This window comes from Rhinolophus ferrumequinum, assembly GCF_004115265.2.
Source record: "Rhinolophus ferrumequinum isolate MPI-CBG mRhiFer1 chromosome 15 unlocalized genomic scaffold, mRhiFer1_v1.p scaffold_54_arrow_ctg1_1, whole genome shotgun sequence".
In the NCBI taxonomy this organism is placed as follows: domain Eukaryota; kingdom Metazoa; phylum Chordata; class Mammalia; order Chiroptera; family Rhinolophidae; genus Rhinolophus; species Rhinolophus ferrumequinum.
Genome location: NW_022680357.1, coordinates 9,624,126 through 10,177,045, shown reverse-complemented (window position 1 = coordinate 10,177,045; position 552,920 = coordinate 9,624,126). Strand labels below are relative to the sequence as shown.

Genomic DNA, 552,920 nt, shown 5'->3' with positions numbered 1-552,920 from the left:
AAAGATATGCAATATCCATTAATTATAAAGTATAACGACACGCTGAAAATACTATCTTTGAACCACCCACCATTCAACCAAATACTATCAGTAAGTCATATTATGTATGTTACCATACCGTACCCCGTTGGTCTTCCCCATTCGGAGGTAATCTGTTTTCTAAAATTTGAGTTTATACTTCTATTTGCTGTTTGTAAATTATAGTTTCATTATAAATGTCATACATAAACTACACACAGCTTAATTTTACTTGTTTTTTGAGAAAACTATAAAGGTTTCCAATGCTTGGTTTTTTCACTCATATTCACAAAATTCATCCATTTGTGTATAGCAATGCTGTGAATATTTTGTTTCAGGGTACATATCTGTAAGTATTTCTTTTTTAAATTTGTTGGGGGTAACATTGGTTAACAACACTATATAAATTTCAGGTGTACAACCTTATAATATCACATCTGTATAGTCTATTGTGTGCTCACCACCCAAACCCTAGTCTCCTTCCATCATCATGTATTTGACCCCCTTTACCCTCTATCCTCCCCCAACCCTCCTCCCCTCTGGTAACCACCATTCTGTTGTATCTATGAGTTTGTTGTTCATTTGTTGTTTTTTGTTTTATATCACACACGAGGAAAATTGTATGATTCTTGTCCTCTTCCGTCTGACTTATTTCACTTAGCATAATATTCTCAAGATCTATCCATTTGTTGCAAATGGCGGTATTTCATCGTTTTTATGGCTGAGTAATGTTCCATTGTTATACATACACTACATCTTCTTTATCTAATCATCTGTGGAAGGATACTTAGGTTGTTTCCATGTCTTGGCTATTGTGAAGAATGCTGCAATGAACATAGAGGTACATATATCTTTATGAAAAAGTGTTTTCAAAATTTTCAGGTAGATACCCAGAAGAGGGATTATGGAGTTATATGGTACCTCTATTGTTAGGTTTTGAGGAACTTCCAAACTCTTTTCCATAGTGGTTTGTACCAATATACATTCCTATCATCAGTGTGCAAGGGTTCCCTTTTCTACACATCCTCTCCAATGCTTGTTATTTTTTGTCTTATTGATGTTGCCCATTCTAACATTCATGAGGTGCTATCTCATTGTGGTTTTGACTTGCATTTCCCTTATAACTAACGATGTTGAGCATCTTTTCACGTATCTGTTAACTATCTGTATAACTTCTTTGGAAAAGTGTCTATTCAGAGCCTCTACCCATTTTTTAATCAGACTGTATTTTTGTTACTGAGTTGTATGAGTTCTTTATATATTTTGGATATTAGCTTCTTGTTAGAGGTATCCTTTACAAATATCTTCTCCCATTTGGTTGGTGGCCTTTTTTGTTTTGTTGGCTTCTTTTGCTGTGCAGAAGCTTTTGAGTTTGATATAGTCCCATTCATTCACTTTTCCTTTTCCTTCCCTTGCCTTTGGGGTCAAGCTCACAGAATCCCCTGTGAGACCAAAGTCCATAAGTTTAATGCATCTTTTCTTTTATGTATTTTATTTCAGGTTGTATATTCAAATCTTTAACCCATTTTGAGTTAATTTTTGTGCCTGATGTCAGACAGCAGTCAAGTTTTACTTTTTTGCATGTGGCTTTCCAGATTTCCTGCACCAATTTCCCTTTATTGAAGAGACTTTCCTTTCTCCATTGTATGTTTTTGGCTCCTTTGTCGAAAATTAGTTGCCCATATAAGTGTGGGTTTATTTCTGGGCTCTCAATTCTGTTCCATTGGTGTGTGTGTGTGTGTGTGTGTGTGTGTGTGTGTGTGTGTGTTTCCTGCCAATACAATACTATTTTGATTATTGTAACTTTGTAGCATAGTTTCAAGTCAAGGAGTTGTTATACTTCTGGCTTTGTTCTTTTATCTCAGGACTGATTTGGCTATTTGGGGTCTTTTGTCATGCCATGCAAATTTGAAGGGGTTTTTTTGTTCTGTGAAAAATTCCACTGGAATTTTGATGAGGACTGCATTAAATCTATATATTGTTTTAGGTAGTATGGCCATTTAATGATGTGAATTCTTCCAATCCATGACCACAAACTATCTTTCCATTTCTTCGTGTCTTCTTCAACTTCTTTCAATAATGTCTTATAGTTTTCAGTGTATAGGTCCCTTCACCTCCTTTATTAAATTTATTTCTAGGTATTTTATACTTTTTGTTGCAATTGTAAATGGGTTTTGTTCTTTTTCTGATATTTCATTGTTAGTACTAGGAACGGATTTTTCTATATTGATTTTGTATCTGCAACTGTGATGAATTTGTTTATTGTTTCTAATAGTCTTTGGTGGAGTCATTAGGGTTTCCTATAAATATAGAATCATGTCATCTGCAACTAGTGACAGTTTTGCTCCTTCATTTTCAATTTGGATGCCTTTTCTTTCTTTGTCTTGCCTGATTGCTCTGGCTAGGATGTCCAGTATTATGGTGAATAACAGTGGCGAGAGTGAGCATCCTTATCTATTTCCTAATTGTAAGCATTTTTTGCGTGTGTTTGTTGGGTGTATACAAACGTAAGGTATACAAGTGTTCAAATTTTCAGGATATCCAAATTATTTTCCAAAACAGTTTACCAATTATATCTCTAGCGGCAATGTATAAGAGTGACCACTATACACATCCTCTTGAACCCTTCAATCTACTTGGATATAGATGTGTATCTGTCATAATTTGCATTTCTCTAATTACTAGCATATTTTTCATATTTATTGGCTATACATGTTTCCTTGTCTGCAAAATTTCTGGTTATGTCTTGCTAATTTTTTCTATTGGGTTGTCTTTTCTCATTTATTTGGAGGGCTTATATGAATGATAATCCTTTGTCAATCCTTTGTTATATGAGGTACAGGTATCTTCTCTCATTTGGGGGCTTGACTTTGCTCCTCCTAATTTTAATATAGACAAGTTTATTCGTTGTTTTTTTTTCTTTTATGTTTTTTTGTTTGTTTTTGTTGTTTTTTTCCTTTCCTTTTCTTTTCTGTTTTTTCTTTTCTTAAACTCTCTTCTTTGAGAAATCCTTACTCCATGGTAGTGGGTAAAATAGTGAGGCCTACTGGTGGTAGAGAAACCTTCTTCTGGTCCAGGTTATCTGAGAGTATGGAGCTGTACCACAGCTGTGAAAGGATAAAAATATATAATAGGAATGCGGATCTCAGGGTGAATGTCTATAGGCTTACCATACAGATAGGGTAGGTTCAGTTCCAGACCACTGTAATAAAACAAGTATTGCAATAAAGCGAGTCATATATTTTGGTTTCCCAGTATATATAAAAATTATGCTTACACTATACAATAGTTTAAGTGTGCAATAGCATTATATCTAAAAAATGTACATACCTTAATTAACAAATACTTTGTTGCAAAAAAAAGCTTCATTTGAGCCTTCAGTGAGTCGTAATTTTTTTGCTGGTGGAGGATTTTGCCTCAATATTGATGGCTGCTAACTTATCAGGGTGGGGGTTGCTGAAGGGTGATTTGGTTGTGGCAATTTCTTAAAATAAAGACAAAATTAAAATTAAGTTTGCCATTATTGATTGACTCTTTCCCGAATAATTCTCTGTAGCATGTCAGGCTATTTGATAGCATTTTATCAACAGTAAAACTCCTTTCAAAATTGGAGTCAGTCCTCTGAAACTCTGCTGCTGCTGTATCAACTAAGTTTATGTACTCTTCTAAATCCTTTGTTGTCATTTCAACAATCTTCACAGCATATTCACCAGGAATAGATTCCATCTCAAGACTATGCTAATCCATAAGAAGCAATTCCTCATGCATTAAAGTTTTGTCATGAGATTGCAGTAATTCAGTCACATCTTCAGGCTCCACTTCTAATTCTAGTTCTCTTGCTATTCCTACCACATCTGCAGTTACGTCTTCAACTGAAGTCTTGAGCCCCTCAAAGTCATCCAGGAGGACTGGAATCAACTCTTCCAAACTCCTGCCAATGTTGATATTTTGACCTTTTCCCATGAATCATAAATGTTCTTAATGGCATCTTAAATGGTGAATCCTTTCCAGAATGTTTCCAATTAACTTTGCCCAGACCCATCAGGGGAATCATCATCTATGGCAGCTATAGCTTTATGAAGTGTATTTCTTAAATAATAGGAACTGAAAGTTGAAATTATTCCTTGATCCATGGCTAAAGACTGGATGTTATCTTAGCAGGCATGAAAACAACATTAATCTTGTTGTACATGTTCATCAGAGCGCTTGCGTGACCAAGTGCACTGTCAATGAGCAGGAATATTCTGAATCTTTTTTTTCCCCCCTAAGCAGTTCTCATCAGTGGGCTTAAAATATTCAGTAAACCATGTTGTAAACAGATATGCTGCTATCCAGGCTTTGCTGTTCCATTCATAGAGCACAGGCAAAATAGACTTAGCATAATTCTTAAGGGCCCCAGGATTTTCAAAATGGTAAATGAGCATTGGTTTCAACTTAAAGTTACCAGCTGCATTAGCTCCTAACAAGAGAGTAAGCCTGTCCTTTGGAGCTTTTAAGCCTTCAAACCAAGCACTGACTTCTCTCTAGCTGTGAAAAGTCCTAGATGGCATCTTCAAATATAAGGCTGTTTTGTCTACATTGAAAATCTTTTGTTTAATACAGTGACCTTCATTAATTATCTTAGATAGATCTTCTGGATAACTTGCTTCTTCATCTTGTATTTTTATGTTGTGGAGACGACCTCTTTCCTTAAGAAACTTTTCTTCTGCTGCCTCCTAATCTATCTCAGGCTTCAAAGAATTGAAGAGAGTTAGGGCCTTGCTGTGGATTACTCTTTGACTTAAGAGAATGTTGTAGTTGGTTTGATCTTCTATGCAGACCACAAAAACTTTCTCCATATCAGCAAGAAGGCTGTTCCACTTTATCATTCGTGTGTTCATTGGAGAAGCACTTTTAATTTCCTTCAAGAATTTTCCTTCTGCATTCACAACTAGGGTAACTGGCACAAGAGGCCTAGCTTTTAGCCTGTCTTGGCTTTTGATATGCCTTCTTCACTAAGCTTATGAATTTCTAGCTTTTGATTTAAAGTGAGAGTCATGTGACTCTTCCTTTCATTTGAACACTTCGAGGCCATTGTAGGGTTACTAACTGGCCTAATTTCAATATTGTTGTGCCTTGGGAAATAGTACCGAAGAGAGGGAGAGAAACAGGAGAACGGCTGGTCAGTGGAGCAATAAGAACACACAACATTTAGCAATTAACTTCTCCATCTTACGTCGGCATGGTTCGTGGTGCCTCCAAACAATTACAATAGCAAAATGAAAGCTCACAGATCACCATAAAAAAACATAATAATGAAAAAGTTTGAAATATTATGGGAATTACTAAAATGTGACACAGACAAAGTGAGCAAATGCTGTTGAAAAAAATGGCGTCAATAGAGTTGCATGAGGCAGACTTGCTCCAAATTTCAAGAAACACAATAAAGTGAAGCACAATAAAATGAGGTATATGCCTGTAATAGGAATGCTTGCTCAGAGTAAATTATTAAAGTTTATAAACATGAGATAATTGGTTATAACAGTGTGCAACTTGCTAGATGATAAAAGGGTGCTGAGGAGAGGTACTTCACCTGGAAAACCTTTGTATTCAAATATTTAGGGAAAACAAGTAAAACTGCAAGTAAAAGGCAGTTAAGTACTGGTAACTGTGTAAAAGGTGAAAGGACAGTTTATGTGCTGCAGTGGAACTGAGTGAAATTTAATTTAGTAATGGGAGGAAAAAAAACAACAACTTAGTCTAACTTGGGGATCCCTGGCATCACCAGAACTATTGACTCTCTTCAATCAGCTTGACTCCTTTGCTGTCAAATAAACCACATTTTACAGAAATCTTTTGAATCATGGTACAATCCTAGAGCACAAGGTTGGAAAAATAAGTCATCTACATTTTCTCAAGTTTTAAAGATTTGTCTTTTATAACTTAAGGCCTTAATCCATCTAGAGTTGATTATAGCATACAGTGAGAGGAAGGGATCTACTTTTATTTTTCCCCTTAGATGTATAATTAATTGATGGTATCCTGTTAGTATTAAATTTTAAAAACATAATCTAAAACTTTAAAAGTATAATCTAATCTGTTCCTTCCACCTAATTGATGATATAACTCCTACTGAATACACTGTTGTCTATCCCAGCAATGTTTTAGATGTCTCCTGTAAAACTTACTGAAAATAACCTAATGAATCTGTCTTTTAGTGGATTTTAATCCAATTACGTTTATTATAAATGGCAAATTAAAGCTTTAATTTACATTTGGGTTTATGTCTTCTGATTTGTACAACTTTGTTGCTGTTTTATTTTTTGTTATTTATGTTATCTCCATTATTACTTTAATATGACAATATTATTTTTCTTTAAGGTCTACACATGCTTTACAATTCCATGGATTCTAGTATACTTAAAAGATTTTCTAAAAGCATTCTTCAGCCAACATTTCATTAACCACTGAAGTCAAGAGTGGAACAATATTATTTGAGTATACCTTATTATTAATATTTTTTTAAGGAGGGCGCAGCTCACAGCAGCCCATGCCGGGATTGAACTGGCAACCTTGGTGTTATTAGCACCTCGCTCTAACCAAATGAGCTAACTGGCCACCCTGAGTATACCTTATTTTTTTTAAACTAACTTTTCCTTACTCTCATTGTTACCCCTTTTAGTGTCATTTTTCATTGAAGTTAGAATTTTACAACCTAGATTGTACCTTACTTTTACATTTCTCTCTCTCTCTCTCTCTCTCTCTCTCTCTCTCTCTCTCTCTCTCACACACACACACACACACACACACACTTTGCAGAATAACTTTGGATATTTACATTCTGCTATAAAGCCAAATTTGGCTATTATGAATAATGCTGCTATGAACATTCATGTACACATTTTTGAGCAGACATATGTTTCTATTTCTCTTGGGTATATGCCTAAGGATGGAATTGCTCAGTCATAAGGTTAATACTATATTTAACCTTTTGATGAACCATTGGTCTGTTTTCTAAAGGGTCTGGGCCAAGTTATATTCATACCAGGAGTGTCTAAGGGATCTAATTTTAACCTTTTCATCAACACTCATCATTTTTATTAAAGCCATCTTGGTGCCAATGTTGTGGTAGTTTATTGTCATTTTGATTTGCATTTCCCTGATGGCTAATGATGTTGAGCATCTTTACATGTGGTTATTGGCCACTTGTATATATTCTGTGGAGAAATGTCTATTCAAATCATTTGCCCACTTTAAAACTGGGTTATTTTCCTTTTTATAATTGACTTACAAGAGTTCTTTATATATTCTAGATTTAAGTCCTTTATCTGATATGATTTGCACACTTTAAATCACATTCTGTAGATGTGTATTCAATTCTTTGATGGTATACTTTGAAAAACTGACATGTTTAATTTTGATAAAGTCCAATTTATTATTCATTTGTTGCTTGTGCGTCTGGTATCATATCCAAGAAATCACTGCCTTTTCAAGGTCATTAAAATTTACCTGTTTAAAAATATTTATAGTTTTAACTCTGATTCATTTTGAATTAATTTTTGTATATAATGTGCCGTAGGAGATCCACATTTATTCTTTTGCATGTGGACATACAGTTGTTCCAGCATTATTTGAAAAGGCCATTCCTTCACCATTGAATTTTTTTGGAACTCTTGTCAAAAACCAATTGACTATAAATGTGAAGGTTTGTTTCTGGATTCTCAGTTTTATCCCACTGATATACAGGTCTGTCCTTATGCCAGTACCACACTCTTGATTACTGTAGCTTTCTGGTAAATTTTGAAACCAGGATGTGTGAGTCCTCTAGTTTTGTTCTTTTTGAAGACTGTTTTGGCTCTTCTGAGTTCACTGAATATCTTTATAAAATTTAGGATCAGATTAACAATTTCTGCAAAGAAGTCACCTGGGACGTTAAAAGGGATTGTGTTCAATCTATAGATCAATGTAGGGAGAGTTGCTACCTTAATTCGATCAAGTATTCTGATCCATGAACGTGTGGTATCTTTCCATTTATTCAGACCTTTAATTCCAATAATATTTTGTAGTTTTCAGAGTTTAAGTTTTGCACTTTTTGATGCTATTGTAAATGAAACTGTTTTTCTTCATTTCATTTTTGGATTGTTCATTACAACCCTAATATAGAATAGAATTCTGTATATTGATCTTGTATCCTGCAACACTGTTGACCTTGTTTTTATCTCTAAAAAGTTTTTTGTAGATTTCTTAGGATTTTCTACATATAAAAATCATGTCATCTGTCAATAGTCTTATTTCATCCTTTCCAATCTTGATGCCTTGTATTTCATATTCTTGCATAATTGTCCTGATTAGACCCTCCAATTCAATGTACAATTGATGTGGCAACAGTGGACCATCTTTGTCTTGTTCTTGATATAGGGGGAAAACCTTTAGTTTTTAACCATTATGTATGATGTTAGCTGTGACATTTTTACAGGTGCCTTTTATCAGCTTAAGGAATTTCCCAACCATACCTGCTTTGTTGAAATTTTTTTATCATAAATTTTTTTTAATCTTTTAATAGCTTCTGTCGCTTTGTTCTTGTTCTTCAAGATCATAGCTATGATGGAATGGGACATACCTGATGGCAATAACTATCATTGATTTTCCACCTTCTTAGTCCTTAATCACTTTTAATTTTGTTACCAGGCCAGTCACTCAATGTGGTCTCTTACTGGCAACACTATGAGTGGATTTTGTGTGCTTTTAGGGATGAACAAAACAACATGAGATTATATAGAGCACAAGAGAAATCATGCAGTCAAGAGACATAGTAAACACAAGATGTATGAGGCTGGTGCCAGTGTAATATGTCATACTATTTTATAGCAAACCTTTTTTTAAAAGTAGAAAAGATATACTCTAAAATAATGATTAAAATTATAGTATAGTAGATACATAAACCAGTACCATAACCCTTTATTAATTATCAAGTATTATGTACTGTACATAATTGTATTATACTTTTACACAAGTGGTAGCACAGGTTTGTTTACACCAGCATCACCACAAACACATACGGAATGTGTTGTGCTATGACGTTACAATGGCTACAATGTCACTGAGCGTTAGGCATATTTTAGCTCCATTATAATCTTATGGGACCACCATCATATTTGCAGTCCATCATTAACTGAAGTGTTGTTATAATCATCTAAATAGATATGAAAATGCATTTGATAAAATTAAAAACATTCATGATAAAATCTTAGCTAGGAATAGAAGAGTAATTCATTAATCCAATACAGAGTATCTACAAAAAAAGTATAGCGAAAGTCATATTTAGTGGTGAAACAGTGAAACTCCACACCCTATCCAAGATTGGTAGTGAGAGAAGGATTCCCACTAATAGCATACCTATTCATATAACACTAAAGGTTCTAACTAGTATGTTAAGACAAGAAAAATAAGGATTAGCAAGAAAAAATTATGGCATTATCTACATAGAAAGTAGAATCTATAACTTACTAGAATTAATAAGTGAATTTAATGAATTAGTTGAAGATATAATCAATAAAAAAGTACTGACTATATTTCTGTATAATAGGCAGAAAAATTAAATTTTAAAATGATGTCACTTGCAAAGCATTAAAAAAAACTAAAGCCTAGGGCAGTATAGCAATAGAGGAGCAAAATGAGATACATAAAACAAAAACTAAAATGACAGCCAAATTAAACAATATCAATACTAATGTCAAATGTGAATGGATTAAACAATCCAGTCAAATAGCAGAGATCGTCAGTCTGGAGGAAAAACAGCATCCAAATATATGTCGTCTACAGGAGACTCACATTAGATTGAAAGATACAAATTTGCCGAAAGTAAAAGGATAGAAAAAGATGTATCATGGAAATAGCAATCATAAGAAAGCTAGAGTGGCTATACTGATTTCAAACAAACTTTAAAACAAAAACCATTACTAGAGGTAAAGAGGGACATTTTATAATAAAAGGGTCAGTTCCTCAGGAAATGATAACAATTATAAATATATGCACTCCTAATAAAAGCACCAAAATATGTGAAGCAAATATTGACAAGAACTGAAGGGATAAATAGACATTTTACCAATAATAGTTGGAGATTCCAATACAGCTTCACTCATTTTCATAAGAGATAAAAAAAACTAGGCAGAAGATCAGTAAAAGACTTAAATAACACTATGAACCAACTAGACCTAAAAGACATTGTAGAATAAGGATATAAAGAAAAAATATTCTTGTACAGATGTACAATTCATTTGTGTTTTAAGCTAAGTTTTATTACAAGTCGAAAAGTTTGAAACATAAGTTTATAAAGTAAAAGTTATAGTAAGCTTAGATTAATGATTGAAAAAAATTTAAATAAATTCAGTGTAGCCTAAGTATACAGTGTTTATAAAGTCTACAGTGGTGCACAGTAATGTCCTAGCCCTCACATTCACTTACTATTCACTCACTGAATCATCCAGAACAACTTCCAGTCCTGCAAGATCCGTTCATGGTAAGTGCCTTATGTAGGTGTACCATTTTTTATCTCTCATACCGTATTTTTACTGTACCTTTTCTATGTTTAGATACACAAATACCATTGTGTTACAATTACTACAGTATTCTATGACATTAGAATGTACATGCTGTACAGGTTTGCAGCCTAGGAGCAGTAGGCTGTATTATATATCTTAGGTGTGGTTTGTGTAAGTGCACTTTTTAATGCTTGTACAATGACAAAATAATTGTGCTTTTCTCAGAAGGTATCCCATCGTTAAACAACTCATGACTGTAAACTCATTTTTTCAATGAATTTGTATCATATTGATTCTTTTAAAATATTAACTTATTGCTGGAATAAAACTCCCTTAGTCATGCTATGCCTTTCCCTGCCCACCACGTTCCTGGATTAAATTTGCTAACATTTTGTTTAGGATTTTTGTATCAATGATTTGAGAGAGAAGAGTTGATACATTTCCTTTATCAGGTTTTGTTATCAAGGTTATGCTGGCCTCATAAAACAAACTGGAAAGTCTTTTTCAGTTCTCTGAAGAGTTTGTGTTTGCAAATGGTATTACTTCTTCCTTAAATGTTAGAAATAATTCACCATAATGCCATCTGGGCTTGCAGTTAACTTAGTGATTAAGGTTTTCAATTATGATTGAATTTTAAAAAACAGATTCAGGACCCTTCATATTTTCTATGTTGTTTTCTATTAATTTTAGTTGTTTTTCCATTTCGACAGTTTCAGATTTTTCAACAGAAATTCAAATTTATAAAGTTCTTCATAATATTTGTAATATCTGAAAGACCTTTAGTGCTGTCTTTTTACTCTCGATATTAGTGATGAGTTTTTCTCTTTTTTCTTGATCATTCTCACTAGAAATTTACCCATTTAATCAATACTTTCAAAGCACTGACTTTTGGTTTTATTGACTTTCTATTGTATATAGTTTTCCATTTCATCATTTCCTGTTAGTATAATTCCATTTTCTTTGGGCTTCGTTGTTCTTGTTACAGCGTGAGATAACTCTGATGTTTAATTTTCAGTCCTTTTTCTAACTTTGTATTTTTTTTAACTTTGTATTTAAAGCTATAAATTTTCCTCCAAGTCCTGCTGTAGTTGAATCCCACAAATTTTGATAAACCCTATCATAAGTATCATTTGGTTCAAAATATTTTCTAATTTCCATTGTAATTTCTTCTATGATTTATGGATTACTTAGAAATGTATTAATATCCAGGCAATTGCAGATTTCCTGTATTTTTGTTGTTGAAAGCTTAATTCCACTGTAATCAGAGACTATTCATCCTCTGAATGATCTCAATCCTGTAATATTTGTTGAAGCTTGCTTCATGGTCAATTTTCCCCAAAACTTCATGTACTTGAACAGATCACGTATTTTAACATGGGAGTAGTGTATGTCAATGCCAACTAGTTCAAATTTCTTAGTTGTGCTGTTCACAATCTTCCAGCTATTAAACAGGAATGTTAAGAGTGGCCCACTATGATTGTAGATTTGTCTACGTCTTTTAATTCAATCAATGGGTATTTTTTTCCTTATACAGTTTGAAGCTGTAACATACTGATTGAGTTTATTTTCTCTATTCTGTGGTGAATTGCCTCATTATGAAATGTCTATCTCTGGTAATGCTTCTTACTAAGGCAGTATCTTAATACATTATAAATACTAAATAAAGGACAATCCTTGTTATATTTGGGGAAAAAAATCTATTGAGCCAAATCTTTTTTTACTGTTACTTTTCCTAAAACGTAAGAACATTAAAAAAAAAAATCAAAAACTTGAACCTAAGGTAGGCTATATAACTTGTTCAAGGAAACAGTTCAGAGCCAGTATTTGAACCCATGATCTTAAGACTCCAAGAAATCTCATATCACAAGTACAAATCAGGTAAGGTATTAAGAGACAGAGTTTACCTTGAGGGGTGTATAGTAGTCAACAAAGTGAAAAAAGTTGACCAATTAGTACCATCTGGCACAATTTCATAAGCATAATCTAATCCTTACTACTCTGAAGGTGGTCTACGGACCAGTAGCATCAGTATCTTCTAAGTGCTAGTAGACTACTGACTTTACTTTAAAAACTTCTGTCAACGTAATAGCATAAAATGAAGTATAAAATGCTCATTATGAAATAAAACAGTTGCTTGTCGGCACTCCATAATACCTAGTTGCAATCATTTTTAACTAATTAAAACTTTTTTAAATCTCAGTATTTTTAAAAAATAATGGTCACACTAGTATTTCTTGAGTTACAAATTTTAGCCATTATCTATCAAATTCCTATACTTAGTGATGAGGATTTAGCCCTTTTCTATACCCATACACCTTTCCATCACATTTGCAGTTAAATCAATACTTAAGTTGTTATACGCAAATATTCTCTATATAACCAGATTATCATGATTGCATTATCTTTCCTATATTTTGTTTTTCCTGAAGCTATCAAATTTATCTCCTAATTTCCTATAATCCTTGTCGTGCAGGCGACCCTGCTTGCTGTGCCATGTGTCATGTGGGGCGGCCTGCAGGGTCTCTGGTCCCACTCCCCACACAAGAATGCAGGACATGGTGAGGCCAAAAAGGAACACCCACGGAGCCATAAGTAGGGGAGTCATACCACTATACTCTCACTGGTGGCTGGGTTGGAGACACAGGAAACAGGAGCAACACAATTCTTAACCCTCACTGCGCCGCTTGCAGGCTCAGCCACCATCTTCTTGCTAGCTCCCCCATTTTTTTTTCTGCTAGCGTAACCACAGCAGTTATATTCGTGGCCAATGGCTCACTGGTTACAGCTAATGGCCAACTAGCCACAGCTGCTGGCCATTTGATCACAGTTGATGGCCATTTACTACCTGAGCCAGCACCTTACTATGTGAGGCCGAGAGCCTGGAAACTGCTTTTTGGGGCTCTGTCCCCACACTCCACCCCTACAGGGTCTCGCCTCACAATCTACGCGACAAGCGTTTTCCGCGAGGGGCCCTGTGCGAGGAGCCTGGAGGTGAATGCTATTTCCTGGACACAGCCAAGCTCTCTGGTCACAGCCAGGGTTTCTCAGGGCACCACCAGTACTTCTGGGCACAGCCAGACTTCCTGGACTTCTTAGGGTACCACTAGTCTCCCCGGGCACAGCCAGGGTTTCTCAGGGCACCACCAGTACTTCTGGGCACAGCCAGACTTCCTGGACTTCTTAGGGTACCACTAGTCTACTCGGGCACACAAGGGCCTCTCAGGGCACTGCCACTCTCTCTGGACACAGCCAGACTTCCTGGACACAGCCAGGGCTCTCAGGGCACTGCCACTCTCTCTGGGCACAGCCAGACTTCCTGGACTCAGCCAGGGCTCTCAGGGCACTGCCACTCTCTCTGGGCCTCTCAGGGTACCGTGCTGGAACAACAGCGGCTCACAGTCAAGGTGCTTACATATTCTCAATGGTGGCCAGTCAAGACACAAAAGCAAACATCCCCCAGTTCCACTACGTGGTGGTATGTTCCCAAACAGTCAAGCTGTCCATTAAATTAGGGATGGAAGGCAATTCCCCATAGTCCATAGTCATTCGCCAGGGCTGTCCTGGGGGTGAGGGATGACCTTGACCTCACCCTCAGCTCCCACGGAGGACTCAGCAAGCCATTCCTCCTGGGACTACAAGTCCTGCATCCAGGCTGCCTCAGCAAGCACTTCCCAGCCCACCGGGCTGCAAGGACCTTCGCTTTCTCCAGCCTCTGCTGGTTGGGGAACCGTCCACGTCTTCCCACCCCTCCACGGGGTCCAGCTCTCAGGCAGCTGCTCCTCCTGGTCCTCCTGCAACTGAGTGTTCATAGGCACAAACTGCTCCACCGTCCTTCGGAGAGCTTTGGCCGACACCGTACCCTGCTCGCTGCGCCATTTGTCGTGCAGGGGATCCTGCCGACTACGCCAAGTGTCGTGCGGGGTGTCAGGCGGGGTCTCCGGTCCCACTCCCCACACAAGAACGCAGGATATGGCTAGGCCAAAAAGGAACACCCACGGAGTCATAGGTAGGGGAGTCACACCACTATACTCTCACTGGCAGCTGGGTTGGAGACACAGGAACCAGGAGCAACACAATTCTCAACCCTCACTGCGCCGCTTGCAGGCTCAGCCACCATCTTCTTGCTAGCTCCCCCCTTTTTTTTTCTGCTAGCGTAACCACAGCAGTTATATTCGTGGCCAATGGCTCACTGGTTACAGCTGACGGCCAACTAGCCACAGCTGCTGGCCATTTGATCACAGTTGATGGCCATTTACTACCTGAGCCAGCACCTTACTATGTGAGGCCGAGAGCCTGGAAACTGCTTTTTGGGGCTCTGTCCCCACAATCCTTTACTTTTTTTTCAAATGCATCAGAACTACCATATATTAACATTTTCCCTTTTTCTCCACTTCTTCATGTTTAACGATCACCTCTTCAAGAAAGTCTTCCTCCAAGAGAACTATTTCCTTACCTAAATTTCCCATTATAAATATGTATTTTTAGTCATGAACTTTGAGGAGAGATGTCTCATTTATTTTTTATATCCTAAGCTAGATGCCTTTCATATAGAAGCTTTATTAAATGCTGCTTAAATGAATACTCAACATAAAAATGAACTTCTGGAAAGTGACACAGGTTCATTCTTTCCTTAATAAGGAGTACCAAAACAGGCCTCAGCAACTTTTGCCATAGCCATCCCATAAGCTATTTCGTATCAGCAGCACTATACACAGTAGAGCCTCAGAGGTATACTAATGGTACCACATTTAGTAGACACATACAGTGGCTGTATATAATTAATGATTAAATTTAGAAAGATTTGCATATAAACATTCCTTAATCCCTAGAACTTTAATCAGGAGTTCAAAAATTCAAATTGTATCTGATTATTTCCCCTACCCAAAGAATGGTGGTTATTTCTCCTAGATATTGCCTGACTACAATCTTTCTGCCCTTAGACTGGTAAAGCTGAAGAGGGATAAGTTACCTGAGTCTGCAGTAATGCATGTTAAAGGTATGGGTTGAGGTTTAATAAAGCCTCAGAGAACAGAGTAAGTATTTAAATGATGTAAGAATATGAGACAGAATAAGATAGAATATGGCTCTTTGCATTTTATATTTAATATAATCTCAACTTAATGAGAATACTCCTGTGCATTTAAAGTTACAAAGTTTATTTTTATTTTTAACAACTATCCAATATATTACTTAAAATATGGTTACATCAAATGAAATACATCTGTTCACACCCACTATAAGAGAACTACATGATATGCACAGGCAAAGATGCATAGTTTTGCCTGTTTTCATACCATAATTAAAGATATTAAGCAGCAAGGAAGTACAGTGGAATTGAAGGCTGAGGTGCAATACAAGGACCAATAAGATAAGCAGAGCTGAAATTCAAGATGTAGTTGGATACACCAGTTCTTACAAAATATAAAGCATTTCTAAAAAGACACTGTTAATGCATTTCTGTTGAGGCAGAAGTCAATCTTAAAATGTAGTCTGTACAAATCTGCAGAGAGGACTGAGAGTTAAGTAGATTAATTTGATTAGGAATAGACTCAACGTTTGTAAAAAGCGAACTGAAGGGTAAAGTTCGATGGCATACATCACAAAAGTTGAATTCAGTGTAATTAGTCCTTCATTCAGGTGCTTGATTTTTGCATTTTCAATAGCTTTCCTGTGATATTTTTATCTTGAATGTTCTTCCCCATTTGTTTTGTAAAGTTATGTCGAAGGTCATTTAGTGGCTACAAGTGAATATATGACAAAATCATAATGAAAAGAGTATTAAATCCCAATCTAGAAAAGTAGTCTGTTTAAGTAGATATTATGTAAGTCTTCAAATTAATTTTTCAGTACAATGATCTTTTTCTAGATCTTGGCCATGCATAAGTTTTCAGAGCGGTAAAAACTGGCTTGTCACAAAGCAAGCAACCTGTGCTGGCTTATGTTAGAAACTTCATCTTCAACATAGTAACATGGAAAGGATGAAAGTCAGTTTTCCAAGCATAGCAACGTTTTCGAGAGACAAAGCAAAAGAACTGCTTCCTCTGTACTGGACACATTCTTGAACTTGCCGAAACAGGAGAAAGTAGGTAGGATAAGGCGATACAAAGGACACGGTCTCTTTGATTTTTTTTCCTCCCTAATTTATAAAAATGCACTTCTATGTTCAAGAATCATCTCGGTTTGTACTCGATTTTCATTGTTACATTACAGCATCGCTAATACTGGGCAGCTCAACAGGTACACATTACAAGGTTGTGCTTCAGGTTCCTTCATTAAAAAAGACATTTTGGCATATTACTCAGAACTTTGTATTATCCCTGATATTCTAGTGCCTACTTCCTAACAGCATATACCAAGGAACGCCTCCCCGCCAACCTGGTGAAATCTAGCTAGCTAACTGTTCAGGCACCAGATTCTTCAGATAACTATGATTAAAACCACTCAAGGAAACCTGGCAACAGAATACAAGGGGCTGGGGACTACATTTCACCGTTAACGCGTAAAAATAGTCCGGGCGAGCCCAAAGGTTTACTTACTTGGCAAGTAGAAAAACCTGGGTAGGTGTCCCTCCGCGGCCCAGACTCCCACGCGGGACCGCTCCACGCGGAGCCGTACACCACTCCCACTTAACCCAGCGACCTGCTCGGTAAGCGGTGTAGACGCGTCCTTTCGCCCTTCGCGAGCGGCTTCCCGGCCAGCTCGGAGCCCCAGTGCCTCCGCGGACGACTTTCAGCCAGCCCTGCCGCAACCGCCCTCTGCTCCCGCAGCGCTCCGGGGCGTTCTCGGCCGGCCCTCGGAGAAGCGCGCGGCCCGCGCTCAACCGCCGAGCCGCTCAACCGCCGCACGCCCGGGGTTCGCGCCCGTCCCCAACGTACCTACAGCGGCGCCGCAGGGAACCGGCCTTTCCACTCTTCACAGCCGCCTCAGACAGCCGCCGCCGCGCACAATAACACTCCTGAGGGGGCTCGCTGAGGTAAGTCTCCCTGCGCCCACCCCCGTGGACTCCGGGCCAATGGCAGCGCGAACGTGCGGCAGCCCACCCAATCAGAGACGGTCGGGTGGAGTGGGCGGGAGGCGGCGAGCTGGAAGTTGGCTGAGGGGCACAGAGAGTTCGACTACCCCAGTGCTTTTTCCCGTCAGTTTTTTGGGCCTACTCTCGGGTCGCGCGACCGAGCGCCTGAGGGAGGCCTTGATGTTGAGGGACTCGTGCGAAGATTTGAAAAGTTTCCGAGAATCGTGATTAGTAAAATTTTATTTACAAAAAAATGGCGGCCCGCCAGCAAGTCACAATTTACCAATCCGAATTTTTAAAATATCGTGGATCTTGATTACGGAGTTTTTTTTTTTTTTTTGGTAACTCAAACTTGGTGACTCAGGCGAATGGTCCTGGCCTACTGGTGTTTTCTTGAGTTTGCTCAATTGTGCTAAGGCCCTGCCATCCTAGGCCTCATCAGATTTCATGAGACCAACCTGGCTGCCGGGTTATCCCAGTCTTGGGGATTTTCATGCGTTCTTAAATAGTAATTGAGTACCTCGCCATGGTACGTGCAGGACATATAGCCGTCAACTAGTTCGATAAAGCCCTCCTCATCACGGAGGGTAGAGCTGCCTGCCTTGTACTATAGACTACGAGAAAAATGAGAGAAGGCCAGACAATCTACAAATCTAGGTCATTAACCGAATAACATACTCTAACCCAGTGGGTTCCCAAAATATGGTCCAAGGGATCCCTGATGGTCTGTAAGCTCAATACTATTTTGATAATGGGAAGATATTGTTTGCCTTTTTCATTCTGTGGTCTCAGGAGTGTTCAGTGGAATTTTCCAGAAGGTTCGGGGAAATTGACATGGGCTATTGCAACAGATTGAACAGCAGAAACAGATATGAGAATCTAGCTGTCCTAACACTAAAGAAATTGGCAAAAATGTAAAAATACCAATCTTTGCACAGTTTTTTTGTTTCAGAAAATAAGTTTGAATATAATTGAAGGGTATATATAAGGTTGCTGAGAAAGAAATGGTGTGGGAGAGGAGTGAGAAGCTAACACAATTCTTGAACAACACGGTTTACTTGGATTTTTTTCACTTGACGGTTGTAATACATTTGACCCTTGTAGTTCAGTTGACCATTGTAGTTCAGTTGCTCCCTGTATTTCAGTTGATCCACGCAGTTCAAACCCCCATTGTTCAAGGATCAACTAAATTGGAGCCAGATATAGAATTTGGATTTGATTCAGTCAACAGTAAGTGGCTTTCAGAAATGTCATGTCTATTTAGGCTAGTAGGATAACTTGCGTGTTATTTTAATAGCAGTAATAATTGATATTTATAGGGCATTATGTTAACCAAGTTCATTGCATGCAGTATTTTCCATTTCTATAGTTGAATCTATATTCAGAGCCATGCTGGGTCATTTATTAGTCATGTGGTCTTGGACAAGTTAGGTCACCTATTAGAACCACAATGATCTTATCTTTAAAATGGGAATAATAATAACAACAATAAATCATTTATTAAGTTCTTAATTGTCTTAGGCACCGCACTAAGCACTTATCCATCTTATTTAAATTAATTCAGTAACACACTACATGAAGTATTATGAATTGTCTCAATTTGCTATTTGATTTATTTTTAAGAAATGGGATAACAGAGATACATCTCCTTATGGTAGACACTTGGTATATGGTAACTGTTATTAGTAAAATTGGTAAAGCTGAGTAACATGAATGATCTTGAGCAAATCTCTTAGCCTTTTGTTTTGCAATGTTGTTTTTGTTCGTTGTTTTCTTCCAATGAGGATTGTGGTAGGCAGAATTTTGACCCTCATGGTCTTTGTTCCCTGGTACTCCTCTCATGGTTATGTTGTATTAACGTAGCAAAAGGGACTTTGTATGTAATTAATGTAATTAAGGTTGCTAATTAGCTGACCTTAAGATAGAGAAATTAGCCTGGATATTCCAGGTGAGCCCAATGTAATTACATGAATCCCTAAAAGCAGAATAGCAAGTTAGAGAGATGCAACAGATAGGAAATTATAGAGATTTGAAGCATGAGGATTCAACCCATAGGTGCTAGCTTGAAGAAGAAAGTGCCCACATGAAAACCACACTAAAGAAATGAATTCTGCCCACAACCTGAGCAACCCTGAAAGCAGATTCTTCTCCAGAGCCCTGGTGGGCTGACACCTTGATCCCAGCTTTATGAAACCCTAAACAGAGTTCCCAGCTGAATCCAGTGGGCTTCTGATTTGTAGAACTGTGAGATAATAATAATGTAGAACTGTGGGCTTCTGATTTGTAGAACTGTGTTGTTCTCAGTCACTAAGTTTGTAGTAATTTATAACGGCAACAGTAGAAAACTAATACTATTAGTACTATATATATATTATATATATATAATATATATATAATACTATTATAGCATTCATTCTCATATCTTTCTTAGCTCTCCCTAAGGCAGGGTGGAATCCTGGGAACTACATTTCCCAGAGGTCCTTATGTTCTGGATTCATTTATATTTTGCCAAATGGGATGCACTTCCTGAGATTTGGAAAGTGGAAGAAAAACATAAATTATTGTTCTGTGTTTTTTGCTTGGGCTTTGGCTCTCTTCCCTTCTAGTCCCTGCCTCAGTGGAGTAAGGTAGCTGTGACAATCAACAGTGGTTTTCTGAACTTTTCTGGCCTCTGAATGGCGGTAGCAGCAGCAGCAACAGCAACTTCCCTATTCTCTGGAGCACTGAAGCAGTGGCACAAATGAAAACTAATGTAATAGTAGCTCATTGTTCAGACTGAGTCTGGGTTGTTCCAAGATTTGTGCCTGAGAAGCTGCAAGCCCAAAGAACATACCAGGTGGCTGAGTGCAAGACATAGGTTTATCGAGACTTACTGATGGGAGAGTCCCTGGTGGTGGCTGGCCGCACACAGGCAGAGAAGAAGCAAGGCTACACAGATACAGCAAACAAAGAACATTCCGTGAGAGAAACCATCTGGCAGACCCTGATGGCCTGCTCTCATGCACACAGCGTCCCCAAGAAACCAGGAGACTTTGACTGCCAGCCAGCTTACATAACAGGATGTCTGATAAGCAGCGTCTCAAGGAGCTGGGAGACCTTGACTGCCAGCCAGACTATATGACTGTAGGCCAGGTCTCTACATCTCACCCCCCCCACCCAATTCTTGCAAGCCAAAGATGTGCATTGTAACCAAACACTACAGCAACAATATAGGCAAAGGAATAATAGGAACAGGCCCAGGAAGAAAGCAACAATACCCTAAAATGTTAGATGTTAGGAGGGGACGAGAGAGGCTAACCAGAAAAGGGGTCATATGTTAACTTGTCTATTGCCTTAATATGTTGTTGCATTTGAGTCAAAGCATAACTTATGTTAGCACGTAGATAGCTCTCAGTTCTTGTCAGGGCACAGGTGCCACCTTGGGCCACGGTGAGGATATCTAAGGCCATCCTGTTCTGTGGTACTACCTTATGCAATTGGGTACTTTCTTTAACAGGGTTATACCTTGTTGTGCAGAGGTAAGGGCTCACGGAGTATTATTAGAGAGGACAGTGATTTGTTGCTCTAAGTCAGGGATGTCCAAACTTTTTTCAACGTTTCTTACCAAGGGCCATGTGCGGTAAAACACACAAACAGCCGGGCCACTCACTCGAGGTGAAGTACGTATTGCCTCACCTGGTTTATTTAAGTAAACTAAATATATTCTTGGAATTTGCTGTGGACCAGTTAACAATGGATTGTGGGCGCAGTTGGCCTGCGGGCCGCAGTTTGGACACCCCTGCTCTAAGTCAATAGATGCCGCCTGAGGAGAAAAGATGGCCAGAGGGTAAAACCACCATGCTGTGTGGCCTGCGTGGTATCTGGCATCCCATTCATCGCATCCCAATGCCTGGTGATATGGGAAGGGTCTTTCTGATAGTTGCTGGTAAGTAGGGCCTGCCCCAGGTACACCTACCGGTCCAATTGTATGGCAGATATGGCCATCCATGTGTGCCAGAGGTCCATAACCAACCCCAAGGGGAGACGTAGGCCCCAGTGTGCTTTGATGTATTCTGCCAACCCAACCGTTAGTAGTGATATTAGCGTCTGGTTGCAAAGGGGTGTTGGCGACCACCCCAGAACCTGGGAGAGGTCAGCATTATGTCTTTGTATGCATACAGATTCAGGGGCGGTGTATTTTATCTCTGCGGCACTCAGCCAGCCTAGTTGGTCATGGATGGCATAGCCCAGTACTGGCCATGTCTTAGTGACCTGCTCCCTAACGAGGCCGTAAATGTGGGAGTGGGTGATATTCTGGGAAACAAATGGATGACATTTTCCATAGGGATTTTGTCCTATGATACAATATTGTTATATAGTTGGCTGCCTAGTATCGGACAGCATCCCATTCAGCCCAATTCGCTGCTCGAAGGCGCCATGGCAGGCCTGAAGCTGATGACGGGCAGGTTTGAACAAACCCAGCAGTCCGTTTGATTGTAGATGTGCACCACTGCTTGCGTCCAATCCAGGAAAAGATTACCTGTTACTCGAATGATGAAAAGTTACGTGCTTTCTTGGGAGTAACGGCGGGAGCTCTTGCCCACCCAATAAGATACATGCAGTTTGATCAGTAGTAGGTAACATTCCTGGAGAGGGTTATCTGCCAGGCTTTGCATACCAAGTTCTGTCTCCCACAGAAGTGGGCTCCGGGATTTGGTCTACGGTCAGGACAAGCATAATAACCGTCCGTAGGGTCACGCATCGGGAGCCCTGTGTTTTCGTGGGCCTGGGCTTCTGAATAGTGACATGGGAAGGGGTTTTAAAGACAGAGGTTGGGGATATCACTAGTCCCTGTTCTACACCAATACCCCATGGGCTAAGATCTCCAACCACTGAGGCCTGATTTGCCAACACCATGGCCAAGACACTGTGGTGTCTCCATGGGGAGGTCTTGTGGCAGCAGCAAGAAGAGATTGTTTTTTTTGGGAGGGCGGGCCCGGTGGCTCAGGCGGTTGGAGCTCTGTGCTCCTAACTCCGAAGGCTGCCAGTTCGATTCCCACATGGGCCAGTGGGCTCTCAACCACAGGGTTGCCAGTTCGATTCCTCGCGTGCCGCAAGGGATGGTGGGCTCCACCCCCTGCAACTAAGATTGAACATGGCACCTTGAGCTGAGCTGCTGCTGAGCTCCCGGATGGCTCAGTTGGTTGGAGCGCGGGCTCTCAACCACAAGGTTGCTGGTTCGACTCCCGCAAGGGATGGTGGGCTACGCCCTCTGCAACTAGCAATGACAACTTGACCTGGAGCTGAGCTGCGCCCTCCACAACTAAGACTGAAAGGACAACAACTTGACTTGGAAAAAAAGTCCTGGAAGTACACACTGTTCCCCAATAAAGTCCTGTTCTCCTTTCCCAATAAAAATCTTAAAAGAAAAGAGGTTGTTTTTGGGCCTCCGTGGGGCATGAGGAGCCTGATAGGTCCCAGCTGTCAGAAAAGTGTATGTGCTGGGCCTTTCTCTTCGAGGGGAGTCATTGATGAACCTGAGGGCCCAGTGCAGCCTCTGGAGGGAGCCAGTCTCCATTTTCAATTGTTTCTTTAACAGGCCATTGAATCATCCCACTAGACCGACAGCAGTTTGATTGTAAGCTATGTGAGATGTCCATACCATGTCGTGTTGTTCAGCCCAGATCTGGGTGAGGACTCCAGAAAGGCATGTTCTATTGTCGCTGTTGATACGTGCTGGGAGCTCGTAAGCTGTGCTCAGGTGTTCAAGTCCCCTAACTGTGCTCCATTGTGTGGCCCGTTTACTTGGGAAGGCCTGCAGCGGTCAGTGGCTGAGTCCACACAAGTCAGGGCATATTTGCAGCCCTCTGAAAGGGGAAGTGGTCCTATACAATTGACCTGCCAGCGACGAATGGGTTCATGTTCTCTGCCAATGTGCCCTATGTATTGCCCAAGTTGCTTAGGGTGTTGTTGACTAAGCAACACATGGGACATTGTTGACAGACAGCTTTGAGGTCTTCTGCTGACACATGAAAGGTATGTTGTGTAGCTAGTTGAAGGCGAGTACGTTGTCCTTGGTGGCCCCTCATTATGTAGCCATTGCGCTATTTCTTCTTTTGGTGTTAGCTGGGCCCAGTGCAGGTGGGTGGGGCTGTCTGCCTCATGATTTCCAGGTGGGGTATTTAACCCTGCATGAGCTGGGACGTGGGACACTGTCACTATTTTCAGCTGTACCGCTGCCCATGTATCTTGCCGTAAGTTCTTGCCCTACGGTGGTCACTTTGCAACCATCCAGTCATTTGCAGCCCAGGTGGAGAGCCATAGAGTAGGGCCCTTGAAGACCGCCCAGCTGTTGGTACACAGAGTGACGTTGGTTGCTGCTAAGACAGTCACCATCCTTGCTGCCTATAGTTTCACACATTGGCTGCTTTGCCCTGTTCTAGTATCTCACCGTAAGACATCGATGAGGAACTGCACAGCAGCAGAAGTCCACAGGGACAGCTGCCCTACTGCAGAGCTGTCTATGTACCAGGCATCTAGTTGGATTGTTCCCCGTCCTTCCTTTACGGGGGATGGTTGTATGTCCATATCGGGCTGTCAGCAGAGAGGCCCGTAGTGATGTATGTCAGGGGTCCCAGGACAGCATGCATTTCCTCACCGAGAGGGCTGCTTGTAAATGTGCTCCGCTGTGGTAAATAAGCATGCCATTTAGAGTCAGTTTCTGTGTAATACCTGGGTGGATTGTCTGCAGAGTATCTTGAGTCCATCCAGTGATCGGGAGGGAAGTCCTTATGGCGACAGGAACCTTATGTGCTGGTGAGCGGCTCCCATGTTGAAGGACGAGGAGTACAGCATAGAGTTGTTTCTCGATGGGGCTGTACTGGTGTTTGGCTCCTTTCCACAAGTGCAACCAGAAGCCAAGAGCCACACGAAGTCTGTTTCGCCATCGCCACAAGCCTCAGCCAAAACCCTCCGTGACACTACACATCCAATTCACAGGGCACATCAGGTTGAACCATGCCCAACGCCTGCACCTACCTGTTAGCCCATGTTGCTGTGACGACTGCCTCAGTATGTTGGGTTTCCCAACCCCAAGGTACCCCCTTCTTAACCAGTCTATATAATGACCTAAGTAAGGATTTGGGCCAAGTGGGGTTTGAAGTCGCCAACATCCCAGGAAGCCCCCAAAAGACTATAAGTGGGGAACAGATGTGGCGAGGGGAGAAGCCTGTATTTTGTCAGTAACTGCTTCTGGCATGACTTTTGTCTTACATACCACCCAAGAATTTGACAGAGAACCCAGGCCTTTGCCCTTTGGTACAGTTCACCACCCATCCTCGTTGCTCCAGGTGGGGAATCAGCATTCCAGCTGCTTGTTCTAGATCTGAAAGAGACTCACAGGTTAACATTATGGCACCTGTGTACACTGAGGTGCACTGAGACAGGCCTTTGCATGAGGAAAAAGTTTTCCTCCCCTACTCTGCCTCAAAAATATTATTTTAAAAGTATTTAGCTAGAACAAACAAACAAACAAAAAAAACAAAGGTACTAATGTTGGTTATATAAAAGCTCAATTTAGTTTGAGTGATTCAGAGGCAAGTAACATATTAGAAAAAGAGAGGATAATTATTTCTGTTTTTTCAACTAAAAAATTCATTACCAAAACAAAAAGTTATTTGATGTTGTGTCCTTAGCAACCAAACTCTAAAAAGGTAATTGAAAAAGAATGGGAAACTACATATTCCTCTACATCATGAAAGCACCTTTATCCAAAAACTATTTTTGTACATTGTGAATTCATAATCTATTTCTTCTTTTGAAAACAAAAGAAATAATGCAATTTTAACTTTTCCTCACTGAAAAAGTCAAGAAACAATGAGCAATCTAATGGCAATGAATTCCTGTAGTGTTCAGTATATATTTTATTTCCAAAAGCTCTAGGTTTTTGGAGACATAGTTGATTCCAGGTCTGTGCAGGAAAGCCCCACTTAACCTGGAACATCTATATTCATGAGAAGGGGAACTAAATTTTACCTCTTACGTGGAAAAATATTATAGAATTTATGGGCATATTTTAATAAAACGACCACAAACCTATTGATTTTGATATACCCAATTATCTATATGCATCCTTATGAAACCTACACCATATAGAAGCATATTTTATACAGTAAAAGTTAAAATCTGCTCTTCACAACTAAACTTACCCACACCCTCACTCTAACCTTCCTAGCATGATTTTGCAGACTTTTTCTTATTTGCACACACACACAAAGATACATAAGCACATACTAATTTAGAGTTTTGATTATTACATAAATGGGCTCGGCCTATGATTCTATTTATCAATCAAAACCTAATATGTCTTGAAGTTCTTTTGATGTCCACATAGAGCTAGCTTATTCTTCTTAAAAAGTGCACTGTATTCCATTGTGTCACTGTACAGTAAGTTATTACTGGTCCACATGTCCAACTGGAGGATAGAGGATGTTGCCCCTTCCTTTTTACTTTCTTTCTTTCTTTTTTTTTTCTTCAAAGGAAGGTGCAGCTCACAGTGGCCCCATGCAGGGATTGAACTGGCAACCTTGGTGTTATTAGCACCACACCAGGCTCTAACCAATTGAGCTAACCAGCGACCCCCTCCCTTCCTTTTTTCTATTAGAAACATTGTGGCATTGTTTATCTTTTCAGTCTTGTCCTCCTAGTTCTATAAGTTAAAGACCTAGAAGTGAAAAAAAAAATGCTTTGTTAAATGGTAATTGTCTATTAAAATTTGACTTAAATTTAAAAAATAAAATAAATAAATAAAAAAAAAGACATACCAAAAAAAAAAAAATTTGACATAATTGCCAAACGGGGGATTCACAGGGATGTTGTTGCAGGAAGAAAGGACAGACTTTTATCAGTTAGGATGGCTCATGGGAAAGGGGAAGATATTTATTGAGAGAGAAATATAGGTGGGCTTTGGTGACATAAGGGAACGTGATAATTGAAAAGCGATCAGGAATTCTGTCTCCTGTCTATGCTTCTCTCTGGTCCATTTTTCTGTTTTCCTATCCATACAACAGGTAGATGACTGCTTCAAGGCTTCCATAACCCTGTTCAAAAGACTCACCTAGACTAACTGGAACTCCAGATTCCAAAACAAAGAGAGCCTCCTTGGCTCAGACAGAGTCTGGTGAGTGAAAGGTGGGGACGGTCTTGCAGTACAAACATGGCACCTCCCATTGCCAGGACAGTACCCTCAAATTACTTTTAAAATATCAGAGTTAAGGGTAAACTGTGTCCGAAGAAAGGACATTGTTGTAATTTGACGGGAAGAAGAAACATTGTGTTAATCAAATTTACTGCTCTGAAAACTAAGAAAGAGCCAGATTAAGTAGATTAAAAGAAATTTGTAGGACTTAAATTAGCGATTGCAAAATAGTGTTTCTCTAACCCTCCCTAGTGTAGTGACTACGATCTTGTGGATTCAGAGTAACTGGAACGTGGGATAGAAACGCAAGGTTACTTAGTGCTAACAACTTCAGCCGATCTGTTAACTTTGCTACAGCTAAAAAAGGAAAGCAAATGATACTGATTTCCAGCAGACAGAGTGGTAAGAAGTGCGACCTGCACCTATCCCCCCTTCCAACCCTCCACGTAAGCTAGAGGGTGAGCTGAGGTCTGGGATGGCTAAGGGGGAGCTACTGTAGTCTAAAAATATTTTTAAGTGGAAAAATTTAACAGTGTCCACCTCTATGGGATAAACTCTAACAGTTGCTCTCAAGCATTGGTCTGTGTGGTGGTGAGGGCAGCAGGACAAGAACGAGGGGGTTGTTTGCAGTATATCTGGTTCTATATTTCTAAGCTACTTGGGTGCAGGACTGTAGTTGTACCATATTGCTGTCTTAATGATAGAAATTGCACCATCATTTCTGAGAAAAGTAGAAGCACGAAGGGGTTCACCACACCACTGAACTTTAGGAAGTGGGTGCGAAGCTATCCAGTAGATACATGTGGCCTATAAACCCATTGGTTATTTCTCTGGGGGCTCACGACATGTCCAAGAGAGGACTCAACCTGGAGCAGCCGTGACTGAGTTCTTGTGTCCATGCAAGAAAGAGTTCAGGAGTGAGACAGATGCAGGAACGTGAAAGTGATTTATTAAAAAAGAAAGTACACACCTGAGAAGAAAGTGCAGGTGAACTCAGGAAACGAGTGGTGCCAAGGAAATCATAAATTGCACTGAGGAAGTCATGATTAGGGATTTTTATCCCTTCAGGGATAGGAATCGGTGACGTCCGATTGGCGTGATTTATTTGTCTCCTTCCAGAACCCACCATTTCCCGCTTTTTCTTCCTGATTTGGTTTCTCTGGAGCTGTCATGACGTCAGATGCATGATGAGACTCGTAACTGCAATGCAAATGAGATTACAATGACATTTATAATTACCTAAAGGTCAGGTCTCCTTCATAGAGATCAGCCTAGCTGGATGCGACTGCTTCTTGTTTGTCTCCAGCTGCAAATACCGGGTACAGTCACTTGTTCCTTATGTAACCAGTGAGGCACCTCGTGTTGTACCCTGCAGAGAATGGTCGATTTCCTAGGATATCTGTCCTGCCGTAGAGGTTTTGGGGTACAAGTTAGAAGCTTGTGTTCTTTTGTGGGTTTGTTTGTTTGCCTTTGGTTTAAAGTTAATTTATTCTACTTTACCTAGCAATGACCTCATGAAAAGATAGATGCTCAATATAGTTGATCATCAGGGAAATGCCACATAAAACCATGGTAAGATGCCATTATATACTCTCTAAAATAGCAAACATTAAAAAGACAATACCACATGTTGGTGAGGATGTGCAACAGCTGGAATCTTATACACTGCTGGTGGGAATGTAAAATAGTACAACCACTTTGCACAACAGCTTGACAGTATTTTATATTTATAAAATTAAACATATGTTCACGAGGTCAGACAATTATGTTCTGAACTCATCCTAGAAAAAGTGCTGCATACCTCATTGCTGAATATCACTACGGTCACCTTTGAAGTACTCCCCTTGGGAAACTGTACCGACCCCAGCACCTAGTCCACCATTCAAAGCAATGTTGGAACTCTTTTTCTGGAATGGCCCTCAGAGCTGTCATCATATTACCCTTCATTCCTGAATGTCATCAAAATGTCGTCCTTTCAACATTTCCTTTATCTTTGGGTAAAGAAAGAAGTCACTGGGGGCCAGAGCATGTGAGTAGGGAGGGTGTTCCAATATAGTTATTTGTTTACTGGCTAAAAGCTCCCTCACAGACAGTGCCGTGTGAGCTGGTACGTTGTTGTGATGCAAGAGCCATGAATTGTTGGCGAAAAGTTCAGGTCGTCTAACTTTTTCACGCAGCCTTTTCAGCCCTTCCAGATAGTAAACTTGGTTCACTGTCTGTCCAATTGGTACAAATTTGTAATGAATAATCCCGCTGATATGAGAAAGGTTAGCAACATCGTGGCAACGAGTTCGCGAGCTTAATGTCAGACCTCATATCATTACCGCTCAACAATTCCACTTCTAGATAGCTGGCCAAGGGGCCAAAAATAGCTTTGTGCCCACTTCCTAAAGTTTAGAGGTGTGGTGAACCCCTTCCTGATTCTACAATTCTTAGAAATGACTGTACAATTTCTATCATGAAGACAGCAATATGGTACAACTCTCATCCTGCACCCAAGTGTATCGATAATAATATCGATCGCTGTGCACAGACTGTCTTTAAATAAGCTCGATACGCTAGACACACCACCACAAGGCAAGCACTTAAGAGTAAAGGGTTTATTGCAAACCGAAAGTGACAGCAGAAAAAGAGAGGACGAGAGGACAGTGTACCGTACCACGAAGGCCCAGTCAATTAGTCGCAGAAGCCGCACCGGCCCTTCATCAGCACAGGCGAAATATCTTGCAGCAGCAGAGGTGGCCGGGGGGAACAACTGTGCCTGTCCCTGTTCTTCTGGGCTTTCAAGGACTTCACTAACAACAGTGACAAGGAGCCAATAAGCGTATGTGTCAGCATCACAAGGAACTGGTTCCGGATCTGGCGAGGAGCCGGGGCCGGTCCTTGGTGTGAGATTAGATGTGTTGGAGCTCGGCCCAGTTACCTAAGGCGAAGGCCAGGCTCCACATCCTGTTGTTTTCTTGGTACCCAAGCAAGTATCCACATCACTGTGAAAGTTTACATCCCCAAATGTCCCCAGGCAGACCTTCATATATTCTGTCCCTTACAATTCGGCCCTAGGGCTGTGTGGGGGCATATGCATAGGTCATATATATGTTTCGAAACATGAATGCAGTGTACACTTTTTGTATGCGATAAGACATCCAACAGTTATATATATACATGACAGTAAAATGCTCACAGTGATTAATAGGGGAGTGAATATTGCATTAAAATCCTTATGCGCGGTTGTGCTGTTGAATAGAAAATCATACCAATGATGATTGGAAGGAAAGTACAGCAATGCTTGGAACTGCCAAACTTTTGTGGTTAGTAGTAGCTGACAAATACATGGCTACATTTCTTCCTTAATTCAGAAGAGTGAGCTCTAATTAGTTTGTCTTAATCCTCACTTCCTTTTTTCCTAGCCAAAAACAAATAAACAAACAAACAACAAACAAGAAAACATAAAAACCCCAGCAACAACAATAATAAAAGCCTCAACAGAGCTCTTTAAAGAATCTTCTATAGGGCCCAACGGAACTCTTTTTCATAAAGATTTTTATTAAAAATATAATTAACATATGATATTACACTAGTTTCAGGGATACACCATAGCTATTCAACATTTCCATACTATGCTATCCCAATATTATTATTTTCCCTATGATGTGTATTACATCCCCATGACCTATTTGTTTTATACCTGGAAATTTGAACCTTTTATTTCCCCTTCACCTTTTCCCTACTTTTAAAATTTTTTAATTACAGTTGACATGCAATATTATATTAATTTCAGGTGTACAGCACAGTGGTTAGATATATAATTTAAGAAGTTATCCCCCTGAGTAGTCTAGTACCCACCTGGCACTACACATAGTTATTAATTCTGCCATTGACTGTGTTCCCTGTGCTTTACTTTACATACCCATGATTATTTTATAACTACCAATTTGTACTTCTTAATCTCTTCACCTTTTACACCCTGTCCCCAACCCCCTCCCATCTATCACCCCGACAAATCATAGTTATTACAATGTTATTGACTATATTTCTTATGCTATACCCTACATCCCCATAACTACTTTGTAGCAACCAATTTGTACTTTTTAATCCCTTCCTCTTTTTTCACCCATACCTCTAAACCCCCTCCTCGCTGGAAACCATCAAAATGTTTTCTGTATCTATGAGTTTGTTTCTGTTTTGTTTGTTTATTTCCTTAGATTCCACATATAAGTGAAATCACATTGCATCTGTCTTTCTCTGTCTGATATACTCCATTCAGTACAATATCCTCCAGGTCCGTCCATGCCACCGCAGGTGACAAGAACCCATTCCCTTCCATGGGTGAGCAATACTCCATTGTATATATGTATCTCCTCCTCTTTATCCATTTTTCCATCGATGGACACCCAGGCTGCCTCCATATCTTGGCCAATGTAAACAGTGCTGCAATGAACATACGGAGGCACATATCCCCTTGAAGGTAGCGTTTGAGGTTTCTTCAGATAAATACCCAGAAGTGGGATTACTGGGTCCTTCTTTGTCTCTTCGTTTAGCCTTTGTTTTAAAGTCTATTTTGTCTGGTATAAGTATTGCTACCCACCTTGTTTGTTGTTGTTTTCATTTCCATTTTCATGAAATATCTTTTTCCATCCCTTTATTTTCCTGACTTTCGATCCGAAGTGAGTCTTTTGTAGGCAGCATATATAAGCATTTTGTTTTCTTATCCATTTAGCCCTCTTATGTTTATTGAATGGAGCATTTAATCCATTTACATTGAAAGTAATTGTTGATAGATATGCAGGCTGTTGACATTTTATTCATAATTTTGAATTTTTAAAATTTTTTTTTCTGAAAGAAGTGCCTCTAACATTCCTTGTCATACTGGTTTGGTGGTGAGGAACTCCTTCAGCTTCTTCTTGTCTGGGAAGCTCTTTATCTGCCTTTTGATTTTAAATGATAGTCTTTCTGGGTAGAGTACCCTTGGCTATAGTTCTTTACTTTTCATCACATTGAATATTTTGTCCCTTCTGGCCTGCAAAGTTTCTGTCAAGAAATCAGCTGATAATCTTAAGGGAGGTCCCTTGTAAGTTACTAGTTGCCTTTCTCTTGCTACTTTTAGGATTCTCTCTTTGTCTTTAACCTTTGCCATTCTATTATAATGTGACTTGGTGTTGGCCTGTTTGTGTTCCTCCTGTCTGGGACTCTCTGTGCTTCCTGGACTTGTATGTCTACTTCCTTAGCCAAGTTAGGAAAATTTTCGTCATTATTTCTTCCAGTAGGTTCTCAATCCCTTGCTCTTTCTCTTCTTCTGTGATGTCATTGTTTCCCTGTGGTGTGAATGTCGGTATGCTTAATATTGTCTCAGAGGTCTCCATCCTCATTTTTTTGGAGTCTTTTTTCTTTTTGCTGTTCTGATTGGCTGTTTTCTGCTACCTTGCTTTCCAATTGCTGATGTGATTATCTACTTCATCTAGTCTGTGGGTGATGCCTTCTAGTGCATTCTTCACTTGAGTTATTGTATTCTTCACTTCTGACTGGTTCTTTTTCTGTGGTTTCTATATCCTTTTTTATGCTTTCTATCTCTTTGTTGAAGACCTCACTAAATTCCTTGAGCAGCTTTATAACCATTGTTTTGAACTCTGTATCTGGTAGGTTTCTTGCCTCCATTTTGTTTAGTTCTTTTTCTGGAGTTTTCTCCTGTTCTTTCATTTGGGACACATTTCTTAGTTTCCTCATTTTGGCTGCTTCTCTGTGTTTGTTTCTCTGTATTAGATCGATCTGCTATGTCTCATAGTCTTGGCGGTGGCCTTATGTAGTTGGTGTCCTGTGGGGCCCAGTGGCACAGTCTCTCTGGTCACCTGCTCCAGGTGTTCCGGAAGTGTCCCTTGTGTGTGTTGTCTCTGCCCTCCTGTTATAGTTGAGCATTGATTGCTATTGGCATAGTAGTGGGTGGGATTGACCCTAAGGCTGATTGGCTGTAGGATTTGGCCATGTTCACAGCTTATAGGCTGCTGTGCAGGAGGCTTACCCATCAGAGTGGGATTCACCCCAGTGGGCTCTAGTGCCCTTTGTATATGCCACTGTGGGGCTAATTGGGCGGTATTCTGCTGTAGTCTGAAGCCAACCTCCCAGTACGTTCGTTCTAGGGCCTCTTGGGAGGGACTCCAGTACAGGCACAGGTCACCCACTGCCTGTCACTGTCCAGGGACTACCTGGTAGGAGCTACAAAGTGATCCACTGTTGTTCACTGCCTGTGCTAAACCTGGAGGCTCACAGGAAAGGCTACACTGTAAACTGAGGTCATCTGCCACCAGTACCAGGCCTGGGGTAGCTCTACAAAAAGCCAGGATACCCCAAGGCCTACTACCACCTGCCAGCTCCCTGAAGGTTCAGCCACTGATAAAGCCTCATGCGATACACAAGTTGGGTGAGATAGGATTGTAGGGAATCCCTATAGTCAAAAAGTTGTGGTCACCAGGTTAATGTAGATTCTGGTTTGGTGCCAGTGCTGAGCCTGGAGCTACTCAGCAAAAGTCTCAGAGCACACTGAGGCCAGTTGCCACCTGCCTGGGGCCTGTGGATTAAGATAGTTTTCCAAGAAAGAGAGCAATGCAGGTCGTCGGGCTGGCTACTCTCCGAAAAAGTGCCTCAGGCACTGGGGGAGTTTGGTGGGGCTGGGTCCCAGCAGAGACAACAGAGTGGAGCAGCAGAGCTCCCCAGACCAATCAGATTCAGATTAGGTCATGTGGGCAAAGGGCTCAACTCAGGAAAGATGGCAGCCAGCAGCCTAGGAGGATGACCCCACACAGGGAAAATGGCAACTGTCCTCTAGTCCTCGCCCCACAGCCACACACCTCAGCTGCCCCCTGTATGACTCCAATGCCCCTCCCCCGAGTCACCATCCCTCTACCAGAGCCCAGGGTGAGTCCCTGCAAATGAGTGAGTCTCTATGTGGGCACTTTCACAGGATGTCTGGGTTTTCTGCAGCCTACTATCCCACCTGGATGCTTGGAATTCCCACTGTTTTTCACAGCCAGATGTTGTTGGTGCTTCTCTTCCTGACACCAGTAGTCTGGGCTGTGAATCTTGTGTGGGTCTGGGGTCCCTAACCCTTCTGGGGGGAACCTCCATGGCAGAGATATCCCTCCTGATTCTCAATCACCACACGGAGGTTTGGGGCCAGTTTGTTTCCTGTCTTCCACCTCTCCTACCAGTCTCAATGTGGCTTCTTCTTTGTATCATTGGTTATAAAACCTCTGTTCATCTAGACTTCAGATGGTTCTCCTGGTTGATTGTTCTATAATTTAGTTATGATTTAAATGTGTTCACGAAAGGAATCAGGCACAATGTTTATCTATTCTGCCATCTTGGATCTCCCAAGGGAACTTTTTGAGGCAATGAAAATATTCTGTATCTTGACTGTAGTGGTGACTACACGGGTGTGTACATTTGTCAAAGCCCATCAAACCGTACTTACAATAGGGGAGTTTTGTTGTATGCAAGTTATGCTTTATTAAAGTTGATTTTAGAAAGGAAATTATATACTTTAGGTAAATACAAAGGAAGGGGCACTTTGCACTGTTTCAAGAGTGCAGGAAACTTATTAGAAAGGATAGTGTTGGAGCTGTTACTAGAAAAATGAGTATGGTAGTTTCAAACAAGGTTTTGAAATTTTGTGACACTCCTCCCATCAAGATTGGTGACTGGTGACCTATCACTGCTGTCAACGAAGAAAACATCCAGCCTAAGAGAAAGCTTATAAGAGTTCATTTGAGCCAAACTGATGAAAATTGGCAGGAAGTAAAGTTTCAATGGATTGAGAAAATGCTCCGGAAAATGGCCGTTTTGCTACTTATTTTATACATTAGACTCAAAGGAGGAGGGTTACATGAAATCCATTGGTTGTAGATTAAGGAAGTGGGGGAAAGCAAAGTGGGGAAACCCCTGGGATTGGATAAAAAGCAAAATGGAGAGACACACAGTTCTTCTATATTGTTGGGTACAGGATAGTTAATAGCATTTTACAGCACACAGAGATGGTATTTGGGGAACAAGATAACAATGAAGGATTTTGTAGTTTCCTGCTCTGGTGTGGTGGGTTGTGCCCCCTGGGGGGTCCAGAAAAGGGATTAATCTGACATTCCAGGGGTATGTTATCTTAGATACAAAAAGATGACAGGCTCACTTAAGGTAAAGATTGACCTTTGTCAAGGAAGCCACAGGCCAAAGATGTGACTTTCCGCCATGGCCCACCTTAGTTAGGAATTTTTCTGTTCTCGCCATCCTATGTGGTTATTTTCAGTCTCCTGAGCTTGTCAGGTTTAACCTGTGGCCCCTTTTCCGTCCACACTACTTAATCACCAGAATGAGGTGATTTCTGGGCCCAGCTTTAGAAATGAGCAACTTCCACTTCCTGCCCCTCCGATACTCTCCCTTGGAACCCAGCCACCATGCTGTAAGGAAGCCTGTGCAGCCCGTGGAGAGGGCCAGGCAGAGAGGCTCCCGGGGAAAGGCAGTGAGGCCCCCCGCCCTCAGCTGCAGCTGAATGCCCAGCTGACGGTGAGTCTCAACTTGCCAGCCATGTCAGCGAGCCATCCTGGAAATGTGTTCTCCAGTGCCAGTTGACTCACCCCAGCTGATGCCTTGTGGAGCAGAGATACGTAATCCCTGCTGAATGCTGACCAAACAGCAAATGTGTGAGCTAAGTAAATGGTTGTTTAAACGTTAAGTTTTGGGGTGGTTTGTTGTGAAGCAATAATTGGGTCAGTTTAGCCAGACAAAAAGGGTGGAGACACGGCAGGTATTCCAGGCCAAAACCAATTCCAGTGTCTGCCACAGGTCGACACTCAAGTGTTCCAAATCCGTAAGTGGAAATCTACTCCAGAATTCAGAATTTTCTGTAGTGGCTGCTCGCTCGTGGGCCATGAAAGAATTCACGAGTCAGATAGAAATATAGAAGATTTATTAAAGTAAGAGGAGGTCGGCTGGGCCGAGTCGGCTGGAAACTACTGCTTCGGAGTCTTTGTTTGGTCTCGGAGTTTTGTATTTTCTAACCAGGATGTAAGTGGCTTTGGCCTGTAGTTGGGGGTAGGGGAAGGTGCAGTTAAGCTGGTTATCACAACCTTTGCATATGTTATGTAGATTTAAGTTGGAGCCAAGAATGGATCCCATACAGATGCAAAATCTCTCCTGAGTCACAGGTCTAGCTAGCAGTGGGCAGAAGTAAACAGAAACATTGAAACTGGTCTGCATAGTAAATGTATAGGAAGCAGAACCATTAAGAGGCAAAAAAAGAAAGCTTTCAAAAAGTCCCAAGCAAAATTACTGACCAATGTAAATTATACCAGAGATCCAAATCTCAAAATAGAAGATTTAGTGCCACCGTTACAATCCTGTCTCATCATTTTTGATTTTATAATAATATAGTACCTATACCATATTTTCATAACAGTCCCAGTGGGTAATGCAAAATATTAATTCCTCTGTAAGAAATATAGAAATATGCACACTAAATGCAACAAATTAATACATACCCACAAGTCTATGGATTTGCAGCAAAATAAACTTGCTGCAAAAGAAAAGTTTTAGTTGTTTAAACAATTTTAGATTTTGATTTTGAAATTGCTCTTAAGAGATGATGGATAGACCTGTAGTTTGGCCAGCCTAGAAGCGGGGAAGAAAAGGTGTGGGGAGAGAGAATGTAGGAAAGGTGAATGGGTAAAGAAGAGTCTTGGAACTTGATTTCCTGGGCTATGAGCCTGAAGTTTATCCCGTGGATATCAGGGAAGTAGGGAAGTGCCTGGTCAGGGGAATTAGATTGGCTTCAGTAAAGCATGGAGTGGACGGGCAGGCCCAAAACAGAAAAATGTTGAATGATGGAGGGGACCACGGTAATGGCGGCAGTGGTGACAGAGAGGAGAGAACTCGGCTTTCTATGTGGCAGGACACAGAGAAATGATATTTATCCTACACGTTGGGGTATTTGGAGAGGACACTACTCACAGATTGAGGCCACTGGCCCTGGGGGCATGTGCCCCTCATCTCTGCCAGCTGTCCCCTTGGTAACAGCCCACCCTAACCAGGTCCAGGGCACACCAGTCTTCTTTGGCCTGCTGGCTGGGAACCTCAGGATTTAAGAGCTATCCAGGAAGTAGAACATACCATGCTTGGCCATTATTTGATTTTCAGTGAGAGAGAAGGAAGAAGGCTAAATCAGGGGTGACACTCGAGTTTCTGTTTGGAGAATAGGGCGGATGGCGGTGTCACTCTTGCCAGGACTCATCAGGATGTTCTTGGCTACAGGGTCGCATCTCAGGTGAGAGTTTACTGAGCTTATCTTCTTTATCACGAAGGTGGTAATTGAAGCCTTGGAATTTGTGAAATTGGCCAGGAAGAATGTTTCCAAGAAGGGAAGGGACGGGAGGGGTGAGGAGGTGAAGAAAAGGAGAAGAGGCACCCTTAGTTCTTTTCATTTGTCGGAAGTCATCTGTACAAGCCCAGAAATCTTCATCAGACCTTACCTCCTCACAGACCTTCTCCATCCATTGATCAAGCTGCTGAGGTTTGCAAAGTTTAACTTTCAGATAAAGTTCATTATAAATAAATTAGAATTCTCCTACAATACCTGGCCTGCAGTGCTGGCAGGCAGGCTTTGGTGTAAGGGCAAAACCCACCTTTGAGGTGCAAAAGGCCCAGGAAACCAGAGGAATCTCCCCAACCTGTCAGACCACTTTTTTTTTTTAAGGTGCACAAGAAAAGGTCGGAGTCCCTTCTGGAGGGAGAAGTGGGGGGTGGGACGGGCTATTGGTGGAGGAGGGGGAGAAAGAAGGAAGTTTTATCTTTTAATTCTCTATACTTGCGCACTTTTTGAAAAACTTTACAGGAATATATTGGTGTATTACGTTTGTAAATGTATAAAAGTGTATACCATATAAAATAGATCCTGGCAACTTTTTATGATTTGCTGTACAATATGACTAATGACAGTTGCTGTGACAATAATTGTTGCTATACCATGTTTCCCCGAAAATAAGACCTAGCCGGACCATCAGCTCTAATGCGTCTTTTGGAGCAAAAATTAATATAAGACCTGGTATTATGTTATATTATGTTATGTTATATTATGTTATATCAGTCTTACATTAAAATAATTATTATTAATTTTTGCTCCAAAAGGCATTAGAGCTGAGGGTCCGGCTAGGTCTCATTTTCGGGGAAACACGGTATCTTGACTCCTGATGCACTGATGAAATGCACAGTCCTTCCTCAGTTTCCCTTTCAGTAAACTTTTCTACCTGTACAATTGCCTCAGGTGAATGTCTTGAGTAGAGGCTGGGAAACAAGGACAGGTGCCTGGGTGAGAGCAGCAGGAGAGGCAGCCGCAGGGTAAGGCGATCAAGCTTTCTTTTGGCACCTTGGCATGACAATTTTCAGCAGAAGGAGTTTTGAGAAAACAGCAGAGGCAGCAAGGTCACTTTGACCTACTTCCCCCGCCCGCTCTTCTCTGAAGCAGGCTGTAAACCTCTGGTGAGAGCTGCCTTCCCTATACCTGGAGGAAAGGAGTAGCCTTATCTCTGGAGACAAAGCGACTCTGGGAAGAATCCTAACAAACAGGCTTTGCTGTTTCCCGTTTACTACGGGAAATTTGTTCATACTATGAATTTTGTTCATACTTTGTGGTCACTTCCGTGTTATCTTCCATGCATGTAAATACTATTAATATCATGCTTACTTGATATTTAATGGTGTTCTCATATTGGTGTGTAAGGGTCTTTAGTTGACAGGATTATTTTATTTCCCCCCAAATTGATAGACAAACTCTAATTAAAAGCAAGACTGTCGGGAAAAGTCACACAATAAATATTCAATTTAAGTGAATCGAGCTTAGGAGAGTGGCAGAGTACCAGCAAGAATAGTGTAATTGTTGCCCATGATTTTGCCCCCTTTCCAGTCACTGACCTGTGCTCAGTCCAGTCTGAGCTTGAATGGGAGTGTAGGGGAGCAAAATTTGCCACCCTGAAATGTGTCTCTTTGGCTTGAGTGTTTTTAAGGAGCAGAAGACTCAGGAATTTTTCTTTTTACCTCCCCCTCAACCGCCTAAAGGGAATTTAGATAGAGGCCCTGTTTCAGAAAGTTATTATCAGATAACTACAGAGAATGTGGTCCATGTATGGTGGGCTGTGGGCGCCTAGGCAGGGCCAGGAGCTCAAAGTCCTTTGTGTCCGGTTGTCTCTACATGGCATGGCAAACATTTGCCCCTTCCATCTTCCTGTGAATTGCTTTCCTCCTGTTTGGAGTCCCAGAGCCCTACCCGCGTCTCCTTAGCTCAGGATGTTATATAAGCTTCAGTTACCTGGTTGTCCTTAGAGCCCTCATATTCTTGTTGAGCCTCCGTACATACGCAATTAATTTTTTTCCCCTTGTTAATGTGTTTTATGTTAGATTATCAGAGTAGCCAAAGAACCCAGATTATCAGAGCAAACAAAAACCTAGAAGGGTAGAAGTAAAATTCTTCCACCCCAACAGGAGACAGGAATCTGCTGTTCTTCTAGGTCTTGTTTCCAAAGTGGTGCTTATAACAGAAGGAGCATCTTGCTGCTCTGAATGTGACGAGCAGACGTTTGTGTTTGGGGTGCCTCTAAACACAAGCCAAGCACTTCGCCTGGTGTGCATGAAAGTACAGTCTAATCAAAAGTTGGAGAAAAGAGTTTCTGTGTTGATTGTTTTGAGAGGAGGTATGTCGGTCTCCAAGGTGGGACATCAGCATGTAACCAAATGTGGAGGGGGGGAGTTGGTCACCATCGCAGGGTCTGCTTCTAGCACTCCTGGCCCCTGGGCACATTTAGGGTGTTACCCTACCTACTGCCTGCCGGTGAAACCACCAAGAATAGTCCCAGGGCCTGGTGGGTCCTGTAGTACACCTGTCTCCTCTCCAAGCCATGCATACTTCTCAGTCTCAACTACAGATTCAATCAACTACACTCAAAGCTTATGCCCACCAGTAGAAAGACCTCTGACTATTCTGCCTGTCTAGACAAATAGCCATCTCCAGTCTGTCTTTAGAGAATGTAATCTTCACTCTGTGGCGGCCATTCCAAGTTGCCCGGGGCACTCTCCCAGGATTCACATCCATCTCTGGGCCTGGAAATGGTGGTTGTACATGGTACGTGATTCCACAGCTTCACATGGGGCTTCATTTCTGGGTCGGGAAATTAATGAACTGGTGAGTTCCATATGGGATTTTTCGTCCCGTTAGACCAGATAGCCAGTAAAGTGGCTCAAGCCTTAAGGTACAAGCAAACCAATCTGGATGTCTTGGTTGGAGTGCTCTTAGACAACAGAATTGTTTCTTCCCATCTGCCGGCTAGCCAAGGGGGGAATTGTACTCTGACTAAACTGTTGTGTTCAGCTCAACACTTGTGGCAAGGTAGAACAATCAGACTCCTATATATAGAAAGAGGTAGAGTGGCTGACTGAAGTGCCCTGATCAGCAGCCTGGAACCTCTTCTTTTGTCTGCTCTGGGATCCCTTGGTCCACGGTTTTGGGGAGGACATGGGGTGTTATTCATGACCTTCCTTTTCCGACTTGCTTTTCTAACCATCTTTCAGTGTCTCCTACAAAGCCAGAGACCAGCATCGCAATTCTTATGGGTTCACCAGGTCCAGGGACAAGTCTCCTAGTGGAGTAGGATGTGACACATAGAAGCTATCCTTGGAAATCAGGGGGTGGACTGAGAGGCAAGATTAGCTTGTCTGGTGATTGCTCCCATGTAAAATGGCCTCCTAGGGAGGAAGTTGGCTTCCTGTGGAAAGAGTCTGTTTGGGTTGTAGAAACTGGTTAAAGCTGAGAGTGAAAAGAATAAACATTGTGGTGGAACGCTGATGTAGTAGAACAAGGCTGACGCGGTATGTTGTAGCAAATGGCTCTATCCACAAGACTAGGACCACAGCCCAAGATGACATCAAGGGGAGGCTGGTAAGCCCGGAGGCTAGGGTTCACCTCCTGGACTGTTATCTGGCTCTGCTAAGTCTGTGTTCTGCCTCATGGCAATGGGCATTGGAGGAGAGAAGACACTGCTCTTCTCCATTATTTCCTCCAATAAGCACTGTTCCAGGCTTGGTGCATGTACTGTCAGCCACCCATCCCATTTGCTCAATCATGCCCATAAAATCATTTGTCACTTTCATCCTGCATTCCTGGCATTCCAGAACCAGCAAAGACCTATCTAACCTTTTTTATGAATGAAAAGTGGTCTGAGACGTTTCTTCCAAATAAATTCAGTAAAATAACAGTGAAAAGAGCATGTTCACGTGGCAGCAAAAAAAGATTTAATAGAGGAAAAGGGCACAGGGCCAGATGGGTCATTTGATGACTTAATAGAATAAAACAGACTTTTGTTTCATTACCCACATATTCTAGGAAGAAATGAGAGGCAATATTGGTAAATACAGGGACAGCATTTCTCCCTCATTTACATGTTACACGAGCAGAAGTACTTTTGGAAGAATAGTGATATATTTTTCAAGATTTAACAATCTAGTTTAATTTTCTTCTGTTTCCTTTCCCTCCTCCCCGATTCAATTGCTCTGTTTTTCCAAGGTTACAAGTATACCTTGTTAATCTGGTTAATTGCTGAACACAGATTTAAAAGAAACTGTTTCAGCCCATAGACCTCTGGATGCTGATAACCAGCTGCAACTCTCTTGCAATTTTCCACCAGATGACACATAAATTGTCCCTAAGACTGGGTTTAAGATAACATTATCTTGAAGCAAACTAGACCCCCAGAAGGAGGAGGAGTTGTTGTTTTTTTGGACATACAGCACCCAGGAATCACCTAACTCCCTCTTTCCTTTGTTCCTTCTTACGTACCTATAAAACCTGGCTATTCTTGGAAGGGGGAAAGTGTTCTTTGAGACAGGAGTCCGCCGCCTTCCTGGAATGCCAGCATTTTAAATAATCCTGCTTTTCTTTCCACCAACCCTTGTCTCCTGAGCATTAGCTCATGAGCATCAAGCAGCCCAACCTGAGTTCGATAACACTTTCACAAAGTTTTCCACCAACATTTCAATTTTTTTGTTCCAGTGTGTTTTAGAAGGCAAAGAGACAGTCTATAGAATTTCACAGTTAAAAGTTAAACCATTATATAATAAAATCTTTTTTTTTTAATGTATTGGGGTGACAATTGTTAGTAAAATTACATAGATTTCAGGTGTACAATTCTGTATTACATCATCTATAAATCCCATTGAGTGTTCACCACCCGGAGTCAGTTCTCCTGCCATCACCATATAATGAAATCTTATTGCTTGCTGCGTAGCACCCATTCCTTCCAATTGGTATCAGTCCACTGAATTTCATTGAACAAAATTAGCCAAACAATTTAGGTGGGACTGATCCCACCAACATATAGATTCAGAGGTGGTACCTGATCGGTTTACAATAATCTGCAAAAATAGTTTCATTCCCCAGGACTCGTGATTATCTTAAGAATGTATGTGCATGTGACCAAGTCTGGGCCCTTGAGAATCAATGAGATGCTAGCAAATTCTAGGAAAGAGGTTTCCTCACTTTTCCAAGGAAAATTCAGAGAAAGAATTTTTAATAGGGACAAAGTGTGTAGGTAGCCCTGGAGCTCCTGGCAGCCAGTTTTTGATTACCTAGGGAGGCAGAGGTAGGGAGGAAAAACTTCCTTCTATCCTTTGAGGATCTGTTGCTGAGCTTAAGAATTAAATTCAAATGAGACAGATTAACAGGAGAAAAGCATACAAATTTTAAGTCAGATTTTTATGTGTACATGGCAGTCTTCAAAAGGAAGATGAAGACCCAAAGAGGCCAGTAGGACTCAAAAGCTTACAAAGAACAAGAAATTGTGGGGGAATTTAACCAGAGATAAAGTGTTGAGGAAAAAACGGCGGAGACCGAGAAACTCAAGCAGCATGCAGACATCAGGGAGAACGCAGCTTTATTTCGCTGGCGGGCTCAGCGGGATCGTTCCCAGAAAGACTGAGCACTTACTGGGGTCGGGCGCTTTGTTTTATAGGGTTAGGCTTCCGGGTTTGGGAGAATTCGTGCCATTGCTATTGCAGCGCTAAGGGATTGGTTAAAGCTGGCCGGGGTGCCGGGGAGGTCCGTCCCTAACAGCTGTGATCACTCAAAAACTGTTCTGATGGGAAAGCCTCTAACAGCTGTGCTCCCAGGAAAACTGCTCTGATAAGATATTGGAGGCGGGAGGGGGACGGGAAAGCTCCTAAGGGCTGTGCTTGCAGGGAAAAACTGCTCCAACAAAAGGGACTTGGGCTAGGGGCAGTAAATTGTGGGACAGTGACTAGGAAATATATGGGTGGGTGAAACTAATGAAGATGAGGGTTATGTTAGGAGGTTGGTTTGGACAGATCCATTTCAATGTTGACTTCCAGTCTTTTGGTAATAAGAATGTTCTCTTCCGGGTGCAGAGAGGGCCCCTCTCTCGTGGAAAATTTTATGAGTTGTCTTTAGGTAGTAAAGGGAGGTCAGAGAGCCCTTCCTGCAGCTGCTGCTTCTTCAGTGCCTTCAGCCCAAGGTAATCAACATGCCAAATTGCATATTTTGGGATGGCATGTTCTGAACCCCTTTACAACGTTAATCTGAACCCAATTTTAGAGAAGGTGAAGAGTGTCTAAAAGAAATTGGGTCATAGGTGACATGGGTGAGCTACTATATCAGGTCTCAGCTGAAGTTTGCTCTACCGCTGGGCTTACTGATTTTGTGAGGCAATACATTCTCATTATTGTTTAGGACAGTGAATACGCATCTCCACTGCTTGCTATTCAGGATCCTAAGAGATATAACCATTACGTTTGATGTAATGGTAAGAAAACCACTAAAAATAGACCAAGGAAAAAGCCAGAAAGACAAGGAAATTATGACTCAAATATGGATGTGTGCTGTTGTATCTGTGTTTTATTAGAATAAAAAATGCTGCAAATAGAGTTGCTTGGTAGGGAAGATTTTATATATTATGTGTTCAACAGGCTTTAGTTTTCACAGTGGTGTATTTATCCGAGAAGCCAGGATGTGGAAAGTGGCTGAGGATGCAAAGAGGCATATGTGTTGACAAGATTAAAAATTGTCCAGAAACTGAGAAAAGGCCAAGTCACACTGTGTAGTTAAGTGGTAACAAACTTGAGCAATTTGTTGACTGGAGTGGAATTTGTTGTTTGATGTCTTTGTTAGTTGGTATATCTGATTAACAGCTCTGTCTGTGAAGTTTGAATTGATCCCAAACAGCTAATAAAAATCATGAATTTTATGGTCTGACAATCTTTAACCAGGTATTTCTTTCTGGAATCAAATCTTGCAATATAATCCCCCCACCCTATTTTTTTCTATTAAGACCGCCCTCTCTAAAAGTTAAAAGCTATTCTGTGTCAGCTACCTTTTGCTTTTTTTTAAATTGACATATAACATTATATTAGTTTCAGGTGTACATTCACTATACTAAGTCTTAACATTGGTCACCTTACATAGTTTCTTCTTGTGATGACTTTTTTAAGATCTACTCTTAGCAACTTTCTAATATGTGATACAGTATTATCAGCTATAGTCACTAATTGTAAGTTATATCCCCATGACTTATTTTATAACTGAGAGTTTGTACCTTTTGACCGACCCCTCCCCCACTTGTCCCATTCACCCCTCATCGCCTCAGCTCCCCCTACCTCTAGCAACCACTGATCTGTATCTATGAGCTTGGTTTTTTGTTTTGTTTTTGTTTTTGAGATTCTACGTATAAGTGAAATGATACTTTGTCTTCCTGTGTCTGACTTATTTCGCTTAGCGTAATGCCCTCGAGGTCTATCCATGTTGTTGCGAATGGTAGGATTTCATTCGTTTCAAGGCTGAATAATCCTTTTGCTTTTGCCGGTTCTTCTTGTTAACAAGTCCACTGTAATGTTGACACGTGATTTGTAGTAGTTTGTAAGAAAGGCTGCAACGGTTCCTCCCCTCCCTGCATGTATATATGCACGTTTGCCACAGGATACGCTTTGCATCTAAAGTTAGAGACTATTTCTCTTCCCCTAAATTTGATTGGCCTGTGACTTGCCTTGAACAATATAGAATAAGGTGGAAGGGATACAGGGCAACTTTCTTGCCCAGGCCTCAAAAGTTCTTAGCAGCTGCTGCCTCTGCTCTCTCGGAATGCTGGCCTGAGACCAGCATGTAAGGAATTAAGGGAGTCTTTGGAGCCTGTGATGGGAGGAGAGGCCGTGATGAGGAGGACAAACAAAGGTGCCTCGGCTAACAATAGCACCGATTGCCAGATATGTGAGTGAGGTCATCTTAGACCCTCCAGCTGAATGTAGCCACATGAGTAACCCCAGGTGAGAGCAGCCAAAAGAATTGCCCCACCATTTCACAGAACCATGAGAAATCATAAATCATTGCTATTTTAAGCCACTCAGTTTTGGGGTGGTTACTAGATATGATTAAAACCTGAAGAAATAAAACAGCCTGTTACTCAGTGTAATCTATTCTCTCAGCCCTTTAGGCTCCAAAGTTCCTAGTTGAGATGACAGGAAATGTGGCCACATCATGAGAAGGGTCATCAGTATAAATAAAACCAGGTTTTGAATTGCAGTTGTCTCCTCTTTTTCTCAGGGGATACATTGCAAGACCTCCAGTGGATGCGTAAAACTGCGGATAGTACCGAGCCCTACACACATGCCACATAGTCACGTGCCGCATGTGACGTTTTGGTGAACGATGGACCCCATACACGATGGTGGTCCCATAAAATTATAATGGAACTGAAAAGGCCCTATAGTCTAGTGGTGTCATAGTCTTCATAGTGGTCAGTGCAATGCATTACTCACGTGTTTGTGGTGATGGCTGGTGTAAAAAAGCGTGTACTGTCAGGCAGATAGACGTGTGGCACATGCAGTTATGTATAGTATATAATACTTGGTAAGGATAATACATGACTATGTTACTGGTTTATGTTTTTACTGTGCTATACTTTTTATCATTATTTTAGAGTGTACTCTCTACTCATAAAGCAATGTTTTCTGTAAAACAGTTTACCGTGTTACCCCGGCAGCGGCCTCATACAGCTTGTGTTTACCATGTTTCTTGATTGCATCGTTTTCTCTTGTGCTTGATTTAAGCTCGTGTTGTACAATAACATGCTGTACGACTTGTAACCGAGGAGCAGCAGTGAGCTGTACCACATACCCTCTGTGTGTCGTCCACTACACCATCTAGGATTGTGTACGTGCGCTCAAATGTTCACACAACGACGAAATCACCTAACGGTGCATTTCTCAGAATGTATCCTGGTCGCTAAGTAGCACATGACTGTACACACACACCTTTTTACTAATAGGAAGCACTTTACAGCTTCTCTTTGGCATACCCGAATCGCCATCATCACCACGTGTCAGTGTTGTTACTAAATAAAATAAGAGTCAATTGAACACAAGCACTGAGATACTGTGACAGTCGATCTGATAACTGAGATGCCTACGAAGTGACTGAAGGGCAGGAAGTCTGTACAGTGTAGAGATGTCGGACCAAGGGTGGGACGGAGTGGGATGGCATGAGATTTCATCCCGTTACTCAGAATGATGCACAATTTAAAACTCATGAAATGTTGATTTCTGGAATTTTCCATTTAACATTTTCAGATCATGGTTGACCGCAGGTAACTGAAACCATAAAAGCGAATAAAGGGGTATCTGCTGTACGTGTTGCTTCCTTGTGCAGAAAAGACTGGATGGATTTTCACCAAACGTGGAGGGTGTGTTTAAGATGGTCTGACTAGTGTAGGGGAAGAAAAATACCTTTACTCCTCTATCCAACTTAGAGTCTCTGGCTGGAGCCCCAGTAAATTAGACTGACAAAAGACAGGTTAACAAGAGCAAATCAAACATAAGTTTATTCACATGTGCATCGCACATCTACATGGAAGTACCCAGAAATGGGTAGCTTTAAGGGTGGTTAGAATTTGGGGTCTATATTCCTAAATTAGTAGGGAACGAGAAGGAGGAGAAAAGCAAATGACTTTTTGGAAAGATAAATGGGCCGTTAGGAGACTGGATGGGAGACAGGTTAGTCTTGTGACAATGTCTGTTTAGGTGTGGTGGCTACTTCTCATCTCAGGAGAATAGAGTGGCTGCTGGAGAGCAGACTTGGGACAATTGAGGGGTTTTTTTTGTTTGTTTTGTTTTTTGGTAAATAAGGGATTTCAGGAATGCAAATGCCATCAGCTGAAAATAATTCTTTTTTCTTTTTATTTTTTTTTATTGGGGAACAGTGTGTTTCTCCAGGGTCCATCAGTTCCAAGTCAAGTCGTTGTCCTTCAGTCTATTTGTGGAGGGCACAGCTCAGCTCCAAATCCAGTTGCTGTTTTCAATCTCAGTTGCAGGGGGCACAGCCCACCATCCCTTGCAGGAATTGAACCGGCAACCTCGTTGTTAAGAGCTCGCGCTGTAACCAACTGAGCCATCTGACCACCCCAATAATTTATTTTTAATTAAAAAATTAAATTAGTTTCAGGTGTACAAAGCCTGTAATTTAGACATTTCACCCCTTGCAAAGTGACAAACCCCCTCCCCCAATCTACTATCCCTCTGACATCGCATATAGTTGTTACAACTCCATTGACTCTGTTCTCTATGCTGTACTCCATATCCTGTGACTATATATATATTAAATTATAGTTGACTCTCAATATTGTTCAGCTTCAGCTCCAGGTGTACACTGCAGTGGTCAGGCATCTATACCGTCCATGCAGTGGTCTCCCTAATAAGACAAGTGCCCATCTGACACCCTACAAAATCTTTACAACATTGTTGATTATATTCCCCAAATTGTCTTTCATACCCCTGTGGCAATATTGTAGTTACCAATTGAAAATAATTTTTATGCCAAAGTGGCATATTTTGGGGTGGCCTATCCTGATCTCCTTCACTTGAAAAATATAGACTATGAGGAAAAAACAGAATTTCACTTTGGGAGGCCTTGGAGGTACCTCAAAGAGTTGGTTAGTAGTAATCCTTCAAATAGCCGAAATTGAGGTACAAGAAGAGGATCCTGTGATGGCTGGTTGGCAAAAAGTGGCCACATGTGCAACAGATTAACGCCCACCGACCATTCCCTCTGTAAAGCGCACTGCCAAAGCGCGGCATGCTGAGGCCATGGCTAGCAGGCCTGTACACCTCAGTGTTCTCATCTGTAAAAGGGAATACTGCTTTCTCATAGACTTGTCTTCAAAGTTTGACAGAGACTCTGTCTTGGATTGAACTTTAGTCAGTCTCCTGTGAACTCTCTTCCCAGCTACGCCATGACTCTGCATGTCTGTCTTTGCATCGGCCAGATTTTAGCAAGAATCCTGTCAAGTCAGTTTAGCTGGAATCTCCTACCCTCGATATCCAATTACCATTAGTATCTGACCAAACTGCCCCCTACTCCGCCCCTTAGCCTGCCTTTAGCGAGAACCCTGTTAGGTTGGTTTAGCCAGAATCCCCCTGACCCCTGATGTTTCCCCTTAGCCATTTTCCATGCACTGACCCCCACCCAGCTCCTGGGCTGTATATTCCCACTTACTTTTTCCTGTTATATTTGGAATTCAGTCTGGTTCTACACTGAGGTCTCTTTTCCCCTGCTGTAATAGTTCCTAAGTAAAATCTGTTTTTGCCACTTTACTGTCCAGCTCTAGGATTTCTTTGACGGGGCTAAATGGGTTATGGTATGAAAAGCACTTAGAATAGAGCCTGGCACACAGTAAGCCATGTATGTCTTAGCTTTATTATTAATTTTGAAGCCTTTTATATCAGTTTCCCAACTATGCGAGTGGAGACACAGCCCAGTTATCAAGGTCCAAGAAGCAGCTGCCGACAGGGCTTAGGGATCCCTGACCCCCCTCACATCTCCCCCCATACACCCCACTTCTTTAAGTTGCTCTTTCTGGGAACACGCAGACCCACCCCACCATCTCTTCCTCTTGCCCAAGGGATGGGGTCCTGTTTTCTTTCTCAGCCCAGGCTCTGAGTGTTTACTTATCTTGCTCTATAGTGATCTCTCTCTTAACCAAAGACACGTGGTATTTTTCAGCTCCTTATTTCTGTTTCAAGGGGTTTTATCTACCCCACTCAAGGCCAACCAGTTTTGTTATCCTCAGAGACATGCTTGTTATCTATTTGCCCCTTGCAGAGCAGCTGACCCCTAAATAGAATAAATTCTCATGCAGCTTTAAGGAAAGAGACTTGAGAGAAGTAGGGACTGAGAAGGTATAAACTTGGGGACCCCTCTTATTAAGTCTTTGAAGTCTGGGGTCAGAGGGAAAGCCAAGGACTTTATAGTAATTCTATATTCCTTTCTGAGTTTTCAGCTGACAGGGTCACAGATTTCTCTCGCCTCCCCAAATTGCCCCCCCCCCCCCGTTCCCCGCACCTGTTTCTGACTACAGGTTTAGTTGTACACAGAAAATCAGAATTGATAAAAACCTATAGTTATGACCATTGTCAATAACCAGTTCTGGAGAGTCTCTGTGGGAAGAGCCTCTAACCAGATGAAAAAACTTGCCTGCACGTAGGAATTCAATAGTGGTCATTTCAAAAGCAAAGTCTATAGAAAGATATTAAAATTGAAGAATGTACACCACCACCACCAACAACAAGTTTAAAGTGACTTTTTAATGGCAAAGGACAGAACCACAAGCCAGGCTGGTTTAAGTAATAAATTTGACTCACATAATTGAAAAACCTAGAGGAAACGTATTCAGGCACAATTGGATCTAGTTGCCCAAATGCTATGACCGTATAATCTTTCACTCTCCTTCTTCCATTTATTTTTTTGCTGGCTTGACCTTTAGCCTTCATTTTATTCAACAAATACCTGTTGGGTTTACATGTGGCAGGCACTGGGGAGATTCCAATGACTGAGACTAATGGGTCCTCATTCTCATGGGTGTCATGTTCTCTTAGGAAAGGACAATGAAGTAGTGAATGGCGAGATACATACTATACTTACAGCTCTGATGCAAACGAATGAGGAGCTGAGACTCGACAGGAGCAAGGGCTGGGGGAAGACATGACATCCAGAGTGTCAGGGAAGGCCCTCTGCAGAGGTGAGATTTTCTGACAGCTGATGGGGGAGGAGAAATCAGCCATGTAAGTTTCTGAGGGGAGAGCATTCCAAGTGGAAGGAATAGCTACGTAGGAGTAGACAGAACCTTCCAATGATGCGAAACTGGTTCGGGGGGGCTGCTACAAGGTAAAATGGACGGGAGAGCTAGGGGCCAGGTTATGGAGTTAGGCTAATCCAGGGAGACGGCATCGATGGGTTTTGTAAAAAGGGAGTGACCAACCTAGATAATGATTGCTCTTGTTGAAGGTGGTGCTTGTTGCTGCATGAAGAATGAAATGGAGCAGGGTGGGAATAGAAAACTTTCCTGATTACATTAGCAAAAGGATGGAAGGATTTCCACCCACCTTACGATGTTACAGCGTAGGCTGACCTCGCTGTCATGGAGCAGTTGTCCACTCTACACACGGAAGTGATCGTCATAGCAACAAAGAACACACAGTTTGTCATCTGACTCCTGTCAACAGACAACAAAAAGTGTGTCACATTACGCAATTTTCTGCTCACCGAGTGTGGCTTTCCATGTTTATTGACTTGGTACAATACAGCCATTTTTCAAAATGTCAGAGGCCATTATCTTAAACATTCAGGATCCTAGGAAAGCTACTTGTTCTGTGAGCAGTGCATGAAGTCTCTTTCTAATTATAGAATTCCTTGTCCCTTCTGAATTCCTTGTCCTTTCCTTTAAATAAAATGTCTAGCCATATGTTCAAATGAGTAGTATTCTAAGTTTTATATCTTGCCTCATTTTCTTGGGACTCTGTCAATGTCAGAGCTTTTTACAGTGTTACTGTAAAAATGTACTGAACCTTGGTTGAGAAAACTGGCTTTTCTGCAGATTTTTAAAAGAGGTTGTGTGGGAGTCTTTGACCTGCTTGCAAAAATAGTGAAATCAGGCCTTTCAACTAATTCCCTACCTAGAATTGAGCTAGCTTTTTCAGTATTTGTGTTGACTGTTTTGCTTGGATTTAAACCCATTTTTGTTCGCAGTTCAAAATCATCTCATGCTTTTAAGAAGCAAGGTCATAAATAATATTTCACCCAGCTGGAGACAGCAGGAGTTGGAGAGAAGTAGGGTCTAAATAAGACATACTGAATATATATGAGAACGGAAACTGACATAATTTCCTGTACATGAATTAAACCATCCTGGAGCCAGGAATACTTTTCCATGCTTATATTAAGTAATACAGAGATCGAGCATAAAACATTTAGCTGTTGATTCCAGGAAATACTTGCTCCTGGAAGATAAGATTGAACCAGCGAAAATAGGTTGATCATCAAGATTTGCTTCAAGACTTTTGAATCAGTGGGCCTACCTACCCAGAGCTATTAGGTCATAAACTATGTCCAATCCTAGATGGCTCCCTACCTTGCAAAACCGACATTAAAATTGTCAAACCAAGGCCCCAGAATCCTACAGATACTCTTTGGTAATGAAGAGGATCAGAATGTATCAGCCCAAAATAAACCACTTTACTGTAGGGATTATTTTGCACTGAAGTCAGTTAAGAATCAACAAATGCAGGAAGAGTTCTCTCTCCTCCCTTTACCTGACTTGAAATCAGGGCAAAAATTTCCCTTCGAGGAACATGACCTCCTCTCCCCCCAGTACTAGGGAGAGAAAAAGCGACTCTTATAATTATAGAGCAGGAGTCTACATCAAAGTGAATTTGCATAAACAGACCTACTAAAATAAATCTTTCTCCCATTAGCTCTCTCCAGATACGTCCTAGTCACCCTGCCACAATTCATTGTCCCTTCAAGCCCAAACACTCTTTCTGTTCTTAAAAGGGTATATAAGCCCCTGAGTCTGTTTCTTTGAATTTTCATCTTTTCTATAGACTCTCATACATGTAAATATTAATAAAAATTGTTACTTTTTTTTGTTAATCTATCTTTTGCTATAATAGTTTAATTCATAGACTCCCCAGAAAAAGAACAGAAGAGGGTAGAGGAAATAATTTTCCTTCCCAAGATTAATTTCCCCATTTTGAAATACTACCAAGACCCTGTCAAGGTAATTGTCAAGTTCTTCCTTACTGCAGTGAATCCAATAAACAGCTTTGCTTCATGAACAGGTTTTATTGGAGGTCCTTGGAGAATTGATAGCCAGCTTTTATATTGTGTGTTGTGTTGTGTGTGTGTGTGTGTGTGTGTGTGTGTGTGTTATAAATGCAATAAAACTGCCACCAAGATACAATGGTCCAAATGATATAATTGAATAAAATGTGGGGGTGCGTGATTATGAGGATAATGAATCTTTCTTTTGTACAATTGCTCTTCCCATCTCAGTCGTGATCCAATGGCTATACTTACAAATATGATCTAGCCTTCTAAGCATGCTCAAAGTTTATACTAAAAATGTGGTGAATTGGTTGCAAAAATAACCATAATTCTTTGTTGTTGTCTAAGAGCCACTTTACAGCGTAACTTAGCAGCTCCTGCCATCAAGAGATAGAGTCCGTTCCCCAGCCCTTTGACCTGGGCTGGCCTAATGATTTGTTTGGGCCAATGGAATGCAGCAAGATTCAGAGTGTGTCAATTTTGGACCTAAGGCTTAAGAGAGACTTTTAATTTTTGCTCTTTCTCTTGGAACCCTTACTCTCTCATCTGAATAAGCTTAAGTTAGCCTGCTGGAAAATGAGAGACTATATTGGGAAATGAGTGACGAGATTTCAGCCTATAGCCAGTCCACCTCCCATCATGTGAGAGCCTAACCTAGATCAGCAGAGCCACCAACCCAACTCGCACATAACACAGATGTATGTATGAGAACAGCTGCGATCAGCAGAACCACCCAACTGACCTATATAGACTCTAATTGCCTATTGTTTTAAATCGTTGGGTTTTTGGTGTGGTTTGTTATGCAGCAATAGCTGACTGATACATATAGTATGACAGACAGTATTTATTGCTTAAAAACATCTATTTCCCTTTCTCTTCCCCAGATATCAGAATGTAAGTTTTGTTCAGATTCCTTGACCTCAGAGAAGGTAGGCAGTGGCCAATCACAGTGTCCCACATTTCGGGTTACATCCCTGTGGTCACTATGATGAGTCAGAGATGAGCATGTGAATCAAGGATGTGTCTTAGTCCATTCAGGTTACTATAGCGGAATACCATCAACTGGATGGCTTAAAGGACATTTGTTCCTCACAGTTCTGGAGGCTGAGAAGTCTAAGGTCAAGGTGCTGACAGATCTCGTGTCTGATGAGGGCCTGATTCCAATCATTGTAGGCCCAGTGCTCACATGGCAGAAGAGAGAGGGGAGCTCTGGGGCCTCTTTATTTATTTATTTGTTTGTTTGTTTGTTTATTATTTTTTTATTAGTGTCAGGTGTACAAAACAATGTAATAGACATTTATCATTTATATCCCTCACAAAATGATAACCGCCCTCCCCCAATCTACTACCCCTCTGACATCACATACAGACGTTACATTTCCACTGTCTCTATTCTTAATGCTGTACTCCACTTCTTGTAAATATATATATATACACACACACGTATATATATACATATATATACACATATTTACATATGTGTATATATATGTATATGTGTATATATATATATATACACACATATATACATACGTGTGTATATGTGTGTATATATATGTATATGTATATAAAATTATAGTTGACATTCATTATTGTTCAGCTTGGGGCCTCTTTTATAAGGGCACTAATCCCATTCATGAGGGCCCCACTCTCATGACCCAAAGACCCCACCTCCAAATACCATCGCATTGGGGTTAGGATTTCACCATGAATTTTTTAGGGGACATAAACATTCAATCGATGACAGTATGTCGATCAAAATTCTTCCCTTTTATATATGGAGGAGAGAAATGAGAAAAATATAATATGACTGAGATGGGGGCTAAGTCGGATTGATCTGTCTTAAAAGCATGAAAGATGAATTTTACGTCTGAATATTTTGGGGAAAATTCATATCTCTGTAATAAATTTACCAGAACAGTGACTGTCACCTCCTTCCACGTACAAACTGCACAGCAAGTTAATAGTGAGCCTTTAGACTTCTGGGAAAAGAAATGCTGTATTACAAGCAAGATAATATATTTTCATTTTTATGGCTCCCACTGAAATTTTCTTTTTTGCATGGATAAGAACAGTGGAAGCAATGGGTGTTTATAATGGGTGGGAGAATCAGGTTAAATGAACTGATCTCCAAGGAGATTTAAAATGCTTTTGAAACCCTCTGTGATATAGACCACATGTTATGCATTTTCTTTGAATTCTATCATTCTGGATCCTGTTTGCCAACTTGTTATCTTGCATCCATATTTTAGGCTAAAGCTCCATCTTCTGGAGAAGAAATGACATATAACAACTGCTCTGCACATTGACTAATAGTCAAACTTGATTTGGAAATTCCTGAGATGTCTTTCTTAGCCATCTGAACGATTTCTCATTGGCAACTCATTTTTTTCCCCTTTGCAAAGAGCGTCATCTCAGTGGGGCAGTGAAGCTAGATGTAAGCTATGACCTCCCCTTTCTCAAAGAGAGATTCATAGCCTAGTTTCATCTTTATGTTTATGGTTTCTGCAACGGGAGACTGGAATAATTAACCCTTTCCTTGGCACGTTCTTCCTTTGATCCCTCATATCATTGAATAGGTACTAGGTATTAGTTTTTTACTCTTAAGAGAAATCAGTTTGTCTGCAGCTTTTGCTATATTTTATTCATGTGGTCTATTCTGAAGTTTCTTCTTGAATGCAACTATTTTAAGAAATATTGTACATTAATGTCATATTTTCAACAGGTTAAAAAGTGGTCAACTTTTTTGTTTTTTAACAAACTTAATATTTTAAGAATAGTTTTAGATTTAAAGAAAAATTGTGGCTATAGTACAGACAGTTCCCATACACCCTGCACTCTGTTTCCCGTTCTTGTCTTACATTAGTGTGGCACATTAATGAACCAGTATTGATCCATCATTGTTAATCAAAGTCCATACTTAATGCAGACATCCTTGGTTTTTACCCAATGTCCTTTTTCTGTTCCAGGATTCCATCCAGGACATCACTTTACATTTAGTTGTCACGTCTCAGTCTCCTCTTGGCTGTGACAGTATCTCAGACCTTTTTTTTTGATGACAGTTTTGAGAAGTACTGATCAGGTATTTTGTAGACTGTCTCTCTGTTGGGATTTGGCTCCTGTTTTTCACACGATTGGACCAGGGTTATGGGCTTGGGGGAGGGAGATCATAGAGCTAAAGTGACATTTTTATTACATCATGACTCGTGACTGTTGACGCTGACCTTGAGGTAGTGTTTGTCAGGTTTCTCACTTAAAGTTCCCCTTGTAACTTTAAAGTCACTGTAAAGTCTCTGTGACCTTGGGTCTCTGTTTTTGGGGAAGGAGAAGCAATCTGCTCTGAGCCTTGTCTGTTTTCACTGGGCGCTGCACTGCTAGGCTGCTGTTGGCCCCAGTGGAGAGAAGCAGTGAGAATGATGGGGTCCATTTGGTTCAATCTATTTTATGCAGCCATGGGGGAAAGGATGACCTGGAAGACATGAAAAAGGGAATCAGGAAGCCAGAATTGGCATCTGTCTCCAGGCTTGGAAATTCTTTTGTATCAATCACCAATATTCCTAAAGGTTCTTTGGGTGTCTTTGAGGAGGAAATGGAAAGGACACTCCAAAGTTGGGAAATCTGAGTTCTATCCTGAAGATTCAGGATGCCTTGGCCAAAACAGGAGTGTGGAAGAAAAACAGCAAAATGGAATTGATATTGTCAAAAGAACAGTCTAAAATAGAGCCGGGAGGCCTCCAGGAAAGTGAGCTATTACACTCACTCCATGTGAAACTGAACTTTTGAACTGAGCTAAATCACAATGGCTACATCCTAATAGTTCCTGGAACTGGCTCTGCATCACTGAACTCTCTATTAAAAAATAAATTTTTCACCTAGCAATAGACATAGTGATTAATCGTTGTGAATCCTGTTAAGGTCTGGAATCGTCCACCCCTCAGACAGACAGAGGACACACACGATAATGCAAGTCACACAGCGAGGTTTATTTCCAGCTAGCTGGGCTCCGAGTCTCTGCCTGACGCAGCAGGTTTTAACAAGGACCCCAAACACTTAAAGCCAAGGGTTTATATAGCATTTTCAAGGCACTCAGTAATTTTCCATAGCTTCAAGGAGTATAAAGTAAACTACAGGACTTACATAGCTTCAAGGAGTATAAGATAAACTACAGGACTTACATAGCTTCAAAGAGTATAAGATAAGCTACAGGACCTCTGGTCTCCGTGCTGCAACTGCCCACATCCTGGAATTTATAATTCGGTTGTGTTTCAAGCCAGGGGCTGTTAACCCTGACCTTAAGATAGCAGTTCTCATGCTAACGGTCTCTTACAATCCCTTTGGAAGCCTCCCTTTTTATGTCTTTATAAACTGTCCCTTTCTTTCCCCTCAGAACGTAGTTGGGGTTTCTACTCAAATTTGTGCCCCCAGAATTTCAATTCCTAAAAGACTCCCCAAATAAAGCTTTTCTTGGCTTTACAATTCTTGGTCAAAACTGATCGACAGCAGCCTTCTCTGGACAGGTGGAGAGGATACTGAAAAATATTCATTAAATCACCTACTAAATGACTTCACACAGCTCATGTCACTGAATGAACTAGGTAACTCTTTGAGGTAGACCTTATACTACCACTAATAAACCAACAACCGTAATGACAAGATTAATAAAACCAGCAGTTGTGTATCAACTCTTAACTGTGTGCCAAGCAGTGGGAATTCAAAGTGACTAGATCCATCCCTTGGGAATTTGAAATCTAGGTGGGAAGAGAAACAAATAGACAAGTTGTGGTATGATAAGAAATATATTTGGATTTTGTCACCTGTTGCTGACACAGCGCTCCTAAAAACGCTTAGAATTTCCTGAGTGATAGGAGTGTCATTTTTTAAATATTTAAAAAAAGTTTTTTCAATTATAGTTGACATACAATATTATATTAGTTTAAGCTGTACAACATAGTGATTAGAGATTTATGTAACTAACAAAGCGATCACTCCGATAAGTCTAGTACTCATCTGACACTATACATCGTTATTATAGTATTATTGACTATATTCCCTGTGCTGTACTTTACTTCTTTGTGACTGTTTTTATAATTGGCAATTTGTTCATCTTATTCCATCTCCTTTTTCACTCAGTTCACTCCTACCCCGCAACCACCCCTCCCATTTGGAACCATCAGTTTGTTTTCTGTATCTATGAGTTTGTTTTGTTCATTCATTTTGTTTTTTATATTCCTCATATAAGTGAAGTCATACGGCATTTGTCTTTGACTCATTTCACTTAGCGTAATCCCCTAGAGCAGGGGTGTCCGAACTTTTTTCAACGTTTTTCACCAAAGGCCATATGCGGTAAAATACACAAACAGCCGGGCCACTCGCTCGAGGTGAAGTACGTATTGCCTCACCTGGTTTATTTAAGTAAACTAAATATATTTTTGGAATTTGCTGCGGGCCAATTAAAAATGGATTGTGGGCCGCAGTTAGCCCGCGGGCCGTTTGGACACCCCTGCCGTAGAGGGTCTATCCATGTTGTCATAAACGGCAAGATTTCATTTCTTTTTTATGGTTGAGTGATATTCCATTGTATAATGTACCACCTCTTCTTTATCCATTTTCTATCGATGGACACTTAGGTTGCTTCCATATCTTGACTACTGTAAATAATGTTGTCAGAACATGGGGTGCATATGTCTTCTCTAATTAGTGTTTTGGATTTCTTCAAATAAATACCCAGAAGTGGAATTGCTGGGTCATATGGTAGTTCTATTTTTAATTTTTTTTGAGGAGTCTCCATACTGTTTGCCATAGTGGCCGCACCAATTTCCAATCTCACCAACAGTGCAGGGGGTTCCCTTTTCTCCACATCCTCACCAACACTTGTTATTTGTTGATTTATTGATGATAGCCATTCTGATAAGTGTGAGGTGATACCTCATTGTGGATTTAATTTTCATTTTCCTGAACTTGGGAGGGAAGGCAGAGCTAGAGATTGAGCTCTATAAAAACTCTTGAGCATCTTTTCATATGTGTGTTGGCCATCTGTATGTCGTCTTTGAGAAATGTCTGTTCAGGTCCTCTGCCCATCTTTTAATTGGATTGTTTGGTTTTTTCGTGATTTTTTTTTGGTATTAAGTTGTATGAGTTCCTTATATATTTTGGATATTAACTCCTTATTGGATGTATCATTGGCAAACATCTTCCATTTAGTGGATTATCTTTTCCTTTTGTTGATGGTTTCCTTTGCTGTGTAAAAACTCTTTAGTTCAATGTAGTCCCATTTGTTGATTTTTTCTTTTGTTTCCCTTGCCCAAAGAGACATATCAAAAAAAAAAAAAAAAGCTACTAACAGCAATGTCAAAGAGTATACTGCCTATGTTTACTTCTAGGAGTTTTGTGGTTTGGGGTCTTGCATTTAAGTCTTTAATCCATTTTGAGTTTATTCTGGTGTATGGTTTAAAAAAGTCATTCAGTTTCATTCTTTTGTGTCTGTCCATATTTCCCAACACTATTTATTAAAGAGACTGTCTTTACCTCATTGTATATTCTTGCCTCCTTTGCCATAGATTAAATGACCACATAGGCATGGATTTATTTCTGGGGTCTCTATTCTGTTCCATTGATCTATGTGTCTGTTGTTATGCCAGTACCATGCTGTTTTGATTACTATAGCCTAGTAGTACAGTTTGATATCAGGTAGCATGACACCTCCAACTTTGTTCTTCTTTCTCAAGATTGCTGTGACTACTTGGGGTCTTTGGTGGGTCCATATAAATTTTAGGATTATTTGTTCTAGTTCTGTGAAAAATGCCATTGGTATTTTGATAGGGATTGTATTGAATCTGTAGATTGCTTTGGGCAGTACGGATATTTTAATGTTGTTAATTCTTCCTACCCATAAGCATGGTATATCCTTCCATTTATTGTATCTTCTTCAATGTCTTATAGTTTTCCATGTACAGGTCTTTTATCTCCTTGCTTAAATTTATTCCTAGGCATTTTTTTGGATGCAGTTGTAAATGGGATTGTTTTCTTTTTATTTCTGTTTTTATTTTTTGTCAGCATCCAAAATCTTTTTACTAACAAGGCAGGACCTGGGATTAGTTTTTATAGCTGCGGCTGTCTCATTGGCTTCTGGTGCACTCTAACTTCTAGCCCTTGGATCACATGTAGGGTTTGGTGTGGCTGTGCAGGGTCAGGGGCCTTGCCGAAAAGAGCTCTTGGCCTTATGAGGACCAGAGAGCAGGACGATGCTACAGCCCTTGAGGAAATCCAGGGCCAGCTGGTTGAAGGTGAGAATCTTGTCCCTGGCCTTGAGGATGCCGCAGCTCACACGAAGTGCACACACCTTCAGTTTGAGGACCTCCTGTACGTGCACATCATCGGCTATAGTCTCTACAACTGCAGTGAATTTGCCCTCCCAGCCAGGAAGCTTCATCTTCCAGACCATCCGGGAAAGGGACAGAGACAACTAATCGATACGACTCATGAACAACCTTTGCAGCCCCACTTGATTGAATGGGGAGTTGGTGTGTCTGGCCTTAGTCGGTGCCCTGGCTCTTGGGCTCCTTGCGCTGAACCTTTTGGTCTTTGTTGTCGTGGATGTCGACGCCGATGGTGGTGCTTCCTGCTCCGTTATGTCGGGAAAGAGAGTGGTATTATTTTCTTAATTTCTCTGACAGTTCATTATTGGTGTTTAAAAGCGCAGCTGATTTCTGAATATTAATTTTGTGTCCTGCTTGAATTCTTGACTGAATTGACTGAATTCTTTGATCAGTTCTGATAGTTTTTTGGTGGAGTCTGTAGGGTTCTCCATATATAGTGTCGTGTCATCTGCATATAACAGTTTTACTTCTTCCTTTCTAATTTGGATGCCTTTTATTTCTTTTTCTTGTCTGATGGCTGTGGCTGGGACTTCCAGACAGGAGTTTCCTTTTGTGATTCATCACAAGCTTCTTACCATCACACCTGAGTTTAGAGGATATGGACTCTAGATAGCCTCAGGATAGGGCTGGTCCCCAGAAAGATCAAGTGATTAGAAGGTTGGAATTTCAGCCCCACCCACTAAACCTGGGAGGAAAGGCAGAGCTAGAGATTGAGCTCTATAAAAACTCTTGAACAGTGGAGTTCAGGAAGCTTCTGGGTTGGTGCACACATGGAGCTGCTGGGAGGGTGACATAGCCCCAGAGGGCTCGGAAGCTCCATGCACCCCTCTGCCATACCCATACCTTGCCCTAAGCATCTCTTCCGTGTGTCTGTTCCTGAGTTGTATCTTTTATGATAGACTGGTCAACATCAGCAAAGTGTTTTCCTGGGTTCTGTGAGCTATTCCAGTGTATTATTAAATCTGAGGATGGGGTTGTGGGAACGGATAGATACAGGTTAGTTAGAAGTACAGGTGGCCTAGGATTTGGGACTGGCACCTGAAATGGGGGCAGTTTTGTGGAATTGAGCCCTTTTAACTAGTTAATGTCAGGATGGAATTGAACTGTTGGACACCGGTGTGTGTCAGAGAGTTGGTTGGTGTCAGAAAGAAGATCATACAAGTGCGATGGGGAATAAAGTGTTGTAAGATGGAAAGTCCAGGAGGCCAGGGTGCTTAGAGGAGTTGAAATTTAAAGGGCAAGTAGTGAGTTACTAGTCGACTCAAGATTGTGGAGGAAGGCTGTTTCAGGGAAAGGAAGCAGTGTAGACAATCCCTGTGCACAACACTAATACTGGTAACAGTTTCAACATAACAACAGCAGCTCCATCTATCACTTACTATGTTCCAGGTAATGAAATTAATGAAATATTGGCATTATAGCATTTAGTCCCCAAAGGAACCCTATGAAGTTTGTAGTATTGGTTACCTGGGTTTTTCGGATGTGAAAGTTAAGTCTCAAAGAGGTTAAATGTATTAGATAGCAAGTACGTGGCACTACCATTATTTGAAACCATTATGGAAAGGATAGTAGCTTTGAGTCAGATAAACCTGGATTTATTTCCTAGTCCTTTAAGCCTCTTGGAAACATCTGAGCCTCAGTTCCCTGATTTATAAAATGGGGAAATAATAGTAAGTCATCTCCTGAAGTGAGGATTAAATAAGATAAAGCAATCTATATGGTGCCTGATAACAAAATCAATGCATGGCAGAGATAACATTAAAAAAATGATGATGTTGCTTGTATCAGTCAGCAATTGCTGAGTAACAAAAGCAACAACAGCATACAGCAGTAAGCATTTGTTTCTCAGGCATCTGTGGGTTTGGCTGGGGGTTGATGAACCTGGCTCATTGGCTCTGCTTCAGGCTGTGTCTGGTCTAGCTGGGTCTGGCTCCTTGCTGAGATTTGAGCTTAGGTCAGCTTCATGTGTGTTCATTCTGGGTCCCAGGCTGAAGCTGTCTATGAGAAGCCCTTTCAGGGGATAGCAGAACTGCAAGAGGTGAGCCTAAGTGTGTAAGTGCCTTTCAGACCTTTACTGATGTGTTTTTTTTTCAATATCACCAAGCAATTCTCCAGTTCTCAGTGGACACTGAGTGGATGCCCTACAGTTTAAATCAGTTCTGACACAATCTGTCTGGAGATAGCATCAGATTCCACATGTTAAGGGTTCAATGCAACAATCCTCCCCTCCACCCACCCACCCCATCGTAAGTCCAAGTTGTTACCTATGCTGACTGGCTCTTCTGACTGACCATCTGTAAATTGAAGTGAGGAATAGAGTGAAGAAATAAAATGGAGTCACAATGGCCAAATTGTTCAATTATTAACATCAAATAGGCTGAGGCATGAGGAAATGATTATTCTTATTTTAACTGACTCTAGAAACTTAAACTTTTGAACTTTTCAGTTGTGCACCAATGCCTGGATATACATTAACTCCATAGATAGCCATCTGAACAACTCAGGAAAGAATGTTCCATTATCCAGACCACTGGACCCCGGAAAGATTACCATCTTGGACTAATCCAGAGGCTAAGCATACAGAACTGATTCTTCTCAAGGATGTACTTTTTACTATAAAACTCTCAGACTTTTCTTTTTCCTTTGGAACACTCCAGGTATAGCCTAGTTGTGTTTATGGTTTACAAACCCTAAGACCCTTGAATAAATCTTTGTCATTTACGTCTAGCCAAAGCCTCCAGACTCTTGACCTTGTTCAACAGCAGGTTCCCACTGACCCCTCCTTGGATTTGATTAATTTGCCAGAGCAGCTCACAGAACTCAGGAAAATAATTTACTTCCTGTAGTACCGGGTTATTATAAAAGGACGTAATTCAGGGATAGAAGAGATGCATAGGGCAAGATATATGGGAAGGGAAGCAAAGCGAACATGCCCTCTTTGGGCGTGCTACATGCATGGGTTCACCAGTCTGGAAGCGCTGTGAACCCCATAGTTCAAGGCTTTTTATGGAGGCCTCCTTCCTTAGGCATGATTGATTAAGTCATTGGCCTTTGGTGATTGATTCACCCTCTAAGCCCTCTCCCTCCCAGACGTTGTGGGGTGGGGCTGAAAGTTCCAACCTTCTAATCCCTGGTTGATCCCCTATCAACCAGTCCCCACCATTAGGGGTTTTCCAAAAGTCAACTCTGATAAACTCAGTTGTGGTTGAAAGGGGCTTGTTATGAATAACAAAAGGCAGCTTTATCTCTTTTATCACTAAAGAAATGCCAAGGGTTTTTCGGAGCTATGTGCCAGAAATAAGGACAAAGACCAAAATATATATGCAGTATTTTTTACTATGTAAATCACAATTTCACACCTTTGTTTACATCCGTCATGTTGCTGACATCTCATTGTCCAAAGCAAGTCCTAAGGCCAAGTCCAACATCAGTGGGGCTGGAAAATAGACTCTAGCAGTGGACAAGGAGAGAATATTTTTGAACAATAATATAACAATAATTGATCACAAGGGTTCATAAACTGTAGTCCATGGGCCAAATCCAACATGCCACCTGTTTTTGTATGGCCTATGTACTAAGAAGGTTTTTACTTTTTTTTAAGGTTTGAAAAATAAAAAAAGAATAATGTGTTGTTTTTGTTTAAAGATTTTTATTGGGGAAGGGGAACAGGACTTTAAATAATGGTTTTTTTTTAAGAATAATGTTTTATAACGTGAAAATTATATATGACATTCAAGTTTCAGTGTCCATCAGTAACGTTTTAGAGGGACAGAGCCCTGATAATTTGTTGATATATTATCTATGGCAGATTTTGCATTACAGGAGCAAAGCTGAGTACTTGTGACAGATCATACTGCCTGCAAGCCTAAAATATTTACCATTCGGCCTTTTACAGAAAAATTTTCGTAACTCTTGATTGATCCCATTGTTGATGATGATGAAGTGACACACAAATATGAGATAAAAATTTTTCATAAAAAAATCAAATTTACCTGCATTCTCTCATTTTATTCTCATGTTAGCCTTTGGAGTCTGACTCCAATTTTTGATGTTTCCTGCCTTCTTTTGACGTCACTCTCCCTTTCCCCTTTGGCCTTACATCTGGATTGGCTGATGAGAAAGCCCACTTGTCCTTCCTCCTTTGGTGCTGGTGGGAAATTCAAACCTCACAAATCTCCAGTCAACATATAGGAACTTTTCTCCAGCCACGACGAAGGTCCCACCCCCTCCACTCTGCCTTCTTTCAGCCAGTCTGAACCTGCCTCTGCCTACCCTGCTCTTCCCAGGAATCCTTTGTGTGAGTAATAAGCTTACTCTCAAATTCTCTTGGTGTGTAGAATGTCAGCAGCTGAGATATCCTAGCTAACATAACTATTACTATCTCTAGAAGGTTTATTTTATTGGCTAGATTGGATAATCTAGGTACCTTCATACTTAACTCCTAAAACTGTATCATAGCCAAGGATAGAAGACAAAAATTAGATATAGAAGGGTTATTTTTTTTTTTGAAATAAATGTATCTATACATCCATTCATCCATCTGTCAAATATTTTTGAGCAGGTATTGTATAGAACGGCAGACTCTTATTCAATCTTCAGCTTTTAAAGTCCAATGATTCAGAGTTGATTCCTCAGACCCTGGGATGGTCTGCCACTCCTATGTAGTATGTGACCATGGAAACATCCCTTTACAGGAAAATCAAATGTCTGCATTATCTTCTGGGTTAGTCATGGTACTTTGGGATGAAAGAGACTAAGAAACAAACTAAGGATGGTCAGGGTAGAGCCGGCCTCAGGGACTAGAAAATGTTTTTACCCTCTGTCACAAACCAATTTGATGCAAAGGACATTTTGAGTACAAATGTTTGGATCAGAATATCAACATAGATGAATTATCAATGAGAAAGCATTATTTAAAGTGAATTCTATTAAGCAAATTTAATTCCATGGCCAATGATCTACATGGTTCAATTAAGCTATTCTAATTTTCCTTGAATCTTTTCATTTTTAATTTTGCTGAAATTAGTGGCATGGGAATCAATTGTTTTCCACTTAAATTTTACAACAAATTTTAATGATTTCTCCTATATTGCATATACTGATTGTAACTTACTATTGATTTCATTCTGACACAATTATTTTTGCCAAGTCCTATTTCCCTGGGATAAATTTAGCAAAGATACACATTTCGTGGAGAAAATTTCATTCTTCTGTCAATGTTTAACCAGAAATAAATTTGACCCTCTGTGATGTTTAGTTCTCAGTGTTATTTGCATTGATTATTACGGCTCTAATATTAATTATTAATTGAATAAAAGAATGATAGTTTGCATTTATTTCTTAGCCACTCCGTGAGGAAATTGTAAGCTATTTTATAAGGCAGAGAGATAAAGAGAGAGAAATGGAAGGAGATGGGGTCAGGAAGAAAAAATTGTCCTCTACCCTTCTAGTTTCTTTCAACAGGTCTAATAATTAAAGCGATATGAGACAGATTAACGAGAGAAAATAACCAAATTTAATTACACATGTATGTGTGGAAACCCAATATACGTAAGAGATTCCTAGATAGAAAGGTAAGATGAGGTATATGTGACATCCTAAGCTAAGGAAAGAGGGAAGGCACTTGAGTCTTCAGAGGGGAGGAGGGCAAATTGGAGGATGATAAGACCAGAGGTTCAGTAATTAGAAATTTGTCCCGCTCTATATATACATAGGTCATAAAAAGATATTTGTGGCATTAACTCTTATTATGGGCAAGGCCCCGATTTGAATTATTTAAGGGAGAGGTAAGTGTTTCTCTTGAGCCCACAGAGTTTCAGTTGCCTTCAGCTCAAAATAATCCACATGCCAAAGCACCACTTCTTGGGGAGGCCTGTCCTGAACCCCTTCGTGGGAAAGGAGTGCAGAAAGAAGGAAAGACACAGAGTGCAGAGGGAGATGGGGAGGGCAAGCAGCAGACTCCAGAACTCATAGTGTCTCTGATTTAAGGAGCCCTAGATCCATTTTCAAGACGTCTCAGGACCAAGTCGGCTTTGGTGGTTCTAATTCTCTTTAGAAGAGAATGAACAGAACTTTAGGCAGACAGATTTGGGCTCCAACCCTGGCTCTGATGGTTACTCCCTACTTTGTCCATGGCAACTCACGTAACCTATTTGAACCTCAGTTTTCTCATCTGTGAAATGGAGTTATTGAGAGTACCAATCTCATAGGATTGCTGTGGAGATTAAAAGAGAGACTCAACATGGAGCAATGAACCCAATATGGGCACATAGCAAAAGCTTGGCCAATGTTTAGCAGTAGAATAATCATAATGCATCATATGATATAATAATTTATTTCTGGTAAATAGACTCCTAAAATGATCTTCTGTCTTGAGAACTTGCGGAAACCCTACTTGTGGTTTTATTCTTGTGGCAAATCTGTATGACCAGTGGTGTGCTAATAAATGTTTAACAGCTTGCTCTCTATGGGAAATAAAGCCTTGATTTGTATCATTTGCTAATTTCTGTGGTGTAAGTATTTCACCACAGCCAATTTCAAGTTACCGATATCATGGACTGAGGAGTTGGGAAGAAATGGGCAGTTGCAACCCATTATTCAGGATTTCTGCCACATATTATTAAGTTGGTGCAAAAGTAATTGCTGTTTAAAAGGTTAATTGCAAAAACCACAGTTACTTTTGCACCAACCTAATAGATACAATACACATAAATAATCTCAAGAGCACAAATAATAATAAAATGTAGTGAAGTAACTAGAAACTGATAAAACTGATTACCTTTATATGTAAGTGTGATGTATGATTTTTATAATTTTATCATTTTTAGTAGTGACCGTGTTTAACAATCAGCTAGGGAAATTTCTGAAAATTTGACTGTCACCTCTTGTGAGCCAGTTGGAATCAGCTCCAGCACGTCATTGCTTATATGTCCCTCTGCCTCGTCTCCTGGCCAATACATCACCCAGTGCTGTTGATTTTATCTTCTAAATAGCTCCTTTTATCAATTCTCTTCTCTCCATTTCCATTGCCACGTTCTGACCCTGTCCTGCCTGGATTGCTGTAGACACCCTTCTAGCTTTTCATTTTGCACATGCACCTCTAAACCCCATCCATTCTTTCTTGGGACTCTAGAGATACCTTTTTTTTTTAATCTTTATTTTTCAGAGCAGGTTTAGGTTCACAGCAAAATTGAATGGAAGGTACAGATATTTCCTATATACTCCCTGCCCCCACAAATGCACAGCTTGCCCCGTTATCAGAGTGGCACATTTGTATAGTCAATGAACCCACGTTGGCATAATTAAACAAGGTCCACCGTGAACATTGGGGTTCACTCTTGGTGTTGTACATTCAATGGATTTGGACAAATGTAATGACATGTATGGTGTATCTACCATTATAGTATCATAATTCAGAAACTACAGAAGAATTTCACTGCCTTTCAGCCATGACTTTGGCACATGCCAGTTTGCATTTCCTAATCACCCTTCCTCCCTTTCTGCACCTGGCTAACTCCCATCCTTCTTAAGCATCATTCCTTCATGGAAGCCATCTCTGCTCTCTCTGGGTTAAAACCATCTATCTGAGACCCTTCCACTCCGTGCAGATGAAATGAAACATTTGTTTGTGTGTCTGATAAATGTCTCCCATTGTTGACAATAAATTTATTTATTTATTTAATAATTTTAAAATGTTCAATTCCAGTTGAAACATAATATTATATTATTTTCAGGTGTACAATATAATTATTGGACTTTCATATAAGTTATGAAGGGATCACCCTGATAAGTCTAGTGCCCACCTGACACCATACAAGTTATTACGATATTATTGACTATATTCCCTGTGCTGTACTTTACATCCCTGTGACTGTTTTTATAACTGGCAATTTGTATATCCCTGCCCCCTTTTCACCTAACCCCCCCAATTCCCCACCCATCTTGCAACCATCAAAATGTTTTCAGTATCTATGAGTCTGTTTCTGTTTTACTTGTTTATTTTTATGTATTTCTTTAGATTCCACCTGTGAATGAAATCATATATTTGTCTTTCTCTGTCTGACTTACTTCACTTGGCCTAATACCCTCTAGGTCCATCCATGTTGTCACAAATGGCAAAATTTCATTCTTTTTTTATGGCTGAGTAATATTCCAACAGTAAGTTATTTGAGGACAGGGATCAGGTTGATTTTTGCTCCAGCACCAAACACCGTGTCTTGCACGTAATACATACTCAATAAATATTTGTTGAGTGCATGAATGTTGGCCAAAGCTAATTAACTCTGAATCGTATAGATCTGGATTTCTTTTACATTATTCCAGATATCACTGTCCGAGGTCTGACAGTCCCCATTCCAGAACACCTCTGAATGTTCCTCTTTGGTTAAGATGCATCTTAACTCTTTATATTGGAGTTTATTCCTTTTGCTAACTTATGTTCTTTTACAAGGACTATTTGACTGAGATAAGAGACAAGAAATTAAGAAACTGGGGGAGTTGTTGTTTTTTTGTTTGTTTTTGTATTTGTATTTCTCCTAGATTGAATTTTCTAGAAACATGATGAATATTTATAACAGCATTAACCAGCTCTACCTTTCACCAAATGCCGGCTTTGAAGGCATCGCCTGGATCACGCTACCCTTCACTCATTCTTTCTGAGTCATTTGGCCAATAATTACCATCTAGGATTTTGAACAAGAAAGGAAAACTGTCATCTTTTTTTTTGATATAAAGCTCTCATTTGCCCAGTGTATTAAAAGAGACATTATCCAGAGTAGGAGGAGTCACTAGAGTTGTTAAACATTCCAAGGCATACTTTTTGCACTAGTTCCGTGGTGCTTTGGGGCAGACTTGAATCAAATTGGCAGAGGTCTGTAGGATATTAGTGTCGGTGGAAGATTTGATCCATTGTCTCCTTGAAGTGGGAGGAGAAGATACCATAATGCTGCCCAGCTGTCTGAATGAATCTCATGGTAACTTAAATGAGAAGGATTTAACAAGTCCCCTGTATAGAGGATGAAATTGAAGACCTTTGAGGGGCAATCCCTGAGTGTCTTTCCCACTGCTCGTAGGTGGTTGAGCTGAGACTACAATTTAGGACTCTTAGGTCTCAGTTCAGATTTAGGAAATCTGAGGGGCAGGGCTTCCCTTTCTTTGTCTGAAGGATCCAACTTTTAGATGCAACGTGGAAAATCCCATCTGTATCCAGACGGCACTAAGTATATGGGAGTGTGACAGTGTATTGAGGGACTGAAGAGTTCTTTATTCGGGTAGGTGGCGAAGACACTGGGCTTCCTCGCCTGAGCTGGCTGGAAGGTTACAGTAAAACTTCTCTTCCCTCCCCTGCTAGCTCAGAGGAAGGTGCCCAGAGAAAGGTGATGGGGACACAGGAGGATTCCTTAGAGTATTATCTTCTCAGAAGTTTACTTTTCAAAAGGGATGAATCCAGGACCTTTGAAAACCATTTCTGGGTTGTAAAACTGTCAAGAGGTTTACTTACCTCTAAGAGATTTATAGACATACCAAAAGGTTAGAGAAAGGTTTTGCAACTGCTAGGTTTCTCCTGGAAATGTTCTGGCAAGGGGAAGAGGAAAATGGCCTCTTCACATTTCAACAGCCTTGAATTACCAAATGTCTCCAAAACTTTTGGAGTGATTAGAACAGAATAAATAAAATTTATAGTTGTTTTATTTTTTTTTTTAGTCTATTTTTTTTAGACGAAAGTATCATCATAAAGGTAACAATTTCACTGTAAAGAAATTGCGGTAGTAAAGAAAATTATAAGGCAACTCAAAGTCACCCTTTGAGGTTCACCCTAAAAGGAGGAACTAAATTTGGGACTGCTTGGCAATTATGTAAATATCGTGTTATAATTAACAATAAACTCTTTTGTATTTTCCATCATCAAAGCCAGCTCAGTATAATTGAATCAAGTATATACCAAATGAAATACCATATCTAGACTAATTGCAAGAGAACCAAAGGAAACAATTGTAATTATCATCCACTTCACCAGCCTAACACTGTTATTTTCATAGCAAAATACCAGTGAGTGGAAGGTACGAGGAGGAAGATGTCACAAAATAAAGAGCAGTCTAAGAATTAGAGGTTACCCCTTCTCTGTTCCATTCCTCTTCTCAGAGATTCAGTCCCGCATTTCCCACCTACCCCCCCCCCACCACCACCACCAATTAACCATCACGCTTGCCTTAGTTTTTCCTATGTCTGATCCTCACACTGCTAGTACTGTTAAGGTCCGGAATTGTCCCCCTCAGACAGACAGAGAACCCGCACAATAATGGAAGTCACACAGCGAGGTTTATTTCCAGCCAGCTGGGGTCCCAGTCTCTGCCCGATGCAGCGGGTTTTAACAAGGACCCCAAACACTTAAAGCCAAGGGGTTATATGGCATTTTCAAGGCTTTCCATAGCTTCTGAGAGTACAAGATAAACTTACAGGACTTACATAGCTTCAAAGAGTATAAGATTTACTACAGGACAAGGAGACCAGGAATATAAGATAAGCTACAGAACTTCTAGTCTCCATGCTGCAACTGCCCACATCCTGGAATTTTATAATTATGTTGTTTCAGGCTAGGGGCTGTTAACCCTGACCTAAAGATAGCAGTTCTCATGCTAACAGTCTCTTACAGTACAATGACTGTTCCATCTGGCAAATCAGACTATTCGCATTTCTTGCTCCTCTGCTACTCAATTGTTCAATAAATATTTACTGAGCACCTATTATGTGCCAGCCACTAGTCTAGGAGCTGGGGATACAACCATGAACAAGACGGGCATGGCCCATCTTGACAGTGCTGTCCTCTTGACTTTCCTACTCCTTGCCCCCCTCTTCTTCCATCCTTACCCTCGTTTCATTACTTGGAGCCTCAAAACACCTTTTTGTGATTTATTTCATCTTTGTATTCCTGCGGCACAGCATGGTGGACCACATTTCGTACATTCTTTTGCAATGAATGAATGAATTCTCCTTTACTGAAATTGTTTAATCAGAGCCTGGATGCTAGAGCTGTTGCAGGGGAATTAAAAAAATGCTTGGAATCTTAACCATTTTTATCTATGTTGGGTTTTTTTTCCTGCTTATTAAGATATGAGTCAATACAATAATAAAATCATTGCTGAAATACGTAAAATAGGAAGTGAAACTCCTCCACATCTCTAACTTCTAGAAATAAATACAATTCACGATTTGATGTGTACTCCTCCAATTTGTTCTCTTTTTATGTAACTATATATATACACACACCTACATATGTATATTTATATCCTATATAATTAAAAAATGCAAATAGGATTATAGTAGTCAACGGAATCTTCAACTGCGTTTTCCTCCATTTGATAGTATATCTTGACTTGAATTTCCCCTAGATTCCTTTCCAACTTGGAATTGGATGCTTCTGAATCAAAGCCAGAAGCTCACTCATTTTTATTAGGTAGTTCTCATTATTATAAAGGAAATACATCTACATGGTAAGTATAGAAGGGAATAAAATGGAATATAAAACCTCCCTCCTTTTCACAGCCTGTTTCCACTCTCCAAAGTTAACCATTTTTAACAGGCTTCTGAGTTTCCTTTCAGAAATTTTCAGGGCAAGTAAATATATATATTTAAGTAGATAAATATATACCAAGTATCCCTGAAAATAAGACCTAGCCGAACCATCAGCTCTAATAAATCTTTTGGAGCAAAAATTAATATAAGACTTGGTCTTATATAATATAAGACCGGGTATAATATAATATAATACCAGGTCTTATATTTTTGCTCCAAAAGATGCATTAGAGCTGATAGTCGGGCTAGGTCTTATTTTCGGGGAAACACGATATGTACATACACATATATCCACAAAAGGAACTCACCTTTTTCACTTGTTACATCATTTAATGGAAAGAATTCCAAGTATTGAACAACTTTTTCTTGGTTAAATTTCTCTTACAGAAATCTCTGGCAAATCAGTACAATCACCAGTCTAGTCCGGTCTGGATATTGTAAAACACTACCTAGCTATGGCCCAAACTGCTTGTCATTCTCTAAAAGCCATTCTCCTCTTCTCTGTTGAGGAGTCTGCCAGTGTTTTGCTGGACAGGCTGCCTAGAATGAAAACTACGTTTCCCAGTGTCCTTTTGTGATGTGTCCATGTTACTACATTTTGTCCAACGGGCTATGAGCAGAAGAGCTTTGCACAGCTTCTAGGTTATGCCTGATAGAGTAAGGTGTGTCCCTTCCTTTGGTCATTCTCCCCTTTCTGCTGGTTGGCATGTGGAGCTTGAACCATTGGAACAAGGACAAAACCTTAGAGATGAAAACAATAAAATAAAAGGCTCCTGGGTTTGTGATAGCTTTGCTAAGCAGAACTAATATAGGGAAGGGGCATGAGGACCATTTTGACAAAAGAAGGAACTAGGAGGTTGGATTCCAAGCCGACTGTGTGCCACCAGACACAGAACTCAGGCAGCTGTTAATTGGTCACACAGAACAGACCATCCAAAACCTATTGAGCAAAGAGATCCCATTGTCGTGGCGATTCCCGTAATTAAACCTGTTACAAACCTGCCACGGGTTGTGCCTTAAAAAAGTTAAAGGTAAACCTGCCCCTATTCTTCTTGTACTTTGCAGAAGTTAAAAATAAACTTAGCATTGTTCTTCTTCCCTTCTTTTCCCCATACCAAGAAAATTTCCATGGAAACAAGAAACACATGTAAACCATACCCCATGAGTGGAGGGGTCTCTCTTCCACTGGCGATTAGAGACTGTGCCTCCATCTGTGAGGTGGCCTTTTTTTTTTTTTAAGCTTTTTTATCGGGGAAGGGAAACGGGACTTTATTGGGGAACAGTGTGTATTTCCAGGACTTTATTGGGGAACAGCATGGTTTTTCCCAGGACCCATCAGCTCCAAGTCAAATTGTTGTCCTTTCAATCCTAGTTATGGAGGGCGTAGCTCAGCTCCAAGTCCAGTCGCCGTTTTCAATCTTTAGTGGCGGGGGGGGGGGTGCAGCCCACCATCTCATGCGGGAATCGAACTGGCAACCTTGTTGAGAGCTCATGCTCTAACCCACTGAGCCATCCGGCCACGCTTCAGGAAGCTCAGCTGTAGCTTGTTGTCTTCAATCTAGTTGTGGAGGGCGCAGCTCACTGGCTCATGTGGGAATCGAACCAGCAACCCTGTTGCTCAGAGCTTGCGCTCTAACCAACTGAGCCATCAAGCTCTGGAGTGGCCTTTTCTTACTTACTCTCTGCTAAATCAACTTCCTTTCACTTTAAAGTCTGTATTGACTCACATTTGAATTCTTTCCTATGTGAAGCCAAGAACCTTCTTGGCCCAGAGCTTCAATCTCCACTCTGGGGGATTCACTCTGCAGGTATCGGAACCATCAAAACTGCCTGCATTTTTTGGGGGGGAAGAGAAATATACGTTCTTCTTTGCTCTTATAAGCCACTGTTATTTGGAGTTTTTTCTATACCAGGCGAGTGTCTGTCCTTACAATGAGCAGTATTGCAAGGTATTATTTCCCTGTGCTAAAGCTCATTTTCTGAATCAAAGGAAACACCAGGATTAAGTTCTGAATGTTTTACCATGATGGTTAAAATTATTCTGGGGAAATTAATTCTAAGGGGAAAAGGTGAACATCAATAAGGGGGAAATACAGACATGTAAACATTTTCTCCTCTAACTTCATCTTAGTTTCCTCTCCAGAAAAACAAGGGCAGGACCACAGGGGTCCTTTTGAACAGAAGACTATTTGCTTATGGTACATTTTCCAATTAGCCAGCAGCAGATTTTCTGCTCGTTTGCCTCTGAACATGATGACTTTCCTTAAAGGCATTTGACTTTCCAATAGTAACTGAGGTTAATAGAGAAAGGCAGTGAGAAGAAGACATTTTAAATAGAAGAGCGGCCGAAGCAGAAAGGGTAAAGATACCTGGTACAGAAACTTCCCTGTGTTCTGTCTGCGTTATGAGTCATGTCCTTGAAAGCTGGAAGGAAGCTAACGTTCCCGGGTCCTGATCGAGTGTCAGACTTGAGTGTGACCTGGTGACATCTTGGTCCTCACCTGACTTGGGAGTAGTAAGGCGAAGGGACCACAGGAAAGCCCCTGGGTAGGGATAGTGGGGGTTCCTTGAGGGGACCAAGAGCAGGGCCTCATTGTCATCGATAACAACAATAGGGAGGAGGTTGTTGACCTTAAACAAAAAGTCAGCCAGACATTTCTCCAGCAAAAATGGGTTTATTCGAGTACAACAAGGAATTGCAGTTGGGTACACGCAACCATGGCAAGCCACGTACAAGTCCCCTAAAATAAAGGGCAGGAAACTTTTATACGGAGGAAGAAGACATTGGGAGGGCTGTTCCAAAGAGTTCCCCCTGTTGTGCTTTGGAGTAGACATAGGCTGTGAGAGCTCCCCTTTCCGGCCACCCTACTTCGTTTCAGATGAGGTTTCTGTTTATTAATTTTTTACAAGGTCCAGACTTTCTGAGGATTTAGAACCGTCGAAAACTTGGATATAAGGCAAAAAGATGATTACAGCATGCTAGAACATTTTTTAAGAAGCCCACCTAAAGCTTATTTGACTCTCTAGGGGAGTGCAAGTCCATCTGCACAACTGATAAGGCCTCAGGCATCTTATAATTTTATAAATTAATATGGTGTGATGACATAGCCTTGTCATTATTTTGCTTCCCCCTTAAATGAGTTAAATAAGATTTGGACACATGCATGCGATCTAGTTGAATGAGAATTAAAACATTTTTTTTTAAAGATTTATGCTTTGATGGAGTGTAAGGTTTGGCCTCAGGCACCTGGTTTTGAGGACTAGATCTGACACTTACTTCAGCTCTGTGATCAGGAGCGTGTCATTTAACCACTCTCAGCCTCACTTGTCTCATTCATTAAAAAAGGGGATAAGAACAGAACCAATTTCAAAGCGTAACTGGGGTGACTGACCACATGAAGTTTCTCAGTGGCTCCAAGTACAGATTAGGGAAAGGCAGTTGTGTGTGCCAGGAGTTGTGGGAGACAATGAATGAGGCACACACAGCTCCCTACCCTCCCTGTTTTTTGAGGCTGCATCTACCTCTTCACGGTAACAGGAAGTCTTTCTTACAATGCCACTCAGTAGGAGAAAAGAAAGAGGCCCTTTTAGCATGAGAAAGCCGAGGTATTGTGAGGAGACCACTCCTGCCCTCCTGCAGGGTCTGTTTTGTAGATGGTTCCCCTTCCATCGGATACGAGGCCTCTTTTCTTCCTTCCAAACCTCTGGCCCCAGGGGTCCCACGTCCGCTCCACATCTATTCTAGGCAGCCAGATGCAAGGTAAGCACTGAAAAATGGCCTAAAGCAGAAAAGACCTGTCACAGGGGTTTGGAGGTCAAAGGAAAGACTCTGCCAGGTAGGTTGAGGGATGGCCTTCTTTGTGGGAACCCCAAGACAAGGAGGCCATCCCGGAGAATGAGTATCCTGGTCCAGATCTCCAAGTGAGTGAGTGAGAGGCAGGATTCAAACCCACTCGCTGAGAGAACTGAAAAATGCAGGAGTGGGACTCTAGTTACTTTTCTCTATTTGCAGAAAGTAGAGGGGAGAAAAAAAGATTTCCCTCTATCCTACTAGATTCTTCGCTGAGACACCCTGTAGTAAAAAGACGGATTAACAAGAGGAAACCAAATTTATTTTTGTAGTACATTAATATGGGAGCCCCACAAAACTCAAGAAGTGACCAAAGCAGGAAGCTTTTATATCTTTTAGACAAAGAGGAATTTGTGAAGAATTGACAAGACAAAGGGCTTTGGAGTAGGGTTAGTAAAATGGTGAGGAAGTAACGAGGTTGGTTTGTTTATACAGCCCTTTGGCCCTAAATTCTCTGTCTCTGGTGATAAGGATGCCTTCTGCATTCCTATACCAGGGAGGGCACCTTTCACCTGGGTGATTCGTCTTCTGCTTTCTGGGCATAGAGGAGAGCAGGAGTGTCCTTGGCTGTTTCCCAAGTACCTTTAATTCAAAATAATAGACCTAAGTGGCATATTTTGGGGTAACATACTCTAAGCCCCTACAAAAGCAACTGGATCCTCTAGAAAATAACTTTACATTCCTTGGATTTGAAAACATGATTATTTATTATTGTTGTTGTTAAAAGAAAATTTCGGATCTAGTTGACGTTTATTAGTGTTGACGTAAGACCCGTCCTAACCCGTAGAGAAGTTTAATGAGTTTGAGTCAAACTGATGACAACTGCCGGGAGGCAAAATCTCAATGGATTAAGAAAATTCTCCTGAGAATGGCAGTTTGCAGCTTATTTTATACAAAGGAGGAGCCGTAAGGAGGGTTACGTGAAATCCATTGGTGGTAGATTAAGGGGGTGGGAGAAAGCAAAGCGTGGGGAAATCTCAGGGATTGGATAAAAAGTGAAATGGAGAGATGGATACTTCTTGTACATTGGTGGGGACAGGATCGTTAACAATGAGCATGTTACAGCGCATAGAGATGGTATTCGGGGAACAAGACAACAATGAGGGGTTCTGTAGTCTGGAGCTGTGGTGTGGCGGGTTGTGCCCCGAGGGGGCCAGAAAAAGGGACTACTCTACTGACGTTCCAAGGGTATGTTATCTTAGATGCAAAAAGACAATAGACAGGCTCACTTAAAGTAAAGATACCTTTGTCAAGGAAGCTTCAGGCCTAGGATGTGACTACCGGCCATGACCAGCTTTTAGTTAGGAATTTTTATGTTCAGACCGTCCTATGTGGTTAATTTCCGTCCCTGAGTTTGTAGGGCCTGCCATGCAGGCCTCCCCTGAGCTTGTCAGGTTTAGTATATGGCCCCTCTTTCGTCCACTCTCGTGATTCATGAATCAGGAAACATCCATTCTAGAAAATAGAAAGGAGCTCTGAAGATCAGTACAAAGCAGCAGGGTTTTTCTTTTTTTTTCAGATTTCTTTTTATTGGGGAAAGGGAACAGCACTTTATTGGGGAACAGTGTGTATTTCCAGGGCTTTTTTCCAAGTCAAGTTGTTGTCCCTTCAGTCCTAGTTGTGGAGGGTGCCGTTCAGCTTCAAGTTGTTGTCCTTTCAGACTTAGTTGTGGAGGGCGCAGCTCAGCTCCCGGTCCAGCTGCCGTTTATAGTTGCAGGGGGCGCTGCCCACCATCCCTTGCGGGAGTCGAGGAATTGAACTGGCAACCCTGTGGTTGAGAGTCCACTGGCCCATGTGGGAATCGAACTGGCAGCCTTCGGAGTTAGGAGCACAGAGCTCTAATCGCCTGAGCCACCGGGCCGGCCCCAGCAGCAGGGTTTTATAGCCCAAGGTAAGCAGGAATAAGGAAGTTATAGAGGGGGCCAAAGTCACTTTTCTGAGTCCTCACAGCACGAAAGTAGAAGAGTTGGGATTTGAACCCATGCTGATTGCTTTGTTGACTATGGTGCAGCTGAAACTGGACGGCATCAGAATCTGCGGCTTGTGCTGCCTGCGCTGCTCTGCCAATAGACGGACACAGGAGATGGGCCATAGACTAAGCATCTATTATCAGAGCACCGGTGGTCTGAGAAGGCAGCGGGTTAACACCTCCAAAAGTTACCTTCACATTCTCAGACGGGCTGGGGGGATTTAAGGGAAAATCTGGGCGTTCCTCCAGAGGCTACGTGATGGTTCGGGGGATTGCAGGGAGCCTTCCCTCTGGAAACGTGGCTCTCCAGTGGTGTCAGCAACCCAGGAACAATGATGGGAGAAACCTGGAAAGAATGCTAGACCATAGAGATTCTGATCAGTAAGCATGAGGGTATTAATGATAAGTTTCAGAGTAATTTTCTAAAGCAGGGAACTGGGCGGGGACATTCCAAGCTCAGGCCGCAGAGGGATGGTCTATGAAGGTGAGGAAAGGTGAGGCAGGGGACACGGCGAGACCTCTATTATGGGGTCCCAACTGGGCCTGCTCAAAGTCATACAAATACCATGTGTCAATTCAGCTATATTCACTCAGGGGGCGAAAGGGAGGGAGAAAAGGAAGGAGAGACTTTAAAATCCATGTGGGGCGTTCCACCCGTGAGTCAGGAATCTGCGCCCTGGGTGAGTGTGCCGTGGGGAGATGTGAGCCCTGGTCCCCGGTGCACTCTCAGGCCTCACAAGCTCTCCTGGTGTGAACACATTGCTGGACATTAAGGGAGGATTGTTTGGGGTATCACCTGCCCCTACGTGCAGCTCCCCCTCGCCATCCAACGCCTCACCAAGGGAACCAGTGATGGTTTCTCCCTTTACTTAGTGGAGGTAAAGCTACACTGGCTGAGGTGGACCGAATTCGAGCTGATACAGGATAGAGGTCGCCAACTGGAGCCGTCGAGGGTAATTCTGTCTACATGTGATATTCTCCTTAAGTGCTGACTGTAAAACCTTGCCTCACGGGGCTCAGGCTGGTGTGGTGGTGGCAGGGAAGCCCCAAGTGAGTGAATATTCTGAGGTTTCCTGGAAGATACAGATTCTTGCCTGGGTGCTAGTGAGTCCTTGGAATAAGTGTTGGCTGGAGAAGCCACTGTGGGGCTGAGCAGAGCCCAAAAGGGTTGATGCATTGATTACCTGGGAGAGGAAATGATGGCGGTGGATCCTGTACAAGTTGTTGCCATTGATTTGTGGACATGCTTCCTGCTGTCGTGGCGTGGAATTAACCTCTAGTCATTCACAAACAGTGAAAGCATTCAGACTCTACAAAGGAAGTTTTTATTAAAGTTAGGGCAGAGGGAGAATGCCCATGGCAGTGTCCAAAGATGATGGCTCCCTTGGGTAGTAAGGAGAGAAACACCGGTGGGGGTAGGGTGAGGGTGGGGCTTGCTGGGGGACAGTCCAGCATCTGAGGGTGGACAGCTGCACTAGCTTCAGGTTAGCTTTTTCTTATACAGGAAAGGGGGAGTCGGCAGGTTTGGGGGCTGACATCCTTCCTGGGACCTGGTCTGTTTGAAGACGATGTTATCTCCGGACTTCACTCGGCCATGGAGTCCTGGGACTTGAATGCATCACCAGTAAAAACTGCAAGCAGTTGTAAATTGGATTCCAGTGTCCAGGCGCCTGAGGATTAAGAAATTGCTCTTTCCCAGATTAGGATGATGTTAACTAACGAGGTATGGGTGGCCTTGAGAAAGGGAACAGAGTTCTTCAGTTAATCAGCGAGGGAAGAAACAAGGAGAAAACATAAATATCAGGATGGATCTAACTGCAAACAAAATAAGTCTAATTACAGCTGGCTAGATCGCGAGCTATGCAGTGAGTTAAATGGCAAACTAGCTAAGTTTAACTGCCTTATTGATTCCCTGAATTTCACCCTTCCACCTGCCATCAATGATTTGTATTCAGGGCTCTCTCTGACGTGTAGTGTAGCATGTTGTAAAAGGCTGCAAGTAGGAAGTGGGAGGACCCGGGTTCTACTACTTGCTCTGTCACCAACTTGTTCTGTCATCTCAGCCTCTGTCTGTTTCAGGGCAGCAATTTCTTCATCTGTGAAGTGGAGCCGATATTTCTGGGAAAGAAAATGAATATTAGGGTAACAAACAATCATAACTGGTATTATTTAGTGATTGAGTGAAACTTTTGTTGTCATTAGTCTTATTCTTTCCCTTACTTAAGCATTTTTGTTTATGACCCATTGACTCAGCCCCATTTATTCAGTCAGTTGCTAGGCAACCACGCACCCCAGCTTCTCCGTCCCCTGTTCCAACCCTTATGCCCGGTTGCCACCCGGGTCTTTTCCTTGCTCCTGAGCCAAAAAAAAGCTATCCCTGGCTCCAAGGGTGGTAACCGTGTCCGTGGCTCTCTCAGAACCTAGACCTTCTAGGAGCCAGGGTCTACAGGAGATGGTGTAGACTATTGGACCATCACTGGGCTGGCCCAGGGCCCAACTGGAATGCAGCACAGCCTTTCTCTGGACCCGTCTTGCCTTTGCAAATGCCGTGCAGGAGAGAGTGTAGTGGGTGAAAAGCAAGTACAGGTATCGCTGGCTGTCTAACTTTAATTGGGGAAGGAGTGCTTGCATAGACAGGGATACCAGTAATTTGAAGTCAGACCAGCCAGGCCCTCCCACTGTAACTGCGTGACCTTGGACAATGTATTCACCGTATTTGAGCCTTGGTTTCTTCATGTATAAGATGGGGATAATATTTACCTGAAGGAGCTAATACAATGAGACAACGTACCTGAAAGGCGTGGGAAGTTTTCAGTAAATGTTAACTATGCGTATCTGGCTACAAACTCTCCAGTGTGCCTACACAGGGCCACCCTTGGAGGGCAGTTCAAACCGTGGGGAAGTATGAGCCACTGTTATTGGGAGACAGTTCTCCACGGGAACCTTGTTTACGCCTTATGAAGCAAGGCACTAACTGCCTTTTATTTCAAGGATGTTTGTGTAATGAAAAGCTGTGGGGACTGTGGGGGCAGAGCCAGGAGTGCAGTTTCCAGGCTCTCAGCCTCACGTGGAAAGGTGCTGGCTCAGGTAGTAAATGGCCATCAGCTGTGTTTAGTTTGCCGTCAGCTGTAACTAGTGAGCCATTGGCTACTAATAAAACTGCTGAGGCTACGCTAGCAGAAAATGGGGGCTAGCAAGGAGATGGTGGCTGAGCTAGCAAGCGCGGTTTGCAGAGAGGATTGCAGTTAGCACATGAGGTTGGTTGGTAGAGAAGCGGATGGCGGGTTGCGGATCGTGTGGCTTCTGCTTCCTGTGTCTCCAACCCAGTTGCCAGCAAGACTATAGTGGTATGACTCCCCTATCTGTGGCTCTGTGGGTGTTCCTTTTTGGCCTCACCATGTCCCCTTATGTGGGGAGCGGGACCAGACACCCCGCATGACACCTTGCATGACAGAGTCCCAGAGAGCAGTTTCCAGGCTCTCGGCCTCACGTGGAAAGGTGCTGGGTCAGGTAGTAGATGGCCATCAGCTGTGACTGTTTATCCATTAGCCACTGATATAACTGCCGTGGCTGAGCTAGCAAGCGCGGATTGCATTTAGCAAGGGTTTGGTTGGTCGGTAGAAAAGCGGACGGCAGGTTGCGGATCGTGTGGCTCCTACTTCCTGTGTCTCCAACCCAGCTGCCAGTGAGACTATAGTGGTATGATTCCCCTATCTGTGGCTCCGTGGGTGTTCATTTTTGGCCTCACCATATCCTGCATTCTTGTGCAGGGAGCTGGAGCTGAGACCATGCATGACAACAGCTTTAGAAGACAGAGATGGTTTCTCCCTTCAGGTCACGGGGGAGGCATGCTTACTGTCCAGTATAATGAAGACAGTGTCTCTCTTTGGAGCAAAGGGCTGGCATGCTTGCAGCCCATTATAAAAGATTCGGGTTCCCTAAGATCAGGGGTCCTCTCCTATATTGCAGCCCACTATGTGTGCAGTTGTTATTTGACCCTCTTCGTGTTGCCCTGTGGAAATTTGAGTTGGGGGAACCACCACCAAAAATGCTGATACTCTGGCTATTGCTGTGAGTAATAAACTGTCCTTTTGTTCTGACCCAAGGGTCTCATGTCTTTTACTAACATCCATAAAGCTGTGGGAGGCTAACCTCTTAGCATGCAAGAGGGCTAACATTTCTGACCCCTCATAGTCCTTGACACTGTCCTGACCTGTTGTGTCCACTGTCTTACTATAGAGGAGGAGGAGTGGCAGGAGCCGGAGGAGAGGCACATCTTCCTCTTCCCGGAATCTGGAGTCAGTGCCAGGGGCCTCCCTGAAAGTGCCTGCTTTCTGCTCCAAGGCCTGCAGTTCTATCTGCAGAGAAAGCATTTCTGGAACAATTAGTGAGGTGGAGAATGAGAGACAGTGTAGGACAAATATGTCAGGTTTTACCTTTTACACAGAACAATGTTTCCCAAACTCCAGCCATTTGAGTACCACCTTGATTTTTATTTCAGTCACATCTGTCTACAATCTTCATAATTGCTTTCCTAATGTTATTTTCAATTGACTTGCCCTTTTATTTACTTAGATAATTCTTTTAGCAAGAAACTTGATGCCCTGTTTCCCTGAAAATAAGACCTAGCCGGACAACCAGCTCTAATGCATCTTTTGGAGCACAATTAATATAAGACCCGGTATTATATTATATTATACTACATTATATTATATTATACCGGTCTTATAGTAAAATAAGACCAGGTGGTATATAAATTTTTGCTCCAAAAGACGCATTAGAGCTGATTGTCCACTAGGTCTTATTTTCGGGGAAACACCGTATCACTATGATAAATGGAAAATCCCTGATTGCTTCCTGTAATGAGGACAACTGTGCAAATAAACACAATGAATATAAAGATAGTGTTATCAAATAATAACCAGATGTAGTTGCCCCTGAAAATGTTGGTTCTGTTACAAAGGGATATTAGCCAAGATTAGTGAGAGTTTAAAGGTAGACTGTCACCAAACAGATTTTTTCCTTGAGGTAATGAGCAGTACTGGGAGATGAATGAAAAGGGAGGGCCTTCCTAATCTTATGATTCCAGGTTATCTGATCCCATGGGAACTTGTTACACCGACTAACTCATCCAAGTGCCAGCAGAGGTTTAGGTGCTGCACTGGCTGCGAGTAATGTCTACCCGGAAGGGCTTCCTGTGCCTTGGAGCATCTTCCTTGCTTCCCCATCAGTGGTTGCCTGGCCTCCAGCCTCTACCTTTTTTCTTCCAAACAGCTGGAGGGGGCTTTCCAAAACTCCAACTTTAATATCACTCACCTCTCGTAACTCCCTGTTTTCCTTAAGAAAATGTGCACGCTCTTTAACCAGCCGTCAGAATCATCCACAATCTGGGCTCATATCCATCTAACACTTGTCCTGTAGGCACACAGGACCACTTATGGTTCACTCACTCATCCAGCAGTTCAATGAATGCCAACTTGTGTGCTGTCCTAGACACTGGGGCCATGGCCACATTACGAGTTTATGGACTCCAGGCACTTTGGCTGTCAGGGGCCTCTTTCTCCATACAAAACATATAAAATCATATTTTACAGCAGGGTTGATATAAAAATGAACAAAACCCAAGCTGGAATAATTATTGTCATGTTTGTTTCTTCTGATTTAAAAATAAAGTTAAAACATGATGAAGTATCATGGGCCCTAAGTATTGTGCCCACTGTGCCTAATGGGGAATTCTGCCTTGATTGGAGCATGAAAAGTAAACACACACACACACCCCTTATATGCCTGAAACTGTCGTCCAGTTTTATGAGTGTTTCCTGCTTTTCACCTCTCTGAGCCTTTGCCCTGTTTACCTGTAACTCCCCTTCTTCCCTTACCTGCTTGGTTGACAGTACTCAAGCACGCCCTTTATAATGTGTGGGATTTGTTCTTGGATATAAGGGTGCTGCCAGTTGGATCAGCACAGGGTCCTTCTGGCCCGGGGAGGTGGTTTTTCACTGTAATTCACTAAATTTGATGAACACAATTAGAGGGGTTGCTGGCTGATGACTGTACCTTTTCAGCTTCCTTTGGGATTGTTCTAGAGAGCTACAGCCAGGCCCCAAGCACAACCCAACTCATCCATCCTTCACTCTTTAAGCCTTCAACACTGTACACTGTAAAGTAACATCCAGCGCCAGAGTCTGCCCTCCCTGTTTGTTTATCTCGTGTAAAACTCTAGGACTAATTGCTGGGAGTCAAAGCCTACTGCCCTGAACATAGAATGTCAATGACTGAAGGCGGGATGACAGCAGACTAAACAAAGCTAGCAGACTGGGGGTCCCTCAGGCTGATGGAGTGCCCTGTGGAGCAAGTGAGCTGGGGTGGGGCAGCACTTCGAGAGGCAGATCCACACCCCTGAAGCCTCAGGGCTCATACCAGCTTGTCCCATTGCATAGCAACTACTGTGAGCTAGTTGCTGTGCTAGGGTTAGAAATAATGTGCTGGGCCTACAGGAAGACTCTTCCAGTGGCTGTCACCCTCCTCTGGAGGGTAGGTGTCCAGGGAATGTTTTCACAGCATCATCTTAACACCATTCTGCTAAGCAACAGTCTGCTTACTTACCGGTTGCCTGAAGTTGTCTCCAAGTTCTTTGAGTCAAGAGAGCACTTGTGTACTCTCGTATCATAGCATCTTGTTTGGCACATGGTAGATGCTCAATAAGTCTAAATTAGATGTCTTAGTCTGTTTGGCCTGCTACAACAAAAATACCATAGACCGGCTGGCTTAACAAACATTTTCCTAAAGTCCTGGAGGCTGGGGAGTCCAAGATCAAGGTGCTGGCAGATTCGGTGTCTGGTGAGGACCCGCTTCCTGGTTCATGGTTTCTTCTTGCTATGTCCTCACATGGTGGAAAAAGGAAAGGGAGCATGAGCACTAAGTACACCACATTAGATGAGTACCTGAAATTCCACCATTATTAGCTCATTCCATTGGGTTATGTGTCGCATCCAAGAGCTGTGGGGTTCAAGAAGGGCGGCGCAGGGTTAAGAAAGACAGTAGCCAAGAGTAGATTGCAAGCGGGCCAATGGACTCAAGTCTCAAGGACTGAGCCCCGAATTGGGCCAGCGCAGGCTTTATTAGTTATCACACAAGGAAGTAAAACTTATTTTTTCCACGGTCTGTGAGTGCCGTGCCTGACTGCTGTTTTCCCCGAAAGCCCCCATTGTGCTCCAACACGTACTGTGGCTTCACACACACGCATGACCCCAGGGGATGGAGTCAGTGTCCTGAAATGATCTGATAAGGGAGAATGACCGGTACCATTCCATTGGGTCTCAGTGTTCCAAGACACACTTCCTTGTGATGTCATGGGATAGGCACCGGGGAACAGATGGTTTGGCAGCTGTAAGGCAACAGTTATGCATTGCAGTCTTTCAAGGTGCCTCTTAAAATATCAACTACCTTCGTGACAACAATGCATTCAGGTCCTGCGTCCTTAGTTATTTAATTTTGTGAATTTATTTAAAATAGGCGGTATAGTCCCATAGTTCATAGCTGTGAGTGGTAGATATCCCAGCATCCTGATCATACTGGATGCCTAAAAAAAGGAGTCTCGAAATAGAGAGGGATGGACCAGGAAGAGAGTGAGATGGGAAACAAAGGGGGCTGTCTTTATCATTCTGCTGTCCTGTGGTTTTCCTCCTACTCTGTGTCTATGTCATATTCTGTGGTTAATTAATAAAACAAAACAGAACACCTTACCGTCATACCAAAAATTGTTGGTATCACTACATGATTTGACATGTTGGAACACCTTTATGTTAGCCGTCTATATAGATTCCTATTTGCTGCCTACCGTGTTTCTCCGAAAATAAGACCTAGCCAGACAATCAGCTCTAATGAGTCTTTTGGAGCAATTAATATAAGACCGGGTCTTATTTTACTATTTTACACATTAGAGCCGATTGTCCAGCTAGGTCTTATTTTCGGGGAAACAGGGTATTTAGTGTAAAGATTCAAAATAAAATGGTTTAATGCAATGGCAATATGTTTTGTGTTAGTGAACGATTTTGAAATTGGGGATCCATGAATGGGCTTCTAAAAGTCAGTGAATCTACCAGAATTTATAGGCTGCATTGTGTTTATGAGTGGGTATGTGTGTGTACAATTACGTAATTTAATTTTTTTGAGAAGAGTGTTCGTTCAATTCTCCAAGTGGTCCCTAACCCCAAATTATGTTAAGTATTCCTCCCCACCCCCAGCACTAGACTGTAAAGTCTGTGAGGTCAGGAACAAGCCCATCTAGTTTCTTTCTCTATTCTGATCTCCTAACACAGTGCCCGACGCAGAATTCTGTGGCCGACCAGCAGCCACGAATCAACGAAGAACCTGAAAGAGGGAGTGGGAATTAAATAAAGACACTCACAATTAATTAAGATGCGATATCGGTCTCCAGTGATGCTGAAGCCCCGGCTTTATTCACCTTCACTACTTATATACCCTAAGAGTATGTGCACAACTACTAGTCAGCAAACAGTGGAATGCATTACATCATTGAACGTAAATTTTTAACTTTAACATAGACACTACAAATCACTAAAAGCTCCCCAAAGCAATTATCCCATAACATAGCCTATCAATTATCCTGATAGCCATCAGTGATCTGTTTCCGAGGCCATTCCCACCACATTCCTCAGCAACTTGTAAACATCCACCAGTCGCAGGCAAAGATAACAACTGAGCCAGTTTGCAAGGCTTCAGAATAACAGGAAATTATGGCTCCCCACAGAATTCATTAGTCACTCAACAAATACTTGTTGAATGAAGAAAAGATGAACCTTATTAACTACTTTGAGCTTTAGTTTCCGCCTCAGTAAAATTGAAGAGTTGGCTGAATTGTCTCTGAAGTGTCTTCCATTTCTGACCTGTAGTCCCAAAGAAGTGAAATGGTGTGCCCAAGAGAGCAAAAGCCAGGGCTCCAGCTCCTTGTCCAGGGCTCTGGTACCTGCAGTCCCTGGAACTCTTCCACTATGCCCAAAGGTTTCAATCTGTTGAAAGTGTGGTTTCTTTAAGAGTTATTGTCTGGTGTGACTGAGATGGGCCTACAGTTGGGTCCTTTGGAAAGGCAGATATAGGGTGACATGGCTGATAGACAGTTGATGTGTGGGTTTTCTGACCCCCTCCAAGGAAGTGGCATCCTAGTTTGGGGGGACTTGGCTGATTTTTTTACCCCCAACATTGTCCAATCACTCCTATTCCAGAAATGAGATGGCTTTGTTTTCCACTGATCACAGTGGCAAAGGTGACACTGACCCCAGAGCTGGTATGTGGGTGTGTGCTCTGTTGGTGTCCTTTAAAGTGGGTAAGGGAGAACCACTTGACATTATGGGTCAGAATTTTAATGGTGCGTACCTTTTCTTCGCTTTCAAAATTGTAGTTTCCAAAACAATTTCAATTTCCAAAGTTTTCTTTCACTTTCAAAATTTCATGCAATTTTCACTTTTGGGAAATTTCCTTAAGAAATTTGTGTTCGCATAAAGAGTTGACGTGTCAAATCAGACTCATGTGAATCATACATTTAATCTAACACTAAGCCTAACCAGTGATTAAAAGTTACAAGTAAGACGTAGGCACAAACGTTGCGTTCTTTTATGGAAGAGCCCAGATCTGTCAGCTGTCGCTTTCTAATTGTTCTGCGTTTGTTCTGGATTAATCAGTGAGACCGCAGTGATGGGTATGGATCATTGTCCTCAGAGGAAGCAATTTTGATTTTATGGTTTCCCAGTTTTATCGTCCATTAATTATATATAGACACAAATACCTGCCTGATTACTTCCTGTTCTCTAGCAGGTCGTTCCCCACAAATCCCAGGTTATCACAATAAACAATCTAGACAGGCTAGGTACATCCTGCTGGAAGCATTTTAGAGATAAGGTCTTCCCGGTCTCTTTCTGCTAGTAAATGCTTTTAGCCTATTTTCCAGGAAGTCGAGTGGAGGTCATTCATTTCCAGGTGACCCCTGGCTGGGATGGCGTGAGTCATGGAGTGTTGTAACTCCTTCCTTTGCAGAAATAATCTGAGAAAAGTAATATATAGGAGGGTGTTTATTACCATAGCTCTAAGATGATTGTTAAAATGTCAATCTTAAAATGTTAACAAGCATAATTCTCATACAAATGCATAGTAAACACGGGTGAGAATTTCATTTAACTTAAAGAGGGAAAGAGCAGGGTGAAAAAGATGGTCCAAGAAACTGGACAAGTCAGAAGTTTTGTTTGGGGCTCATGAAGTTTGTGGTGACTGACACATTGGAATGGAGAGGTCAAACAGGCAGTCGTGTGTACAAACCTCAAATTTAGAGATGAGAGATTAGAGACATACATTCATGAGTCAGCAGAATACCCTTTAGATGGTATTTAAAGTCCTGGAAATGAATTGAGATCAGCTAGGAAGTTGGTTAAATTAATTACGATATCATCTTTATGCATTGGAACATTGTGGGGCTCGGAAAAGGGGTTAAAGTGGCACTGAAAATAAGTTTATGGTTTATTGTGGAGTGAAAAAAGATGGCGTAGAGAACATGACGCATGATACAATTCTGTTTAACCACCAAAACCATTAGGTGTAAATAATGAAGGTGGGCAAGGCATTCGTTCACCCACCAGTTAGCAAAAATAGTCTGATATTTCTTTCACCATTGTCAGAGAATTAACAAAACCAACAGCAATACTTGTAATCTCTTGCATTCAACACGTGTTGAGATTTCTTTAGAAAACACTTGTGCGTATGTATTTCATGTAATTCTCAAAAATACCTTCTCAAGTGGAGGAGGGGTAATCTGATTTGCCCTCTGTTCACTCATTGCTGAGGGAGGAGCTCCCGCCCTAACTAGTACGAGATTGCCCGAACACACCACACAACACCCGACAGATGAGACAGACAGCAGTTTGTTAGTCGCATATACTCAGCCCAGCGGAGGAGGAGGACACCCCATATCCTGCAGGGCTACATGGGGGTTATACTCAGGAACAGAGTGAACAAGCTGCGGGAAAGGGGCAGGTTTCATAGTAACAGGATGGTAAAGTGATCCCTGGTTCCTGTGGGAGGACGTCATGAACTTGTTTGAAGACTTCTGTGGGCTGGCTGGGAAGTGAAACCTAGTAGGTTGAAGACGAGGTGGGGTGCAGCTGTTCCAGCTGACCGGAACTGGCCAGGTGGGGAACCATTCCCCTAGGTGGGGACATATTTGGCAAGAGCAGGGGAACTCACCGATAGGCCTTTCTGTAAAGAATATCCATTTTACAGATGAGAGAACTGAACGAGAACAAAGGCGCGTGCCCAACGTGACCCAGGGACAAACTGTGGTCTTTCGTTCAAGTCGTGTTATAAATTTTTATTATCAATATCTGCAAACATCCATGAAAGTAGAGAATAAGTAAAACCTCCTATAGTCATCATAGACCTGTGCTGTCCAGTATGGCACACACTAGCCACAGGTGGCTACCTAAGTGTAAATTAATTGAAATACAATGTAAAAAAACATAGTTTCTCAGTCTCATGAGCTACATTTCAGGTGCTCAGCAGCCATGTGTGGCTGGTGGCTTCTGTGTCACACAGCTTAGATACAAAATTTTCCATTGTTACAGAAAGTTCTATTGGCTAGTCCTGTCTTAGATTTCACAATGATTAATATTTTGCCCATTTTATTTCCCTTTATTTTATGCTATTGGATTTTCAAGCAACTTCCAGTCAATGTACTGTTTCACCCTTATCCAGTTGAATATTCATCTCTGTAGAATAAAGGACATTTTTTTAAATATTACTACAGAGATCACATTGAACAAAATCAATAATAATTCCTTAATCTCTTTAATACCTGGTCTGTAGTTCAGTTTTTGAATTGTCTTCATAATGCCTTTTTATAATGGGTTTTTGAATTGGGATCTGAATAAGATCCACACTTTTCATGTGGTGGTTACGCCTTTTGAATTTTAGAGAATCAAAAATTTCCCTTTTCCTTTTTCTTTTCTCTACCTTCCTTCCTTCCTTTCTTCTTTCCTTCCTTCCTTCCTTCTTTCCTTCCTTTCTTTCTCCCTCTCTCCCTCCCTCCCTCCTTTCCTTCCTTCCTTTCTTCATGCCATGAACTTGTGAAAGAGACCACTCCCAGAGTGTTTTAAATTTAAAAGCTTGTGTTTTCTTTACTGACACTCTCCTTGAAGTCTTCAAATCATGAAGGTCAGGCAGTGGGGCTCTGAGTTAGGTTTCGGAGAAGTAAGTGGAATCCCTCTGGGGTGGTGGAAAGGTGACAGGCTGTCCCATCCTTGGAAATAGTACATGTGTTAATCATAAATCAAAGGTTTGGCTCCTGAGGGTGAGGTGGGGGCAGGGAGAGAAGGACATTTACACGCTTAGCTATAGAATCCTTTGCAGCACGGGGCCAGCTGACTGGGCGGCTGTGGGGTGGGGAGGAACAAAACTGAGTTTCCTGAAAAGAGGGACTTCGTTCTCCAAGTTCTCCACTGTATCCTTTGCACCTTGAGGAACACCTGACCCATTGGGAGTGCTCAGTATTTGTTGGATGAATGAATGAATGGAGGAATGAATGAACCCCTCTGGCTCAGATGCTTCCTTTGCATGGGATGGAGGACCCCACGTCCCTGCAGTGTGTTTGAAGGATTCAGTGATTCAAGTGTGTTAGTTCCCTTGCCTTTTGAAAGTGAACTCTCTTTGACAGTAGTGATTTTACATTTTCTAGATTTTTTTCTGAGACTGTCTGGATCAGTGTACTGGGTCATTGCTCTAGTAAGTACAGTGGTGTCTACCAATTTCTGATTCAGGAGATAACAGTCATCTCTCTCAGCCTTAGGGAACAGTAATATTATAGTAGGGCTGTTGGGACCATATACTGAGATGTGCATAAGGCATCCAGTGTTTGGCACACAGTAGGCATTCAGTAAATATTTATGGTGTTAGGGTCTGGAATCGTCCACCCCTCAGACAGACAGAGGACACACATGATAATGCAAGTCACACAGCGAGGTTTATTTCCAGCTAGCTGGGGTCCGAGTCTCTGTCCGATGCAGCGGGTTTTTAACAAGGACCCCAAACACTTAAAGCCAAGGGTTTATATAGCATTTTCAAGGCTTTCCATAGCTTCAGAGAGTACAAGATAAACTACAGGACTTACATAGCTTCAAAGAGTATAAGATTAACTACAGGACAAGGAGTATAAGATAAGCTACAGGACTTCTAGTCTCCATGCTGCAACTGCCCACATCCTGGAATTTTATAATTATGTTGTTTCAGGCTGGGGCTGTTAACCCTGACCTTAAGATAGCAGTTCTCATGCTAATGGTCTCTTACAATGGCATGAATGGTTGATAGGCGGGCACGTAAACAAAGGCAAAATGCACCCAAATGAATGTTGGTTAATTTAGTTGACCTTTATCTGTGAAGCTACTGGCAAATTGTTCTTGTACTTGTTTGAAAACTCATTTTGCATAACTTTCTCTGTCCTACTCAATAGACACTGATAAGAACGGCACCTACACCTTTTTAGTTCTCTCAGTGATCTTGTAAATTAGGTCCTGCAGTTATTCCCCTTCTATAGTCCAGAAAAGTGAGGTTCAGGGAAATTATAACATCCCCAAAGTCATGCTGCCCCGTTGGGCCGCCATTCTCATTTAAATATCGCGCATAAACTGTTTCCTTGTCTTCAAATAACAACCATTCAGTCCCCTCCCTTCTTATCTATTCCTCCGCACCCCAAAGTGAATCTAAGTAATTGAGCAAAGGTATTAAGATTTGTTTCTAATCTATGTGAAGTATGTAAGTACAGGGTATATGGGAATTCAGTGTGATATTTTGCAATTTTTCTAAGGTTTTTAATTTTTTCAAGATAGTTTAAAAAAATACACAAAATAATCAAAAGCAGGGACTCAAACAGATATATATATTTTTTCTTTCTTTTTTTTTTTAAAAACACAATGAGATGTCACCTCACACCAGTTAGAATGGCTATCATCAATAAGACAAATTATAAATGTTGGAGAGGCTGTGGAGAAAAAGGAATCCGCATACACTGTTGGTGGGAATGCAGACTGGTGTAGCCGCTACACCAGTATGGAAGGCAGTATGGAGGTTCCTCAAAACATTACGAGTAGAATTACCATATGACCCAGCAATCCCTCTCCTGGGTATCTACCCAAAAAATCAAACATATTTCTATACCTGTGTTCATAGCAGCGTTATTCACAATCTCCAAACGATGGGAACAACCCAAATGTCCAATGATGGATGAATGGATAAACAAAATGTGGTCCATCCATACAGTGGAATATTATCCAGTCTTAGAAAGGAATGAAATTCTGACACATTTAACATGAGTGAACTCTGACAACATAATGCTAAATAAAATAAAGGAGACACAAGAGGACGAATATTGTATGATTCCACTTACATGAGGTAGTCAAATTCAAGACAGAAAGTAGGACAGTAATTGCCAGGGGCTGGAGAGGGGGAGATATTGTGATTTATTGTTTAGTGGGTGCAGAGTTTCAGGTTAGGATGATGAAAAGTTTTAGAGATGAATAGGGAAGATGGCTGCACTGCAGTGTGAATGTATTCAGTGCCACTGAACTATACACTAAAAGATGGTTAAAATGGTAAATTTTATGTATATTTTACCACAATTAACAAAAAAAGAAAACAACAGCAAAAACATTTGGCTTTAAAAGAACGAATTGATTCAACAAATATGTATTGAGTGTTAATGTGTGTCAGCACAATACTAGGCACTAGAGAGACGGTACGAGCAGGACAATTCCTTCTTCACAGAACTAGCCGTTTACGAGAGGAGGCAGATAATAAAGAGAAAGCCATGGATGTAAAAGTATCATGCAAAAGTCAGACCATTAACACAGAGCCTGTTTGTCACCTGCTGCTTTAGGTCTGAGTGGCAGTTCTGGCCGTTTCTCCCTTGATTATGTTACTTTCAGGATAACAAGGGATGTCTTCTTTGGTTTATTCTTCACAAATTCAGAAATGCAAAGTCAGGTCACGTGACTCCCTTGCTCAAAGCCTGTTGATGAGGTCTCATCACGATGGAAATAGAACCAAAGTGCTTTTCCTGGTCTGCCAGGCCCCGGGGATCTGCCCAGCCACAGCTCTGATCTCATTTTCTGTCACTTTCTCCTTCTCAGAGGGCTGTGGTCCAATGTCTCCTCCTCCAAGAAGGCTTCTGGGAATGAATGGTTACAGCTTGTCCGTCTCCACCCTCTTTCACCTGCGGAAGCCAGGGGAGAGAAGACCATTAAAGAAAGACGTGGTGAGTCAAATCTAGTCAACATGCTCATTGGTCTTCCTGATGGTATTCACCACAGAAAGATAAGGGTCCTTATCAGTCACAAAGGACCCTGCTTTCAGTGGCCCCTGCTCATGGTTTAATACTCCGCCGTCACCATCTTGAAATTCTGAATAATATTTGAACACAGAAAGGGCCCTCATTTTCGTTTTGCCCTGGGGCTGCATTATGTGGCCAGTTCTGGTCCTTATTCATGGTATGGTATGCTTTTAGCAGGCTATACCTGGTTGGTTGAGTTTGCTGATGATATGCTTGGAATGAATGGCTTTATGGGAAGTGTCAGTGTCGACCGTGTAATTAGAGTATAAAATGGAGATGATGTCTCACTGAAATAGTCCTGCCTGTGGCAGTGAGTGGCCATGTGTGTACATCTGGCCAGGATGTGTTTTAACGCACAAAGAAGTGCAAAGGGAGTTGCACAGGCCACTTTTGGTGAAGAGTTTGTTAAGGACTGAGTGTCCACGTACTGCCGAATCGTAGGCAGACGCCCTAAGCCCAGTGTGACTCTGTTTGGAGTAAGGAAGTCATTACAGTTACAAACAGGCACAAAGGAGAGGTTCCGTGAGCACACAGTGAGATAGTGGCTTCCTACAAGCCCAGAGAAGAGGCCTCAGCATGGAACCTACCTCGCCGGCACCTTGACCCTGGACTTTCCAGTTTCCAGAAGTGTGAGAAAGTCCGTTGAGTTTAAGCCACCCAGCCTGTGGTATTTTTGTCGTAGCACCCCCAGCTGATGAGATAACCTCTGAATCTTGTGGGACTGATTTGACAGTCCTATCCTGTGTAATCTCCCCTTCCCTTGATGACATTATCAAAACTAGCCCTTCTCTCCCCAGTCACTGTTCATCCCCCTATCCTGCTTTGTTTTCTTCAGTCCATTTATCACTCTCTGATATAGTAGATGCTGTGTTTATTTCCTCGGGCCGCCGTGGCAAACTACCACAAACTGGGTGGTTTAAACAACAGAAATGTATCCGTTCACAGGTCTGGAAGCCAGAAGTCCGAAATCAAGGTGTCAGCAAGGCCACTCTCCCTCTGGAATCTCTAGTGGAGGAGCCTCCTTGCCTCTTCCACCTCCTGGCAGTTGCCGGAAATCCTTGACAATCCTTGGCTTGTAGACGCATCGCTCCAGTCTCTGCCTCTGCCTTCCCACGGTCTGTGTCCAAGTCGCCATCTTCTTATCAGGACACCAGTCATTGAGTTAGGACCCAACTGAATCCAGCATGAGCCCATCTTAACTTGATTATATAGATAGAGCTCTTATTTCCAGATAAGGTTGCATTCTCAGGTACTGGGTGTTAGGACTATCTACCCGTTGCAGATGTTGGTTTAGTTTTTACCTTCCCTACTCCGCTCTAGGATATAAGCTTCCATGCAGACAGGCCTAGTCCTCTTCTCTCCCTGCTTCCAGCCCCAATGGCAAGAGCAGTGCTTGCTATACACATCAGTTGCTCAGCAACAGTTTGTTGAATTACTATATGACTTTAAAATTCTGATTCCGACATTCAGATGAAAGGTGTAGCATTGACATATCTCCAACCCCACTCTTACTCCCTCAGTTTGGGACGGGTGTCCTAGAAAACAGCAACGACCTTGTAAAAGCCTTGGAGGAAATGGTCCACCTAGGGAGTTTTGAAAATTTTCATCCAGAACAAGAAATAGCTTGTCGCAGCTGATGCATTATTATTAGTCTTTGAAGAGCAAGCAAGAGTCTCAGAGATTTTTGTGTTTGAATGTGACAAAATGTATTTGTACCAAAAAGAAATGAAACCCACACAGAGACTTGATGGCTCCACTTGATCTGCACTAATGTGGGAAAAATTCTTTAAAAATTGTTTTTACATGTCACATTCTGATTGACAGGAAGGATATCAGAAGTGTTACTAGTAATATAGTCTTTACAAGTGTTGGCCTCTGAGCCTCACCCAAGTCCGATGATCTAGTCTTCATCTTCCCCCATAAGACTCATGGCCTTACACCTCAGAATCGTTATTACCATCACTCTGCTGACCTACCGGTCTCATCAATAATCCTGATAGAGAATGTAGTCAATAATGTTGCAACAGCTATGTCTTGTGGGTACTAGACTAATCGGAGGGGGGCACTGCATAAGTTACATAAATATCTAACCATCATGCTGTACACCTGAAATTAATGTAAAATAATATTGAATGTCAACTGTAACTGAAACAAAAAAATAATTGAAAAAAATAATCCTGATATAGCTCAGAACAGAGAAATAGCTATTTAATTGGTTTCCAACTAACAGAACTTCAAGTTCAATTATATATGCTACATCTCCAGCTTCTGTGAGGACATTTGACCAAAAAAGCATTTTTTTCTGGGGCTCGTTGGGTGAATTTACCTTAAACTACGTAAGACAGCAGGACCTGGAGTTTTTGGAAACTGAGACCAGATTTAGGATCCCCACTGTGACCTTCACTAGCTGTTATGGCATTGGGCAAGCTACTCAGCCACTATGAACCTCAGTCTCTTCATCTGTAATGTAGGGACTAATATCTGCTTTTCAAATTAAGCTAGGGGTTGAGATACTACAGGTGAAGTTCTTAGTCCAGTGTTTACAAAGGGATCAGGTAATTTTTTTACAGGGCAGGGAGTGAGGCTGGGAATTTGGAATGTCTTTTGGAATTGATTCATTAAAATTATGCAAGTTGGGCTGCCATCCCAGACGATTTTGGTTTGTTTTAATCCTTTTTGGCAAATCCAAGGAGCATGAAAGAAGGCATGAAAGGTAGATTTGGTAACCACCTCTTATTGCTAACTGGTAACTGTTCTTGCCTCCCATGTCATTTAGAGCGTGAGGGGGTGGCAGTTAAGCACCGGAAGGAATCTTGGGCGTCGACGTGGACTCTTCCCGTACCTGTCATACTCCTATCAGATAATGAACTCCAGCATTAATGGTAGAAATGGATAACTGAAGTGCATGTTAAAACTTTTGTTAAAAATAAAAATAACATTGGCGATTACTGCAAATTACTCAGGCTGTGGAGCGGAGTGGAGTGTTCAATCTCGGTCCACATGCCCGCTCCGGCCCTTTCTGGCTGTGTCACGGGCCCAACTCCCTTTACCTCTCAGAGTGTAAGGGGCCGGCGAGTGAACTCAGAGTCTGGAGGCTTTGGCTAGAAACAAATGGCAGGATTTATTCATGGGTCTTCGAGTTTGCACACTGGAAATGTAGTTAGGAATAAACCCAGTAGTGGTCAAGGAACAAAGGAAAATCATTCGTTTTTATAGTGGAACTGAGAGAGAAAGGAGCCCTACATTCTTAGCGATTTGATTGGTCCATTAGGCTGAGTTAACTAATATCAGTAATTATGACGTTTCATTTCAGGTGGTTGTCAAGGGGGGCATTCGGCAGTCTGGTTATGTAGAGGTTTTCTTTGAGGAGGTCTTCCCTTTGGCTGGAATCTAGGCACCGACGCATACCATACTGATGAGAATCTGTGTAATGTCTAACACAGGACTGGAGAGTTATAGGAAAGTTTAAACATCAAAGATAAATTTATTGTTTTCCCTCAAGCTTCAGGGCTGGTTAATCATTTAGCGGTAAGGCTGGGAAGGGAACCATTATTTTCCCCTAACTTCACTCTTTCCTCAGGGCTCATCCGTAACATGGGAATGACATGAGGGCCCACTTCTTGGGCCTGCTGTGACGATTAGACAGGCCTGCCCGTGTGGACCGGCCGGAGCAGTATCTGCCCGACAGCGAGCACAGGGCAGATGCTAGCTCTCTCTCTTTCAACTAAGCCTCTCCCCTTCCCTGTGGCAAAGTCGTCTGTGCCTCTGGAGCTGTTACCGCTGTGGTTTATTTTGCTTTCTGGTCATCCAGATGGAAATTTCAGATGCAAACAAGGTGGGCATTAGCCTAAACATGTGCTTGGAAAATCAGAACCAGGAACTGGGTTGCGATAGGTGGTTGTCTTGACTTTGCTCTAAATGCCAGTAGACAGGGCTGCCATTGAACAGAACTCCAACTTGGGAAAGATTTAGTTCTTTGGGATGTAGGAGCTGTGGCCTCTGCAGGGACAGATGCGTCTTCGGATGTGAGGAGTGAGGTAGATATCCCCGGGGTGACGTTTCCATCATAACCACTGCACACAAGATGGCGCAGAGATTGCCACATTTCTTCGTTTTAAAAATGAAGTCCCTTTGTCAAGAGTCCCTAAGAGCGTGTTTTCTTTTTCTCTCCAGGCTCATTTTAGAGCTAAAATAAAATGTTTGCAATTAATTTTAAATGAAGATGAAGTCACTGTGAACCATAGAAGCCAGGAATGTGTACTGAGGCGTTCCTGCTTTTCAGTCAACCACTTTTGTGTTGCCATCCCAGGGAGGGGCTACGTTTTCCAAAGTATGTCTGGGGGGCTCTAGTCCTAGGGGATAGCCACGGCACAGTGGTCCAGAAAGTTTGAGAAACACTAGGTTAAACACAGCCAAACTGGCTTCTTTAATTAACAGGTTCATTCACGTAGATACTCATTTCACGTATTCATTTATCACTTGCTTATTGAGTGTCCATTTGGGTCAGCATTGTTTGAGGAGTGGGAATACCGTACCATATCATACTATATTGTACTACAGTGAGGCTGACTCGGTCACTGATGTCCTAGAGCCTCAAGTCTAGTAATGATGATTGCAGGACTTCTCAGAGCCTTTCTGGACTGAACGTGCCTAATGTGCTCCCAGAGGAATGGGATATCCTGTATTTTCTGCCCTGAAATACCTTTTGAGGAGAAATACCTTTTGATTTAGTATTCCTTGGAACACACCTTTAGGAAACTCTTGGGTTGGGAGGAGTTGTTGCCTCGTGGGCACCATACCCCTCTGTAAATCTTTGGGGTGCTCAGAGATGATGAGACAATGCCAGCAGCGGCAAGTCCCTTCTTAGGAAGCAGGCACCCCCCGTCTCATTCCAACCTACTGACCTTCCTTTGGCGAGTATGTGCAAGACCCTTCCCAGATGCCAGTGGGAGTGCTCCAGATGCGAGTAAGAAATAATAATAGAAACAACAGTCGCTGATGTTTGTTGAGCACTTAATGTTATGTCCAGTCTTCGGCTAAGTGCTTGTTTCCTTAAAATATAATGCCAGTGATAGCTGACACTCACTACGTGTGCATTTCACACGAATCGTTGTATTTAACTGTATTGACTCCATGAGGGTAATACTTTATTACCCCTACTCAATAGATGAAGGAACAGAGAGGTATAGTTGTCTGCTTAAGACACCCAGCTGGAAAGTGGCAGAGCCGAGACTGGGTAGAAGTGTACAGCCCATTACTTTAACCCAGGGGTTCTCAACCAGGGGTGATTTTGTCCCTAAGTTACGGTTGGCAAGATCTGGAGACAGTTTTCTTGTAACTAATTGTGGTGGGTAGCACCTGGTGGGTGGAGGCCAGGGACACTGCTAAACATCCTACATGTACAGGACGGCCTCCAGCGACAGAATTATCAGCTCAAAATGTCCTTAGTGCCAAGGATGAGAAACTCTGTTTGAGCCAACACATTATGCAGGTTTTAGTTCCACCCGAGTACCTCCCAAGTAAGCAGATGTGGCACGGGCACACTCTAATTTTAATCCAAGCCGAGAGACGTGCTACAGAAAGGGTGTAAATCGCCTTTATGGCCGTCGTTTGGGCCTTTTAATTTCTTTATAAACTATTTATTGCCGCAGCCACCTCACTGCTGACCCCACTTGGCTATTTCTCAGCCAAGGGAAGCTACTCCAGCCAGCCCCCACCCAACTGGTCTCTGGGGCCTCCTGATAACCTCAGGAGAAACTCCAGCCTCACAGAGAACCCGCAAAGTCCTTCCCGTCTGATCCTCTCGGCCCCAATTCCAACCTCAGCTGCCCCCCCTTCCCCCGGTGCCCCTCGCTTGCTCCTGACTCTATCACCACTTCCTGTTTGCGACCCTGTCCGTGCTGCAGGCTGGGGCCTCGGATGCAGGCTGCCCTATGTCTGGACCCAGGCCTCTTCTGCTTTGCAATCTCGACTCCTTAAGATGTTGCTCAAAGATCCTCTTCTCCTCGACGCCTTCCTGATTTTCCCAGGAAGAGTGAATTGCGGGGTCTTTTGTGTTTTCAGCTCCTTGGACGTAGCTCTGGGATTCATGGTTACGTTATAACTTATTGACTTATCTGTCTCCCTGTCCATCTGTCTGTCTGTCTGTCTGTCCCTTGACCTATGGCTTTTAAGCCTATCAAATGTCCTGGCGGGGTTGTTAAGAAAATAGAGCCTTCACCAATGCATTTCGACACAGTAGGTCTAGGAGGAGCTCAGGCATTTATTACATCCTTGGGGGTTCTGAAGTGCCCTAAAGGTTGAAAACCACTTCCGGTGTTTCCTGTCTGCCGTCACTCAGATTTTGGCTCAGGCGTCACCTCCTCGGGAGGTTGTCCCTGACCACCCCTCGCACCTGGCCAGTCTCTCCCATGTTACTCTGCTGCTTCTCCACAGGGCGCTCCCCGTCGTTTCACATGTTTCTTGTTTATTTGGACAATTGCTTGGGAAACAATATAGCATGGCGGTTAAGAGCCTAGGTTCTTTGGGGTGGCCGGTTAGCTCAGTTGCTGAGAGCGTGGCGCTCTTAACTAGGTTGCCGGTTTGATCCCCGCATGGGCCACTGTGAGCTGCACCTCCACAGCTAGATTGAAACAAGTCTTTGACTTGGAGCTGATGGGTCCTGGAAAAACCCACTTCAAAAAAAAAAAAAAAAGAGCCTAGGTTCTATGATCTGGGTTAGGTTCTTGGTCCACGTGGTACTTACTAGCTGAGGGATTTGATCAAGTTATTCTACTGTTCAAGTCTGTTTTCCTCATCCATAAAATGGGGATAATAACAATATGTAGAGCATAAAGTAGTTGTGAGGATTGAATCCGTAAGATGTGCGATGCGCTTAGAAGAGGGCTTGGAGGCTAATTAGCCCTCCGTACACATCAGGGATGATTATTTATTTATTGTCCGTTCTCCCACTAAAATGTAAGCCTCCCAAGGGCAGACGCTGGGACTGCTTTTGTCACTACTGTACTCTCAGCCCCTAGAACAATGCCTGGCATGCAGTTGGAACTCAGCCAATAGTTACTGGATGAATGGATGGAGGGATGGATATGGATGGATGGATATGGATGGATGGATGGATGGATGGATGGATGGATGGATATGGATGGATGGATGGATGGACTTCTGGTCTTGAGTAGGAGCCCCTTGAGGGCAGGGGACTGTGACTGATCCATCTCTTTATGCTGAGCACCTGGCATGGGACTGGCCCAAAGTAGGTACTCAGCAAATGTTTGTTGAATGAATGTGTGAATTCACGAGCAAGGATTGGGTAGAAGTACATTGGTGATTTGATGGAACACACAATAGCTGGGGATGAGCTGTAAAGAATTCTTGATAGACATATTTTTGAGAAAGCTCATGAAGAATCTGAAATTTGAGGGCATTCCAAGCAAAGGCCCAGCTTGAACAAAGGTTCGAAGGCATAGAAATGGGTATATTGTGAATAGGGAGTGGGCAGCCCAGTTGGCTGTGGCCAGAGTGCCGGGGAGCTGTCCAAGGGAGCACAGTGATTAAGTGCCCGACTCCCAGACAGGTCAGCCCTGGTTTTCAACCCCAGCTGGGTGGTTGAGTTGAAACTTGTCATATAGAGCGAGTCCCTGTTTCCTCACCTCTTAGGCTTGTCATGTGGATTAAATGCAGTATAGAAAATGTGCTTGTCACATTGTATTAATTTCCTCATCAAATATATATTGAGTACCTGTTATATGCCAGGCAGGTGCTGTCAGTGTTCCAGGGAGGCGTGCAGCCCCCACCTGGCACATGGTAGAGCTCACTGTGTTTTCTATTGTTACCGCTGTTACTCTCACCCGTGATAGTATTACAGTTACAGTTGGAAGAGGCGGTTTGAGGATTTATTACCGGGGACATTGCATGCCAGGCTAAACGGCGCGTTGGGATGTGGCTCTGTGGACTTCAGAGGATTTTTGTAAGAGGGAGGGTGGTGATGCGCGGTGAGTGCTGGGATATCAGTGTGGCAGGCTGGTGTAGGACGGATGCAGGAGAGCTGGAGACCAGATGTGTGGCATGTCTGTGAAGAGACTGTTGCGCCAACCTGGAGATGAGGAAATGTGGGCTTGAACCGGCCTGAAGGCTGTGTGTCTGGGGCCTGGGGGAGAGGACGATGTGGACATGTTGGCTTGGACAGGACTGGCTACAGGGAGAATAAGTGAGTCAGAAACGACACCTCATTTCCAGCCTTGGCGCTGGAAAACCAGTGCTGCTGCCAGAGTTAGAGAGCTCTGGGGAAGAGCTCCTCTCCCGAGGGTACGTGATGAATCAGTTGGGGGACCCACCGAGTTTGGGATCCTGGCAGGTCACCTAAGAGGAAGCACAGGGGACCAAGGGGAAGGTCAAGAGAGGAGACTGGAGAAGAATCCTCAGAAACACATTTATTGAGGGCCTAGGAGGTGCTGTTTTAGTAATTCAAGAAATAGGCATCTCGCGCCTCCTATACGCAAGCCCCATGCTAAGTGTCGGGTGTGCAGTGATGGACTCAACAGAGGTGATTCTCGCCCTTGTGGAACTTTCCCCTGTCGTAGAAGCAAAAGAGAAAAGTGTACCGAACATTTTATAGAAGGAATAATAAAGGTAAGTGCTCTGAAAGAATCCACAATAAAGAATAAGACCTAACTTGTCCTAAGGTGGGTTCCCCAGAGCAGAGTCTGAGATGGGGGTTCCTGTGTGATTCACTGAGGGGAGGCTCTCAGGAGAAAGGCAGTGAGGGGAGCCAGGGTGGGCCTGGAAGTTGCTGGGTGAAAATGTGGTTTCAGGAGAAGCCCAGCTTTGGTCTGTTCCCACTGGGGCTCTGGAGTGTGAGCTGTATCAGACACTGTACTGCCCAGGGCCAAAGGGCTGGGGCTCCCCGTCCCCCAGCAGGCAGGATGTGACTTCCCAGGAACTTCCAGAGGAGGCAGCTCCCTTCAGCTGAGGACAATCCTCTGGAGAAGCATGTGGGCCTGTGCCATGAACAGCCGGTTCCTGCAGCAGCTGGGAAACAGGGCCAGGGGCCTGGTGACAGGGATCTGGGTGGGACCCCAGCAGTCTGCCTCTCAGTGGTCAGACGGCATTTAAGCTGAGACGTGAAGGGCGTGGAGGGTCTGCTGAGAGTCTGGCTGGGGAGAAGGCAGGGCTCAGCATTCTGAGCAGAGGCAACAGCACGAGATCCTGATGGAGGAATGAACTTCCGTAGCTGGCACTTTCTGAAGCAAGGCAAGAGTGGCCCCATATGAGGTCAGAGGATCGCCAGGGTCCTCTAAGTCATAGTAAGGGGTCTGGATTTTATGCTTGGAGCGACGGGAAGCCTTTGGGTGGGTTTTAGTTAACAATTGGCAAGACCTAATCATTTATGTTTCAAGAACATCCTGGCTGCTGTGCAGAAAATGGTTTAGGGTGGGGGAACAATGGAAACCCACTGTACTAAACACTCCATAGGCATTCATGCAAATCCCACAATTGATCCCATTTTACGGAGGTGGTAATTGAGGCCCAGAGTGGGTAAGCAAGCTGCCCAAACACACACAGCTAGCAAGGTGGGGGAGTTGGGATTTGGTTCCAGGTGGTATTGATGCAAAGTCTCCTGCCATAGGGAGCAGACTGTCTCCTTAGGGTCTGCTTTGCTCTTCATCTTGTCCCAGCGACGTTCAGCTCAGGGTAGGAGCTCAGTAAATGTGTTGAGTGGAAGAGTGCAGGAGTGAGTGAACCTGAACAGGAAGAGAAGGACCCAGAGGAGCTGAGGGAGGAGGGAGTTAGAATAAGGTGGTGATGGTCATCAAAACTAAATGCTCCCAGGAGACACATGGGACCCCAGCAACGGTGCTGGGCTTGGTGAGTGAGAGTCATTATGACCCTGGCTCGAGAAGGCTTGCGTGGCATAGGGAGGAAGCCAGATTGCAGTGGATTAGGGAGTCAGGGGGTGGTGAGACTTGCTCTCCTGATTCAGCCACAGCAGCTGGGGCTCCCCACCCACAGGTGTGGGTTTGACATGCGGCAGGAACGCGTGCGCCCACACGTGCCACACACGTGCAGGTGGGCGGGGGAGATGGTGGGGGGAGGACAGGCGGTGCGGGCATTGGGAGTGCACAGCCTGGAATGGAGAACAGAGCGGTGTGGGCTACCTCGGGACCACGTGTGCCCACATCCACGCCAGCTTGGGTGGTGGGAGTGGAACTCTGTGTAAGGCGCTCGCTTGGGGTCTGGGATACTTCTCTTTGGAGACGGCGGTGAGAAAGGGAATGAAGGGAGAGAGAAAATGGTTAGCTGGGCAAGGGGGCGAGCCCCAAGGGCTTTCCCACAGGTGGTAGTAGAAGTAGTAATGTACAATAGCTAACGTTTATTGAGGGCCTACTGTGTGTCAAGCACTGTGTAAAATGTGCTTAATCTCAGCCTTAAGAGGAACATATTAAGAGTATTATCCTCACATTGTAGGTGGGGAAACTGAGGCCCCGGTTGAGTCACTTGACCACGTCAGTCCGTAGTAGCACTAAGTTAGAACTCGGGATTGGCAGGCTCCAAGCTCATGCCCGAGCCCCTAGCCTCTTTTCAGTACTGCTGCCTTCACCCAGACTTTCTTATTGAAGTGCAGACATCTTCCTGGGATTGGTGACATGTGGGATTTGCACTCAGGCAGACCTGGGTACCAGTCACTGCCTAGTGACTCTGAGTCCTTCTGATTCCACATAGCTCCATTTCCTCTTCTGCAAAGTGTGGATACAGAGAAACTTACTTTGGGAAGGCTGAAGTGAGAAGGAACTAGATAATGGCAGTTCATTCCTTCTTTCATTCATTCAACAACGGAGTTTATTGAGCAGCTGCTGTGTGCCAGGCGATATGCTAGTTGCTGGGAATACAGTCATGAACTAGACTACGTGTGAGCTAATGGAGCTTAAATCCAGTGGAGGGCGATGGATAATAAGTGAGTAAAGAAAGTAACTAGATAATTCTGAATCATAACAGCTATTAACAAAGAAACTAATGCAGGGTAATGAGAGAGAGAAAGCATCTTGGCTGGGGGCCATCGCGATCTGTGGAGCAAATGACAGTGGTTATATTGATGTACTGGCTTCTGCCCCAAACAGAGGGGCCCAGAAACCTCAGTCCAAAGACGTTGGACCCTGGGGAATCAGATCAGTGGTGTGCTTAGGTCTGGGGATTTGGGAAAAGACTACCTGCTCTTCCGTTAGTTATATTATCCTTAGCATGAAGAAACAGAGGCTCAGAGAGGTTGAGTAATCTGCCTGAAGTCACAGAGCTAATAAATGATGAGGCCAGGAATTGAATGGGGACAGTTGGATTCTGGAACCTGTAACCTTCACCAATAGGCTGCTAGAGAGAGCAGACCCCTCTGGTTCAAATGCAAACATCAACCCTGGGAAGAGTAATGCATGGAGCTATTCATGGCTATTGCATGAATTTCAGAGTAGGAGGGGCCCTTAGTGGCCATTCAGGGGTGTGGAACCTGGAGCTAGGAGAGGAGATGTCCCTTCTCAAGGTCATATAGCTAGGCAGCCAGGGAGCTGGGTTCGGAGCCTGAGGACAGATGTCTCTACAGGGTATGACACTGTCTGTCTCCTGCATTTCGGGTGGCACTTGTCAGCTGATCACCCTGGCTCTGTCAGCCACGCTGGCTGTACACAGCAGTGTCTTTATGGGCACGGACATTTTTCTGTCCTTTATTCAGGCAAAACTCATTCCGGAATTTGAGTAACTTTGCATCTGGGGACACGCTTCACGGAGCCCCCGGCAGTTGAGTTGGCTCTTGCTGGGTGACCATGACTCACTTTTATCGCTGCCCTGTAGCTTTCAAGCCTGTACCCGCTGCAGATAACCTTGCAGGAGGCTCCAGCTGCCCTGGAAGGTCGGCGCTCCCCGATGCTGTCCCTCGACCCCTCTGCTGCAAAGGTGGCCTCCAGCCTTCCCATCCCATGCCCCCCTCAACCTCCCTTCTGCTCACCTCTCCTCTGTTGTCTGCAGTCTGTCGTCCCCTTGCGGAAGGAAACTCTCCACCATTTGGGCCTGGGATGAGTAACTGGTACTTAGAAGGAAAATAGACGCCAAACCTATCCATACATTTATCTGAGTAACACAGTTTTTTCACACCCTGTTTTCCCGTGGCCCAGAGCCTTCCGACATGCTTTCTCAAGTCCCATTTTCCACACTCCTCCCTAGGTTGGAGTATGGCTGGGGACAGGGGAGACCCAAAGCCGGTCCCGTGGCTTTGAGGCACCAAAGGATGGAACCAATCAGACAGAAGCAAAGGTGACTCCCACAGATGGCAATGACATACCCAGATACTGGTAGGCAGCCTTGATTTCAGACACGTCAGGGCATCGGAATTTCTTGGGTTCTGGAACTGATGGTGCATTCAGCACTGATGGTCTCTTACTCATTCAACCACCAAGTAATGAGCACCCCCGCTTGTTGCTGGGGATGCTACAGTGAGCAGGCCACACAGGGTGCCAGCTGTCATGAAGTTCATGGTGTGGATTCTGTAGTCGGTCAGTGGGGGAGCTACTCCGTAAGTGGTAATATCAGTTGTTACTGATTACTACCCTCGTGACAAGGGCTATGCGAAGAGGGGGGGTAGAGAAAGAGGGGGACCTGACCCGATTTGCGGGGTCTTCGGGAAGTGTGTCTTCATCCCAAGTGTTCTAGGCAGCTCCCTGATCCTGTTCCCTCACACATGCCACACAAGCAGATGGAGATGAGCCCACAGAATGATGGCAGCTGTGGTGACGTAAGCAGTCAGCCCTGTTCCCCAGCAGGTCTCTTCTGTGGGTTAGCCTGTAAGCGAGCATGTTCGCCCCGTGTGAGGTCTTAGAACTTTCTTCAGGACGTGCTTGGTCCTCACAGTAAACGTGAGACAGTCTCTGTTCCAGGTGCAGCCTGAGCATACTGGAATGTCTCTCTTGCTCTCCCACCCAGCCACCCACCCACGCATTGGTCCACTTATTTTATCTTTCCGCCTCCCCACCTCCACCTACTTTTTAAACAATCAACCTGAGTGCTGGTAGAATATCGGCCAGGGTTATTCACACTTGGCATGCTGGCAGCTTGGGCCAGCTAATTCTTTCTCAGCCAGGGGCCGTCCTATGCACTGTGGGGTGAATTCTCCTGGCCTCCACCCACTAGATGCCAACGATGCCCCACCCCTCCCCGAGCTGTGAGAGCCAAAAAATGTTGCCACGTGTCCTCTGAGAGGAGTCAGTGCCTCAGGTTGAGAGCCCCTATTATAGGCCATTAAGTCCCCCCACTCCCAGCCCAGACCACTAGTCTCACACTTGACCTCCTTTCCCAGGGACGTGACCGGCATGGACCCAGCTGTCATTCCCTTAGCTGATCTCAAACGCTTCTTGTTCATACGAAGATCCTGACGTTCCACATGGGTGTCGTCTTCCACTGGGCTAGGGACAGAGCCGAGCCTGCTGTCGGGCTGAGCTGAGCCCCGGGTGGCCTTGACTCGTCTGCCCACACGGCCTCCTGTCCTGCGCCACGGTCCTGGGGATGTCGCTTGGGGTTTATGCACCTGTGAGACTTTCCCACCTACTGTTCTCCTCAGTCCCATGCCCCTCTCCCAACTTTCCGCCCTCTCCAGGAAGTTCGTCATTCACCCCTGCCACCTAAGGAGTGTTCTTCAGATTTCTCCAACTTTAAAGGGCGTTTATGTGACCACGTAGTGTTCTCAGTAGAAAATTAACTGTAGACTTACAGAGTCGTGGAGCTTCACGGGACTTAGGGAAGAACCCTGTATTTCATGTATGTGGGTGATATCTCTGCGTGGGGCCTCATCCAGCCCTGAGCTCGGTTCCTTCTGGGTCCTTTAGATAAAGTCCAGACTCCCTCCCCCGCCCCACCCGACCTCACTGCCTCTCTTTCAACACACAGTTATTTACTAAAACGATTTTCACCTGCCAGCCTCTGCGCTAAGTACAGCAGGTCCGTGAATAACACTGTATTGTTTCGTTCAAAGGTGTTTTGTTATAACGTTGATGAGATGCTGTATGGTAGGAACTTAGCTCCTGTTTATATCAATTGGCCTGTGGGAAAGTCAGTTTTGTTATTTCACTTAAAGTCACAGAACCCATTGATGACATTAAGTGAGAACGTACTGGAGTGGCATTCAGAGGTACCCTTACGTTCCTGAGGCTTACAGTCTATTGGATATCCACGTATCTCATTTTCTTTCTCCTACAATGCTCTATCTCCTGATGCACCGCCAAGTTAAGAATGGCCTTTAGGTGGTGAAAGAAAAAGAAGAAGTGAAGGAATAAAGAAAGGAAGATAGTCTATATTAAATGTACATCCTTGAGATGAGAAGTTTCAGAAGCATGAAAATAGGACAAAATTTGATTTTGGGGGGAGGGCTGAAAAAACTATGCCTGTAGCTGCAGAAAAGCAACAGATTTAGTAACACCGTCCCAAAGGTCCAGTAGATGGGGCCTTAGGAAAGTAGGTGTGTTAGTTTGCTAGGGCTGCCGTAACAAGGTATGACAAACTGGGTGGCTTGAAACAACAGAAATGTGTTGTCTCACGTGTGTTTCTGGAGGCTGGACGTCTGCGATGGAGGTGTTTGCAGGGCCACGCTCCCTCTGAAACCTGTAGGGGAATCCTCCCTGGACTCTCCCTCGCTTCTGGCGGCTGCTGGCAGTCTTTGGCAGCTGTCTAGCGCCAGCCTCTCCCTCTGTCATCACATGGCCTTTTCCCTGCTTCTGTGCTTCTGTCCAAATTTCCCTCTTGTAAGGACACCAGTCATACTGGATTAGGTCCCACTCTGCTCTAGTGAGACTTCCTATTAGCTAATTCCCTTTGCAATGACCCTGTTTCCAAATAAGGTCACATTCAGAGGTTCTGGGGGTCAGGACTTCACCATATCTTTTTGGGGGACACAATTCAATCTCCCCAACAGTCGCTCTCCATTGTACTCTTCTTATTCCTGCTTGTGATGGTCTCTCTCTGTCCTCTCACACTGTTCCTTTTCTTACCTCTCCCCTTGCAGAAAGGTATTCCAGTCCTGAAATATCTTTTTCTTTGCTATTTTGTGAAGTACAGCTTGCTCTTAAACTAAGAAGCCCATTGTACGCTTTTCCTAGGGCTGCTGTCACAAATTAGCCCAACCTTGGTGGCTTAAAACAACACAAATTTATCGCCTTCCAGTTCTGGGCGGTAGTCCAAAATGAATCTTTTGGGGTTAAAATCAAGGTGTCAGCGGGGCTGTGTTCTTCTGGAGGCTGCAGAGAAGCATTTCTCCTTGCTTGTCTTTCCAGCTTCTAGAGGCTGCCTCCGTTCCTTGGCTCATGGCCTCTTCCTGTTTTCATAGTGTATCACTCTGCCTTCTGCTTTCTTCCTCACATCTCCTTTTTCTAACCTTCTCACCTTCCTCTTGTAAGGACATCAGTTCTACCTGGATAATCCAGAATAATGTCCCCATCTCAGCTACATTTGCTACATCCATTTGCCATATAACGTAAGAGATGTACAGGTCCTGGGGATTAGGCTATGGTGTTCCCCTCTGTCTTTCCCCAGCACTTGACCTTCCAGAAACTATCAGGATGAACTCCTGCTCACCAAGGACACCTTCCTGGGCCAGCAGAAGGGTTGCCCCCATTTGAACCAGACCAGCTGTGCTGTTAGTACTCATGTAAATCTGTCTTCCCTGCTAGACTTTAAGCTCTGTGAGGGCAGGCTTGTCTCAAGCACCTAGTGCAGTGCCTGGCACATAGTAAACCCTTAACACATAGTCATCAAAATGAGACCCATGAGTTCTGAGTTCAGGTGACTGTGGGACCAAGAGTGAGTTTTATTCAACCTCTAGGAACTTCAGCTGCCTCATCCAGAAAAGTGGGTGGTAGAGATATGTTTTACCTTTATCACCGGGATTTCAGTTTTTTCTCTTTCTCCTGTCTGTCTGTGTATCTATCTATCTGTCTATCAATCATCTATCTATCTATTTTTCTATCTTGCTATCTGTTTTTTCTATCATCTGTCTGTCTGTCTATCATCTATCTATCTATCTATCTATCTATCTATCTATCTATCTATCTATATCTATCTATCTATCTATCAATCATTGAGTGGCACAGGTGAATGGATTGTTTGAGAGGCAGCTTCAGAAGGAAAGAGTTTAGAAGTCAGAGTAGCCTGGCTATGATCATGATTCTGGTATTTTATTCCGTGTGACCTTGGGAGAGTTACTTAACCTATAGGGGTCTCACTTTACTCATCTGTGAAAATGGGGGTGCTGCTAATACCAGCCGTTGATTGGAACTGCATAGGTAAGGCACACGACCAGGACAGAGTAACTGCTTTAAAAATGATAGCAATTTGCTATTATTAAAAACCTCCGACATGATAGAGTCCATTACAAATGCTTTTCCTTTTGCAGAGACCTGTTATTGGACAAAGCCACGTGGTTATCTTCCTAGTACCCCAAACTCCATTTCTCCCGGAGTTCCATATTCCTCAGCACTTGTCTGTTCCGGAAACTTGGCAGGTAGTCTGTGCAGTTATTTTCAGAGGAACGAGTGGGTGGGATCAGCAGCAGCCCCCCCGGAGTGTCTGTGCCGGGAGTATGCGTTTATGGCACATCTGCTTTGTGTACAACAGCCTTGCTCTCCCCCGGCAGCACCCCCACCTCAGAGGCAGAGCAAGCAGGGACCCAGGCTGCTTCCTGCACGCCCCTCCCCCGCCAGGGGGTGCTTGCTGACCAGCCACTGCATAGTCTTGGGGGAGGGAACCGGCAAGGTTGGCTTTGCTTCCAGGTGGCTGGATGCAGAGGAAGGGGGTCACCACTGGGGGGCCAGAGGCTTTGGAGGGGCTTGAGAGCAGAGTTCAGCAGGTTCTCTCCTAACCTACAGCCCAAGCTGAGATGATGATGAGAATTTAGCATCCATGCCCCCGGTTCAGCCCAGAATACCTGGGTGGGATCACTGGAATGCACCTTGCTGTCCTGCTAGGTGTCCAGAGGCTGCTGTGGGTCTAAGGGATGTCAAAGGCGGTGGGGAAGTATGTGCTCTTGCCGACGCTGCTGTGGCAGGAATGAGGACCGTGACCTTGGGGCAGGTATCTCTTCTGCCCTAGAGGATCAGCCGGGGATGGGTGGTCAGCAGGAGAGCCGCTGGTTCAGCAGAGACCTTGGGCGTCGGAGGGGTCTCTCTCAGCCCTGTGTCCAGGCCTCTCACCTGCATTTCCCGGGCATCAGTCCCAGCAAAACACTCTTGGTTCAGGCCCCTGGTACTGGATCTCCCCCCTCTGTCCTCTCTTTCCTGCCCTGCCCTCTGCACCCTCCACACCCCAGTCCTGCCAGCTTGTCTCTCACAGAAGCCATTATGGCCGTTCAGGACGCTCCTCTCTGACCATTCACTGCGGAGCCCACGTCCTAGGAGCCCAGAAAGTCCATTCCTCTTTCCTTAGGGCAGGGAGGGCTCAGTCTTCACAAAACACATGGTCTAAATTCTAATGACTGTTCTCCAGAGCTGAGTTTTCATAATTAAACAAATAAGCAAACAAACAGATTGAATCAATTACCTTAACTTGTATGGTAGTCTGTTTCTTCATTTTGCGGGAAAAGAAACCAAGGCTTGGGGAAATGACTTGCCCACGTTGGTGTGTGGTTACTAAACAGCCAAGTCAGGATTGGCAAGTTGGCAGTCTGATGCCAGAGCCCCTTGTTTAGAAGTATTTGGTTTCACCACAGAGCTTTCCTGCCTTCTTTGTGGCCTTGGGCAAATCAGCCTCCATTTGTCCTGCTCTTCCATGGAGATAACACCTGTCTTGCAGGGTGGAATAGTAGCAATAGTTGTAGTGATGATGATGATGGTGGTGAATGCTTACTTATTGCTCCGTATTTGCCTCCTTCTAAGCATCGTTCATGTGTTGACACAACAGTCCTCCGAATGGGTACACTGATCGGATTAAAGGTGATGTGTGTAAGGCAGTTACAACAGTGCCTGCTGCACAGTGAGCGATACATGGTGGGTCTTGTTTTTGTTGTTGTTATTAACAGAGACATGGAGTGAAGCTAACCTTGGGTCTGAGAAGCCTCGTGAAAGCACTGCCTTAATCAACCCCGGTGTCCATGATGTAGAAGCCGTTCTAGCCTGTTCTCTCCAGTTTGGCTGTTGCATTCTCTTGGTACCTTCCAAAAGATAGGCGTTCCCAGACAGTTAGCAGAGAGAAATTATTTTTCTCTTCGAAGAATTCCACTCTCGCCCTTGGCCACCATTTCCTTCCGTGTGTTGGGGAACAGAGCCTCGGAGGGCAGCGTGAATCTGGGGCAAGGACCCTGGTGCTCCTTCCTGGAGGAGCCAGGATGAACCAGCCCCCAGGACAGAGGAAGCTCTGGGGCCCACAGCCCCGAGCACGTGAGCAGCACGCCTCTTTCCCTCGGAGCTGCTGTGGCCTCCCGAAGCGCAGGCCCCCCCTTCTGCAGGGTGAAATCTGGCATTGGGGAGGCGCCATCCCACCGGTCGCTGAGTGCCAGCTGGTGCACTGGGACCAGCTACAAAACTGAGTGCTTGTTTCCTTAGGCTTGGGGGGAAGGGGATCGGGGCCTCCACGGCAATGGGAAGACTAATAGTGATGTTGACGAGGACACCGTACTGTTTCGTGATTGTCAGACTAACTGTCAGGCACTTGACATTCATTGTCAGATTTAACCCTAAAACCACCCTGAGAGGTGGACATCCTTCCCCCATTTTACAGATGGGAAAACAGAAGCGCAGATGGCTTAACAGATGGTGTGCCCAAGATCACGTGGCTGCCGAGTAGGCAAGCGAGGATTCCAACCCAGGCCTAACTCATGACAAACTGGGGTTCTCACTGTTAAACTACATACAGGGGGCACTGTCTCCCAAAATGTGGTAGCTCCTAAGAGCATGGGCTCACGTCAGGCCGCGTGGGTTTGAATCAGGTCTCCCCTACTTCCTGGCAGTTTGCATAACGGAGCCTCAATTTCCTCATTTGGCGAATGGGGGTAACGATGGCTAATAGCGCCTCATTCAGAAATCATCGTGCTGGATGTTGGATGGGACAACACAGTGCTCCGTGTCTTGGGACGTAACTGGGTTTCACAACCTTGACACCACTGACATTTGGGGCTGGATCATTCTTCATTGTGGCGGGCTATTCTGTGCACTGTAGGGTACAGAATAGCATCCTGGCCTCTACCCTAGATGCCAGTAGCACCCCCCAACACCAGTGGTGACAATGAAAACCGTCTCCAGACATTGACGAATGTGCTCAGGGTGCGGGGGGGTGGGGAGAAATTGCCCCCAGTTGGGAATCACCAACACGTAGTAAGTGCCCGATACATGATGGGCTTTTTATGATTATTATTGTTCTAACTGGAGCTTACACTGCCTCAAAGCTGGTCTGGCGAGGAAGTCCTGAACCATTTCCGCGGCCAGGAGGGCAGCCTCTTGAGGAAATTTGGAGTTGCCCCTGGCTGGGGCTGTCTGACGGGAAACCGTCCCAGACAAAGAGCTGTGCTTTCTCCTTGGCCGTAATAAGCAGGTTTTTCCTCCCAGTTCCTTTTGGGGGATTATTTAAAAGTGCCAGGGTCTCCTGTAGCACAGTAATAAATAACCCCTGGGACTGCCTTTAGTTTGGGTGTTCTATCATTTTACGAATTCAGGCAGCAATAACTGAGCACCCATTGTACGCCAGACTCTTGCAATATAAAGGGGAATAACTAACGCTTAGTAGGACCTTAAAGTGTGCCAGCAGTGTTCTAAGTTTCTTCCATGTGGCATCACAGTTCACCCTCACAGCACCCGCTTATCACCCCCGTTTTACAGATGAGGAAAGTGAGCCTCCTGTCTTTGATTGCACAGCCAGTGAAGTGGTGGACAGTGGTTTATACCCAGGTGGGTCTGGCTGTGGGGCCACTTCGATAATCTGAATTGGATGTGATGTCCTGTCCGGAGTGAGCTCCTGGAAGGGGAACCAGACAAAGGAGCCAAGGGGCAAGGAGAAAGGAAGCCCAGGATATTGGGGGCGACTGAGGGTGGAGAGAAGCATCTGAATCAGTGTGGTCAGGAAAAGCATCCCCCCAAAGGCAGGCTGAAACTCAGTCTTAAAGACCAGGTGATGCATGGGGCCAAGGCATTCTAGCTGCAGGGACAGAATGTCCCAAAGTCCTCATGTCTAGACACAACAATACAACACGTGTGGTGAACTACAAGTGTGCTGGAGCCAAGAGTGAGGCAAGGAGTGTTGGGGATGAGAACCGAGAGATGGTACCAACTCACTTGTGTGACCGAGGAACTGCATTTTCAATTAGATTTAATTTTAATTAATAAAACTCAAATTTCAATAGTGGCTACGGATTGAATCGCAAAGCCCTGGAGTCTTGCAGTGCCCAGCTTGTGTGGCCCTAAGTTGTGGCTTTGACATATGTTCTTGGGCAAACCAAGTGGAGAAACTAGAACATCAGAGAAAACTTTTATGCTTTAAAAAAAAATCTGGGATGAACTGGGTGGACAGAAACTGGTTCAAGTAAAAGGATAGCCGGTATATATTGGTTAAATGGAAAGAACAGAAAAAGCTAGTGCGTTTAGAAATGTTGACCAGAAAGCTTGGCACAGACGGAATTGTGCCAGGAGCCTTAGCGGGACTTATCTAGGTCACTGGATTAGGACCGCTGGGTCACACAGCTTCAGGAGGCGTCCTCCACGTCACAGTCTGTGTCGGAGGTACCATCTGAGGCAGCGCTGTCCACCAGCACTTTCTGCAGAGATGGAACTGTCCTATGTCTGCACTGTCCCTTATGGTAGCCACTGGCCATATGTGGCCTTGAGCCCTTGAAATGTGGCTTGTGTGACTGAGAAATTGCATTGTAAATTAGACTGAATTTTAATTAAAATTAAAATTTCAATAGTGGTTACCATTTGGACAGCACAGCCCTGGAGTCTTGCAGTGCCCAGCATGTGTGGCTGTAAGTTGTGGCTTTGACGTATATGTTCCTTGGGCAAACCACTTGCCTTTCAGAACACTGTTATTTTTCTTCGTGTCGTCAGGACTGCTGTCGTGAAACATGCAATGGAACACAGCAACTGGCGTCTCAAAGATAGTTAAATGGTTTGAATGATGTGAAAAAACAAAACAAAACACAAAACAGCCACCAAATGAAACAACAGACAAACTCAGATGAGCAGACATCAGACACTCCGTGTGCTTGATATCCACAGAACAAAAAGTATTGGCTAAGTGGCATTGCTGGGGGTGGGGGAGGTGCGGGAACCTGTCTCTAGCCACATAGGATGACCTGCTAAGTCATGGTGTCCAACTCATCCCACGTGCACGCATCTATCAAGTAGGGTGGTGACAATTTGTAAATGGAATTGATGGCCCCAAGTTTCACATTCTTTGACCTGTGCCTTTGTTCCTCCCACTTATGAGGCAGAATACCCCCTTGATTTTGGGTTTGGCCATATGATTCAATTTAGCCAATGGAATGACAACACGTGTGATGCCACCAAAGGCTTGCAAAGTGCCTACACGATGGGGCTTGCCATCTGCACCTCTCTCACCATCATGAGAAGACCTCACATGAGCTCTTGTCCACTGGTTCCAGAGAGAGGATGAGACACAGGTAGAACAGAGCCACTGCCGCTACTCCACCCCAGCTCAGCCCAGAGATCACGAGTGAGTTCAGACAGGATCAGCTAAACCCACGCGACTCACAGACACGTGAATTAAATGAATCCCTGCTGTCAGGTGTCACTAAGATTTTGTAGTTGTTCTGTGGCAAAGGTTAACTGATACATAGCTGTTAGTGATGTGGTTTGAAATGCCCTTATTTTCCCTGAGTATTTGAAATTCCAATATTTAGGGGCCTATGTTACCATCTTCTCCACCCTGGTTTCTCTTCATGCCATTTACAAGTTAAATTTTTTTTTGATTTTAGGAGCAATGCACACTCTTTTTCAGGAAGTGGTACGAGAAAGAAAGAAATTTTAATGCTTAAGTGTAGTATTAATCCCTAGAGATAACCACTGTTAACATTTTGCAGATACATACATCCTTGCAGATACATACAGAGATAGATAGATACATACCTGTACATGAACACCCCCCCGCCCCCAGACATGGGATCATATTATGTAGAGATCTGTGTTCTGCATTATTTTATTTAGTTCAACATTTATATATATCAGCAGTTCTCTACATCCTTAAATATTCTCTAGGAACCCGAATCTTAGCACCTGCATATTAATATTCTATAGTATGGCTGTATCATATTTTATTTAACCGTTCCTTACTTTGGGACATTTCAGTATTTTGTAATTTTTCATTATTACAAATGATGCTGCATCTTTGTACATAAATCTCAGTGTGCTTCTATGATTGTTCCCTTAAGGCTACTTTTCTAGAAGTGATATTCCCTGGTGAAAGGGTCTGAACAATTTTAATAAGGTATTGCCAAATTGTCCCCCTGAAAGGGCAATCGATAGCCCCACCCGCAGAGTAGATGGGTTGATATTTGTAATTTACAAGGACACGTGGGAAAATTTCAAAGCAGACAGACTGGGCTGGGAGCTCTTTGAGTTTGTGGCTAACACAGGACCAGCTTGGAATCAAGTGGCGTTCCATGAAACGTGACCTTGGGGCATCCCCATAGTCCTGGCCTGCACATCACCTCTAGCTGTGTGACTTCTGGCCGAGCGTGGGCAGTGCTGGTTCGGGAAGGTAGACACAGTCTGATGTTTTGAAGTGCAGGGGGTGTGCGCTGCAGGTGTCTTCTTCGCTGACAGCACGCGCCTCTGTTGAAATTCTCTGTCACCCTGGAGGGCAAACTTCCATCCATCCACTCCAGGGATCCCTCACTTTGTAATGCTGAGACTTTGCCAATCTACTTATTCTATAAAAGCCCAGATTTCCTCATCAGTAGGAGGAGGGAAAAACTGGGATTTGAACTGGCAAATCATTTAGCAAAAGGGCTTGACACTTAGAAGTTACTCTTCAAATATGAATTTTGTCATTTTGTTCCTAAAGAGGAACCAGGCCTACTGTAAGGTGGGAACTGGTTATAAATGTGCAGTCATTGACAAGCTGCTTCTTTGACTCCTGTAAATCCATCCCAGTGAAATGGCCACAGGATTGTGACAAAATGAAAAATAATGTGTAGGCACTTATTAATAGAGACACATACATCTCTAAAGGCTTGTCCTTTATTACAAGATAATATACTTTTGATTTATTACTTATTTTTTAGAGCTTAAAATTCTTCTTAAGTGAATTGTGGAATTTTGTTCTGGTCATGACCAAGTAAGTGCCAGTTGAACTGATTTCCCCACACATAGCAAATATACACTCTGAAAAAGAAACAAAAAACAAAAAACACCCATCTCCCTCCAGGGCAGATAGTGGTGGTTGAAACTCCAGTAAGAAACCTGCACTCTTTCTGCCTGAAGAGCCCGAGGACAAGAGTAATGGACAACTGTTCTCACAGGAAGGAGAGGCAGAGATGGGGGCCTCAATTCTGGCTGACTTGCCCAAATCTCTGGCTGACTTCTAAAGGATTCTTGCCTGGGGCAAACCCTAATTGGCCAGGTAAGGCTAAAGAGATGAACTGAGAATTAAGCTGCTGCCCACTTGGTAGAGTTTGCAGTTTGAGTCTCCTACAGTTAGTTGTCTCCTCAAACAAATTTAAAAATCAACACTATTTGGGGGAAATAGAACAGAATCCAGCGCCTTTACAACATAACACTCAAAATATCTAGGATACAATCCAAAATTACTTGAAATGCAAAGTAATAAGAACATGTGACCCATTCTCAAAAGAAAAGACAATCCATGGAGACTAAATCCAAGATGACCAGATGTTGGGATTACAGAGCAGGATTTTTAAAGTAGCTGTCGTATCTGTGATGTAAAGGAAAGTCTACTCATGATAAATGAACAGATAAGAAATCTCAGCCCAAACTAGAAATGATTAGAAAGAAACAAATGGAGATTCTAGATCTAAAACATGCAATGTCTGAAATAAGACATTCACAGAAGGGGTTAACAGCAGAATAAAGATGACAGAAGAAATAGTGAATTTGAAAATAGATCAATAGTATTTTAAAAATATTAATCGGTATACTGTTCCCCCATTTTCCTTTCTCATTTCATGACCCTTCCACCTCAATTGAAACACATAGCTGGGCTATTTCTAGGGTAGGGATAGCACAGTATAAAAAATATACGGGACTAGATATTCCCAAATGGTTAGAGTTTGAGAAGAGTGGAGCTTCTCCCTAGAGTGAGGGGAGTGGAGAAGAGAAGGGAGTTGAGGAGAAATAAAGGTGCATCTGGAGAAAGATCAATATAAAGGGAGCTATAGAAGGTCTTGCACTATCAATTAAGTGTCCTAATCCAGAAGTGACACATACCAGTCTGCTCACAAGTCCTTGTTTGGAACTAGTCACGTGGCCTCACTCAATCACAGAGGGCCCAAAGAGTGTTATTCCACCATGAACCTGGAAGCGGGAAAGCTGAAAGCATCTGGTGAAGCGTGCTGATGGTCAGCACAGTAGGACCCAAAGCTGCTCCCCTGGGATTCCTACAGATGCTCTCACAGGATCTCCCCGCCCCAGAACCTCCTCACCTTCAAGCGCTCCCCATCCAGTCCTCTCTCCACAACACAGACTGACCACTTTTCAGAAGGCCACTATACGGGAGAAAGTGAGATGATCCAAAATGACATAGGTTGTTGGTCTTGTTTGGATCTCTTGTAAGGTGAGCGTGTTGCCTGGTCTCGCAGGCCCAGACCCATGCTGACCTGCAAGTCTTTACAGTAGCCAGTTCACTCTTCCTCTGTCTTTTGCCTTCTTGGCACATGGGAAGTTTCTTTTGTTCAGCAGCCACAGAGATTCTTCCCTTATCTCAGGAGATCTTGGAAAGGCAAACCCACTCTTTCCTTCATCACTCCAAGATGCAAATGTAGACGATAATTGTAGGGACTGTCGAGTTGCAGGGAAAACAGGGGTGATGGAAAATTTCATCCAGGCCGCACATCTCTCTGCTTCTCTTACCCATCTCATGTCTTTTCTCCCGGTGCACAGTATTCTCTTGGCACACTAAACAATGTCTGGCTTCCCCAGTGTACTGTGGCTTATTAACTTTGCATAAGCTCTTAGCTCTCCTCTAGGAATGTCCTCCTCTGTCTTCCATGTGGGCTCCCACTGAAGTATTCACTAAGAAAGATTGTTCAAACACCTACTGTGTGCTGGGCAGCACCCTCAGTGCTGAGGATATAGCAGTGAAGAAAACATAGACTTCCAGGTAGAGAATTCCAGGAGAGTAAGTGCTGAGAATGACAGAGATAGGATGCTGAGAGAGAGAACAGTAGGGATGACCTAATTTGGATGGAAGTGGGTCAAGGAATGAATCCTTGGCTGAGCAAGAGGCATTGAAACAGAGACCGGGAGTGTGGGCAGAAATTAGCCAGCTGAAGAATGGAGAGGAGCTTCCCAGAGAGGGGGAACATCATCTGCGAGAGGCCTGAATCAGAAAGAGCTTTGTGCTTTTGAGGAACAACCAGAACATTCTGAACGAGGCAAAGGCCCATGTCAAGGCTCAGCTCAGACACCCTCTCTTCTGGGGAACCTTCTCTGACCCTCCGTGCAGAACTTGGTACATCTTTCCTTTATGTACTCTTATGTCAGCATCACTTCTTTATGCTATCCAAATGCCAGTCGGCGTTCCCCTGTTCCTCAGATGCTCATTTTGTCACTCAACAAGTGTTTATTGAGCATCTACTATCTGCCACACTAGTGTTAGTATTAGTGAATAAGATAAAGTCCCTGCCTTCACGGCGCTTATGTTTTGGGGCCAGAGAGATAATAAATAAGTGAACACATGAGCCAATCGTGCAAGTTCAGATGATGATTAGTGTTCTGAAGAAATTGATGTAGAATTACGTGGTATCGATGTGGGGAGGAGATGCTGACGTACATAGAATGGCGAGGGAAGACTTGAATGATGAGAGGCCCCAGCCCTGGGAAATTCTGGGAGATGAGAGAGTCGAGGCTGAGCAAAGAGCCAGTGCGAAGGTGCGGAGGTCCGGGGATGGTAGCAAGATGGGTGTGTTCAAAGGACAGAAAGAAGGACTTACAGGGTCTTGAAAGCCTGGATAAGAACTCTGGATTTTGTTCTAAATGCAGTGGGAAGCCATCGGAGAGGTGACATGATCTGGACTCGGGGGCTCGATAGCTTCTGCATTGTGAAAGCTCACGCTGGCTGCTGGCAGGGAATTGGCAGCGGGAGGGGGCAGACGTGGCAGCAGGAGACCCCTTAGAGGCTCCTGCAGCTTCCCTGGTGTGCACGGTGCAGCTGTCCAACTTGCCGCCAACGTCCCCGATCCCATGGCCTGAGATGGTCCAAAGCCCTACCCGTGTTTGCTCAAGGGCATGGTTCCTCACGGTCTCTTCCACCCCCAGCTCCGGTGCCTGCATGCTGGTTCGCTGACTTGTTGGAGAGGTGAGGTATCACGCCACATCACACTGCTCCTGGCCCCCCTTCAGCCCCTCCCCTGCCTGACATGCTCCTTCATTTTTCTGCTCTGGGCCACAAACTGCCTCCTTATGGTCTCACGCCGAGCAGTTTCATCCTCTTTTCTTGAAGTCTTGGCGTCGGCAGCACACATGCCTGTAGGAAATCAATTTTGTCTCCGGTGAATTTATTAAGACATCCTTCCAAACAAATATAGCACTTTCCCCAAAAGGAATCCTGGTGATTCAAGAGTTTTCCAGTTTGTGGCATGTCAACACCTCCCCAGTTAGCTGGAGAGCTCCTTGCGGGGAGGGGCTGTGTATGAATAATGCTTGTGTCCCACTAGGTCAAGTGATCCCAGAATCAGAACCTGGGATGAGGATTCACGTGCATGTGATTTCTTAGGAAAGTGCTTCCAGGAGAAACAGACAGCAAGGAAGTGGGAAAGCAGGACAAGGAACGGGACATAGTCAAACAAGGGTGAGATTTCAGACCAAGTTCTGCCTGATCCAGCGGGGAGCTCCGGAGGGTAGATGACGTTTTAGCATCTGTCCCACCTCGAGTCCAGGGGCAGCCAGGCTTGTCCACTCCTGCCCCTGTGAGTCATTGGGAATGGCAGTGTATAGGTACTTCTACAGCTCTGAGACATGACTGCTGGGCTTCCTGTAGCTCAAAGGCAGTTCTCTGGGGAAGGTAGCAGGAGTGAGCTGGGCACATAAAGCCGGGAGGTGGCACAGAGAACTGGTAAAAGGGGTGGGCAGAGCACTGGCGGTGTCCACTACACTATGTAGCTCCAGTTTCCAGAACGACTGATGCAAGATTAGGTGCTCAGTGGGGTTTGTGGAATGAGTAAGTGAATTACTGTCTAGGATTTCAGATAGACGTGGATCTCAGTGGGTGTGCAGTGACTAGAAAGGTAGAAAACTCTTAGGAAGAAGGCTCTTCTGAGTTTCAGGGGCGAGGTGTGGACAGGCAGGGCTTGGAATCCCAGTGACAACAGCAGGTGAGGTCTCAGATGCTGCCATGATGGTTCACCACGCCCTGTTCTCTGAGAATGTTCTAGTAGGCGTCATTGTTTGTGTGGTGTTTTTGACCTTTATGAGTTGCTTTTCCATTTTAATTTTTTCATCTGGCCCTTAAGACGTGCCCAGGAAAGAGATTATTCTGATTTCGGAGACAAGAAAACTGAGGCTCCGAGGAGTTGACTACGTTTCATATAGTGGAGGAACGACAGAGCTGGAACTTGAACTTGTTGTAAAGGTGGCTGACAATGATTATTAGATTCCTAAGGGTGCTTAAGATGATTTAGTTGATGAAGTCACTCTTTGCTTCTGAGTAGCATGGTGTAAGGCAGGGCTTACAACATGGTGGCCCACATGCTCATTCTCAGAGGTGTCCTGACTAGCACAAAACTGTAGTCTGAATATTTGTGGCTTCCCCCAACCTCTCTCCCTGCCCCCATTCATATGTTGAAATCCTAACCTCCGCAGGTGATGCTTTAGGAGGTGTGGACTTGGGGGCTTTGAGAGGCGTTGAAGTCATGCGGGTGGAGCCGTCATGAATGGGATTAGTGCCCTTATCAGAGATGCTCAGAGAGCTCCCTCATCCCTTTCACTATGTGAGCGCACCGTGAGAAGTCAGCCATCTGCACCCCGGAAGAGAGCCCTCACCAGAACCCCACCAGGCCAGCACCTTGTTCTTGGACTTCTAGTCTCCAGAACTGGGAGAAATGAATTTCTGTTGATTACAAGTTACCAGTGTCTGGACTTTTGTTGCAGCAGCCTGAGCAGACTAAGGCATATCATAGTCTTTTTTAACGTCATGGATCCATTGTTTTAACATTGAAAGACTTCACGTGAAAATCTAGATTTCTGGCTTTTCTTGAACACCAGAACATTGGTCTCACTTTCCCTCTTGGTTGGGATTATGGCAACTGTTTCCTATAGATGGCTCACCCCCTCTCCAGTTTTTAAATGCTCCCTACCACTCGCTATAGCTGCGCTGTCCTGTAAAATAGCCACTAGCCACATGTGGCCCTTCAGCATTTGACATGTGGCTAGTCCAAGTTGAAAGCCTGCTTGAAAATTTAAAGTTACAAGTGTGGCTCCCATTGGATTTGTGTTGGGCAGTGCTGACCTGTAGTCTCCACGTCTGACCAGTTTCTTGCATTTCTGCTGCCTGTCTGACTTTGTGGGCACATGAATTTGTAATACCCGCTGAATGAGAAGGAAGTATAACTTGGAGTGAGGGACCAGAGTTCAAGTCCTGGCTCTGACCCTTGCTCTGTGATCTTGGGAAAGTAACCTCCCTTCTCGGTGCTTGGTGTCCTCATTTCGTGATGAGGACTTTGGACTTCAGTTCCAACTTTCTGCAGCTGAAACTTCCTCTCCCACACACCTCTGAATTTACCCTTTTGTGGTGGGATGCTGCCTGCCAGCTTTGATCTGAGCTCTCCCTGCTGGCAGCCCCTCCTCTTGCCCTCATTCCCGCCCTCTGGCTGCTTCTATATCTTTGGGGAGCCCTGTCTCTATCAGGGGCCTCCCGCCTCACTCCACAGGGGTTGCATCCTGGATCATTCCACTTGGCTTGTTTACAAAATGAGGAGTTGACCATGTTTCTCTTTCTTTTTCGGTTAGAACCTACAATTGGCCCTCATTTAGTTCACATATATTAGCTGTTAGTCTGCTCACCTTCTACAATTATTTTCATGCACCCTTGGGCTCATAAACCATTGTTCCAAGTGGTGTGTTGCCTATTTTAAGAACGTAATTTGTTTGTAATGTGCACATCAGCTGCATGATTTGTTCCTTGCTTGTAATTAACTTTTAAGCTGATGCCATTCCCTAGCCAAAAATGAAACTCAAGGTAAAGTTGGTAAGATTAATCATTCTGGCTGTGTCCGACTCTGCCCACATCTTCTTCGGACTCAGCAAGTTTGGGGAAAATATTTTTCTCCTTCCACTTCCATCTGTTACCTTGCCGATCTTGGAACCAGTCCATCCATTAGTGTTGGAGTTAGAATCTGACACTGACCAGTTTCTGTACCAAGATAAGCAAACGTTTCCTCCAATTTGAACCCGTTTCTTCCTTCTGGAGAGGGTCCCTGGATGCATGGGCACTGATGAGTCATGAAGCAGTTGTATAATCCCTCCCAGCTTTCCTGACTGCTTTGCCCGTTTCCACGGTCTTTTGCACTGACATAAATCAGCACCGTCTTGGATTCATCATCTGCATTGGTGGGAGGAGTGGTTGGGTTGGACATCGCTAACTTGAGTAATCGTCCTGTTTAATGACACCCTATCTAAATTCCAGGCAACTTTTCCTCCATGGCTAAGCAGATGGAGAAGTCAGGTCGTACTAGATCAGTGCTTCTCAACCCTTATTGTGTGTGAGTCCCTGGGAGATCTCGCTAAACTACAGATTCTGAGTTAGTGGGTCTCGGATGGGCCCTGAGAATCTGCATTTTAATAAGTTCCCCAAAAGGCCAAGGCCAAGTATGGTCTAGGACGGTACTTGGAGAGGCGGGCACTAGACCGCACACTTCCTGAACACTGGAATTGTGTCAGTCTTGTTCTTCACTGGCACATGGAAGCTCTCAATTATTTGCAGACTGAACGAGTGAATGAATGAATGAATTACACTCAGGAATATAGATTACTCTCTATCAGAAAGATCTTATTGGAGTGAGATGATTTCCTTCTTATTTCCACAGTAGCCAAAAAGAAAAAAAATAAAAGAAAGTAATTTTATAGATTTCCCAATTTAGGAAGGGCTAAATGTCATACGCTGATGTAGCGCTTGCATATATATGGTATTTCTGTGTGTGCACACACATATGTTTGGCTTTTGGAAATGAATTTATAGTAGCAGAACTGCTCCTTGCCATGCGTCTCTTTCTAAGTATAGCCTGCCTGCCTTCATCCGAGAGGGCCTGTTTCCAGAGAACCCTGCAAACTGAGAAATCCTTGTTCCTGTTTTTAAAATTCTTCGCAGAGCTGCCTGGTTCTCCCTCTAAAGCACTGGCTTTTCCAACACCCTTCCAGGTCTCATGACATCAATGGAGGGGCTTCAGTTAAGGGCTGACTTTCTATAAGCCTTCTCCTGAACATCCTGAAACTTGTTATTTTTCAGCTACTATGGATGGATTGTTAATTTTTCATGAGGCCAAGATTGTGAATCTATTTATATGCATATAAGACAATTTTTTTGAAACTGGAAGTCAGGACATAGGCTCTGATGAGGGTGCTTATTTAAAGAGGCAGAGGGCAAGAATACTTTAAATGGGATGCATTTCCTACCATGTTTCCCCAAAAATAAGACCGGGTCTTAGACCGTATTTCCCCCCAAATAAGACTGAGTCTTATATTAATTTTTTCTCCAAAAGACGCATTAGGGCGTATTTTCAGGGCATGTCTTTTTCATGTACAACAATCTACATTTATTCAAATACAGTAACGTCATCTTCTTCTGGACCATCATCATAATGTACTGAATGCGTCCGTCTGGCTGACGATCTTAACTGGGGCTTATTTTCGGGGTAGATCTTATTTTTGTGGAGACACGGTAATACACCTGATTTTATGTTGGAATTTTGTGTTTGCTTTCTTCTGCAGGCCCTCTAAATTGTGTCAGCTTCAGGGCCGCCTGAACCTCTTCCTCCAGGATAGGCTGTGGGTTCTTCTGGATTTCCCACCAGGCTCCCGGACTGTTGTGGACCCCTGGGGTTTTCTGGTTTAATCCCCCACCCCCCCACCTCTGTGGGATGTGGGAGGAAGCCAAAAGGAGGATCAGAGTTGCTCAGAGGTTGTCATTTGCCCAAGGCCTTGTGGCTAAAAGGCAGTGGAGACGCTTGACGACTCAGGCAGTCTGACCTAGAGCCTGCAGTGTCACCTATTCTGCTCCACTGTCCTGCTTCTCAGACTTAACGTGCCAAGGATTCTTGTGGGGACCTTGTTAAAATGCAGAGTCTGATTCGATAGGTCAGGTGGAGGCTGGGAGTGTGTGGCGCTAAGGAGCTTTCAGACGGTGCTGATCCTGCTGTTCCGTGAGCCACACCGAGAGGCACTGATTTCAGCATGGCAGGGGCTCTGTCCCAGGAAGACAGCGGCCTGCACCTCGAGGTCACCTGGCAGCTTGTGTTCTTTAAAAGCAGCCCTGCCACCCTGGCCGCATGTAATTGGTTAATTTAATAAATGGTTTATTTAATAATAATTGGTTTGAGGTGCAGCAACCTGAGCATCAAGAGTTTAAAAGCTCCCTGGATGAATCTAGTGTGTAGCAGGGCTGAGAACTGCTGTTGAGCCTTTATGTTGAGACTTTATCAGTTCCCGCCCCCTCCCCTGTGAGCCCCCCCAACCAAGACCTCTGCTCACCTGCTGTCTTACAGAGCAGTGTAATCCCCTACCTCTGGGATAGGGGAGACCAGACAGGGGCAGACTTGGGGCCCCCTCCTCACACCCTGTCGTGCTCTGAGCTGGTTGGTTGGACTGGAGGTGCTCTGGGTACTGTGGCAGTGGGGAGCAGGCAGGGGTTAGACTGAATCGGCCATGTACACCACAAGGAGAGGAACAGAGGTCCCCCCGGGGGCCAGGAGAGACTTCCGAGCTGCTCTTTGCTGAAGTGCTCAGATGCTGAGCTGAAATTAACTTCCATATTGCTGAGGTGGCTCCCAGGATTCCCTTCCTGCCAGAAAGGCAGGCCGTTGGGGCCTTGGAATCCTGGGGCCTTGGAATCCTGGGGACGTTGATACCAGCAGAGCAGGATGTGTCAGCGAGCCCTGGAATACAGGCTGCCCTGGAGGTGGCTGTGGGGGGCACTTAGTGCCCCTCTGCCCCATCAGGGGGGCAGAGTGAAGGTCACGGAGTCCAGCTGTTTTCTCTTCTTTTTTTTAAAGATTTTATTGGGGAAGGGGAACAGGACTTTATTGGGGAACAGTGTGTACTTCCAGGACTTTTTTTTTTCCCAAGTCAAGTTGTTGTCCTTTCAGTCTTAGTTGTGGAGGGCGCAGCTCAGCTCCAGATCCAGTTGCTGTTGTTAGTTGCAGGGGGCACAGCCCACCATCCCTTGCTGGACTCGAGGAATTGAACCAACAACCTTGTGGTTGAGAGCCCACTGGCCCATGTGGGACTCAAACCGGCAGTCCTCAGAGTTAGGAGCACGGAGCTCCAACCACCTGAGCCACCGGGCCGGCCCTCCAGCTGTTTTCTTAATAACCGAGGACTTCAGGGCGTGGTGGAGACAGGAAATGAGTTTCCTGTTGCTGCTGTAACAAATGAACACAAACCGAGTGACTGACAAAAACCACAAACTTACCTTAAAGTTGTGGAGGTCAGAAGCAGGTTTCCCTTGGCTAAAATCCCGGTGTCCTTTTTGGAGGCTCCAGGGGGGAATCGTTTCCTTGTCAGCCTCGGCGGTTGCCTGCTTTCCTTGGCTCGTGGCCCGTGTCGTCTTTAAAGCCAGCGCCAGTGGCAATTCCCCATGGCCATGTAACAGCATATGCACGGGTTCTGGGGACTAGGATGCGACATCTTTGCAGCGGCCACGATTCTGCCTCACGGGGTTGAGGGTGAGTCTGAGTGTGGGCCCCCTATTTCTGATCCCTTACTTCAAACAGGCCAGTTCTAGTAAATATGTTTCCATGTAAAATTTCCACTGAAGAGAGTATTCCAAGGCCAACAAAGTTTTCCAAGCAGTGACCTCTTCCCTCACTGCTCCACATAGGCCCCTGGGCCAGCAGCATGAGTGTCCCGTGGCAGCTGGTGAGAAGTTCAGAGCCTCGGGCCCCACCCCGACCTGCCAAACCAGACTGTACATTAGCACAGCCCTCAGGTGATATGCACACACACGAAGCGTGAGAAGGCCTGCGCCCGGCACCTCAGCTGTGGCTGAGCCTTGAAACAACCTGGACTTTTAAAAACACTGATGCCTGGGTCCCACCTGATTCATTGACTTGGAGTGTGGCCTGGGCGTTGAGACTTTTCAAATCTCCCAGGTGATTTTTATGTGCACCAACGTCTGGGAATGGCTGGTCTAGTCTGGCCCCCTCCTTGTGCAGAGGTGGTCACTTCCTAGGGAGGGAAAGTGACTTGCCCAGGGTAATGCAGAGGGTCACTGGCTGTCCCGGGAGAGACTTGACGCTCTCGACTTTATAGATTGATGATTTCTGCCCCAAGAAAACAAAACCAGTGGCAACCTTATCAACGACAGTTTGTGTGGAGTGAAGGGAAGGAGGATGCGCCTTTTTTTTTTTTCCTGCCTTCTCCTTTCGGGTTTAAATTATTTTTAATGTCAACCATATTGTAGTTTTAATCTAAAAAAATAATTAAAAACTGGGTAAGAAACAAATAATAATGACAACTCAGGGCTTGGATAATGGTGACTTTTTTGGAAAACCCACCATGTACCAAGAACTTTGTACATGTTTTGCATTCAGTCCTCACTGTGTCTTGGCAAGATGGGAGATCATTGCCCCATTTTGCACACTTGGGGAGGACCTCCGGAGCTGTGTGGTGTAGGCACTGGGACCTAGGTGGCAGCTGACACCGTGGATGACCCACAGGTAGCTCCTGCCTGGCCCCTGTTACACGGCGGGAGGCAGGGTGTGCAGTCGCCTGCAGGGTCTTGTCCCAACTTCCTGTTTCTACCAACTCGCTCATCACGTGTTATGGGGGTCACTGCACTTTGGCTATGAGTGTAGAACCAGAACTAAGTCTGTGGGTGCCATGCCCATCTTTTTCCTCTGATCTGAGTGGAGGCATCAAGAAACCGCCTGCCTTTGTTCTTATCAACTGGAAACCTTAATTATTAGTAGTATTAATTTTTTGAAGTTCAAACCCAGTGTGTAATACCTGCTTTATTGGGTTAGTTGTAAGGATCAGAATAACGTTGATAAGAAATAGCTAACATTTACTGAGGTTTACTGCTTGCCAAGTTCTGTTGGTTACCTGCTTGAGCATATTTAAATCTCACAAACCCAGGAGGCAGCGCTATCATAGCCCCATTTTACAGATGAGAAAATCAAGGCTCCAGGATTAAATGGGCTGATGCTTGGAAATGGTCAAATCCGCAGCTACGGGCAACTTTGCAGTCACAGGTTTCCTTTCGTGTCGCCCTGCCCTGATAGCTGTCCTGTCAAATCCTGGAGCTTCCTCTGAGATCACTCTGCAAAGCCTCCTCAGTTTAGGGTCCTTACTTGGGGAGATGTCACCACCTTCTGCTTCGCCTCAGTTTCCCCTCTCCTAGGCTCTTTCTCTCCTGAGTTGCTGGGAGGATTCTGTAAATAGTTCCCTTGAGGTGCTGGAAGCACTGGGTGGAGAATACTCGGCATTTATAATTAGTCTTCATGGGGCACAGTTCTGCCTGTGGGGGAGGCAAACACCTGCAGAGGCAGAAAGTCAAAATGCGGGGCCCTGTGCGCTCTGGAGGGCTGGAATCTTGGTGCCACCCGAGCAAGGGAGAACCCATGGGGAGTGCATCCCCTCCGACAGACAAGAGCACAGTGGCAGAGCCCCCTGGTGTCGCCGCAGCCTCAGATAAGAGCAGTGGGGGCTGGTAGGGGGCTCCCTGTCTGTGAGACCTCCTGCAATTTAGTTCTCTCCTCTGAGCCTCAGTTTCCACATCTGTAAGATGGGCATAAGCACCTATTGGGAAGAATGAAAGATAATGTATATAAAGCTCCCAGCACTGGTGTATGGAGTAGGTGCTTAATGTGTGTAAGGTTCTCCTTGTTTCCTGTATGTGCACAGCTGGGCAGGTACCATGTAACTTGCATATCACATGGTCCTTTCCTGTTTAGACTTTCCGAGACTCCCCATTGGCAGAAGAGGTCTCCCATGCCTGCATCTTATCCCTGTGGTCCTCCGCTGAGCAGAGACTCACTCTTGCTCACAGCTGCCCACCTCAAGAGTGTGTCTGGTGTTTTGTGCTTTTTGCCCTGAGGCCCTTTTGGATGCTGCCAGAACCTGCCGAACCTGTGCAGACGTGCAGGGTGAAGAGCCCAGGGGTAACCATCCATCAGTGGGGAAAAGGATCTGGTGGATAGATGTGCCACCGCCACCTCCGCCCTCTTCTGCAGGAGGAAATTTCTGGGAGGTTCCCTGCTCATTTCTCGGAGGTCTGGCAGCACTGAGCCTCTGTTACCCCCGGTGGGCGTCTTGATGGTGAACATGGATATGCCCTTCCCTCCCAGATCTTTCCACACCCTCTCTTACCTTGTGAAATCACCTGCACCAAACCCATGTCTCAGGCTCTGCTCTTAGGGAACCAATTCATGACATCACAGCTGGAATGAGATCTAAACTCCTGGCTGTGGCTGCAGGACCTGGCATGATGCATTTTCATCATTCATTCCAACCTCATTTCCCACCACTCTTCCCCCACACCTGCTGTCTTCCAGCCACACTAGCATTGTCATCTTTTAGCTTACCTAGCAGTCCTTCCTCAGAGCCTTTGCATATGCTGTTCCACCTAACTGGAATGCCCTTCCCCTTGCTCTTCCTCTGTGTTTGTTCTACCATCCTTCAGGTCTCAGCTTAAACGTCAGTCCCTTAGACACTGTCACTCTCTCTTGGCCTCTGATCTCCTGCAGATTCCAAACTCCTTTATTCTCTGTCATGAAATTGTGTGTTTATTTGAATGTTTATTGGGTAATTATCTGTCTTCCCCACTAGACTGTAAATCCCATGTAAATAGGGATGACCTCTCCCTAGTCCTATGGACTCGATAGCGTGGCTCTTGACACGTGGGGCACAGTTAATATTTACTAAATGAGGGTGGAATTCAGGTTGGTCTGTTCCCCCTCCATCCCAAGCTTTCTCCATCTGCCAGGCTCTGGGATATTGCAGAGACCTTTAATGGGGGTGGTGAGACAGGATGCAGGAGTGAGGAGGCTGAAGAAGAAAGTCTCAATCCTGACCTCCGTCCTTGCCACTTTGCCAGGATCAGAGTATCTGTGATGACTGAAAGAGACATTCCAGTCTGGGCTCAGGTTCCAGGAGGACATATCCAACGGCTTCATCGTGACCGGGGATTTCTTGCACATTTGGTGCTGTTTCCATCTGGAGCATGGCTGGGCTGTGACTTCAGGGGCCCCCGCAAGGCTCGTTTTCACCGTTGGCCTCTGTAAATATAGGGCCAATGTGCAGCTGGTGCGTGTAATTCTGTGCGTGTCTCCAGAGACTCTGGAACCATGGAGCTGGACAAGAAGGGATGGGGTTTATTAATCAGTGATTTATAGTGTGTTGTCTGAAGTCCAGAACTGCCTGGAGGTGCCGTGTACCAACTTGCTACTCAGTTTATTGGAAAACATAGATGGATGGTCTGCACCTGGTCCCAGTTATGATGCCAAATTACTCAGCCTGGTTTTGGCTACGTGACCATAGGAAGGTAAAATGAACAAATGTCTCTCTGAACCTTACGGGCTGGCATCCCTGAGGCTGAGATCTCCCCCATGCCGCTAGATGGTTCGTGGTCTGGAGACCAAGCTAGTCCTGTGGGAGTGAGAAGGGCTCTTAGCAACTGCTCATGGCTGTTGTGGATCTTCCTGAGTTGCTCATTTCCTTCCTCTATTGTCTGCATCCTTTGCCTGAAACAAAGTCTTTCACAAACAAAATCTTTCACGGCTCTTTGGTGGAGTCTTACGAGTCCTCACAGTGATCTGGCCCAGCCTAATTACTGCAGCCTCTCTTGGATGCTGGGCTTTGGCTCCTGGCAGTTTCCTCTCTTGACGCTGAGGTCGTAGAATCCTGAGATGTCTCACCTGAGAGGGCCCTCAGGGCTCACAAGCTCTGGCACCTGTTTCTTATGAATGAGAAGATGGAGCCATGGAGACCCAACTTGCATCTTGCAGAGGAGAAAGTGGAGCTGAGAACTTAACCTGCATCTCACAAAGGAGAAAGGAGAGCCATGGGCCCAACCTACATCTCATGGAGGAGAACGTGGGGCTGTGAGACCCAACCTGCATCTCGTAGACGAGAAAGTGGAACCATGGACCCAAACTACATCTTACGGAGGAAAATGTGGGCTGTGGGAGAAGATAGATTCGTGGGGGCCCCACCTGCATCTCTTGGAGAAGATAGAGCCACGGGGACCCAACTTGTATCCCATGGAGGAGAACGTGGGGCTGTGCGGATCCAACATTTATCATGGAGAGGATGCAGCCGTGGACCCACCTGCATCTCACAGAGAAGGCGGGGCCGCTGGGGCCCAACCTGCAGCTCATGGAGGAGAAGACAGAGCAGCAGAGACCCAACCTGCACTTGTGAATGACCCATAATCACCAAGCAAGTTATACTCAGAGGAAATAAATCTTACCTGTGCTCCCATTATTCAGACAATGGCTAATATTTTAATACGTCACCTTCTCGTCTTTTCTCCCTCCACATACGTAAACATAAACGACATATGTTGAGTAAACCACCACTCTATATCGTACTCTTGACCTCAGTGTTATATTACGGGCATTAGTTGACGATCTTATAAAATACTCAATTTCTTCATTTATAAAATGGGGATAATAATGATGCTGGCAGTAATGCCAGTACTGTATGACGTGGTTATCGTGGCGTTCGGTGAGCTAATGCATGTACAGGCTTTTATCCCAGTATGTGGTATGTCCTGAGTGCTCAGCAAAATTATTATCTAATATTTTAAAATTACAAATGGCTGCAGAGTAGCTCGTTGAGTGAATATGTCATCATTCATGTAGTTGTTCCTTTACTGAACCTATAGGTAATAGTTAAGAATCAGGTAATCAAGTGAATTCTCAACTCTGTTTTATCTGTACAGATCCGTATGCCATTCTAAAAGGCAAAAGTTCAATGCAGAAGCCACTGGAGCCCATGTGTTTGTTGATAATGATAAAATAAGGGGTCCCCTGAGCCAGTAGACCCTCAGGTGACAAGGAATCTTGCCTCGGAGTGAGTGGGGAGTGAGGTCATTGTCACGCCACGAGTGGGACGGGGTGGGGTCAGCCACGCAGGTGCCGCACAGGAGACCAGGATCAATTAATTCTGCTTGGGGGGCAGGTCAGCGAGGGTTTCCCGGAACAGGTATAGAGGTGATGTCACCATAGGTTTATGTCCTGGCTCAAGTTCCTCTGGAAGCGAAGCCGGAGACAGGGATGTGCGTGCAGGTCTTTTATTTGGGAGGCGACCCCAGGAGGCAGAAGAGAAGGAACAGGGAGAGTATGTCATGGAAGGGAGGAGGCCAGTAAAAGGTATGTCATTGGGCTGTGAGTCACTGAGCCTCTGTGCCTCTGGGACCCCACGGAATTGTCCCTCCAGAACTCACGAGCCTGGGCACTGATCCATGATGGTTGATGGCAGCCCCAGGGCATAACTCCTCTGCCGTTCCAGGCTGCCCAGTGCATGGAAACCCAACTGAGTGAGCTTCCATAGTTCTGGAAAAGCCCTGAAATAGAAACATGGAGGGATGTGGAAGCCTGAGGAGGGATGGTGTCAGGTGCATAGGATGCAGACACACAGCTGTAACTGAAGCTGCTGTGTCGAGGGAGGCTAGAGTAGAGGCAGGATCTGCTTCAGTCACAGGGACAACACGTGCTGCGGTGCCTCTGTCCTGTGGCTGCACATCTTCCCCTGTAGTCAGGAAGTTTTCCCTTCTGTCTACCTGAATCTCTCTGCTGCATCTTCTGGTTTCCCTTCGTGCCATCCTAAAAGGAGACAGATGGAAAGGCTAGAAAAACTACACACTCTTGGCAGCCTGACCTGTCCGTGTTCATTTCGGGCTAGACCGATGCTCTCAGAGGACCCCTCTCTCCTTTCCTGATTCTCTTTCTCAATCCACTTACACGTGCAATGAGCACTGAATGTGACCAGATTACTTGTTTCATCAGGTGGCCCAGATGCTAATGACTCTGCTTTAATGATAGCTATAGCTTACATTGTTTGCTGTAAACCAGGCCCTCTGCTAGGTGCTTGCCTTGTCTCAATTCGGACAACTGCCCCCTGCTCTGTTCTGTTAATACCCATTGTACAGATGAGGAGATTGAGACTCAGAGGGGTCATACAAGCATGAGGTGGAATTGGGCTTCACGCTATAACCACGTCGCCTGCTCCCCTTTCTTCGAGCAGGTGTGCACTTGCCTCCTTATAACACGCTGTGTGTTCAGATGCTCAAGGGGGCACCTTGGAGTTTCACTAGATCTTCCTTGGGGGGCCCTTTGCTTACCTGCATGGTTTTGAGTAGGAAACAATGCTTAGCGCTTGGGAAAACAATCGAAGTAACAGTAATAGTCACTGTACATTGAGTAACATATGCCTGTTACTTCTGCACTTGTCCAAGCCCCATTGGACAGATGAGGAAACTGAGGCTCCGGGAAGTAGAGATTTACCCAAAGCCACACAGGTGGTAAGCATGGGAACTAGGCTTGGACTCAGCCTGTCTGATTGCAAAGCCCATTAGATTTCCCACTAGCATTTACAGGGTGGGTTCCCCCAGGTAGCCGTAAAGTCCAGAAACAAAGGTGAGAATGCATAGCTAATGACTTATTGATGTTCAAATACTTGCCCAAATACTCAATGGTACTGGACTTCCTGGCCTCTCAGTAGCTGCCCGATAGGGGGAAAGATTGAGAAGTGACTGATGTCCCAGGAAACTTGGACATGAGCACTGGGTGGTGAAAACGACGGTGGGCAGAGGGCGTCTGCACCAAAGTGCATCTGGATCCAAGCCGAGGGTGAGGTGGGATGGGTCACAGGCCGTGCAAACTTGTTTCCTTTTTGAGAAATGTGCCAGTCAGAGAACATGTGGCTCAGAGGACCTCTCCGGTGATCTAACTCCTCTGTCCCTTTCCTCCTGGGGCAGTGGAGGCCCAGGTAGAGGAAAGAACCACCTAGGACCCCACTACTTTTCAGGGGCACAGCAGGGCCACACCCACTGAATCCCTACTCTGTGCTGGGTATGCTCACCACTTCCTGGATCAGTTTTTAGGGTGCGAGGGGGATTTGTGGTGACCTGGGGCTCCTTCCCTCCATGGCTTCCACCCTGCACCCAAGCCTGCAGCCTACTCCCCGTTCCTCAGTCCTCCTGCTCTCTGACTAAGAGAACCCCTTTGGCCCTCCCTTCTGCCAGCCCCCCAGGCGGCCCCTCTCCTCGGGAGCCCCCAGGCGGGAGCGGTGGCTCCGGAGAAGCAGGGCTATGGGCGGGGTGACTGGGATAATTATAATCTTGGAAGGTTTGAATCTCAGGCAGCGAAGCAGGGAGGCAGTTCTTCCTGCCGGGTTTGGGAGCTGGGTCTGAGTCAGAAGCCATGTCCCACAGCCCAGCCTCTTAGAGAGGCCATTTCACTTTGCCTTTCCACCTCTGAGCCAGACCTTGTGCCAGTTCGTTCATTCACACGTCCATTCATTCCTGAAATGCTGGTTATGTAATTACCGCTGCATGCCACCCACTGTACGGAGCTTGGGGACACAGATTGGAAGTGGGGCAGGGCCACGTGGCGTGGCGGCCAGGAGTGCACCCTGTCACTCAGACTCCAGAGGTTGCGGGCTTGTCTTCACCGTTTACTAGCATTGCAACTTTTCATGCATTGTCTATACTCTCGGAGTCTTACTTTCCTCATCTGAGAAAGGGTTATTCTAGATATCTTCCTCGTAAGGATTAAAGGAGAGAATACATATAAACCACTAAGCACAGTGCTTGAAGCATGTTAAAAGCATACAGAATGTTAGTTGTTGCTGACATTATTTTTTAAAATTTGTATGAGAGGGTTGAATCACGCACAGCTCCTGCTCTGGAAAAACTCACTGTCTAGAGTAGAGATGGCAAAGAGGTTTTATCTCACATGTCGGCTCTGACTGGTTGATAGAAGGGCTTGGAGTGCTGTATTAAGAAAGATTGTGAAGATCAGGTCATACCCATCAGGAAAAAGAGCATGATAGATTAGCAATGTCTGCAATAGGTTTTAGACAAGGTGCCAGCTATCTCTGTTAACTGAGTTAGTCCTAGAGAGGAGAAGGGGAGGGAACAGCAGGGGTAGTAAGAAACAGAGGAGTAGATAGTCAGACCTTATCAGGCACTTAAAGCCAATGTTGGAGGGGTCAGGGCTGCCTGAGAGCTGGTCTGATGCCAGTATTTCTGAGCATCCACGAGACGTGGATTCTCCCTGGGGCAGTGTGCCAAGAACTTATTGTCAGAATGTACAGCTTTGAACCCTGGCTCTGGTTCTCACAGGCTGTGGGGCCTCGGGCAAGCCGCGGACCTATCCCAGGTCTCAGCTTCCCCATCTGGAAAATGGGGAGATTTTCCTTTCACCACTCCCTCTGGATTTTGGTGAGGATTAAATAAAATAACACATGCTAAGAATTTAGAGCAGTGCCTGACACATAGTAAACTCTAAAATCCTGGTGGTTAGCCATTAATATTTTGTCTGCCTTAAAGAAAGGGGGTGGGGAGGTGCTTTCTTTCCTTTGTAATCCATTATCAGTCAAATAGCTCTACTCTGTGTGAATGCTGGAAACAATGAAGGATTAGCGGCAACAATCAAATTGCTAAAAAATAGAGGATTAGTAGGAAAAGCTTAACACTTCAAAAAACTGGTGCATTGCTCAAATAGTGGTAGGTTGTACAACATCACACAAAATGCAATTCCATTATTTAGGAAGAAGTATTAATTCATAAATGACCAGAAAGAGATTTGAAAATCTGAACACTGTGGAGTTAACAGCGATCACCCCTGAGAAGATGGATTGTGGGTGTAACAGAATCCAACTAGTGCTAATTAAGCAGAAAAGGAGCTTGTTAAAAGTATGTTGGGGAGCCCCAGACCTCAGGGGGATGTCTCAGCTTTGAAGAGCGTGCCCTGAACTTGTCTGGTGGCTTGCCCTGAGCCCTGTTTAGACCAGGAACTCGACCCTGCAAACACCCGGATTCCTGAATGTAATTAGCTCTGTGCCTGAGGGAAGGGTAAGAATAATCTTTATGACCAAATGGTCAGAACTGTTTTTCCCCGAAAATAAGACCTAGCCGGACAATCTGTTCTAATGCATGTTTTGGAGCAAAAATTAATATAAGACCCAGTCTTATTTTACTATAAGAACAGATCTTATATAATATAATAATATATAATATAATATAATACAATACCCAGTCTTATATTAATTTTTGCTCCAAAAGACTCATTAGAGCTGGTTGTCCGACTAGGTCTTATTTTGGGGGAAACACAGTAGCCCAGAAGAATGTGCAATGAATTCTTTACCTTCAACTCGGAGTCTCATCTTCCAGCCCACGGAGTCCACAGGTGGGCGGTTCCTCAATCCAGTTCACTTGGCCCCTGCTCCCTGGTGGACAGGTGCTTGCGGTCCAGTTCCTGGGGCTTCCCAGATAGTCAGATCTCTTCATAGTGATTAGGGAGTCATGTCCCCCAACCCTCAGTCACCCCTTTGGGCCCTTTCTCTGTTCTCCGTGGTATAGGCTGTCAGTCTTTCAGGCCCAACCACCACCAAGACCATCATCAGACCCTTCCCTATCATGCGGCTCGTTTTAGTATGAAATGGCTCTGGGTGGAAGGATTTTGTGGGAGAGTGGTCCCATTAGGGGTCAGGGTGGATCTAGAAATCCTCAGGGATGTGGAGGCTTCAGAGATGAACTCATAGGATAGTTAGGATTTTCACAGGCAGGCGTTGTGTAGGGAAGATAGAGGGCAGTACAGGCCAGAAGACGGAAATGCGTGATTTGGGGAAAAGTGATTCTCTTGAAACCAATTCAGTTGACATCATCATTGGTCTTATTTTCTGCTCTCTCAATGCCCAAGCAAAGTGCCTGACTCTCAGTAGGTGTTTAATATTATGTGAAGCAATGAATGAATGAAGGGGAAGGAATCAATGAATACGCAGTCTGTGCAGGTGGGGGAGGGGCGATCTAAAGTGGGTGGTCAGTGTTTAGATTCCCTAGGTGGGTCACCGTTGACTTTGTTCAACAACATGGTTGTAATTCTCCCAGTTGAGCCAGAAGTGATACCAGCCTCTAGCAATGGGGAGACGGGAAGGAGAGACCTTTTTTTTGCCCACCAAGGTTGGGGCTCAAGTTTTCCAACCAACTAGTGCTGTCTCTCTAACACAGGGGTGTCCAAACTGCGGCTCGCGGGCCAACTGCGGCCCGCAATCCATTTTTAATTGGCCCGCAGCAAATTCCAAAAATATATTTACTTTACTTAAATAAACCAGGTGAGGCAATACGTACTTCACCTGGAGTGAGTGGTCCGGCTGTTTGTGTATTTTACTGCATAGGGCCCTTGGTAAAAAACGTTGGAAAAAGTTTGGACACCCCTTCTCTAACAGCTTCCGGAAGACCAGTTCTGATGCACAAACCCTTAGGCAGCTGCCTCTTGCCTCCCTCTCCAGGTTTTCCTTGCTCTCTTCTTCACTTTGAACCTTTCTGAGAAAGAGAAAAGCAGCCCCTGACGCTGGGAGCTGGCCCGGTGCTCACAGCCTGGCCTTGGTGTTTTCCTGTTGAGCAGAAACAATTTCACAGATCACCCGTATCTGACAAGGCCACGCTGACGCCAATGGGTGAAGACAAGCAAGACCTCTTTGCGATTATGTCTGAACACAGACAAAACAGGAGTGTTGTCCAAACCATAAAGGGGCCCAACCAGCCCCATCCTGCTAGTGAAGGCTGCGTCTTCATCCGTTACAGCTTTAGCTTTTCCTCCGTTCTAGGTAACTCTGTTGGGTCGAAGCAAGTCCCAGAGCCCAGTCCTTAGGAGAGGTGATTATTAGAGAACGGAACACCAGGAGATGGAGACCAGGGGGGACAGCTGAGAATTCTGCCTACAGTGGCAGGTCGGGGGTGGGCCTGTGATTCTTCGTTGTAATGAAGCCACACCTCCAGGCCCCTAGTGCTGCAGATGCAGCTGGAAGGTGAGGACCTATCCAGGAGACGATGTGTTGTGGTGGAAAGTATGTGTGTTCTGCCTGGGTCCAAATCTTCTCATATGGGACTTGGGGAAAGTTACTTAAACTTTTAAAGTTTCAGTATCTCCATTTAAAAATAGGAATGACCATAATAACAAGAATAACTATTTTGGGGGGCTGTTTTGAAGTTTAAATGAGGAAATTCGTAGCGACTACCTGGAGCAATGTGTACGTGTTAGGTATCATCCTGTTTTGTAATGCTTTCTCCCAGCTCATGTGGGAAGAAAGGTTTCGAGGACCCTTCCCATCCAGTCCTTTGTGACAAGATCTGGCATTCCTCTTTGGGACTGTCACAGCCCCTTTGCCCTCTATTGTCACAGACCTGACCGGTGTGTTATGTCTTCCCAGTTGGACTGAGAGCATTTTAAGGCAAAGTTCTATGTCAGTTACGATAGGACAGGTTTTGCTGCAGTAACAAGTGACCCCCAAAGCTCAGTGGCTTCATGGGTTGGCAGTAGCTCTGCTCCTGCCAGAGTCTGGGCTCTGCCACTTCCTGCTCCATGTCATCTTCACTCTGGGACCTGGCAGATGGATGAACTTCTGTGTGGAACATTGCCAGTCTCATGGCAGAGGGAAAAAAAGACTTAGTGAATAACATGTTGGCTGTTAAATCTGCTGGGAAGTGACACGTGTCAGTTCTATTTGCATATGGAGAGCCAAAACAAGTCACATGGCCATTACTAAGTTCGATAGGGTGGGCATATCAAAGTCTTTTTCTGGGAGGTAATCCAGAATCTTTGCAAATTGTGTTAAAATCTACCATGTAAATCTAGTAAAATTCATCTAATGGACAATAACAATATTAATATCAGCAAAGTACCAGGTGTGGTTCCAAGTTCTTTACCTAAATTAACCCATTTCACCCTCATAACAACCCTGTGAGGAAAGAACTATTATTATTCCCATTTTACAGATGGGGAAACTGAGGCACTGAGCAGTTAAAGTCTCATGCCCAAGGTTGCAGAGCTAGTTGGAACCTACAGGGTTGGGGAGGGGCAGTGTAGCTGTGATGGGAGCCGAGTGGAGGACTAGGAAGCGGGGGACAGAATTCCTGGGTCCAGCTGGGAACCCACAAGGCCAGTTTCCCTTCTGGCTGCTCCTCAGTGACCGCCTTTTGCACTGGGCTGCATGGGGTCCCTTCCCTCCCCGTAGATCACATTCAGCTCCCCAGCTGAAAATCCTGTGTTTAGGGCCTGCTGAACACCATAAAAATGTCAATTAAGTTGATTTAAAAATGCTCCCAGTCTCATTAATGGTAAACTGTTAGTGCTGGTGCAGGCAGGCAGGGCTAAGAATAAGTAATACGAATATTAAAAGGTTTCTGCTGTCGTTAATTATCAATAATAAATTATCCCCCACCCCCAGCCTCTCTCTGCTGCCAGGGATCCCTTCTTCCCTGGACAAGATGTCTGAGATTTGGCATACCATGTTTTCCCAAAAATAAGACCTAGCTGGACAATCAGCTCTAATGTGTCTTTTGGAGCAAAAATTAACATAAGACCTGGTCTTATTTTACTATAATATAAGACAGGGTATAATATAATACAATATAATATAATATAATATAATATAATATAATATAATATAATATAATACAATATAATATAATACTGGGTCTTGTATTAATTTTTGCTCCAAAAGACGCATTACAGCTGACTGTCCAGCTAGGTCTTATTTTTGGGGAAACGCAATATTCATTGTCTGTGGAGAAGGGAAGCAGGCATTGTAGACGCAGGCCCTAGGACTGGAGAGCTCTTACAACCTCTAGTTTGACGAATTTAAATTGTTAGAAGTCCTGCAGCAAGTAGTCCATACGCAGTGTGGCCACAACCCAGCTCAGCACCTGACCGGGGCAGGTGCCCTGTTTGGTGAATAAATGAATGAAATGAAAGGTGCAAGCTTACCTCTGTGCTTCTGAGTGTGAGTCTGGGCTCTGCCACTTCCTAGCTGTGTGACCCTGTCACTTATGCCTCCTAATGTCAGTTTCTTCTTCCATGAAATGGAATTGATAATAATGTAGCTATTTCACAGGTTGCAAAGATTAAAAGAGATGACGCATGTTTCCAGACACCTAGTAGTAAGTGCTCAGTTAATATAAACCATCATCACTGTCTTCACCATCATCATTTTAATGATAGTTACAACTTTGTGGTGGAGGAACTTAAAGGTTTTCTGGTTCATCTCCTCAAAGGAATATTCTGCAGTCATTAGAAATGATGTTTGCAAAAACATTTTAATAACAAGGAAAAAATGTCAATGATAAGTTAAAAAAAGCTGGCTGCAGAATTTCATGTGCTTTGTGATTGCAGTGATGTTAAAACAGACAAAAACAGAACAGAGATACATCAAACACTATTGGTGATTTTTTTTCCTAGTAGGTGGTGGAATTCTTTTCTTCAGTGTATTTTTCTCTAGCTTTTAATGTTTTACAATAAGCACGTTTTGTTTGTTATGAGAATTTCCCTACATACACAAAAATGTAGAGACTGGTATTATGACCACCCATAAATTCACTGTTTAGATTTAGTGATTGTTGACATTTTGCCATATTTGTGTCATCTTTTTTTTTTTTTTTTTGCCTTTTAGGTTAAATATTTTAAAGTTACTGACATCATGATATTTTATCCCTAAATATTTCAGTGTGTATCTCTAAAAAACAATAAGGATATTTTCCTACCTAATCACATCATGGTCACATCTGACAAAATTAGGGATAATTCCTTAATGTTATCTGCTACATAGTCACATAGTCCATATGTAAATTTCCCCAATTGTCCTTCGAAAAAAAAGTTTTTTTCCAACAGGATCCAATTAAAGACCATACCTTACATTTGGTTGTCATGTCGATCAACTTTCTTTCAATTGAGCACAAGATGGCCCTGCCCTTTCATTCGTCACATTGACTTGTTGAACAGACCACATCACTTATTTCATCGAGGATCCCAACTTCTGTACTTGCCATTTCTTTGTGGTTGCATCGCTTTTGTAATATGAAAACAAAGTGGTAAAAAATACCCCTCCCTGTAGTTATTAGCCACTCTCCTAACTGTGTAAGTAATAATACTAACTCCACTTTCCATGTGCCAGGGATGGTAACTAAGCACTTTTTTTTGGCACTATCTTATTTAATTCTCATCATAAACCCATGACACAAATACTTTTTTTTATCAACTCCATTCTATAAATAATGAAAATGAGGCACACAAGGAAAATATCTTGCCAAGGCTCGATTATCAGGCAGACCAGCTCTCGAGCCAGCAAGCTTAACCACCATGTGGGATCAAAAGAACTGCAAGAAATGCTGCAAACTAAGAAGGAAGGTCAGGAAACCAAGTCTGCCTCCCCTTGGGGATGCTAAATGACAACCGGAAGCAGATTTCCCATCACGCCCACAGAGAGGTCTGGAGGGAGGTCATGGACTGCCGTCTGCAATGATTAAATCTGTTCTGCCAGAGCTTGGAGCTGTTCTGGGTGTCTCCAGGGTTTCCTTCTGCTTTCTTTTCTTCCATTCTTAGCAGGTGGAGGGGCTCTAGGAGACTTGTGCTTTTCCTTCTCTGGGCTTGAGAGTTCCTGGGTCTTCTATTTATAGGCAAGGAGACATCAGACCCAGAAATCAACACTCAAGGGAACCTCCACAGCTGCCAGGGAAGGGGACACGTGGGATTCACCAACTATTCCATTCTTGGGTCTTCATTCATGAGCATTCTGGAAAGATTCGGCCAAGTGCACAATGCCTTTTGGGAGAAGGAGCCCTGGAAGAAGAGTTTAGGCACCTGATTCCTTAGCTGGATTTGCCTCTGCTGTGGACAGGTTGTGTGTCGTTGGCCATAGCACCCAGCTTCCGGGGGCCCAAGTGTCCTGTATTATATCAGACTTAAAGCTGTCAGTTCTATTTCCATGGTGAGGTGGTTGTAAGAGTTACATGAGGGTAAGAGTGGGAGCACTTAGAAAAGTGACAATGGAGACGTAAGAACTGCCCCACCCAGGGTGTGTAGCAGGAGGTGCACATTCAGATGTGCACACCAGTGACGGTGACGTAGATAGCAGGCGGTTCCCTGGAGAGCAGCCGTGTCCACCCCAGACCCCACCCCAGAGCCGTGGGGGATTGGTCAAGGTGTTGGCAGCTGACCCGGGCTGGGCCCATTACTGTGCTGGGATGTTTGCACTTGGGGAGGGAGGGTGGTCAGTTATTCTTTCCTGTGGGTTTAGGTCCAAACTGGAAAAAGGAGCATTGATATGAACGCTACCTGAATACAGAGGAAGGCTGTTTGGAGAGGTGAGCAAGTGAGAGGGGGAGAGACACGTGACACCCAGGGTCCAGCGGCTCTTGGGATCTGACTGCGTCCCTGAGGCTTTACTGCTCAACCCTCCTTTGGCTTCTCTGAGCCAAGCATGTCTTCCCTTTTTGGCTGAGGACACTCTCAATTGTCCAAGGAAGGAGAAAGCTGAGGTCACTTCCTGTCCCTCCCCCTCATTTAACAACGAGTCCAGCGTTGTCAGCCACCTTGCCTCGGGTATCTCAGCAAGTCAGCAGCAAAACCCACACAAGAACCCGGGCCTGCTGGCTTCCATCCCAGGGCCTCCTCTACCTCTCCAGTCTGCCTCTTTTCTACCTGGGCAGCATATGATAATGACACATGTTAAAAATAGTAACTCTTACTATTTACTGAGTATGTGCTAAGTTCCTGTGCTGGGTGATTCTCATGCATTACCTTAATAGTGACCCAATGAGGAAGCTATTATGTTTTTCATTTTGCGTAGTGAAACTCTGAAGTTCAGAAAGGTGAAGCAACTTGCCCAGAGACACACAGCTAGTAAGTCACAGAGCCAGTATTCAAATCGAAGCCCTTGTGTTTAATGCTGTCCCATTCTTGGCTTCCTCTTGAACTGAGAGTGGTGGTGGCCACACACATCTTGGGGCCAGTGCCTCGCTGTCTGTGTGGGAGCCTGAGCAGCCCCAGGAGCCCTGTCATTTCCTGAATCTTGTGGCTACTGGCATGGGAGTGTTGTTCTTGGACTTGTGTTATTTACCCACGCATTTGCAAGGCTGCTTCTTGCTTAGGTAACAAATACTTCTGCAAATATGGACGGAAACTTGGCTTTGCTTACCCAGAAGTGGGACGAGTTCCAGGCATTCCTGGGAAAGATGTTGGAGCAAACATATGTATGTGCAGAAGAGGCCCGGGATTTGCTCACCAACCCCTGGTAGAGAACGGGATGCTTCAAGTCTCCCTCTCAGATCTGCCCTGTCGTGGAGAGCGATGGTTCACTACGGCGCCTGCCAGGGCCACGGAGATGGCAAAGAGCAATCTCTCGTTAAAAATGCGGTGTGTCCGTTCTCTATTGCTGTGGAACACACCGCCCCACCTCTCAGTGGCTTCAAACAACAGAATTGAGTGTCCTGCTGAATCTGTAGCTAGGACAGGGTTCAGCAGCAATGGCTTGTCTCTGCTGCAGCAGCTCAGCCGTGGAAGAGGATGCCCTTTCGGGAGGACTCACGCACGTGGCTGGCAGGTCGTTGTGCTTGCTGGCGGGGTGTCCTGCCAGGGCTGTGGGCTGGGGGCTTTGGCTCCTCTCACTGGTAGGTCACCTCTGGATGCTCGGGCTTTCTCACAGCATGGTGGCCGGCTTCCAAGAGTGAATGTCCCAAGAGAACAAGGTGGAATTATGTGTTTTTTTTTTTGATCTAGCCTCAGAAGTCACTTACCAACACCTCTGCTGTGGTATATTGGTGAAGGAAGTAAAAAAGGCCCACCTAGTTTCAAGGGTTCATAAACTGAACCCCTTGATGGGGAAGTGACAATAGTGGTTGCCTCTGGGGAGGTGACTGGTGGCAGGGAAGAGAGGGAGGGGAGAAAGGGACCGTAGAGAGACAGGTGAGAGAAGGAGGATTACGTCTCACTCTAGAACTTGGTATGTTTTTGACACACACATATATTACCTTTTTTTGAATAAAGAATGAAAGGATGCAGTGGCAGGGAGCCTGTGTGTCTGTGTGTTCACAGTCTGGGGACAGGCGTGGGCAACACAGTTAAAGCAGTGGCTCCAACAGGAAGCACAGGAGAGGGAGCCTCCAAGGCCAACCAGGGCCTTGGGCTCCAGCATGCCCATGCCCTCGAGCTTCCCAGAGGTGCCCTCTGCCTGACTTGGTCCATCCCTTCAACTGGAAAGAGATCCAACTGTCTGCCAGGGGCCGAGGACCCCCTGGTGACAGCAGAAACACACTCATAGGCACAAATCACAAAAATCCTTTATCCTTCCACTAAGAGCAAAACAAAAGAAAACTCCAAACAGACAACAAGAAAAAATCCACCACCATAACAAAAAATTCAAACCCCACACACACCTCACTCAGCAAAGAAAGCTGTGAAGCGTAATAATACCTGCCATTTATTAAAGACCCAATGTGTGCCAGATGCTTTACCTAGCACAGAGACACCCAGACTTCCTGCCATCTCAGCCTTATTTATTCACTTTTTTTCAAAACCAAAAGGTAATATATGTGCGTGTCAAAAACATGTCAAGCTCTAGAGTGACATAATTCTCACCCAACCGTGATTTTGCAGATGAGGAAACTGAGGCTCAGGAAGGCAGAATGACCTGCCCACGCTCGCACGGAGAGAGGGAAGGTGTGGGACAGGGATCCAGCCAGGTCTGTGGGTGCCAGGTCTGCTTGTAGAACTTCCGTCTTTCCTCGTCTCCCTGTACCCTGGAACCTCAGGCGGCTCTGCCTAATGAAGAGAAATGTTCTTTATGCAATTTGGATCTGACCGCTGGACTTGGCAACAATTTATTTTGTGACTTCCCAGTAAAAATGGAGTTCTTTTTTAGGAACAGTGACTCTCGGAGGGTAGAGCCAGGAATTTTAATTGGGTGAGAGGCAGCAGTGAGTGGTGCAGTGAGCCCCGACTGCGGAGTCAGGAGGCGTCTTTTCCAGTCCTAACCGGCTGTGACCTGGGGCAATACTACTGACGCTCCTTAATAAGCGTGATGGCCTCACTGATCTCTCACTGTGTACCAGGTCTGTGCTAAGGGACTCATAGGTGGCACCCCATTTCATCTTCTCAGCAGTCCTGTCAGGGAGGGAAGCACAGCTCTCATCCCCATTTTGCAGATGAGGAAATGGAGGCTTTGGACTTAGACATTGAGCAGCTTGCCCACGGCTGCACAAACAGGAAGCTATATCCAGGGTTCCAGGCCCATGCTTTTACCATTGTGCTATACTGTCGGTACAAATGTGAATGTAATGCAGACACTGACAGTGGCTCGCGTTTATTGGACATTTTCCACGGCGCGCGCTCTCTTCCAACCACTCTATGCAACATATCATTTAATCCCCACAGTGACTCCATGAAATGGATATTATCTGCATTTTTCAGATGAAGAAACTGACTCGTGTGTTCAGTGATGAGGTTATCTCCCTTTGCCGCGTGGTTCTTCTCTAAGAGCTGTCACTTTCAGAAAAAGGATTAAGATAGGCGTGGACTCAGGTCAGGTGGGGTGGGGGCTGGTTCTGACTAAGCCCCGCCCTCTCCCTCTCAGAGAAGCTGGGGGGGCCTGCTGGACAAGTGCCTCACCTGTGCCTTCCCTGGAGGCTGGAGGCACAGGCCGCTCCCTGGGGCGCACCACGCCTGTCTTCCATCAGTCAGGGCTGGGCAGCCTGCCTCCTTGGCAGAGCAGCCTACAGCCTGAGGCTCCTGGGCCCCGCGTGGCTCGGTGAACTGTGCAAGGAAGGCAGGCTCTGCCAGTGTGTCACCGGCCAGCTCCCCGCTGGGCGCCATCTGGGAAGCACTGAGCTGGAAAGCTGGTGCTGGCCAATGGCTGCCTCCGCCACCCTGCCTGCCGGCCTTACCTCCTGGAGCACACCCCAGGAGCACTCAGCCCAGGACGGTGTCAGAGCTTCTGGGGACAGAACATCTCAGGGGAACGGCTTCTTCCTTAGTTCCCAAGGGGCCCAACCAGCAATAACAGGCATACAAATAGGTGACATTTGTTCAACCCTTTCTATGGCTGGGCTCTATGCTAAGTGCTTTACGTGTGCTGTCTCATTTAATTCACTCCTTACACACCCTCAGGTACATACCTGTGTACTGTTATCCCCATTTTATAGATGAGGAAACTGAGACACAGGGAGGCTCAGGGACCTACCCAGGATCATGCAGCTGGTAGGATTCAGAAGCAGGTTTCAGATTCTGTTTTCTAAAACTTGGCTGGCTCATGAATCCTGGATTCTAATCTTTGCTCAGCTGCTTACTAGCAGTAGTTGTCTTCAGGCTCCTGCTCTTTATACGTCTTTAGTTCCTTCTTCCGTACAATGCAGCAGGGGTAAACCCCGTTTTAAACATGCATTCATCAGAGTCCCAGAGTTCCATCAGGAGCTATGGTGGGGGTGGAGGTAGAGCTGGGGAAAGGGTGAGGAGAAGCTGAGGATAGTGTCAGATCCCCAGCTTCTTACCCGCTTTTACCCTGAGATCAACGTGCCATTTTTCACTCTTTCCCATATTAGAGTTCCGTGTGAGAGTTGACTCCCAGAGGGAATTCTGCTGTTTACAATAAGTCTGAACACTGGCAGTTGCTGATCCGACATTCTCATATCCTGAGAGAGAAGGAAAATGGGCCTGGGAGAGGGTAAGGCACCCATGTAAAGAGGCCCAGCAAATTAGTGACTGAGGCAGATTTTGTGAAAAAGTGGTTCAAAGGGCAGGATCTGGAGCCAGACACATGGTGGGTTCAGGTCTCAGCTCTGCCCACTACTGCTGGTGTCCTTGGGCAGGGTCAGCTTGCGACTGGTAGGCAATCCCCGTTTTCCTACCACTAAGTGCTCCATGTGGGGTAGTTGGTGCCCTGTTATTTCTCTGATGGAAGAACTCAGTAACTGGGTCATCTTTCTCTCCCCTCTTTCCCCCCAACCCCAACTCCCAAGCCAAAGGGCACCCAAATGCTTTTGGACCTGCCCAGTTAGGGTACCAAGGGTACCCAGGGACTGTGCCCCCTGAAGGACCAATGTGTGGTGACTTTCCAGCTGGAACTCATGGCCAGCAGAGTCTGTAATCACGTATAGGGAGAGGGCTGTGCTTGTGACAAGAAGACATGAAGAAGAGACGGTGTCTGACCCTGCGTGGCTGTGTGACCTTCAGCGTCTTCCTTCTCGTGTCCAGGCGTCAGCGTCCTCCCCTTTAAAGAACGGTGTTGGCCGTTTGCTGATGTCCATGGGTGCTGCAGCTTTGAGATGGCACACTTCAGTGATCCCGGGCACCAGGAAATATGCCCTCTCTCCTTGACATCCAGACGTTTCCCTGAGAAGTCTTCTCCCACGTGCAGACTCATGAATCAGACTAGGGTAATTAACCGAGTTGCCCTCTTTATTGTGGGGTGAATGATGAGACTTTTGAGTACGCCTGGCCTTGGGAAATTGGTGAAATGGTCTGGCTGCAGGGCTTTGAAAGCACTGTCCTGAGGAACTGCTCAGACCTCGCCACAGCAAGTGAGAGAGCTTTGGGTCAGGTCAGCGAGTCTGTAGTGAAGTCTGAGCCTGTAAGGGAAGAGATTTCCTGGAGAGGCCTGCTCTTCTCTGGGCACAGATGCTGCCCTACATGGGTGCGTGTGAGAAGGAGAACCCAAGAAACTTCCTCAGGGTACAGCAGTGTGAGCTGTGGGTACCACAGAGCTCTTCTTCCTCCTTTCTCTGAGAGGGGGATTTGCTGATTTGGTTGGTCAGATTCCAGAACGCTGATGGGGTCATGTTTCCTAGTGGGCAAGGTGACTGGCTGCTCAAAGATGACGTACATGTTTGTCTTCCTTCTCTCGGAAGCCCAAGTAGGAAAAGGCTCGGGCTCATTTCAAAGTGGAGGCTTGGCCTTTTTCTCCCCCTCTCCGTTCCTTCAGTCCCACACACTTTGGTGTGTTCCCTTTATCCATGCCTTTCTGGTTTGTCAGGCAGGGTGGCCAGCACCCCACTCACGTCTCCTTGGAGCGCCCCCTCTGTAACGTCACCTGTAGAAAATCCATGGGCAACCTGATGGCTTCCTGCATTTCTCTGGGCACAGGTAGGCTGCAGGGGTAGGAAGTCAAGGCCTAGGGAGTGACCTTCAGTCAGTGAAGGATGAGGGGTTGGAGAAATGCCCCTCCCCTGATTCCTTGCCACCAAGTGGGATAATTCTGAAGTGTCTTCTACACAGTCGCTCAGCCCATTTTTAACTAGACGGGGACTTGGTTGCCCCAGTGGCTACCTTCCATTAACAGGCTCCGTATTGGCTTCTTCCCGTCTCACTTCCTGCTGTGCTTCCTGGATTGCCTCCCAAATAAACCCAGGTTCTCAGATCCTTATCTCAGGGTCTGCTCGTGATATGTGATTTACACTAAGAAATATATATTTGGTCTTTGTCCCTTTGTTTCTGGCATAGAGCGCCTAAAACCCTTGGAATTTCCCAAGTGATGGGAGCAGAAATATGTCTTCTGTTATGTTAATGAGGTAGGACCTAAGGTTGGGGTTTGATTGTGGACCAGTCAGTAGAGGGCTGGAGTTTTCAGTCCCACCCCTGAACTTCCAGGGAGGGGAGAGGGGCTGAAGATTGAGGTCACTCACCAATGCATGGCCAGTGATTTAGTCAATCATGGCTATGTAATGGAACCTCTATAAAAACCCAAAAAGATGAGGTTTGGAGAGCTTCTGGATTGGTGAGCAGGTGGCGGTGGAGGGACAGTGGTGCCCCTGGAGAGGGCATGGGAGCTCTGTGCCCTTTCCTCGCCTTACCATGGGCATCTCTTTATCCGGCTATTGAGTCGTATTCTTTAATATCTATTGTAATAAACTGATAATCTAGTGGGTAAACTGGATTCCTGAGTTCGGTGACTAATCAAACCCAAGGAGGGGGTCGTGGGAACCTCTGATTTATAGCCAGCCAGTCAGAAGCACAGATGAATAACAACCTGGACTTGCAGTTGGCATTTGAAGCGGAGGGCAGTCTTGTGGGACTGAGCCCATAACATGTGGAGTGCAATGCTGTCTTCAGCTAGATAGTGTCAGAATTGAGTTGACTTGTAGGACACCTAGCTTGTGTCTGAGAATTTCTTAGTGGTGTGGGAACCCCCACCTCGCCCCCTGGAATTGGGTGTAGAACCTTACTGCTCTTGAAAGTATCCACACTAAGACATATCCTTCCACAACCTTCACTACAGTGCCGGGGGAGGCTGGGTGATTTTACTCTCATTTTACTGATGAAAAACTGAGGCCTGGAGAGGTTAAATGGCTTTTCCCAAAGTGGTAGAATGTAGACTCCTAACTCCCAATTCACTATTCTTTTCTCAGTGGTATGCCCTGGTGCCTCCTAGGCTCCTGCCTAATATATGGGAGGACACTGGGTTGCATTAGGTAAAGACTGGTGAGGAGCAATCTTTTGCTGCCTCTTTATTTTAGTTCTCAAGAGTAACAGTGGATTTGTTTAGAAAAAGCCTTGCCCTTTCAGGAGAACTGTTGATACTTGAATGGGTCGTGGGAGCCAGAAGGGATTTTTAGCCTTTTGGATGAGATATTATGGAAGGGTAAACTAGTGCCTTGGTTGATCCCAGGGTTGAGACCTTCGAGAAAAGTCACAGAGTCCTGGAACATCAAACATGGAAGGCAGCTTTGAGGTCGTTTTGGCTGAGAGAAAGTAAAGGAAACACAGGCAGTCAGAATCAGGTTGTGCTAAAATCAGGAATCGATGAGAGCTTGCTAAGTCATGCATGGCCACTTGGAGCCCTGTCACATTAATCAGTGACAGGGCTCCCCAGAACACCTAGGACCGAGCAAGCGTGTGAAGTTCTATTTACACCCTGAGAGAAATTGTTCAGGAATTGATTAGTGATGTCTGCCTTGGCACAGGTGAGTACTATTTATCTGCCATTATGTACAGGACAAGGTCAGGAAGGCTGGAGTCACGATTAGACCAAGAGTTGGAACCTACAGGCGGGAAGTTGGAGGGATGGTGAAGACAGAACACCAGTGAAAATCAATGCCTAGAGGTGATAGCTGGTCTGGTATTCAGGTTACCCAGCCCCCCTCAATTACCGTTTTGCTCTACCCTTCTCTCAGGATTCTATCGTACTGCTTTGAAATCTCAGTAACCACGTAAGCACACATACTCTATTTCACATGGCAGACCCCTGGAGCAAAAATTGTGGCTCCTGCTCCAAATGTTGCCTGTAGCCCTTTTCTCATAGTACTAAAGCGGATTACTCCCACTTACGTCTCACTCTCCCCAGATGCAAAATGAAGGTGTTGGGCCAGGTCAGAAACTCTCCAAAAGCATTAAAAGAAACCAGCTCCGTGGGATGGTAGCAGCTATTGTATGGAATAAAATAGGTTTCCATGATCAATTTCTTCAGGAATATTGCTGGAATAATGAAAACATTTTTAAATGCAGGGCTTCTTAGATCCTTTAAAATAAGAATTCACCTTAATGTGATTCAGGTACACAGGGTTTCCTCAACTTACTTGGAAACAGAAAATACACCATACAGGATAGTCTCTAAAGGTCTTTTCAGCTTCAAAATGCTATAATTCTTTACCAATTTTCTTTGAGAATAGAGATATAAAGAGAAGCATAATCGATGACGGGCTCATTTTAGTTGTCTCCTGTAAACATGACATGGTGGTTGGTTTCTAACCACAGTGTTTAAGTGGCTCACAGCAAATGGCAACCATGGGGGTCATTTCTATAGTAGAGCCTTTGAAGGTAAATCAGTTGGATTGAAAACAACTGAAACAACTTGTTTCTCAAGAGCAGACTAAGTTATTTCAGTTACTTTATCAATGTGACTGGCAGTAAAACCAATTGGCAAAATTGCAGAACAGTGTTGACTAACGGGCTTTTTTTTTGGTGGGGGAGGGAGGGACATATAAGGTCAGACAATTAAGTTCGTGAACACATCCTAGAAAAAGTGCTACATAGCTCATTGCTGAATATCACTACGGTCACCTTTGAAGTACTCCCCCTTGGGAAGCTATGCACCGATGCCCGCACCTAGTCCACCCCTCAAAGCAATGTTGGAACTCTTTTTCTGGAATGGCCATCAGAGCTGTCGTCGTATTACCCTTCATGTCCTGAATGTCATCAAAATGTCTTCCTTTCAATATTTCCTTTCTCTTCAGGTAAAGAAGGAAGTCATTGGGGGCCAGATCAGGTGAGTAGGGAGGGTGTTCCAATACAGTTCTTTGTTTACTGCCTGAAAACTCCCTCACAGACAGTGCTATGTGAGCTGGTGCTTTGTTGTGATGAAAGAGCCATGACTTGTTGGCGAAAAGTTCAAGACATCTAACTTTTTCACACAGCCTTTTCAGCACTTCGAAATAGTAAACTTGGTTCACTGTTTGTCCAGTTGGTGCATAATGAATAATCCCTCTGATACCAAAACAGTTTAACAACATCATTGTAACAAGTTTGCATACTTAATCGTCAGACTTCATAGTCTTACGAAGGTTTTCCATCTGAAATTCTTGAGTAGCAATATCCTGATCAGCATCCTAAACTGTGTGGAGGGATTAGTTTTGCAGCACAGCATGGGGTAAAGTTGTCACAGTAACTCATGCACTGTAGAGTCTCCACACGTGTGATGGAGTTTTAGGTACCCGCCCTAATGGTTCTCCACACTGGGGACACGTCGAGCCTGGGGAAACTCCAGCTACCTGTGTCTGTCTTCAGAGACAGACTGTTCCTTCTTTCTCTATTTAAAAGAGGCCACACCTGTTTGATCTATCTTTCTACAAGTCTGGTCATAGATAACTTCAAACTCTCCATATCAATAGTTTTCATCAGAGACTATGTCAAGAGTCAGTATAGATATACAAGAATGAATGTACAGTGGCTGTTAACCAGGGTATCTCAGAATGGAATGAACACAAATAAACATGCTTGGCCCACTGGAGATTTTGGTGGAAAAGATCTAAAGTGGGTACAGGCATCTGTATTTTGAAAAGCTCCACAGATACCCCCCACATGTGCATCAATAGGAGACTGGATGCATAAAGTGTGGTTTATTCATACAATGGGAAGCCAATCAGCAATAAAAAAGAAAAACTGTTGTTACTTGTAGCAACATGGATGATTCTCCCAGACATTAGATTAAGTGACAAAAAGCCAGTCGCCAAAAAATACACAATGTAGAATTCTATTTATATGAAGTTTCAGCATAAGCGAAGCTAGTATATGGTGTTAGAAGTCAAAATTGTAATTTCTACTGGAGGGAAGTGGGATTAATCACAAAAGGACACAAATGTACTTTCTGGGGGTGATGAAAATATTCTATATCTTGTTTTGGGTGATGGTCTACACAGATGCATACAGTTTCAGAACTTGAACTGACTCCTTAAGCAATGCGCATTTTAATGTATATAATTTATACCTTATTTAAATACTCAGCCTAATTTCCCTGTGAGTCCCCAAATTAGGGTCCTGTACCTGTGCCCGTATCCAAGAAATGATCGTCTCCCCACAAGGGAAGGGCCTAAGCCAGCTCAGCCCAGTTAGATCCTCAAGAAATGGAACACTTCCCTGTTCTCTACTTTATATCACAGAACACCCTGTTTTCATTTACCTCCCAGAATTCTCCCATCCTTTCTCTGTCTTTTGGATGATAAAACTCTAGAGAACTTAACATACGACAACCAACTTCATAACAAACCCACAGATGCTCTGGAACTGTGTCTCTTTCCTGTCTCCATTTCAGAAGCCATATCTGCATTCCTGGAGGAATCCTGTCCCTGCTAGGCCACCTTGTAGGAACTTCATATGTACTGAGCACCTGCTATGTGCTGGATCTTGTTGGCTGCCTTACCAAGGCTGTGTCATTTTCTTTACAAAATAACCCTGAGAGGTAGATATTTTTTAACTTACCTCCCCATTTTCCAGGTTAGCAATCAAAAAGGGAAGCTAAATTATGGGCCCAAAGGTGCTATCAGGCTGATAAGTGGAGGCTGCAGGAATACTGATCGCAAAACCTTTCCCAATTTAAGGCCTCTTTCCTTCCAGGGCCTGAGCGGAGAAAAGTAGAAATGGGTGTTGAAAGGAGAGATGCAGCTTAGTGTAAAGGGGCCAATGGTCCTCCCTTGATGATGTTTTTCAAGCCCGGTTGCCAGAATTGAACCTAGCCAGGCCCCACCCACCCAAGCAGTCCCATGCTCTCTGTCTCGCTGCTACTGGTAGCTTAGAAGTGTCGGCCTCAGGGCGACTTGTGTTTGGTATAACTTAGAAAACAAGAACGAAGCGAGTGGGGAATGTAAAAATGTCTTTACTTTTAGGATTCTGGCTCTCTAAGATCAGACAAGTGGCTTCCCATACGGGGGTGGCACAGGGAGAAGCATTGGAGCAAATGCATTGGAGCAAAGTGTGTGTGTGTGTGTGTGTGCGTGTGTGCATGTCAGCGCGGTTGTGCGTGGAGGGGGGATTGCTGCACCCAGAGCGAGGCACTGGGGGAGGAGGAAGCAATAGCAGAGCTCTGAATAATTGATTCTTCAGCCGCACTAGACGCCGGGGAGCGGGCGGAGAGCGTGGTTTCAGCACCACGAACAGCGGAGCGCGGCGCCGCAGGCGCCCCCGCCGCCAGTCAGCCACCTATCCTGGCCTTGTCACCACCGTGCGCTCTGGGAGCGGGTGGCCGCGCTCCGCGCCTCCGCCCAGGGACTGCGGGGTCTGCTTTGGCCCGCCTCCGGGGAGAGCAGCTGCGGGCGGGAGACGCTTTCGCCTGCTGGAGCTCCAAACCTCTCCAGCTTTCGCGGGGGCTGCTGCGTTTCGCAGACTGAGAACAAGTCCCTAAGTTGGCGTGGGGGCGCCCCTGCCTTCCTCCTCCTCTTCCTCCGAGGCGACCGCAGCAGAAGCACGCCTCGGGAGCCCGGCTTTGCCAGTGCTGTGAACCAGGGTTGTCAGGCGCTCTTGGGACTCCCACCAGGACGTGGGGGAGCTGAACGCTGTGCGGAACTGGCCCCGCAGCGAAGAGCCGGGAGGGAGCTGCCTTCCCCCGCCCGCGCCTCTCGGCCGGGGACCGCGGGGATCCCCGGCTACAAGCGCGCGCGCTCCCACACTCACACACACACACTCGCCCTCATACCAGCCCAGAACCTGGGCTGCGTAGAGGGCTCTCGGGTGCGTTTAGAGGACCGGGCAGCTGCTGTTGGGAGTGGGGTAGGAAGCCGAGCTCCGGCTCTTGGAGGGAGGCGCCGAGGGCTTAGCTGGAGCATGGGGCCAGGTGAGCGCTGAGAGTCGCGGCCGCAGCCATCAGCCCTGGAGATGACCAGGAGCGGCCACTGCTGAGAACTATGTGGAGAGAGGCTGCGGTGAGTGGTGGCGTGGGACGCGGGGCCTGGGCGGCCCCTTTGGGAAGAGGACGGTGAAAGGCCTGGATAGGAGGTGAAGGCTGGACCGCAAGAGGGTCGTTGCGTGGGAATGATCGCGCCTCCCTTGGGGATCCGGGACCATAGGAGCCCGAGTCCTTCCCTCCCCCTCTTCTGCCGGCTCATCGCAAACTCAGCCAGCCCCCACCCCTCAACCCTCCCTTCCCTCCCCTTTTCTCTCCCTACCCCCTTCTCTCAGCAGCTCCTGGCCTCACAACTCCCAGCAGCCGGCGCTGGGGAGGTGGTAGGGGGTGAGGGTGGAGGTGCCCAGTTAGCTTCTGGTGGGTGGCCAACCTGGGGCTCTGGTTCTCCCGTGCGCCCTGGAGCGGAGCTCTCCGTATGGGCCATAGGGTCTGAGGACCCGCACTAGGAACGTCTGGGTACGGGGCTTCGGCTCCCCCTCCCCGGTCGAGCCCCCCTCGCACAGAGGGGTTCTCTGCAGACTGCAGCCTGTCCCCCACCCCCAATCCTGCTTCCCTGGCCGGCGGGCTGACCCTGCTTCTCTGTCTCTTCTCCGCTCCCATAGAGCCCTTCTGCAGAGCCTCCGGCTGGGATAGCCGCCCCCCGTGGGGGCGATGCGGACAGCGCGGGACAGCCAGGGGAGCGCGCGGGGGCCGCAGCATGCGGGAACCCGCTAAACCCGGTGGCTGCTGAGGCGGCCGAGATGCTCGTGCGCGCAGCGCGCCCCACTGCATCCTCGACCTTCTCTGGCTACAGGTACGTCTCAGCTGGAGACCTGGGCTCGGTGGGCAGGGTAGGAGGAAGACTCGACCGGAGGGAGAGCGGGAGAAGGACCTAGGGAGAGAGGGAGAGAGAAAACGGGAGAGGGAGTATCGGTAGTGAGGCGCGGGAGAAGCACCAGGGGGCGCTGCAGCCCCGTAATGCTCACTTGAAAAGCGCCGAAGCCGGTGTGAGTTCGCCCCAACTTCCCTTGGCTCTGGCGGCAACCGGCCCGAGGGGCGCGCGCCTGTGTACGCGTGCACGACTGTCCTGGTATTTGCAGGCACGGGCGGCTGTGCACCTGGCGTGGTACATGTGTGTGCACCGTCTTTGCACCTATGCGGACTCCGAATGGCCATGGGCACCGCTTCGGCGGTCTGCGGTTGTGCGCAGAAGTGCGCGCGTGCCTGTGAGCGTGTGCAGCCCACTGCCACGTGTACCTAAGACTTGATAACAGGACCTTAAGTGGAAAGCCTGGGGAGGGGCTACACAGTTCTGGGGGTCGGAGAGCTTCTTGGGAGCCTACCTTTTCCTCCCACGCACGTTCTTTGCCAGCTCCCACGCACTGGTCCCCCGGGGGACGCGCCTCCTCTCCAGAATTCTGCATTGCACACGGTGCACGCGAAAGAGGGTGTGTGTGTGTATGTATGCATATGTGCGTGTGTATGAACGCACACATGCTGGGGCCACTTGCAGTTGAGTGGAAATCACTTCAGGGCCCCTCGGAGGTAGGTGGGGTGGGCCCTGAGTTCCCCCATACACCCCAGAGCCTGGGGCGCACAAGTGAGTGTCCTCACTCCCGTGCGCCTGGGGTGTACCCTGCAGGAGAGGAGCAGGGTCTGCGGGTGCGGCGGGGAGCCATGTCTGTGCAGCTTACCGCGCGTTCGCAGGGGGCGGGGTCCATCAACTCACCCGGCGCCGGCGCTAAGCTGCCTTGTAGCTGCGCCGCCTCCGCATGCCGGGGCTAGTCGGTAGTTCGCTCCTTGCGAACAGGGGGCGGGGTCGGTAACTTGGTCTGCGTTGGCTGGGGTGGGTGGAGGGTTTGCTCTGGGCACCCACGTTCAGGGGCGGTGGTCTGCAGCTAACTTGGGGGATGCGGGGGAGATGTGGGCAGAGTTGGGCGTGGAGAAGAGGCTGGAGACAGAGGATGAAGGGGCTGGTTGCGAACATGGATTTACAGCTAGGGATGGAGAATTAGCTCGGATGGGAGTTGTGCATTGCGTTGGAGATGGGTGAGGGATGTGGATGCCGTCGGAGGATGGGGAATGGAGTCGGTGACTCTGGCAGCTCGCCCTGGGGATGGGCCCTCCACCTGGCTCTTGGAGCAAGGGGCTGGGTCGGGAATCCCTTTTACCTGACCCTCCCTCTCCACCTTGCAGGGACCGCAAGTGGCGACTATGGGCAGATTGGGCTATTGGACCCTGCTGCTGCTGCCGGCACTTCTGGTCTGGCGCCGGCCGGCGCAGGGCACGGCGGCGGAGAAGGGTCCCCCGGCGCTGAACATCGCGGTGTTGCTGGGCCACAGCCATGACGTGACGGAGCGCGAACTGAGAAATCTGTGGGGCCCGGAGCAAGCGGCGGGGCTGGCGCTGGACGTGAACGTGGTAGCGCTATTGATGAACCGCACCGACCCCAAGAGCCTCATCACGCACGTGTGCGACCTCATGTCCGGGGCACGCATCCACGGCCTAGTGTTTGGGGACGACACTGACCAGGAGGCCGTGGCCCAGATGCTGGATTTTATCTCCTCGCAGACTTTCATCCCCATCCTGGGCATCCACGGCGGCGCGTCTATGATCATGGCTGACAAGGTAAGGCCGGGAGGTGATGGGCTGCCAGGACTCGGAGGTGTGCCGGTGATACGGTGGCCACGAAAGGTCTTTGGGAGGCCCTGGCATCTGTCTCCATGTGAAAGGGACCGCCACTGGCCCTGGTGAGAACCAGGTCCTGCCTCTCCAACCCAGAAATGACTGGAAGTGCTTTTTGCCTTGGATCTGAAAGTGGGGTACTCAGAGGCACCTTGGGTGTGCCAGGAAGAAGTTGGCAAACACGGAAGTGTGAGGGGGTGGAGAAACGCTTGCACAGGCAAGCCACTTGAAACAGGCCGGGTCACTTGAAATAATATATTCCTATAATATCAATTTTACCTGATTATTTTGGGGGAAATGTCCATTTTTCTCTTATGGTAACTAAAACTATTTTAGAAAAAGATTAAATGTGTGTATGTTATGGAACACAATGTAAAGTTTTTAGGTAAAGCACAACAGGGCAGAGAAATGTCACGCTTCTACATACTCTCAGCAGTTCAGGCAAGAGGGGTGGAAAGTTGGAGAAGTCCTGGGCTAAAGGCTACAAGAGTGTGTGCCTTGAAGGGAGTGGGTGTGACTGGAGAGAACTGACTTTGGACGTAGAGCTTGGATGGCATGGCGTTTTCCTACGTGGGGTGGGACTGGCCGGCTTTCCAAGGACTTCAGATGGTGGGGTTGGTGCCCAAGGATGGATTTTGGTACTGACATGGGAGAGTGTCAGAATGGAGGTAGGTTTTTATAAATTTCTTGGCTTAGAGAGGGAGGGTCTTTCTGTGGACCAGCTGGGAGTGTTGGTTGGAAGAAGAGGGGAGAGAGATTTTGGGGGTGCCAATTGTTAGTAAAGTTATATAGATTTCAGGTGTACAATTCTGTAATGCATTATCTATATCTCTCATTGTGTGTTCACCACCCAGAGTCAGTTCTCTTGCCATCACCATATATTAGACTCCGTTTACCCTTTTCTAGAGTCCTCCTCCCCCCCTTACCTATGAGGGCCTGTTTTGAGAATTGCGCAGAAGTGGAGGGATGGAAGAAGGTCAGAAGGAGAGAAGGAAGAAGCAAAGAGAAGAGTGAGAAAAAAGGGAAAGATTAGAGTTGTGGGTTCATTGTACCTTTGCCTAAGCCACAGGAAGGGATTGGGGGGTCGGGAAGGGGAGGAAAGGGTGAATGTATTGTGTGTCATGGTCCCCTGTCCTGAGACCTTCTTGGAGCATGTTTCTTAGGGAGCGGGAGACATCCTAATGGAGCAAGCAGACATTTGTCAGAGCCCTTTCCTTCTGATGCTCTCAAAGCACTTTTGTATTCATCAAATCAGATTCTGCCTCTGCCTCAGCAATTCCCACCAGCCCCTTTGGGAACCGTATTAATTCTTTCAGGTCTCTTGGGCTGCAGCACATTCAGCTGAAGTACACAACTGATGCAGTATCTTATTAAACATTCATTTTAAATGTTTTGCAGCCTAGCAGAATTCCTGTGTGTAGTTGAGCATTTTCTCAGCTGCCTCTCAGTTTGTGGGGGCTCATATCTGGGATGAACAAAGTGGGGAACAGCTGTGCCCTGCCACCAGTGTATGGACCATTTGAGAACTAGATGGAGTCTGCAAGAGCATCCTCTGACTTTCAGATGAAGTGACCGAGGCATAGGACACTGAAAGACTGGGCCAAGATCACACAGTGGGTGATGGAACTAGATCTCTGGTTTTCTGGTCCCAAGCTGTGATCTCACATTGCACCAAAGTCAAGCCTGTCCTTTCACTTTGTCATCCCATCTTCGGGAGGGTCAAGGAATCAATCTCATCTTATGGGAGGTTCTGAGCCATGGAGAGGTACAGCAGATGAGAACCTAGAGGGCTTGTGCATCAGGAGTGACTAGCCTTCTGATGAAGGCCGGAAGGAGGAGAAGAACAGCACGGGGTTTGGAGTGTGATTCTAGGATCTAAATATTACCACCGATCTTGCTTCCCTTCCAAAGTTTTGAGCGAAGGAGCGACACACGCAAAACAGTAGCCATATTGAAAGTGACATTTCTGGATTACTTAGGGCCCAGCGCAGTCAATGGTGAAATCTGGGAAAACTGAGTTGGAGAAGGTGGCTTGAGGCTCAGGCTGGGAGGTTTGAGCTGGTGGGCGTGTGGCTCAAGCAGTCTCCTGACCTGCTCATCTACTCAGAAAGGGCTCATAGTCGAGAACCCGCTTGATGTGCAGTGACCCTCCCCACTGTGAACGGCAGGCCTGACCCACTAGACCAGCAGCCGCTCCTCCCTTCAGGGGACGTTAGAAAGGGAATTTTGAGAAGTCCAGGGCGTATGGCTGGAAGCGTCCTCCTCTCCTGGAGAATGAAACTGCCTTCTGGGGCCTGGACAGGAGCGTGATCCTGCTTCAGAGTAAAGGAAGTAAAGGAGAATCAGGAAATGGCAAGAGGAAGATGAGAACGGACATTTCGGAGAAGTCAAGACTAGAGAAAGATGTAAGAGGGGATGGAGAGGAGAGGATTGAAACGGTTCATTGGCTCATACATGGTGAAGGAAATCGGATGCTCCTCATTATTCCTGGGGCTTTCCGAGGTGGTCTTGGTGACAAGGGATCAAAGAAGTCAGAGGAGGTAATGTTGGGGCATACGTTGGGCCCCACGGATGGGATAGGCAGTCGGCGTTGAAAGGAGTTGGGTTAAATGGTGGTATTTTGAAAAACGCGCATGTGTTAAAAAAGGAAAGAGATTGTCTGAGATGTGAATGGCCCTTCCTTCCAATGGTAACACATCCAGTTGTCTAGTGCCCTGGCCACCTGTTTCTTTTGGAGCCGAACGCTGAGTGCAGTTTGTCTGGCTCTGAAGAAGCAGTCATAGGATGTTGCCTAAAACTCCACTGTGCTTGCCTGGGTGTGCCAGTGGTGTTAGAGCCGCAACATCTGAGCTCCCCACACGGACCAGGCTTCTCTGTTTTCCCCGAAGATGATGTTCATTTGATCAAGTCCTGAACGTACCTGTGTTTTCACTTCTAACTTGGTAACGTGATAGTGCCTGTGGGTAAGAATGGTAGTTAATGTGATTGTCGGTTAATCGAACACCACTGCTCCCGTTCTTACCTTTCCCTCCGTCTAATTGGCCCTTGAAAGAAAGAACAAGAACAAAGCTCTGTAATAATTGAAATGTGTTAAGTGACAGATTTTTGCGGTGTTATTTAACTTGCAAGGATGTTAATTTTTGCTCCTATCAGTGGGTGGTCCTGAGATATAATTAATTTAGAGGTGAAAATCATACTTGATGCAGATAAATTCTAATCTTGTCTTGGTTTGGCCATCCATTTGATCCTGTCCAAACAGAACACACTCCGGTTGCAGTACCAGCCCCTCGTCAATCAAGTATATGCACTTGAACTTTGCGTTTCTGCTCAGTGTCCTCACCTCCTCCTCCTAGTTCTCCCTTATTCCCAACTGCTCCATGGGAGAATGCCAAGCCTGAGACTTTAGCTACATTTATCCATCGGGATTACTGCGTGGGTTTTGCTTTATATGGTATTTCTATACATACCTCATCTCTTCTACTAGAGTGTAAGTTACTTGAGGACAGAGTTTCTTTTGAAGTGTGTTTATGTATATATGTATATTTGAAATAACAAATACTCCCTCTCTGCAGACAGTTTATAAAAACATAGGTCTTTTCATTGTAGAGCACTTAGAAAGTACATTAAAGTTTAAAGAAGACAATAAAAATCTCTCTCTAAATCCTATCACCAGTAGTAACCGCTGTTGACACATGGGTCTATTTTCTTCTGAGCTTTATTTATTTAGTTATAACTTCAGGATTATATTGTCTCCATGGCTTTGTTTATTGTACTTTGCACTTTGTGGGCTTTCTTAGTCAGAAGATCCCAATTTTTCTTCAATTCTGGAGAAATCTCAGCCATTATCTGTTGGATGTTTCGGCTCCAACAGTATCTCTGTTCTCTCCATATGTGGTTTCTCAGCCAATTCTCCATGTATCTTAAACATTGTTTTCTCATTTTTTTCTCTGTGCTATGCTCGGGAAGCTTTCCTCAATTTTATATTCCTGTTAACCAGCTCTTTTCATTTGTGTCTAGTCTGTTATCTCGCCTAAGTGTTTTTAATTTCAACAATGGTTCATTTTATTTCCAGGATAAATAATTGGTCCCTTTTCGTACCTTCCTGCTTTTTTTTGTTTTATGAAAAATAAAACAGCTCTTCTTTGTAAATGTAAATCCCTCCTTTGTCCCTTTGAGGATTTTAAAAAATTTACGTATTATAAAGTCCTTCTCTCATTGCTCTAGCATCTTTCTTTCTTCAGGTATGAATTCTTCCATTTTGCAGAGTCTGATCATTGCATGTCCTCGTATATTCTCTAATTTTTCTTTGTGAACTGATTTTCAAGACAGTTTTATGATTTCTTCTGCCCTATATCTGTAAGGCTACATGCTTTTAAACCAGAGCTCATGTGAGCAGCTCAGCTCTGTTCCTTCTCTACTAACCCTATGTTTAGTTCCGGCTTGGGTCCTATCTCACATAGGTGACTTCGTTTTGGCTTCTTGATGCAGACAGGCATCCTATTTGACCGTGACTCATGGAGGATGGTGCAGGTGTTCCGGCCACATTCACAGCTAATTGTTTGGTTCTGGGTCCAGTTTTCCCCCTTATCCCCTAGGTGGGTATTGGGACGTCTGCTCTCATGGCTCACAAAGGACTCATCGCCCCAGGGACCAGGTGGCTTTGATTCCTACTTGAAATTGTAGAGTCCCGTCTTTTGATTCATTTGTTTTTAGGGAGTCCTCTCTATTTTTGATCTGTGATTCCCTTTTTCTTATTTCTAAGCAGTACTATGTAAATTTTAAAATATCTAAAGATTTGTCTCTAAATTCCATGTTTCAGAAGCAGAAGAGCGAGGTTACTGAGTATGTTCGCTTTGATTTTGACTCAGTTATATTTCACAGCCTGCTTTGATTTTTTTTCAAGCTTGATTATGTATTCTTGGAATGTCCCCTTATCATTAAATAGACTTAAATATGATTGTAAATGGCTGCAGAGTATTCTGTTTATACCACAACTATTGTAAATAGTCTTCTGTTTTTGTCTCTTTAGTAAGTTGAATTTCCAGTCCACGTGTGTGTCCTTTTTGGCACCTTGTGCTGATCTTGCCCTTTGTAGATATTTGTTGATTGAATGAAGCAAGTCCTTGGTTCCCACGCGCACGTACCACTGTGGTTCCGGGCCTTCCATGCAGTGTTTGTCCCCTAAATGCTGACTGATTTCATAAGTGTGTGCCAAATCTCATCTCTCTCGTGGGCAGATCATTACCAACCTTCCCGGGGGTTAACAGAAATTGGGGGTTCCATCCAAAAGGCCCCTGTGACACTGCTGCATAACAACAGCTCATCAGCAGGAGGTGGAAGCTGGTGCCCTTGGAGCCTGGCAGCTCTGGAGTTCGCTTGTGAGTGAGAGGCCTTTCCATTAAACGCAGAGCTTACAGAGAGGGCAGACACTCACTTCGGAATATTGGTGGAGCCCACTCAGCTCCTGCTGCGGAGGCACCAGGTAGTTCCTGAGTGGGGAGGCCTATCTTTAGCCTCCCCGATGAGGCATGTCAGCTGTAGTCATCCACTCCTCCTTACATAAGTCATGGGAGAGCAACAGGTATCACCTGAGAGGCATGACTCACTTTCCAGATGGGCCCCAGCGTCACCGGTGATCCCCTGGACCCTTGATAGCTGTTCATCTTCTCCGTGGTAACATCATGTGGAAAATGCTTCTCTAGGTGGAGTGAAAGGTGGGAAGGGGGAAAGGGAGAGGAGAAGGTGAGGGAGAAGGAGAGGAGAGGAGAGTGGATGGATGGGAGGGGAGGGGAGAGATTAAAATAGAATCTTGGGTTTGGAATAAAGAGTTGATGACGTCTCATAAGGCCATATCATGACGAGGAGAAGTTACGATGTTATTAACGAGTGTGTTTTGTCTGTCCTGCACTCCTCCTTTTTATTCAAATTTGAATTAGTTGTCAATATTTTAAAGTTAGGAGACATCACTTTAAAAAAAAAATCAAATGTGATGTTTCTTTGAGAACATCAGAAGGCCTGGTTACAGGGGACCACTTTTCCTGGTGGCGCCTTTTCCAGGCTGGGGATTGCTAGCACCCCTCCCCCCAGGCAGGGCAGCGCCTCTTGCTCCTTCAGTCTTCACCTTGCCCACTTTTCTCATTTATGTTACTGACCTTGTCCTGAAGGCACTGGGCTCTGAGATCCCTGATGTAGTTGAAGGAAATAGCTGGTCTTTGTTAGGAGCGCCTTTCCCAGGGCTTGTCCTTCTCCTTCTGCTTCTCTTTCTCCACGGGCTGCTCCTTGGTACTAGGTGGCAAATTCATGGTGTGCATGTGCCTGCACTGCTATGTCCACTGCCGCCATCATTAATCTAAGGCTCCTTCAGGAAAAGACTGGCGAGAAACATACCAAAGTGTCAGCAGTCTCAAGGTTATCTTTAAGTGGTAAACTCATGCCTGTTTTCATTCTGTTTTTAAAATATCATTAGAACATGGTTAATAAGTTGAACCTTGAGTCGGAGTGTCTGGGTTTAAATTCAGCTCCATCACTCACCAGCTGGGTGATCATGGGGACGTTCCTTAATGGTTCTGAGCCTCAGTGTCTTCATCTTTAAAATGGGAACAATAATAGTACCTATTTCATAGAGTTGTGAGATTTCAATGAGAAAATAGATATAAAGTACGTAGCTCAGTGCTTGGCTCATAATAAATACTACAGGAGTGCTATGTTATTGTGTCTATATTTTGTAGTTTTTGTTTTTCTCCAATGTACATGCACTTTGAATAACCAGAAAAAATGGTGAAAAAAACGATATGGTGATATGAGGGTATCCTCTGCAAGAAACTGAATGATCCGCACAGAAACCTTAGGCGTGGACAGCCCAAGATGAAATGACTCCTGTTTTCTTAACTGGCACAACCAGAAGCTTCCTTTGAGTTCTTGGGACATGCCATGAGCTTTATCCTGGCGAACTGAGGATTAATTGTGGCTAATGTGAAAGGGACTATAAGAGGAGCCTGTCTCAGTGACCTTTGCAGTAAATAACTCCACCAATTGGATCCTGTGTTTGCACCTGGCTTAGTTAGGGCTTTAGGGTATGGACATATATAGTTTCTCATTTTATGTCTGCCCAGGCTTAAGTAACTCAGTGATGGCCTGGGGAACCTGGCATCCACAAATATATTTGATTAAAGAATCCCTGTGTTCAGACAAGGAAATAAAGGTGCAGATTTTTGCAGTGATTTGTTGAGTCACACACCCAGAAGCCAGGTCTTTGGGGGCTTATTCTTCTACTCTTATTTTATTGACGTTTCCAATGAATGATTCTGAATCCAGTTGGTTTAGGGAAGGGGCTTCGACTCAAGAGAGACAACAGATTTTGATGTTAATATTTTGGTTGTCCTAACTAAAATGATGAAGGTGTTGGATGAGGGAATGCAAATGTAAAACTGCCTTTCCAGATTGAAATGATGAACCCATACTACAGACTTCACTGGCGGGTTTAAGAAGAATTTACACTCTTGCAGGAAGGGCAGAGGGATGTGGCTTTCCAACTCACTTGAGAATGATTTTTGCAAAGGTCATGAACTTGTGGCCTACCTGCTAAATCTGGCTCACAGATGCATTAATATTTTATTTATTAGCATAATACTTAAAATGCTTGAATTTTAATGTCTTCAGATGAGGCCTGCACTTTCAAGTTCACTACAGCCTACCTCACTCCCTGTTATTTTACATCCAGCCAAATTCACACATTTACGTTAATTGTGCAGTCTCGGCTAGTGTTTGAGATTGTGATCCCCAATCACAGGGTTTTTATTAGTTTATTTGCTTGTTTGTTTTGCATGGACCAGGTGCTCAGCAGATTCTAGGTAGTGATAATAGCTCTTAAAAAAGCGAAGGCCACGATTCTAGAAATATAATGTCCAAATCAGGAGTGCTGATATCTCCATTATATCTTGTATGTTGTTAGGAGTGCTTTAGGTGGCTTAAATCATTAAGCTATTTAATTCTTTTGTTTAACAGAGGGCTTCAGGTCTGGTTCAGTGACCCAATAATCCATCAAGGACTCAGGTCCTTTCCATTCTTCTATTTTGCTTTCCTCAGCTTCTGGTTCACAAGATGGCTGTTTCTGTCCCAGCCATCACATCGTCACACGCCAGCATTCAAAACAGGAAGAAAAGGGGGAGAAAAGAAGCTTTCTTCTAGCCCCTCTATCCTTTCATGCGAGTAGACTTCCCTTACATTTCATTGGCCAGAACTGGGTCACATGCCACCCCTGGAACGTCGCTGGTAGAGAATAGCACTCAAGATTCTTTTCTAAGCATGGATACTTGCCACTGAGGCAGAATTCGCTTCTGTTAGCAGGGATGTCAGAGTGCTGGCCAAGTGGTACAACTGACGATGTCTTCAGCAACACCATTATCTGTAGACTTCGTTCTGGGGGGTAATATTTCAAGATGGATATTGAAAAACTGCAGTGTGTCCAGAGGAAGGGCCTCCAGCATTGTGTAGGATCTCAATGACAGACGATGAGAATCTCAGAAGAAATATTGAGCGAAGTTTGGTCTGGAGAAATCTCAGAGAGAATATGAAAGATGTGATCAACTACCCCGTCGGGCTGTGAGGGAGTGGAAGGGGTAGTCTTCATTTTTTCTGTTGTTTATTTTGGGAACAGAACTGAGTCCAGAGGATGAAATTATAGAAAGATTCAGCTTGATCTGAGGAATACGCTTTGGCAATTTGGCATCTAATAGAAGACTGTGATGTCGCACAGACTAAGAGGTGTTTGTCAGTTGTGACTGAGCTGAGACTGATTGCTCATCTGTCGGTAACGGGCTGGAGAGATGGACTCACGTCGGCAAGATTGGACTGGGCCATCTCTCGGTCCTTAACGCAGAGACTCTGCACCTCTCAAATCCTGGCTTTTTTTTTTTTTTTTTTAATCCCCCAGTCCTGGTACTTTAGGCCCTTGGATTTGGCTGAAAACCAACATCCTCACTTTCTGCGAGTGTATGAGTAATTCAGTTTAAATTTGCCTGGCATGGGGGAGGGATTGATGAGCCCTGCATGGTCACTTGAAATCCCCAAAGGACTTGATATCATCCCGAAGGGGAGATGAGATTTGAAAAGCAGAAAACCTATGTATATATCAACTCACACGTACACATATAAATATAAACATAAGTAGGTCAGCCGACACCATATTTACTATTGGAAATGTTTTTGGCTAAGAAGCAGTTCTACAGAAGACAATGTTTAGAATAATTACCAATGACCTCCAAATGGGAAGTGTTTGCAGTTGCATCCCTGTTGAAGTATACTCATATTTTTGCACATCTTATTATAGTACTTATACTTTTATATTCTAAAGAGATAGCCAGAACCCTCTCAGATATTTCAGTTGTCGAATTATTCTGTTTTGCCTGTTGTACTCCCCTGTGTTTTGAATATTTGCTTATGGCAGAAACAGCTCTGGGTCTTATTCTCACATTTCTATTGTTTATCTATTTCTCCCATTTTCTCCTCACATCTCTCAGGGAAAAACAAAACCTGAAATTACTTTCCAAATGCTTTGTCTTTCCACCTTTTACAACGTTCCATCTGATGGAAATGGATCTGTTCTTTCTAATTATTTATTTGAGATAGGTAATCATGTGCGGAGTAAAAAAAAATCTAAATAATACAATACAGCATTCAGAGAAAGAATATATGCTCAGACACACATTCCTCTCCATGGAAGTGACCATGTTACCCAAACAGAATAAAATATTAAGTTGGAATGGTAGTTTGTTTCTATTTGTAATTTTTGTTGAAGTTGGCATGTTACAAGAACCTTGTCCTCTTTTAAATCTCACTGACTTGAAAGAGGTTAATGATTTTTCTACTGGTCCCCAGCTGTGCCTGTTTTCTCAAAACAAAATAAGGACTCATTCTAGAATATAAGGTCAGTTCTGAAAATCACTTGTTCCTCAAAGCGAGACCCACATACTCACCCAAGGAATTTAAGCTAATTTGGGGGAAAGTCATGATCATTTTATACGCTAATAAAAGCTACGGGCCCTCCCCAGAGGAGTGTACACTCGTAAGTATGCATTTAGTAGTATGTGCAATTTTAGGGGCTCACAGACCCTCTGAAACCCATTCGTAGATTTCCTTGGAATGCGTTCATTTATTGGTTTGTTAATATGTTCATTCTTCAAACATTTATTGAGCCTATATCTGGGCCAAAATGTTCTGTAGCTTTATCTGGGATCAAATGATTTGCTTTGAAGTAGCTCAGAGTCTAGTTGGCAACTTGCAGGTAAAGCCCAGAGTGACGCGTCTATGACGAGTGGTCTGGAGGGCTTTGGGGAAAAGGAGAGGCCCCTCATTCGGAGGCCTGAGGGTGGGGAGTTGGGCAGAGGAGCCGCCCCTGAAGGGCCGGGATCCAGCGTGGAATTGGAGCGCTCCTGACCCAGAAGAGGCCAGCCTGCCTTCCTTTGGAGTGTCTGTCCCTGCAGGTTGCATCCAGCACAGTGGAGGATGAGCTGCAGAGAGCAGGAGGTGGGCTCCAGCCCAGGCCTCTCGCTGCTCTTCCCGTGCTCCTCAAGGCTGCCAGGTTTGAGCGTTGTTTTGATAATTCCTGAGTTTTCCTCTGGAAGGCAGTTCTCACAGTCAAAACATTGAGCTTTTTGCTGATTTCTGTTTTGTTGTCACAAATAGCTGAATGTCTCCTGCTCTCTCATCTCTTCCAAATTGGAAAAGTCTAGCCAGAAAGAGGGAGAGGCATTGGAAATCCATATTGTCCTCCAGGTCTGTTGGTCCTAGGGCTGCAAAAAGCTACGTGTTTTCCAGGTGAATTGTTTTCCAGCAAAGATTCTTGTAGGGCTGAGGAAACATAGTATTGGTTTACTTGGGTGAATAGAGCCAGGACCACGGGAAGAGGGTGCTAAGTGGTACAAAATGACAGGCTGGCCATGGCTTTGGAGCTGCGGGATGGGTGTGGCTTCCACCAGCAGGATTTTGAAAATGGCAGGCTTGGTCAAATTGCACTTTAGTTAATTGCTGTTGGTTTTGTCTTGGTTAATTGGCATTCGTTTTGTTTTTTTCTTCTTCTTTTTTCTTTTTTAAAACTGTTTGGAAGCATTCAAAGAAATCCTTTCATCATGGAAAATTTCAAACACACACAGAAGTAGAGAGACTAGTCTGATGAGCCCTCATATACACATTACTCAGCTCCAACAACTGTTAACATCTGACCATTCTTGTTTCATCTAGAACTTCACCAGTCTCCTTACCTCCTTTTTATCCTGCCCCCCCACCACAGGATCATTTTTGGATCACTTTAAAGCAAATCCAAGACATCATTATATTTCATCTATTAATATGTCAGTATAAATATGGATAGTATAAATACGTCATTATAAATATATCAGCATATATCTCAAGAAGATAAGGATTTTAAGGACTGTTACAAAAGTAACTTTGGCTAATATAAAAGTAAAGTGACAAATGCACACTTTAGAGGATTAATGAGATTCTGAGAAGTATAAAGAAATCAAAATCACCTTTGATCTTACTATCCACAGACAACCTTTATGTATTTCCTTCTAGTCTTTTCCATACCTTATATACAAGCACGTATATAAATATTGATTATATAATTTTACACATAGCTTTAATTTACTTAACATTTTATCACAAACATTACAAATTATTTGTAAGCATTTTATGTGCTACATCACGATTTACTTTATAATTTCGATTTTTCAAATTTGTTACCGTTAAAAACAACACCTCAGTGAACGTTTTCATAATGAAATGTCTGAATTGCTGATTATAGGTTTTAAATTGAACCCTATGGCTGAACTTACTGGGTCACTGTACATAAAGAATTTTAAGCTTCTTAATGGATACTGCTAATTTGTTTCCAGAAAGATTGGAACACTGGACACTTCCAATGTGTTAAAATAAAGTACCTTTGTCGCTGAATTCTGGCCAGCCAGAATTTTGGAAACAAAAATTTTTCTAACTGGTTCATTGAAAATGTTTTTTCATTGTTTTAATTTGCATCTTTATTTTATGGCACCTGCTGTGGAATATATTTTAATTTAGTCACACTTTTATATTCTCTAGGTGTTGCATATTTTAACCTCTTCAATATTTCTCCCTGTGTAAATGGAAAATCTCAGAAAATGATGGATTCCAATATAAAGTACAGTGAAATAATTTGAATTTCTAAAAAATAATAAATATTTTGAAGCCTGGCAGGGAGCTATGATTATTCATTCTTAGTCACCAGGCATTGCTCAACAGGTTGTGTCTATATCAATGTTACTTCAAGACTTGCTTTAAAATGTAAAATTTCCCAGCAGAAAATCGGTCTGTGGGACTTGACAATTAAGATTTGCCAGGAGGCGGTAGAGAACCATACCCCAGTGGGCTTGAGGTGTACTTGTCTCACAGGCTTTGTGTGAATGGTAAGGATGTGAAGCCATGGTTTTCTCCTTTCCTAGAAAAGCGAAAGCAGGGTGAAGATGTGGCAGTAACTGCCCTGTGATCTGAAAGGAGTATTGCATGGGTGGCAAGGAGTAACTGCCCTGCTTTTCCATGGCAGGATGGAGCCAGTGAAATGAGTTGTAAACAAAAGTAGGAAGGATTTAGGGTTGATACTGACAGGTGTGGGGGGCTCTACAAAACATTCAACCACTACTAGTACGGCATGATCACTGTTATGGACTGAATGTCTGGGTCCCCCTGAAATTCATATGTTGGGCTTGTAACCCCCAGTGTGACGGTGTTAGGCGGTGTGGCCTTTAGGAGGATTTGGTCCTGAGGGTGGAGCCCTCATGAATGGGGATAGTGCCCTTATAAAAGACACCCCACAGAGCTCCCTTTCCCCTTCTGCCATGGGAGGACACAGCGAGGGGACAGCCGTCTGTGAACCAGGAAGTGAGTCCTCCCTGGACACCAAATCTGCCAGCATCTTATTCTTGGACTTCTCAGCCTCCAGAACTGTGAGAAGTAAGTTCCTGATGTTATAAGCCACCCAGTCCATGGTATTCTGTTATAGCAGCCCAAACTAAGATACTCGCTGACAAATCAGAGCAGATACCCCCTTTATAAGATCCCGAGCCCCTGTTGTGTCACACATTAGTCCTTTAGTGGCTGGTTGTGGCGAGGTGGGGAGTCCCAAGGGAGGGGCGAGTGTCAGAGGGACTTGAGGACCCTGGAGGCTGTGGCTCTTCCCAATCAAAACCAAAGCATTTCAGTATTTTAATAACCAGAAAGGTTGTACCTGGGTATATCAGTTGCATATCAGACTAGAATATTAGTGAGACCTCATGTCTTTTCTGCCAAAGCGTGTGCAATGTTTCTCAAGGAACTGTCCAGAACAGGACAGAGGATGGCTATTTCCATGTGTCAGCCATGCCTGGAAATGGGGAGGTGGGGCTGAGAACATTTTAAGCTCCCTTTCTTAAACTATGGGATAGAAATGTGCTTCTGTCTACTTGTACCTCTGAGCCCCGTGCATTACCCCTTCTCTCCTGTGAGTTAATTTCCCAGCTGTATGCTGTGGGCAAGCTTCTCTCCCATGGAAAGAGGCAAGCATGGGAGCTGAGGGCGGCGGAAGCAAACTCTCCCCCCCCACCCCACTCCTCCCCCGCCCCCCCCACCCCCATCTTCCAGGGCAAGACCTTCCCAAGCAATTCATGTTTTCACTGGAGCGAAATGAAAGGGCCCGTTTCAGTCTCTGCTTTTTGGGAGTGATGTGGTCATTTGCGGAAGCATAAAAATAATCGTGTACCTTGCTGGAAATACTCTACAGCCTAAATTAGCCTTTGTGAAAGATCAACTTTCAAAAGATGGCCATGGATGTGCCTTAGTGGAATCAGGTACTTGATTTGCTTATAGAGTTTGTGGCTTCTCTCCTCCTGCAGAATGGGCAATTCTCAATCCCCATCGACTCATCCCTTGGTGCGTAGAGCTTTGCAAATTCTAATGGTTTCCAGGGAAAAGAGGCATGTCTCTGGCCTCACCTGAGGTTAGGGGGAACCTAGGATGTGCTGGAGTGTCATGTGCTGAGTTCTGTCCCCTTAAAAGTCTTATGTTGAAGTCCTACCCCCCACTTCCTGCCCCGCCCGTACCCTTGGAATGTGACTGTATTTGGAGAGAAGGTCTTCATAAGGAGAGAGTTAAGGTAAAATGAGGTCATGATGTAGGTTAGAATGGTCTTTAGTACAATATGACTGGTGTCTTTATAAGAAGAGATCAGGACACAGACACACACACAAAGGGAAAACCATGTGAAGACACAGGGAGAAGATGGCCAACTGCAGGCCAAGGTGACAGGCCTCAGAAGGAACCGACCCTGCCGACACCTTGATCTCAGACTTCCAGCCTCCAGAACTGGGAGAAAATAGATTTCTGTTGTTTAAGCCCCTCAGTCTGTGGTGCTGTAATGTCAGCCCAAGCAGACGAACACCAGGATGTCGGGAGGTACTTCAAGCTTCATTCCCAGCCTGTTTAGCTCTCTTCTTCTTCTCCTGAACTGGGAGGAAGTTACGATGCTCCAGCTCAGAACTCAGACCCCCATCTTCTCCAACACTGACTGTGTTCTTCTCCTCGTGCAGTTTCCGTTCTGGCAGTGGGGCTCCCACACTGAGGACCCCATATCAAGTTCTTGTCTTGGAAACCTTAGAACAGGTAGATGTCTAGGTTCAGTACTTCCTAAAATTGTTTGTTCAAATAGCCTTACAGTTGTTTTCATGTCTTGGGCACCGTAAATAAAGCTGCAATGAACATTGGAGCACGTGTCTTTATGGATAAATGTTTTCAGATTTTTTGGGTATTTTCTCCTGGGTATTTTTTCAATACCCGGGAGAGGGATTGCTGGGTCATGTGGTAATTCTATTTTTAAGTTTTTGAGGAACCTCCACACTGCCTTCCACAGCGGCTGCACCAGTCTGCATTCCCACCAACAGTGTATGAGGGTTCCTTTTTCTCCACAGCCTCTCCAACACTTGTTACTATTTGTCTTGTTGATGATAGCCATTCTGACTGGGGTGAGGTGATATCTTATTGTGGTTTTTATTTGCATTTCTCTGATGATTAGTGATGTTGAGCATCTTTTCATGTGTCCATTGGCCATTTGTGTGTCCTCTTTGGAGAAATGTGTCTTCAGATCCTCTGCCCATTTTTTAATTGGATTGTTTTTTTTATTGTTGAGTTATATGAGTTCCTTATATATTTTGGATATTAGTCCCTTATCAGAGGTGTTGTTTCCAAAAATCTCCCTTTTGTTATGTTTACTCTTTATTTTGTCGATGGTTTCTTTTGCTGTGCAGAAGCTTTTAAGTTTGATATAGTCCCATTCATTTATTTTAGCTTTCACTTCCCTTGCCTTTGGCATCAAATTCATAAAATGCTCTTTGAACCCAAGGCCCCTAAGTTTAGTACCAATGTTTTCTTCTATGCTGTTTATTGTTTCAGGTCTTATGTTTAGGTATTTGATCCATTTTGAATTGATTTTGGTACATGGTGACAGATAGCAGTCCAGTTTCATTCTTTTGCATGTGGCTTTCCAATTCTGCCAGCACCATTTATTGAAGAGGCTGTCTTTTCCCCATTGTATATTTTTGGCTTCTTTGTTGAAAATTGTCCATATTTATGTGGCTTTATTTCTGGGTTCTCAGTTCTTTTTTTTTTTTATTAGTTTCAGGTGCACAAGACAAAGTACTACTTAGACGTTTATCATTTCTATCCCTCACACTGTGTGAACCCCCCTGCCCCATCCACTATCCCTCTGACATCGCGCACAGCCATTACATTTCCACTGTCTCTATTCCTAATGCTGTACTCCACTTCTTGTAAGTATATATATATATATATATATATATATATATATATATACACATAAAATTGTAGTTGACATTCATTATAGTTCAGCTTCAGCTTCAGATGTACAGTGCTGTGATCAGGCATCTACATCATCCCTGAGGTGGTCTCCCAAATGGGACAAGTGTCCATCGGATACCCTACAAAATCTTTACAACATTATTGATTACATTCCCCAAATGGATTTTCAAAACCCCGTGGCCATCTTGTGGTTACTGACTGTTTTCTAATCCCCTCACCTTCCCCCTTATCCCCACCCCCCCTCCCATCTAGCAACCCTCAGTTTTTTTTTTTTTTTAAGATTTTATTGGGGAAGGGGAACAGGACTTTATTGGGGAACAGTGTGTACTTCCAGGCCTGTTTTCCAAGTCAAGTTGTTGTCCTTTCAATCTTAGTTGTGGAGGGTGCCGTTCAGCTTCAAGTTGTTATCCTTTCAGTCTTAGTTGTGGAGGGCACAGCTCAGCTCCCGGTCCAGTTGCCTTTACTAGTTGCAGGGGGCACAGCCCACCATCCTTTGTGGGAGTTGAACCGGCAACCTTGTGGTTGAGAGGACGTGCTCCAACCAACTGAGCCATCCGGGCGTTCAATCTTAGTTGCAGGGGGCGGAGCCCACCATCCCTCGCGGGACTCGAGGAATTGAACTTGGCAACCTTGTGGTTGAGAGCCTACTGGCCCATGTGGGAATCGAACCGGCAGCCTTCGGAGTTAGGAGCATGGAGCTCTAACCACCTGAGCCACCGGGCCGGCCCCTCAGTTTTTCCTCTATGTCTCTGAGACCGTTTCTGATTACTTCATTCACTTATTCTTTTCTTTAGATTCCACATATAAGTGAGATCATGTGGTATTTGTCTTTCTCTGTCTGACTTATTTCACTTAACATAATGTTCTCTAGGTCCGTCCATGTTGCAAACGGTAAGATTTCTTTCTTCTTCATGGCTGTGAAATACTCCATTGTATAAATGTACCACAGTTTCTTTTCTTTTCTTTTTTTTTTGCCATTTTATTATTGATTTTTTAAAAAAATTTATTGGGGTGATAATTGTTAGTAAAATTACATAGATTTCAGGTGTACAATTCTGTATTACATCATCTATAAATCCCATTGTATGTTCACCACCCGGAGTCAGTTCTCCTTCCATCACCATATATTTGACCCCCCTTACCCTCATCTCCCACCCCCCCCCACCCCCCTTACCCTCTGGTAACCACTAGTTTCTTAATCCAGTCATCTACCGATGGGCATTTCGGTTGTTTCCATGTCTTGGCTATTGTGTATAGTGCTGCAATAAACATAAGAGTGCATAAAGGTTTTTGAATTAGAGTTTTGGATTTCTCTGGATAGATACCTAGGAGTGGAATTACTGGATCATAGGGTAGTTCCATTTTCAGATTTTTGAGATACCTCCATACTGTTTTCCATAGTGGCTGCACCAATCTGCAATCCCACCAACAGTGCACAAGCGTTCCCTTTTCTCTACATCCGCGCCAACACTTGTTGTTTGTTGATTTATTGATGATAGCCATTTTGACTACGGTGAGGTAGTATCTCATTGTGGTTTTTATATGCATTTCTCTGATGGTTAGTGAGGTTGAGCATTTCTTCATATGTCTGTTTGCCATCTGTATGTCCTTTTTAGAAAAATGTCTCTTCATGTCCTCTGCCCATTTTTTAATTGGGTTGTTTGTTTTTTTGGAATTGAGTTGAGTGAGTTTTTTATAAATTTGTGATATTAACCCCTTATCAGATATATCATTGGCAAATATCTTTTCCCATTCAGTAGGATCCCTTTTTGTTTTATTGATGGTTTCCTTTGCTGTGAAAAAACTTTTTAGTTTGATGTAATCCCACATGTTTATTTTTTCTCTTACTTCCCTCGCGCGAGGGGATATATCAGTAAAAATCTTACTCCGGGTAATGTCTGTGAAGTTTCTTCCTATATTTTCTTCTAGGAATTTTATAGTTTCAGATCTTGCATTTAAGTCTTTAAGCCATTTTGAATTTATTTTTGTATATGGTGTAAGGAGGTGGTCCAGCTTTATTTTTTTGCATGTGTCTGTCCAGGTTTCCCAGCACCATTTATTGAATAGACTGTCTTTACCCCACCGTACACTCTTGCTTCCATTGTCGTAGATTAAATGGCCATATAGGCATGGATTTATTTCTGGATTCTCTATTCTGTTCCATTGATCTATGTGTCTGTTTTTATGCCAGTACCATGCTGTTTTGATTACTGTAGCCTTGTAGTATAATTTGATATCAGGTATTGTTATACCTCCCACTTTGTTCTTATTTCTCAAGATTGCTTAGGCTATCCGGGGACTTTTATGGTCCCATATAAATTTTAGGATTATATGTTCTATTTCTTTGAAAAATGTCATTGGTAGTTTGGTAGGAATTGCATTGAATATGTATATTGCCTTAGGCAGTATGGACATTTTCACTATATTAATTCTTCTTATCCATGAGCATGATATGTGTTTCCATCTATTTGTATCTTCTTTCATTTCTTTCTTCAGTGTCTTATAATTTTATGAGTACAGATCTTTTACTTCTTTGGTTAAATTTATTCCCAGGTATTTTATAGTCTTTGGAGCAATTGTAAATGGGATTGTTTTTTTAATTTCTCCTTCTGGTGTTTTATTATTGGTATATACAAATGCAACTGATTTATGAATAATGAATATTAATTTTGTATCCTGCTACTTTACTAAATTCATCTATCAGCTCTAATAGTTTCTTGGTGGAGTCTTTAGGGTTCTCTGTATATAGTATCATATCATCTGCATATAATGACAGTTTTACTTCCTCCTTACTGATTTGGATGCCTTTTATTTCTTTTTCTTGTCTGATAGCTGTGGCTAGAAATTCCAGCACTATGTTGAATAGAAGTGGAGAAAGTGGGCAACCTTGCCTTGTTCTTGATCTTAAGGGGAATGGTTTTAGCTTTTCCCTATTGAGTATGATGTTAGCTGTGGGTTTATCATATATGGCCTTTATTATGTTGAGATATGATCCCTCTGTTCCCACTTTCTTAAGGGTTTTTATCATAAATCGCTGCTGGATTTTACCAAATGCTTTTTCTGCATCTATCGATATGATCATGTGATTTTTATTTTTCATTTTGTAAATGTGGTGTATCACATTAATTGATTTGCAGATGTTGAACCACCCTTGCATACCAGGGATGAATCCCACTTGATCATGGTGTATGATCTTTTTAATGTATTGCTGAATTCTGTTCACTGACATTTTGTTGAGGATTTTTGCATCTATGTTCATTAGCGATATTGGCCTGTAGTTTTCTTTTTTGTGGTGTCTTTGTCTGATTTTGGGATCAGGGTGATAGTGGCTTCGTAAAAAGTGTTTGGGAGTCTTCCCTCCTTCTGGATTTTTTGGAAGAGCTTGAGGAGAATAGGTGATAATTCTTTTTTGAACGTTTTGTAAAATTCACCTGTAAAGCCATCTGGTCCAGGGCTTTTGTTTGTTGGGAGATTGTTGATTACTGATTCAATTTCCCTGCTGGTAATCGGTCTATTCAGGTTTTCTGTTTCTTCTTGACGCCTCTAGAAAATTGTCCATTTCTTCCAGATTGTCAAATTTGTTGGCAGATAGTTGCTCATAGTAATTTCTTAAAATTTTTTGTATTTCTGCGGTTGTCACTTCTCTTTCATTTCTGATTTTATTAATTTGGGTCCTCTCTCTTTTTTAATGAGTCTGGCTAAAGGTTTTTCAATTTTCTTTATCTTCTCTAAGAACCAACTCTTGAATTCATTGATCTTTTGTATTGTTTTTCTGGTTTCTATTTCATTTATTTCCGCTTTGGTCTTTATTATCTCCTTCCTTGTACTCCCTTTGGGCTTATTTTGCTGTTCTTTTTCCAGATCCCTTAAGTGTGAAGATAAACTGTTGATTAGTGATGTTTCTTGTTTCTTTAGGTAGGCCTGCAATGCTATAAATTTCCCTCTTAGGACTGCTTTCATGGCATCCCATAGATTTTGGGTAGTCATGTTTTCATTTTCGTTTGTCTCGAGATATCTTTTGATTTCTTCCTTGATCTCCTGGTTGACCCATTCATTATTTAGTAACATGTTATTCAGCCTCCATGAATTGGTGTGTCTTCCAGCTTTTTTCCTGTAGTTCATTTCTAATTTCACAGCACTATTGTCAGAGAAGACAATTGGTATGATTTCAATTTTCTTAAATTTTTTTTATGGCCTAACATATGGTCTATCTTGGAAAATGTTCCATGTGCGCTTGAGAAGAATGTGTATTCTGCAGCATTGGGGTGAAATGCTCTGAAAATACTGATCAAATCCAAGTGGTCCAATGTATCATTTAAGGCTGTTTCCATATTGATTTTCTGCCTGGAAGACCTGTCCCTTGTTATCAGAGGTGTGTTGAAGTCCCCTACTATGATAGTGTTACTGTTGATCTCTGTCTTTATGTCAGTCAATATGTGTTTTATATATTTAGGTGCTCCTATGTTGGGTGCATAGATGTTTACTAGGGTTATGTCCTCTTGTCGGATCTATCCCTTTATTATTATATAGTGCCCATCTTTGTCTTTTACTATGTTCTTCATTTTAAAGTCTATTTTGTCAGATATAAGTATTGCAACTCCAGCTTTTTTCTCATTTCCATTTGCATGAAATATCTTACTCCAACCCTTCACTTTCAGCCTGTGTGTGTCTTTTGATCTGAGGTGAGTCTCTTGTATACAGCATATACAAGGGTCTTGCTTTCTTATCCACTCAGCCACCCTATGTCTCTTGATTGGAGCGTTTAATCCGTTTACATTTAAAGTGATTATTGATAGGTACATAGTTATTTACAGTTTTAAATTTGTAGTTAGATTGTTTTCATCTTTCTTCTATTTACAGAAGTCCTTTTAGTATTTCTTGCAATGCTGGCTTGGTGGTAATACATTCCTTTAGCTTATTCTTTTCTAGGAAGCTCTTTATCTCTCCATCAACTTTAAATGATAGCCTTGCTGGATAAAGCAATCTATGTTGTAGGCCTTTGTTTTCCATCACTTTGAGTATCTCCTGCCACTCCCTCCTGGCCTTCAATGTTTCTGTAGAAAAGTCATTTGATAGTCTTATGGGAGTTCCCTTGTATGTAACCCTCTGTCTTTCTCTTGCTGCTTTTAGGATTCTCTCTTTCTTTAACCTTTGCCATTTTAACTATAATGTGTCTTGGTGTGGACCTGTTTGGATTTATCCTGGTTGGAACTCTCTGCACTTCCTGGGTTTGTATGTTGGTTTCCTTCATCAGGTTAGGGAAGTTTTTGGACATTATTACTTCAAATATGTTCTCGATCCCTTGCTTCCTCTCTTCACCTTCTGGTATTCCTATGATGCACATGTTGTTGTGCTTGATGTTATCCCAGAGGTCTCTTAAACCATCTTCATTGTTTTTTATTCTTTTTTCTTTCTGTTGTTCTGTTTGGGTGATCTCTGCTAACTTGTCCTCTAAGTCGCTGATTCGATCCTCTGCTTCATCTAACCTGCTGTTAATTCCTTCAAGTGAGTTCTTAATTTCGGTAATTGTGTTCTTTAGTTCTAACTGGTTGTTCATTATGATTTCTACATCCCTCTTTATGTCGTCTCTAAGCTCCTTAAACATTCTTATCATCGGTGTTCTGAACTCTGTCTCTGAAAGGTTGGTTACCTCTGTTTCATTTGGTTCCATTTCTGTCTGTTTCTTCTGTTCTTTTATTTGGGGCATGTTTCTTTGTTTCCCCATTCTGGCTGACTCTCTGTGTTTGCTTCGAAGTATTAGGTAGGTCCCCTAGAGTTCTTAGTTCTTGCTGGGTTATCTTATGTAGTATGTGTCCTTTATATTTGACTTGCACTACTTCGTTCTCCTCTGCGTGTGCTCCAAAGGTGACTCTTGTGTGGTGTATATTGTCCTGTTAAAGAAGATCTTTAATTGCTTTTCGCTTGTGAGTAGGTGGGGTTAACTCCTAGGCTGATTAGTTGTGAGACTTGGCTCTGCCCACCATAGGGTGTTCTGCTGCGTGAGGACACTTAAATGTGGTTTGGCCTCTATGGGCTCTTGTGCCTGTAGAGAATTCCCTTTGGGTGTGTCACTTGTAGGTCAAGCCCGGTAGTACTCTGGTTTGGTCTGGCGTTGGCCTCTGGGTGTGTTGAATCTTGTGCCTCTTAAGCTGGGCCATTGTGTAGGGCAGCTTCAGAACAAAGCAAATCACCAAGCACAACAATAACAACAACAACAAAGAAAAAATCAAATACCTTCACATGTAAAAACAACCGACAACCCCCTCTCAACATAGGCAAAGATATCAAAGATATAAAGACAAAACAAAACAAAACAAAAAGCAGCGCCAGTCTTGGCTTAAGCCCACCAAGTAATCTCCAGGTTGTCCTCTGCTGTACCAAAGAGTCTCCTGTGTATTGTGCAGGCAGAGCCGGTCACCTGGTGCCCAGAGTGACGTTGGGACTGCAGATTTAGATGCATGGGGCTGAGGGGTCTGGATGGTAGTTTCTAAAAAGTCAGTGCAGTTTCTGCCCTTGCCTGCACATATGCACACTGAGAGGAGCACCACCAGCCCTGTGTCCAGTTCTCCTGAGTCTTAGGGCACTTCTTCCGTGTGTGTGTGTGTGTGTGTGTGTGTGTGTGTGTGTGTGTGTGGCGGGCGGGAGATTTCTGAGCTGCTGAAAGCCGGGAGCTGCATCTGCCACTTACTGCTGATCCCTGGGAGTGCCTCCGCTGTTGTAATTGCCCTGCCCTAGGCAGGCCAGAAAGGGTGGGGGCTGGGGATGGAGGGGTCTTCTCTCTCCCAGCCCAGCCGTGTCACACTCTTCCCGCAGGCCAGAAAAGGTGGTGGCTGGGGGTGGAGGAGTCTCTTCTCTCCTAACCCAGAAAAAAATCACACTCTTCCCAGCCTCTTCCCTGAGTCAGAGCTGCACGCCAGTCTTCCCAAAGCCTGAGCACTGAGGCTCCTCTGTAATCTGACACTACTCCTCAGTTCAGGGGCCAGTTTAAGTCTCTGGAAGGGCAGGGGTAGGGTTGGAAGCGGGGGGAGGGGCCCAGGTATGGCGTTTGTCTTCTTTGTCTGGTCTAGGGCCCAACTGCAGGTATCAGCTGAGGTTATTGCCTCAAATGCTGGATATGCTGCCCCCTCTGCGGGAGAGATCAGCTATGGGACGCAGGGAAAAAGCCCACCTCCTGGCTTTTGTGTTCTCTATTCTGTTCTGGGATCACCTGCGTCTCTGCAGCTGCGGATGCCGGCCGCATCTCCACTCCACTCCCCTCCCTTCCCTCTTCCCCTGCTTGCCCAATTTGCCCACTTTCAAGTAATCCTTGCACGAGTCTCTTAGCTGTTCTGCGTGATGAACAGAGAGTCTTTTGATGGGTTATAGATGTCCTGTTTGTGATAAGATCCGGAGGAGAACTCAAAAAGTGCGCCCCGCTGCCGCCATTCCTACGACGTCACTCTCTGGGTTCTCAGTTCTATTCCATTGGTCTGTGTGTCTGGTTTTCTGCCGATACCATACTGTTTTGATTATTGTTGCCCTGTAGTACAAGCTGAAGTCAGAGAGTCACGTGGATCCTTATGAGGGAGATAGTGTGGTGAGAGTCAGAGAAGGAGATGGGATGACAGGAGCAGAGATCGGAGTAACTTGCTTTGAAGATGAAGGCAGGAGCCACAGCCAAGGAATTCAGCAGCCTCTAGCAGCTGGAAAAGGCCAGGAAGCATATCCTCTCTTGGAGCCTCCAGAAGGAACGCAGTCCTGTGACACCTTGATTTTAGTGCGAGACCCATTTCAGACTTTGGGTCTCTAGAGCGGTAAGAGAACCGACTGGGGTTGCTTTAAACCACCCAGTTTGTGGTAATTTGTTATAGCAGCCACAGGAAACCAGTACGGGGGGAGCGTCTGATAAACATGTGCTGTGGGTCAGGCTGTGCCCCCGTGGCCTCCTCTCTGTGCTTTACCTGAAGAGTTCATGCAGAGGACGCATCCCATCTGATCATGTCACTGTGTCGGTGTTAAGGCCAAAACAATTAAAAAATGACTTCTCAGGTAGATGTGTCCACTTTTCCCTTCACCAAATAGTCAAGCAAAAGTAATGCTTTAGGGAGTTCTCCCCTGTTTGTTCTGCGTTTGTGGACTGCTGGGCCTGCAGGCCTCTGTCTGAGAACCCTCTGAGAGTGCATGCTTTAAATCCAGACAACGCAAAACCCGACTCCTCGACTTCCTAGCTCTGTGTCCTTGGGCAAGTCACGTAATCATTGTGAGCCTCGACTTCCTGATCTATAAAATGGGTTAGTAGTAATGTCAATCTTGCAAGGTTGCTGTAAAAATCAGTAATTATCTGTGAAAAGTGTATAGCATAGTGCTTGGCATGTAAAGTGGAACATAGTATGCAAGTAGCACCGTTCTCATACTAATACGTTCTATGTGTTAACACTTCTCATCTTCACAACAGCATGAGGAAGTAGGTTTCATTGTTACCCCCATTTTACAGATGAAGAAATGAAGGCCCAGAGAACTTAAGACATATGTCTGAATTCACACAAATGGTACGTGGTAGAGCCTGGATTTGAACCCCGCTAGTTTGGCTCTTGGGCAGAGTTTCTTAAAGTCGGCTCTACAGACATACTGGCTGGAGAATCCTTTGTTGTGGGGACTGTTCTGTGCAGCGTAGGATGTTTAGCGACATCCCTAGCCTCTACCCACTAGATGTCAGTGGCACCCCCTCCCCTACACCCCCAGTTGTGATAATGCACAGTGTCTCCAGACACTGCTACATGTTCCCTGGGGGGCACATTTGTCCCTGGTTGGGAACCCCAGCTCCAGGTTTTGAAGTCTGATTACTGTGTGGTGCTTCATTACACTTGGGCCCCACCTTTCCAAAAACCTTTGAAGCTCTTAGTAGACAAGAGTCAGTTGATGTTCTTGCCTCTTCAGCCAGCACCCAGCGGACTAACCCACTCCCCTGTTGGGAGGCTGGTGTCAAGACCAAGTGGTGTACAGGGATGTCAGCACTTTTGGGTGGCTTCTCCGGCGGCTGAGGAACCTGTGGCAGTTTGAGTAAGGGCACCAAGCACATTGCAGAAGGCACAGGTGCTTGTGCGCAGAGGTGCTTAATATTGTTTTGAGAAGGATGATTCATGAAGCTCACACGTGGCCTTACGGGGAGTTGTCTGAGCAACTAATGCGCCTCCACCAATTTCTTCGCCAACAGTTTCCCCATCACTCTTGGACCTGGATGGGAAAAAAGGGTCAAGAAATTCAGGATTTCCCTTCCCCGAGGAAGGGAAAAGAGGAAAAATAAATGAATAAATGAGTGCTTTCTGTTCATTTGGGCATTTCTCCAAAATACATAGAGATCGAATTTTATTTCTTATACGAATCTGTTAACTTTTATGGCTGATTTAGGTTTGTGCAATGGGTTGGAAGAATTCATTAAAGCAGCCGATATCTCTGGTTCAGCAGCACCCACGAAAGGCTCTGTTCCCCGATAATACCTCAGCCTCTTAATATGAATCATCAGCCACACCGGGACCATAGGAATGATCTAGATGGATGTCTGGCTCTACCTGTTACTAGGAATCCTGTTTAGAATATACGTTCTAATGAGGCCCCCCTTCTTGCAGCCTTCTCTTGTTCCTGATGCCTTGTCTGGTGTCCTGACTAGGGCAGAATTTTGAAGCTAAATCCAGGCTGATCACATCCATGTCCCCTCCCGGTTCACCTTCCCTTGGTCTACCACCCTGTGTGGCGTGTGTTCCTACTGACTGAGTTTGTGGAGCCTGTGTCCCACATATGTTTATGACCCCACGTTTCCCGGTTCCCAGCTCCCAGAACACTGTTTTGAACGGAGTAGGTGCTCAGTAGATGTTTAAGTAAAAGACTGGGTTAGTAGAAAGGGCTGGGCCCAGGACTGTGTTCATTGCCCACAGCTGCTGTAACAAATTGTCGCAAACTTGGTGTCTAAAAACACCACACTTTCACTCTCTGGCAGCGCCAGAGGGCAGACATCGGAATTCAGGTTCCCTGTGCCAAAACCCGGGCATCGGCAGGCTGTGCTACCTCGGGAGGCGCCAGGAGACAAGCATCCTCGTCTTCAGCAGCTTCAAGAGCTGCATCCCTTGGCTTGTGACCCTTTCCTCCATCTTCAAAGCCAGCTGTGTAGCATTGTCCTTCAGTTGTCACACGTCCTGGAAGGATCCTTGCGATCACATTTAAGACCCACCCAAGCATCCAGGGTAATACCCCCAGCTCAAGATCCTTAATATAATCACGCCTACAAAATCCCTGTTGCCATTTAAAGTAACATTTACAAATTCTGGGGATTGGGACCCGGATATTATTGTTCGGACCACAGGGGCAGTTATCACTGTCTCGCCATAGGGGCCTGGCAAGATTGTGCCAACGAGTTTAATTCCTTCGCCATGTTAATAGGATGAATGTGGGGGGCAGGCCCAGCAAACTCTGGACCTCGGTTTTCTCATTTGCATGTGAGCTGGTTGGGTTAATCTTTTTTCCAGCTTTAACACCTTTCTTTCTTTGGGTGAGTTCTATGCAATGAGAAGAGCAGGTTGTGTTGGAAAAATTTGGAGCTTTGAGTTAGGCAGACCTAATCTAATCTGTACTCTTCCCTGTCAAAGGGAAAATACAGACAATAAATATATGTTAATATATGTAGAGGTAGCACACGTGTAATATGTATATCTTCTTCCTCCCTTTCTCCTCTCTGGGCCTCACCTTTCGTCATCCGTAAAACTGGATTGGGCTAAGGTCCACTCCTTGGTAAGGGGTCCACTGCTTCTTGGAGCTCAGGAGTCACTCTGGCTTGTCTAATGATGAGCTGCCCTCTACCTGCGTGGTGGGACCTGTGCCCTGTCCAGGTGAGTCAGGGTTTTCCTCAGAGCATCCCTCATAGCTGCACTTCCCCAGCGGTGGTCTTTTTTAGCCGGAGCTGTGCAGATGCCTTCACCATCTGTACCTTTGTCCCCACCTCTGGCCCTGGGTCCCTCCCCATCCCCTAGCTGCTTGCCCTACTTCCCCCCGTGCCGTAAAGTAGGACGAGCTGTGCAGTGAGCCATGAGCAACTCTGACTGAACCTGCCCCGCTTGTTGCCTTCTGATGCGTCCCCATCCTGGGTTTCCTCTTTCTGTCAATGATGTCCCTGCTCTTCACGTCTCCACACTCAGAAGGGAAAGGAAGGGTAGACATACGCCGAGCTGCCACGTGGGAGGCCCCATGTCACTGGCAGGGAGTGAAGGAGCAGCACCTTCATTCCAGAGAAGGAAAATGAAGCCAGAGAGTCACAGACACTGGCTCTTGGTCACACAGCTAGTAGGTAACAGAGTTAGAACTTGAACTCAGGTCTCCTGACTCCCGAGTCTGTGTTTGTTTTCACCACAAGAGTTTCTTCAGGCGTTACCATAAGACCTTCACAAATTTTTTTGTCTCCTTTGACTGCTTTTTTAGAAAAAATTGTGGTAGACATAATATAATATTTGCCATTTTAACCATTTTAAAGTGAATAATTCAGTGGTGTTTAGTGCATTCACAGTGTTAGGTGACCATTGAACATCTTCACACTCTAAATGGAGACCCCACAACCATTAAGCAGTCACCCCCCCATTCCCTCCTCCCTCAGCTCTGGCAACCACTGATCTTTCTGTCTTTATGGATTTACCAATTCCAGGTGGAATGGAATCATATAATATGTGACCTTTTGTGTCTCGCGTCTTTCATTTAGCATAATTTTTTCAAGGTTCATCCATGTTATAGCAGGCATTGGTACGTCATTCCTTGTGATGGCTGATTAATATTCCATTGTGGGAACACACCACATTTAGTTTACCCATTCATCCATTGATGCACATTTGTGTTGTTTCTACTTTTTGGCTATTGTAAATAATGATGCTATGAACACTTGTGTACATTTTTTTTTTCTTGAACACTTGTTTTCAGTTCTTTTGGGTAGATACCCAGGAGTGGAATTGCTGGGTCATATGGTAATACTAGATTTAACTTGTTGGGGATTGATCTTCTTTTTAAATTTTTTTTCCACAATGCTTTTCTTTACACTTTAAAAGAAAATAATGTATTTTAAAAAGAAATGTTCTATCACTACCAAAAATAGAATGCAGTTTCCCTTGCCATAAATAGATGGCAACAATAAACTAACGAACAAACAAAATCACATCAATTAAAAACAAATCTCGAAAAATAAAAAGAGGAAACACAATAGCGTCATTAAAATGCAGCTAGCTGCTATTTTCTGCTAAAGATTAGTATATTACACTCTCCTTAAAAAGGAGATTAGCAAATGTTAGAAAGGTGTTAAAGATCGATTAGCACCAAAAGGGGACTTTCTCAATTAATTAATTAGAAAGATTGAAAGAGAATCAGGGCTTTATCCTATGTGCTTTAGTGTCATTTCATGCCTTGTCAAAACCATCCCTGGTACCACATTTGGCAGCTCTGGTTGTGTCCATTCTTCTACTACCCAGCTCGCGGTGACCTTCTTTCTCTCTGTGTCCCCCAGCGCTTATCCCATTCGCTTGGACTCTGACTCCAGTCTTCTCACTTCCCTGCTCATATGCTCGCACCACCATCAACCACTGCTCACGCCACCAAAGCTGAGCTCTGAGCGTGTTACAGCCCACTCGTAAAGCTCCATGGTTTCCAGGGTAAAGTCTAAGCCCTTAGCCAGGTACCCAACGGTCATCGCAACCTACTGCCCTCACTTTCCAGCTCTTTCTGTCTCCCATGTTGTACCCATCAGGTGTGTTAGAGACCTTGCTCTCTCTTCCACATGCTCCATAGCTCTGACTCTGTTTGCTGAGTTCTTCTCTTCCTCTTCTATCTTCACCTGTTTGATCATCTTGGTTGATCTAACTCTCAGGATTCTTAACAAAGATCAAATGAGACAAGGCATACATACAGAAACCCTGAAAACTCTAAAAAGACATACAAGCGCAAGACATGTCATTGCTACACCTGCTTTGTCTTAAGTTCTTTAAATTTTGAATATGACTGAGCATATTTCTTTTCTTTATGTTTGCTGAAGCCATTTTCAACTTCTCACCCCTCAGTGCCTAGTACGTGTAGTTTGAAAGAGCAGATCTGTGCCTAATTGTGGGAGAGACCACCTTATCCTCGTAGACCAGGAATGGAGAAAGCCGTAGTTTCACCGGCTCTGCCAAACATACTTTGTTTCCTTATTTCTCTTCTCTTATTAGTTGCATGTTTGAATATGGTTCCTCTAATAGGAAGGGACAGTTTAATTATTCGAGTGTTTTAAATTTATATTCTGTTACACAGCTGACCACATGTGATGGGCAGACAGTCTGTCTTGTGACGTGATTCCTTCCCTCTTGCTCTTTGCATCAAAAGATTTGGGAGGAGCCATGAAATGGCTGATCCCATGAGGAACAAGAACGTTGAAAATCACTTGAGGGGACAGGAGCTCCCCCCGGGAGAAAGGGGACAGCTATGCATGCAGGTGCAGAGGTGGGGCAGGAAAGCTGGCAGTTGTCTCGGCCTCAGGGCGAGGCCATCCTTTCATCATCCTTCTACTTAAAATGGCTTTTCTGCATGATTCCGTGCTCTCTTCTCTTATTTTGAAATCTCTGAAGCCTTTGAGCTCTTTCAGTGGGAAAGATGGTACCTTAGACCTTTATACTCAGCATCGTAACCATTAATAGTATCGACGTCACATTATCAAACTTAATAATTGACAGAGACCACAGACAGGACATATTTAATGCACTCCATTAAGCAGATGTGGACGATGAGGCTCCGACAGGTTCAGGGGCTTCCTGAAAGCACCCTCTTTCCTGAGTCTCAGTCTACAGGTCTTCTGGCCCCTCAGATGTTGATTCTGGTGCTATTAAAAGGCCAGCCGGGACTTTTATTTTTTTCTGTGACGGAAGATAGTGATAAAACTTCTCCTCACTGCAAACCACATTCTTTCAGATAAAATGTAAACTGCTGGCCACACAAATCTTTTACCATGATTTCTGACCCCTGCCCGCCTTTCGTTTACTTAGTTCTCTTCCCCTTTTGCAATTTCCCAGTGAGAGTTCTGAGGAATACTAATCCTGGGATATGTTCCTTCCAGAGAAGAGTTTAAGCCAAAATAAGTTAGGTTGAGTATCACGAAACCCTTTGCTATTTATAATACATATTAGCCTACTCAGGACTCTGAGAAGTCCTGCACTACAGACATCATTTAAACTGTGTTTAGATTATTTCCTAAATCAATTCAATCACAAAGCTCCCCTTTTGTGTGTGTGTGTGTTTTTTTAATACAATTCATGTTCTAATTGGCTTGATAAAGTATAACGAAAAACATTGCTTTGGTTGCTTCAACACACCTGGGTTCTTTCGCCTTTTCTGGTTCTTACTGGTGCTGTGGCTCTTGCCTCCTTTGTATCCTTCAAATCTCATCTCAGAAGTCATGCCCTGTGGGGAAACTTGCAGGACCACCCCCCCCACCCCATCATGGCATTAGGTGCCTTTTTCGTGCTTTCGTGCATTTGTAGTTTCTGCCAAGGATGTTCTTGCTGAGGCTACGAACTGCGTCTTACCTGTTTCTCTTCATTCCTTCCTCGAGTCATTTCATCACTATGGAGTGTGCCTCGTTGCCCAGGCGTACTGTTGAAGGTACTGGGGGTTCTGGGCGACCAGACAAAGTCCCTTCCTTCACAGGCTTGCGTTCAAGGGGATGGGGCAAAATAGGAACTTAGGACTAATATATAATGTTAGGTTGTGTTAAGTGCTAAGATAAAGCAGGGTAAGGAGACTGAGAGTGATAGGCATAGAGTTTTCGGGGGGAAAGAAAAGCTCCGTTAGCTAGGATAGGTTAGATGATGCTGCAGAAACAATAGTCCACATATCTTAATGACTTCTAACAATGAAGGCTTATTTCTCATTCATGCAGCTTAGCCAGCAGGGCTCAGCTCAGCTCGGAGCTCTGCACCGCCTCCCTTCACTTGGGGACCCAGGCAGACAGGGCCTGTGTCACACGGGGCATGGCTGGTTGTCATGGAAGGTGGCAAACGGGTGTTATGAGTCATGTCCTGGCCCTTAAGGCTTCAGCTCACATTGATTGGCCACAGCTAACTCCAGGGGCCAGGAAAGAGAGGGAACTGGACTGGGTGATGGATGGCATTACTGGATACGTAAGACACCCTCTCTGATACGAGGACAAGTGAGCGGACAGCTTAGTGAGAGAGGAAAGGACCCATGTGGACATGTGGGAGGGCCCTTCCGGGTGGAAGAAACAGGACATGTAGAGATGCTGATCTGCCAGCGTGCAGAGTCCTTTACCCTCCAGCGTAGAGAGTCCTTTGTCCTCCAGCGTGCAGAGTCCTTTACCCTCTAGCGTGCAGAGTCCTTTGTCCTCCAGCAGCGTCCTTTACCCTCCAATGTGCAAAGGTCCCAATCCTCCAGCACTCAGCCCAGATGACCAAGCAATGTTTGTTGAATGAATATCTTGTATTTTAGGATGTTCTGCACTCATAGATCTTACTATTCCAGTTGCCCAAGTGGCAGATATCACGGAGTGCACATTTGTAGGAACAGACCACATCTAACAAGCCCACACAAGGGTTTTTTGATAGGGAATCCCTCAATTAAAGGACTTCGAATCAGTTTACTGAACTTATGTCTGGCTACATGATTTATTTTGACCTGTCCTTTGACTGAGGGCTTTTCCCTCAAGGATCTTATGTTCTGTCCAAGAATGGGACAGAATTATATAATGTCACTCTAAGCATATGATGTTTATAAAATGCATATAAAAAGGAAAAGGAGTGTGTGCCCATGTGTTTACCCGATGACTTTATCACTGTCCCTATTTCTTGGTCCACTCCAGGAGGGCAGGGCTGTGTCTGGCCCCGTCCCTGAGCACCTTCAATAGTACCTGGAAGTACTGGACGACCAGTACATCCAGTACTTGTGTACTGGTTGGCCAAGGGAGGGGAAGGGGATGCACCTTTTAAGATTTGGGGGGATTCTGACTTCAGCACCACTGACTGTCAAGAAGGTGAAATGAATTTGACTAGAAGAAGAGTGAATTTATCTGGTAAAGGCAGTGGTGGACTGAACACCAAGCCAAGAAATGTGGTAAAACTAGAGAACAATTAGCTGAGGCCAGAAGGAAATGAACTGGGTCCAAGTGAGTGGTGGTGGAGAGAAAGAACAGGCTTGATGGATAAGTAGGATTTCAGTAGTGGAGCTGAGAGAAAGATTGCCACATGCAATCCATGGCTTTTAACTATAATTATGTCCATATTAAATGCTAACTTTGGCAAAAATAAGCAAATTCCCTGGGCTTGTCCAGCCAGAGAGAACAGCATGAATAAAGATGTAGGCGGCCAAATACACGGTGTGTGTGGGGAACCATATGTAGGTGGTTGTGGTTGCAGCTTGGAGTGTTTGCATTTTAACCCTAACTCCTCTTGACTTTGATGCTAATTTGGAGCAAATGGAAATGGCAACAGCCACATTCTTGGGTCTGCCAGGTGTCTTGATTTTCAGGGAAGGTTTGCTCAGTCCTGTGGTCCTCTCTTGTTCAGACCACCCATTGCACTGGCTTCCCTGGTGGCCACTGCTATGAAGAGGGCGTCTGAGACAGGCTGCAACTCCTCAGGATGAGTGACAAGTTCAGCATCTCTGGTGGCAACATGCTAAGTCAGCAGAAGTTTCTGAGTGTGCAGGCTCAGCATTTATCTTCCTGCCGGTTTGAATGAATGTCTTACCTGCAGCTGCCTTGAGAAAAGCTGCAGTGTCTGATGAGAAGCGTTGAGGGTAAGGCAGAGAGGCTGGACGGTCTTAGTGACTTTGAAGCTTTTTTCTTTTTTTTTTTTTTTTTAAAGATTTTTATTAAAAATATAGCTAACAGGGCCGCCCTGGTGGCTCAGGCGGTTGGAGCTCTGTGCTCCTAACTCCGAAGGCTGCCGGTTCGATTCCCACATGGGCCAGTAGCTCTAAACCACAAGGTTGCCGGTTCAACTCCTCAAGTCCCGCAAGGGATGGTGGGCTCTGCCCCTTGCAACTAAGATTGAATATGGCACCTTGAGCTGAGCTGCCGCTGAGCTCCCAGATGGCTCAGTTGGTTGCAGTGCGGGTCCTCAACCACAAGGTTGCCGGTTTGACTCCCGCAATGGATGGTGGGCTGTGCCCCCTGCAACTAGCAACGGCAACTGGACCTGGAGCTGAGCTGCGCCCTCCACAACTAAGATTGAAAAGACAACAACTTGAATTGGAAAAAAGTCCAGGAAGTGTACACACTGTTCCCCAATAAAGTCCTGCCCCCCCCAAAATAAATTAATTAATTAAAATAAAATAAAATAAAATAAAAAAAGATTGCTGTTCTGAAAAAATTCAACAAGATGTCAGAAAACACAGAAAGGCAGTTTAATGAACTCAGAAACACAATCAAAGAACAACATGAACATTTAAAAAATATATATATAGCTAACATACAATATTAGTTTCAGGGGTACATCATAGTTATTCAACATTTATATACATAAAAGAAGTGATCAGCAACCACCTGACACTGTACCACGCTATCACAATATTATTGACTATATTCCCTACGCTGTACATTACATCCCCACGACGTATTTGTTTTATAACTGGAAATTTGAGCCTCTGATTCCTCTTCACCTTCCCCCCGCTTTTAAATTTTTAAATTATAGTTGACATTCAATATTATTTTATATTAATCTCAGGTGTGGAACATAGTGATTAGACATTTATATAACTTATGAAGTGATCCCCTGACTAGTACCCACCTGACACTATACATAGTTATTACCATATAATTGACTATATTCCCTGTGCTTTACATCCCCATGACTGTTTTGTAACTACCAATTTGTACTTCTTTATCCCTTTGCCCTTTTCACCCTTCCCGCCAACCACCTCTGCCACTAGTACTGGGCCTGGGGTAGCTCTGTAAAAAGCCAGGACACCACAGACCTGCTGCCACTTGCTAGCTTCCTTAAGGTTCAGCCACTGATAGAGCCTCATGTGGTACGGAAGTTGGGTGAGGCAGGGTCTCAGGGAGTCACTAGAGTAGGAAGAGTTGTGGTCACCAGGTGGTTGGTGCCAGTGCTGAGCCTGAACCTACTCAGTGAAAGTCTCAGAGCACACTGCAGACAGCTGCTGCCCACCTGGGTCCTGCATACTCCTATAGTTTTTTAAGAAAGAGGGCAATGCTGGCGGGGCTGGTTGCTTGCAGAGAAAGTTGGGGGAGTTGGGTGGGGCAGGATCCCAGTGAGTCAGCAGGTTGTAGCTGCAGAGCTCACCAGACCAATCAGATTCAGATTTGGCTGTAAGCGTAGGGGGTGGGCTCAACACAGGAAAGATGGTACCTACCTGCTGACTGCACAGGAGGAGGACCTCACACAAGGAAAATGCTGACTGTCCTCCAGTCTTTCCCCCAAAGCCACGTACCTCAGTCTGTCCCCATCCCCCATATGTCCCTGATGCCTCCCAAGTCCCTGTCCCTCTGCTGGAGCCCAAGGTGAGTGCCTGGGAGTGAGTCTGTATGTGGGCCGTTTGGCTTCCTGCAACCTTCCGTCCCACCCGGACGGTCAGAATTTTCACTGATTTTATAGCCTGATGTTTGGAGGCTCTTCTTCCTGACACCAGCACTCTGGGCTGGGGAGCCTGGTGTGAGGGGCTGATGTCCCTTGCTCCTCTGGAGGGAACCTCCATGGCAGAAATATCCCTCCTAATTCTCAGCTACCACCCGGACGTTTGGGGCCTGTCCCGCGTCTCCTCCCCTCCTACCAGTCTCGACGTGGCTTCTTCTTTATATCCTTAGTTATAAAACTTCTGTTCAGCTAGACTTCAGATGGTTCTCCCGGTTGATTTTTCTATAACTTAGTTGTGATTTTAATGTGTTCACGGAAGGATGCAGGCACAGTGTTTACCTACTTCGCCATCTTGGATCTCTCCAAGGTTTTTTGTTTTAAACGGATTGGTATTTTCACCTGGAGAGCCTTTAATGCCTCAAACTCGGAGACTTTGGGGGAGTCTCTGTGTTAATGTCCTTGCAAATTCTTTGAAAAGCTGAACTTAGTGAACAAACACGAGGGGTTAATTGCCATTATAGTAATTATGATAAAGGTGGCAGGAAACTTTCAGTTTTCAAGCCTGATGCAAAAATGGAGGTTGATTTTGGCCAAGTATTGATCTTACCGAAAATGCCCTGTTATCCTGTAGCTAAGAGATGCTCTAGGAAAATAGGTCTGTAACTTGTGAACTAAATGTCTAGGGAGTTCCAGAGTTTGGGGGAAAATACGTGTGTACCTTGAAGGAATATTTGGTTTCCATGCCTCATCGTTTACTGCTTGTGTCACGCTTTGGTGCCGTGCTCAAGGTTGTTACCTGCACCTAGAGTGCTCCTCCCCACCCACCTGGCAAAGTCAGGAACAGTTCTTCACTGACAAGCACCAGACCCATTCTCTGGCCAGGAAAGGAGGGTAACTGATAACACTGAGAGACTAAGGTGAAGGGCCAAGGCAGCTCCTGGAGTTAGGGAATCAGAAACCATGCAGGGCTCTTGGCAGGAACTGGGGGTCATGCTGCTCAAAACTACAAAGCCGGTCCGACCCAGCTCACATCCCATGTCTCAGATCTTGACCAGGGAAGGGCATTTGATAGATTCACCAAGATGGTGACTATTAATAATACTAATGATCTTCATTCTGAAATAACTTTATCAATTTACACTCTGAGGAAGAGCCTTCATTGCTACACTGGTTGAGCTCAAAAGGAGGTGGTGTGGGTGTGTGAACTGGTCTCAGCAGGAGCTGGAGATGACAGGAGTAGATTAAGTGCTGCCCCTTGCACCATGCCCTGATGCAGGCTGACATGACGTCCTCCTACTGGGGATTTTGAAAAATGTTGTTGGGAGAATGGATGATTGGATATGCTTCTCTGTCCCCACCGTCTCCCGTCTTCCTTTTATCTGTGTCTTGGTCTAGCACACAGCCTGGCTGGCAGTTGCCTCTTTGAATTGATAGCAACAACTTACTACTCTAAAGGAAGGTGTCTCAGGGATCCAAGAATTGAGTACTTTCCTCCCTGTTACAGTCTTTCCTATACCATCTTTATGGTTTTTGACACATCAGTATATTACCTACCTCAAAGGTCTGCAAACTCGGACCTGCCCCCACTTTTTGTAAATAAAGTTTTATTGGAACTGAACGATGGCCATTCACAATGGGATGCCACCCATTTGTGTACATACTGCCTGTGGCTGCTTTCATGATATAAACGCAGAGTTGAGTGGTTACCGCAGAGACTGTATGACCCCCCCCAAGCCTAAAATATTTGCTACTTGGCCCTTTACAGAAAAAAGGCCGACCTCTGACCTACATTATTATGTAACCATTTTTTCTTTCTTAAAATTGACTCAAGTTTTAAATTTATTGTGGAAATTATCAGGCATACAAGAGTAGAGAGAAAATGTAATGAACCCTCACGTACCTTTAATTTAGCTTCAATGCATGGTCTATCTTGTTTTCTTAATACTCCCTCCTCTTTCATGTCCACTGTCTCAATTATTTTAAAGCAAATTCCAGGCATTGTATCATTTTATTATAAAATTTCAGTAAGCATCGTAAAAGGTAAGGGCTCCATTTATTGAATATAAACATAATTTTATTACATTTAAAAAGTAATAATTTCTTAATATCATCAATTACCCATAAATTGACTCAATGTTTTTAAACATACATACCTACTTAAGCTGTATTCCAGTAACAATTTGCTTGAAATTATGGTTCGGATATGCTATTTCTATTTTTTTCTCATGCACATTAGAATAACTACTGAATTATTAAAAACTTTGAAGGGAAATGTATCCATGTGCCCTCCCTTCGTAACATGCCATGGTAAGGACGCCCTCAGCAGAAGGTTCTGCCGATTTTCTTTTTTGCTTGTGTGAAAGGTCTTAGTGTGTCCTTGTTTTCACCATGCCAACAAAGCCAATCAGTGCCTGGAGCGAACCATGAATCCTGAAGGAACAACAGCGTTATAGCACCTTCATCAGCCCAACACATTTACAATACAAGGAAGATCGACGGATATAATTGGATCAACAGAAAATAGAATTAAGGTAATGTACCCTAAGTGTACCAAATTCCTATAATGAGTTGCTTTCAGCAGTTGTGAAAACATATAATTACCAAACAAATTACATGTTATTTTTATCTAAGAAGCTAATTAAGTGTTCTGTGTAAATTATTATGTGGTGGCATAAGGATCTGAGTTGTATTAAGTACCTAATTGGAAAGGGACGAGACCCGAGAGTTTTACATGGGAACACGATTGAGGGAGATTGTAGCAAGAGGGTCCGATTCCAAGGCAGGGAGTTGTGGGAAGCAGGGCAGGATCTGGAGAGCTTTGGGAGAGCCTTGGGACGCCTACACTAGATTGAACTTGAGCTTCGGTGGTTGAGGTAAATCAGGGCTCTTGCCTTTATGGAGCAAGTGTATGCACACTGAGGGTGGGATGACTGTGGTGTAGATATTTTATGCCAGACCCCAGATGTCCCCAGTGAAAATAAGGTTCAGTTGCCCGCACTTGTAACGTGCTTAAAAATACAACATTGATTGTTTCCTTTTCTTTCCCTGCCTCACTTCTTTTCCTTACCTGTATTTCCTGGGTTCATTTTTCAAATAAACTACTGGGAACTCGAATCCTCGTCTCCGGGTCTTCTGCTGCGAGAACTCCAAGTATGACAGGTTATAATAATGATCAAATTAAATACTATCTATGAAGTGCTTAGCAATAGGTACGTCCCAATAAATGGTTGCTGCGGTCATTATTATGTTGTCGTCGTCATCATCAATCATTATTCTGAAGGTAGAATAACTCTTTCTTTTAGGACATTTGTGCTGACAGATAAGTTCATCCAAAATGATGAGGAAAATGTGAAGGACAGGTTGCCTAGGAAGTACTGCAATAGTTTATTTTTTAAAGGAAGACAGTTTATTAATATTAGTCCGTATTTTTAACCTTCAGTCCTGTCTGACACCACGGATCACAGGTCTACAGTGGAGAGTGATTCGTCACGTGCCTCTGGCATCCTAAATTGGTCCTTCTGAGTTATCCATTTTGATTTTCTTGGAAGAAGAACTAGGTGTTGTTAGAACCTAGTTGCAAATGAACCTCACCTTTGAAGTTTCTGTTGATGCTTGAGCTTGCCTTCCTAGGCGTGGGCTGGAGAGAATTACTCTTGGATTTCCATGGTTTTAGCCTTCATCTGCAGAAGAGGCGGGATTATAAGATCTGTGCTGTGGCTTATGATGCTCTAACGTTTACAATATTGGCTTCCCGAGGCATGATGGGCTTCCTGGGAGGGAAGAACAACAGGGAACCTTCAGAATCAGTGGGGTTGGCTGGTGGAACAGGAGGGGAAGGGGAAGAATGATAAAAAGGAGTGATGAAAAGATGAGCCCATTTGCCTGTAAACTTAACTTATGTGCGCTTGCTCTGCACCTGGGCCCTGGGGGACGGGATATAAAAATGCACTAAGGGCTGCCTTGAGTGTTATGAAAGTAGCATGAGGAGTGTAACACCTGTGTGATGGTCAACTTGTGTCAACTTATGTGTCAACTTGGCTAGGCTGATTTGCCAGTTATTCAATCAAACACTAATCCAGGTCTGGTTGTGAAGGTGTGTTGTAGATGTGATTAACCGTGTTTCCCCGAAAATAAAACCTACCCTGAAAATAAGCCCCACTTAAGATCTCAGCTAGATGGACGCATTTAGTACGTTATGACGATCTTCCAGAAGAAGATGACATGACTGTAATTGAATAAATGTAGATTGTTGTACATGAAAAAAATAAGACATACCCTGAAAATAAGCCCTAATGGAGCAAAAATTAATATAAGACCTGGTCTTATTTTCAGAGAAACACAGTAAAGTCTAAAATCATTTGACTCTAAGGGAGATTATTCTAGATAATCTGGGTGGGCTTGAATCAATCAGCTAAAGGCCATAAAACTAGAGCTGAGGTTTCCCTGAAGAAGAAATCCCACCTGAGGATAGAAGCTTCAACTCATGCCCAGGAATTCCAGCCTGCCCTATGGATTTCAGGTATGTCTAGCCATTCCTCGGTTATGTCAGCAAATTTCTTATAATCAATCTCTTAATACCTATTTCCTACGGGTCTGTTTTTCTGATTAAACCTGACTCATACAGGTTTTGGTGCCGGGAGTGGGTCGCTGCTGTGACAAATACCTACACAAGTGGGAGTGGCCCTGGAATTGGGCGGTGGGCAGAAGCTGGAAGAATTTTGAGACACATCATAGAAAACGCCTAGATTTCCTTGAACATACTGTTAGTGGAAATGTGAATGGTAACTGCTCTGCTATTGAAGACACAGGAGGATGTGAGGAGCCTTGTAGGGAAAACATATTATCTTAGAGAATACCTAAATCATTGTGAACAGACTGCTGGTAGCAATATGGATGTTAAAGGCACTACCAGTGAGGGCTAGCTAGGATGGAAATGAGGGATATGTTACTGGAAACTGGAAGAAATGGGATCCTTGTTATTTTGTGGCAGGAAGTTTAACTGAATTGAGTTATGTGGAAATCTAAACTTGTGAGCGATGAACTTGGATAGTTAGTTGAGATTTCCAAGCAAAGCATTGAAGGTACAGTGTGGTGTCTTCTTGCTGCTTTTAGTAAAATGTGAAGGGAAAGAGGTAAATCGAGGGAAGAACTGCTAAGCAAAAAGGATGACTTGGGAAATTCTTAGCCTACCCAAATTGCAAAAGATGCCAAGTCAGGAGACTCACTGTCAGAAAAACTGCTCTAAAGAAAAAGCCAATGGTGTGGCTCGGTAACCTTTTACTGGGAAGGATTAAAAACTCTCAGTATTTTGATTATACAGAGGGATATTTAAAGAGATTAGGTGTGTGACTCATGGACTCCTTAGCCATCTAAGCAGAAGCCAGGGACAGAGAGAGAATTATCTCAGAAAGATCTATAGAAGATCTAATCTCATGTCTAATGGAATGAATCCCTGTGAAATACACAGGAGACCCACAAGGATTTTGTAATTTCATACCAACAGAAACATTGCCATCTTGGACTGAAAGGAACAGAAAGAGGATGAAATGAAAGAAGGCCATCACACTCCCCAAATTCTCCAGGCAGGAAACAGACTGCTAAAACTACTAAGCTGAAAACACATGAAAAAGGAAGGATTACTCTGGAGGCAGAGTCACAGCACATAGGATTCTTCCCAGGCCTTGGAGCCTCGTGTTTGTCTATAGCTGGATTTCAGAATTGCTTGGGTGTGGTTACTAGTTTTTTCTTTCCATTATTTCCCTTTTAGATTAGGAATGCCTATAACTGGTATCGTATGACTGTCCTACAATTGTATTTTGGGAGCTGAGAATTTGTTTTCTAGTTTCACAGGTTCACAGATGGAGAAAAGTTTGCCCCAGAGTGGATTATACCCAGAGTCTCATATATACCTGATTTTGGTGATTGAGATGATGAGATTTAGATGAGCATTTTGGACTTTGAGTGGGTGCTATATTTAGGTTGGAACTTTTGGGGATGAGGTGAATGTACTTTGTATGTGGGACAGAAGTGAATCTCGGGGGCCAGAGAGTCATGTGGTTGGTAGAATAATACCCCCCCACACAAAGGTGTCCACCTTCTAAACCCTGAAACTTGAGAATATGTTATCTTTTATGGCAAAGGGACTTTGAAAATGTGATTATGTTAAGATTCTTCCCATCTTGAGATGGGAAGCTTATCCTGGATTATCTGGGTGGGGATGTAATCACAAGGGGACTTCAGAGGGAAGCAGGAGTGACAGAGCAGGAGATGTGATGTGGCCACGAGCCATGGAACGCAGGCAAAATTCTCCCCTACAGCCCTCGGAAGAAAGTTCTCGGAAGCCCTGCTGATCCACTTTAGACTACTGATCTAGAGGCCTCTAAGATAATACATTGTTTTAAGCCACGAAGTTGATGGTAACTTGTTACCGCAGCCATAGAACCATGAAAACCACTGTGTGCCTGGCTTTCTGCTGCACGCTTTAAACACAGTATCTTGTTTAGTTATTTCAGCAGTCCTTCAGGATATAGGTGTTGTTATTCCCATTTTGTGACTGTGAAAACTGAGGCATTGGAGGTTCAGATACTTGCCTAACTGACAGCTGGGATTTAACCCCACATCCAACAGATTCTGGCAGGTCTAGGGAGCAGGCCTTGGATGATAAATGCGGCGGGATGTGAGGAAAACAGGTAGGTTGGAAAGCCAGGAAGACATGGCTGACGGTGAGGCTGTACACACGGCGTGTGGGATGACCAGTGAAAAGTGCTCTAGCAGATGTTTAAGTACCCTGGAGTCATGTTACCTGTGCTCAAATCCAGCTCTGCCACTTGTATCGGCTGTGTGACCTTCGGCCAGTTATCTCCCCTCTGTGGGCCTCAGTTTCCTCCCCCATCATAACAGTAGCATTTGATAGGGATATGGGGCTTAAACGAGAATAATGTGGATAGAATGCTTAGCACAGTGCCTGGCACATAATAAGTGCTCAGAAATAAGATAGCAATAATGGTAACAAGAGTGGTGGTAATACCAAAAGGACACAAGACTAACAACAATGACGAGGTGCTCTTCCTGTTGTGGAACTCGAGGCAAAGTGATAGTGAAGGACAGAGCCCAGACGCATGGTGGCCAAGGGGTACAAGCATGTTAAAGGGAGGGAAGAGCCTGTTCTCTGAGCCTTTGCACATGTTCCGCCCCCCCGTGGATCACTCCTCTGTGCCTCTTTAATTGTCTATTCCCTTCTGATTCTTAATGTCTCTGTTCAAAAGCCACTTCCCTCAGGAAGTCTTTCCCGACCTTGGCTGGAGTGGACGCCCTTCCTCTGTGGGTTCATAACAGGAAGTACTTCCTGCTCAGTTGTCAGTATGCTCAGTGCCTCACCCAGGTGCCTGGATACTCTAAGGATAGAAGTCCCCTCTGTCCCTCTTATTTATCGTTGTGTCCTGTGCATTTGTTTGTTTGTTTTAATTGAATGAATGGTGTGATGAGATTGGAGCTGTAGACCTGAACCATGCCGAGGAGGGTCCCCTCAGCTTTCAACTTCCCCATAAATGTCCCTGGAGTTGGTTTGCTTGCTTTTTGAAACTGAGAACAACCCAGAGAGAGGCGGGACAAGGGACTCGCAGAGATGAGGCTGGTTGCTTAGCGTCTCCACGGCCCTTCACCACTACAGCCCACTCTCCGCTGCTCCTGGTCTCATTCAAACCTGCCCTCCATCAGCCTCAGTGCTTCAGATTTATCGATCGCCCACAGCATGCAAGAATAAGGGTGTGCGGGAGCCCCACTCCACGCCTGCCCGGTCAGTTCCCACTGCTGCTTCCTCACCCCAGCTCTTGCAACCTCCCGGATGTGCCTTGATTTTTGTCATCGGCGCCTTTCTAACGGGCTTCCAGATAAAGAGGTGCAGTAGCTGAAATTCCATTTCACTTGCCTCCACAGCCTTGAGGACATTGGTTTTTATATAGCTGCCTCCTTCTCACTTATCTCTTCATTGCCACCCTTCTGCCCGGGAATGGCTGAAGGGGAGGAAGGGCCTGTGATTATCTCTGAGTTCCAGCTCCCAGGTAGCTCTGCCTGCGTTAATAGCATCTCTATTAGTCTAATCCTTTTGACTCCCCCAGCTGTTTGCTTTCCGGGGGATCTGCCTGAGCCACCGGGCTCCTGAAATTCCTTAATGAAGATATGACAGGAAGTCGGAGGAGAAGGGAGAAGGCGAGAACCCCTTGGGTTATCTCCCTGTTACTCAGTATTGTTGAATTGGATCCTCAACATTCTATCATGTGATATTTGGATGCTGGGAGGGGAGTTAAATATAGAATTGCTCCTTTTGGCATTTCAGAAGATTTATATAATGTCCTGTTTCTTTGACAGTGGGGAGGAAGTGGATAGGATAGCTTGGAAGGTGGGACTGTGTCTGGAGCTCCATTCAAAGCGAAGTCTACTCAGCAGCCTGACCCATCTGCCCACTCAGGGGATGTTCTGTGAATCACATTTGCAAAGATGCAGGTGCCGTTTTGAGCCTGAGGATCTGCTCAGCTTGAAAATTCTATTAACTTGATGATTCTACAAGTAGCCTTCCCAAGAGTGGGGGCTGGAAATAGATCAGCCGCCTGGCATGCCCTGAATTTGCCTGGGTTACCAACATGATTTTTCCTCCACCTCCTCTCTGAACCTGGCTTGGAAATTCAGCTTGCTTTGCTATTTGAATCCTGTCCTGGGAACCCAGGGAGCAGCATTCAAACCCTGCCCCTATCATGTCCCAGCTATGTGACTTTGAATGAGTCTTTTGGCTTTTCTGAGTCTCATTTTCTCATCTTTGGCATATCCCCAAATCGATGCCTCCCCATACCCTTTCTATCTTAGTCAATGATCCACTTTCCATATAGCTGTTCAAACTACAAAGCTAGGAGTCATCTTTGATTTCTGTCCCTCTTACTGGTATGTCCAAATCATCAGCAAATGCAACGATGTCTATCTTCAAAACAGCTACAAAGTGTTTCCCCATCTTCACTGCCTCTCCTTATGCAAATCGCCATCGATGACGGTAACATCTTCCAAAATATTCTCTGCTCCGTCTTTGACATCCTACAACCAATGTGTGACCTCGCGGCCCGAGTGACTAAGAAAAACAACAAAACCCGTAAATCAAATCATGTTAATCCTTCATAAAACCTTCACACAGCTTTTCATTTTACCGTGAATTAAAACCAGTTCCTTGCCATGGTCTTGAAGGTGTGTCATAATCGGATCACATGTCACACCACATCCTGTGCTCCTATCCCGTGGCCCCTTCTCTCGCTTCTCGGAACAAACCTTGTACCCACCTCAGGACCTTTGTACTTGCTGTTCTCCCTGTCTGGGATTTCCTTCCCCCAGAACTTCCGATGGTTGGCTTCTCATCATTCACGTTTTATCTCAGATGTTGCTGCCTCTCACAGCCTTGGTGGATCACTCAAGTTCAAATTGCCTCTACCCCCAGCATTGCTATGTTATCAGTTGCCTTTCCTTCTGTAGCGTAGGTCTATTTAAACATTATTTTGTTTATATTTTTATTTGACTTCTTCCATTACAGTGTATGTCCTTTGGGAACTTATCTTGGTCACCCCATATCTTGTCCCCTAAGAAGAGAGTCATGTACATAGTATGTGCTTAATAAATATCTGTTAAGTGAATGGATAAAGCATGGCTATAGGGATGAGAGAAGAGCGCACGTGCGTGCGTACACACACACACACACACATACACATACACATATTTATAGGTGTTTTGAAACTGCCATGGTAAGAAATGCTATGTAAACCTGGGAGCCAGACTTTCCATAGCTCTCTAGCTAGCTGTCTTGGGCCATCTTTGATCATATTATGCTCCCAAGAAACTTTTCCTGCCTCTCGTTGAATAAAGATTCTTTAACTTCTCAGCTACCTCATGGGCCTTTGCATCTGTTCTACATCTGTTTCTTAGTAGACTAGCTTGGCACATGGTTCTTTTTTAGAGACATTTAGCATGCACAGATATTTATACAGGAGGAATTCTTTTCTATTTTTGCCCAGTCGTCTGTTGGAGAGAGAGGGAGCAGCACACAGGCACTCCTGATTCATTCACTGCCCATTTGATCATGGAAGGGTAGGACGACAGAGAGGGACATTCTGCATCCCAGGCTGGTTTTAATGAATGAGGAACCCACAATGGTGGCTTGGCCAGTCTTAATGGCCCATACATTGGGCCTGTCTTTTATGTTTCACATTTCCCAGATGAGTTGTTATTATATGCATTGCCTTCTGAATGCCCTTAAAAGTAGAACTGCTAAGTTAGGGGGCCACAGTCCATAAAACCACCCTCATTGCTGGAGCCAATGGCAAGTTTGGGGGTTCTCACCACTCTTAGCATCGATAGTTCACTGGACACTCATGGAACTCACTGGAAGCTGTTATACTCATGGTTGTGGTTTAGTACAGCTAAAGGATACAAACTAAAATTGGCCAAAGGAAGCACGTGGGTCGAGTCCAGGAAAGTTCCAAATGTGGAGCTTCCCATGGAGCCATGGACAGCGCTGCCTTCCCAGCAACAAGCGGTGACAGTAAGCATGGAGTGTTGCTAACCAGGAAGCTCGCTCTAACTTTGGTGCCCAGATTGTTGGGGTCCATGGTTTGCTGCCCACGTGGTTGGTCTCAGTCTCCGGTTGAGCTAATACTATGTGACTCAAGCCCCTACCCTAGATCCCAGTGTTAGAGTATCCAGTGTAAACCGGCCCCCAAGCAAACAAAACCACTCCTATGACATTCCATGACATTCCAAGGGCTTAGTGAGAAGCCAAGGGAAAGATCAGACCTCCTTTTGGGCAAGATTTAATTCTCCACTTTATAAGAGCTAAACCTGATCCTCCTGTTATGGAGTTTTGCTTATGGCAGTGGAGCTAGTAGCCCTTTTCTTGTTTTAACACTTGAAATGACCCATTGACTCCACAAGTACATATTTATTATGAGTTATGAGCCAGCCTCTGAGCCAGTTTCTAGGGATACAGTGGTGAAAGACAGTTCAAGCCACCAGAGGCCATGGAGACAGACGGGTAAGCAGGCAATAATACATAATTGTACAATTATGGTGCTGGAAGTGATACTAAGGGTTCTTGGTGGAGTGTGTCTATTCTAGCTTGGTTGCTGGTGAAGGCTTTCCAGAGGTGGTGATGGTTTAGCTGAGACTGGAAATATGATGAGAAGTTGGCTAACCTGGGTGGTGTGTGGGGGTGGGAGGTGGTGTTTAGGTAGAGGAACAGCACTTGCTAAGGTAGGGGGCGAGAAAGCACATGATGAGCAAAAGGATCGCCACGTTCTTGGGTGCCACAGGTGATTCATATCGAAGGTACAGTCAGTAAATACCATCGAGGATTCCTTCATCTTGTAGCAATGCAGTTGGGTTTTGAAACCAAGAAAATGGGGTTTCTGTGAGGGATTCTTGGCACGTGTTGCTGCCAGGAAGTCTTTTTAGACAAAAAGGAACGGAGGCGAATGAAAGGGGTTGAGTGGAGCAAATGAGTGTGAGTTCTGTCTGCAGTGGTTTAGGGCATCTCCAAGCCACCAAGAGACTGTCCTTTGTTTATGGCGACCTCAGGACTTACAGAATATGACTAAGAAGTTTCTCAAATCTGGTCCCGGCCTCCACAGAGGCAGAAAAAGAGTAGATGGGTTCTGCAGGCCAAATGGCATGGTTTATAAAAGGGAAGGCTTTCTGAGACATTTTGGGCATGTGGCAGGTGATTCATGGAAATTCTAGAAACCATACTTCAAAGACAGAAAATATTTTTGGTAGAATTAGATGGCTGCTTTGTGGTCCTTTTATTTAGTGAGTTCAAGAAATGCCATTAAAAATTAATAGAAACCAACAAACAGGAGGAAAAAATGTTGGCAGTATTTGCCAAAGGGTTACTATCATTCATACAACAAGGTTACTTAAGAAATTAAGAAGGCAGCAAATGCGCTAAGAACAACAGACCAGGAAAATTAACAGGTGGTTAGAAAATAAACACAAAGGTTAATAACCTCCTGAGAAAATGTTAAAACCTGTTGATAATACAGAATACTCAAAATAAAATAATAAATCAGCAAACACAAAAGTGTTGTTAAGTGGAGCTACGTATTTATTATTTTTATAATTAAGGAAAGCAAAATCACAGGTAAGCAATCAGATGGGGCCGGGGGTTTTCTCGGAGGCCTACCTACTTCATTTTGGTGGAAAGCTGGGGAACAGAGGGAGGTCTGGGACCCTCCCTTCTGCATTTTGGCTGCTTCCATGTCCTCATTTTGGACCCCAGCCCTGTTTCTCTCTAATGTGACTGTGTCAGATTTCTTTCTGTTCTGAGTGGAAGGTAACCGTACTCCAGTGAGCTGAGGACAGGGAGAGACTTGCATTCAAGCATCCTCACACCCCAGCTTCTTCCCCGAGACCCCCTCCCTATAGGAAGCTTGATTTTCTTGACCGAAGAAGAAGGTGCCCTCCTCTTCTTTCCCAGGGTGCCTGAGACATCGCTGTAGCAGGTGAGGCAGCCCCCTTGCCCTTGGCCACCCAGCCTCCTAGACAGACCTAAGGCTTAGCTAAGCGCTCGGGGGGCCAGGTGACTTGGGGAGCTCTGCTTCCTCAGGCTGCATGAGGCGTTAGGATTATATCTTAGCTCCTTCACTTTGCTCTCGGCTTGCAGATTGACTGGAGGAGAATCTCAGCCGCTGCCTGTCATGTCTTGGATTTGTGTAATTGAGGGAGGCTGCTGGCAATTTATGTTGGATTTACTTACTTCTTCGGAGTGCAGAGCGCATGGTGGGGGGACAGGCTCGTCAGTAGTGTATTTACTCAGCTCAGTCTCCCCCAGGTACTTAACAAGCTTTTGGTGTGGCTCTGCCCAGCGCTCGTGGGACTGCCAGGTGAAGCCCAATGTTTTGCTTTGCTTCCTCTGTGCTTTCGGCAGCGAATACAAAAGCGTTTAAGAAAGTCTGTCTGGGATAGTGTCCCCAAGGGCAAAGACCTTCAATTTCTAGTAGGAAGCAGAAGGCTTTTTAGAAGACAAGTCCTGACCCCGTGGTCTCAGGCCACTGTGGGGTGTGATTTTTGCAGTGTTCGATCTGTCCTTTTGCAGAACAGGCATATGGCAGGCAGTCCTCCATTTACAATCCTTTCTTGGTCTCCATGGTCTTCAAAATGAAATCCAGTATCCTCACTGTGGCCTGCAGGGCCCTGCATAATTTGGCTGCTACCTGCTTTTCTGGCTTTGTTTCCTACCATTCTCCTCTTCCTTGACCACCCCAGGGCCTTTGCACTCACTTTCCCCTCGGACTGTAATGCTCTTCCACTGCTCTGCACTTGATTGGCTCCTTCTTAGCTTTCAAAACTCAGTTTAAATGTCTTTTCCTCGGAGAGGCCTTTCGTGACAATCCTGTTTACTGCTCTCATAGGAGCCCTCCCTTCATGAACTGGACCACAACTCTAATTTACACTTTATCTGTTCATGTTTGTGGTGCTGTCTCCTCCATGAGGTGGGCACGAGCTCTGGTTCATGCTGGATGTTGACTAGAGCAGCTGATACGTGGGCTAGCTTACAAGTATTAAGAATGAATTTATGGAGAACTCTAGGAAGGCAATTGTGATCGCATCTTTCCTGCCCTCTCCCAGCTCAGTCACACCTGGGCCACATGGAAAAACCTCTTGCTTCCAACAGTTTCGGTAAACCTGTATCTAAGGCCAGGAGAGCTCTGCACGCAAGCACCGGGCAATCTTGCCCTTGTTTATCATTCTCCTTGTTGGCCAGTAGCCTCTGCTTGTCCTGGACGCAGAAGCATCCGGGTGAGTTGCCATTTAGCTTGGCTTCCTCTCCTGTTTGTCATTTCACAATGGAGTTTTGATGGCAGCACAGTAACAGCCTCCCTTTCCCGAGTGCCTGCTGCCCACAGGGCAGGCTCGTGGCATAGATTATCGCTGACCCTCAGAGCCTCCCTGTACAGGACGTTGTGTGACCCCAATTTGACAGGTGAAGAAATAGAGGCGGTCAGAGGCGAATTTGTGCTGGGTGTTGCCAGACTCCCAAACCTGTATCCTCTTTTCACTCCACAGCAGCGTGGCCTAGTTCGGAACACATGCATACACGGAGCGCTACTCAGACTGTGGTGACGTAACCATCTGGCCAGACCTGGCTTTAAACAGAAACAACGAAGCTGCTGGGTTGAGTGGTGAGGGTCAGAACCTTGCACGTCCTCTGCATCTAGGGACTCGCCTGGGTTTCCTCCCACTGGGAAGGAGGTTGGACCCAAGGGAACGGGGAGAGGATACCAGGACAGTCTCAGCTCACATCTTGGATGCTCATTGCCACACGCTATGCTGCGTCCTTTCCAGGTATTGCCTCGTTTAATCCTCATAGCCTCTCAAGCTTTGCTGGTATTTTGAGTGCCATTCTGCAGATGAGGAAACTGAGGCACAAGGAAAGTTAAGTAGTGGAGGGTGGATCTAAATGCAGGGAATCTGACTGTCGATCTCGAGGGCTCAACCACCATGTACCTCCGAGGGAGCTAAGTAAAGCTTGCCCAGACCCTGACTGCCTGAGGTAGGATTCCAGGACCAGCAGCTCTGTCGTCCCGTGGGCTTGTTAGAAATGCTGACTCTCAGGCCCCGCCCCTGCCCATTTTAACGAGCCCCCCCCCCCACCGTGGCGATTCGTGTGCATGGTGGTAAAGTTTGATGTGTGCTGCTCCAGGGGCTGTGAAATAAGTGCTACTTTCCTGAAGTCAAAAACTGGAGATTTAGGGCATGTAGGTTCTTGGAGAAAACCTGTGATTTCAGGGTCTTCCAGATTATGGCGTCAACAAGCCATTGCCACCCCCTTTTCCGGAGGGATGCATGATGACTAGTTAATTTAGTACCGTCAACAAAAATGAAAGCAAGTCGTGCTTGCAAAGTTGACCCAATGCTTGGAAAAATAAAAAATAAAGAGGCTGCTGTGGTGTGCAGGACACTGTTGACGTAGTATCACATCTAACGAACCAGGGAGCTGGGATTGCTGAGGGCGGCAGGACTGCGGGTGAAGTTTCGGCCAACAGCGTCTGTGGATTGGGCAGGTACCACATTACGTCTGCCCGTGACGCATCCATCTCCAGGTGTGCTGAGGACAGAAGGAGCCTTGGATCCACGACGGACTGGCTCCTGCTTATTGTGTCGGGGGAAGTACTTTGATTTCCTTTGATTCCGAGCATTGGTTTTGCGAGCTACGGATTTAGTCATTGTAGCTGTAACAGCTAGTTATTCAGCTCCAGTGCATTTCATTTGGTCCTTGTTGATGCTCCCCTAGACACCTGAATCCATACAGACAAGGAGATGTGTTTTTAAATTTTCCCAACTTGTAAATTCCCCAAGGGCCATGAGGTGCCCCGGTATGTGGGCTTCACCAATGATGTACGTGACCGTGTTTGAGTCAAAAGGATGAGCGGTTCCGGAGATCATGTTGGAAGTCGTGTATCTCTGAGTTGCCTCATTGTTGGGGGAGGGGGTATGCTGACGATGCACCAGTGTCTCTGAGGTTGGCCATCCAGCAGGAGACCCCCAAGAAGCTCAGTACCATTTTCCTACTTCTCTGCTCTTTCCTTTCATCTTGCCATGTTACAGGTAGCAGTTATTCATCTAATTCTACAATGTTTAATGCTCCTCATTTTTTTAAGGGGCAAAAAGAGCCTTTTTGGAAATAAGCATCAGGAAACTAATCAATGCAGAAACTTTATGGGAGGAACCTGACAGCAGCACGTCTGTAGTGACCTTCTAGAAGATCTCATGCTCCAGGAAATTTCCGGATTTGGGAGAAAATAGCACAGTCTGAATAGCCTCACCTGCTGCAGAGGTTCTCCCACCCCCCCCCAGCACCCTGCTTTTGTCACTTCCATACAAACGGTCTCCTGAAAGATTTCACTTAGATTAAAACTCCTCCAGCTTTAACGAACTGCAAAGGGGACAGCCAATGCTAAAAAGGGGACCTTTCACACAGTGCCAGGTTTCTAACAAGGTTTTTGGCTCTGGCTACAGGAGGTGCATAATGCATTCTGACTCAGGGCCAAATATTATTAGTAGATTTTGCTGCTGAAGCTCTTGAGTACGGAAGCAGCTGGAAAAGTAACGTATTTGTCAATAGATTACCAATTTCACAGCTGGCAGAAAGGAAGGGCATTGAATGAACTCCAGCCAGACACAGGCGGCTTGATGAATGAAGCTCCTGTAACATGAAGCCTTTGTGAAAAGTGTGGTTAGGAGCCTAGAAGCAACCTTTTCCCCTATTTGAATTAAATCCCATGTCCCTCTTGTTTGCAGGAATGTACGTGATTTCATGCACATTCTGCCTTTTCCCTCTCTTTTTGCCCGACAGTGTTTCCATTATTTGAAAATTTTCATGTTGCGTAAAACTAGCCAAGGCCAGTGCTGTATTAAAATGTCAAAAGTTTTAGCTTTTGCTCACTCTCCGTTCCCAGGGAGAACGCGTTTCTCTTCATGTTTATCTGTATGCTTTGCTATGAGTCATGTGTAGAGAAACCCCCACATTCCTGTGCAATGAAAGAAATAGCATAATGATTTCAACTCCGGCAGAATGGCCTGGAAACTCTGGATGTGAAGCTGTGCCTTCACTTGCGTTTGGTGTTATGGAAACGCAAGCGTGTGCCTTTGCATTCCTGAGTTTCTCAAGTGCTGCCCCATTTCCATGGTCACAAGGACGGGGAACAAGATGTATGGACCCTAGGCTCTGCTGGACTCTGTTGTTGTGACTGATTCCCGAGGAGGAAGCTATCCATGGAGTAATCTGAAGGATACTGGGAAAAGCCCCATCTTTTCCTTCACAGTCTTTTCCTTCTCTGAGTCTGAGAACCAGGAATTGTGATCCTCTAAAAACGTGTTGCCATGTAATTGAAAGATTAAAAATTTGTTAAAATAAATTGTTCCCAGACTCTAGATGAACAACCCTCCCTCAGTAGGGGTACAAGCCAATCCGAGGGTCAAAATGATTAGGTGGCCTCTTGGGGCCTTGGAGGTAGTTTCATCCTGCTGGTAGCTCCATTTAACTCTGTCTGTGCTTGATATCACTAGGGCCAGAAGGTAGGAGTGTGGGGGAGACAGTGTCCCAGGGAGGCCAGTTCTCATGGTCCTCCCCACTTCTGAGACTCCACCACCCCTTCTTCGTGTGCAGGGCTGGTTGGATCAAGGTTTTGGACTGATGGAAGTAGAGCCCATCCACAGACTGCCTGATGACCTATGACTTTTGTGGCTGGCCTCGAAAAGGTGAACTTGAGTGTGGGATTGTGAATTAGAAATCACATAGGATTTTCCAGTTAGCTTGGTTGGTATGGGAGCTGAAAGGATGTTATGACAGACAAGCTGAAGTTGGGCGTGATTAGGGGCAGTCTGCGTGTGGGGACAGTAGGGTGAAGACTCTAGAGGGAGGCAGAACTAAGAGACCAGGGAGACAGGGAAAGAAACAGACACAGAGAATGAGAATATGAAGGCTTTCCAGTGGCAATATGCATGTGTCCTTATAATACAGTTGTGTTTTTTTTTTTCGTTGAGCTAACTGGAATGGGTCTCTTTTCTTGGAAACCCAAAACACCTGCACAGGAAGAAGGAGACAGAAAGAAAGAGATCATGAGTGTATTTTAGAGAGAAGATCTTTTTTCCTGTGTGTTTAAATGTGGAATCTATCTGGTCTGCTCACCACCCTCCTACCCACCCACATACATTCTCTCTCTGAATTAAAAAAGAGAACTTTAATTAAGAGGTGAAATTCTAAGACATATCCAGAAAAACTGATATTTCATGAATTGGGAAGCTGAGAAAAAGGTCCACTGGCTTCAGGACCCAGCAGAATTAAGAAACAGAAGGCGGGTTAACAAAGGGATAAAATGATTAATTGATCAAGTTGGGCTGTGAACTTCAGGTTGGACCAGGGTTTCTCCACCTCAGCACGACTGACATTTTGGGCAGGGAATTCCTTGTTGCAGAGGCCGTTCTGTGCACCGTAGGACATTTGGCAGCATCCCCGACCTCTACCTACTAGATGCCAGTAGCAATCCCCAGTTGTGGTAACTAGAAATGTCTCTAGACATTGCCATGTATCCCCTGGGGATGCACTCACCCCCAGTTGAAAACCACTGGGTTAGACAAAAGGAAAGCCTTCTTTGAATGAGTTTTTTATTTTGTTCCTTTTCTATTGAATTTACTATTTGTGAAATGCTGTGAAAAATGCAGAAATGAATAAGGCACAGTCCCTGACCTGTATGGAGTAACAGATTCCTGGCAAGTATTAAAGATGAGAACAGCTATCAAATAAAGCTGGAAAAGCCCTTTCTCTTGGCTTTGAGGAATACCAAAGATTTCCACCGCGTGGAATGGGTAAAAAGCATATTATAATTCAAAGGATATATAGATTATGGTAGATGCTGTAGCAAGCCTCAGAATGTAAGTGGTTTAACACAGTAGAGGTTTGTTTCTTGTGTATGTAATTGTTTGGTGAACAGCTTTGGTGAAACATGTGCTTCAGGAGGGTTTTCTCCATGTGGTGACTCAGGGACCAGGCGTCTGCCGTATTGTAGCTCTTCCAATTCCCAAGATCTCAGTGTTTCCAGTAACAGAAAAAGGAATAAGGTGAAGGCAGAGCCTCTTCTAAAGAGTCTTAGCGTGGATATGACTTTATTTATGCTCACCTTCCATTGGTGGAAATTGGACTCCTGATGGTTTCCGATCAAGTGGAATGAATCAACTTTGAATTGCTATTCTTGGCTCAAACTCTGACACTCTCTGGTCATGAAAATTTATCATCAGGAGCCTTTTCATTAGAGCGATTTCTTCAGCCATGGGGAAAGTTTTGCAGAGAGTCCTCTTGTACGCACAGTTCGGATAAAGCTGGGCTAAGAACGCCCGTCTCCCTGTCTGGCAGTCTGCCCACTCTTTGAATTTCTTTTTTTCTTTTCTACCAGGATTGGAGACATGGATTGTGCCAAATTAATTTCTATCCCCAGTGTGTGGTACAGGGTTGGGCACATGTAAAGCATCCAGTAGATGTTTGCAGAGGGGATGAATGGATGAGAAATATTGTTGAAACAAAAACGCTAATTCAAAAAGATAGATGCACTCCTGTGTTCATTGCAGCATTACTTACAACAGCCAAGATGTGAAAGCAACCTAAATGTCCATCAACAGATGAATGGATAAAGAAGATGTGGGATATATATGTATATATATTCCATTATATATATGTAATGGAATATTATTCAGCAATAAAAAAGATTGAAATCTTGCCATTTGCAACAGCAAGGATGGACCTAGAGAGTGTTATGCTAAGTGAAATGAGTCAAATAGAAAAAGATAAGTACCGTAGGACTTCACTTATATGTGGAATCTAGAAGAAACAAAACAAAATAAATGAATAAACAAAAACAGAAAGACCCATAGATGTAGAGAACAAGCTGATGGTTGCCAAAAGGAAGGGGGTAAGGGATGGGAATAAAAAAATATTTCAAAATACAAGGTTAAAAAGAGCTAGTAACTAAAAGAAAACAGAAATACTGTTCACACCTTCAGAAGCGTGCCCTCAGGAGGGTTTTGCTTGTTAACTTGACAATTGCAGTGTGTGCTTATAGAGCTGTATCCTGACGCCTGCAGCACCGATGTAGGACAAACTCCAAGGGCTGCGCCGGAGTGATCAACGTTTCCTTTACTAGCCAGGGAAATAAGTGACAGAAGTCTAACTCAGAGCCTTAAGCCACAGATTTATTCGATCTTGTAAACTAAAACGTTCAGGGCACCTGGCCTGCAGCGGGACTGAGTACAGGTGCTCAACAATGTCATCAGGAACCTCTTTCTCTTCGTTTCTTGGCTCTGCTTTCCTCTGCGTCAGAGACTCACTCTTTGGCAGACTCCCCTCAGTGATGGCAAAGATGCCACCAGCAGTGCCAGACATTCATCCTTCAGCTTAGCTATCTCAGGGGGAGGGCCTCCAGAGACTGTCTTAGGGTGGAGTTTCATTGGCCACTGCGGTGTCACGTGCCCATCCTTGCTCCAGTCACCATAGCCTGCTCCTTATTGGCCCGACCAGGGTATGTGTACACCACTAAAACATGGGGTGCCCAATTGACAGGGGCTGAGAGGCAGGGTGGGACAGTTCTTCAGGGAAAATCTGGAGCGCCGTTACAAAAAGATGGGGAAAGGGGTGCTGGCTAGGCAAAAATACCCAATGTCCACTCTATTTCCAATGTCCTTATGTAGTGGACCTCAGTATTTTTGCACCTAATACTCATTAACATTCTTCTGGTAATTGTATCTGACCAACCTCTGTTAAGTCCCCTCCCCTGCTGTGGTCCCTGAGCTGCTTGTGGAGATTTTGTTCCAGTTCAGAAGTGGAGCGCACGGTTCAGGCTTGGGCCATTGGTATCATTCTGTCCCCCTGATCTCTGTGACTGGTTCAGGGGTTATCACCTGGCCCAGGAAGAGCCAACAAGGTGAAATCAAACTGTAGCTGAATCGTGAGTGAAAGAGGGTCTTTTAAAGTCAATTTCAAAATTAATTTTTTATTATGAAAAATTTCCAACATACACAGAAACAGAGATAACTGAGAGGAAGCCCTCAGATACCCACCATCCAGCGTCAGCATTTAGCAACTCCAGGGCAATCTTGTTTCCTTATAGCACCATCCACAGTGAGTTATTTTGGAGCAAATTCCCAGCATCATATCGCTTCATCTATATATTTTGCAGTATGTGTCGCTAAAGATAAGAGCTCTTGGAGAAAAGGACTTGGTATTTCCTATTAGAAGGGAATCTGAAAAGATGGAGGAGGTAAAGTTGCTGCCACCATCTTGCTTCTGCTTGGAGCCAGCAACTGGAGCCAATTAGAGGATAGCAGAGCAGCAAGAAGAAGAGAGAAACCAAGTCCTGAGGACAAATTTTTGTCCCTGAATTCAGCTGTGCATTAAGTAAGCTTTACCACTGTTTTTTTCCAGTTAGGGACCAGGCGTCTTTTAGGTGAGCCAGAATATCCATTTTAGCTATGTTGGTGGCGGCTTGCTCATATCATCTTCAGCCACTCTACGTGTCACTTGAACCTTAGGTGGACAGTTCCCAACAGTGATGGCTTCTCACCTGAGCATGGGTGTCTGTCTGCCTAAGAGCTGTCTCTGGCCATAAGATTGTGCTTGGTTCTTGCATACGGCAGACCAGAAGTGGCAGGGAAAAATGCCCTCCCGCCCCCCCACCAAATACAAGGGACAAAAATTGGTATATAAATGTCCCAGCTTCCTTGCGGCTCAGTGAGATGACAATGACGCATGTACTACACTGAGTGTCAGAAGGCACCTTGTGGGATCGAGGCACAGTTGTCCCCAGTAGTAACCCTGCCTTTAATGACTATTTTTTTTCCCTTCCCTGTCTTACTTTCCTGCTCCCTCACCGTGCTTCCGGTGGTCACCTCCCAACTAAACCATGTGTCCCCAGTTTCTTGTCTTAGGATCTGGTCTAGAGAAAACCTACCTAAGAACTTCCCTTTTCCCCTAGTTATTCTCAAAAAATCCCAAAACAACAGCAACAACAACAACAACAACAACAACAAAAACCCTAAGTAATTATGGTGTATATTTCTCACCCCAATATGGCAATATTTGTTAGGAATAACAAATCCTTCTGAGAAAACTCTGTTCCCCCAAGTACCCCATTATTCACACAAAATGTTTGTAGCCTGTGGATCCAGTTCCAGCAGAACCCAGTCAGTTCTTAAGAATACCTGGTATGCCCTGAATTTCACCTGCAGAGTAATAAAAGCCAGGTGCTGGTGACTTGTGCACAACTGCCAGACTGTAAGTAATACAGATACCCCGGCAGCTCTGCTTGGTGGTTCACATGGCGATTTATGGGGGAGCAGGCCCCTGGATGTGTACCTGGAAGGTTGCTCTGCTTATCCTCCTTAAGATGAATTCCTGGCACCTACGACAAGGGAGTAGGGGTACAACAAGGCCTGCTGCTGTCTCTGTGAGGCCATTTTAAGTGTCTTTCCTACTATTTACAGATGAAAACACACAAGCACACAACACTAAGTTGGTAATGAAACATGTAGCTTCAGTAAAGGATCCTACCAGTGTTTCACTAATCTGGAGACCAGTTATCCAGCATCTTGAACCGTTAAGGAAATCACAAAGTAAGCTGAGAAAAAATCTTAGACCTAAAACAACAATCTCAAAGCCCATGCACTTGACTCAAAGGAGAATCCTCTGGGACTCTCACTCAGGGCCATGTTACTTTTACTTTACACATAATTCTAACAGGATTGGCAACTCCACCTTTTAGCAGGAAGGAATACCTATGGCAGAAAATGAGCGGGACCAGGCAGGAGTTGTAAATGAGTGAGAAGAGGCCAGTCAACTGATCAGTGCTACATGGGAATGTGGGTCCAGGGTTCCGTTTTTCCAATTTTTAAGGAAAAATTGGAAATTGGGATTTTTAAGTGAAATAAAGTTTTGTATCAAAACATATGTAAGCAAAAAAGTTTTAAAAACCATGTGTAGGTCTGATGCATTGGGGACCTGACTTTGCCCCATCAACCGAGGGGCAATAAAAGGATTCTCCATTTTGTCACGGTTGCTTCTACGTGGCTTCTGTCTGACACTCTAATGGGCAGTTCCTTGGTTAGATAACTAGGTATTTGAGCACGGGTCTGGGTTTTACTTGGGAAATACTTGTTGGAGAAATCAATGGCTGCGTAATGATTTCGAAGTCACTCTTATTTGGGTTGAGTGGGCAGTGTTGTTTGCTCCCCAAAACAAGCTAGCTGTGCGCATCCTGGGATCCATGTGGCTGGTGCCTGGGGACTGCTGGGGACTCGGAAGGTACACCTTCCTCTTCCCTCTCATGTGTTTACACTGTCGGCTTCCATAGCTTATGATTCCTCCGTGGGCAGCTGGCCTGCAGCATTCTCTCTGCTTTTCTTGATTCAGTTCACTTCATCCAGCCTGGATCTCTGAGCTAGAGTTCTCCTGGCTTTGCACACCCATCCGCTGTTGGGCAGGTTGAAATAACTCCTTCAGCTCTTCTCTCAAGTTTCCAAGCTGGTTCCCCCATGGGGTTTCCCGGGAGTGTATTTCAGCATCAGCATCGCAGAGCACGGTGTTATTAAGTCCTGTTGTGTGGTTTTATGAAGGATTGAACAAATTCTCCTTCTTCTTAAGATGCTCTTTAAGACCCTACTCCTCAAGGTCATGAGATGCTCTTTAAAAAAGTGTTAAAATGCTATTCATTGTATTTTTTAAAATTATTTTTTTCAGTTGCAGTTGGCATTCAATATTATTTTATATTAGTTTTAGGATACGATATAGGGGTTAGACATTTATATCATGTAGGTAGTGACCCCCTTGATTAGTCTGGTACCCACCTGGCACTATACATAGTGGGTGCAACATTGTTGATTATATTCCCTGTGCTGTACTTCACATCCCTGTGACTATTTAGTAACTACCAATTTGTACTTCTTAATGCCTTCACCTTTTTCACCCAGCTCCCCAGCCACCCTTCCCTCTGGCGACCATTAGTTTGTTCTCTGTATCTATGCGTCTGTTTCTGTTTTGTTTGTTTGTTTATTCTGTTTTTTAGATTCCACATATAAGTGAGATCATATGGTATTTGTCTTTCTCAGTCTGATGTATTTCACTTAGTGTAATATCCTCTAGGCCCATCTGTGTTGTTGTAAATGATCCCGAGTGTTATACACCTATTGTTTTGTCAATACAGAATGAAATTAAAATTATCAGTAATCCTGTTACACATATCAAACCCGAATAGCATTTTCCCTTCTATGTATGTACGCATTGGTGTGTGTAAGTACGTGTTTTAGTTCATTGAGGCTGCTAACAGAAATATCATAAACTGGGTGACTTATAAACAATAAATATTTACTTATCACAGCTCTGGAGCCTGGGAAATCTCTGGTGAAGACATGCTTCCTCACTGATGGCCACCGTCCTCACACACGGCAGAAGGATCCAGGGAGTTCTCCCGAGTCTGCTTTTATAAGGGCACAAATCCTAGTCCTGAGGGCTCCACCCCCATGACCTAATCACCTCCCAATGCCCCCACCGCCTAACCATCACCTTGGGGGGTAGGATTTCAGCATAGGAATTTTAGGGGGACACGAACATTAAGTCCATAGCAGCGTGTATGTATGTGTGTGTTTATTGCCTTTTGGTATATTTTTAGATTTGCTAAATATGGGTCATTTTTGCATTTATGTTCATGAGACATACTGGTCATAGTTTTATGATAGCTTTGGAATCTGTTTGGCTTTGGCATCAGGGTAATACTAGTCTCATAAAATGAGTTGGGAAGTATTCGCTTCTCTGGTGTATGAAATAATTTGTGTAGCGTTGCTTTTTTTTCCCTCTTAAACATTTGATGGACTTCTTCAGAGAAGAGCGCTGGGAATATGGTTTTCTTTGTGCGAAGATTTTGAAATGTGAATTCAATTTCTTTAATTAATATGGGGCTATTCAGTTTTTCTTCTTCTTGGGAGAGTTTGGTAATTTGCATCTCCAATGTCATGATTTATACTAAGAAATACATATTTGGTCTTTGACTCCATTCCTGGCACAAAGCTCCTAAAAACTCTTTGAATTTCCTAATCGTCCAGAGTGATAAAAAGTGTCTTTTGTTATGTTAATAAGTGACTTTTGGAAAACATCGAAGGATGGGGGGTTGGTTGCCTTTGGAGCCAACCACGTGATTAGAGGGGTGGAACTTTCAGTCCCACGTCTACCTCTAACTTCCAAGGTGGGGAGAGGACCTGGAGGTGGAATCAGTTGTGGATGGCCAATGATTTAAGCAATCATACCTCTGTAATGAAATCTTAAAAACTCAAAAGACAGAGTTCAAAGAGCTTCCGGGTTGGCGAAGATGTGGAGGTTCGGGGAGAGGGGTGCTCCTGGGGGCGGGGCATGCAAACTCCGTGCCCTTTCCCGGTGCCTTGTCCTGTGCATCTCGTCATCTGACTGTCCATAAGTATCCTTTAATATCCGTTGTAAATAAATTGGTAATCTAATAAGTAAAATGTTTCTCTGAGCCACTCTAGCAAATTACTCGAACCTGAGGAGGGAGGAGGTGGGGGGAGAACAGTCTCGAGACTGATCACTTTTCCTGTGGAATCTGATGCTATCTCTAGGTAGATAAACTCAGAATTGAGTTGAATTCAATTCAAGTTAAATTGCTTTTTGGGGTGGGGAAGTCCCCCACCCCCTCAAAAAAATTGGCATTGGTCTCAGAACACCAAAAGAGCGTCTTTCAAGGAATTTTTCTGTTTCTTTTAGGTTGTCAAAAATAGTCTAAGCTTTTTATAGTATTCCTTTACTATCCTTTGACTATCTGAAAGGTCTATGGTGATGCCCCCAATTTTATTTCTGCTATTGTCTCCTCTCTTTTTTCTTGACTAATGTGTTTGTTTATCAATTTTATTGATAAATTTTCAAAGGGTCATCTCTGAGTTTCACTTTTTTTCTATTGTGTTTCAGTCAGTTCTCAGCCTAAATGTCTCCTCAGAAGGATGTTTCCATTCTGTCTAAAGTGGTCTTCCTTTCTCTTGGCCCTGTTATGTTCTGTCTCAGCCCCGTGTGTAATTATTTTTTAATTTACTCATTCTTTGTTTATGTGCCTTCTTTACTGTTAACATGATTTTCAGACAATGGTGAACAGTAATAAGTCTACCCAGTATGCTAATCTGCCTTGTGACTTTCCAAGAAGGGCACATATAGCGTTTCCTAAATGTGTTGGATAGTAGAATCTGTAGTGGCTAAGAGTGTAGGCTTTGGGGTTGGCCAGTCTGGGCTTGAATCCTGGTTCCACCATTCACTCGATGTGTGATTCTGGACAAGATCGTCAACCTCACTGGGCCTCAGTTCTTGCGTAAGTAAAATGGAGGTAAAATGGAGCTTATCTCATGGGACTCTGGCAGATATATGAGTTAATATGTGTAAAGTGTTCAGCAGTGTCCGGCACACAGTTTAAGAGCTTAGTAAGACACGCAAGCTGCCTTTTTAAATAAGCTGTTTGAGAAGCATATTGCAGAATAGAGTTCTGTGGAGAACATTTTGGGAAACTGATGTATGGCCATGATGTTCATGATGATGACACAAATGGCATGAGATCATCTGAGTCGTTGCTGCTAAGAGACTGCAGCCGATGGAGGCCAGCAGAGCACCCAGCGCACGCCACACTGGTGTGGTTTGGGGATCTCCTGGGAGTCCCCCGACAAGCCACAGGTACAGTTATTCCCATCTTGCAGAATGCCGAGGTCAAGGAGTCTATGCTCGGGCCGTGGACCCCTGCTAGCGAGGGTCACAAATACTGGGCATCACAAAGTGCTCAGAATGAACCTGATCCGTCTGGAGGTGAAGGCTCAGTGTGGCAGCTCACAGTGCTGGCTCTGTCCTCTGTGGGGCTTGAGTCTAGCTCTACCATTTGCCAGCTACGTGACCCTCGAGGCAATTACTTAACCTCTCTGTGAGCCCCAGTTTTCTCTTCTTTAAAATGCTCGATACAAAGAGTACTTCACGGCGTTACTTGGAGGGTTGGTTGAGCCCAGGGCCTGTCTGCGGCATGCAGACCCTTCCCTCACACTATACGTATTATTATCCCAGGAACAACAGCTCTTCTCACCAGACGGTGAACGTCACCAGGGCAGGCACGTTGTGTGTTTGTTCACCTCTGTATCCCCACCCCCTAGATCAGCTGCTCAGGGGGCAGGCACTCAAGACAACTTGGGGAGTGAATTCTTCTTCTTTATTAAATCTGTGCCTCTGACTTCAGTGCCCGGAAGCTCAGCAGGAAAACAATAGCCTCCACAATCTAACCCGTGGTTATCTCAGCCCTGGATTATGCTCGTCTCAGGTGAGCCATTCATTTCCCTCTCAAGAATCTTCTCGACGGCCAGGATACCTGGGGAAGGACAGGACCTTCAGAAGAACAACAGTTCTCTTTCACCAGGATGGAGTGTGGCCATCTTCCTTCAGCCCTGGTTTGCAAATTCCAGACGGACACTTTGCTGTTTGCTAACCCAGCCTGGCAGGAGAACAGGCATTTGTTCAAAGACAACAGGACTCGGTGATGCAAAGTAAAAACAGACCCAGCAGGATGCAGCTACCTGCGGTGAATTAAATTTGGCGCATGGTGGTTTCCATATCAGAGCTGGAGGACAGAGGGGGTAGCTGTCATGTCCCCTGGGGACTCCTGCAGCTGTTTATGCCCTGGGGTCTTCTTGGGTGCATGCAGATCCATCTTGCATTTCTCTATCTTCTTGCACTAGCATATCCAGTTCTCTAGTGACCAGGCAGGGCATAGAAACAGCCAGTGCCATAGACTTGTGCTGAGAGGGCCCACTTCCTTGCAAATGCAGAAGGACCTTCTCTCCGTGTGGTTAGGATTGGAGTATGCATGCTTGGTTCAGCATTCCTTCAGGAGAAGGCAGCTCCCCACCACGGGCCCTGCCATACCATCCCTCTGGAGCTGCAGGGAGGCCCTCAGGGGTCGAGTTCTCTGGATTTGAAGCCAGTGGACCTGGGCTCAAATTTCCACATGTCCATTTGTGAACATGATGTTTTCAGTCCTGTTTTCTTGTGTGTGTGCGTGCGTGTGTGTATGTGTAATTTTATTTAGAATGTCATAGGTGTTCCTATGTCATTACATATTTGTGTTTATAACGGCTGCTGAATGCTCTATCATACGGCTTGTTTCATACATATTTACCACTCCTCCCGCCGCCGCCCCCGCCCCGTTGTGATTTTTAAATGTGGTTTCCTTATGCTTGTATATTTTCAGTATCCCTATTAACACTAGATCAGTGTGTCCCATCGCCAAGGCCTGGGGTGATGCCTTCAAAAGCTCTCCTGGCTCTGACGTGACCCTCAGACTTCCCCTCTCATTTTTCCGTGTCTGAAGAAAGACAGTGCAAACTGTTAACTTGGGAGGTTTTTGGCAGCTTCACTAAAGGGCAAAGCTTTTTTCCTCTCCGGGGGATTCGGCTTCCGGTTGTAATTGTCATGGTCAGCATTGCTGGGGAAAGACCCGTAGGCTTTTTGTCAGGGTTTCAGAGACTGTCCGCTTTTGCTGAACTCCTCTAAGATGCCATGGGTGGGAAGGTTTCGGGATGAACTCTGGCTCCTTCGGGACCACGGCTGCAGGCACGAGACCCAGAGCAGCGCTGCCTTAATCTTGGCAGAGAAGACCAAAGACTTTTCTTGGCAACTTGTTAGACGTTGACTTCAGGCTTCTTTGATTTTATGTCTTCTCTGTGCTCCTGTAACAGTAACATGTACCTCTGTCAGGGCATTGAACACACTTGTCGTCTTTTTATTTTATTTTACTTTGGCTGTCCCACCAATCTTCCTTGCAGACTCGAGCTCATGAAGGATGCAGAAATCTGACCCATTTCTCTCTGTGTTCCTGGAACCTTCTGGAACACCTGCACACACTGTGGGGTCTAAAAGGTTGACATGATAGGAACTGAGGGATCATTTTATTGATTTCAAGGCTGGGTATTTGTTTATAGGTATTCCTTGAACTTTTCTTCTGTGGAGTCAGGAATCAGTGTAGAAACATAGCATTGTCATGTGGTAACCCAAAGAATCCAGTAATTGGAAAAAAAATTATATATATACGATACTGTTCCTCCCTAGAATTAGGTAAAATCATGCTCATGGAAGCTCTCCAAATAAAAGAATGCATTTAATCAAAGGAAAGCAAGTGGCCCAGGAGAATTAAAGTAACTTATACATTTATTATTTAATTGCTTCGTTCAGTCATTTCTTTCAGGAATATTTATTGGATTCCTTTGATAGTCAGGGCCCTCTGGTAGGCACTGGGGATACAAAGTTGAGAAGACTTTGTCCTCATTCTCATGCAACTCGCACATCTGAAATCATTCATTTAACAACTATTTATTGAATATCTACTACTGTTTGAGTTGGAGGGGATGTATCAGTAAACAAAACAGACCAAAAAATACTGACTCTCACCCACAATGGGAAAATGGGATGATAAAGATATAAACAATACCGGCGTGCCTGGCTCTTGGCAAAAGAACAAAACAAAACCCAAATCCGACAACAAAGCTCTAAACAAACATCGTGTTGTGGGTTCTCTTCTTCCTACTTGCCATTTCTTCCATTTTTCTTCTTACCCATCTCCCAGTCTCTTTCTGGGGATCGGGCGAGGATGGGGAAAGACAGTTTCTTTAGGTACCATGGAAAAGGAAGATGATATTGGGTGAGATGCCTTTGGGAGCCTAAGGTTGGACTAGAAATAGTCCATATGTCTGAAGCACTAATCAAGGTGGTGTCTTGCACACAAGCTGGTTAAAAGGAAAAGTTCGAACTCGACTTTCTCACCCAGTTTCTGTGCGCTCGCAGCACCATTTTTGATGGAATTCAATCATACTTTTTTTCTTGTGTGTATCAGACATACCTATTTTTTTCTGTCTTTATCCTTTTATTGATCACTGTTTTATACAATGCAAGGTGTTGGCTACGAGGGATATATAGGAACGCAAGACAGTCTCAGGACTTATAGAACTCACAGTCTCATCGGAGAGAAACACCAAATAATGAACAGTGCAACAAATTATTCAGTTATAATTGCCATAATTGCCATGACTAGGAATTACAGGCTGCTGGGAGAGGGGGCTCAGCATGGGGGATGGTGCTCAGGGAAGGGTTCTGTAGGAATTAGCGAGTACAGAGATGGGTTAGAGGAGAGAGTGGCAGAGGAGCAGAGCATTCCAGCAAATGGAAAGGCCCCATGGTTGTGGACTGTTTTAAAGATCTGGGAGTGGGAGCAGAGGATGAAATGTGCCGGTGATGTCAGAAACGGCTAGGCCATATAGGGGGAAGTAGGCTACTTTGGGAGATCCATCAAGGGTTTTGCTTAGACAGGAAACAGGCATGATCAGATCAGGTTTTTGTTTACTAGACAATTCCTTTGGCTGCAGGGCAGAGAATGAACTCTAGGAGGCAGAAGTGGAAGCAGGAAGAATGGTTAGGATGTTATTGAACTTGTCCAGGGGAGGGGTTACAGGGAGTTGGGCCAGGAGAGAAAAGAGAGAAGTGGAGGGATGGTTATGAATAGTAAATACCAGGTAGAGGGACAGGGATGTGGGCGAAAGGAAGGAGGCAAGAATCCCACAATTTTCGCTTGGGCATCTGGGAGGATGGTGGTGCCGTGTACTGAAAGGAGATTGTACTGAAAGGAGATTTAGTTGAAGAAACAAAGTGATGAGTTTTTTTCTTCAACATGTTGGGTTAGAGGGTGCTGCAATCTAGAGCTGGGTAAGGCAGATGAGCCTTTGGGAAGCGTTGGCCTTGGAGATAAAGGTCACCCTGGGAGAGAAACAAGGGTGGGAAGAGAAGAGGGCCACAGACTCAGCCTTGAAGGTGATCATTAAAGAGTAAGGATTGAGTTTATTTATGATGATATACCCTGCCCTTCTCTTAGGTCACACTTTTAGAACCAGCACCGATCTGTGTGAGACGAATGAACAAATGAATGAATGAATTTAGTGGTTTTTTCAAACTGGTTTGTGTTAAGAAAATTGTAGTTGATGTTTTTGCTTGGTCTCAGAGGGAAAAAAATTCCTTTGCTTTTGCCTAATATAGTCTTCCAAGGCCCTTCCCAAATATTTGTATTTCTGGCTGTGCTCATTTCTAGGTTCCGTATTTTAAGAAAGATGTTGACACCCTGGGCTTGTTCAGAGGAACATGACTACCGTGTTTCCCCGAAAATAAGACCTAGCCGGACAATCATCTCTAATGCGTCTTTTGGAGCAAAAATTAATATAAGACCCAGTCTCATATTATAGTAAAATAAGACCAAGTCTTATATTAATTTTTGTTCCAAAAGATGCATGAGAGCTGATGGTGCAGCGAGGTCTTATTTTCAGGGAAACACGGTAGGGAAGGTGGAGGCAGCTGGAAGTGGTTTCCTAAGAACATCAGTGGAAGGATACGTGTGTGTGTTTCTGGGAGCAGAGAAAAGTGAGAAAGGGAGGGGATTAGTAGCTTGCTCCACTCTCCTATTACTTGAATAGCTTCCACGGTGAACGTGGAGCAAGTATATTCTATGTTGCTCTAGAAGCTAATGGAAGATTAGAACCCAGAAGAGAGAGAATCTGGCTCCAGAAAGTATAAGAAGAACAATGGGTGGACTCATTGGGTTTAGAGTTGTCATTGGAGCATCAGCAGGCAGAATAGACACATGTCCCAGAGGCCCTAGTGGGAATCCTTGCACTGGGCTTGACTAGGATGTGTCTGAACATTCTTGCGCCTCAATTCTGTGAGGTGTTACGACTTCTGGCAATAGTACCCTCACATAGGCAGGTACTGCTTCACTGCCCAAACTAGGATTTCCTTGTTCCCTCCCCCAAATGCTAGAACCACGTCCATAGAATTTTAAAAAGAAATATTCTTGAGGTTCGTTAATACCCTTGGCTGTTAGAATTGTGTGTGGTTGTGATTCTCTTTGTATCTATTCTGGTCTCACTTAAGATTGTTGAAATGATTGATCACTGTCCTTCAGAGAGTCATATATTTTCGGCTCTGCAGAATGTCTGCAAATTGCACCAACTTATGCAAGGAGAGCCCTCCCCCATCCCCAAGTGTGTTGTTTCTTTCAGCAATGGTGATTCAGAGGCTGTGATATATTGTTTTACCTGGTCTGGGTTTCAGCTTTGTGATGACTAACTGTACGTCTTTGGACAAATCTACTACATTCTGTCATCTTCAGTTTCTTCATCCTTAAGAAAAAACACAGGTGTCGCTGCTGATGGTATCTACTTCCTCAGAGTTTTGGGTGGGCCTCCCATGACAGAACTTAAGAGAAATTGCTACATAGCATCTCCTCCACTGGCCTGTGGGCTTCTTGATGTCGAGGATCATCCATTCCTTTCTTCAGTGTCTCGCACAGGAAGACACTGTGCAGCTCAGAGGAGACCATAAGTGCTTGTCCAGTGGTGCAGCAACTGACCCATCCCCTGTATGTCTGTGGTGGGTGCACGTCTTGGAGAATGAGTTACCCCGGGAAAGAGTGCCCCAGACGGTGGAGGAGGGATGATAAATACAGCCTTTGATTCTGCAGAGACCTAGGTTTGACTATTAGCCCTGCCACTTACTAGCTCTGTGACCGCAAGCAAGCGATTTAACTTCTCCAATCCTATGTGTCCACATTGAAAAAATGAGTGATAATATAACCTATGTCATTGAGTGCCTATGATGACTGGATGAATATATAATTATATGAAAATATTTCACCTGGTTCTAGAAACATAATGATCGCTCCATAAATACTAGTTGCTGTTATCCTCTTTGTGTTTCTTAAATTTTTTATTGGGGAACAGTGTGTTTCTCCAGTTCCCATCAGCTCCAAGTCATCGTCCTTCAGTCTAGTTGTGGAGGGCGCAGCTCAGCTCCAAGTCCAGTCACCATTTTCAATGTTTAGTTGCAGGGGGTGCAGCCCACCATCCCATGAGGGAAATGAACCGGTAACCTTGTTGTTGAGAGCTCACTCTCTAACCAACTGAGCCATCGGCCTCCCCTCCAGAAGCTCAGTGGCAGCTCGATTTCTTCACTTCAGTTGTGGAGGGCGCAGCTCACTGGCCTATGTGGGAATCAAACCCGCAACCCTGTTGCTCAGAGCTCACGCTCTAACCAATGGAGCCATCCGGCTGCCCTGTTATTATCCTCTTGAAGATTGCCACCGTGTTGTCAGTTTTGCCTGTCACTTTAAGGTGGCTTGATGTCCTAGAGACTGAGGCTACACTTTGAGTGGATTCCCCCAAACCTCCTCAACTATCGCCCAAATTATAACGATAGCAGTTCTCTCTTAGAGTGGAGCTATCGCTGCAACAAAAGATTTGAAATTTGTATTAGGGATGCGGATATTTTATGTGTATTTTTTTTTTTTCTTATCTCCATTTGATTTTTTTATCCTGAGACCCACACTGATTCTCAAGGCGGGGAGAGGTAAAGTTGACTGACATCCTTGGTTTTCCTTGCTGGACGATTAGGCTCTTGTCCCAGGTTTATAATTAGTACCCAAAATAATGGATTGAGAGGTGTTGGCCAGAAGGGGAGAACCGGCTAAATCACAGTCCTAAATGATCCCTGGGCTTCCGGCCAAAACCGGGGAGCAATCTTTCTTGGAACCCCAACATCTGTTATTACTCAGAAAGCTTCTTGGTATTTTGAGCCAATTTAATTAATTAGACCATTCCCTTTTATAACTCTTGGAGTTTTTAATCTTTTGAGACAGCAGACAGCTCTGAGTTACTTAACTTGCTTAATTCTTTTAGATGTTCTTCATGTTGTAGCTTTTAGTTTTAGCTTTTCCCAAAGGTAGGCCCCTCAGATCCTCCAGGAAGCAGAGGCCGAGTCTGAGTCTGAGTCATGAGAGCAAGAGGTTTATTGGGAGAGGAAAGAGGAGGTGTAAATGCCTGCGAAAAATAAAACGAGGGAGGGAGGAAGCAGGATTGGGCAAGGGAGAACCTCAGACTAACATGCAGATCTGACAAAGTCTCTGCCAACCCAACAGAAATGTCTGGAGCAGAGATTGCCCATTAGGGGATCCCCCACTCGGCAGAAATGGCCAGGCCCCGGGGCCCCCAACCGGCTCTGTCATTGGCTGGGAACTGCAGGGAAGGGCACGGCCTCAGCTCCAGAGCTGAAGTGAATTCTGAGGGAGCTGGAGTTGGAGGCTGTCAGTGAACTGGGCCCCTAGTGGCTGAGCGAGCAACATGTTCTGTCTTGAAGGCAGATCCTAGCGGTACCGCTAGAAGCCAGACCTGGAGACCAGCACGTCTGTGATGGACAAACTCAGACAACGAGGGAGCCTTGCTGGGTGCCACCCTCTGGGCCAGTCAAGTCAGTTCTCTCCACAAATACTTATTTACACTTTTGGATACTAGACACCCTGGTGGGCAACCTAATTTGAGATACAGTGAATCCAGCAAGGTCGGTGCCTTCAAAGAGCATAAAGCCTCACAGATGAAATGAGAGGTGTGGATAAACAACCATGTAAAAAGTATAAATGGGCGAGGGTCTCACGAGCAGTGCAGAGAAGATCGTCATCTAACAATGGCTCTCGTTTCTCCAGTCCTCCTTAGGGGGCCAGGTGCTATCCACGTCATGTCGCTTCATTAGAAGGTATGAACATTTTGACCCCATTTTACAGATGAAGAAACGGAGGTGCAGGGAGGAGTGGTGACACGACAGACATCGCACAACCCGCAGGAAATTCTTGTCTCCATCTCCCCTCACTCTGTGGCCCAGTTCCGGGATCTCTTGCCAGGATACCTGCAGGTCCGCAGATTGCTTTCCCACGTGCATCTTAGCTCCACCCACAAATCCATTCTTTCCACTGAAGCCAGTGAAATCCTTGCAAATGCAAACCCACTCGTGCTGCTCCCCTGCTCAGCCCCCTTGGATGGCTTCCTTTGCTCGGCTGATTGCAATGAAAATGATCTCTGTGGTCCTCCAGGTACTGCCTGGCCAGCCGCATCTCTCACCTGCCCCCACATTCTCCACACAAGTCACTTTGGCCTTTTGCGGTTCCCCTCATGTTCCCCTGCTCCTTTCTGTCACAGGTCCTTTGCACCTGCCGTTCCTTCCACTATCAGTCCTTGACTCGCAAATTCTTTTCGTGTGCTTCAGTAGTGCTTGCTGTGACTTGGGATGTTCACTGATGTTTTCACTGTTTGACTGCTTCCTGTCTTCCTGCACCCGAGGCCCCTCAGAATAGAGAACAAACCATTTGCCTTTTTTTAAAATTAAAGTTTATTGGGGCGACAGTGGTTAGCAAAGTTACATGGGATTCAGGTGTATAATTCTGTACTGCGTCATCTGTAAATCACATTGTGTGATCACCACCTAGAGTCCCATCTCCTTCCATATATTGGATCCCTTTTTTCTTCATCTACCACTTTCCTCTCCCCTTACCTTCTGGTAACCCCTAAACTATTGTCTGTGTCTATGAGTTGTTGTTTCTTCATTTGTTTGTCTTGTTCTTTTGTTGTTTGCAGTTTTACATCCCACCTATCAGTGAATGAAATCATATGGTTCTCGACTTCTTCTGTCTGACTTATTTCGCTTAGCATTATAATCTCAAGATCCATCCATGTTATCACCAATGGTCCTATTTCATCTTTTCTTACCACCGAATAGTATTCCATTGTGTATATATACCACAACTTTATCTATTCATCTATCGAAGGACATTTTGGTTATTTCTGTGTCTTGGCCACCGTAACTAAAGCTGCAATGAACATTGGAACACATGTCTTTATGGATAAATGTTTCCAGATTTTTTGGGTAGAGGGATTGTTTCCAGGAGAGGGATTGCTGGGTCACATGGTAATTCTATTCATAATTTTTTGAGGAACCTCCACACTGCCTTCCATAGCGGCTGCACCAGTCTGCATTCCCACCAACAGTGTATGAGGGTTCCTTTTTCTCCACAGCCTCTCCAACACTTGTTATTATTTGTGTTGTTGATGATAGCCATTCTGACTGGGGTGAGGTGATATCTCATTGTGGTTTTTATTTGCATTTCTCTGTTGATTAGTGATGTTGAGCATCTTTTCATATGTCCATTGGCCATTTGTGTGTCCTCCTTGGAGAAATGTCTTTTCAGGTCCTCTGCCCTGAAATTGGATTGTTTGTTTTTTTTGTTGTTGAGTTGCATGAGTTCCTTATGTATTTTGGATATTAGCCCCTTATCGGAGGCACCATTTGCAAAAATCTTCTCCCATTTGGTTGGTAGCCTCTTTATCTTGTCGATGGTTTCTTTTGCTGTGCAGAAGCTTTTAAGTTTGATATAGTCCCATTCATTTATTTTAGCTTTTACTTCCCTTGCCTTTGGAGTCAAATTCATAAAATGCTCTTTGAACCCAAGGCCCATAAGTTTAGTATCTATGTTTTCTTCTATGCAGTTTATTGTGTCAGGTCTTATGTTTAGGTCTTTGATCCATTTTGAGTTAATTTTGGATACGGTGACAGATAGCAGTCTAGTTTCATTCTTTTGCATGTGGCTTTCCAATTCTGCCAGCACCATTTATTGAAGAGGCTGTCTTTTCTCCATTGTATGTTTTTGGCTTCTTTGTCAAAAATTATCTGTCCATGTTTATGTGGCTTTATTTCTGGGTTCTCAGTTCTGTTCCATTGGTCTTTGTGTCTCTTTTTTTTCTGATGCCATACTGTTTTGATTATTGTTGTCCTGTAGTACAAGCTGAAGTCAGGGAGTGTGATACTTCCAGCATTGCTCATTTTTCTTAGTATTGGTTTGTCTGTTCGGAGTCTTTTGTGGTTCTATACAAATCTGATCATTTTTTGTTCTATTTCTTTAAAAAATGCCATTGGGATTTTGATGGGCATTGCATTAAATCTGTATATTGCTTTGGGTAATATGGCCATTTTAACTATGTTGATTCTTCCAATCCATGAGCATGGAATGTCTTTCCATTTCTTTGTGTCTTCTTCAATTTCTTTAAAAAAATGTCTTATAGTTTTCAGTATATAGGTCTTTCACATCCTTGGTTAAGTTTATTCCTAGGTATTTTATTCTTTTTGTTGCAATAGCAAAAGGAATTTTTTTAAAATGTCTTTTTCTGAGATTTCATTCTTCGTATATAGGAATGCAGTGGACTTTTGTACATTGATTTTGTAGCCAGCAACTTTACTGTATTCATTTATTGTTTCTAATAGCTTTTTGGTGGAGTCTTTAGGGTTTTCTATATATAGCATCTGCGAAAAGTGACAATTTAACTTCTTCATTCACAATTTGGATGCTTTTTATTTCTTTCTCTTGCCTGATTGCTCTGGGGAGGACTTCCAACACTATGTTGAAAAGCAGTGGTGATAAGGGACAGCCCTGTTGTGTTCCTGAACGTAGAGCAAAGGGTCAGTTTTTCACCGTTAATTATGAGATTAGCTGAGGGTTTGTCATATATGGCCTTTATTATGTTAAGGTATTTTCCTTCTATACCTATTTTATTAAGTGTTTTAATCATAAATGGATGATGTATTTTGTCAAATGCTTTTTCTGCATCAATTGATATAATCATATGACTTTTTTTTTTTAACATGTTCTTGGAAGAATACCTTTTTTTTTTTTTTTTTTTTTAAAGATTTTATTGGGGAAGGGGAACAGGACTTTATTGGGGAACAGTGTGTACTTCCAGGCCTTTTTTTCCAAGTCAAGTTGTTGTCCTTTCAGTCTTAGTTGTGGAGGGTGCAGCTCGGCTCCAGGTCCAGTTGCCGTTTTTCTAGTTGCAAGGGGCACAGCCCACCATCCCTTGCGGGAGTTGAACCGGCAACCTTGTGGTTGAGAGGATGCACTCCAACCAACTGAGCCATCCGGGAGCTCAGTGGCAGCTCAGCTCAAGGTGCCCTGTTCAATCTTAGTTGCAGGGGGTGGAGCCCACCATCCCTTGAGGGACTCGAGGAATCGAACTGGCAGCCTTGTGGTTGAGAGCCCGTGCTCCAACCAACTGAGCCATCCGGGAGGCAGCTCAGCTCAAGGTGCCGTGTTCAATCTTAGTTGCAGGGGGCGTAGCCCACCATCCCTTGCGGGACTCGAGGAATTGAACTGGCAACCTTGTGGTTGAGAGCCCACTGGCCCATGTGGGAATCGAACCGGCAGCCTTCAGAGTTAGGAGCATGGAGCTCTAACCGCCTGAGCCACCGGGCCGGCCCTAATCATATGATTGTTGTCCTTTATTTTGTTTATGTGACGTATCACATTGATGGATTTGCGTATGTTGAACCATCCTTGTGCCCCTGGGATGAATCCGACTTGGTCGTGATGAATAATCTTTTTAATGCATTGTTTAATTCGATTTGCTAGAATTTTGTTTAGGATTTTTGCATTTGTATTCATCAGAGACATTCTATAATTTTCTTTTTTTGTGTTATTCTTACCAGGTTTTGGTATCAGAGTAATGTTGGCCTCATAAAATGAGTTAGGGAGTATTGTCTCTTCTTTAATTTTTTGGAAGACTTTCAGTAGGACAGGTATTAAATCCTCTTTGAATGTTTGGTAGAATTTAGTAGTGAAGCCATCTGGTCCTGGACTTTTGCTTTTGGGAAGGTTTTGGATGACTGATTCAGTTTCCTTACTGGTGATCGGGTCTATTTAGATTTTCCAGTTCTTCATGATTCAGCCTAGGAAGGCTACATGTTTCTAAGAACTTGTCCATTTCTTCTAGGTTGTTGAATTTGGTGGCATATAGTCCTTCTTAGTATTCTTTGATGGTCCTTTGTATTTCCACGGCATCCGTGATGACTTCCCTCTTTCATTTCTGATTTTGTTTATTTGTGTCTTTTTTCTTTTTATCTTAGTGAGTCTAGCCAAGGGTTTGTCAATTTTGTTAATCTTTTGAAAGAACCAGCCCTTTGTTGCATTAATTTTTCCTATTGTCTTTTTGTTGTCTATTTCCTTTAGTTTTGCTCTGATTTTTATTATTTTCATCCTTCTGCTTACTTTGGGTTTCAATTGTTCTTCTTTTTCTAGTTCTTTAAAGTGTAATGTGAGGTTATTTATCTGGGATTTTTCTTGTTTCTTGAAATAGGCCTGTCATGATATAAATTTCCCTCTTAAAACTGCTTTCGCTGCATCCCAAAAATTTTGGTAGGATGTATTTTCATTCTCACTTGTTTCTATGTATCTTTTAATCTCTCCTCTTATTTCTTCTTTGACCTGGTTGTTCTTTAAAGTATTTTGCTTAATCTCCACATATTTATGGTTTTTCCTGCTTTCTTTTTGCAGTTGATATCCAATTTCAAAGCCTTGTGATCAGAGAATATGCTTGGTATGATTTCAGTCTTCTTAAATTTGCTGAGGCTAGTTTTATGTCCCAATATATGGTCTATCCTTGAGAATGTTCCATGTACACTGGAAAATAATGTACAGTCTGATGTTTTAGAATGAAGTGCTCTATAAATGTCAATTATGTCCATTTCATCTAATGTGTCATTTAGGTCTGCTATTTCTTTATTTTCTGTGTCGATGATCTATCCATAGCTGTCAATGATGTATTTATGTTTCCTACTATAATTGTGTTTGGGTCAATTTCTCCCTTTAGTTCTGTTAGTGGTTACTTGGTGTATTTCGGTGCTCCCTGATTGGGGGCATAAGTGTTATGCCCCAAGACTGTTATGTCTTCTTGTTGTATAGTCCCCTTTACCATTATGAAATGTCCATCTTTGTCTCTTGTTACCTTTTTTATCCTGAAGTCTGTTTCATCTGCTATCACTGCACCTGCTTTTCTCTGGATACCATTTGTTTGGAGAGTCAATTTCCACCCTTTCTCTTTGAGTCTAAATTTATCCTTGTAGCTGAGATGTGTGTCTTGGAGGCAGCATAGGGTTGGGTTTAGGTTTTTGATCCAGTCTGGTACTCTGTGCCTTTTTATTGGTGAGTTCAGTCCATTTACATTTAGGGTGAGTATTGATATATGAGAATTTCCTATCATTCTATCTTTGGTTTTCTGGTAGGACTGTTTATCCATTGTTTCTTTGCCTTTTTGTTGTTGTCTATTATTCAGTGTGGTGGTATTCTTTGATGTTTCCCTCTGTTTCTTCTTTTATTAAAATGTTATATATTTCAGTTCTGGATTTTTTTTTTTTGAGCAGTTAGCATTAAGTTTATGTAAAAGAAAGTTTCACATTTAGAGTGTTCCATTTTCTTCAGCACGCTTACTTTCTCCATTCCCATATTCCGGTTCAGGCCTTTACCCCCCCTCCTCTCCCTTTATGTTTTTGTTGTCACCAATTATCCCTATTTATGTTGGTCGAATAGAGCCTCCTTCAGTATTTGTTGTAGTGCAGGTCATGTGTTAGAAAATTCCCTCAGTTTCTGTATGTCTGGAAAGGTCTTTATTCCTCCTTCATAGCTAAAGGATATCTTTGCTGGATATATTATTCTTAGCTCATAATTTCTCTTTTTCAATAGTTTGAATATCTGGTTCCACTCCCTTCTGGCTTGTAGAGTTTCTGCTGAAAAACCTGATGATAACCTAATGGGCTTTTCTTTATAAGTTACTGTCTTCTTTTCCCTGGCTGCCTTGAGGGTTCTTTCTTTGTCGTTAATTTTTGACAGCTTCAATACAATGTGCCTTGGAGAAGGCCTGTTGTGGTTGAGGTAATTAGGTGTTCTATTTGCTTCTTGGATTCAAGCATCCAGTTCTTTCCACAAGTTTGGGAAGTTCTCATTGACTATTTGTTTGAATATACTCTGTTCCTTTCTCCTTTTATTCTTCTTCTCGTATGCCCATTATTCTTATATTGCTCTTTCTGATGGAGTCAGAAAGTTCTTTCATTTCTTTTAACTCTCAGGTCTCTCTCTTCTTCCATCTGTGTCATTTCCAGATTTCTATCTTCGATGTCACTGATTCTTTCCTCAGCTCTATTACCTAAGCGGGCTATTTCATTCTTCATTTCTTTTAGTGAGTTCTTAATCTCCAGAAATTCTATTTGGTTCTTTTTTAAAATTTCAGTCTTTTTGGTAAAGTGTTCATTTTGTACTTTGATTGTGTTTCTGAGTTCATTAAACTGCCTGTCTGTGTTTTCTTGCATCTCGTTGAGTTTTTTTAAGAACTGCAATCTTGAATTCTCTGTCATTTAAGTCACATAGTTCCATGTCTTTAAGTTCATTTTCTGGAGACTTTTCATTTTCTTTCTGAGCTGCCTTGGTTATTCGTAGCAATTAGCGAATTGTTGTTTATCTTCCTTGGCATCTATAGGAGTGGGTTTTGCAACAGGTTGGTAGGAAGAGGTCTTTCCTTTGCTTTCCAGTAGGTGTTGGTAGAATGCTTTATTTTCTTTCCAAATGCAGCCTTTAATTCTCTCTCATGCTGTAGTGTTATATTTTCTCTGCACTGTTCCGGCTTCTCACACAATGTGGGGATTCCCTGGAAGGTGGGCTTCTCCTCTGTGAGCAGGTTGCCTGGGTATCGGGAAACCACCTCCGTTGGGGGATTTGGAGAGCCTCTGAAGTTCCCAAGCTCTTCCTGCACCAGATTCAGGGCCTGTGTGTTTCAGTGGCTCTGTTTACTCCTGCAGGGATTCACCCAGATAGGTGGGGGCAGGACGGGGTGGATTGTGAGAGGTGGCCCAGAGCAATGGCAGCGACCACCAGCACAGCCCTTTCTGCACCCAGAGCTCCCTCCCCTTTGTGGGACCTAGTTGGGCTGTGAGTCCAGTGGGTGCGGGCTGCAGTAGTCAGAACTGCAAATATTCTGTTTTTTTGCTCTGACGCTGTTACCCGTCTGCTTCTGGCACTGGGAGGGTCGGGACAGGGCAAGCTCTGGGAGGTTGGGGAGGGGGCGACTAGTCTCAGTGCCTAAGGCTTCCGTCCTCTGCAGCAGTGAGGGCTTAAACCACCGTTTTCAGCCTTCTCCCTCAGTCTTTTCTCTGAGGCCTCCACCGTGAGCGTTGGGTTCATCCGTGTTGTATGCTGCCCCCTCAGCCCGTGGGCCATCAGCGGAGCCCTGGCAGCCCGAGTGCTTCCCTCTCCCGCAGCTGCAGTAGCTCCGGAGTGTAGAGAGCTTGGAGCTCTGAGCTCCGGTCTGTGTCTTGCGACTTCACGGTCCACGTCTCCACAATTTCCACTTCCTTCCTCCCCTGCTTACCCAATTTGCCCATCTTTAGGTGATTTCAGTTGCACGTCTCTTCGTCTTGCCTGTCTGCTATTCAGGAAATCCTTTTGTGGAATTATAGTTGTTCAATTTGTTGTAAATTCCAGGGGAGATTTCAAGAGGCTCACCTCACGAAGCCATTTCTATGACGTCATCTCGATCCATTTGTCTTTACTTTTGCAGTTCCAGCCCCTGGCATAGCACCTCGCGCATAGCAGGTGCTCCAGAATAATGTTGAAAGGGCTGATCTCCCATGGCTGGCACTGGAATTGAGAATATTCGGACTTCATTGCCATGGGAAAGCAGATTTCCATCTAAGTGGTAGTGAAGGAGGGTCCTTGTGCCATTCCAGAGGAAGTAGCATCAAATTCAGCCTTTGAAGCAAGTTACTTCTATTCTGTCTCTTGGCCCCAGTAAATGAGCCAGCAAATCAGAACCTTAGAGATAGCAGGGCTGGGTAACGGGGGGAGGGCGGTGGGGAATGCGGGGGGGTGAACAGATCTCTGCTAACCCTTCCTACTCTCGGAAGAGAACAAGAGAGCCTGTGAAAGCACCTACTTCCACATTTTCTTTGAGTCAGGAGAGCGTTGGTTTGCTGAGAAGGGAGGTAGGGGAAGGGAGGCAGGACTGCATCATGTATCCTCTTCCTAGTTATTTGTATACCCAGGTGCAGGATCTGGGCATTCCAGAGACAGGGCCCTGAGCGAATTTGGAGTGCTGGTGATTTGCAGTTAGTTACTGAGAACATTTCTTCTCTCGTAAAATTGTGATGTTGCTTGCAGCATTAAAAGAAGTTCCTATTGGAATGAAAACACCAAAAGCTTTAGAGTATCTTTTATACTGACTGGGTGGAGTCATCTCAAAATAGGTAGTTGGTTTTCAGAATGGTTTTGCAATTACCCATAATTGAGGCGGTTCCTAAGTCTGTAAGGTCAAGGAGGGGATCTTCGGTCAGATGTACAAGATGCAGAGGATTTTAGAACCTGATTTGCTTTGATCCAAATTCCTGTAGATGGGGGCATTTAAGAAAGAAAGTGCAGGAAGACTTGTGTGGTTTAAGGACCTGATCACATTTACCAGCCACCTCCTGTCCCCACTGCTGCCCAGCTCTGGCTCTTATATGAGGTCTGACATTTAAGTTTGCACACTTGTTGCAACAATGTTGCTAACCTTTTTTGATGTCACAGGGATTATTCATTATGAATTTTTACCGACTGGACAAGCAGTGAACCGAATTTACTATTTGGAAGTGTGAAATGGTGCATGAAAAAGTTAGACGACCTGAACTTTTCGCCAACAATTCATGGCTCTTGCATCACGGCAATTCACCAGCTTACACAGTACTGTCTGTGAGGGAATTTTTAACCAGTAAACAAATAACTGTATTGGAACACCCTCCCTATTCACCTGATCTGATCTGGAACCCCCCCCCCCCCCACCCCCAGTGACTTCTTTCTTTACCCGAAGATAAAGGAAATCTTGAAAGGAAGACGTTTTGATGACATTCAAGATATGAAGGGTAATACGACAACAGCTCTGACGGCCATTCCAGGAAAAGAGTTCCAAAATTGTTTCAAAGGGTGGACTAGACACTGGCATCAGTGCATAGCTTCCCAAGGGGCATACTTTGCAGGTGACTGTAGTGATATTCAGTAATGAGGTATGCAGCACTTTTTTCTAGGATGAGTTCGCAAACTTGAATGTCAGACCTCGTAGAATCCAAGATCTTCCCAGAGTGGCAGACTTGGTCAAGTTCTCTTTCTAGCCCGAGTTTCGGTTTCAGGGACCAGAATAAAGGACAAAAGTAGGGTCTGCTGTTTCCTTTGTTGAACTGGTGTTCCAATCTGGCTGGAGGCTCCTTTCCTGATGCCCCAAAGCTTAGGTGTTGGGGGAATGCATCCCCAAGGTGATGAAATGGTATGTGTGGTATGGAAATTTCTCAGGGAAGAGGCCTAGTCAGATTTCCAACTTCAAATGTCTCTGTGTTTATTTGTTTAATGTGTAATTTAAATGACTTGCTTTTAAATTTAAGTGTTTCTGGAGAGCAGGCCCTTCTCTGTATGATGCCTGGGCTTGGCTCCCACACCGGGGGTCGAACCTGGGCCTCCTGGAGGAAAACCAGGAATTCTAGCCACTACATTGCCGGAGGGTGGGCCCTCCTTGGTGTGGTGTCAGGTTCTTGGTGTCTCGAGCAAAGAATTGAATGAGATACAGAGGTAAAGTAGTGAAAGAGCAATTTATTAGGAAAAAAAGTACACTCTAAAGAGGTAGGAGTAGGCCCGAGCAGAAGGCAGTGGCTCAGGGACCCATTGTTAGAAGAGAAAGTACACTCCAGAAGGATAGGAGTGGGCCTGAGCAAAAGCGTGGCTCAAAAGGCGCTGGACTTGGAGTTTTTGTCCCTTTTTTCCTTCAAAATGGGCTGTTCATCTCCGGGCATGGGACCATTTGATTGACACCCGTGATTGACAAGAGGCTATGACTTCAACTTTTTAGACTGTGCATGTTCCCTCCCAGAATTCAGTTTGTTATAATGATATTAATGAACTTCTGGGCATATGTGTGATATTATAATGATGGTATGATGAGGCCCAGGTGAAATGAAGGTCGTTGTGGCCTTTACTGCGCAGGTGTGAGTGACCGGTCTAATCTAGTTGGGTATTTTGTACCCATTTGTTTCCTCCTAGGGGTAGCTACTTACAATGAAAAGGGGAAGTTTCGGGCGGAGAGGGGAGGTCTTTTGGGAGGTCCCATTCTGTGGGTTGTGTTGGACGTGCAGGAATGCAGAGACCCGATGCCTGTCTCTAAGTGCCGCCTTGTCTTCCCCTTGAGAGTCGTGATCCCCGTAAAATCTCCGTGGGAAGTCGAGGGACTTTTCTTCTGTATCTGCTTCCTGCTGGGCAAGGCCGTAGAGCTGTCCCTACCTGTTGGGGATTCCCGGAACTCTCGCCCGATCTGATCTCAGATGAGAGGAAGGGGTCTCGAGATCCGCCTGGAAGGCCGTGCTGGCTTCTTTGGTCGGGACTGGTGATCTTACTGGGGCGTCATCTGTACCCCCATGTCACCTAAATGAGGAAAAGTAGATTTTAATTAATAAATTTGAAAGTGTGGGATTAACAAGCAGAGCTCAAAGCTATTGATGCGGGGTGGCTACATGATGGAAAATCCATTAGCTTTATGGAGCCTGTGGCCGTTCAACTGGTCACTCACGTGGCATCAATTGTCCAGGAGCTGGGCCCAGACGGTTGGAAAGAACATTAGGCTTCAGTGATTACAATCAACAAGTATAAATCACAAATTTCAGGGTAATTATCTAAAGCAGGGGGTAGAAACACTTCTTAAGATTCAGGCTAAAAACAATCTGTTGCCTAAGGTTAAGAAACTGGTTTACAAAATAAAAAGTAGTGGGGTAGGAGCTAAGAAACTGGGGGAAAGGAAACTTAAAATCCCTATAGATAAAGAAAGCTTAAAGTTTTTCAGTGGGGGGACTACTCACTTGGCCCCATATCATTACATTTATTTTTCAAAAGCAGCTTGACTTTAGAGCCATAAATGGGAAACCAATGTCACTCCCCAGAAATAGAAAGTAAGTGCGAAAATAAACACAACTGAAGTGCTTCTTCTCATTTCTAGCTGGAGACTGCTGCTTGCGGAAGGCTCTGAGCCCCAGGCCTGCTCTCTGTTAAAAAGGGAGATTAGCAAGTATTGTAGGGTGTTTGGGACTTTTTTCCTTGAAGTTTTCAGACGCGTAAAACAGACTTGCAAGGGAGCGCTTTCTCACCTTGTGATGTGATGTGTTTAGTGCTGTATCCTTGTATCACCTGACACCAGTAGAGCAGCCTCTTGCTTGGGAAAGGGTTCTAACTCTTTCCTTGAACTGGTTAATTCCCTAGCTCGATTCTTTGGTTCCTGGGCAAGCTCAGGGGGCCTGGCATGACGGTGATGGAGACTGCTCAGTTTTAAGGAGTTAGGGTGGTACTTGGAGCAGGGTGGTGCGTGGATGGTGACCAGCAGGGAAACTAAAAGAGATGGGGTACCTGACATGGGTTGGAACAGTGGAGGTGAAATCCATGATTTCACTGTTGTCCCTGGAATTCGCCCTTTGTGGTCATTTGGGAAAGGTGATCAGGTGCTTGAAGTCTACTCTGATTGGAAACTTTTCTGAGTTCCTTTGTCTCTTCTCCCTGGGTCTAGACCTTTGCTCTTCAGCGTCGGCATTACCTGGGAGCTTATTAGAGATGCAGAATCTGAGAGGCCCTCACCTAAGACCCCTTGAATCATAATTTTTATTTTGACACTATTCATAGGGATCTGTATGCATGGTAAAATTCCGATTGCACCCTGTGATCACGGCAGCATTATACACAATAGCCAAGAGGTGCAAGTAACCCAACTTCCATCCTGAGTGAATGATAAACACAATGTGATATACAAGGCCAGAAATTAAGTTCACGAACTCATCCCAGAAACCGTGCTACACACCTCACTGCTGAATATCACTACGGTCACCTTCGAAGTCCTCCCCTTGGGAAGCTATGCACTGACGCCAGTGCCTGGTCCACCCTTCCAAGCAATTTTGGAACTCTCTTTCTGGAATGGCCATCAGAGCTGCCATCGTATTACCCTTGATGTCCTGAATGTCATCCAAATGTCTTCCTTTCAAGATTTCCTTTATCTTCAGGTAAAGAAAGAAGTCATTGGGGGCCAGATCAGGTGAGTAGGGAGGGTGTTCCAACACAGTTATTTGTTTACTGGCTAAAAACTCCCTCACAGACAGTGCTGTGTGAGGTGGTGCATTGTCGTGATGCAAGAGCCATGAATTGTTGGTAAAAGTTCAGGTCGTCTCACTTTTTCACACAGCCTTTTCAGCACTTCCAAATAGTAAACTTGGTTCACTGTTTGTCCAGTTGGTACAAATTCATAATGAATAATCCCTCTGATGTCAAAAAAGGTTAGCAACATCGTTGCAACGAGTTTGCGAACTTCATTGTCAGACTCCGTATGTAGATGATGGAATATTACCAGCCCTAAAAAAGGAAGGAAACCCTGTCACACGCTACAACATGCATACACTTTAAGGACATTATGCTAAGTGAAATAACCCAGTCACAAAAAGGCAAATACTGTACGATTCCACTTCTATGAATTATCTAAAGTTAGCAACGTCATAGAAACAGGAATTGGAATGGTCGTTGCTAGGGGCTGCACCAAGGCGGAATGGGGAGTTGTTTATTGGTACAGTTTCACTTTTGCGAGATGAAGACGGAGGTGCTTTGCACAGGAATGTCAATATACTTGACACTACTGAAGTGTGCATTTAAAAGTGGTCACGGCAGTACATTTCGGGTGAAGTGTTCTTGACCACGATGAAAAATAAATTAAAAAGGCAAAAGAGGAACACTGCTAGTCACCTTAGAAACCTTGAGGAGCAGTGTCGACGGTGGTTCTGAAACGTTAGCGGGCATCACGACTCACTTGGAGACTTGTTGAGGCACAGATTGCTCCTCCCTCCAGTGTCTGGTTCATTAGTACGGGTGGGGCCCAAGGATTTGCATGTCTGACAAGTCGCCAGGTGCTGCTGCTGCTGTCTGTGGACTGAACTGGGAGCCATACTGCAAACACTGACCTTGCTGTGTGCTACGAGTCCAGAAAATGGCAGAAGGTGACTCCTTTATGACCCGTAGGAGTTCTCAACCCAGGAAGCACATTAGAACCACTGGACGAGCTTAAAAAAATAAAAACAAATACATGGATGCCTGGGCCCATCACCCAGTGAATCTGGTTGTATTAGTCTGGGAAGGGACCTGGACCCATATATTTTTAAAAACTGTATATTTTGATGTAAGTAAAGTTTATAGAAAGAGCTCTTATGTACTCTTTACCCCAGATGCACCAACTCTTTCCATTTTGCCCTGTTTCTTTGACACATTTTTGGCAGGAATATCACTTCAGTGATCAATATCCTTCTCATTGCATCACATAAGGAGCACGTGATGTCACTTGGTCCTGCTATCGGTATATTCATTCATTTTGATGAGTCGGGAAAGGGAGTGTTTGCAGTCTCTAGGTAAAGTCACTATGTTCTTCTTTGTAACTAGTAAGTAATTTTTGGGGAGATACAGTGAGATTATATAAATGCCCTGTCCCTCACCGGTTCTTGCTCCATTGGCTGTTTTCTAACTCCAGCATCTCGTCATTATTAGCTGCTGTTCTACTCCAAGGAAGAGTGTGTTTCTTTCTCCTTTACTTATTCTTATCAGTATGGACTGATGACTTTTAAATTTTTCAGTGGACTATAATCCAGTAAGATCATTATTTTTATGCTTAAATTGTTCCAGCTTTGGCCAAGCAGCACCTGTTCAGACTGGCCCTTGTGTTCTTTTGACATGTTCCTATCTTAGTTTGAGCTGCCGTAACAACATACCATAGACTGGGTGGCTGAAAGCACAGAAATGAATTTTCTCACAGTTCTGGAGCTTGGAAGTCTGAGATCAAGGTGTCAACAGGGCCGGGTTCTGGTGAGGGCTTTTTTCCTGGCTTGCAGAGGGCTGCCTTCTCGCTGTGTGTTCACAGGGCTTTTCCTTGGCATTTATTCAGTGGGTGACACCTTACTTCTCCCCTTTGGGCCACATTTCTCATTCATGAAAGGAGAGAAACCAAACTGCGTGAGCTCTGTGGTGATGTCGTTGTCAGAGGTCCCTAGGATATCCCCTCCCTGGACTCTTGGGCTCCCCCAAGCAAAAACCACATTGTAGCAAAGTATATTGGATCGCTGCATAGCAAACCACCCTAAAATTTAGTGGCTGACAACAGTAACTACATGTTACCACTCGCACACCTGTGGGTTGGCAGGAGTTGGCCGATCTTGGCTGGGCAAGCTCCTTGATGCTTCAAACGCTGGATCTGGCTGGCTTAGCTCCTCCAGGAGCGTGGGCTCAGGGCTGCACTGGTGTGTGTGCTGTGACCTAGGCTAAGGAGGTAGCGGCTACCTGGGAAGACTCCTGTGATAATGGTCAGGGCTCAGAGAACGAGCAGAAACATGCAAGGGCTCTCAAGGCCCAGTCCCAGAACTGGCACATTGTCACTTCTGCCTCACGCCATTGGCCCAACCATGTCACACCACCAAACCCAAAGGACAGAGGAAGCGAAATATACTTTGCTTGCTCCTTTGGTGAAGGGACCACAGAATCACATGACAAAAGGGATACAATAGGGAGTAAAGAATTAGGCTGGGAAGTCAGTCAACCAGGAAAGGTCCCTCCCAACATTTTTTTTTGGTTTATCAGAGTATCCCCTAAACGAATCAGAGGCTGTAAGTCTTACCTAGAAAGCCAGTCGATGCCTTCTGATTTAACATAGTCGCTTGAGTTCAGGTGCCAGTACCATGTGGCAAATGGAAGAGAAACACTGAATTTTCGCTGTGAATTTTCATAACTTTTCGAAGCTCTGGATGACCGGTCTCTCCCATAAGTCAGGGCCGAGCTCAGTGGTTCAGTAGATAGGGAGGCCTGAGGAGAAACAGAACACACATTGTGACACGCCTCTGATAGTTGAGATTTTCGGACAACCTGTTCTTTTCAAGACCAGGCAAGAGAAAAAGGATACGGTTTCCGTTGGGAACTGCGGGGCTGTTGGAAAAAGTGTATCCCACCCAGTCTCCCACAATGACACACCCACCCCCTGCCTGCAATGGAAAGAAACTGTGACTCTTCGTTCCACGTGCTTCCTCTCTGAGTCTCAGCAGAGTGAGAGGTGGCATTAAAAATTACTTTTATTTTTCTCAGTCCTTGAGATTTACTGAGAACAAGAGGGCCTAAGAGAAGTGACTCTAGAGTTATCTGCCTGATTTGAATCCTAGCTCCCTTATACTGACTTGCTGTGTGATCTTGGGTAAGTCACTTCACCTCTCTGTGTTCTAGTTTCCTCACCTATAAAAGGGGAATAAAATATAACTGACCTCAGAGGACTGTTATGAGCATTAAGTTAGTTAATAAATGCTTGGGACAGTGCCTGGCACATAGTAAGCAGTTTACTAAGAGTTATTAAAGGCCAAATCATTGAGAGAAAAGCAGTGCCCATTTCTAGTTCTCTCTTTGGGGCTGAGAAGTTTTCTTATCAGGCAAAGGAGGCTCCTTTCTAGACATTTTAGAGAAGAGGGAACCTGTCAGGCTCTTGAAGACACACCTCTCCATCCACTGCCTCCTCGTTGCCCTGGAGGCAGAGGGGACCCTGCTGTCCCCCACGGTCTGACTAAGTGCTGAGGTCGATCTCACAGGAAATCGGCTTTCTGCTGAAACGCTCATTTGGTATTCAGTGGAAAGACTGATTTTCCCTGGACTGGAACAAGACTCCCTTCCTAGAACGGAAGAGATTAAAAATCTATGGTGTGACGATTGTGCTGACACTAGTGCACTGTTTGCGTCACTTTATAAATTCCTCCTAAATATCGTTTGGGTAGGATTATTCAGAGAGAGAGAGTTTAGACCCTGTCAAACCTCAAAGACCTCTCCCTTGATTACACTCTTCGACCCCTGTTGAAAGGACGAGGTTGGTTGTAAGCCAGCCATGCAGGTACCTAGACTGTAGGTTGGGTGGGCTAGTGGGGCTTCATTACTTTCTCTATTTCTACAGCTTTACTGAGATACAATTTACAAACTATAAAATGCTCTCATTGTAAATCCAATGATATTTTTTCTTAGATTTACAGATTTTTGCCACTATCACCACAAGCCAGTTTTAGGACATGTTTATCATCCCTACAAAATTCCCTCAAGCCTGTTTGTATTCAGTCATTGCTTTCATGGCCTGCCTCAGGAGGCCACTGATGTATGTTATCTATATGTAGATTTCGCTTTTCTGGACATTCCATCCAAATGGAGTCGTATAATATGTAGTCTCTTGAGTCTGGCTTCTTTTACTTACTGAGCATAATGTTTCTGAGGTTAACCCATGTTGTAGCATGTGTCAGTGTTCGTACTTTTCTATTGCCAAACAATATTTCATTGTATGGACATAGTGCATTTTGTTTATCTGTTCACCAGCTCATGGGCACTTGGGCTGCTTCCACTTTTTGTCTGTTACAAATAACACTCCACTGAACACTCATGTACAAGTATTTATGTGGATGTATGTTTTCATTTCTCTTGGGTAGGTACCTTGGTGTCGAAGCTGCCAGACTGGTTTCCAAAGGCTGTACCATTTCACAGTCCCATCAACAAGGAATGAGCATTTCAGTTTTTCTAGCTCTTTGCCAATACTTGTCTTTATTAAACCTTTCTATCACTAGAAGTGGTGTATGTAAGTGGTATCTCGCTGGGGTTTGAATTTGCATTTCCCTAATGACTAATGATGTTGAGTACCTTCTCATGTGATTATTAGCCATTTGTACATCATCTTTGGTGAACAATCTACCAAATCTTTTAGTTGAGTTGTTTTCTTATTAGAGAGTTGAAAGAGTTCTTTATATATTTTTGGTACGAGTCCTGTGATCAAATATATGTGATTTGAAAATATTTTCTCCTAGTCTGTGGCTTGTCTGTTCTTTTTCTTAATGGTATCTTTTGGAGTGCAAACATTTTTTATTTTAATGAAACCGAATTTACCCATTTTCCTTTTTATGGCTCATAAAAATGGTGCTGTGTCTAAGAACTCTCTGCCTAACCTAAGGTCATGAAGATTTTTTCCAATTTCTTTTCCTAAAAGCTTTACAGTTTTAGCACTTACATGTTGAGTTAATATTTGTGTGTGGTTTGAGATAAGGATTTAAGTTCACTTCTTTATATAAGGATATTAAAATTCCCCAGCATCGTTTGTTGAATATCCTTCCCCCTTTCAGTTGTCTTGGCATCTTTGTCAAAAATCAATAGACGTACATGTAAGGGTTTATTTCTGAACCTGCAGTTATATTCCATTGATCTACCCATCTGCCTTTAATAACACACTCTCTTGATTAGCATGGCTTTATAAGAAGTTTAAAGTTGGTCACTGTAAGTCCCCTAACATTGTTATTCTGTTTCAAAATTATGTTGGCTATTTCATATCCTTTGCATTTACATGTAAATTTTAGAATCATTTGTCAGTTAAAAAAAAAAAAGTCTGCTCCTGGAATGTTGATGGAGAGTGTATTGAATCGAATAGTCTTCCAATTTATGAACATGGACTGGCTCTCATTTTATTTAGATTTTCTGTAATTCTCTTAGAAGATGCTTTGTAGCTGTCAGAGTACAAATCTTGTGCTTCTTTTGTTAAATTCATTCCTTGGTATTTTATTCCCTTTGATATTATTGTAAATGGACTTGTTTTCTAAATTTTGTATCTAGTATTTGTTCATTAGTTCAACTAGTATTTTGTGGATTCTTTAGGATTTTCTACATATAGGATTATGTCACCTACGAATAAAGACAGTTTTTACTTCCTTCCCTACCTGGGTGGCTTTAGTTAATAAACCAGTTAAGTGATTTGTTTGTTTACTAAATTGCACTGGCCAGAATCTCTAGTATAATATTGAACAGAAATGGTAAAAGTGGACAGCCCTTGCCTTATTCCTGATCTTAGGGGAAAACTTTCTTTTACCATTGAGTGTGATGTTAGCTGTGGGTTTTTGGTAGAAACCCTTTATCGGGTTGAGGATGTTTCCTCTTCAAAATTCCAATGGCATTTTTCACAGAAATAGCAGAAAACCATTCACATGGAACCACATTACCCAACTTGAAGCACATGTTTCTGCTTCAGAGGAAGAGTGACTTACTGGTGTGACGGGCGTCCTCCATCTATGGGGAGACAATTGTCCCGACCGCTTGCCCTCTTCCAACTGCCTTTAATTTTATTTGAAGGCTTCCCCTGAGGTTTATTTTAATCTGATTGGTTGCAGCTGTTGGAGACAATCCCCCAGCACCTGCTGAGGGTTGGGGATAGGTGTGGTACAGTGGGGTACAGTGCTACTTGACACGGCCCCAGAGAGTCTGTGGTGGCAGTTTCCATGCTGACACTTAAGGAATCCATTTCAAGATGACAAGATGATCTTCTCAACTTGGCGCTTCTCCCAGGGGCTCTGAGCCTGGGATGTCTGAGCCACCTGTAGTTACAGACACATAATTCTGTCTGTATGTAATTTCTCGAGAGAGAGGGTCCAAAGCTTTCATTACTTTTTCATTGAAGTATGCAGTGTCTCCAAAAGGGTGGGAACCAGTGATGATAATATTGATATTAGTAAAGTAATAACAATTAAACTTTATTGAGTGCTTAGAAAATGCCAGTATGTGTTGAGTGTATTATATAGGTTATCCCATTTAATCCTTGTATCAATCAGTTTAAGCTTATTTATGCTGCAGTAACAACTCCAAAATCTCAATGGCTTACAAAACAAAGCTTTATTTCTTGCTCACAGGTTATGTTAGGTTAGTTGAGGCTCTGCTTTGTTCCTTAGAGCCAGGACTCAGGCTGAAGGAGCAGCCCCTGTCTGGGTCATTGCTACTCACATAGCGCAGAGAATAAAGGTATAGACCATGAGATGAGTTTTAAAGGTTCTTCTTGGAAGTGGCACAGATCATCTCCACTCACGTTCCATTGGCTGCCCTCAGTGGGGACTCCAGTTGCCCAGTGGGGAGGGATCCTGCAGAGAGACGCAGGGAATATTTGACCAGTGATGTGTTGTACTAAAATCCTTACAAAAGCAATGAAGTAGATGGTGGTGATTATTACTATTGTTCCATTTTTACAGAGGAGGAAACTGAGGCTCAGAGAGATGAACGTCCCCCCGCTACCCCACAGTGCTGCATAATTATTAAGTGGCAGGTCCAGTACTGGAGTGGACTCGGTCTGACCCCAGAGCCTGAGGCTTTGAACATTGCCTTGTACTGGCTTCCACTGGCCTAGCAGCGGCAGGCGCCTTCTTTCCTCCTCCTTCTGCTCCCTCCCTCCAGTTCAGGCAGCCCAGACACACCAGCCTCTTTCCGCTTCATCAGTCTCTGATAATGCTTAAGAGAAAACCGCTTCTGGAACTGGGTTGCACATTTTCGTAGTCCCCAGCCTTGGGACTCACTCTGGGTGTCCAGCTAGGCTTAGTGTGGCGGGACTCCTGTTCGCCAAGAGCTTACCATTCGTGCCACGGTGGGACTGTGCTGGGTATTTTTAGAGCTGGGCAGCCTTGCCGTGCTGCCTGCTTTCCCCCTGCAGTCTGTGGATTAACCCAGGAGTGGCATATGCCCACGCTCTGCCTGCCTGGTCCTGCTACACAGTCTTCTCTGCTGTTGAGAAAACAGATTGTCCAAGGTAGACATGTAGCCAGGTTTTTTTTTTTTTCTCTGCTTCCCTCTTCTTCTGAGCTGCTCCTCCCATTTGTATGGTGTCGCTTCTCCTGGGGACCCACCATGGTTCTGCAGCTGCTGCTTAGCCAGCAGCAACGGTAGGATTTGCTCACTTGCAGTTAAGTCCAGCCAGGAACCTGCTGGATCTTGCCGCAGACATCGTATGTGTTTGCCCTCCTGGGCAGGCAGACTGTACATTTTCTCCTTGGGGAATGAGAGGATTCAGAAGGCTCCAGAGTGATGATTTCTTTTCAAATCATTGTTTTTCTGAACTCATTATCAATGTGTATGGAACACTCTCAAGGCCAGAAACCAGTGGCAGTGTCACTGTGAGGCATGGTGGCTTTGGTTTACTTACTGTCAAAAGCTCCAAATAAGCAACAGTAACATTGCAATTCATTGTAGAGCTGTTGGGAATCTCCACAGGAAGGAAACCTGGGATTGCACGAAAAGGTGCTTCGAATATCTGGAAGCGCTAACTCTGGTGATCTAATTCAAGAAACACTTCCTGAGTGCTTACTGTGTGCAAGGCATAGGATTTCAATTCATGTAGAGATTACAGTATCCTGAAGACACCTGGGGAGAAGATAAGCACATCCCCTAGTGTAATCTCCAGCATTACATTTATGGCGTGTGATAGACATTAAGTCATTCGTTCATTCATTCGATCATGCACTTGTTCATTCCAGTGTCGTGGGTAAGAGCATAAACTTCGGAGTCAGGCTGCCTGAGGTTTAAGCCTTACTCTCTAACTCACTGGCTGTAGGACAGAAGAGGTGACTGAAGTGCTCCATGCCTTCAGCTTCTTCCTTCCTAATATGGGACTAATAGCAGTACCTAGCTCACAGAGTTGTCGTGGGGATTAAATGAGTTGATACACAAAAAGCACTCAGAATAGTTCCTGGTGCACAGGAAGCACTCTCAAAGCACTGGTCCTCCTCCTCCCATTTGTTCAACAGGTATTTATTGAGTATTCCTATGGGCCAAGTACCGACCTAGGTCCTAGTTACAGAGCAGTGAGCCAAATCCAAATCCTTGCCCGTGAGGCGCTTACATTTCAGAGGATGCAGGCAGAAGATAAACAAGTGAATGTATAATGCATCAGCTGGTGATTAAGGCTGGAAAGAAAAGAGCCTCAGAGATTCAAGGCAGACACTAGAAAAGTCAGATGAGGGAGAGATTAATTCCTAATGAGCAGAGATTATGTAAACCTCCCAGAGGAGGTGACATCTGCCCAGGTGAAGGTGTAGTCGTGTGAGGTATGCACCCAACATCCAATCCTGATAGGAGATTCTGCCAGGACGTTGAAATACTCTTCTCAGGAGGCACATTTGTCATCTCTCCCTTTTTCTTGTCTCCTATAAATAGGTATCCAAATGAGGTCACAAACCAGAGCTTATTTCCGATCTTAATGACCTTGGGGTTAGGTTCAGGGAGGGTTCCAGGAAGGCTTTTTTCCCAGTGACAGTTTCCAGGAGAGGACTCATTTACTTGCTCCACTAATGTGAAAAGGCGCTTGCTCTGTAGGAGGGACTGTGCTAAGCCCCACGCTTAAGGTGCTGGGAGCAAAGGCGGGATCTGTGCCTGTTCTGCACTTGAATAGCCCGTATGCCATTTGGCACTTAGTAGGTGCTCAGTGAATAGCAGAGTGTTTCTTATGTGATGAAGACATGTTGCCAGGTTCTAAGCACTCAATGTGTGTTAACTTATTTACTATATACAACCGAAGTGCTATTTTTTTCTCCCCATTGAACAGATGAGGAAATTGAGCATGGGCTGGGATATCTAACGTGTCATAGGAACAGTCAGAGAGGCTTCCTGGAGGTGGTGACTTTAAAGTGAGACAAGCAGTACCTCTCCGATAGGAAAAGGGGAGCAGAGAAGGGCACTGCAAACAGAAGCATCTTCGTGAGAGAGTTGGTGTGTCTGCAGGACAGAATGCAGACTGGGGAGTGGTCAAAGATGAGGGTGGGCAGGTGGAGAGGGGGGCATGAGGGGCTGCATGGGCCTTACTCAGTAATTCAGATTTTTATCTTGACGGCATTGGGTAACCAAGCAAGTAATTTCCGAAACAGGAGTGTCCCCTGATCAAAGTGGCTTTACACATAGGTTCCCACTCGCACCCAGCAACCAACAGTTTAGCACCTGAGTAAATACTGCCTCACAACGTTGAATCCATCTCTTAGCAGCCAGGCATGTGTGTCATGTGCTTGCCATGGGGATTGTTGTGTCTTGCACACCTGTCAGAGATTTGCACACCCAGAATCAGCTCCCTTTGGCATCGTCTCTCCTCGAACGCCTGCAAATGCTAAATGGGGGGAGTTTCTTTTTGGCTGAAGTTGTTGTTTTTTTAGCTTTCAGACTCAGATGTTTTCTTTGCAAACATTTTTTTTTCTCAAAGAGCAACCTGTTCGTCCTATGCTAACAGAGCCTTCCCCTCCTTAACTCTTACAGGAAGCTTACCTGACCGTGCTGTGATCAAGGCAGCCCAGGGTACCCATGCTGGCCTTTAATTTTCACAAAGAGAATGGCAGGCAAAGAAAATGGGCCAGTTAGGTTTTGAAGTCTTCTCTGTTTTCTTGTTATTAAAGAAGTCTCACGTCAGGGAATGCCTAGCGCTAGTTCCTCATTTTGGTTCCAGTGACATCATTGCCACCTTGACCTCTTCAGGAATTGTGAGTGGTGGGCTGGCGTGTTGGGGTATGGCAAGTTACCCCAAACTTGGTGGCTGACACCTGTTCATTATTTCACAGATTTTATGGGTCAGGAGTCCAGACATGACTTAGCTGGGTTCTTTGCTCACGGTCTCACAAGGCTGCAACCCAGGTGTCAGCTGGGACTGGGGTCTCAGAGGGGGCTCGGGTCCTCGTCTAAGTTCACATGGTGCTTAGCAGAATTCATATCCTTGCAGGTGTAGAACTCATAGAGGCTTCCTGTTCAAAACCAGCAATGGATAGAAAGAGATAGACAGACAGACAGACAGACAGACTGACTCCTGCTGCTTCCAGTCCCTGAGCACACAGAAAGTCTCAGCCGCCTTTAAAGCCCTCACCTGATGAGGTCAGGCCCACCGAGGATAAACTTCCTTTTGCTCAACTCAAAGTCAACTGCCGAGGGCCCTTCATGACATCTGCAAATCGTCCCGCCTTTACCATGTGACGTACCGTAACCACAGGAGTGGTACCCATCACAGTCACAGGTCCCACGCATACTGTAGGGGAGGTCAGTTGAGGGCATGCACCCTTGCTGGTCCTCTTAGAATTCTGCCTGCCACAGCTGGTCACCCACATCGGAGGGAGACGCTGCCCTGTCCTTCCCAATCTTTGGGTTAAGTATGTGCCTTGGAGAGCAGCTGCCACTGGATCCAGAAGAGGCAGCCCTTATCTGCCGAGCCGGTCACAGCCACCTGTTCCTAGGGAGGCTTTGTTAGGACTGATTTCTCTGCTGGATAAAATAGACCAGCGGCTTTATAACCGTATGGGAAAATCAGGGTTCTGGAGATTGACAAGTTCTGGGAGGGAAGTGAACCTCAGGCCTCCTGACTCCAGATCTTTTTCTACTTGGCACTGTTGAGTTTGCGCTTTTCTATCCACAGGTCTCAGCTTCCCTCTCTGAACAATGAGGGAGTAGGGTCAGGGGTGCCCTGAGGTCTCTGCTCAGCTTAGTATCACAGTATGACCACAGATCTGGGGAGCCAGATCAGGTCAACGTCATCTATGGAGCGCATGCCAGTTCCGAAGAGGCAGGTGTGGGGAGAGATACCTAGGAGCACATCTCAGGTGTGTTTCTCTTCAAAAACAACCAGTTCCAGCCAGACGCGCTGTCTTCATGAAGGCAGAGAAATCCTCTAGGCAGAATGCAGTTCTGTTTGCATCTGCCACTGTCCCCAGTTGTACTTGAAAACGGCAGAAAGTCGGGCTCAGGGGCCCCGCGTTCACAGGGTGTGTGCCTCAGCCTTAACGCCTCAATCATGCTTTTAATCAGAACAGATTTCGAGCATTAATCTTCGGTGCTTGTTCCTGCCATGTCCAGCCACTCGATGCTTTTTCATAAACAAAATGACAGTTTGATCGAATGTGGGTTTTAATTACACTGCCTTCACTTGGAGCAACTTGTGGGGAACATATGTAAGGAGCCACGTGCTGGCTTCAGAAGTGCTGGCTGAGACTGGCTTTTGAGAAACCTGGCCAGGCACTGGGGAAGGACAAAGGAAACAGGCACCTTGAGTGAACGGGGCGCCTGTGTGCCGGGCCGCGGCTCGTGCCTCTCCCAGCCCCGTCCCTGTAATAAGTGTGCAGAGGCTCAGCGGTGGGTGCTGCTGCCTCACACCAAACTCAGGACAGGCATGGGAAATTTTAGGAAATGGCCCCACAGTGGCTGTTTTTATTATCGGCATTTAAGCTGTTTGGGGCTTGTCATGCCTTCCACAGTTGAGACTTTGCAAAGACCAAATGAAATAAGACCACTGTTAACTCTGCCTGCAGGCACAGCTCAGAATTTTATGAGCAATGGTGAACTTTGCAACACACGACCTTCCAAGATCTTAGAGTCTCACAGGGAGGCGAAGACATCCATGGGGACCGAACACGCGGCTAGGGGTTGAAGAGTGGGCAACCCGAGTGTGGAGGGCGATGTGGCTGGGGACCACTTTGCAAGCTCTTCAGGGGGGCTGTTCATGTATAAGGGGGAGCAGTCAAAGAACAGCGTTTGGCCTCCTTGGTTTAGGTGTTTGCATGGTGAGAGGGTCCCAGGCGTTGTCACCTGGAGACAGGGCAAGGATGCAGCTGCGGCTGATACTGTTTTAGGCAGGATCCTATCAGAACCCACCCCTCCCTTGGTGTTCTGTGGGCTACAGATCTACCCTGATAAATAGCTGCTGCCTGGGAGAAATCCATCAAGCCTTCACCCTCTGCATGACTCATCTCCCTGTGGCGGGCGGGCGGTGCTCAGCTTCCAAGAATAGCCTAGCCTGAGGGATCCAAGCTCGGAATCCCTTCCAACTTTCAGGGCTCTGAAGTTCGGCACCCACAGAGGTCTGTGCTTAGGTAACAGGGTGCAGATGGCTTGGTGTTTGCAGAGACAGTGGCTAATAACCATCTCCCCTCCACCTTGCCTTTGTGCAAAATTCCAGGAACACAGAATTCCAAGCCAGATCACATAGCTTTACCCAGGAAGCCTAATCGTGAGGAGGCCTAACGGTGCATTTCAGTGACTTAAGGAGAAGGTAATCAGGAAGCCCACTCATTCATTTATTTACTCATTCAACAAACATTTGCTGACAGCCTGGTAAGTGAGAACCACAACAGGAAACCTGAACTCACTCTTGGGTACTGAGTCCTGGCTGCCAGGCCGGGGAGTGAGAGAAATAAGAGCTGCCATTTATTGAGCACTTACTATGTGCTGTGCTCTAAGCACTTCCCATGAATGAGCTAGATTAATCTTCACAACAGGTCCTGATAAAGGGGTCCATCATCGCCCCCTTTGCTGGTTGGGAACTAGAGCCGGCACAGAGAGCTAGCTCAGGGGGTTCCTTGCCCAGGCTCACCCAAGCTGGTAGGTAGTGGTGTCAGGAACTGAACCAGGGTGCTCTGCTGTGAACCAGGAGGTTTACACCATTCCATCATCACAATGACCTTCTGTCACTTCTTCCCAGAACTTGCCAAGCCGTTTCTTACCCCAGGTCCTTTGCATATCCCTCTGCCTGAAACATTGCGTTGGCTCTTTCTCATCTTTCAGGTCCCAGCTTGAAGGCCAGCTCTTTCAGAGGCCTTCCCTGACACCGTCGTAAGTTCTTTCCTCTTATTCTCTAGCCCAGCACTTTATTTCCTTCCCAGCCCTTATCATCAGGTGGCGTCACCTTGTTTGTTTGTTTGCTTTTATCCGCATGCCCCGCCCTGTCAACCCCCACTAGAATCGAGGCTCCTGAGGGCATGGACGTTGTGTAGGTTTGCCGCCATGTCTGCAGCCTGGCCCTTGGCGAGTCCTCAGACTGTTTGCTGGATGGTCAGCAGTGAGACACAGGTGCAGAATCACCGCGGCCGTTGTCGATCCTGTCTGTTAGAACGAACGAGGCCACGGTGTACGGCTGCTGTCACTGTCATCACCAGGGCTGGTGAAGAGGAAGGAGAGCGGGGATTAGAAGGCACTACAGAGTGTGCGGTTAGGATGAGGAAGCAGCGCCCTGAGGGGCTCTCTCAGTGGGAGCTGCAGGTCGGCAGGTTCTGCACGGGTAGCACAGACCTCAGCTCCCCGACAGCTCCCCCTTTCTCGCCCACCCCACAGCTTCTCCCTTCTCTCAGCTGAAGGGGGCTGTGCTCTTGGTTCCGTGCAGCTGCTCCAGGCAGACAAGGGAGAAGACCCAGCCTGGGGCAGTGCCTCCGCAGGGCAGTAGTGACTGAGCAGAGGATTGAGGGTGCAGGCTGCATTCTCCTTGGGGACCTTACCTGTGGCCTGACTTCCCCTACTCCCAGGACCTGGACCTGCCAGGTGCTCAGAGCATCCCCAGCTGTCGGCTGCCTACCCTTAGATTTGCTTTCTTCTGTGCCTGCCACTTGTGCATACTAGAAAGAGGACTTTGTTCTAGAACATTCTACCTGTGTGGCCTCTGAGTCTCACATTGTTCCTCTGTGAAGTGGGGATTATACTGACCGGTGGTATGGTTGTGAGGATGGGATGAGGCTGTCATTTCCTTGGCACTGTTCCGGGCTCTTGGCTGGTGAAGTTCTGTGGTGCTTGCTGCACCTACTAATGACACAAATCACCGGCATCTTACATTTAATAAAGATGTTTCAGGCATTGGACTAAGCATGTTGTCATTTTTATTGCCATTATTATTCCTATTAAAATTTTGCAATTCGAACAGCCTTATTGAGGCATAATTGACATGCAGTAAACTGCACAACTGGATAAGCATTGACAAATGCGTGCACCTATGAAACCATCACCACGATTTCGTGCAGTCGTCTTGCATCCCCATTTTACAGATGAGGAAACAGGCTTAGACAGATAACACCTTATCCTGGATCACAGAGATGGCCACGGCAGAGCTGTGTGATCTGGGCCCGAGCTCCTAACTACTGCACATGTTTTCCTGCTTGGTGATGTCAGAGGATGCCCCCCCCCGCCCCGCCTTGGAGCTTTGCAGCGCTAAAGAGAGAAACAGCCTGAGTTGTGTTCATTGGTCAGTTCACCCATAGCTGAACTCATGCGCTACCATTTCCAAGCGTGAAAAGATGTCGCTGAGCTCGTTTTGCAATAGGACGAGAAGCTCTGAGAGGCCAGGCAGCGGTTCTCAGCAAGTCGTCGCAAGATTGACAGCAGGGTATCTGTGTGCTGGATGCGGCCAAACCCCAGAGACGGATTCCAGTCCCTCAGTCCAGTCCCTACGGGAATATTTCAGAAAATCTTACGGGTATTACAAATGGGGCGGCCCAGTTCCCTAGGGCCATGGAATGCTGGATACGTGGAGGTCCCGGAAGCTGCGAAGGCGTGAGATCTGGTACCTGTCTGGTTAGTGCCCTGTCTCCTCAAAATTGCGTGCTGCACTTCCGCTCGGTCAAACTCTTGATAGGTTTTGGATGCTTCCCTTAGACTTCATGCTTCTTCTTAGTCTCTGCCTTCTCTGAAGTCTCTCTTCTCCATCTGCTCGACCTGTCCACTCTGTGTGGTCAGGCTGCCTGGTGTAATTTCCACATGCACTGCTTACGAGCTGCGTGATCTTGGACGAGTCGCGTAATCTCTGGACTCTTCATTTCTTCAATGGGGGTCGTCTCCGTGCCGAGCAGATGTGCTTCTTAGGTGCGTTAACCACGGCAGCACCCGGCAGGCGCTCAGCACGATGCCAGCACCAGAGCAAAGCACCCAGTAATTGTGGCAGCCGTTATTGCTGCTGTTTTTGGTATTAATCCCACATGTTGCTTAGCGGGTCCCTTTTCTTGGACTGACCTGCCCTTTTTCCTCCTCCTCCTCCATATGACGATGTTATTGCTTGCCCTTCAAGATATCGCCTCCTCCAAAAGCCTTCTCTGACGTGACCCACTTTTGGGGTGAGACCCCCTCTTCCGAGGTCCATTCACTCATTCATTTCTTCAACAGATATTTATTGAGCAAGTACTATGTGCTGGGGAAATGAACAAAGTGGACAACAATCCCTGCCCTTGTAATGCTTCTGTTCTTGAGTGGGACATGAGGAAGAGGCAGAGGATCAACACGGTCAATGAGTGAAATATATAGTGAAAAAGCAGTAACTGCTGCGGAGAAACATAAATCCGGGAGGGAGGTTTGGGATCTGTCCCAGTTCAAGTCTGTTGTTTCAGGGTCATTACTGATAGTCTTGGGAACATGTCGGTTGGATTGGGAATGTATTCACCTTAGAGACACCTCATGAACACATTCAGTGTAGAGACACGGAGGGTCAGAAATGAGGCCGCAGTTCTACATGCGATGGATGTCAAGACAGGTCTGGCTGAGAAGAAGTCTGAATAAAGACCTGAGAGAGGTGAGGGAGCGGACCATTCAGAAGAGCATTCTAATGAGAGGAAGCAGCGTGTGCAAAGGCCCTGAGGTGGGACATTTTACGTGTGTTTGAGGAGCGTGAAAGAGGCCAGGCTGGCTTGGGAAGGAAAGGAGATGAAGGTGACCGGGGGCCGGCTGGACTGTCCAGGACCTTGTAGGATGGAGTGAGGTCTTCCCAGGGAAACCATTGCTGGGTGTTGGGCAGAGAGGGAGGTGGACTAACCAACAGGGCCGATGGCCCCTGTGTTGATACTAGATCCTAAGAGGGCACAAGTGGAGATGGGGACAGTCATCCGGGGAGGTGACAGTGGCGCGGACCAGGCTCCTACTGGTGAGACTGTCGGTGGGTGTGCAGATGGGTGGGGTGTGAGGAGTGAGGAAGAGTGAAGCACAGACGCCTGAAAGTGTGTGGCCTGGGCGGCCGGAAGGCGGGGCTGCTGCTGACCGAGATGCCTGTCTGATGTATCAGTTTTCTATCGCTGCCCTAACAAATCTCCACAAACTTAGTGGCCGCAACACATCCGTGTCCTATCTTCCACTTCTGGAGGCAGAAGCCTGGCACAGGTCTCACTGGGCTGATATCGAGGTGTCAACAGAGCTGTGTTCCTTCTGGACATTCCAGCTTTTAGAAGCCACCTGTATCCCTTGGCTTGTGGCTCCTTCTTCCAACTCCAAAGCCAACAACACTGCGACAACCACTCTCCAACAACAGCTCTGTGTGCCTTCCTCTGGAGTCATGTCTCCCTCTAGCCAAAGCCAGGAAGCCCTCTTGTAAGGACACTAGTGAGTATATTGGGCCCACTCAGAGCATCCAGGGTCACCTCCCATCTTAAGATCTTTCACTGAATCAATCTGCAAAGTCCCTTTGCATTAAGGTAACAAACTACAGGTTCCAGGGCTCAGGCCGTGGGCCTGCTGGAGGGGTCATTACTGGCCCAGCCTGCACATACATCCAGGTCGTGATGCCAGGGGACAGTTAGATGTTTGATTCTGGATTTCAGGGGTGCCAGGGCTGAAGCTGCCGCTTTGGGGGAGCCCAGAGTCCTCTAGACTCTTGCAGACTCACATTTTCTGTTTTTCGCTCCCTCTGGCTCTTAGTCCTGCAGACTACTGAGAGCCGTGAAGGCGGAGCTTCTGTCTCTTCCTCTTTGTAGTTCTTGGAGCCACACCCCAAAGAGTGCTCAGATGGTCTGTGACATGAATATTTTTTGAAGCCACATTTGAACTAACCCATCTCTAAGGCAAGGAACAGGATCTAGGTCTCAGCTCTGAGGACAGCCTTGAACACGTGCTGTCTGCATGTCTTGTCATGATGGCAGACCGTGCGCCTGCCCAACCCATGTTTTAGCTTCACCTTCATCACTCTGGATATGAACTTGGTTCATGGTCTGAGCTTCTGTGGCACCAACACAGCAGATGTTGCCTCGTGCATGTTCTTCTGTGGATGGTTTTTGGGCCAAGGTCCAGTTCCGCAGCCCCCTGGATCTTGTTGTGAGTTAATTTGCAGAGCTTAGCAGTGCCTAACTCAGCAGAGGGTAAGTAAAGCCCAGCAGCAGCGTAGACTTCCTTGAGTGACTCAGAGCTGGGTCTGTGGGGTGGGATCCTAGAGCCACTCTGCTTACTGTCATCCCAGGTGCAGGCCGGGAGAATGGTCTGCTCAGCGTGAGCAACGTTCTGACTTTCCTGTGCCTTCTCAGGCAGCACAGTTTTTACTTTGGCAGAAGGGTCTCACAATAAACTTCATTGTAAAAGGGAGTGGTTTGAATTCTCGACGCACAGTGCCTGAAAACAGTTTCCAAAGTGTCTCTGGGTTCAGAGCCTAGATCTGTCCACAGTAGCTGCGGGATCTTAAGACAGGTCATTTCATCTGTCTGGGTCCTGATTTCCTAATCTGGTTGTGAAAATAGCAGTAACCAACAGTCATTAGATGCTTACAATGTGTCAGGTACTAAAAATTATTTCCCCCGGAATAGGAAACTGAGGCACAGAGTGATGAGATGACCATGAGGATTTTTTTTTTTGTCCAATGTTTTATTGTGGCAAAATGCACATAACATGAAATGTATTGTCTTACTCATTTCTAAGTGTACGGTTCAGTGGGGTTAAGTACTTAATGGTGCTGTGTTATCATCACCCGCATCCTTCCACAGAACTCTTTTCCTTTTGCAAAACTGAAACTCTGTACCCGTTAAACACTAACTCCCCGGTTCCCAGCCGCTGTCCCCTGGGAACCACCGACTTACGTACCGACCTACTCCTTCCCCTTCCTTCCTCCCTCCCTCCCTGTCTTCTTCCCATTTCCCCTTTCCCCCAACACCCTAGTTTCTGGTAACCACCATTCTCCTCTCTATTACTATGAGTTCAGTGATTATTATTATTTTAGATTCCAAAATGTAAGCGAGATTATGCAGTGTTTGTCCTTCTGTGTCTGGCTTAGCTCACTTAGCATAATGTCCTCCATGTTCATCCATGTGGTCGCAGATGGCAAGGTTTTCTTCTTTTTGAGGTATGAATAATGTTCCATTTTCTTTCTCCATTTATCCATTGGTGGACTTGTAGGTGGTTTCCAGGTCTTGGCTATTGTGAATAATGCTGAAGCGAACATGGGGTTGCAGAAAGCTCTCTGAGATGCTGATTTTATGAGATTGTAACCCATTTGGTCTGGTTCCAGGGCCATTTCTCAACAATTGCACTATGCTGTCTCTTAGCAATAATAGAACCTACTTCCTAGGACTCTTTTAACAGTAAAACAAGATATTTGGTCTATGTTTAGCGCTTAACCCTGTGAGGATGGATTGGTTGGTAAATGATACCTAGTATTTTTTTAATGTTTGAAATTTTTTTCTCGAACATTTTTAATTGAGTTATAATTCCCAGAACATAAAATATGCCATTTTAAAGTTTACAGTCCAGTGGTTTTTAGAATATTCACTGTGTTGTACAACTATCTAATACCAAAACATTTCCAAAACCCCAAAAGAAACTTTCTTAGCAGTCACTTCCCACTCCAACCCTCACCCTGGCCCCTGGAACTCATTAAGCTACTTTCCGTGTGTATAGATTTGCGTATTCTGGGAATTTCGTATAATTGGAGTCATGTAATATGTGGCCTTCTGTGTCTGGTTACTGTCACTTAGCATCATATTTTCAACGTGCACCCACTCTGTGTCACGCACATCAGTGCTTCCTTCGTTTTTATGGCCTAATCACACTCCATCGTATGGCTAGCACCCATTGTGTTTAACCGTTCATGAGCTGACGGGCGCTTGGGATGTTTCCACCTTTGGCCATTGTAAATAATGCTGTAACATTCATGTGCAAGTTTCTGTGTGGACGTGTTTTTAGTCTCTTGGGTCCATACCTGGGAGTGGGATGCTGGGTCATACAGTAATTCTGTGGTTAGCTTTTTGAGGAACCGCCACTCTGTTTTCCACAGCAGCTGCACCATTTGATGTTCCCACCAGCAATGCGCAAGGGTTCTTGTTTCTCCACATCTTCACCAGCATTTGTTATTTTCCATCCTTTTAATGTTACCCATTCTAGTGAATATGAAGTCGTGTCTCATTTGGGTTTGATTTACATTTCCCTAATCGCCAGTGATCTCGAGGGTCTTCTCATGTGCTTATTGGCTATTCATGTGTCATCTTTTGAGAAATGCCAATCGAAGTCCTTTGCTTGTTGTTTAATCGGGTTGTCCTTTTATTGTTGAGTTTTAAAAGTTGTTGTTTTATATTCTAGGTAGTGGATCCGTATCAGATATATGATTTTCAAATATGTCCTTCCATTCTGTGGGTTGTCTTTTCACTTGTTGATAGTGTCCCTTGAGGCAGAAAAGTTTTATACTTTGAGGAAGCATCCCTAGGATTATTGCTTATGATCCATTTCCCCTCAGGCCCGTGTTTCTGTCCTCAGACATCACGGTGGCTTAGGCATTTCTTAGCGCTATGCTGGTTCCGGGGGTGACGAAGTAAAGACCAGCCCCCTGTGCTTTGTCAGAGCTCAGACTCAGGATGAGCTACAAGGAGGGGAGAGGACCATCAGGTGATCAGTCCAGGCCAGCACGTTTGTGGCCCCATTACGTGCCCCCGCTTCAGAATCCCTTTCGCAGGCCGACGCTGAATGACCAGCATGTGATAAACCAGCTCTTTCGAATCTTGAGAGGCATCAGCCTCTGAACATGGGCTCTGTCTCCCGCGGGCCTTGCCTGCAAGCACCTTCCATCTCCCCGTAGATGTCAGGAATGCTCAAGAATTATGAAGTCTCGTCCCTGAGTTTCTTCAGCCTGTCTCTGCATCTGTCTCAGCTCGTTTTTCCTTTTGTTTGTTCATAGCCGCCTTGATGAAAATCAGCTTCAGGCTCTGACTACACGCAATTCTATAGGGTCCAAACTTCAGTGTGTGTCAGAGCCACCCAGGAAGCTTGCTTTTAAATGTGTGAATTCCTGGGCCATTCCGCAGGCCGATTGAATTAGAATTTCTGGGAATGGGACCCAAGGATGCACATGTTTAACCAGATCCCTAGGTGATTTGGTGTTGGCTGTCCACAGACCACATCGTGAGAGGCACTGCCCTATTCTAGAAGTGTACCCACCCAAATGAGTCCTGAGGTCCCAGAGGGAGTGAGCCCCTTGGTTCTCACACGTGGCTACATGTTATAATCACCTGGGGACCCTCAAAACCTCTCGGTGCCCAGGCCACAGAATCTCTGTCAAATCAGCATCTCTGAGCATGGGACCCAGGCATCAGAGGCATCAGTAGGTGTTCAGTCTCTCCAGGTGACTCCAAGCTACAGCTAGGACAGAGAACAGGAGGTTATATAACCTACCTGGAACTGGCAGCCATAAAATTATATGTGTTGTTTCCTTTTGCTAAGTCCTCCAACCCACTCAGGTCACCTGGATTCGGGAGTTTATCTCTTCTCTTTTATCTGAGCAGCAATTTTTTCTTTATTCTCATGCTGCAACTTGAAAACACAGAATTGCAAGGGGTACACACACCTCCAAGTTCCCTATAACGGGTTGGCTAACATATGGGGCATTGCTGAGACATCTTTACTCATTCTCTCAGGATGGAGCCAAATCGACCCACTGATGTCCCAAACCCCCAGGTAAAGGAACTGTCATCTTCCGGTCATGAACCTGTGACACGAGGGTCTTTGTTGGGAAGATTATTCTACAAAGTGGATAAGAGTGGATAACAGGTCAGGCTTTGGAGTCAGGCTGCCTGGTTTGAACTTTAGCTCTACCACTTGGGTGGGTCAGCTGCTGGGCCTACCTGATCCTCTGTTTCCTCATCTATGCAATGGAAATACATAAAAGTACTCAAGAATTGTCTTAAGCAGATGAATGGATTTAAAAAACTGTGGTATATACATAGGGTGGAATAATAGCCTTAAAAAAGAAGGAAATTTCGCAATATGGGGCAACATGGGTGAACCTGGAGGACATCACACTAGATGAAATAAGCCAGTCACAGAAGGACAAATACCGCATGATTCCATTTATGTGAGGAATCAAAAGATAGTCAAATGCATGGACTCAGAGGGTGGAATGGTGGCAGCCAGGGGCCGGGGTGGTGGGGGTGGAATGGGGCCTAAAGTTTCAGTTCAGCAGGACAGATGGCTCTGGGGATCAGCTCTGCAGCTGTACCTACAGTTAACAGTGCTGTAATGTGTGCTCAGAAATTTGTCAAGAGGCTAGACCTCACGTTTAGTGTTCTTACCACAATAAAATACAATTAAATGCAATAAGTAAGTAAGTAAATAAATAAATAACTGTGACTGAGGTTCCTGAAAGAAAGAAAATCAGCTACAGAATGAAATGAGATGATCCGTGCAGACTAGTTAGTCCCGCGGCTTGTGTCAGCTCCCCACCCTTTGTCCTCTAGGGTTGCCTTCCAAGCAGCCCGGCCGACAGGCAGGGCAGTTGCTTGGGACCAGGCCAGCGCTGGAAACAGTGGCCAGGCTCCTCATCCAAAATGCAGTCCAGTGCACAAGTGCTGCGTATTCCTCTCGTGTTTGCCTGGTGACACTTCTTCATGTGTCCTCTACCCAAAACCTTCCCCAAATCCATGTCAGTCCCTCTCCGCAGGCACAGCTCAGGAAAACACGGTGTCGCTCCATCCTGGGCATTTCATGCACTTGAAGTTGTGCTCAGTACAAGGTCATTAGTAAGGTGACCAGAAGAAATGCACATCCGTTTTCTTAGCAAGAAAACCTTAGCAAGAAAACCTCTTGTCACCACACGTAGCCTGGTGACACTCAGCTCTCCTGCTTGACTCTCTTATTGCAGTTGTGGAGTGTAGACTTTTTACAGTTTTCCTCTTCCCTCCCCTGGGTCTGTATCCGGATGACTGACAGTCACACGTTTTCCTCAAATTTACTACATTGCATTTCTACTACCAATTTCAGAATATTTCCAAGTTTATGGGTCACATGATTATGCCTTTATTACACCTCTAGCCACGCCTCCCAAGTTTTCATTCAACAACATTCAACCATGTGTGCGGCGCGGTCCTTTTATTTGTGTATGAAACTGACTTCCCAGTTTCCACACACTAGATTTCTCCTTCTGATCACTACCATCCATCACCTGGCACCAGTCAAGTGCTGAATGAGCGGTAGTCGTTCCTCTGGGAGGGCATGGAGCCCCATGAGCTCCAGGTCTGGGGCTCTGACGTAGCTGCCATGTCGATGCTTGCCAGCTGCTCTCCCCAGTGCAGAGAAATGGGGAGAGGAAGAGAGGAAAAGAACCCTAAACAAACAGAAGGGAGCTGACTCCTTGGAGGGGAAGGTGCCCCTGAGAAAAGCATGAAGGAAAGAGGATACTTACTTGGCACTGTCTCCTCTATAAGCAAACAAGCCCGGGGCTTGCACAGGAGGCAGCCTGCAGAGCTGGCTAGGCCAGCCACCCGAACAATTCACAGCCAGTTCACGAAATCGCAAAGAGGAGGCTTAGAGGTGCAGATGGGAGTACAGGGAAAAGACGAGCCCACTTAAAACTTACTAGCTGGAATAATCTGATGACGAGTGGTCAGAGAACACGAGGGGGAAATTCATAAACATCTCTCTCACCAGGATCTTGGGCCCTGGGCGGCCCTTGAAGTGTAAGGACAAATCATCTCAGGTCACGCTGGTAGCATTTCCCCCGTAATTACAAATAGCTGACACACAGGAATAGATGGCTGGCTTCTGAGCTGTACACTAGCACTTCTCCAAGTGTAATGTGTGCACGAATCATCCGAGATCTGGTTCAAATGGAGATTCTGGTTCACCAGGTCAGAGATGGGGCCTGAGACTCTGCATTTCTCAGAAGCTGCCGGGAGACGCTGAGGCTGCTGGCCCGTGGACTGTACCGTGAGCAGTGAGGTGGAGGAATGCTTGCGAAGCAGATGCAGGGGACCTGAGTGGAGGTGCTTCCCTGTGGCACAGAAGCCACTGGGGTACTTAGAAAGCATTGCTGGCGTCTCTGGGGCCCATGTGCAGGGCAGGGCTTGGGGACTCTCCAGGTAAGGGTGAAGAGTCAGACCTTCTGGCTACCTCTCAGGTAGACACCAGGAAGATGTTGCTATGGAAGTCCCAGGTGTGAATGAATTCTAGAGCGGCTGGAGTTGAGAACATTGTCAGCAAGCTTAGAGAAAGGGAAGGGGGGTAAGAGGAGACAGGCTAGGGGGAACCCAGGTACTGTTTCTTGGTTTTCTTTCCTCTGGCATTCCGCCCCCAACCGTCTCTTCCCAAGTCTTTCTCACCTCAGTAATTATACCCACCACCCCCGCAACTGCCTACGTCAAAGATGGGAGCTGTCCTTCCTTTTTCTCTCTTGGGAAAGGCAGCCCTTTGAAACGTGCTCCACCCTGCACGGACGGCTGCAGAGATGTGGCTTGTCTTGGACAGCTCCCCTGGCTTTGGGCAGCACTTTCCCTGCTCTGGGCTTCATGTGTCCATCTTTGTTCTGCATGGCAGCTGCCCACCCCCACTGCTGTGTCTGTGCCTGGTGAGAATGGCGGGGATCCTTGCACTGCAGTGCAAAGTGAGGTGCGCGCAGCCACGTGGCAGCGTCAGCTGTGGAGTGGATTCCTGGCCGTGGGAGAGCTACACTTGGCAAGGGACTGGATCTTGTGCCCTCTCTTTCTCCTCTTACTGTAAGTGAACGCTGGACCACGTGAGCCTGGTATGGATGTTGTCTGTTTTCAGCGACCTGGAGTCCTACACTGGTTGCATCCCTGGGTGGCCGTTGTCTGCCTTGTAACCTTGACCGCACAGCCCGACCGCCCACTGGACAGGGACACTTCCCCTTTGTCTCTTCCCCCATCCTCAGACTGGTGCAGTTTATAGCTGCTCGCCTTCAAACAAAGATCGCAAATCCTTCCGCACCCCCACACCACCACCGGCCTCTCTCGCCTGGACCTCTGAAGTAGTCTTACTGGTCTCCCTGTTTCCACTTTCATCCCTCTCCAGCCCAAGCTTCTCTTGCAGCCAGGTCACTTCTCTCCTTAATAGCCTTCAAGGGTTTCTCATGACTCTTGGCTAGACTCCCATGTCTTCGCATCGCCCTACCTTTCTCTCCTTCTCCCCTTTGCTGTCTGTGCTCCCCCACGTGACTCTGTCAGTTCTGAACACACCCTGTGTGTTCTTAGAGTCTGCGTATTCTGCTCCGTCTGCCTGGAACCAGTAACACCCCCCAAAGAAAACCAAAAACCAAAAACAAACCCAGAACCCCTCTCTTCTCACCGCTGGCTCTCGCTGTCCTTCAGATCTCGGCCTCACTGTCCTACCCTCAGCGAGGCCTTCCCTGTCCACTCTGCCGGTGGTTAGGGTCTCCCACCTGTGTTTGATCTTCGTGGCACTCATCAGAAGTTTGGTTTATATATTATCGATCGCCTGCCTCTCCTGCTTGGATGTAAGCTCCATGAGGGCAGGGACCCTGCCTTTCTTATCTACTGATGAATGCCCAGTGCTCAGACTCACAGGAGACACTCATTACATGTTGGTTAAAGGAGTAAATGAATTAAAGAATCAATAAGTTTTGGGAAAGCAGAGGACAGGGAGGAGTGCATTAAAGCGGCTAACATTCGTTGAATACCTACTGTGTGCACCATACACCTACCATCTCATTTACCCTTTCCGACAGATTGCTCTCACAGCCCAGAGAGTTTGGTTAACCTGCCCAAGTCACACAGCTGCTGAGCCGCCGAGCTGGTTGGCACTGTGCTTCACCTTAGCCTGGGGTGTCTTGCCCTTGGCCCTGCGATATTTGGGTTTAAATAGTTCTTTGTTGTGGGCTGGAAGGGTGGCTGTCCTGTGCACTGTAGGGCGTTTAGCAGCGTCCTTGGCCTTCACTCCTCTCCGTGCTACCCTCCCCAACTTATGATGACCAGAATGTCTCTAGACTTTGCCAGATGTCCCTCTGGGGCCAAACCAGCCTCCAGTTGAGAACCAGTGGCTTAGCCTCTGGCCAAGTTCAGCCCCTCCTGTGCCCCTCTCCTCCGATCCCCGCCCACCCCGTTTTTTTTGGAGAGCTGCTCTTCTTCCTGTGGACTCCTCCTCGTCCCACCGTTTCCCACAGTCCTCCTCGCAAATCCCTCTGGGATTGCAACAAACGGGTGATGATGTCCCGGGTGTTGCAATAAATGTTTGCTGCTTTGGTTTATTTAACACCAGCCCCACGTTCAGATGCTTGTATCCCTGGCTTGGATGCTAACAGGCTGAAGAGAAAATGTGCAATATTTTTTTTTTCTTTGCCTAAATAGCACGTCTGATTGTTTAGTGTGAGATAAACCAGTGTGTTTATGAGGAGATAACTTGTCAAAACAGACTCATGGCTCCATGGCTGGAACAGACTAGCCTCCTAGCCTTCTTTTATTCAGAGATGGAGTGTGAATTTCTTTTTTTTTTAATTGGGGAAGGGGAACAGGACTTTATTGGGGAACAGTGTGTACTTCCAGGACGTTTTTCCAAGTCAAGTTGTTGTCCTTTCAATCTTAGTTGTGGAGGGTGCCGTTCAGCTTCAAGTTGTTGTCCTTTCAGTCTTAGTTGTGGAGGGCGCAGCTCAGCTCCAGGTCCAGTTGCTGTTGCTAGTTGCAGGGGGCGCAGCCCACCATCCCTTGCGGGAGTCGAACCAGCAACCTTGTGGTTGAGAGGACGCGCTCCAACCATCTGAGCAATCCGGGAGGCAGCTCAGCTCAAGGTGCCCTGTTCAATTTTAGTTGCAGGGGGCGCTGCCCACCATTCCTTGCAGGACTCGAGGAATTGAACTGGCAACCTTGTGGTTGAGAGCCCACTGGCCCACGTGGGAATCTAACCAGCAGCCTTTGGAGTTAGGAGCAGGGAGCTCTAACCGCCTGAGCCACCGGGCTGGCCCCTGGAGTGTGAATTTTTCCTGGGTGTTTTATGTGGATGTAAAGTAGAAATTTATTTCCTGCCTTTTTTTTTGGACAGAAAAAAAAAAAAACACCCAAATGCAGGTATTTTTTAAAGCACAAGGGATGAAGAGAGAGAAAGGAATAGAGAACGTGAATAAGTTCCTAACCAGGGGATCCAGTTAGTGGGAGGGCTCTCCTTTTGGCTCATCCATCCATCCATCCATCTGTCCATCCATCCATCCACCCACTCATACACCTATCTGTCCATCCATCCATCCATCCATCCATCCATCCATCTATCCATCTATCTGTCCATCATCCATCCATCCATCCATACACCCACCCACCCACTCATACACCCATCTGTCCATCATCCATCCATCCATCCACCCACTCATACACACACACATCCATCCATCCATCCATCTGTCCATCATCCATCCATCCATCCACCCACCCACCCACCCACTCATACACCCATCTTTCCGTCCATCCATCTGTTTGTCCATCTGTCCATCCATCCATCTGTTCATCCAACACATTGTGAGCTAGGTAGTGCGCTGGTGCCAGGGGCTGGGTACAAATTTGTCCTCACTCTCAGGTGTTTTGTGGAAGACACACAAGTCAACATTCATTACGTTATGACATACCTAGTATGTCAAGTTCTGGGATTAGAGAGAAGCACAGGGGTCAGGTAGGCAGAGGAAGGCCCCTTGGCCCAGTCTTGGGGGACGATCAGGGAAAGCTCCCTGAAAGGAGTGAGCTGGGCGTTCGCTAGCAGTCCTCACGCTCCCTTCTAGCTGCAAATAGTGGCTTGAGTGAAGTCTCTGACTTTCAGCAGGCAGTTAGAAGAGAGCAGCGTGAGGTTCGGTAGTGCTCTGCTTGCTCACAGATCATCTCCCCGAGGCCTCACAGCTGCTGTGAGGTCAGCACGATCGTCAGGTGAAGCGGGGCCCAGGGAGGTCGGGGACAACGGTACTTAACGTCCAGGGTCCTTACAACAATTAGGAGTCACGTATCGAAAGTCTCCAGGACCCAGTATTTGCTCCATATCATTGTTACCCATGGAGACCCCTCCTGCCAACATAGGGACAGTTCCTAGGTTGCTGAGCAAAGCTGGTTTCAATGTCCTCTGTCCTCTTCCTGCTCGGAGGATGGAAGCTGCTCTCGTTACACTCGTCACGGCGCAGCCTAAGGATCTCTAGGCTAGAGTTTTGGGTTGTAACTGATTTGCTTGTGGGGGCCTGAGCCATCCAGTGAGCGGTGGTCGTCAGTTTAGGTGTACTGACTGTGGTCTGCATCCCCGGTGCTGGCGGCAGGCTCCGCACCGTTTGGGTTTGCTGAGTGGGCCTTTTTGGTGAGGGCCACTTGCCCTTTGCCGTGGAACTCAACGTGGGAGATGAGGAGGAAGAGCTGTGTCTGGAATGCTGGCCCCACCCCCAATTCCCTGCCAAAGTCGGGGGGTTGTTTTCGATCCCATGGGCTTTTCCCCCCTTTTGGACCATTTAAATATTTCTAAGGGTACAGCTCAGTGGCATTAAGTACATTCACATTGTCGTGCAGCCACCTCCGCCATCCATCTCCAGAACCTTTTCATCTTACAAAACTGAAGTTTCCCGCCCGTGAAATAGTATTTCCCCATTCCCATCCCCCCAGCCCTTGGCACCCACCTTTCTGTCTCTATGAATTTGACTTTTCCAGGTGCCTCATGTAGGACATAGTATTTGTCCTTTTGAGACTGGCTTATTTTGTGTAGACTGATTCTTCAAGGTTCATTCATGTTGTAGCATGCGTCAGAACTTCTTTCCTTTTTAAGGCTGAATAGTATTCCATTGTATGGATCCACCACGTTTTCTTTATCCATTCATCCGTCGGTGGACATGTGGGTGGTTTCTCTTTTTCACTATTGTGACTAATGCTGCTATGATGGGCTGGTCTTATAAACCGGTTTTAAAGCTAGTATCTGCTCATTGCCTGCTGTGTGGCAGGCACTTCTCTGGTCTCTGTGCATATCTTCTCTCATCAAATCCTTTCAGTCCCAGGTGAGGTGGACCTTCTGTTATTATTCTTAACAGACACTGGGGAGGAAGGCTTAACATGCTCCTGTTGCTCTGCCCATCTGTAAAATGGGCTAATAGTAGCTCCTACCTCATAGGATCGCACAGTGACAGATCCTGGGTGGGAGCACGGGCTTCTTTGTGGCCCATCATTTTTATAAACAGAGTAAGCAGTTGTGAGTGAGGTCTTACTCAGTGCGGAAAACGAGATGCCCATAGTTTAGTCCCAGCACTGTGATCCTCTTATGTGCCTGGCTGCCTTTTCCAGCATACGTCCACCTCCAATATGTCATTTTTACTCCACAGACTTTGGCAACCTTGAAACTCTCCGCTGCTCCTTCCCTCTCTCCTTTCTATGATGGAGAGATAAAGAAGTTGGTGATCTTGCGGAAGAAGGATATGATGAGACAGGACCAGAGGCTGGGAAGGCCCCCGGGGCCGCTTCCTGATCTAGTGCTCAGCCAGTCCTTTCCTCCCCAGAAATGCAGTGCAGCAGAAGTAAAGGCCCCCAAGAAGCACAGAGAGGGAGACACACCCCAAACTTCAGAGGCTGTCAGACCCCCGCGTCGTCGCCGGGAGATATGAAATCCCGTGTCAGGATAGTGCATCGTCTGCTTTCTAAAGCCTGAAGGATGTTTGTACTCAGTTTCTAAGACAGGGCGGGGTGAGAGTGGCTGTGGAAGGAGTCAGGAGAATAGGAGAAGCGATGTCCTGGTTGTTGAAGTCGTGGTGTCCAAAAGCTTTCTTTCCAGGAACAACCTCTAAGTTACGGGCAGGTGACCGTCCACATGCTGTTAGTATAGTCCTGGTGTGGGATGGGGTTGGAGTCAATGGCGGATCCAACCCTCCTCCAGCTTCGCGTTGGTGGCCAACGGGATCTTCCATAGTTACTAACACTACTGAAGACAGGCTACCCATCAAGCCCCATGCCGGGTGCTTCATAGCAATGATCTCTTTGAACGCTTTAAAAACCCTATGAGGTAGGAGCTACTATTAGCCCATTTTACAGATGAGGAAACCAAAGGTCACACGGAGCAAATGGCAGCGATCTAAATATACATTAAATGCACTCCGCGGTGGGTGGATCGTGGAGGCACCTCAGAGAGATGGGCAGCCATTAACCTGAAGTTCAAAGAGAGACTCTCTGTGGCACATGTATTAAATTGTCATAGTTGGAGAAAGAAAAGAGTGGTTTTAACAAGGAACCCTAAATAAAAGTCATAAGGGTAGATGCTGTGAAGTGCAGATGCATTATTTTGCTAACAAGTTGTTTCTTGTGTGGGTTCCTGTCCATTCGCTGGTTCCTGGGTCGGCAGAAGCAGGCACATACTTATTTAACGATGGTTAATAATTCTCCCAGCTAATGCCGGCAGGTGGGTTACCTTAAGAAAAAGCACGGCACTTAGCGGTATGTACGAATTCACAGGAGCACCAGGGGTTTGTTATGTTCTTAGTTTGTGTGAGATGCTGTGGGGAGGGCTTTTTATGTTATCACCAGACTTTGCTAAATTCCCATTCATTTCTTGCGTGATCTCAATGCTTCATTTCCGCTGTTATGGACTCTCCAGGTGGTTACCTTCTGATCCCTGCAGGTAGGTCATACTGAAAAAGTTTAACGGTTGGTCATGTATAGGCATCGGTCACTTTGGATCGATGCACTGACCAGGTGAATGGATGCCAGCCGTCAGCCACAGGCTGGGGATCAATCCTGTTCTGAGGCATGAGCGATTTCCCCCAGGTTAGTCCGCGGGATTGAACTAATTTGTGTTTTCGTAAGTGTATGGAGAAGTCAAAACAGAGCCTGAGCAAGAAAGAGTGAGAGACTAGTACGTGAAACAAAGATATTCAGCTGAGTCGTGTGTGTGTGTGATATTCCTGGGGAAGTGATAGCATCTGCTCTGGAAGGAACAGTGTGACATCACTGTTCCGTTTTTATGTTTTAATTCACAATATTATTTCATTTTGAAATTTCCAATAACGTTAGAGGAATTTGCGAGTTTAAAAATGTTTATCAAGGTAAATGGATAAAGAAAAGGTGGTCTGTACATAGAATGGAATATTATTGAGCCTTAAAGAAGAAGGGGATCCTGTCACTTGTGACCACATGGGTGAATCTAAAGGACATCATGCTAAGTGAGCCAGGCACAGAAGAGCACATATTGCCTGCTTCCGCTTATACAAGGTACCTAAAATAGTCACACTCATAGAAGCAGAGACTAGGACTACAGTTGCCAGGGGCCAAAGAGGAAGGGAAATGGAGTGTTTTGAATTTGTATGGAGTTTCAGTTATGCCAAATGAAATACTTCTGAAGCTCCGCTGTGCAGTATAACAACTCTAGTCAACAATTCTATGTTATGCACTTAAGAATCTGACAGGGTACATCCCATTGTAAGTGTTCTTACCATGAGCAGAACAAAGCAATACACACAAATGACCACAGAGAGAGACAGGGAAACTTTCGGAGGTGATGGATATGTCTGTTACCTGCATATTGTGGTGGCGATTTCATGGGTGTTTACATGCGCCCGAACTCATCAAATTATATGCATTCATTATGTGCATTTTATTATATGTATATATCAATTATATCTTGATAAAGCCATTTAAAAATGTCAAGGGGGCGTGGCTTATAAAAGCTTGAAAAACACTAATGCAAAGGCTTCACCAGTGGAAGTTAGCGTTGGTTGGGGGGAGCTGCTGGGATGTCCCGGAGCAAAACGGTTCACTTTTTCTGGTCGATAAATAAGGTCCTCACGGAAAATGTTTGAGGATCTTCATTGCAGGGCTTTGGGAACCAGGCCAGGCCTCAGTCCTCAGAGAGTGAAGATGAGGAGGGGCAGGGCCGGGAAAGTACCTGTGGGTGCAGAGCTCGTGCACATTTCTGTGGCTACTGGGGTGTTGTTCGACAAACAGAAAAGTCAGTCCCAACTTCTCAAGGAATTTCTATGCTATCAGGAGAAACGAAACACTCACCAGTGAAGTCAGTTCAGTGCCACAGATATCGACTGAAAAGCTACCGTGGTATGAAAAGCACTCTGCTTGAGAAGTAGCTTGAGAATCATTGCAAAATGACAAAGCCGCATGCATTGAATGAGGCAGGATGGAACATCCGGTATCTGTTGCTGTGAGACACAAAGCCCCAGAGTGCTACAAGTGCTCTAATGAGGAGAAGCTTCCAGGACGAGGTGACTGGGGCCGTGGCTCCAGTGGCTGCCTCCTCAGGGGAGACTGGGAAAAGGGCTTGTGCGCCATTATCAGCCTGGCTTTGGCAGTGCAAGAAATGAAGGCTTCCATATGTCTAGAAGTTTCCAATGTTTTCACCACCTACTGTGGTTCTCTTTATTATTTTGGCTCCTGTGGACACTGGGTTTTGAGGAATTGTTTCAACGAATCAAATGTATCTGTAACTTGTGATCCAGATCTTTTAATTTGCTCTTTGTTGGATTTGTTCATTCAACAGATATTCCCTGGAGACGGAACCAGTTTGATTAGGTTTGGTGGTTTACAACAGAAAACCAAAATTAGCAATGGCTTAGTGAGACAGAGTTTTATTTCCCTCTCACATAAAAGAAGCCTGGTACTTGTCAGGTCAGTACCTGTAAGGTGGCTACACAGTGACAAGGACCGTTTCTTCTACCTTGTTGTTCCCTGCTAGATGGCTTCTGTTCCCACGTCACTTCAGGAAACAATATGGCTGCTGGAACTTCAGCCATCGTGTCTACATTTGAGAAACCTGGACAGAAAAAAGAAGAGAAAGCGGCAATTGGTGTATATAAGTTGTTCTTTAATGGAATTCCCCAGAAGCTGGCACAAAATACTTATTTCACATCTCGCTGGCCAGGATTTTAGTTACAAAGCAAAACTTAGCTGCAAGGGAGCCTGAAAAAAATGTAGAAATGTAGGCTTTATTCTGGGTAGCCATAAGTCCAGCTGAGACTTGGGATTCTAATAATAAGGAAAAAGAGGAGAATAGGTTTTTGGGGGTGGAAGCTAGTAGCTGCCGTCACTGTCATCTACTGGGAGTCAAACACCAGAATATGTACTAAAATTGACTGTGCTATGATTCTAGCCCAGTGGTTTTCAAACTTTAGTGGGTGTCAGAATCATTTGGAAGGCTTATGAAAATAGATTTCCTGACGCCATCCCTGAAATTTCTGACTCATTAGGTTTGGGGGTGGGGGTAGCTGAGAATTTGCATTACGAGCAACTTCTAGACGCTGCTGATGCTGCTGGCCCAGCAACCGCACTGATCCCATGATTTAGGTCAGAGGGCAGCCTATGGTCCATAGCTTATCCAGCCAGCCACCTATTTCTGTAAATAAATTTTATTGAAACACAGCTACACACCCATTTGTTTGCTGTTGTTTTGTGCGATAGCAATCTCAGTGTTGAGTAGTTTTCACAGAGACCCTGTGGACTGTAAACCTAAAATATTTACCATCTGACCTTTTACAGAAAAGTTTGCCAACCTCTGCCCTAGGGAAAAGCTGATTCTCACAATCCATGAGGATGTGTGGACAGCAGTAGAGAAGTCAGTAAGTGTAGGACCGGATTCCTGTTCCATCCCAGCCACTAAGTTTTCCTGTGACTTTCCCTGAAATGCCTCACTTCTGTAATGGGGACACATTCAACACATGATTTCAAAAGCCCCTCCCAGCATGGCCCTGATTTCAGCAGAGAAGCTGATGGAATGGCCTTGCAAAATGATACGCACTAGTTGAATACAGTCCATTTTGCTGCCGAGTTGGAGTTGCCTTTGTGCTCTGTGAAGGTGTCCCCTTCACCACTTTTGGAGAGAATGCCTTCCTTTCTTCACTTGTGATTGACAACTGACATTTGTCGGGGCTGACATTCATTACTTCCTACTTTTCTCAGTTACTTTCCAACACGTTCTATTCATCACTATGACTTTTTGGTGCCTTTGCCACTATAACCTTCTCTTAGAGTCAGAAAAGAGGCACTTAGAAGTTTGTAATGACACATATAATGTCACACTACTTCTCTCTGCCCCAGAATTATTTCACTGTGGGTTTGAGAGTCTTTTTCAGAAGCAACAAGGGAGAAAAGTGTCCTTTTGATGGCATGTGGTCAACAGAAGTGAGACACACACATGATTGTATTTAAATGACAGTGAAGGAGTGGAAGTGAGTACCTAGAGGCATCTATTCATTTTGAGTTTTGCAAGCATTGTGGGCAGGTTTCAGCAACTTCCAATTGGTTAGGGATTGTATTTGCCAGTAGATAGGCTGGACTCAGTTGCTGAAGCAAGATAGAAGTTGATTTCCTCTTAGGTGAGAAGAGTCTGGAGGTAGGTGGCTCAGGGCTGGCGTGGTGTCATCATAGATCTCGGCTCCTTCTGTATTTCTGTTGTGTCCCTAAGCACGAGGTTTGTGTCACTGTAGTTGCTTCACGGTCCAAAATGGCAGCTGCAGCTCCACAGTCTTTTGTCAGGACAGTGTACATAATTCTGTTTATTTAATTCTATGGCTCTTCATTAGCTCTGGGAGAAAGTCAGAAGTCCTTTCTTCTTTATTAAACCCCCCCCCATGATGTATTGCATAAATTCCTTTCTAAAATTATTACTCACTTCTGAACTGTAGACATTTTCAGAATATATTTTTTTTCTGTCTTGCTCATTACCTCCACAATATATCTTCAAACTGCCCACATCCTTCTGTCTCCGCCACCAGAGCAAGCCGGGCTTAACTGAACCCTGCATTTGCCTCTCCCTGGGAACGAGTGCTTCCTTAAATTTTGGACCCTAGATGCCTCACTCGCCTCACCTTAACCCCAGACCTGGCCCTAGCCACCACCTCTTACTTGGGTGAATGCAATGGCTTCGAAGCTGGTTTTTTTTCGCCTATTATCTTTTCCTCTACAACCCATTCTCCAGTCAGCATGCAAAGAAATCTCTTAAAACAACAGAATCATATCCTGTTGTTCCCCTGCCTAAGCTGCCTCAATATCTACCCTTAAAGTACAACGCAGACCCGTTCCCATGGTCTGTTGAGTTCCAACCTAATCTGGTAGCTGTTCCGTCTTTCCTTTAATCTTCAGCCACAGAAGGCTTCTTTCTGTTCCATTGTCAGCCAAGCCCCTCTCCCGTCCCAGGGCCTTCGTGCTCTGATGTCCCCTTCGCTGCACTGTGATTGCCCAGGCTCGTGGGCGGCGTGCTCCTCGTGGGTGCTCACACAAGTGTGCTTCCTGTCTCCTCACCAGTTTGTCTCTACTATGTCACCTGTGGATTCCCGGCCCAGCAGCTATCACAGTCTGCAACTGTCTTGTGTAGTTGCCTGCTTCTTGACTATGTTTCTGCCCACTAGGATATAAGCTAGTGAGGGCAGAGACCACATCTGTCTTTTTGCCCCAGTGTGTTCCTAGCGCTTACTATTAGGTGTGTATTTTTAGCCTTTTAACTGCAATTACTTTTGCACCAACCTGATATTAATACAATGTCAAGCATGTCATAAGCATCAGGAACTGCAGAATGAATGGGTGAATAAATGAACGGATCAGTGCATAAATGCCTAAGCACAGGAATCAGGAGGTCTTAACCTGGGGTGATGGGCCCCCAAGGGGTGTGTGGAAATAATTCAGTGACCTGTAATCTTGGATGTGGGAAAAATGACCTGTTTTCACTCATCTCTAAAAGAAATTTTCATTTCCTTTTATTTTGAATGGTAGCAACAAACCACAGTAATATTACAAGTTCTCTGATTTTTTTTTCACCAAATCACTTACATTTTCATATCAAACTACCATTGTTGCAGATATGTTAGAATTATTGTTTACTTTCATCAAACCACTTTGAATGACTTGTAGTTAGTAAACATAGCATAGATCTTGTTATTTAACATAATGTAGACTTAAATACATATCACAGATTTATTTTTAAAAGATTATTATGACTGTATTTTGATATAATTAGTTTCCTTTGTAATTCAATATATTTAAAGTCATTTAACATGTCATTTTTAATATGTCATATTTAACATGTCATTTAACATCTTTGTTCTGAGAAGGAAGCTGAAGGCTTCATCAACCTGTCAAAGTGGTCCTCGGCATAAAAAAGTCAAATCCCTTGTAATGAATGAATGAATGATTTTTGCACTTTTGTTTATTGAGGACCCCCTAAAACGAGGAACATCCTTACCCCCCACCAATTACTTAAATCCCATTAATCCTTCAGTGTCCGGGCAGGTCTTTCTCCCAGAAGCCTTTGCAGCCTATAGTGGGCTCCTTGTCCTCTGAGACTGTGTAGCACTTACTCATTTATTTGACAATCCCAATAAAGCCCTGAGCCAACATTAAACCCCTTTGTGAGGTGCTGTTTCACTTAGGAGTTTGTATTGTTTCTCCGACTCATAGAGGCCTTCCCAATTATAACTAGCCTCCTGGCCCCTGCAATGCTGTTCTCTTCTCCATTTAACTGAGGTTTGTCCTTCATAGAATTTAGGACAACTTAAAATATGTATTTATTTGTATTGTTATTTGTTTAATGTCCATATGTCCATCAGGCAAGAGAGTCTGGGTGTTTTTCTCATCACCTGGTGGAGGCTCCAGAACTTTTACATCAGAAGGGCCTGAGTGCCACCAGTGTGGCTGTGGGTGGCAGGGATGGCGAGGGCACTTGCCTTGAAGCTCAGTTTGCTTAGCAAGGCCATTGCATTGACTTAGACTACACTTGGAATCTGGTGATACTAGTGGGGATATTAGCGTGCATGGCAGGCAAAACCCATGACATCTTGCTGCTCTCATTGTTGCCTTGTAGACCTCGCACACAGAAACCAATGCCTGGTACATAGACCGTAAATAAACGATGGATGGATGGATGGGTGGTGGATGGATGGACGATTGATGAATAGGTGGCTGGAATGGTGGATGGATGGATAGATGGATAGATGGATGAATGGATAGAATGACTAGTGGATCGATGGAATGGTGGATGGATAGAATAAAGAGTGGCTGGCTGGATGGATAATTGAAATGGTAGAATGAATGGTGGATAGATGGAGGGAGGGATAAATGGAATGAATGAATAAATGGTGGATGAGGTAGCTGAGTGTAGGGTTGGATAGTTAGAAGGGTCACTGGTTGGGGGTTGGAAAGATGGAGAGCCGTGTTTGGTGGGAAGAGTGGTGTATGAATTTCCTAGGGCTACCTACTGTGTCTCCCCGAAAATAAGACCTAGCCGGACAATCAGCTCTAATGCGTCTTTTGGAACAAAAATGCATATAAGACTCGGTCTTATTTTACTATAAGACCCTGTCTTACATAGTATATGATATAATATAATATAATATAATACCGGGTCTTATATTAATTTTTGCTCCAAAAGATGCTTTAGAGCTGATTGTCCAGCTAGGTCTTATTTTCGGGGAAACATGGTAAACGACACATTACAAATACAGAAATGTATTGTCCCAGAGTTCTGGAGGTTGGAAGTCCAGAATCAAGATGTTGGCAGGACTGTGACCTTTCTGAGGACTCTAGGGAGGATCTTTCCTTGCCTCTTCTAGCTTCTGGCAGTTGTCAGCAATTCTTGGCATTCCTTGTCTGGTAGATGCATCATTCTAATCTCTGACATAGATAATATGGCATTCTCTTGTGCGTGCCTCTGTGTCTCTGTTTTTTCCTCTTCTGTGAGCACCAGTCATTGGAATAGAGCCCACTGTAATCCCTTATGGCCTCCTTTTAACTGATTACGTCTACAAAGACCCTATTTCCAAATAAGGTCATATTCTGAGGTTCTGGGTGAACATGAATTTTGGGGGGACGTTATTCCACCCAGTACAGGTGGTTATAGAATGGAAGGGATGGATGTGTAGGGAAGAAGTAGGGTTGAATGGATAGAGGGTGGAAAGTTGGGTGGGTAGAAATGTAAGTGAGTGGAGGGATGGAAGTTTGACTGGTTGGATAGACATATGGTTGATTGTGTAGATTCTCAACTTCTTCATTATAGAATTTGGGGCATATATGTTTATCTTCTCCTTATTACCTAGTATGGCACTTTGCATTTCAAAAGCGCTTATTAAATATTTGTTGTGGGTTTTTTTCTGCGTTCAGAAATGCTGTTCCCTGGAATGACTAGTGACAAGTGTCCTAGGCGGTGAACATCCCAAGGAGAGGGTGTATGTGTGAGTTCACTTGGTGCCATGTCCAGCCTGGATCTGTGTCTAGCCAGGCATGTGCTTCTGGTGCCTGAAATAACTCTGAGCAAGAAATGACATGTTGGGTATAATTCCCGCTGTTTAGGAACTAAAAAATATATAGACGCCACTATTGCATAGCCCATTCGATTTTAAAATCTTAAATGTGATGTCAGCTAAATATGCCGTAGGCTTGCACAATTGCTTTCATTGTTTCAGGTAGGACAGGGGTTATGTTGCAGTGTTGGTGATTCTCAAGTTTAGCTCTTGGCTTCTGTTGAAGATTTTATTTTGTCTAAGGAAGGGGTTAGTTGAATTTAAAAGCACCTGTTCTGGCATTGTCTGTTTAAGTGATTGAGTTTGTCAGTGCTCTTTTAATAGGAGGTTTGCAGGTTGGTGCCAGATGGATTAACTTCCTCAGTTGCCAAAGATCTTCTCAGATGCCGTGTGTGCTCCTTAGCGCTGGTCCAGACACCTCCGATGAACTCAGAAGTCTCGGAGAAACAGTCATATCATTGTACTTGAAAACTTTCCCTTTTTCTCTTGAAAAAGAAAAGATTTATAAATGCTAGAACCTTTCAGACATACAGAGAATAAAATAACAAGCACCCATGTACCAACTATTCAGGTTTAAAACATTTTGTCACATTTATTTTAGATTTTTAAAGTATAAAGAAAGACATTGTTGAATCTCGCCACCCTCATTCCATTCCCCTCTCTCCCCCATCAGAGGAAACTACTAACCTGAAGCTAACAAACATGTTTTTCTATATGTGCATGCAAACCTAAAGAGTATATGGTATTAATATTTTTAAGCTTTTTATAAACAATCATATACATATACATATATACATATACATATATATACATCTCCTACTTTTTTTTATTCAATAGTATGTTGAGATTCATCTATGTTTAGCTCTAGGTGATTTAACTGTTCCACAGTATTTGTTATACAAATGCATAAAAATTTTAGCTATCTGTCAACTGAATGATGGTTACCGTTTTGTTATTACAAACAAGGAACCAGTAGACATACTTGCACCAATGAAAGATTTTCGCAAGAATGTATACTTGTAAGTAGAATTTTTGAATCGTAGGGTGTGGGCTAGATATCACTCAACATTGCTAGAAATTGTTAGTTTGTTCTCCAAAATGACTGTGCCAGTTTATATTCCCACAGCAAAGAATGAAAGACACAGTTTTCTCATATTCTTTCCAAATCTTGGTATTGTTAGTCTTGTCCATTTTTGCTTATATGATGGGTATGAAATGGAATCTTACTATTGTTTTCAATTTGTATTTATCTTATTTCTTGGGAAATTGAGCATATTTTGTGGCGATTTGGGTTTTCTTTTCTATTGGGATGATTATTTTTTCTCTTTGATTTGTGCGTGCTTTTTCTATATCATGGATACTAATTTTTGAATCTACTGAAAGTACTATAGAATTCTTTATCCCAGGTTTCAGTTTGTCTTTTAAATTTAAGTATAGGGTCTCATAATAAAGTAAGGAAATTAACACATGAGAATTTGTCAGACTTTTTTTTAGTAGATTTTCCTTTTTCCATCTTTTAAAAGAACTCATTCCTAGCCCAGTGACAGAAAGATAGATCCATTAAAATTTAGAGTTTTGCCATTCACATATAGGTATTTATACCATCTGAAATATCTTTTGTATGTGTTGTGAAATATGGATATAATTTTATTTACTTTTTATGTGGAGAGCCAATTACTTCAGCACTGTTTGTTGAATATTTCATCATTTTCTCACAAATTTGCAATAACTTCTCAGTGATATTATTCTTACTGGATTCTCTGTTTTGTTCCATTGAACTACTTGTTTATCCTCATACCTTTTTCATACTGTTTTTTTTGGGGGGGGCATTAATGTAGCTTTATGATAAGATTTGATTTCTGCGAAGATAAGTCCTGCCTTTTTGTCTTACTGTAATTTTTTTTCTTTTTATGGGCCTTTATCTTTAAATGTAAATTTTGTACTTAGCTTGTCACATTTTATAAAAAAGTGCATTGATTCTATTGATTGATTAAAGTTCTATTGAATTTATACATTAGAGCAAATCAATATTTGGTGGGGAATCTTTTAATTCATGAAATGCTGTAGCTTTTTCATTTGTTTGGGACATATTTTATGATACTCAGTGAAGTTTTAAAACTTCTCCATACCTGACTCACAGATCTTGGTGGCCACTCCTGAATGCTTTATAATTTTTGTTGTTGGTATTTTGAATGTGATAGATGGCTATAGCTGTGGCGAGGCTTTGTGGGTAGCCTGGTTCAGACACCAGCTCTGACCTGGTACACGTGGCTCAACCTCCTCAGTCGTCATCGTCGTCTTCTTCTTTTTATTCTTCTTCTTTTAATTTAATTTTGTTGAGCTATAATTGACATATAACTTAACTTTATGTAAATTTAAAGTCTACAATGTGTTGATTTGATACATCTATGTATGGCAATATGATTTCCACGGTAGCATTAGCTAACACCTCTATCATGTCACATAATTATCATTGCTTTTTGGTCGTGGGAACAATTAAGATCTAGTCTCTTAGCAATTTTGATGTTTACAAGACAGTGTTATTGTCTATAATCACTTTGCTGTGCATTTGATCTCCAGAACTTATTTATTTACTGGCTATAAATTGGTACCATTAAACAACATCTCCCCATTTCCCCGACCCCCAGCTTCTAGTGACCACCATTCTACTCTCTCTTTTTAGGAGTTCAGCTTTTTTAGATTCCACATGTAAGTGCAATCATACAGTTTTTGTCTTTCTCTGTGTGACTTATCTCATTTAGCACAATGCCCTAAAGGTCCATCCATGTTATTGCAAATGGCAAGATTTCCTTTTTTCTGATGGCTGTATAAAATTTAAACACACACACACACACACACACACACACACACACACACGGTCAGACAATTAAGTTCGCGAACTCTTCCTAGAAAAAGTGCTCCACACCTCATTGCTGAATATCACTACGGTCACCTTTGAAGTACTCCCCTTGGGAAGCTATGCACCGATGCCAGTGCCTAGTCCACCCTTCAAAGCAGTTTTGGAACTCTTTTTCTGGAATGGCCATCAGAGCTGTCGTCGTATTACCCTTGACGTCCTGAATGTCATCAAAGTGTCTTCCTTTCAATATTTCCTTTATCTTTGGGTAAAGAAAGAAGTCATTGGGGGCCAGATCAGGTGAGTAGGGAGGGTGTTCCAATACAGTTATTTGTTTACTGGCTAAAAACTCCCTCACAGACAGTGCCATGTGAGCTGGTGCCTTGTCGTGATGCCAGAGCCATGAATTGTTGGTGAAAAGTTCAGGTCATTTTCATGTAACTTTTCAACACAGCCTTTTCAGCATTTCCAAATAGTAAACTTGGTTAACTGTTTGTCCAGTTGGTACAAATTCATGATGAATAATCCCTCTGATATCAAAAAAGATTAGCAACATCGTTTTGACTCTTGATTTGGACTGACAGAACTATTTTGGTCGTGGTGAATTGGCTGACCTCCATTGTGCACTTTGACGCTTTGTTTCAGGGTGGGATGGGTGCACCCATGTTTCATCATTGGTGATAACACGGCCCAAAACATCGTCTTGTCTCTCCAACAGTTCTTGGCAAACTTCGACTCTCCTTTGCTTTTGTTCATTGTTGATCTTCTTCAGGACGATTTTTGCACACACCTTTCTCATGCCAAGATTTTCAGTTAAGATTTTCCTAACTGTTTCTCTATCGATGTTTACCTGGTTTGCTATGCTTCTCACAGTCAGCTGACGATTTTGACACACAATTTGACGAATTTTTGCAATGTTTTAGTTAGTTCTGCTTATAATTGGCTGCCCTGACCTCTCTTCATCAGTGACACCTTCTCTCCCCTCAGAAAAACTTTTAATCTATTTGTACACTGCCGTTTTCTTCATGGCGTTATTCCCATAAACTTGGACTAACATGTCCCTGATTTCACTTCCACTCTTACCAAGTTTAACAAGAAATTTAATGTTTGTTCGTTGCTCTAATTCAAGCTCAGACATTCTCATGACGGGACACAAAAACACGCAACAACAATAATGAACTCCACTCAGCAAGACACTGCCACACGTCGACACAAACACAGCTGTGAGACACTGATATACCAAGGTGATGAAACCTCACCGAGCTGTTTGTACAATGTAAACTCACAGTGGCAAGTTCATGAACTTCATTGTCAGACCATCTTTATCCATTGGCAGACTCATAGCTTGTTTCTATGTCTTGGCTATTGTGAATAATGCTGCAATAAACATGGGCGTGCAGGTATCTCTTTGAGATCCTGTTTTCATTTACTTTGGATATATACCCAGAAGTGGCATTACTGGGTCATATGGTAGCTGGTTTTAATTTTTTGAGGAGCCTCCACACTGTTTTCTGTAGTGGATCCTTCGTCTTCTTAAAGTGGTGATATCTGTGTCCACCTCACAGGCCTTGTGGGGGAAAATGAAACATGACAGGCTCTTTGAAAATGAGTGTCCTCTTCTCTCCCATTCCAAGTGGGGAACACCTTAAATTATCAGAAGAATACGCCTGTCATTACCTTTTTGTTGTTTTCCTCCACAGTAAGATTTAGGAACCACTGGAATTTTCTGACGACATTGCTTTCTGCATGTGTGACCTTGTCTTCTGACCTCAATCCTAGTCCTTTTGGAACTTATCTTTCAAGTCCATCATGATTCTGTAGTTTTTCTACTAAAGTCTTTATACAACAGGTATTAATAGCATGGGATCTCGTCGCCAAACAAAAGAGATGTTTTTGTTTGTTTGTTCATTTTTGTAGTTGACAGTGACCTGAGAAATGAAAACACATCATTTAGATGTCCACACTGCTGCAAGTGTTGTCTTTACAAGACCCTTGTGTAACTATGTGACCCTTCTCCTTGAACATCTGAGCTGGCCCATGTGGCTGGCAGGAGCAGGTCACCCCGCAGGTCAGGTTGGACCTGGTCAGTCTCTCTCACATCTTCTGAGTCACCTGCCTAGTGCTGCACTCGCCGGGAATGTTCTGCTTTCTCTAGTAGTTTCCCATTTCTAGTATTTTCCTCCCTCCTGGATCTGGCTTATGCTGTTCCTCTGTCTGGAATGCCCTTTCTCCTTGAGGAATCTTAGGAATCTTGCCAACTTCAATTCCAATGGTCCATTCTCTGATACCTCCCCTTCCTGTCCCCTTTGCCAGTCACACACACACCCAAGGCAGAATCAGTCTCTTCCAACATGGCATCCCTAGAGTACTTTAAAAAAACACTTCGATGGGTGAACCTGGAGGGCATTGTGTTAAGTGAAATAAGCCAGACAGAGAAAGAGAAATATTGTATATGGTACCAGTTATATATGGAGTCTTTAAAAAAAAGAATGAAGAAAAAAGAAGTTGAACTCACAGACTTAACTGTGAGAGGAAGGGGAAAGAAATGATTTGTGCAGTAAAGCATTCTGAGGCCCTTAGAGCATCAGCCCAGGGAGGCCCCATGTGGCGGGTGTTTGTCTTGCAGGATGGACTATTGCTTACTCATTTCATTTCACGGCCTGGGGATGCCCATTTCTGCAGGGCACAATGCCGGGTGTGTCAGCATCTGGGGACACTGATGTCTCAGGTCTGTTTCCCAGAACAGAGGGATTGTTCCGCAGATACAGACCTATCCAGACACATTTCCTGAGTGTTAATTGAAATTCAGGAATACAGGCAGTTTGCAAGCAACATGTCCCCACATATGTCTTCACCAGCGAAGGCTGGGTTTGTGCCTGGGGCAAGTGGGAGAAGTTTCCTTCTTGCTGTTGACTGTTTGGAAATCAGATTCTTAAACAATTCTTGTGTGCTGGCTTGAGATGGTGGGCAGCGATCTCAAGTCCTGGAAACTTGACCCAGACTGCCTAGGAGACTGGGATTCATTATGAAGGAGTTTAAAGGAATGATTTCTTATATGGGCTTATTAGGTATCCAGCACCATTTTAAGTATTTAATGAATATAAACTTCGTGCTCATAATAACTTTGTGAAGTAGGTATCATTATCTCCATTTTACATAAAGGAAACTGAGTCATAGGGTAAATAACTTGGCTGAGCTACAAAACGAATAAATGTTGGAAATGGGATTCTAACAGACAGAATAGCTCCAGTCTATAATCTTAATCACTAAACTAGATGTATCTTAGCTGGTTTCCCCTAGAAACAGACTCTGACTAAAGGCTGAGTACACCTGGTTTACCTGGGGCCAGTGAGGCACCTGAAAGTTAATCCTGCAGGAAAGCTCGAGGAATCGATGTAGAACATTTGCGGAAGAATTTCCCTGCCAAGGAATGAGGGAGCTGGGGGTATTTATACTTCCATACTCACTAGTCATCACTTACAGGCTGCTCCAGGCTGCAGGATGCAGGTGGGTCACAAGCGTCTGGACAGCGTGGGGCCTAATATCTGCTCTCTGATGATGATGCAGGTGCTGGCTGTTGGAAGTCAAGCTGGCCTTCCCGGAAATGTAAGAAGATCTGAGGGGATTTTGGTGGAGCAGCCGCCGTGTCTGTGTCAGGAGTGAGACTCTGGTCTGTGAAATCAGGGAACAACAGGGTGAAGCAGGTTAACAGGAGCTGAGATCCTAATTCCTAAAAGCAGACAACAATGTTTAAACTAAGACCACAATAATAAGCAAAGTCAGCATATACAGGTGTGCACTGCTCAACGACGGGCATACGTTCTGACAAGTGCACTGTTAGGTGATTTCCTCATTGCGTGAACATCCCAGAGTACACGTGCACAAACCTAGAAGGTATAGCCTTCGATACACCTGGGCTAGCTGGTATACCGGTTTCGTATGCAGTCCCTTGACTGAACTAGTGTCACGCAGCACATGGCTGCATTAGGTGCTAATTGTATGCGAGGCATTTTGGTCGGTGTTTTGCACTCATTATCTTCAGTCTGGAAATGACCCAGAGAGGTAGGCTTTCTAACTCCCATTTTCTGGATGAGGAAACTGAGATTGAGACAGTAACGTTTCCAAGCTAGGGGAGAGTAGAGTCAGCATTTGAAACTAGATCTATGTCTATCTGCTACCAAATAATGGTTGTAGTTTTATGATATAGAAATAAATAGTTGTTTATACAAGAATGTAAGTTTCTTGAGGTCAAGGAATAATTTTTTATTTTTTTATCTATATCTTCATTAGCTACACCTGTGGTTTTCAAGGAGGGGCAATTTTGTCCTTCAGGGACAAATGTCCCCTTTTTGGCAATGTCTGGTGACGTTTTTGGTTGTCATGACTTGGGGAAGGGGTGGTACCAGCATCTAGTGGATGAAGGCCAGGGATGCTGCTAAATTATCTACAACGCACAGGAAAGTCCCCACAACAAAGAATTACGCAGCCTAAAGTGTCAACAGTGCCGAGGTTGAGAACCTGATCTACCCGTCTCATTGTCAGGCATCATACATGTTAGAGGGATGTCTGGCTGTTGGGTGGTGAATGTGTACATGTGCCGCTCTTTAAAGGTGGTGGGGACTGAAAATAAAACAATACTCAGGAAGAATGTAGAGTTCCCCAAGCATTTTCATGTGCACTGTCTCATTTGGCCATCATAAGACCCCAAAGGAGTGCAGAATTGATGGTATTACCATTGTTAGAGATGAGAGAAGTGAATTCTGAAGTGACAGAGGTGTGTGTGTGTGTGTGTGGCTGCGGCTTGAACTTAGTTCTGTCTGACTCAGAATCCAAGACTCTTAAACTATCCAATGTGGCTTCTGAATGCATTTAAAGATGATGTTTAATCTACTTATGAGAGAGGCAAAATGGGTTTGTTATAGAGAAGATAGAAAAGTGTACCTATTATAGCTTTTGGCTGCAAGTAACAAAATCCCAACTCAGATTTGTTTAATCAATAAGAACACTTATTATCGCTGTGTAACAAAAAAATCTTGAGGTAGGGTGGCCCTAGGGTTGGTTAAATCAACTGGGGAGCCATGGTTTCTAAAAAATAACCTTTTCATCTTTTTCATGCTTTTCATTGGCTGCAACCTCAAGGTGGTTATAAGAAGTGTGCTGCCATTCCAGATGTCAGATTTAGACATTTCAGCAACCAGAAAAAGAAAAGGGACCTTCTATTTCATGTCTTCTTAGGAGAAAAAAGTAAAGCATATCTCAGAAGTCCTCAAGGAGGCTTCACCTCATGTCTCATTGGTCAGAACTGGATCACATGCTTGCCTCTAAACCAATCACTGGCTAAGGTAATGGGGCTACCACATTGGCTTAGAGCAGTGGATTTCAATTGGGAGTAATTTTGTCTCCCTCTCCCTTAAGGGCAATGTATGGAGATATTTTTGGTTGTCCCACTGGGTATGGAGAAGTTGCTACTAGAAGTATTTAGCATGTAGGAGCCATGGAATGCTGCAAAATATCCTACAATGCACAGGACAGTCCCCACAGAAAAGAATTATCTGATCAAAATGCCAGTAGTTCAGAGGTTGAAAAACCCTGTTGTAGGGCTAAAACGACTTAATCCTGAACTTTATGGGGGCGGGTAGATTCCCGAACAAAATGAGGACTCTGTCAGCATGGGAGGGGTGGGATGCAGAAGTAGGATGGGCCACCAGGACAGTCTGCTCAGAACGACTTTGCACATTTTTGACGACTGATGTCGTAGGAGACACATGCCGCCCTTTTCTACAAAAATGTCTCTGGATGCCCGTCAGACCGTGCCGCGGCCTGAACGGGCCATCGGGCCGCTCCAGTCTGGCGTTTCTTATCTCCATCAGGCTTGCTGCCAAACCCTGAGGATAGGACGTCACCTCTGGCAGGCGATCAGTCAGGATTAATTGATGGTGACGCTGTGTCCCCCTTTGAACCTTTCTCTTCTGCTGCCTGAATAGGGCAGCCCAGTTTCCAAGAGGTCTGAGATGGAGCCTGCTGTGCAAAAGGCTGTGAACTAGCCAGGGACCTCTGGCGACCATAAGGGGCAGGAACCACATTTGTAACTTGCTTTCTTTTGGGGAAGGAAATACTAATTTCCTGTATTGTTAAATATGCCACTTTGTAGTTTTCACCTCCCAGGATACGTTTTCATAGGCCAACCTTATCAGAAATCCTGGAGTCACGTCTGTAAACTTGCCATGCAGGGTACCAAGGAAGGCTTTGGCCAGTCGACAAGAAGCTGTCACCAACTCGAGAAAGCGTATGACATCAACTCATTTTCTCCCACAATTTTTTTAAAAAAGAAATCCTTTTTGCACTGTTTTCTGCCAGGTGGTTATGCATAGTAAATGTGTATTCAAGACCAGTTTCTTTGCATTGTTCAGTAATTCATTGGCCATTGGTTGAGGAACAGTAACCTATTTAATGCTCAGCTAAACAGATAACAGTCATCACACATTTACACGCAAATATTTGAATGCTTGTCTTGTGCCCTGTGCTCGATGTTAGAGGCAGAATGGCGAAAAGGAGCCATTCCTTGCCCTTGGAAAGTCACAGTCCGAAAGAGGAGACCGTCTCAACGTTTAATTGCAAAGCAGTGGGCTGAGACCCGTGATGACTGTTACAGAAGCGCAGCAGACATTGGATGTCATTTGAATAATAAATGTGTTCCTCCATTTCACGAACACTTATTGAGCATCTACTGAATACCAGCCATCGGTACTTGGGGAATTGAAAACACAGTTTTTCACCTACCTGATTGCCCTAGAGCTTTTCAAGAGCAGATGGTCATAAAGCAATAGGGGCTTGTTTTATTAAAGATAAATACAGAGCACACTGAGAGCTTGGAAGAAGAGCGACTTGGTTTGGGGGCTTGGGGATGGCATAGGGAAGGACTTCACAAGGATTGAGCAAAGGCATGAGGGGCAGGCAGGTCAGACTTCTCAATACAGTAAAAACCCATGTGCACATGACTTTTAAAACAATTTTCAGCCCCTTTCCATTGATCAGACAGTGTGAAAGTGTATCAAGCCTAATACTTTGATATCTAGACTCAGGGCTGAACAAGAGAAGCATTTGGCACAGGAATTTGATCTTAAGAAGGAGCTGGGCTAATAGGGGCAGGTTAGGATGACTGAAACCGTTTGAAAACCTTTCGGCACTGAACCGTGTAGTTATCAGTACAGTAGGGGTTCAGATCAGGGAGCCCTCACCGTGGGCTAGACTGATTGCAGAAGTGTTCCCAGCTGAGGTGATTGGAGGTTGGTGGTGTCTTGGTAGGATGTTGAGAAATAATACCTTTTATAGTGAGCAGTGGAAAATCACATCAAGACCCGTCCAGCTTTGGGAGGCTTCGTGGCAGAAGGTAATGTCCGGCTCTACACAAAGATAAGGAGTCAGCGTTTATCCCGAGGAGCTCTCTTAGCGTGCCGTTTGCTCCTCAGTGGCGTGTTGGGAAGAATGTGGACTGAGTTCAACAGGCATGTACTGAATCCCAGCCGTGTCTCTCAATAGCTGTGTGTCCTGGAACAAGTTCCTTATCCTCTCTGACCTTCAACTTCTTCCTCTTTAAAATAGGGACGTTAATGCCTACATTGTAGGATCCTGGCAAGATTAGAAATAATCTGTGGGAAGTGTCGAGGAAAGCGCCTGTTGTGAAGACCAGGTAGCCCGTTAAATGTCGCTCTTTGAATGAATTGGGGTGTCTTTCGCAGCAATAGAGAACTTTGACTCAAAGTAGCTTATACGATGTATAAGTTCATTATATCACATGCCTGTAAACTCCGGAGTAGAACAGGGTTTGGGATTGGTGGATTCAGTGGTTTAGCATCATCATCAAGAACCCAGCTTCTTTCCTTCTCTTTGCCCTGCTCTCCTTGGTGTTGGCTTCACTTGCAAACTGGTACCGAAAGGATTTCTGAGGTTTGGAGCGTCACATCCAGACACAAGCATCTCCGGCAGAAGAGAGACTTACCTTCCTATGGCCCCTTTAGGAGTCAGTAGGCAAGCCTTCCCAGAATCCCCTCTCCCTTAGCCGTGTACTGTGTCCAAGACTGGATCAAACCCCTGAGCCATGTACCGATGGAACGTATGCAAAACAAATAATCCCTAAACTTAGCAGTTTGAAAGAAGCAGCATTTCTAGCTCACAGATTCTGTGGGTCAGGAATTCAGGAGCAAGGGTGTGGTCAGTATAGTGGCCGGTACAGGTACAGGGCTGTGTCATGTAAAGGCCAGCCCCGGGCTGGAGGACCTGCTGCCAAGATGGCTTGCGCACATGGCAGTCAGCAGGAGGCCTCATGTATTCACAAGTCTTTGAGACCCTCCCCACGGGCTAGAGTGTCCTCCTGTTATGGCAGCTGGCTCCCACCAGAACACGTGATCCAAGAGAGAGACAAGGAAGCCACCGTGCTTTTGTTGATCTTATCTCAGAAGTCAAATTCCACTCATTAGAAGTGAATGACCTAGTGCACGGGAGGGGGCCAGGCTTCTCCTTTTGAAGGGTGGAGGGAGTTTAAAAATGTTTGTGGACATATTTTCAACTACCATGTGGGCGGTGTACCAGAAATTCCATGATTGCCTTAGAACGATTATGTGGTGGTCAGGGGTGCAGTGCATATTGGGGAGCCAACCATAAGGACGGCCATGCTGTTACCACAAACTAACATAAACTACCCCCGGGAAGCTCCTACTGTGTGCATCTCATTGTTCTGGGTACTGAGGGGGACACGGGGATGAGTTAGACATGGACCCTGGTAATTACGGGAAAGAGGGAGCAAGATGTGCTGGAGACTATAATAGAGAAAGCTACAGTTGCCCCAGAGGGTGGGTGCAGATTACAGGACGACGCGGTTTGCATCCAATGAGCACATTTATGGAGAGACTTCATGAGGAGGTGGGATTTGAACTGGGCTCCATGGAAATGGTTAGATTTACACAGTCGGAGGTGGGAATTGGGGAAGAGCATGATTATACCAAAGGTGTCAGCTAGCATTTACTGAGCACCTAGTATGTACCACGCACTGTGTGTCTGTGTGCGTGTATGTGTGTGGGTGTGTGTGTCTGTGTATTTTTAACTCTTATAACCCTCCCGGGAGACATGCAATATTATCCTCATTTTACAGATAAAGAAATAAGCTCAGAGATATTAAGTGACCCCCAGAAGACCTGCAGCTCGTAAGAGGCCCCCCTCAGAGTGCTTGCCTAAGGGATACTTGTGTTTCAAAGCCCTTGGGGGACAGTGTCTTGCCTTAAGAAACTTGGCTATCTTGTTCAAAGTCAAGCTTTTACATAAGAATTTAGCTTTAGGGAGTAGGTACAGCAGAGTGAGTAATCTCTTTACAAAAGAATTTGTCATTTTATTGAAACTTCACTGAAGAGTCTCCCTAATTATCAAGCCTACACCCCACCCAGTGCATTGAAAATATGATTCAAAATTTATTAAGATTTACTTTGCACACCTCTCCCCCTGGAATTCCCACTCTGCATTATACCTTTTGTAGGCTGGTTTGTTGGAACAATTAGCTTATAAAAATTAGCTTGTAAAAGTGGGAAGGTCTCATGGAAGAAGTGAGGTCCTAAAAATTAAATTCACCTTTTAAATTATAAAGGTGATAAGGTTCACTGAAGAAGAAAAAAACCATTAATTGTTGTTAATTAACACTTGGAACTCCACGCACCCAGGTAATCACGTGTGGATGGGGAGTGAACACTGAGGGAGAGGGAGGTGACTCAACCATTGGTTACTTTGCCAAGACGCTTTGGTGTCAGGGAGAGGCTGGGAGGTGCCTGTAGGAAGCACAGAGAAAACCCGCTGGTAAAACCTGAGGCAGAAGTGAAAGTTACAGGCTGTGATAGCTCCCTCTAAACAGACACCTCACCAGGAGCAGTGTGGGACCTGTGGGCCTCCCCCCACAGATTATACTTTCCCACAGCTCTATCTCCCCCCACAGCTCTATCTCCCCCCACAGCTCTATCTCCCCCCACAGCTCTATCTCCCCCACAGCTCTATCTCCCCCCACAGCTGCATCTCCTCCCACAGCCCTATCTCCCCCCACAGCTCTATCTCCCCCCACAGCTCTATCTCCCCCCACAGCTCTATCTCCCCCCACAGCTCTATCTCCCCCCACAGCTCTATCTCCCCCCACAGCTCTATCTCCCCCCACAGCTCTATCTCCTCCCACAGCTCTATCTCCCCCCACAGCTCTATCTCCCCCACAGCTCTATCTCCTCCCACAGCTGCATCTCCTCCCACAGCCCTATCTCCCCCCACAGCTCTATCTCCTCCCACAGCTCTATCTCCCCCCACAGCTGCATCTCCTCCCACAGCCCTATCTCCCCCCACAGCTCTATCTCCCCCCACAGCTCTATCTCCCCCCACAGCTCTATCTCCCCCCACAGCTCTATCTCCCCCCACAGCTCTATCTCCCCCCACAGCTCTATCTCCCCCCACAGCTCTATCTCCCCCCACAGCTCTATCTCCCCCCACAGCTCTATCTCCCCCCACAGCTCTATCTCCTCCCACAGCTCTATCTCCCCCCACAGCTCTATCTCCCCCACAGCTCTATCTCCTCCCACAGCTCTATCTCCTCCCACAGCCCTATCTCCCCCCACAGCTCTATCTCCCCCCACAGCTCTATCTCCCCCCACAGCTCTATCTCCCCCCACAGCTCTATCTCCTCCCACAGCTCTATCTCCCCCCACAGCTCTATCTCCCCCACAGCTCTATCTCCTCCCACAGCTGCATCTCCTCCCACAGCCCTATCTCCCCCCACAGCTCTATCTCCTCCCACAGCTCTATCTCCTCCCACAGCTGCATCTCCTCCCACAGCCCTATCTCCCCCCACAGCTCTATCTCCTCCCACAGCTCTATCTCCTCCCACAGCTGCATCTCCTCCCACAGCCCTATCACCCCCCACAGCTCTATCTCCTCCCACAGCTCTATCTCCCCCCACAGCTCTATCTCCCCCACAGCTCTATCTCCTCCCACAGCTGCATCTCCTCCCACAGCCCTATCTCCCCCCACAGCTCTATCTCCTCCCACAGCTGCATCTCCTCCCACAGCCCTATCTCCCCCCACAGCTCTATCTCCCCCCACAGCTCTATCTCCCCCCACAGCTCTATCTCCCCCCACAGCTCTATCTCCCCCCACAGCTCTATCTCCCCCCACAGCTGCATCTCCCCCCACAGCTGCATCTCCTCCTATAGCTGCTCTCCCCCAACAGCTCTGTCTCTCTCCTCCCCCACCCCCATAGCCCTACCTCCCCCCACAGCTGTGTCTCAACCTCCAGAAAGGCTTTTTGAGGAGCAGAGGGAAATGTGAAGAGAATTGGAAGCACAGAGGTGGGGTGTTGTGTGTACATGTGTCTGTGTGTGCAGAAGTATGTCACACTTTGCCTGTGGGGTGTGTGTGTGTGTGTGTGCGTGCGTGAACGTGTACAGTTTACCTGTCACGTGTGTTATGTATGTGGGGGCGTATGAGTGCGTGTGTTTCTGAGTTTGTACGTGTGCTGAATGTGTAGGGTTGTCTCTCTCTCCGTCAGGCCAGCTCTTTTGTAGCTGAGAGAGGGGACAAATCTCTGCCTAGCGCCCTGTTCTCAGAACCTCTCTGACACTCTCCTCCCACTAGCCGAGGGGCCAGGAGCCGGTCTCTCCATGGCGCTGACCCCAGACCCTTCTTCACGAGGGTCCCTGCCTGGCTCCTTCAGCCTGGCCCCTCTGCCATTCAGCTCTGCTGCCACGCAGCTCTGTAGGTGGCAGCCTTGGTAAGCCTTGCTCTCATCCTGCGTCTGGGGAGATTGTTAGCTTTAGCAATCTTTAGCTTCTTGCCTTAAAAAAAAAAAAAAAAAGACCTCTTTCTTTTAAAGTTTATAAAAGAAAAGGAAACCTAGGAAGAGACCCCGGGGACGGAGAACACACTTGGTGCCGAATGGCGGTACAATTCATTGACGTGACCCTTCTATGTTTGTATCTTCCTTCTCATTCGTCTTTGAGTGGTGAGCCTGAGAACAGCTGGGAAAACATGCTGGATGCAGTGAAACCTCTTTACATCTGGCATCAGAAGGCAAGATCAACCCCCCACCCCTTTTTTTCCCTTTCTTTTCCACTCACTCATTTTTTCATTTACTTGATCTGTAAACACCACACAACATGAGTGTTTGTCCCTGGTAGGCAGGCACTGTGCTAGCTAGCACCAGGGCCACAACACAGAAGCAGACGTGGTCCAGTTTAATTTGGGGGAGACCCAAAGTAAAAACATTTGCAGTGTGAGTGATGTGGTGAAAACATTGCACTGTGGGGTCTGAAGGAGGGCCGGAGAGCTTCCTGGAGGAGGTGAGACCAGTTGGAGTTACTTAGGCCCGGGACATTTGGCGTTATCTAGGGACAACATTTTTGGTTGTCAGAACTGGAAAAAGGGAGGAGCTGCTCCTGGCATCCAGTGGGTGGAGGCCAGCGAGGCTGCTCACCGTCCTGTGTGAGGACAGCCTGTCAGAAGGCAGAATTACAGGGCCCCAGATGTCAGCAGTGCCAAGGGCAAGAAACCCTGATGTAGGCAGAGCAGAAGGGAAGGCATTCCAGGGCGTGTGACGGGCGCAGAGAGGAGCTGCAAAGAGCGGGGCCTGTCTGGAAGGGCAGCCAGGTGTGGGGAGGGCTTAGAAAAGGGACTGGAGAAGTTGTCATAGACAGGTTCCTGGAGACCTTTGAATGTCCTGCCGAGTTTAGACTTTATCCTCGAATGGAAGGAGGAACATTTTATGCAGGGGAGTGACATGGTCAGATACGCTTTTTCTTTTTATAGCGATCACCTTGGGTCCTGACTGTGTGTGAGATAGAGGGGGGCAGGGCTGGGCCCTGGGTGGGGGGCTTTAAGTGGGGGGCTGTTAAAACAGCAAGCAGAGAAGCAGTCATTGTGATTCCCAGAAGGTCTTAGAGACGGTTTAGTTAACTCAGTGCAATGGAATGCAGTTATATAACAGGGCCGTTTTTATCTATCAAGGAGAAAGCTATGGAGAGAAAAACACTGGTGAGATGAGATCCAAAGTTTTACTTGGCTACCAACGCCCTTTCATTTAAGTTACCAACCAGGTCAGCACATTGCATAACGACATGAGCAATTCACTTTTGCTAACCTGAGCAGAATTCTCCAATAGCCCCAATTCTGAGGCGTGGACCGGTGATGAGGGACATCTATGAGATGATGTGTCATCAGGGCAAGTGAGTTGTTTGTCTCCACAGCATGGATCCTCCTGAGACTGGAGGTGTAACCTGACAGGGTGTTATGGGTCGAAATATATCCCCTCCAAATATATATATATATGCGCCCTAACCCCCAGGACCCTAGCACGTGTCCTTATTTGGAGACTGGGTCTTTACAAAGGTAATCAAGTTCAGATGGGATCTTAAATGGGCCCGAATCCTAAATGACTAGTGTCTTTATACAAAGGGGAAATTTGGACACAAAATCGGGTATGTACAGAGGGAAGATAATGTGAAGACATATCTAATTTTGAAAAGAATAGCAAGTATTAATATTTTTATTCTGGCATAAATGGGAGAGCGCCATGTACGAGCCAAGGAGTGCCCGAGGAGACCAGCAGCTAGGAGAGAGGCAGGGAGCAGATGTCTCCCAGCCCTCAGAGGGAACCACCTCTGTGGACACCTTGATTTTGGACTCTAGCCTCCAGAACTGAGAGAGTAAGTCTATCGTTTAAGTCACCCAGTCTGTGGTACTGTTACATCAGCCCTAGGAACCAATAGGGCAGGGTAAATAGAGTGATTGAAAAGGGGGAGGTCCTGGTGTATTTCACAGAGCGCCCCTGATCTCAGTGACACAATGAGGGGGTGTTAAAGGGGAATCTAATAGCCGTCCAGTCACCACATTTTGCTGGAAGTAGGAGGCAGTTTCCTCAGAGTATGGCCCCAGACAGCCGCTGAGTGTCACCTGGGAATGCAGGTCCCTGAGTCAGAAACTCCACGTGGTGCTGATGGATACTCAGGTCTGAGAGCCCCTGGTCTGGGTGTGACACCTGGAGAAGGCAGGGGAGCTGCATGGGGGAGGTGACACATGAGATGTGACTTGAAAGACGGGTAGGGCTTGAGGAGGAGCTGGGGAAGGACATTTTCGATGGAGCAGAGGCCAGGAGACGTGGAAGCAGGAGACTTATTTAGAGGACATGGAGAAGTCTGGTTTGCACGGGGGCGGGGCGGGGAGGTAGAGTAATGAAGACGAGCATGACAGAAAGTACAGACACGCGGTGGGAAGTGAGGGTGAAGCTAACTAAGCATGTTATGTTGTAAAGGATTTGAAAGCCAGAAAGAGTTTACACTTACGGGATGCCCTGGAAGGAGTTTCGGGATGGTCCCTACAGGCTGAAGCACCGCTGTGTGCTTTGTGTGTGTGACACTCACATTGGTTGTCCCCAGCCACCAAGCCACTGAATGCTCAACCACCATTTCTCCAGTGTGGGCTGCAACTGGGGGTACTTGAGATGAATGGAAGAGTCACACCAGCAACAGGTTCAATAAAAAGGATCATCGATCTCCTTCTAAAGTCCTTTTCCCGTTTTCTCGATGACGTCCACGCGAAAGTCTTAGTTGGAGGCATCACGCCCCCAGCGCCAGCTTTTCTCCTTTCTTCACAAAATGTCAGTAGGTCTCTGGTTAAAAGTCTGTGGCAGGCTCCTGTCCCCAGCGGGCATTCGCCAGCATGATTTTGTGTTTACGTATTTTTAGGACTGCCTTTACGTCATGGTGAATGATCCTGGTGTTTCATGTATGGTTCTGTGCATAAAAGCACCTGCCAAAATAAAGGTATTAAGTTAATTGAAAAAATATTGAGTTATTAATAAAATAGGTGGTTCACCGGTAAGGCAGACATCGCAAAGATGGCTTTTGAATGATGAAAGTTGGGGAAATACCAGTGTAGAATATGCAAAGAAAATTCTAAATGTATAAAACAAGGAAGTCCTGGGGATGTAACGCAGAGGGAATAGAGTCAGTGATACCGTGACAGCGTGGGACGGTGCCAGATGGCTGCTGGACTTATTATGGTGATCACTTCTTTAGGTCTATAAATATTGAATAACTATGGTGTACCCCTGAAACTAATGCAATATTGTATGCTACCTGTATTTTATACAAACCTAAAAAAACAATGCAATCACTTGAATAGATAGACCAGTTTTCTCCCTCCGGACGCTGTTCAAATACTAGTGACTCCTTTGTCTCTGGACCAGAGTCATGATTCTCTTCCCCAGAGCCCGGCACCGTTATATCTGAGCCAATTTTGACCCAAGTTGCAAAGCTCTCCTGATCGCTGACCCATCCTGGAGGCACAGAATGAATGGGCCGTTGTCTCTGGAAATGATGTGATTTGGTCAGATAGGACCCAGAACTGTCTGCTCTATACACCACTAATCTTAGCTGTCATGGCAGCCCGCCTTCCTGAAGACATCCATCTCTGTCAAGGTTCTGGCCCTTCCTACAAGGTTGTCCAGCAGGTGTTCCTTGCTGATTGTCTGGCCTGGGGCGATCGGAAAACAGAGAAAGAAGAGGCAGAAAGTGGGCCCATCTGCCTGTCTCCTTTGCTCAATGACCCCATGAGATGGGAAGAGGAAGGTGCCTCTTGCCTGCCTTTCTGATGTTGGCTGCTGGAGGATACCCCTGTTTTGGGGTGGCAGTGAATGAATAAGCCTGGACTCAGTGCCTAGAAGGCTGCGTCAGGAGGAACAGGACAGGGCTCTTGGAGAGGACAGATGGTGGCCCCTACATGCTGGTGGCACAGGCCCTCAGGTCGCCTGTCTCCCCTCCTGGATTGCACACGATGTGTTGTTCACACGTGAATGCCTAGTGCCAGGCTTAACAAAAGTGTAGCTTTCATTTCTGAGCATTTTACATATGCTGTAGGTATTACCACCGCCTCTCACAGAGTTGGAAACTGTCGCTTGGAGGGGTTAAGAGACTTGGCCTAAGGCGCAAAATGTGTCAGAGACGGATCATGGTCCTATTTCAAAGATCTCTCCAACCCCCCACTCTCGGTTTCATCCTCCCACGCCTCGCTGTTTACTTCTGTCATTGCATGTAGCACAATTGCCAATTTTCTGGTTATGTGTTTAGTGTCTTAGGGTCAGTCTGTCCCACCAGGCTCTGAGTTCCTGATGGCAGTGTCCCTGTCTCGGGGGTTCACCTGGTATCCTGAGTGTATAGAGTACGTCCATCATAGAGCCAGGGTTCCACAGTATTTATTAACAGAGTGCGGTGGGGGGAGGGAGGGGAGGGAGAAAAAGAGGGAGGGAGGGCTGATTTGAACCCAGCCCGTCTGACTAAAGCCTCACTCTGTGACCTCTGCTCTGTGCAGAGTTCCATGTGGTAGAATCTTGGTAAATGTGGATGAAATTGGCTACAGCCCAAGGTTGGCATGGCATTTGGTTGCACCAGATATGTGTACCTGAGAAAATTCCAGAAATGCATCTACCTGATACAGGTGTAAACTATGCCCAGAGTGCAGGGTGAGCTAGGGTATCAGGGGTGTCTGGGGAGCCTGGTGTGCAGGGCATAGTGTGCTGAGGGGCTCGAGGGGCTCCCCACGGGGCAGAGACATTGGACATTGTCTCTTTCATGTGAATGGAGACCTTGTGTTAGGAGTTTGGGTTGGGAATCAAGCAGAACAAGTGACTAAGCCCCTCCAGGCCTCAGTTTTCTTATTTGTCATTTGCGAGTTTGTTTCACCACTGCTGCATGATGGTTCAGAGCATGGACTGGAGTTAGAATGCCTGGGTTCAAATCCTGAATCCATCGCTTTCTAGTTGTGTGTCTATTGGGAAGTCCTGTTGGTCCGCCATGCCTCAGTTTCCCCAGCTATGCAGTGGGGATAATGATAGGTTGCAAGGGCTGGATGTGTTAATTTATGTAAAGCATTTAGAACACACCGTAAATGCCCAACTTGGTAGAAAGATCCTGAGATTTGACCTTTAGTAAAAAGCTCCTAAAAGAAGCTTAGCAGGGGTGGGATTTGAATTAAAGGGTCACTGTGGAAGGTTTCAAGTTCAGTGGCTCAGATGAGAGACCCAGAAGTGGGCGGGCCTGAGTCTTGAAAGGACCACTCAATTTGTACAGTGTGTGCCCATTGCCATGAACAAAGTGCCGTGGTAGCTGGATCTCGTTAAGGCTTTGCATCCCTGTGGCTGAGCTATCGTTGCCTGAGGCTCAGCAAGCTTTCCGTGGCATGTTCGCAAGACATGTTCCTTCGGTTATTTACTCATGTGTTTCTTGAAAGCCTACTATGTGCTGGGCTCTGAGAGTAAAATGGGGAGCAAAAACATGCTCTCTCTGCTTGCCTGGAGAGAGAAGGGGGGAAGCAGATACGGAGAAAAGGTATCACCCAAATAAATGCGAGGTCTGACAACTAAGTTCGGGATCTCATCCTAGAAAAAGTGCTCCATACCTCATTGCTGAATATCACTACGGTCACCTTCAGAGTACTCCCCTTGGGAACCTATGCACCGACACCAGCACCTAGTCCACTCTTCAAAGCAATTTTGGAACTCTTTTTCTGGAATGGCCATCAGAGCTGTTATCGTATTACCCTTGATGTCCTGAATGTCATCAAAATGTCTTCCTTTCACTATTTCCTTTATTTTTAGGTAAAGAAAGCAGTCACTGGGGGCCAGATCAGGTGAGTAGGGAGGGTGTTCCAATACAGTTATGTGTTTACTGGCTAAAAACTCCCTCACAGACAGTGTCGTGTGAGCTGGTGCATTGTCGTGATGCAAGAGCCATGAATTGTTGGCGAAAAGTTCAGGTCGTCTAACTTTTTCACGCAGCCTTTTCAGCATTTCCAAATAGTAAACTTGGTTCACTGTTTGTCCAGTTGGTACAAATTCGTAATGAATAATCCCCTTGATATCAAAAAAGGTTAGCAATGTTGTTGCAACAAGTTTGTGAACTTAATTGTCAGACCATATATACAATACCCTGTAATAAGTACAGATGGTCCCTGACTCACAATGATTTGACTTACAATTTTTTGACTTTACGACGGGGCGAAGGAATTATGCATTGAGTAGAAACATACTTCAAATTTTGATCTTTTCCTGAGCTGGCGATACGCAGTATGATACTCTCCCATGATGCTGGACGGCAGCCGTGCGGTGATTTTGCCCAACTGGAGGCTAATGTCAGTGTCCTGAGCGTGTGTAAGGTGGGCTGGACTAAGCTCTGGTGTTCAGTAGGTTGGGTGTATTTGATGCATAATCAACTTGAGGTATTTTCAGCTTATGATGAGTTTATTGGTATGTTACTCCATCGTAACCCCAAGCGTCTGTACTGTGAAAGCACCAGGCATTGTGAGAGCAGATGATGGGGGATTTGTCCCACTCGGGAGGTCAGAGAAGTTTTCCTGAGGACGTGGACAGAAACTGGAATGTGGAGACTAGCAGGGGGTGACTGGGTGAAGAGAGAAGAGTGTTCTGGAAAGTGGGAACAGCCTGGGCAAAGCCTGTGGCAAACATCAGAAAACATGCCGGAGACTCTGGAGCTTGAGCTGGAGGGTGAGGTTGGGATGGAGGAGAGCAAGACCATGAAGGGAGTCGCAGGCGCCACTGGGAGAGCCTCTTTATCTTCAGAACAGATAGAAACACTGAAAGAAACAGATAGAAACCATGGCAGGGGTGTGGGAGGTGAGCATCAGATTTACCTTCTGGAAATATCTTCTGCCGGCCACATGGAAAACCGACCGTGTCAGGGTGCGATATGGGCTGGGAAGAAAAACGGAGAGCAGGTGTCTTAGTCCGTTTGGGCTGCTGTAACAAGTTACCGGAGACTGGGTGGTTTAAGCAACAAACAGTTATTTCTCACAGTTCTGGAGGCGGGAAGTCCGAGATCAAGGTGTCAGCGGATTCGGTTCCTGGTGAGGACCCACTTTCTGGCTTGCAGAGGGCCGTATTCTTTATGTGTCTTCACAGTGAAGAGAGGGGAGAGAGAAAGAGAGAGAGAGAGAGAGAGAGAGAGAGAGAGAGAGAGAGAGAGAGCGAGCTAAGAGTTTTTTTATAAGGGCACCAATCCCTTTCGTGAGGGCTCCACCCTCATGACCTAATTACCCTCCACAGACCTCACCTTCTAATACCATCACATTGGGATTGAGATTTTAACGTATTAATTTTTTTTGGAGGGGGCATTCTGTTCATAGCGTCAGGGCAAAGAATAGAGAGTCTCGGCTGCTGTTTAGATAGGAAAGGCCTGTTGAAGTGCTGGTAATTTGAAATGAGAGCAGCAGGGGTATAAATATCTAGGAGAAGAGCATTCAGGGCCTAGCAGGTACAAAAGCCATGATGTGGGAACAGGCGCTGTGTTTGAAGAACAGCAAAAAGCCAGTGGGCTGGAGAGATGGAATAAACGATGTGTTTAGAGAAGAGGCAGGGGCGCATCATGAGGGATCTTGAAGGTCTTGTTAAGGATTTAGATTTTATTGAGCCAGTTACAAGAGGCCGTTGGAAGCTGGGAAGCTGGGAAATGACGTGAACTGAGTGGCAGAAAGATTCTGGCCTAGCCTTTTTGTCTCCGATTCCAGGTTCCCAAACCACTTTCTCAAGTTCATATTTCTCCCTGGCCCCAGGAGTGTTCGCATATTTGTGTGTCAGCTGCCAGTATGGCTGAGCCCATCCCCAAACAACACACGAGACACAAAACCAAAGAGGCTTTACTTTAGGAAACTTTTTTGGGAGCAGATTCTAAACTTCTTTATTGTTTTTCTCACTAGATTGTAGGAACCTTGACAGCAGCAGCTGTGTTTCATTCCCTGCTGTATCTCTGGAGCCTTAAATAGGATCTGAGATTGTAGATGTCAGTAACTATTTGCTGAAATAATAGATGGTCACCCTGCCCTAAGTGTCCGTGTAATGCCTCTTGGACTGAGAGTAGAGATTCAGCAAAGAAAGAGGAAAGAGAAGATTAGGGAAAAGAGGGAGATGGGGAGAGGCCCCTTCGTAATTCATCAATGTAAAAGCACAAAAGAGAAAGTCTTGGGCTTAAGACAGAATGCAAGTAGAAAGTGCCAGTGACAAAACAGTTCTGTCTGCGAATGCCTCGTCCTTGTGTGAGAGCTTCCTGGGATTGGTGGGTGTTAGCTTGATTCCCCAGGACGGGAGACAGTACAGGTAGGAGATCAAAACTGATACCCTCCTGGCTTTCCCACCTCCCTCCCCACGGTGGTGGCAGTGGTGAGGCCTGAGCTGATCCTGGAGGGAGTAGGAGGGAGGCCACACCACCTCCGTGCCTGCCAGGGAGGCAGCATCTCCCTGTAAAGATGCTCCTCATGCAATCACATCAGCATCTAGAGCAGACAAGGCCGAAGGAACCCCAGCACATGTCTATTATGTTTTCTGCCAGAACTGACAGTAACACTGAGTGACGGGAGAAACGCCACTGTCTAACATTTAATGATCAAAACAAACAAACAAACAAACAAACAAACAAACCAAAAACCCCAAGAATGTGAAATTGGCTTGGAAGGTCTCTGAAATTATTTCTTCCTGCCCGTGGGCAGCTTGTACTCCATTTCTATCACCAGCAGTAACCGCCTAAGATCCCCGCGGCCTCCATGGAGTTTCTACTTTAACTGGTTGCATTATGCAAACAACGAAAAAAGCCACTGCATGAACCAGGCAGGGAACTTTTTAATCACAGATGAGGTGAGGCATATGCTTCATCCTAAAAACAAATGTTGAGGCATTAACTTTTAAGGTCTGTGTTGGATTTTTCTATTTAATGTTTTATTCAGCATTTCCGTCCTGTTTTTAAAATGCCATTTTTCATTTTCATCTCCATGACTAAAGCCTTTGGGAAGCTGTGCAAGTAGGCTGGGAAGCAGAGGGTTCTCTTTGGGGTTTGCCCCCTCCGAATCTCACAGGCATTAATGCCTGGGGCCTGGATTCGTGGCCTGCACCAGCCTTGGGGAGGAAAGACCGGGAGGGGTCCTGAGATTCCAATCTGTTCGCAGATTGTTTATGGAAGTTTTCATGCTAAATGGTCGAGTTCGTTCATTGTTACCGACTGTATGGTCCGTAAAAGCTGAAAATATTTGCTCTCTGAGCCTTGACAGAAAAAGGTTTGCTGACCTCTAACTTAGCAATAAAGCTTATTTCTCATTCATCCAATGGTCCAGTGCAGGTCAACAAGCAGCTTCCTGTCACGTGGGGATTTAAGGACCCAATCTCTGCCAACTGAGGCGCTGCCATCCTCCAGTACCTCAGAATGTTCTGCAACCAGGTAGTGGAGGAAAGGAGATAGGTTTCTTACCTCTTAAAAACTCTGGTTTACTTCCTATTAGTAAGAATTACTGACATGGCCATACCCAGAAGCAAGGGGTGCTGGGCAATGTAGTCCTTGGCTGGGCAGCTGCCTCCTAGCAACAGTGCCACACTATTTATGTTAAGGGGAGCCGCTTCATTTTGGATAGATAGCCATCACCATCATGCTCTTTTCCCTCTCTGCTGGATGCCTGGCTCTGAATCATCGCCCTGCCACATACTAACTGTGCAGCTTTGGGGAATTTAATTAAAACCCTCTGCCTTGATTTTCTCATCTTTGAAATGGGTATAAAAATAGCACCTGCCTCATAGAGTTGTGAGGAGTAAGTGATGCTACATGGAGTGTTTGGCACAGGTCTGGCATGGGGCATACAGAAAACAAATGTAGGTCACCAATGATGATGTTGGCATTTCCAGAGACTCCACAGAAAACCAGCGGCAACCCAGCACATCCTTTAGAGCACTTTGTAATAAGTCCTCCACCATCTGCGCTTCTCAGGGAGAAGCCATGTGGATGTGAAAAGGAATGTCTCCTGGAGAGGTTTGTCCAGGCCTAGACAGTGGGGACAGACGAAGGGTGGAAAGGGTCCTCTGTTCAAGCCACAGGGGTGTCTCTGGAATGCCTGGAGGAGGGAGGAGAGAGGAGGAACATGCAGACAGAGAAAGTGTTTGGTCTGTGGGTGCAGCATCTCTTGTTCTGTCCTTGACTGAGACAGCAGCCCCTCGCTTGTGGCAAGTGGCAGGGGAGCATATGGAAGGGAAGTCACAGAGGCATCGGGCCAGCCCTCACTGGGGCATGCCGACCTTAGCGCTCCCAGTGGCATGCCGGCGAGGGCTTCTTGGCTCCCTTCCCATTCTGGAAGCCAAGAAACTTCCCAAGATATTTTACTGATGCTCAGAGCAGCACGGGTTGATGGTAAGTGCAGGATTTATTGTTCCATTTTACAGACTGAATCACTGAGAGACATATCAACCTCACATGGCTAGTCAATGCAGACCCAAGAATGGCAGCCGGGTCTCACCCTGCTTTGTGATTGTGGAGGGTGTTTCTGAGACAAGACTAGATAAACATTTCCTGGAGCATTGAGAGGAGATTCATTATATTCTAACATTGATACCTGAGTGTTCTTGCCAGCTGAACTGCTAAACTTTGCTGTGAAATCTTGAACAAGTCCCTTCACCTTTCTGGGTCTCAGTTTCTTCATCTGTGATATGGACAACTTCTTTATAAAGTCTCTTACACCTTCGTGCAGATCCCAGGGAATGGGGGAGCTGCAAACTACTCATCCTCTCATGCAACAAATACAGCAGTCAACACAATCAGCGAAACCTGTCTTCTCTGTGACTACCGTCTAGTGAGGGGGAAACAGGCACAGATACACACAAGTGAAGTATGCGATTTGTCAGCTGGTGATAAACACCAGGAAAAAATAGAACAGGGAGAGGCAGGAAGGGAGGGTTTAGGGTGATGGTGCTATGGGGTTTCAATTTTAAATAGAGCCGACCAAGAGTGCTTCACTGAGAAGGAGCCATTTGAGAACAGACAGACCAAGTAGGAGAGGGTGTGACTCCTTCAGGTACTTGAGGGAAGAGCATCGCAAGAGAGGGAACAGCATGTGCAAAGGCCTGGAGGTTCCTCCATTTGATAAGAATCTGAAAGAATCTGCTTCCACAGTTCCCTAATTTTTTTTTTTTTTTTTTTTAGTGGGGGAGGGAAGAGAGAGACAAATAGACCAGGTTCTTGTTTGACATGACTCTAACTGAGTGAAGCGGGTAGTTTTTCCTGGGGTCATTGTGAACAGCTGTCGTGTCTGCTGGTGGTGGTCCTCTTTCTGTGTCCTGCGCAGTCTGTCCCAGCTGGACTGTGCAGCTGAGCTGAGAATCTCCATGCTTCTGTTGATTGAAAGGGAGAGTTGGAGGTGGTCCCCACTGCTCTTCTTGGATCAGAGGACAAAGCAGTCTGAAGATTGAATTTACTAGGAGGGGTCGTCGTTTTTTTAATGGGCTGGAAAATTCCTTCTCGCTCTGTTGGGTACAATCCAGATACCATATTTAAATGCAGAGAGAAAAACAAAAGACAGAAAGGAAATCTACCCAAATAATAACAGCAATAGTTTTCCTATGTGTGCTGGACAGTGCATCATTTTACTTTTTCACCTTTTGTTACTTATGTCATACCGCTGAAGAAACCGAGGTTCAGGAAGGTGCAGTGACTTGCCCCAAGTCATCCAATTAGTTAGACACCGAGGCTGAATTTGAACCCAGCTCGCAACCACTGAGCAGTCCTATCCTAGTGGTTGCCACTGGGTGAGGGATTCTGGAAGTCTCTGCATCCTTCCCCTTTGCCAGTTTTTTACATGGTGAGTGTACAGAACTTCCATAACCAGGAAGAAGGTCGGGCTGAGAACAGTGATGATGTGAAGTTGTGCGAGTCAGAGAGGCTGCCTCGCGGGGACTCCAGGACCCTGGCCACCAAGCTTGCTTTGTTTGACTCCAAGTCTCTTGCCTTTCTTTTTCATTTGGAGGCTACTTCCACTGCTTTGAATACATAAGATCATTGCAACTGTGTCCAAAGCCCTGATCTGAAGTCTCCAGGGTTTGCAGCAAGATTTCTCCAAAGCAAGGCAGTATCGCCCTGTGAGCCTTTGCACCCCTAGCCAGGGGGTACGCCTAGGGGCTCTTGTCAATACCCTTGGGTGGACCCTGCCCAATATGCGACCCCTTGTGTATTTCTTTTCACCCCTGAGGCAAATTACTGTTTTCCTGGAGTCAAATTAGAAGGCACTGTGGCCTCCACACTTAAACATATTCCAGAAGCTCTGCTGCTTTCCCAATCTGGCAAGTTTGAACACCTTTTGTTCACCCCTGGAGCCACGAGTTTCCTATAAACATGAAAGTTTAATGATTCAGCTACACCACTAATAATTTCCTTTTCTTATCATCATTTCTCATTTCGCCCTAATCTCTCTGCCACATCTCTCAATTTTCTCCTTCACTCTCTCCCTCCTTCATTCCTCCCTTCTCCTCTCCATCTTCTGCCATTTCTCTCTCTCGCCCTCTCCCTTCATCTTCCCTTTTTCTCGCCCTCCTCTCTGGTCCTCCCAGCCATGTCCCTCGCCTCCCCAGCCTCTCTCCACTTACCTGTTACCTCCTATTCATTCGCTTTTGGATTATTTTGTTGGAGGCTCTGTTTGAATTAAAAGCTCATTTCATTTCCTCAAAAAATGAACAACTAACTAACCAAATAGCTATTCTGTGTCGACAAGTAGTCTCTCCAGTCACTCAATGACTCTTACTGGACATAAAATAATAGCTAAGCAGTGGGAAAGCTATTGTTCCTACCTCTTCAGTGAGTGGTGAGTAGGGGTTATGCTTGAACATGTGCCTTCCTGGTATTGTTTAGGCTTTCCGTCTCAATACCATTCTAACTCCGTGTCTTGAATGGGATTGCAAAATGAGAGTCTCTGAACGGTAGGCCCACCATGGTTATTTGATTTTCAACAGGCAATAGGAGACAGAAAAGAGGCAGTGAGGACATAGGTTGGTGGAGACCCAAATGCATTTTGGCTCAGAAGTGTGTGTGGCATCAATAAAGACTTCACAAGAGGGTATAATGAGCCCCAAGTCCCAATGACTTGGCCATATCTGATGGGCGTTTGATGGGCTTAATTTGAGTTCTTGTCTATCCTGGGGAGAGGCGGGAGGCCATGGTGGTTGAGAGCAGGTGTTTGGGTTTGAATTCTGGCTCTAATGACCTTGGATGAGTCACTTGACCTCTCTGAGCCCCAATCTGCTCTTCTGAACAATGGGTACCCTGGCGACTTCATACGACTGATTAAGTGGCATAATGGGCAAAGTGCCTGGCATAAGGCGCATGCTTCATATTAGTAAATAGGTGTCACCACTGTTTTCACTGGATCATTTCACTGGATCACTTTTTCATTGTATGTACAGTGCACCAGTGCCCACTTCCCAGGGCCGTTGGGGGTTTCGCTGAGACCCCATATGTCAGAGACCCGTCTGGAAAACCTATGGAAATGTGTCAACTTGTTACCACCCGTATCATTTCTGTCTGCAGGTTCAAGTAGCAAGAGAATAATGTCCATTTATATCAACATACTCTTAGAACTTTCATCTCATAAGAGGTCCTTGAACCCGGGCAAAAGGAAATACCACCATGCTCTCTGGTATTTTAATTCCATCTGCTGACTTCTTTCATCCATCATTAGGCGAGATTTTTAACACTCGTCGTCTGCAGTAATAGTAGAAAATGGGCTCATGTTCCTGTTCAAATCCTGGTCCGTCCTCCTCCTGGTTTTAAGATTTGTGTCAGAGAACTAAATAAGTCTTGACCTTGGTTTCCTCATCTATAAAACTGTAATCATAATTCCGACTTTGAAGAGCCCTTATGAAAACCACACTTTTACGCACCCAGACACAGACACAAGTACTGCAGAAAACAACATCGGTCCAATACTTGGCTTCTGACTTCTGGTGGTGGTGATAGAGCCCCTGCCTTCGTTGGCTGAATTACTCCGTGTTTGGGAGTCTTCATTCCCTAACTTTGGAATGCAACTGGAATACTAGGAGCAGCTGGTGGCCATCAATTTTGGTTGTTTATGATGTGGTTTGAGGTTGGCCTGGGAGAACTCAGTTGGACTTGATCGTCTCAGTGTCTGTGGTTGTTCATTCTGCAGCCGACTGCTGAGGTGAGAATCTTGGCTTCACCACTTACCAGCTGCTGGGCTACTGGTCCAACTTCCCAGGCCTCATTTTCCTTTTCTCTAAAATGGGGATAATCATAGATCTTACCCCATCAGGTCATCCAGGAGGGAAGCGCCTGACACACAATAAGTGCTCAGTAAATGCTGACCATCATTGTGATGAGTTTGTTCACTTGCTTCTTGCTGTACCTCTTCCCCAAGACTCTAAGCTCCATGAGGGCAGGGAGCCATCCGTTTTATTCCTGGTCGTATCTCTAGCACCTAGCCCAGTGCCTGAAACATAGAAGGTGCTCAGTAAATATGTGTTGAATGGATCCACGCTCGATCATTTGGTTCATTCAATCCATCGTTCAGTGCCTAGGTCTGGTGGCTGCCTTACAGCTGGGACTCAACTCTGGTCTTCCCTCTCCCACCCGTCCAGTGGCTGGTCCCCAAAGGCCATAAGTATGCTTCTGTGGGGATTCTGGCAGCCACCTGCCCCTGAAGGGACTTCTTCCAGAGCACAGCCTGCCGAATCGCAGCCAATTAGGACTAATTAGATGTTAATGAGTCTGAAGCTGCTTGGTAAGCTGTTTTGCACACACACGGAGGTGAGAGCAAGAGGCCCGTGGGAAATAGTGGCGTCGTGCACAGGTTGCACAAGTGCAGAGGCCTGGCCGAGAGCCGCAGCAGCCCAGTGACGTGTCCAGACCCTGTGGCCTTGGTCCTTTGTGCTGGAACTGACACAGATAGGAGCCCAGCAACACCTGGCAGGAGAGTAGCAGGGATAATATTGACATTATTATTATAGTAAAGTTATGCTGTTGACTCAGTGCTTAACCAGGGGCAAGCACCGTGCATGGGGCATTGTGTGTGTTTAATTTTATGTCGTCCTTACAACGTCATGGGCTACACCATGATTATATACCGCACGGCACAGCTGAGGATTGGAACTCTTCGTTAATTCACCTTATATCATGAAACTAGTAAACACTGTCATCTCTTGGCTCCAGAATCCGTGTTCTCCATGGTTATTCAGAAACCCAATATGGAAAACTCTCATCTCGCATTTAATGAGCACCTACTGTGTGCCCTATGCGTTAAGCTCCCACCTTGGCCTGAAATCATAATATGCAGAACTTCAATTTTATATTTATTCATCACCTGCATTGTAAAAGGTGCTTTCTACTTAGTTAACTTCTGGACTTGTTGTAAAAATAGCACAGGGCAGGTATGAGGATTCCCATTTTCTGGATGAGGAAACTGAGTCCAAAGAGTTTCAATGCGTGTGCAAATGCATGCAGCTAATGAAGGATGGAGTCTGGATCTGGGTAGAAGTACACCTGACTCCAAGGCTGCTCCCTTCCCACTATACCAATGCTTTAAAAACAGTAGCAATAATTCTTTTAAATTATTAATCCTTCATTGTCAGATACCTTTGTAAAATACAATAAAAAGTAATTACTAGGGAAGAGACCCTATCTTTGGACATTGCAGCAATACTAAAATGGCTATAAACGTTTCTCAACACTCGCTTTCTGTACTGATCTTGTCTTGGACCCGGAACCACACTTTTTGAGTAACTCTCCTTGAGAAGCACACACTGCCTCTCCACTGTGTCTCTTTCTTGCCTGGCGGCTCCCAGCCCTGGCTGCACATTAGCGTCTCCAGAAGGCTTTCTGATCGAATGGGTCTGGGGTGGGATCCGGACGTCTGCATTTTCAAAAAGTACCCTATGTGGTGTCAGCATGCAGCCAGGGTCGAGGCGGTCTTTGAATGTTTATGTCCATTATTTCACTTGAAACAGTTCTTTAAAGGAGGCAGTTGCGGTTATCCCCTATTTACCCGTTTCTTACAGACAGGGAAGCTGAGGGCCAGAGAAAGTGGGTTCATGGTGGCGCCAGACCTCGTGCTAGTGTCTCAAGTTCCAGCTAAGGGCTTTTTCTGTTCTTCTGGTGCCCCAGAGAAAGCCTCCTCCTTCCTATGGGATAGGCAGCCCCTCTGCTTCATTACAGGCCTGCTTCATTGGGAGTCCGCCTGCATTCCCAAGACCACTGCCTGGATGGGGCGAAAGGGGAAGGGAAAGAAGTCTGGAAGTCAGTACCCAGGCAGGGAGGAGAGGTCTGAGCAGCCCCTGGAGGCCCGAACTGCACTGATCTCGTACGGGACGGTAGCATGCGTCCTCAGTGACTTGCTGGGCAGCAGCCTGGAATCAGCCAGCCACCAGGACCCCATCCAGCTGCAAGGCTGTGGGATTCCAGCGTCACTGAGCTCGGCAGCCTGGGTGGCATGAGCCGCCTTGTTTTTGTTCTTTATTTATGAACTATCTTCAACATGTAGAAAAACCAGCACAGCTGTTTTACAGCACTGCCCGACCTGTCTCCTAGACTGAACATTTACCCAAGTTTCTGGTCCAAAGTAGAGTTTATTAAAAAGTTTCCTTGAAGACCAGAGACTAAATGTTCTGAATCAAACCAACGATGGGGAAAAAGTACAGTTTTGTGGTTTCACATCATGAGCACCGAGCTACAGAGCCTTTTCTTTGGGGGTAATTTCTGATCAGCCTGGATGTCAGTGTGATGTAAACTCAGGAGCCACTACACCTGATGCCCTTAGTTCTGCATCCTGTCTGGGCTGGGCTGAAATTGACCAGAACGCAAGCTCAGAAGAAAGCTTTCACCACGCGGATGAGCAGCAAAAAGAAGAACTGGGGCATGGGGTGGGGGTGGTTTAATCCACTTGAGAACAACCCGCTTTCTTGCCTTGGGTAGATAAATAGTTTAGGTACCAGCAGTGCTGCTAGTTAGAAGTGCATTTGATCTTTAAGGTGTGCTTACAGATTGGTGTTTAGAAACAGTATTTTAACTTTTGTCTTTGAAATGCCTCACAGGCTTTACCATTTCCTCACTCCGTCCTTGTGACAACACCGACCATTTATTGTGCTCCTGCCGTGTGCCAGACAGTGATGGATGCGTTACACGCACAACCTAATTCTAGTCCTTACAACCTAATAATGATGATGATAGCTATGATTATAAAATGATAATAAACAACAGCTCCCAGACACCCAACGCTTGTCATATGCTAGGCTTGGTGCCGAACGCTTGCTTTATTCTCATTTTATTCTCCTACCTGTGACACAGGAAGGTACTGTTAGTGTCCCCATTTTACCAATAAGGTGTCAGCAGTGGGGCCATCCCCTCTTTATTGATATGGTAACGGAAGCATAAAGAGACCAGGCAGTTTGCTCACCAGCTTAAACTGGGATCAGCATTTTCTTAGGGATCTCTGCTTCCTCGGACCTGTTGGAGAATGAATGGATGCTCCTCACCTCGCCGCGTTTTGTTAAAAACATGTTTCTAAAAACGGGGATTTTTCTTGGGGTTTGGAAGGACTTGGGAGAAAACGTGGGGTCTGAGCTGTGGCGGGGCCCACATCACTGAACGCAGAGCGCAGCAGTGCGCACACCGAGGGATTGGAGATGTACCTCCGGGTGTGTGCTCATCATGCCGCCAGGGCGGCCACGGTGTCTGTGGTTCTGAGTCTGGGGTCGGGACAGTTAGAGCAGCCTAGAGTTGAGAGGCACGTTTCTGCTCCTCATCCTCCTGGACAAGCAGAGCTGGGCTTCCCAGTGTGTGTGGGTGCATGGCAGACACAGTGTGCCCAGCTGAATGCTGCGGCACCAGGCTGCTCACCCCGGGCCGAGCTCCTCTCCTGCAGCCTCAGCAAAGCTGGATCAGAGGCTCCCCACGTCATCTTTGAAAGTGTCCCCTGTGTGGCCTGCCTGACATGGCCTCCAGGACCCCCTCACCTGTCCTCAGGAAGGTGTGGCTGCAGAGCTGAGCTGAGGAGTAGGCCCCAACTGCAGTGCACACATGCTGTTGTCCCCTTTACGTCTTGGTGAGCTGCTCTGCAGGGGCTGCTGGGAACGGCAAGTGCAGTGGGATTGCAGCCCCGTGTATGCCTTCCGGGGCTACCGGGCCAATCCCAGCTTGTCTTCTGATCCTTTCTAGAAAATCCTAGCTTTCCCTTCTCTCACCCTGATCAGAATTCTTATAACACCCACTGATTCATTTAAGAGGTACTTTATCGTGTATTGTTTTCTGGTCTTGTACTTGAAATAGCCCACATGTGTCTAGTTTGCCTTCCAAGCTAGCCTTGTTTTAATAATTCATCTCTTTAAAAGTCAGCTTATCTTTCTTTCTTTCTAATTACAAAAGAGTAACATATACTCATTGTAAAAAGATTTGAAAGAAATGTATTAGGGCCAGAACTAGGGTGCGCGAGTGAAGGCATTCGCCTTGAATACAGATTCAAGGGGACACTAAAAACTCAGCTATCAAGGTAAGTGCTATTTTAATGCAGTATTTTAAAACACGGATATTAAAGCAAAGAATTCCATGATGAACAAAATATTGAATTTTTAAAGAAAGGTAGGACTAGGGTGACAGGCAAGGCAGGATCAGGGAAGTGCAGGGTCAGATCTGCCTTAATTTCAAATTTTGATCTTTCTTTCATCATGGATTTTTTGCATTGATTTTGACTTGTAAAGATACTGCATTAAAATATTCCTTATCTTTATTGCTTAGCCTTTTGACACCTTTTCCAATTTTGCACCTATAACAAGAGTCTCGTTTACCTCACCCTTGTCCTAGCCTGGTATTAATGGCCAGTGTTAACTGAGCACTTACTGTGTCCCAGGCTCGTTCTCATGCCCTTTCTGTATACAATCCTTACAACAACCCCATTAACTAGGAGCTGTTACTGTTCACATTTCCCAGAGCAGTGAAGACCCCAGACTATAACTTGCTACTGATGCAGCTCAAAAAGGGCAGAGCCGAGATGCTACCCAAAAGGCTGTTCAGTCTAGAAAATGCACTTGGCTTACAATACCCTGAGCAGAAACAATCTCTAATCCCACTTTTGGTCATTAGCCTTCTGTGATGTCCAGACTCATCAGATGCCCCACGATGACACCATCATAGCACGCACGATGGCATGTACTTATTATCCATTTACTTGTCCATCTTCTTCATGAAGCCTCTTAAAGATGGCTGTTTCGGCATCTTCCCGTGGTTACTTTGTGACCAAAAGATGAGAGGTTCATAGGCTGCTTTGGACTTGCTCACGATCAGCTCTGGACTCAACCTCCTTTGCCCTGATAGAAACATGCTTTTCGTGGAGGACAGAAAGGAGGCATCTTGTCTCTTGGTCGGTAAGTACAGCCTTGCTCTGCATTTGTGCTCATTCATCATGGCCCATTAAGCAGCGGTGGCATGGAGCCTTTTTTCAGCTTGACTGATGATGTTTGAAGACTCGTCTCGCGTGCCAGCTCCCTCTTGCTGCCCCTTGTGAATAATGAAGGTGGGGTCAGGGTCGGTTCTGGTCAAATCAGAGATGCTTCAGCCCACAGTGCCCTAATGGGGAGGAGCAACGTAGTCTCTCAGAGGCAAAGAGAAACGATTGCAGAGCCTCAACTCAACTCAACTGGCCTCTCAGTGACCCATCCGGCCCCTAGTCACTGTGCCGGACCCCGGGGGTTCAGCCACGATCAAGGACAAGACCCCCTGCCCTTGTAAGACGTGATTTGGTGAGTGCCTTCTGCATTGTGCCCTACAATGGGTATGAGATTGGCAAGCAGCTGCAGCCTTTTAGAAATTCTACATGCACTGTATCTGGGGTGGGCTTTCCTTTTCCTTGTGTTAACCTAAAAATAAAAGGCCAAGTGAGAGGCAACAAGCACTTACTTGAGAACAAAAAAGAATAGCTAATCGGGAAGCACTGATTCAGGCAGAAACACAACTAGTGATCCCATTAGGAGACAAAGGCAGTAGTAGTTCTGAGACAGGGAAGGGGAACTATGGTACCGATAGAAGAAAGGCCTCTCTATTGGTGCAGATAACGGAACAGAGGGGTGTTAATTCTAAACAGTGTTTTCAGTCCAGTGGTCCTTGGTCCCGTAGGCATAATATTTGCTTTTTTGTTATCCTTGCAAACAGTTTTTGGGGCATAATGTCGCTTTAGGGCCACTCCAAAGGTGATTTGGCCCTGTTTTAACATTCCAAAGGTTTGAGGCATAAGACATGCAGCGCAGTTCCTCTGGGATGGCAGCTCCAGCTCCATTGTAAAGTGGCGTCTTTTATATCATTATTTTTTTTAACACATCATGTGTGGAAATCCCGTGTGCCTGAAGTGGAGGTCCTACCCCATCCTGTCTGAGCTGTGAGCTGAGAGCTGCAGGGATGACAGGGAGAGCTCACCATGGAAAACTGAACAACTCTCAGATTTTCAAGGTATCTTTCCTGACTGTTCCCCACCCCATCACAGGCTGAGTTAGGTGTCCCCGTGTCCCCCACTTGCTTTGGCCAGGACACACCCACCATGTTGTGGAGTGAGTCTGCGTGGCTGTCCGTTCCCTGCACTGACCCTGATCTCCCTCAGAGCAGGGTCTGAGCTGTTTCACCCCTCTGTCCCCTGCTCTTGCCAGCGCCTGGTAAATAGTACGTGCTCAGTAAATGTTTTTCAAAGGAATGCCACAAATGGATGATTGAACAGATGAAGATGCTTAGTTAGGAGCATGCTTATGCAGCACTATTAAATGAGTGCAAATTAATCTGGTGCAAACTGTGTACTCAAGGGCACAGGGGTATTTCAAATGTAAGGATACTCAGAAATTAGAAGTGCTTTCCGAATCAGGAGGTCTTTCTCTCTCTCCCTCCCCACTCCCTCCCCCTCCTCCCTCCTTTCCCCTCCCCCTTCCCCCTCCCTCCCTCCTTCCCTCTCTCCTTCCCTCCCTCCATCTCCCTGTCTCTTTGCTTGCGTGAGTTAGCCATGTGTCAGTGACTTGAAGTATGTCACGTGGAAGCAGGTCTCTGGCGGTATGCCGCAGGTCTCTGCACTTCTGTGCTTCCGGCTGTATTATGTTACCGTACACGGCAGGAAGAGCCATGAGAGGTAACAGGGATTAGGATGTGGACATCTTTGGGGGCCATTATTCTGTCTGTCCCACACAGCCACCCCTTTAGACTCTACTGAATGGGTTTATATATTTCCTTTACCTGTCTTTCCACTCTAAACATTTGCATTTGTGATGCCTGAGTTAAAGGGCTTGGCTAGATGAGATTGAAAAATAATTCACTGGGAGGTTTCAGGGATGCTCTGAAAAAGCATGCCTCTGCAGGGACAGGAAGATAGGCCTCTCTGGGGATCTAGGAAGCAGGCTGTGATGGGCAGTCAGGGTGAATCAGCTCTGACCTTGTGTCTGTCCCCTGGAGATGTAGATTCTTGGGGAAACGAGTCTGACAGCTTGAGCTAGGTCTCCCTTGACCTGGGGAGGGCAGGTGCCTTGACTGACGCTCTGACCAGTGTGACTCGGGAAAGGTGATTCCCAAAAGGAAAAAGGATGTTGCCACTAGTAGAAGAAGGGTTGGGTACTGATGTCGGTTGTACCTTTTTACTGGAAATGATTTTTAGAGTCGAGGCCCAGGTGATTCCACAGGTCTTGTAGCATCTTACTAAGCACTTAAGGGTGAACTGGGGAAGTGGAATAGTGAAGAGAGCTGCTAATGGGCTGAATGAACTTGGTCCAGTCTGTTTTCCTCTCTGAGCTCAAATTCTCCGCTTAGAATAAAGGGGGGACGCCTAGGGCATCTCAAAGTGCCCTCTCACCTCCAAACCTAGAATTCTGTCTTGTTTATTAAGGCCCTGGGCACATAATCTTAGTATTAAAAAAGTGAGTTTAACAGTCGCCTGCAATTAATTATAACAGCCGTCTCCAGACTAAAGGTACAAATATTTCTTGATAATTTCAAATGGATTCATGAATCGAAAACGTGGGGACGGGTAGGTGAGTATCTCCCTAGTTGCTTGTGGGGTGACAGTTGCTAAGGAGGAGAGTGGCATTGGTGGCTGTGCACATTGGAAGGCCGTAAAGTGTTAGGGAGAGATGCCATGGAAGCAAATGCTGCAGCGATGACCGACCCGCAAACCTGAAACTTCACACCTGGCGGCTGCCATGTCGCACAATTCCAGGTGCCAGGTGCGGTAGGGGCACTATGCTCATGGAATACGAGGTGAGTGCTGCCTCCTGGAGTTGTGCGGAGTGATAGTCATGTCTGAGAGACCAGTGCAGCCCTAGAGAGACAAGGTTAGACCCTTTACTACCTGGACAGGTGCCTAGAGTTCAAGGTCATCTGCTTCAGTTCATCACTTGCTGATGCTGCACATCCATGGTATTCACAGATGGAGAATAATGATGAGAAGCATTTATTGAGAACGTACTCAGTGCTGGGAACTGTGTTAGATACTTTCTATACATTTTCTCATTTAATTTTCCAATAATTTTCGGAGGTAGGCACCATTGCTAATCCTCTCAAGAGTAAATACTGTCTTATCTCTGGAACGGGCTGCATTCTTTTTATTTTTTTTTTTAACTTTTATTTATTCAAGTGTGTTTTCCCTGGACCCATCAGCTCCGAGTCAAGTAGTTGTTTCAATCTAGTTGTGGAGGGCGCAGCACAGCTCCCAGTGGCCCATGTGGGGATCGAACCGGCAGCCTTGTTGTTAAGAGCACCGGGCTCTAACCAAGTGAGCTAACCGGACACCGTGGCTCCATTCTTGAAAGTTCTGGAGGACTCAGAAAAATAAGGATGTGGGAATTTGTTTAGGTGGGGAGTATTCTTGTGTAAGCATACAGAACAATGTAGAAAACTAGCCAAACATGCCGAAAGGAACAGCTAGATAATTAATAATAAAATAAAGACACCAACCAGGAGGGCCTTGTTTTTATCTGCCTTTTAGAGACTGGAGGAAGGAGGCTCAGCTACGTTCATCGATGTGCCCCAGAGCACAAAGCTAGAAGGTAGACAGCAGGAATTCAAACTGAATTGAAAGCCATGCGTGTCTGCTCAGCCCTGGCGGCCCGCTCCTAGAGCAGAGGGGCCGGAGCTTGGGGCTGGCCCAAGAAAAGTGGCTGCTCCATGCCAGGGCACATCTTCAGGAACTTCAGGTCCTGTCTCTGTGTGCATTTGGCCGTTGTCCCAACTGATTCTGCCGTTTGCTCATCTCTGTCCCACCTGACCTGTCCCTGCTGAGGTTGCCTCTGGCCACGTGACCGAGCTGCCTGGATGCTTCTCCGTTCTGTGCTGGAACGATACCTTGGTTTTCATTTCCTGCAGGAAAGATCAGGTTGGCAGGTTTTGTTCATTGGAGGGAGGCACTCAGAACACAGAGGGTGATAATGGGAAGTGTATTTTGCAATCCGTGTTTATGTGGGGACTCGAGAGCAGGTAGGAAAGACCCAGGAGGATCACCTGGGGCCGGTGCACTGGTGAGCTGAGGCATAGATTCCACGGCCCCCCGTCCTGCCCAGGTCTCTCCCCAGTTCCCACTGGCCTCTCCTGATCTGTGTCTAGGAATTGAGTTGAATCACAGACAAAAGACTACTACGGTTTCAAGCTGAGCATACCTTTCTACAATGTGTCGCTGTCACCTGCCTACTTGTGTATTTTAAATTCCACCTCCTCTTAGCTGTTAATCGTCATTGTGTCCCTGTGTCCCTTCTGGCTCTCTCTGAATGCCACCTCTATTATGCTCCTATCTATTACATATTTAAATCATTTGTGTTGAATAGGTAGTACATGCAGGGGATAAAAAAATTAACCAGTCCAAGCGTTTCCCTTCCTCTCTTCCTCCCTGGAGGAGCCACTGTCTGTTTTTTTTTACATCATTTCGTCTGTGTATGTACTAGGTTAGTTTAGACCTTATGAAAGTGCTTGTTGATAGGTCAGAGTGGTTGCATATTGCTAATTTCATGTGGTTTAGCTAAATTGAAGCATAAATCTGTAACCTGTATTTTATCACCACCTGATACAGAACCTATTTTCAAGTGTATTGCCTCTCTGTCTCCATCAGATGGCAAACGCCATGGAGGCAGGACTTGCTTTGTTTGCATCTGTATCCCCAGTTCTTGGGACCAAAAAAAGGCTGTCCATCAATAAGTGAATATACCACTCACTCTCTTTTCAGAAATGAAAGCCAGCTCTGTTTACCATCCTACATCTTTCTCTCCTCACTCAACACTATGTGTTTCTAGCTGTTCTTTGTCAGTCCATGTAAAGCGGCTTCACTTTCTCATCAGCTGCATAGAATGTGCCTCCGTGATGAGGCTGGACCCTAATTGATGGATGTGACCGGTCCCCTTCTGATGCCCTGACCATCCTTGCACAGACCTCCTTATCTATAGGGTTCAGTACCTGTAGGAAGTTTCCTACAAGTGGAACTGCTGAGTCCGAGGTTGTCTTGCTGCCTTGAGTAGACATCGTGTGGTTGTGTCGTGTATGCCTGGAAAGGAATCGCCATTCTCATGGGCCGGGTGTTTGGTCTTTGGTTTTTCTGTTAGAAACAACCCAGCCCCTTTCTTGGGCTTGACAGACTGCAAGAATGACGGGGTGAGCGATCACACTCTGCTCAGGCCTCTAGAAATCTGTCTTGCTAACCCCTGCAGTCACCAACAGTCCATTCTTTGTGTGCTAACCTGTTACATTTGTACTAGAGGATAGATTTCTCAGCATGCTACAACCAAATTAGTTTTCCTGTTGGAAGCCACCATAGGATGCTAGTTGGGGCACAGCTGCAGCCTAGGCATGAGATATCAAATCAAGGTGCAGGGAGGCACTGCCATGGCATCACAGTGTCTCTGAGGAGCGGGAGCTGTCAGGGCTCAGGAGAGCAGGTTTCCTCCACTGTCTGCAGCCCCTACGCCTTTCTGTAGAGCTGTTGCTTTTCCACCTCAGCTTGTTCTGCTTCAGCTCACTTTCTGTGTGTGTACTGTATGCCAGGTGCTTTCTGCTCCAGATCCAGTTAACTCTCTGAAAAGTCCTGCGAAAAAAGGATATGAATGTCTTAGAGAGGGTGCAACAGAGGCTCAAAGAGGGTGGAATGACTTGCCAGAGTAAGCTTTTAAAAAGGTAAACAGGACTAAGTCACTCCCTGCTTAAGACCTTCCTGTTACAAAGCCCTTCCGTGCTCTTACCTGGCGCCTGCCAGTACACTCTGTTTACTCATAACCCACTCCGTCCCTCTCAGCTCTGGCTCCAGCCGCCATGGCCTTCTGCCCACCACTCAGTCTGTGAGCTCATCCCCACCGCAGGGCCTTTGCATTTCTACTTCCCTTTGCCAAGAACATTAGCCTCCTAACCTTGGCGTGGGTGGTCTTCTAGCCACAGCGTGAATGTCACCTTCTCAGGGTGGCTCAGCTTTCTTGACTGCTCTCACTCATCACATTTTATCTCACTGCCCTGTTTCATCTTGCACACAGCGCTTCTCACTATCTGAAGAAATTGTTTTTGTTGTTCACACGTTTTATCTGTCGATGTGGACTTTGGAATCACCTTAAAAACAAACAAACAAACTGTGTTTTAAAATCGAGGTGAATGCTTACGTGTCTGAGGTGGTTTCACTCAAGTCTTGACTGTAGGCCAGGAGGACGTGGACAGTGACCTTTCTGGCTGCAGTTAGGATGGTGTCCCAGGTTCCAGTTTTGCTTAGATTGACCACTGACGCAGGTCACACTGCCTTTGGGGGGCTTGCTTTCTTTCACTTGAAGTAGACTAGTTACTACAACAACCTGTAGCCCTACATAGATCTTCACCGAAGGGAAAACAGTTATTGATCAGTGCTGGCCAAAGCTGAGATGAGGATAAAAGCTATCCTTTACGAATTTATGGTTCAAAAGTAATTCATTCCAGCAGTCATAGGTTTATGTAGGTGTGTTGTGTGTGTGTGTGTGTGTGTGTGTGTGTATGCATGTGCGTACACATGGTTGCATTAGAAATAAACAAAGCCAATACAAATATGGCCATATCATGCCATTGGGTGAAACCTTCCCCTCTTGTCCTCAGGTTAACAAGTCAAAACTACTTAACAGAATTTATAATGGAGTTTGCAAGCTACAGGTTGCATAAGCTTTACTTGACCTCCATGGTATTTTGAATTTAGTCACCCACATTTAAAAATGAGGCAGTATTACATGAAATTCTGAGTTTTTGACTTCCCTTGAAAATTTAAAAGCTCCAGGTATACTGTCTTTTGAAATGACAATAATGAGAGGTGAATAGAGGCTTCTTTCTCTAGGTCGGGCATGTACCGTCCAGTTTGCCACCTTATTCCATCTGGACCACTTTGGTCACTATGTCATATGATGGCCCTTAGAGCATTTGGTTTTGTGACCTTCGTTCTGAAATTTCTCATCCATTTTCCTTCAGAATGAGAAATAGCAGGTAATGTGAGTAATAAAAAGTGATATGTCCATGTTTGTTAGTTTGTGTACTTGCCCCAGCTTACCAGCACAAATCGTAGATGTCTGAAAGAGAGGGAGAGAGAAAGAAAGAGGAGGTGGGGAATCAATATTGAAGATTACGTTTGCTCCAAATATAAGTAGCTTTTGAGATCTCAATTCCCTGCTGCTTTGCATATCAATACCCATTTAAAATAAGTGGTGTCAAGGAAGTCGCAACTTGAAATTATTACTTTAAGCGATGCACGTTGCCAGATGTAATTTTAAAAAATGATTATTTTATTTGATTAATGCTTGTAACCTACATATGTGCTGGTGCCCCTTGTGGTCCAGTCTCAGAACTGTGTCAAATTCAGAGAAACATAGTTAACAGTTATTAAATAGAAATTTCCATCTTGTATCTTTCCAACAACATTCATGGGAATCTAATTTATAATACTCTGTAAGTTGCAATTCTTAAAATCACCTTTCCTCTCCACTTCTCTCTCTTGTTCCATGCAGCAGGCTGGATAATAAACCCTAAAATGTCCACGTCATCATCCCTGGACTCTGGGAACATGTTAGTTTATGTAGCCAAGGGATTTTGTGGCTTGATTGAGTTAAGGATCTTGAGATGGGGAGATTACCCTGCAGTATTCAGACAGACCCGATGATGTGATCACAAATATCCTTACAAACGATAAACAGGAGATTCCCCTACAGGAGAAGGTGAAGACATTTGATGACTGAAGCAAAATGCCATGCTTCTTGCTTTGAAGACGGAATAGGGGGCTCCTAGCTAAGGACTGCAAAGACTATAGCTCCAGGATCCAGAAAAGTCAAAGGAACAGATTTCCCCCTGGAGCCTCCAGAGCGTGTGCACCCTAGTGACACCCTGATTTCAACTCAGTGCCACTAACAGGACCGCTGACTTCCAGAGCTGTAAGAGAATAAATGTGTGTGGTTGTAAGTCATCGAGTTTGTGGTAATTCGTTACAGCAGCCACAAGAAACGATCACTGGTCTCTTTCTTCATGTATTCGTTCACAAGCCTCTCCATGAAAATTTTCCAGTCTCCCTTTGACTTGCCTTTTAGGGGCAACTACCGAGGCAGCACACACAGGGAAACAGGATAGTAAACCACCGTCTTTCCCTATTTTATGAGTCCTTCCTAGGAGGGGCACAGAAAAATAGAACCGATGAGGCGATGTGGCCAGGTGGCTGCGTGAGCTGTTACCCATAGTGATTGGACCCAAACCAGTGGGAGAACCAACAAGTCAGTAGAAGTCAGTTTTCTCAAGCATTTATTCCCTTTTCTTCATAACTCAGTTTCTTTGCTTTCATGACCTCCTTCTTTGCTGCACAAGCTCACCCAGAGTATTCCCTGGATTTCCCTCTGACATGGCACTATCTAGATTGCCTGTGGCTCCACCTCTAATTACTGTGCTTCATTTGCATGGGGTTTCAGGCATCCTAACGTCATTAGTATAAAGTAGGAGTTTCATTGCCAAGGTAACCAGAAGTGGGAGTGTGTATGAGTTCCGCCTTGTTGCAGGGCTCTGGCTGGCTTGGTACGCTCCCTCTGTGTTCTTGGTCTTCCCATCTTCCATAGCCAAAACAATGCAAACCATTCCATGGTCAGCCTTGTTCGTGGTTTTCTCTTTCTATTAATGTGTTAGCAGTTAGGTCTATGCAATTTTCCCTGAATTTACTGACTTAGTTCTTTAATTTCTCCTAGCTAATCCTGATGTCCTTTCCCTTTCCTTTTCCTATGTTAGATTTCCTCTCTGAAATCCCTCTGTGACCATTACTGCCTTCATCCCCTTCCACATGGGTTTCTCTCTCTCTCTCTTTTTTTCCCTCATTCTACTCTTGACTACTCCGTGTCCCCACCATTGGAAATGGAATCCAGGATCTCTGTTTCTTCCCTCCATCTGGACAGGCTCCCTACTCCCATATAGAAAGACAGAGGCCTCCAAGAAATGTGGTTCTAATTTCACATTAACTGCTTTATATTCTCTTCCCCTTAAAACATGCATCAACAGCTAGTTTGGGTTCTAATGTCCACAATTGTTAGTCACTGCGGCCATACCCTCCCTCAGTGGCAATGTGCCAGGTATTTCTAGTAGTTAATGCTTAAAAGGTTATTTCATAAAATGCCAATGGATTTTGATGTGAACGAAAAAGGCCTCATGGTGTTCCTGTAGAGACCACAAAATGGTGGGCCCGTTGGGTAATTCTGATTCATAAATCAGAATGGGTCCTCTTTGATCCACACAGGATGTTCAATGTGAGTGAATTGACAAGTTTTAAAATAGGAATCACACACAATTCTGATTTCTGTATTATGTGGAAATAGTGTAAGATTTGGCAACATTAAGCTTTAATTCTCTTCGGCCTCAGACAGCTGGATTGAGTAGTTGCCCGCTAGGAATGAGATGGCAGTCTTTGGTTCCTCCAGGTCTGGTATGTATGTGTCCATCCTGCTTTGCTCAGTTGTGTTACCTGCACGAGTTCTGTAGGCATCTGAGTTTGCAGTTTCTCTCGTGGAGTTCCAGGCTCGCAGGAGGAAGGCACCATCGAGAGATCTACACTGGCCCCTCTCTCACACATCTGGTCCATGAGTGTCCCTTTTCTATGTCTCAAAGCTGGTCATTCAGCCTCCAGAGATGACTCTCAAAGGCCATTGTGGTGGAAATTGTGTTTGTCTCCATTGAATTCGTTCCTCTGTCTTGCGGTAACTGGCATAATTTTCCTTTGGAAAGCCACTCCTACCCCATGCGGTTCAAGTCCTTTGGGGAAGGCAGGCCGTGCGACTCAGGCTTAAACCAGTCAGTACGATTCCTATTGACTGACCACAGTCATTGGTTCGTCGATTAGCCTGAGTCACAGTTGAGAACAAGGAGATTGGGGAAGGTTTGGTTGGGAGTCTTCTGAGAACCTTCTGAAGAGACTCTCTTCTTCTTATTCAGCATACGGAGGAGCAGGCATGTGGCTCCTGGAATGCTTGGCACGTTCCCATCTTGTATCCATAGGACTGTTCTAACATTGGAAATGCAGGCCAGAAAGTTGGAAAGAACAAAATCGTGATGGCATCATTGGTCCACCAACTCAAAATAATCCTGAAGCCAGGGATGGGACAAACTTCCTGGGGACAGCTGGAGTCCGCAGTGAGTTTGTGAAGTCTGCCCTTCATGTTACAACCAAAACTAGGAGCAAAGCAACGGGGATGAAAAGCTGAAGACCCCAGTACTGCATCAGTTTCTGGAGAGCGAGAGAGAAGGGAGTGAGGGAGGACAGTGAGGAAGGGAAAGAAAAGAAAAAGGAGAGAGAAGGAGGAAAAAGGTGCTCCTGAGATGCTGTCCAAAACAGAAGTAGCATGAGGGGTAATGGAGAAGAGTGTTTGCCTTTCTCCTCCTTCACACAATAAATCAGTCCAGTTCACACAGGCCGAGGTACCCAGAACGCGTCCTCTGTCTTCTGTTTCCTTCTATGATTCATGCCAAAGTATTTTCAAGGACTTTAGGGCCACTTCATAGCACTTTAAGAACATAACTCAGTGCTTAGTACTTCGAGTGGCCCATTGGTGGAAAAGGAAAGAGAGGTTACATTAAGTAATTTTAGAGGAATTTCAAGAGAGAAGGAAATTGGATTTTTATCTTTTCTCTTGATAGCTGAGCCATTTTTTCCTAAGGGGACAAGAAGTTTTCTTTCTCTGTATTATTGGGCGTAACAGAGAAGCCGCTCAGCTAATACGTGAGTCTCACCGTATGTGGAAGGTGCAGTAATGGCTTCCCAAAGATCCCCTGGTCCTGATGCTCAGAGTCTGTGCACACGTTACCTTACACGGCAAAAGGGAGTTGGAAGATGTGATGACATTGAGCATGTTGAGATGGGGAGATGATCCTGGATTATTCGGGGGGGCCCAGTGTCATCACAAGGCTTTTTATGCATGAAAGTAGGTTTCAGGAGGGTCAGAGCCTCTTAGGAAGATGTGACGACAGAGCAGAAGAGGCGGAGGTCGGAGTAAGGAGGAGGCTCGGAGGGGACATGTCCCAAAGAACGCAGTGCGTCCTAGAAGCTGGGGAAAGTCAAGGAAATGGCTTGTCCCCGAGAGCATCCAGAGGAAAATAGCCCTGGCGACACTTAGATTTTAACCCCGAGAAGCCGGTTTAGAATGTATGACCACCGAAACTGTAGGAAAAGAAATGTGTTGTTTGAAGCCACGAAGTTTGTGGGAATTTGTTACGGCTGCAAATGCAATCTAGTAACCATGTGACAGGACCTGTGCTCAGTGTTCTGCATACATTCTTGCCTCATTCTTATCAGTCCTTCCTAGTCAAGGTAACAAAATACTGTTCAGAGAGCTAAGTGAATATGTCGAGGACCACTTCACTAGTTAAGCGGTCGCGTCAGGATTTGAACCCAGGCAGTCTGATAACCACTGCACTCGACTACCTCCCTGGCAGAGCTGGGAAGTCTTAAACATCAAAATATCCTTTCCAGTCCAGCAGTGCCTGGGAAGCTGCCTTCAGTGTAAAGTCTTGTGCTGTTCTGAGGGAAATACTTCACTCGTCTGATAGGAATTGCGATACACTGGAACCTCTAACTCACCTTTGGTGGTTGGCTGACGCAGGGCTCCTGCGGGGTGCACGGGGACCAGGATTCCCCGCATCCTCAGACCCGATGCCCCGCCTCCCAGCACATGTTCCTTAACTGGCCGTCCGGGAAGTCAGCGGGAGCAACAGGGAGGGGAAGGCCATCGTCTGATTGGAACTGACGCATCACTTGATTTTCTTCTCGGGGGGGAATATTTGTGTCTGTCGTCAGAACCATTCACGGAATTGGGAAGGGTGGTCAGAAGGAGTTCCACACGCTCCTGAAAAGGAAACAGAAAGAGCACTGAAGGGGCGGGAGGGAGCCAGGGAGAGAGAGAGAGAGAGAGAGAGAGAGAGAGAGAGAGAGAGAGAGAGAGGAGGGGGTGCAGGGTGGGGAGAGGGACGTAAAACGGGGGGCGGGGAGAGGCAGATATGAAATGAATTGGAAAAGATGCATAGAAGAGATGTATACAATAATTCAAACAGAGAAAAGGAGTAAGACTTTACAGGGCAATTTGCCAAGCTTCAATACGATTAAAAGAGCATATGCTGCTAAAAGTGCAGGTCTACACCTGTTTTCGTTGAGTAAAATACTCAGAAAGCTTACTATTTTAACCAATTTTAAGGTGTACAACTCTGTGGCATTAACATTGACGGTGAGGGCTGTGCAACCATCACCACCGTCTAGTTCCAGAGCTGTTTCATCACCTCAGATGGCAGCCCCATACCTGTTAGTTGTTCCACTTCCCCGTTTAGCCCCTACCAAGCTGCAGTCTGTGTCCTGTCTGCGGATGTACCTATCCTGGACATTTCTCATAAATGCACTCGTACTCTGTTGTGTCTCGCTCCTTTTACTTAGCGCAATATTTTTGAAGTTTATCCATGTTGTGCCATGTAAACACGGCAACAAGAACAACTAGACATGCACTAAATATTTATTTCAGGGTCATAGCTAATCTATGATACATCTGTACCATGGGAAAAAAGAATGCAGTAGAATCAAATAGTTTTGTACTGATGTGGTGAAGTCTTCGAGACTTTATTTTGGGTGAAAACAGCACGTTTAGAACAAAAAAGTTATGAAATGGGGTGATATAATTCTATATATAAATAAAGGCATAGAAATGCACAGGCAGAGATTTGAATGGAAACATGACAGTTGTGGCTGTTGGGATAACAGTGGCGGTCAGGGGACTTCAGCTTTGTCTCCCAATGTTTGGATTTGCCAGAAGAGAATATACTCATATCTTGAATGTGTACATATAAATGAATTGAAAGAAAACAAGAAAAAGGAGTCAAGGCGAGAAGGAGACCAACGATGCCAAGAAAAGGGCACAGAGGGAAGTCCGCAAAGGGGTGGAGATGCTCTGGGGGAGACTTTGGGGGAAACCATTCATCACATGATTGCTCCCCTCTTTGAGCGGAGTAGCACCAGGGGACGAGTGCCCAGCGGTGAGGGCCGGTAGACCCAGCCTTCTCCGCGTGATAAACTGACTATAATTACAGCATCTCGAACACTGGTGATGACTGGTTTGTTCCAGTGTGGGAAAGTCTAGAAGCCAGTTCAGGACGAAGCTACTGTTTTGAGTTTTCCTTGGTAATCAGTGTTTCGATTTTAGAGAAAGTTTTCCAAGCTTAATCTAGTTGTTCTTTCTGTGTTGTCAGGATGATAAATTTGGGGGGGTGGTGGTGATTTTAAAAAAAAAATCGTCGTTTGCTTAACAGAATGGAAGAGCATAGCTTAAGGAATTGTAGAAAGATTGGCGTCTTTTGTTTGAAACTTCATAGGAATTACTTATTCAATGTGTGAGAAATAATTTTATGGTTTTCAAAAACCTGATAGAGGACTCAGACCAGAAAAACAAATAGTGTTACTATTCTTCTGTTTCCCTTATTAAGAACTGTGGGTTCTGGTTGGGGATCCCCACCCCTATTCATTTTCCCATTCTTCTCAATTATTTAAGGAGTGGTTAGCGTGCACCAAATACTACCTAGGGGATTAAAAAATAGGCATGGCCTGTTCCCATGGATGGAGCTTATAGTGTATTGGGGAGACAGATACTTTACAACAACTACAACAGTGACATGTATGTGATTATAAATCCTGATGAGGAAATTCTGTGTGGACAAATGCATTTGGCATGTGCCTTACAGGTGTGCCCACCCCAGTTCGCTCAGGGCCAGATCACCTGGGAGGAAATGTCTAGTTGAATTTCCGTACTCTGTACTTCGGCAATTAATTTTCTCTCTTCATGACTGGTAATGGGTAGGAGCTGGCCTTCTGGGGTTCGGTTTGCTTTTTAGTAGAACTCAGTTTCCACACATACCCAAGTCTGAGAGAATCGCTGTTTGGGGGAGCACAGAGAGCGTGGCTTGTGGCACGGGGTAGTGGGAGTGGTAGCACAAAGGTCAGTGTTGTGGAAGAGACTCAGGTTTGCCCCTTCTGCAGCTGGATCATCGAGGCAGAAAGAAGCAGATGACACAGTGGGATGTAGTTGTTGACGACCTTTCACCTTGCATACTATTTTCTTGGTTGTTTTTTTCCCTTTCTGGCATTCTTGCCTTCCATCTGTTTATTACTAGATTTCCACACTTGTTTCTCTTTTACTTTCTTTCAATTCCAAACCCTCCTTTCTCTTTCTATTTCCTTCTGTTCTCTTCCTTTCTTCTCTCCTCCCTCTTACTGTTTATTTTCTCTTTGACCCTCTCCTTCTACTTCGTCCTTCGTCTACTATTTTATGTCTTTGATCACTCTTGTTCAGTGTGCTTCCGATTCTCCGTTTCTTTATTTCTCTGCCTACCTGCAAGCCCTCCCCTATTATATCTTAGATCCACTGAAGGTGCCAATGGATCCTACAAGCATTACTTCATTATCCCTCCTTAAGTGAAGTTAGGCTTATAGGGACCATTTATTCCTTGCATTGAGAAAGACATTCTGAGGGTGTAGGATTTGGGGAACCACTCAAAGGAAAATGAGTGAGGACATGGGCCGGGGGAATGTAGAGTGCAACGGTCATTAACGTTAGAAGCACAGTACACATTTGTGTGTGTGTGTGTGTGTGTGTGTGTGTGTGTGTGTGTGTGTGTGTGTGTGTGTGGGGGGTGGAGAGGGTGGGGAAGTGAGGAAGGAGACCAGGAAGTCAGTGTGGCCCTGGGTACATTTCCTTACTTGAGCAGATTTCATCTTGAGTGTGGATCAGACTGATTTGTACCCCTCTTCCATTTGCTCACATGTATCCGAGCCTTCCCTTTGAATCTGTGCCACTGTAACCTGGAAGAGAGGGCTACCTCATGATGTCTTGGCGAAAACAACAACAAAATTCTTGTCTTTATTGAACATCCTGAGGGGGTGAGCTCCTAGGAAGCTTTATAAAATCCTGTTTCTTCTTCCATTCCCTTCATGAACCTGCTTAAACATCGCTCTTGTTTGTCCCCCAAATCTCTTAACCATCTCTTTATCACCTCGATCAGTTTAGCCTTCCCTTCCCTTATCTTTTCCTCGACCCATCCCAAGTCTTCACACGCCCGGTTTCTTCTTGCATTTGGGTCCTCAGAGTGGCCTTCCCTAGTGACATTCCTAGTTGTTTGTAGGGGGAAGAGAGACCTTGAGGAATTTGATGAAAGCCAAGGAGTCTCTTCACAGGAACATACACATACACGTAACAGTTTGTATTTCCCCCAATCGCAGGACTCCCTCAGCTCCCTGAAGGCCGTCGCTGGACCTTTCGGGCACATGTACCACCAGCTAAGTCTCCAAGAGTGCCCCCTCCTTTGTCACACCCTAGCACATCAACTTGCATTTGTTTGCCTCTTAACCCTTATAACTAGCTGGAATTAGATTATTTGCTCGGTTGCTGTCATTGGGATCCTGGCCAAGAATACCTCTATCGCCATAGCAACTGTAAGCAAAAGGATAAAGGAAAGCCAATGACATAGAGATATTGGTTGAGCCTAGAATTTTGCTTCATATTTTTCCACCTCTGGTGATACAGCTGCCCTGGCTTGAAACTTAGTCCCGAAATGCTCAGTGTTATGCCTGGTGGTTTCCCTTTGTTTTCAGATCCTTCTCTGTCTGTGGTCTTCTGTTTGCTCTTTGTCTATTTCGATGGAAATCAATGGTTCCCCTCATCTCGCCCCTGTGTTTAGAATAGCCGGTCAACTCTCCAGTCTCCCTGCTCCATTGACACGCACAGGTTAGCGTCCTGGGGAAGTCAGTCCTTGGAGCAGAACTTAGTTAAGAGAATGTTTTCCTCCTGATTGATTGGACCCCGTTGCTAAGCCTCCTCATTCCACCTCTCACCGGGGATGTGGAGGGCTCCACAGTCCCCCAAACACTGACATTTTGCTTTATTACCTCAGAGAGAGGGGTATAAAAGGCATGGCCACAGGCAATACGAGACAAGTAACTCAAGTCATCTCTTCCAGTAACTGGAAGGAACTACCCAGGAGCCGATAAGTGGGTTTGTATTCTGATAAGTACAAGGCCCTCTTCACCAGTTTGCCTTGGAAATTGGAAAAATGATCCATGTAGTTGCAAATCTAGAGTTTTTGTTTTGTTTTCTAAGTGAGAAAGGAGATATTTTGGAGCATTGCTTTTCCTGCTGAGCATCTGTGCCAAAGATGTAAGATTATAGCATGCAGGACAATATTCCATGTGATGAATTTATTCTTCCTTTGCTGCTGCGGAATGTTCGAGAAGAAGTATCCATCTGCAATTCCTGTAATTTAGCAAACCACTCTTTGCGGCCGAATCGGAATGGCAGTATAACGAAACACCAGGATGCTTCTGAAATCTGGGACAGTAGCAAACACAAGGACTGCATCCTCTTCTTTCCACAAGCCGTCTGTACTGACTCATGACGTACCCTGAGGCCTCTTGCCTCTGTTGACTTGGAAGCTGGGTCTTTGCCAGATGGGGGTTGGAGATGGGGCAGATTTAGGTTTTGGCCTTAATTCTCCCTTTGACATAGTTTTTTGGTGCCTTTGGGGATGTCACCCAATTACTCTCTGTCTTTGTTTTCCTCCTACAATACAAGATGGTGAAACGTCACGTGCATGGGAGAGATTCAAAATGGAAGAATCTCAACTCTTAGGGAAAATGAAATATTTTTTTAAATATGAGAGTTATCATTATTTATTGCAGGAAAAGGTAATATTGGAAGCAAGATGGAAAGGAGATAAATTGGGGCCTGAGTATGACTTTCATTGTACTTCCTGTTCAGTTAGTTGGTTGAGAGTGGCTTCTTGGTCTCGTTTGTCCAGTGTCAACATTTCCCTGTGAACTGCGCTTCTCATGGCTGCTCTGATTCTTCTTTGTCCTGATTTATTAGCCCTGGTTGATGCAAAGTGAACCTGTGTGTGAAATCAAAAACAGTATATATAACCTGCCCCATCAGCAAGTACTCAGAACATAGTTCACAGTAAAAGAGTTACTTGGTCCCATTCTTTACCTCTGTTTGAAGGAGCTGAAGCCGGGCAGTTTATTTTCACCACAGAAACCTTCTCTTTTACTTCAGGAACCGAGACCTATATGGACTTGTTTCTTGCCTTTGATGGCCAAGAAATAGTACGCAAACAATTTGCAGTCAACTGACTGAGGGTGAAGAGGGTCCTTTTTCTGCTGAACAAATAGAACATCTCTTCCCTGTTCCATCTTTACATGGGAACGTTGGCTCCGACAGCTTCTTGATGCACCAATCCCTCTCTTCCCTCCTTCCAGCTTTTTCTGTAAGCTGTCGTGTCATCTGAGAAGCCTTAATATTGAGAACCATGGTTGCAACTTGAAATTGCATCATTAATTTTACCATTTGGACCATTTAATAATTCAGAACTAGACTTTGGGGTCAGATGAAGTTAAATATATTCTCAAAGGCCATTGCGGTGGGTATTGGATTTGTCTCCCCCAAATTCATTCCTCTATCTTTTGGTAACTGCCATCATTTTCCTTTGGGTCTCCAGATGACCAAGATCCACTTGTTTCCTTTCTGGGACCGACCTGTTTTCCCAGTTTGGAAGTGGAGTTGCTAATACCTGGCAGTAGACTGTTGGGAGTATTAAGTCTGGTAACTCCTATAACTTGCCGAGGGTAGTGCCTCATTAAGAAATGCCAGACATTTGCTTTTTCCCGTTTTCTTTTTAATGAGGACATTGGCATCTTCCAAATATCAGGTTACTTGTTAAAAACAAGAAAACTCTATTATTGAAAACCACCTCTACAAGCTCTGTTAGCCAAAATTTCAACCACACTTGACCTTTATGAGAAAGAGACAGATGGAAGGGGTGTCAATATTAAGAATGTAGTCAGAACTCTATTTCTAGGTAGAAGCTGGGGTCAGCATTCATGTGTACCTCAACCCTCTATTTCCGACTCCTGGGCGGAGATTCCTGATGTGCAGAGTGAGAGCTCTGCCAGATTTTTCAAAATTCAACACACATCAAGATTCCATCTCCTTATTAAGGCAGGAAAATGGACCAACATATTAAGGTTTCAACACTGAGGGCAAAATAAGGGCTAATTATAGGATGAAACTGTTAACTAGGTAGATACAGATTACATCCTTCTTCCTTCTCATCTTTCTGCTTGACGGCATTGGGTTCTGGGAGATCTCGGGTTACTGGGAGAACTGGGGGCTCTGTGGCGTTGTGGAAAGAACATGGGGTGGGAGTGAGTCTGATTTGAGGTCAAATCGTGCGTTGGCTTATTTCTAGCTGTATCAACTGGGGGAAGTTATTTGGCATCTTTGAGCCTTAATTTTTTTTCCTCATAATGGAGGTAATAATGGCTTCTTCAGAGAGTTCTTGTGAAAATGAAATAAACTGAAGGTTAAAGCACCTATCACAGCCTGATGCACAGAAGGAGTTCTTTAGATGTTCTTTGTCCTTATTAAAAGTGTGTGTGTGTGTATGCATGAGAGAGAGAGAGAGAGAGAGAGAGAGAGCCAGAGAACCATTGTGGGGAATAGACTTAGAGGGAGTTGGAGGGAGGCTTTGGTGATGCCAGTATCTTGATGTGGGAAGTGCTTACATATGTGCATTAAATTGGAAAAAGGTAATTGACGGGTGTACCATAATGATTTGTCCACTGTTCTTATGTACCAGAATTGTACTAAAACTGCGTGAGCTATGCTTCAGCCACAAGTACACATGGATAGCGATGGGCCTCTTTCTGTCAGTGTCCAGGACAGACCCGATCCCAGAGCATCTCGGGGACTCTCCCTCCACCGTTGATTCCTGCCCCAACACCAGGCGTGACTTAGGTCCATATTGGTCTGTGAACCTGAGGTTCTTGCATTGCCTCTGTTAGGTGGCAGGTTGGTGTCATGGGAGTCATACGGATCTTGGAGGCAGAGATACTAGATACCAGGGTTTGAATATCGCGTTTACTTTTCACAAGCCTCAGATTTCTTTTCTGCAAAATTGTTGATAAGAGGATTAGAGATGATCCAGGTAACCATTTAGCATAGTGCTGGATGTGTTGAAGCATCAGCCTCACACTTTTTGGATTCGTCTCTGGGGTAGAGACACCCCCCTGCCCCCAATCTGGAAAGACATTGACTTTTGTTGAACAACCTCTAGATACAAGGTCTGACAATTAAGTTCGTGAACTCATCCTAGAAAAAGTGCTCCATACCTCACTGCTGAATATCACTATGGTCGCCTTCAAAGTACTCCTCTTGGGAAGCTATGCACCGATGCCAGTGCCTAGTCCACCCTTCAAAGCAAGTTTGGAACTCTTTTTCTGGAATGGCCATCAGAGCTGTCGTCGTATTACCCTTGATGCCCTGAATGTCATCAAAATGTCTCCCTTTCAATATTTCCTTTATCTTCAGGTAAAGGAAGAAGTCATTGGGGCCAGATCAGATGAGTAGGGAGGGTGTTCCAATACAGTTATTTGTTTACTGGCTAAAAACTCCCTCACAGACAGTGCTGTGTGAACTAGTGCATTGTCGTGATGCAAGAGCCATGAATTGTTGGCGAAAAGTTCAGGTCTTTTTCATCTAACTTTTTCACGCAGACTTTTCAGCACTTGCAAATAGTAAACTTGGTTAACTGTTTGTCCAGTTGGTGCAAATTCATAATGAATAATCCCTTTGATAGCAAAAAAATTTAGCAACATCATTGCAACAAGTTCGCAAACTTAGTTGTCAGTCCTCGTATGTATTAAATTGGTTCCATGCTGGGAATTTTCCCTTCCAAAAATGGCTGTACCAATCTAGATCTGAGTTCAGCCAGGTCCTCCTGGAGCTGTTGAAGCCCCTTACCTGTGATGGGGCTAATGAGCAGAGTACACAGGTCTTCTGTGAATGACAACCTTTCTGTCTTTGCTTTTATTAAGCCATCGTGTACAACCTGAGCGCCTAATAATTTGTTTCTCTTTGGTGTCATGGGCTTTGTTCTCTCAGTTTAGCTCAAGGCAGAGGTGATCAGATATTTTTAGTGTGCCACTTTTTAAATATGTGTGGGCATATTTATGGGTTTACTTTTGTATGCCCTCATTTATTTTACTGCATGTGGACGGGGCACCAACGGGCAGTCATCAGGTAGATACTATTCTTAGTCGACAGGTGGAATCCCACCTGTGTGCCTAATGGCATCCCAAGAACACCACGCCACCCTAGCTGCTTTCCTTTTCTCCCTTAGTTTCTAAATTACAGATGAAAGTGAGTAGGCTTTGCTATGCAACTCCATAATGAATGTTTTTTTAAAAAGGAAGAGGTAACATGGCTTCAGGTCACCTTTATTGCCCAGAATCACTTGAGAAGGCTCTGGGACAAGTCCTGGCTGTTTTTCCATAATTAGTAATCTGGTTGCATGCACTGCAATAACAAACAGCCGGAACAGCAAGTACCAAATTATGTGCCCAGTGAAACGTCAAATCCCTAATACGGTGTCTCAAAGTGGTGTCCAGGGAACACCTGCATTAATGACGCCAGGTATCTGGTTCCTGGGATCGTATTCAGAGGTTCTGATTCAGTGGGGTTGGAGGGGACCTCAGGTGCTGCCGTTTAATAAGCTCATTTGAGTGATTCTGATACTCATCACCAAATTATCGAATTGCTGCCGTGCGTGAGTACTCTAAAAATGTGGACGATGGAAAATCCCTATGTGAGGTTGTAGGATTTATGGAAGAGGGAGAGTGACCTCGATCTTGAAGGATGAACAAAACATTGACAAAATTAGCATGTTTTCTTTAATAAAGCCTTTAGTTCTAATAAGTGCATGTTGTTAAAAATAAAAAAAACACTACTATACAATATAATAGAAAAAGATCACTTGTAGCCCCATCACTCTTGTAACATTTTGGTATAATTTTTCAGTGTTTGTATGTTTCTTATGAGTATCTTTTAAGGTCGTCATGTAAATACATTTTGTGTCCTGTTTTATTCACTTAATGTCATAGCTTAAGCATTGCCATGTTATTATAACTTCTCCATAAACACCTTTCTACTGGTTATAGAATTCCTTCTTATGTAGACTATTCTATCAGGTGGATTTCCTTTCATATGTCTCAATCTCAATCTCAATCTCTATCTCTATCTCTATCTCTGTCTCTATTGGTACCCAGGTGGAAGTGACAGTGGTGTTGATGGTTTCTGTTTTCAAAGGAAGATGGATACTTCTATTTTCCTTCAAACTTGTTACTCCAGTCAGATGAGTAAGAACGCTCCATTTGCTGAAATCCAGATGACTGTGATTGTGTATGATTTTAGGCCAAGAAACAACCTCATTCCAATGCATTTTCCTTTTAAAACACTGACTAATAAACATCGCTTCCTAGCGATAAAGACAGATTGGAACCAGAAGGATAAACTGAAATTTCTTCCCATGCCATACGGAGAACCATATAGAAATGAACAAATAAATCATTCGGCCCCATAGCTGGATGGTGTAATAGCACCATCTGATTTATTCTGACTAGCTGGCAAGGGAATTGGTCTCTTCATCTCCCTTGGTTTGGGCCCAAGTTAACTGATGAGCATAGTTAGAGACTTGGACAAATCAGGCAACTTTTGTCAATAGTTTAGTTGCTGGCAGAGCCTCCTAGAGAGTCAGGTTACTGTTTAGAGTGTGTGTGCACGCAGGTGCATGTGTGTCACGTGTGTGTGTATGTGAGAAAAGGAGCGCATACTGTACGTCTGCATCGTAGCTGAAAGTGTCACATCAGGAATAAGCCTGTCAGCTCAAGTTTCATCGATCCTTGAAGTTGGCCGGGGCTGCATAGAGTTAAAAGGCAAACAAGGACGGGCCTCTATAAATTAGATTGGAAAGTACCTTTGAGAACATCTAGATTCTGACAGAACTGTCCCCTCCAATATAAAAATTGAACTGGTTTTCTCCTCGGAAATGCCTCAAAGATTTTAAAACCTCCTTGTAGTGTTTTGTGATTCTTTGTGCATCCATTGCTCACACTACCTCAGTTTCCTTATTTTTGATTTAAAAATGTGGCAACTTTTGTTGGGAGAAAAAAAGGATAAGCTTGTCAGGGAAATCTGGGATAAAGTGGCAATTGAGCTTTTGAACATCTTTGAACTCACTTGTTACTAAAAGAGCAACAAAGGAAATAAAACTCAATAAAACTTCATGTATCTACAAAGAAATTATGAGACAGGATGTCCCCATCAACCCCCAAAATGAACTTGTGGATAAAACCACGAGGAACTATGATTTCCTTGTGGCATAGAAACCATGTGTGAGAAAGTAGAGGAAAGAGAAAGTTGCTAATGATGGCACTGACAGTTTGGTAAGTCCTAAATCACCATCGGGTCCTCCTGGAAAGCTAGGCAGACCATTCTAAGGATGACAGCAGAAACTGGGGGAGTGGGGACGGGGATGTCCTGCGGGCTCTAACTGAGTGTTAGTGCAAGGGGGCTACAGGAAGGGCTGATGGTACTGGAATAGCCTTCGGGGGCGACCTAATGAACCCTCAGAACTGAAAAACCTGAGTGTTCTCCCAGGACAAAGCCCTGCAGTGAGGAGATAAACCTGGGAGTAGAAACCAAAGTAGACAGGACATATGAGTAGACAATAGGGGAAAATGACCGAAATCCAGATGAAAGGGGATGACAGGAGCAGAAGAGGAAGCTCTCAAAAAATTCGAGGCCATATTTTTAATTACTTGATGATGGAAAACAGAACAGGTAATACAGAATCATGGAGAGAAGCTATCTTGGCCCAACCTCTTCCGCCTGAAAGTAGAGGAAAACTAAATTCACTTAAAAAAAGAGCAATGTAAAAGGATCATAGTTGAATCCCATACAAAGTGATTATGATTAAAAAAAAGAAGGCAAAGTAGAATGCCGAATGAATATATTGGAAAACTCTTGGGAACTATCAATGTAAATGTCTCCTGCAAAAGGGTGACTTCTACTAGGTTTTCAGAGTCGCTCCAGGGTCTGCTGATTCTTAAGAATAACTTAAAATACAGATACTCTAAAACAGTAACCAACCTCCTGACAATAAGTATCCCTAGCACTCAGATTTTGTTTTGTTTTAAGATTTTATTAAAAATATAGCTAATATACAATATGATATTAGTTTCAGGTGTAACCATAGATATTCGACATTTATACACCTAAGGAAGTGGTCACCATGATAAGTCCAGCAGCCATCTGACACCATGCCACACAATCACAATATTACTGACTATATTACCTGTGCTGTACGTTACATCCCCATGACTAATTTGTTTTATCCTTGGAAATTTGGACCTCTTATTCCCCTTCACCTTTCCCCCTTTTTTAAAATTTTCAATTACCGTTGACATTCACTATTATTTTATATTAATTTTAGGTGTACAGCATAGTGGTTAGACATTTGTATAATTTAAGAAGTGATCCCAAATATATGGTGACGGAAGGAGAACTGACTCTGGGTGGTGAACACACAATGTAATTTATAGATGATGTGATTCAGAATTGTACACCTGAAATCTACGTAATTTTACTAACAGTTGTCACCCCAATAAATTAAAAAAAAAAGTGATGTCCCTGATTAGTCTAGTACCCCCCTGGCACTAGTTATTACCGTATCATTGACTATGTTCCCCATGCTACACTTTACATCGCCAAGACTATTTTGTAACTACCAATTTGTACGTCTTAATCCCTTCACCTTTATCATCCTGCCTCCCAACCCCCTCCCATCTGTCACCTTAACAAATCTAGTATCCATCTGACACCATGTATAGTTATTACAGTATTATTGACTATATTCCTTATGCTATACCCTACATCCCCATGACTATTGTGTAACAATTTGTACTTTTTAATCCCTTCCCCTTTTTTCATCCACACTCCCAATCCCCCTACCATCTGGCAACCATCAAAATGTTTTCTGTATCTGAGTTTGTTTCTGTTTTGTTTGTTTATTTTGTTCTTTAGATTCCACATATAAGTGAAATCTCATTGTATCTGTCTTTCTCTGTCTTACACTCCACTCAGCACAGTACTATCCAGATCCATCTATGCTGCCGCAGATGGCAAGAACCCATTTCCTTCCATAGCCGAGCAATATTCCATATATATGTACTACTTTCTCTTTATCCATTCTTCCATCAACAGACACCTCCACATCTTGGCCATTGCAAACAAAGCTGCAATCAACATAGGGATGCACATGTCCCCTCGAAGTAGCATTTTGAGTTCCTTTAGATAAATACCCTGAAGTGGAATTAAGAGGTTCTTCTTTGTCTTTTGTTATAGCCTTTGTTTTAAACTCTAGTTTGTCTGGTATAAGTATTGCTACCCTAGTTTTATTGGGATTTTTGTTTGTTTCCATTTTCATGAAATATCTTTTTCCAACCCTTTACTTTCAGTCTGTGTGTGTCTTTCAATCTGAAGTGAGTCTCTTGTAGGCAGCATATGTAAAGGTTATGTTTTCTTATCCATTCAGCCTTCCTATGTTTTCTTCTTCTTCTTCTTTTTTTTTTTTTTTTTAAGATTTTATTGGGGAAGGGGAACAGGACTTTATTGGGGAACAGTGTGTACTTCCAGGCCTCTTTTCCAAGTCCAGTTGTTGTCCTTTTAATCTTAGTTGTGGAGGGTGCCGTTCAGCTACAAGTTATTGTCCTTTCAGTCTTAGTTGTGGAGGGCACAGCTCAGCTCCAGGTCCAGTTGCCGTTGCTAGTTTCAGGGGGCACAGCCCACCATCCCTTGTGGGAGTCGAACTGGCAACCTTGTGGTAGAGAGGACGCGCTCCAACCAACTGAGCCATCCAGGAGTTCAGCAGCAGCTCAGCTCAAGGTGCCCTGTTCAATCTTAGTTGCAGGGGGCAGAGCCCACCATCCCTTGAGGGAGTCAAACAGGCAACCTTGTGGTTGAGAGGATGTGCTCCAACCAACTGAGCCATCCAGGAGCTCAACGGCTGCTCAGCTCAAGGTGCCGTGTACAATCTTAGTTGCAAGGGGCAGAGCCCACCATCTGTTGAGGGACTCAAGGGGTCGAACCGGCAACCTTGTGGTTGAGAGCCCGCGCTCCAACCAACTGAGCTATCTGGGAGCTCAGCAGCAACTCAGCTCAAGGTGCCATGTACAATCTTAGTTGCAAGGGGCAGAGCCCACCATCTGTTGCGGGACTCAAGGAGTCGAACTGGCAACCTTGTGGTTGAGAGCCCACTGGCTCATGTGGGAATCGAACTGGCAGCCTTCATAGTTAGGAGAACAGAGCTCCAACCTCCTGAGCCACTGGGCTGAGCCAGCCCCTCCTATGTCTTCTGATTGGAGTATTTAATCCATTTACATTGAAAGTAATTGTTGATAGATGTGTAGCTATTGACATTTTATTATTCATAATTTTAATCTCTATTTTTCCATCTTAAAGAAGTCCCTCTAATATTTCTTGTAATACTGGCTTGGTGGTGATGAACTCCTCTAACTTTTTCTTGTGTGGAAAGTTCTTTATCTGTCCTTTGATTATAAAATGATAGCCTTGCTGGGTGGAGTACCCTTGGTTGTAGATCCTTGCTTTTCATCATGTCGAATATTTTGTGCCACTCCCTTCTGGCCTGCAAAGTTTCTGTTGAGAAATCAGCTGACAATCTTATGGGAGCTCCCTTATAAGGTCCTAGGTGCCTTTTTCTTGCTGCTTTTAGGATTTTATTTTTGTCTTTAACCTTTGCCCTTCTAATTATAGTGTGTCTCGATGTGAGCCTGTTTGGGTTCATCTTGTTGGGGACTTTCTGTGCTTCCTGGACTTGTATATTTATTTCCTTAGCCAGGTTAGGGAAGTTTTCAGTCATTATTTCTTCAAATACGTTCTCAATCCCTTGCTGTCTGTCTTCTCCTTCTGATACCCCTATAATGTGAATGTTGTTACACTTGATGTTGTCACAGAGGTCTCTTAAACTATCCTCATTTCTTTGGATTCTTTTTTTCTTTTTGCTGTTCTGATTGGGTGTGTTCAAATATCTTGTCTTCCAAATCGCTGATTCAGTCCTTTGCTTCATCTAATCTGCTGGTGATTCCTTCTACTGCATTCTTCATTTCGGTTATTGTAGTCTTCACTTCTGACTGCTTCCTTTTTATGGTTTCTATGTCCTTTTTTATGCTTGCTCTCTCTTTGTTGAAGTTCTCACTACTTGGTGTTTTGAATTCTGTCTCTGGTAGGTTGCTTATCTCCTTTTTGTTTAGTCATTTTTCTGGAGCTTTCTCCTGTTTTTTCATTTGAGACACATTTCTTTGTTTCCTCATTTTGGTTACTTCTCTGTTTGTTTCTGTGTATTAGGTAGATCTGCTACGTCCCCCAGTCTTGGCCAGATGGCCTTATGTGGCATGTGTCCTGTGGAGCCCAGTGGCACAGTCTCCTTGGTCACCTGCTCTGAGTGTTCCAGGAGTGTCCCTTGTGTGGGTGTGTGTGCCCTCCTGTTATAGTTGAACCTTGATTGCTATTGGCACTTCAGTGGGTGGGATTGACCCTCAGGCTGACTGGCTGTGGGGTTGGGCTATGTCCACAGCTTATGGGCTGCTGTGCAGGGGAGTGGGGGGAGAGGGCTTACTTCATTGAGTGGGATTTGCCCCAGTGGGCTCTGGTGGCTGATGAGACTGCCCTTTGTGTATGCTGCTTGTGGTGCTAATTGTGTGGTGCTCTGTTGTGGTCTGAAGCTGACATCCAACTATGTTGGTTCTGGAGCCTCTTGGGAGGGGCTCTGGTGCAGGCCCAGGTCACCCACTTCCTGTGACTGCCTGGGGACTACCTGGTAGGAGCTATAAAGTGATCCATGATTGTTCACTGCCTATGCTTAACCTGGAGGCATGTGAAAGAGGCCATGCTGCGAACCAAAGATGACTGCCACAGTACCAGGCCTGGGGTAACTCTGCAAAAAGCCAGGACACCCTGAGACCAGCTGCCAGCTCCCATAAGATTCAGCCACTGATAAAGCCTCATGCGATACACAAGTAGTGGGAAGAGTTGTGGTCACCAAGTTAATATAGATTCTGTTTTGGTGCCAGTGCTAAGTCTGGAGCTACTCAGCAAAAGTCTCAGAGCACACTGAGGCCAGTTGCCACTCACGTGGGGACCATGGACTTTAATATTTTCCAAGAAAGAGTTCAATGCGGGAGGGGCTGGCTGCTTGTGGAGAAAGTGCCTCCAGCATTGGGGGAATTCGGTGGAGCAGGGCCCAGCTGAGTCAGCAGGATGGAGCAGCAGAGTTCACCAGACCAATCAGATTCAGATTTGGCTGGAAGTGTAGGGGGCAGGCTTAACACATTAAAGATGGCAGATACCTGCAGGCTGCATGGGAGGAGGATCTCCTCACAGGGAAAATGGTGACTGTCCTCTAGCTCTCTCCCTGAACCCACACACCTTAGCCTGCCCCCCTTATGCCTTTGACTTCCCCCCGAGTTACCATCCCTCCACCAGAGTCCAAAGTGAGTGCCTTCGAGCTAGTGAGCCTGTGCAAGGGTTGTTTAGGAGGGTGTCTGGGTTTCTTGCAGCCTTCTGTTTCACCCGGATGGTGGAATTCCTACTGTTTTTCACAGGTAGATATTGTGGATGCTCTTCTTCCCAGCACCAGTACTCTGGGATGGGGAATTTGGTGCAGGGCCGAGGTCTCTGGCTCCACTGGGGGGACCCTGCGCGGCAGAGATATCCCTTCTGATTCTCAGCCACCACACAGAGGTTTGGGGCCTCCACATCTCTGCCCCTCCTACCAGTCTCAATGTGGCTTCTTTGTATTTTCAGTTATAGGAGTTCTGTTCGGCTAGACTTCAGATAGTTCTCCAGGTTGATTATTCTATAATTCAGTTGTAATTTTCATGTTTTCATGGAAGGAATCAGGCACAGTGTTTATCTACTTCACCATCTTGGATCTTTCCCAGATTTTGGTTTTTAAATAATATTTTCCACAGAGAAACCATTAGGAAAGTGGCTGTTTCGAGGTGAGGGGTAGATCCTTCCTGCAGCACGTTTTCAGCAAAGCAGTTACCAAACACCACAGGTCAAAAGAACTCAGAAACTAACCTAAGGTCCCCACTGGCCAAAGATGGAACAATTTGGTCATCAACAAGGATGCTAACTGCAGTGGATTGAAACAAAATCAATGAGTTTATAATAATATATTTGTGAGTTTATAATAAAATGTTTTAAAAGATAACTCATTGGGAACCTTTGGAGGAGGCTAAGAAACCAACTCATTGTTTTAAAAACCTAGATAGAGGGAAAGAATCAGCATTTATGCTGCCTTTCTTATATAAACTATCCTTTAGGCTAACCAAATAGTTGAGGGAAGATTTCTCTTTTTGGCATTATTCCAGGTAATAAATGAAAAAGCAATAATAGAATTGGAATATCACTGCATTACAAAATCTAATGAATTAATGGATTTAAGCAATGACCATCAATGCCTATAAATGTTACAAAAAGAGACAACTAGAAATTTTTATTTCCCAAAGAAAGTATACACACCACCTATGGAATAGTCTGGGAAAAAGAAAGGAAATCTGTATCTGAGCAAGTTGTTAGATTAAGCTACCAATTTTCAACAAATATGAGGATGTAAGTCTGATAATAACACCATGAGAGAGTCATTAGCAAAATCCAGACTGTGGGAAACTGAGGCAAAAGACCCAGTTCTTTAATCAATAATGCAGTGAAATAAAATTAAAATGTAGAAGGGGAACCTACATGTTAAAAGAGACTTAAGAGTTATAGTAACCAATCATAATATGTGGACCTTGTTTATATTTCTAATTCAAAGAAATAAAATGTTGAAAAGTATATAGGACAACCAGGGAAATGTGAACACAGATCAAACACTTGATAACATTAAGGATTTAAAAAAACTTCTGAGTGTGATGATGGTTTTGTGGTGATATTTGAAAAAGAGTGTCCTTGACTTTTAGAGATACATACTGTAATATTTACACATGAATTGATGTGATGTCTGGGGGTTTGCTTCAAAACAGTTCAAGGAAAGGAGGATACTGGTAAGAATATGGACAAAACAGGATTGGTCGTGAATTGAAAATTGTTGAAACGGATGATGTGGTACATAGGAGTTCATTATAATATTCTTTCTCTATTCTGTGTTTGATATTTCACAAGTTTTAAAAGAATATAGTGGCCTAAGTTTATGTAAATGTTCCTATAAGCGATCTAATTGGGTCATAATGAAGCCTGGCAAAGGGGTAAAAATTTACCAGCCCAATTTCTTTTAAACATCGTGAAGTGATAAGAGGTGTTTAGCTAATGCTCGCCGGTAATCATTGGTAATCATATCGCAGCATATCAATATCAAATCATGTTGCACACCTCCCATGTACACAATGCCTCATGTCAATTGTATCTCAAAAATAAATTAGGAAAAAAGAAATAACAGAACGTTAAAAAATTATTGTAGGCTCTGAGAGCACATGGCTGGGCTGCCCTTGAGATGAGTAAAGGAGGATCCATCAGGTCAGGAAGTTATTACAATAACAAGCAGCAGGGATGGCATTTTCGGTTTATTCCAATGTTAATTCGTGCACTTCCTGTCTCGTAGAACTCTCAGTACCTTCTGGGGGCCTGACAACCATCGTGACTGATACCTTTTCAGTCTGGAGCCCATGCCAGCTGCTTTTCCTCTCAAAGTCAGCTGTGGGGTGTAGGGACTATGGGGTGAGAAGTTCTGTAGTTACAAAGGGGAATGTTCCAGTACCATCAGAATGGGTCTATGATCTCACTTTCTATATGGTATGTGTGTATAAATATACACATATATATTGATACATGTGTATAGAATGTCTCCTCTATGTATATAGGTCTTTATAGTCCTCAAGTGTTTTCTAATACATTCATTCATTCAGTGCATATTTATTAAATGCTTAGATAGCTGGTGCTGCACTAGATGATGATTGGCACAGTATGAAAAGAACAGATTGTAGCTTGCATTCTAGTGTAGGGAGACATCCATACACACAGGTCAAAAACCTAATCACAGATTATGAGAAGTGCTCTGGGGAAAAAGTATCAGAGAGCTGTGATAGAGACTAATGGGCTAAGGGTCTCAGAGCAGGTGGCGCTTAAGCTAAAACCTGAAGGATGAAAAGGAGCTGGGGGAACAGCATTCCAGACACAGGGAACAGCCAGTGCAAAGACGCTGAGGGCAGAAAAAGCTGAGCACAGCCTAGAAACTGTTGAGGTCTATTGTGTGGGAGTATAATGAGCTAGAGGGAGTGGCCAAGGATAGGGTCTAACTTGGTCCTCAGAGTAGCCAGGTGGAGCCGTTCTCAGTGTCCCCCCCCCCTATTTCAGAGATGGGAGCACACGCAACCCTGTCGTGTCATTGCTAGTAAGTTGCAGAACAAAAGCTCAAATGCTTTTCATCATACTCCAGACTGGTGTTCCTTCCAAACAGATAAACTGTTACAGTCTTAGTCTGTCCTCGTGTCCCTTTTCTCACAACCAGAGAGGTCAGGTTAAGCTCTGCCTGGTGTAACCAGAGTGAGGGACCTGCATTGAAAAATGAGGGCGAGATCCCACGTGCTCTTCAAATCGACATCAGGATTTCTTCACAGGTTTCGCTGTGGGAGTAGGAAATGTGGGCACAACGTTTTAATGTCTTAGAAGTGTCTGTGGGTACATAGCAGGATTTACTGTCACATCCATCTGCTGCTCTCCCTCTGTCTTGCTGAGTAACCTGCCATTTGAGATGAAGAACCAGAGCCGCGTCATGTCATCAGAACCGAGATTAAGCCATCACTCTGGTTCCGGGGGCATCAGCTCCAAATATGGAGCAGCTTCTGTGCGATGCCAACTGTTGATCCCCTGCTTGCTCTTCTTCAAAAAGAAAAGGAATGAAAAATTCCTTCTGCCGGAAGTATCTACTGGCAGAGTTGTTTTCGTGGTGAACTTGACCCAGGTCACAGAGTGGGAGAAATTGGGTGTTATCTCTGAAGGTAGACACCTCCTTTATGGAGGAGGAGAATAAGAAGGAGAGGAAGAAAGGGGAGGGGAGAGGGAGGTGGAAAGCGAGGAGGACGCTGAACCGTTCTCTTCAGCAGCTCTCCCGGAAGCACACAGCTTCTCCATGGATGCTCTGAAGAGGGAGGGTGGGGGCTTTGCTTATGCCATAGCGTCATTGTCTGGAAACAGCCTCCAACTGTCTCCTGTTGCACATAAGAGGCTCGGAGAGGTGAAGTGTGCTCACCCAGAGAATAAGCAGCAGAGCCGGGGTCCGAATGCCAACTCCAAGTTCACTGCCTTCTTAGACTGTTGCTGCCTTGTTCTCGTTAAAGGTTGTTTTCTTTGTTACCTTTGTGGTCAAGCTCTAGGGTCAACCTAATTGAGAACGTACTTCTTTTGTGAATTAGGATTTTGGATTAAGGCTAAGAGAGGTATGTGTTCACTAACGTGTACTCCCCTGAGGAAGCCAATCATCTGAACTGAGGGATGTGTGTGTGTGTGTGTGTGTGTGTGTGTGTGAGAGAGAGAGAGAGAGAGAGAGAGAGAGAGAGAGAGAGAGAGAGAGAGAGAGAGAGAGAGAGAGGTGGCTGGTGGGGAGGGATGCATTTACATACGTTCCGAGTAAAATTCAGTGGCAGAGTTGCCTAAAGGTGCTTGAGTTCTGCCTTCATCTCTCAGCCCTGGAGTGGGCGGTACCCGATACGAAGTGCCTGGATATACATGTGTCGCTCTGGTTTCTGCATACCTGCTCCAGTACCCAGACAGGGCTTACCATAGTGTCTGCAGATGACGTACAACGAATGCTACTAATTTTTATCCTAATTTTCTCATTTAGGGTGAGGTAAATGGTATTTCCTCAGTGTTGCCAACTAGAAAAGAGAGATTTAGAGCCTTACCTAACTTTCCCAAATCACCCAATTAGCAAATGGCAGACCCAGGACTCAAACCCAGGTCTTGATTAGTTTTGAAACCGGTGTCTTGCACGCCTGCTTCATGCTGAGTGGGAGCCATGTAACTGACTGGTTGATTAGAGATCCATCACAGTGATCAATCAGAGAGTTAACCCCCTTTTTGTTGTTGGAAACAGAAGCAGAATTGTTTGTGGCCGTCCTGTTTCTGGCCTTGAACACAGTTCATTTACAGCAGAATACTGAGCATAAACACGGTAACCTATTTGGTATTCCACCAATATGGCGGCTTTCGCCTGATAAGACTTGGATCCCAAGACCTCATTCCGTACCCAGTGTGGTGCCAGGCTGGCCACCTGATGGACAGTGGCTTCCCTCCGAGGGATAAATTTACAAGTTGCCAGCTGAACAGCTTCAGTGGACGTGCATCATTTGCAAAACTATGGGTTGGGGTTGCCTGCCTGATTCCATTACTGGAGGTGGAGTGCTCATTCCCCTTTTTCTGGAATCCTGTGGATGGCATCAGTCCTGTTAGCAAGAAAGCTCAAGAAAACTTGGCTCTGAGGTTTCTTGGATGCTGATAGCCCCAGCATACTGTTCTGTGTCCGGGTCTTGATTTATAAAGGTGACTGAGTGACCATACAAAAAGGTCAATGCCATTGAAAGAAAAGTTTAATGTTACTCACAGTTCCCCTAAAAACGAGAGACAAGCCACAAGGGCCAACGGCTTTTATTAGGGTTTCTGAGGACAACCCTAACAGACAAGGCAAGCAGGACAGGGTGTTCAGTTTAGGATTGGCTAATCTGAATAATTCTGGAGGGTTCTAAACTATAGGAATGTTCCATAGTGGTCTGGTACCCGGTCCCTGGATGGTTAAGGCAGAGGAGTTTTGCCTCCTACAGTGTGGGGGTCAGATTGAGGGGGAATAAGCCTGGATTGGTTCGTTTGTGAATCACAGGCATGAGTCCTTTGCCATCTCAAAGAATTGGCTAGCTTCAGAAGGGGCAATCTTTCCCCAGCCAGAAAGGCTTTTTAAGATGTCAAAACATCATAATGTATGGAAAATTAAAAATATTTACAATATACCCCTGACTTTTTGAGCTGGTTCAGGATTCTGGACCTTGGGGTTTTCTGTTGGGTTCTAAATACCACCTTCCAGGGGGAGTCTTGGGTTCCACTCTTAGTGCAGAGACTGAGCAGAACAGAGGAAGGGGGCGCTTGGCAAAGGATCCGAAGATGGGGGTGTGGCAGTAACTTGATTTGGACGTGAGACCACACATGAGAGAGTTGGGGTGCGTCAACGTTTCCCAGCTTGTGGGATGCGCCGGGTGAAGTAGGTGGTTTTAGGTGGCACGTGCCCACACTGAAGACCAGCACCTCACAGAGAGGGCATAGTGACACTAGGGTTTCTTAGTACAGTGCGTTTCATTTTCATGGTGATCATTTATGTAAGCGACACAGAGTTACGCAAGCTATGAAATTACCCTAAATGGCTTAATTTCATGTTAAAAAGTGAGTTGGTTTATGGCCAAAGGATAACTAATGGCAAACATTGGTGATGGAGGTTGAAGGGAAACTGTGGAGTTGTCTGTGTCTCTCTTTACACTGTCATGTACTTGGGGATCCTATTAAGTGCACACACTTTTATGATTGTTACATCTTCCTGAGGAATTGACCCTTTTGTCATTACGAAATGTCCCTCTGGGTTTACTCTTTGTTTTGAAGTCTATTTTAGCTGATGCATCTCTTGCTAATTTCAAGATTTTCTTTTTCTTTTGATTTTCATCAGCCTGACTGTGATGTGCCTTGCGTGGTTTTCTTCACATTTATTCTGTTTGGGGTTTTCTGAACTGTTTGCATTGGTAAATTCAGGTCTTTCACCAAATTTGGGAGTTTGTAGCCATTATTCTTCAGTTCATTTTTCTACCCACTCTCTTTCACATGTGAGTCACGTGTGTTAGACCTTGCTCTGCTCAATTTTAAGAGTCTCCCTTTTTCAGGTTGACTACTTTCTATTGACCTATCTTCAAGTTCTCTGATTCTTTCTTATGTCATCTCCATTTTCATGTGAAGTCCATCCAGTAAATTCTGTATTTCAGACACTTTCTATCGGTCACACAGTCACAGCACCAGTCGGATTCAAGAGGCGGAGGAAGATCCCACCTGTTAGTAAGGGGGATGGCAAGAAATGTGTGGCCAGCTTTAATGTCCCGATTCCATACTGACTGCTCCCCTCTGTCCCTAGCACCATGTCCTTTGTTCATGCCCTCATCACCTCTTTGCGGGACCCCTGGAATAGCTTATAACTTGCCCCCTTCCCTCCATTCTTGCTGCTCTCAAATGTCTATCTGCACAACTCCTTGCCTTCCTGTAAAAGCTTTTATTTCCTAGACTTTCTATCTCCATGTTATTTCATGGCCTCTTGTACATACTTTAGTATTTATTTACCACATTGTCCTACAGTTATAAGACCTGTTTGTCTTCTCACCACATCGTCTAGTTTCTCAGGGGAAGGAACTGTCTTTGATACATCGAATACCTCTCCCATTGAGGGTTCCCAGCCTGTCTTCCTAAGGCTAGGGATGGCATGCTTTGTTTATCATGTCCTCAGTGCCCAGCTCTACGCTTGGCTCGGCAGAGATGCTTAGTAAACATTTCTCGAACTGGAAGTTTTTGTTTGTTTGTTTTGTTTTGTTTTTAAAGTCCCATAGTCAGGTAAGGCAAAACCAGAACTGGATTCCAGATTTATATGCCCTTTACGTGAATTCTTTCTAAGGGTCTCCAGCAGCTGAGTGAACCTACACAATCTTTAAGACCTCCTTTCCTTGTTATATCCAGCTCCTATCTTTGTCCCCAGATATCAAAAGCACTTGTTTTATGTTTTAGAATATAAACTGAGTGTATTGGGTACAAAGGGCTGACGATTTTCCTGCATTGGTCTTTACTCCAATTTTTCTGTAATGGACAATGTACCAAGCACTATTTCTTGGTTTCAAACTTGGAGAAATCAGCTCCAGGACTAAGAAGCAGATTGTGCATCGTATACTTTTTGCTTTGCACATGAACTTTACAGGTTTATTTCTTCTGGAATAGTGTAATAAAGGAGAAAAAACAAGAGAGTGAAATGATTCACCTAGCGACCTAGGAGGTTGGATCCTGGAAGCCAAAGTGATGTGCTCACTCACACCTTGAATTTGAGCTTCCTTTTCTGTGTCGACTATTCTGATGCTTGACACAGAACAGGAACTCAGTGGATGCTGTTGACATTGAAGTTGTCTCTGCCTAGAGCAATTATTCACAAACTTTAGTGTGTGTAAGAATCACCCGGAAGCTTGTGAAAACACTGGTTCTGGGCCCCACTGCAGATTCTAGCTCATGGGTCTGGGGTGGGGCCTGCGGACGCGCCTGTCCGTTAGGCTCCATGTGATGCTAAGGGAGCAGATCTATGGGCTCCTCTTTGAGTGACAGGGCTTTAAAGTAGTGTTTCTCAGTGATGGAACTCTTGACATCTTGGGTTGGATAATTTTTATTATTGTTATGGTAAGAACACTGAACATGAGCTCTACCCTCTTGACAAAGTTTTAAATGTGCAGTTCGCTACTGTTACCTGTAGGCACGATGTTGTACAGTAGACCTCAGAGCTTACTCACCTCACTTCACCGAAACTCGGTACCCAGGGCACAGAAGCCCTCGTCTCCCGTCCCCAGGCCCTGGCAACCAGCATTCTGCTCTCTGCCTCTATGAGTGTGACTATTTTAGATTCTTCCTTTAAATGGCATCATGTAGTATGCGTCCTTCTTATTTCACTTAGCAGAGTATCCTCCAGGTTCATCCATGTCATTGCAAGTAGCAGAATTTCCTTCTTTTTAAAAGCTGAATAATATTCCATTGCATGGATATGCCCCATGTTCGTTACCTATTCTTCATCTGTGGATGGACATGTGGGGTGTTTCCATATCTTGGCTATTGTGAATAGTGCTGCTGTGAACGTGGGAGTGCAGATAATCTCTTTGAGATCCTGCTTTAATAATTTCTAGAAATGGCATTGCTGGATCATATGGTAGTTCTATTTTTATTTTTATTTTCAAAACCTCCACACTGTTTTCCACACTGGCTGCCCCAATTTACAGTCCTATCAACAACGAACAAGAGTTCCCTTGTCTCCACATCCTCATTATCACTTCTTATCTTTTGTTTTTTGGTTTTTTGTTTTTTGTTTTATATTAGCCATTCTGACAGGTAGGAGGTGATCTCGCATTGTGGTTTGATTTGCATTTCCCTGGTGATGAGTGGTGTTAAGCACATTTTCATATACCTATTGGCCTTTGGAAAAATGTCTTCTTTGGAGAAATGTCTATTCGAGTCCTTTGCCCATTTCTTAATTGGGCTATTTGGGCTTTTGCTGTTACTGAGTTGTACGACTTTCTTATATATTTTGGAAATTAACCTTGTATCAGATATATGATTGCAAACATTTTCTCCCATTCTGGAGGTTTCCTTCTCACTCTTTTTTTTCCCCTTTGCTGTGCAAAAGCTTTTTAGGTTGATTTAATCCTGCTTGTCTAGGTTTGTTTTTGTTGCCTGTGCTTTGGTGTCATATCCAAGAAATCACTGCCAAGACCAATGTCATGAAGCATTTCCCCATGTTTTCTTCTATGAGTTTTACAGTTTCAGGTCTTACATTTAAGCTTTTAATCTATTTTGAGTTGATTTTTGTGTGTGGTGTGAGATAAGGATCCAGATTTACCAGATAATTCTCTGTTGTGGGCAGTTTTCTCGTGCATTGTAGGACATTTAGAAGCATCCCTGGTCTTCCCCCATTGGATTCCATCAGCATTCCCTATCCCAAAGCTGAGACAACTAAATATTGTCCCTGTACATTGCCACATGTCCCATAGGGGACATCATTACCCCTTGTTGAGAACCACTGCTCTGGGGGTTCTGGTTTGGATGGCCCAGGGGTCGGTGTCTCAGTCACTGAGCACCTTTGGGTGGTGGACCATAAAGTCATTTTTAGAGTCTGTTAGTTCAGTTGGCATATACGGTGCCACTTTATTTGGATATAGAAGCCAAGTGGAATGGTGAGGCCTAACCATATGGATTTGGGATCTGTCAGCATATACTTAAAATCATAATGAATGGATAAAGTTTCCAAGTAAATGATGTACTGAGACAAAAACAATGCACAGAACACAGAACCTTTGGGGATGCCAACTCTTTAAGACATGAGTGAAGGATGAGGTGCCCATAAAAAGGAATGATCAGGGATGTAGGAGAAGGAGAAGGAGAAAAAAGTGTCAGAAAACAGTGGAGGAGAGGGGCAAGGAGGAAAGAGAGGTAACAGCCAGCAGAAGAAAGATTCACTAACCCCAGGCCAGAAAAGGGCTCACGGGATATGTCTGCCACACCATCTTGAATATAGAGACCTGCATGTGCTGTGTTGTATGATGTCTCCTGACCACATGTGGCTAGATGAGCTGAGATGGGCTGTAAATGTAAAATTTACACTGGGTTTCAGATTCACTGTGAAAAAGAAGGAACGTAAAAATCTCATTCATCATTTTATAGTGTTTGCACACTGAGGTGGTGATATTTTTGCTGTATTGGGTTGGATAAGGTACAGTAGTAGTCAAAATTGATTCCACCTGCTTGTAAAATGTAAAATGACGTGTGTGGCTTGCATGAGGTTTTCAGTGGCCAGCACTGGCGTAGAACAGTTTCTGTGGAGGGGCGAGGACTAAGAACAGAGGACGGAGTGTCGAGGAGTGAGTGGAGGTGAGGACAGAGAGAGCTGGAGGGCGACCGCTCTTTGGTCAAAAGAGAAGACACGTGATCACATTGGAGAGCAAGGCCTGCTTGCTTTTGGGCAGAAAAGGGAAGATGAGTGATTGCCTTGTTACCTAGGAGAAGAGGCAGTGCTCCAAAGAGCTTATTTTTAGGAAGGGAGAGATACAGGATTTTGAAGCCAAGTGTTAAGGGAGTCAATAGAGGGGAAGAAGTGGTACCGTGTTTCCCCGAAAATAAGACCTAGCCGGGCAATCAACTCTAATGTGTCTTTTCGAGCAAAAATTAATATAAGACCTGGTCTTATTTTACTATATTATATGACTGGGTATAATATAATATAATATAGTCTGTATTAGAGCTGATTGTCCGGTTAAGTCTTATTCTGGGGGAAATACCGTAGGTAGAGAGAGAAGAAAGAAGGAAGCAAGACAGGGCTTAGAGAGATTGTTCCTGAATGGGTGGGTGGAGTGGAGAGGGAAGGAGCTTCTCTCCTTCTTTAAGCCCTTCGAGCCTCATTATTTTCTCCTGAAAAATGGGCATGAGCATCATGTTGTAATAGTAATACCTCCCCATAGGGTTGTCTGGGATTTAAATGAGATAATAGATGAGCACCAGCTTTGTAGGTGATGAAACACATTGTGTGCAAGTATTTCAGCCACATCACCAAGTGCCTTTCTCTCTGTCACTGTGCTGCCTTAGCGTCCTGTTGCATTCCTAGTTCATTATTGCCACAGAGTTACAGGAAGAATTTACTCCAAATTTCAAAAGGTGGGGCCTACTCAACCCAGAATCTACTGCCAACATGTGGATCCCGAGTGACTATAAGACAGTGTAGGCATTGGGTAACCCTGTGCAGTGGGCCTCAAAATGTGGTCCCGCGTCAGCAGGACCAGCATCCCTTGGGAATGTGACCACCAAGTGCACATTCTCATTCGAGTCTTGCTGAATCAGAAATTCTGCAGGCAGGGACTGTCAGTCTGTGCTTTAATAAGCCTTTTGGTGATTCTGGTTCAATCCAAATGGTTAGAACCCTGTCCTAGTGAAACCAGCCCACTACCCTTTTAGTGCAAGGATTCTCAGACTTTGGGAACCTAGTTAACATTCAGATCCTGGGTTTAGTAAGCTGCGTATAAAAGATCCCAGATTATTCAGAGGTGCTACCATAATATATTGTAAAGCAGTTTTCTGTAAAGGGCCAGACAGTAAATATTTCAGTCTTGGCAGACAAAGAGGCCACATGCTCTGCTGTTGGAGAAGAAAAACAGCCACAGACAATACATTCAGGCATGAGTTGTGGCTCTGTTTTTGGGCCGTGTAAGGTAGGCTGCATGGTGGATTTGGCCTGTGGGCCATATATTGTCAACCCTGCTTTAGAATCTAAGTATCACCCTTGGTTGTGATGCTGGTTTGCTCATCTTCCCATCAGTAATTATCCGTCCATCCATCCATCCATTCTGTTTTCTTTTCTTTCATCCTTTAACGCAGCACCTTTTATTGGGTCCCCACTGTGCCCGGCATGGGAGATTGACTATTGGCTTCAAAGCAAGGTCCTTCCCCTCATGTCCCAGCAGTCTCATCAAGTGGCGGGGGTAGGGGGTTGGAGATTGTTAAGCTGTGTCAGAATCTGCTGCAGTGTCTGGTTCAAGTGGTGGTGGGGGAGAAAGTTTACTAGCCATCCGAAGAGCCTCTATTCCACGACCCGGCCCAATATGATTCGTGTTCAATTTCCTGGCTTCCTAGTTACCCAACTTTTAATGAAGTTGAGGCAACTTTGGGGAGCATTTTTGGTTCCACCCCACCAGTTGCAAAGAGTTCTTTGCAAATGGTTTATAGAGCTCTCGTCACCCACCATCAGGCGATAGCCGTGGATGAGTCAGTCCCGACCAGCTGGTTGGTACAGCTTAGGGGGTTAGGAGACGAACTGTTCTAGCTGTTGGTATGGAAATGCTGAAACCCCATGCATGCAGTATTTGTCCTGCCAGCATAACACTGGGCAATGGATCGTGTTTAGGGAGAAAATCTGACTTTATTAGAAACTTTCGTCCAAGTGGAAACTAACTCTAGGTTTGTGCACCTGTTGGAGCAGTTGCTTACGACCTGAGCGTTCTCAGGATTCACAACTGATTGAGTTCAGATTTGCATGCCTACTGGCCCCAGAGGCTCTTTCATTTCTTTCTCATACTCCTTTGAATCTGATGTAATAATAATAGTGATATCATAGCAACTAACCATTCTTAGGTACGTATTATAAGCCAGGCATTGTGCTAAGTCAGATCTTCTGTGGTCGGCAGGATAATGGCTCCCAAAGGTGTCCGCATCTGGAATCTGAATATGTTACTTGAGATGGAGAGATCATCCTGGATTATCCAGATGGGCCAATTTAATCATGTGAATCTTGAAAAGATTTCCGGTGCCTCAGAGAGCATTCCTTTGCTCCCTTCCAATCAGTCCCAAGATAACCACTATTCTGAACTCACTCGCCATATCGTAGTTTTGCCTGTTCTCGAACTTTATGTAACATTTCTGTCACGTATGCTACGTTGTAAAAGGGATTGTGTAATGTGTATTGTCTCGTGGCTGGCTCATTTGCCTCGCATGTTTTTGAGGTTCATCCATGACGTTGAGTGCTGAAAGGCCTTTCTTTGCTTGCACATCCCACCGTGACCACATCACTGGATGAGTTCCCAGCCTGCAGAATGGGCCTCCTAGTGGACTGTGGCTCCTTACTGACACCTGCGTGGTACCTGGTGATTCAGGCTTGGAATGTCCTCCTCGTGGGCTGCAGCTTCAGTGAGACAGTGGTTCCTGGTACATAGAAGGGGCTTAATGAATAAGTACACAAAGAAGTGCTTCTCTACCCAATCTCTATTGGGTGTTTGCTGTATACCAGGCACGATAGTGCTGAGCATTTTACATTCATTGTCTCATGTAAATGAAAACAGTAACAACAACTCACTTGAATGGTAGATGTTATTATCTCTAGTATATAAATCAGGAAATTGAGACCAAGAAAGTTATATGTTGGGCCCAGGTCATTTGATTAATAAGGGATAGACTGATTGATTCCAACGAATATGTTCCTCTCACCTGTCTGGGCTGTCTATTTTAAAGTAAAGTTAATTAAGTTTTCCTTCATGAAGGAAATACAGGTTAATTACAGAAAATTTGAGAAATACAGAAAAGCAGAAGGAAGGGAAAATAAAGGCACTCATATGTCACCATCCCAGAACAATCACTATTAATATTTTGGGGTGTATAATCTTCTTGTATTATTTTCTGTGTATAGTATATTATTGGTTTAATATAGCAATGATCACAGGACACCTGCAAAATTATATCTTTTTATTTAACTTTTCCCTAGGTTGTTATAAACTCAGTGGCTGTGATGCATTTCATTCAATATTCATTCAGCTGATGTGTATGGATTACTTACCGTGTGGCGTTATTTATTGAGCCCCTCCTGTGTGTGGGGACCCATGCCGAGCTCATATTCTGTACCATTAGCCTCTGCTGTCCCCTACCTGATCCACCTTAGTTGGGTCCCAGCCCAGAAGCCACACCGTCACCGACGCCTTAGGGTGTTGACATTGTTGGAATGTGTGCCCTTAATGGATCCCTAGGTTTGCTGTGATGTGCTACTTTCTTAATTAATAAAAGAAGAAAACCACAAGAACACCCTGAACAATTCCCTGCAGGTTCCCCAGGGTCCTTGCTGTATCACAGTGGGAATCCTGTATGACAAATTGGAGCAGGGATTCCCGGAATTCATCCTCCCAGGTGAGGAGTTCACCTATAGCAATGCCAGAGCCCAGGTTGCATATTTAAATACTAACGAGGCTTGCTCTGCAAATAGATTGAAAGGATTCCAAAGCCATAACTTGATTTTCAAAATAAGGCAGGACCTGCAAGCCTGTAATGGGCTCTTACTGGGGGATGTGCAAGAGCTTGAGGAATTGAAATCGGAGGAGGAGATGCAATGTCAGGTGATTTCACCCAAGGTTCAGAAATGAGAGCTGCTGGGTGGGCCAGGGGCAGGCAAATGAAGCTAGCCTTTTTGTCTCTTAGGTGGTTGCAGATATTTTCAAGAGGGCTGTGAATCATTTGAGGCAGACTTTGGGGCATTGCAGCAGATAACTGCAAATCCAGCCTATTTCTTTGGTCTGGATGGTTACTCACCTTTGTGATGCTCAAAAGCAAACATCTGAATGGAAATGAAAGCTGCCAGGGAAGCACAGAGGCAGACCACGCCAGAGCAGAAGCTCCTAGCGTTATTTCACTGGCTTCATGGAAAGATGATTGTGAAAACGTGTGCTATGTAGCATGGTAAACATTTGCCTATTTCAACATAAATTAGCATCGATTGGCGTCTTTTTGTGCATTTCCATACCACCTCCTCTATATTCATGATTAATTAATTCAACATATATTTGTTGAACACCTTCTGTGCACCCATACAAGTAATACAACAGGGAGCAAAGGCCATGCTTGTGTGGATTTTATAGTTTCTTGTGGCAGTTGAGATATTTATTGAGCTCCTGTTGTATGTGGCTTGGGGAATGGTGGAAAAATGAAACTATTTAAGTTCTAATTTCTGCCCTCCAGTAGCTTGCAATCTGCTGTGAAAGTTAGGTTATGCAATGGATACCTAGTACACGATATATGAGCAAACGTTCTTTCCTCAGCTCACTGTAATTCTTTGTTTTTCTCTTAAATTTTATTTAAGTATCGTTGGTATACAATCTTCTGTTGGTTATATTAGTTTCAGGTGATTTGACATTTTGATGCCTTACCATGTGACCACCCCACTAATGCTAGGAATCATCTGTCACCATGTAAACTTATCACAATATTGTTGATTGACTATATTCCCCTTCCCTCTTTTCACCCATCTCCCTACCTTCTCCCTTCTGGTAACCATCTCTTTGATCCCTGTTTCTGAGTCTGTTTTTATTTAGTTTTGTTTTTAGATTCTGCGTATAAGTGAAACCATACAGATTTGTCTGACTTATTTCACTTAGCACAATACCCTCTAGATCCATTCATGTTGTTGCAAATGGCAAGATTTCATTTTTTATTGCTGTATAATACTCCACTGTGTGTGTGTGTGAGACATTTTCTATTTCCAGTCATCTATCAATGGACACCTAGGTGGCTTCCTTATCTTGGATATTGTAAATAATGCTGCAATGAACACAGGGGGTTTATATATCTTTTTGAATTAGTGTTTTTATTTTCTTTGGATAAATACCCATATATATCTGATTCAGGGTTGATATCCAAAATATATAAGAAATGCATACAGCTCAATAACAAAAAACATAAATAATCCGATTGAAAAATGGGCAGAGGACACGAAAAGACATTTCTCCGAAGAAGCCATACAGATGTCCAATAGACATATGAAAAGATGCTCTACATCACTAATCATCAGGGAAATAAATTAAAACCACAATGAGATCCCACCTCACACCCGTCAGTATGGCTATTATAGAAAAGTCAACAAACAACTTGTATTGGTCAGGATGTGGAGAAAAGGGAACCCTCATACACTGTTGGTGGGAATACAAACTAGTGCAGCCACTATGGAAAACAGTATGGAGGTTCCTCAAAAAACTAAAAATGGATATACCATACGACCCAGCAATTCCACTTCTGGGTATTTCTCACTGTTATTCTTAACAGTTATTTTGGCAAGATGCTTCCACCCCGCGGGGTCTGTCCTAGGGCCAGTTTGAAAATGAGCTTGGAGTTAGCGGGCGGGGACGCCTCCTTCCTAGTATAACCGAGAGGACAGCCTAGAGAAGCACAACACCGCAACTATGGAAAACGAACCCATCTGTCCTTTGGGGAGGACCTTCCTCAGCAAATGCTGTGCATGTAGGGGACCCAGGTGACACTCTGGAACCCTGAGAGTGTGGTTGTTGGAAGCCTCCAGGAAGAGGCTCAGGCGATGCTCTCCTGCTCAGCTCAACAGAACAGTCCCCAGGGGAGGCTCAAAGAGGTCCAGCGAGTGCCTCTCTCGGTCCCTAGCCCTTCATTGGTCGTCTTTGTCATTGGTCATCATCGTTCTGGTGGAGAAATTGCCCAGTTAACGGGGAGTCGACATTGCCCCATTCCTTGCCCCCTTTCCTTGGTTGGTAATCCTGGTCCCGTCTCTAGGCATGATGTGACAGTATCATTCTAGATATCGCCTTTCCTCTGGTAAACTGCCTCACAGGCTCTGTATGGATTTCATTTCTGCTGCTCTGGCTGCCCAAAGTAAGCAGCTCACAACTGTGGATTGCAGTTTTGCTCCTGATCATGTCTGTCCAGACGAACTGAGGGTTCACAGGGGAAGAATGAAAAAGAAGGCCTTTAAAGGAAACCAGAGTGTCTGGACCCAAATGCTGAGGAGTGTTTTTAGAAGGGAGAGACTGCATTCTTCTTTGGGGGGCCCGTGGGGCACACAGTGGCTGGGTGATGGCAGCAAAAGCAGCCCTGGGTTTGCAGTTCCATTCTAGATCCAGCATTTGTGAGCTGACCACGTGTGGGCAGGTCCCTTAACTCATCTTCCCCAGGAGTAAAAGTGGGGTCTGGCACCAGGTCGGCTGGTCCCCCTAGCTGAGGACGGGCCTAAAACAGGGAACACTCACAGCCAGAGACAGGCCAATGGTCTGCCTATGCTGTGGCGGAGGAAGAGCATTTTGTGGTCACAGGGAAGCAAAGCCACGCTAATAAGACAATTAGCACCTTTTCTCTGATTAGCAGCCAGAGAATTATTGAAAGAGACTAAGTAGCAACTGTGAAAAGATCCCTGGGCAACCGAGAGGTGAGAGAAAGTGAGTAGCCTGTTCTCTATGTATAAAGGAATCAAAATATGTTTTATAAGCAGAGAATGGGTGTTTCCCACTCCGGCCCCAGTGGTGCCTTTCAGACCCTCACTCTGCTTCCTACCGACGGGCCTTTGCACATGAAGCTCCCTCTTCATGAGAGACACTCCTTCCTCTCCTGCTGGCCTAGGTCACTCCTCCTCCAGCTTTCCTTCCTCAGGGCGATTTTTGGCTGTCTAGATTGTTCCATTTCTTTCATTGTCGGTTCTTAAAGTACCAAATACTTTTCTTTTAAAACACAAATGTCAATAGCAATTTGTGCTTGTCTTCCCCATCTAGACCACAAGCACTGTGGGTATAGGTTCCAGCGAAGGACAGACACTCAAAAAGGCCTTCACGTTAGTGCCACCCTCCTCCCACACCCCGTATCCGTGGTTTCACTTTCTGTGGTTTCAGTTACCCTGGTTAACCACGGTTTGAAAATATTAAATGGAATATTCCAGATATAAACAATGCATAAGTTTTAAGTTGCAGGCCATTCTGCGTACCCATTTCATCTCGTCACATAAGCATGTATCTCTCATGTTACATCATCACAAGAAGGAGGGTGTATATAGTACAGTAAGACATTTTGAGAGAGACCACATTCACGTAACTTTTATTACAGTATGTTGTTCTGCTTGTTCTACTTTATTATTGTTGTGAATCTCTCACGGTGGCTAATTGATAACTTAAACTGTATCACAGATGTGTACGTCTAGGAGAAGACAGAGTCTGTGGAGGTTCAGTACTGTCCGCTGTGTTAGGCATCCACTGGGGGGCTTGGAACGGATTCCCTGCCAGTAAGAGGGGGCAACTGTAAATAAATGTTAACTAGTAACCACAGTAAGTGCTATGAAAATACAAGAAGGAGCATAGAAGAGAGGACATTTACCTCATCAGGGAGGTCGGCATCCCTTCAACAGTGATGATCCAGCAGTGAGATGCAGGATGAGTAAGACCGGGAAGCAGGGAGATGGACCAGCACAAGCAAAGGCCTTGTGGTGGGTCCACGGGGGCTGAGTGGTCACTCCAGCAGCATGTGGTCTGGGACGAGCCTACAGAGGTGCCAGGGCCCAGGCTCTGCTGACATCTCTGGGGCATGCCGTGGTTTGTGGCATTTGTCCTGGGAGCCATTTGACACTGAGTGGTCAGCGCGAGTAGAGAGAAACTCGGGGTGTCGAGAGGGTGAAACCCTCTTCTGACTCAGGCAGTTGGTTGCAGGGATTTGTGGAGTGCCCACAGGGATGAGACCACGCTCACCCCCAAACCCCACCTGACAGTCCGCAGGGGAAGTCCATCCTGGTCCCAGGAGAGGTGAGGGCAGCCGCGTCAGCAGGTCACTGTTTGCATGAAAACCACGGACCAAACCTCCCACCATTCACTACGAACGTATGTATCACTTGTTGACATGATGGACGTGGAATGGCCTGGAGAAAGGAAGATGCTAACTCATAGGGAGTTCTGGGGCTAGTGGAGAGAATTTGAGTGTTGGACAGTAAAGTCATTTAGAGGCAAAAGGCTCATTAAAGTCCCAGTTTGTGTGTGTGTGTGTGTGTGTGTGTGTGTTTGTACCTGTGGTGCCTCTAATTTTCTAATTTGTGACCTGAAAATTTTGCTTGGCAAGGGATTACAAAAATGAAGAGAGTTGGGGTTTTATGCCAGGGTTGTTCACTCCCCATCTCATGCGAGCGCTAGGAACAGAGGCAAATGTGCGCGCTGCTGATGAGCTGAGTGTTCCGTGGGCCTCTGTTCTCTCCGTCCTTTCAAAGGAGAGCGTGTTGGCAACCTCCACGGAGATGGCAACAGAAAGATGGTACGGGGCGTGAGAGCTGGAAGGAGCAGCCATCTCTGCTCCAGAGGGTGTCAGCAAGACTGTCTCAGCAGCCGGCCACATTCAACCTTTACTTCATGTATGTTCCTGGGAGCAGAACACAATTAGGTTTTATAGGTGTGTTTTCTCTGCAAAGAGAAAGGGATGTCAAGAGTGAAGAACTAAGGAACCCCATTCTTCAACATTCAAGCGTGCAGTTTGGAATTAAAAAGGAAAGCATCACCTCGTTGTCCTTTAGCATGTAGGGACTTATTTTAGGACTTCCTGTGTTTTCTTGCATACGTTTTTGCTCGTCCAGCACAGGAACAGAGATATAGATGACCTGGTGAATGGGAAAAGAGAAGAAGGCCCCCTGCCAGCTGGCCCGGGTTTGATCCCAGCATCAGAGGGAGTCTTCTCTCTGCCTTAAAATACCTTTGCGTTTGAAAGAAGCAGAGTTTGGGTAGAAAGTGTCGGTGCTTCTTCCACTGTCTGCTTCACTTCTTGTGTCTCCTTCACTTATCTGGATCCCTGAGTTCTGGCTTCTGTGCTCTCCACTCACGCGAAAGCCCCCAGTGCCCTTGTCACTACCCTGGGCAACAGTTCCTTCCAGTCTTCGTCTTCCTGGACACTTCGGACACCTCTCATCCCTCCTCCTTCTTCAGTCTCTCTACTCCCACAGCGGCTAAGACTCCATACGCTCCTGCTTTGTCCTTGTACCTCTCCTGCGTACCTTCTCTGTCTCCTTTATGTATCACTCCTTCTGCTAGCCCATACTTTCTCATGTTCTCCTAAAGTTTCCAAGATTCTTCTCATTCCACATGCGAGGCGATGCCGTCCACAGCTGTCGGTAACTCCCTGCATATGGGTGACTCCTAAGGCTCAAATCCCAGCCCTAAACTTTTTCCTAATCTTTAGACCTGCATGTGTCGCTGCTGGCTGGGCTCCCCTACATGGAAGCCTCATAAGTGGTTGGTCCAAAGCTGCTTCTGTATGTACTTCCCCCTTCTCCTACCGTACCTCCTGGTACTCCTTGATCACTTATTCGTTCAGCAAACATTTACTGAGCCGCTACTATGTGTCAGGCATGGTGCTAGGTGCCAGGGATACACCTGTGAGGAAGAAAACAAGGTCCTTCACCTGTTCTCTACCTTCGTAAGTGACATCCCGTTCACCTGGCCGTCATCCTCAAGTCCCCTCTCTCCTCCACACCCCAACCCCTCGCCAGTCCCATCAATCGGTGGCCAAGGCCAGTAGAATCAATCTCCTAAGCGTCTCTGGAATCTTTCTCCTCTTGTTTATCTCCATTGCTCCAATCCAAGTTCAGGGCTTTCCCCCTGTTCTGGGATAACTTCCGTGGCCTCTTGGCCTGTTCTTCCAGCCTCTGTTCTTTCCCTCCCCCAAGCTGTTCTTCATGCTCGAGCTCCTTTCAGAAGACGAAAATCTGATCATGTCATATCTCAGCTTAAAATGTTTTCAATGGGTTCTTCTCCTAAATCACAGAAAACCTTAGTTCTTTATCTTTTATTTTTCACTCCTTTTCTGGGTCTCTCCATCTTCCCTCCTTTTCTTCCCTTTTTCCTCCTTCCCTCCTTCCCTCTCTCTGTCTCCCTTTCTCCCTCCTTCCCTCACTTTATCCTTGCCTGACTTTCTCCCTTCCTTCCAACAACAACTGGAATATCTTCAATTCATTTCCACAGATACATGTATTAAACTTCATTGTATGGGAGGCTCTGTTACAAATACTTGGGATACATCAACGAACAAACAAAATATCCCTTATATTAGATCAGGAATAATCAGACAGGAAAACAATAAACGCAAGTAAATCATATGAATTGTGTGGACTGTGAAGGTGAGAAGTGCTCTGGAACTGGCACTCCACATTGAGCGGAAGGCATGGGTGGACCCACCGTTGGGCACGCCTCCTGCACACCCTCCCACCTCAGGTTTCTCGCGTGTAAAATGGGAAGAAACAGAGCTGTCTACCAATTTCCCATGGCTTCCATAAGAGTTGAAACAAATATGAACGATCTGAGGGTGAGGGGTGTCGTTGGGGGCTGGGAGGTCTCGGGTGACGTGTGTCAGGGCTCCCCTCGCCTGAGGACTTGAGGAGGAGTCCCTTCTGCGTTCACCTGCGCTGGAGAAGACACGCCTGCCTGACCCTCAGCGCGTCAGCTGACTTGCACCCCTGCCTGAAGCCGGCACTGAGAGTTGGTGCAACTGGGAGGCCTTCACCTGTGCTTTTCCTCGCGGGACGCCCATCAACTGTGTTTTTCTCCTTTAAATAGTAACTTGGAACCCTTTTCAGAGGCTGACATTCAGTTTTCTCTTTTATGTCACTTCTCAGGAAAACAGTCAAACCATCGATTTTTCCATTAAAATCTCTTTCTTCCCGCCCCTTGTTTACGTTCCTAATTCTTTTTGTGCTCCGAGTTCAAGTGTGATGGTGAACTCTGGTCATAATTAATTCATCTTTGTTTTTTGGGGGCTCCAAGTGGGTCTCAGCTTAACACTTGCTGGAGAGAACAAACCGATGTTAGCTTTCTGACTTGCCGAGGACACACACACAAATGCGCACATGAGCAGTTAGTGTTGCCTGTTAAAGGAGCCAGTCATCTTCTGTACTTGGCCTACTAGTCTCCAGGAGTATGAGAGAGGAATAAGTCTGAAGCCCCCGAGATGCCTCAGTCTACATATGACATGGCAAGCTCTGTACTCTTAGTTTCATGGGAAGTGATGAGGCAGTAGAATATCAGGCCCACGTGATGTGGGGCAGATTAGCTTGCTAAATCCCCTGGCATTGGTTCTCGGGCTCGAACGTCTGCTGTGGAGGTGTTACTTCCGGAGGGAGAAACTGGCAGCAAACGGCGCTGTGCTAAGCAGTGATCTTTAGGCCATATTTGAATATATGCACCAGGAGCCAGCGTTGGGTCAAGGAAAGGGAGCAAATGGGTCAAGACCAATGAAGGCAGGGCTGCCCATTGCCCAGGGGCGGTGAGCGAGGGCTCTGGAATCCAACAAAATTCAAATGAATTCACTTTGCCATTAATATTGCCTACTCCATGGGGCTATGCCAGTTAAGATTCCATGAGATAATGTGGGAAAGGCGGCTGGCATGGGATACATGCCCCGTAGGCCGGAGTCCCTGGGGGTCAGGCCCGGTGCTGGCAGGTTCATGTCCATGACCACATCTAATCCAGGAGGTGGGTGGCGAGTGCTTTTCTTGTCTCACAGCAGAGGAAACAGAGGCTTAGTTTCCCAAGGCCACAGAGCTGGTACGCGGCAGAACGGAGGTTTGAGTGGGGCTTGGAAACAGGTATGTCCCATCGCAAACGTGTGCCCTCCACTGCACCAGCTCCCTTTCGTGATTTTGCCGCAGCTGTGCTCGTGCAAAGCCATCGTACCATCCTGTCTGAGTGTGTGCAGAACAGGAAGGGCCACATCTGCCCGGGAGCCCTGCCTAGAGAAAGCTGCTGTCCCAGCCACTCAAGCTGTAGGTTCTGCGAGGTCAGGGGATGACTGATGACTGCAAGGCTGCTGGGGCATCCAGAGGCCCAGGAGGAGCAGGAATGTGCGTGCAGCACACTTCTGCAGGCCCCGGCAGCTTCTTCCTCCAGCTGGGTCGGTGCTCAGGGCCATGAGGTCCAAGGGCTCCCTGCGGGCCCCCCTCACACCAAAGGGACTGAAAGAACCTGGGGGAAGCATCCAGCCTCAGCAGTCAGCCCTGCTTTCTTTCTTTCTTTATTTATTCTTTATCTTTTTGTGTGTATGATAAAACACAAATACAATTTACCATTGTAACCAAGTTAAAGTACAATTTAGTGGCATTAAGTACATTTACAATGTTGTGCAACCATGACCTAGTCCTGAACTTTCTCATCACCCCAAAAGGAAACCCCACATCCGTTAGCAGTCCCTCCCATTCCTCTCTCAGCCCCTGGCAACCACAGGTCTGCTTTCTGTCTCTATGGATTTGCCTGTTCTGGATGTGCCATATAAATGGAGTCATACAGTATGTGGTCTTTTGTGTCTGGCTTCTGTGCTCAGGATATGTATTGGGAGGGGAAGGCATCACAGGGGGCTTGGGAGTGAGGTAGAGATTGGAGACGGCAAACCGTGTGTCCTGTGCTGCCGAGAGCCCCAAGTCAGACTGACCGCAGCGTGCACACAGCTTCTTGATGGAGTCTGTTCCTGGCTTTGGATAGAGAGGAATGCCATTTCGTCTGAATCTGTTTGGTTTCTGAGTTCTGGAGAGCAGGCAGAAGAGTTCAGACAACAAGGAATACCAGCCCAGTCCCCCTAAAACTGTGTATTTGTTTCCAGCCTTCAGATCATGAGAGTTTGGGTAGCAAAGGATTCCTGTGCTTCAGATCCTCAGATTCGCCTCCTAGCGCCCTCATCTCACAGCTGGACTCACACAGCACTCACTTGTACCCCACCTTCCTACTAAGTCCTGGATGCGCCCCTGACTGAGCCACTCTCACTGAAGCGTCATTCATTCCTTCACTCTGTCATACCCACAACATATTCCATCCATCCATCCATCCATCCATCCATCCATCCATCCATCCATCCATCCGCCCATCTGCCTTCCATTCCTTTGCTTACAGATACCTGCAGCCTACGCGTTCTGAGCTCCACCATGTACCAGGAGCTGGGCTGGGTGCTGTTGCACCAGAGATGAATTAGTGTTAATCTAGTCGCATGGAGACAGATATTGAAATAGGCACTTAAAATACCTGGTGACGAGATCCACAGTACAGGCCTGGACAGCACGTTCTGGGAACATCATTGGGGTGCAGGGGTGGGGGTGAGGAGGTGGCAGCACTCGTTCTGTACTCAGCTGGCACATTGGCCCCCACTTTGCAGTTCCCAGAGCGCTTGTGCCTCTCCACGTCACTGATGCCCCAACACCCCTCCAGGTAACCAGAGTCCCGCTAGGTTCATTTTCAAGATGAAATCACAGAGGCTTAGAGAGACTCAGCGACCCCCTCAAGATGAGAGCCAGCACACAGGAGAGAGGGCAGCTGTGAGTCCAGTGCAGTCATTTCTCACCTGGCAGATGGCCATTGCCACCTTCTGAATGACGGCCACCTCCGAACTTGCTGGGCTCCTAGGTAGCTCCGGGTCTCTCCCGGGAGTGGGGTGGTTCACCCTGGGCGGCCCCTCTTCCTTCTTTTCCACACAGTGCATTCTGACTCACAGTCTCTCTTGAAAGCACTTTGTCACATAAGCGACAGGACTGACAGGCTGTGACAGGCGGCTGTCGCATCCAGGGAGGCCCAATGGAAACACACAGAGGTGAGGGTGTCAGACAACAGACACTGTCTGTGTCACTCCCCACTCTTCCCTGGAAGACAGAGGGGCGCTGGCATCGTGGCTGATCATAGCTGAAAGCCGCTGTGGGGTCAGACCCGTAGGCCCAAACCTCTGCTCTGCCAAATACTGCACGACCCTGGTCATGTGCCTGAGCCTCCGCAACGCTGCTCAAAGCTCGGTGCCTGGACCAGCCACAGCCGCGCCAGGTGGGAGCTTGTTAGCGCTGTTTCAGCCGCATCCACTGAGTCCAGTCCACACCGGAGCGAGGCGTCCTCCCCACCCCCCAGCCCCGCCCCGTGCTTCTTGTGTACATTAAAGAAGCCCCTCTCTGCAAGCCGCCACTTCCTCTTCTGTAAAATGGGAATAGAAACGCTTCCCTGAAAGGTCAGTGTGAGGATTAAATGCACTGATAACTCTGCGTGGCCAAGGGGTCCTCCTGGTTTGCCCAGGAGGGACTCCGGGGATGTGGGGCTTTCAGTTTTGACACTGGGCCAGTCTGTCAGCAGTTCTCAGTTCATAGGGTAAGGTCCTTCGGAGCTGTGATGTTGCTATGGGAAAAAGGCACAGGGGACTCTGTGTGCACCGATGCTGTGTTGGTGGGCTGTGGTGTCTTGTTGTCTTTGTGGTTGACTCTTTTATGGTGACAACAGCCACAGTAGTCCCAGCTCCCGTGAGTCAAGCTCTTGCCATGTGCTGAGAGCAATCCATTCGTTATTGCAGTCACTGCTGCCTCCTTAAAGCAGGGGCTGACATTCCCTCCGATTGAAAAATGAGAAGATGGTGAAGGATTTTGTCCAAGGTCCTGACTATAGTACTGTGTTTCCCGAAAATAAGACCTAGCCAGACCATCAGCTCTAACGCGTCTTTTGGAGCAAAAATCAATATAAGACCCGGTCTTATTTTACTATAAGACCCGGTCTTATCTAATATAATACAAGACCGGGTCTTATATTAATTTTCGCTCCAAAAGACGCATTAGAGCTGATGGTCCGGTTAGGTCTTATTTTCGGGGAAACACGGTAGAAGGCAGAGCCAAGGCTCGAACTCTATTTGGCACCAACGTCTGGGCCGTTAGGAATAGGACTCCCAAAGAGAGAAGCAATTACCTCGCAGGCTCAGCTCTCAGAGCGGTTTATAGACATTTCTTTGAGGACAGTGGGACATTTTGAGAGGACATTTCTACTATAATGTTTATCACCAGATCCTGCCCCTAGCAAGTGTTATGGGAATGCCCGAGACTCCTTTTGCCAAAAATAAAGCTGCCTCCTTCAGATCAGCAGCAGCCCCTCTGTGTGTGACAGCCGGAGACGGAAACTTAATGAACAGGACCTGTTTGCTTTTTCTCCTTGCTGAAACAGCTTAATGACAAACGGTTATTATTGGTGGCAACTTGTCATGTCTTTTGTCTGGGTTATGGCGGCTGTGGCTGTCAGACTCTGAGAGAGGAAACCAATCTCAGCGGCACATTAACGAAAAACAACAATAACAAAAAAAAAAAAAAAAAAAGGAAGGATGAAGAGCTCATGCAGGGAAGGTGGACGTATGTGGAGAGCGGCAGCTGCCCTGGGGGAAGAAGCATGGATAAGAAAAGGGAAGGATAGTGAAGAGAAACCCTCTACTCTGTAGCTTGAATTCTTCTAAAATTTGGATGTGTGAGGAACGAATCACATTATCCTCTATTTTTCTCCCCTAGCCAAAGTGGCATCAGGATTCTTTGCTTGCCAGTGACAGAAAAGCTAATTCAAATTGGTTTAAGCAGAATGAAATAATTAATTGGGACATGCAGTGACAACAAGGGTATGTTGGCTTCAGGTGTAGCTTGAACAAGGTGCTCAACGAGGCTGTTAGGATTTGGTAATGCTCCATCTTTCAGCTTTGCCTTTGGCTCTGATGGTTTCCTTCTCAGGAGGGTGAAAGGTGGCAGGATGGCTGCCAGAAGTTCTGGCTGAACATCCTTTCAGGTTCAAGTCCACCAGTGAGAAGACTGTCTTCCTACGTGCTTTCTCCACAGATCCTGAGAGTCACTCTGAGCAGGTTAGGACACGTTCCTGTTCTTGCACTGACTGCTGACACTGTGGGGAGTGGAGGGGCCAGTTGGCCTGACTGAGAGAGTGAAAAGCTGGCTCCCAGGGGGTATTCACTATTGTCAGGAAAGGAAGAAAGGGTGATGCATGGTCAGAATAACAAATGCCTATGAGGTCTCTGAGGAAAGGGATCTGGAAAAAAAATGGCTTCAGGTGCACAGAGCAAGGCCAGTGACCCAGTCACACTTGGGACTGGCAAAAAAAAAACCACACACACAAAAAAACAAAACCGAAACAACAAACAGTGCTTCTGCGTAGCTTCAGACAATCTATAATTGCTAACAACCCTGTTTGGAAGCCTTGAGTCAGAAGCTCACCTGCAGGTTGACAGAGCACTCAAGGAAGCCAGCTTGGGCCTTTGCTGCGTCCTTGCATGGAAATAAGGGCCTAAGTCGCAGCAGGTGTTCCTTCTGGGCCAGCTCTGCTAACGATCCCGAAAGCAGAGCTGGGGCCCAGAATATAGTTATCCTGTGGTTCTGATGAATGCAGAGGATGCTGGGCTGGAACTGGAATCCAGGAATACGTCTCTCCACGCGTTGTTGCGTTCTCTCCGCCAGCGTTGCATGACTCGCTAGACAGAGAGCTTGGCTCTGGATGATGAACTGGATACAAGGTCTGGAGTGCCCAGGCAGACAGAGGAGGTCCAGCCTTATTATTCGAGGTGAGGGTACCAGTTGACTCCATGATGCAGCAGACAGTTCCGTGCCTTGCTGCATCCCCTCTTGGCACAGATCAGAATCCCAAAGGGAAGACTAGGGCTGGCTTGCATGAAACCCCAACATTCCCAAAGTTCCAGGGCCCCTCCCAGCTTCCCTGTTGGGAGATACTAATGGTACATTTAGCAGAGGAGGTGTTTGGAATGAAATTGATCTAGGGGTTAAGGCCAGACCCTGTACCATGACCTACAGGGCACTCAATGTGTGATATGGCCTCTGTTTCCTGTCCCAACACGTCTCTTACCACTCTCTCCTCTGCTCATTAAATGTCCACTGTTCTGACCTTCCTTTTGCTCCCTGAACTTGCCAAGCCCTTTCCTACCTTTGCACGTGCTGCCCCTTCTGCCTTAATGGCTCTCCTTAACCGCACCCCACCCCTCAGCTTGGCCTGGCTGATTTTTCTTGGTATTCTTTTGATTAGCTCTAATGTAGGTGACCAGATAATCTAAAGGGGAACGCCTCTCCTCCCCTCCCCTCTTCTCCTCTCGCCTGCCCTCCCCTCCCCTTCCCTCCCGTCTTTTCCCTTCCCGTCCCCACCCCCTGAACTATTATATCACCCAATTTCCTTGAAACTGTTCTGTGTATTGATTTCCTTCTTTCTTGTCTATCTCCTCCCCTAAGAACGGAAACGTCATAAAAGCAGGGACCTTCACTTTGGTAACCTTCTTCCCTCGATGCACATCCCCTGAACAATGCCCAGCACATAGCCAAAGTTTATTAAATTCACTGAACGAATGAAAGGCAATCAATAGATTGTCTTCCTAGAGCAGCAGATCTGGCAGTTCCGCTCAAATACGTGAAGCACCAGTCTCCCTTTGTGCCCACTGGCAGCCTTGTGGGCTCTTCTCCCAGTTTTATTCCCAAGGCTGTGGCCCGGTGCTATGTCCGTTTTTGGGGAGAACCAGAGGGCATGGTGCCCTGCCCTCGAGAAATCTAGCCAAAGGGGCAGGTGAGAGCCAACTAGCCCAGCTCACACAAGTCAGGGCTGATGGGGGGTGGGGGTAGGGGGGGCAAGACAAAGGTGATGGACATTCAGAAGGTTGGATAAGCAGGAAGTGGGGGCACTGACACGTCTGTGATGGATGTGGGACTTGGGGCTTGACAGTCAAGGCTACCATCTTCACCATTATTAATACCAGCTGAACTTGACCAAGCACTTCCTGTATGCCAAGTGCTTTGCGTGCATTGTCTCTCAAAATACGCACAGGGACCCTTCAAGGTGGTGACTGTTACTGTATTCCCACTTTTCAGATGGGGAAACAGCCTTACGTTAAATAACTCCTTTGCGGTAAGAAGCAGATCCCAGGTGGGCTGTCAGCAAAGCCCACGTGCCTCCTATAGACTCCCCGTTCATTGTGGAAAGCATTTCATACCTGATGACATCACAACACAGCAAAGACAGCACTGAATTAGAAGGCAGGGGACCCCGTGTCTGTGCGTGCAGTACCACGGACTTATGTGAGGTTGGGACCAACTTATCCAAGGTTCCGGGGCCTCAGTTTTATCAGCTAGAAAACAGGAACATTGGACTTGCTGTCCACCTGCGTCTTCTGGGGGAAATCCATACTCTAGGGCTCCTCCTTGGAGATTCTGATTCAGTGGGGATGGCATGCAGCCTGGAAATCTGAAGGCACAGAAAAGTCCCCAAGTGAGCTGATGTGCAGCTTCCGGGTTGGATTCTGAAGGCTTCGATTAGTCTTTTCAACCCTGGTTGCACATTACACTGTCCCAGGGAATTCAAAAAAGAAAGAAAGAAAGAAAGAAAGAGAAAAAGAAAGAAATCCTGGCCCCTGGCCCAGACCAACTGAATGGGCATGTTTAGGGATGACGAGGCTGGAAGGGGTAGTAGAGCATCAGCTTTAAAGTTTAAAGACTGTCAAGCTCTTGAAATGTGGCTCGTGTGACTGAGAAGCCAACCATTTCATTTTAGTTAATACTTTACCTTTACATTTAAATAGTCACATGTGGCCAGCAGGTGCTGTGTTGGAAGCCCAGGCTCCGGTCTGGCTCAAGGCTCGGGAGCTGTGTGTGGCTCTTGTCCCTTGCGCCCCCAAGTCGCAGAGCTCTTCTTACATATTATCTTACTTAAGAACCATTTCTTCCATTCTAGTCCTTGGACCCAGGGCACAGACTCCGAGCTAAGACTGGTGTTTAGCTCCTGGTCTCGGAATTGGAGCACTTCAGCCACCGAGAGCTACCCTACCTGGAAACCCACCAGTCACCAGAAGCTTAAGCTTCAACTTCTCACTTGCATTGAAGATTCACTTCAATCTTCAACTTATCTGTGTGTGAGAATGCCACTCGCTGGAATCCTGAAGCTGACCAAGTTTGATGCCTTTACTTTTCCCTCATCCATGGAAACCGAAAAATGTTTAAAAGCTCGATTGGGAACCAGTAAGAGTGCCGAAAAATACATCAGGCCTCACCAAAGCCATCCTTGGACAGGAGTAAGCAAATTCCCCAGGAGCCCCTCCTGATCTTTGCTGGGTCACCTGCATCATTATCCTTTCTGCTGGTACCCACGCTGGCAGGCAGGAGGCAAAGAAACTATGGGATGGGGGCAGGGTTTACCACGGCAAGCGGGTCTCTCATGCCTCCTGCTCATTTATTTCCTCACCGAATATTTTTGGGGGCCCCTCCTGTGTGTCAGACATTGTGCTAGGCTTTGAAAATATTAACCGGAAGAGCACGCATCCTGCTGTTGAGGTGCGACTGAGAAAAACAAAGCGGCGTTGGAGTTCATCTACTCAGGACACAGAAATTCAGTTTCAATTGGACTGGCATGGGGCGCAAACATTTTTTAATAACTTACCAAGTGATTCTCTTGTGCAGTCTGCGAGCCACTGGTATGTGCAAGGGAATACTGGATGACAGCTTGCAATAACTGAGCTGTTGTGAGCATGGGGCCACATGGATTTTAGGGAAATCATGTAACCTCTCTTCCTATGTCTTTATGAGAAATGCATCCATGAGGGTTGTGACCACTTGCAGTTCCTCGTCTCCTGGGCAGTTAGAATCAAACAGATAATGGGTGTGGGTGTCCTTTATAGCCTTTGTGAATGGGTAAGTGAAAATGAAAGTTGGTATTAGACTCCGTTAAACATTTTGATGGCTTTGATATCCATGGAGTCAAGTCTCAGCCTGAGGACCAGGGAAGCATTAGAACATTCTAAAACATCAGAGTGAGACCTCAGTCCTGATGGGACTGAGACAGAGTTGAGAGCAGACACCCAGAATCCCACATCATCCTGCCTCCCTCGCTCTGTGTTTAAAACAGTTTGTTCTGTGTTCTGCAGAGCAGTGAGCATGGGGAGCGAACTGCCTTTGCTTCAGAACCGAAGTGGGTGTCTAAAATCTGTTCCTCTCCCCCGGCTGCACGCCGCTGAGGAAGCTGGTGCCAGAGGTGGTCAGAGAGTGATCTGTAGAATCTGAAAAGGACAGGCTGAGAGGTGGCAGGAGAAGGCTAAGTGGGGGAAATGCAGCCTCTGCTATCCAGGCAGGAAGCGAAGAGTGTTCAGGGCCTTGAAAGAAAGGGCCATTTGGCATATCAGCTGCCAGGCCCCGGGAGTGTGGCCAAATTCCCTCGTCACCTCCTGCCAGTCCAAAAACACCTTAGAAAAACCCAAAGCTGAACGTGAGCCTCTTCAGTGCCTCGCTGTGCAATTTTGTTTCGCAAATAACAGTCGCTTCCGTCCCTCCTCCGAGGGGATTACGATGCCTTTGGTCCACAGCAGTGTTTGAAGTTTGTTTCTGATGTCAATGGAAATGAAAGTGATGTGGGGAAACGGCATGAGGTCCTGAAGGACGTGGTGGTGGTTTCTCTCCGAGCATTATTCAGCCCTGTGAGCAGAGACAGTTCCTTCTCTTCATGCAGCCTCCTCGGGCTCAGAATGAGTGGGCTGGCTCGCAGGGGGATGAAACTAGGATGCCAATACATCTGGAGATACCCGTTTCTGGAACAGCATGAGGATCCCCTCAGGTTTCAGGTGATGTCAGAGGATGGGGATTGGAGCCCCCAAACTGTTGGAGTCCACATGAGATGGTGAGCGTCTCACTCCTACCAGTTCATCCCATCCTCACAGCAGCCCGTGGCGTACTGCTCATGATTCCCATTTTACAGGCAAACGAACTCAGATGCAGGAGACTGAAGCTGTTACCCACCGTCACGTGGCTGCTTAATGGGGGGCAGGACTCGAACTCAGATCCCATAGACCCCAGAGTCCATGCTATCTCAATGATAAAGTTTGATAGCATGCACACAGGGGTAGGCTAGAGAGTCCAAACTTAATGTGGCAGGTCCAGGGGAGCCATCGCTAACTAGAGGAGAGGAGGGCATGGTTAAAGCGGTGTTTAGTGACTTCCCTCAGGCGGCCATGCATAGGGTGAGTCGTGCAAGAAGATGCTGCTCCCATTGCCTTTTGTGGTCCCAGTGTCACTGGTGACCGGTTTCCTCAGAGTCTTCTTTGCTCTATAGGGATTATTACATTTCTTTGGTAATGAAGTTGGGAACTTTTCAGTCCCATCCCCTGAGGCAGCTGACAGTGCACGAGGCTGATGCATATAATTGCCTTGCGATTTCATTTCTGTGCCTTCTTCTGTGGGTGGGTTCTTACTGTTGTTGCCTTTTTTGGTATTTAACGAGGTGCTGTGGACACCTGCAGAGGCTTCCAGAGCTTCTCTATTCTCCTCCTTATCAATAAGGACACAGTAAATATATTTGGGGCATTTGATTGGTTCTTCAGGATAGGAGGGTGATGCTGGCACACTTTTTTTTTTTTTTTTTTTGGACATGACATTCAATAGCCGTACAAAATACAGTCCCAGGTACTGAACCGTTCCCTTTCACTTTATATTTCAACCAAGGACATTGCTCTTAGGCTTCACTCACGCATTCATTCACTCATGCATTTCCTCACCCTCCGTCAACTGATGTGTCATATGCCAAGCCTTCTGCCAGGTTCTGGGGGCAGGAAGATGAGGACAGCAGAATCTTTGCCCTTGAGCTGTTCACAGTCCTGTTGAGGATGATTTAAAATGATTAATCTATCCAAGAATATTGGGTTTCTCCAAAACCTACTGTAGGGAAAAAGATAATTATCCAAAGTCTTTAAATCCGTTTCCCACTTTAATTGATTTAATTAGGTAAAATTCACAGAACTGTAATGTTGGAAGGGGCCCAGAAAGCATTTGTTCCTGTTTTCTCTCTGCCTTCAGACTCTCTATGCTCATATTATCCCCATACCCATGCATTTTGGGAAAGGGGAGTATTTCGAAGAACTATAGCTTTTGGCCCATTCAGATAAACCTTTCTGTTCCGTGAGCGCCCACAGGAAAAACTACGCACGCAGGCTTTTTGAAAGAGCTGACACGCAGAGCTGCAACGTGTTGTTCTGAAAGACATGAATGGAATCATCTTCTCTTAACACACACACACACACACACACACATGCATACACACACACACGCATACACACACAGACACACACACACACACGGAATCCACATATTCATACTATGAGTTTTTGTTAAGTGCACCTGATGAATATAGAATGCAAAATGAAAGCATGGCTGTGCTATGATAAGGGCCCTTTGAGAATTCTTTCAGTTCCTAGAAAAAAGTGTATCTCAGTATTTGTCAAATGCTGTTTCGTTCCAACACAGAGCCACACCTTCTGTTTTGTTGGCACTTTTGCACCATGGTTTAAGCATCTGCTATATGCATGTCATCAGTGATCCCGAGACAGCTGAGCGTCGTGTCGCGAGGGGGGCTGGTCGTAGAATCATAGCCTAAGTTCAGATACTTACTGGCTGTGAACACTTGAAGCCTCTTCCCCCCCTGCTAACAATACCAAAACCATAGGGTCATCATGGAGATTTGACGAGTTAAGGGCATGAAGGTAGTTTGTAAACTGTACAGCTGTATGTATCACCTGCCTTTCCTAAATGGAAATCTTTCTCATGATCAGATCACAGACTTGTGGAGGTCCTTCCACCCAGCACGAGTTACTGTTACTGTGTCCCTTTCCAGGGTAAGAATACTCAGCAGTTCCCTGTTGCGTTCAGAATAAGGTCTTCGCCTCTGAACATTGCCCCGGAGGCCATCCGTGCTGGGGTTCCCGCCAAGCTCTCAAACATCATCTCAACCCCTCTGCTTCACAAACCATAATGCTTTGATCTGCTGTTCCTGGGATAGTCACAGTGGATCCTCAGGCCTCCTCTGACCACAGTGTCCACCCATTTCCCCTCTTCCACACCTGGCGTCTCCGTCAACGTCCCCTTACGCCTCTCTCAGCCCTCAGTTCATGGAAGTCGCTCTTCCTCAAATTCCCACCTGGTCTTTGAAGGCAGAGACCGCGCCTGTGTCTGCCTTCTAGATCATTCTTTCTCCGAGCTCTTACGTGGTATTGCTGCATAGTTAGGTGTTCAATAGATATCTGTTGACTGAACAGATAGCTGTCCACCCAGCATTTATTATACTGTATATTAACATGGAAGTCTAGAAGTCAAGTGACAGAATCCTACTCAACCTGACTCAAGGGAGCCAAGCGGGTGCTTGCTGGCTTATGTAACTAACGGGTCTAGAATAAATGGCTTTAGGCGCTGCAGACTCCAGGTGGTCCAAGTGTGTCATCAGGAATCTGTCTCTATTTTCTGATGTTGTTTTGTCTCTGTTGGTTTCATTTTCCAGTGATGAGCCAGAGGGCCAGAGGGAGTTCATTCTGTTGGAACCATATCGGGTGGATGGGATGAACTAGAGGAAAATGAGGAGAATAGATGATGGGCTGGCCAAAATAACGGATTATCTTCACTGTACCAGGTCGTGGGCTCCCAGTTCAGCGGCCTCTCTCATCTTTGTATTTCCCGTATGTGTTCCAGAGTGTGGCATATAGTTGGTGCTCAGGAATACTTAAGAAGGAATGGATGTCTGATTTATTTTCCCTCACTTTTAGGAAGGAGCTTCATGAGCCTATGAAGACAGATGGTGCTGTATAAATCGCTTTCTGCCTCATCCTCTGTTTTCCTTTTGTTTTTTGACCTGTTGGCAGGATCCGACGTCTACCTTCTTCCAGTTCGGAGCGTCCATCCAGCAACAAGCCACAGTCATGCTGAAGATCATGCAGGATTACGACTGGCATGTCTTCTCCCTGGTGACCACTGTCTTCCCTGGCTACAGGGACTTCATCGGCTTCATCAAGACCACAGTGGACAACAGCTTTGTGGGCTGGGACATGCAGAACGTGATCACCCTGGACACTTCCTTCGAGGATGCAAAGACACAAGTCCAGCTGAAGAAGATCCACTCTTCTGTCATCTTGCTCTACTGTTCCAAAGATGAGGCCGTCCTCATCCTGAGCGAGGCCCGCTCCCTTGGCCTCACCGGGTATGATTTCTTCTGGATTGTCCCAAGCTTGGTCTCTGGGAACACGGAGCTCATCCCCAAAGAGTTTCCATCAGGACTCATTTCGGTCTCCTATGATGACTGGGACTATAGCCTGGAGTCAAGAGTAAGAGACGGCCTGGGCATCCTGACCACGGCCGCGTCCTCCATGTTGGAGAGGTTCTCCTACATCCCCGAGGCCAAGGCCAGCTGCTACGGGCAGACGGAGAAGCCAGACGTCCCGCTGCACACTCTGCACCAGTAAGCGGGGTTCTTTGCTTGTCTCTCTTTGTTTAGAGTCAGAGTTCACTGTCATTTGTTTGTTTAATTAAGAGCAATACGTGCTCTGTCGAAAATGTGCACTGAAAATAGAGAATGTTGTGTGTGTGCTTATGGACTGTTTTTGTTTGATTCTGCACTTCTCTTCCCTCTCACTTTCTTCTCATCTTTTGTTTTTAAGTAACTTCATACTTTAGTTTTGGCAACCTACTCTTTTTACTCAAGAATATACCTTGGAAACGTACACTTGAGATCTAGCTGTATCTGCCTGTCTGTCTGTCTGCCTGTCTATCCATTCTCTATCTGTAGCTATATCTCAAGTACACAGGTATATATATGTAGATATATGTATGCATATATACCTGTATGAGTATATGTAGATATGTGTAGATATATGTATATGTATGTATACATATAAATGCATAGACATGCACATACATGTATGAATATATGTAGATATATGTGTATGTAGATACACGTATCTATGTGTATATGTAGATTATACATGTACATACAAATACATATATATGAATATCTACATTCTTTGTAACCTATATACTGCATTCTTCAATAGGGACATACCATTCTTTATTTATCCAGTCTTCATAATGATAGAAATTTAGGTCGTTGCAGATTTTTTTTCATTAGAAACTAACCTGCAGTGAAAATCATTCTACATGTCTCTTTATGTACATGTGCAAGTATTTCTCTGGACTGATTTTAAGAAGTAGAATTAGGGGGTCGTAGGGCCTGTGCATTTTAAAATTAAGTATCTATTACCAGCTTCTCCTACAAAATAACTCTACCAATTTTTATTCGCACCAGCAGTTTGTGAAATCAGTTGACTTGCCACATCCTCACCAACATGTTACACTTGGGGAGAAATGGCCACACTGGTGCCCCTACTCTCTGTTCAAGTGTGTCTCTGAATTTCTTCCCTTCTTATGTCCTAGATATTTCTGTAGGTCATTGGAAATCATGGCAGACGTCACTTTTAACGCCGTATTCTACTCTATCACATGGGTGTATCATAATTTATGTAACTGCTCCTATGCGGTGGACACTTGTGTTCAATTTTATGTTTGTGAGAAGTGGCCCGTCATCATGGCTCAGCCGTTGAGCGTTAGGATGATCACACTTGAACAGCCATTTTGCATGTTTTTGCCCGAGGTTTGCTGATTTAATCCACACTCATCCCTGAGATAATGAGCAGGGTCGCACCGTGATGCAGGGATGGCTGGGCTCTGGAGTTGGACTTGTCAGGGTCTGAATCTTGTGTCTTCCACTTTCTATGTGACTTGGACAATCAATTTACTTTCCCGGGCCTCAGTTGTTCTTGGCAAAACAATGATAATAGTGCCTACCGTGTTTCCCCAAAAATAAGACCTCGCCAGACCATCAGCTCTAATGCGTCTTTTGGAGCAAAAATTAATACAAGACCCAGTCTTATTTTAATATGATATAAGACCAGGTATAATATGATATAATGTAATATAAGACTGGGTATAATATAATATAATATAATACCGGGTATAATATAATATAATATAATATAATACCCAGTCTTACATTAATTTTTGCTCCAAAGGACACATTAGAGCTGATGGTCCGGCTAGGTCTTATTTTCGGGAAAACACGGTACTTTCTAGGCAGCGGTTCTCAAACTTCTGTATCAGAGTCGCTATGGAGAGGACTTGCTAGATCAGATTGCTGGGCCCCACGCTCAGAGTCTCCAGGGCTCCAAGAATCTGCAATCCTAACGAATTCCTGGGTGATGCTGATCTGGGACCTTGCGCTGAGAACCAGGTTCTTCTGGGTGTCGTGAGGATTAAATGCAGTGATGCGTGAAAAGGGTTGCTTTGCACAATACCTGGCAGCTGGTAATTATTTAGTGACTATCAGAGGGATCCGTGAAGTTGTGTTTTGGTCGTCAGACATTACAGTCAGCAGGCTACTTTGGTTTTATTATCAACAGAGTAACACGTCACTGTAGAATGTTTCTGGAAGGTTTTAGAACTTTGGATCTGCTAGAGTTCAGGAGTTATCTCTGGGCTGGATATGTGAGTGTGTGTGTGTGTGTGTGTGTGTGTGTGTGTGTGGCACACCCATGAAAAATAAACCCTCAAATGAAGAAATCATGGTCCTTTGAAATTTTCCCTTTCCCTCTTCTCTTCCCCTCTTTAGCGATCTTGTTTCTACATTGCCATTTTCAGCATTTTAAATAATTGTTCAAATACCAGGAAGGAACTCAGATCAATCAGTAGGAAACGTGGAGCCTCTTACAGAGGCTTGATTCTGCCAACCCAAAGACAAAGGCTGGGATAATGAATTGGTACTTTCCATAACAAGAAGGGCCCTGAAGCCGGAATATTCAGAAATGTATAATTTGATGGAAACATAACTCAATTTTAGGGCAATTGAAATATAAATATACAGGAAAGGGAGTTTGAGGAGGATAATTGGCAAGACATTCAAATGTCCTTCCAGCGAGCACCCCAACTTCCATTCCTAAAAAACCAAATCCTGCTGCTGTGAAATGCTGTTGTGCTGTTTCCAGGAGTTATGCTTTTGAGTGCAGCAATTTGGTGGATGGTTTTCAGTCCCAGAGAAGTAATGTGGCGTGTGGGGAGCCGTCATCCACTGCCTGGTGTTGAATGAAACACTTTTCTTTCCGTTTAGGGAGTGCTGGTGGCCTCACCCAGTGGGGAGGCTGGGATCTGGCGCAAGCGAAGGCTCCTTGCCACACTGCCCCATTATCATGGCGTTTCTTCACCACGTCCCAGGGAAGAGTGGGACCTCAGGCAAGGCAAGAACTGAGAGCCTGAGAAAGCCCTAGAAGGCAGTTTTTAAGAAAAGGGTTAAGGGCACTTTATCTTTCCACCTTCCACCTATCATTCGTACCATCTAATGGACCCTGTGCTACTCCCTGTATACGAGGAACTTCTCTCCTCAAAAAATGTACAGTCTGATGAGGGCAGGGGAGATTTGTCTAATGAGAAACTCAGATAACAACTCTTTTTTTAAAATATTGAAAAAAAAGAATAGTACAGAAAAGCACAGAGTCCACTAAAACACCCGGCTGATACTTACCACAGATAACTAAGGTTAACAGGTCACATTTGTTTCAGAATTTTAAAAGAAATAAGACGTTACTGAGAATGTAGAAATCTGGGTTATGCCTCCGCCCAGGTTATACCTCTTCTCCCTTTCTCCCCAGGGGTAGAGGAAAACACTACAGTAAATTTGGCATTATCAAAATCCATGTACACGTTTTGTGTTTCAATATAGATGTATGTGCAGCCTTAGACCCAATAGAGTTCTTCTTATGGTACACAAATGGTATCTAACGTGTTAGAGTGTCCTTTTCCTCAACCTTAGGTTTTCCGCATTGATCCGTGAAGATACATATAATTTGAGCATGTTTCTGTCAGTGCGGTTTTGTATTCTGTTGTATAAGTGTTCCGTCTTTGATTTCATCATCCCCCTTTGGTGGACATGGAGATTATTGAGAGTAAGGGATCTCCAGCCTGGATGGCCAAAGGCAGAGAGCAGGCATATCTGCAGCCTGGGTGGGACCCAACAGCTTGCTCAGTGGAGCCCAGGACTCTACAGTTAGGGGTTCTCACTTCAAGCTTTAAAAGTTATTTTTCCAGCTGGATTAAAAAGTCTTTATTTGCAAAGCACCCAGGAAACAAAGAGCTCTGATTACTCCCACTATGTAGAAGGCAGGATGTAAGCGGCTTCAGAAGAGGTTCAGACGAAAGCACACCTGGTGGTTTCATGATGTGTCACCAAATGGATCTGCAGTCCAGCTTTGACTGGTCAGACGCCACATCTTGGGGCTAGCTAGCTATGTCTCTTGGCAGTCTGCAGGGACATCACTTGGGATGTATGCACAGAGCTGGTACAGCCAGGATCCTGTAACGAAGACTTATTGCCTATGATGCTGGAGCGGTGCAAGGGGCGGTTTGCTGAGGATGACATGTTAACAGTCTTACTGGGGACCTGTTTCTGTTTCTGGGATGTCAGGACTTAAAAAGTGGGGAACTGTTCTTCATGTATAATATTCTTGGTTTTACAGAAGGCACTTTGAAAAGAGCAGTCAGCATTTTCCAAAGTTCAGAAATAGCTCAGCCACGTTATGTAACCTCCTCCTTGCTACTGCAAAGTTATTAAACATCTGTTCCTTCGCCAAGCACAGAGCAGATCACTGCACCTCCCAGAACTGTGAGGGGAAACCATTACCTGTTTTGCTGGTGTGGAACCAGGCTGTTTTGTCCAGTTCACTGGTGTATGGGGCCCCTGGGGGGCAGTGTGGCATCACGGTGAAGGGTGTGGGCGTGGGAGCCAGGCAGCCTGGTTTGAATCCCTGATCTGAGCTCTCCTGGATCTAAGACTTCAGGCTAGTTCCTTAATTCCTCCAGGTCTGTTCCATCAGGTGAAACATGGGGATAAGAAAAGTATTTACCTCTTAGCCCACAGCCTGGCATATGGAAAGCAGCCTGTCAATGGTCACTATAATTGATAAAATGTGTGTGTGTGTGTGTGTGTGCGCGCGCACCTTCATGTGTATTTCCTCTTCTGCATTGGAGGGAACGCATTTTACACTTACTGAGGAAGAGGTCATAGAAGGGAGAGGTAGATGATTTTTAGATCCAAACTTTCTTGCCAACGGATTACCTTGGGAGGAATATGGCCCCAGGAAAGAAGGACCGTGTAGTGTAGAAAAATTCATGGGTTGGGTAACAGGACAGAACTGGTTTTGAATTAGCCACATACTGAGCAAGTGTAAGTAAGTAACCACCCTGAGCCCTGCTTTTTCCCCTAAAATGTGCACGCTTGTGTGTGTGTGTTATAGTCACCTCTTCGTATTGTAGCAGAATTAAATGTAACTATCTGCGTATAACACTTCTCATCATGCCTGGCAGGTAGTAGGCATTTCACAAATAGCTGGCACTATTGCCTTCTGATCATTTTTATTATGATAATAATGATAGTGCTCACCATTATTGCTTTAATTTATACAGGTTACACTACAAGCCATACGCGGGCAGGGAAGTGAGAAATGGAAGTATATTTCAATCTTGTTTTTCGACAGCCGAATTACAACTATATGTCCTTTGCTCCCATTTCAGTTCAGGGAGTAGGATGAGGAGAAGTTAACTGCATTGGAAGTCAAATAGAAGCACTCGAGTAGATCTATCCTCCAAACGAGTGGGGAAAAAAAATCTTCTCCTGGGAGAATTAAGCGTTAGTATTGAAGGGAAGTTATTTGGCCTTAGTTGATGACACCTGACTGAACCACTTATGTGTTTTACATTCACTTCTTGGCTTATGAAGTCAGGCCTCTGCTTTAAGAAGCGACCACATTGTAAATTATTACCCCAAGTGGAAGGAAATGGAAGGAAGGTATGTGAGTGAGAGTGAGTGTAATTCGTATCCATTACACTGATGCTTTTCTCAGTCTTCGTTTCTAAAATAACCACAGGAAAAGTTCCGGGTTCAGTGACTTACGAAGAGAGTGCCCTAAACTTGTTTGGCGTATTTTTCTTTGATAATCAGAATGATCACTGTTGGTTCCTTTTTTTCATGCCCGTAAAAGAGCCTGCTCAATTAATTCTCTGAGCTTGACCGGAATTAAAACTTCCCTGGGTAAATGTGATAACTTTTTGCAAATATTTATCTGTTGGATCACCATATGCTTGACAGACATTTCTGGCAATGACACCAGGCACCCAGGAGACCCAGTCATCCTGTGGGACCTGTGCTGTAAATCTAATTGGGCCTCTGGACTCAGGAACGGTGGGGAAAAGGCTGATAAGCCTTGAAGGGAGTAGGCAGTAAGGATCCAGCGTCATGTACCACACTGGGAACCCAAAGGGCATCCTGGGAGCCTGCGTGACTTTGTGGGATGTGGGTTTGCACAGTGTTCTGTTCCTATCCTCTTTTTATCGGGGTTGTCCTGGGCAAGTCACTTCACCACGTTGAGCCTTCATATCCTTGACTGAAAACAGAGATAATTCTAACCATAAAGGATTATGATAGCACTTCAATACACGCAGTGTACGTAGCCAAGCATCTAGGGTAGAGTCGGCACCCTGCAGATGTTAACTCTCCTCCTTCCGTGGACCAGATGCACAGCTTGATCTGGACTCCCCGTGTGTCTTGCTGAACCACGAGAGGCGTGCTGTGCCCCCTGGGTGTCCAGCCCGAGAGCTGAGTCCACAGCCTCTGTTCAGCATCATCTCTATTTGTGGCATCTCTCCTGGAACGCAGCCCTCTCTCTTTTGGCTGGAAGTCAAAAGCACCGTATGCCAACCCTGCAATGCAAGTCAATGATTTCCAACTGGCAACCAGTGAATAGCTTGACAAATGGTAGAAACCCAAATTTGGGCAACTTGGAAGGACCAGAAATTGGCTGTGCCTTTACCTTGAGGGAAAGGTGGTTTGGGTTGTTTTGGGGTCATGCATAAAACATAAGACTATTCAAATTTGCCTTCATCCAGATGCAAGTCTTTGGATTTGGGGACTAGCATGCCCAACAAAAACACACATTGATCTGTTTCCTCTAGGGTGTGAATACTAGGAAAGTTTTCACTTTGAAACTTCTTAATTTGGTGACATATACTAATAATGTGCTGTAATTCTCTTCTGGGAGAAGGTAAAGCAAAGAAAAACACCATCTTTATTACTCTGATGCCTGATACCAGTGGGTACCTTGTGAGCAGGAGGTCTCAACGTGTAAACACAGGGACCAGTTAGGAGACCATGACACAGTCTAGGAGAGAGAATCAGAGTGAGGCTGCATATGCATGTTTTGGAGGTAAAATTAACAAGACTTGATGGATGGTTATGAGGTGATAAAGGAGATAATAATCAGTGATTTTTTTTCACTTGTACAGCTAAATATTAGATGGTGGTGCCTTTTACAAAACGGTGGAAGAGAACAAATTTGGGGAGGGTGAGTCAGGGACAGCATATAGTTTCAAACATGTTCAATTGAACACACTTTTGAGACCCCCGTGTAGAAATCTCAAGTAGGCAATTGGAGAAAAGGGTCTGAGTTCAGACTGAAAATACAATACATAGGCTTTGAGCTTATTGGTGACAGTGAAAGCCCCAGGACTGGGTGAGAACACACAGGGAGAATGAAGAATCAGAGGAGCGACTGGGTTCCACCCACGAGGAACTTCCCATTAGTTGGTAATCACCGTGGGGGAAGGAGAATACTGGAGAGGAAGACTTGGCTATGAATTTCAGTCATTGTTTTCCCTGTGGAGACTTCCTATTCCCAATCTTGATTGTGTGTGCGTGTGCAGCCAGGTGGGTGTCTGTAGAGTGTCTGCTATGTGTTAGACATTGCGATAGGTACTATGGACCTTCCAAAGATCTATCATCTATGGCCATTGCTAATCTATCTGGATTTAGTACAACCTAGTAGTAAAGTAAACTTTATCACATGAGGAACTGCCAGGCAAAGGAAACCAATTGAGTCAAAGGAAACCAATACCACACTGGGCCGGAGCCGTGACATAGATACCGAGCCAAGCTTTGGATCTGGAGAGATGAGGCGCTGATACTTCAGGAAAGGGGAAAGAAAAACCTCTGCTTTTGATTCCATTCTCTACATGATCTGGGAAACATCTGATTTCACACAAAACAACAAAGTGAAAAATTATTTCCACCACGAGGGAGGGCCATGTGGCACTGTGGGAAGGGCAAGTGCTCAGGTTCATTGACAAGCTGTCTTGTGTCCTCTCCTGGAAGAGCGTCTGTCTGTGCGCTGCCTCATAGGCTCATGTGGGAAGAAGCCCTCCTTGTCATCCCTTCTAGGTGGGGGCACGACAGCCAGAACGGGCCCGTCCACCTGTTCTTTGTCTTGGTCCTCTCGCTTCTCTGCTTTCCCCATCTCCTGCCTCCATGCGAATGCTGGTGGCTCGCAGGTGTGACCGAGCCCCTGTGCAGGCTCCTGATGCCTGGCATGGACTCCAGGAAGGAAGGCATCACTTTATCTTGGTGATGCTAGCTGGGTTCTACGTGGGCACGGGAGGCCAGCCACATTTTGACACAAGCCCTAAAGCTTGGTGAATGAATTGGCTGATCTGCTGATGTTTGGTGTACACGTGCCCAAATCCTCCTAGCCAGTTTCCTGAGGATTGGCTTCATTTGGTTACGTCCTGTCCAAATGCAAGGAATCAACTGCTCAGTTTCCAGCTTGATGGAGAACAGCTCTCCTGAGACCTGTGCTTATTTCCTTTTCATTTCCATCACTATTAATAAAAAGAAACTTCAAATTTAATTAATACATCATTATGTGTGTGAGGGAGGGGAACTTCAAGTTTCATAAGTTACATTTTAGAAGCATATATACTTTAAAATTTGATATAATGGAAATGTTAAAGTATTCTGGTGACACAACCTACTATGTATTAAGTGCCTCCTTTGTGCCAGTCACTTTACATACATTATCTTTAATCCTTTGGTGTGGGTTAGGATGTTTTTGCTTCAGGTAATGATCAACTAACTCAGTTATGTGATTGAATTATTTGATTGGGATTCCAGTGGTAGGGTGGACATCAGGGGCAGTATGATCAAGGTGATAGTTCTTTTCCCTGTGATCTCTTGACTCTGTTCTTTGGGAAGTGTGGTTTTTCTTCTCAAACTGCTTCCTTCATGAATATAGGTTTGCTGTCAGCAACACCTGAGGTAACTTCTTTGTTTGTGACCAGATTAGGTCATGTGCCCATCTTTGGGTCAATAACAGCCATTTTGAAAATGCCATGTACTAACTGGCTTGATTCTGGACTCCTGACCCATCACTGAGAAAGAAAATAGGAGTAGGTTAAGCCAAAGCAAACCTACTCTTAGCACTCGGGGTGGGGTAAGCTCCCTCCAAGACCCATAGGTTCTTACGGGAGGCATGACGTTTCAACAAATGTAAGTTCTGTTAAGAATAAGGAACAGGATTTGCAATAACATGGATGGACTTAGAGAACATTATGCTAAGTGAAATAAGTCAGACGGAGGAAGACAAATACCATATGATATCACTCATGTGTGGAATCTAAAGAATAGAACAAATGAACAAACTAATTAGAAACAGTCTCAGAGATAGAGGAAAAGCTGAGGGTTGCTAGATGGGAGGTGGGGTGGGGATAAAGGGAAGGTGAGGGGATTAGAAAGCAAAGTCTGTAACCATAAGATGGCCACGGGGATATGAAAGTCAATTTAGGGACTGTAATCAATAATGTTGTAAAGATTTTGTAGGGTGTCCGATGGACACTTGTCTCGTTAGGGAGACCACCTCAGGGAAGATGTAGATGCCTGATCACTGCACTGTACACCTGAAGCTGAAGCTGAACAATTATGAATGTCAACTATAATTTAATATGTATACATAGTCACAGGATGTGGAGTACAGCATAGGGAATAGAGTCAGTGGAATTGTAACAGCCATATACGATGTCAGAGGGGTAGTAGATTGGGGGAGGGAGATTATCACTTTGTGAGGGGTGTAAATGTCTAACTATTACATTGTTTTGTACGCCTGAAACTAGTAAAAGAAAAACAATAAGGAACAGGGAAAGGGGTGCTGGGTAGATGGCCAGCAGGTCAATTATAAATCATAATAACTCATATTATCAGTGAAGAAGCTGAGAACCAGAGAAGTTACATAACTTGACAAAAGCCACATAGCTAATATAAAATGAAGCCAGAATTCAGATCCAGTTTTGTCTGGATCTAAACCCTATTATACTACTTTCTCAATCCTATCGTACTACTTACTTTGCAAATTGACCTGAAGTTGCTGTTGTTGTTGTTGACCCACAGAAGGGTTTCACTGTTTTCAAAATTGTAAGGTTTTCATGTAAAGTTAATATTTTTAGCTAATCTTGGAAAGTATGAAGAACTGATGTTAATCCCACATCCCTGCCTGGAAGTCTTAAGAGTTGGGGTACTGCATTTGGCTACAAACCTTTCACTTCTTAGGGAGACACTGGGAACTGTGACTTCCCTCCTCAATGTATGTCACTGTGCTACGAATGAAGTTTATGGAGAGAGTGTCCCAGCTGTTCCTGTCCATTCTGCGGTGGATTTCCCATTCACCCAACATACAGGAATTGTTAAGCTAGTGTCGGGATTTCTTTCAGAGGGAATTGTCCATGTGTAGCTCATGCATTTCTACTGCTCCATGTGTAGCTGTAGATTTGGTGTGTCCCTGGGAGGAAGTGAGGTCAGGAGCCTCGTAAGTCACCGTCTTGTACTGGAACCTTCCTCTTCTTCCTGGAGATGGTCAACTGGACGTGGGAGGAGACCTTTAGATCAGGAAGAGCCTGCCCAGTTTCCCTTAGTCTCCACCTGGACCACTTACTCATCTATATTACCTCCATGGCCTCGTTAGGCATTTTATTTGATCATATGTCTTGTATTTCCTGGATTAGGTTGTCAGAATCATCATTATTTATAATCATGACCAAAACAAGATTTTGAAAGATAGCTATTAGAATGACTGATACAGGAAGTTTTGCTGTCTCACCTCCAGGTAACTACATACCTGACTCAGTACAAGTAGATCCCTGGACAACAAAACTGTCTTTCTTTCTGTGTGCTCGCAGCTTTACTGGTCAAACGGGAGAAAAATCACAGAAAGAACTGCTGCTCTGTGATATTCTGTGAGGAGAGGCTCCGCAAGATTGGAGGGGTACCTCTAATCTTTTACTCACATTTTCTCAAAATAAAACTGGCTTTTAAAGTTTCAACCGGGGTGGGGGGGTGTCTGTGACATAGTCATCTGAAACTAAATGGTCACTTTATGGGGCCCGAGGTCATAAAATGACTTCTCTGTCAACTTCCAGGTGAGAATTTGTGTCTTTGCGCCCACTCTTCAGTAGGCATGAGCTTACTGACTCAGCCAAGGTGAGTTCCCACTCGGTTGGTTGTCAGGTTGCATTCAGTTATCGGTGTTCTTCTAAAGCTGGAGGAAAAATATTTGTTCTCGAGTCAGTGGGGTGGATGTCCAGCTTTTCTGCAATCTCCTGAAGTTTGTTAAGTGAATGGCAAGTGACGGAGTCTCATGGAACCTATGTCACTCGTTAAGGGGCACTCACTGCTGAAAATGTCAGTTTATTGTCTAAACCTAGTAAAGTGTATGTTTCTAATTTGGTTTTCTTTCTTTATGATGGTGAGGTTTTCAATATTAGCTACAAAAATAACTTTGGGGGTTGTAAATTCTAACCGCTAGGGGTATGTTTGACAGTTCAATGGTCGTAATTATCTGTATTAAATTTTATCATATTGGCTTTTACTGACCAAGATGGGGTAACAGGGACTGGATAGATCCTACTGAGTAGAACAACCAAAAATGGACAAAAAGATGTAAAATGATGAGTTTTAAGACACTGGATCTCAGGCAAAAGAGGGTAGGAAATAAACTGAGTGAGACCCAGCTCACTGTCTTGAGAGAGTTTCCAGGCTGGAACTTACAGATGGAGAACCCAGGGAAAGTCCGGAAGACTCTGCGCTGAGCAGACGAAGATGAGTCCAGGACACAAAGGCAGCCAGAGTTCCCAGGACAGTGCATGAGACAGGTAATCTGCACCAATGGGGAGCCCTGGAGCTCTGCCTAAGGTCCCCCTTGAGTGCTGAGCTGAGCACTGATCATTACATATGGGCATGGAAACCAACTGGGGCCAGGGAAAGGATCGCCCCCAAAGTTTAGAAATAACAGTGCCCAGCACTCACGTGTGCCAGGAACAGTGTCTGTCCCCAGCAGCCAGGCTGGAAAACCTTATTCATGGAGCACTGGGGTGAGTACAGGGTTTTGCCTCAGTAATGGGAAGCTGTTCATCATTCAGATGCGAGGTCCATCCTCAGGTGACAAAGTCGTGGAGCGTCTGGCTCTTTGCTCATTAGTGTTTGCACAGGACACTCTGGAATTGACATCCACACAGAGGTTCATGAATGCACGGGCAAAGGATGGGTTTACTGACAAAAGAACAGAAAACTGGGTCCAGATGGCTGTGGGTGTAATTCTCAGGCAAGCCACCTTCCTTGCCATCATCAAGTTTTATGTGATGGTGGAAATAGAACATGTATTAGTCAGGATTCTCCAGAGAAACAGACCAGTGTGTGTGTGTGTGTTGTGTGTGTGATATATATGTGTGTGTGTGTGTGTGTGTGTGTGTGTGTGTGTGTGTGTGTGTGTGTGTATATATATATATATATGACACTGGGGGTGCCAAAAAATGTATACAAGTGAACACTTCGGTCAGCGTTGCTCAAGTAGTAGTTCGCCATAATCAGAAGTGTCTGGACGCTGATGGTAAACACTCTGAGCACCTCTTGTAATTGCGGAAGTCAAACGTGACTTGTATTCATCATTTGTTATTGGTATACTCAATATCGATACTACTCAATAGAGTATTACAATTTTAATACAGTTTTCCTGTCTTAAAATGTGTATACATTTTTTTGGCACCCTTTGTGTGTGTATGTGTGTGTGTGGAGAGAGAGACAGAGATGGAGTAAGGAATTGTCTCATATGATGCTAGAGCCTGAGAAGTCTGACGATCTGTAGTCAGCCAGCTGGAGACCCAGGAAAGTCAATGGTGTAAGTTCCAATGCGAGACTTGGCAGGCTTGAGACCTAAGAAGAGCTGACGTTTCAGTTTGACTTGTTCCAACTCAAGGTACCAGGTGTCAGGAGTTCCTCCTTCCTCATGGTCAGGTCACTTTGTTGTTGTTGTTCTATTCAGGCCTTCAACTGACTGGACGAGGCCCACCCCATTGGGGCAAGCAACCTGCTTTACTCAACTTACTGATTCAAATGTTAATCTGACCTAAAAACACCCTCATAAATACACCTAGAATGACGTTTGACCAAATGTCTGGCACCTCATGGCCCAGTCAAGTAGACACATAAAATTAAGTATCGTAGAACCCACACTATGATTTAGGGCGTTGGGTTCTAGTCCAAGCTTTGCTTTTCTATATGGCTGTAGTCTTTGGAAAGACTTTTAGGTTTTCTGGGTCTCAGCTTCTTCATCTGTAGATTGATGGTGTCGAGAACTATGATTTGGAACTGAATTACATGATGTCAGAGCAGAAAGAGACGCTGGACATCATTTAGATCAATAATTTATAAATATTTTTCTTTATACATAAGAAGCTTCTGGATGCTTTTGCAATATTATCATAGTCCCTAAGGTATAAGTGGTGATTCCACCCCGCTTTTCCCATTTAAGAAAACGTTAGCATGCAAGTAATGACAGTGACTCTAATTCATATTTTTAAAATAAATAATCTATCGCATTTGGCTCATGTTCATAAAAGATATTATTAGTTGTAACAAATTGTTTTCGACGAGTTTTACAACATCAAAATCACACATTACTTCTCTGTTTTTTATTGCTGATAAAGAAATTGAGGCTGAAAAGACCCAGGTTCATTTTTTACTAACGAGACTGGTTAAGGGTGTGCGAAGAGCCCCGTGCTTCTTCTACCAGACCTACGTGTGTTGCTTCCACTCTGCCAATCCTCTCCTTCTGGGTCCTTTGTGATGAATAATAATAATAATGCGGTGATGATGAACTCCAGGGCCCTTGTCCATTTTATCTGTAGACACCACTACCTAGTAGCGTAGACACTTAATACACATGCGCTGGATGAGTGAATAATGACATTTCCAGCACAGCATTTACTCTGATCTAGATGCTATGTTAAGGATTTTCACATGTGTAATGACGAGCAGGGAGCACATGCTAGAAAGGGACTAATTGATTTATTTAGCAATATCCAGTCAGTTTATTTAGCAAGATACAATAGCAAAAGACAAAGGCACTTAAAAGAATGTGTTAATGACAGAAAGTAAAGGCGGTTAAGACTAAACTATACACATTAATAACACTGTCATGTCAAAGGAGTACACATACGTACAAGGTTAAGAGATCCCAGCATATGTTTACTATTGATCAAAAATCACTTGGCTAAATACACAAATAACATCAATAAGGAGTATCTAAGAGCAATAATAAATTTTATGGGATAGCAACTATTACAGTAGATGACAAAAGCTCACCAAACTGGGGGGAAACAACAGTGGAAAGGTCAGGAATCAAAACCTTGCCAGGTCCGCGGCTGGAAAACGGAGGCGTCTCCTGGTGCTGCAAGCTGCATACAAGATTTGGAAATGTTAACAAGTTCCCAAGAACGCTCGCTGCTGCTGTTGTCGTTGCTGTTGCTGTTGTTGTTGCTGGAAGTTAGGGCATCTCCTGATGTTGCAAGCTGCAAGCTGCATACAAGTTTCTAAATCTTAACAAGTTCTCAGAAAGGCTAACTGTGGGGAACAACACTGGAGAGGCTGGGAACCAGCCAGACCTCACCAGGTCCGTGGCTGGAAGTCAGGCGTCTCCTGATGCTGTAAGCTGCATGTTGCATACATGTTTCCAAAATGTTAGAATAATGAAGAATCACCAATGACAAATGGCGAAATTACACAGCCAACTGAGGTCTGTCTTATATATTTTTTCACATGTACGTTAGAGCCAGGCTCCTTGCTCCTGCCTCCCCTTCGGGGAAAATGACCAGTTCCGGAAGGGTTCAGCAGTTCCTGTGATAAAAATATTGCTTATCCGGCTGAAGGGCCAGTTTATTTGGACAAACAATACCTACTATTCTCTCCTGGGACCATCGGCCCAAGGCCTTCCAAAGCCTGGCAACAGTCTGACAGGCATGTCATGTCATTCTGATATAACTTAGTTACTTCTCTACCTCATCTGATGCCGGTGAAAGAGACATAAAGACTCTTCACCTTGTATCTCCCCTGCCGGGAATGAGGCAAGGGAGAATTTTCTTAACCCTACGCTAACCTTCCCCTCACATGCAGTCTCTCATGTGAGGGAACAAAAAGCTAACAGATAGAAGCTAACATCAGACAATGAAGGCAAATTTTCCTAACAGCTTTCCCACAACATGTATTATTATCTTATTTTATTCTCACAACAACTCCATGAAATACGTGGTATTAGTATTCCCATTTTCACATGAGAAAAATATCTCGGAGAGAACAACACCTTTCCCAGGGCCAGTCGGTGGTCGAATCAGGATCAGGGTTGACTCTCTGACTTCAGCACCCGATCCTCAGATTCTTCAGCTTCTCAAGGAAAGAAGAGTCTCTGGTGTTTCCATGAGGCCCTAGAAAGTCTCCCAGGGCCACAAAGCCCATGCACAGACCCTCCCATTGTGGGCCAAAGTCATTTGCTTGTCTTTCGAGTTAATTTATCACCCAAATGCAATGGATGGGAAATCGTTTTATAAACCACAAAACCTTTCTGCAAATGTTACTCTTCATCAATGTTAGTTATAATTTTTGTCAGTATCACGGAGCTCGATGTTTGGCATTGCCAAGAATAAAGGAAGTGGAGGACAGAGGGAGAGAAGCTGGTCTTTCCTGGGAGACTTTTCATGAGAATAGTCAAAAGCTCAATTTCATGGTCGTCAACCCTCTTTAAATTATTCTAGAATGAGTCCCTTCAGATTCTGTGCATCTCTGAGGTGTGCTAATAAATATTAACTGGAGTCTAAAAATTGAGTAAAAATGTCAGCAAGGGTATTTCCGTAATTCTGACTAAGCAGAAGGAAGGAAATAAAAGGTAGAAAGGAAGAAGGGAGCCAATATTTAATTTTGATACTGAGTGCGAGCCAGGTCATATTAGGGTTGTCTGCCCTGATTTTCAAAGTGTTCTAGTCACATGTATGTGCAGGGAGGCCAAACCTTTAGCAAACATCTTCCACTCAGTATAGGAGATGGGGAGGGAAGCCATTATACCTTTGAACCATTTATAGATCTTGAGTTTAATAAATCTTTCAAAACAGTGTTTCTTAAATAGACTCTGACTGGGAGAAACACTGGACTGGGAGAAAGTGTTTGTCTTCAGCCGACTAGGTTAAAAACAAAACAAAAGAAACAATAAAAACAGTCTCCTGGCATCTGTTACCCAAGTTCATCTCCTGATTGCTGGAATTCATTCATTTGTTCATTCATTCATTCATATATGCATTTGTTTTCATTTACCCTTTCATATATGCAGCATTTAATATGTGATGAGCAAAACAGACACCTAAAGTTCCTGTTCTAGTGGGGAGACCAAAGTCAATGATTACACATATTGTCAAGATGGTATTGATGGGGGATGGGGAAAAAATAGGGCAGAGTCAGGGAAGAGACAACGAAAAGGATTCTTTTAGATGGAATGGTTAAGAAGGTGAAGTTTTGGAGATGTCTGAATGACGTGAAAAAGACAGTGATGTGAAGATCTGGGGAAAGAATGTTCTGGAAAGGGGACCAGCAAGTGCAAAGGACTGGACTTGGCAAATTGCTTGGACAGTTTGAGGAACTATAAGATGGCCAGAATGGCAGAAGCAGAATGGGCGAGTGGGACGTGCATTGGGAGAGGTGGAACACGTTCTGTATCATCTTGGAGGCCATGATGAAGGTTTCGGATTTTGTTTCAAGTGCTGCGGGAAACCACTGACGAGTTTCAGCAGGGGAGTGAGGTGGACTACTGCACTGACCCCCACGCTTACACAGGCTGTGTCTGCAGTCTCATTTGCTATTACTTTCCCCTGTGTCATTTCATTTCCTGTTTAAGTAGATCTAATAGAGAGAAGTTCAGGACTCTTTGATGTATGGCAAGTGTGCAGGTGTGAGGTCTGAAATTTCTGCTTCCTTATTTCTACCATGGAGGAAATCAGGCTGATGATAAAGGTGACTCACACAGGGGACAGAGCTTAGAGAATTATGGCATGGGGAACCAGCCAGAGCCGTGATCAAACCACACCCGATGTCCACCCTACCCCTGATTGTTTAAGATGTTAATCACCAGACTCCCTTCGTGGGGTAAGTTGGTTCAAGATGGTTTCTGCTAATTGCAGCTGAAAGGACTTTGATGGATATGCATATTTGGCAGCCAGTCTGTAGTATTATCCTAATTAGTTAATATATAATACCCTTTAAAGTGACATGGTTGCCTTTAATAAAGCCCAATTTGACCAACAAGGGGATATTATAAATAAAAATTTTAGAAAGCTTGTTTTGCACAAGACAACTATGGCCCTTTAATTCCCGACAGAAAACTTGATATACATAATTTGTATTCAGTATATGTTTGTAGCCATTGGAGAATTCCAAATTATTTGGAATCAGATTCTAGTTTTTTCTGCCACTTACTAGCTGTGAGACCTTGAGTAGGTGACTAAATACATCTAGACCTCATTTTTGTCACTTGTAAAATGGAGAACGTACTGATCCCTACTCATAGTGGGGAGTTTGTGAGCATTTAACAGCATGAAAAGCAGTTCGCTCAGTGCTTGGCACGTGCACAGCAGCCTATGGATGTTAGTGCTTGTGTAATCATACAGTTCTCAGGACGACCCAGGAAAGTGGGACACACAAAATGTCACCTAGGTGGCAGGATTGCTCTGCCTAGCTTAATTGTGTTTCATTATTCTAACTCCCTGGGGCTTTTGAAGGGAAAATAGATTTTTAAAGATTTAGAAAGGTAGTCTCATTAGCTAAGAGAGTAGGATAGAGGCAGTCCTTAGAGAGGAAATGACAGGGGGGCGGTGGTGACACGGCGGGGGAGGTGGGAATACATTGATGTAGACGTACCTCCTCCTTAAACCGAGAATGGACATGTGGAGCCATGTAACCTGCCGTTCCAGTGGATGTTTCTTTTCCTAATGTAAGAAGAACTTGGGCCCTGCAGAGGAGTGGCATGTTACCGTATTTTATATAGCCTAAGACGCCAGCAGTTATAAAATGATCTTTATTTCATTAAGGTTAAAGTTGGGCAAAAGATGGGCATCTTAAAATGGAGCAATAGAGTAACAGGGCCTGTCACGTCCAGTGCTCTAACTACCTACAAAGTAGGTGAAAGCCTCATTTTATATATGAGAACATTGAGGCTCTGGAAAGTTAAGTGACTTTTTCGAGGTTGTATCATTAGTGGGCAAGAGTCACAATTAATTGCAATCGTCCATTCATTTGAAGAATGTATCTAGTTCAGTGTCACTCCCTGCAGGGGATATAGCAAGAAGGTCAAGAGATGGGCTCTGTTTTCATGAGGTTACAGTCTCATAGGGAATTTAGACAAAAATGAGAAGAGAATCAAATACATAAAATAATTACACTTTATTATGGTTGCTGCAGAGGAACTGAGATGGAAAACATCAAGCATGGGAGGCATATGTCTCTATGTAGGATGAAGAGAGCATATGTCTCTGTGGAGGTAACATTTCAGCTGAAACCTGTAGAACCACACGTGAAAAGAGCCAGAGAAGATCATTCCAGGCAAAGGGAAACGACTGTGCAAAGTCTTTGAGACCGGAAAGACTTGGGTATTTATAAGGAAATGAAAACAATGTTACCGTGGTTAGATCGTGGTCTCTCTGATCATTAGACAGCACTGTCTCTGCAGAAGGGATACTTGAGTGCTTGAAGGGTAAGAAAAAACATGCAGCAGTGGCTGGCAAAGGATGCTAGTCACCTCCTCACATCAATGACTTAATCCTTCAGAAGACAGTTCCTTTCGGACATCATGTGACCGACTCCATTCCTCTCTTGTTAAAGCTGGAGGAGATATTTGGAGAGCTTCCCTTTGAGGTCTGGTGGTGGAGGGAGGGCCACCTTGAAGGGACTGAAAAGGGAAGATGGGAGAAGAGCTGGGGGTGGGTGATGCTTGTTGAACTTGAGCCAACCCCTAGTCAAAAATGCGTCCCGGGCCAACTCCCTTCCGGAACACAAGGTGTCTGTCAGTCCACGTGACGGAAAGCGCATTGCACTTCTCCCAGTGTCACAATGGCTCTTAAGGTTGGACTCTTCAGTCCAAATGGTTTCATTTTAGCTCCTTTCTCCCCAGCAGGAGACACTGAACATAAGGGAAGAATGAGAAGATCTCGCTTTATAAATGTCTACAGATTTGGGGTGTATGAAAAGCTCCTGTTCTCAACCTCTTGGTCCCCTTGAGAAGTTGGGTGGCACTTTAATGTCACTTTCTCTTTTTACTTGTCCCAAGGACTCATGTCATGAAAATGCTTTGGGCTGTGTGGAAGGATCTGTGACTAACAGGACCATCATTTTGCTTGTTTTCCTTTTACATGGAAATAATAATTATTACAACACTATACAGAGTGTTTTAGATTCAAATACTAGATGTCTTAATCCTTGTAATAATTCCGAGTCACACAAGATTATTCCCATTTCACAGATAAAGATAATAAAGTTCATGGAGGGGATGTGATATAACCAAGAGCACACACAAACATTGACCCAACTTTTATTCCTCCAAATCCGGAGAATAACAGTTGCAAAGGATTGGAAGTGCCATATTGTTCCACCTCTCTCAATAATCTCAGAGAGGAAGTAAACATGTTAACAGCAACTAATGATCTTACAATTTCTACAACAATTAGCATTTATCGAGTGCGTCTGGCACACTGTACTAAGTTCTTTCTATTTATTAACCAGTTTAATCCCCACAACAACTCCCCAAAGTAGGTGCTATTATTATGCCTCTGTAACAGATGTAACAGATGAGAAAGAAGAGGCTAAAAGAGGTGAAGTAACAGTGTACCCCAGTTTACATAACTAGCAAGTTGCAGAAGAGTTCACAAACCCTAACAGTTTAACTCCAAAGCCAGTACGTGTCTTCACAATTTAAATTGCCTGTATAGATGATGTACTTCTGATATTAATAGGAGTCACAGCAATTTATCGCATTGAGCATATTCCTAGTTGTAACTGTCTTACTGCTGGTAAAAAAAAAAAAATAGAAGTTTTAGGAACAGGCTGCCATTATGCTGTCTCCTTCCAAATAGGCAAATAGAAAAGAAGAAATTGCAGCAATTGCCTTGATAAATAATCAGACTCTAAAGCTTCCATCATAGAAAAATTTGTTCCTATGTATTTTCTACTTTAATCAGAATGTTTGAATAGTTGCCATTCTTCCTGAGAAAGGGGGTTGCCGTGACTGGGGACACCAGACCCAGTTCCAGCTCTCCCAGTTTCGATGTGCTCCTTAACCAGTTGATTCCTGTTTTCCTGACTTGTATTTTGCTGTCAGCTTCGGCTTCTTCCACTTGCCTTATTAAGAATTCTGCATAGTCAATAAGATGCAAATAAATGGAAACATATGCACCTCCCTGCATGTGGGAAATGTTGCTGTTGGCTCTGGTGCCCCTTAGCTGCCTTTGCAGCGCGATGTTTCAGTTTCCAATTGAGGCTTCATTGCCAGGGGAGTGGGGGGCTGGTCTGACTGCTACTGTCATATCCAGGTAACGAGGCGTTGAGGGCAAGTTCGCGTCATTGACTTCTCCCTCAGCTTTGGCTCTGAAAGCCCCTTAGGCTCCAGCTCCTTTGACTCTGGAGCCATGTGTACATCTTCGGTAAGCCTAACTTCTGTGCCTCAGCAGATCGTAAGCACTGGAACTAGTTCCAGACCTTGTACCTCGGGACCTTGTCTACTGCGATTTAGCATGGTGAGAAGAACCCGGATGGACTGTGTTGTGCAGAAGCCAGATTTGATATTGTAAGCAGGTGCAGAGCTGTCAGCCACACAGCTGGTTGAGTTAACTCTATTAGACAGTGTTGGACAATTTTGTTGTCTGAAATAGAAATCAGTATGGTGGCAGGCCGTCCATTTGCCAAATGGTACCCCTGCTAGGCGGGTTTTGGTCTGCCTTTCTTGTTGGTGCATCTGTTGGGTTTGGCTGCCAGCATGTTGGAAACTGGCCGTTCTGTAAAGTTTTATTGTCTTTCTAGGTGATTCTGTCAAGCAGAGAAATACTAAGACTGGCCTTTTTTTTTTTCTAATGATGACTTGGCATTTTTGATTCCTGGCTCCACTTCAACCAGAAGAAATTAGTCTGTGATTTTTCTGTTAATATTAGAAGTGTATCGTCTTTTCAACTAAGGATGATTTTCTACTTCTCTTTAAACCATGGATTCTCAGGAGCCTGTATCCTAAGCTGTTTTCTCCATTTGATTCTAATGCCCTCACATAATGAATTTTGTAATTTTTTTTCATTCCTTTCTTTTTTCTTTTGAAAATCAGCAGCAAGTAGAAAGGACCCCTGTGGATGAAATACAATATCCTCCCCAAAGAAGAAATGGGGAAAAAATGTTTTCCTGATATCATTTGCCTTCTCATTTTAAGCAGCCTGAGAGCCTTTGAGGATTGAGTTGGAGAATGCAAAACGTGACCTCCTAGTGAAAGGCAAAAGCTAAAAAAGGGACCATGTACATCAAATAGCTCTTTCCAAGGGTGTTTTTATGAGTGAAGTGCAAATGAAGCATAGAAAAAGCTTCTTTCCAGGATACAAGACACAATTTCCAAAACATATGAACACTCTCTAAATTGATTGCATTAGCTGCTTAGTTGCAGAGCTGTTGAGGTAGGAAATGGGATGACTTATGTTAAACACACAGCACTGTACCTAACACATGCTGGACCCCCAATTTAATATTATTACCAGTCATTCCTATATAGAGGGGAAACATAAAGAAACTTGTTTCAGTTACTTCTTTGACCCGACATACAAGATTATACAACTCACTGTAACGCATACCTGTACATAAAAGGTCCCTGGGGTAGGATCTCATTCTGAAAATGTTCTGAAAATTCCATATTCTGTCTGGAAAAAAGAAAGAAGAATCTACAGGTGTGTTTTTGAATGGAAAGGAGTGCCTGTGTCTAATATGTGTCTGTAGGATGAATGGTTGAAGGATCCCACAAAGGAGCCTTCTCAAGGGTGAGACAAGAGACATCTTCAAGAGTTTTAAAGGTTTGCCATCTGGAAATAGGAGTAGAATTAGTTTCCTTTGCTTACAATGGAGAACTAGAGCCAGTGGGTTGATGTTCTAAGGAAATAATTCTGGCTCAGTGGAAGTCTTTGCTAAACACTTTGAGCAGCCAGTGAAAGAGACCCTCCTAGGAAGTGGGGAGATACCATTCAGGGAGTGGAAACTTCCCCTCAGATGGGCAGCTGTCTGTCAGGAAGGGGTTTTGTAATGGGTGGTGGGGTCAAGTGTGGATTGAGGTAGTTCTGTTGGTTTACATAAATAACATTAAAATCCTCTATGGAGACCATTCGGGTCCATTGCTTTCTCTGCCTTAGAATGTTCCCATCCCCTTTTGCTGAACAGCACATCTAGTGTTGCCCTTTAGATACGGAATTCTGTAGCATTTGTTCCTTGGTCCAGATGACTCCATCTTTCATTGTACCCATTAATAGTGTAACTAATGTTTATTCTTCACGTACTCCGTTCCAAGCTTTGCACAGAGTGCTTTGTGTGCGTTGCTCTTTTAATATTCACAGCAGCCCTATGAGATTTTTTTCTATTGTGGTGTAATTAACATATAGCATTATATTAGCTTCAGGTGTACAATGTAATGACTTGATATTTGTATGTATTGGGACATGATCACCACAATAAGTCTAGTTAACATCCATCACCATAAAAGTTATAATTTTTTTTTTTTGTGATGAGAACTTTTAAGATTTACTCTCTTAGCAACATTCACGTATGCAATACAGTATTATAAACTACAGTCACCATGCTGTACGTTATATCCCATGGCTTATTTATATTATAACTAGAAATTACCTTTCGACCCCTTCACCCTCCATCCCCTGCCTCAGGCAACCACCAGTCTGTTCTCTGTATCTATGAGCTTGGTTGTTCTTTGTTTTGGGTTAGTTTTTTTTTTTTTTTTGGTTTTGTGTTTAGATTCCATTCCATATATAAGTGAGATCAGTGAGATCATACAGTATTCGTGTTTGTCTTTTTCTGTCTGACTTACTTCATTTAGTATAATATCCTCAAGGTCCATCCATGTTGTCACAAATGGAAGGATTTCTTTCTTTTTTTTTTTTTATGGTTGAATAATTGTGTGTGTGTGTGTGTGTGTGTGTGTGTGTGTGTCTCACATTTTCTTTATCCATTCATCTGGGTATGGACACTTAGGTTGTTTTCATGTTTTGGCTATTGTGAATAATGCTGCAGTGAAGTTGGGAGTGCAGATATCCATTTGAGATCCCCTTTTTCATTTCCTTTAGATAAATACCCAGAAAGTGGATCACTGCACCACTTTACCTTCCCACCAACAGTGCACGTGGGTTCCCTTTTCTCCACATTCTCGCCAACACTTGTCCAGTTGTTTCCAAAATATCTTCTTTTATGTTTTTTATTAGTTTCAGGTGTACAAAGCAATGTAATAGATAGACATTTAAACCTCCCATAAAGTGATAACCCACCCCCAAATCTACTTCCCCTCTGACATCGTATATGGCTGTTACAATATCATTGACTATTTTCCCTATGTTGTACCACATCCCATGACTATATGTACCTATATATTTAGTTATAGTTGACAGTCGATATTATTCTACTTCAGCTTCAGGTGTGTAGCGCATTGGTCAGGCATCTACAGTCGGTGACGTGATCCCCCTGATAAGTCCAGTGCCCGTCTGGCACCTTATATGATCTTTACAACATTGTTGATTATATACCCCATACTGTATTAACTTAATGCCTTCACCTTTTGTATTTCTTAATGTCTTCACCTTTTTCACCCTGCCCCCAGCCCCATTCCCATCTATCACCCTGATAGATCTAGTACTATCTGGCACCATACCTAGTTATTACAATATTATTGACCATATTCCTTATGCTACACCTTACATCCCCTTGACTACTGTATAACAACCAATTTGTTCTTCTTAATCCCTTCCCCTTTCATCCATCCTTAACCCCCCTCCCATCTTAAAGAAATCCCTCTAAGATTCCTTGTAATACTGGTTTGGTGGTGATGAACTCCTTCAGCTTTTTCTTGTCTGGGAAGCTTCTTATCTGTCCTTCAATTCTAAATGACAGTCTTGCTGGGTAGAACAATCTTGGTTGTATGTCGTTGCTTTTCATCACTTGGAATATTTCCTGCCACTCCCTTCTTGCCTGCAAAGTTTCTGTTGAGAAATCAGTTGACAGTCTTATGGGGGCTCCCTTATAGGTAACTAACTGCTTTTCTTTTCCTGCTTTTAAGATTCTTTCTTCATATTTAACCTTTGGCATTTTAATTATGATGTGCTTGGTATTGACCTCTTTGGGTTTGTTTGGGACTCTCTGTGCTTCCTGAGCTTGTATATCCATTTCCTTCACCAGGTTAGGGAAGGTTTCTGTCATTATTTCTTCAAATAGGTTTTCAATTCCTTGCTCTCTCTCTCTTCTCCTTCTGGTACCCCTATTGTGTGAATGTTGGTATGCTTGATATTGTCCCGGAGGCCCCTTAAATTCTCCTCAGATTTTTGGATTCTTTTTTCTTTTTGCTGTTCTGGTTGGGTGTTACCTTCTCCATTGCTGGTTGGATCCGCTGCATCATCTAATCTACTGTTGATTCCCTGTAATATATTCTTCGTTTCCATTATTGTATCCTTTATTTCTGACTGGTTCTTTATTATGGTTTCCATCTCAATTTTTATGCTTCCTCTCTCTCTGCTGAAGTTCTCCCTGAGATCACTGAGCATTCTTATAACCAGTGTTTGGAACTCTGCATCTGACAGATTGCTTATCTCCGTTTCTCTTAGTTCTTTTTCTGGAGCTATGCTCTGTTTTTTTATTTGAGACATATTTCTTTGTCTCCCCATTTTGGCTGCCTCCCTGTGTTTATTTCTATGTATTAGGTAGGGCTGCTATGTCTTCCGGTCTTAGTAGAGTGGCCTTATGTAGTAGATGTACTGTGGGGTTCAGTGGTGCAGTCTTTCTGGTCACCTGAGCCATGCACTCCAGGTGTGTCCTTTGTGTGGGTTTTGTATGCCCTCCACGTGTAGTTGAGTCTTGGTTGATAATTGCACATCAATGTGAGCGATTGACCCTTGGGCTCACTGGTTGTGAGGACTGGCCTTGACTACAGTGGGAGAATTGTTGTGCAGGGGCTGATCCTACAGGGCAGGATCTGCCTCAGCAGGACTCTGGTGCCTGCCCAATCGGCCCCTTGGGTGTGTTGTACTTAGAGGCAGCTGGGTGATGCTCCAGCTCTTTTTGAAGCTGGCCACTGGGGGCATCAGCCCCAGGACCACTTTGTAGGGGATCCACTGTAGGTCTACTTCAGCCACAGCCGGTGCCCCACCTGGGGCCACCTAGCAGGAGCCAGAAAGAAATCCGCAGATGGCTGCCACCTGTGCTGTGCTTGGAAGTGTCATGAGAGGCCAAGCTTTGCACCAAGGCCAGCTGCCACTAGTACCAGCTTGGGCTGCTCGGCTAGAGGTATAGGACATGCTCAAGCCAGATGCTGCTTGTCTGGGTTCCATGAACCTTTGAGACCCTAAGAAAGTCTGCAGGTTGAGCCAATGCAGGAGGTCTGCATGAAAAAGCCACTGAAAGCAGCCTGGGTGTGCCCAAAAGTTGGGCAGGGCCAGGTATCAAATTGCCAGGGCTTGGCGAACCAACAGCGGAAACTCAAAAATGGCGGCCACCTGTGTGGCCACTGGTGTGGCAGCCACACTGGGAAGGGGGAGGGCTCAACAAAGAAATAATGGCCTCTACCAGCTTTCCCATCCAGGAGAAAGCCACCTCTCTAGCACCTGTCCCAAACCAGACAACTCAATTCCCCACCATTTGTCCCTGCCACCCTTCCAGCTGCTGCCCCAGTGCTGGAGCTCAGAGCAAGTGATTCCATCGGTGGGTAAGTCTGCGCACAGTCCCTTTAAGAGGAGAACTGGGGATGCCTCCACCCTCAGTCTCACTCAGTCACAATCTCCACTGGTTTTCACAGCCAGAAATTATGGGGACTCTCTCCTTGGCACTGGAACCCTGGGCTGGGGTGGGGTTGGGATCTCTCACTCCTTTAGGGGGTAAAGGGACCTCTACAGCCAAAATCTCTCTCCTGATCTTTAATGGTCACATGTGGGTGTGGGACCAGCACATTCCGCATCTATGACCTTCCTACCAGTCTGGAGGTAGCTTCTTTTGCAAGTCCTTAGTTGAAAGGCTTCAGCTTGATTTTAGGCGATTCTCAATAATGGTTGTTTTGTAGATGAGTTGTAATTTTGATGTGGTTGTGAGAGAAGGTAAACACAGTGTTTTACCTACTGCGCCATCTTGGTTGTCACCCTTGTTATCTCTTTTTAACAGCCATTCTAACAGGTATGAGGTGGTATCTCATGATGGTTTTGATGTGCATTTCCCTGATGATTAGTGATGTTGAGCACTTTTTCATGTAACTGTCGGCCATTTGTATGTCTTCTTCAGAAAAATGTGTGTTCAAGTCCTTTGCTCAGTTTTAAATTGGACTTGTAGAGTTTTTGCTGTTGAGTTTTATGAGTTTCTTATATTTTGGGTATTAGTCCCTTATCTGTTATATGATTTGCAAAGATTTTTCTCCCATTCCATAGGTTGCCTCCTTATTTTGTTGATTTTATTTAATTTTTAAATTTCTGTTTATTTATTTTTTGCCAAGCTTTTTTGTTTGATGTAGTCCCACTTATTTATTGTTGCCTTTGTTGCTTGTGCTTTTGGTGTCAGGCTCACCTTGCTGCCAGAGATGTTGTAGAAATGATTCTTGGATAGAAGGTTGGATATTAAAAAACTCTGGGATCCCTGATAAACTTCATGCTCCAATTTAAATTACTTATTGTATCATTTGAATTAGCTCAGTCTGTATTCAGCCATTTATTTACTTTCTTTATTAACTTTTTAAAACAAATTTTCTTTGTGTTAAATACATATACCATGAAATTGACCAGTTTTATCATTTTAAATGGTACAATTTCAGTGGTAGTAAGTACATTCCCAATGTTGTTCAGTCATCACCACTATCTAGTTCCAGAAATTTTTTATTACGTCAAAGAATTCCATTCCTAGCTATATACCCGAAAGAATTAAAAACAGATATTCGAACAAAAACTTGTGTGCCAATTTTCACAGCAGTACTACTCACGGTAAAAAAATGTGGCAACAACTCCAATGCCTGCCAGCAGATGCATGGATACACTTAATACGGCCCATCCATACAAGGGAATGTTATGGAGACATAAAGGAATGAACTATTGATATATGCCCCAACATGGATCAACCCCGAACACATTATGCTAAGGGAAAAAGCCAGACACAAACAATCACATATTGTATGATTCCATTTATATGAAATACGTTTATTGCTTTTTGTCATATCTCTAAACCCTCTGTGATATTTTTCACATAGTACTTTTTATTTACATTGATTTAGAGATGTACAATTCCACTATGGTTTCTTCCTACGCAGTGATATCTATGAATTAATGGATTTGATGTACTAGCTCCATTTTTCCAATATACATTAAAATAAGCAAATTTAATTCTAAAAATTAGGTTAACCCATGCACCCCTCCTTTTTCCTCCTTTTTCTCGTGCTCTCCTCCCTCTGGGGAGGACCTCTCCCCTCATGCATCTACCTGTGTATCATCTGAAGTACATTGATGCCATTTTGGAAAACAGTCTTTTGGTTCCTCTTTTGAAGTGATTCACACAGCTCCTAGACTTAGGTTATCCAACATGGCAGCCATTAGCCATATATGGCTGTTAAAATTTAAATCAATTAAAATGAAAGAAAATGGAAAATTCAGTTCCTCAGTCATGCTATCCACATTTCAAGTGTTCAGTAGCCACAGGACATGAGTGGTTACCATACTGGCCATCAGAGATATCAGCCACCGTATCGGGTATCACAAATATATTGCATTTCCATCGTGGGGGAAAGGTCTATTGGGCAGTGCTGTCTAGAATTGGCTTTCATGCTTCTAACTGTACTAGGGAAGTGCCCCATTTCCCAGGTGCCGTGCTTAGGTCAACCTCTCACTCAGCATCCTCACTTCCTACCACTTGTTCCTGGCTGACCATTCGTTTCCCAGCCAGCTCTGAAACTGACCTACTTTTCCAATGTCACCATGGAGGGCATGGTGCCAAACCACAGCATGGGACCTCCTCTCTCCACTCCCTTCCTGCTTACTGCTCAACCAGCTCTGGACTCGCTCCATCTTGTCACTCTCTCGTGCTCTCATCCCTCTGGGGAGGACCTCTCCCCTCATAGCCCTCTCCAGCTTTCCTGAAGGACCTCGCTCTGCTTCAGTCTTCGTTTTGTGGTGTTTTTCAAGTGCGACAAGGCATCACCCCTCCTTTTTCCTCACTTCTCTGTCCAGTCTCTTATGTCTCTCATTCTCTCCCTGCCCCAGGCTTTTCCTTATTTTTAACTTCTCCTTTCTACTCTTTTGTTTTCTCTTTTTCTTCCTAGTCTCCTCACGATTATTTCCCTGTAGTTGTAAAATTAACCCTTTAAAGCTATTTGAAAAACAAACAGGAAGAGGAGCTATAGAAAATAAAACACTATATTCTATCATTTATACTAGGATAAAAACCCAAAGCTTCCTTGATCGAGTGGTTCTTCTTTGCTCTTTAGGAGGTAAATACACAATTTTCTTCCCCACCAAGAAAGCAGCCTAGCAATTATGGACAAAGTTATGAATATCAGGGCAGTGCCTGGGACGGCACAGTGGAGTCTTCTGGGGTACACATTTCCACGCCAGAAATCCATGGCAGGATGTGAAACATTATTACTGCTGAATTTACACAGGGCTGTCAAGTTCCATTAGGAGACTGGGCAGCATTTAGACTGCTATTTAGGCCGGGACATATTTAACTCTGTCCTGATGGTTCTGAGGTATCATCCTGCACACTGGGACATTCTCCCTGCTGCTGAGGACTCCAGCTCTGGCCAGATGAAAATCTGCTCCTGTTCGTTCAGCAAATGGCCACCAATCACCTACCATATGCTGGATGCTGTGCCCCAGTGCAGGGCACATGGCAACAACTCGGACACGGTGCCTGGGCCTCAGGAGTTTACCCTCCAGCAAAGGAGATGGGGTGTGTGTGAGAGAAACTCTGTAATAACAAGGTGGAACAGGAGATGCAGAGGAAGTGATGGAGGGCGTGGAGGCTGAACGCTCAGGGAACCGTCTGGGAAGAGCTGAATTCTGTACTCCGTTTTGGAAGGGCTGAACGTGTGAATATTTAGGGGAGAAAAATCTTTATATTAATTTAGACTTTTGTGATTTTAAGTGACAGAAAACCAATTCTTGTTAACTTAAGCAAAGACAAAACAAAAACAAAAGGATTCATTGGTCCTTTTAAGTGAAAAGGATGGGGTGTGCTTGTTATCTGGCATATCTAGATCCAGGTTCAAATGATGTCTTCAGTTCTCTCTCTCTCTCTCTCTCTCCCCATCCCTCCCTGCCTGCCTCCTTCCTTCTCTCCCTCCTTCTCGTTTCTCCCCATTATAGCTCGTTGTACACATCCCACACCATGAGGTGGGGAAGAGCTTCATCTAAAATAGTTATGAATTCACATACTTTCGTCTCTGTGTCTCCTTAGGTCAAGAGAGACAGTTATCCCCTTTAACTGCAAGAGAACGTTCTTAGAAAAGGAAACTGATTGGATGAACATGAGTCATGTGCCCATCCCTGCACCCGCCCCTGTGGCCAGAGGCACTCCTATTGTCCAGGAAGGGGAAGATCTATGATCAGGAAATAGGAAGAGCTAGAAATAGCTATTATTGCTTTCCCAGTGGAAGAAAGGAACTGGGAAATCATAAGGCTTTCCCAGGACACCATGAGATGTTTTTTATTGCCAGGTCTGTTTTTTATGGCTAGGGTAAGTACCAATGTTCAGGTATACATAGGGGAGGTCTTTTCCAAAGAAGAGGGCTTCTCGTATGTCAGTAAGCCCCTACGAGGGATGCAATCCATAGAAGAAAGCCTGTGAGCATGAATATTCTTAAGTCTGAATATAAAACAGGATTCAAAAGAGTGGTCAGTAGTTGTGTTTTATTTCATTTAAAATATTGTTTCTAAATGCATTTGATTTGAATGCCTCCAGATGGGATTTTCACCACTCTCTATCATCTTGTACCTGGCCCGTTTTACTCATTGATGTTACCTGCCCTGTCCTGCAAAGTGTGAGAGGTTTTGATTCCTTTTGAGAACTCAACTTAGTGTTTACGCTGAGGGCAAGCAAGTAGAAGTGGAGTAATGGGAAGACTAACTAGTATCCTGATGTGTTAGTTCCCCCGCTGATATTCCTATCGCATCATGGGCTTTAGCAGTAAATGTATTACCATTTATTATAATTATTTATATTATTGTAATTATTTCTTGATAAAAATTGTTTTCCCTTAAATTCTAAATGACTTTGGGGAAAGAACCACAAGTTTTTTACTTACCATCTTATCTCCTGCATGTTGCTGGCATATAGTAGGTACTCAATATTTGTTTGAATTGATGTGTTAGCTAAGAAATGGATTTGAAGTGTTGCTTACTAGACCAAACTCTTAATGTAGGCGCCATAATTTATGGTCTTGGTTTTCACACTGAATGTTCCATGCCCCAGGAAACCCCTCAGTTCTGGGAAAACGGGGATAGTTGTTCACACCACTTAGGGGTGTTAATCAAGAAATGTATTTACTATAGACCTTCCTCTAATTCTTAGCACTAGCACCGTGAAACTTTTCAATAACGTTGTGTGGTTGCTAGAGACTGAATGTTTGTGCCCCCCCTACCCTCGCCCCCAAATTCATATGTTGAAACTCTGATCCACAATGGGAGGTTATTTGGAGTGGGCTTTTAGAAGGCAATTAGGGTTATATGAGGTCATGAGGGTGGGGCCCTTGTGATGGAGTAGTGCCCTTGTCGGAAGAGGAAGATACACGAGATCTGTCTCTTTCCACCATGTGAGAACGCAACAAGAAGATGACTCTCTCTAAACCAGGAAGTGGGCTCTCACCAGAATTCAGTTCTGCCAGGGCTTGGTGTTGGCCTTGCAGCCTCCAGAACTGAGAAACAAATGCTGGTTGTCTCAGCCACCCAGCCTGGGTAGTTTGTTATAGCAGCCAGAGGAGACTCAGACGGTGATGTTTCCCCATTGACACAGGAGTGAACTGCATCTCAGAGAACCTGGGTTATTTTAAGGTATTGTGCCAGTACTGGTGGATTTAAAACTCAACTCCAAATTGTCTATTCCTAAATCTGCTCTTCTCTCTACCTGAGAATGTGCCCAGAGTGTAAAGTACTGGATTAGGAACTCTTGTCCCCAAGGAGGTTATAATGTAGCAGAGGTGATAAAGTTGTGCAGGTTATGAATAACACAGGTCCAGGAGTGTCTCTTTGCATCATATTCATCAAAGGTTTGTATTTTATTTTCACAGTCAGGGTCCTTTGGAGAAACAGAACTATTAAGACATCTATCATATATCGTATCATATATGACAGAGAGAGAGAGAGAGAGAGAGAGAGAGATATTATGAGGGATTGGCTCACGTGATTATGGAGGCTGAGATGACCCACGATCTGCCATCTGCAGGTGAGGCCCAGAAAAGGTGGTGGTGTCATTAATTCACCACCACTAGTCCAAACCCGAAGTCCTGAGAACCAGGGAAGTCAATGGTGTAAGCCCCAGTCCAAGCCCAAAGTCCAGAGACCCAGGAGCACTGATGTCCACGGGTGGGAGAAAATGCACATCTGAGCTCAAGAGAGGGAATACATTCACCTTCACTCAGCCTGTTTGTTCCGTTCGGTCCCTCAGTGAATTGGGTGACGCTCACCCACACTGATGAGGGTGACCTTGCTTCCTCAGTCTACTGATTCAAAGGCTAATCTCTTAGATGCACCCTCACTGACACCATTTTTTTTTAATTGGCCAGTAAAATTTGAGTTGAAAGAGTAAATACCACCACCCCCACCCCTTTATTTTTAACTCAGTTTTTTCTTTTTATTTGTTCTGTAGTTTCTGAGCCCATTTTGGATGATGTTGGGCTAGAATATGAATGTCTGTGTGTTAGAGGGATTACATTTCTGTCCTGACATTTAAGTCTCAGCTCTGCGGTCCTGCCTTTGGTAATTGTTCAGAGGACGTGGGAAACCATCAATGAGTATCAGAAATTGAGCCCTGGGCAAAGAGGAAAGTGAATTCATTTAGAAACTTGCTGAAAAGAAAAGGTGCCAGGGTGTATTTGTGGGAGGGACAGTAAAGGGTTGGGAATTGAAATCTGGTAACAGCGCCATGACTTTGTTCTAAAGAGAGAGGAGGGTTCGTGTCCATAAGGGATTGAAGATGAGGGGCGCTAAGACTTCAAAGCTGAAGGGATTTCAAACCACCACGAGAAAACTGGGAAGAACAGAAACATGAAAAAAGAAAATGTGAGTGCCTTGAGAACTTAAAAGAGGTTAAGAAAAGAAAACAGGTGACTCTGTTTTGAAAACCATGTAAATTAAATGACAAACGAAAAATGGTGACACCCAAAGCAGTTCAAAGAGGTATTTAAGGGATAGTGTGATTTGGGAAAAGGCTCAGGGAACATGGGAAATGGCAAAGCAGATGGAAAATTAACCTACAATTGAGAAACACTAAGTGGGTTATGGTGGCATTTATAAAACAGTAAGAGAATTAAAGTCTGAAGGGAAATGGGGAATAATAAATGTGTCTAGAGAACATTTCAAATAATCAGATTTGGGAAGTTAAAGGAGACTTACCAGTGTAAGGCAAAAGAGAGAAAATAGAAATCCGGAGGAAAGAGACATTTTAAGTAAAGTTAAAGGAGATTATGCAGCCCATATGTGGTTGGCTTTTGAAAAAAGGACAGAGGAACCCTGGAAATGACTGTACTGAGTGGCAACGATAAGTATGGCTTTAAAAAGACCAGTTTGCATTGGGGGGGAGTGTTAAAAAATATGGCAGCGTAGAAAAATAATTTAAAAATGCATAGAAAATTGACGTAAATGTTAACTGCTATTTATTAGGCAGCAGCTGTATACTATGCATTGTGCTGGGCATTTTGTCTGCACTAGAGCTAATCCTACCCACGAACCTGGGAGTTAGGTAGCTGCTAGGTTAAATAAACCACATGGAACTGTCATGGCTAGGTGATACGGTTTAACCTGATCCATTTTTACAAAGAAGGAAATAGAGGCTGAGAATTTCATATACGAGGCCCAGCTCTGCCACAGCTGGGGAGTGGCAGAGGCAGGCTTTGATCGGGTTCTGTCGTCCACAATGTAGAAATCGCAGTTTATTCTTTCACTCATTGTGCACATACTTATTCAGCACCAGCCATGTGCCAGACACTCTGTTTGGCACTAGAAATACAGTACTAACCAGGACAGAGGCCGTCACGGCCTTCATGATGCATGCTGTCTACAGGTTTAAAAAAAAACAACACCGACAAAAAACCCACCAGAGACAGTCCAGGACAGCTGTCTGTCTTACACTTTCTGGCCGCACATTAAACAAATTAAAAGAAGCAGATGAAGTTAATTTGAATAATATGTTTTATTGCACCCAACGTGTCTAAAATATTTCAACAAGAAATCAATATAAAATTATTCATATGCTCTTTTTCACTATTTGTTAATCCAGAGTCTTCCAAATGCAGCGTGTACTAAGCCCTGATTGGCACATATCCATTCAGATGAACCACATCTCACGTGCTTAGTAGCCATGTGCAGCTGGGGGCTACCAAGTTAGCGCAGCTCTTAGGGAGAACATGACAATCCTGACCCAAATTTTGCAGTCATAATTATATAGGAAAAATGGCCTACCTGGTTTTCAGGGTTATTCCTGATCCCCACAGAACATCAGAGGCCACAAAATAGAGGCAGTAATGTTTATTTCACCTGAACTTCAGGTTCAGATGCCTAAGCGTAGATACCAGAGTAAATTTGTATGTACATATACATTTCCGTATCTTCTGGTTTAGTGCTGTGTATACCACTGACAATAAAAAACAACAACTACTTGACACTTTACCATCATTGGATGATGATAACACAGAAATGGATCCTCTGTAAACCATTTAGAGCCCCCCCCCTTGTACATTTCCCCAGCATGCTTTCGTGTATTTATTGCTCCCGACTGAAACTGTAATTTGAAGCTTAGCAGCAGCCAGACTTTCTAATATTTATCTGGTCACTAAATGTTTATAATCAATTTTCGAAAGATAAACAAACAAAGATAAGATTTTACTGTTTAATGCAAGTACCCAGCAGGTATTAATGGGGACCAAGCAATGGGGTGTATAATGATATTTCCCTAGGTAAAGAATTTTGCTCTGGAACAAGTTTAAACGGGAAGAAACCCCGAGGAAATATGGATTGTCCTTCCTAGAAATTGGATGGGGGAATTGACGGTAACAGGTACTTGCTCCCTGCCATCTTCATAATGAAATTACCATTCAGCAAAAATTTCTGTTAGGTTTATTTTTCTCCCGAGGGACTGAAGACTAATAGAAAAAAAATGAAAAAGAGAAAGACAATATTAATATTGAGTATATGGACTCATTGGTCCAGAATATTGAATGTTAAAGGAACACAGAAAAATCTGGAGCATGCGAATTTCCATATAATTGTTCTCATAAAATCTGAACAAGAGCGATTGCATCTAAATAATCACTATGCTAATTCCATCTAATTTCACTACAAAATGGGAGGAAGGGAATGAGCAGAGGAAATAGAGAAGGGGAGTTAAAGGAGATTTTAGTAAATTCAACCGGCAAAGCAAAAGGGGACTTGGGTCCTCAACACTCCACGCCAGCTCCTTGATTAGAACGGCGACCGGGACTTTCAGTTCACACAGCATAACACTGTGTATGGCTCTCCCCAGGGCTATGAGTCTTAACTCAAACCCGAAACATATGTCCTCTGGTCTGCCTTTTCCAAACAGATAACAATCGGATATTTCCAAACCTCTTGATAATTGACTAAATTTTTCAGTTTAACCCACATTTGAGGCATTAGGTATATTTAAGCAGAGCTCTATTATTCACCGCAAATTGTTGTATAATCAACACCTGACTTGAGAGCCCATTAGATTCAATTGAAGGACGGAAGGAAGGAACTCAGTGAATCAGTTGGCCTAACTATGCATTTAGGCAACAGCTGTAGAGTGACTTGGTAACAGCTTTTCTACTAGCTCAGGTAAAAGCCACTGGTGGTCTTTGTCTGCCATCTTTACGTTGAAATTTCATGAATGTTTCCATCATGTTTCATGGTTTTATGCCTTGGGTGGTGTTGTTTGCTCTGTGCAGTGCATTTCTTCCTGTTCCCCTTGCTAGTTACTTGACCAACCCTTCATCTTCCTTCCCAGACACAACCCAAATATCTGCCACTGTTTCCTGATTCCCGCCCTGCCTTCACAATAGAATTGGCCACTCTTTTGCTTTTACTCTTCACCAATCTATGTACTTAGTATATAGTACAAGGTCGGCCAGTTAAGTTCATGAACTCATCCTAGAAAAAGTGCTCCACACCTCATTGCTGAATATCACTACGGTCACCTGCAAAGTAGCCCCCTTGGGAAGCTATGCACTGATGCCAGCACCTAGTCCACCCTTCAAAGCAATTATGGAACTGTTTTTCTGGAATGGCCACCCATCAGAACTATCATAGTATTACCCTTGATGTACTGAATGTTATCAGAATGTCTTCCTTTCAATATTTCCTTTATCTTCGGGTAAAGAAAGAAGTCATTAGGGGCCAGATCAGGTGAGTAGGGAGGGTGTTCCAATACAATTATTTGTTTACTGGCTAAAAACTCCCTCACAGACAGTGCCGTGGGAGCTGGTGCATTGTTGTGATACAAGAGCCATGAATCGTTGGCGAACAGTTCAGATTGTCTAACGTTTTCACGCAGCCTTTTCAGCACTTCCAAATAGTAAACTTGGTTAAGTGTTTATACAGTTGGTACAAATTCATAATGAATAATCCCTCTGCTACCAAAAAAGGTTAGCAACCTCGTTGCAACAAGTTCGCAAAATGAATTGTCAGACTTCAGATCTCTAATTTTTCGTGGGCTTTTTTCTTTATTGTAGAAATATGTTTACTTATTTTTGTGTTGCTTTCCTAGCACAGTTCTTGGCATAGGCCATCACACATAGTAGGTACTCAGACAGGTCTATTGGATGGATGGTGGGTGGATGGATGGCACTTTTGGTGATGACCTCTCAGTACCCTCAACCACCAGACATTAACCCCTCCCATGCAGTGGGCCAGACAGTGTGATAGAGCTAAAAATAACTATAGGGGAACAAAACTAAAAAGTCAACCTGAAAATATAAACAGCTTAATTTAGACCCCAATTAGTTACTTTGAAAGCTGGTCAATAATGAGGAACTTGACTGAAATGCAGTCCTCTAAACCCCCAATTCATGCAGATGTCTTCTCAAGAGTCTCAACAAGGAACTGTGAAGTGGGACACTCCTTAGATGTGCCTGGACTGCGTCCGTTTAATTCACCAAACACCAGCCAGGAAGCATCAAAGGAAAGCAGGAATTGGATGAAAAACAAAAACCAAAAAGCGGTTTCAGTTGTCGAGATAATGATTGTCTTTCAGCCATAAACAAAAGTGTTGAAGTGGTCTTCGGATGCAAAGAAGCATTTTGACTTCAGGTTCTATTGGCAACAAATTGGAATTCATCACTCCACTACCTAAACCTTTTATGGATCCCCATGGCCTTCTGAACAAAATCCAAACCCCTTAGGTTATCATTCAAGGTCACTGGTAATGTGTGTGGCTTCGGGGATCCTCTCCAGGTAAATCCCACTACCCACTAGTTTCACTAAGCTATTTCCTACTCTTCTTTACTTAAGATTGTTCCTCTGCTCAGAATCCTTTTCTCCCACCTCTTCTCAACCCCTTCACTTTTTAAGATTCCCCAGGAAGCGCTCCCTAAATCCCTTAGGTTGAGTTAGGTGCTTTTCCTCTGTGTTCTCACAGCTTCTCATACTTTCCGCCCATCAGTGCGCAAGCGGCATTCTGGTGCTATCATTATTAACATGTCCAAGTCACTGAATAGTAAGGAGGCAGGTAAGAGGGCAGACAGGCACAGTGTTTTTTATTTCTGTACCCAAAGGACCCACCAAAAGGCCTGACACATAATAGACATTCAGAAAATAGTTGTTGAATCAATACAATATCTTACTAGGAAATGATCCAAGACGCCTCAAATGCACCAAATGGAAGAGTGATTACTCTTTGCTTCTTCTACAACAGCAGTGTTTTATGTTTCTGCCTTTTTAACAGTATTTTTGTTAAAAATAAAAAGCTTTTTTTATGCAAAAAAAATTTGCATAAAATTTGGAGACTACAAAGATACACAAAAGAAAATAAAAGGTACCTGTAATCCTTCCATGCATAGATAAGCCCTATCTTTATCCTCTTTGCTGCTTGTAAACCCTGTCTTTATCTTCTTTTCTGCTTCTTTAACGTTAAATAGTGTGCGTTTTCTCCTTGCCATTAACTTGTCTTCAAAAACATGACTTTTAATGATCCAAATAGTCCATTGAGTGGATATACAATGCTCGTTCTTTGACTTTGCCCCAGCTTCTTACCTTGTTCTCCCCACTACCACCACCACCACCACCAGTCAGGTCTTCTGCTCTGTGGTGGCCCAGGGTGAACAAGTGACCAGTTAGGCCAATCTCTTTTTTGGAATTTTTTTTTTTTGTCATCTAGCCATCTTAAGATTTTACTTCTTCTGTTGCTTTTGGTGTTAAAGGAATATAAATCACGAAAGTGCCATGGCTTTGAGATAGCCTGCCTTTCAGGGGAAGTCTTGGAATGCTTCACTCCAACATGCTGTGTTTATTGAGCGTCTGCTTAGTGGTGTGTTTTCTTGGCAGACTTTAAGATCATCACCATTTTCTCAAGCTGCAAAGAGACGTGGACACCCATGGGGACTCTCCCACCCAAAGCCTGAGCGATGAGCTCTGCCTTGCCTCCCCATCAAGGTGGCTTCAAGTGTGGTGGAGATGAGAGTATTGTCAGACAGACAGTTGTCACCTGTGATGAAAATGCCTCAGGCCAGACGCTAACTGCATGGATGTTACATAAGGCAGAGACTGAGGTGTCGTCCTTGATACCTGGCCCCCTCCCCTTCACATCTAGTGCATCACTGAATACCTGCTAAACATTTCCCCACTTGGTCCTGTTTGTTGCTGCTCCTACTCTCTTCTCTTCCCTCTCCTCTTCTTTTGGGGCCCTAACAGGACCAAAGCCAACATCATCTCACCTGGACAATAGGAACACAGTAACCACCCCGTATCCACTCTGGTCCCCCTCAACCTATTCTTTACACAGCCTTCAAGACGTGGTATGTAAGAAAAGTCTGATTCTGTCACCTCCTTAATTAAAACCTTCAGTGTCTTCCATCATTTTAGAACAAGCTGAAACTCCTTAGCATGGCCTGAGAACCTTTCCACTGTCTGCTCCTGTTCGCCTTCTTAGATAGCACGTCGTACATTCCATCTCTGCTTCATCCTCACTGGTTTGCCATCAGCCCCCCATGTGACTACCACAGTGCTTTTGCACATGCTGCCCCCTTTGCCTGGAACGTGCTTATGTCTTTTCTTACTTAGTCAACGCCGACTCCTCCTTCAGTGCAGGCTGCTCTTCCTCCCAGAAGTCTTGCCTGAGCCCTGATTCGGTTTCACCAAGCACACCCACCTCTCTATTGTAACACTTGTCATTGATCTGTAATTAATCAATTAATGCCTGTACTTTCCCTTACAGTATCAGCCTCATGAGGAGAGGAGGGATCGTGTCTGTTTCTTTATTTATCCCTGTCCAACTGGCTGAGTCCTGGCATGCAGCAAATGTTTAATAAATAGTAGTTGAATGACTAATGAATGGATGAAATATCATGTGGTTTATGAACAAGTAGTTTCCTTTAGGGAAGCTTGTTAAATATATTAGAACGTGGTTTCAGAGACCTTTTGAACAAAGGTCTCGATCTGGCGGGACAGAAATGTTGCGTCCATGTGTGAATTCCAGTCAATTACTAACCCCTGTGCAGAACTAGGGGTTCTGAGCGTGCGTACAGACTCATGAAAGAGAGTGCCTCTCAGTGAGCCAGGCCTGCATGGGTACCAACACTTCCACAGGTCGAGGCTGCTGGAGCTGGGTGATGGCACTGGAAGCGTACACTTTGGTGTGACACTGACCATGGCATCCACTCACTTGGTTGATACCTATTTAATTCTTCCCTAAAAATGTTGTCTTTCTCTTCCTTTGTCTAGATTTATGGTCAATGTGACATGGGACGGCAAAGACCTGTCCTTCACGGAGGAAGGTTATCAGGTGCACCCCCGGCTGGTGGTGATTGTGCTGAACAAGGACCGAGAATGGGAAAAGGTGAGTGTCCTTCTGCGTGCTCTCCGCAGGGGAGGGATGAAAGCATGGCCACACACAGGCTCAAAGGACTCCTTTTCCCAAAACATTTCCCACTGAGCAGCTTCGGGTCCCATGCCATGGCCGGGGGCAGACCGTTCTTGGAACAAGGCAGACAGATCTTGGAAGATGCAATCGGAATGCTTTCCCCAGCTGACCTGGGGTAATTGTGTGCTGTTCTCGACGTAAGCTTCTCAGTCTCAGGAGGAAGGGTTCTTGAAGGTCTTAGGGTAATTTAAAGGCAAAGTTTGGTTCAGTCGCAAATGTTGACTCTATTAGCGGTGATTACACCATCTTGCCGAAACCTCATAATTGTGTACCTTGTTTACACACTTTGCCATATGGCTGAACCCCTGTGGTTTCATTTACTTAGTATTTTACTTTAAATCAACTAATTTCCAAAATTTAAGTCTGTCACTTCTGTACAGCATAGGTTAGAGATGGGGGTTATATTTCTTGTAAAGTACATTTTCTAGTACATATGTATTAACTATTAAAATATATGAAAAATAACAGTGCAGGAAAAAAATCATCCCACGTACCATATAGGCCATGTCCTGCGTCAGAGAGGGGGACTTCACAGGGATTTACAGAAGATTCCATGCATAGAATGACAGGCTTTGTCCCAGTGGCACCCTTTCCTCCCATAAAATTCAACTCTCAAATTAGTTGCCACAATATCACATAAAGAGCAGAATAAAAGAAACCTTAAAAAAAAGCCTACAGTGCTCTCTTATCTTTTTTGACAAGCACTGCATGGCCTCCAAACTGCTTCAGCAGCTTGAGATTTATCTTCATTTTGCAATTACATCGAGGCCTGACAGACCCTAAAAGTGGAAGACAGCAGATATGGTGTGGGCGCCATACTGTAATTAACTAGGGTCAGAAGAAAGTACTTTGCGAACAGAAACATTGACTTTCATGGTGCAGGATGGGGGTCAGATTCCTAGAAGGGAATGATGAACCTTTGGAAGATTTCGCATGCTACATCCAACAGCTACAAAATGCACTTTCCTCCAACTGCACTTGCAAAACTCACCAAGTAGACTAATTCTGGAGCATCAAACAAGTTTCAATATATTTAAAAGGATTGAAATAATGCAGGATGCATTCTTTGACCACAACAGCATTGAAATAAAAATTAATAACAAAAATGTATCTAAAAAATCACCAGATGTTGGGAAATTAGGTAACGTACTTCTACATGACCTATAGGTCAAAGAAAAATTCAGAAAGACATTAGAAAGTATTTTGAATGGAATGACACTGAAAACACAACATACTAAAATTGGAAGAGTAAAGTTGATCATATGTTAAGAGGGAAATTCATAGCTTGAAAAAGACAAGGAAAGTGTAAAGTCATTGATTTAAGCTTCTACGTTAAGAAGCTGGAAGAAGAAGAACAAAGTAAACCCAAATTAAGTAGAAGGAAGGAAGGAATACACATTAACAGTAAAAATCAACAAAGTAGAACACAATATACAGAAAAAAATCAACAAAACCAAAAGCTGGTTCTTTGAAAAGATTAATAAAATTCATAAGTCCTAGCAAGAGTGATCATACAAAAGAAAGAAAACACAGATACTTATAATCAGTACTAAAAATGCAAAAGGTGATATCACCACAGACATTGCAGATCCTACAGACATTAAAATTATTTTTAAAAATTATGAAACATTTATGCCAATGAATTTGACAATGTAGATAAAATGGGCAAATTTCTTTTTAAAAGACACAGTTTTCCAAAACTGACACAAAAAGAAATAGACAATCTGAATAGCCCTAAATTTGCTAAGAAATTGAATTTATAAGTAAAAACCTTTCCATTTAACAAACAAGAAAAACTCCTGACCTAGATTACTTCACTGTAAATTCCAAACACATTTTAAAGAGAAATAACACTAGTTACAGTTTTTCAACATATTAGTAATTATAATCTAGGAATATATTAAGAAAGGGTAATTGTGGATAAGTGAGGTTTAACCTAGGAATGCAAAATTGGTTTAACATTCAAAAAAATAAGTCAGGGTAATTTACCATATTAACATAAGAAAGGAGAAAAGTATATGTTCATTTCAATAGATGCAAAAAAGCATTTGACAAAATCCAATATCCATTTATGATAAAGAAGGGAGATTTTTCAATTTGATAAAGGTTATCTATGAAAACCCTATAATTGGCATCTGTATAATGATGAAACACGAATACACATTCAAATCATTTTTGTTGTATAATTATGACAATGGAGGAAATGAAAACCTTTTTACTAAGTGGCGCTAGATCAGCAGGATATCCACAAGGAAGAAAAATAAACCTTGACCTCACACTGTACACAAAAAATAACTTAAAATAAAATTCAGACTTAAATGTAAAAGCTAACACTATAAAGTTTGTAGGAGAAAATATGGGAGGACATTTTTGTGGTCTGACAAAGCAGACCACAAAATCAAAAGGCATTAAGCATAAAGTAAAAATAATAAATGACTCCATCAAAATTTAAAACATTTGCCTGTGTATAGACACTGTTAGAAAGTGAAAAGGACAAGGCACAAATGGGGAAAAAATATTTTTTAAAAAAATACTTACGTAAAGCAAAGGACTCAGATAAAGAACTTCCATAAGTCAATAATTTAAAGAAAAAACAAACACAATTTAAAGTGGGAAATTGACTTACGCATGAAAACATCCCTACCATCATTGTCATCAGTGAGGTACCACTTTACACCCACTGAATGCCCAGAATGAAAAAGAATGACAAGTATTGGTAAAGACGTGGAGCTACTGAATATCTTATATATTGCTGGTGGGAACATAAACTTACAACCACTGTTGAAATGTGTTTGACTGTTTCTTATAAAGTTAAACATACACAAACCTTATGATCCAGCAATTCCACTCCTCAGTGTTGACTGCAAAGAAATGTAAACATAAACCCCAAAAAGACTATTTGTATAAGGATGTTCATTGCAACTGTATTCATAATAACAAAACATCAAAAAGAACTCAATGAGGACGTGGATAAATGAAGGTATCTTCTTAAAACGGAATGCTGCTTGTTAGTAAGGAATGAACTACCAGTAGTAATTCTCACAATGGGGACGAATTTCAAAAGCGTTGAACAAAAGAAGCCAGACACACAGGTTATACTACATGATTCCATTTACAGGAAATTCAAGAAGAGGCGAAGCTAGTCTGTGAGGTTATGGAGGAGGGTCGCTGACAGGAAAGAGGCCCAGGAAACGTTCCAGATTTATGGCACTGCTCTCTATCACGAACACTTGTCAAAATGCATCTAACAAACACACAAGCTGTTTTTATTTTATTTTATGTCATTGTATTTTAATTTTTAAAAAATTTGAAACCCTTCAAATTGAAATAACCCGGTACAATGAAACACCAATGTTTGCTGAGTTTCATATGAAACTCCCAGCCATGAATAGTAATTATAAAAATACTTGTTATCTGCGTATTGAATACCTACTCTTATTTTTCCTTTAGGTGGCACACCCACACACTGAATAAATTTTGTTTATTCATTTATCCCACAAATATTCATTCAGGGCCTACTATGTGCCAGGTGCTATTCTCGAGGCTTGAAATCTGTCAGTGAGCTAGAGAGACAAAAAAATAATTTATGTGCTCACAAAGGTTCAATTCTTGTGTGTGTAGGGAGGTGGGGTGGGATCCCGTGTACTTTTGTGATGATGCTTGAGGAAAGCATTAGATCCTAGCTGACTGTCCCCAGTGTTACCTCCTCTCTTCTCTCTGGTGTACCCTGTAGCCCCCAGACCTCCATACTAAGTGGGTCCCTTTATGCATCTGGGACTTGGAGTTTCTTTTCTGGCCTGTAAAGCTTTGCTGTATCCTCACCTTCTTTCACCCATCCAGCAAATTCTGGTTTTTCTTTCATCTTACATATGCAAAGCCAAAATGCAGGTTATTTTTTTCTTACGCTTAATAGGAGGTAGAGAACTTGAGCCTTTCTGCCTATATTGTTGAGATTGGGTTATTTTTCAATCTTTTGAAATTCTACAATATGGGGATCACTTTAGGAGCTGTAAAATCATTCTCCTTGGTTGGATTTAACCAGGCCTGGGTCAGGCTTGGCTCCCACCTGTGAATTTGTCGTGCTGCCTTTGGACCTAGCTTGTTTGCCAAGGAGCCTGTTTATGGGGAGGACACCTGCAGAGCAGGTGATAAGGTTGCATAAACGAAGGCTGCCCTTGATAGCCTCCATTATCTGATACAGAAAATGCCCTCTTACTATTTTGTTGTCGTCCTTCAAATTTCTGTTGAAATACAAGCAATTTCCCAAAAAGACAGCTCAGGGAATTGCTACCGAATTGAGCTTAGAATGTACAAATGCTTCCTGTAGTTGATCTATTCTCTTGGCACGTGGGGGATCCAGTGTTTCAGAAATAACTTCTGTGCTTCTGTCTGGAAGAAAGTGGAAGCCAGTGGAGCAGGTAAATACCAGTCGTGGTTTCCTTAACTCTGCCCCCCAGCAGCACACACTGGTCCAGCAGGTCAGCAGAGGGGAAGGCCTGCAGAAGTGGGGAGCTGTTATTTTGGGACTCAGAGGCGATTTCTTTTCATCTCTGAGGTCACCCAGTGTCATCACTGGGAGCAGCAGCATGTAATAAGGGTGTCTTGTAAAACATGACAAGCCCTCGAGGGGCATCTGCTTTGTGCTGGGCCTTGGTGTGTGGCCGCCTGGAGTATTCCAGTGCCATGCACAGCGCCTGCCTGTGTTCAGCAGACACAGAACTCCATTTTGCTCAGGCTTTGTCTTGCAAATCAGGGCTTCTGTGTGGATTGCCTCTCCTTTTCTTCAGTCACTTTGCTCTGCACTAGAGCTTGGTGGGTCCAACGCTTCCCAGAGATGCTTGAAAACAATACCCTGGGTACAAGCCAATTGGCAGTCTGGGCCAGTACAACCAACCAGTACGCTCTGTGTGCCAACTCTATGGCCAACATTCTATCAGGCACCAGGGTTGCTGCAAAGATGAGTAGGAAACTGTCCCTCTCCCCAGGTAGCTCCTAATTGAGCCATCTCTGGGGACAGAGGGGTGAACTTGACTCATCCATTAGGGAGGAAGTCTTCATGAGGGTAGGGACACTGGCGCTGGGCCTTGAACGATAGATTGGATTTCTCCAAGCCAAATCCATTTCTTATTAACCACCTGGAAAAACAAATGCTTTGGGGATACTCCTATTTACCATTTTAGGGTTAACATGAAACTGCATATGGGTATATACTGTATATGTCTATATACAGTATATATAGTGTATATCTGTACACATACAGACAGCCTTTACAAGGGATATATATTTAGAGAGAGACAGAAAAAGGAGAGCGATTTAAAGAAAGATTTTAAAAAGCAGCTTCGAAGTTTTGACTCCAAGCATAAATAGGACAAAACCCATAAATATTAGAGTAAAACAACCCTCTTCTTTTTGTAGAGAAGTGCTGATGAAAGACGCTAAGATGCCCCAGGAGACATCAGGTAGACCCATCGTCATGCCTTCCTGAGCGGCCGTTGCCCTCACTCTGGTTTGTCTGCTTCCTTCTTTGTTGTCAGCACTCTGCTTGCATTTTCCTTGTTGCCCTGGGTTTCCACTGCTGTGATGACTCCCGGATCCCTCCCCCCAGCCCAGATCTGATCTCCAGACTTGCCTGCAAAACACGCCCACGTGGTGACTCCACAGACTCTAGCTTCATCTTGTCCAAAGTCAAAGTCATCAGGCTCCTCTCACAAAGATGGTGATGCTCTTGTGTTCCAGCACAGCAAGCTTCGTTTTTATTATCCCCGTATCCCTCAGACCCTCATAGTCAATTGTCATCTGCTCATGCGTGGCATGTCCTGATGTTTCTGTCTCTTTGAACATTTGCCCTTCTTTGCCAAGGACATCCTTTCCATTGATTCTATATCTGGGGAATCCAACGTGCGTTGGGTCCTTTCCGCTTCATTTCTACAGACCTGTGTACCAACTCCTAAGGGTGTTTAACAGCTTGCATGTTAATTATTTGCTTGCATATTCATCTTCACTTAGAGTAGAGACCCATCAGGAGTAAGTCTGTTGCTTTCATATGTTTCTTTGGCTCCACCACAAGACTTTGTTTCTGGTGCGCAGAAGGGTCTCTGTACATTCTGCAGGTACCTACTTCTGCAGGCAATGACGACTTCGGCCACCATTTATTAAGAGCTCCTCGACACCAAGAATGATGCTGAGAATTTTATATCCATAATCTCGTTTAGTCATTTCAACAACTCATCTGAAGTCAGTATTTGTACCTCTGCCTCATCCATGGCAACAGGTTCAGAGAGGCTCGTGACCTGCTTCAGATCCCATGGCTTGTATATGCCGGAAGCAGGGTGTGAAGGGAGGTCTGCCTGACCCCAAAGGCTGCCTTCCTAATCACTCCATCATACTGAGTGACGGGTAGTAAGAGAGGATATTTTGAAGGAGAAATTAAGGGAGTTCTGCCTCCCCGTAGAATGACACACACCTCCTTTTTGTTGTTGGGTGCAGTAGCTTGGCACCCAAACCCAACTAATTGGAACGTGGGGTATAAATATTTAGCACATCTCACAGGCCTAGTCTTTCTTGTTCTACATCAGTTCCACCTTTCAATTTGTCTTACTAAAGAAGGGGATTGTAATCGGTCCCTTGTGTCTTGTGCATAATGAAGTAGTTGCCAGTTAAAGAATTCCTAGAACAGATATGATAAAGGGGACCTTACAAAAAGCTAAGGTTGATCTCTGGACTGTATAGTTCTGACCGGCATATCCCCATCTCGTCAGATCTAGTAAGGCTTTCACCAACAATGGTGTGTGCGTGGGGTACAAAGTACACGATGTGATTGCTACTTATAGAATGCGCTAACTCCCTCTCTTTGAAATCGTCATATTTTAACTACCCCTGCATTACTTTCCCACCACATTTTACCGAGAAGGGCCCCGGGATTCTCCACAACTCAGGAGAATGTGCAGAAGATTTCAAGTGAGTGTGTTTGCTGGTTTGTGTGTGATACCAGTAATCTGAAGAGAAAGGTTCATCCTGCTAAAGGATTGAAGTATTTATGCAAACATTGTACTTGGCTTCTGCACCCACGTTACAATGATTATGTTAAAAAAAAAATTAATGGAGGGAAATTATAATTGAGAGAACACCAGTAAATGGCGACTGATAGAACACTTGTGTGGATTGCTAAAGAGTATGCATTGTTTACACGTCCTACAAGTGGACAGAAACATAAGGCTTCCACTTTGTGCTTACTTTGCTTAGAAAAAAAACCAATGGCAGCCCATTGATGAAGCCATGAGTTCTGGCTGTGGCTGAAAGAACACTGTTCATTTGCTTTCAGGTTTTCACTTTTTATCTCTGGTTTTCACGTTTTATCTCTGGTGCTTAATAGCCGAACTCAATAAATATTTGTAGGATGGATGTGAGAATGAATGGAAAGGTTTTTTTTTTAAGTGAACTTCCCCAAATGAGGAATATCTTTTAGTGTGGTCATTCTGTAAGTGTGTTTCATTAGGAGTCCTATATCAGAGTTGCCGTGGGAAAGATGTAAAGGTCTTAGCCCTACCTCAACCCTCCGGAATAACCATTTCTGAATCTGCTTTTTGATTAGCTCCCCTAGTGATTCTCATGTCCATTAAAGATGTAGAACTAATGCTTTAGGGCAGACAGTTAGTTTTTGTAACACTGACAAAATGATTTCATCTAGGTCATCCAAGTTATCGAGAGTTCTTGCATTTTAGTCTTTGTGCCTCTTTATTCCTTTGCAATACACTGCTTAATAGCAATTCTTACAAGAAATGATGTGGCAGGAAAGGAAATAAGGAAATTGGAGTGTTGTTTCACCTTGAATAAGCTCTGGTGAAGGAGACAGTAACAATGCCAAGTAGAATGTTGTTTACGGACACAGTGCAGTTCCCACCACCTGGTAAGTCCTCAGTAAATATTGAGTAATTAAATGATTTTTTTCAGTTAAATCTGTCCCCCATAAACAGAGGTGGTTGAATTTTGGGTATACAAAATTTATTGACACATTTATTCCATCAAACAAAATTTCCTGAGTACCTACTATGTACAAGTCATTGTAGAGGACTGCAGTAAGAGATGGACCAGCCTTTCAGACACTTAGAATCTAATAGGGCACTAGAAGATTCTTATAACTATAAAACAGTGTGAAATGTGCCACATGTTCCAATAAAACACTATGGTATTTAGAGAAGAGATATGTTTTGTGTAGGCAGAAGGATCAAGGGCGTCTATACAGAGGACTTCTCATTTGAACAAGGTCTCGGAGAATAAGCATGATCTGGACTTCTGAACATGTGTGAGAAGGCCATTCCATGCAGGAGGAACATTAAAGCAAAGTCCAGAGACAAGAGCCACAAGGCCCATTTCAGGAAGAGTTGAGTGCGTTTGAATCACAGCTCCTGTAGTGACAGCTCGTGTGGGAGGCAGAATTCTAAGAATGACCCCCAGTGACCATCATCCTTCTACTGTCCTTTCCCTTGGAAGGTGAGGGGGACCAGTGAATATGCTGAGATACACCTTCTGTGATTGTTACATTAGATAGCAAAAAGGGTTTTTCAGTTGACTTTGAGTTAACCAAAAGAAAGATTATCGAGGTGTGTCTAACCTAATCAGATGAACCTTTTAAAGTAGAATTTTGTACAACTTATAGCAGAAAGGAAGTCAGAGAGATTTGAGCATGAAAGGATTTGACTGACTGCTGGAAGTGAGGACTGACGAGGACATGTGACAAGGAATTCAGGGAGCCACCAGTAACAGAGTGTAGTCCTACAGCCTCGAGGAGCCAAGCTCAGCCAACAACCTGGATGAGTCTGGAGGTGGATGCTTCCTAGACCTTCAGCCATGATCCCAGCCTGGCTGACACCTTGATTTTGGCCTTGTGAGAGAGACTCTGAGCAGAGAATCCATCTGAGTCCCCCTGGACTTCTGACCCATAAAACCATGAGATCATAAAGGGCTGTTGTTCCAAGTAACTAACTTTGAGGTACTTTGTTACATGACAATAAGAAACGAATACAGATTGTTTGAAGGGAAATTATGAGAATGAAGGACCATGCTGGAATTGGAATTATAAACTACAGGACTTTATTCAGTCATCTTTGGGGCACTGTTGAAGAGCTTGAGAGAACAACATAAAAATAATAATAGGAATAGCTAACCTTTTTTAGTATTGATGTGCCATGCAGGATGCTAAGCCTTCAATTATACAAACTCATCTAATCCTCACGTGAACTGTGTCATACAGAGGCTACTATTGCTCTCTTGCAAATGCACGAAATGAGGCCCAGAGAAATTCATTAACTTGCTCAGGGTCACAGAGCCTGTGAGTTGCAAAGCCAGGATATACGAACCCCATAAACCAGACTGCTTCTTTAGAAATAAAATGGGGATTGGCGTGAATCTTTGGGAAATTTCTTAAGGGGTTATTTAAGTAATAGCTCAGGTTAAGGGGAATGTAGGTGTGAGCAAGAACGGTGCCAGTGAGAAATTTCAGAAACAGAATTGAAAGCACATGGCATTGACGGGATGGTTTGCTGAGAGATTCATTGCAGAGATGAATCAGTCAGATAAAATTTTTTTTTTAGGCATGGGTCTGTGCTTAGGCAATTTCTGGATTGAGTATTTCCAGAAGAAATTTGTCATGACTATAAATGGTATTTTTCATCTCTCTCTCTTCCCTCTTTCTCCCCCTCTTTCCCTTCCTCCCTCTTTCCCTTTTTCTCCCAAAACCACATCTGAAGTCAAATGCCCTTTTGTAAAATGGGTTTGGTAATAGCACTGCCTTAGCCGAGTCGGTGTGAAATTTAATTTGTTTCCTTATGTAATGATCATTAAGTTTCTCAAATTATGTGAGCCATAGAGAGGGAAAGTTAAGGCATTATAAAAGATTTAAAATGATCATTTGACTTCCCTAGAGTCATGCCTAGTGACTGTTTTAAATACCCACACAGTCCAAATGTTAGGTCACAGTGTAGAAAATATAGTAGGTCTCTAGCAAATTAACACATCACATTGAAATAAATGGTTGTGTGTGTGTGTGTGTGTGTGTGTGAGAGAGAGAGAGAGAGAGAGAGAGAGAGAGAGAGAGAGAGAGAGAGAGAGAGAGAAAGTATGGGTGTCTCTGTCTTGCACTGTTTTGTTTTGTTTGTTTCGTTTTTAGTTGTAACATCAGCCCAACTCCAAAAAGAACAGCAGTTGAACCAGTGCTTCCCTGCAAGGCAATATTCTGCTGAGATTTTTCTGGACTTCAGAAATGTAAAAAGAAAGCAATGCATAGAAAAGGCAGCTGTATGGGAACATACATTGATGGGAATGTTAATGATAAAAATGGCCGATGATGGTGGTGGTGGTGGTGGTGGTGGTGGTGAATGATCTGAAGATCGCAATGGCCGCAGAAGTCCTTAGTTCAGCTCCAATTATATGCCAGACATCCTCAGAAGGTTTTCAGTGCATTCAATGCTTCAACAGCACAATATTCTCTGCATTTGCTCAGATCTAAAAGGGAGATGATAATAGTACCTACCTCCTAGGGTTGTTGGGAAAATTAAACAAAATAACACATCAAGTGCTTAGAACACTGACTGGCACATAATAGATAAATGCCAACCCAATTATAGTTGGGGTTCCAGGTTATAGGAGAGAAATTGGAAGCTAGTGGGATAAATGACTTGCCCAAGGTGATAGTAGTAAAGGCATAAGTGGAGCCCAAGCAGCATCACAATAGAGCAGAGTTGATGGTTATGTCATCTAGAATATCCACCTCTACCCAGCTCACAGATGCAGTTTGATAAGGAAGCTATCTGAGGGGGGTAGGGGCGTGAGTAAGTGGACAGATGGTGGAAATGTAAGACAAAAGCTGCACCCTTGATCGTGTGCCATTGCCATCAATTATGGAAACAAGGGAATAGATTATTTAAATGATTTCAGATGAGTAAATTATTCAAAGTGCCTCTCAGAAGTATTTCTAGAAACTCCTGAACAGACAGATGAAAACCATTTTCATTTTTCTGACAGGGTCATCAACTCATCTGTGCTGTAGAGGAATGCAAAGTCCTGAGCTCCTCTGCCAGAAGGAGGAAGAGAGGGAAGAGTGGGAGGGAAGGAGGGCGGAAGAACAGTGGGCTTTCCGCCCAGCACTGTGGAACACAGACTGAGCCTTCTGTGTGTCGTATAGGAGAAGGCTTTTTTCTAACTATGTTCCCTGGAACTCTGAGATTCTTCCAGAGTGCCACGGGGATCTCTGAGTGCATAGGGATTCCCAAGAGAGTATCCAACTTTAACCAGAGATGGTAAAGTTTTATCTGATTGCTGAATCGGTGTTCTAAGTGAGCTTTCATTTGGGGAAAAGATAGAATATGTATAAATGAAGTTTGAAACTGAGTAGAGTAAAGGGATTGACTTCAGTGATCCTCTGAATATAATGCAAATAAACAGTAAGCTCGAGTTTGTTGAGCACCGGTTATATTATGCCACACCTTACACTGTTGGCTTTCATATTTGTTATTTCACTTAAGCAACATGATAGCCTTGTGAAACAGGTGGTATTCCATGATGTTTGGTGGGAACTTGGGGCTATTCAGAGACATTTTTTTATCAAACGCTGAGAAAAGATTAAAATTTGGGTCTTGTGAGTCTCCAAGTCCGGTGCTCATTCCACCACTTTGCAGTTTTACTTACCTCAAGGTATTAGGTATGAATGATGGAAATTTTCATTTAGGACCTAGAGAGTCTTGTATATAGTATCTGCCTTGGAAGTTGAGTGGAAGGGAAAAGTGACAATACCTAGCCCTTTCTTCTTATTATTTTTTTAGCCCTTTAAATAAACTCAAATTTTACTCTTTAGGATGAAAGAACTGCCAACTATGAATGTCTGATGAGATTGAACTGTTTGCCCATCCATTTATCCACCCCGCCACCCAGCCAATCATTTAGTGATCAGTCATCTACTAATAAACCATGTGTCCGTCCATCCATCCATCCATCCACCCACTTATCCATTCGTCACCCCATCTAACCAACCATCTTTCATCCATCATCTAGTCTTCCACTCTTGAACCCATCTCCTACTAACCTGTTTGCCAAGTATTTACTGATTATCTGCTCTGTACCAGGCCTGTGAAATGAGACAATGAAATGAGACAATGAACATGCACAGATGAATCATATACACTGTCCCTGCCCTCAGGAAGCTCACAGTCCAGTGAGAGAGACGGAGGAATGAACTTTTAGTTACAACACAGTAAGATGCGTGCTTGTAGTAGAGTTAAGCCTAGAGCACCGAGGGACACCTACCCAGCCTGGGTGTTAGGAAAGAAAGGGACAAGAATCACAGACATCTGAGGCCCCTCATTGTGTTCCTACATTTCCCGATTCAACTGGGCTAGCAGCAGCTGGATTGCTTCCCACCCCACTTCAACTGCCAGACCTCAGCAGTTTGTTGTCTGTACCTGCTCTCTACTTTCTTAGCCTTGTCTCTGTCCGTTTCTGTTGGTTCCCCATTTGCAGGCTGATGTGCAGATAGGAATGACATTTGTCTGTAAGGAAAGAGACAGAACAGTGAAGCACTGTACCCCAGCAATCTGCTTCTGCCTACAAGTGGCTGTGTCAGGCTGCCTTCTGGGCTGCATTTTGGGTTTCTCAACTGTGCTATTGGCAGCAGAAGCTGTGCTCCCCACTATGCTGTTTTTCTTGGCATTAACCAGAAATGGGTTGGGCCAAAGGGAAAAGCAGAGACAGAGAGGGATTAAATACTCCCAGTGTGGATCTCTAAGCTGTGGAAGACTTACTGTGCTTTCTAGATTCTGAAGACAGAGGAATTGGCTACCCGATTGGTACCTTGAGATAATTACCCACACTTGATCAAATAATTCATAAAAATAATAATTACTGTCTCCTGGTTATATCCTAGGGGCTGTATATTAATTACTTTAATCTCTTTTTAACAGACAGTCAGCATAAGTACTATCACCCCACTCCCCAGCTTATATATAGAGAAACTGAGGCTCTGAGAGGACTGGTGACTTTCCCGAGGTTACAGAGCAGGTGACAGTGTCCATATTCCAGCTCAGGTCTGTCAGACACTAAAGTCCATTTTATTTTGATGACACCATGTGGTAGAGGTGGGAGTTCTTTGTATGTTAGTACTGAAGGCTGTCACTGCCTTAATTATGGAAACCTGCATCGGGAGCCCCATCCCCGCATGGGGACAGGCTCTATGTTTGCAGGAAGGGCTATTACAGGTACAAGATTCCCCTCTGAACCAGGCATCTCTTCCTGGGGTGCCTGCTTAGCTCAGAGCACCCCACTGAGCTGCATGCAAATCTGCCACCTCATCAGTCTCTTGCATCTTTGTGCGAAGCCAGTCAGCATTCCTTTGCAAACCTGAAGATGTAAATCACCCCCAACTCCTGTAGTCAGCCGCTTGTTCAGTCTTTATTACTCCACCATATGGTTTGTTATCTGCAGCCATTGTCTCTGGAAAATGTATTTTAAAACTCATCGCAAGGATAGCTATAGAATTCTTGAAGTCTGTTTTCCTTCCATTTGAATTATAATTTTGCAAATTACAAAGACTGAATGGACCTGTTTGAGAAGGAAGGAGCTAGGGACTGAACCGTCATGATTTCTCTGAGTGTGCTAATAAAGACTGCACTGGAAATGCATGTGAGGAAAAAATCTGAAGTTGGGAAAAGACAAGAGAATCAACTCGTATTCCCCTGAAGGGAGTTGTAGGATTGACTTGAAGAAACCAATGGCTTCTCTCTTACGTTGTGTTTAACTTTAAAGTTTGAATCAGATCATCTGAGTTGGGAGAATCTTGATTCTTCCTCTCGTCTCCCACCATGCTGACCTCTCTGTGCACCAGGAGATCATAGCTGATTGTCTATTTTTTTTCTTTCCTGATTAAAGTGTGTTTGGAGAAAATAGGACAGGCAAAGAGAGCAAGAATCAGATTTCCGTATTGGGTCCTGACAATCACCCTTTCTATAGGGAAAGCAGAAACATTAACCTCCTTTTAACAGGTGAGGACACTGACATTCAGACAGGATAAGAGATCGTCCAAGGTTCCTCCGCAAGGACTATACACATCTCTCCACAGGTAGCATGTGAGTTGGTAACTTGAATCAGCATAGCAAGATTTGAGTTTCATTACCAAAATGACACCCTAGGTTTTGTATTCAGGAATTGTCATCTCTTTGAAAATGGGCAAGGATTCAGAAACGTGGGACACCCATCAAGTTACTATAAATCAATCAGGACAGAGGTTGGAGACAAGGATATGTCTCACCCAGAGCACCAAATCACAGGTCGATGTCAAAAGATACGGGAGTGGTCCATGCGGCCGAAGAGAGATCAGCACCATGGTCAGTGGAGATGGGCTGAGACTTCTGCATGGTCGTTAGGAGCTGAGACATTTAGCTACTAACGTAAGTAAGGGGGGTTTGATCAACTTTATAGGATTGGGTTTGGCCGTGGAGAACACTTAGTTCCGGGATCCAAGCCAACCCTGAAAACTTGTCATTCTTTGTATTTCTCAGATAATTGGTGTTTCCAGATGGGGTTTCTTTGAAGATAGTAATGCTACCATTTATTAAATGCTGTGGGTCAGAAAGAACTTTAGATACATGATCTCTCTTAATTCAAAAACCTTATGTGATTGGTGCTATTATTACATCCATTTTGTAAACGACAAAACTAAATAATAGAGGACAGGTTAATTTCCAAGAATCTGAGCTGGATTTTGAACCTCCATTTGTCTGATTCTGAAACCCACGCTTTGACCAGTAAGTTCTGTTATCTTCCTGAATCAAATTCCACAATACAGTTGACCTCACCCAGTGTAGAGGATTCAAGTGGGAAAAACGGGGGGCTTGTTTTTCCTATATAATTCCAATTCCAGAGAGTGAAAACAGTTTCTGAACATGTGACTGTGTCATAGGCCCTGAGACAAATATATTACATACATTATCAGATTTTTAGTTCACCAAAGCCTTAAGCATTGGGTATTATAATTATTTTTAGTTTACAGATGAGAAAATTGAGGACCAGGGAAGTGAATTAATGGCAACATGGTCACCCAGCCACTTCATAACTTGTGGGTATGATAAATAATGTATGTAATTCATCTAGCATAGGGCCTGGTACATAATAGAAAGAGCTTAATAAATAGGACCTATTATGCAAAGTGCAATATGGACTTTTAAATGATAATTTTTAGGGTGTTTTTTTTTGTTTGGGGGGGATTTTGTTTGCTTTGCATTTTGAGTGGATTTCTAGAAGCCTACTGCTGGCATTCTCTTTTCTCAGAGGGGTTAGGCTCAAAGTTGAAACTTGAATATACTCAAGAATCATTGTCCCTTTTTTCTCTTTAAGTCCCACACAAGGAAATGAATGCTGCGACATACACATTTAAATCCTGGGCCACCAGCAGGAAAACTACATCCAATTCTCTCCCATATTTGCTGTACTTTCTGGTCCAAGTTACTTGAATGAACATTATTTTATGGCTGAAAAAATATAATTGTATCTCCATCACTTTTATGTGACTCTCTGCCGTGAAGGTCAAATGAAATGAGACAATGACCAGCAACTTGTAACCCATAAAGTGCTCTGGGGATTTTGTATTATTATCCACATAATGGCGTAGAGCACCCAGGCCAGGGAAAATAATGGATAATAATACAAAGTGTATTGTCTGAAATTTCCTTTTTCTGTTTCTTTTCTTTTTTTCCCCCAACACCGATTCTTAGCCAGTTGAACCCTAACAACTATATCCATGAGGTCACACTTTTTGGCATAAGGATCCAAGAAAGCTTGGATTACGTTTATAGTTACGAAATGAATGGGCTGCATTAATTGTGCAGAACCTCAAACCAGCAAATGGAATTAAAAGTAATTGTCTGGCCTTTGAATTGATTGATAGAGCTAAAGTAATGCCAGGCGGCTCTTGGCAGGACCTTCTTCCTCTGTGCACAGAATTATATTAATAGGCAATATCAGTTCTATCTAAAGTAGAGAGCCGTGAGAAAAGAATATATCTGTCTCCCCTTAGGGGGAAAAAGAGCAAATGCATTTCCTAAGAGTCATTTTGATATACGTGCCCTGGAGTTTTGATAAAATCAATGCCGTGTTCTATCCTGTTCTGGAGTTACAGCCAGTGTCCTACATTCAGAGGTTAACATCAACCTCATACGGACATGCACACGGTTACATGTGACAGCACTAACCTTGGTTGAATACCTAATATGGGCCAGGCTGGGGGGTTCACATAAATAAATTAATGGAAGCCTCACAAGAGCCTCGTATCTAATAAAACACCTAATATTGTTGGAACAGTGACCATGTGGCAAATGGAATAAGCTCCTCATAGGCGTTATTAATTCTCACAACAATCGTGGTTACTTGTATTATGCCCACTTTACAGAGGAGGAAACTAAAGCCCAGAAAGTAAACTTAGCCGGGTCACACAGCTAGTGAGTAGAAGAACTGATATTCGGACTCAGGTCCACATTATTTTTAGTGCCTATTGTCAGAAGAGACCAAATAAAGGTGGTAATTGATTACAGAGAGATCGTGGCTATGGTACACTTATTTATTCAACTGTTTACTTAATAAACATTTATGCATCTGCTATGTAAGGGGCCCTGGGTTGGGTATCAGGGATTCTAAAGCCACCAGAACAGCCCCCACTCTCAGTGAGTCAGCTAGGGCAGACAGGTGAGTATCGGGGTACTTAGAATACTTGGGAGACAAGCAAAGAGGAGGTCACCGGGCCAGTTTTATGGGGTCAAGGTCTGCTTCCCAGAAGAGTTGTCCTCCACGTAGAGTTCTGAAGGTCAAGTAGAAAGGTACAGGGTGGAGAAGAGGAAAGTGTGTTCTGTGCAGGGTGAGCAGCGGGTATTGTAAACTGGCACTGAGAGGAGCTCGATGTATTTGGAAGCCTGTGATTGGTTCTCTGGGATTCGTGAGTCCACGTGGGCAGGGCGGGGTAGAATGGGAAGTTAGTTGACAGAAATGAGGTTAGCATGAGCACAGTGAGCTGGAGAGGCCAGAGAATGGGCTAGGTCACCTAGAGTACGGTCAGGCGCTTTCCTTTGATTCCAAGTGCAGTGAGAAACCACCAGAAGGCTTTACGGGGGAGAGTGGAATGATCACATGTGCAGAGATATTTAGAGTGACGGCTCGGGCTGTTGCTTGGCGCATGGGGTGAGAGGAACACTGTCTGAGGCGAGGATGCCAGTCAGAGGCTGTTGGAGAAACCAGAGAGGAAGGCCTGGACTAGGGTGGTGGTAGCTAGTTAGGGAAGAAGTGAACAAGGGAAAGTGTTCAAACATTAGGACTAACAAGCCTCCGTGATTAATTTCATGAACATGGCGCTGGAGGGAGACAGATGAATGAAGGAATATTTGGGGGTTGGGATTTCAAGAACTCATGTGGCACATGGAAGAGAAATTGTGCATTTCGTTGTGGTTTTTTTTTTACTCAGTTGAAAGTAAGGTGATGAGTTCCATTCTACGCCTATAGAATTTGAGATTTCTTGGAGACAGTAGAGAGGACCTGGTGAAAGACAGTCAGGTGTGAGGGCTGTCCACAGAGAGATGGGAAGTGAAGAGTGAGCAGGAGAAGCCGTCTGGGGGCAGGGCGGAGGGGAAGAACATGTAAAACACGTACAGAGAAAGAGGAGCGGGAGATGCCAGAGACGTGGGGAATAGCCTGGAAGGGCAGGATCCTGACAGTCTAGGGCAGGGAGACTCAAGGTAGGTGGGAGGGGCCTCCATGTCAAACGTGATGCCCCTGTTGGATGTAGTGCTGAGAAAGCAACTGCTGGTCTTGGTGAGGCCAGTTTTAGAGGAGAGGTTGGTACAGATGATAACTGTGTCCAGAACACAAGTAATGGGACTGATATTAGGCTTGAGGAGAGATGCCTTTTTCATTGTTGAAGGAGAGGAGAAGGAAGACATGTGTGCAGAGGTAGGTAAGTTTGTTGGGTGTGTGGGTTGTCCGTAGACTCTGAAATAAGAGAGATTCATCAGTGTGAGGATGGAGCTGGCAGAACTGCAGTCTTGTGGGCAGGTGCAAAGTCTAGAAATAGTTTCTAAGCAATGAGAGATAGCCAATCAGGAAAAGAGAGAAGGATTTCCGGCCAAAGAGGGAGTCCTTACATTTGAAGTGGTATTAACCTACATGCTTATGTGACATTCTCTGCCTGTCCTTGGTGGTTTGCAGGTGAGGAAGTGGTTGGATTGACTCAGAGTTGGGGGAGTGGGGTGTGGTGGCACCAGGTGGGTGTGACAGGAGGACAACGTGGGAGCAGGAGCATTATGGGTGTGCCAAAACATCTATTGATGTGATAGATGAAGAGGTCTAGGTTGGAATGGGGAGCACATGGAGGCGTGAGTGAGTAGATCAATTGGGAGGAAGTAGAGCAGCACAGGGACCAAAGGCCAAATGATGCTGGAGAAGAGACGTGAGAATAACTGAGTGAGAGTATCTAAATTTGGAATCGCTGAAATCAAGCAATTCTAAGTGAATTTCTCCTCCATTGGAATGAGTGGCTAAAGTGGACTGGGGATGGTCAATGCAGAGAAAGGCAAAAGACTGATCTCTAATTTTATCTAAATAGTCTGACATGTGTGAATGTATTTATAAAAGAAATGATGCAATTATTGGAAAATGGGACAATTCCAAAAGATGTGGGAGATGGTAAATATCAGCCATATATGGATGAAATCACCAACGTTATCCTCAGGTGTTGAGTAAATCATTAAGGGACCCCAAGGCCAATTGCCAATATGAATTGAAATGCCACCAAATTCCAGTGTGCACATAGGGATTTCATAGGGCTTGTGATCTTATCTCAGCATGTTTTTTATTCCTCTTTTGCTCTCATTCCCTTTGTACGTTGTGTGTTTCATTCAGTTTGGACAACTTCCTAGTCCACAAATATGTCCCTTAAACTTCTGAGCTTTTGTCCACACTGTTTGTTCAGCCTAGAAGTATGTCCCTTCTGTCCATTCTAATTTTTCAACTCCTTTGTGTGTTCCATAACCCCTTCATCTGCCACTTCTTTCATGATTCCCTCCCTCAGTCATCAGATTTGCTCTCTCATTTCTGATACCCTCTGCATTTATTTCACCTTTCCTCCTTTGGCACTTGCCACTTTCTGTTTTATTTTATAAATCTGAGGGCATTTTATTTTACTTTCCCTCCTAGTGGGTGGGTCCCTTATAGACAGAAACTTAGAGCAGGGGTTGGCAAACGTTTTATGGAAAGGGCAACTAGTAAATATTTTGTGTGTGTATGTCAGCCATGATCTGTGTATGGCAAGTACTCAGTTTTGCTGTTGTAGCACAAAAGCAACCATAAATAACATATAATGAAATGAGTATGGCTGCGTTCCAATCAAACTTTATTTATGGACACTGAAATTCAAATCTCAATATAATTTTCCCATGTCACAAAACTATTATTCCATTTTTTTTCAACCACTTAAAAAATGTAAAATCCATTCTTAGCTCATGAGCTATACAAAAATAGTTGGGTGGCCTTGGGCTGAAGTTTGCTGATTCCCCCTTTCCCAGCTTAGAGTATTTACTGCTATATCGCCAGTGCTAGAACAGTTTATGGCATGTAGTAGGGGCTCAATAAACACGTGTTGAAATGAATTAACCAATGAATCAATGTCATCCAACCCTAACTGACCAAATACCTAGAGAATATCTTCGCTTATTGGTTGTAACACTCAAGAGTAGTCAGGAATCTTGGGATTCCAGCTTAGGCTACAATTTGTGTGAATCTGAACATTTTTGATTTAACATAGCCCGTGAGCATCATAGTTGAACTCGAACTTGGGTCTTCTGACTCCAATTCTAGGCTTCTTTTACCCGACTGACTTTTCCAGTATAATTCAACAGACAAGCAATGCCGAGTGTCTGCCTGGTTGGTCACCAAGGTAGTCATTTCCTTCCAGTAACTCTACAGGGCTCTGGGATTATTAATCAGCACCCAAGATAAGGTTAATCAATTTGGATGAAATTAGACTGACAGTAGAGGGTTACTTAGGCTTTTTTTTTCTTTTTCCATAGCAGTGTTATCTGGCTAGGGGATCTTTGTCTTTCTCACCATCTTCTAATTGTGTTCTTAACAATGGGCAAAGCTGTGGTTAGGCTTATTACAGTTTCCTCCCCATTAAATATTCTGTTGGCTTTAGTATTTCAAAGGATCCTCTCCCTGGAATACTTTAGGGCTTAGACAGCCTGGAGGAAAGTAGTTTGGTGCCAGAGCTAAGCAAAGAAAGACGATTATCAAAATACCGTCTTATCTACAGAGGATTGAAATTCCGATCAGCATGCATTTCATCACAGCCATGGTTGTCACCGCTGCACAAGGGTTAGCATCTTCATAAAAATTGGCAGAGCCCTGGTAAGTAACCCCTGCCTCACTCTTTCATTAGGAAGGAGCAAAACGTCCCTCTCAAAGATTTAAATTTATTGTTTTGCCCCAGATATGAAAAATCAAATGCCCATCAGAGACCTGACACCAAGTTCTAAACACTTCAACTTTCACAATCCAGTAACTTTGCATGGGTGAGGGGATGAAATGCTTTGCAGCTGATCGATACCCCGGGTCTTATAACCTTATTTTAAAACTGCAGACACCATCAATGAGGTTAACATTGAATGCTCAGGGCCAAGATCCAAATGAAATTGGCTGTTTTACGTAACACTGGTGAGGAAATCCATCAGCTTCTGGCCTATCATCCCTCTGTCGAAGTCTCCCGCTTCCTTAGTGTGCAACTTAATTACCTAGAACTTATCTCCTTTCATAAACTGTTACACACTCAGCCCAAAATTGTGGCCTCTTTTCAAGGTTTTCATTTAAAAAAAAAAAAATTGCCCAAGAGTAAGAGGAGAAGTCCTATCTATATTCACACCCAGCCTTATCATAATTTTCAGGCTGGGGAGAATGACTTGATAATCCCAGTAAACGAAAGGCCTTCTCAGCTATCCGCCCAGCATCGGAGTATGCCCCTCTGGACTATATGCTGGCTCTTACTGGCAACTCTACCAAGGGAACAACTAAATATCATTCAGTTAAATACTCCCAGAAAGAGCCATTTACTCTGCCAGATTGAAAATGGCATTTCATTTATCTTCCAAGTAGAAACAACATGGATCTTTGAAATTTACCCAGAAAAAGGACGTTAGAAGGTCAAAGAGAAACCTTTACAGTATTTCTAAATTGTCTTTGTGAAAGTGTTAAAAACAATAATGGTTGTCACTATTATTATTAAAGAGGATTGACCTGAGGTCAAGTTCTGGTCCAACAGAATGTGCTGATCCTCCCGTGACCCCATTTCAGTTTCTGTGATTCTCCCATTGTTTCTCACATCTCCTCCTGAACTAGTTTTGGTTTTCTTCTCCAAGATAGCAGCCTTGGAGAAGTAAGAAGTAAGAAGTTCAAACAAGTTTGTGTTTGAGTTTTGGTAATAACAGATGTAGCAACGTAAACACAGTCGCCTCGTCTGGGCCGTCAGCGTTTCAGTACAACGTGACACAAAGGGAAGCTGGAATCCCCCCTCCGAAGGCCCTTTACGTAAGGAATGGCGATGACCACAGAGGCGAAGAAAAAGGCTAATCAGCTGTTAGAGCCTTAATTACATTCCTCTTGGTTGAAATCCCCAAATTACCTAATTGTCACTCAGTTCACATTTGAGCGGTGGATTTTCTTTCCCCTGATTTTTCTAATCGTCTTTTGGATGTTGGAATTAGTACCATGTTTTTCCGAAAATAAGACCGGGTCTTATGTTAAGGTTTGCTCCAAAAGACGCATTAGGGCTTATGTTCAGGGGATGGCATCCTGAAAGGTCATGCTAGGGCTTATTTTCTGGTTAGGTCTTATTTTCGGGGAAACACGGTAGCAGTGGAATTCAACCTCAAGCCACCAAGGGCTCACTGCAGCTCTGCCGGCAGAGGCATTTTCAAGGTGGAATCCAAGGTCTTTGGAAGAATCAATTCATAGGTAAACTGAGGAAATACAACTGGCATACGTGAAAGAAAAGTGCAAGGCGACCACCTCCAGGTGTGCGTCACAGCAAAAAGAGATGCCGGCCCTGTCCGAAGTGGAAAGGCTGTGCACGCATGTTGGACGCTGGCCTAAGGGGCCCGCACCCCAGGGCCTCACTCTTGGTGTGGCTGGGTCCTTCCAGTTGATCCATGGGATATTAATTCCCTCAACAGAGCCAGCTGCTCCTGTTTGCCTTAATATTTCCCAAGGCCAATCTGAGGGCAACCTTGGGAATATCGAGGAGTGGGCATGGCCCCAGGCTCCGAAGTCAGAAGGCCTGAGCCCAGACTCTGGATGCTCTCTCTCACTCTTTGATCTTGGGCAAGTCACTTACGCTCCCCGTTTCCCAATCAGTAAAGTAAAGGTTATAATGGCCTTTTTCCTAACAGGGTTGTGAGGGTGAAACAAGAAAATGCATGTTGAGGTGATCACAGCCCTTCAAGAAACGCCAGTTATTATACGTATTAATTATTTAACAATCACTATTACAGCCCATGGAAGATTGACTGATACAGAAGTCACACAATGAAGGACCCCCAAGAGCATGTTCCCACAATTAGTTAGTAATTAAGAGAGTGTTCCTTTTTATGCTCTGCTGATTTTTCAAGCCTCTCATGTTATATCATTGCAATGTGGAACCAAAGAAAGAAAACACTATTAACTGTTTAGCTAATTACCAGGACACATCCCTTTTGAGCGCACACAAAGAAAACCAAAGAAATAGAACTTCTATCCATCCTCGGGGACCTAGGAACAGAGCATCTCTGGAGGACTGAAGATTATAAATGAACTTCTGAAGGAAATGGTGGCTTATTGTTCCAGAGACTTTCACTTTTAAATCGGAGGTTGAACAAGCATTGAGTTCCTCTGTTGGCTGAATGTCAAGAGGAGAAGGGAAGCAAATATGGGGGTTGTTTGTGGAAATAACGATGATCAAAACACATCTCCAGGAATTACCAGATCAGTGCTGGGTTCTAAGACAGTTGATGCTGTTATCTGTGAAGACATTAGATTTTCCTGAGAGCAGTTATTATAGGAGAAAAAAATCAACTGCTCCAATGTGAGCTGTGTAACAATTAGGCAATTCTGAAATTTCAACTGAGAGGAATTTAATTAAGGCTCTAATAGCTGATTAAACTCATTTAGAGCTGCTGGCAATTGCCACTGGTTACATAAGTAACCCAAGAAGAAAGATGGCCACCTTACACTGTAGTTAATCCTGCTGGGAGCCAGAGGCGTGATCCTTCAGGTGCTTCTCCAAATGTGGTCCTTCGACCACCTAGAACAGAATGACCTAGATCCTGGTTGAAAAGTCAGGTTCCCAGGCCTCATCACAGACCTCCTGATGCCGACACACCTGAGATCTAGGAGTCTGCTTGCTTCATCAGCTCCCAAGGAGAGCTTCTTATTCACGCCGAAGTTCACAACCCCCCAGCTTCCATAAATGCACCTCAGACAGTGCATGCAAAGGCTGCAGACACTTTACCTCAGTAACTGAAAAGCAATTCTGAGTGTCACTCTGCCAGTGGCCTTCCGAGGCATTGGAGACGAAGTAGGTTCGACCATACCAGCCTTCCAGCAGTTTCTTTGTAGAAAAAACTGGTGGATTATAGCATGCAGGGGAAAGCTGGGTTCCAATGAGACATTTCCTTTTAGCACTGTCTAGCTGTTTGCAGTGAACTTGAGCTTGGGTGTTGGTTTTCAGGGGAAAAAAAAAATCACCGAACTCAATTGCAAAGTACTCCAGAAAGAGCACATTTCAACTTAAACCGTGGCTCAAACTTATCGGTGTTGTAGTTCCCAGATCAGTCAAATTCAGATTTGCCTTTGGTTTCAAGCAGCAACGCCAGACACAAAATGACTTGCAATGACTTGCGTGTAAACCTGCTTGCTTGTGTGTTAGACTCGCATGCAGACATAAACGTGATGCTAATCGGTGATACTATTTATGCTAAACATGGGCGTTCGATCATTTTAAATTTCCTTCACGGCCATTTATCTCGTGTCCTTTGGAAGACTTTATTTTTCAGGTGGAGAGAAATTGGCCTTCTGATTGCTTTGTTTTCCTCCTTAAGTTCATCATCCTGAAGAGTTAATTACTCATATTTTCTCCAGCTTAGGAGTAAATCACTGCTGATTATCCGGAGTGAAATGTTTTCTGGTGTTTTGCACACGTGAAATATTTGTTTTAAGGCCTGTTTCCCCCTTTGTTATGAAATCACCCAGTGAGGTCACCAGGGCCAGTCAAGCTGGAGCACAGGCTCGTGAACTCGGCTTCCGTAGTCGGTTTTAATAAATTTCCTCTCCGATTTTTAATTTTGCAATCCCTGGTGTCTTGACTCCAAGGAGAGGAGCTGAGTAAACAGGCCATTCCCCTGTTTTAAGTTTGAATTCTAAGGAAAAATGGATGTTATTCTACCATGTGAATCGAGCTCAGTTTAGGAAAAATTTATTGAATTGGCTTGTGGGTGAAGGCTCTTGTCTGTCCAGTGTGCGTCACGTGGTGGTAGGAGGCTGCTCAGGCTGGCTACTCACCCGAACCCTAATTCAATGCAAACAGGGCCACCACGCCCCACTACCATACAGCCACGCAATCGTCATCTAAGTTCTGTTGATTCTATTTTTTTTAATTAAAGTATTGGGGTGACAGTTACTCGTAAAGTTACATAGATTTCAGGTGTACAATTCTGTAATACATCATCTATATCTCACATTGTGTGTTCACCACCCAGAGTCAGTTCTCCTTCCATCACCATATATTTGATCCCCCTCACCCTCATCTCCCACCCCCTCCCCCCTTACCCTCTGGTAACCACTAAACTATTGTCTGTGTCTATGAGTTTTTGTTTCTCATTTGTTTGCCTTGTTCTTTTGTTGTTTTTGGTTTATATACCACATATCAGTGAAATCATATGGGTCTCTGCTTTTTCTGTCTGCCTTATTTCGCTTAGCATTATACTCTCAAGATCCATCCATGTTGTCACAAATGGTCCTATTTCATCTTTTCTTACCGCCGAATAGTATTCCATTGTGTATATATACCACAACTTCTTTATCCATTCATCTATCGAAGGACATTTTGGTTGTTTCCATGTCTTGGGCACCGTAAATAAAGCTGCAATGAACATTGGAGCACGTGTCTTTATGGATAAATGTTTTCAGATTTTTTGGGTATTTTCTCCTGGGTATTTTTTCAATACCCAGGAGAGGGATTGCTGGGTCATGTGGTAATTCTATTTTTAATTTTTTGAGGAACCTCCACACTGCCTTCCATAGAGGCTGCACCAGTCTGCATTCCCACCACCAGTGTATGAGGGTTCCTTTTTCTCCACAGCCTCTCCAACACTTGTTACTATTTGTCTTGTTGATGATAGCCATTCTGACTGGGGTGAGGTGATATCTCATTGTGGTTTTTATTTGCATTTCTCTGATGATTAGTGATGTTGAGCATTTTTTCATATGTCTATTTACCATTTGTATGTCCTCTTTGGAGAAATGTCTCTTCAGGTCCTCTGCCCATTTTTCAATTGGGTTGTTTGTTTTCTGTTGTTGAGTTTCATGAGTTCCTTGTATATTTTGGATATTAGCCCCTTATCGGAGGCACTGTTTGCAAAAACCTTCTCCCATTCAGTTGGTTGCCTCTTTATTTTGTCAATGGTTTCTTTTGCTGTGCAGAAGCTTTTAAGTTTGATATAGTCCCATTCGTTTATTTTAGCTTTTACTTCCCTTGCCTTTGGAGTCAAATTCATAAAATGCTCTTTGAACCCAAGGTCCATAAGTTTAGTACCTATGTTTTCTTCTATGCAGTTTATTGTTTCAGGTCTTATGCTTAAGTCTTTGATGCATTTTGAATTAATTTTGGTACATGGTGACAGATAGCAGTCCAGTTTCATTCTTTTGCACGTGGCTTTCCAATTCTGCCAGCACCATTTATTGAAGAGGCTGTCTTTTCTCCATTGTGTGTTTTTTGCTTCTTTGTCAAAAATTGTCCATATTTATGTGGTTTTATTTCTGAGTTCTCAATTCTATTCCATTGGTCTATGTGTCTGTTTTTCTGCCAATACCATGCTATTTTGATTATTGTTGCCCTATAGTACAAGCTAAAATCAGGGAGTGTGATACCTCCAGCATTGTTCTTTTTTCTTAAGATTGCTTTGGCTATTTGGGGTCTTTTATGGTTCCAAACAAATCTGATGATTTTTTGTTCTATTTCTTTAAAAAATACCATTGGAATTTTGAAGGGGATTGCATTAAATCTGTATATTGCTTTGGGTAATATGGCCATTTTAACTATGTTGATTCTTCCAATCCATGAGCACGGAATGTTTTTCCATTTCTTTGTGTCTTCTTCAGTTTCTTTTAAATATGTCTTGTAGTTTTCAGCATATAGGTCTTTCACATCCTTGGTTAAGTTTATTCCTAGGCATTTTATTCTTTTTGCTGCCATTGCAAAAGGAATTGTTTTTTTTTATTTCTTTTTCTGAGATTTCATTGTTAGTACATAGGAATGCAATGGACTTTTGTACGTTGATTTTGTAGTCGGCCACATTACTGTATTCGTAATTGTTTCTAATAGTTTTTTGGTGGAGTCTTTAAGGTTTTCTATATACAGCATCATGGCATCTGCAGAGTGACAATTTAACTTCTTCATTCCCAATTTGGATGCCTTTTATTTCTTTCTCTTGCCTGATTGCTCTGGCGAGGACTTCCAACACTATGTTGAAAAGCAGAGGTGAAAGAGGACAGCCCTGTCGTGTTCCTGAACATAGAGCAAAGGGCTTCAGTTTTTCACCGTTAATTATGAGATTAGCTGAGGGTTTGTCATATATGGCCTTTATTATGTTAAAGTATTTTCCTTCTATACCTATTTTATTAAGTGTTTTAATCATAAATGGATGTTGTATCTTGTCAAACTGTCAAATGCTTTTTCTGCATCAATTGATATAATCATATGATTTTTGTCCTTTATTTTGTTTATGTGATGTATCACATTGATGGATTTGCATATGTTGAACCATCCTTGTGCCCCTGGGATGAACCCCACTTGGTCGTGATGAATAATCTTTTTAATGCATTGTTGCATTCGATTTGCTAGAATTTTGTTTAGGATTTTTGCATCTGTATTCATCAGAGATATCGGTCTGTAGTTCTCTTTTTTTGTGTTGTCCTTGCCAGGTTTTGGTATCAGGGTAATGTTGGCCTCATAAAATGAGTTACGGAGTACTGTCTCTTCAATTTTTTTTGGAAGAGTTTGAGCAGGATTGGTATTAGATCCTCTTTGAAGAATTGGTAGTATTCACTAGTGAAGCCATCTGGTCCCGGACTTTTGCTTTTGGGAAAGTTTTGGATGACTGATTGAATTTCGTTACTGGTGATCCGTCTGTTTAGATTTTCCAGTTCTTCATGATTCAGCCTAGGAAGGCTATATGTTTCTAAGAACTTGTCCATTTCTTCTAGGTTATTGAATTTGGTGGCATATAGTCCTTTATAGTATTCTTGGATGATCCTTTATATTTCTGTGGCATTTGTTATAACTTCCCCTTTTTCATTTCTGATTTTGTTTATTAGTGTCTTCTGTCTTTTTATCTTAGTGAGTCTAGCCAAGGGTGTGTCAATTTTGTTAATCTTTTCAAAGAACCAGTTCTTTGTCAAATTAATTTTTTCTATTGTCTTTTTGTTCACTATTTCATGTAGTTCTGCTCTGATTTTTGTTATTTCCTCTCTTCTGCTGACCCTAGGTTTAATTTTTCTTCTTTTTTTAGTTCTTTGAGGTTATTTATTTGGGCTTTTTCTTGTTTCTTGAGATATGCCTGTAATGACATAAATTTCCCTCTTAAAACTGCTTTTGCTGCATCCCAAAAATTTTGGTAAGATGTATTTTCATTGTCATTTGTTTCCATGTATCTTTTGATCTCTCCTTTAATTTCTTCTTTGACCCTGTCGATCTTTAAAGGTATGTTGTTTAATCTCCATGTATTTGTATTTTTTCCTGCTTTCTTTTTACAGTTGATATCCAATTTCAAAGCCTTGTGATCAGAGAATATGCTTGGTATGATTTAAGTCTTCTTAAGTTTGTTAAAGTTAGTTTTATGTCCCAATATATGGTCTATCCTTGAGAATGTTCCATGTACACTAGAAAAAAATGTATAGTCTGATGTTTTAGGACAAAGTGCTCTATAAATGTCAATTATGTCCATTTCATCTAATGTGTCATATAGGGCTGCTATTTGGTTATTTATTTTCTGTTTGGATGATCTATCCATAGCTGTCAGTGATGTATTTAGGTCCCCTAGTATAATTTTGTTTTGGTCAATTTCTCCCTTTAGTTCTGTTAGTAGTTGCTTGGTATATTTTGGTGCTCCTGGACTGGGGGCATAAATATTGATGACTGTTATGTCTTCTTGTCGTATAGTCCCCTTTACCATTATGAAATGTCCATCTTTGTCTCTTATTATCTTTTTCACCCTGAAGTCTGTTTCATCTGATATCAGTATGACTACACCTGATTTTCTCTGGACACCATTTGCTTGGAGTGTCGATTTCCACCTTTTCACTTTGAGTCTATGCTTGTCCCTGTAGCTGAGATGTGTCTCTTGGAGACAGCATATGGTTGGGTTTAGTTTTTTGATCCAATCTGCTACTCTGTGCCTTTTTATTGGTGAGTTCAGTCCATTTACATTTAGGGTGAGTATTGATATGTGAGGATTTCCTGTCATTCTATCTTTAGTTTTCTGGTAAGATTGTGTCTCCATAGTTTCTTTGCCTTTTTGTTGTCTGTTATTTCTGTGTGGTGGTATTCTATGATGTATCCCTCTGTTTCTTCTTTTATTACAGTATATATTTCAGTTCTGGATTTTTTTTGAGTGGTTACCATTAAGTTTATGTAAAAGAAAGTTTGATATTTAGAATATTCCATTTTCTTCAGCATGCTTACTTTCTCCATTCCCATATTCTGGTTCAGGCCTTTACTCTCCCCCTTTTTATGTTTTGTTTGCCACAAATTGTCTCTGTTGATGGTGGTCGAATAGCCTCCTTTAGTATTTCTTGTAGTGCAGGTCATGTATTAGAAAATTCCCTCAGCTTCTGTATGTCTGAAAAGGTCTTTATTCCTCCTTCATATCTAAAGGATATCTTTGCTGGGTATATTATTCTTGGCTCATAATTTCTCTCTCTCAATAGTTTGAATATTTGGTTCCACTCCCTCCTGGCTTGTAGAGTTTCTGCTGAAGAATCTGATTATAATCTAATGGGTTTTCCTTTGTAGGTTACCGTCTTCTTTTTCCTGGCTGCCTCGAGGATTCTTTCTTTGTCGTTGATTTTAGACAGCTTCACCCACAATGTGCCTTGGCGAAGGCCTGTTGGGGTTGAGGTAATTAGGTGTTCTATTTGCTTCTTGAATTCGAGGGTCCAGTTCTCTCCACAAGTTCCAAAGATCTTCCTGCACCAGATTCAGAGCCTGTGTGTTTCTGCAGTTCTGTTTACTCCTGCAGGGATCTGCCCAGATAGGTGGGGACAGGGGCAGGGTGAGTTGTGAGAGGTGGCCCAGAGCAATGGCGGCAACCACAGCCAGTCCTGCTTCCACAGCTCCCTCCCCTTTGCCGGAACTAGTTGGGCCGCGAATCTGTGTCTGCAGACCACAGTTCTCAGAATAGCAAATATTCTGTTCTTTTGATCTGACCCTGCTACTGTTCCGCTTCTAGCACCGGGCAGGTGGGGGCGGGGTGAGCTCTGGGAGGGTAGGGAGGGGGCAGCTAGTCGCAGTGCCTAAGGCTTCCATTCTCTGCTCTGCAGTGAGGGCTTAAACCACTGTTTTCAGCCTTCTTCCCTCAGTCTTTGCTCCGAGGTCTCTACTCTGAGTGTTGGGTTCAGCCGTGTTATATGCTGTCCTCTCAGCCCTGTGGGCCATAAACGGAGCCCTAGCAGTCCGATTTCTTCCCTCTCCCTCAGCTGCGGTAGTTTTGGGATGCAGCGAGCTCAGAGCACTGAGCTAGGTCTGCGTCCTGCGCCCACGCAGCTCCGTCTCCGCACTTCTCCCTTCCCTCCTCCCCTGCTCACGAGATTTGCCCACCTTTAGGTGAATTTAGTAGTGGGCCTCTTCGTCTTGCCTGTCTGCTGTTCAGGGAGTCCTTTGTGGAGTTATGGTTGTTCGATTAGTTGTAAATTTCAGGGGAAATTTCCAGAGGCTCACCTCACGCCGCCATTTTGATGATGTCTCCCAAGTTCTGTTGATTCTACCACTTGGAGATCTAGTGAGTTCATGCCGACCTCACAGATGTGGCCTGGCAGGTTCATCCAAATGAAAGCAGCTGCCTCCTAACCTACTTCTGCCTTCACAGGTTTTTAGCCACAAGCCCTGTCTATCTCTGCATTGCATTGGGAAGAGGTGTTCTAATACATCAGACTGATTTATCCCTGATTCAAAGTCTCCAATCAAGCCCCTGCCCCTCCACACACTTCAGTGGCCCTGAGAATAACGTCAGAACCCCTGAGAAGCTACACCCCAGCACTGCTGGTCTGGTTCCTAGCTGGAAACTACTTCCCCTAGGAAGCATCTCTGGTTCCTTCCAGAAGAGCAAGCTGCCTGCTTCATGAGCATCCTGTGCTTATGGCATCTCACTTTCTTGCCATTGACCTTTGACTTCTCCTCTCCAACCAGAATGGAAACTCCAAGAATAGGTGCCAGTCCCAGGTTGGTCACACCTGTGGCGCCAGAGCCTCTGGCAGCACCTGGAGCAGGGTAGAGCACCAGATACACATGTGTTGAGTGCATGAAGAAACCAGTGAGAGAATTGAAGGGAAAAAGGAAATGTTCTGCAGGCAAAGAAAATGCCGATATGAAATCCCGCTGGAGAGTTAGGTTCCCTGCGAGAAGTGGTATTTGAGCTGAACCGGGAAAGAATGGGGAGGATTTCAGTTGGTGGAGATGATAAGGTGGGGAATTTCAAGTAGGAGAAACAGTGCAGGCGAAGGCAGGGAAGTGGGTGTTGTTCACGGTGTGTGCCGTGAGAAGTGAAAAGCAGATGCATCCTTGTGGCTTAGTAGTGTGTGTGCTAAGTCAGTGTGTATGTGTAGTTCTGCATGTATGTGGGGGGGTGTATGTGTACATATGTGTATTGTGAGTTGGGGTAGGTATGAGTGTGTGTGTGCCAGCTTGTTTTATACAGGTTTATGTATGATGTATAGGCATATGATACATACATACATTCATGTACATATGTGTACGAATACATCTGTACGTGTATGTGTGTTTGAAGGTGCACACGAATATGTTTTAGTGTGAGAGTATGTATAGGGTGGATGAAAAAAGATTGAGAAAGAGAGAAGTGAGAATGTAGTAAGGTTGGTTGGGCCAATATTGTAGGGTCCTTTAATGTAAAGGGGAGTCTGGATCAGATTCTGTGGGCAGTCAGAGTCATGCAAGGATTCGAGTAGGGGTAGATCTGATTTTGGTGTTTAGATATATGTTTTTAGAGAGTGGCTTGGGAGACCAGGAGACCCATAATGAGGTGATTTTAATTGTCTCCTGTAAGCATTTCATGAATAGTTCAAATAAGATCAAGCACTCGTCTCTTTAAAAGGAGAGCCACACACATCTATTCACCTAATTTCTTCCAGCCACTTACAGCCTCTGTGACATATCTCTCAATTTATCCAGACATGAAGGGGAGCATATTAACTTAAGACAGACAGTTTCTGGAGATGAAATTCTCTCTCTCTGCTCTGAGAAAATATTGGCTGAACATTTCAAGAAGTAGTCACTGCCCTTTCACAAAACACTTTCTAGGATTTGAAGAGCAATTCACTTTCTAAAAGCATTGTATTTAAATTCTATTAATAAGAGCAAAGTTAATTTCCCTTTTTATATTCTCTTAACAAAATAGCATTTCTCCATCAGAGGTCAATTATTTTTCTTTGTCCTCAAAACTTCAGTATACTTGCTGAAAATACTCTAAGGTTTATCATCAAAATTCAGTTTATTTTGAAGGTAGAGCTTTCTTTTCTTCTCCCACACAGTTTATTTGGGTGAGTTTGGAGCTGTTTTTAAGTACAAAAAAATTCATGATAGAGATAAAAACCATCTGTCCTCACCTATTTTCTTGTGTATAGGGTGTTTATAAGAATGAAAATAGTGCCAAGAATGGTACCTAATACATAATAAGTGCCCAATGAATGCCAGCTTTTATTGTTGTAAGAGCGCACACAATGCCATCCTGACTTTATCACTCGCTCTCTTCTTTATTTCTTAGCTCCACGTTCCATCTTTGTCTGATTGGTTCTTCTGTTATGACCACTGTATCGTAATAGTCCCAGCAAAAGGCCTTGGAAAATTCACATCGACTCAGCCTAGGTCATTCCTTAAGGTGCAGAATTCTACAGCTGAGGTACATATGGACACATTGATCGATCTAGCATTTTCTGACTCATGGACATTTTTAAAAATTCAGGCTGTATATTCTTCATTCCATCAACAACTATCCATTAAGTGCCCCCTTATGCCAGGCCCTGAGTGAGAAACTGGAGACATAGAAATTAATCACCATGTAAATCAAACCTCTGCTAGACTGGTGTCTCATAATCTAATTCGTGAAACATACATTCGAAGTGTGACAATTAAGTTTGTGAACTTATTGCAACAACATTGCTGACCTTTTTGATATCAGAGGGATTATTCATTATGAATTTGTAGCAATCAGACAAACAGTTAACCAAGTTTACTGTTTGGAAGCACTGGAAAGGCTGCGTGAAAAAGTTAGATGACCTGAACTCTTCGCCAACAATTCATGGCTCTTGCATCACGACAATGCACCAGCTCACACGGCACTGTCTGTGAGGGAGTTTTTAGCCAGTAAACAAATCACTGTATTGGAACACCCTCGCTACTCCCCCGATCTGGCCCCCACTGACTTCTTTCTTTACCCGAAGATAAAGGAAATCTTGAAAGGAAGACATTTTGATGACATTCAGGACATCAAGGGTAATACGATGACAGCTCTGATGGCCGTTCCAGAAAAAGAGTTCCAACATTGCTCTGAAGGGTGGACTAGGTGCTGGCGTCGGTGCATAGCTTCCCAAGAGGGCTACTTTGAAGGTGACCGTAGTGATATTCAGCAATGAGGTTTGTAGCACTTTTTCTAGGATGAGTTCGTGAACTTAATTGTCCTACCTCGTAAACACAGATTATCGAGGTATAATATTGTTAAGCAAATGGAGATTAGATATTTAAATAAAATTAAAGATTTATGAATGAAATGTTACGCTGTGTGGGATTTCCTCCAATATAATATAGGAGAAGTGGGCAGGAGTATAAATGAAACAATATTGGCCACAAGCTATTAATTAATGAAGCTAGATTTTGGAAATATGGAGATTCATTCTACTACTCTGCTTTTGTATGAGTTAAATTTTTTCCATAATAAAAAAAAAATTGAGAGGGCAAAGAGCTTCCACCTTTGGGCAAGTTCTGGACATAAATATGTTCACAATGACTTCCATGTATCTTTCCATTCTGGCTAACAGATTAGATTAACTCTTAGCATAAATGTCAACTCATTAACAGGACCTACAAGGCTTTGCATCATCTGTCCCCTGCCTGCTTGGGGTGCTCTCCTGTCCTCCACTCCCCTTCCTTCCCACCCACTCATCTTGGATTTCAAATCTCAGTTTAAGTGTCACCTCCTCTGGGAAGCCTTCTGTCATTTTTTTCCCCCTCTTTTCTCTTGTAAACCCATTTTTTTTCTTCCTCTCAGTTTGCATGCTATATACTTTTGTGTGATTATTTTGATCCATGTATGTCTTACCAATTAGCATAAAAATTCCATGCAAGTAATTTGTTGTTTTCACTACAGTATCTGACAGTGCTTGGCACCTAAGAAATACTTAGTAAAATACTCAGTAAATATTTAGGAATGAATGAATCTCTCTTACACTTATGCACGAACACTGGACTCAATTCCAGTCCTTTGTAAAAGGGGATGTGGGAGGCGAAAGGGAAGGATATCTGTTCTTCTCTGCCTGGTATATAAAACGTTGGTGTTGGCATATTTTGTGTGGGGGATGGGAGCCTATCACAGGAGTCTGTCAGACTCAGAGGAGGAGGTGAGAACTCTCAGGATCTAGGTCAACATTTGCACAGCACCTGCAGCTCCTGATCAAGTTTTCCCACCCACCACCTACTTCCCCGCTCCTTGACCAACCCATGGGTGCTTACTTAGACATGTTGGAAAGTGAGAGAGAGAAGATTCAGGAAGTTATTGCATCCTGGGGACTCTTAAACCTGTGCCACCTCTGTCTCCATGAGTCAGCGTGGGCTGGAGCTCTGCCTGCCTAGGGTGCGTGACGTGGTCAGTGACGTCACCAGGATCTGCTGGCCTCTGTCTGGGTCATCTTGGGACTTTCAGAGCTGACTCTGCAAGAAAGGAAGGGTCTTGGGGCTGTAACATGGTGAGTGCAGATCAGTTCATAGATGCTGCGGTGGGAAGCGCCTTTGGATCCGCACAGCCCCACGCTGTAGTCCTGGTCCCACCACTTACGCGCTGTCTGGCTTTGGGCAGGTGACATAACCTGTCTGTGCTTGAGCTCTCTGCCTGGTGACGTTGGAGTAATCCTCGCCATGTAGGATTTGGGGGGTGAAACTAAGGGGTGATATTTCGCATTTCTGACCCCACAGCAGTGCTCCAAATTGACAGTGCTACAATTGTGGAATCAAATACTCTGGTGGAGATAGGTGCAGAGTCCTGCGTTACTAGGGAAGGCAGGAATGCCTCTAAAGATTAGGTGATATTTGAGCTGTATCTTAAATGCTAACTACAACAATAATGAAATAACAGCAGCTACCAAGGATGTTATGTGCTGAGTTCTGTGCTTGATGCTTCATGTATATTTTTGGCTCGTTAAATCTCAGTACACTCCTGAAAGACATATCCTGTTACCTATTTTACAGATAGAGAAAGTGAAGCTCAGAGAGGTAAAGTGACTTTCCCCAGGCTACTCAGCTAATGGGTGAACCCAGGATTAGCACTTAGTTCTGTTTGACTCCTAACGCCATTCTCTTACCCACTGAACTACCGAGCCTCTGGGGGAAACGGGGCAGGGCCAGTTTGTATAACGTGTCCAAAGTTAATTCTGGTAAGGAAATTTTATACTATGAATAAAATTCCAAATGAATCTTTTCTAACATATATTTTTTAATGTTATGTGCCAGTCACTGTGCACTAATGCTATAGATTCTTGGAAGCGTTGAAAGCATTCTGTTAATGCCCACCGAAACATTGGGAACCAAACAGTGACAGTCGATAACCAATGATACAAAATTATTATCTGATTACCAAGTGAAGCAGGTGTTGAGAAATGAAAATTCTCTTCCTTGTTCACTGGTAATTTCTTTCCAGTGGTTATTATAGAGAAGGCCCAAAGTAATTCAGACAGATGTCTGTTTGTGGTGAATTATAACACTTCATGAGGGCAGAGCTAATTTAAAACTTGCAATTGTTTAAAAATCCAAAGCCTTGTTTGACATAAAATCGGAGATAATGAGATGAAAGATATCTCTTTGTCTATGCATATTTACTACTATCTTTGACCCACAGCCAACCGATAGTTCCAAGAAGGCAGGAACCACTCTGTTTTTATCCTCAGTGTTCCCAGGCTGCTGTCAGTGCATAGTTGGTGTTTAATAAATCCGTGTTGAATGATGAAGACTTTAGCGGGCTCAACATTCATTCCAGCTTGTGTTACACGTCACAGTACGGGAAGATCAATATGTTTGCTTCACCAAATTGCTCTCCTTCCTGTCTTAAAAAGGAAGGTACACATGAAGTGGACAATTTTGTAATTGGCCACCCGGGATGTTTCTGTACAAGCAGCAAAAAATTTTCCAGTCCAAATGATGAGGTCATCTTGGAGAGCACCGACTGCCATCTCTCCTCCCACCCCATCCCCTTTCCTGGTGTCCAGCGAGTCTGATTCTGTTTAAGGGCCTGTGATTCATTTCTGGTGACACTTATGTTCCAGGAAGAGAGGTGAGTGGGTCATGTCTACACAGACAAGCCTGGACTTGGTACTTAGCTTTTCAGATGAGGTGTTTTTCTTCAGGTTGGTATTACACGTTGAGAGCTGACCTGTCGTGTCAGGCAATTGTGCGTGGGAGTGGGAGGAGGAAGGAGAAAGTACGATGCTGGGGGCAGCTTTCTCCCCGTGTGTCTGTGAATAGTGCCAATAAACTGTCAAATAAAATTAAGGTTCAAAACATACAACCTTCAATTTGATTTCACTCCGCTGTGGACTGCTGCTCAGAGGGAACACATCGATTCTATTTTGACAGGTCTTGAAGGACAGTAAGCAGTACAAGTGTCCACTCAGTGCCGGATTAATGAAAGTTCACCTTAATTTGCAGCTTCTATGGAACCATATCTGATACTTTTCTCACCTACTCTGGCCCCCTTGTGTTGTCTCTCCTGCTAATCTTCCCTCCACGTCATCTTCCTCTTTCCTCTTTTTTCGTTTTCATAACACTTTAAAAAAAAAACCTTTCTCCTTTTCATTGTCTTCCATACTTAAAAGAAAAAGTAGGCAGTCCTTACTAAGTGCAGGCACTGTGCTTTTCACTAATGCCCACGACACCTTCATAAAGTGGGTAGACTCGTGCCTGTCTGTTTTCAGATGAGAAAACAGACGCTCGGAGCACTTACTAGCTTGCCTGGGGTTGAACGGCCCGTCAGTGGCAGAGTTGGGGATTGAAGTCCAGACCTCTGTGATTCTAAAAGTCCACGCTGTTTTCAGGACACCCGTGATCCAAAACTCTGGCAGAACACTGGAGAGTTCTGCTAGTCTCGGTGCTTAGGCAAAACCTCCATCAGTTAACTAGCCTGGGGAGAGTCCAGGCCACGGGCGCTGCCCAGTATTCTGCTTGCTCTTTGTCCCCATTTTTCTTAGCCGATAAGCAAATGTGTATGTTGAGACAGGAGCAGGAAAGCCCATCAGACAGATGGGATTCTTCTCCCGTAACTCTCATGGGGAAGGACTTGCCTGTCTGGAAGTCAGTGGTGCAGAAAAGCACATGTCTGCTTTGTCTTCATGATGCAGGTAGGCAAGTGGGAGAACCAGACCCTGAGCCTGAGGCACGCCGTATGGCCGAGGTACAAGTCCTTTTCAGACTGTGAGCCAGACGACAATCATCTGAGCATCGTCACCCTAGAGGAAGCCCCCTTTGTCATCGTGGAAGACATCGACCCGCTGACTGAGACGTGTGTGAGGAACACCGTGCCATGTCGGAAGTTCGTCAGAATCAAGTGAGTCCGCGGGGGCTGCCAGTTGAATGGGCCCAGAGCTTTAAAATGGCGTGTACCATTGATGAGAACAACATCTATCCAATAATAAAACAATGTGATATAGGGCATACTCTTATAATAGGTATACTATAATAATTAAAACTAGATGTTTTAAAAGGCTTACACTGGGACTACTCCAAATGGTTTGCATTATTTAATTCCAACCCACAGCAATACAAGGTAAGTGGTTTTGACATTTTAAACATGGTAAAAATTGAGTGATGGGAAGATTAAGAAACACATTTAAAACGATTCAGCTGGTAAATGGAAGAGGCAGGCCTCCGAGGCTCAGTCATTCTGCTGCATCGACCCTCCCCTTCGATCTTTTCTTAAATAATCATGTGTATCTTTCTGGCTGCCCTCCTCCCCCAGCCCTGCACTTTCCACTTCCTTCCATCTTTTTTTTATATTTTCCAGATCCAAACTTTTCAAAAACTTTCAAAATTTCCCTCCATCAGGGGGTCAACCTACACCTTACATATGACTTTCTGATGTCATCAAGGTGCAGTTGGTCTCCTGGCGATTTGTGAGCTCACCAGCAGCAAGCATGCCTCGCGTCTGTTTCCTCTCATTACAGTTGAGGAAAGAACTGACTTTTCCTTATCAGAGCCCCTGGTGCAGGACTCTCCCTGAGCTGCAAACCTTTGGATGGCGCATAAGGCTTGATGGCCAAGACCAGGTTGCTGATCATCGTCTTTGCGAAAGCAAACACCAACGAAAACACCACCCTTCTGGGGGACTCTCCAAAGGATGAAATCTGCCATTGGATGGAAATCTCCTTTTGTTTTTTTCCAAGTATTTTCTGATCACCTCCCTTCACCTGGCTAATTCTGGCGTGTCCTTTCAGTCTTGACCACTCCCCCCCCCAAGTTGGATTAGTTCTACCCTCTTCCACTGAACTCTGGGTGTGTCTCTATGTCTCAGTCTGCTTGGGCTGCTACAACAAATTACCACAGACTGAGTGGCTTAAACAATGGACATTGATTTCTCACGGTTCTGGAGGCTGGAGTCCAAGGTCAGGGTGCGGGCAGATTCAGTCTGCGGAGGGCCCTCTGCCTGTCAGTCGTCATTTCCTCATAGCCACAGAGAAAGCCAAGCCCTCTGGTCTCTTCTTACAGCGGCACTAATCCCATTTCTGAAGGCTCCCCCCTCATGACCTCGTCACCTCCTGAAGGTCCCACCTCCAAATGCCATCCCACTGGGGATTAGGTTTCAACGTATAAATTGGAGGGAGCACATTCAATCCATACGTCTCTGTCTCTATCTTTGTCACTGTTTTTATGGCTTATAGTTTGTCTGTATTCCCCTTGGATTATTAGCTGCCTCAATTTAGGGAATGTGGCTTATTAATCTTTGTACCCCCAGTGACAAGGACAGGCCACACCAATGTTGATGCTTGAACGGATGAGTGAAAAGGACACCTTTCCTTCGCGTTCCAAATCCCAACCTAAGTTATCAGTACACAAGATGCAAATCCCCAGAGCTCAGCTCTTGGGATAAAGATAATCTTTTAAAAATAAGATTGCTAAATATATTTTGAAGGCATATTTGGTTTGGAGAAAATTGTGTTATCAATAAGCAGCCACTTCAGAGTTGAAATTCTGAGTAGGTTATTCATCAAATAATGACCGGCCTTTTTGGAATTGTTGGCATCGTTGGAGTTGAACTTTTGAATGGATTGGTCAATAAATAAATAAATAAATGCACCGGAAGCACGGTTTGTGCGTTATGCACAGTGCCGGGCTTGGGGGCTCCATCAATGAACAGGGAAGACAAAAGACAAACGTCTTGCAGTCAGGAGCATACAGAGTTCAAAAACACATCAACCCATAAAGGACCAAGGCAGCTCCATGGTACAATAAATCTTGTGAAGAATGTAAGAAAGTGGTGTGATAAGAGAGTCGCTTGAGGTATGTGGGTCTCCTTTAGCTCACACAGGTTAAGACTTCAGGTGACAGATAAAGGAAGACAAAGGAGCCAAACACGTGAAGAACTGGGAGAAGGAACAGCAGGTGCAAGGGCCCCGAGGCAGGGCTTGGTGAGTTTGGGAAACAGAGGGGAGCCTCGTGCAGGGCTAGAGAGGGACGAGCAGTGGGAATGATAGATGGGACGGTTAGCTGGGAAAGTGGCCAAAGGATGTTTTGACTTGGGTGGGTGTTCTTTGAGCAGAACTTGGTCAGATGAAGAGAGCAGAGTGGCTGGCACAAAGCGAAGAGTGTAACCTGAGTGGGGCACCTTCCTTGTGATAACAATGTCATCTCTGTTTCAATCGGGCCCCTAGGTAGGGCCTCTTGTGCTTCACAATCAACAACAGGAGTTTCAAGTCTAAACTCAGAAGTCTTGAAGCTGAAAACAATAGATCACCAAGTCCTGAGTCACATTCATATGGATGAAATGAACCCCCAAATAAATTACTCTCTTTGGAAGAATTGACTTTTCCACTAAGGATATAAACAGATTAACAGGTTCAAATTCACATTTTTGGTTCTTGTGGGAGGTGGTGGCTTGCAGCTTTCCTTTTTCCTTGGGGACATGCATCTAAGTCAAGTGAATCTTTGATTTACCTGAGAGAGCAATAGAAAATTACTAAGAGCCACTAATCCCAACATTAACACAGATTAGATCAATTGCGTTTCTTAAAGATAATATCCTTGAGGCAGGATGGTTGGTTCCAGAAAGGATTTTGGTTAGATAACATGATTATATTTGTTTTCTTAATGACGGTCTCCCAGAGCAAATCTTTTGTCTCTCACTGCTGGTAAAGGGTGGGGTCTTGAGGGCACACTTCAGTCTTCTAAAAACACAAGTAATAGAAAATGAGCAGATACCAGGCTTTCCTTCGAGCCTGCTAGTTGAATGTTATGGTATAAAGAGAAAATTGAGGAAAAATTATCTGGCTTGCTATGTAGGGAGAGATGGCCATACCATCAATAAATCCCCCAAACTGTCAAATCATTGGTGAGAAGAGAGATGTATTTTTTTTTTAATTTATTGGTGTGACAATTGTTAGTAAAATTACATAGGTTTCAGGTGTACAATTCTGTATTACATCATCTATAAATCCCATTGTGTGTTCACCACCCAGAGTCAGTTCTCCTTCCATCACCATATATTTGATCCCCCTCACCCTCATCTCCCACCCCCCACCCCCCTTGCCCTCTGGTAACCACTAAAATTTTTAAGCGCTATGGGAGACGTGCTTTAGATACTTGGTTTTCTTCTATCTTCCCCACTATCCTGCAAGGTAAGTATCAGCCTTCTGTTTACCAACGAGCAAACTGAGGTTGTGAATGAAGACACGTCTGAGTTTTCGTGGTTGTTAGCAGCAGATCAGGATTTCAGAGCAGCTCTGTCTGACTCGCTCATAGCCACTGGCCACACTGGGAAACTGGAGAGCCAGAGAACTGGATTTATTGGATCGTCTTTCCTATATGTGTTTTTATGAGTCACCTGTTATTTTGGGCGACGGCGGAGAGCTGAGAGAGCTTGCAAGGGCACCATTTCTGAGGTGTCTGTGTAGTTAAGTCATTCTCCCTACACACACACACACACACACACACAGGCTGTGATAGGAACCAATGGGAATTCCCAATTACTGGTTGGTTGTGTTACCATAAACCCCATGATAAATTCAACTGTTGTATTTGTTGCGTGTCTTTTTCATCCTGTGTCCCCAGGGCCTAGTGCCATGTCTTACGCAGGGTAGGTACTTGGTGCTCATTGGGTGACAATGCAGCAATGACCGTCAGTACCCAGAAATACATCTAGTAGGGTACATGGGGAGATAATTAACTCAAACTGGCCGAGGTGCCCAGTGAGACCACAGAGTCACACGAGTCACTGCATGCCGGTGACCCTGAGTCTTAAGCCTGGGGCATATGTAACTCCTGTCTTAATTCTCCCAGGAATCTTGACCAGGTGAAGGAAGAGTCTGTGATAGAAGAAGGGAAGGAGCAGAGAGTAAAGGAGACACAAATGGGGAGAAGGAAAGAAAAGGCATCCATGCATGGCCTGTATTGGCCGGGAAGAAAAAGAATTTGATTTTGACACATTTTTCAGAGAGTCACAGATATAGGAAGGGAATCACATTTGGACATGCCATTAATTTAATGTATGTAGGACTCATTTCCATCATGTTTATGGTAGTTGTAACTGACCCCTTCCGCTCTGGGGAGTTGGTAGCAATAGGGTAGGTACCTACTTCCTGTTACACTATGGAGTTGAGTCCACCATTCATCACGTGTAAATACATACAGATTTATTTACGTGTAAATACATCACGTGTAAATACATACAGAGCTCGGGGACAGGATAGGAAGGAGGCAGAAGTGACGACAGCGATTCGAATAGCTGATCTGTGATCCTGAGACAAGGAAAACACTGACAAAAATTCATTTTGCAACCCACTTCCATTACTCAAATTTATATTGTCAAATTTATCTATATTCCTGGATATAGATGTCAGTATACTCAAGTGTGGGTGTGTATCCAGCTATATATGTAGTATATACTCACTGCACATAATTTGGGGGGGGAAAGACTGAAAATATGAAAAAGAGAAAACAACATTTCTCACCATTCAGAAATGGTTGTTTCCTATTTCATTGTTTTTCCATCCCGATATTTCATAAGCTTATCTGTTTTTATATAGCTACGATCATTCTGTACATATCACTATGTACCCTACTTTTATCATATGATGTGGAAACATAGGTGTTTTCCCATTATGATGCTGTATTTCCATAAACATAGTTTTAGTGCTTAGATAACAGTTCAAGGTGTCGATGTGCCAACAATGGAATATTCGAACAGAGCACCTATCTCATGACACACATGACTCAAAGGCAAACAGTTGCTGACGGAATGGCTCAGTGCAAGGTGGAATCAAGTGCATTGCCCAGGGAGGTCTCTATTTTCCTACATGAGTTGTCTTAAGTACTTTTTGCTATCGCTTGGCAAGGCCCCTGTTTCCCTGCCTTTTAAAGTCATTTTTGATTTTTGGTGGGTGTCCTTTGAGTATGACTTGGTCGGGTGCGTAAGGCAGGTTGGCTGGCACAGAGCAGCGCATGTCACCTTTGTAGGTTATGACAGCGTTTAAGGCAGCTTTGAAAACACTCTATATTTTCATAGAGCTTTTTTTTTTTCTGATCAAGGGCATTGTTCTTTAATAGTGTCACCTTTTATACTTCCTGCAATGGAGGGATGGACGGAAAATATTAGGAATGGGCCCTCATTTGACGGATGACTCGATAAAGGGACGTGAGATCCGTGGACTCAAGTGGAAAGTAAACCTCAGGTCTCCTAATTCTTAGCTGGGCTGTTGTCCTCAGTGAGACAAGTGCCTTTCCTAAGTCCGATTCCCTTACTTTCATCCGTCTGGTTACGAACCTCCATCTGCAATGATAGGGGAAAGCAAAAGTCTCCTCCATCTGCAAATTGCATCTCTTCCTCTTCCATTTTCCAGTAAGTTTTTATAATTCAGTTTAGATCAGATGACTAAACGCTGGTCTAAAGTGGAGATATGTCTTATAAACTTTTAAAAATAAGAGGTAGTAACTCTCGCTGTTTAATGGGGATACGAATAGCACCTAATTAAGAGAAATGTCATGGAGATTAATCCAATAATTAGCATAAGCATTTAGCACACTGAAGAGCCAATAGCGATTACTCAAGAAGTGTGAGCCGTTGTCCCAGTGACTGTCATAATTAAGACACTTTGTACTTTTGCTGTCATACATGCACTACATGTCCTTGGAAAAGCCACTTCCTCATTTTGAGCTGCAGTTTCCCAAGTGCAAAGCGGTGGAAGAGCATAGCTAATGACTGTGAACACATTTTCCAGCACTAATAGTCTGTGGCCTTGGGATTTTTCTCTACAGTAATTCAACCAATGAGGGAATGAATGTTAAAAAATGCTGCAAGGGGTTCTGCATCGATATCCTAAAGAAGCTTTCTAGAACTGTGAAGTTTACCTATGACCTTTACCTGGTGACAAATGGGAAGCATGGCAAAAAAGTGAACAACGTGTGGAATGGAATGATTGGTGAAGTAAGTGATCTTTTCAACCCATGGGCTCTTGTTCAGACTTAGGGCCTGAGGTCCCCAGGGGTGGTGGGGAGGATGAATAAAGTCACTGTTCTTTTCTCGCCTGGCATCCAGGTGGTCTATCAGCGGGCAGTCATGGCGGTCGGCTCACTCACCATCAACGAGGAACGTTCTGAAGTGGTGGACTTCTCGGTGCCCTTCGTGGAGACGGGAATCAGTGTCATGGTTTCAAGAAGCAACGGCACCGTGTCGCCTTCCGCTTTTCTAGGTACCTGAACTTCATAGTCGCTATTCCTTTCCTACCAGGAATTGTGGGTGTTTGGACTTGTTTGCTCAAAGGGTGGAGCCATATACGGCTTGGTTCAGTTCCATTAAAACCACATCAGCATATTCTAAAGCATGTCACATTGGAATTATCCCAATTTACTTTCTTCCTTGGTGAACATCTTTCGTTTAACTTGGAAAAATCGGCTGAAAACACAGTCACGTATTCAGATACTGGTCTTGATTGTGTAGAATGTTGACTGGGAGATACATTTCTTAGAGCCTTGAAGACATTTAAAAAATAAACCTGTCCACAGTGAACTTAAATCCTCTCGTAAACCTTTATTCAGTATCCGCAGACCCGTTCTCCGTCGCTCGCTGAATGACAGTCATTTATTTACTGGATGTAAGAGTGAAAATAATGATGACTGCACAGTGATTTATACCAGTACTCTAGAAAACAAAATAGAAGTAGTCTCAAGAATATATACTGATTTAAAATTAATAGAGTCATATTTTAATGTGACTATCCTTTAAGCTGAATGGCTTATGAAGGAGGAAATTCTTTTTACTCTCCTTTTAACTATTTCATACATTTATGTTTTTACATAAAATTTTTGTAAGGCAAAGTAGACTTATATATTCTGTCATCTGGTTTTCTTTAGCATCTACGCATTAGGCAGCCTGGCTAGAGTAGTTGAAACTGCATGGACCATAGGCAAGCATTATTTATTTTTTCTTTAAAAGAAAACATTGTGTCGAGTATTTGGTTATCATAAATAGTTTTTGGTAGTGGCTATCTTATAGATCATTAAATTAAAATTAGCGTCCCCTTGGTACTCCCCTGTTAGTGGGTTTGCCCATATTTGGGGAGGTTAAGACAAACATTGACCCCTAGAAGAGAAACGTATGAAAGGATGAAAACAGATTAAGGTCAATAAATTTGTTACATGTTTTTAAAGACGAAAAATAAAATGAAATAAAAACCTATGTCTAATTAGGGAATTCAAACTGCAGACTAGAGCCAATCTGTGGACACCAGCTCCAAGCCCACTGTCTTATTCCTCCATGATCGTCATTTACTTGGAATGTCAGTATCCAGTGAAATTTTTTATGCTTCATTCGCTTGAGTGAAGTGTGGGCTAACAGGATTTTGGATACTGCCTTCCTCACAGAAACATACGGATTTACTATTTTCACTTTTTGATAACCCATTTAAGCTGTTGAAATCCTCACCACTCGCTAGATTTGATTTTGTACTCATCGCTTCAGATTTCGTAACCTTTGTTGGCATAATGTGGACCTTGACAAACACAGACCGCACTGCGTTCCTTCTGTGCCGTGGTCTGTTGGGGGTAACAGTGCCCACGACTTGATAAGGAAGCCTCACTATACCATGAAATATGCAACCAACTGATCAATATATGTGACATGTGCAGCATCTTAATAATTATTGGGTACATTTGCTTATTTGTCACTCCCAGTCACTTCCCCTCCATTTCCTACCAGACCCTTGAACAGGGATCTTTAGCTCTGGAGGTTCAGAAAGGGATAGAGGGAGGGAGTTCATGGAAAGAGATCTGTTTCTTTTCAAACTGTCCACATATCTCCTTAGTGAGCTGGAAAGAACTTTTTCCCCAGTTCAATCAGAGAGAAAAAAAACTATCGGTTGGCTTGTTTCATAAATACGGGTTGCTGATATTGAGTCTGGCTTCCACCCAATTCCCCCAGATTTTTATCTTACCTGCATGGGTAGAACATTCCCATAAAAAGTCAAGTACTTTTGCTAAATTTAGCCAAACCTCCTCTCCCCCCGAATCTTCCTGCTGTGTTTTTAAAAATAAAGCAACATAAATTGTAGCTAGAGGAAATGATTTTCAAATCTGTTTTTACACAGTAAGCTTAATATTTTTCCTCGTCACTAAATTATGTCCCTATGCGATTGACTGTGCTCCCCTTTATTTGCGGTCATTATCTGCAGGTTTTGAAAGTCATAATGAACCATGGTAGGCTACATTTTTCCATTCACTGGCTCAGTCATCTGGAAGAGCCAAAACATTCAGAATCTGATTGTATTGCTCTTCATTATTTCTGATTCTCTCTCCTCCGCAAACCCCATTAACTCACATTGGAAACCTTTGAAGGTAATGCCTCTGAGCTTTTGTGTGAAAATGTAACCAGCAGCTCTTCAAGGACAGCGATGACGTCTCTTGCAATATTTCCATTCAGTTAATTCTGAAGACTTTTCTAAGCAGGTTGGATTCTTTGTTCCAAAGAAAATCTGACCCAGAGTCTGTCTCCTAGATTGAAGTTCCCTCATGGACAAATGGTGAATCTGTTTTAAATCACTAGAGGATGTAATCCAGAGCTATCTATACGTATTTCTGGGTCACTCCTTAGACATGATGGGATTTTTTCACTGTTGTTCTAATGTTTTTCTTCGCCATGGTGTGTGTGTGTGTGTGTGTGTGTGTGTGTGTGTGTGTGTGTGTGTGTGTGTGTGTGTGTGTGTAGTGTCTGACAAATAGCAATCCTTCAGGGCATTAGTAGGTACCTAACTTACTAAAACCAGAACACTGCAGCTGAACCCTTTTATCTCTGGGCCATGCTCTCAACTCAAGATACAGATGTTGTCACTTCCAAGTGGGAAAACATCTGGCATCAGTTACTTGCTCAGCTTCCACCTGATTTTCTGCCCAGTTACAGACTAGGATGAATCGTCTGCCCAGTGAAATCCACTGCAGGTTTACAGATTCTGACATGTGAATGGAAGAATTCAGTAAGGATTTCCCCTAATATTTTTATAATGTTATCACAAACTGCAGAAAAAGGAAGTTACCAGATTGATAAGTGTGCATGTTTTATAAACCAGGATGCCTTTTTCAGGATCCCGAACAGCACCCCAGCACCACCAATTCTGGCTTTAATTGTAGAATCAAACAGCTGTTTCATTTAATTTATTACATGTGTACAGTGTGCGACATACACCACCAAATTCTTTACATGTATGTGTTCAGTTACTCATCACCAGCCTCCTCTGGTAAGACACACTGTGCTACTTGCAGAATTCCTCTAACGTCTCTGTTCTTGAATATTAAGTAATTTTTAATCTCCTCATTATTAATTAATTTCTCCTATTTTTTGGATACACCTCATCACCAAATTGCTATGATTTCAGGGACATAATATTGTTTACTTCTTAAGCTAAGTGTAACTAAGATAAATTTCAGTTGTAGTCTCGCTGATTTCTTTGAGCTCCTCTTGTGTTATTTCCATCAAGTAATTTGTGTTGTCACCTGTTGCTTTTTAACATACTTGCACTATCAAAACTGCTTTGCAAAGCATTCCTTCTGGTTTTTAAATTATCCAATATGGTTAAAGCTTCAGATATATTAGTTTCTTGTTATATATTAAGCTCATTAAATTGGAATTTGTGATGACCTCTAGGTGTATTAGGTAGTCACAGACTCTAAGAAGAAGGTGGCCTGTTATCAGCCTGGTCTTTATAATTATTTGTAGACTCATCAGAAAAACAATTTAAAAGTAACAAAATGTCTGCTACTCAAGAGGTATTGTTGGGCTTCTTATATTTTACCCTCAGAAAATTTTTGTCTCTGATGAAAAGGATTGTAAGTTCTTTGGTGTCCAGGGCAGTTTTTTTTCCAATGGTGCATTCAAATGGAGATGTATTCATTTTGTTTAAATTTTAGTCTCTGTTGCTTTTCTAGCAAATCTGTGTCATACATGGGTAAAATGACTTCACTCAGCTCATTTTCATATCCTTAATCAGATTGAGTAGAAATGTTAATTTATTTTGCATAAGATCTCTTACCTTTCTAGAGTGTTTTAAGATTTAGAATCTTGTGACTTGGCTTGCCCTTCTGTGACCTCCACATGAAAATGAACTGATGGAAACAACATTCAGGGGAAATAATCATCTATCCAGCTACTGCTTCATTCCCTCTACTCTTTAAGCGATGCTTTTTCATTGAATTATCATGGGAATGTAATATTCTCAAATGACTTTTCAATTGCATTTAAGCTCATTACCAACATCAACACAATTCTAAAATTGTAGAGCTCTCATCTGTCTGGAGCAGAAGGGGAGATGGAGAGAGTGGTAGCAGTGGTGGCAGACATGACCTTCCAATATTCCTGTAACCCCCCGATTTTATGATCCTTTTCTAACAGGTTATAAGTCTTCCTTAGCTTCTGGAATTCTCTGCATACCATCCCTCCAGCATGTAAAAACGAAAATGAAAACCACAGTAAAACCCACGCTGATTTGCAGGAGCCTTACGGTTGATGGAGTCTAGCCTTGTTTCTCCCTAGCTTTGGTTCCCTGCATGAGTTTGTGATTATATAGGACCCTGTGGCCTCTTCATTTGCATTCGAGCTTCCTCCCTGGGTCTTATCATGCTATTTTATTTTTCTTATCCTTGACCTGGTTTGTAAGATGTCATATGCTCTTCTCTATTTTTATCCTATCCTATGCAGTCTTACAAAATACCTCCAATATTTGGTAGCATAAAGGATGGTTTACACATTTGAATAAATAGTGACTATCTCCTTTTGAATGATCAGATTCACATCAGAGAACGTTTCCTGGGGAGCCAGCAGGTGGCCCCTCCCGGGCTTCTGTCGGCCCTGTTTGTGCGGTGAGCGCACTGACCATGTCTCCATCCCTCTGGCCCGTTTCTCTGCAGAGCCCTTCAGCGCCTCTGTCTGGGTGATGATGTTTGTGATGCTGCTCATTGTTTCAGCCATAGCTGTTTTTGTCTTCGAATACTTCAGTCCCGTTGGGTACAACAGAAACTTAGCCAAAGGGAAAGGTGAGTGCGCCTTCACAAGCGTGACTCAATGTGGGTGCTATTTAATGACCTTCCATGGGGATTTCAGATTTAGAACACATGGTCCTACCTTGCCCTGCTTCCCACAGTCCACCCTGTATGAATGGAGCTGGGTCATCGATATCACTTGTACTTCCATACAACTGTGGGTGATTGACTTCAGCTGGAAAAAAAAGGATAAAATGAAACATTTCATCTCGCTTTTTAATGTGGAGTTCATAGTTGCAAGGCAAAAACTACTGATATTCAGTCTGTTGAGAAAGCAGATTTGAAGAAGTTTTTCTAGCAATTAAGTTGAAAAAATCTGTGTCAAAAGAAATCTTAAAATTGTAGTGAGTCTCCACTTCAATCCATGTGAGAAAATGGCTTTTATGAAATCTCGTTTAAGAATAGTCCCTATAGTACTGAATTGTAATTGCATTTGTTTGGCAATAAATATAATTATAAAATGGTACTTTTCCCCAAAGAGTTACATCTTTACCTTGACACTGCCTGCCCTTCGTGCACTGTATGTGTTTGATAAAGTGGTCACCAGTAGACAGGAAATGGGATTGGGAGACATTCACTGGCTGTAACTTATTAAGAGGCCCCATCAAGCCAAAATTCATGTCAGCTACGTAAGCACATTACATCATTTGAAGTGAGTTTTCTTTACCACATTCTAAGTGGATGGTATCTCAGAAGGGTGCCAGGATGAAGTCTTTTTCCTGAAAAATGACTTGAGGTTGTAGAAGACAGCAGATCTTCCAGGCACAGTTATTCAAAAACAAGACACTTTAATTTGCCACCTGTCCTTTGCACTTGGAAGACCCAGTGCTGGAAACAGCCAGCAGGTCATGGGAACCTATTAGAGACTTAATTGTATTGAACTCCTCCTATAAAAATGCCGTAAAAATCATGTGTTCAAATGGGAGAATTGCCAGCTTTCACTGAAAGGGGATGCAACTAACCAGTAAGGAGCTTTCCAGCAGAGCGGAACCTGCGACAATTTTCTGTGAGTGAACATACCGTGGTAGAGTAGGGCTTTACTTTTGCAGAATCGGAGTTTCTGCTGCTTGTGAATTCACACATTTATTTGATTCATCAAATGGTTACTATGTGTCAGGCACTGTACTGGTGCAGGGAGATAATGTGGCAAATCTGATGGCCACTCCCTGACCCTCAGGGAACCGAGAATTTAGTTACGGAGACAACATGTAAACACATAAGTTAATAATCACAGATTGTAATCAATCTCAAGAAGAAGAAAAAAAATCCAAAGTGAAGTGATGGAGTGGAGGTGCTTTTATACTTAAGTAAGATGGCCAAGCAGGGAAGGACATTTGGAAGAGGTGACATTTGAGCTGAGACCTGAAGGATGAGAAGGATTCAGTCATTGAAAAACTGAGGGAAAAGGATTCCATGCAGGGGGAACAGCCAAAACAGAGACCTTGGCATGGAATTGATCTGGATATGCTCAAGAAACAGAAGATGTGACTGAGTGAGGTGGATAGTGGTATAAGATGAAGTCAGGAAGATAAGCTGCTGGCTGTGGTAAGCATTGCAGATTCTCTTCAAAATCCAATGGAAGAGAAAAGAGGGGGATGAAACACAGACAAAGTGAAAGGTCACTGGGGCTACTCTATCACGACAATGGGAAGGGTGGCAGCAGCGGAAGGAGGGGACCAGTTAGGGAGCTATTACACGAGAAAGGATTCTCCAAGAGAAAGGATTACAGTGGTTTGGACGTGGATGGGGTAATGGAGGTGGAGATGAGTTGGACAGCTTTGAGATATATCTTGGAAAATAAACATTTATCCAAAGGCCATCATGTGCAGTCATTTCTCCTTTGGCTGAAGCCACACTAGAAGACTTGTAAAGAAAGGAATCTAGCATACAGACTTGGTAGCCTTTCCGTCACGACAAGGCTTTCTATTTCCTCTTCAACTGCACGTGGAAACTCTCAGGAAACGATAGCTACTTGTTTCTTTGTGCAAACTGGCTTTCAGTTCCATTTCACTACACTTTCTCAGGAAAATTAGATGGCCCAGTAATCGTATTCATGAATCAGGAATTCCCAAAAGTCTCTGACAGATCCTTTGCAGCTGCCTATTTCTGGGTCCCACGTAGCTGTCACCTCTGATCAACATGCACTCCTGGTAAAATGAAGTAGTTCATGAAGTTAACAGGATGGACTCTCATTATTTTTTCTTAAGAGTTCTCAGCCTCTTGGGAATAAGCCCAGATGATCATAAAGCTGGTCAGAGAGCAGGAGAGCTTGAGGTTGAGAAGAACAGAATTAATTGCCTTCTCTTTTATGTGTGGTGAATAGATATTGTGAGGATTGCGGTAGCCTGAGTTCGGCCCCCAGTGTGTGAAAAATGTGCTCCTAGGCTCCCTACCCAGACTCCGTTACTTCCATCCATCTGAATTCACTCTGCCACTTATTTATTTATTGTCCATGCTCCTCGCATCTCCGACTGAAGTCTGAGTGACCATTTCTCCTATCTTCGTTTACTTAAATGACGTAAAGATTAGCCTTCTGTTAACAGAAGACCTTTTTTTACCATGAAATGAAGACATACATTAATTTTTTTTTCCCCTTGTGCAAAAGAGACTTGAAAGCCCTAATGTGTGTTTTACAGGCTACATATTCCCCACCTCAGTAAATTTTGCCATATTGTCCTGCCTTTCTAGTTAAGCCTGTTGCAGGGAATCTTAAGAGGGACACAAAGTTGTTGCAAGCACACACTGAGGGAAGGAAAGGCCTGTAACACCAGAGTTCACTTTCTGTGACCCTGCAACCCAATGTCTTCCATCTGCGAAGTGTTGGAAGAATTAAGCTCTATGGTTCTGTTTCTCAATGTCTCTATTTGGAGAGGGTTTTAGTTTGGTGTAATTCCTATATCGTGCACACTTGACATCTGAGTTTGCACAGGAGCAATTGCTAGGGACAATTGGATTAGAATACCAAACACTAGTCCCTCTGATGCCACATAACATCCAGTGAATACGGAAGCAGCCCCTGCAAACAGGGGCTCTCTCTACATTTATCAAGGAGATTGGCTCCCCCAAATGGAAATCAAATCCAAATTTAAAACAGGTCATAATGCAACTCATTCAAACCTACATTTTGCATAATCATTCTTCCTTTCTTTTTTTTCTTTTAAGGAACACAGCAAAAATTCAGCTGCCATGTTTCCCTGAAAATAAGACCTACATGGACCATCAGCTCTAATGTGTCTTTTGGAGCAAAAATTAATATAAGACCCAGGCTAATATATAATATGATATAATATATAATATAATAAAATATAATATAATAATATAATATAATATGATATGATACCAGGTATAATATAATACCCGGTCTTATACAAGACCGGGTCTTATATTAATTTTTGCTCCAAAAGCTGCATTAGAGCTGATGGTTCGGCTAGGTCTTATTTTCAGGGAATCACGGTAGATAGAAAAGTGGGACGAATGCTAATTTTTAAAGAAAAGAGGCGATATCATGGCCGTGGTTCTGGGGCAAGGATGGGACACAACCATGATGCATTGCCATCTCCTGGCCACCGCCAGTCTGACTGGTGGCCGCTATGGATTATTAAACACTCCCAAGTGAGCGTTTTGCGAAGATGCTGAGAGTGTCCTCCCTGTCCTTCGCAGCACCCCACGGGCCTTCTTTTACCATCGGGAAAGCAATCTGGCTCCTCTGGGGCCTGGTGTTCAACAACTCGGTGCCCGTGCAGAACCCGAAAGGCACCACCAGCAAGATCATGGTGTCCGTGTGGGCCTTCTTCGCCGTCATCTTCCTCGCCAGCTACACCGCCAACCTGGCCGCATTCATGATCCAGGAGGAGTTTGTGGACCAAGTGACTGGCCTCAGTGACAAAAAGGTAAGCTCACCTTGCTTTCCTTTCCGCCTTGGGGGTTGATCTGAAATGCCCTCCCCTCAGAAGGGAGCGTTCCGGGCTCCTGTCATCAAAACCCATCGACTCTAAAGCACAAAGCCAGAGGATATTTTTCTCTCTCTCTCAAATTGGCATATTTCTAAAGATTTCGGGAATAGCACCATCTGCTTAGCTTTCCTAGGTCTAAAATGTTCCAGGTCTAATTTGGAGGCATAGTTTCCCCAAGTGGCCATTTCTTGTATTTTTGTGATCTTGCTGATGATGAGGCTCTGTGACCCGAGAATGTCCTAGATCTGGCTGGAGCTCATCCTTTCAAGGAGAGCGTGACGTTGAGGAAGATCCACTAGCTTGGACGAGGAGAAACTTGGGGTGAAGTGGGGTGCGCTCGGCTGTAGGTACCTCCTGGTCCTGGGACCTCGGAGGAGTCTCTTAGAGGCTGCATTCCTCATCTGTGACATGAAAAAAATGTCACCTCTAAGCCCTCCGGAGGTAAAGCCGAGAGCTCCTTTTCCCTGGGTGGCCAATCAGCCCATTGTCAGCTCGCCTGACTCATCTGAAATGTCTTCAAGGGACACAAAAGCAGCAGAGTTTTTCATTTCCCACCAGTTTCTGTCACTCAGACACTTCTGTAGCCCTCCCTCAGTGGGGCTGTGCTTACATCAGTAAGACAGGCATGGTAACACCTGCTCTCTACATTCTTCCCTAAAATTGTAAGGAGGGCTGCGGGCGGTGAGTGGCGAGTTAGAAATGCACGCAGAGGAAGAAAAGAGGGAAATTGGGTGCATCCTATTAAAATTCTAGGTTCGGGAAACAAATCTCGACTTGCTAAGCTCAGCAGTGTGGGGGCTGCACCACTGCAAAGATTTTCCATCTCGTGCATGTGGATAATTTGTCTCTCTTTATAAAATCTTTCGTGTCTTGCTGACATAAGTCTACATATATGCTTTTGGCATTCATCAACAAACTGCTGAATAGAAAATCAGTCCATGAAAAGCCTTTAACAGCTTACCCATGTTATCTGCTGTGGTTGGAAGAGGTGCAGAGAGGCCTGTCATCAAGCAGATGACGAGGGTTTGGAGTGAGTCACCTTCCCAAAAGCGCCATCCCTCTTGGGAGTGGTTGGCCTCTCTCTGGTGGCTTCCTACTGTAGCTTGACTAAATGCCACCCTACATACCGTGGGGACAAAGACCTGTATGATCTGGCCCACCCTACATGTCCTCTCTTTCTCCCTCACTGTGCTCCCCTCTCTGTCCCTTAAACACTTGAGTGTATTTCTAACACAGTACTCTTGCATTTGCTGTGTCCTCTGCCTTGAATATTCTGCCCCCTTTACCGTCATGGCTGGCTCCTCCTTGACTTCCAGGTCTTACTTAGGGCAAACATCGCCTCTCGGACAGGTCCTCCTGACCGCCGTGGTAAGCTTGGCAGCATGAGCTAGCGCTCCCAGAAAACTTCAATTCTTGTTGGGAGAAGTAAACAACAAAAAAGTAAATGTAAAGGGAGAAGTATAATAAATTCCAGGCACAAATAAATGTTATAAAGGAGATAAAACTGATGAGATTCAAACCGGCTTGGGGGAGGGGTATCAGGAGAGTGCTTATGAGTTATCTGGCACGTAGTGGGTGCTCAGTTCGTACTTGTTGATTGAATGAAGAAATGCATGGAGGGTGTGTAGGACCCTCCTGGGGTCCCTTTTCCAGCTCTGCACCCAGCCCCACCTTTGCTGACAAAGGCTCATGCCGGGGACCTTCAGAGAATGATTACCTTGGGGCACTGGAACCGTAGATACCTGGGAATTTAAGTTCTTCCCGTCTTTTCAGCCTATAAGCGACTGCTAACCAGTCGAGAGTACAAAAGCCCAGCTGCTCCACTGCTTCTCCACAGGGCCCACGCAAGTACAGTTTATCCTCCAGAGCTCCCCGCAGCACCGGGCTGAGGCTGAGACTTCGCCGTGAATTACACCCTTGGTTGGATTCTTCCCCTTCCCTCCCTGGTTTCTTCTGGAGCCCTTCCCTAATAAATCACAGTCCCCCGATTCCTTGGCTCAGGCTCGACTTTTGGCCAAACCCCGCCTAAAGCACGGGCATCTGTGAGGCAGATAAAGCGCTGTCCTCAGAGTTGGGAGAGCTGGGTTCCTATTTCCTCTTTCCCACATACATCTGCACGAAGTCTTTATGGTCATGTGACCTCACCCTGCCTCCCTACTCCTCTCTGTCAATTTGGGAATCATAGTTGGAGTGAGGATGCAAGGAGACTAAACATGAATGTGCCTTGTAGCCTGTAAGTCCCCTCCAGACACAACGCCCTGTTACGTGGTTCCACCGCTGTATGGGAGCAAAAGGAAAGCTTCTAGAAGAAGCAACTAGAGGAGAAGCGGAAGCACCGGGCAGCCATGTCCTCCTGGATAAGAGGATTTTTTTTCAAGAAAATAGCTGGCAGCATATTCTGCTTTTTATTGCTATTTTCAAAGACTAGGGAGAAAAATCCCTTGCTACATCGTTTTGGGTCTAAACAACATGAGCGTTTGTGGGAAAACTAATTAGAGCCACTAGTAATTTGACTGACCTTCTCTGACTTGGAAACACCTAGTGACAGACACACCACGTCCTCATGAGACAGAGCTCTGTTTCCAAGCTCAGACATTAGCAGCAAGCAGATAGCTCTTTTAATTAAATGTTTGATACAATTAGATAAACAGCAAAATTCTTGGAGTAAATAAGCTAAATGCTCCCAGAAGATTAATAGCAGATACACCAACAAAGTTTGCAGAATAAAAATCTATATTGAATCAATTTATTTTAATACTGTACATAAGTGGGTTTTTTTTTTCTCCTTCTTTCTTTTGTATCCCGAGTACTTGTGTAACAACTCAGGTTTACAATACTTTAAGCCATTTTCAGTATTAGTGCTTGCTACAAAAAAGTACCTGTGGGGTTCATGGTGTGCTCGGATGAGCTTGGGTTTCGATGACAAGTAGATGAATTCGTTGGTAGATGCCGCCCTAGGTATTATTAAAGGAAAGTTGGAATTCCAAAATGTTGGGAATCACGATGGTAGGGCAAACCCATCTCTGGGAGGCAGAGTAATATAGTGGGAAGAGCAATGTCATATTTGAGGTCAAATGGACCTGGGTTCAAATTCTGACCTTGCCCTGTCACGGTTGTGTGGCCTTCGGTCTGTCAGCATTCCCAAGGCTTAGTTTTGTAATAAAGGGTGAACGGGGCAGTTAGTTAATACCATTCTGGCAGGGTTGATACGAGGATTAGAAATAACCTACTGCCTCTTCCTCCCCTTTCTCATAGTCTCCCTCCTTTTCCTCAATGTCACCACTGCCTGATTCAAACCCTTCCTCACTTCTGGAGACTGACATGGGCTTCTGGGGCAGCAGTGAGGGAACTCGGGAGCTGCCCTGGCAGATGGACCCATGAGTATGTCCTCGCGGAGTCGTGTTGCCTCTGGGCTCCGCGGTTCCACGGCTGGCGGTCCTGGTCCACCATAGTATTGGCTGAACAGAGGCCTCGAGCCTCCTCCCTCCAAGGGCCACAGCTGTGTGATGCTGACATCAGGAAGGGTGTGGAGACATCACCAGGGGAGAAGACTGTGCTAGAAATGGGGCTCCCGTGCCAGCATCCCTCATTTACAGCCAGAGAAGACAGACAGATATTTTAAATAAACATGTAGTTTGGGTTCATGAGAGGGACAAAAACATGTCCTGGTCAACGGCCACATTTTCTCCAAACAAGTTGTTGCCTAGGTCTGCATCTCTACTTCTGTCATAAGGCGCTTGCCATGTCTCATCTACTTGGATGGCCTTCGGACCTGTCCACATATTGAATGGAAAGAAAACCTAGAATATAATTGTGTAATCCTCGGTTCTCCACATTGGAAGGACACTGGCTCCATTATTTGGTCCAAGTCACTCAGGGCAACCGCAGGTGATACGGTGATGACGTGTATCAAGCATACAGCTGCCAGGTGGTCTTTCACGCACTCTATGATTAATTGCAAAAGCAACCCCCAATTTACAGATAAAGAAACTGAGCCTCAGAGAACTTAAGCAGCTGCCTAGAATGATTCAGTTCCAGTTCCTGAGTGGCAGGTGAGAGGCCGAACTCCCTAAGCCCAAGGCCAGGTGAAGCCAGGAAACAAGGACAGTGAGGGCCACCTGGGGAAGGAGAAGCTGTGAGGAAAGCCACTGTCCCCGGGCACCATAGTTACGTGCTCTGTGCGCCCGCCCGGCAGTGGGAGCCTCTGGACCACGCCCTCCTTTGCTGAAGCCCACGTTTCCACTGCTTGCTCGTGGGAGAAGCTGCACTGGAAATGATTCCTGTAAGAAATAGAGTGTGCCCGATGTTAGGGCCTGGGACCCAGGGTGAGTCACGCCTGCCCCCTAACTGTGTCTCACACTGTACGTGGTGACTCTTCAGTGAGCCATGAAATTAATTTAAGGGTTCTGACCATTCAAAAAGTAGAACATCATGGATGACATGAGAGTTTACCACATGTAGAAAGAGTGAGTGCTGTGAAGTGGTGCGTGCGTGCATGTGTGTATGTGTGTGCGCATACACAGGTGGCAATGGGAAATGTATTGTGAGTCATGTTTTGAAAAGGTTTGACAGCCTTTAGTCTCGTGGCAAAGGTTCCTGGATCTTGGTGCTGGGCTGCATTTCTGTGGGTGATGGTACAATCAAGGCCAGAGAAGTCCGGATACTTATCGCGGAGGCTATCGGTCTTTTGCTGTGCAAGTCAGAGGCAGGGAAGGAAGGGGATCTAAAAGAACTATTGGGCTCCTTTGCGAAACATGGGGAGTGAAGTAGAAGGCAGCCCGTGGCATTGGCCATCTCTGGATGTCTCTGGAGGTGGGGCGCAGCTGCTGCGACAACGGGGTTCATAAACTGGGCCCTGGCCTCTGTCTCCCAATTCGGGGGTGCCGTGCACACGAGCCGGGCCTGGGGCCTCCTTTGCTTGTGGTGATGGGTTGAGGTGCTGCTTGCTGGAGTGAATTCAAAGAGCATATTGCTGTGCACACTCACACACACACACACACACACACACACAAACACACACAGACACCCCCAACACAAGGCACCCAGCAGGAGAATCTCATTTGGACAATGTATGGCCACTTCCCTCAAATCCAGTTGTGACTGCTTTTTAGGCAGCAGCATGCTTAATTTAGGGGAAATGGTTTTCAACTGGAAATTTTAATTAGCAGTAAAATGAAGTGTGAGTCTGGCAAGAGAAGAAGAATGTTTCTGGTTGGTCTGACTCTTGGGGTAACCCGGACGCTTTCTCTGGCAATTCTCAGTTCCCCAGGGGGCATGCTGGTCTGGAAGTGTGAGCGACCTCTGGATCCAGTCCTGGTTCCACCGTGGAATTGCCGAATGTCCTTCCCCCACTCTGGGTCTCCAGGTCCGCACCTCTAAAAGAGGAGGGGACCACTAGCATAATCTCTGAGGAACGGTGGAGTCACACCTTAGCCTGTGGGCTTATTATCATCACTTCCTAGTTTCAGAATTGCATATTTCATAGAAAATTGAAGCCCAGCTTTCTTTTTTTTTTTGCCCATAACGATTTAAGTCACTTGCCTTCTCCATTGGTAAGAATTTCTAGAGATTTAAGTCGCCTTCCTCTTCCTGGTACAGAGAGGGAGACACCCTTACAAACGGAGATTTCCTTTATAAATGAAAATGACTCTCACAAAAAGGGTAACTTCTACTGGGTTTTCAGAGCTTCTCCTGTATCTGCTGCTGCTTAAGAATAACCAGTCCCCAGTAATCCTTATGCCAAAGAGGCATATTTTGGGGTGGCAAATTTGGTTCCCCTCTATCATTTTCTGGGTGAAGTGAAGGTAATTATAAATGGAGTTCAGAAGAGGGAGTGACTGGTGGGGATCACAGACAATTTCATCGTTAGGTAGATAAATGAGCTGAACTGAAGTAAGACCGTCATTCTAGCTCCATCAACATTTCCTGAGCACTGCCAGTTCCCCAGTGCCTACCACTAGGCTAGTCTCTATAATGGTACTAAAAAACTCAGTCCGACAAATACCTATTGCGTACCCAGCCAGCATGTACCGGGGAACAGTGCAGAAGGAGAAAGACACTGTTTCCGACCTCCTGGAGCTCCCAGACCAATGGAAGATGTGATTAAGTAGAAAGGAGGTGCAAAATCGAACGTGTTCTTGCTGTCCTGTGTTAATGCGTATGTTTAACTCCTGACCCAAGATAACGTGATGGCTGACTTTCTTCTCTCCCTCTTCCTCTATCCTCTCTCCAGTTTCAGAGACCTCACGACTACTCCCCGCCTTTTCGATTTGGCACGGTGCCTAACGGCAGTACTGAAAGAAACATTCGGAATAACTACCCCTACATGCATCAGTACATGACCAAATTCAATCAGAAGGGCGTAGAGGACGCCTTGGTCAGCTTGAAAACAGGGTAAGGATGGCGGTTCCTTTCTCTGCGCAGGCCTGCGAGCTGATAAACCTTACAGAAAAATGACTCTGCGTGCCTTGGTGCTTATTTGCCCCTGTAGCAGAATCCAGGACTGGAAAGAACCCAGGTGGCACTCAGAAAGTTAGGAGAGTCAGCTTTATTAGCTGGCGGGCTCAGCGGGATCCTTCCCAAAAGACTGAGCCCCTAGCAAGGTTTGGAGCAAGTTTTTATGGGTTGGGGACTTCCTTGATTTGGGGAAGGGGTAGGTGTCATCTGGTGATTGGCTCGGGGTGTGGCTTGGAGGCGGTTATGTGGAAGTGGGCTGGGGCTCAGGCTGGGGACCTTTCTCTCCGCTCAGGTCACCATTTTAGGGCAGTTCCATGTGGCGGGGAACCATCTTAGGTCAGTTTCCCCATCACCCCCACTGTGGTATTTTCCCCAGAGCTGTGCAGTCAAGATGGGCCCCAGTTAAGAGCTGCTTTTATTCATCTGACCAGTGGGTATCAGAGGTTTCCTTCTGAGTGGCATTAAGGAAAAGCAAATCCAGGACACTTTGAAATGCAGAGAACCAGTGGGGTTTCTTAAACTGATAAAGAAGTTGGTCTTAAACTCCAAGGGATATTTTAGCCAAATAGAAATGTTAAAAAGCAAAATTCAGCTGAGGAAGTTGGGGATGTGAAACTTTCCCCTTCCCCTCTTAGTCCTTCTGGCTGGTAGAATAATTAAAATGACATAAGACAGATTAAGAGGAGAAAATCAAGTTTAATACAAGTGCCGAGGGAATCCACATAAGCATGAAAATTCCAAAGACAGTAAAGCAAAATGAGGAATACGTTGGGTCCCAGTGCTTCAAAGGGAAGTCAGGCAATTTACAAGGGGATGAAAAGTTAGTTTTTAGGAAATGAACGTTTGCTGGCCCATCTTGACACAACGGGATACAAGGAGGATTTGGACCAAATGGGCATTCCTAGGTTCCTCTCTGCCTACCACTGAACTAGGTAGTTCAGATTAAACTATAGTTATCTGTGATAATAGCTCCTTCCTGAGCAGGTTCTCTGTGGTAAATTCTTTTCAGCAGTAAGGGTGGGGGGGCTGGGGGAGGTGGGGGGAATGACAAAGGTTCTTCCTGAGCCTCCTGGGCCTGGGTTGTTTTCAGCTGGAAATAATCTGCATTGCCAGAGTGGCACATCTTGGGGTGACTCGTTCTGAACCCCCACGGTTCATCTGAATATCTAATTGGCTTTGTTAAATGCTTCATAAATTGGGTAGCATTCCATCTAGCAAGTCGAAAGGCGTTCTGAGGAGCTGCACAAAATGGAAGACTTTTAGAGGCAGAAGGGGGCAGGGAAAGAAGTTTCTAGCAACGAGGGGTTGTTTCAGAGAAGGTCACTTTCCTTTGGGGAGGGGCAGCTAGTCAAGCACATTTCCTTGGTGCTGAGTAATCCCAGGTTAAAGGTCACTTCCCTTGGGAAGCTGAAAATGCAGTTAGGACTTGGTTTGCTGATGTGGGACTTGACCCAAGCGACTCCATTTTGGGGCTGCTGTGTCTTACTTTTCATGCAAAGATCTAAGGAGACTGAGTTTAAAGTGGTGAAAGCAAAGTGCTATAGATTTTAATCTGATGTTTAGGTAGGAATTTGGGGGGAATAGCTTTACGTGAAAACTAACAGTATAACATTGATGAAGGAGAAAGGAAATATGGAGAGAAAAGCAATGAGAAGTCATTCTGTCTACAGATCCAGGTAATATTCTTGTCTACCTGCGGCATTGCGGAGTGTAGCACACGCAAAATAACTGAAGCTGATAAGAAAGACAGCACAGTAGTTAGGAGCTTACGTTGTGGAGCTAGCGTGTGCATCTCCTCCCCTGCCATTACTTGTTGTATGAACTTGGACAGTTTTGTAATCGCCCGTGGCCTCATGTATAAAGTGGAAATAATAATAGGACCTAATTCATAGGGTTTTTAATTAGGCTTAAAAGAGAAAGTCTGCTGGAAAGCGTTTTGGAAATTTCCTGGCACAAAGATAAGATCTAATTGTTAGTGTTATTATTTGGTGTAGAGGTTAAATTCTATTCTGTGGACTTTTCAAAATATGAGGATGTGTGAAATGTATTTTTTAAATTAATTTCAGGTCTACAAAGCAACATAGTGATTAGGCATTTATAGACTTCAAAAAGTGGTAGCCCCAATAAGTCTATTACCCACCTGACACTGTACATAGTTATTACAGTTATTATTGACTCTATTCCCCATGCTGTACTTTATATCCCTGTGACTATCTTTTTTTAAACTGTAGTTGACTTTCAGTATTACTTCATATTAGTTTCAGGTGTATAGCACGATGGTTAGACATTTATGTAATTTATGAAGTGGTCCCCCCAATTAGTCTATTACCCATCTGACACTATATGAAATGCATTTTGGAAAGGGTTCCACTGAAAATGATTCTGTTTAAATGAAGGAGTTGTTTAATGAGGAAAGTTTTGCTTATTGAGAAAATTAATTTACCTGGATTGTCCCCGTCACCAGGGATCCCTGCCGAGTGAACTGTGACCTACTGCAGCGCGTTCTCCCGAATCCACAGCCTCTTCCTCTTGGCTGTTCCACAGGCCCATTGCAAAGGCTTCGCTGCTCCTTTGTGTCTGGGGGCGCAAAGAAGGGCCCCCTCTAAACTATCAAGCCCAGATCTCTGCATAATTTCCTAGGCGCTTTGGTTGATAGCATTTTGTCCTTTTAGTCTCTTTGGAATCACTTTGGTATCTCAACAGGAGCTAGGACACCATTTATTTTGAAGTTCAGTTTGTTCCTTATCCAAAACTCCTCGACACACTGCTCATTCTGACTTGGAATGTTTTTGTTTTGTTTTTTTTTAAACATTTTTTAAAGCTAGCAATGATGCAGAAAATATGCAAATACTAAGTATATTGCTTGATGACTTTGTACACGCTGACCATCCAGGTCAGTTAACAAGATGTGACCCACCCAAGAACACTCCCCCCAGCCACACCCTCTTCCAGTGATTCTCTTCCGTCCACCATTCTCTCCTCTGGAGCCATAGATTCTTTTTGCCTGTTAATTCTAACATATAAATAAAATCATACCATATGTTTTCTTCTTAGTTTGTCATCTTTCTGCTCAACATTTTGTTATGAAATTGTTGCATGTCATTCTAGTTCTTTCATTCTCATTGCTATATAGAATTTCATCATGGGGATTTACCACAACTTCGTCTAGCTCCTCTAATCTTGATGAACATTTGCAAAGTGTCCCATTTGGGGCTATTGTGAGTAAGGCTTCGAAGGGCGTTCTCACGCATGTCTTTTGTTGCACAAGTCACTGCATTTCTCTTGGTATACACCTAAGACTGCAATTGCTAAGCTATAGAATGTATGTTCAATTTTAGTAGATTCAGAAAAGATGGATTGTTTTAATGACTTTCCATCTTAGCCATGGCTATGAGTTTTGTTCATTCATTTCTTTCCACTGTGGTCTTTTCATCAACATATACTATTGCTTTGGACAGACCATAAGGGCAAATGTGGATGACAATGCTTAGAAACAAGGGTTGCAGGCTGATTGGCCCCCTTTTCATCCATCTGTCACCCCGAGCACAAAATGGGTTTCTTTTCCTTTACTGTTTTGTTTTTGTTTTTGTTTTTCTTAACAATGTGAACACAAAGGAGACGATAAATGGAAACCGTCCATGGCCATAAATTGTGCAAACTGTTTTCTGGAAGCTATATAATAATTATAACATCCATCTTAGCAAACTGGGGCAGATGGTGGGTTTACCCTATACTCAGTCTCCCGTTTGGGGGATGCTTTGCACTGTTACTGTAAACTCAGAAGCTAGAGCTAACGAGGTACGAGTCTTTTTGAAGAAATAACTTCACCCCCCTCATGGGTGAGGGCATAGCAATCCTTAGTCTGGCGATTCCATTTTAGTGGAGTTGGCGTTGATGGAAACCACTGACATGTTTAACAGGCTATTCAGTTAATTATTTAAATTAGTTAAGTTAAATTTAAATAGACAATTTACAGAATTCAAAAACCAAAAAGTATTACATAAATAGATAATCAACGAAGAGCCTTCCTTCCATATTATTCCTCATTTATCTAGAGCCCCCGTAGTAGCCACATTTACTAGTTTTCTGTATATCCTTCCAGATCTTTCTCTATTATTACATAAACAGCTACAAAGTTATTACAAAGTTATTATTGACAGATTCATAGTCTTTCATTGTGCGAATGTACCATGCAGTATTTAGTCAGTCCCCTGTTGAAGGATATTTAGATGGTTTTCAATCTTTTGTTGTTGCAAACAACATAGCAATGAATTTCATTGTATATGTGTGATGTGCAATGTAGAATAAATTTCTTGGTGTGCTGGGTCAGGAACTACACATAATCATAATTTTGACAGACAATGACAGATTTCCCTCGCAAGGAAATCCACCTTCACCCTGTCTGTGTGTGCGAGTGCCGATCTCTTCAAAGTCCTTGCCTTGGTATGTCATCAATGTTATACAATTTTGCTAAGATAATAGGTAAAACACGCTGTCGTATATTTTAACTTGCATTTTTCTTATTATCAGTAAATTTTTACCACATTTTCATATGTAATTAAAAGCCTTCTGCCATTCCTTTTTGGAAAACATTTTTTTCTATTGGTTTGTTGTTTTTTTCTTAATTTATATAGTAGAGAAATGAATTCTGCACTCAAGGTGTGATTACAAATATTTTCTTCAGGTTTTGGTTTGTCTTTTGAGCTTGTGGATGATTTTTTTTTCTATGCAGATTTTAATTTTGCATAGTCAAGTATTATCAATTATTTTTATGGTTTCTGGATTTTGAGTCATGATTCAAAGTCTTTCTCATGCTGAGGTTACAAAATAATTTTCTCCTGCTTTTTTCTAGTTTGGTTGAATTTTTAATATTTGGAATTTTTCTGGGTGTACAGTGTAAGCTATGACTCCAACTCCTCAGGTGATGCTGAGAACTAAAATGTGACGACGGCTGCTACAGAACTGCACAAAATCTGACAGACTCTGTGTTGGTCAGGTCTGCTCATCTCCCACTACAAGACTTTTGTCCTTCAACTGTCTACTTCACCACATTGAGTGGTCTTTTTCTTCCCTCTCACTTCCTGTTTCCTCTTTTAATTTTTCATTGTGAAATATATTATTTTAAACTATGAAGTGTTTTATAAAATAATTTTACAAGAGTAAATATCATGAGGGTATACTGTTTACGGAATAATAAACAATAAAGTGAACTCCTCATGTACGTACCATCCAGCTTTAATAGAATAGCCCTTCCCCTGCCTCATCACGTACAGCATCTCTAGAAGGTTTCATCCCTCTGGAAGGTAGAGCGAGGTGCCCCATCTGCTCCTGATGTTAAACTGTAGGACATGCCCTTTATGTTACCCGTCATAGCCTAAAATCCAATGAGTCTTGAGTTAGAAAACTCAGAGCGTGTAGCTCAGCAGTCGGGTTCCACCCCTCTATCCACAGGTCTCAGCGACAGGCGTGTGCGTATGCACCAGGGTCAGTGAAACGGGGAGGCTTCTTTATAGATTATCACTTCCTGGAAGAGCCTGGCACACAAGGGCCTTTGAATTATGGGTGAAGGAGAGTTCCAGCGTGGTCTGAGTCAGGGCTCTGTCATTAGCTAGCTGTGGCCTTGGACAAGTCTTGTCACCACTTGAGCCTCAGTTTCCCCATCTAAAAAGTGGAAGGGCTGGATTCTTAGATCTCTGAAATAGTTCTGAGATTCTTTTTTTTTGTTTCGAACACTTGAACACGTATTTAAAATTTCCAAAATCCAAAATCCAGGCAAACCTTGTATATGAACAGCTGTCAGTTTTACAGAAAGTGTTTAGAATTATGCTCCAAAGCTGGGCCTCTCCAAGCCTGGTCAATGAACTAACTGTACGTGGATCACATGATTACTTGTTAAAATGCAATATCTGGGCCCAACATAGAACCTTCTCTCCAGTGATGGAGTCTGTGAATCTGCATTTTAACAAGCATCCCCCTCCCTTGATCCAGGTGAATTTGATTCATGCTAAAATTGGAGAAGTACTGTTCTAAAGGAGTTCAGTAACTACATTGTATTGAGACAGCATATAAAGAGTAAATGTAAAAAAAAAAAAAAAGTAAATGTTTATCTTTGGGATCCAAAATTGCATAGTCAGAGACAGACTTGGAACCAAATTGTTCAGTTTCATTGACCATTGAAATTTATAATAAACAGAGACAAGGCAGTCTAGAAATTGTCGGGTCAGTCAGTGAGAAAATAGGATTTGACCTGCAAACATCGGCAGAGATAGGATTTTTCAGGCATAGATGAGCCATTGGTGACCCCAGGTTTCTAGACCAGTGTTTCGCAAATCCTAGCCTAAGTCTGAATCAGTGGGAGGTGCTAATAAAAATATGGATCCTGAACCCCACTGAGCCAACAATATCACCTTTGGGGGCAGGGGTTGAGGACCTACAAGCTTTCACAAGTTCTTCAGTTGATGCCATGTACGCAAATCAGATTTTAGAACATCTGCTCTAGAAGAGGGAACTGAAGCTGAAATGAGTGGAGACGGATTTAGATTTACAAATGCTCAGTCATCAGAAGCCAGTGTTCTCCAGGAAGTTTTGGCAAGTGGGCAAAACTGCAAACAGTGCACTTACGCCAGATTTAAATTCAACTATCAATGTCCCCAGGACTCCAGAGAGCCTATATTGTAAGACATAGTGCAATGTTTGATTTCTCAGCTGATTTCACGTACAATTATGTGTACATAAATTTCTGAAAAAGTCCCAGTTTCTTTCAGAAGCATTAGTCTTTGGCCCTCAGGCCACCCAGTTCTCTATCTGATTCCATTGCCAGCCCAATGATATTGGGAAACAGATACGAATCTTGATTTCCTTTACATTGAGTAGTTTGAGAGAAGAACGGGAGAGGAGGGTTGTCTTTTGACCAATAAGCATTTGTTTTGCAAGACTCCAATTATATCACTGATGTGCCTGTAAACGTAAAGGGAAGGGGGTGGTCACATCTACCTACAAGGGGCAAAACTGTCTTCAGAGACAAGGCGAACACTGAACCCCTCACCTAGAGCACTGATTCTGAAAGCCGGTGGGGTTCCGGAATCCCTGTTTTTATTTGCAGTTCTAGTGACTCTGATCCAGGTAGAGTACCTACCGGCTTTGAGAGATGAGCTAGTTGGCTGTTGAGAGATGGTGTTCTCTCTGGAGTGGACAGACCAAGGAAGAAGGGCATTTCAGGAGGAGCAGAGGCATGGAGGAGCGCGGGTTAGGTTTGGGCCTGTTAAGTTTAAGTGCTGTTGGGACATCATCATATTTCCATATCATCTTTGCATTTATTGAAAGCGAACAATTTGTGACATGCAGTCCCAAGCACTTCACATGCATAATCTCATTTAATCCTCACACTACCCCTGTGAGCTGGGTACCATCATTGTCCCCTTTAAGCATCGGGAACCCTGAGGCCCCACAAGGTAAACTTTTCCCCAACAGGCTATTTAACTAAGTAACCGCATGACAGCACTAAGTGTGGGAGTCAGGCTTGCCTCCCCACTTGGCCAGGCCAACTAGGCAGTCGGATGTGTGAGATTAGCACTCGAGGAGAATTGGAGACTGAACTTACATGTTATATGCATTGGTGTAGACGCATATTTAATAGTGTACATAATATGTATTTGGTAATTGACGATCCGAGAGTTGATAAGATCACAGCATCATCAAAACAAACTGGTCCAGAGATGTAGAAATTTCCGAGGCAGAGGTAGACCAGGAAGGTCGAAGGATCGTCAATGAGTTTAGTTGCTACGCAGAGCAAATTCTTTCCAGGATGCCACTGGAGCAGCTTTGATTAGCTGTATTTTATCAGTCAAGCAGAATCAAACTCGGAGGGTTCATTTTCAGCTGCTGACTTCAAAAGCAGGCATAGACACCGGGGTTCAGTGAGCTCTTCTCCTAAACAGGATAGCATGATCTCCAGAGAAAGTCAGATCAACAATGACCTGGTTTCTGAGATCCACCCCCACACTGCAAATACAGCTCAAAAGTAATTGCCACCACACCATAGGCTTAGGGATTTTTTCCGTAATAAATCTCAGGAAAGCACAGACTTCTTTTTTTTTTTGGACTTGGAATTATTTCTTGTTAAACTCTGTTGTTAAACTCTATGAAAATTATTTCTTGCTAAACTCTATTAAGACTATAGTAACACAATTTGAAGGCCACTCATAAAGTGTTAAAATAGAAAAAAACGCGTGTGTTGGGGAGGGCGGGGATTAAATAAAGTGAGACCCCAGTTCTGTAAACTCAGAAATGGAGAGAGAAGGACAGAGAGGAAGAAAGCAGATTAGAATGAAATACATTAAAAGGTCAGAGATATCGATGATTAGGATTATGGTCCTTTTCATATCCTTTTATATTTAACATCTTCTGCAACAAAAGTATTACCTTTAACAATCAGGAAAAAGGTTTCTTCTAAACCTAATTCTTCATCTTGCATTTCCTTCGGGTATTTGTCCACCTGTTTACACACACTGAATTGGTGTGCGTGCAGATCTGCTCTGCTTTTCTCAGTAAAATCTATACTGTTTTGTTGGACAGTTTTCACATTTAACAACGAGGTGACACTTCACTGAGCCAGAGGAACAGAAATTAACTTTTACTGCTCTGCGTTTTCATCATAATTTGACTGGCATCGGAAGGCCCCACAAGAAACGGTTCTTTCTGGAAGCTTGCTGACACTGTTACTGTAGACCAGGTTGTTGAGACTGTCATCCGACGTCATCTCTCAGATTTCTGTGCCGCGAACAGCATTGTTTTCCTTCACTTTAAGGCATGCTTTTGTCTTGGGGACAACACAATTCCTGAGACTACTTACAGTTTTCCTTTGGCGTGGGCCAGTGCATGATTCAGAGCTCCACTTACAATCCTGTTAGCCACCGCTTATGGGAGGGCTTATGTCCTAAATGTCTGCCTCCCGATGTTCCCAGGCCTCAGCTGCTGTTCCCCCCCTTATGTCACGAGGCGCGAGTTGCTTTATCCACATGTTACACCTTATTCTATTGCAATCTGAATAAGCTACCTGAGTTGTTCTGAGAACTTAGGGAGCTATTTGCAAGGAACAGGTGGCATTTATTGGGACCTCACCTATGTGCCAGGTACCGTTGGTTCTGAATATTTTGCCTGCATTGTCTTATTTCAGTTTCATAACAACCCTATGAAACAATGACTATCGTGATTCCCATGTACAATGGAGAAAATAGGCACAGAGAGATGAACTAGCTTGTCTGGGGTCCCATGTGCGCCCAGCCCATGCTTGAGTCATAACTTAAAATGATAAATACAAATATTCCTGGAACAATTAGGCTGTGGCTGATTGCCTGCTATTATCTAATACCCAGAACCAATTTTGTTCAGGCTTTAAAATGTCTCTCTCTCTCTCTTTCTCTCTCTCTCTCTCTCTCTCTCTCTCTCAAAGCTTTAAACTGCTTTCAAAAGGGGCAAAAGGGCAATATTTCTCCTTCTAGTGAGATGAGGGGGAGAATGAAGTCACAGGGGAAAGAACCAAAAGAAGGATGTGTTCCTTATGTTGGGTTGTGCAGGTTTGGAAATTCCTCCGGGGAGACTGAAGAAGCAGGAGCTCCCTGGCAGAGTCCATCTCCTTAGGGACGGACTCTCCTGACTGACTGCTTGACATGAGGGGACTTTAAACATATGATCTCATTTCATCCTGACTCTGCCAAATAGGCATTCTTTCCATTTTACAGAAGAGGAAACAGGCTCAGGGAGCAGAAGCAACTTGTCCAAAGGATAAGTGAGTGGCAAAACCAACATTCAAACTCAACCCAATGTCTCTTTCTATCCAGGATGTGCGAGCTCTCTGTGTGTCTGACAAGTGAGCGATTCTGGGAAGGGTCGGACCCCTTTATTGGTGGGACTCGAAGCCGGGAAGTGGATGCTGTTACCCACCGGCAGCTCCAGTTTGGAAAATCTCAGTAGTATGATCCTTTCTCTCTATTATTGTAAGAAAATTGTAAGCCAGTTCCCACTGACCCTGGTGCTGAAATGTCATGGTGCTAAAAGCATCAGCCTGTGCGTTCTCTTCCAGTCTTGCTCCAGTAGCAGGGGGAGGAGGATGTTTCCCTGGGGCTGGGCTGGCTCAGGCCGCGGAGGCCTCAGCACACACGGGGAGACACGGTTCATACCCCGAATAAATACCAGCGGCCCGCCCTGAGCAGCTGCCTCTGCCCTGGCAAGTCCAGCCTCCTTCTGTTGAGAGAAGTGCAGGTGGAGGAGTGATAGAAACTCGGGTACCACCCCTTCAGGCTTCCCCACTAGGGATTCCATAACAAATTACTGCAAATTTGGGGGCTTTAAATAACAGAAATGTATTCTCTCACAGTCTGGAGGCTAGAAGTTCAAAGTCAAGGTGTTGCAGGGCCTTGCTATGCTCCCTCTGAGGGCCCTCGGGGAGGCCCTTCCTGCCTCTTCCAGCTGCCGCTGACTCCAGGCGTTCCTCGGCTTGTGGCCACATCGCTCCAGTCTCTGCCCGGCTCCATATGGCCTTCTCCCTGTGTGTCTCCTCTTTGCATAAGGGATTCTTCTTCTCTGTCGCCGGAGCTGGGACCCACCGAAACCCAGGGTGGTCTCATCTCGAGATCCTTGACTAGTTACGTCTGCAAAGGCCCAATTTCCAAGTAAGGTCTCATTCCGAGGTTTCAGTTGGACCCAAATCCTGTGGGGGAGACCTCAGCCCACTGCATTCACCTCGATTACAGTGGGGTTCGCCCAGCACCGTCTTCTGCCAGGCTTCCAGCCTCCGCGCTGGCAGAGAAGGCTCTCCTCCCGTGTCTTGGTCGGTCACAGGCCTCGCTGCTCAGTGCTCCCCTTACGGTGTGCTGCCACCTGGATGTGCAATGCACACGTATGTGATATGGGCTCTGGTGCGTGAAGCCCCACCATTGGGCAATGTGACTGTTGAGTTGATTTCCTCTACCTTCTCCATCCCAGTCTCTTAATGTCGGTTGTTTAGTGGTCCTCGCTCTGTGCCAGGCGCTGTTATAAGCTCTTTACCTATAATTCCTTATTTAATCTTCACAGCCGCCTCCCTGAGGTTGGCACGGCCAGCAGCTCCGTTGTATATGCAGGGAAACTGTCACGCAGAGAGGTTAAGTCACGTACCCAGGCGAGTGCGGATCAGCTGCAGAGTTGGGAGCTGAACTGACTTGAGCATCTGTGCCCGTAACCACTGCGCTGCATTGCTTCTCGTTGTCAAAAATACAGATAAATAAACAGTTCCTTGACCGTGTCCCAACCCCAAACTACCACCCCAACCAGGGAAGCACTGTTATCTGTTTGATTTCATGCCATTTCTCCTAAACCTTTGTTATATGCATTTGCATATGTTTATATGTCTGCACATAATTACAGAATTTCATTCTGTGGGATGCTATCAAACGGCAATATGTCAGGGCTTGGTTTTCAGTTAATCTTACGTTTTGAAGAGTCATCCTTCTGTGCAGGTATCTTTGCCTCATTCTGGAAACAACCCCATGGTATGCATATGTCACAGTTTATTTAACCACTTCCCTCCGGGGGGGATGGTCGTCAGGTGACTGTATTAAAAATGTTGGTGACTCCTCTGTGCTCTTCTGCAGGTTGTTCTCTAGGAAGGATCGCAAGAAGTAGACTTCCTGGGTCAAAGTATTCATAGTGTCTTGAAAACTTTAGTCTCGTTCAGCCAGTGGATTGGTTGCTTGACTTATTTATTTTCTGAGCGGCCTCGGTACAGACATTGACTTTAAGTGAGAAATACGTGGCTTCATACGCTGGCTCTGATCAGTGCCAGCTGTGTGACCTTTGGCAAATTAAGTAACCTCTCTGAGCCTGTTTCCTACATCTCTAAAATCCTGTCTCCCGGAATTCCTTTGAGAATTAAATAAATTCACTTAGGGAAAATGCCCGGCACTGTATCTGAGGCATAATAGGGTTTTATCAAATATTGATTCTTTTTCCCATTCTCTCTTTCATTTTCATTTTTTCTGGTCTTTGAGATTCCTTCTCTTTCAAGTCCTGGTGTGTGACAAGTTCAGCAGTATCATTATCTCTACCGGCAGCATGATGTGATGCTTAAAAGTTATCCTAGATTCGCATTCCCTCTCTGCTAACGTCCAGCTGTGGGACTGAGGACAAGTGACTTAACCTCTTAGGCCCAATTTTCCCTTTTACAAAATGATGCTAATTTTGGGTCCTCCACATGGGAGCACATTGTATGGATTAAATGTGACATGCAGGCCCAGAGCACAGTGTCTGGCCCATAATAAACATTCAAGAAAAGTCTGAACAAAGAAAACCTTTTTGAGCATTTTTTTTATTATATACGCAGCACCTTCAGATTTTCAGTAAATGGGTAGCTCTGAGCCCAATCCTTGAAGAGTATATTCTATGAAACTCTAATAAATTTACATTCCGGAAGAATTCAGTGCTTTTCTGATGTCAGACTGTGAGTTGTAGCATGAAGAAAATGTAGTATTTGCATAGTGCTTTGTAATTCACTGAGCAAATTTATAGCAAATTTGTAGCAAATTCATAGCAAATTCCTTCAATTCCTGTAAAACCACGTGGGAGAGGTTGTTTCCCTTGATGGGAAATGCAGGCTTAGAGGAACACACAGACTGGCCCAGCACCCCCGACATTGGTCCTCAGATTGTTCCTCTGACGCCCCATCCCACCTGAGGACTTGCCCTGGAGTGATGCCCAAAGGATGGTCTGGAATCCCTGCCTCTGTGCAACGCCATGGGCAGACATGTCTGGGCCTCAGTTTACTCATCTGAAAAATGACAAGATTGTGTTACATGATCTATAACCCCCTTGGACATGGTTAATTTGGGACTAATGTTAAATTTAACAGAAACAAAGCAGGGGTTTGCTGTATCATTTTAACTCTTTTTTCTGTTTTTGAGGTTAACAGTAAGCAAATTGTGTGCACCCCATCTCGAGTGTTTGCTCTCATTTCTCTCTCCCTCCCTCCCTCCTTTTCCCCCACTCTCCCCACCTCCCACCCCCCATACCCCTGTGAAATTTCGATTAATCAATACCTCCCTCCCTCTTTGTCCCTTAGTCACTCCCTGTAAGTCCATCTCCCTCTTTTTATTCTCTCCCTCTGAGTCTTACTGTCTTTCTCCTTCTCTGTCTCTTTTCCTCACTCTCTCTGTCTTGTTCTTTCCCTTCTACCTGTTTTACTGAGTGCCTGCTTCCACCTGTATCTTTCCCTCCTTGCTCTCCCTCCCTAGTTTCCTCCTTCCTTCTCTGCCTCTCTTTGTCTCTGTCTTAGAAAATTGCTCAGAATTTTAAAAATAAATATTAACCATCAGTCTTTTTGTAGCCAATTCACAGTGAATATTGCTGGTAGAAATAATTAACACAAACTCACAACAGCTAAAAGCACACAGGGTGAAATTTGTTATTGACTAAAAATCCATAGATGACTCTAATCATCAGTTAGTTTTGTATTTCTGCACAGTTTGACCCAGGAGAATAGGACTCAATGGAAATAATAACCACAAAAGGAAACTCAAAAGCAAAAGTTATAAATCAGTAAAATTGGTTATAGTCCAGATGCTGATCAGTAAAATCAAATCCTTATAAAACTTAAACACCAAAGCATTGATCCCAGTGGAAATAGTTTCCCCCAAATGGAAACAATTTAACTCTGTGTTGCGAGGCATCGATCTAGGAATTAAATCAGCTTAATGGAATTTGCTCTGAAAAATGCTACCTTGGTGAAAATGCATCAATGTTGGTACAATTCCGACTTTAAACTTTGTATTCACAAACTCAGAGTCAAAATGTGATTGTAGGCCACTTTCCTAAAGTGACTTTTAGAACAGCCTGTGCTGGTGGCACGTACGGTTTGGTTGCTGTGCACGTCTGTCTCTTGCCCAAGCAGGCACTTGCAACACTCATCATGCCTCGGTGGTACGACTTCTTGGGCCCACGAATGCCCTTTACCCACGAGCAGCCCTGGGTCTGGGCGCTTCTTTGCACAATGACGTCATTGCTGCCAGAACAATCTCCTGGATTTGCACCAGGATCTGCAATTTACAAAACTTCCCTTCCACCTTCACTTCCTTTTCATCCATCTAACAGGCAGCCCCATGAGAGAGCTGTTATTTCCCCCTCTTACAGATGAGAACACCAAAGCTCACGGGCCTCATTCACAGGGCTGGCAGAGGTGGACCTGAACCCATCGCCTGCTCCCCAGTTGCCCAAACATGCTCACTGGCCTAAGCTGGGTGACATGTTTCTCTTTCTGTAGCAAGGCTTTGATGTGACCTAAAAAAAAAAAAAAATTACAATTATCATCAAAGAGATGTTTTAATTTTCAGTAACACTTTACACTAGACCTCCAAAACACACGTGCGCGCACACACACACACATTTCATTTATTCATCAGAAAAAGTCAATGTTTTCTTAAAGGCTTCTCGAACGTTAATGAATGAATAATTAACTTTAACTATATAATTAGCCGTAAATGTGCTAAGACCCCAGAGAGCATCTGAAAGCATGCATAAGGAGATGATGAGCTAAAATCAGAAATTTTGGCTTAGGAAATGGCAAGCCCTGGACAGTCAGCACAAGTCCCCATCCTCAGAGGGGACCATGGTCTTCCTTTGTGGCCGGGAGTCAGAGTTGTTGACAGCCTTGGGGTTAGGAGTGACTTTTTAGGCCATGATGTAGGTACCAGAGAGAGCGACTGAAGGAACGGGATCAGACCTACACACTCCAGCAAGCTATAGCAGCTCTTCAGAGCTGTCGAAAAATCTGGCAGGAAGCCGCCAGGCTAAAGCAGCATGGGGCACACATGACAGTCTTCCTTACTTTGCTTCTCTGCAAATTTGCAGAAAGGAGGTCTTATTTCCCCCTCTCATTCTGAATTACTATCATTTTTAATCATGTTTTCCTTGAGGACTACAGGTGTCAGCAAGAGGGTGATAACACCCACACAGCCTCTGTGACACCTGGCGGGGGGTGGGCGTGTCATGCGGCCTGCACGGAGCAGCGCGGCCTTCATTTCAGGCTCTGGTCCTGTCTCAGCTCTCCTGTTGTCATTTCACTTGTCACAAATGTTTGGAGAAGAGATCCCCCATCTGTAGGATATTGAGCTGGGCTGGGTCAGGACTCTGTACCCATCACAGTTCTCAGATCCTGTCCTTGGAGCCTCGTCCTCTGTCCAGTGGGAGAAGCACTTAGGTGACCACCACGGAACCTCAGCAGGCGCTGAGAGGGTGGGACAAAGACAACTTCCTCTTGAAAAGCAGAAGGAGAAAATACCAGCATGGAAGAATAGCTGGCTTCCTTCCCTGTGCGCCCTTAAGCTTCCAACTGACTGCTCTGAGTTCTGAGGGACTCTTCCCCACCCCCACCCCCACCCCCCCCACCCCCGACCGTGCTTGCCTTTAATCTCGGTGACATTCCAAACCCAGAGCTGCCAGTTACCACTCATTGTGTCCAGCAATCGCAACTGCAGTCCCCCAAGTGCTTTTGGTCTAAATTGGGCTTCAGCTTCAGGTGACTTTTTTCTTTCTTCCCCTTTAACCTTCAGCAAGAAGCTATGGCCATCTGTGCCTAAATGTCTCCTGAAGAAATGGGGTAAGAGGTGCTGGGGGCCAGAGACGTTTTCTGTGGGGGGGACTCCAGACCTTACACTGTCAAGCATCTGTTGGAAAAGAGACATGTGAAGCTGAACAACCCACCAAATCTTTCTAAATTCTGACTCTTCTGGTCTCATCCTTGCTGCTTTTTCTTTTTATAGCATTGGGTTTGATTTATAGCTGCCACCCTCTGCCCGCCAGGCTGAATGTCCTAAGTCATAGAGCTGCCTGTGGTTATTCCACAAGTCTTACAGATCCTGTGGTCGTAGAAGGTATTCCATGGCCTTGGCCATCAGACTGCTTAAGTTCAAATGTGGCTCCGACACTTCTAAGCTGGGTAGTGGTGGAGAGTCATTTTACCTCTCAGTGACTCAGCGTCCCAGCTCCCAAAGGGGATGGTGGTCATATGTCAATTGGTGCACAGTTAGAAGGAGTCAGTGACAGGAGATAATGCATATGAAGTGTTCAGGGTTGGACTTGTCTCAGAAGCATATACATTGTAAGCTACTTTACTATAACGTCTGAATTCGAGCGCACACACCTCTGGCGTGTCTTGAGCGTTCGCTGCACGCCAGATGCTGTGCACACATTACTTATATAACGTCGCTTTATTCCCAGCAGCCCTCGAAGGGCGGTACTGTTCGTCCCTTGCTCAGAGTCTGTAATCACAAAGCCTTGTCACTCTTGAGGACGTCAGCAATTTTTTTTTTCCTTTTTATCAATGGGAATATTTTTCTTTCAATTGAGAAAAGACTCATCATGAAATATGGTAATGATTTGCAGAAATCTATGCTTAACCGTTTAAACCACTGTTGGATTCCTGTTAGGTGGTTGCCAGGAACAGTTCTAGATTTCCTCCCTAGAAATGCATCCATGTGCAGTGGGTTAACAGGATGGGGAAAAGTTTCACCCTGTGACTACTATAGCCTTCACATTCGAACGTCCCTTTGTGCACACACATGTATGTATTTGTGTTTATTTTTTGAGGACTTGAGAGAAAAGAGTTGGGTGAGGCTTAGAAAGTCTTACTAAAACCCAGGTTCTCGGCATCTCCATGGCAACTTTGATATTGAAGTAGTGACATGGCAGGCACCCTGGCTTCATCAAGAGAACAAATGCTGCCCATGGCCTGAAGTCCTCAGGATATATGTGCTCAGTTTCCCTATGGCAAGTGACAGAAGGTGACTATTGGCTTATAGAATTATACGAAGCCACAGCTGGACGAGTATCTCAGCAGATCCACACAGACTACCTCACCTCACAGATGTCGAGCCAGTAATCCAAAAGAAGGAAGTGACTTTCCCAAGGTCACACATCATCTAAACCGAGACTAGAACTCAGATTCCTTTAACCTGCTCCTCCACTGCTTCTGACGCATGTCCTCCTGCCATCAAACACAAACCTTTGAAAAGTCCCCATGCCGTATTTCCACGGGTCTCAGTATTGCTGGCAGTGCGGAAAGACTGTTTTTTCTTGGTTTGTCAGCTCTGGTTGGCTGTCACCACTGTTTTCTTCCTCTTCTGCTGGGATGACCTGATCCCCTTTTAATACCCTCAGAGTATAAAACCACATCACCAGCCCTACAGCCGTGGCATAAAAGCTTCAGAGTCTCTCTGTTGGTGAGACCAGCCTTGCAGTCTTGCCCCACCTCTAACCATTACAGAAACCAACAAAATTAAAATGAAGAACGTAACGGTAAACCTTCCAATAGTTTTGTTCCCCTAGGGGATATTTCTGAGGGGATGCAGAATTTTACATCCTCTCCCTGCCACTTTTAGTTTGCTTTGCTTCACTCTTTTATGTTTTCTTGTTAAAGAAAGGCAGTAAAGTTGAGAAAGTGTCAGGAAGTTGAGTTATCTCCAACTTCATCTTCCAACCTACTTTAGAGTTGAGACATCCATCTCCATGTTCCGGGGTGATCATTTCAGCCTTGTTGAGTAACTTTAAAAATCGGAAACAGTATGCATTCTCACAATGGGGATCCACATAATAGCATAGCACAGCCATGCTATTGAGGGGGTACGTGGCACTCGCCTTTTGGGGTGCTGACTAGGAGGGTCGTACAGAACTTCTGAGTTGACAATAGTGTCTTTTATCTTGATCTGCATGGTGATTTCAAGGATGTAACATATGTGAAAACTTATCTAGTACTTCCTTTCACATAAGCTATAACTTAATAAACATCAAGTATCAAAAAAGAAAAAAAGTGCTATATTTGTTGACATGAAATATGTTCACTATGTGTGGTGTGAAATGAGAGAAGAAAGCCGTTTGTGATATCTTGTATGGTTTCATCATATTTGGGGAGTTAAAACAAGGGCTGAGAAACAACGGCCCACGGGCCAATCTGTCAGTAGCCTTTTACTGGAGCAGAGATGAGTTCTTTCACTTATGTATTAAAAATGGCTGCTTTCCGAGAGCTGCCCTAACAAAGGACCACAAACCAAGAAGCTTAAACCACAGGAATTTGTTGTGTCACAGTTGTGGAGCCTGGAAGTCCTAGGTTAAGGTGTCAGCAGGGCCATACTTTCTCTGAAGGCGGGAAGGAAGGATCTGTTCCAGCCTCTCTCGTAGCTCCTGGTAGCTCCTGGCTTGTGGCAGCCTCCCTCCATCCTTCACCTCTGCGCCCACATTTCCCCATTTATGAAGGCGCCAGTCATGTGGGGTTACGGGCCCACCTACTCCAGTGTGACCTCATCTTACCTAATTACATCTGCGATGACCTCACCTCCAAATAAGGTCAGACTCTGAGGATCTCGGGGTTAGGACTTCAACATATAAATTTGATGGAGGACGACACAGTTCAGACCATATTATGTCACAATGGCAAAGTTGAGTCCCTGCAACAGAGACTACATGGCCCACAAAACCCAAACTACTTATGATCTTGCCTTTACAACGCTTTAAAAGATGAGTGTGTGTGTGGTTGCCTCTGAATTATGAAATTATGGACATTTTTAATTTTAGTGGTATTCTTAACATTTTTCTATATTATTTGGGTTTCTAAAAATTATTCTGTAAGAATTTTTGTAATATAAATACACAGTAAGCATGTTTCTTTTGGGAGGAAGAACCATCATTCCTCGTCAGTCCCTCTCTCCTTCCCACGGGCCCCACCAAAGTCTCCTGCCCCTTTACTAGTTGACTTTGTTCTAAATCAGCCGCTGCCCTCGCTGTTGGGAGCGTTAAGGGCAACACTTAACAAACTCTCCTGTTTACTCACTTGGGCATAAGGATTCTTCATGTCTTTATTTAGCTGCCTCTTGTACCTTGGAGAGAAAAGGTTCTGGCTTTTATCTCCTCATTAAAAACAGATCCTTTTATGACGACAGGATGAAGCGGCCGTGAGTCCTCATCTTCAGTGTGAAAGTGTGTGACACTGGATCCAGCCTTGGGAGCTGGGCCCCACGGTGGGACCCCACCATCCCCGTGACTCCCTGGTTTCTTGTCATTGCAGGAAATTGGACGCTTTCATCTACGATGCGGCGGTCTTGAATTACAAGGCTGGGCGGGATGAAGGATGCAAGCTGGTGACCATCGGCAGTGGGTACATCTTTGCCACCACTGGTTATGGAATTGCCCTCCAGAAAGGCTCCCCTTGGAAGAGGCAGATTGACCTGGCCCTGCTCCAGTTTGTGGGTGACGGTAAGACCTTGGGTTACTTCCTACTTTGGGGGGAGTTGAAAGCCTCTCACTCTCTCTGTTTCCTCATTGGCTTTCCTTCCAATGGACCTCTGTGTGATGAATTTGTTCCCTAGAAGAATTTATTGAGTGCCTATCACGTGATACCATGGTTCTTTAGGTTGCTTATAATGGAAACCAATTATAGACAATTAAATTTTTAAAAGGAATTTATTTTAAGCCTACAGAAGTGTCCATCTCAGTGAATTTAGGAAAGAGTTGAACAAATAGATTTAGAGAAAGCAACGGGAACGCTGGCAGTCCTGGGGCCTCAACAGCAAGAATTCACAGGTCCTCTCTCAAAAGCAGTGGTTCCCAATGGGAAGGGGATTTGCCTCCTAGGGGACACTTGGCTAGGTCTGGAGATATTTTTTATTGTTAAGACCTGGAAAGCTGTTTGCTACTGGCATCTAGTGGGCAGAGGCCAGGGGTATGGGATGCTTGCTGGCTGTGCCCAGGACAGCCCCCCATATCGCAAACACAGAATGATCCGACCTCCAGTGGTGCTGGAACTGAGAGACTCTGCTCCAGAACAGTGACATTACACACCAGCCTGATGTAAGTCCCTCATCTCTAAACTCTAAATTTCAAATTCCAGAGGAAGCATTTTGGGTCAAGGGCTCTTTCCTGGACCCATCTAGAGTGAATAAAGGGTGAGGTTGTGTTGTACTAACACAACAGCTTCTGTTATTATCCTGTGAAGGAATGAAAGAGGCAACTTCCAGAAAAGGAATAGTGGGCAGAAATCTCATGGGTTTTTCACTATAGTCCACCCCTTGACTTTCTATCATGCAAAAAAATATATCTACAAACAGTTTCCACCCACATGTGGCTTACCGTCTAATGGGATTGTGGCATTTATGGGACGGTAGAGCTAATTGGACTGACATTGTCTCCAGCAGCATTTCCTTCTGTCTGTCCTGCTCTCACTTCCTGGTTGGTGATCTCACCACAGCCTGGAGTTCCAAGGCATTATTTGTAGAGTCCTGCTCAAGTGGCAAGTCGGTTTCCCTCTGAATTGCCAGCACTGAGATAGGAAAAGCAAAGCCCACAGAGATGGCAGGTTCATGCTGAAAACTTGAGTAAGTATGAGTAGGATACAGAAACTCAGGGCAGAGGGCAGGAGCTCCACTCAAAACCAGTGGAGGCTGCCTTCAGAGTGGTTACAGAATGTGCTAGGCCTGTCTAGAGCCTGGAGAGGAAAATCTGGCAACCACTATGGCCAGATGTAGTGTTGGAATGGACAGTGGTCTGTACAGAAGATTGGTGTGAATTTAAACAAAGTACACAATCCCTTGTAGCTTCTCCTCCTTTTTCTACTCCCAGAACTGAACCCTAGATTCTCCCAGTGCCCTCAAGAAATCTAAATGTGTTTTGCATTTGACTCCCAAAGAAGGACATCTGATTCCGTGAATTCCCTATTGGGCATTTGCACCGTCCTCAGATCACAAGTCATCTTCTCCACTGTGTAATAGAGCTCTGTGGCTGTGTTGGTCAGCGATGGTGTGAAATCTTAGAGGCATACATTTGTTTTGCTCACGGGTGCAGGCTGAGTGGAGAAGCCCTGCCTCGGGCTGTGGTGGCTGGTGTGGCTCTACTCCCTCTGCAAGCCCATGGATCAGCTGTGTGCTCTCCATTCCGCATGTGTATGTTCTGGGTTTCAGTCTCCAAGGGCAGCAGCCACGTAGGAGAAGCTCTTGTCTTGGCTGTGTCTCAAGCGCTAAAAGGAACACCTAACTACACATGTCCATTTCACATCTCGGCTTTGTCATATTCGCACCTACTAACCTATCTAAAGCAAGTCAGATGGCCAAGTCAAAGGTCCAGGGATCGGAGGTGCACTCTACCTTTTATGGGAGGAGTTTGGGAGTTATGTGACAAGGGTGTGGACACCGAGAGGGGTGAAGAATTGGAGCTAATTGTCCCATCTCCCAGAGTGGTTGCCTAAGCTACCCTACATGGGCCGAACTGTTCAGTACACGAGAGTCTTGTGTCCTGCAGTCAACACCACAGAATCCTAAACATAACAGAGAACTGGTCAATGAAGGATTGCATGAATAAATACACACATGGATGAATGGTTGGTGTTGGGATGTATTTCATTTGACAGGAAACTTTAAAACATGATGGTAGCTGTTGAATACTGACTTCTAACTCTACTCCTACCTACCATTACTGTCACTTTTGCAGCATCTGTTATGAAACAGCAACGTGTTTAGGGAATAGGATATGTCAATCACCAAACTGAATACATTACACATGTTCTTTAATTTAATACTTAGAACAACCATATGAAGTGAACTATCACTTATACCCATTTCATGGAGGAAGAAACTGAAGCTCAGAGGGCTTGTGAGTCCCCTAGCTAGTAAGGGGCAAAGACTCTACTTAAGAGGCCTAACTCTGGAAGGGGATCAATTATGTGAGACTCTTGTAACATTCCATTCTCTAAGATGTCTGTCAAAATTGGCTAATTAGACACTTGAGATTTATAGACCCTTTAAGAAGGAGTGCTTTAGTGCATATCTGAACTAAATGTATTATCCCATTTATAAATACTTCTTTAAAAGAAGTGATTTTCGTAGCCTCATCTGTGACTGAGTACAAAAATATTCACCCGATAAGGTTGGTGTGAGGATGGAATGAGAGAACGCATGTAAGGATCTTAGGTAAGCACAGTACCTGGAAATAGAAATGGTTTAATATTAATAAATTCTAGCTGTTACCATCATCATCACCACCATCACCATCACCATCATCACCATCATCATCATCACCACCATCATCACCATCATCATCACCACCATCACCATCACCATCATCACCATCATCACCACCATCATCACCACCATCACCACCATCACCACCACCATCATCACCATCATCACCACCATCACCATCACCATCATCACCATCATCATCATCATCACCACCATCATCACCACCATCATCATCACCACCATCACCATCACCACCATCATCATCACCATCATCACCACCATCATCATCACCACCATCACCATCACCACCATCATCATCACCATCATCACCACCATCATCATCACCACCATCACCATCACCACCATCACCATCACCACCATCACCACCATCATCACCACCATCATCACCACCATCATCACCGCCATCACCATCACCATCATCACCATCACCGTCATCACCACCATCGTCATCACCACCATCACCATCATCACCGTCATCACCACCATCATCACCATCATCACCGCCATCACATCACCATCATCACCATCACCATCATCACCACCATCGCCATCACCACCATCATCACCATCATCACCGTCATCACCACCATCATCACCATCATCATCACCACCATCATCACCATCACCACCATCGTCATCACCATCATCATCACCATCACCACCATCGTCATCACCATCATCATCACCGTCACCACCTTATTTAGTGTTGTATTGGCGATAATATGGTCAAGTTGTATCATGGAAACAGTCTTCGTGGTGCTGAACAGAAAATTTCCGCTTTGTGGCAAAGAAAAAGTAAAAAGTAAAGGCATCCAGATAGGCCAGAGATGTGTTCCTTATACTAGCAGAGCATCTAAATTCTTATGGATATTATCTGTCCTGGCCCGTTGCTTTCCTGGTCAGACTGTTGGGGTTGGAAAGGTGTCTTCTCGGCTTCCTCTTTGGAGACCATCTGGAGGCAAAGACATCGGAGAGAAAATGATGTTGCTCCAGGGAGCATCTTAACATCATCTTCCCGGAAAGTCATGTCCAAATCTGACTGTCTCTCTAGGAGTAAATACATGAATTAACACAGCTGCATAAATATTTCACTTATTTTATGCAGCTCCAGCAGGACTAATTATGCTCTAAAATTAGACCTGTGAAGAGCACAGTGTGGAGCAGTACCTAATTATTATTCATCCTCTAGAATGGAGTGTTTATCTCTTGTTATAGAGTAGCTTCGGTGGACGATTACAAGTCTAATGAGTGTCAAAAGTATAAAAAAAGGGTTCCGAATGAGCTGTGTAAATGTAATCTTTAAGTGGAGTGTTTGGTTATTGGGGGAACCTCTTACGTGAAGCCCTCCAGGCATTTCCCTAGAAAAGGGGCTATTGATCTGCCTAAAAAGATGCACAGGATCCTAATAAGAGCCTACCTTCCTTTTCCTATATAATCGTGTCCTTTCTGAAATAGTAGTATGTGCCATGGGCATCATTGCTCACAGTAGTTTAGTAATAACACATATAGATACTTTTCAGCCTTGGTCATGAATATCCAACATTTACTGACACATATACCTTCCTAGGCACTGATGTTCCAAAAAGGGGATGTCGCAGTCTTTTTCTTCTTTCCTTCAAGGAACTTACAGTCCAGTTGGTTGGTCATGTATAAACTTAAAATATCCGATCTGAAAATATGAACATAGTAATAAGAATTCATATTTATAAAAATTAATATATACATGTACATTCTTAGATGTCTTGGGCAGGTGAGAGTAGTCAAGGAGAAATATGAGATATACTAATTTTCTATTTTTAAATAGAATAAAAGGACTGAAAAAGTCACAAAGAAAACAAGTGCAGTGATATTTAGACCAAGAATAGAACAGGCCAGTGTTCCTAGAGCCTCATTCATTACCTCAACCAGCAAGTATCTACTGAGTACTTGGTGTCTCCCTGGCACCTGAAAGGTGGCACTTGGGTGGGAACATAAAAAATGAGTAAGTCTGGGACCTAAAAAATGGCATCCAAAGGGGAGGCTGAACAGCAGATCTCATAGGTCCCACCAATCTCATGGATTTTGTAATTTTTTGATGTGATTCTGGGATTTGAAGAGATAGAAGGGAGATCATAGAGGGGAAATGCCTTTTGATGTATAGAGGCCAGCAAAAAGATATTGAGGAGGACAGATTGTATAATAATACTATTCAGAAGCAAGTGATGCTGGAAAAAAGGAAGGGAACGATTGTTTCTGAGCCCACGCTCAATGGTCCAGCTCCATGCCAAGTACATCACAGATGATCTTAGTAACTCATACAACATTCTGAAATTGATCTCATTATCTCCATTTTGCAGAGCAGGAAAATGAGGCTTGGTTGGGTTAAGTGGACTACATCAGAGCTTTTCAAACTTGAATGTGACTAGGAATCACCCGGGGATTGTTTCAGTAGGTGGGGGAGGGGAAGTCTGAGCGTCTGCATTTCCAACAAGCCCCCAGGTAACGCTGACATTGCTGGGCTGTGGACAACACCCTGGATAGATTTTTATAGAGTTAAAAACTGAACCAAATTCACGTGACTCCAGTTCTGATCATCTTTCCATTAAACTATGCTGCTGGGACCAATCTTGGTCGCCAGTGTCCCGATTACCTTAGCTATAAGTAATATGCTTTAGCATTGAGACACATTTAAACTTCCATTTTGTACTTTGCTCAGTTTTCATGGTTTTTGGCTTATCTTTAAACTCAGAAATACATTACTTGTCCCTGGTATCTAGTCTGAGTTCATTGAACAAATAAAATTAAATATATGTATTTATCATATATTTTTATAAATTATATGGTACTGTGTTTCACCCAAAATAAGACTGGGTCTTATATTAAGTTTTGCTCCAAAAGACGCATTAGGGCTTATGTTCAGGGGATGTCATCCTGAAAAATCATGCCAGGGCTTATTTTCCAGTTAGGTCTTATTTTCGGGGAAACACGGTATATCCCATTGTAATTACGTCATATTTAGATGTATACCATGTTTCCCTGAAAATAAGACCTAGCCGGACCATCAGCTCTAATGTGTCTTTTGGACCAAAAGTCAATATAAGACCCCCCCCAGTATTATATTATATTATATTATATTGTATTATATTATATTATATTATATTACATTACATTACATTATATTAAAGACCCAGTCTTATATTAAAATAAGACTGGGTCTTGTATTGTTTTGCTCCAAAAGACGCATTAGAGCTGATGGTCCAGCTAGGTCCTATTTTTGGGGAAACACGGTAATATGATAGGTATCATATGGGAAATATTTGAAAGGTAACGACACTTGTATCTTTTTTGTTAATATTGTATTAATAGGTGACCAACTCAACGCAATTTGCTGGGGCTCTCCCAGTTTTAAAATTAGCTAGAGACCCCAGTTATATTATATTGGGGCATATAAAATCGATCTCATATAGTTGGAGGATACCATATGTCATTTCAGTTGGATAGGTACTTTGGGTACCTGTCCATTCCCTTTGTCCCTTTTGTCCTATAACTTTGCAAGCAGTCATTTTAACATCGGGAGAGACCACACACTTTGCTCTTGTGTTTATAAGGAACCTTGATGCAGTTGACTTGAGCTTTGGAAAGCACCAGTCCAGGATAATGATGCTCACAGATCTTGGAGTGGAGGAGAACTGGAGGGGGTCCATAGAGAAACCCACTCCCTACTTCCAAATGAGTCAGTGTTAATGTCCCTGGTTCCATTGTTTGTTGGCTGTTCTTTTCCCGAAGCATGCAGGATGGCTTTCGATGGCGTGGGATCCCATGCTGCCAGCAGAGTAGAGAGTGTTTGTGTGATTACAGAAGTTGTCTGTGTACCTAATTAGGATTCTCTTCAATGGCTCTGAGCCACTGGATGGGTTGCTAATGTCCTTGGCACTGCCCTTGTCAGCTTCCCAGCTTCGTATGTTTGGGCTGACGTCTGAGTCTCTGGAGAGCTGGACTCCCCTGCAGCTGGGGTGAGCATGACTGCTGAGGCTGCCCCTCCAAGGATGGATACATTTGTGAGCGACCTTTGTAGACCATCTTCTTACGGCCGACTGAGGAATGTTCTGGCAGTGTGGGTTGTGGAAATTGCTGAAGGCCCCCTCACTCCTAACTGCTTTCCCCTTTCAACTTCCTGGAGCATCTGAAATTCCGCTATCTGAAGTTGTTTCTGGTAAACATGGAGTCTTCTATGGAACCTCCTTTAAAAGTGGCGTTCCTTCTTCCCTCTTCTCCTAACCCTATTTCTTGATTTGACATCTGGCCCATCATTCGGCGCATATGGCCCCTCCACGAAGACGTCCTTAAAGCTGACAGCTTCTAAACTAGATACCTTCAGACACTGTAAACTCCTTTCGCTCCATGCTTCTAGTTTTACTGTGGCATTTACCAACGCAAGACAAGTGAAGGGGTAACCCAGAAGCTTCTGTACCTTCGTAGCTGTGTGATTTGGGGAAATTGATTTCTGAGTTCCATTTTCCTCGTCTTTAAATCAGAGTTGTTTGAGGATTAAGTGTAAGAACAAACATGAAGACAGTAGCCCAGTGCTTGGCACATATCAGATGTCTACTCATTGCTGACGTGTTTATGTCCTTGCCCGGCCTTCTGCAGTGCAGTCCCTTGAGGGCATACACTGTCATGCCAGTTCTCATTGCCTTTCCTTCCCCCAGGATTCACTGCTGAGCCTGGCACACAGTAGGTGCTCAAATAAAAGTGGTTGAATGAATGAATAAACACATGAATTTATTTGAAAACACTACAAATGTACTTTTCCCGGGCTTAATCCATGAATGAAATTATCTTCTCTGAAGAAGAGGGTGCTGTTTTCTTTAGAAAGGACATTAGCTGTCTCTAGGGAGAGAGAGACACAGGATTTAATCGCTAGATCACTGTCTGATCTGACAGTGTTTCCCAGCCTCTGAGCCTGTAGTCACTGTAAAGCAGTGGCAGATCCCTCCCTTATCTACTTGGTGAGCAATCGTAATCTGTATCCCTGTTTTACTTACTCTTTTTAACACAAATCCTCTGGGATGGATGTAACCAGCAAGGTGATATATTTCCTGGTTTTTAGAACTGGAGCGGATCATAAATTATCACTGAGCTTATGGTTTGTGACCAAGTGGGTAAACAAGGAAGAGTGTTTTCTTAGGGGGTTGGCAGACTATGGCCAAAACTATGGCCATGGCTCAAATCCAGCAACTTTCTGTTTTTGAAAACAAAGTTTTATTGAAACACAGCCAAATCCATTCATTCAGGTACGGTCTGTGGCTGCTTTCACATTATAGTGGCAGAGTTGAGGGATTGCCATGGAAACCACATGACCTGCAAACCCCAAATATTTACTATCTGGCCCTTTCTAGCCAAAGTATGATAACTCCTGGTCTTAGACTGTCTGGAGAAAGAGAAGGAGGGTAGAGAAGACTTAAAGTTGTACGTTGTCCAGTTCTCCTGAGGGAAGGGAAACGATTCCGATGAGAAAAGGAAGTAAGAAAGGGCAAGGAGGATGGGGAGGGCAAGAGGGGCAGAGACGTATGAGGGGAAGAAATGGAAAGGAAGAAAGGAGATAAGAGGAGGGGACGCGATCGAGACAGAGAGAAAAGAATAATGAGAAAGGAAGGAAAGAGAGGGACGGAGGAAGAGATGGGGAAGAAAAAGGAGGAGGAGGAGGAGAGATGAGGAAGCAAAGAAGGGAAGGAGTGGAGAGGAGGTTAGAGAGAGATGAGTGCTCGGTGACGACTCAGGCAGGCAGTGCCCAGCCTGGGCACCCACAGAGCAGGCTGCGTTTGTTCAATGGAGCATTCGCCACGTTGCTGATAAAACTGGAGAAGTCTGAGAGTGTCCACTGCCCCATCTCGGCTCCGTGGTGGAGCAGGACACAGACCACCAGCTGACTCACTCCTGCCTCAGAAATGTCTAATCTATCACCCGCTGACTTCCCCTGCCAGCAGTTCTTCGTGACATAGGTCCCTGTGTCCTCAGATGACTCAGCGACACCCTATTGCAACCAGTATCTTTGGTCCATTTAAAGAGATAAACTCCAAATTAAGGATGGGGGATTTGGGGGAGGGGAGGTGCTGAGACTCTGAGAACCCTTTTGAGGGGAAGAGACAGTTTTGTATTTCTCTAAATGGAAGTCTTTCAACAGCTACCATTATCATTGTGATTTTTTTTTTTAAAAGATTTTATTGGGGAAGGGGAACAGGACTTTTTTGGGGGAACAGTGTGTATTTCCAGGACTTTTTTTTCCAAGTCAAGTTGTTGTCCTTTCAATCTTAGTTCAGCTTCAAGTTGTTGTCCTTTCAGTCTTAGTTGTGGAGGGCGCAGCTCAGCTCCAGGTCCAGTTGCCATTGCTAGTTGCAGGGGGCGCAGCCCACCATCCCTTGCGGGAGTGGAACCGACAACCTTGTGGTTGAGAGGACGCGCTCCAACCAACTGAGCCATCCGGGAGCTCAGCGGCAGCTCAGCTCAAAGTGCCATATTCAATCTTAGTTGCAGGGGGCACTGCCCACCATCCCTTGTGGGACTCCAGGCATCGAACTGGCAACCTTGCGGTTGAGAGCCCACTGGCCCATGTGGGAATCGAACCGGCAGCCTTCGGAGTTAGGAGCAGGGAGCTCTAACCGCCTGAGCCACCGGGCCGGCCCATCATTGTGATTTTTATAGACATTTATAATAATAGGTAACACTTATGGAGGAATAATGATGGGTCGCAAATAATCGTGGTCCTTAAAAGTATTAATCATTTAGTCCTCGAAACGATTAAATGGCATGAGTTATGATTATTAATCCCTTCTTACAGATGAGGAAACTGAGCCACGAGTAGGTTCAGTAAGGTGTCCAGGCTAGTAAGTGGCACATTTGAGACAGGGACCTAGGCAAGTGGGCTCCAGATCCCGGTTCTGTGTTGCTTTAACCATTCTGCAGTGCAGCTTCTTCTTTATCTGTGATACCCTCATACACATCCAAGGCAGGTTTTCTCATCTGGAAAGGGGCAAAGCTGCGATTTAAATGCCGATCAGTGAGAATCCAGACTCAGTGTGCCTTTCTCCTTCACGGAAGGGACAGCATTAGTCCCCTACAGATGACGCCAGGCCAAATCACGTGGCAACAGAGATTGTGGGTGGGAAAATGACCTATCCTCGTTCCATTTGTCTGTGGAGAAGGAGACTCGTCCATGCCCTGGGCCACCGCACCGCGGGAACAGGCTCAGCCTCATTTTTGAGATCATCCAACCCTGGCAGTTAGGGGAAAACTCAGGACCCAGAAGCCAGAGATGAGAAGGAATGAAACAAGGACAGAATGTAATTAAGAGGAGTCAGATGTTCGGCCCGATATAGGCTTGCAGAGCAGCCTTTCCAGGCTCACAAAGACCCAATTTAGTTGCCCAAATTGCTTGTTCCCCACAGAGCTCCTCCGAGCTGCATAATCCCTGGCATTTCAGAAAGTTATTGTTCCTTGCTAAACATGTTTTAATCAAATTGAGACTTCAAAGGCAGAAATCACAGTTTGGGCTGAGCTAGGCTAATCTGTAAATCGTGAACTTTCTAATCGGGTTAAGCGAAGACTGGGTGCCATTGACAAAGCCCCCCAGTATATTTACCCATTTGCTCATTCATTCCTTCTCCCTGTAGACATTCATTCAACGAAGAATAGCTGAGCTGCTTCAAGGCTCCAGGTGGTGGGATATAAACATGACTAACGACCCCTGCTGTACTGCCCCTAACAGTTACTTTACTTAAGAGATGCTGTGAGTTTCTGTGCCCATCAGACTCACCTGGGGAGCCTGTGAAAAATGTAATACCTAATTTTCACCCCCCTGGGGCATTATTACACCCTCTCTTGGGGATTTTAGTACACAGCAAGATTTAAGAACTACTCTTTAGAATAACAATATTTAGCACTTAAAAGCGTTTATTCTCTGATTGGCAAGTAAGTCATGGATACAAATGTCAGTGGCCAACGGATCACTGATGGTGAAATTAGATGTTTGCCCTGTGTTTTCTTCCTCCTCCTCCTCTTGGGGCTGCTCACTGGGTTTCCATATCCAGAGCCCTTGGTGATTGTGGAAACCTGAGGAATAAATACCGTGGAACCCACCCAGTAAGGAACGTGGGTGACGGGCAGTGGACTGTGAATGGCAGAAGTAGTCCAACAGGCTTCCAGGTTACGCTTCCTCATTCAGAAAAGAACAAAATAGACATGAAAGTGTTTGTTACTTCCAAAGATTTCGTTTTCATGAGATAACAGCATCAGAATAAAGCAGGCAAGATGGAAAGACCCACATTGGGGAGGACGAGGATTGAGTGCTTTGATTGATTAAATTCGATCTGGAACCTGATTTGGACCCGATGGCTCATCCCTTATGTGTGTGGATTATGGTCCCGTTTGAAACCCCTGGGAGTGTGGCTAGATACCATTACTGATGGTGGGTTGACCGAGTCTGAGTTTTTCCTATGATTTCATTATTGCTTCCTCTCTGTGTGGATGACTTTTACATGCACACAAACCCCATTGACACACAAAATAGCAGCTTTGATGATATAAACCCAAAGCGAGTGATAATGACCATTTTGGTGCCCCAGCAACTGTCATATCCTGTGACCTAGAAACTAAGTCCAGGGCAAACGACTCATTCGGAAATCAAATGTTTTCAAAGGAAGAAAGTGTCAATCTTAAGCACAGATTAGCAATAAGGAGCTTAACTGCTTCTACTGTGGCCTGTGACCAGATGGTACCATAAAAATTAGACTTGTTTATCTCCCTCCTAATTTTAACTGGAGACATATTTGGAATAATAATGGAAAAATGAGAAACAGATAAAATCCATAAATATCCCAGAGAGCCATTGACTCTCCTCTGACTTAGAGCTCGGAGGGTCTTCGTCTGCGTCCGTTGCAGTCACTTTCCCCACAGGTCCCTTGAGATCCGCAGTTGCAGTGTTTGTTACCAATCTGACACCAGGATTAACACAAGGTCGCAGTGCCAAAGTCGCGCCTGACAAGCACTGAATTGCTCCAACTAGGGAAAGTCCAATGCTCAGAGCACCATCAGAGTTGCAATAACATCACGAATGGCTTGCTGGTAAGTCAAACACTGATATCTCAGAACCTCGTGTAGGATTTACGGGATGGATGAACAGTGGCCCCAAATCCCTCCCCATCTACATTTTTTAAACACTTCGATTTGGAAGGGCCGTATAATATACATATAAAAGCACCCCAAGGCACTGTCTGAACATAATTGTTTTCAATATATATATTAGCTCCTGGTCTTTGTCACCTGCACACACATTTCTTTAAATAATTATTGGTTTTGTACAGTTTTATATTCTATTTTCACTTACCAGTAGATTTTAAACATTTTTTCATGTTGTTACATATCTGGTCTTCAACGATTATTTTAATTTTTGCATAAAATGTCATAACCATTATTAAACCATATTCCATTACTTTATTTTCCTAATATTAAACATTCTGTTGTTTTTGCTGGTATAGATAATGATGGAAGGAACATCTTCATGCTATTTTTTTTCTTTTGAGTTGTCTATTTGTAACAAACTCTTAAATGTAGAATTTGAAAAGTTAATATCTCAAGGGGTCTTGATTTATAGTGTCGTGTGAATGCCCAAAGGTTTGTTCCCATCTAAAAGTACAATTAATAATGAATCAATGTACCAAGTTTTAAACAATCTAGCAGCATTGAGCATCGTTGGTTATTTTTGCTATTTTAGGAGCTGCAATGTGCTAACTCAGGGTTGCCTTAATTTGAATTCCTTTGAATGCTATGAAAGTGGGGATGGGGAATGCAAGTGGTCTTTTCATCTTTTTTAGCCTTTTAACTATTTTTACATTTAAATTTTAATGAACATTTTATGTATCTTAATAATTTGTTAAAACTTTGGTTGTAATATTTCACACAAAAATGGTGATACATGTAGCCTCATGGGCTGTAGCTAAGAACCAAGACTTTGGGTTCAAATACAAGAAATGATCTTTACTTGCTCCATGACCTTGGGATAATTACTTACCCTTTTGAAGGGCCAGTTTCCTCCTCTTTCAGTTGGGGATTGCAATGGCGCCAACTTCAGAGTGAGTGGTGATCTATACAGCTTGATGTAGTACCCATCCAATCAGTATCATAGGTGGTATAACAATGATAGGATCTCCGTAAACTGGGATTTATTCTTGTTCATATTGTTATTTTAAAAAGTCCTTCTGTTTCCTTTTTTGATTGCTTACATCAAGATTCTGCTAGCCATGGCTCACGGCCCGTTTGGTGTAAATAGCATTTTGTCAGAACACAGACATATCCATCCGTGCACTGTGTGTGCCTATGGGTGCTTTTGTGCTGCCAGGCCAGAGTTGAGCAGTCGTGACAGAGACCATATGGCACATAGAGCTGAAAAGTTTTGGTAATTAGCCCTTTACAGAAAAAGATGGATGGCCTCTGGCTTAAATTATAAAAGTAAAAACCAAAATGCATTTTAAAAAATTATTTTAAAATGATTCCAACAATATGGAGGCATTGAACATAGTTCATACCCTTTTATCCTTTAAGATTCTTCTTTCTGTGCAAAGAGTTTATATTTCTTAAAAAGGTGTTTCTTTACCTGTTTAGAAACACTGCTTCTGTCCACTTCCCTTCTTATTCCCTCTCTTGACCCCCAAAATGGAAGAATACCTTACACCTTTAATGTGTCACTCTTATTCTTTTTTGTTGCCTTCTATAAACTGTAACATACATGCATTATGTTTCACAAATCTCAGTGTCCAATTAATTTCTATACAACGGTGTAAGTGCCACCCAGATCAAGATCTAGAATGTGACCAGCACCCCAGAAAGCTCCCCGTCGTCCCTTCCAGCCACTCCCCACCCTCCCAAAGGTAACCACCATTCTGTCTGCCACGATCATGGATAGGTTTTTCCTCCCTTTGAACGTCAGTTAAATGGTGGAATCATACAACATTATATTCATTTGCATCTTTTATGGCATTAATCCATATTAATGCACTCATTCTTTTTCATTACTGCACGGTATTGCATTGTACGAATATGCTGCAATTTATTTACACATTTGCTTTTGATAGACAGTTTTGTTATTTCTACTTTTTGTCTGCTTTGAATACTCTTGCACATTTTGGATGCATGGAGGCACTTAGTTGCTTGGAAATACACCTAGGAATGACACTGCTGGCTCATAGAGTGTGCATATACTCCACTTCAGTAGAAACTTCCATTTTTTCAGGAAAAGTACAACTAGTTTATATTCCAACCAGCAATGCATGTGGTTCCTCTAATTTCCGAGTGCCGTTTCTACCCTCTAGGAGAGAGGTAAAGCAGGCTCCTATAACTGAACTCGAGGTGTGTTCCTCAGTGACTATGTGGCTCTGTACGATCAGAGCCAATAATTTAGAGATGCAGATTTCTTCTCCAGCTTCCTTATTTCATGACCTTGGTTCCTCTAACTTGACTTCAGCTGCGTCATCAGTAGAATGAGACAAGAGGACTGTAATGTCTACCCCACTACTTTCCTGAGTTGGAATCTGAGTGTCGCTACTCTCCCCCTCCATATGCTCTGCCGTGCCTCCGTGGCCAGGGTCTCACCCCCGTCTGCTACTTCTGACTTGGGTAAAGGGAGAGGAAGCCAGAGAAGAACCAGCGCCCCGTTTTCCCTGTTTGTTCTTTTCCCTTCTCTTTCTTTGCTCTCTTCCTCCTTCTTTTCCCCTTTTCTTTCCTTTCCCTCTCCCCTTTTCTTTCTCCTTCATGGCACAGCCACGTCGAGTGCCCAGTAAGCTCCCTGTACTGTCCTAGGCGATGGGGAATGCAGAGAAAATGGACGACGGGTGTGTTCCCCTGGCTGAATGATTTTAGTCCCAGGGAGCTTGTTGACAACACTTCTAGCAAAAAGGTACTGAGAGGCAATGATGTCATTTTACCTGCTGAAAGGAAGAAGATATTTCTTGGCATGGGATGTGGAGTTACTGCTGTCCTTTTCTTTTTTTTTTTCTTTCTTATATCTACAGCCTTTTAAAACAAAACGACCCCTTTGTGATACTAAAATTCCTCATACTCTCACCTGATGGGTCACAGGAATCTGGGGACTGTTGATTGAGAAAATGTTCATTGTCGAAAAGTTACTCTGAATTCATTTATACTCACAGATGTGTATGCCTTTTAAGTCACGGCAACTTGACCCTCTCTCTGTGTGAGACCAATTGGTGAAGCAGACTCCGGAAGTGCCTGTTATACACAGCATTTCCTGGACTTCTTGTAATTTTTCTGCAGTCATTACTCCTGAGAATTATTTCTTGCCAGCTAAATCCTCTAATGGGAAACGGTGACCGGGGACATTGTTTGACGTTGGAGGGAGGTACCGAATTCCCTCTCCTCTTTTTCCTTTTTCTTCTTCAAGAGACACAGGTTGGGGACCTGTATGCATAAGATTCCCCGACTCCGACTGGCACAGCTGATCACGTGGCCTATGTAATCCCAGCCAGATGGCGACAGCCCACAATGAATTCTGCAGTACTTGAGCTCCATTGCCAGAACTGAGACCTCAATGGGAAGGTGGAACATTTATGCTGAAGATAGCCTGTCTCTGCATCTAGCTGGCTACATTTAAGCCTAGCCCTATTTTTATTTTGGTTTTGTGACTTCTCAGCATTATACAGAAATGGAATATTCTGACATTTAAATAAGGGAGATTTAGCTGCCAATTTTAGTCTGTGTGTGTCCAGAATCTTGTACTGTTCCTTTCCCCTAACCCCCCCATACGCAAAGTATTTTTTTTTCTCTCCAGCAAATTGTTCAGTGAGCCTCGGAGGTCATGGATACAGAGGTCCTAGGCTTCAAGTGCTCTTATTTCTAGATCCAAGGTCACCTAACTTAGACTCGAGAGTGTAGAATTAATGAAGCCAAGCCTCCAAGATCAGTGATCAGATGGTCTGGCTGACCTTACTCTGTTTCAAGGCGACAGACTACAGTCCGGATCTGACCAGCAGCTTCCTTCCAGGGCAACTGGGCAAGAAGAAGAGTTTGCCTCAACCCTGCAGACCCCACGCTGTCCTCACTCCCAGGACTGCAGTTCAGAGCTCACAGTGGCCGAAGCTGTTATTGAGAACATAAGCCTCCTGATGATGGTGCCCTAGATTTTCTACAAAGAATGTTGTTCCTGTGCCACTCCAATTCCATTCGGGCTTCTGAGAAACCCAGAGTGCCCAATCCCTGGGCAAGACATGAAGCATGAAATGGGGTCAGTTCCCCTCTTGGTGTCCACAGCAAACCCTCATGGGTCAGTGGAAACATCATGCTGACGTCTTTCGGCTGCAGACGCAGTCAGTGCCCCGTGGGGAAACACTGGACTCGGTGCTAAGATTTTGATTAGAACTTGTTCACCCCAGAGTCAGCCAGAAACTAGTCCTGAGCCCTTTTTTGCCTGTGGCTTCACAGATTTCTTTTTTTCTTGGGCTCTTGCTGATTCTCGGATCAGCGGATCACAAGCTAATTGGGGAGAGAAGCCTTGTGTTTTATTTAATCAACACACTTTTATGGATCCACCTACTGTGTGCCAAGCCCTGCGCCAGGGACTGAGAATACAGGAAGAATGAGACAAGATCCCCACCCTGAATAAATTCACTTCCAAATGGGAGGATATAAAAGCAATTGACAATTATACTCTAGTGTGACAGATTCTCTATTGACAAGATACCCCGATATCATGGAAGGAGAAGCTGTGGTCTCTGACCAATATCCCTGTGCATTCAGGGAAGAATTCCTAGAGACGGAGACCTCTGAGCCAGGTTTTCAGCACAATACCTGTGGCCGGGAGTACATCCAGAGGAGGTGTTATGGGCCATGGTGATCCTGATGAGAATTTACAATGGACCCTTGTCAGCCATTTGTTTGCAAGTGGGTTTCTGCCAATCATTACATACCCTAGGAACAGGGGAGTTTAATCTGCACGTTCTGCCGCCTCTGGGAGCAGGACCGAGCGATGGCAGTTGTGTGACCGGGTAGACTTTCCTGGTGACCCTCCTCCACACTGGAGCACCGTGCTTCAAACTGCCTTGTGTTACATGTAAGGAGACGCTCACACGTAGCATGGACAGCAGCTGAAGGACCTTGCGTCCACCAAGAAGACAGCTGGTCTCACCCAGTGGTCTCACTGTTCCCAGGACACCCCCAACTCCTTAGCATGAAAGCTGAGTCCTTTGCGATGGGCTCCTGCCCTGCAGGCCCCTCCTTTGATCGTTTCTTCTATCGGAAAATTCTGAACCACGCTCTGATCTCAAGGAGCTCCATGTTTCTTCCTGCCTCCAGCCCTGCGCACATTCAGTCATCTCATCTTGCCTTACTGACTGGTTTGCATGACTGTCTCCCACTGGACTCTGGGCGCGTAGAGACCAAAGACCGTTGTTCCCATCTCTGCATGACAATACAGAGATGCCAACCACGTGAGAAGTGCTTCAGAAATGTTCTTTTCTTCAGTGAATGAGTGAGTGAATGAATGCGTGAGGGAGTAAGGCAAAACCAAATCAGGTCTTCAGAGAACCAAAAAGAATTCGTTTTCTTGACTAGAAATGAAGCAGAACATCAAACGCTGCTTCTCAAAACCACTCACTGTTTCTTTCCATACCGTCACTCCCTAGGGTCAGGCTCTGTGGCCAGAAACCAAGGGAACAAATACGCAGATGTGTGCCTGCAAGGGTCCATCTGGGGCTGATTTTAGGAGCTGGTTCAGCAAATTGTCAGGCCCTGAACGAAGCCTAAAGGGTACAGATTCAAAATGGACTTTATTTACAACCTACCTCTGGGAGAAATGCTCAGAAAGTCTGAAGGCTAGACACACTGCATGCTATAAAATCCTTTCCCGAAGCAGTCCCCTCAGTGCTCAGACAATCTTGCAGAATAGAATGAAATCTAATCTGCAAAGCAATCGCAGCCCCTGGGGAGATGCGGAGAATAATTCTGAGGGCCAACTAAGGAACTGGTTTCTCTTACTTGGGACAGAACAGGTTCTTCTTAGAGGCCTAAGTCTTCTCTCGGGACATGCATCCTTGGACTCATAGACTCTGTGAGTTGTGAGGGGACAGGAAGGAGTATGTGATCCACCCCACCCCCAGCTTCCCCGGCATCAGGCAGGAAATACTGATTGTGCAGTACGTGTGTGCCAGGCACCGTGTGCATGCAATCTCATTGACTTCCAACAAAACTGCTACGCCATAAATGCATTTGGTACGCGTTGGAACTGGCATTCAGAGAGATGGGACCAGTTCCTTAACCTCTCTGTGCCGCACCTGTGAAATGGGTGTGATAATGGCACCGGCCATGTCAAGTTGATAGGAGGCTTACTCTTTTGAAAATTCTAGAACACGCCTGAAACGGAATAGAATTTATGCCACTTTGTTAAATAAAAGAATAGAAAAATAAGTAAGTGAAGGTGAGTGGATGGATAGATAAGAGGAGTATCTGGATTGAGATCAGGTGGGTAATAAGTATTGCAGGTGGGAGTGGAAGGCAGGCGGTCTGATTCCCATACTACCTCCTGTGACTGTCGAGACCTCACAGGGTCATTCGACACGCTTCCCAAACCCTCAGTGAAGGGGCACTCCCTTTTGTCACTCATTCTAGTATTTTCTGCCTGAAATATTCTTTCTTGTGATTTGCTGATTTACTTGAATTTTCATTCATTGCCTCTTGCAAGTGTGAAACCCATGGTTTCTATAATACCTTGTAAATGAGGGGATGGATCACGTGAGAAACTTCTTGCTCGTGCACCGTCTGTATCCTTTCTGTACAGGATTTGGTCTGACCCACTCGGTGTGTTTCATGCTGCATCTTGCAGCGTCGTCCAAGCAGCTAATGGAAGCAGGTCTCAGACACACACACAGTGCTGTCTCAATTACTCTCTCCTATTCCCTTTTCGATTTTACATCTTTCTGGCTCCTTCCTCTTGAAGCCCCACCACTCTGCCTTTTAACTGACGCTCGGGAAGGGAGAGAGCTGACACCTGCTGTGCGCTCTGGATGTCACAGCCTTCCTAGGGACGGCGTGGAACTCAGAGGCCAGCAGAGTCTTCTTGCGGCTGGCAATGTCTTCTTCCCTGAGGATAGATACAGGAAGAACTTTGGAACAGGTATAACTTCCATGGATGCCAAGGTGTTCTCGAGTATGCATGAGCGTCCTGTCACTAGAGGTATAAACAGAGAGGGAGACAGCTCGCAGATAGAGAGAGGAAGATGACAGGGGGCCTGTCTGCAGACCCAAAGCTGCCCAGGCTCCATCTGCTTTTCAGAGAGCTTTTAGCTTTCATCTTTCCAGCAAGGTGTCTGCTGCAGGAAAGACATTTAATTGTCCCATTACCAGCTCCAGTTCACAAGACCACACCAACCACGATCGTGGCCTCTTTGTAATGGATGAACTGACAATGGAGTAAACGCCATACTGCTGCTCCTTGGAAAAATGACATGTGCTGCTTCATGCTAGCTGAGGACATGCATGCTTCCCAGCCTTTTACTCTCCAGTCCACTGCAAGTGCCCTTTGCTCCGTGTTTCCTCTATTTATATGGCACAAAAACTCACCCAGCATATCCGCACATTTTTGCAGTGCTGCCCAAGTTAAACCTGGGGGTATAAGAAAAAAACAGAAAATATGGATTCAATGCTTACTATGTGCTGCAGGCCATGAGAAATATCAAAATCATAAAACATGGTCCTTGATCTCCCTCAAGGAGATTACAATATACTTGAGTAAATTAAAAAAGAAATAAGGAAGTATTTGAACTACAGTTCAGTACACTAGTAGCAGAAAGCCACAAGGCAGGAAATGATTAAGTGGAAAATGATTGGAACAAGCTGTAATTGGTATTGAGAAATGTGCATTTTGTTTTCCTTTCAGGATGTAGATATGGTTTACCAGATGACTTATTCAAAGAGAGGTATTGTTTAGACAGAGGAAAAATCTTTATATTTACATCCTGAAAGGGATCAGATGATGTTTCTTTTACCCAGACTGACCCTGTTACAGGCATGCGAATGTGGCTGTCTTTGGGACAACACCAAAAAGAAGAAGTGCTAGGAACTTGACCAAACATGGTGAAAAGACGCATTTGTGTGTGTGTGTGTGTGTGTGTGTGTGTGTCCTCACAAATTCCAAAGGGAGTGGGAAAGTCAACAGCACACTGAATTTTTTTAAAGGATGACATTAGTGTTTCTGTGAGAAGAGGACACAGTAGTGTAAGTCTTGAGGCACGGAGCCGGCAGAGGGATTTGGACAAGCTGGTGACTGTGTTGGGTAGACAATGAGATGACATGACAGAGTCTCCCATGACATTCGTGACTGTGAAAGCACTTGAGGCTGTTGGAAGGAATGGACTTGAAATCAAGATATTTCTTTTCATCCCTTTGCCTGCACCACTGATGAACCAGCACCCTTCCTTGTGGGTGAAGAACTTATAAAGGGATATGTTTCCTATTATTTCTTTCCATAAATCTGTATGCTTTTAAAATCCTGATGACAAATGTTATACACATATATATGGCTATAGTACAATGGAAAACTTCTGACACGAACCTCTTCATGCTACAGACACATTACAATGCAGGATTAAAAGCATGTGCACACATACACACACACAAAATGCACAAAGTAAAAAAAAAAAAAGAAAGAAAGAAATTTTTAGGTGCCAGAAACAGAGGAGGATGTGACATTCTCATGGTGCTTTTGAGCTGAGGTGTGGCAGCCTAAGGGGTTATAAGCAGTAGGGGTGGAGACCAGGGCTCTAACATCCACTTGGGGTCCCTGAATCATGCAAAGAAAGTAGAAAATGATACCACTGCATAAATCTGAGAGCTTCCGTGAATCAACACATCTGTGAAAAGGAGATTAGAAAAAATGTCCATCAAAGCGAAGAAAGTACAAGAAGCCTTGCCATCTGTTTGAAGCTCTGAGTGAGAAATTAAAACCCTAGTGAGTATGGAGGTCTAAATGTATACTACTTAAATGGTGCAGTAATTACAGTAAAAAGTTTTATACCAAAACTGGTACATTGAAAGTCCCTGGAACCATGGCGGAAGCAAACCCAGAACCCTGCTGTGGGGACATTTGTCTAGCCCAGTGTGCTTGGACGACCCCTGGGGGTTAGGGAGAGAACAAGTCAGCTGAAGATTAGCCCATAATCAAAAGTTACACATGTCACAGGGAAGTAATCCACCATGAGAGTCGGCACACAACATACAGAAGATTTCAAACCCCAAAAACTAAGGGAGAAGGGAGGGGGGCAACAGAATAATCTGAAAGACTGAAGGTTTGAAATTATGAAATGTATGAAAGTTTTAAAAATCCTAACAGAAGAAGAGATTATGATAAAAAGAACAGGCAGAACTTTAAAAGAGCCATATGAGTGTCACAATTAAAATAGATGAAAACTGAAACACGAAGCTAAATATTACTAATGAAAGAATAAATGAACTGGAAAATAGCTCTTTGGGAATCATCTAACTGCAGGACAGATAAAAGAATGGAAAATATTAAAACAAAGTTAATAACCTGGAGGGATAGAATGAGAGGGTCCAGAATATTTTAAACAAAATTTTCAGGAGAAAAAACAAAGATAGGATTATTATGTGTCATTAGGGCATTGCCGATGAAAACGATGTCATCCCACTACACACCTTATTAGAATGGCCCAAATCCAGGACACTGACAACTCTCATCAATGCTGATAAGGACGTGGAGCATAAGGAACTTTCCTTCACTGCTGGTGGGAATGTAAAATGGTGAGACCACTTTGGAAGACAGTTTGGTGGTTTCCTATGAAACTAGAACACCATCTTACCATACAGTCCAGCAGTATGCTTCTTTACCCCAAGGAGTTGAAAAATGGTGTCCACGCGAAAACCTGCACGTGGTTGTTTATAGCAGCTTTCTTCCTAAACGCCAAGACATGGAGCAGCCAAGATGTCCTTCCGCAGGTGATGGATTAGCAAACTGTACATCTATGCAATAGAATATTATTCAGCAATAAAAAGAAATGAGCTAGCAAGTCATAAGAAGACGTGGAGGAACCTTAAATACATACCATTAAGTAAAAGAAACCTGTCTGAAAGGGCTACATACGAGGTCGGACAATTAAGTTTGTGAACTCATCCTAGAAAAAATGCTACATACCTCATTGCTGAATATCACTACGGTCACCTTTGAAGGACTCCCCTTGGGAAGCTATGCACTGACACCAGCACCTAGTCCACCCTTCAAAGCCATTTTGGAACTCTTTTCCAGGAATGGCCATCAGAGCTGTCATCATATTACTCTTCATGTCCTGAATGTCATCAAAACATCTTCCTTTCAATATTTCCTTTATCTTTGGGTAAAGAAAGAAGTCATTGGGGGCCAGATCAGGTGAGTAGGAAGGGTGTTCCAATACAGTTATTTGTTTACTGGCTAAAAACTCCCTCACAGACAGTGCCATGTGAGCTGGTGCATGGTTGATGCAAGAGCCATGAATTGTTGGCAAAAAGTTCAGGTTGTATAACTTTTTCATGCAGCCTTTTCAGCACTTCCAGATAGTAAACTTGGTTAACTGTTTGTCCAGTTGGTACAAATTCATCATGAATAATTCCTCTGATATAAAAAAAAGGTTAGCAACATCGTTGCAACAAGTTTGCAACAAACTTAATTGTCAGACCTCCAACGGTATGGTTCTAACTATATGACATTCTGGAAAAGACAAAACTATAAGGACAGGTAAAAGATCAGTGGTTGCTGGGGTTTGGGATGGAGAATGGGGAGGGAAGACTAGTTAGAGCACAGGGGACTTTTAGGGCAGAGAAACTGTTTTGTGTGATCATACTGTAATGGTGAATACATGACAATAAGCATTTGGCAGAACCCACAGAACTATACAACACCAAGAGTGAACCCTAATGTAAGCTGTGGACTTTTGTTAATAATAATATATCAAGATTGGTTCATAAGTTGTAAAATACGTACCCACCAATGCTGGATAGTAATAGGGGAAGCTGAGGGAGATGAAGAAAGGGAGTATATATGGGAATCCTCTGTACATTCTGCTCAGTATTTCTGTATATAAACTACTCTAAAAACATAATGTCTATTAATGTTTCTAAAAGGATGGGAGAGTTGATATGCAGAGTGACAATGGGTGAGATTTTTCCAGAACTAAAGCTATGAGTTATCAGATTGAAGAATCACACTGAGCCCAGAGCAGAACAAATAAAACAAATCCCCACCTAGACTCCACACCAAAGGCAAAATGAAATTCTCAAAAGCAATTAGACAGAAAATAGAAATTGCAAAGCTAGTAATGACAATTAGATTATTAACCGACTTCTGATAACACCTGCAGTCTTCATCAGAAGAAAACTCATAGCATCTTCAAGGGAAAATAATTGTCAACTTAGATTTCTGTGTTCCCAGATTAGTCAAGAGTGAGAACAAACCAAAAGCAATACACACAGATTTCACAAAACTTAAAAAAGAGCAACATGAGAGCAATCTTTAAATCATTATATTAACTTCTTCAAAAGAGATCAAATAAACATGGAGTATTGGCTTTTTTTTTCCTCTGCTTGTCTCTTATTACATCTTAGAGATCATATATACCGGGGCTGCCAAAAAAATGTACACACATGACTTGTAGTCATCTTTTGTTATCGGTGTATATTGAGTATTACAATTTTAATACAAGTTTTTCCTTTCTTAAAATGTGCCTGCATTTTGTTGGCACCCTGTGTATATAGTCCTACCTTCCATTTAACACCACATGCAACTGCCTTGATTTTTACTGTCCTTGAAGGATAGTTTTTAAAGGCTGTATCGTAGTATAAGTGCCATAGTTTAGTGAATTGCTAGATATTTAGTATAATTGCTAGACATTTAGATTAGAGAATTTCCTCCTAAATGGTAACTGAATAAAGTGCGCATAAAAGAGAGACAATATCATGCTCAGCGTGCCTCCTACTTCTTTCTTTCCCATTGAGGACCACACCTGTTTCTTTAATGGCTGACTGAAGTGGGGACGTATTCAGTTTGCAAAGGGCCATTCAGAGCTGGCTGGGATGTCTCTTTTCAATGAATGCTTTCTGCCCTAAGAGCACTGCTTATGGGTGACTTTTGGAATAGTCCTGGATGTTCTAAAGGAAGAGGAAAGAAGAAGCTAACATATTTGAGGGCAACTGTGTGCCTGGAACTGCACCGGGCGTTTCTCCTTCACAGCAATCCATGAAGGCTGCCGTTGACGAGAACTTCCTGCATTCGGGAATTTTGCATGCCTGAGCTCATTCAGTCCTCACTGCAGACCTAGGAAGTGTGCGGTGCTATTATACCCATTTCACAGACAGGGTAACTGAGGTTCCGAAGTCACACAGCTAGTAAGGGCTAAAGCCATAACTGGACTGCAAGTCTTCCCACTGTAGCATGCCGCCCGTTCATCCCATGAACGCACCCTGTTCCAGGCTTGGGTGCGTGTTGTGGGGAGGGATAAGAAAAGCAGCATGGGCAGAACACAATGATAATGACCAAAACAAAGGAGGGGACTGTGTTCAACGCTCTATGCATTATCTCAGTTCATCCTCCTGCAACAACATTACGTAGATATTGTTCCATTACTACCTTCACTCAACAAGTGAGTGGACACAAAGCAGGGAGCTCTGTGATTTGCCTTCAGGTCACTGAGCCATGAGCAGTCACACACGTCCGCCCCAAAACCACACGTGTCTGCCCCGGGTGCACGCCCTGCCCTCACTGCCTGTGCATCTTGTCTTCTGTTCAGGTGAGATGGAGGAGCTGGAGACCCTGTGGCTCACGGGCATCTGCCACAACGAGAAGAACGAGGTGATGAGCAGTCAGCTGGACATCGACAACATGGCAGGCGTGTTCTACATGCTGGCGGCTGCCATGGCGCTCAGCCTCATCACCTTCATTTGGGAGCACCTCTTCTACTGGAAGCTGCGCTTCTGTTTCACTGGCGTGTGTTCCGACCGGCCGGGGCTGCTTTTCTCCATCAGCAGGGTCAGTGCCCTTGGCGGCTACATCCTGATGCAGCAAGAGGTCCAGGAAAGCATGGGGCTCCCAGAGAACCAGGGAGTCCTGACTCCTGGTCGGGGGTGGAGGAGTGGGGGTTCTGCACATCCTCTTCCCCTTATGTATCAGTCCTCCTTGGGCTTACCGGAAGGGCATCCAGATTCTGGGTATCCGTAAGCCAGCGCATGCAAACCCAGGTGACTGTGGAAAGCAGAGAGGAGAGGGGAATGGGTGAAGCAAGCTGGGCATGAGAAAAATAGCACCGATGAGATGAAAAATGGCAACTGAGTCTGGGTGTCACAGTGAGGGAACAACAGGATGCAGGGAACTCTGACAGATGACACAATGCTTACCTACAGCGGGCCACTCCTCCTCCACTCCTGCTCAGTTTTGTCTTAGGGAATGCATAGTCAATGTTATCGCGTCATTTCCTGTGTAAAAGAGAAAGTAGTCATGTGATTTTATGTGAAACTTTTCGATTTTTAAATATTAGTAACTGATTCCATTAAAAAACAGGCAGAAAAAGCACCACAGAGCACCACGTGGCCGAACAGAGCAGTCTGTGGCTTCCATTCCTAGCACTCGATAAGCTATAGCTACCACATGCCAAAAATTCTGATGCAGGATGTTGCAGTGTATGCATTCCAGCAGAACGCACATGACAAAACAACCTACACACGATGCCATGCTATGTGTATGCATGCCTGACAAAACACAGTCAGCATGGGCAATGCAGCAGAGCCTAAAATGAAACACAGACATGAAGAACCGTGAGAAAATGCGCACACATCACACAGAAAACAAGGCCCACGTTCCACCCAACATGCCGTAACGAGCTCACGTGCAATACAAGAAAAGCGCCTTTCATGCTGCACAACATGGCATGTGTGTGTTGCCATAAAAAAGGCCCATGTGACCTAATTCATGGAAAATGCTTATCTTTATGGAGCAGGCACCATAAAAGGACTTTATGCTCTCCCTCTCACTGAACCTACAAACCAACTCTGTGATGTACGTACTGTTACTAGCCACACATTACGATGGTGAAACTCAGACTTAGGAGGTCAGGTTAGGGAAACTACCCGAGGACGCACAGTCTTGGTGGGGCCAAGTTTTGGACCTAGATGGTGTGGTACCAGCCAGAGCCCACACTCTTACACAGCAACAAACATCAAATACAGCAACACAAGAGATTTGATGTAAACCATACTGTACGACATATGTGTGCATGCAACTCACATAATATGTTTCCATTTTCAACACAATCTAGTCATTTACTTGCATCATAATCAAAGCACATATATGTTGTTTACTCATCTTCTGACATAGTGTAACATTATCTATCCATCCATCCATCCATCCATCCATCCATCCATCCATCTATCCGTCTAGTAATCAAGCAGTTATCTAGCTATCCATCCATCTTTCCCTCTATTTCTCCCATTTATTCACTTTGGAATTTTTTTCACTCTGAAAGCATTTAAATGATTAGGATTTGAAACATGGTGAAAAATATTTGGTTAAAAACATCTAATTTTATATATTTTTTAATATTTTCTTGGAAAACTAAATAACTGAATTTGTATGTTCTTAGCATTTGGTGACTTTAAGAAATGTGGAGATTCAGAAGGTCCACATTAGCTTGGGGAGGAGAATTTATTCTCTCCATCCAGTGGCACTCTCAACTTGAGTTCTGTGCAAATACATGTTTCCTAATTAGCTTGATGGCATCTAAACACACAGATTGCTTAAAAATAACAATATGCATGCCTACAACTAGGTATTATGCCAACTTTAAGCTAATTCTCTCTGCCAATTACTAAAGGCTTTCCATATCCAAATGATTCTGGGATTATCGTGAGCAATAATCCTGACTGTTGCATTTACTTATAAATCCTGCTTGTGTTTGGAAGAGCGTTTCCTCTGCGATACCGTGAAGGAAGCCAAGTTGAAGGATCAATATTATAAGAAATGAACTAAATCCCTCACTCCCGTTCCAAACATCCTGAGGAACGGGAGCAGAGGGGACACTGGGCACGCAGGAGGAGACATTGTCGTGTGGTGGCTTGACAGGCTAGAATTTGAAGTTCAGCCTCCCTTCCCTCAGGGAGAGAGGACCCCTCATCCCATAGGCGCAGTGAAAGGACTTCTGTGACCCCTGGGACCTCCCAGCCACCATTAGTCCCATCCTCAAAGGCTACAGGGAGCCCTGCCTGAGCACTGACCCTCCTTCTCGCCAGATAAGATTTGTCTTTTAAAATAAGTACACCCTGATATGTGTGAACAGAAAGATCTCATCCTTCGTGTCCCTTTCTCATTCTGAGTTCCCTTAATAAATACCTCCCTCATTTGTTAGGGGAACTCAGGACGGGCTCAGCCTCTGATGCTACACACGGCAGAGCTTGTGGGCTGCGAAAAAAGTGCTCTTCTTTTCTGGTGTCGGGCTACCGCACACCTCTGAAGCTTGTCTTACTGCGTATTCACACACACACCACCTTACATACGTGCTTACTCACACTGTGTGGAGAAGGTACAGCAAAACAAACATCTTCATTGTGTACTCACGATCACGTTCTTTAACAAAACCTACAGTAGGGGATTCCCAGGCAAAGATGCTACTTTCCTACAAATGCAGGATCACAACGACACAATGAATTACGCCTCGTATATAAATGAGAAGCTGGGACCGCTGTGTCTCCTCGGTCTCTAATCCAAACAACACCCTGTGATGTTGGTACAGTGACACCCATCCTCTGGATAGAGAAACTGAGGCCCAGCAGGTTAGAACAGGACTCTTTGGGGTTCTCTTCATGCTCCCTTGTAACAACAAGGCTCTTCTCACCTCATCTCTCATGTCAGAAAAATGCACGAAAGAGAGAACTTGTCTGTGTGTAGGGCTGGGTTGCATGTGTTCATCATGTTTCAGAGTTGCACCTCCTTTCTAAGGGACAGTGGTCCAGGGTGCTCTGAAATTCACTTCTACCCCGAAGGCAGGGTTGTTCTGCATATAAGCCAGGTCTCTGCTCCTTTTAGCATGTTGACCATCCAGCCAATAGACGTAAAGTTATTGACAACAGCAGAGAAACACAGAGATCCTTGTGGGCTCATCGTCCCTTGGGAAGCTCCTGGATAACTGGACACAGATACAAACCTGAGATATGTGAAGTCCTGGCTCTGCCCAAGGAGAAGGCCAGAGCTCAAAGAAGTCATTTGTTTAACATTAGAACCAAGCTTCTGCCACAGCTGTGGCTTTGACGACTTACAAAACTGTGCCCTTCAGTCTGCAGGATGATGCCCTTTTGTTTTCTCTCCAAATTGCTTTCCCTCTCATGTAGCAAGAAATATTCACTGTCACCAGCAAAAAGAACTGCCTTGGTTGTCTCCTGAGACATGAGGAGTGGGAGACACAGCAAAGATAGGGCCAGGGAAACGGAGCCATGGTAGTGACTAAAACGGGTGGGGCTGGCACTGGTTAACACAGAAGGTTCAGAAGCACTGGCTATGGAAAATACCTGGTACATTTGTGTGACTGCAAGGGGAGCCTTAGCCACGCGGCCTGGGCTTGAGAGGGTCAGAGAAAGATGCTCAAAAACACACCTGTGGGCATCTCTGTTTTACCCCTCCCGGAGGGCCAGAGTGGAGGCTGTCTCTAGAAAACCACAAGAAAAATGCAGCAGAGTTGAGGCTGTCACAGTTCCGTGAGCATCTCTGCGGGCTAAGCTCGTCTCCACCGTGGGGAGCTGATGGAGCCTCTATTATCAGAGTCCACAGTTAATCACCCTTTCCACGAGTGTATGCCAAACTCAGCAGCAGCTGCCGTGTTCACTTTTACAAGCCCCTTTTTGGGCTGGCTCCCCATCCCTGGGGAGGAACAGGTCAAATCCTGCAGACTTGATTGTTCCCTTTGGGTACGGCTGCCGAAATCTGAGGGCAGGCGTGGGGGAAGGAGACAGGCACCACCAGTGTCAGTGATGCCCTCTTGTCTACCAGTGTAGCATGACTCAAGAGCTCTTCCCTTGAGTTGCTTTTAAGTAAAAGTAAACAGTTATTTTTAACAAAGAAAGAAGGTGGAGTGGAAAATGAGACATAGATGGAAATGCCTATATTTGACGTACCCGGGAGGCCGGCTGTCACTCGGTCCCTGGATGTATGTCAATATGGCATCATGAGTCCACTGTCCCTAGCTACTAAAACTCAACTCTATGTTGAGCAAACTCACACAAACACGCAAAGAATATACTGAGTGGGGAAAGTGAAAAGTTCAAGAGGGTGGTCCCAGGGGTTCAACCCACATAGCATGTCTCTCTATCCTCTGGGCTCTGATTTTTTCTGTGATGGCTTCACTCTCAGGCTAATGTCCTCATATGGTGGCCAGACTAGTTCCCTGCAAGTGCTCCTTCTATCCCCACATCTGTACCCGTCCCTCCAAAAATCACTGGATTGTCACAATAGATTTCATGCCTACCCTTAGAGTGATCAGAAAGGATTTTCTGACTGACCTGCTTGGGTTTCATGATTTGATTGATCGCTTCAGTGTGTGGGAGGGGTAATCCCCTCAAAGAATTATTAATAGGTGGTCCTTTTACGCCAACTTTGTCAACAGCTGACTCTCTAGTATCCAAACTCCAAAGATGAGTCTAGGGAACTTAAATAAAAGCAGACATTGGTGACCTGGGTGTCGGGAGGGTTGATTAAGTATCCTTGCATGGCAGCACGGAGGCACTGAGAGCCTGGTAGTCATAGGAGCATTTGTTGAGACCTTTTCTCAAACTCCATGTATGACTATTTGCAAAAGTGTCAGATCACCTTGAGTCAGAGAGACAAGGTAAGCCTGGTGCTTTGCCACTGGTCTCATCCATTTAATAAACATTGTCAGGCTTCGGATCGGATCTCACAAGTTCTCCAGGGCTCCTCCAGGAAGGCAGCATCTCACCTTGGCAGGTAGAGTTCAGGTGCGAAGTGGTTTCCTGTCCTTGCCGCTGCTGATGATGTTTTGTTGATGTGTTTTGTCCCTTCCCACAGGGCATCTACAGCTGCATTCATGGGGTTCACATCGAAGAAAAGAAGAAGTCACCAGACTTCAATCTGACCGGCTCGCAGAGCAACATGTTAAAGCTCCTGCGGTCAGCCAAGAACATGTCCAACATCTCCAACATGAATTCCTCCAGGATGGACTCGCCCAAAAGAGCTGCCGACCTCATCCAGAGAGGTTCCCTCATCATGGACGTGGTTGCAGATAAGGGAAATCTGATCTATTCAGACAACAGGTCCTTTCAGGGGAAAGACAGCATTTTTGGGGACAACATGAATGAGCTCCAAACGTTCGTGGCCAACAGACACAAGGATAACCTCAATAACTACGTGTTCCAGGGCCAGCACCCTCTGACTCTCAACGAGTCCAACCCTAACACGGTGGAGGTAGCTGTGAGCACGGAATGCAAAGGGAACTCCAGGCCCCGGCAGCTTTGGAAGAAGTCCATGGAGTCTTTACGCCAAGATTCAGTGCCCCAGAACCCAGTCTCCCAGAGGGACGAGGGAACAGTGGAGAATAGGACCCACTCCCTAAAGAGTCCAAGATACCTTCCAGAAGAGGTGGCCCACTCAGACATTTCAGAAACTTCGAGTCGGGCCACGTGCCACAGGGAAGCTGACAACAATAAGAACCACAAGACCAAGGACAACTTCAAAAGGTCAGCGGCCGCCAAGTACCCCAAGGACTGCAGCGAGGTCGAGCGCTCCTACCTGAAAACCAGAGCGAGCTCCCCCAGAGACAAGATCTACACCATCGATGGGGAGAAGGAGCCCGGCTTCCACCTGGAGCCTCCCCAGTTCGTTGAGAACATGGCCCTCCCAGAGAACGTGGACTTGCCAGACGTCTACCAGGAGCGTGGGGAGGACTTCCCCCAGGGGAACTGCACGCTGCCCGGGAACCGGAACGCCCTGCACAATGCGGACGGGCTCCCCAACAACGACCAGTACAAACTCTACTCCAAGCACTTCACCTTAAAAGACAAGAGCTCCCCTCTCAGCGAGGGCAGCGACCGTTACCGGCACAACTCCACACACTGCCGGAGCTGCCTTTCCAACCTGCCCACCTATTCGGGCCATTTCACCATGAGGTCCCCCTTCAAATGTGATGCCTGCCTGCGGATGGGGAACCTCTATGACATCGATGAAGACCAGATGCTGCAGGAGACAGGTCACCCCCCCACCCAGGAGGAGGCCTACCAGCAGGACTGGGCACAGAACAGTGCCCTCCAGTTCCAAAAGAACAAGCTGAGGATTAGCCGTCAGCATTCCTACGATAACATTCTCGACAAACCCAGGGAGCTAGACCTCAGCAGGCCCTCACGGAGCATCAGCCTCAAGGACAGGGAACGACTTCTGGAGGGAAACTTGTACGGGAGTCTGGTTAGTGTGCCCTCCAGCAAACTCTTGGGGAACAAAAGCTCCCTCTTCCCCCAGGGTCTGGAGGACAGCAAGCGGAGCAAGTCCCTCTTGCCAGACCACACCTCAGATAACCCTTTCCTCCACTCCTATGGGGATGACCAACGCTTAGTCATTGGGAGGTGCCCCTCGGACCCTTACAAACACTCACTGCCGTCCCAGACAGTGAGTGACAGCTATCTCCGGTCATCCTTGAGGTCCACGGCATCGTACTGTTCCAGGGACAGTAGAGGCCACAACAATGTGTATATTTCCGAGCATGTTATGCCTTATGCTGCAAACAAGAATAATATGTACTCTACCCCCAGGGTTTTGAATTCCTGCAGCAATAGACGTGTGTACAAGAAAATGCCTAGCATTGAATCTGATGTTTAAAAACCTTCCATTAATGTTTTATCTATAGGGAAACATACGTAATGGCCAACGTTCTGGAGGGGAAAATGTTGGATGTCCAATAGTGCCCTGCAAAGAGGAAGAGGATTTAGGAAGGTATTTTTTTTTGTTGTTGTTGGTTCTTTTGCACATGGCTCCATGCCATAATCTTACACTCAAGGAATCTTGTACTGAGCATGGCAGATACCTGATACGTAGGTGAGTCCGTAACCAAAAATAAATAAATATATAAAAGGGCAGGTCTCCCGGACGTGTCCACTCGGTATGCTGGCAGTAACGATGCTTGGATGCCCGTGGTGATGTTACGATTTCCTATATTCCAAATTCCATTAAGACCAGTTCACCATGTAATTTCCCATCAGAAATGCCTAACGGTTTCTCTAATACAGAATAAGCAATATGGTATGCATGTCAATCCGACACGGACCAAGCAAAACAGTTAAGAATGCATCTGCACTGTAGTGACACTGACATGTGCAAGAGATTAGGAAGTTTAGCTTTGTAACCGTTTCAGCTTTATTGTTATGCCTCCCATCACAGCCCAGGACCAACCCCAAAACTTCAGGCTCCCCCAAAGAACAGCAGATCAGTGTGTTTCTTGGTAACTAGGCTACCTTCATTATAGTCCATTTCCAAGACACATCCAGCATGAAAGACCACAAAGGCCCTCGGGCGGAGAGCTACAAGAACATCTCTTTGGATGTCCATTTGTGTTTCACACTCTCTCACCCTCGGCTTCGATGGTCTTGTTCCGAGCTGCGTAAACTACCACATTTACGTATGTGTTCGATATCTAAGTGTGGATCTTCTGTCTGTGACACAGCAGCCGTTGTGTTCTAGTTTCTCCCGAAGACTCCTGTGGACGTAAGTTTGCATTTCCCCCCCTTCTGGTGATGACTCAGGGTTGTATAGTATCTGTTATCTTTCCCTCCCAGAGTAGCCATCACTCATTCATTCCCCACCGGCTATGGTGGCGTCTGAGTAACTGTGTTGCTGTTCCTGGGCTTGTTACTGTGGTGGCATGCACCACCAGCCATATGTGTCCCGTGGTCTGTAAGAAGTGCAGTGCCATCTGTCTGCAGAAGGCTGGTGTGGCTTTAGGTTCATCGTTCTTAATGTCACGTAATTTAGTTGGACACTCCTTACCCCCGCCCTCCAACCTCCTCGAATCAGAAGCCTTCAAACACACGAGAGACACTCATGCATCTACCCTGAGCATCCTCCAAATTGTGCATAAATTTTAGTGGGACAAGTGATTTCTCTCTTCTGAAATGCTCACTCTGTTGGAGGCTGTTTCACCGACAGAGATATATGGAAAATTCCTCAAAACATTTGTCATTTCCGAGTCACCTTTGTTACTCATTCTCATTCTACTCAAATCTGTGCAAATATGATATGAGATGATACTAATTTAACAAAATTTGGGGAAGGAGGGCAATTGTTCTGTGTGGGAAGCTCTGAGCACAGATCCTGGCACGTGTAAAGTGCCAAAAAGAAGGAAAAGGAGAAAGGGAAGGAGATAGGGAGGGAGAGAAAAGAAGGAAGGAATGTAGCTGTTATGTTATGACACTTTATCAGACCAGAGATTTCTAGTTTGAAGGTTAAATATTATAAAAATCCACAAATAACATTAAATATCTCCTATAGTTCTAATCTAGTAATTAGTGTGTTTTAAATACATTAATACCCCTGAAATACTTGGGAGAAGTAGCCATCGGTTTTTGCAGCGTACCTTGGTCTGTCTGGGTGCTGCAGAAACCCTAAGTAAATGGAAACTAGTCTGGCTGTTTCCTAATTTCTTCCTGCATTTTGCTTTGAGTTCTGCCGAAGGGGGCAGAGTGGCAGGTTGAAAGGTTACCCTGTTTCTTTTATTCGTGGGGTGTTGTGTTGTGTAGGTAGTGTTTTCCTGTGAGTGGGCAGTAGCCAGGAATACTTTTCTTGGAGTCTGAGGGTCCATTGAATTGGTCCATGTTTGGGGAAGTGCACCCGACTTACAGTCGTCCCATAATGGTGAAAAGTGGTTGCAGTACATTTCAGTCAGTGGTAGAGAGGAAGAGGGAGGCCACGGGTGAGGAAGTCCTCACATCACCTCTGAGGCTGGAAGGCAGAAGGGGCTGATGGGACGCTGCTGGCAAATGTGCTGGAACGTTGCATTTTATGTATTGGAGACCATAGCTTTGCTGCCCAAGACCCAACCATGGAGTAGCCCGACCGAAGGACCAGTCACCCCAATTACTAATCTGAGGCACACCTGTGACTGTACTGTCTTTTAGGACTTCCTGCCTTTGCCCTTCCATTGTGTCCCAGACCTGTATTCCCCCAGCCAGGATCACCCCCAGCCCCTCACGAGATTGGCGTGTCTTAACAGGACATGAAATTTAAAAGTCTCCCTATAATACAGAGCAGTGGTGTGTCATCAGTCCAAAGAGGCTTTGTCTTCCTCCAGTGTCCTTGAAACCCATGGGGCTGCCAAATGTGACAGCTCTCCAGGGAGGGTGTGGTTCACAGGTGGGATAGGTCCGTGGATCAAAAGCCTTCTAATAACAGCATTGCTTCTGCTATGAATGCCACACTTATTCTGGATAAGAAATTACAAATGTGGCTTTTGCAAGAACCAACAGTAATGTACTAAAATATATATATATTTCTTTTATACCCAAAGATTTTTTAAATAATCAAAATTAGATGCTATACAATAAATACCTAATTCCCCTTCACTAATTCACTGACTCCTTCCTAACTGGGATGACCCGAAGTGTAAGAAAACTGACCATTGGTGAGATGGTCGGTGTCCGAGTGGAAGGTGATAATGGGGAGTTATCGAGGTGATCCCTGGCAGGTCGGTTCCTTGGACAAAGGGTATCAGGAAAATCACACCCAACAGCAAACAACGCCTACAGTAGGGGAGGTAACAAGAGTTCACTAGGAACTATGTAACCATCCCAAAGGATCCATCCCAAAGGGTTCCTCTGACATATCCCAGCTCTGAGGTCTTAATTATGCCAAGGAGCCAGAATCTCGAAACTCAGATTTGTGCCTGAGTTTCACCTGACTCCGGTCAGAGCTGGCATCATAATGATGTTTCAGTAACTCCTCCTGGCGTCCTCCACGGGCGCCCCGCTGGGACCCCGAATGCAACTGCATGTGTTCCTGCCACTGGTTATATCCGTGCAGCCAACTTTAAATGTTCTGCGTGCGAGGAGAGTTTTCTAGGGTATGAGTTCTACTCGCGGAAACCTGTGGGCTTCTGGAAAATCGTTTTCACTGTTCAGATTCTTAGGCCACATGTGGTTTCAGTGCTCTGAGAAGGCAAGTCGCTAATGGGTCTGTTTATTCTGCCAGCAAGGCTCCCATGAGAGATGCGGGGTGACCATCTCCCCATTCCTTACATCCCCATTCTTTGCACGTCCCACTGCATGATTTTAGCCAGCACTGTGACTGAGTGTCTCATGGATCATACTTGGTTTTCTCTTTCCTGTTTCACAGGCTGCCTGAGAAGTTCTCATATTTAGCTTTTCTGATGAAGCATGAAAATTCACCCAGTGTAGCAAAAGCAGTCAAATCAATTCATGCTTATTTTCAGGGGGAGACAAAAAGAAAACTACACCTTGTTTACAAATGAGACAGTTTCACTTAAATAGGACTTGAGCCAAGGCAGTTAATTAGTCAAAAGATCCACGGCAGCCACCCAATCCCACATTGTTTATTCTATTTGATATGTCTGCCACTGATGTGTAGTTAATATTCTGCATCCTTCTCCGGAAATGACAAATGCCCTGAGTACTTTGCAAATAGAATTGCTAATGAAAAAGAAAAATGTTGATATTAATTAAATGGTGATTAAAAATTTATCTTCTTTAAACCTAAAAAAAGTGCAGCTTTAATAACCAGTTGTCATATAAATAAATCCCTTGCACTAAAATCTCTTGTGGAGACCTAAATAAATACTAATTTGAGAAACCTAAGTATCTTTCGGAAGAGCTGAATGTACTCATTACCTTGATGTCCGTCTCTGTACTGTTTCTTTGTGCATGGATCCTTTAAAAAGGGGACATGAGTTGTCTCTGCAATACAGCCTGTTTGTATTAACCATAGCTATAGTAGACGTAATCGGACTTCAAGGTAAAAAAACAAAACAAAACTGAATAGGTGGAAGCTAAACTCATCGGTTGATATTTCATACGAGTTAACGGTTCCCCGTAAAGGCAATTTTCATCCTAAAAGCGGTGTTGATTTTTGCTTGAGACACAATTGGCCCTTTCGGATAACGCCCATCATCTGTTGGTAAACAGGGTTGAAAGTACTTAATGAGAGGTTAGGTGGGGTCTATATTTGAAAAGTTCTCCCGATATGCATCTGCCCTTTTCGATTCAATTCTTTTCCATTGTGCTGTGTTCATATCTACTTGTATCAGGGGAGGTCAGCTTGCCACTTGATAGAGATCAGAGATGATCGAATGCACTTATCCTGTGAATACAAATGCTTGTGTACACATGTACATAGTATACATGCCTGATTTCTACAATTCACACTTACGCGTATTATCCAAATAAAATTGTAAATAATGTAAAGTTTATGTTAAAAATTAAAAGGTGATGATGGTATTTACACATGGAAAACCCATTCTGGTTGCTGATGGGACGATATTTATGTAGAGAGGGCACTATATTTTTTTAAATCTCAGTTCTAGGGAGGTTGACAGAGCCAAATAGGATTTGGGTGTTGGTATACTTGGCCCCTTCTTTAAAAAAAAAAAAAATATCTGGGGTTAGGGTATGGAATGTATTCTGCTCACTTTTGCTTCTGAAGACAATGCTGAAATGAACATGTGTGTAATTTCTGTAAACCCATCAAAGAGTACATTTCCTGTTAAATTCCTTTTCCTCTTCCCCCACCCGCACTCTTTCTATGCCCATAAGTATTCCCAGTAGAGTGTCAGCTAACAGTGCCTGCCCAGAAGGGTCTTAGAAAATCAGAACTTACAGAACGACTCCACAATTTGGAGGAAGGAGAAGGGAGACGAGAAAACTGAGCGGAAATGAAGTTCCCAAAGGGGCAGTAATCTAGATGATCGTAAGGTTGACAGTATCAAAGCCAGGTCTAGAACCCGCGACTTCAGGGTCCAGTTCCTCACTTGGTTTCCTTTACCAAGCGGACTCATTTCTAGGTTTCTCTCAAGAGTGTTCTTCTGGGTACCTCTGGGAGAAGAGAGCCTCATGGAATGGATCCGTCTTTCTTTGCCTCTTGCCTTATATAGACCCAAGCATCCCTCTTTGAATTTGGTTTTCCTTTAAGCTTCCCAACTCTCCGTGCCCCAGAGTCCTGGAAGAGACAAAACATTTTTTCAAGGGCCTATTCCCTGGGAAGGGTCAACAATGGGGATAGTTTAAAACCTCAAACCAAAGATGAAAGTTGGCAGTGGTCACTGAGATGATAGAGTTCTATTTCTCAGGAGCCAAGGCTGAACAAAGGACACTGATCAGCTGATAGGACTTGACTGAGTATCCTTTTAAGGCCTATTTGGGATGGGGGAGCTGCAAAGAGAATAGAAAATATAGTCGCTCCCTATAAATAACTTACAGCCTAGAAATTGAGTCCCCTAGTACAAAATATAACCGAGGGTCTATGAAATGCAAACACAGGGTAAATGTAAAAACTAGAAATGATAAAGTTCTTGCCAGGAAATAAAAATGTATCTGATTCCATGATCAAACAAACAAAAAAGCCCTCCCCTAGACCTGCAAGTAACTTTGGAGAATATTAATTGGTGCTCCTGGCGATGCCCTTGATTATTTTAACCTTCTAAGATGGTATTTAGAAAACCTAGGAGCATCTAAACAGGTGAGCAAACTTGCCCTTCTACATTTCGCGAAGACAGGCTTAGACCTGGTTTTACCCAGTTCTCTGGCCCCTGCCTCCTTCCAGCTCTGCTTTATGACATGTGCTTCAAGGAAATGTTGAATATATATATCCTCAAAGGATTAGAAAAGAGACCATGATGTGAAAAGACTCCTTCTTGAAAGCTTTGTTGTTGGGTTTTATTTTTGATTCCTGAAGAACACTGTTGAGAGTTCAGGTATAAGTGCATGAGGGAAGGGAGTAGGGAGAATTTCTTGTTGAGTCCCAAGTGCCTACAGCTGTGGCTGGAGAAGGAGACACATCAGGTGCCCTCTCGAGAAAATGGAGCAAGGAGGTGACCAAAGAAATCAATGTGTATTTCAGGAAGATGGCGGGGTGGGGAGGGAGCTTAGTTTTTCTCTGTCCATCCTATTCTTGCACTACTGGAATGTTCAGTCTTTGCTTATCCCAAGTACACACCCTTGGGTCAGCAGCTGAATTTGGAAATATCAAAATATATTGACGATGTGTGTGGACAATATTCTAGGCATATCCTAGAGTGCAATTCTAAAAATAATCTTGGGATGTAAATCGGATTGCTTCCACTTTAGATTAGGAAAGGAGGCTCAGGTTGGTCTGAGCTCATCAGCAACAAGAATTTGCTAATAAGTCTCTAACGTGAGGCATATTCTTAAAGTGCCTGATCTCCTCCAGGGAGCTCAGAAAGGAAGTCAGAAAGAGAGAGATGCTGTTTTGAGGTTCCTTGGATTCTCTCTTGAGTTTCGGCCTCTGTGGTGAGGAAGTTAGTTAGTGTCCTCCCCTCGTCATCTAGTTTGGGATGCATGGAGCACCCCTGAGGATCTCATCTCTGTTCTCAGTCCTTCCTGAGACTTGAATGCTGTTTGTATCTCTCTCTCCCCTGTGTTCTTGCACTCAGAGTTTACTTTTCTGGTTCCTGGAGAGTTATTTTCTCTACTTAGCATGTGCCTAATCTTAAATATTCCCTTCCTCTTTTTCTCAGTAGAGTCAGGGCTAACTCCATTAAACATATGCAAATAGTATGCTCTCACGTGTGTGAACACACGCGTGCACACACACACAAACACACACTGCCTTGTGGTCCCCAATCAAAGCTCTCCTAAATATTTTGGCCCATTTTCAAAAAGGTCATGCTCTTTACAAGTGACTGTCCCTTCTATTTCATCTATATGTTTGGTTATTTTTCCCAAGCAGACAGAATAAGGGTCGAGGTCCAACGGGGAATAGGAAATAAAGAGTTTTGCAATCATTATCGAGACCTTTGGTAGTCACAGTGACTGAGGGCCAGCTAGTGAGACTGTCTTTCCTTCTTGGTCTGCTCTGTCCTGTTGTTGTTGTTGTTTTTCAAGTCATCATAGAGTTACTTTCCTGGTTACTGGCATCAAGATAACTATTGAATCAGTGAATGCTTGTTCAGTTGTCTCATTAAAGAGTGTGGAACTGGAGTATTTCCATTAGGCGTTCTAAGAGTCCAGAATAACGTAATGTTGATGCATTGTGCAGGCAATGACACTGAGCCCACGCATTCTTTTCTCGAAGCCCTCTCCCACGGTCTAAGCCACACTTCTCTCTCCTGGCTTTGATTTACTGTGAGGGAGAGTACCTTAGGTCCATTTTACAGATGCGGAAACTATCTGGAATCTGAAGGAATGTTTTTTTAGAAGGTTCTGTAAATCAGTCCTTCTCGAATGGTCAGTTAACCTAAGGTGCACCCTTGTTCTCGTCCCTGAGAAATTCTCTAGCCATTTATATCTTTCAAGCTGGCAGTAAAAAGTCTCTTAAGACAGACAGGTTGTTATTATTTAATAGCTACTTGGAGACCCTGTTGTTGGTTCTACAGCATACGACCACATTCTCCCAGGGATGCTGATTTGTACAGAAACCAGAACACTCGAAAGAACAATTTGGCCAGTGGTAGTACTTCACTGGAACCGTCTTTCAAAGCACACAACTCTCGTGGGAGCAGGAACCAAATTGTTTAAAATGGAGTCATTTCTCAGATTAACTTCCTCAAATAAAATGTCAGTAGTATGCAGAACACAAACAAGGCCAAACTAAGGTTATCGCTCATAAACCCCTTCTATGTACTACATCCATGAAACAATGAGTTTGCACTTTTGCAATTCTAGAACATTCCTCATTAGCTGTAGCCCTAGGTCAAAACCTCTTCCAGTTAATTCTCTCTCACACTTTTGGAAAGGATTTTAGATGAGCCTTCAAAAGGATGTTAACACGTAGCCAATACCACAGTTGCCTTTTAAATTAATAAGGTTAATTGTTCCCCAGCAAACCTAAGTTTGTCTTTCACATTTTAAATACTTCTCATTGATCTGACATTTTGCTGTTTTAAGCTTTTAAAGGGCTCTAATCAAAGACTATTGATAGCTGAGCAAATAGTGACGGTCCAGATATATTAAAATGTCGGTTTTTCCATGGAAACAATCATAGCCTTTTGAATTCATTAAGGTTTTTATATTAGCTATCTAAAACGTATTGAATTATTTTTATTCTCAGTTAAGCTAATTCAAACAAATGAACAGTGTTGACTTATGAACCTGTTTTATTTTTCAAAAAATCTTAAATCTATTAGGTTTGTAGACAGCTTTGGGGCACCATGACCCCTAAGGAAACGTTCCAGTGTAGATTCAGATGATTATTTTGGGTCAAATTTGGGTGGTCATCTTTGAAAATTCTGATGGATTGGGGAAGATGAACTTGTGACACTTGTAACATTCATATTCCCAAATTTTTCACTGGCAGAGGATGGCAATTGCCTACTTTTGTTTTTCAAATAAGAGGTAAGAGCAAAATAACATTTTCACAGACAATCCAGTGAACTCCTTGATAAACTATTCCATGGCTAGATGGAGCTCAGATGGCTTCTAAGCCTGAGAGTCCCCAAAGATTTCTTTATCAGTTGTTTTTGACTATGAATTTTAATCTCGTTAATTTCCCTGCTAAAACAAAGTTAGTTTGTTACTTGACAGATTATTTAGTCAGGATCATTCAATGTCATTTATCATGCTAGAAGTCTGTGTGTATGTGTTTATGTATAGTATATATATTTCAAGCTGAATATTCAGAAAGAATTCAGTGAGTTAATTGGTACCTTGAATAAGAAGTAGATCATTAAAATCATAAATAATGGCTTTCTCAGACAGAAAAAGAGGGTAATCTATTCATCTTTCACTCCTGTTAAAAGACTTGTCACATAGGACACAAACTGGTCTTGACCCAGGAGAAAGAAATTGAATAAAGCAGCTCGAAAGGTCCATGTCTGAGTCCATTTTAACCCATCGTGGATGGGATTGAACTCCATATAGAGGGTTTCCATTCACAACTACATTCAAACACAGTCCAAAACCCGCATCAGAACTAGCTTGATCTCTTGTATGGCGGAGCCCAAAGCAAGCTGTGTGCTCGACTCAGTGGTTTCCATTTGGGAATAGAGGTTCACTTACCAGTCACAGCAGCTTGTACCTGTCATGTTTTAATCCACTGCATGAGGAAGTGCTACCAACTGTATTAACTATTTCCCAGCATAACTACAAAATTACACGTTTGCTTAACACCTTTCTACAATAGAGGAAGTATATACTATGGTTGTCTTCTTGTAGTATGTCTTTTATTTTTGTTCAACGTGTTATCAACTGTTTTAAGGAATGGGGTTTGAAATGTGTGTTCAACTGATATGTATATAACTCCCAAGGCGACGAAAGTGCCCAGGCATATGGTGTAAAAATGTAAATACAGGAAAATTTCATTTTTCTAATAAAGATAATTTCTGCCAATTGATATGAAAACGAGAAATGGAGTTGTGGTGTTTGTTGTCAGCATGACTGCCGTGGTGGGCATCACTGATATCTCAGGCAGGCATCATATTTGTACAAAGGGAGATTCACTTGACTTCCCCACTTTGTGCACTGGAGGGGTGTAGAGGGAAGCATGGGATTGAGAAGAACCCACGGCTTGGCTTCAGGATTTTAGCTGCACTCTTTGCCCTCGTCCCTTACCTGGACCTCACCTTTCTGCGCAGTTCCCACACTTGCAGTCTTGACTCTGATCATGTTGAACTTTATTTGCCAAGCCCTGTGAATTATGATTCTGGACATAAGTGATGGTCAAAGACCTCCCCTCCTTTTTGTGTTCCTGGAAACAGTATACTGCAAAGAAACACCCTTCTTTATGTGACTTCGGTATGACTCACGAATATCCCCCTCGTATACCTATGTCAACGCCAGACATAGACGCCACCCCCAATTCCCTTTTTTTTTCCTCATTAATGATTAGCTGAACTTCTTGTCCCCACTGATCAATGGGAGCAAAATGCTTGTTGACCAAACGTTGGTGAAGCTCTGTCCTTGTTCTGCTCCCTGCCTTTGGCCTGTGCCAGCACACAGTGTGTCCTTAGCAGCCTCTCTTAGGGATAAGCAGGTGTCAGACGCTCCGGTCTACTGTCCAGGCGTGCCGCTCCCCCTCATCTCACGTCCCCTCGTCCTGTTCTTTCTAGCTTTGTTTGCTCCTCCCTATAAAAGCAAAACTCTTTTCACCTAACCCGAGAGATACTGGCTGCCAGCGTTCTCTCGGTCCTGGTAGCCCCCACTCCCCTATTGCAATAGTGTCTTTCTGCCCCTTGAAATAATTTTCCTGAACGAAATCTCTCCTTCCTAAATCCAGATTTGATTGTTATTTGACAACCCCGGTCCCCAGATCAAGTGACATTTCTAAAATCGAAATCTGACCATGTTCCACTCCACGTCTCCTTTGCTTAAAGCCTTCAAGCTTTAAACACTAACCCACAGGAACAGCCTGGAGTCCATGGCCCAGCGCACAAAGCTTTCCAACCCCCAGCATCCCCCGTCCTACCCCGCACCTTATGCTGTAGCAGAGATCTTTCTGTTCCTCTGCAAAGACACCAGAAGCTCACACTCCCATGCCTTAGCTCACACTCTTCTTGCCTCCAGGAAAGCTGGTCTCCCCTTCGTCTCCTTGTCAACTCTTCATCCTCTTTTAGGATGTATCATCAGTAGAAACCTCTCCTTAGTCTTTTAGCAGCAGAGTTAACAGCTGACTTCTTCATGATCCAGCCCCTTGTCCGTACTCCGTCAAGGGAGTTAGCAGGCTTTCCTGGATGTGGTATGTGCGCTCTCTCTGCTTAGAATGTGAGTTTTTCCAGGGCAGGGGCCATATCATTTTTCACCTTTGAATCCTAGCACCCCACCCAGCATCTGACACAATGTGGCATTTACTAAACGTTTTTAGAAGGGTAGAAGTGTGGCTATTTGGAAGTATGGATGGCTGATGGCTGGGTGGATGGCCGGATGGGCAGATAGATGTGGTGCTTTGAATCCGTTGTTGGTTTACCTCTCTTTCTACCTTACCTACCATATCCCACCCAGTCCTTTGACTTTAAATGCCACTGACTACCCCCAAATTTTTATATTTGGGTCTAACCTCCCCTATAAGCTCTAGAACACATATACAAATCTATATTTTGTATCTCCACTTAGAGATGTTAAAGACATCCAAAACCTAAAGTGCCTTAAAAAGTATCTGGACCACCCCAAACGCACCCCTAATCTGACCTTCCCCAAGGTTTCCTATCTCAAGAAATGGCACCACGACTGACCTGATTTCTCAGGCCAAATATCTACTCATCATCCTTCACTCGTCTTCTCCTCCTCACATCCAATCCATTGGCTCGCTCCGTCTATATGGTCTTTAAAATACATTCAGATCCATATGCTTCTCATCACTTCAACAACTGTCACCAGTCCTTCACCTCCCATTTATACTACTGCAGTAGCTTTCTCACCCACCCACCTGATTTTCCTCTTGCCTCCAGGTCTATCTATTTTCTAGACAGAAGTCAGGGTAATCTTTTAAAGACATTAATTAGATCATATCCCTCATCTGCTCTCAAGCCGTCACTGCCTTTCCATTATGATCAGAATAAACTCAAAATTCTTCCCATTCTAACTCCAAATCCCACAAGTAACTCTTACACCACAGTACACTCCCAGGAAAAAGGATGAATTTTCCCCTTTTCACTTGCCTCATTCCTTGTCTTTTAGGTCTGTCCTCATCCCCAGCTTTTTCTTTCATTTTTTGTAGCAGCTGAAGATGGGCCATTTCCAACACATTTTCCATTAACTGAAGTGGCACTAAATACCATCACTGCTATGAAACTGATCGGCAATTTGTGAGATGCCTTTACGTCTACGTAGCCCCACGTGGGCACGTAATTATTTCCTAATTAGAAGAAATTTATACTTGAGACTTGGGACCTTTGCTTCTGCCAGGACGTGGCTATCCAGAATGGCTCATTTCTTCTCTGCTCCCCCAAGATTCTGCTGGCTGAAGCCAAATGACCAGACAGCCAACAGATTAATTAACAGAGAGTTCTGGTCCTGTGAGAGAAAAAAGCTCTCACTTACCAGTCACATTTGCTGTAATCCCGAGGATAAAACCAAAAATGTTTCTCTTGGAAGATTCTGTAGTCTTCTGCTAGAAAGGGAGTGACTGGGGTCATGTACCTTCTTTTCCAAGAGTTCTGATGAAATTTGTCCAAGTCCATTAACCCATCTTGGTAAAGAACCCTGTAAAAATCGTTAAAGCACTTCTCTGTAGCAGGAATTATAATCTCCCTTTCACATATTTGGAAACCAACGGTCATAGAGCCGAAGCGACCCAGGTGTCTCTGAAACAGAGGTCAGGAGTTAGCATGTGTCAGCTGGACTCCATATCCTGTGATCTTCCATCTCTGTTGCCATGCTCGCTGGTACCTCGATTCCAATGGAGTACAGGCAAGAAGTGCCTTCTGTGTCCCTCATGCCTTAGCCACTGTAAATGCTCCATAAGTGTTTTTTGAATAAATATGTAGCAGAGAGAGGAGCCAGGAAGTCTTGGTTTCTTGGACAGTCACTCCACCTCTCTGATTCTTCTCATAGTCTTCTTATGCATATATGTAACATGGATTTTACAGATATGCTCCAACTTGGCCCTCCTCATGGGCTTGTGCAGAGGCATGGTTAATCATACAATACGAAAGATAACTCGTTTTGTACTTCATTTTTTTTAGGAAAAGATTTTATTGGAGAAGGGGAATAGGACTTTATTGGGGAACAGTGTGTACTTTCAGGACTTTTTCCAAGTCAAGTTGTTGTCCTTTCAATCTTAGTTGTGGAGGGTGCCGTTCAGCTTCAAGTTGTTGTCCTTTCAGTCTTAGTTGTGGAGGGCACAGCTCAGCTCCAGGCCCAGTTGCCGTTGCTAGTTGCAGGGGGCGCAGCCCACCATCCCTTGTGGGAGTTGAACCGGCAACCTTGTGGTTGAGAGGACGCGCTCCAACCAACTGAGCCATCTGGGAGCTCAGCAGCAGCTCAGCTCAAGGTGCCGTGTTCAATCTTAGTTTCAGGGGGCGGAGCCCACCATCCCTTGCAGGTGTCGAGGAATTGAACCATCAACGAGTTGAGAGCCCACTGGCCCATGTGGGAATCGAACCGGCAGCCTTCAGTGTTAGGAGCACGGAGCTCCAACTGCCTGAGCCACCAGGCTGGCCCTGTACTTTTTTTTCAGTTCCAAACTTAGAAGTTGTGTCCAAAGAAAAACAACTTCGTTATGGCTGGAAGTCCATGCTACCTACCCCAGCTTTACTGGGGACAGAGAGTGTCTTTTCCTGGAAGTGAGAATGGTTCGTGAATTAGAGGTCACAGATCAGGCTTTTTCTCCTCAGGAAGCAGATAGAAAAGAGGCCACAGGCTTGTTTCTGAGCTCTCCAGGGTACTGAAAGTTCTGGGATGTATGTGCAAAGACTTCACTACTCTCCTGACATCAGATTTCTGCTTCCGGAATCTCCATGGTGCTAAAATTTCTGGGTATGTGTATGCAAAGCCTTATGCACTCTGGTTCAGCAAAAACTTCCATTCAACCTACATGCTGGCAGAAGCCAAGAGCAGACTGTGCTGCGACTTTCCATTTGAAATTCTTTATTTTGTCTTGAGGAAGTGTCCAGCTCTCTTCCATTTCCCACCACCCGCTGACATGCCAAGGTGCTTCAGAAGTGTTCTCTTTCTTTCTCTTGCCTGTCTCTCACTTTGTCTCTGTTAATGCCTGAGGAAGAAACAGCAGCCATGTCCTTCTTAACTCAGCAGTGCTACTGGCAGACCTGTGTTCTAACAGATAGCCTCCTCCTCTTTCATTTTTTCCATAAGAAATCCTGGTCACTGTTTCAGAGGCTGGGGTCCCAGGAACTAGAGGCATCAGCTGTGCTCACTGCTTTGGTTACACTTGTTTGCTTGGAGGCCTTTCATGAAAACAAGAGCCAAGAGGCAGAAGGAAGAGAAGGTCATTCCCTATCAAATGACACCCAGATCTCACTCTGTCTCCCCTATCACTGAGGACGATGGACTTGAGAGATTATAATACCGTGGCTCAAGAAGCTGATGACCTGTGGCCTCCCCGGCATGCTCAGAGTAATATAAAGAAGTCAGGGTCCAGTTTGGTCCATGGAACCACAGCATATTTTATTGACTTCAAAATGTACCAACATCATCAGAACAAGAAATATGGTGACACAGGCCTATTTCAGTGCCATCACAAGAGGCTTCAAAACACAGGGCATCTCGAATCCACTATTAGGAGTTAAACCGCAAACCACAGTCAACGTCGTTCCCAATACTCTCCCATCATCTTAACAACGCACATTCCATCATAAGCTGCAGGGGAGAGTCATTGACAGGAAGAAGTGTGAGCAGTGGTATTGCCTTCAGACCTGGAAAGCACTTCACTGGTTTGGGGCATTTTTGGTATATTTGTCCATAAGAGAGAAACCTCAGGGTCATAAAGCTCACATCTACTCATCAAAGATAAAGTAAAAACTATGACATGGAAACACATATTCGGCTGTCTCTTGCATATCTTGAAGGCACTGCAAACTCAATATATTCAAAACAAGATGCACCCTCCTGTCCCTGCCACCAGCACTTGCTTCTCTTCTTTTCCATCTCAACACAGAGCATCATCGGCTGCCACTCACCAGGCCAAAATCCTGACACTTTCTGTGACTCCTCTCTCTCCCTTCCCCCAGTGTTAGTGACTTCCCGCCTGTATCCTCCTGCGAGCTTCCTGCTCCCCACCCCCACTCCCCGGTTGCCATGTCCCATCTCCTCCTCCATGGCTTATTGTGACAGTCTAGTAACAGGTCTCTCTGCCTCCACTATTGACCCTCCTTTCATTGTTTCTCCACATACCTGCCACAGTAATTGTTTTAAAACAAAATTCAAACCATGTCATCCACAACTGAAAGTCTTTTAATGGCTCCCCAATGCCTAGAGTATAAAGACCACAGCCTTTGACATGTCTGGCAAGGATTTTTCTGGTCTCTCCTTGTTGTCACTGGTTCTTTCATTTGGGATGTATTTCTTTGTCTCCTCATTTTGGCTGCCTCTCTGTTTGTTTCTACGTATTAGGTAGATCTGCTACATTCCCCAGTCTTGCCCAGGTGGCCTTATGTAGTAGGTGCCCTGTGGGACGCAGTGACACAATCTCCCAGGTCACCTGCTCTAGGTGCTCCAGGAGTGTCCCTTGTGTGAGTTGTATGTTTCCTCCTGTTATAGTTGAGCCTTGATTGCTATTGGCACATCAGTGGGTGGGATTGACCCTCGGGCTAATTGGCGGTGGGGTTTGGCCACAGCTCACAGGCTTCTGTGCAGGGGTCTTACCCCACTAAGTGGGATTTGCCCCAGTGGCTCTGGTGCCTGATGAGACTGCCCTTTGTGTGTGCTGCTTGTGGGGCTAAGTGGGCAGTGTTCTGCCTTATTCTGAAGCCAACCTCCAAATATATTGGTTCTGGGGCCTCTTGTGAGGTGCTCTGGTGCAGGCCCAGGTCATCCACTGCCTGTGACCAGCTGGGGGCTACCTGGAAGGAGGTACAAAGTGATCCACAGTTGTTCACTGACTGTGTTAACTCTGGAGGCTTGTGGGAGAGGCCATGCTGCAAACTGAGGACGTCTGCCAACAGTACCAAGCCTGGGGTATCTCCGCAAAAAGCCAGGACACCCTAGGCCTGCTGCCACTTGCCAGCTTCCTTAAGGTTCAGCCACTGATAGAGCCTCATGTGGTACGGAAGTTGGGTGAGGCAGGGTCTCAGGGAGTCACTAGAGTGGGAAGAGTTGTGGTCACCAGGTGGTATGGTGCCAGTGCTGAGCCTGGAGCTACTCAGCAAAAGTCTCAGAGCACACTGAGCTCAGTCGCTGTCTGCCTGTGGTTTGTCGGACTCTGATAGTTTTCCAAGAGTGTGATGTGGGCGGGGCTGGCTCCTCTTGGAGAAAATGCCTCCAGCATTAGGGGAGTTGGGTGGGGCGGGGTCCTGTGAGTCAGCAAACTCACCAGGCCAATCAGATTCAGATTTGGCCGCGTAGGAGGCGGGCTCAACACAGGAAAGATGGCGCCTGCCTGCCAGCTGCTTGGGACGGCCTCGCACAGGGAAAACGCCGACTGTCCCCTCCAGTACTTATTCAGAAGCCACACAACTCAGCCTGCCCCCACCGCATGTCTCCAACACCCCCCAACTTACTGTCCCTACGCTGGAGCCCAAGGTGAGTGCCTGGGAGTGAGAGAGTTTGTGCACAAACCGTTTAAGAGGACATCTGGGTTTCCCGCCGCCTTCCGACCCACCTGGATGATTGGAATCCCCACTGATTATCACAGTCAGATGTTGTGAGGGCTCCTCTTCCCGGCACCAGTACCCTGGGCTGAGGAGGCCAGGCTGGTGTGGCACTGGGGTCCCTCACTCCGCTGAGGGAACCTCTGTGGCCGATATCCATTTCAGTTCTCAGCCGCCACCTAGAGGTTTGGGGTTAGCCAGTTCCGCCTCTCTACCTCTCCTACCAGCCTAGAAGTGGCTTCTTCTTTATATCCTTGGTTATAAAACTTCTGTTCAACCAGACTTCAGATAATTCTCCACGTTGACTGTTCTATAATTTAGTTGTAATTTTGATTTGTTCACGGAAGGGAGCAGGCACAGTGTTTACCTACCCTGCCATCTTGGATATGATCCCCAGTCTCCTTTTCATAATGGTGACTTCTTGAAATTCTGTACCTTAAACAGGGTAGGCTAAATGTTTCTGGGGTGGTTGCCTTGGCCAGAGTTAGGGTGCCCTTCCCTTTGGGGCAGCCACAAAGCGGAGTCTACCAGGGCCAGAAGGAGTGTGTGGGACCTGCTCAAGGTGAGATGCTGCAGTAAGTCAAAGATGGGTCAGAAGGACTCTTGTCAGTTTTCTGCGCCTGTCTGGCCTTGTGACACACATGAGGATGAGTCAAAGGGAAGATGACATACACAAAACCCCAACTCCACCTCCTGACTTTACTCTACAGCTATTTTTGGAATAGGTGCCCTAGATTTACTCCATGTCACAACAAAAACTGTCACGTTAGAGCAGGTGAGGGAGACAGAATCAGATTTTCAGTTTCTAGGGCCACCAGTGGTTGTGTAACTCAATTTGGTGAGCAGGTCTGTATGTTTCCGTACCTGGTTGTCTAGCTTAGACGTGGGCAGCCTCTGTGACGGAGAGCTCTTCCTCAGGCTGCTGCTTGCACTGTGCATCAGCTTTACATGTTTAAAAGACTCCTTCAGCTCTACTGAGACAAACCAACTTCTTTATAAGTTACCCGTGTGCCTTCATCTTGTCTTCTGGACTCATCTAGAATAAATTCAGTTTCCTTTCAATGATGATGATGATGATGATGATGATGGTAATAAAAACTGACATTTCTGAAGGACTCTGTGTCAGACACAGGATGAAGTACTTTACTTGCATTATGTCTTTCATTCCTAAAATAACCCTATGAGATTGGTACTATTATTATCCCTATTTTACAGATGAGGAATTGGAAGCAAGTATCAGAAAATAAATATCAAGCTCCACCAGGTGTTTAGTTTTCAAGGCTAAATATCCTCCCATTTTATCAGCTTTTTCTCTTTTGTCTTGAGAGACAGTATAGTATGATGGGAAAAGCAGAACCATTTGAGTCAGACTGACCCAAATTAAAATTTCTTCTGTCTCTTGAGTTGCGCCACCTTCAACAAATCACTTAAATATCTGAGCTGTCATCCCCTTGTCAACAGATTGACATATTATAAGATCAGGAGAAGAAGTAGAGACTATGTGTGTTAAGAACCCAGCAAATGCTTGGTACAAAATAAATGCTCAGACACTGTTTTACATTTCCCTGTCAGTATCCTGGACTCCATCAAGACATGGTGGAGTCTGTCAATTCCTTGAATGTATGACATGCAGAATTACATGTGTTATACAAGGTCTGACAATTAAGTTCGTGAACTCATCCTAGAAAAAGTGCTACATACCTCATTGCTGAGTATCACTACGGTCACCTTCGAAGTATTCCCCTTGGGAAGCTATGCACTGACACCAGCGCCTAGTCCACCCTTCAAAGCAGTTTTGGAACTCTTTTTCTGGAATGGCCATCAGAGTTGTCATAGTATTACCCTTGATGTCCTGAATGTCATCAAAATGTCTTCCTTTCAAAATTTCCTTTATCTTTGGGTAAAGAAAGAAGTCATCGGGGCCAGATCAGGTGAGTAGGGAGGGTGTTCCAATACAGTTATTTGTTTACTGGCTAAAAACTCCCTCACAGACAGTGCTGTGTGAGGTGGTGCATTGTCGTGATGCAAGAGCCATGAATTGTTGGTGAAAAGTTCAGGTCGTCTAACTTTTTCACGCAGCCTTTTCAGCACTTCCAAATAGTAAACTTGGTTAACTGTTTGTCCAGTTGGTACGAATTCATACTGAATAATCCCTCTGATATCAAAAAAAGGTTAGCAACATTGTTGCAACAAGTTCACAAAGTTAATTGTCCGACCTCGTACTCTAGGTATCTTCTGATAGTCTCAGAAGAGACAAAAATATGTGTTCCCTCTTACTGGGGGGGACAATCTGAGATAATGTGAGTCTTTTTGGTGACCATGTCACACAGATCATTCTGACCATATCTCCAAATGACTGAGACCCACAAATCCTTCTCGCCTATGTGCTTTGATTAAAAATGACATCCCTCTCGGGCCGGCCCGGTGGCTCAGGCGGTTGGAGCTCCGTGCTCCTAACTCTGAAGGCTGCCAGTTCGATTCCCACATGGGCCAGTGGGCTCTCAACCACAAGGTTGCCGGTTCAACTCCCGCAAGGGATGGTGGGCTGCGCCCCCTGCAACTAGCAATGGCAACTGGATCTGGAGCTGAACTGCGCCCTCCACAACTAAGATTGAAAAGGACAACAACTTGACTTGGAAAAAAGTCCTGGAAGTACACACTGTTCCCCAATAAAGTCCTGTTCCCCTTCCCCAATAAAATCTTTAAAAAAAAAAAATGACATCCCTCTCATGTTCTTGGACAGTAGATATTTGGGGCCCAATTGCAAGAATTTATGCTTATCCCAGTTAAACTATAACCTATGCAGTCAATTTAGGTCAGAAGCTGTTGTCAAATGTCTCCCTCTTTCTTTCTTTTTGCCCCAGTCTTGGATTGGGTGAACAACTCACTATGCCCTTGATCCAATGAGCAAACATTTAATTTTCCTTCTCCCTCACCTCCAGTGCTAATTAATCATGAAATCCTCTCTGTATTGCCTCCTCAGTGTTTTTTTTTTAATTATCACCCCTGTAGTCCAGTCCTGTCACCTCATCCTGGACAATGACAGAATTCTCTTAACATTGGTCTCCCCACTTCTTCTTCTCTGACCTCTTCGACCTATTCTTCACTAAGCAGCCAGTATGAACTTCCAAAAAAAAAAAAAAAAAGGCAAATCATGTGCCCTCCCCATTCAAAAAACTTCATGGGTGTCCATGGTTCTTAAGTTAAAGTCAAAAACCTCTAACATGGCCTAGAGGCATTTCATGGTCCATCTCTACCTGTCTCTCCAGTGCCCTCTCGTACTGCACTGCCTCCAAATCCCTGAGCTCTAGCTTGACCCGGCGGCACTCAGACCTGAGTGTTCTCCATGCTCTGTCCTCTGCCTGGAGCACCCACCCCCTCCCTTTGCCTGGTTAATGTCTCCACATCCTTCAGACCTCTGCATGGTCAGGAGAATGGACTCTGAAGCCAACTGCCTGGTCCAGCTCTGCCATTTGCTCGCTGTGTTACCTTGGGCAAATAAAGCACTTAACCTTTCTGTGTCTCAGTTTCATTATGTCTAAAATGGACATAATAGTAGCAATATGTAATAGGGCTGCTGTGAGGATAACATGTAAAGCATGATACAAAAATTCAGTGCCTGGCACATAGTAATGTCATAAAAGCATTCATAATTATTATTACACAATACATAATTATTATTACATAATTATTATTACATAATTACTCAGGAGAGCCTACTCTGAGCCCTCAGACTAGGTCAGGGAACCAGGCTGTGTGTGTGTGTGTGTATGCGTGTGTTTATAAAATAGGGACCCTATGCTGTCCCAGTGTAGAAATTATCTCCCTTGTAATTTTGCATTTATTTGGTGATTGCTTGCATTTATACCAGCATTTTCCACTAAGCTGTGAGCTCCATAAGGGCAGAGAGTGAGTCGCCGTTTACACAACACCTGTACTCACTTCAGTGCCCAGCCCAGTTTATGGCACTTCTGTCTCGGAGCTCCGTCAGCATTAGGCGGATGTGTGACTGTGTGCTGGTGGACACAGCTGGCATGTCTTCAGGCTGGTTTGCTTCTTCGATCTGTCTCGTCACCTATCTACCCACTCACTCCCTAGAATACTGTCAGTTCCAAGTCCTCGGGTGGATCGGTTACTAGTTTTCCATCACATGTCCAAGGTTATGGGTGTAACAAAAAGAACACTGGCCTCTATTAGGGAAGGCTTTGATTAAATCCCACATCAGGCACCTGTCTCTTTGGATCCTCAGATCAATCAATCCTGTATCCTCTTAGAGCTTCCATTGGGGTAAGTTGGGAAAAGACAAGAAGGGAGAAAGCTAATATCAGCACCTCCTTAAATAATAAGATGATAATTAAATAAGATGGTAAAAACTGACATTTATGGAGCAGTCACCACATTGTAACTGAAGTCCTTATTCTTTTACACAATTGTCCCACTTAATCCTCACCACGAAACTCTAAGGCAGGTGGCATTGTTTCCCCCATGCTATGAGGGGGGACATGGAAACCTGAAGTGATCAGTACTTGCCCCATTCACCTAGGAAATGGAAACGACCACAGGAACCCACCTGTGTGGGCCGAGACTCTGAGCCCTTAACCATCTTGCTGTCGGCCTCATGCACAATATTTAAGAAGTACCCGGAGCGGGTGACATGTTGGAAGTACTGGTTAAGGGAGGTTGACATTGCAGATGGCCTGTGAAAGAGACAGAGACAGAGACAGAGAGACATCTGCTACGTGCAAACGTTTTTTCTGCTCTGTCTCCTAAGTGTCCCCAAAACACCCACCGACATCGTCTCAAGATCATCTACTGATGTCATCAAATACCCAGTAAGCATCAGGATCCAATCAAAAGAGAGACTTTCTAAGAATAGCATGTATTTTCTCCACACCACTGGCTAGTATGGTCTCCCATCTACACAACCTAATCAGAAGTTTTGCTGATTTGAAAGCAAATATAATAAGAATAAGAACATCACTCGTTAGCATGCAGCTTAGAAAGTGGATCCTCCCAAACAGTCTTATTTGTTTTCCACATGAGAAGTTTGGAGATTGCTCACACGAGCTGGCTATTCCTCGGAGGCAGGAAAATAGAGGGAAATCTGAAATCAGAGAAATCCCACAGAGAGTTATCAGCGATCTGCCTTTTGCTGCTGGAAGTTTGGAATGAGATTAGGAAAGGATGTGGTAATGAATCAAGGAATTGCAGAGCGGGGGGACATAGGCTGGGGACCAGGGAGGGCTCGAGGAGGAAAAGCAGGCCCCCGCCCGCTGTCGTGTGTCGTGGCCTTAGGACGTACCAGGGGGGATTATCTCACATCATTTCCAATCCTCAACAAAACCTTGGGGTATAACATTGTGCTATTTTATGGATAAGGGACGTGGGGTAACTTGCCCAAAGTTACAACGCTGTAAAGGCAGAATTCAAATAGCAGAGTCCCCAAGATCAGTGTCCATTGTGTGTGTGGACAGAGCACAAAAGGCTCCATCTGCTTTTCTCCCCGTTTTCTTACCCACCTCCCCGCCGGATTCTTCGTCCCGACTCAGTCTCATGGCATCAGCACAAGCCGTAGGCTGACACCTCTCAAACTCCTGTTTTTTGTGTCGACCTCCCTTGAGAGCTGCAGACTTGTAATTTTCATTCCCTACTTGACATTTCCATCTGGATATCTAACAGTAATCTTAGATTTAACAGTCCCCAAACTAAAACCCTGATCTTATCCCAAAGCCCATTTATTCATCCTGCAACAGAGCTTAGCAGCATTGTCTTTCAAGCTCAACATAGAGAGCAGGGAGCCGTTCTTATCACTTGGACAGGATAAAACCGAGTCCAAAACTTGGAGTAGGAACCTGCCTTCCCCTGGTGCGGGGTCTGTTGTGAGCGTCCCTGGATTCCTTGCTCCTAGATTCAATGCATAATCACAAATATTCACATGGATGGATACACACTTTCCAGAGCTTACATTCTTTTTGTTCCAGAATGGGGGTGGAGGGACTTGATCAGAATCTCCCAGGCAGAAAACTATGGCGACCATCGTCTGATTCTAATAACGGTTTGATGATTTAGTGTCTCAGATGACTAAAGCCAAATTGAGGCTGATCACATTCATTTTTATCAAGCCATGTTTCAGACACATTGTTGGATAGGAGTAACTGTTCTACAGGCCGTTCCCAGCATGACTGCACACAGGGAAAGTGTTTCTGGTGGTGATCGGGAATGCTGAGCCCATCTCCTCAGATGTGTTTGCTGCCTAGCGGGTGAAGTGGAAGGTTAGCCAATCCTCTAGCACATGTTCCTGTGCCTGTACACTCACCAGAGAGCCCCATGAAAAACCACAAATTATATCTGGCCAGGTGTTTTTCCAGCTCCTTCAGATACATCTGGCCAGGTGTTTTTCCAGCCTCCTTGGCTCTGAGTCTGGGCTCCTTGAATCGCGAGCCTCAGGCTCTCTGGGTGGAGATTTGCAACAGCAAAAGGACCATTGCCTTTAGAGTCAGACATTTGAGTCTGAATCTTGGCTCTGCTTCTTTCTAGCTGTGTGACCTTGAAGAAATTGCTGAACCTCTCTAAGCTCTGTGTATCAATGTTTAGCAGGAAAAAGTGTCCTTGCAGTCCTTCGAGAACCAGATGTGTTAGGTGTTACTTCCTGAGCCCATGTATTGTCAGAGGAGCCCAGGTTCTGTGAGTCTAAGAACAACCAGTATGGTTGCGTGGCTGAGCTACAAATAAAGTTTTACTCTTCGTTACTTTTTTTTTGGGGGGGGGAGATATTTATACAATGGTGTAATATATCTTCTACTGATAATTAGTTAGAAACACAGATTTTTTTTTTTTTAAAGATTTTATTGGGGAAGGGGAACAGGACTTTATTGGGGAACAGTGTGTACTTCCAGGCCTGTTTTCCAAGTCAAGTTGTTGTCCTTTCAATCTTAGTTGTGGAGGGTGCCGTTCAGCTTCAAGTTGTTGTCCTTTCAGTCTTAGTTGTGGAGGGCGCAGCTCAGCTCCAGGTCCAGTTGCCGTTGCTAGTTGCAGGGGGCGCAGCCCACCATCCCTTGTGGGAGTCGAACCGGCAGCCTTGTGGTTGAGAGGACGCGCTCCAACCAACTGAGCCATCTGGGAGGCAGCTCAGCTCAAGGTGCCGTGTTCAATCTTAGTTGCAGGGGGCGGAGTCCACCATCCCTTGCGGGACTCGAGGAATTGAACTGGCAGCCTTGTGGTTGAGAGCCCACTGGCCCATGTGGGAATCGAACCGGCAGCCTTCGGAGTTAGGAGCATGGAGCTCTAACCGCCTGAGCCACCGGGCCGGCCCTAGAAACACAGATTTTTAAAGAAGAAAATAAAAATCACCTGTAATCTAACCAGCCACTGCTTATATGTTGGGGTGTTTTCTATCTGACACGTTTCTATAAAGACGTGAAGTGAAAATATTATTTTAAGATCTGGCTGTGAATTTCTTGTAGTGTCTGAATGAATATATGGGGGAGCCATTTGGTGTAGAAGATGAGAGCTTGGGGATATTGGTGTGGCTCAGAGACAGACAGAGAGGGAGGGAAGAAGGGCGGGTTGCTCCTTGTGTAGGAGGGAAAGGTCCACAAAGCTCTTGAGAGGGCGGGTACAGGAGAGGAGAGAGGAGTCGCCAAGATTGTGTCAGGCTAACGGAAATTTTCTGGAGAGAGAGAGGACGTTTAAAAAAAAAAAGGATACGCATGTTACTCCATTTAAAGTTGTTTGAACAGTTGTATGTACTTGTATTCAGTCAATTTTATTACATTCACAAATGCTGTGTGTGTGTGTGTGTGTGTGTGTGTGTGTGTGTGTATTTGACTTTGTACTTCAGGAAGATCTGAAGTTCACTCTGGTTCAGTAAAGGCTGGAACAGAGGCATCCTGAGAGAATCAGGGTCCTGAGGACAGAGGTGATCTCCAGACCCCTTGAATTCGGGCTGGCCTCGGGGTTTGCCTTAGTCAGTCGCATGCATAGAAGTAACAACATGTGCCAGGTCTGAGCCAAGCTCCCAAAAGGCCTTGTGTGCTTCTGCTGTTATTCTTGGAAAGGTACTGCCATGTGAACAAGCCCAGGCTAGCCTAGTGAGCGATGAGTGACATGTGACCCAAGCACTCTCCACCCCAGCCAACAGCCAGGCACCCCACCAGGCACGTGAGTGAGGTCCTCCCAGATCAGCCTGCCCCAGCCAACCAGCCAGCTGCCCACAGCGGTATGTGCGAGATCAGTCAAGGTCACCTGAAAGTGTTAACATATGAGATGATGGGGTTGGAGAAATAAAGAGAAAGCAAGCCCGAGAGACCAAGAGAACAAAGTAAAATCATTTCCTTCTCATCCCTGCATCTTATTTTGAGCCTCACATCTGAAGGCTGAGGCTTCCTATCCAACCAGGCTTAGCCTATCGATCAAAATGACCAATATTTCAAATGGCACCCACCAACCCACAAACTTCAATTTTCCCGAATAAAGCCGTCATTCGCATCAGCCCCTAGAATGGAAGTCTGTATGCTTTCCAGTCCCAGTTAGCCAATGTCTTAAAAAATAGGTACATATTTAGGGTTTCCGAAAGAGATAACAAACAATTGCTAATAATTATTGCAGCCATTAAAGTTGGAGCCAGCACAATTAATGTGGCTGTTGAATTTTGATAATACCAGAAAGATAATTTCAGCTCCGTGCAAGGATGTCTGCCAAGACAGGCTCAACAATCAGACAGAATCATCAAACATACAGACGTCATCTTTTTAAGTGGCATGAATTCAAGTGAATTGAGTTGCAACACAAGGATGGGCTCTTGTATATTTCTCAGAACACTCAGAATTGCAAGGCAGGTGTTTCCAGGGAGGAGGCAACCTTGTAGGAGGAGTCTGGCCTGGTTCCTCGGGAGCTGCACAGGGGTGCCGACACGTAGCCCCGGTTCAGAGCAGAGCAGAGCAATGGAGGGCTCTTTGAGTCAACTTTGAGTCATGACTTCTGTATTCATTTCCTGCGGCTGCTGTAACAAATTACCACCATTTTGATCACTTAAAACAACAGGTTTATTCCCTCCCACCCCTGGAGGCCAGAAGTCCAAAGTCAAGGTGTTGGCAGATTTGGTTCATTCTGGAGGCTCTGAGGGAGGATCCATCCCATGCTTTTCTCCAGTTTCTGGTCCTTGGCACTCATTGGCTTCTAGATGCATTGCCCTTATCTCTTCCTGAGTCTTCATATCACCCTCACCTCTGTGTATGTTTTCCTCTTCTTTTCTCATATAGGAACACTTGTCATTGGATTTAAGGAGGCCCCCTGTAATCCCCCCTCAAGATAATTAAATCATATCTAAAAAGACGCTTTTTTTCAAGTGTGGTCACATTCATAGGTTCTGGATGGACATATATTTTGGGGGTCACCACTCAACCCAGTGTAACTTCTAGGGCAGTGGGCGCCTGCCTACCTCCAACTTCATCTGCACCTAGTCTCCCCATCACTCATTCATTCCTGGCACATGGGCCGCGTGAGTGTTCCTTAGACACACCAGGCTCATTCTTAGTCAGGAATGCTGCTTCCTCTCCCTAGCATGTCATGCTGCCTTCTGGACATTCAGCCTCCATTGCAGTGTCCCTGTCTCAAAGTGACCTTCCTTGAGTGCTCTATATAAACTGGCACCCCATCTCCAGTCTCTCTCCATGACATTCTTCCATTTTATTCATTTAACACCATCTGAAATTATTGCAGGTATCGGTTTATCCTTTGGTTCCCCTTCACTTAAATATAAAGCTCCATGAGCTCAAGGACCTCCCTTTCTTACTGACTAACATCCCATCTCCAATAATCTGAGCAATTTCTTCCCCATTGTAGATGCATAATGAAGAGCTTTTGAGCAAATGATTGATTGTATGTGTCATCTTGGGTATCACAAAGTCAGGTTCATAATGTGAGAAATTATCTGACCTTCCAAAATGAGGGAAGTTGTCCGGAATCAAGACCACAAGATACGGGACAAGGAGAGAGAACTCTGGTCCACAGGGAGAACCGATTTGCGGTGGAGCCCAGGCAGCACCGTGTTCTGTAAGCCTAACGGCATGATCCTACTGGGAAGACCACTGATCTGAGACAGTCGTGGACATTCTACTCCTTTTCTCAAGTGACTGACACCGTAATCTGGGCATGTGACAGAGACCTGACCAATAAGCCATGAGGCTAAGTCAGCTGGGGACATTCTGGGAAAGTTTTTCTTCCATTCAGAAAAAGAGACACACAGAGAAATATTGTTTTCCATCCCTGGGTGGCAATGTCCTGGTGGAATATGGACCAGACCTCCCTTGTGTGACTATGGAGAGATTACACTGCATATATCACTTCCGTAACTTTTCTATCAAAATATTCTACTGGCAGTCAAATCTAGTCTGTTTTCCATCATCCAAGGATATGGGGTCTTCTGAATGGTTCCAAGGTTGAAAATTAAGGAACATAATGACAAGAGTTCATAGTCTTTCCGTCTTTCTGATATGCCATCATCAGACCAAGTTTATTCTTGCCTCCTGGCCTCAAGACGGCTGCTACGGTTCCAGGCATCACACAAAGGCAATGCCAGCCAGGGTGAGAAAAGAGGTTGTAAATATCTGCGGTCCTTTTTCTCCATGGAAGGAAAGCTTTCCCAGAGTCCACTTTCGGCAGACTTAGCCTTCAGGGCTCATCGGGCAGGTTTATGTGTGTACCAAGATAAATACGATGCCGTTAGACAATGATTTACAAGAATGGGAGAGTCAACAAACAAAGACTCCTTAATATCAGAAGAAAAGAGCCCTGGATCCAGAGACCACAGTGTTTTGGGTTCAAATCCCAGTCCTGGCTACTTAGGCCATTTGGTGGCCTGGTGTCTCCTCCAGGTTCCCCTTCATAAAATGGATACACAGCTGTCTGGTATTAGTTCTCTTTATCACTGCACAGCCTCTCACACCCAGGAAGTTAGAACCCAGTAAATTGCAGTGTTCTTTGGGCACCTTTGCTTTTTTTCTTCAACAAGCCACTCTGAGGTGCCAAAATAAACCAGTCATTAAAGAGAATTACACCTGGGCAGTCTAAGCTTGAGCTAATTTACTAGTTATAAACTGGAAAACCAGTTCAACGTGATGGAGGTGCCTGGCTCCTGACAGTAGCCACCAAATTTTATTTCCCATTTTATCTCTCGGGAGGACCCCCTGCTATAAGACATCGGAGGGAAAATCAAGGTTCTTTTCGATCCTTTACTCCAAACTCTGCTCTGGCTTGAAGGCCTTAAATATTTCCAAGCAACTTAAAAAATAAAATAAAAACCTTTTTGGAGGGACACTGTTAATGTATCTGTGAACGTATGCCACCGAGAGGAGATGGGTGTGCGCTTGGGGGATTAGAACCTGTCACGTCGAGTGAAATGTATAAACCTGAGTCGCAAGCTTCTGTTCGAAGCACTGACCTGCTAACATGTTTGTAGGTTTTCAAGGAAAAGCATCGTTGGCTTTCCTCCCTTAAAACGACAATGCCCCATCCACACCTGCATGGATGAGCCAGTCAGCAGCATAACCCCCAGCTGCCAGGAGAACCTCTGCCCCAGTCAATTCTCAGGGCTCCCAGGACTCATCCACTGGACTGCAGCAAAAGTTAGTTAATCATGGCAAATGTAAATATGTATTTACTATATGCCAGGCACTGTTCTACGTTAACAATCATCACTGAAATTTACATCAAACGCCATGTGTAGGACATACTTCTCGTGCTTTATATGGTAACCCCACGAGGTCAGGGGTCACCTGCCTCTGTCTGCATGACTCTCTCCAGCTCCTCCAACCCACAGAATTCAAACTGCACCTTGTTCTATGAGATTCCATATTGGCCTGCGTTGCACTCACTGATGGTTGACTAGATTACGTCAATCATCTCTTCTAGCTCTAAGAATCCAAGAAAGAAACACAGACCCGTTTTCTGGTAACAGACACGACAGATCTGCATTTCTCTCCAGTACCTCCTTCTGGAGCAAGCACGAGTTCAGCAATCCTGTTTCACCATTGCCCGGTGACAAGGCTGTGTGTGAGCTCTGTGTCAGTCCCACCTCCATTAGCTCTGTTTGCTTTCCTTTAGGGAGGCACAGCCTTAAAACGGTGGCTTTCCAGCGAAAGCTGGCTGGAGAGTTTCTTTTGTTTGGAGATGTGGCTGTAAGTTTCTCTTTCCTTCGAGGGTGGAGTGGGGAGTGACTGAGCGGTATTGATCATCTTGCCGGCTTCCTCAGTCTCCCTCATTTCTGGTGAGTAGCTGGCAGTATCTCAGTTGCTTTGTGAAGGAGACTTTCCTGAGTAAGAACGCAGCGTTCGTTAGCCACACAGCCCAGGAGGCAGAGGGGTGACAGAAAACTCTGGAAGGGTTTCTGAGCTGTGGATGAAAGGTTGTCAAGAGGCTGTGGAATTAATGGAAAGAAGAGCGTGCTGGTTGAAGGGCTGGTGACGCATGGTGTCCTCCCACCTCACTGAGTACTGGAAGGGTCTGCCCGGACCAGTCGACAGACCCAGAATTTCCTCATGGAAAGGAGAAACAAAGCTCTTGGAGGAAGCTTTGTTCCCCAGTCTGCTCAAAGATAATAATGAACTTGAATGCCCTCAAAGTTTACAAGAACCACCATACATGCAGCACTCTGCTTTGACGATGCCTTGGTAGTCTATATTTTTCATAATCAATGGGCCTAAGCACCTCTCTGAAGGATGAATGGAAATAGCATAGGTATTTTAAAGCAATTATTGGGACAATAGAAATGCCCATGGGAATGAAAGTAAAATCAATTATGTAACACCTGGCCATTCAAAGCCCTTTTCCTTGACATTTCCTTGAGATAATGTCAATGTCAAATACTATGTACCAGAGTGTTGGTGAGTTGGGACAGTGTAGGGAAAAAAGTTTAGATTTTTTTTTCCCCATGCCAAACTAAACTGAACCTTAATGTAAGTAACGTTATACCCAGGTAGCCCCGACTTATTAATATCCCTTAGCACATGGCGCCTCCAGGAACTTCACCAAGTTCAGTAATGCTGTGAAGCTTCAGAAATATCCATGGCTGTGTGGGCTGGATTTTAGGAATAACGAGCTTTCTGAGCTCTGTCTGTTCTTCATGGTTTTCTGGCTCCCCCACGGTGGGGCTGTCACCTGCCCTTCCACCTGCTTTCCCGTGCTGCTTCTTGTCTCTTTCTCTATTGAGCTGGGTGCACAGTATGAGATATTTTTGCCTCCAATGCAGACTTCAGAGGCTAGAGTTGGCTTTGAGCAGTATCGGTGACAGTGCTTTGGATCGTCTTGTATTTTGACGTGGAGGTTGCTGACTCAATCCCTGGTCCTCACTGGGGATTTGAATACCCACTGTTGCTGTAGAGACAACCACAGGTATCTGAACAACACATCTTATTTGTATAACAAAGGTCAGGGGTTTTATTTCATTCAAGATTTGCCCAAGAAAGGACAAGGTTACAAACAGCCCAAAGAGGCATTAGCAAATCCTGTGTGGGATCCATGACTTCGACCTCTGGATTGTGTAGTCAACGAGCAGCAAGATACTGTGGGACAAATGGGCTGACAGCCAGACAGAACTGGATTCCAGTTCCAGACTTAGCTCCTCACCCAGACAATGGGGAGGCTAGTCCCTCACCCATTGGAATTTGGGGCTCGTAGGTTTCTGGATGTTATGTGCATGTCACTCAAGGAAGCTAGTCATCTTCATCCCCACCCACTTGGACATAGCCTCTTTCCACCATCCCCTCCTTTCCCCTCAGCTGCCCAGTGGAGGGACAGAGCCCAGACACCCAAGAAGGGGACCTCCACGAGGGCAGGGCCCACTTTGTATCCCCAGAGCCTGGACCTGCTGCGTAGCTGGTATTTCACAATTCAATGATTGAAAAGTCCTGGGGTCTGGGTTCAGGCCGAGATTATGCTGGTACTCACGGTAGTATATGATTTTTTATTTATTTGTTTTTTCAGTTGTTCCAGTCCTAATTAAGACTGTGCTTGATTGAAATTCACAGCCTCCTAAACACATCTCACCACCTCTATTTCCCCTTTGCTTTTTCCTTGCAAATGCCCACATCATTTTTGTTCTCCACCGCTTTGTGTGTCTGGTGGAAATGGGCCCAGCTCTGCCTCTACCCTGGGTAATTACTTCTGTCTGAGCTGCAGCTCATTACCGCCCGGCAGGTGTTAAGTGAAGCAGAGCTGACCTCTTAGGAGTTCATTAGTCAGATGCCAACGTAGAACGTGGACTTGGATTTCTGGGTCCTCCGTGACAGCTCTGTGGATGAGAAGTGTCTCTGTTGGAGTAGTTTTACATCAGCACGTTTAAAGAATAAAACAGTAATGACCCGTCATGTCTTGGGTATCTCCCTGTAGGGCGCCTTCATGCCAAACTTTACCTTGGCATGATGCCACCACTTCTATTTAGGGACCAGGTGAGACATAGCCCTTATACTTGATTGTGGGTTTGCACGAAAGCTGTTGACAGCCGTGCTCATTACATAACACTGTGCCCTCCCTCTGAGACGCCCTTAGAAAAATTCTTTACTGTTTTCAGTTGTACTTTGGGGGAAGATGGGCAATGGGAAGGGAGTAGGTCTTGGAGAGGTCAGATCTGGGTATGCATTTCATCCTTACCACTTTTTAGCTCTGTAAACTTGGACCTCTCTTTCATCTTCAAACATGGAGAGTAATACTTAGCACTTAGCTTGCTAATAACACTAATACTTAGCATACAGGTTTGTTGTGAGGATTAAATGAGATAATATATGTAGGGACCTGGTACTTAATTGTGCTCAATAAATGCTCATTGCCACTGTTTGTTTCATTGTGTAGGCCTGTAATTCTTATAACAAATCATCTTTGTTTTTTCTAGTTAGATGCTGGGAGATCACAGAAACCAGTCTGTGGCCACCCTCCAGCAAGCATGGATTTTGTGGAACAATCTTGCTCCTGATCCTCCCTCACTTCATTGTTTATGGGCTTGGGGTATTTTTATAGTTAAATCTTCTTAATTAATTCATTATAATTTATTATATCTGAAATATTATATTTACCTTTCATAACCGCCTCAAGTCCTCTTTGAAACAAGCCAGGATAGAAACATTCTAATACAAAATAAATTTTTGAAAAAGACTCTGGCAGCCTCTAGCATTTCAATTTTCAGTGGTCAATTAAAAAAAAAAAAGGAAGAAAAAATCAATATAGAGCCTACCACAAATGATTAATGTCTACTCCTTAGAAGTGGAAGGTATCTTTTGGAAATTAACTCTTTATCAGATATATGATTTGCAAATAATTTTCTCCCATTCTGCAGATTGCCTTTTTACTGTATTATTTCAATTGATATGTAGGAGCTTTTTAGTTTGATGTGGTACCACTTGTCTATTTTTGCTTTTGTTGCTCGTGCTTTTTTAACAACTCAGTTAAAAAATGGGAAAGGACTTGAATAGATGTTTCTCCAAGAAGACATACAAATGCCAAGAGGTATATGAAAGACGCTCCATGTCACTAGTCAATAGGAAAATGCAAATCAAAACCTCAATGATATATTACCTCACACTTGTTAAGATGGTACCACAATTATTAGTGAGGATATGGAGAAAGTGGAACCCTTGTGTACTGTTGGTAGGAATGAAAAATGGTGCAGCCACTATACAAAACAATACGACGTTTCCTCAAAAAAATTAAAAATAGAATCACCATCTGATCCAGTAATCCCATTTCTGGGTATTTATCCAAAAGAATTGAAATCAGGGTCTCGAAGAGATATTAGTTCTCCCATGTTGGTTGTAGCATTATTCACAAGAGCTCAAATGTCCATAGATGGATGAATGGCTAAAGAAAATGTGATCTATACAGACTATGGAATGTATTCCTCCTTTGAAAAGACGGAAATCCTGCAGTGTGTAACAACAACATGAATGCACGTTGAGGATTAAGTGAATTAAGCCAGTCACAGGAAGACACATACTGCACGATTCACCTTGCATGAGGAACCTAAGGTCGGCCTCAGAGAAGCCAAGAGTAGAATGCTGGTGCCAGGCGGAGCGGAAATGGGGAGATGCTAATGGACTTGCCGTCATGCGAGACGAGTATTCTAGAAATCTGCTGTGCAACACGGTGCTTGTAGATAACAAAACTCTGTCGAACACTTAAAACTCTGTTCAGGGGGTGGATCTTGTATTAAGTGTTAGTATCACCATCAATTTTAAGAAGAGTGAGGTATAATATCTGCTTTTTATTTCCTCTCTCCCACGAGGGGGTTAAGGACTGGCTATACGTCTGTTGTCTCCCTGAAGGCGTTTTTGGTTTTTCGTTTTTCTTGGAAACATATTGTTTGGCACACGTTGAGCCAAATGTCAAAGTTTTCAAATGAAGATTGTTTGGCTCCTGTTCCTATTCATCCATCCTCTTTTTCCTCTTTTGTAGGCTAGATTCTTTTCAGATAGAACTACTACAATCCCGTGATGGCAGATTCCAAGGACTCTCCCAAGGTCAGCGAGAGGGGTGGACGATACCCCGGTGACCCTGAGTGTGTCACTTACCTTCTCTGAGTTCACCTTCTTTAACTCCACCTCTTCACTTGTAAGATGGGAGGATAATGTCGTTCCTGTAGACAGTTCCTATGAAAGGGCAGCAACGTGTTTGGGACCATCTGGCAGGTGCTCAATAAATGTTATTTTCCTTCCTCTTAGTTCCAAAGCCTGGCTGAACCCAATTTTAGAATTTTAAGCTGAGGTTGTTTGAAACACCTGTTCCTCCTTACCTGAGCTCATCTCATTAGTGGGTAAGTGCAGTACCTTTCCAA

At 44.4% G+C, this 552,920-nt stretch overlaps 1 protein-coding gene across 2 annotated transcripts; it reads left to right on the top strand.

Moving 5' to 3' along the window:
* The first annotated feature begins 91,935 nt into the window (after positions 1-91,935).
* GRIN2A (glutamate ionotropic receptor NMDA type subunit 2A) lies at positions 91,936-529,238 on the top strand. Of its 2 annotated transcripts, XM_033101646.1 has the most exons (14): positions 151,987-152,800; positions 153,384-153,574; positions 154,957-155,388; positions 369,707-370,299; positions 409,461-409,575; positions 446,812-447,017; positions 452,936-453,104; positions 453,216-453,369; positions 458,072-458,197; positions 461,864-462,093; positions 468,389-468,549; positions 487,697-487,884; positions 512,471-512,709; positions 517,744-529,238. In XM_033101646.1, the coding sequence occupies exons 3-14, from the start codon at positions 154,975-154,977 to the stop codon at positions 519,541-519,543; spliced, it is 4,395 nt and encodes a 1,464-aa protein (XP_032957537.1). In that variant the 5' UTR covers positions 151,987-152,800; positions 153,384-153,574; positions 154,957-154,974; the 3' UTR covers positions 519,544-529,238. The 2 variants fall into 2 exon arrangements, with proteins under 2 accessions (XP_032957538.1, XP_032957537.1); XM_033101647.1 differs by lacking the exons at positions 151,987-152,800; positions 153,384-153,574 and adding an exon at positions 91,936-91,978 and having other exon boundaries at positions 517,744-519,724.
* The last annotated feature ends 23,682 nt before the right edge of the window (positions 529,239-552,920 follow it).

What these genes read in the sequence shown, in the direction of transcription:
- GRIN2A (XM_033101646.1), top strand. Translation starts at nt 154,975, where the DNA reads ATGGGCAGATTGGGCTATTGGACCCTGCTGCTGCTGCCGGCACTTCTG. An exon ending in CCGCTGCACACTCTGCACCA is followed by an intron (nt 370,300 to 409,460) that starts GTAAGCGGGGTT and finishes TCCTTTGTCTAG; the next exon opens with ATTTATGGTCAATGTGACAT. An exon ending in TGCTTTTCTCCATCAGCAGG is followed by an intron (nt 512,710 to 517,743) that starts GTCAGTGCCCTT and finishes CCCTTCCCACAG; the next exon opens with GGCATCTACAGCTGCATTCA.